Source organism: Hemicordylus capensis, chromosome 2 (genome assembly GCF_027244095.1).
Source record: "Hemicordylus capensis ecotype Gifberg chromosome 2, rHemCap1.1.pri, whole genome shotgun sequence".
In the NCBI taxonomy this organism is placed as follows: domain Eukaryota; kingdom Metazoa; phylum Chordata; class Lepidosauria; order Squamata; family Cordylidae; genus Hemicordylus; species Hemicordylus capensis.
In genome coordinates this window covers 174,414,149-174,833,453 of record NC_069658.1, presented here as the reverse complement: position 1 = coordinate 174,833,453, position 419,305 = coordinate 174,414,149, and the positions used below count along the sequence as shown (strand labels likewise).

Here is a 419,305-nt window from a genome sequence, read left to right as displayed (position 1 = left end):
CGGAGGGGAAAAGCGGCGGGAGGGGTAAGTTCTACCCCCCGCTTAAAGGGAGACCTCTCCTCGGTACCGGTCCGGACTGATGCACATCCCTAATGCTAACCTGTCCAAGTGTCTCACCATTGATTGTTAACTGTGTACTCCACATGCTCATTGCTTTTTAAATAAATATATGAATGTTTTTGCTGACACCAGTGAGGCACTACGTTGGAGTGGTTGTGGGGCTTGCATGCTCTGAGGAAGGTGAGAACTATGCCAGAGGTCCAACCATACTGGACAAGTCTTACCAGAGGAGCCAGACAAAGAGTGCCTCTCCCATCAACAATATGGTGAGACATAACTTTAATAAATCTATACCGGGTCGGTCATTGACCGGGTCAACAAGGACCGCACCAAGTGCTGGAGTCCCTGGACATCTGGTGGCAATTGGGCAACAGGGCTCAGGATCTCCAGTTGAGCAACCAGGGCTGGAGACTGCAAGGTTACTGGAAGAAACGTTGCTTAACTGGGAAAAAAATATGAAAAACGCCAACAAGGAAATAATGATCTGCTACTACAAGTCTAGTCCAACTAGAAGAAGTTCTTTTTTAAAAAATTATTATTATTATTACATTTATATCCCGCTCTTCCTCCAAGGAGCTCAGAGGAGCCCAGGAGCCCAGTACTACCCAGGAGCCCAGTACTACATACTTGAGTTTCACTTTCACAACAACCTTGTGAAGTAGGTTAGGCTGAGAGAGAAGTGACTGGCCCAGAGTCACCCAGCTAGTTTCATGGCTGAATGGGGATTTGAACTCGGGTCTCCCCGGTCCTAGCCAGCACTCTAACCACTACACCACGCTGGCTAAACTAAACTCCTCCATATACGTCTAGCTGCCTGAATTGCCGGTAGTTTACCAGAAGAGTGAATAAATAACAAACCCAATACCTGATCAGATATCGGAGCTAAGTAGTAACTCTCCAGTTGTGCCCATGGGCAAATAATGCTATAGGGAGTGCTACATTGTGCAAATAATGCTATAGTACAAAACAGTCACTAGGCTCCTCTGTCAAAGTAAGGTTTTTAATTCTGTACCACCACCACTCATCTTGTGTCAGCAATTCTCTCCAACAAATGTGGCAAGCCAAGCCTTAATGTATAAGGGGGAAGGGGCAAACAGGAGTGCGCTAGCTAGCAGTGTCCTCTGTGTTGACATGCAAATGAGACATGCTACCCTTGTAGACAAGCACTGTCCACACAGATATGCATGGTACCGTACTTCCTGGCCGGTGCATTCCTGGCCCTCCCTGGAAAAGAAAATGATCATGCCCTCATTCTCAAAATAGTGCTTGAATGGAGGGCCAGAGGGAGAGCAATCCTCTCAGAGGTCCCAGATATACAAAAGTATACATGTTTGTAAATGAAAGTGTTGTTGTTTAAATTTTTTAAACCCCCTTTCCAAAAGGGTCAGGGTGGCTTACATTAAAACAACATCATTAAAATCAATTTACAATTCAAACAAATTATAAAACAGTATAAAACAATAATTAACAATTAAAACATAATAAAAGAACAATTAAATAGCCAGAACAATTTAAAAACAGGTTTTTAAAAGCTGAGAAAGCTTGGTTGAAGAGATGTGTTTTCAGAAGTTTCTTTAAAATTGCCAGAGATGGGGAGGCTCGTATCTTAGTAGGGAGCACATTTCACAATCTTGGGGCAGCAACCGAGAAGGCTCATCTCTGTGTAGCCACCTGTACCACTGTTTTGAGGTCATTGATCTCGAGAAACGGGCACAGCTGGTGTATCAGCCGAAGCCGATAGAAAGCACCCCTGGCCACCGCCTCAACCTGAGAAACCAGGGAGAGGTGTGAATTCAGAAAGTACTCCCAGACTGCAAACCTGTTCCTTTTGGGGAAGTGTGACCCCATCTAAAACAGGTAGATCAAAATCATCTCTTGAGTTCTGACCCCGCACAATAAGTACCTCCGTCTTATCTGGATTCAGCTTCAGTTTATTCTCCCTCATCCAGCCCATTACTGCTTCCAGGCAGGCATTTAGGGAGGATATGCCAGCTCCTGAAGAAGGTGACATGGAGAAGTAGACCTGGGTGTCATCAGCGTACTGGTAACACCCAGCTCCAAATCCCTGATCTCTCCCAGCGGTTTCATGTAGATGTTAAAAAGCATTGGAGAAAGTACGGAGCCCTGAGGGACACCATACATAAGCTCAGATCTTGAAAAGCAACAATCTCCAATTGACACCATCTGAAATCTGTCCGAGAGGTAGAAGCGGAACTACTGTAAAACAGTGCCTCCCACCCCCAACACTCTCAGACATTCCAGAAGGATACTATGGTTGATAGTATTGAAAGCCTCTGAGAGATCCAAAAGGACCAACAGTGTCACACTTCCCCCGTCAATTCCCAATTAGAGATCATCCATCAGGCCGACCAAGGCAGTCTCCACCCCATAGCCCTCCTGAAAACCAGTTTGAAATGGGTCTAGATAATCAGTTTTACAGATTTTAAAATATGTAAAAGTTGGGGAGACTAAACAGCCCAACAAGGACGGAACATACTTGATGACCTCCAGAAGTCACAGAATGTTACAGGGGGCTGGTAGGGAAAAGAAATGAAAAACGGGTGGGATCACAATTTGAGCCCCTAACAGCTTATTGATTGATTAAGTGCCATCAAGTCGATGTCGACTCTTAGCAACCACAAAGATAAGATTCTCTCCAGAATGATCTGTCTTCAACTTGGGCTTTTAGGTCTCTCAGCGGTGCATTTTTTGCTGTCGTAATCGAGTCCATCCACTTTGCCTCTGGTCGTCCTCTTCTACTACTCTTTCCTTCAACTTCCCCCAGCATTATGGGCTTCTCAAGAGAACTGGGTTTTCGCATAATGTGTCCAAGCCTGGTCATTTGTGCCTCGAGTGAAAATTCTGGATTGATTTGTTCCATGATCCATTTGTTTGTTTTCCTGGCTGTCCGTGGTATCCTCAAAATATACTACCCCCTTAAACTACCCTGGATTTTGGTGGCATGGTTTGCTGGCCGGAACCCTGGATAGGAGATGGGGATGCAATATTTTGTTGCAGGTCAGCACCGAGGGGCGTAGGTAAGAGCATATCTTGCCTTTCCCTATCTCTATGGCCGTCATCTGACTAAAGAGGTAGCCTCCTTACCTTGGGTGTATGCGCATAGAAACTCGGAAACGGAAACGAGTTGTTGTCGCTGTTTGTTGACATCACTGACTTGCGCCGCTCCCGCTCCTAACAACAACGGGGTTCCTGGAGTTGGGGGTTCCTTGGTTACCCAGCGGGGATGGGCGACTCGGAGCGCGGCCCGGCCCCAGGCGAGGAGGGTGGTGGGGAGCCCGAGGAAGAAGGGGAGGAGGAGGAAGAGGAGGAGGAGGAGGAAGAAGAGGAGGAGGAAGAGGCGGCGGCTGGAGACGCAGATGCCCAGCCGGCGCCGGGCGGGCGCAAGGCTCGGGGCGGGCGCAAGGCCCGGGGCAGGCCGCGCCTCACGGAGTCCGACCGTACCCGGCGCCGTCTAGAGTCCCGCAAGAAATATGACGCGCGGCGGGTCTACTTAGGCGAGTCCCATGGCCCGTGGGTGGACCTGAGGCAGCGCAGCGGTTGGAGTGACGCTAAACTGGCGGCTTATTTGCTGGAACTGGAGCGGGAGCAGCGGGCCGGGCGCCGCGGGTGAGAACCGGCGGCCGGGGATAAGGAAGAGGACGAGCGGCTTCCTAAAAATGAAGTGCTGTCGTATTAATACTAATATATGTATAGCGTTGTCGACATGTGTGGTGCTTTACACAGTAACAAACAGGAGGACGGGTCACTGTCCGCAGGATCCTATGGCTTCAAATTCTACATGGGAGGCAATGGAGAGGGAAGGATGGTGAAGTTTTGGGGGAGGATTTTAATTTTAATCCCAAACTTCGCTTCAGTAGGGGATGAGGATTAAGGGGTTGTGGAAAAGATTTCATGGAAAAGTTAAGTTTTGTAGAGCAGCTTGTGCAAAGAGATAGAGAGACATTGGTATAATGTGGGTGTTCAAGAATGGAAGGGAGAAAGTGTAGTCACTTGAGGATGTAGGAGATTTGCTTTAGTTTGTGAACCTAACTGGTGGCAGCAGTGGAGACAACAGTCCACGGTGCTAAACAGCTTTCGATCCATAAAACTCAAAAGTACAGAGCCATTTCTCATTTTTAGAGAAAAGTGAGTATTTGCCCATCACAATCTTCTATGAACTTGTGACAGAAGTTAATGGAACTACTCCAAGATGGTCTCTTCTACATGTGTCTGGTTCCACATTTGATTTGCCACTGATCAAGAGTATTAAAGGTCTGCCACAGAACGATCTAATGGATGCAGAGAAGTGTGATTGCTCCTGTTGAACTGGAGGCAAAGGTCATCAACTATTGCCATGCCCAGGTTGATATCGGTCCTTAAAACAAGGTTTTCGTTTGGGTCTAGGGCAGCTGTCCATTCAGTAACATTCCTCAGAAATAGGCAGTTAAAAGCAGATGGATTGTTGGCTGGAATGTCTGCATTGTGAGTGGGGTTTGTTTCCCACTTGCCAGCAAGGGCCAAACATCTTTAGATTGTTTCAGAATTAAACCCAGTAAATCAGTAATCTTAGGTGAGCTACATTAAAACATCAATGTGGATCCTTCTATAGTCACAAAAAAAGTTTTACATTGTCTGGAGAGAAGTGCTTAAAATATACTTAAATATTTGGCATCATATGATTTACCTGCCATTATGCCATAAAATCCCTAAGTCATTTGTTTACATTTAGAAATGTAAGATATAGCTCTAGATGCTTAGCAGAGAGATTCTGGTGTGGTTTTAGATGCTGCAAACTTGTTCAATCAATCTCTTTATTTCGGTCAACGACCAGCATGAAATTAAAACAAATGTAAAAGAGAGGACAATCAAACTTCTGTTGGAAACAATAACACCAGATAAATTTTAAAAAGTCCTCCTGCAAACTTGTTTTGAAAGCAAAATGGTAAGTTGGCTATGAACGTGCTGGCTGGCCTTGGGAGATCATTTCTTGAGTCCCGTTTCCCCTCCCTGTAAACGGAACTCTTAATGGATTGTTGTATCAAATACTTTGTACAGGAAGAGGTTTTTCTTTTTTTATTCCATTGCAAAACAACTTGTTTTGAGCAGACCTTATTTTGGCAAACTTAGAGCATAACATCCACTTCTGAGCATGTGTGTGTCTGCTGTGACAAGCCACAATCTTTTATTGCAGGAAGCCATGGGAGCAAATGCCTTATGAACCACAGCGAAAGAAAAGTAAGTAAATATTTGTATTGGGGTGTCTGGTTTGCTTTGTGATACTGGTTGAATGACTTTTGTGCCGAGAGCAGAAAGGAGCCTCACTGGACCTTTCCTTGGACCCAGTGCTATGTGGAGACCAAGGGTTTCTGGTTGTGAGTGGTCACTGACAGGATTGCAAATCTTGTACCAGTATGTAGAGCATTTGAGATCTTCTACAAGGAAGGGCAGCTTGTTCAGCATCAAAGTAGCACTGTTGGAAACTCATCAGAAGCCAGTCAATTGCAACTGGTTTTTACTTGCAGTTAAGTTGATGATTAAGGTGAACCTACAGTGGTGTAGAGACTAGGACATTAGGAGACTTGCAGAGTAAATCTCATTGAATTCAGTGGACTTACTTCTGAGTAAATGTGTTTAGGATCACACTGTATCATCTTTTCCTTGCTTCTTGTATACATGTCTACTATCCTCATATGTATTGATCATATTTAGCCAACTTCGTAATTTTCACTGCTGGTTAAAGTGTGAAGCAAAAGCAATACAGTACTTCATTTTTATACTTGCAATTCTTCCTGACCATGAGATAGCAAGCTCCTGCCATTTAACTGCCGTTTGATTGATCAGTGGTGTGCATAATTGCTCTAATATAAATCCTCAGTCAATGATGACGTTTTAATTCCAATGTATTTGATGAGTTTTTTCCCAAGGAATTAAATTTTCCTATCCTCATGTCACATTTAGAGTTAAGCGTTCTGATTTTACCATTTGATGTATCTAGAGGTCTCTTCATTACACTTTCATTAATGTATATGTAATTGAACTGACTGGGTTTTTAATGGTCCGTATTACAGCCTTGAATTATACCCTCCCCCCCCTTCTCTCATATACACTCGCACACACCTCTACCTACTTTGGTGGTGTTGGGGTGGTTTTATTATTATTAATTAATTTATTTTAGCCATGTGGCTGTAGGTAGCAGTGGCTTCAGGAGTGGCTACAGTTAAAGTGCTAACATTCTTGCTATTTTAAAAAAATCTTTAGAACATGGCAGGAATCTACGACGTGTAAGGTCATTTCCTGGTGTTTCTAGAGCAGTGTTGACGTTTTTGGAGTCATGGACTGGTACATTCTTTGTGCATAGTTTCCCAGACCAGTAGTTAGTAAAGGGGTCACCCCCTGGGACCCCCCAAAACCAATTTTGATTCAGTGGGGGCCGCTGCTGCTGGGAGCTCTCTGGATCTCATTTCTACGCAGGCAGTCTTCACTTCCGGGATTACATTCATTTCGAGGAAGCAAAATGAACGTAATTCCAGCAGGGAGGGCTGCCTGCCTAGAAATGCACTCTGGAGAATTCCTGGCACCGGCCCCCACCAGCTCAAAATTGTTTTCAGGGGGTTAATTCCTCATGAACAAGCATGGACCAGCACTCAACTCCTCACGGACTGGCACCGGTCCATGGACTGGTGGTTGAGAAACACTGTTCTAGAGGATTTTTTAAAATGATGAGTGGCATGAATTGATTGCTGGGGGAATTATCGGCATACTAAGCACTGCTAAAGTCATCGCTGCCCCCAGACGCCAGCAAAAATGGGTTTTTAAACAACCTCCCCAACATTACATTTGTGCAACGAAAATTCCAGGCCACCAGTCGTAATTAGGTGGAGCCTTCTGTTCTGTGTTTCTCAAATTCATGACCTTTCTCTCTGCCTCCATCTTCCACCCATGTCCCAAGGAAGAAGGCGGAATGTGAACTGCCTGAAGAACACAGTGATCTGGTATGAAGACCACAAGAACCGCTGCCCTTATGAGCCCCACCTCTCGGAGTTGGACCCCACCTTTGGGATGTACACAACAGCTGTATGGCAATGTGAAGCAGGACACCGCTATTTCCAGGACCTGCACTCCCCGCTTAAGCCCCTCAGTGACTCTGAAAATGAGTGTGACAATGGTGAGTGTGGAGGTCTCCTTCTGAGATATTCCCCAGCTTCCCCCACCGCCCACCTTCCCGGAAATCAGTGAAGCAAACTGGGATCTCACTGAAATTGTTCGAACACTAGGTCATGTTTTGAGTCTTGTTTTCCATTGGTGGTTACTGTGTTTCTCACAATGGCTGGAATGGTGAGCAGGTGGAGCACATACCTTGGTATTCCACTGTGGACCCAGCTCCAGATTCAGCATGTCAAAGCAAATGCATCAAAGGAATTGTTTCTTGAGGCACACTCGGTTGAGAACTAGTTCCATGAGGAAGTACACAGATAATGTTCTGGGGTAGGCCTGGGTTTGGAGAGCTCTTGCCTTGAAGGCAAGGGAAGGAGTCTTTTTGCTTGCAAGGCCTTGATGCTTTTTGAAGAATTATCTCTCTGTTTGTGCCAGGTGGCTTGGTGGTGGTAGAGGCTGCATGAGTTTATTTTGTACTGCTTTTGATTTTCTCAGATACCTGAAGTATTACACCACCTGAATCTGGGTCTATCTGGAGCAGGTGCTGTTTGCTTGGACACAACATTGCTTTGAAGCAGATGGCCTATCTCCCAGCAAGATAATGGCCTATCTCCCAGCAAGATAATGGCCTATCTCCCAGCAATCTATTCACACCACTTGTCACCTGAGTATCAGGAGGGCAGCAAGGAGGGTGGACAGAGGCTTAGGTTCTGGTGCCAGTGCTGTCTATGCATGCATGCATTGCCCCAAACTGTCCATGTACCAAAGGAATTAATTTGGATTCGCCCTGAAAATAAGGATTCTGACACTTCTTGTTGTGGAGAGGCACTAAATATTCTGGAGAAATCTGGACAAGCTTGGAATGCTGTGATGCAAGTTTGAAAGTTCTGTGCAGTGAGTGTGTTCTCCCACCTTCACAAACTCCTAAGGTGGCTTTGCATTAGGGTTTGCATCCCAGTGCAGTCGTGAAGCTACTTGACAATCTTAGTCAAATTGCTCTTTATTTCAGTTCTCCATCTGTCAAAGGGGGGAAGTGATTTGTGTCCCATAGGTTGGTTGTGTGAGTAGAAATAATATTTAGGAAGCAAATCTCTTATGTGTATAACAAATGATGAATATGAGGGCACCAAAATTGCCTTGTTGGATTGGACAAAATTCCATCGTCCCAGAATGGTTTTCAGCAGGACTGAGCCATATGTCCTTCAAAAACTCACAAGTACCGGCTGTACTGGTCTTGTTGCTTGTTTCTAGCATCTGGTAATTGGTACATTTCCTAGGTCTACTAATAGCTATACCAGTTGTCTCTATTTTTAAAAGAAAAGGTCATCTCTGTTAGTGAGCATTACATTGTCTTGAACTAACTGCAAGTCAAATTGATTGATTCAGCTTCTTGAATCACGGCACAGTCCTTTTAAAATCAAGGGCTTACCCAGCCCCTTTAATGCAGAGGAGAAGAGGTACATCCCTGGTCTTCCTCTGATTGCCACCAGTGCAGTAATCCTAGTGCTCCCCCCAGCTATACCTGTATGCTGGCAGCACTCTCCCCCAGCAGCTTGTGCGTGATGCCAGCACACACATGGCCTCCACACATGCGTGGCAACCATGTATGTGCTGATGTCGCACAGGGGCAGCTGGGAGATGCCCCGCTGGTGCCCAGGCATAGCTGGGGGAAGTGCCGGGATTACTGCAGTGGTGGTGATTGGAGGAGGTGCAGGGATGAACCTGCTCTCTTCTCCTTTGAAGGGGCTGGGTAAGCCCTCGATTTTAAAGGGATTGTGCCATGATTCGGAAGCTGAACCTCATTTTGGCACATCCCTACTCTCCATCTTGATAACTTTACTTGCCTCTTCTATGCCTGAGGGAAATGGACTACACACAATATTCCAAATGTGTCAGTACTATAGTTTTTATGTAATGACATTGCTTTGCTTGCAGAAAGTGCCTCTTCCTGGTTTCTAGGGATTCCTCTCCAACCCCTGCAGCTATCTTCATCAAATCCTATGCTGTTGCAAGGATCACTTGACTTTTAGGAATGGGTTTTGGGAGAGACTTTAGAGGCTGCAGTGCTGAGGAGGGGATGGAGAAAATGTTTGGCATTGATGCAATAGCACTAGCACAAATCTGGATGCTACCTAATAGGCTTTTTGCTGTGACTGCAAGATACATTTTGGTAGCTTATTGACTAACTCATTTCTAGTGGTACAAAAATCAGGCCATGTGCTACAGCATCCAGAATAGATTATTTCTGTGTATATTCCCTTCAGAACAAAGAGTGGGTTGACAAAGTGCAACTCAAGATGGAACTGACATTAGAGCAACTTCAGCCACTACTGCTTTGAGTGGTAGGGAAAGAGAGCTGGTCTTGTGGTAGCAAGCATGAATTGTCCGCTTTGCTAAGCAGAGTCTGCCCTGGTTTGCATTTGAATGGGAGACATGTGAACACTGTAAGATATTCCCCTTAGTGGATGGGGCTTCTTTGGGAAGATTCCAAGTTCTCTCCCTGGCATCTCCCAAATAGAGCTGAGAGACTCCTGCCTGCAACCTTGGAGAAGCTGCTGCCGGTCTGTGTAGACAATACTGAGCTAGATGACCAATGGTCTGACTTGGTTCCATTTAGTCTGCTTCCTGGTAATATTCTCTCTAGTTTTTTTTCATCTGTATGTGGAATGAGTTTTGTACTGGGTGGCAGCATCAAGGCTGTTTGTGCGCACATGCATTCAGAGTGGGGCCTTCCTGATTCAACCTGACTGGGATTTAAAATTAACTGAGTGGACATAAAAAATGTGTGAACACATGCACGCCTTAGAGGGAACACTGCTTCCTGGTAGGATGGACAGTGGCAGGAGAAAAGAGAGGCAAGCAGATGCACTTGTTATGCTGAAATATTTAGCTTCTTCAGTGTGTAGAATTTCTAAGAGTGCATATATTGGATAGGGCTGTAGCTCAGTGGTACAGCATCTACTTTGCATGCAGAAGGTCCCAGGTTCAATCCCTGGCATCTCCAAGGAGAGCTGAGAGAGAGCCCTGCCTAAAATATTGGAGAGCTGCTGTCAGTCAGTGTAAAGACCACTGAGCTAGATGGACCAATGGTCTGATTTGGTATAAAGCAGCTTCCTATGTTCCTATGAGGATGTCTTTCCAAAGCAAGATGAGTGTGAGGGCAGTTCTAGTTCTCTGGTGCTTTAAGAGCCAGCCAAACAAGTATCTCTGTTGTATACTGCAGAATGCTGCTGGGCAGTGGTCGTGTTGGAGAACAGTAGAGGTCAAATATGCGAGGCTTGTCCTGCCATGGTCCCTGCTAACTTTCTCTTTATTTGTTTTGCCCTAGCAGTTGTGAACGGCACAGGGGCTGGAAGTTCAGGGTCCTCGGATGAGAATTCCGGCTCTGAGTCAGAGGAACAGCCGGAGAGCCGGAAGGCCAAGCCCCAGGCGCAGCAGCCACCAGCAGATGTGGCAGGCGAGAGTGCTAGTGGGCTCATCACTCAGGATGGCATCCACATTCCATTTGAGCACCATATTGAGAACCTGACTGCAGAGCAGGGGACTGGCATGTGCCACAACCCACCCCTCAGTGGCCCAGAGACTATGGAGACTGTGGTGTGTGTGCCAGTGCCTGTGCAGATGAGTTCAGGCCATGGGACTCTGTTTGAGAACGTGACGCAAGAGACACTTGGTGAAGTGGTGGCCAGCTGCCCTGTGCAGGGTGTGATGCAAGGTTCACAGGTGATCATAATTGCTGGGCCCGGCTATGATGCTCTCACAGCTGAGGGGATCCAGCTGAACGTCACCAGTACGGGAGGGGAGGAGCTGCCCTGTGCCATGATTGAGGGTGTGGCAGCTTACGCTCAGGCGGATGCTGAGAATGGACAGCCTGGTAGCATGGAAGACATGGAATACATCGAAACCAAAAAAGGTAGTTTCCACCGCCGACCTGGCTGTCCTCTGGTCAGCATGTTTGTTCTTGCTAAGGTGCCTGGCTGTTGAGCCACTGTGTGAAGTGGCAGCTTCTGCTCTGAGTGAGGGAGGGCAGGGGAGCTCCCAACTGTGCACTGTCAGAACCAAAGGAAATATCCCTCCCAAGCTGTGTGTGCCTTACCTGAATCTGTCTCTTAACAAACCTTTGCTTGCAACCCGGCAGCTGCTGCCTCCTGTAAACTAGCTTTACTGGAGGTAAAACCAGGCTGTTGTGAGGAACTGCAGAGCAGTTTATGACTCTTCTCCCCACATCTTGTAAACAGTGACTTTGCAGTGAAGCCCAAGCAGCAAAGTCCTCCTCCAAAGAGACCAACAATTGCTTGTGGGGCACTATAATGTAGAGGAAGTTGAAAGCTGTGGAATGCTTATGTTACGGGTTTGTGTTAGCATATAATTCCCTAAAACATTATTTTTAAAATAAAATGGCTGTCTGAACTGTATGCTTAGCATACACAAATTAAGATGAAGGTATGTGTCTTGGATGTACATACATCTGTTTTTGATTCATGTATCAAATTGTGCATCAAGGAGATTTTGAAGCATTGGCTTGCTTCTGAAGGGGCAATCTTGAAGCAACTTTGAGAATGTTTTGAAAACATGACTTTTCCCCTGACACTTTTTACGTCATACACGCACACGCATCTGAATTAGTCATTTGTGGCTTAGGAGGAAAAAACGAACCAGCCTTTGTAATGCCTCTGCTTGGTCTCCTGGAGGCCACAAGTGACAAGGTGAGTGGTTGGTTATTTACAAGTTTCTCTTCAGGAATGAAGCTCTTGTAGGAAAAGAAAGGTGAACACTTTTCTTTGGAGTGGCAGCTGCTCCCTTCTGCTTCCAGCTATTTCAACTTACTTCTCTAGCTTATCAAGAGCTATAGTCACAATTCCTGTGAGTTTTAGGCTTCTTTATTTATTTGATAAATGTGTATCCTGTCCTAGAGTGACTCAAAACCCAATAATATCAAAGTAACCTCAAGAAGCATGAAAATAGAGCATGAAAAGAACAGCAGATGAAAACATAGTTAATAAGCAAACTCAGTTATGGTTTAAAAGGTGTTCACGTGGTGTTGATGTGACATGAAGGTTGACTCCAGGTGAACCTCCCTAAGGAGAAAATCTCCTCCATAGACAGGGTACCATAGCCAAGAAGGCTCTCTTCCCAGTTGCTTCTGCCTTACTTCAGAGGGTGGAGGCAATACCCAGAGGAGCCTTGGATGAAGACCCCAGTGCCTGGTCAGCCTCTGTAGGATCTTTCATCCTTCCACCCAACCAGGAGCAACAATTCCTTGCCCTGTAAGGGGTAGGAAGGGAGTGCATTTTCAGAGTGATAGATGAGCTCTTAGATACTCCTCAGCCTATGTATAGATCTCTGGACTTTCCAGGAAGAAGTGTTCAGCATGCAGAATTCCAACTGTGCTTTGTGATTGCTGACAGAAAATGAGCTTTTTGAACTCAAAAAAGAGGAGCCACAGCCCCCTACAGAAATAGAGACACCATGTGACCCAGAGCCAGCCCATGAGAGTGAGGGGCCAGAGCCTGAGCCTGAAGAGGAGACAGATGGCAACAACATGTCGTCCATTATCTACGAGATTCCAAAGGAACCTGAAAAGTAAGTGAAAAGCAGCAGCTGCAGCAGATTGTGTTTGCTTGAGTCACTGCCAGGAGGAGGAACTGGGTGCTGCTCCTGGTCTTTGCTTGCCTGTAGAGAATGCCTGTCTTGCGTCTCATGCATGCCATCATTCCAGCCTTCAGGGATCTTGGTTGGTTGTAGGGTATGTTGTGTTTATGAGAGACAAGAAGCTGGTATCAATTGAAGGAGTTTTACGTCTGGTTTCTTGAAAACTTCTCTGGACCCTCTTCTTTTCAAGCTCATGTTTGTGGCCCTGAAATGGATTTTTGGGAACATGCAAAAGTCACTGCATTTTATGCTAGAGTGACTGCTGGGTGATATTCCTTAATTCTGGGTTTCTAGACTTCTTGGCCCTATATCTATGTGAAGAGCTCCAGGATGCATGGATAGAAATTGTCCCGTTTGGTCTTCTGGGGTGCAGGAGCTAAAGGAGGCCGCCTGAACGGTGCTTGTGGCTTCTCTGCAGACAGCCTTCTGTCTCTTCTCTCTCTTTAGGAGGAGGCGGAGCAAACGAGGTCGTGTGATGGATGCAGATGGCATGTTGGAGATGTTCCACTGTCCCTATGAAGGATGCACCCAGGTCTATGTAGCACTTAGTAGTTTTCAGGTATGGTTCCTCCTTGTTCAAACTTAGCAAATGGTGTCCCAAGTTGGAGAGCTTAGAAAACAGCAGAAATAACAGAACTGCTTCCCTTGTTAGGTGTGCCGATGACTCAGGTGCTTTCTTTTTTAAAAAATTAACTTGTGATGTGCAGGCAGTTGCAAAGATACATTGAAGGTTGTTGCCCTTTTGAGCATCCTCTAAAACTCCCCCTCCCCTCCAAGAAAGCACTTTTTATGGATTGAGCATAGTGTTCTGTGGGGCAGGTGAGTCCTAATAAGGAGAAGACCTGATCTTGTGGTAGCAAGCATTAATTTCTCCCTCTGCTAACCAGGCTCCTCTGTGGCTTGCATCTGAATGGGACACTGTTTGTGAGCACTGTTAAGATATTCCCATTAGGGGATGGGACTGCTTGGGGAAGAGCATCACAGATTCCAAGTTCCCTCCCTGGCATCTCTAAGATAGGGCTGAGAGAGACTCCTGCCTGTAACCTTGGAGAAGCCGCTGCCAGTCTGTGTAGACAATACTGAGCTAGGTAGACCAATGTTCTGACTCATCATAAATCAGCTTCCTATGTTTCCAAGTAACAAAACATTTTCTTGAAGCCCAGCTGCTAGATTGCAAACCACTCAAGGCTCTGAGCAAAAAGAGCTATTTCTACTGAAACCTAATGTGGGTTCATGCCTTTGTTATGGGTTCATTAGACATCAAAGCTTCCCAGTAATGTGTTTACAAGGGGCAACGTTCATTCCATCTCTTGCTGTCCCTAGAATCATGTTAACCTTGTTCATCGGAAAGGAAAGACGAAGGTGTGCCCCCACCCAGGTTGTGGCAAGAAGTTCTACCTGTCCAACCATCTCCGCAGGCACATGATAATTCACTCAGGTTTGTTTCCAGTTCTAATGGTTCTTTTGCCTTGGTACGGAGACAAGATAAGACCTCCTATAGCTTGCCTTAGCTGCCTTGAGTATGTTATAGAAAGAAGGATTATCGTAGAAACAAATACAGTAATTCTGATGGAACTGTTAAACTCGTCCATCAGCATATTTCAGCCTGGGACTGGGAGTAAAGAACTTCACTAACTTCTAGACAGCATGGGATAAGCCAGTGAATCTACTTAATCCGTCACTCTATAAAAAGGTATTCTGAGGATTTTCACTTTTGGCCATTTGGAACCATTTGAATAAAATAAGTCCCCCTGCTAACTTGGCAAAGAGGCACCTTTTAAGGTGGTGATTCTCTTTATTTAGCAGGGGGAGAGTAACTGGCCCTATTCACCCCCAGCACAGTACCTCCAGTGACTGTTGCTGCTGTCTATCTTATGTTTCTTTTAGATTGTGAGCCCTTTGGGGACAGGGATCCATCTTATTTATTATATCTCTGTAAACCACCCTGAGCCATTTTTGGAAGGGCGGTATAGAAATCGAATAAATAAATAATAATAATAAGTAGGTGATACGCATAGATCCTTTAACCAATAATATTGTTTTATATTAATGGTTAAAGGATCTATGTGTGTCTCTGTAGCGATTTAACCCAGCCTTTTTCTTAGAACAAGCTCATGTGAGGGGAAGAAAAATGCTGAATCATCCTCTCTTGCTTTCACCCACAAAGGCTGTTCCTTTTATTTATTTATTTATTTATTTATTTATTTATTTATTTATAAAAAATTTATACTGCCAAAAGACTCAGGGGTGGTTTACATTAAAACAACATCATTAAAATCAATTTACAATTCAAACAGAAATTATAAAATAGCATAAAACAATAATTAACAATTAAAACATCATAAAAGAACAATTAAATAGCCAGAACAATTTTAAAACAAGTTTTAAAAAGCTGAGAAAGCTTGGTTGAAGAGATGTGTTTTCAGAAGTTTCTTAAAAATTGCCAGAGATGGGGAGGCTCGTATCTTAGTAGGGAGCACATTCCACAATCTTGGGGCAGCAACTGAGAAGGCTCATCTCTGTGTAGCCACCAAACGAGCTGGCAGCAACTGGAGACGGACCTCCTCAAGTGACCTCAATGGGCGGTGGGGCTCATAGCGAAGAAGGCACTCTCTTAAATACCCAGGGCCTAAGGAGTTTAGGGCTTTGTAAGTTATAACTAGCACTTTGTATTTTGCCCAGAAACCTATTGGCATCCAGTGTGTAAACTTAAACTGTTCCTTTAGTAACTCAATCACTGCCACCACGCCCACTTTTTAACAGAGTTTAATTCCCCCCCCCCTCCGGTGTGGGTGAAATTTCAGGGAATTCTCCTTCTCTTTACCACTGGAAAAGTACAAAAACTCTTCCACGTGCAGCAAACATGTGGTGAGAAACCTTGGTAGAGTTGCTGAGCAATCAAAATTGAGATATGTTTTGCACCAGATTAAAATCCCTTTTTCTTGAGTTAAAAATCCACTCAGGCAGGTAAAATACAAAGAACAAAAAAGAGAAAAACTTTATTCAAAATACTACAGACTGCTTCCATCTGAGGCTTTCTCAGCTTTTAGTTACAGGTAAAAGAAACATTCAGTAATTGCAAGGATACTTCAAAAAGCACCCCAGTTGCAAGGGACAGGGATATAGGAAGGAACCTTTAAAAGCACCTCTACAGGTTACAGAGCCATTTGCAGCGCCCTGGATGGATAGCTGGGTGCAGGCTTGTGTTTCTTAGTTTGTTATGTTACAGATAAAGCACAGTAAAACAGTTGCAAGGTCATGCAAGGCACACCAGAGCAATATAAGAAGTCTTAATGCAAGCTAACTAACAAACCATTCCCTAGGCTAAAGCTTTCCCCGAAGCCAAAGTCCTGACTTCCTTCCTGAACTCAGCAAATCCATGGTAGAGACTTCAGGCCCCTGCAGTCCTAACTTCCCAAGATTGCAGCCAACTGAGAGCAAAGTTCTCAGTTGGAATCTGAGAACTTCTCTTCCTGCTGCAAGGCCCTCTATGTCCCACCTACTGCGTGCAGAGTGGCTGATCCCCAGAGGTTGCTGCCTGTCTATCAGGACGGAGTACACTTCCAGGTTAACTCTGTAAGGGAAGGAGAGGCTGTTCACTACAGTATCCCACTTATTTATTTATTTTATTTCAATTATACATCTCCCATCCCAGAATGGCTCTGGGCGGTTCACATAAAACATCAAATAAAATCTGTTGAAATATTCCTATAAAACTCATTTTTAAAACCAATTAAAAGCCAGGCTACAAGGATGGGCCTTTAGGGCTCTCTTGAAGGCCTCCAAAGGGTAAGCCTCTTATACTCATAGAAAGCCAGATCCCAGGTTGCCATCAGATGAACTGGTGGCACCCGAAGACAGACTTCTCATGATTATCTTAATGAGCGGTGGGAATCTTGCAGGGAAAGGGGTTCTCTCAGGTAACCCGGGCCTAAACCATTCAGGACTTTAAAGGTGATAACCAGCACTTCTTATTTTGCCTGGAAACATACCGACAGCCAGTGCAACTTGTTTAAGAATGTGCATGGTATGGTCTCTCCAAGTTGCCCCAGAGACCAGTCTGGCTGCTTCTTTTTTAAACTAATTGAAGTTTCCCAACTACATACTAAAGCAGCCCTACGTAGAACACGCTGTAGTAGTCTAGCCTGGAGGTTACCAGGTGATGCCCCACTGTTTTGAGGTCACTGTCTTCAAGGAACGAGCGGAGCTGTAGTATCAACTGAAGCGGGTAAAAAGCACTTTTGGACATAACCTCAGATTGAGACACCAGGGTGAGACTAGGATCCAAGAGCACTCGCAAACTATGTGCCTCTTCTTTCTGGGAGAGTGTAGTGTAGCCCCATCCAGAACAGAAGATTCTATCCCGTGCTCCAGATTACAACCCCCCACAATGAGCACCTCCATCTTGCTTGGATTCAGCTTCAGTTTATCATCTCTCATCCACTTTGAGGTGAAACAAGTTGCTCTGATTCCATTGTTTCTATTAAATGAACAAAAAGGGAGTGTAGAGTACTTTTGTGCATGAAGAGTAGTATAAAATAGCTTCATTGTTTTAAATAAAATGTGTAGTGCATATTCCAGCAAATCTTTGGTCATATTTGCAGCGACCGTGCGAGGAAGACCCTTGTCCCCATAATTCTCGTGCAAGCTTATAGTTGGCGCATGGCTTCATAAAGTGAGACCCAGTGCCTTAGACCTACGCTTGGTTCCTTAGGTTGTATTCAGCCCTGGCAGGTGTCAGTGACTGTGCTAGCTGCTCCAGCCAGTGACTTATGGAAAGGAATGGATCCCCATGCCCCAGCTGTTGTGTTTGAGACAAAGGCTTCTCTCTTAGAATGAGCTGACTTTTGCTCCTCCTTCCTCTTAGGAGTTCGTGAGTTTACCTGTGAGACCTGTGGCAAATCCTTCAAGCGGAAGAACCACCTGGAAGTCCATCGCCGAATGCACACAGGAGAGACGCCTCTCCAGTGAGTGACCTGGAGTGGGGGCATGAATAGAAAAGCATCTGGGCTGAGCCATTCTTGCCTGATCATTAGGGTGAGGTCTTTGGCACCTGCTTGCTGTTGCCTTTCATGTCAGAGATGGGAAGCTTGACAAGATAGATCACAGGGGCTGAGCCTGGCTGGTTCTGATCTCTTGCCCCTGTTCGTTTCACAGACTGCAGAGTTTAAAGCAGGACTGTCAACTCATTAAAAGGTGTGTGGGTTTTTTTTTTTTTAAGTCCTTGCTTTTAAATAACTTTGGATTCTTCAGCTGGCATGTTTTGAGGTATTGAGGAAGACTGGTCTTATAGCATCCGAATTCTGTACATGAGATAGCAATGAACTGGAGAGATAGGGCCTGAAGAGAGAGTAGAGCATAGTAGGATGGAGAATGGGATATTGCAGGATGGGTTGGAGGGGTTTCCATCCCTTAAATGGAGGAGGGCACTGGGTGGGATTTGTTTTGTTTTCTAAAGCAGTAGGAAACTGTGAATGAACTGTTCAGTTATTACAGTATCTTGATGCAGGTAATAGCTTTAATATCTCTTGCTACCTGCGGAGATGTGTGCAGGTTGTTTGCAGCAGTTCCATCAGCACGTCTACAGAAGAAAGCACCAGTTAAAATCTGTAGCCAGATAGTCACTGTGTGTAACCCTGGTTTAAAGCCCAATGTTAAAGCTACGTTGGGGAGGCAGCACAAAGCTGTCCCTGGGAACATTGACATTTCCGCCTGTGATGGAAGCTGCTGGCAAGGCCATTTGGGCAGAATTCCCTCTTCTGGTGCTTTCTGAGCAGAGCATGGCAAGTGACAGACACACATGCTCTCCCTCCACTCAGGGTCCTGTGCTCATGCAGCTGGAAGAGTGGTCAGCAGTAGTGGGTGGGTTGGCTGGGTGGTGGGCTCTCTTCTGCTCCCAAATATGGGAGTGCAGAGGGGTGATGGCTGCTTCCTTCGCAGGTGTGAGATCTGTGGCTATCAGTGCCGGCAGCGGGCCTCTCTCAACTGGCATATGAAGAAGCATACCTCAGAAGTCCAGTACAACTTCACTTGTGAGCACTGTGGCAAGCGCTTTGAAAAGCTGGACAGTGTCAAGTTCCACAAGCTAAAAAGCCACCCAGATCACAAGGCGACTTGATCCTGAGCACGGACTGCTTTATTTATTGCCCCACCAAAGGTCCCAGACCAACTGAGGGCACTTCTTGCACACTCGCCGCTGGAAATGTGGTGTGTTCTTCCCCCAACAGAAGGATGCACCCCTCGTGTCAGTGTAATGGGGGCGAGGGGGGCAGCCTTTTACGAGCCGGTGACAACTGACTTAAAACGTTTTAGTTCTGATGTGCAAGTGTTGGTGTTCTCAGGGATTGGGTGGGGAGGGAGTGTCCCAACTGCATCCAATCGACCCATCCTGTCACTGGAGATGTTTGCTACAGCTGTCCTGTCTCTCTGGTAATCGGGCCTGCACCTATAAGTGAGAAGAATCTTGGCCAGTATGGTGCTCTCTGCCAAGCAGCACCTTTACTTGTCTAAGTACCTGCTGCTCTGTCTGAGGCCAGAGCACAATAGGAGGAGCCACTAGCTTTGGAGAGGCTGCCGCCATGGGAAGTTCTAGGACTGGTTCATATGACCATTTTGTATCTAAAAACCGTCATAATACAAGATTCCCTTTGACTGATCTGCATTTGTTGATCCAGTCTTGCGAAAGGCCATATCTTGCCCCCCCCCCCCCCCCCCCGGCAAAGTTGAACAAAGCGGTGGTGCCATAAATCAGCCAAAGCTCTGGTATTAGGAACTTGCCTCTTCATCTTCGGGGCTGTTCTGTTGGAAGGCAAGCCAGAGTGGGCCTCTGTATGTGTGTATTTGGGTGTCCCAAAGAGTGCAGGCTTGTGGTGGTGGATGTGTTTATGTGCACCAACTCTGCTGGAAGCAAGACCCTTTCTCTGTCCTGGGCCTTTGTACCCACCTACCCTTTCTGGCCTGCCATGTTTGGAAGAGCAGCTACCCTTCTACTTGTCTGGAAAGGCTGCTCTTACTTCAGTAAGCACCCTTTCCTCTGATAGTGGCTTAAAAACTTGCAGTGCCTTTCAGTAGTTGGTAAATGGATATGGAAGGAAGCCCTCTCCTTCCTACGTAAAACATGCTCCTGTGCAGCTGGGAAACTCTGCATCCTGTTTTGCTCTTCCAGTGGCTTCCAAAGTGTATGCCTGCCTACCAAGAGCGCTTTTCACAATAACGTAGATGAGGAATCCCTCTCTATCTCCACCTAAACGCCTGTGTGCTGCAGAGGTTTCCGGGCATGTCCTACAGAGTACAGTTTGTCTAGCTATGCCTCTTGGGCCGCCTCCTTTGTTGCCATGTATGGGCCGAGAGTCCGTCCGGGAATGTGCCCTGCACTCTGCAACTACACTGCAGAAGGCAGCTGGTAGCTGAGAGCAAGCTGACCTCCAAGCAACCTTGCCTGCCGTTGCGGATCTTCTCACTGAACACAGCTCGAAAGCCACAGCTCTCTTCCACTTGTGCTAAGTTCTTTGTTTGCCCACCCCATGAATGGACTATGGCCAAGATCTGTGTGTTCCATGCATGGGCAGGTTTGCCTGGCACAGACCCTTGCATTTGACCTCTGCTTTTTGTTCTTTTTGAAAGCAGGCCTCTAGTGATCAGGGCTAAAGAAGCTTGAGCAGATGTTGTGAGGGCTTAGAAAAGTATAGGAGGGTTCAGAAGGGCTCCGTTGGTCACAGGAAGCTAGAACTACCCTTCTATATTCCCCTTTCTGTTACTACTTCCTGCTTTTGTTTCTGTCTAAACTGCTCCAGTTTCCAAACCTCTTCCTGCCTTCTGTCCCTTTCCATCATTCATTTAAAAAGCACACGCACATGTGTTGTTTTTTTTAAAATACCTTTATCTTGGATGCAGACTGAAGTGCAGATATTATGCTTAATTTGCATGCTTTCATAGTGTTCCAGTTATGTTCCTTGTCTGTGGATAGGAGAAGTTGCTGCTGGCTTCTGAATACTCTTCTTGCACAGTCCTTTTCCTTAGAGTGCTCTAGTTGTTGCTTCTTGCTGTTTCTCTTGTATGCACAGCTGTATCCCTTGCTTTCCTGTACTTAACATGAGTTGGTTGCCTGGGTATTCACAGACTGACTGGTGTTCTCTAGAGTCAGCACCATTATTATCCTGCCCGTGGGCTTCCCGGAGGCATCTGGTGGGTCACTGTGTGAAACAGGATGCTGGACTAGATAGGCCTTGGGCCTGACCCCTGTTCTTATGTACCCTCCCTCTGATAAGTTCCACCATGATAACTGCCCCTTGCCAAATTATGCGCTCCTGTTCTGCTGAATCTAGATTGTGCGTGTCTGTATGCTACACTTAAATTTCTTCCGTCATGGAAATTAAGGCAGCATGCATAGAGTTCCCAGGCGGTCTCCCATTGAAAGAATGATAACTTTCCTGTAGTAGACCATGAGGATAGTAGTAAACCAGTTCCCTCTTGCAATTCAAGTCTATGTCCAGCAGATGGAACCAGAGCAACGTCTACTTGGCTAAGCAAAACTACAGTCCAGGACTCGGGCTGAGGGGGGAAAGCCAGCCACACACCCATTTTGCACAAGGTGGAACACTATTCCTTTCCTACAGGCTTGGCATTTGCTGCTGCTGGCCTAACTCTTCCCCCTTCCACTAAGGAAAATGCCTTTTTCCTGTAGGGGCGACTGAGAGAACACCTACAGGATCTTTGGGGGTATGCTTTTCAAAAACACAAACCACCGGTGAGCCCCCTTATAAAACCCATTCACTCTGCTCTTGCCTCCTGACTCTTAAAGTTAGTTCTATGTGCTAGGGCACTAAATATTTCAGTCCATTCTCTCCCCACGCCCCAGACTTCTTTCTATCCTCTCCCTGAATGATGAAATATTTTAACTCTGGGAAGCCCTGAGCCATTGTGTTAGTTTTTTTCAAGAGATCCTTGGACTGGAAAGCATCTCTGGCTTTAGACCTCACTTACTTAATAGGACAGTGTAAATAGCTTGGGAAGCATCAGTTCTTCAACGTGGCTACCCTTCATAGCCCTCTTTCGTGTTTTCATGTGCTCCTGTCTGAACCAACATAAGTGATCATGGCCTTTCTCCACCTTCCTGAACGATTCTGCCTTCAGCAACAACCCTGACAATCTTCCAAAGAAGAACCCAGAGGAACAGAAGAGCTGGTATGAACAGTACTTTAGATAGCACCTTTCCTAGAGTGTGTCCATTATCCAACATCCATTATCTCTGTAATCTTTACAACAACTCTGTAAGGCAGGCCAGTACTATTACTGCTGTATGAGAGATTGCTCAGCAGTTTCGTATCTAATCTTGCTGTTAGATGCAGTGTGTGTGTGTTCACTAGGCTATGCCAACTTCATCCCATTTTTTCCAGGGTTAAGGGGACAGACAGGGCCTTTCTTCACTAAAGGTTATGTGCAAAGCCTTTTCTCTGCGGGGAGGGAGGCTCATGGTAAGCTTTGCTAAGTAAGCCTGTAAACAATTCTTTCTCCTCTGTCTGGCTTCACGATGCCAGTTGAGAGTCTAACCATTAGGAATTGCTCTCTTATGTGGTGTTATTCCAGTGCTGCTAAGGCCTGCTTTGCGAGCTGAGTTCTTGCTGGTGAGCCGACACGAACTGATATTGACAACCAGCAACTCATTCCCTAATCCTCTCTCTGTGGCGGTACCAAAAGTTAACCAGCTCCATCCTACTCCCTAGTCTAGGCTCCTGTGGAGTATATTCTTGTAGGGAAGGGATTAATAACCCATGTCTTCGCTCTCTACCCCCCTCATTCTTTACATTTGCTTTAAAAGCACCTTGGTGCCTCTCCACTCCCTGCAAATAGTGCTGAATAAATAATTCACTACCCGACAAGGCCACATGAATAATGCAGGCGTAGGGAACTGCTGCTCTCATCACCAAGGGCACCTCAAAAGCTGCTCTCCTTTGGCCGCAACCTGAATTCTCTCCCCCCACCCCCCGTACCCCACCCCCAACCGAGCTGCAGGTGCTTCCTCCTCACCGGTTTGTTACCAGTTATCATTCAGGGGAGTTGCCGCTTTTTGTATGGAAAAGATGAGGTGGTGGCTTTGATTTGTGCTTGAGGAGAGGGCAAGGTCTAATGCTTTCGTGTTACAAAAGCTCTGCTGTGAGGAAGCCGGTGTCTGATGTGAGCAGGCTACATGATACGAATGGCTATCCTGCAGAACAAGTTGAAGAGGGTGTAAATATGCCCCATCTCTAGCAGCTCTGTCCTACAGGTATTGGGTCCATGGCTCAGGGCCTAGACGGTTTCTTCCTGGGTCGTGCTGGCCGTGCCCTTGTGCGGATGAGATACCTTTGGAGTTCTTATGCTCCTCCACTCCCTGTGCTATGTAGCTGCAGAGTGCCCAGACTCCCTTTTGCCAAAGAGAGAAGACACCTCAACTCAGTACTCCCTTGGAACACATCAGCCTACATTCTGTAAAACTGAAGCCCCTGCTGATTAAAGGAAGATTTGAGTTCTCAGTGATGAGCATGAACAGTGTGTGGTTTTTGCATTTGGAAGGACTTAACTGGTATGCTTGTATCCTAGTTAAAGAGCTCTTTAGCAGTCACTTACTCTCCGAAGCTATTAACACCTTGTTAGCAACTCCAGAGCAGTCACTTTCCCTCAGAGATTTTAAATGGAAGGGCTAATAAACAAAGCTTGTCTGTACTGCCATGGCTTCATTCAAAGTATGTTAAAATTAACTGCAGGTATTAGCCAACATGTTTTGTTAACTCACCAGCAGGTGAAGCCAATAGTTTAATGCTGCTTATGGGAACACTGTGGTTAAAGGTGCATTCACCCAGCTTCCAAAGCAAGGTAACAATAATAATTAGGATTTGTGTAGCACTTTTAAGTGTTCAAAACGCTTCACCTGTATCATCTTGTAATCCTTACCTGTCACTAGGTAAGTTACATTATTCCCATATTACAGATGGGGAGCTGAGAGGAACTGGCTTTCCGAAAGCCACCTTGTGAGTTCATGAGAGGTGGCCTTAAACCTCTGGGCTTCCCAACTTGTAGCTCAGTCTGTTAGCTGCTGTGCTACACCAGCTCTTGTGTAGGTGATGGAGCCCTCAGCTGAAGTGCTTGGACCCTTTTTTGGTCTCAGATTGTCCCTAGTAAAACTACCCCAAAGAGGATGAAATCGGATGAGAACGTAAATTTTAGTTTCAAAGAATATGCTCAGTGTATTTTCTGTTTGACATATTATTTCATGCATCTCTATCCCACCCTTTCTCCAAGAAATTCAAGGAGTACATGATTCTCCTCCCCCAACCCTGCTTACTCCTCACAATACCCCTGTGAGGTAGGTTATGCTGAGAGATCACCCAGTGAGCTTCACAGCCTAATGGGGATTTGAACCCAAGTCTTTCTAGTCCTAGTCTAAGCACTGCAGCATGCTTGTGTGATGATCTCACACTGACTCTGTAGATACAACACAAAACCCCTTAACAGGTAACTACCTATCTCATCTTGATAGACTGACCTAAACCAGCCATTTGGGAACTTCCCAATGGACCAGAAGTGATTCTAGGAGTCATAATTTGCAGAGGAATAGTCAAAGAAATGGCAGAGACACTGTTGCCAAGAGCCACTTTCATACACACATCCTTCCCTGTTGAAAGAAGTGATCCCAACCAGTGACCCCGTGCTCCTTCGGCAACATCTGAAAATCCAGAAAAGGGCAATTGAATTTGGGAGATTTCAAGTATTCTCCCCCTCTCCCCCCCACAAACCTACAGGGGTGTGGTGCACCTGATGCTGTTGTAGCTCAGTAGGTATGGAGCTGCTAAAAGTGTAATGAATAAACCAAATGCTATTTCATCTCTCCTATTTGGTCTATGATGAAAGCAAAACCAAGGAGAAGATTTGAATATTTGCCTGAAGGCATATCAAAAACAAAAATGTTAGAGGAGCCACAGAGCATATGATAAGTTTCCCACGTGCATATTTGTGTTGTGCAGAAAAAAGGGTGCCATTACTTTCATTTTGCTGCATGGCAGGGCAGGCCTGTGGTTTGGAAAGTTGCTGAAACTTTTATATCGTCTTCTAGATCCACTCAGCTGCCATTGGCCCACAGTTCAACTTTTTGCTAGGGCAGTTGTAGCAACAACCTAAAAGAGCAGGGCATCTGAGTATGGCATCTGAAAGAATCTCAAGACTATGAGAGCATCCTAGAACTCTGTCTAGGGAAGGAATGCGATAGGGAGAGGAGAGCTATTAGGTCCAAGCAGACTGTGGGCAGAAGTAATGACTAAAGGTTGCATTACCAAGCATAGGCAATGGAAATTGGATGCATGTTTTTAAATGAGATGCATTCTAGAATTATAGTTACGGAATGAAAGTAAAGAAGTTGGCCTTCACGTGTCTCCATGTTTAGGATTTTGGTTCAGAGGACCTGATTTGTAGCTAGACCTGCAGCTCATAAGATGGAGATAAAGAAGAATATGATCGTTTGTATTCCAGTATCTCAGATGAAGCCAACTGCATCAGGAAGGTTTCCCATCCTGAAGAAGGGATCCTGCTTCTGCTTCCCCTCCTGGTTGGAAAGAAAAGAGCTTTGGAGCATGTGCAGAATATCTCTCGCCCTCACCACTGTGTATTAGCTGCATGAGACCAAAAGAGGACAGTACCATCAACCACAGAGAACAAATCAGATTAGCCCAGAAGTGCAATAAAGATACATTTACTGAATACTCTAGCTACCTGCTGCATTTCAAGTATGGCTGCCCATCAGGGAAATCTAAATACTGTTACTGTGGAAATGTGCTTCATTCAGCAAATTGTTAGAGGCAAAGGAAGTGCACCTCTCTAAAACAGTTTCCCCAAGGAAGAGCTGTACAGGCTTGAAGTGCAGTGGATAACTGTGGAGGATTCATTAAGAGCATCTTTACTGGACTCTTGAACAAGCCCCTTCTGCGCTAGGTAAGAGCAAATAGTCCACATGCCTCCATATTTTAGGATTTGGGTGAGAGGACCCAATTTGTTGCTAGCCTTCTTCAACTTCAAATGAATCATGGCTTGCTCGTTAAAGTTTCCTTTGAAAAGATGCAGGGGTAGGTTTTGCTGAGACTCTAGTTCTGACCAGCCACTGTGTTTTAAATTGGCATGTGGCTCAGCTGCTTTGCTTGAGATCTCCAGAGCTCTTTGCAGCACTTTGCTGCATGCATTTCATTTCATAACGGCTTCCAAAATGTACAAGAAGCCCCCGCCCCCCGCCTCCCAGCAAGTCTGCTTTTGATTATGATGTTTCAGGCCCAGTTGGTCTAACCTCACTAAATAGATCCCCGCTGAACGGGGTGGGACTGTAGCTCGGGGGTAGAGCATCTGCGTGGCATGGAGAAGGTCCCAGGTTTAGTTCCTGGCATCTCCTGGGCGTTTTTCACACAGGGCTTTTAGCTTGCATCTCTTCCAGAATGGAGTGTGTGCATTCACATATTGGCCAGATTTAACCTGAAGGCCCTGCGAGCTATCGGGGAGCACTTCACACACGATGCGGGTTTTTCATTGTATGTTAAAGTGTAACCTGACTTATATCCAGGGCAAAAAAACCCACTATTGCGTCAGTTCTGGGGGGCAACTTCGAACTTGCAGTAAACTCTCGGTAAAGCCGGCTGTGTGAAAAATGGCCAGGTAGGGCTGGGAAAGACGCCTATCTGAAACCAATGGTCTGATTCAGTATAAGGCAGTTTCCTATGTCCCAGGCTCTGCTCTGCTTGAATTCCTGTCTTGAGTCTTCTTAGTGGTGGCAGGGGTGGGGCAGGAAATGGGGTCTGGTGATTAGAGGAGGACTGCTTGGACCATTTCTGAGGTCTGTAAGCAGTCTTCCTTGTGACTGTTTGGGGCAGGCTCCCTAGCTTTAAAATCCACTCTCTCTGGAAACCTAGACTGGCAAAGGTGAATCCATCTTTCCTGCTAAGGGAAGGGGATAGCTTTTAATGGCAGTGTTACTGTGAGGGTGGCATGGGTAATATCAGTGCATCTCTTTCTGCTGTGGTTTCTGTCGCAGGCTATTGAAGGAGTGAGTAAGCAAAGGCTGTTGAGTGGGAAATTCTCCTCAGGCATGCAGGGTCGTGGTGTGAAGAGGGTTTGGAGCTCTCCCATTCCAGGATCAACGTGGAACTACTATGCCAAAGCCAGCCTGGACTGAAGGTTCTCCAGGGGTTAATTGCTGGAGTTGGGAGCTGAAGTACAGAAGATGGTGGTATATTGGCCAGATGAGGGGTCGAAGACCAGGATTCTTATATTGACCAATCTAAAAGGCTCCATCAGGCCTCTCAATTGCAAGAGCCAGTGTTGCACATTCCTGTGCCTGAAGAGGCTCTGAGAATAGACAGCCTCACGTAGCCAGTTATTTGTGTGCTGACTGTGAGGCTCTGGGCTTAAGGCCTCGAGTCCCTGACGATCCCGCTCCCTTTTCTGCTCTTACATCAGGGAGAAAGCAAATTGTTCAGGAGAACAACGTGCAGGCAGGTGCTTGTGAAGTGCTGGCCCTGCCTGTCCATTCATAAACTCACTGCACAAATTCTGGCCGGCACTGGGCAAGAAGCTCTCCTCTCCTCTTTGTCTGCTCTCGGGTGGAGATAACTGCATGCTCCCCTCCCCTAGCTGATTTTCCTCCCTTTGGCTAATTAAGATGGATTGGGCCATTAGTGAATACCAGACGCTGCCTCTTCTGGGAGGAAATTGGATCAGAGAATGAGAAAATGGGAGATGATTTCCACCTCCCAGCGGATGTTTCTGTTCCCCACCCACCCCCACTTTCTCCTCTCCAAGTCTCCTGGATGCTTTCAAGAGACTGAGCTGGGAAATGGTTCAGGCCGGAAGGTGGAGGCATCTGCTCCTTTGCCCTGTGGTGACCTCACTGTTCATTCTCCAAAGCCCCTGCTGTACAGAGCTGGCAGTTCAGGCCACAGTGGAGGATCCTGGGGCTCTCTTCCGGGCCTGGCCTGGCTCCTGTCATTCCCTTTGCTGGGTTGCCTGTGGTATCCTGGAGGCTTCATCTGCCTGGAGGCTTCAAAAGGACCACGGATGCACTTGTGGCCACTGCAGTGTCCCTGTGCGGACATGCTAGTCCCACTGCTCTTCTGGATGGTCCACACCTCAGAAGGGAATGAACACAAGCCATGCGGCGCCCGATTGGAAGCATGGGAACCAGAAGGCACCTTTCTTACCGAGGCAGTCTTCTCTTGGTCTGGCACGAAGCTGACGGTGTGGGAAGTTGCCACAGAGATGAACCCTCCGGTGGTGGGGGCTGTGGGAAAGAAGGTGGCTGCCTCCGGTTTGCCCAAAGCCCCATGGGATGGAGAGGCTCCCGCGTTGCTGCTCCCCAGCCCAAAGCCTCTCCCGCTCTGTTAGAAAACATTCCCCTGATTGAATTTACTCCCAGTGCTGCAGGCTGAGAGATTAGAGGCAGTGGGTGGGTGAGTTTGAATAAATCACAATTGTAATTTCCTTTGCAGGGAAGAGCGAGGGGAGAAGGGGAGGGAGGCGACGAGCAAGAGGAGTCGCGCAGCAGCGGACGAATGAAGGGCATTCGATCACCTTCCAGAGCCCGTTTGCCAGCGTTCTGGCTACTGAGGAGCCGGGTGGGCAGGGACGAGGGAGCAGCCGGCTTGGGCTCGGGGGTTGGGGTGGGGAGTGGGCAAGAGATGCATCAGGGTCTCCCTCCCCACCCCCCACCCCTGATCTTCTACCCCTACCCCCGCTCTGGACTCTGATTTGAAGCAGCTGCATGACTGGCCTCTCCGGTGCTTTCTGGGGGAGCCTCTTTTCAGGGATCATGAACCAAGGAGCCTTAAGGCGACAGCTGTTGCGAAGGTTTGCACAGAGGTGTCCCAAGAAGACCACAGCTACCATGCCTGTCCGCCCTTCAGCTGTGGGCAGCCCCTTGTATTTCGTGCCTGACCCTTCCATGCTAGTTGTGCCTCACTGGGCCAGAAGAAGGCCATTCCCCTGACTTGAGAATCCCTGGCGGGTATGGAAGACTGCCTCCACCTGGGGGGATGAGAGAGTTGGAGGGATCCCTTGTAACGTTGGCAGAACATGCAGCTTCTAGGTTGCCCACTGCTGCTTTGCTGGTGCCTGTAAAAATGTTGCTGCCCAAAGCAGCCACATGGGTCTCTTGTGCAGTTGGGCTGACTTTGTTCAGCCCTCCAGGTAGCTCCATATTAAATGGGGATTTGCTTCTCTTCAGTGTCCTCTGTGAGGCCTTTCCCTCTTACCTAATATGAACCCAGGACTTAGTTCTTCACTAAGTGTTAGAAATGAACCTTGGGATGTAATTCTGAAAGGTGAGAGCCTCTGTGCAAATGTAGAGTGCTTTCCCCTTTTCCTCTCCCCCTTCTTATTTGCATTCAGCAAGCAGGGCAGAGCTTCCGTGTCAAAGGGTGCGGTTCTAGCCCCTCAATTTTAGCAGTGTGTGCTGTTGCTGAATCGACAGGTGGGGTGGATAATTCCAGCCTATCAGAGCTGAAGGAGATCAACTCGGCTGGATTGGATGCTTTGCTCAGAGGGTACCAACCCTCCTTGCCCCCCTCTCGCCATGTGCAGACACCCCCAGCAGGTGCACTGGGCACCCTATGGTTAGGGTTGCACAGCTTAGACTGGGGCAGAGGAATGGGGGGGCTGGCAGGAGACTGAGTTAGATGACGTTTTGGTTCCTTCCAGCTCTATAACTTGATTGGCTGGTGCTGAACCCCAAGGCAATCTCTCTCTTTCTCTCTCTCCTTCTCTCTCCCTCCCAGCTGCCCTCTGTCCCATGTATAATTGATACCTGCTGCTCTCTGCTCAGCCTCAATTACCCAGTCATTAGCCACCATCAATAATTCATTAATCTGGACAGCTGCACAGAGCTAGCCCTTGGATGGCTCTTCTGGTCAAGCTCTACTACTGTTGACTTGCCTGAGATCAGAGGTGTCTAAAACATGTTTGTGTCTGTGGTGGAAAGTCCACATGGCACCCCCCCACCCTCCCCTTGCTCATTCAGACATGGGGCACAGTCCACTAGGAACTCCTCTAGTGCAAGTCCCTATGCTGTTCTTGTGCAGCTTCTGTTTATGGTAATAGGGCTTGCCCTGGAGCATTTATCTGGTGGATTATGCCCCTGTATGCCAGACCTGTCTGTCCTCTCCTCTTTTCTGAAGCAACTGCTTCTCTTTGACCTAGAACACTCTGCTTGGAGAAGCTGCCTTTTTCCAAGCGGAGATTTATTTATTTAAAATATGTAGACCCCGCCCCTCCAGTACACTACTGCTCAGGGCAGCTCACAACAATAAAATAGACACAATGTAAAATATATGTAATAAAATTAACCAAAGTAAGTAACATTAAAAGTCAGGCCACAATCAGAATTAAGTTTCAAATTAAAAGTTATTTTAAACGCTAAAAATTGAGTTATACAAACTGAAGAACCTACCAGATATAACCAAAGATGAAGCATTAAAAAGCCTCTTTTAAAAGATGTGTTTTAAATTGTTTGTTTTTTTTAAAAACACCGAGGCATGGCAAAGCTCTTTGGGGAGAGTGTTCCAAAGCTGAGGGGTCACATCCGAAAAGGCCCTGTCTCTAGTCCCCGCCAACCAGCTCTCTGTTAGTGGTGGGGCCATGAGCAGGGCCTGCGATGAGGAGCGTAGGGGCCTGGCAGGTTCATATGGGCGAATGTGGTCCAACAGGTACCCCGGCTCCAAGCCCTGTAGAGCTTTAAAGGTCAAGACCAGCACCTTGAATTTAGCCCGGAAGCGGACTGGTAACGAATCCTGCTGCAGGATGGGTGTGACACTCATGAAGTGACTTGTGCCCACGAGCATCCTTGCAGCAGCATTGTGGACCAGCTGAAGCTTCTGAACCATCTTCAAGGGCAGCCCAGACCCACAGATTACCCAGAGAGTGCATTCTGGGGAGACTGAATGGAGCATGGGGTAGTGTTTTAAAACTACAGCCATTTCAACAGGTGCCAGGTGTGGTTATCCATATGCAGAAGGTGTGTCAGAATTGGTGCAAGTCTGCATCATAGAGTGGGGCAGGACTCCACGTGCCAATGACAGTCCTACAATGTCTCCATCTTCAGTACCTTTTTAATGGAGCACACTCTTGGGAGTTGTAAGGTCACCCCACTACCATCCAGACAGCTGAGTGCTGGCTTGTCGCCTCATAAGAACAGCCCTGCTGGATGTGGCCCATCTAGCCCAGCATCCTGTTTCACCCAGTGGCCCACCAGATGCCGCTGGAAGCCTACAGGCAGGAGTTGAGGGCATGCCCTCCCTCCTGCTGTTACTCCCCTGCAACTGGTACTCAGAGGCATCCTGCCTTTGAGGCTGGAGGTGGCCTATAGCCCTCGTAGCCAGTCTGCCCTTGGGCCATGGCTCTTCACAGCAAAGCCCAGCATCCTGTGTCCTGGGCATAGCTGCATCTATCAATGCCCACGAGCCTTTGGGTGATCTGCTGCAGTTCTACTGTCCCATTAGGCCCCAGATTCTCCTGGGCTTGCTGACTACACAGGAAGTTACATAGGAACATAGGAAGCTGCCATATACTGAGTCAGACCATTGGCCTATCTAGCTCACTATTGCCTTCACAGACTGGCAGTGGCTTCTCCAAGGTTGCAGGCAGGAATCTCTCTCTGCCCTATCTTGGAGAAGCCAGGGAGGGAACTTGAAACCTTCTGCTCTTCCCAGAGCGGCTCCATCCCCTGAGGGGAATACCTTACAGTGCTCACACATCAAGTCTCCCATTCATATGCAGCCAGGGCGGACCCTGCTTAGCTATGGGGACAAGAGAGGGAGTGCCCTTTTCCTAGGTCTAGCCACTTCCGGGCCCCACTTGCAGGGCTGCAGGTGCACCACTGGCAGGTCAGCCCATATTGCAGCCCTCCTGGCTCTTAAAGCCCCTCCCACTTGGGGCTGACCTCCATAAGAGATTGGGTCACCCAAGCCTACTGTGCCCAGGGTTCACAAAGTGGGGCGTTTGGACCGTCATCACTCTTGGCTGCAAGTTAAATGGGGACACTGGCTGAGCTGCCTTCTCTCCCCCCGGGCTACCCAAAGTGTGCTACTTTAAATCTGAGCAAGTTGAAAAACAGCCCTAGCTACCCAGGGCTCTGGCATCAGCTCTGACTGAGAGCACATTGGGGAATCCCAGGCTTCTCCCGTTGCTCCGCACCTTCTATTGCCACCGCATTAGGAGGGTTTATTTATTTTTATTTATTTTTATTTTTTACATTTTATATCCCGCTCTTCCTCCAAGGAGCCCAGAGCGGTGTGTACTACATGCTTAAGTTTCTCCTCACAACAACCCTGTGAAGCAGGTTAGGCTGAGAGAGAAGTGACTGGCCCAGAGTCAACCAGCCAGTATCATGGCTGAACGGGGATTTGAACTCGGATCTCCCCAGTCCTAGTCCAGCACTCTAACCACTACACCACGCTGGCTTAATTGTGAAACAAAAGTGCTTTCAGTCCCTCACACTTCTCCCCTCCCCCAAGTACTTTGTATATATATCTTAAGGTAGGTTCCTGTGCAAAATGAGAACTATTATGCGGAATGAGGTGGTTGACTGAGGATAATGATATTCTGCACTATTCACTTGAGACTCCAAAGGGGATGGTCATATTCTGAATGCTCCTCCCATGAAAAGTCCCCTTCCCTGCCTATAATCAGCTAGTGCCTTAGGGAGAGGGTGACCACCTGCTTATTCTGTGTGATGTGTGGAAGGGTTCTCAGAAGTTATGGGTTCTGCAGGAAAGTTCTGCTTGAAAAGCGCTACCGGAAGCCTTTTGTCAGCATGCAGCACGAAAGGTTGGCCTCGGCTTCCTCTCAGCCCTTGAGTCAAGCTGATGGGCTATAAAGATCCCAATGAAATACACAAGGCTGGCTCCTGGCTCTGCCTTGCGCCCCCCCCCCCCCGCCCTGCTTGAAGTGCCGCTTGCCCATGGGTGGCACACAGACCCGGCTTCCGCCTGACTGATTGCCCTAAGTAGCCGGTGCCCATTCACAGCACAGCTCATGAGCGCCTGTTCAGCACTTGATGGGGTTTTTGTACCAGCCCAAGTGGCTCCTTGAAGTGGAAATGAAGAGCCAGGTGGGAGATGGAATAATGGGCCACACATGGAACGGCAGCTTTTCTTTGCCAAAGGGATTCTCATGAGAAGAGGGAAGACATCTTGGCGGGGTGTGTGTGTGTGTGTGTGTGTGTGTGTGTGTGTGTGTGTGTGTGTGTGTGTGTGTGTGTGTGTTACAGGGAGGAGACTCATCCTAGGGACATTCCCTGTCCATCTTGTGGGGAGTAAGCTCAGCACCAGCATGCAATTACTTGCTCTAAATCGCCAACATGATGCAGAGGGACATGAGCAGCTTGGGAACAGGGGAGGCCAAGAAGCCCCCCTCCAGCTCATTCCGAACAATGTCTTCTCCCCCGGGCACCTTGCTTGCCCCACCCCCACACCAGAAACTCTAGTTTGGGAAATTTCACCCTAAAAAATTAGATACCCTAGTGTGATGATCAAGATCTTTTTGCTGACCAGCTCCGGATCTTCAGTTCTCATGCTCTACAGCTCCACTTCTGATACCCGTCTTACTGAAAAGGCCTTCCCCTGCCATGCTGGCCTACCTTTTTCGCTGCCTTGCCAACATCTTCCAGGTGGGGTGCCTCATCAATGCCTTCAACCGAATATACTGAAAAAGAGCTTCCATTCTGCCTCTTCTCCCAACCCTTTGCTCCACTCCACACTTGTGTATCACTGCTGGGAGATACCCAATTGTGGGAGAATTCCTTTGACATTATGCTGCCTCTTTTAAACAGTCTTTGTGCAAGAGTGAATGGAACATGGGTGGGTGTGGGGAGTGTTTTAAAACTGTAGCCATTTCTTTCTACAGTTGTCAGGGATGGCTGTCCCCAGCAGAAGGTGTGTCAGGATTGGTGCCTGGGGCGGGGGGGCATTGTAGAGTGGGGGCAGGACTCCACATGCCAGTGCCAGTCCAACAATGTCTCTGTCTTCAGTACGTTTTAATGGAGTTGTAAGGTCACCCCACTACCATCCAGACAGCTGGGTGCTGGCTTGTTGCCTTGTGGTCAGCCTGTCCTTGGGCCGCAGCTCTTCACAGCAAAGCACAACATCCTCTGTCCCGGGTATAATTGCATCTAATTGCCTAGCTGCATAGTTGCCCTTACTGTCTTGCACAAAGACGCAAGATTCATTTTGTAATGGACCTGGAAGCTTTGAGCAGAGCAGCTCCCACCATCTCACCTTTTATTTACTTTATACTGTAACCTGCTCCCCACTTTGCTGGGTGGGGAGAGGTTTTAGGGGCAGCAGTATGAGAGATAGTTTCCTTTGGAGGGGAGAGCACTGGAGATGTATGTTGTCTAATATGCACCTTCTTACAAAGCAGACAAGCAGAATCTACTGGAGGCAAAGCTGCTCTATCAAACAAATCCCAGCAAATCCGACAAGAGCTCTTGGGCACACCCACCCACACTTTCAGCTGAATCCAGTTAGAAATGGCCAGGTCTCTCTCTTTCTCTCCTCCTACTACTATGAATATTTATATACTGCTCTTCAACCAAAGTTCTCAAAGCAGTTTACATAGAAAAATAAATAATACATAAATAAGTTGGTCTTCTGTCCCCAAAGGGCTCACAATCTAAAAAGAAACATAAACGTCTCTAACTTTGCTTTTCAGAATGTCAATTTCAATTGCAAGCTAGTGTTTCAGACGCTCTATGCTGAGAACTCATCTCAGACCCCACCCGTGCTGGTGATTTGCCAGCTCCTTTTGAGGACCATCCAAAGTCATTTTTGTTTCCATAGGGGATGTAGTGATTGGTAGCTCATTTACTCCTAACTTGGCCAGTTCATGTATAAGAACAGCCCTGCTGGATCAGGCCCATGGCCCATCTAATCCAGCATGCTGTTTCACATAGTAGCCCACCAGATGCTTCTGGGAAGCCCTTGGGCAAGAACTGTGGGCGTGCCCCCTCTCCTGCTGTTGCTCCTCTGCAACTGGTACTTAGAGGCATCATGCCTCTGAGGCTGGAGGTGGTCTACAACCCTTAGACTAGTATCCATTGATAGACCTGTCCATGGATTTATCTGGTGGCTTTCACCATATATTGTGGCAGATAATTCTATAGGTTAATTATGTGTTGTGTGAAAAAGTATTTCCTTTTGTCAGTCCTAAATTTCTTGGCAATCAGTTTCATGGGATGACTCCTGGTTCTAGTGTTCAGAGAGGGGGAAAACATTTCTCTCTATCAGCTTTCTCCACACCATGCATGATTTTACAAATCTTTTATCATGTTGCCCCTCAGTCATCTTCCCCCCCCCTAAACTAAAAAGCCTTACCTCATAAGGAAGGTGTTCTAGGCCCCTGATCATCTTGGTTGCCCTTTTCTGCACCTGGTCCAGTTCTATAATGTCCTTTATGAGGTATGGTGACCAGAACTGTACACAGCACTGTAGTCCAAATGTGGTCATACCATAGTTTTATATGGTATGGCCACATTTGTATGGTATCGCTTCCCCCAACCAGGTCTCAGTTATACATGCCAGGTCAGTTCCCTCATCCACCATCAAACTGTGGACAATTTTGGTCTAATTCTGAACCGACCTGGCATTGCAGAGGAGCAAGGCCAGACTCTGTGGGTCGTTGGGGCTGCTCCCCGAGGCCTGAGAGTTGACAAAGCAGTTGGAAGTGGAAACAGTTATTAATTACTGATTTCCCTTCCCCTGTAACAGCCAGCTGCTCTGCTAGCACCAGTTCTTCTAGTAGCTGTTGTTGCCTGGAGGCCAGTGCATCATGATGCCCAGGGAAAGATCCCCAAATAGAAACCTGGCCCCAAGACAAGGACTTCCTCGAATCTCTTCTGAGGTAGCAGCTGGGGAATGTTCCTGCAAGTCACCACTTCTGAATCAAGCTGTAATGTTGTTGAACATCGGCATGAAACTTTTGGGAGCGGTTGTCCAGAGAGGTGAGGTGAAATGACAGAAGACACATATGCAGATTACACACCATTTTACTTCTTGTTTTCATCTGATCCAGATCTGGTGATGGCAGTGCTAAACAGGTGTCTCGAGTTGGTAATGTGCTAGATGGGGACTAATCGACTGAAACTCAGTCCGGACAACATAAAGATGCTGTTGGTGGTGCATAGCTCAATGGGACAGGAGTGTGGTATTCAACTTGTTCTCAAGGGGGTTGCATTCCCACTTATGAGTCAAGGTTGAGGCCTGGAAGCACTATTAGGCCTTCTGTTGATTTGGGGCATCCAAGAGGCATCTGTGGCATGAGGCACTTCTCGCCAACTTCACCTCATACATCAGCTTTGCCCCCCCATTGTTACCCCAGTGTTCGGTATTTCACTGCATGTGGGGCTGCCTTTATTCAAAAAGTTCAGGTGTTTCAGAATTATGGTAGCTGCTGGGCTGCTAACCAGGACTCACCACTCTGAAAATATTTAACTGGTGTAAAAAATAAAATAAAAATAAAGACATCTCTGCTGATTTCCAGTCTGTTTCCAGGGCATTTTTCACATAGGGCTTTTAGCTTGCAACTCCTCTGGAATTTAGAGCGTGTGCATTCACATATCAGCAAGATGGATCCCAAAGTCCCACTTCACACGACTTGGATTTGTGGTTTTTTTAAATTGCAGAGCCTGATCTATATCCGGGGTAAAAAAAAATCCATTTTTTGCATTTTTTTTGTGTGTGTGTGGGTGGAGGGGGATTTTGAACTTGCAAAAGCCTGCTGTGAAAAGTGCTCAGGTGCAATTCTAACCACTGTCCCTTCTATCCTAGAAAGCTCTAAATGGCTTCAGACCAGGTAGGGGCTCAACCAGGTGGGAGCAGCCTTGGCTGGGACAAAAAGTGGAGATGAGTCCCTGTCCCCTGACATCTTCAGAGAGGCCCCATGGGGGAGAGCAAAGAGCAAACTATCACCCAGCCAGCAGCCCTCCTCTCTCAGGGGCCCAAAAGATGTTTGTCCCCCACATTACAGTTGCACCTACAGCCCTGAGACCATGCCATCCATGTGCCTTCTCTCATCTGAGGATCCAAGTTCCAAGTCGGGCTGAGAGAGACTCCTGCCTGCAACCTTGGAGAAGCTGCTACCAGTCTGTGTAGACGATACTGAGCTAGATGGACTTATGGTCTGACTCAGTATACGGCAGCTTCCTATGTTCCTATTCTCTCCCTAGAAATATCCATGGCGTCAACTGTGTTGACTTTTAGGCACCAAGTTGAAAGACTTATTTCCCCAGGCTTTTGTTCTCTTTTTTTGCTGCTGTTTATTGTAAATTGGATTTTATATTTTGAGCTTTTATTTTATTGTTGATCTGCTTTGCTGGAAGGCACCTTGAATGCTTTGGAAATGGCAGGCAGCTTGGCAGTAAACACTGGAAGTATGTGCAGCTGTTCCCCAATCTTCAGCCTAGCCGTGCTTCCCCAATGCTTCCATTTCCCTGAGTGGTGAGAATTCCAGGGTGTCACAACAGGCTTTCATTTCCTTTGGGAAGAGGAAGAGCTTGTGGTGCTTCGGCACATTTTTATTTACAGATATAGGAGCAGGGCACTTGGGGAGCAAGAGGGCCCTTCAGGCAGGCAGCAAAGCGGTTGCTCTCCTGCAGCAGAGTCCCTAAGAGAGCAATGATACCCCAAGGAGGCTTCACTTTCAGGCAGTTGGACGCCTCCAGTCCACAGCTCCCATGGAGGAAGCATCAGCTGATCATCCCTGACTATCAGCTCAACACAGGCTGGATACCCAGCTGCAGGAACAATATCAACCCCTTCCACATGATCTATCTTGGATACAGGAGTGCCTTACAGGAGCCCATTCCTGTGGTATTCAGTTGTCCTACTACGAAGACAAAGCAGAAGCCAGGGTGCGGGGGGTGCGTGTGTAGCAAATTTCTCCACTCCCGAAGTGGTTCTTTTTCAGGGACAAGGCAGTAGTTTCTGTGTATATTGTCCATAGCTGGCTTTGATGGAAAATGTCATTTTTTTTTTATTTTCAGCCTGTCACATTGGGAGTTGGTGCTTTTGGGAGTGAACATATTTGGCAGGATTAAACAGAGACCCACCCTTCACCCTTGTTCCCTGGGGGGATGGCAGGGTAGAGTAGCTGGCAGAGAACCCCAGGCACCGAATCGGAGTCGGTGACTATTTTGAGCCTCTGAACACCAGCACTGGAACCGCGGCTGTCAAAAACACTTAGTGACCAGGGCTGGGGTGTCAGGAGGCCATTGTGAGAGCTGGCATCACAACACTGGCATCACAACACAGGGCTTGCAGTGGGGCTGAAGACGCTGCCCTGAATTGCTACCACCCTCTTGTCCAGCTCTGGAACCAGACTGCTTGGACAACTGCAGATGAACAAATGACAGGCGCAGCGCTGCCTTCTTGGCAAAACAGCTGTCCACGTCCCTTCCTCTCCTTTGCTTTTTTTGGGTGCCTTTGCCGGGCTCCGATAGGAGAGACCCCTCGCCTAGCAAGGAGGGGGTACTCCTTGCTTCATGGAAACAGCTTGCCTCTGAACACATGTTAGTTGCAATGCAGTACATGCAGTTGTAGTTTTTAGAGTGATGAAAGGATCCATGTGCCTCTCTTGTGCACTTGAAGGGTGGTCACCATGATGGTGATGTAGATTGTGAGCCCCTTGGCGAGAGGGAAGCAACTTTATTTCTTCTCCTATGTAAACTGCTTGGAGCATGAATAGTCATCGTCGTAAGGAATGTTGGAATGAAATGGAATGAACTGATTCTGTACCACCCGTACCCCCAGGAAACAATGGAATCGTTGGTTCTGTGAAGCTGTTCAGGCCAAGGGTGGACAAGCACTGGGGGTGGGCAGGCAGGCTAAGGGGTGTGTATGAGTTCTTAGGGTGCCCTCCCTTGGGTTGGTAGCTGGGTCAGGATTTTGTGGCGTCCTGTTGTAACTGCTGGAAAAGGAAGGTGATCTATGGGCAGGTCTAGCTGATGTGCTCACTCAGAGCCAGGATCCCAGGGGTCTTGGGTTTTTGTAATTTACTTATCTCTTAGGGCTGTCACTCAGATAAAGATATCTCAGTTGATGCATTGAATGAGTTTTCATCAATTAATACACAGATTAAATCTGCATACACTAGCACATGAACAAAAAGTACTCTTTCTTCATTTTTGGATGATGCTTGTATATGTTGCGGCAGGTGGCATATATTAAGAGAGGCACTGAAATTAAAACAGAAATGATAAAACAGCGTAAAACAACAATCTATAATTTTGGTTTGGTTCACAGAAGCTGAGCTATTTTTATTTTATTTACTTACTTACTTACTTACTTATTCGATTTCTATACCGCCCTTCCAAAAATGGCTCAGGGTGGTTTACACAGAGAAATAACAAATCAATAAGATGGCTCCCTGTCCCCAAAGGGCTCACAATCTAAAAAGAATCATAAGACAGACACCAGCAACAGTCACTGGAGGTACTGGCCAGTTACGCTCCCCTGCTAAATAAAGAGAACCACCACATTAAAAGGTACCTCTTTGCTGTGTTGGCAGGGTTTTGCCCGAATGGTACTGTGGATGCACATTTCATAAATAAATAGATGTACATTTAACTTAGTAAAGGGATTAAGAAAAGGCAAACGAAGAAGAGCAAAGACAGTCATCGCTGTGGTTGACCTCAGAGAAAGGGAGAAAGAGTCAGAAAGATGGTGATGAAGGCAAAGTCAGTCCACCTTAAACAAACTGGAGATCCCAGTTTTTGGTCTGTTTCACAGCCCAAGGTGGTTCTTTTGCTCCTGAAGACCTTGTCCTGAAGGTCACATCCTCTCAGTCTCGGAGATCCTGAAACCTCCGCAGCCGGCCCTGCCCTGCCTCCCTAGTGCACCTGCTGGCTCCCATGCAAACCTGCCCTTGCAGAATCACAAGGCATCGCTGTGCTCCTGGACTGCGTGCCATTGCCTCTCAGTGCATCAGCTCTCTGCCGCCCTCAGTCTGAACAGGATCCTTGGAGAGTGGCCGCTGCCCTTTTTCTTTGTAAGTAATCAGTACAATAATTCTGATCAATCTCATCAGAATAGGAAGACCGAATGCAGCCCATCCAGCCGCAGGCCCACAGCTTGTGTGGACAGAACGCTGTCCAGTACGGACAGATTTTTGGCAAGGGATGCTTTACGTAGACCTCCAGCTGTGCCTTCCTCGGCCCCTTCTTCTCGGCTGCCCCTTACCTGCTCCCCCTCCCTGCAAATCTGCCCAGTTTGTGGCAGCACTGCCTTGCTCCGGCCCCCTCGCAGCAGCCTCTGTCTCGCCCAGCCCTTCCTGGCCATGCTCATCCCTCTGCTCAGCCAGCTCATCTTTGCCAGCAGGAGAATGAGCATGGACAGCTTTGTATGGAAATCAGGCCCCAGTGCTAGTGCCAGACGCTGATGCTGAAGCACAGTCTGCTGACAAAGCTGAAGGAGGACGCTGGGCTTTTTCCACAGGAGGCAGTTCTTGCTGGATTCCCTGTGCAATCAAAAATGGCCCTGGAGGAGGGGCGGCTGCTGCTGCTGCTGCTCCGGATTCAGCTGAGACCAGATGCATGCCAGTGGGGATCTGCAGTCTCCATGCTCTTCAGAATTGCCTTTGCATTCCAGCCCCCACCTGGGCTGGATCATGTCCAGTCTCCATGCCAGATCAGGGGCCCCATTGCCTTGAGTGCTGCACATCACACGTGCGCAGCAGGGATTCTCAAACCTGAGTCCCTAGATGTTGTTGGACTACAACTCCCATCATTCCCAGTCACAGTGACTTTCAGCTGATGGCAGCTGTCATTCAGCAACACCTGGAGGCCCACGTTTGAGAACCCTTGCCCTAGTGAATTCTCCTGGAATAAGCCCCTCTTGAACTCACTTCAGAGGTGAATCAGAGGTTGAACCAAGCTGAAAATCAAGTCCTAGCAAAATCAGGCACACCTGACTCATTTTAATTCTATCCTGGTGACAGCATATGCAATAGCTGGCTTGCTTCTGTTCCTTGTGGTTGACTCCATTCAAGGTTCCATCAAGATATACAATAGCCAGAGAAATGATCCTCAAACAATCCTCAACAGGGCGTGGCTGAGACACCTCGGAGTTTTCTTGTTCATGTCAGCTGTGGCTTTTATCCCAGGATTGTGCAAGTAACCTCACAGCCCATGATGACTATTTCTGCATCGGAGTGCTCCATGAACACAGTCTGCAGACCCCAGAGTCCAATTAGCTAGGATCTGGTCCCACCAGTGAAGAAGGGCACCAGTGGGAAGTGATGGCATCTGGGATACTAGAGATGGTGAAGGAGCCTTTGATTGCTAAATGGATGTAATATTGTTCCTGGAATAGATGAAGGGACAGAGCTGTCAGAGAGATTGGCTCAGGCTCTTCAGTCACTATGACCAATTACTGAACTAAATAATGTCCGCCATATTGCCAAAGGCTTTTTAATCTGCACAACTTGAAATGTCATGTATGCCCTCGCCTGCCAATAATGCCCTTCTGCTGCATATGTAGATGGCCCCCTGATAACTGAGTAACCTTTTAAAAGTGGGGATTCCCTTTATTGAGCAAGGGGAGAGCAACTGGCCCTATCCATCCCCAGCACTGCAATGGCTGTTGCTGGTGTTTATCTTATGTGTCTTTTTTTGAGATTGTGAGCCCTTTGGGTACAGGGAGCCATTCTATCTATCTATCTATCTATCTATCTATCTATCTATCTATCTATCTATCTATCTATCTAAACTGCTTTGGGGAGCTTTTGTTGGAAAGCGGTATATAAATATTCATCGTATCCGTATCCGTTATTCCCTGCACTCAGAAAATGAACAGACACAAATTGGGTATTTCTAAAGGGAACACCTAGAAAGCTGCTGGGAAGGAGTTCTTCTGTCTTCCTGAACATTCTGTCCATGACCTTAAGATCACCATCCTTCAGGACAAGCTGGAGTTCTGCAGTCCAAGATCTGGCTGGTTATTTTAAATCAATATGCGAACCTCTGCAGCTCCCTCCTGGCCATGTGCCCCTCTCAGCTCTGCCCATTCTTTCCCTCCACTTTTCCTCTGAAACTCTCCCCTCCCTGCCTCCTTCTTTGCTGCTCCTAGATTCCTTTTGGCTCTCTTTTGCTTCTCCCTTCCTTTCACCCCGTTCTCTTGTCTGCTGCCCTCTGCAGACTCAGGCTTCTGTCCCCTCCTTCCCGATGACCCTTCTTCCCTTCCTTCCTGGACCAGCCTGCTGCCCTTTCTTTCTCTATCATCTGAGCAGCTCCCCAGGCAAGAAAAACCAGAGATCCCCACAGCCAGCCCCCACCCCATGACATTAGGGCAGCTCAGCCAATCACAGCTGGTGACTTCATCACCATTGCAAATCTTTTCGTGCATTTTAATTTAGATTTGAGGGACCATTGAAACAACAAGCTGCAGAACTGGAATTCATCAGCACAGCCAGCACTGTATTGCCTAGCTTGAATCAAGATTAGGGTAGTTCCCTCAGTACAAGAAGGATCATTGTTCTCTTTTGGATGCTATGGAAATGGTTTAACATTCATGCTTAATGCCCCAGTAGATGAGAATTATGTTTAGACAGGTGGGAACCCATGTTGTGTGTCTGTGTGTGTGTGAGTGTGTGTGTGAGAGAGAGAGAGCAAGAGAGAGAGAGAGAGAGAGAGAGAGAGAGAGTGTGTGTGTGTGTGTGTGAGAGAGAGAGAGAGAGTGTGTGTGTGTGTGAGAGAGAGAGAGAGAGAGAGTGTGTGTGTGTGTGTGAGAGAGAGAGAGAGAGAGAGAGAGTGTGTGTGTGTGTGAGAGAGAGAGTGTGTGTGTGTGTGAGAGAGAGAGAGAGAGTGTGTGTGTGTGAGTGTGTGTGTGTGTGTGTGAGAGAGAGAGAGAGAGAGTGTATGTGTGTTTTGTGTGTGTGTGTGTGTGAGAGAGAGAGAGAGAGAGAGAGAGTGTGTGTGTGTGTGTGTGTGTGTGTGAAAGAGAGAGAGAGAGTGAAAGAGAGAGAGAGAGAGAGAGAACAGTTTTGTATATTTCCCCTTCCCAAACACACACACTAAAACCCTTTCTACACCAGGGCTGCTCAACTTTGGCCCTCCTGCAGATGTTGGCCTACAGTTTCCATAAACCCTGGCTATTGGCTGCTGTGGCCGGGGATTATGGGAGTTGTCGTCCAAAAACAGCTCAGTGGGCCAAAGTTGAGCAGCCTTGCTCTACACCCTCGCATTACACATGGCACTTGCCAGTCATACACAGCACACTGAGATGCTCCCTCATCAGCAAGAGAAGGGAAGTGGCCATAGTTTGCATCCTAAGAAAGCATTTGTTATTCTTTAGGATCTTTAAGGTTTGAGGAAGGGAGCAGGGGGTAGAGAAGCCCTGTCTCTGCACCCCTTAGTTTCCTACTCAGCAATCTTGAGGGCTCAAGGGATGTCAGAGGCTGGAGACTCCATTCATTCATTCATTCATTCATTCATTCATTCATTCATTCGATTGACATCCTCCTCCTATATTAAGGATTTGTAAACTTGGTTTGCAACCCAGCAACATTCCCTGTAACAGGGACTCCCAAATGTTGTTGATAACAACTCCCATAATTCCCAGCCAAAGATGGGAATCTTATTTCCAAGCTGGGGATGATAAGAATTGTAGCCAACAACATCTGGGAGTCCCTGTTACAGGCAACAGAAGTCCCCACATATTGTTGGACTAGAACTCCCATCTTACTCAGCCACAATGATATTCAGCCATTGTGGCTGGAGATGGTGGGAGCTGCAGTCCAAGTCCAACAATAACTGGGGACCCATGGTTGACCATGGAGACCCCCTGTCCTAGTGGAACTCAACAACAGACCATTGCCTTAGGAGTTAATCCAAGTTTTTGTTAGATTTGGCCGGCAAGAGAGAAGAAGCCTCTCAGTTATTTCAGAGCCACAGCTGTGGGTGTGAGATCTGCCTTCACATCATTATGCAAAAGCAGTACTGACTTTTCAGGTTTTCAAATCTTCCCTGTATTGCCTTTCCACAACAATATTTTCCAGAAAACAATATGCATCATTCTTTCCCTGGAACATTCAGCCATGTGTGTAAGCCACCAAGAAAAGTCCAGACATTTGCATTCACACACATCATGTTAGAAGTGAGAATTCTAAAGCATTGCGATTAGCACCGCAGTAATCTCTTCTGGCCACTAGAGGCGTGATGAGACATTACTAGGTCTGTCTCGGTCAGTTAAGAGTCAATGCCCAAGTTCAGCCATAGCATGAAACCGGAGCTGGGTGAACCTGCAGTTTCAGTTTCGAACTGTGAATTGTGCCGCAGATGTTTGTCCAACCTCCAGTTGCAAGAGAGGGGAGCCCCTCCCCGCTGCCTGGCCACTGAGGCTGATTCCAGCAAGCTCCATGGGGAGACTGTGGGCAAAGCAGCGGAGCGGCTGCAACTGGCCATCATTTTGAAGAGGGCATGCCAAGCACATTCGTGCATTTTTGGAGTGCTCCACCCGCCCTCGGCATGGAGAGGGCATTTAACCCTGGCAAAGCAGTCCATGTAGACCCAACCAACATACAGCTCCACTGGCAACTTTCTGCTGGTGGGATGGCCCTCTCATGAGAAGGCCAGTCTACTGGGGAGGGCCATGGGGCTGTGGGGCACTGGTCTACCCTCAGACTGTGTGCTCACAAATTGAGCCAACCCCCTAAGGGGCCCCCTATTCTTTGGGGTCCCCAACTCCCCATGGTAATAGAACAAATACTCTGCAACCTCCCTCCCCATTCCCTGTTAAGCCTTGTGCGCACCCAAAGGAGATTTTGACACTCCATGTGCCATGGGCTGGCCGCATGTGCAGACAGGGGAGACACTGGGATGGACCTCAAAACCCATTCAGAATTCCTGTGTTCGGTCTGGCGTTTATACAAATCTGCCGGCGCAGGGATTGCAGGAAAGGGGAGCCCCGATTTCCAGCAGCCCCAGGACAGCGGGGTTGCCATTTGGGGGCACAGGCAAGGGTGTGCATGTCCATGTGGACAGACAGCCTGGCAGGGGACACAGTTTTTTGGCTACTTGGTGGCAGTCGCTAGGGCTGGGGCAGCACTTGCTGTGGAACCCATCCCCATGGCCTTGCTTCCTCCACAGAGCATCCTGGCTTGAGTAGATATCAAGCCCTGACGGCCTGGCAATCTCACGAGAGTACAGTCCATGGGAGAATGGGGCAACTGGGAGCATACAATGAAAGTAGTACTGAGTAAATACATGCCTATTCCTTACAGACAGTTCCCAGACAGCTCAGTGAGGAGGAGGTGGGCCCCCTTCCCCAACCTTTCTGTAAAAAGAGAAAAAAGAAAAAGAAAAGAACTCGGCTGCTCCAGAATCCCTGACTGGGGCTGCCTTTTGGACCTGACCCCAGGCACACATCCCCACTTGCTAAGTGTTTCCCTCCTGGTGCTGTAATAGGGTGTCCTGCTTAGCTTGCCACCTGGCGTATTTGTGCTTGTGAACAGACAGCACTGTTGCTTCCTTCTCTGGGAGGAAACCACTTAGTCCCCATCCTGTCATCCTGTTCCCTTTCCCTCCTGTTTGCGCAGCGGGGGTGGGGGGAGCAAGGGGCAGAGTGGGAAGAAGAAATGCCCCTCTGTGTCTGTGCCGCTTGAGAGGATGACAAGTCTGCAATGGGACATGGCAGCGTCCTTGTTGCTGGGCAACTTCATAGCTGACAGGAGAGGAGGGGCTGGTCCTCCAAGAAGCAGCCAATGAGAAGCGCTGCTGGCATAGAGCTGCCACATCCCTGGGTGGGTCTATGCCACCGCCTCTATGATTGCAGTTTGAAAATCAGCGTGAAACTGCAGTTATGGCAGCATCCTGAGTCGAACGTAACACTTCTGCAGCCAAACTGGAGGGCTCGGCGGTGAACCTTTGTGCTAAATGAAGGTTCAATTTGGAGGTTCGTGAGGCAATCTGGAGGACATTTTTGCCGCAAAACCACAGTTCAACACGTCTGGAAGTACTGGAGTTCCAACCTCCGCCCTATTTAACTTAGGTTTTGCGTAATGTCTGAACTTGGCCAATTAGAACTGTTCAGTTGTTGTTGAAAGCTAGTGCCTGTTTGGGTATATTGTTCTCTCTCTCTCAGTATGTAATGTTGTAGTTTCTTAATAAATCTTTCTTTGTTTTTTGAACTCAACCTACTGTCTCCAGATAATCTCTTGGGCGAAACTACTTTACCACCAGAGCATACGCTGCTGTGTGAGGATTTTAATGCTTCTCCTCACACCCTTCAACACATCACATCCATGTTAGTCCTGGCTGTGGCCTGTATCTTTGACTGAGGAGGGTGTGGGCTGGCCTTTCCAAGTACCCTCTGTGGCCTTTCCAAAGGCAAACCTGCCATTGCTGTTACAAGTGGATAAAAACCAGGCAGGGAAAGCAAATCCCAATCAGTTCACATCACTGCTGTGTTAGGAGGGGGGAGAAGGGAAACCTGATGCCACTCCTTCTGCCCACCCCTCCAACTTCTTATGCTTCACTGCGAAGTCCTACTTGGAGCGACCCAATCCAGGGTTTGCCTGTCTCCCCACCTCCACAGGAGATGGTCAGCCAGGGGGGATTTCATGGATGAGGAAGCAGCTAATGTAACTCAGCCACTGGGAGCTGGGAATATATCCTTGGCAACTATGGCTTTTGGTGTGACCAGTACATGCTGGGAATCTAGAGATATGCTCAGGGACGTGATCATCTCCCAGAGCATGTGGCTTGAACAGTTTGGAAACAGAATACTGACTGTGGCCTGATCGAACAAGCCCATTTCAATGTTTTAATGGTTTCCCACTCATATTATGGCTATGGGAAATGCAAAACATGTTTTGAATGGCATGTGTGAAAATTCTGTTAGGGAGATCATCAAGTTTTAAACTCGGGGGGCACCTTGAACCCCTTGATGTTGGGGAGCAGAGGCAGAAGCACTCAAGAAGGCAGGCAAGTTTGCAACAGCTCTGAAATGTGGCTTCCCTCCACCCTCCCTGTTAGTGTCTCCATCGTGCTCTGCTCCACTGCAGGCAACGTTCCTTCTTCTTTAACCCTTCTGCTCCCTTCCTTCCCAGCCCTGCCATATGACTCCTTCAGAGATGCACGCCCTCCCCCAAGTCAGTCTCTTGAGGTCAAAGCCAGCACCTGCCTTCCTGGCGTGACCTGGGGCGCAGGCCCAGCCTCCTCATTAGAGAACAAGCATGTTCTTGCCTCCGCTTTGACCAGAGGTTTCCCAAGGGATGAAGGCAGATGAACCCTTGCTGGGTTAATTGCTGGCATATGGTCTCCTCTCTCCAGCATCCTAGTTTCAAGGGATAGAAACAAAGTCAGCATCCCAAGGGCAGAATACAAGAAATAGGGAGTGGGAAGCACATCGGGGAGAGAATATCTTATAGCTGTAATGAGACTCAAGAAGGAAAGGTTTTGGTGGGTTACAGGGTGATTAGAGGTGGGTCCACCACTAAGAGAGAGAAGTAAGAGACGGGTCCTCTGTTCAGATGGACAACCATAAGGCAAATGGATTCATGTAAGTTCAAAGTATACTCGGGCAGTGGTGATGGTGGGGAAATATCCTGACTGTGAATACATTTATGGGGTATGAGCAAGCTGTGACTGTCCAGGGATCTTGGGATTGTGGTAGGAAACACACCGAAAATGTCAACTCCAACCCTGTGCTGCAACAATAAAAGAAAAAGCAAGCTCAGCGTTGGGGAACGATTAGGAGAGGGATACGAATATGAATACGATGAATATTTACATACCACTTCACAACAAACGTTCCCCAAGCAGTTTACTTAGATATAAATAAATAAATAAATAAAATGGCTCCCTGTCCCCAAAGGGCTCACAATCTAAAAAAGAACAATAAGATAGGCAACAGCAACAGCAACCGCAAACATCCCCCTGTCTGGAGGGATGCTATGCTGGGGATGGAGAGGGCCAGTTGCTCTTCCCCTGCTAAATAAAGAGATCCACCACTATAAAAACATGCCTCTTTTCTTCAGTTAGCAGGGACGAAAATAAAACAGCAAATATGTTACAAACCTTCAGTGCAACCACTTTTCGAAGGCTGTGCATAGTTCCATTTGCCTCATCTCAAAAAGGATTTCATAGAGTGGTACTGAAAAGGGCCATTCAAAGGACCAAAGATTTGGAGGCATCTTTCCTGTGAAGAAAGGTTCAAGAATGTGAAGCATTTTAGTTGAGGAGCAAAAGATAAAGGACCGGGGACATAATGGAGATACACAGAAAGGATAAACTGTATGGAAGGAGTAAAGAGAGTGATAATTTTTCTCCCTCTCTCATAATCCTAGCATCTGAGTCAGCACTTGAAACCAACTGGCAGTAGATAAAGGACAAGCAATGGATGCACATCTTCAAACAGCACATAATTCACTTATGGAATTCACAGATGTGGTGATGGCCACTAACTTTGAGGAGTTTTACCAAAGGATTAGTCGTACTTTATCCAATGGTGGCTAAATTCACATCTTGAAACTCCATATTCAGAAGCAGCATACCTTTGACTACCAGATGCCTTGACTACCAGCATACCTCTGACAACCAGGGACAGACAACCGGGGAGCACTGCTACCTTCAGGCTCTGCTTGTGAGCATCCTAGAGGCACCTGGTTGGCCTTTGTTGGAAATAGGATGTTGGACCAGATGGAGCTTTGAACTAATCCAGCAAGGCAGTTTGTTGCCTTGGAGTGGAGGAGGAATATGGGTGGAGGACAAATACTTTAGGAACACAGGGAGCTGCCTTATACTGAGTCAGACCATAGGTCCATTTGTTCAGTATTGTCTTCACAGACTGGCAGCGGCTTCTCCAAGGTTGCAGGCAGGAGTCTCTCTCAACCCTATCTTGGAGATGCCAGGGAGGGGTCTTGGAACCTTCTGCATGCAAAACAGATGCTCTTCTCAGAGTGGCCCCATCCCCTAAGGAGAATATTTTACAGTGCTCACACCTGTAGTCTCCCATTCAAATGCAAACCAGGGTAGAACCTGCTTAGCAAAGGGTGACAATGCATGCTTGCTACCACAAGGCCAACTCTCCTTTTATTTCTCCAACCATAGAAATAAGAGAGGCAATGAATGGTTCTTTTTTGTTTCTCAGTCTGAATTTTTCTTAAGTGAGTGGATTTTTAAAAACCATGTAGTTAATAATCTGAATAGTTAAATGTTTGTTATATTGGAGCTAATTTTATTGTCCAATGCAAAACAACTTAGATCTGTCTCCCAGACTAGGAGGTTAGCCATAACTAGTTCATGTAAATGATCGTAAGTATTCAACCACAGTATTATAGGAGCTGAGTACTAGGAATCTGAATTCTGTTCTAATCTTAGAGAGAGGAGATGTGCCAGTGGCTTATTTTTATTGATCTATTTAGATCAGTTACCTTGCCCTTGTACAAGAAGCCTTCAGAATTAATTACAGCATTTAGAAGAAAAAAACTGAAGGGGACAAAGTAATTTGTTGCAAATAAAACATTTAAAGATCATCAAATACCCAAGTAAACTCCCAGAAGATTAAAATCCAACATTTCCTCAATCAAGAAAGGAACTCCAGATTCCTGAATATATCGATATCTATAGAGGCAGATACAATGAATTTTATTCCCAATACTTGTGTGAAATAATAGACCAAGTAATTACAGCATGAGAAGTTTGGGGGGGTGGGGTCAGGGCTTCAGGGCTTAATACAATTTCACTGTCTGTGTCCTGACAACAAGCATACAAAGAGGCTTAAGAATGCTAGGAGAGCGGAATGTTTATTATTATACACGAGCTGGAGAACCAGATCACAGGAACTGTCTGTGGTGCTGAAATTGGTTCTGACTAAGAAAATTGCGGAGGACCAGCTTCTGGGGTTCTATCCTTGCTTTGAAGAGGGTGGGGAGTAGTTATAGCTGAATGGATTGAGATCCATGACTCCTAGTTTTGCTAATGGGAAAGGAAATATTGAAGGAAGCATTAATTTAATTTAATTTAATTTAATTTAATTTAATTTAACATATCTGTATACCACCCACTACCAAAGTCTCCAGGCGGTTTACAACAATAAAACAAACCAATAAATTTTTAAACAATTAAAACATATACAAAGTTCAAATTAAAACAGCTTCCCATAAAAACTACTAATATAAAAAGGATTAGAAATAGTTTTATTCTCCAGTTGGGAAGATAGCTGAGTCTAATGAATAGAGATTTGGGGATCCTGGGTTCTGTTAATTAACTGTGGGTGGGGGAGTGCCATTTTACAGAAGACAGCCACAAAATGGGAATTATGAATTTGATTCTCAGGTCCAAGAAGGGAGTAATTCTAGAGGAACAGCAGAACAGAGACCCATGGCAAAATAAAGGAGATGTTTCTAATTAGATGGCAAGATGTATGACTCTGGGGATCTGGGATCCTTAGAGTATGTATGGATGCATTTTCATGGGCATATGAAACAGGATAAAGAAATGCCTAGGTCCACCCTCTTTCTTCTTGCTCTGTAAGGTAAAGTGTGCCATCAAGTCGATTTCGACTCCTGGCACCCACAGAGCCCTGTGGGTGTCTTTGGAAGAAAACAGGAGGGGTTGACCATTGCCTTCTCCCACGCGGTATGAGACGATGCCTTTCAGCAGCTTCCTATATCACTGCTGCCCAATACAGGTGTTTCCCATAGTCTGGGAAACTTGTTCTGTACAAATGACAGCCCATACCACACGCCCAGGCAAAGACAATCCAGAAATTCCAAGTATCTTTCCTCTGGGATGAACTTTATGCTCTAAATAGATATCGGAGTCCTGGCATATCCTGCTGAATCCCTGGTCATTTCAGTCAGACATGCCCTATTCCTTCCTCTGTCTGCATCCACAGAATGCATAAACCAGAAACAGAGGCAGACACACTGCCCCTTATCCTGCCACTCCCAGGTCTGAAGTCCGTGGCACACATATCAACTCCGCACATCCATCCATTCACCTCTTTGGACTGGGCAGGCCACCTGCACTTTACAGCTCCTCACAAGTGGAGAAAGGGGGCATGGCAGCACTACCTCTCATGAACCTCCCGATCATATGCCAACCTGTGAGAAATACAGCGCAGGGAAGCTAGGCTCATGCTCCTTTGAGAGGCACTGCCAGATAATGCATTCCAGCAGGGCCCCCATCTGGCAGTTTTGGGACATACCTAAGCCCCCAAACTAAGGATGACTAAGTCCGTTGCTGTCCCTGAGCAGACTCAGGATAGCCAGATCGCTCTTGACTGGCACAAACAGGAGTGCCTGAGGCGGACTTGAAGTCCCTGAGCTCCACTTGATAAATTTCTCCAGATGTTGTGTCCTTGGAATTGCTCAGTCATAATGAAGAGGTCAACTTTAGACCTCTAATAACTTCTACTTGTCTAGGATGAAAGTATGTAAACAATTGCAGCCCAAAGTGTGCCAACATGTTATCAGTCCAATGGTCAGATCAGTTCAGATGTTAAGAGTTTTACAAAAGAAAGAAAGAAAGAAACTCAAAATATCAAGAATGCTAATAGCTATATCAGGATGAACATGAAAAGTAAAATGATTCACGTGAACAAAGAAATATCAGCACAATGAGGAGGTACTCAAATTCAATAACTAGAAATTAGACATACTAATTACTATGCTTTTGTCAGCAGTTAGCAAATAAGAGTTTAAACTTGAAATTAAGTAACAAGAATAATGTGCCTAATTTAAAATAAAATATTAAAACACATTATGTCTTGGTTTGGCCAGAATCAGGGCAGAATAAGGTAGAATTAATTGCCAATTCTGATGAACAGTTGTATTCCCTTGACCATGGAAGTCTACTCATAACAATAAGAGGCTAATTAGCTAGTGTTTTGGCTATCCTTATAGTGGCACAAACCACAGATTAGAGCCAAAGTATATGTTATTTTACACATATAGTTTGAGCTTTCCATGTTTGTTTTTTTAAATGCTTTTAATTCTTTCCCCTGCCATGGTCCTGATCTGGATTGGAGCCCCAACATATTTTATTTAATAAACATATTTTATTATATTTTATTTTCCATGTTGTCAGTGGAAAAGCTCCCATTGACACAAGTGTGTGTGTGAGAGAGATGGGGGCAGGGAATCCAGATTAGGAACCTAGCAAGGGAAAAATCTAAAGCCCCATGCCTGCACACCCTAATCCAGATTGCCTTCTCCCCCACAATCTATTTTCATTTCATTTTTTTAAAAAGCTCAAAAGGCTAAGAGTGTGCATTTAGAATAATGTGTAATTTGGCTCTTCGTATTTTAAAGATTAAATCACTCAACCTGACAAAATAAAATGAGCCCCTGGTGGCACAGTGGTAAAACTGCCGCCCTGTAACCAGAAGGTTACAAGTTCGATCCTGACCAGGGGCTCAAGGTTGACTCAGCCTTCCATCCTTCCGAGGTCGGTAAAATGAGTACCCAGAATGTTGGGGGCAATATGCTAAATCATTGTAAACCGCTTAGAGAGCTTCGGCTATAGAGCGGTATATAAATGTAAGTGCTATTGCTATTGCTATAAACTAAATCCATCTTGGAACCATCTCACAGTTGTGCATGAGATCAAGACTCAAATAGATCTTAGCAAATATACAGATCAGACTACAGGGCAGTAGTTACCCAGAACTGATGGGTTACCTTTCTAATAGATAGGAACAATCACACTAATATTCCAGCCGCCAGGAAACTGGTCAGTTTCATTAACATAAGAGCCAGAACTGGCTCTACCATTCCAAGTTATCTTAGAGTAGCTTGGTGGGAAGCATATTGATACCCATGGCTTTATTTTTGGCTTGTTTACCAACCAGTTCAGCAACTTCATTTTCCTGTACTGGTGGCCAGCATTTAGTATCTTGGATCCTTAATCCAAATAAAACAGGAGCAAGGGTATTATCTTGTGGATTAGAAATTTTATAGAAGTAGTCCTCCTACGCCTGTTCAGTAATTTTTAATGTCTCTCCAGAAGCCCTCAGAAGCTTAATTTTGTAAACTTATGAGATCACCTGGCATTGTGTGTGTATGTGTGTGTGTGTCCTTCCCTATCAACTTCACAATGGCTGGACTAATATGAACCAAATTGGGAACAGTTGTAGGGATACATAGGGACACCTCAACAGTGTAGTCTGTGATTATGTCATCTACCCCAGCTCAAGATGGTGGACGTGTAAACGTTTGAGGCGCAAGAGGCTAACTTGTGAACCGCCTAACCGATCTGAATAAGACGATATAGTAGCAATGATTTGAACCAATTCGATTTGAGCCAAATCTGCTACAGATGCAGGGACACATAGGGATGTCTAAGTGGCATAGTTTGTAATGATGTCATCCACCCCAATTCAAGATGGCAAACATGTAAAAGTTCAAGGCACAAGTGGGCTATCTTGTGAACCGCCTAACCAATTTGAACCAAATTTGCTACAGGTGTTGGGACACATAGGGACAGCTCAAGGGCATAGTTTGTGATGATATCATCAACCCCAGTTCAAGATGGTGGACATTAGAACGTTTAAGGCTGAAGTGGGCTAACTTATGAGGATGGTAATTATCAATTAACATTATAGAGAAAGGAAAGTAGGCAGATTAGTTCTTACCTGAACAACATGTTTTGTATCTTATTAATGCTTTATAATCAGTTTTAGCTTGTTTGAGGGCTAACCTTGTGTAGCAGATTAAGAGCTTTGGTCTCAGAGCAAGTGCACGTGAGGGGAAGAAAAATGCTGAATCATCCCCTCTGCGCTTCCCTAGCAAGGCTTTCCCCTAAACTTTCTTATATATCTGGTAGTTTCAAAAATGGCTGCCGCCACCACCATCCCTCTTTATCTCACAGTTTGACCCTCCCTGGGCTTGGATTGAAAATCCCAAGGAAATTCTCCTTCTTTTGCTATGGGAAAATGACTCAAAAATCCTCCGAATGCAAGAAACTATGCCCTTGAGCTGTCCCTATGTGTCCCAACACCTGTACCCCTATACATGGGGTAGGAACAGAATAAAGGAGGCTGCTGAGTCAGAGAGATAGTTAACATGGAGACTGAAGTGACCAAGGAGCAAACTGGGAATGCTGTCAGAGAGCAGAACAGCCAAACATCAAGATATTATATACAATTTGAAGGGACCTGGGAAGAGGGCACTATTACACACCTACACAGAAATGCCAAGAGGAGTAGAGCTGTCCTGAATGAACTTCAAAGGCTGCAAAGCGGTGGGAAGGATAAAACTGGACCAATTCTGCCACCACCGTCATTAGGATGGGGTCTGTGCAGGGGCGTAGCTAGAGGAGAGGGGGCCCGTGTTCACCCCTCTCCCTGGCAGCCCCTCGGAGTGAAGGAGATAATGAAGAAAATAGGGAGGGAGGGAGCTGGGAGGCCCTCTTTGAACCCATCCACTCAATTATAGCTACACCCCTGGGTCTGTGGGAGAAAGAGAGATCGCTGAAAGAGAGGACAGCTACAGTGGGGCAAATCAGCCTCATCCACACGTTATGCAGTACTTGAGCCGTCTGTCCTCCCTTCCCCTCCCACTCTGCAGCTTCGTAATTGGGGATGGTGGGGGCAGTTGCATCACTCACATGCGATTTAGATTATTTTTAAATTATAGAACATTTCACTTTTACATTTAGAGTGACAAAAGGCAATGAATAAGGAGGTCCCAACAACACAGTTGCATGATTAGGAGGTACAGTCTTTCTTATAATGTCAGAGTATGCATATTAGAGTGTGCAAGTCCATTTCAGGGGTGGAGTAGTGGTGGCTTGAGAGTTAGTCCAGGGAACCCGTCCAACATTCTGAGAGTGGGGCAGGGTATGTGGTCAGCTGTGCTGTGCTCAGCCTTCACCTGCTGATGGCGGCTTCTAAACCTGGGTCCTGAAATTACAGTGTCATCTGAGCTTGCCCAGGGTCAGTGCTGGAGGAGTGGAACTGGATTTCAGGGAGGACAAGGAGCTGGAGCAAGCTACATGGAGGCTCTGATGTGAGGTGTTTTTCCAGTTGTGGGAAAGGAATTTATAGGCACAATGCCTCTGTGGCCACTGGAAGGGAATCCAATGAGGACAGCACTCGCTTTGGGGGAAACGGAAGGTTTGTGCAACTTTATTTCAGCAGTTGTGCAAACATTCTCTTAATGATGTACTCAGTTTACATCTTAAGACTCAGTTTACATCTTAAGACAGACTGATTAATATGACTGCTCAGGATTGTTGTTTGTTTGTAACGTATTCACTGATTTCATTTCCACCCACTTTCCCTCCTAGGAGATCATGGTGGCACAGCACACATAGTTCTTTCTCCATTTTTTCCCCCACAGCAACCCTATGAGGTAGTCTAGAGTGAGATTTAGTGGCTGAATGGGCAAGGATTTAAACCTAAATTTCCCCAGTTCTGCTTTAGTGCTCTGTCCTCTCTGCCACACTGGTGTCTGTGTGCAGCATAAATAATATCTCCATCTTCTGTTTGGATCTTAGCAATTTGTCCAGAGGCACTATTTGTTTAAATCCTTTCAATTAAAAAAACAACAACTTTGTTCGATTCTGCACTATACTTTTACATTCCTTTTAATTATTAACACTAACTGAGGGTGGTAACTGGGGTCTGTTTCTCAATTTTTTCAGTGCAGGCCCACTGGAGAAGTGGATGAGTGCATATGCTTGAAGGACAACAGCGCGCGCACACACCTCATTACAACATTGCTGAAGGTTAAAAGCCTGAATCAGGAGTAACAAATCACCCCCTGTCACATTTGTGAGGGACATCTGGGGCATCATTGTGTAATTTTTGTCTCTAAAAGATCCAATCAGGGTGAATTCCCCATTGAAATTTCTATTGGGAGTCGGAGCCTCTTTGACGAAGTAGGCCCCCTTGTGGAGAAGCTTAGATGTTGATACACTGGAGAGGGTTATATGTAGGGAGTGATTTGGGTAAATGTGCGGGCAGGGAGGACTCCGAGAGAAGGGGAAAATGCAGCGCAAGCATGAGAAGAGTAAATGGGTAGAATGGTGGGAGTCATAGCAAATGAGTAAGTCTGTCCTAGCATACATACGAGCCTCCACATCAGCCACTTGAAGGACCAAGAACAGTTGTTTGCCAAGGGAAGTCATATGACTGTGTTCTCTCAGCCTGAGCAAAAGCAAGTCCCATTCCATGCATGAGCCTACCTACAGGCATGCCACCTTGCTACTTCCCGAAAGGAAAAGCCACCCCATAGAAGAAGCACGTGGTTTCGGGTATGGCAAGTGACTTTGACAGCCAGTTATTTTTGGAAGGCAAACAGAGCAGGTCAGTTACATTTCACATGAGACAGAGATGCCGCAGCATCTGAGTCATCGTGACCAGCTAGAAGAGCAACTGAGCAGCATTACAGGGCCTCTCTGCAGGGAGCTGGATGGCCCAACAGCAGAAGACAATGCATCTGGAAGAACTCAGGCACAGCGTTTGTGGACGGAAAACATGGATTGACCTGGCATTTCTCATTCTCTTCACCTCAAACAAATAGAAGCTGACAGTAAAGATGGAGACTCTTCAGGGCAAGTGATTATCCCAAACAGAACCTAATAGAACCATGATATATAATCACCCCTTTTGGACGCAGGTCTAAAAATATGCTTGGTTTGTGCAATATAAACCAAGCATATAAACCTCCAGGTCTCCGCAACCCTTCTGGTGTAGCTCTAAACCAATCCTAACCTCTGTTCCTCCAACCCCTCCAGGTCTCTGGCCCTGCTTCCAAGTGAGTGGGAACATTTATAATGACTGAGGATTGGTTTCAATGAAGCCAAGACATCGCCCCTACCTCATTTGCACTCAGGAGGTATCGTGCTGTGTCTTGTGGGTATCTGCTCATTTTCAACAGCATCGCCATTTCATTATAAACCAAGCGGAGACCTGAACCAAGGGCCAGAGACCTGGAGGGGTTGGAGGAACAGAGGTTAGGATTGGTCTAGAGCTACACCAGAAGGGTTGCAGGCGGGGGCGAGGAGGTTTCTGTTTAATGGTTCTGATAGATTGCTGTTTAGGGGAGTTGTTTGTCCTGAGGATGAGGGTTAAAGAATTAAATCATCCAAAAAATTTCTCTCTGGGTTGAATATCAGAGAAGAGCTCCCCTGCTGGAAGGAATTATGATCATGGGTGCAGGTTTCGAATCAAAACCAAGCATCTGTCCCTGCAGCCACATTCTGGAAGATGGCTGAGATGTAATCTTCTAGAGAACATAGATTGGAGGGTTCACACACAGGTTCAGCATGTTGAAATAACTGAACATATCAGCTTGTGCTGCCAGGTTAAAACTGGTTGAGCAAGTGAAGCCATCATCTGTGGAGTCAGAGCACTGGACCATCTAGTTCAATGCTGTCTGCTCTGTAGCATCTCTCAGTGGTTCCAGGCAGGAACCTTTTCCAGGTCTGTTAGCCGGAGGAGGGACTGAAGATGAATCTCCTCCTACATGGAAAGGTTGTGCTTGACCGCTGAGCAATGATCCTTCCCAAGCATCAGTTGCAGGGAAGGGGGAGGCAGCTAAGAGGGGGCATTAGAAGAGATGTATAATGCCATGCATAGTGTGGAGAAAGTAGATCAAGAGGAGTTTTACTCATTTTTTCATAATACTAGAATTTAGGGTTACTCAGTGAAATCAACAGCTTGGAACTGACTTATGCCAGAGATTCTTAACCTTGGGTCCCCAGATGTAGCCCAAAGGCCAAAGCGGATGATGGAAGTTACAGTCCAACCACATCTGGGGACCTTAGTTGGAACCCATGACCTATGGAATTTTTTGTCATGGGATAAGGTGATGCTTTAAAAGAGGATTCGACAAACCCACGGTGGAGAGGTCTATCACTGGTCATTACAATCATTACAGTAAGTATGTGGGACTTTCCTGTTTTTGAGGCAGTATACCTCTGAATACCTGTTAGGATACCTGCTCTTCCCATCCCCTGAGGGGATTATCTTGCAGTGCTCACACTTCTAGTCTCCCATTCATCTGCAACCAGGACAGACCCTGCTTAGCTATGGAGACAAGTCATGCTGGCTACCACAAGACCAGCTCTCCTCCTGCCACTAAGGGAGAGCAGTAGGTAGAGGCTGTTGCCTTCATGTGCTGCTTGTGGACTTCCCAGAGGCCTCTGGTTGCCCACTGTGAGAAACTGACTGCCTGATCCAATGGACCCTCCTTGGGCCGATTTCATCTTACTAGAGTGTGTCCGTCAGCCTCAAGCTGGTAAGCAGCCCACGTGAGTAGCTGTGTGGTGGTCTCAAAGGCTACCATGGGGGCTCTGTAAGGGCCCTATCATCATGGCACCACTCCTTGCAGCAGACAAACTGGAGCCATCCTTCCACGTGCATGCTTCTCCACAATCCCGTTCTCTACATCAAAATCATCGCTCGTCCTCATGAGATTGCTCGTCCTTTCATCTCCTTGCTGCCCCCAAGTTGTTCACACTATTACTATAACTGCTAGTTTCCATTCCACCAGCAGCTGCATCTTGGCAACTGCTCTAGCCTTTCCATTCAAAACTGAAAGTGATTTTCCAAGCATCAGCCATGATGCCCTCAGTGGATGGTCCGGAATTGTGCTGACTGTTCTTTCTCATACATTTGCCTGCTGGAGCTTCTCTTTGAACGACCAAGTAGCTGAGATCAAACTCCCTGTTTAATGCATCTCTTCATATGTGAGAGCAAATGCATGAGAAAGGTTGGGTGGGTGCGGTCAGTTTTGGTTCCTTTCATCTGCAGCGCAATCTGTGTGGCTCACAGATCTCCCTGGTGGAATAGGCCGAGCACAGCTATAAATCACCGGACGTGGAAACAAAACCGTTACCTAGTTATGCGTGCGTCTCTCTCTCTCTCTTGCTCTCTCCCCTGGGACTAACTGTAATCTTCTCTTCTCTCTCTCTCACCCTCCATCAGAAATGGCGACGCTGTTGAAAATGAGCAGATGCCCACAAGACACAGCACGATACCTCCTGAGTGCAAATGAGGTAGGGGCGATGTCTTGGCTTCATTGAAACCAATCCTCAGTTATTATAAATGTTCCCACTCACTTGGAAGCAGGGCCAGAGACCTGGAGGGGTTGGAGGAACAGAGGTTAGGATTCAGGGGGTACCAGAAATGGCATCTTTTAAAATAAGTCACATTGATCTTCTTAGTGAGTAGACAACCAGCTGCAGGATGGTGGTAGATCACTTGGAAATCGCTGGATCTTGCAGACAAGAGGGGTTGCCTTTGCTCTGGCTGCTTTCTTTTTGCTCTGCACAGGGGTTAATCTGGTAGGTGGAAGCTGAAAGGGGGTGAGGGTGGGGAGGGAGATCTGTTGATCTCAGGTGAGGAATCATGAGGCTGCAGCGTGGGCTCTGGGGATTGGAGGAAAGGCCCACAGGGAAGCAAGATGGAGAAATAGATGTTGGCTTTTGTTAAATGATGCCAGTGTGTGTTAAATGATGCCAGTCTCTCAACAGACTGTTCCGTGTTGCATGACGAAGTGTAGGAGGAAGAGGGGATGACAGGGGAACACATCTCCAATTAAACTTTCCAGAAGGGGGGGGGAGGAAAGAGAAGAGTTTTCAAAACAAATGGTCTTCAGAGGCCTAACAGGTTGTTACAGGTAGAAAAGGACTCCTGGGTTCTGATCTCAGTATGACAAAATGTGTGTCTGTGAGGGATGTAGGAATGGGAAAAAATAAGTCTTATTTTGGTTCCTTTTTCACTCTGACTGTGAGCAAGGAATGTGATAGGCAGGACTACTTGGAGAGGAAGGGAAATACAGGAAAGCAGAAGCCTGTTTGGAACCCAGGAGGACTTCTCGACTGCATTCCTGAGTCTAGAATGAAGAATTGCCTTGATGGTTATGGGAAGAGGATAAATCCTTTCCATGGATTTAGTGGGCACATACAGGGGAAGAGATAGAGACCTGTGTAAAATCCTTTGTTTTGGTCTACTGCCATAGTCATTAATCCATCCCAGCTTCTTCTTCTTATTGTTATTGTTATTATTAATTCACTTAGGTGAAGATGAACTGGGTGAGGGGCCATGGGGAGCAACCGCAAGGGTCTGTGTGACTTAGCAGTTGCAGAATCCCCGTTCTGCTGAGGAACCACTTGGGTGATCCTTGTTTCTGAGCCTCGGTTCTCCCATCTGTAAAAAGAGAACAATAAATATACATGTTATATGACAAAGTAAACAAAAAATGAGATGAAGACTGCAATATTGTTATTAATCATCATCATCATCATCATCATCATCATCATCATCATCACAACAACACTTAGTATTTATATAATACGTTTTGAGTCTTTAGAGAGTATCACTTGAATTGTCTTACAACAATCCTATATTATCATCCCAGTATTGCAGCTGGGGAATGCACCACTGAGAGACCTTAAAGGCCAAGTTGAAGACAGATCATCCTGGAGAGAATCTATCTATGTGGTCGCTAAGAGTCGATGCCGACTTGACGGCACTTAATCAATCAATCAATTGCAGCTGGGAAGGTTAGGCTGAGAGAGAGTGGCTTGCCCAAGGCCACCTAGCAAGTTCTTGGCAGAGGCAAGATTTAAACCAGCAAAGTCCCGATGCATTGTTCAGTTTCTTGTCCACTATACGACACCTTCAAAATGTTTTGGTTGCTTTTGCTATATCAGTACTAATAGTTGTTGACTGCTAGCCCCTGCTAACTTGGCAAAGAGGCACCTTTTTAATGTGGTGATTCTTTTATTTATCAGGGGGAGAGTAACTGGCCTGATCCACTCCCAGCACAGCATTCCTCCAGTGAAGGTTGTTGGTGTCTACCTTGTGTTTCTTTTTAGATTGTGAGCCCTTTGGGGACAGAGTTCCATCTTATTTATTTGTTATTTCTCTGTGTAAACTGCCCTGAGCCATTTTTGGAAGGGCGGTATAGAAATCGAATGAATGAATGAATGAATGCTAGTGGTACTAAGTTGATAAGATGTAGACACTAGATTAAGGATGTGTGGGGAGTCAAAAGCTCCCCCCACACACCACACACCCCGGCATGAGTCTTGGGAGCAAGCTCTTCCCTTCTGTGGGCAATTTTGACAGTGGAGTAGAAATGGGTCAACATCTACAATCTAGGTTGGGAAGACTGGCAAAAGCATTGGTCACTGTCCAGCTGGAATCATGATTTCTCTCTCAAAACGTACTCTTTGTGGGGGCAAGAAATGGAGGGGTTCCATTTTTTAGTTCCACTAGTCATTTGGGCTGATGACCATGGCAAGCTTGGAGGCCAGCCTTGAGACACATTTAGAGCAGGTAAACTTTGTGGCAAGATATGTCAAGAAGGATGGTCACACTGGAAGGATTTAGTCAAAGAAGATGAGGAAGTACTAGAAGGAAAATTAGCTGAGAACAGTTTGATAGAAATATGTCCATTTAGCTTGTAGAAAAGAAGAGTAAAGATAGTATCTTGTTGACAAAAAGGGTCCCACTGGCAGAAACAAAACAGAATGTTTGTTCATCAGAACCATGGAGTCTGATAGGACTTCACAGCCTTACCGCTTTAGAACAGGGATTCTCAAACTTGGGTCCCCAGATGTTTTGGACTACAACTTCCATCATCCCCAGCCACAAAGGTTATTGTGGTTGGGGATTATAGGAATTACAGTCCAACAATGTCTAGAGGCCCAAGTTTAAGAACTCCTGCTTTAGAAGGAACCACCAAGCTTCACCACCAAAGATATGGAGACTGAACTGTACAAACTTAGTTAAAGTTCTCTGTGTTTGCAAATTCTCTGTGTGCACTGACATCGCACAAAGAAGGGTTGCATAGCGGAAGTGGGACATGACCCACAATTACTCTTCATAAAGAAGCAGATAGGTTATCTGCTGCTGTAGTCAAAACCACTGCCGATACCTGCACTTTGAAAAACAAAACAAACCCTGATTGTCTGAGACAAGATTGAATTGAAACCCAGGCCAATTGGTTTAGACATCATCACTTCACTGTTGGTGCTAATAAGCAATTAAATCTCCAATGGCTGCATTTCTGGTACATCACATTAAACAGCCACAAACAACACACTGGGAAGTAACGCCCCCCCCCCCCCACCACCACACAAGAACCTTGAAACAAATCTACCAACAGAATTTCTGGGGCAGATTTGCTAACAGATTGCCTCCTCTAGTGAAACACTGCAGTACCAAGACCAAATGAAAAAGTAACATGAGGCCCACACTAAGAACTGGGGGCACCAGGAAAAAGCGGGGGCACAGAAGGGGTAAAGTATATTGGGGTATGTGTGCTTTGCCCAATATGTTGTATTTTTAGAAGTAAAAGTATACAGTTCACATCCCCCTTCCTCGCCCCCGAACTGCCTATGACTAAGAAGCATAAGAACAACCCTGCTGGATCAGGCCCAAGGACCATCTAGTCCAGCATCCTGTTTCACACAGTGGCCCACCAGATGCCATTGGAAGCCTACAGGCAGGAGTTGAGAACATGCCCTCTCCCCTGCTGTTACTCCCCTGCAACTGGTACTTAGAGGCATCCTGCCTTCGAGGCTGGAGGTGGCCTTTAGCCCTCCAACTAGTAGCTGATGATAGACCTCTCTTCCATGAAGTTATCCAAACCCCTTTTAAAGCCATCCAGGTTGTTGGCTGTCACCACATCTTGTGGCAGAGATTCCACCAGTGGATTATGCGTTGTGTGAAAAAGTACTTCCGTTTGCTGGTCCTAGATTTCCTGGCAATCAATTTCATGGGATGACCCCTGGTTCTAGTGTTATATGAGAGGGAGAAGAATTTCTCTCTATCCACTTTCTCCTCTCCATGCATGATTTTATAGACCTCTATTATGTCTCCCTGCAGTCGTCATTTTTCTAAACTAAATAGCCCCAGGTGTTGTAGCCTAACCTCATAAGAAAAATGCTCTAGGCCACTGATCATCTTGGTTGCCCTTTTCTGCACTTTTTCCAGTTCTACAAAGTATTTTTTTAGATGTGGTTACCAGAATTGAATGCAGTACTCCAGGTGTGGCCGCACCATAGTTTTGTATATGGGCATTATAATATTAGCAGTTTTATTTTCAATCCCCTTCCTAATGATCCCTAGCATGGAATTGGCCTTTTTCACAGCTGCCGCACATTGAACTGACACTCAATTAGCTGTCCACCATGACCTCAAGATCCCTCTCTTGGTCAGTCACTTGCTCTCTTGCTCAGATCCCATCAACGTATACTTGAAGTTGGTGGGGTTTGGTCCCAATGTGCATCACTTTACACTTGCCAAAATTGAAGCGCATTTGCCATTTTGTTGCTCACTCCCCTAGTTTGGAGAGATCCTTTTGGAGCTCCTCAGGTATCATCTGCAGATTTGGCCACCTTGCCCCTACTTCTAGATCATTTATGAATAAATTAAAAAGCACCGGTCCCAGTACAGATCCCTGGGGGATCCCACTTCTTACTTCCCTCCATTGTGTAAACTTTCCATTTATACCTACCCACTGTTTCCTGTCCTTCAACCAGTTAGCAATCCACATATGTACTTGTCCCCTTATCCCATGACTGCTAGGTTTCCTCAGGAGTCTTTGATGAGGAACTTTGTTGAAAGCTTTTTGGAAGTCCAGGTATACTATGTCAACTGGATCACCTTGATCCACACACTTGTTGACACTCTCAAAGAACTCCAAAAGGTTTGTGAGGCAAGATTTAACTTTGCAGAAGCCATGCTGGTTCTCTCCCAGCAGGGCCTGTTCTTCTCTGTGCTTTACAATTTTGTCCTTGAGGATTCTTTCCATCAATTTGCCTGGAATGGGCATTAAACTAACTGGCCTGTAATTTCCTGGATCACACCTGGATCCCTTTTTAAAAATCATTGTTACATTTGCTACTTTCCAGTCCTCCGGTACAGAGCCTGATTGCAGGGATAAGTTATATATTTTAGCAAGGAGGTCGGCAATTTCACATTTGAGTTCATTGAGGACTCTTGGATGGATGCTATCCGGCCCTGGCTATTTGCTAGTTTTCAGTTTTTCCAGACAGTTTAGATTAGAACATCATCTCTTGTCACTGCTAAAGTCTGTTTCAGGAGAAGGTATATACTCCGTTTCCTCTTCTGTGAAGACAGATGCAAAGAACTCATTTAGCTTCTTTTCAACCTCCATATCCTCCTTAATAATCGCTTTCACTCCCTCATTATCCAAAGGTCCAACCAGTTCCCTGGCAGGTTTCTTGCATCTGATGTATTTAAAGAAGTTTTTGTTATTCCCCTTGATGCTTTTGGCTAAATGTTCCTCAAACTCTCTTTTTGCAACTCTTATTGTCACCTTGCATTTCTTTTGCCAGAGTTTGTATTCCTTTCTGTTCTCTTCATTTGGACAGGCCTTCCAATTTTGGAAGGAAGTCTTCTTCTCTTTTATGGCTTCCTTGACTTTACCTGTTAGCCATGCTGGCATCCTCCTGGACTTAGTGGCACCTTTCCTCAATTTGGGTATACAATCTAACTGGGCTTCTAGTATTGTGTTTTTGAGTAAACTCCATGCATTCTGGAGCGAAGTGACTCTCCTGATTTTCCCTTTCAGCTTTCTTTTCACCATACTCCTCATTTTGGAGAAGTTTCCTCTTCTGAAATTCATAGTGTTTGTGTTAGACTTCTTTGGTGATTCTCTCCCCACATGTATGCTGAATTTGATGGCACTGTGGTCACTGTTCCCTAAAGGGTTGGTGACACTGACATCCCGCACCAGGTCCTGGGTGCCACTCAGTATTAAATCCAAGGTTTCCTTATCTCTGGTTGGTTCCAAGACCAACTGTTCTAGGACACAGTCATTCAATGTATCTAGAAATTTGTCATTACCTGACTGTGGATTTACCCAGTCTATGTGTGGGTAATTGAAGTCACCCATTATTACAGCCCTACCTCTCCTTGAAGCTTCCCTGATTTCCTCCTGCAACTCCCAGTCACTGTCAGCGTTTTGATCCGGAGGGCGATAGCACGTCCCCAGTAGCACATTTCCTTTCAGGCCTTGTATTGTCACCCACAGGGTTTCTGTGGAGGACTCCAGTCCACCTAGGCTTTCTACCTTGTTAGATTCTATCCCTTCTTTAACATATAGTGCTACTCCACCTCCAAGGCACCCCTCCCTGTCCTTTCTATAGAGTTTATATCCAGGGATAACAGTGTCCCACTGGTTCTCACTGTTCCACCACGTTTCTGTTATGCCCACTATATCTATTTCTGTGTTAGCAACCATGCACTCCAGCTCACCCATCTTGGCTCAGAGACTTCTGGCATTGGCTTATAAGCACCTATACACTGAACTTCTTCCATGCTGCTATCTTTCTTTTGACTCTTTGACCAGCTGGCACAGCCATCTGTCTGCTCTTTATGTGGTTCTTCTCTGTCCACTTCTGTTTTATCTGAATCCTCTGCACCCTCACACTTTAAAGCAGGGATGCCAAACTGTGGCCCTCCAGCTGTTTTTGGACTACAACTCCCATAATCTCCAGCCACAATGGCCAATAGCCAGGGATGATGGGAGTTGTAGGCCAACATCTGCAGAAGGGCCACAGTTTGACACCCCTGCTCTAAAGGATGGCATTTGCTGAACCAGACATTGTCCAGCTCCTGTCGGCTATTCCCCAGGTGTCATTTTAAAAGCTGCTCTGCAACCTTTTTGAATTTAAGCTCCAGGAGTCTGGTTCCATGTTCAAGTGCAGCCCCTCCCTTTTGTACAGGCCTTGCTTGCCCCAAAATGTATCCCACTTCCTAACAAATCTAAACCCCTCCTCCTGGCACCAACATCTCATCCATACATTGAAACCCCTCAGCATCGACAGCTGTCTCCTCCCCAGCACTGCCTATCAGGCACACACTGGATGACATCCTGACTAAATTTACTCAAGGAAGTCTCACTGTACCTGTGCAAGGAACAGGTAGCATTTCTGAGAATACTACTTTGGGGGTCCTGAACTTCAAAATGCTAAATCAGCCTAAATTTGGCTTCCAGGACCTCCTGGCTACATTTCCTCACATCGTTGGTGCCAATGTGCACCACGACAGCTGTCTCCTCCCTAGCACTGCCTAACAGCCTATCAGGCACACACTGGATGACATCCTGACTAAATTAACTCAAGGAAGCCCCATTAAAATTAAAAGTTAAAAACTTAAGGTTATATTAAGTTAGACATGCCTATCTTGTCCTTTTAGTTTTAATTTGTTCTAGGAATTTCAGTGGGTACATGAGTACATTTAGTCAGCATGTCAGCCACTGAGAGCAGAAATCCTGCAATCACCAAGATGTTGCAACTCCAAAATGGCAAATCGATGTCAAAGAGAACCCTTGGCTGATCAGGGATCAAAATTTAGCAGGACATTTCTGACTCTTTAGGAAACATTTGTTTGCCTTAAAATTGGAATCAGCTATAGAGGGCAAATACACCCTCAATAGCTCTCATTTCCCCCAGTGAAGTATATTTGAGCTGAACTGGAATGCAGAAGCCAAAGTAAAAGACTAAGAGGGGAGAGGGAGGACAGAGGGGAAACTATTCCAATATCTATCCTGTGCTTCATTTCATTTGAAATGGGGGGTAAAAGCATTTTGTTTAAGGGCAACTTCATATGTTATTTAAAAAAAACTAAATGAGAGCATCAACTTTCAGGTCCCAGATAATTGGCTAATGTAGGTGTGTCACCTTAAGTGGCACAGCGGGAAAATGCTTGACTAACAAACAGAAGGTTGCCGGTTCGACTCCCCACTGATACTATATTGGGCAGCAGTGATATGATATAGGAAGATGCTGAAAGGCATCATCTCATACTGCATGGAAGGAGGCAATGGTAAACCCCTCCTGTATTCTTCCAAAAGAAAACCACAGGGCTCTGTGGGCACCAGGAGTCGAAATCAACTTGATGGTACACTTTACCTTAGGTAAAAACACTTATAGTCTTGTGGTAGCAAGCATGACTTGTCCCCTTAGCTAAGCAGGGTCCACCTGAGATCTTCCCCTCAGGGGATGGAGCCACTCTGGGAAGAGCAGAAGGTTCCAGGTTCCCTCCCTGGCTTCTCCAAGAGAGGGCTGAGAGAGATTCCTGCCTGCAACCTTGGAGAAGCCGCTGCCAGTCTGGGTAGACAATACTGAACTGGATGGACCAATGGTCTGACTCAGTATAAGGCAGCTCCTTATGTTTCTATGTTCCTCCGTTAGCAGGAGTATGTCTTGGCTGATTTGCACCACAGATTCAAATAGGTTTAACAATCATTCCCTTTCCGCAGGGAACCCTGGGAACTGTAGTTCTGTGAATTATTATTATTATTATTATTACATTTTATATTCTGCTCTTCCTCCAAGGAGCCCAGAGCGGTGTACTACATACTTGAGTTTCTCTTTCACAACAACCCTGTGAAATAGGTTGGGCTGAGAGAGAAGTGACTGGCCCAGAGTCACCCAGCTAGTTTCATGGCTGAATGGGGATTTGAACTCGGGTCTCCCCGGTCCTAGTCTAGCACTCTAACCACTACACCACGCTGGCTCTGAGATCTCGCTAAGCATCCTCAGCAAACTACAGTTCTCAGGATTTTTTGAGGGAAGCCACAGGAGAGAGTCAAGATATTTTGTTACCATAGGCAGAGTAGGGCAACAGCATCTCTGTTCAAACTGAGTACACCGCATAACCTCTTGCAGTATTACTGAGGAGTCTGTCTGGGGTGGGCACACAGTGATACATCCAGTGGACTTTTGAACCAAGCACTTTCTAGACTAATCCTGGGAAGCCATGACAATCATACTCACATAAAACCACTAGAAGTGTATAGTATAGATCTATACTATAGGTATACTTCTGTAGAGTACCACTATCACCAGTCGTTTCTCTGCATAACAGGAATCTGTAATACTTGTTCCCAAGGGGGGAAACCCATTATGGGGAGATTTTCTGGGACAAAAAAGTATTTTGCAGTGGTAAATTTAAAAACAGTAATCAGCTAGAAGTACTTTTAACACTGGTTTGTTTCAGCTAGATAAACTCTTAAAACAGAGATGTTTCATTTAAAGCTCTCTCATAGAACTATTGGAGCAACTGATGGTTTCTTCTTAATGGAAGGGATTAAGTTGTTTGCTAGGATGCTGAGGTGCCTGGAGTTTGCTGAGCTAGTAATCAGATAATAGATATATGGTTAACAGGTTTAATAGGATGTGGCAGCAATCCCTTCACGTAAGTACACTGTAGTTACTTGAAAAATGCAGGATTTTGGCAGATGACTGGCCATTGATATGCCATTACATAGCTGAGGTGGGGGCTTCTGCAAAATACAGCAAGCACAAATTAAACTGGAAGGGTGGGTAAACTAGTTCTTCATTTCTTATCCACCTTCAGTGGGTGTGGCCACACAATCACCATCTTGCCTCTGTCCACTGCTCCTGCTTCTGTCAGGAAACTGCCCTTGTATTTGGAGCCACCATCATGTAATGCACTGGTCCAGGAGTGGTTGGCATATGAAAGAACTCCTACTTTCCTCCCCTTGGGCAATCTAGCTCAGGAGTGAACTTACACTTGTGGACTGGCTTTATTTATTTATTTACACATTCATATCCTGATCTTCCTCCAAGGAGCCCAGGAGAGATAAGTGACTGGCTCAAACTTGTGTGGCTGAAAGGGGATTTGAAGTTAGGTCTCCCTGATCTTAATCCAAGGTTCAAACCATTACACCACACTGGCTCTCTCTATCTTTCTGAAAGAGGTTTCCCCCAGTCCCTGCAAAGATTCAGAGTCCTGAATATATGTTAGAAATAAAACAAGAACAATTAATTTAAATTCTTCTGTCCATCTTATTGGCTGCCTAGTAGGGCTGGCCCAAGCCATTTCTCCGACATGCCCGATCTGTACAATCCAAGACATGCACTCCAATATCCCTTGTGGTATTCCAGAAGATGCTGGGATGCAGTTTCTGGGTTGGACACAGCTGTACATGATCTGATAGCGGCCCTTTAGTATATTTGGGAGGGGGGATAGCGAGTGGTGGAGCACTCCAGTATCCTCTAATGCAAATAAGAGGATGCATCTAATGAATCATGTGCAGCAGCTGTGCATGTTTTGTCGGTTGTGCTCCAGCATCCTCTTGGAGAGTGCGAGGATGCTCTCAGAGTGCAATGTGTGGATCACTTGCAGCAGCGTCTGATCCGGTAGTTGTGTTCTTGGACACTGCAAGGAGGTTGCTGGGGTGCATCTCCTGCATCACATGCAGCTGCGCATGATCTGATGATCGTTGTGCTCGCTCATTTTCTTCAGTATAGCAAGGATGCTGCCGGGCTCTCTTCCTCTCTGCATCGATCTCCCTCCTCCCTCTTTCTCTCTCTCTCGTCCCCCAGCCCACCCGCTTCTGGGGCAATATGCGCGCTACATCTCCCCAACACCTGTTCTACGCTTTCCGCTCTATGGCGCCACGCTCACTTTATCTCCTCCTCCCATGGGATGAGGGAGGATGGTGGGTGGTCTGAATGCCCATCGAGTGCCCCTTCTTGTGTGTGTGGGGGTACCATAACTGGGAGAGGGGAGGGTCGTCGCGAGGTAATGGAAAGGAGTAAACGGAGGGGCGCCGTATGCATTCTATTCTGCCCCATAATTACCCCCCTCCGCCTGTCCTTTGTGGGGTGGGGGTTCCACGCGAAGCAGAGAGAGGCGAGGCCACGCGATGGCTTGTAGCCGCCAGCCAATGAGCGGGGGCCTTCTCGGAGGGGGGGGATAAAAGCTGCTGGCCCAGCAGGCGGGGGCCACAGAGGGGCTGCGCGGGCGGCGGAGCGAGCCCAGCTGCGGCGGCCGGAGGGGCCCGCATGGACTAGCGCCTTGCTTGCAGTCAAGACAGGCCCCGAGGGGGGGCCGGAGAGAAGAACGCCCGCCCATCCCCCTATTCCCCTCCCCGCCAAAATCCCCGGGTGTAAATAGTCAAGGGCGTTTAAAGGACCATTGTGTGCTTCTCCGCGAGTCGCTCGCCTCCCGTCCGTCCCTCCTCCGTTTTTTTGCTCCGTTTCTTTTCTTTTTAATTTCTTCTTCCCCTTTTTAAAATCCGCCCCTTTCCTTCCCCCCCTCCCCTTTCTCCGCCGCGTTCTTTTCCTTTTCTATATTCTTCTTTTCCTTACTCCGCTCCGTTTTTCTATTTTTTCCTGTTCCTCCCCTCCCCCAAATTCCGTTTTTAAACCCGGTATTTTCCGTTTTCCTCCATTTCTTTTCCCCCTCCCCCAAGAAGAGAAGCTGTATTTATAGAGAGAGAGGCCCCCCCCCAGCAACAAATTCTTCCGGCTCTCCTCCCTCCCATCCGAACGGCCCCCCCTTTTGTGTGCGCCACCGCAGCTGGGGGGTCCAACTCGCCATCGATCGGGAAGGCAAAGCGACCCCCCCTCCCGGGACCAATCCGTTCCGACCCGCCCCTCCCGGGGAGGAGGAGGAAGAAGAAGAAGAAAAGGGGGAGAAGAAGAAGCCGGATTCTAGAGCCGTCCACGAAGCCGCCGCTGCCCGGCTGGACCCCGGCGCGCCCTAAGCATGGTCACTGTAGGTATTTCGCGCCTCCGTAGCTCCTTTGTATGCTTTGATGGTTGTGGTGGAGGGGGATGCAATGTTAATGGATAAATGCGGGGTGGGGAGATCGTGGATGAATGTTGCAGATCTTCGGAAGCGCCCTCCATCCTGTTCATTTTTGGGATCTGTGGCTTGCGGGGCTAGAAAGAAGGCGAAATCCACGGGGCGAAAGTGAGCAGATCCGCCCTCCTCACGGTGGACTATTGAGGCTATATCGTAAAACGATTCCTCTAATGTCCCGACCCCAAACCACGCAGAGATGAAATACTGGGCGTGGGGAGGGGATGGGGAAAGCGTGTTCGCTTACCCCCCGCCCCCATCTAGATTGTCAGAAGTAGCAGCGCGTTCTCTGTGTGTCGAGGGCCGTGAGCATCTCTTTTATTTTCGTTTCGGAGGTGTGCGTGTGTGTATCTGGAGTATTCTTGCCCACGTAGAATGGGCAGCCTTTCGACTGAAGATGGAATCGACCAGGACACATCCGATCCGAGTATTCGTATTCGCTATGATTATATGGGGCCGAATATGGTGTGTGTGTGTGTGGCGGGGGGAATGGACGTAAAATATCTGTCCGTGCAGCCATCCATCACCGTCGGGGGCGTGCAAGGACGGGAGAGGACATTCTGTGTGCGTCCCCTCATTTTTGAGCCTGGAAAGCCGGAGAGAAATTCGGGGTGTGGGTGTGACCCTGTCCGGCTGTGTGTGCGTCTTTCTGGGGACGGGGAGGAAAGAGCACTGATCGTCCGGGCGTCTCTGTGGTCGGCGTACATATGAAGACCTTGGACCGGCTGCGGATTCTGTAGAGATCCGGTCGCGTTGTGTGTAGAAACGGGAGGAGGGGGCGTCTGGCGTTTTGTGCGCCTCATTCGCGTCGGGGTGTGTCTCGGTTGGAGGAGATCCGCGCGTTGCCCGCGGGCAAGCGTTTGTACTTCGTGCACGTCTGAATGCTGCCACGCAGTGCGCGCCCCCCTCCACGCGCTGCTTTATCTGCGAGGCTCCGAACGGGGAGGGCCGGCCGCCTCTTCCTTGACAAAATGGGAGGAGGCTAAAATAGGGAGGCTGGAAGTGGTCCTGTTCAAGTAGTCCCACTGTCGGGCGCCCATCTCTTCCGGCAAGGAACTGCAAACAGCCCCCGCCATCGGTGCACTGGAGCGGGGATGAGTGTTTAAGAGAGAATCCTTGGGTTGAGATGGAGGGCTACGTACACGTAAGAACCGATCCCGTTGCAATATGTCTTCGCCGAGAACCTGCATTTGTATACTGCTGCTGCTGCTGCTGCTCCCCCCGCTCCCGTATCACAGACGCAAGCGGGGGAGGGCCACGACGCCCTCCTCGGCGCGTTGCATTTTGCTGTGTGCTTGCAAATGCCACCCCTCTGAAAAAGCAGCCTCGACGACTCCCCCTCGCATCCCCCCGCCCCGCGCCTGCCTGCTTCCAGCTAAACGTCCCCAACTCAGCCCCACCCTACCCCTCCGCAAGCTGTAGCGAGTCTGCCGACGGGGGAATTGCAGCTAAACAAAAGGAGCTGGCAGCAGCCTCCTGCCTGCCTTCGGGGAGGGGTCTGAGTGCCTCCCCCGCGCGCATTCGGCTGGCGCTGAGGCTCTTGCTAATGCTGTGCGGGTAGCTGGCAGCAGCAGCAGCAGCAGGAGTGGGGGTGGAAATGTCACTGCGAAAGAAGGGGTGGGGTGAAAGGAGTGTGCGTGTCGTGTCTGAGACGGGGAGAATAGCCGGGCATGCGAGAGTGCGCGCGCGCGCGCGCGCGTGTGTGCATGCGCGCAGCAGAGAGAGCGATGGCAAGAAGATCCATCCAGAGGGTTCTTGTGTAAGGGAGTGTGCAAGAGGGGCGCGTGGCGTGGCTCTTCGAGAGAAGGAGCACACCTGGCGCACAACGTGTGCACCCAGTTGCATGAAGGCCTAATAGGGCTGCGAGGTGGGGAGCGTGTGTGTCTGCCAAAGCTAATCTGGGTTCTTGAAAGGAAAAACAAAAACAAAGACCTCTTCCCAAACTGAAATAGTAGAAAGCCATTTTGACCTTGTAGCGATTGCTCAGTTACATGGCTGCCTTACCGCAATGTGTATCGCACCCTCTAGGAAACGGGGTGGTAGGGAAAGCGGGTGGCGGGGAGGCTTGTGCCGTGATTGTGTGTGTGTATTGCATTGGGCTGTTGATGGTGTGTGTGTGTGTAGGCGCGCTCTCGTGCTGTCTTTCTGCAACAGCGTCATGCCACTATTGGGTACCTAAAGGCAGGGGTGGGGGTGGGTAGAGAGAAAGCCACAGGGTCAGCAATGCAGCAGAAAAAGAGAGAGAGGGAGAGCTGGAGAGGAAGGGAATTGGGTTCTTAAAGTCGCAGTGCAGAAAAGATGGCAGCATAGGGTGTCCCCACTCGCCGGTCCAGAATAAAGGCTTGACTCTTGTACTAGGAGGGCAAATCTGTTGCCAAGGTTGGCAGTGCCATTTTGCAGGAAAGATGAGGAGAGAGCTGGCCTCCTCTGTGAGGGCCAGGGCAGGAAGGGGCGGGGCTTAGCCTGACTTTGTGGAAGGTGGCAATAAAAGATTGAGGAAAGCTCTTCCTCCAGTCTCTGTGCATCTCTCACTGGCAGGACCCGGAGGCACACTACCCTCTCGTCGATTCTGATGACAAGGGGGGGAAGTGAGGCATCAACCGCTTTACTGTGATGACAATTGATACAACACCTTCTGTTGTGGCAATATTGTGCTGTTGCATCTTCCAAAGTGTGGCTCATCAAGCCACAGGCACTAAATTTAAAATGAGCAGCATAGTTGAGCTTCTGGGGTTTGTCCCTCTGATATCTGTCTATTAATAATGTTTGGCCTACAAAACTGTTATCTTCCTCCTGATAAGCATGTGGAGTGGGAGTGAACTCATTGTTCTTTCCATTTTACAGATTGGTGAATTGAGGCTAGCTACTGGTGATCCCATAATGCAGGGATGGCCAACCCGAGGCTCTCCAGCTGTTGGACTACAACTCCTATCATCCCCAGCTGCAGTTTATTGAACTCTGGATCAAGGGCAGCATGCAGTCTATTGCAACAGACAAGCTCCTCTTGTATTCTGTGTTGCTAGCACAGATGTCTTTAGTATGGGGCTTTATATTATTATTATTATTATTATTATTATTATTATTATTATTATTATTACATTTATATCCCGCTCTTCCTCCAAGGAGCCCAGAGCGGTGTACTACATACTTAAGTTTCTCTTTCACAACAACCCTGTGAAGTAGGCTAGGCTGAGAGAAAAGTGACTGGCCCAGGTAGATGTAGAATTTGTTCTGGAGAGGGGATCTTATTCATTGAGCTTGCTAAAGCTGTGAGGCAAAGTAACAACCATAGAAATCTGGAATCCCAAAGTAAAGTGTCTCTGACAGATGCCAACGGACAAATAAGGCTTGTCCTTTAAACTGAAGAGGAGTGTAATGCAACTATTTTTATATACGAGCTATCTCAGGCATCATTTTGTTTGAAGTGCTTTTGTCCCGCACTTCACCTGTGGGTCATCTGATTGGTAAGCACTTGCCCTTGGTGGGTTGTGGCCTGGGTCAGACATTGGCCTGGCTAATTCAGCTTGCCTTCCTCCAGCAATTTGTCATTTCCCATATCCAGCACATTTTCCTTGCAGCCTGGCAGGGGGTTATCAGAAGTGGGTGTTGTGCACGAGTGGACAGCCGGAGGCTCCCCAGGTGAAGAGCCTTAGGTTGGCCACCCCTGATCTAGTGTGCTGGAAGGGTTCCTGAGTAATAAATTCAGACCCTGCCTCCGAATTAATGATATGTGGCAGGAAATTGTGGGTTGTTCCATTGTGGCTGCTAGACAAGGAATGAAGATGGGTGCATTGGTCTGGGAGCCAGGACTCCTGGATTCTGTTCGTTATGCAGAACATGTGATTGATGGGATGCAGTTGTGTATGAGATAGTAACAGGCGCCATGCTTCACCAGTTGGTGTGGCCAAGGTCTGGCTAAATCTCTCCAAACACACTGTTCAGTCTTATTTTAATGCTCAATTTTCTTATTTCTACACCTTCTTAAGACACTGGTTTCAGTCTCTGTATTTTTTCCAGAGTAATCAGGCAAGAAAGACCAGGGGAAAATATTTTTGCAGTGTTACTGAATGACTTTGTTATTAGTAGCCAGCAAAATTCATTTATCCCATCTCTCTTTCATCATGAAACTCAAGACAGCATTCATGAGGTATCCAGGCAAGTGTTGACTAGACTTTAACTTGCTTAGTTTCAGCAAGGTGGCTGCTTTATGTGCTTTCAGACTATGCCCTGTTATGAAAAGATAATCTTGTCAGTTCGACTGTGTGGCTGCACAACTACACAACTGAGAGTCTCTCAAGAATTGTAGTTTTTAATCTTGTTTTAGAAAGAAAACTTACTGATTTGTCTTGGTGGATGATGTATATTAAATTAGTACCACTTGGCTGGCTATTTCAGGAGGTTGGTGTTTCTGTTCTCAGTGTCCCTGCTAGACCATTGTAACATGTTCCCTTATTGATACTCATTCTTTCCCCCATACTATTGATTGAAAAAGATTCTAAAGTAAATATTCGATTCAGTAGAAAGCATGCCAACTGGGAAATTCTTTTTGTCAAAAACAAACACAATATGTATAAATGATGTTTTGTTGAACACAGAATGAAGGTTTCTTTAACACTGAATGTCTGGCACATAATGTTGACAGCTCTGATTATGGGTTAAGGATGCCATAGGGATGGTTGCAGCAAAGAACCAGCCTTACCCCCAAAAGAGAAGTGCTGTGGCATCGTAGCCATTAGCTGGCTTGTTGTGTCCTGAGCTCTGGAAGGCAATAGTCTCTTACTTAATACAATTAAATAATAATTTGATAAAACATCCTGTTGTCTAAGGAAACTTCTTTCAGCAAATCAGTCCCTCAGCTCACAGTGGTCATGCACATTGTTTTTGAGGCTGTTTGTCTCTGTTTGCCTAACAATTTTTGACACTAGTTCACACAAAATGAGCATGTTTTTTAGGAGGACATCCAATCTTGGCCTGAGCCTGCAAGTGATGGGCAAAGTTTTTCCCCTCTTGCCCTTATTATACAGCAGTGCCTGTAGTTTGTCATTCGGGGCAGTTGGACTGCACAAGGAATTCAGGCAGCCAGTTGTGAGGGAAAGCAATATTGTGGGGAGATGGGGAGCCAGCAAAGTAGGATGCTCTGTGAGATGTGCACGCCAAGATTCATTTTAAGATCTGAATGATTATATTGGAGATGTGTCCTTTGTGACATTGTAGTGGATCCTGGGACACACCTCTTCGGTTGCATGTCACAGCCACTCAGACCCGATCTGTTTTTGATATGTTTTGTTTTGGAAAAACTGTAAACTTTGTGGCATTGGATCTCACCAGTTAAAACATTCCTTTGCCTTCTACCACTGTTCTTCCTTGTGAAGGTGCCTTTATACACTAACTGAGCCTCCTCTCAGCCTTTTTGAAAAGCCTTTTATTGGGGCTTTGGTTTTCCAGATCTCAAGCTATTCCCCTAACCCAGCACCTTGAGCTTCTAGGATTGGCAGTATGACAACATGATCATTGATTTTATTTGCCTTGCCACTAATACTTTTGCACACTCTAGGTCAGGGGTGCACCGAACTGTTGTTGGATTACAACTCCCATCATTACTAACTATTGACCACTGTGGCTGGGGATGCTGGGAATTGTAATCCAACCACAGCTGGAGGGCCAAAGTTGTACCATCCTGCACTAGATGATGTTGTGTGTCCTCTCAAAAAAGTCCACACCCAACCAGAGCACAGAGTTCTATCAATGGTCTTGTCACCTTGTGCAGAGAGGGAGTGACCTTGATCTTCCTTTAGGCCTTATTGTGCTTGTCATTGACAGTCTTGTGTAGTGTGTGTGTGTGTGTGTGTGTGTTGCTTTGGGCTGCAGGAGAGGGGGACTCATGAGTACTTCAAAATGTTCAAGTGGCTGTTGCATTCACCTTCCTGTGGTAGCTGGTTCTTCTTCAGTTCTTCATGCTGTCTAATTGTTTATCAGTTGTTCCATGATGAAGTCAGCCTCAGTCCCTCTGAGGTTGTTTCTTTTGGTAGTTACCACCTCCTGACTGAGCTTCCGGTAGTTGTCCGTGTGAGGATTTAGGAGTGTGGCCGTTGCTTGTGCTCGTTGTGAATTCTGATTATTTCTAGAAACAAAATTGGGAGGGAGCCAATGGGCCATGTAATCCCATCTAGGACATGACGACATCTTGCACCTAAAACTACCCCAAGAAACACTCATCCAGCCTTTCCTTGAAAGATTCCAAGAAAGTAGTGTCTACAACTTTCATAGAAATATGGTCATAATTCTACTGACCTACTTTACAGGATTGTTGGAAAGTTAACTGAGATAGGTGTGAAGCATTTGGAACATTCTAAGGTGCCATGTGCACGCTAAATATTAAAGATACCTAGGAACACAGGAAGCTGCCATATACTGAGTCAGACCATTGGTCCATCTAACTCAGTATTGTCTACCCAGACTGGCAGCAGCTTCTCCAAGGTTGTAGGCAGGAATCTCTCTCAGTCTCAGCCCTGTCTTGGAGATGCCAGCGGGGGAACTTGGAACCTTCTGCTCTTCCCAGAGTGGCTCCATCCCCTAAGGGGAATATCTTACAGTGCTCACATGTAGTCTCCCATTCAATGCAACCAGGGCAGACTCTGCTTAGCTAAAGGGACAAGTCATGCTTGCAACCACAAGACCAGCTCTCTTCCTTCCAACAGCTCACTTGTTTCCATTCTGCTCTTAAAGTGAAGTTTCCTTGTTTGTGTTGTATTTGAAGCCTGGTATCTGAGCCCTCCATTTTTATTATTAGTATTACTGTTTATAAGGCACCTAAATCGCTTAGCACTGTACCAAAAACAATATAAGCCTGGCGCGCAGACCTCTGCTGTAAAGGTAAAGATGAAACATTTTGGGGAAGAAACGAAGGTAGAGTAAAAGGGAAGGAGAAGGATCAATCCAGGAAAGCCAGGGGGGCAGGTCAGTCTGGGAAATCTGTTAGAATAAGCCAGGGGAATGATCTTTTTCTCCCTCTATCTCGTACATAATGACTGGCAGCTGTGGGAGTCCAAATGGGGAAGGGCCAGATGGTGTTTGGGCCATGCAAGCTGATGCAAAGGACCTTGCTCACTCCCCAAGCTGTTGAATGGCTCACCACTGATGGGAAATGCATGAACTGTTGTATTCTTGAACTGAAGATAAACATATCATCCATATGATGAAATGGGTCGTAGTCCTTGAAAGCCAATACCACAATAAAGCCATTTGTATTAAAGAACCCACAAGATTCTCACTTAAAAAGATGTCTTTGCAGTGACAAGGGTTGGATACTTGTTTTCTGAGTTAAGATGTGGATTTCTGTGGAGCTGTAAGAGCGTTTATATGGACAGTACTATGTCCTTTTCTTCATTTTATGGCGGGCAGAAACATTGAATGAGATTTGAACCTCAGCTTTCAAGGTTATAGGCATACTACTTTAGTTTTCATCACCACTGCTTGGCCCCTCAATAGCTCTCTCCCCCCAGTAAGAGCGCCCCCCCACGGCCCGACTGAGCACCCCACTGCTGCAATTGCACTGTCCATCTTTGGAGAAATTCTTATCATTTAATTACATCACTCTGGGTGCGGTTGGTACTTCGCTGGCGACATTGGCTAGGGAGCCTGCATTATAGTTTGACAGCAGACTGACAGCCTTTGCCCCCTATGAGTCTTCCCCACTTTAGCCCACTAAATGCACACCCTCCAACAGGGCAAGGCTGCTGGGCCCGTCACGTAGGGAAGCGTCATGGCCTGGCCTCACAGCACCCTGAATGCTCAGTTTCATGCTGTGCATGAAATATTCAGTGCTCGCTGCCATGTTTGCGTGAGAGGGAATTGGCGCACCATTCTCCGCCCCCCTCCCACATGCCTCCTGCCCATACATTATTCATTGCCTTTCATCAGCTATCACCAGAGGGTCCCCTAGCCCTGCCATGGACTGGCAGGAGGGGCTTCCTCCTCCCCATTGCCCTCAACTCTCTCCCGTTTTCCCTCCAAGTGTTTTTATCACTTGACTTCCCTTATGTTTTCCTTGGTAACCATTGTCTGAGGAGAGAACAAATGGCTTCTCTTCAGTCTGGCCAATTTGAGTGGTCAGGGCTCTTAGGCAATATCCTGAGGTGTGAGGAAAGAGAGTTCCCATGCACTTGGGGCCTCCAAGTGCATGGGAACAATGGGTAGATGGGGTTTGGGGGACTGGGAGTCAGGCCTTCCATGTTCTATTTCCAGCTCTAGGAGGAGCGGAAAGAGTGCTGCTGGTTATATAACTGTTGCAAAGCTCCACTGGACAAATCGAAATGACTCAGCAGATTGCCTTCCCTACTCTTAAAGGGAGGTAGCTAGATACCAGTATCTGCTCTGGGTAATCCCAGTAGGCTAGCAGGTGTGTAAGGGATGATGGATACTTGCATGTATGTGTAGCTGTGTCTTTCAGACACTGTGTGTTCCACCTGAATATGAGGTCTGTTTGTTTACTGTTCCATGTACATTCTGTTCATTGAATTTTTAATGCTGTCCTTTCTTCAAGGAGTACAGGGTAGCATACATGGTCTCCACTCCCTTTTAAAAAACTTACAACAGCCCTGGAACCTAGTTAAGCAGAGGGGTAGTGACTGGTCCAAGGTCACCCTGTGAGCTCCATGGCTGAGCAGGGCTTTGAACCCTGGTCTCCCTGTTCTTAAGTCTGGCACTTGTTTTTGATGGATTTGTTGTTTGTTGTGAAGGCTGTTTTGTAGGAAGAAATGGGGGTATCCACCATATCATAGAGCAAAAATCACCAGAGATGCTACACACCCTTGTACTTCTTTCTAGGAGCACGATCTTCATTATTTTTCATGTGGAGGCCACTTTGGCAAAAAACTTTCTGTATGAGAGCCATTTCTCACTGTGCTGACTTCTGCAAGTGCTGCACTTTCCCCAGCATTGGGGGTGGGACCTTTAAGAGAAGCAAAGCCTTGTCAAGCCACACTGCCATCTTAGGTGTGCACAGACTGTTGGGAAATGTAGTCTTCCCAGAACGTCCCCCATAGAACACTTCCCAGTGTTCTATGCACACCTTCCAAGATTGCACTGGGGCTTGAGGGCCTTGTTTCCCTTAAAAGAGGCTCACAAGCACTGGGGAAAGCGATGCCAGGGGAGCTGTGTGAAGAATTTGGCTGAAGCTTTGCACAGGCCCAATAAACAGTTAGTCAAGGAGCCACGCTTAGGGTCAATGGGAGGTGCCACTGGCTTGGGTTTTGCAATGAAGAAAACTGCTCTAAGATCTTATGGATAGTAGTGCCTCAGTACATACCTGCATCTCACACACACTACACTCTGCACCAAGGATTTTCAGTGTTAGGTCCCCAGATGTTACTGGACTTCAACTCCCATAATCCCCAACCAAAGGCCACTGGCATTGGGGATTATGGGAGTTGAAGTCCAATAACATCTGGGGACCCAATGTTGAGAATCCCTGCTCTACACAATGCATGCATGTCTCCAGTTACGATCTTTGTTACTTGCCACAGTTGTTTCATACTGATCCAAGCATGAACAGAATAAATCTCCAACACTAGAATAATTGGTGTAAAGTTTTGAAGCAGGCAGAATGTCCATTTGTGGGCACTGGGGTAGGCCTGAATATGGGTAACCATAAGCAGCTTGTAACATCAGACTCTGAACTTGGCTCACATGAAGTTGAAACTTGTCAAACATGACAGTTTGCATTTTCTGTCACAGAGTGCAGAAAATGCTGCTGTGAATGAGGTGTGTGCGCACACATCTGTCTGACCCACGGTTGTGTCTTTTAAGTTCAGTGAAGTCATTCAGCGAGTATGACAAGGTATATATTAGTGTTGTTATATGCAAGTGCATCTTTTTTTAGATGAGTGGTTTGCAGCACTGGTATTTGTGTGTTTCAGGTGTATGGGCTCTGAACTAGCTATGACTATCCAGGAAAGAGATCTTCGGTTTTTGCCAGGTAACTCACAGAAGTTACAGAAGCAGCAGTTATTTTTTTAAAAAGCAAGTTTGGTGTTCAGAAATACTGGGGAAAGAACTGAACAAGAATGGCAGATATAATACTGGGCTGGACAAATCCCAGACACCAGAGAGCCAGGCCACCTAGGAATCCACAGTGCCCAGACTAGGATATTCAGAGGTGGAGTTCTTTAATAAAATCTTTGTCCCAGGCAGCCCTGTTTGCACCTGGATTCCCCGAGACAGAACACGTGTGTATGGATGAAAACTAGGGCCACCTTTATTAACTATAAACTGGGCATAGCATACATGAACTAGAGTCAGGCAACTCCACTCCCCTAACAGATCAGAACAGCCTCCTAGCGAGGGCCATCCTCCCCTCACGGTTGGGCGAAGCAGCTGGACTTGGCCACCATCTGAACCCTCAGCATAGCCCCACCAAGCAACGCACAGTTTACTGTCATCAAGAAGGTAGCTGCCAGGGTCACCACCCTCCCAAACCCCCAATGCTCTGAGTGGGTGAGCCGAACAGCTCACTAAAACGAGTCAATTCCCTGACACTCCCAGGCCGTAAAACCCTGAGGGGCTGTTCCATGAAACCGCCTATCACCTGAAAGATGCCTGCGGCTGAACACCAATCAAGATCTTAACCTGCAAAGCCTGCACTCACCCGCCAAGGTGACCACATAACCTGTTACCAGACTCCTGCCCCTAAAGGGGGGGGGGCATTCCCTTTGAACAGCCTGGGTAGTGGTTAGAGTGTTGGACCAGGACTGGAGAGACCCGAGTTCAACTCCCCATTCAGCCATGAAACTAGCTGGGTGACTCTGGGCCAGCCACTTCTCTCTCAGCCTAGCCTACTTCACAGGGTTGTTGTGAGGAGAAACTTAAGCATGTAGTACACCACTCTGGGCTCCTTGGAGGAAGAGCGGGATATAAATGTAAACAAACAAACTAACTAACTAACAAACACCATCAGTGAGGAGTAGGCGAAAAAATCTCCATGAAAGGCCAGTCGGGTGAAGACCAAAAATTCTTACTCTGCCCATAAGCGACCAGCTAATCTCTCACTGAACTGGGGTTAGGGTGGGTGGAATCTGCTGACCTTGCCCTGACTGAGGAGCGGGACCTAGCGCACCACATAGTTACAGCGGCAGCATGCTACCCCATTGGCCTGTAGAGCATGTGGCCAATTCCATGGGGATGGCTACATGCTAGCCATGTCCTCCAGGCCTGGATGCAAAAGTTGCTCTGTCCCCAACAGCCATTAGGCCTTGGGCTGGAGCAACCTTCTGCTCTAAGGATGTTGTAAATGGGATAAAGAGAAGAAGCCCATTTGTCTTGCTCTTCCACAATGTCAGTCACTAAATCTGGTAGGTTTGTCAAGTGTCCATTGTCTGGCTCCTCAGTTTTTAGCCTGGCTCCTAGATCCAGAGAAAATTAGTCGAGGCTTGTCCTAATGGAAATACTTGGGAAAGGGACTGAAAATAGAATGGCAGGTACCATAAATCTGTGGCCACCTCGCTGTCTCAAAATTCATGTCCTAGATCTGAAAAAGCACTGAAAAGGCTAACTGAAATCATCAAGGGGTCAGAGCACCTTCCCCAAGATGAAAAGTTAAAGCCTTTGGGGTGTTTGGGCTTAAATGACTAAATGGGAACAAGAGAGGTTTCAAAACTTGTGGAGAGGTGTGGATCTTTTCAAAACTAGCTAGAAAAGCTGTGCCAGATGCCCTTCTCATTCTCAAAGGAAGGTGCCAGGGATGGATTTAAGTGCAGAAGCTGAGAACCCCCGGAGAGAGGTATTCCAGAGGCATCTCTAATCCCAGAGGAACTGGGAGAACATGGTGGTGAGGGAAGGACACTGCATGTGCTCAGACCTTCTCTTCTCTATTTTACTCTTCAGGTTCTTCTAGGAGACCTGTACGTTTTAAACCGTTTAGAAGCTTATAAGCCTTGGCTCCGTGGAAGCTGGCAGCCAAGCTAGGGATTCAGCTGTCACTTTGCTCAAATCCCTGTCCAGCAGCTGAAATTCCAGGCTAGACTGCCTCTTGTTACCAGACTTCACTTTTTCAGAGGAAGGTGATCTGTGGGTTGCTTATCACACCGATTTCAGAGCCACATTCATGTACTCAGGCATGTGCTTTCTAAAATGCGATTGGTAGGTTTCCACAAAGGGTTATAACTGGGAGCAGCCCTTCTGCTCTCAAATCCATGCTTTGGTCTGGAAGAAAATGACAGATGTGTAGCCACTTGTGTTGTGAAGAAAACTCTGGCCAACTCAGCAATCTCTGTGGCCATATTGCTTGACCTCCCTTCCCTGCAAGGAGCACAAAAGAAGCCCTCTGATATTGCTCCTTCCCCAAGTCTTAGTGCTTTGTGTGTGTGGTTAAAAAACAACAACATGTTATGTCTTGCCTTTCCTTCAAAAGGAACTCATTATGGTGATCTCAACCTGGAATGGTGGATTCCTAAACACACAGACTTGAATAATTTGGAAGGGGTCAGAAGATGAAATGTAGCTTCCATGGTCCAGAGTGGGACATGGATTTCCCTGCAAATTTGAGGATCATATTTAGTTCCCGGCACACCTTAAGTGGCGCAGTGGGGAAATGCTTGACTAACAAGCCAGAGGTTGCCATTTCAAATCCTCGCTGGTTTGTTTCCCAGACTATGGGAAACACCTGTATCGGGTAACAGCGATATAGGTAGGTGCTGAAAGGCATCATCTCATACTGTGTGGGAGGAGGCAATGGTAAACCTCTCCTGTATTCCACCAAAGAAAATCACAGGACTCTGTGGGCGCCAGGAGTTGAAATCAACTTGACGGCGCACTTTACCTTTAGTTCCCGACTGCTGCATAAAACCTCCAGGAAGTAACTGGGCATTCTGACACAAGGTGAGGGAGACCCAGTCTGCTTGAGAACCCAAAATATACTGCATTCACATGGTACATTCAGGCCTCCTGAGATCTCATTGTTAATGTAACTACCTAACCAGAGATTGGAGATCTAGGATTTTAGGATTTTGTTAACAGGTCTGCAAAAGGAATGGAATAAATTAAGATGAAGTGTATATGGAGGAGAACAACTCTGTAGTTTTCTTCTCCTTTTGGATCTATTGGGTTAGTACTTGGGCAGAGAAAAGCTGGATTGCCTGTGTGTCATTCTTGTTTTTAGGAATGGTTAGTTGAAGGAGTATTTTGAAAACAATTCTTGTTTTCATTCTGGTAACATCTCCTAGGGGGAGTTCTGTGTTTGTAGCAGGATTGCCAATCAATTGAGGATTTAAAAAAAACTGATTAACAATCTGACTTTTAATTGATGAATAATTTAAATAAATTTGCACATTACAAAATCTCATTAGAATTACCCTTTTGAGAATTGTGGAGCTCAAGTATAGAGCGTATAATTTAACAAAAGCCACCAGTCATTGTTCTAAGAAGTTATCTTTCATATTTTCTTATTCATCAAATTTGGGAGTGTACAAGACCCACACATTAATCCAGTGTGGGATTACATGCCCTGTAAAGATCTCAGTCTAATCCTTACTGGTGGTGTTTTTAATGCTTTAATTTAATGACCCAGGAGAACTCGCTAGTCATTTCCCATGATTGCAAAGGTTTTGTCAGAATAAAGCTTAGAATTAGCTCCGAGACAGACCCATGAGCAGCAGACAGTTTTCTCAAGTGGTAAAAGCCCAATTCTAACTCTGTATGTGTTGTACTTGGATATTAATATAGGTGCCTGTCATCAAGTCTGAAGGATATATGTGTACAAAGTTTAGAGTGTCTCTTTAAAACTCAGAAGTAGCAGCCAGGAAAGGGCTGTCTGTTCACACACCACCCCAACTCAACTTGCATTGCTTCAGAGTACCTCTTAAGTAGCAGCATGCATCCGATTTTGCAAAAAGCAAAACTTGAGATATGCATGTATTGTAGGAACGTAGGAAGCTGCCTTATACAGAGTCAGATCATTGGTACTTCATCTCACTCAGTATACATTGACTGGCAGTAGCTCTCCATGGTTTCAGGCAAGACTCTTTCCCAGCCCAATCAGGAGATGCCAGGGAGTGAACCTCAGGTCTTCTGCATGAAAGGCAGATGTGAACTATGACCCCATCCCCTTTAATATCTGTACCAAAGTGGAAAGTGGGGATCACCTCATTCCCTGTCTGGAATTAGTTTTGCATTTTGTCCAACAAAATGCAACAGATTAATGTACTGAGCCCTAGAAGACCCCAACAAATTCCTTCCTGCTCTAAAATTCTATGTATTTGGGCACTTGAGACTTACAGGAGTGCTTGTATGTCATTCAAACCTAAGGCAGAAGTTAGCTGTAGGGACCACTATGGGAGTGGAAACATTAGGTCTTCTATCTCTATTTTGCACCTCCCCACAAATTATCTTGGAATGCTCTTGTAGTCCACAGATTTGGCCTCCATGGTGAATGATGCCAAAACACTCATTCAAATTGGAATCCTTTTGAATTTGCATTATTTAAATACTTCAGGTAACTTTGCTCACCACAGAGAAATGTATGTAACTTGTAATCTGTTGAGTCAAGTGCATGTTGCAATTCTCTCTTCCACATTTAAGTTTCCAGTAGTGTGCATACTGTACTCCCTGGGTGTTCACATAGACAATAAAATAAAACCTCACACCAAAATAGTGTGAGGGACATAGAAATAGAAGAGCAAAGTATGCTCATGACAAGCAAAGAAACTGCCTTGGCCACTCCTCTATGATCTTCTCATGCAGCAGTCTAGGAATCTGATGAGTTCTCCTTTGGAATCCCATGTTCAAGTTGAGACCCCACAATTCAAGAAGCTTCTTGACGCATTGGAAAGCACGTGGAGCTCGTGTTAAAGGGCTAAAGGCAGCTAAAGGCAGTTTGACGAGTGAAGAAAATTGGTGCCTGAAACTGCAGAAATGGAGTAGAGGGAGGTTGGGGAGAAACTCATGTACAGTTTTTGAATACTTGGGGAAGGGGAAACCAAAATGGACAGCTTTTCTCCAAGGACAGGAGAAAAGAGAGCAGATTAAACTCATAAAAAGTTTATTTAGGTTGGATGTTGGTTAAAACAGTTTCCAAGAGCTATTTGACAGTGGAACAAAACTCTCCAGAGAGGCTGTGGAGTATCTTTAGAAGTTTTAAATATGCTGATGAAGGAGAGACGGGCTTTAGATTTATGGGTTGGAAATTTTTGTTTTGGGAGACCACATTCCAAAGGGCCACCTTTTTGCTCCAAGCAGCAGCATGCTGGGTATATAAGGCAAAGCTCCAGCTTTCATCACCGGCTCCTCTTCCCCTTCATTGAACGTTTAGGGTTATAGATTGTGGTTCTCACCCCACTGCTAACATCAGTGGCATTTCTTTCTGATTTCCCAAGAGTTAGTAGTAGCTCAGAAAGGAGTGGAGAAGATTAGGAATCCTGAGAAAAAAGCAGCATTTCTTGTGGTGTCCATGCTGCAACTTTCAAGCACTCTTCTGCCACTGCTGCTCTGCTTCTGATTGTGTCTCTGAAAGTGTTTCCTCTTTCACTGGAGTCATTAGAATAATATTAATATAGATATATGCAGTAGCCACCTTGAGTGGGTGCAGTGGGGAAGTGCTTGACTAACAAACAGAAGGTTGCCAGTTTGAATCTCTGCTGGTACTATATTGAGCAGCAGTGATATAGGAAGATGCTGAAAGGCATCTTCTCATACTGCGTGGGAGGAGGCAATGGTAAACCCCTCCTGTATTCTACCAAAGACAACCACAGGGCTCTGTGGGCACCAGGAGTCAAAATCCACTTGATGGCACACCTTTAAGATATATACAACATCTACTTTTGGCCTCATGCAGAAGTTGGTATTCAATTTGTTTGTGTGCATTTTTTATTCTACCTTTCTGCAATAGGGTCCCTAAAGTGACTCACAGTACACCAAAAAGAGAGTTTTTGAATGCACGGCAGTTTTATTTTTAAAAAGCCAACCAACAAAGACATCCCTTGTCAAAGCAAGGACTTTGTATGGACAGTTATAATGCAACAAAAAGGAGCAAGAGAGAAACTGTTCTAGCAGGAGGGGAAATTTCTCTGCCAAGGAAACTTTGAGATTCACATGTTTCATACAAACTCTTTCCCATGTGAAAATGAGGTGGTAACATTGCTCCTTGTTGACATCACCCTCTCAAAAAGATGCCTGAGCAGTAGACCTGCTATTCATTGCTTAGATGGAGGTATGGATTACTCTCAAGTAGCAACGATGCAGGGTCAAACTAGTGCCTTGCTATTCTTGACCAATCCAGAGTGACCAAATTGAATGTTACCTTGTCAGTCCGGCAATCAGCCCACCAACCTCCAAGTTCTTGTCTTGTGCTGGAGGCTAGAGCAGGATCAACCCAAGATATCCCACCCACTGAGCACCTGAAATCTCCAAGGTGCAGCTCCAGCTCTCTTGTAATGTCGCAGATGGTGCTGGGGGATACTGTGCTGCTGGAGGAGGGGCTGTGTCTCCATGGTATATTTGGCATTCAAGGTTCAATCTCTGTATCTCCATATAGGGCTGGGAAAGACTCCTATCAGACTTAGGAAAAGCTGCTGCCTGTCCTACACTAGATGGATCAGTGTATCAAAGTAGCTTCATATATACTTCTTCTCAGATAGTGACACTGCACTCACTGCAAGGGGACCTGGATTGTACCATTCAGATTATACACTGGTTTTGGAGAGCTTGTTCTTTTGAGAATACACACACAGACCTTTCAAACAAGTTTCAGAATGGCATACGCCATAAAATCGTAAAGTTAACCATATTAAAACCAGCACAGATTTAATTATAATAATAAATGGCTAATGTCCCCAGCAGTGCTGTGACAGCAGAAGAAGCCAAGTGGGGATGCAAAGAGGTTGGAAACTGTCACACACTCAAGCGGCTTGGTTCAAGCAGGAACTCACCAAGTTGCGCTGGAGCTTCAGTGGGGGTTCCTTGGCTCGGAAGCAGAGGACGTTCTGGGATCTGAGGACCAGAGGGCTAGGTCCTGAGTCACATCAGGTTGCTGGGGAGGCTGTAATGCCACAGAGGGTTAGGCACACACAGGAGATCACAGAGTAGACTGCTTGGAATCAGGCTGGACTTGAGACCGATGCTCAAAAAGAGCTGTGATCTCCAACAGTGCGCTTGCTTCAGGAAACTGATGATAAAGGCTTAGGGAGAAGCACACCCATTCCTGTCTGCTGACAGCAGTTCCGGCCTTACTTCTGAGTAAACGGGTTGGCTGCTTACTCCTCCTCCTTAGTAGCCCCATTGCTTGGCAGGCGCCTGGCAGCAAGGCATGCACTGTTATCTTTGGTCTTTAGTATTTCTCTCAGTTCGTGGCACCTGTCTGACTGGGGACTGGGAGGGGAGCCCACCAAGCTCTAGGAGCTCCTGGTCCATTTTTGGGGTGCCTCAGTTGCAGCTGTCTTCTGTGGCCTGGTGCTGAATGTCTCCTTGGAGCTTGTCAGTGAGGTAAGTGCTGGAGCAGGTTCTGTGGGTTTTGTCATCTCTGAGGCAGAATCTGAGGGAGGTCCCCCCCTCTCCTAATAGGCTTTTTCCTGATAGAGATCATCTGATGTCTCCTGTGTTTGTTCTGGGACAGGGCCTTGACTCTGGTATCCTCCGGGTCAATCCCTGCTGGCGCCTTAAGCTGAGGTTCCTCATCTAAGGAGATTTCTGTGTCATGCAGTTGGAACCCACATGGGTCAGGGCTTGTTCCAGGGCAGGCTCTGATAGAAACTAGCAGTAGGTCTTCCTTCTTCCGCAACCTTTCCTCCCTTCCAAAAGGACTATTCACTTGTAGGAATGTGTCCCTGAGGGCTGTGGGACCCTCAGGGACACATTCCTGCAACTGAGTCATCCTTTTGGAGGGAAGAGAGACCAGTGAAAGTAGCTTCCTGTCTACCAGCACTGGACTGCAGAAGATGTGCTGCTTGTTTTTAGCCTCTTTGCGTCCCTGCAGGGCTTTTCTGTTGTCAGTGCACTATGGGGAATGTCAACTAATAACAATGAAAAAGCAGCAACCTGAAGAGTCAGCAACTAAACAATTTAAGACCTTTTGTGCGGGAGCGGAGGAGGATAGTAGGGAAGGGACCAAACATGCCTCATGGGAGGGCATTCAGAGCCCTGGGGCCATGATAGAGAACGACCTGCTTCTTAGTGGCCAGTCTACTTACCACAAAAGATTATGTCTGTGGCAAGCCCCCATGAGTAGATCTTACATGCTGTGGAGGCTCATATGAGAGGAGGTGTTCATTGAGGTAAACCATTAAGCGCTTTGAAAGTCAAAGCCCACACTTTGAATTGAGCCTGGAAACAAACTGGCAGCTGCTCTGAACAGAAGATATATGAGAATGCCAATCTGAGCCCATCATTAGGTGACTGGCAGATTTTTGCATGAGTTGAAATTTCTAAACGATCTTCAGAGGCTGCCCCCATAACATGATCTAACCGGGCAGGAGCCTGTTCCTCTCTTAAAATTGTCTCTAGTCCACAAAAGTTTATGCTACAATGAACGGGATAGTCTCTAAATTGCCCCAAGGTTTTGTGGTTTTTGCTGCAATGGATGGTCATGGCTACCTGCTGCCTGCCCACTCTCCAAGCTGCTTATTTTGAGGGGTTACATACTGCCTTTCAGTCAAGATAGTATACAACAGATTTGCTAATGAAATGGAAGATAGAAGGCACTCTGGGCCACGGCCACAACTTGGGAATCCAGGAACAGTCCCTTACAGTAGAGCATGACCCTGTCCAGAACAAGTATTTCCCCAGCTAACTGACCTACTGACTCTCACACCCAAATCAACTCTTGTCTTATCTGAACTGAGCTTCATTTTGTTTATCTACATCTAGTCCATCACTGATTGCTTCAGGGACCCAACAGGGATTCAGCGAAAAGGAGAAATCCCTTCAGACTCAGATCCCAGAAGAGATGAATTATTTAACACTGGACATAGTAAATGGTTCTAAATCCCTGGGAACCATTTCTAGGATCCCAAGATATGATTTTGGCAGAGCTGACACCAGGCTGGAAGGCTGGCCTGAGTTAGGGTGGTAGTAATTCCTCTGAATTGAGGTCTAGACTTTTTCTTTGGTGGAGGAGTGATTGGTCTAGCCAGGGGGAAAAATCCATTTACATTTCACAAATGCATATCCAACTTCTCAAGCCAGAGACAATGGAAGGTTGGTAATTAGTTCCATTCTGCATTCAGTCTACCACAGCTGGTCTCTTCCTTTGTCACCTATTGAACTGACTTGAGTAAAGAGAATGTGGTTTTTATGTTGCCCTGAAGCAGATGGGACAAATTTCATTATGAGGCATAAAGACTCACAACATAAACTGCTTCATTTGTGGTGCCCCTAAAATGTTTCCACCTCTAAGCAGTGGCTTGAGTTGCTTGTACCATTGGGTGAGCCCTGGGCAAGGCGTTAAGCCTGACATAGACCTGCCCCCAGTTATTCTATTATTCTGTGTCCTCAAATTCAATTCCTTTAGGATTTGTTGATGGATGTCCTGAATGCGTTTTATGACCTAGCATGTAGATTTTTGTTCCATCAGGACTGTCAGGACGGTAGCTCAGTGAGCAGCTGCAGCTATACCTGATATATGATGGGTTAACAAGGATATTTGGCTCCTCTTAATAATAAGACCTCAATGCTTTGTAACCATTGTTACAATTAAAGTTCAGGTCTGCTCTACAGCAGTGTATCAGATTAAGATGGAGGCTACAAGGGAAAACAGCTGGGAGGCCAGAGGGGGAGCCCTATCCCTTTTGGCGTGATGCTCCTTGATGTGTGAATAACGGTGTGTTTCATTGTTGAGAAAAGACACAATTGTGGACAGGTTGCAAGCAATGCCTATTTGTGCAGTGGCCTTGGGTTTCATAGATAGCTTTGTGTGGAAGGGTCATTTTCATCCTTGCTTAATTTTGTCTCTTCTCCAGTGACTATTTTCCTCCACCTTAGAAATTATGTGACTGCAGTATCCTTCTGCAGCCATTCAGATGGGAAATGATGGGAAGCTGAAGGCCTGATTGTACCTTGAAAGAGATGGTGTGATGTGGAACAGTGCTAGACTTTATGCATATGTTGAGTGCAGTTGCAGCTGAGGTTGTATGGGGTTGAAAGTTGTACATGGATGCACATCTAATGTACAGTGAGCAGTGGTGGATGTCCATGGGCATGTAGCTGATGTTCGGCTGACCCATGAAATAGTGCTGGTACAGAGATGTCCATGTGTTCCAAGGAAGACAGTGTAATAAGGGACCTCTATAAGCCACCTTAGATGAAGGCAAAGAGTTGCCTGTTTTAGGGTAAGTAAAAACTTTGAGAGCAACTCTGTGTCCAGTTCTGGTTGCCACATTTCAACAAAAATAGATAAAGCTGGAAAAGGGGCAACTGGGTAAAGGGAGCACCATCCCTAAGAGGAAAGGCTAAAGGCATTTGGGTGGCTTTTTTATTTAGACAAAGGGGGACATGATAGAGATTTAAAAACCATGCATGATGGTATGAAGAAACTGGATGGGGACTTTTTTGATCCTGTGTTATAACTCTAGGATGCTGGTCCAGATGGCAGGTGGAACCTCTGCTAAGTTCTGATTTCGATTAAAATCAGGATTGGTTGTGATGTCCAAATGGATCAATCTTGGTTTAGTCTAATCTACTTGCCTGAAATAAACTGCAGTCTAAAACCAAGGTTTGAAATGAGTTACAGATTACAGTTTATTTCAAATAAATTGGTTAGAATAAACCAGGATCAGTTGGTTCAGGCATCATGGCCAATCTTGGTTTATTTTAACCTAAATCAGAAGCAGACACTTGCACAATAAAGAGAAGGGGGGACATATGTTTGTGAGGACTGGGGACATCATGCAGAGCCAGGCTTTCACCAAGGTTCTGCATGACATCTGAACCAGCCCCTAAACATTAACTGATGACAGATTCGGACAGACAAAAGAGACAGACAGAGACACAGAAGGCGTAATCAATTTACAGAATTCACTGCCAAGATGTAGTGATGGCTGGAGACTGGCTAAGATGGCTTTCAAAGGAGATTAGACAAACTTGTGGAGAAGCCTATCAGCATTATGATTGACGACTATATAGAATTCCCAGATTCAGAGGCAGTATCTATCTATCTATCTATCTATCTATCTATCTATCTATCTATCTGTCTGTCTGTCTGTCTGTCTGTCTGTCTGTCTGTCTGTCTGTCTGTCTATCTATTTCTCTGAGGCGTACCCGTCTCTAATCCCATGTGTGGCAGCTTTCGAGAGAGTTCGTGAGTGAGCTGCCAGCAAGGGGTGAGGGAAGTGGCGGCGCCAGCAGACAGGTGGATAAGGCAGGAAACAAACTGGCGACAGGGGGCGGTGGTGGCAGGCAGGGGGAGAAAACGGTGGTGGCAGGCAGGCGTGGGAAGAAAACAGAGGTGGTGGGCAGGTAGGGGAGAAAACAGCGGGCAGGGAAAGGCGGCGGCGGGTGAGTGGCCAGGGGAAACCAGAGGCACAGATGCTCTGCGCCCGGCCCAGCTAGTATCTCTTAATATCAGATGCTGATAGGGAGGTTGTCTCCATGCTCTGCTTATGGCCTTCCTAGAGGCATTTGACTGGCCACTCAAGAGACAGGTTGCTGAACTAGAAGAATCCTTGGTCTGATCCCATAGTGCAGAGGTTCTCAATCTCCCCACCCCCCATGTTGAATGAAAACTCCCATCATCCCCAGCCACAATGATGGTGGGATGATGGGAGTTCCCACTGGTGGGAGTTATAGTCCAACAATATCTGCCATAGAGCCTTTTTTCTTAATTTGTCAAGCACTGCTGTCACACAACCACGTTTCCTTGCAGTGAAGCTTGTGTGGGATTCCACATGTAATTTTAGATTGACTGTGCTGTTCATGTTGGCTCTCCAACAGCTTGCTAAATTACCAGATTCGTCATCAGGTTCTACATATTTGTCTTGTGGATTTTGCATTGCCTGGGATGTGGTGGCAGAAGAGCAGTGTGTGTGTGTGTGTGTGTGTGTGTGTGTGTGATATTTTCCTCAAGCTTTTCTCCATAAATACAAGGGTGAGGAATGGAGGATGTTGCTTTTAAAAATAAGGTGAGATTTTTCACATAATCACAAGACTCTGTCCAGTGCTGGAGCTGTTAAGTACGCACACGTTGAACGCTTCCACTTTGAGGCGCATGATAAAAGCATGAGAATGACTTGGCACTGATGGGATTGGTTGGGAGGCAGCGCGACAGGGCTCAGTCAGATGGTGGGGTCCTCTGTGCTAATGTAAGGCCTTTAATTCATCAGCTACAAGACATCCTCTGCATGGGAGCTGTTTAGGTACTGTCCAAGCGCAGGGAGGGGAATGTTATCTAATAGTAAGAGAACATTGGGTTAAAAATCACGTAGCCAGTTGTCCCCATATGCACCATGTGGACTCCTTCTGCTAGCCACTTGATAGCTTAAGCCACAGGCATCAGGGGCTCATAAATCCATTGCTGCTTTCAGTGATCCCTGTGGGGTCACTGTCTACACTTGCAGAAACCACCTCCACCCCACCCCGAGCCTTGGCTGTTTATAGGCCTAGAATTACCACCCTCCACTGCTAGTCTGGTGTCGGAAGCAACATCTTACAGGGCAGAAGAAAAGCAACCTGGCTGGTCTGTCTCTTTCAGCTAATTGAAATCCATTTGTTTGGGATTCTGTGTTCAGGCAGCACTGCATAGAATTGTGAAATACCTATTATGACTGTCTTGCATTGCTTGACCTTTTAGCTTCATTTTGTGTACACACACACACTTTCCCCTACTTTTAAAACTCTTTGTGTGTATTATGTACATAAACATGCTCACGTTTACCCCCACTGCTTCGGTGGCCGCTTTATGTATCTGGCCAAGTGGGCTCTGGCCATGCTACAGGACATAAGTTAGTTTTTAAGGTGCCACCAGCCTCTGCTGCCAACAGGCTAACATGGCTTCCCCTCTGGCAACTGATCTTTGTGGTTTGTCCTAGTCCTGCCTCCGTTGAGGAATTCCTTGGGTGGCTGAATTTGTGATTTTTGGAAGGGCAGGCAGGAGCTTTCTCCATTCTTGCTAAATGGAGACCTGAGATGGAGCAACCGGAAGCACTGACTTGACATCCTGACTCAATTTACTCGAGAAAGTCCCATTGAAATTAAAAGGACAAGTCTGGCATGCCTAATTTGTCCTTTTAATTTCCACTGGACTTCCTTGACTAAATTGAGTCAGGATCTCAGAACCACTGCTGTTAAGGTTGAGGGTCCTTAAAGCCACACCGTTATAATAAAGCATCACAAAATATAATAAAAGAAGATATAAAGCTGTGGTCCATCTCATTTTTTAAAAAAGAGGAAATGATCCTATTTCTCAGCCTAATGGAATTTTAAAAAACAAAACATTTGCAGATTTCTTTAAAATGTCAATGGAAGGGAAATTCCACACTGCAGGTGCAATTACTGAAAATGTTCTCTTTTGAGTGCACATCCATCTTTCTTTAGACAGAGGTGGCACCTGAAGCAGCACCTCTCCATCAGGTCTTATTTATGGGTGTAAGGAGTTATATGGGACAAGGTGTTCTTAAAGATTCTGAAGCCTGAATTTAGTCTGGGAATGAATTGGTCACTAATGCAGTGCACAGATAGGAAGTCTGTGATGTCTGCATCTAGCACCAGGCAAAATGTGCTGCTGCATTCTGGACCACCTGAAATTTCTGGTCTGTTTTGAAGGGCAGCCCGACACAAAGTACATTATGACTGTTAAGCTGCAATCAGGGCTGCTCCTAGGACAGATAGCAGCACCTTAGGCATGGGGTGCTTTCGATGCCTCCCCCTTGGTTTGTTTATCAGTGCTGCCATTCTACAACCCACACCCACCCCCTGTAAACATACAGTCAACAAACAATGAGCCACCAAGCTCAGCTCAGTGATTCCTTTAGCTAGTGCCCTGAGGGAGCGCGCCTGGCTCACATACCAGGGCATACACAACAATGGCCAGATCCTTTGGTTCTAGAAAGCAGTGCTCTTGGTCTGCCAAATGAAGCTGGTGAAAGGTGGTCCTGGCCACAGTAAATGCATGGACATCCAAAGCAACAGCCGTGCTCCCAAGTCGGGAGGAGTCGTTGACTCCTGGTGGGAAGCCAGATTGAACTGGAACTTTACAGTCCGCTTTCTCCAAAAGTGTCTGGTGTTGGGAGTCACAATTAGAGCAGCCACTTTGGCTAGAAAAGTAAATGGGAAGGTCTTTCTGAGAACAAGGGCATCAGTTCATGGTTTGTGTCTTGAGAAAGGCTAACACATTCGCTCATGAATGAGTGTGGATAGACCAGGCCTGCTCAACTTAGGCCCCCCAGCTGTTTTTGAACTACAACTCCCATAATCAAGAGCCACAGTGGCCAATAGCCAGGGATTATGGGAATTGTAGGCCAACATCTGCAGGAGGGCCAAAGTTGTAGCCCTGGTATAGACACTCGGGGCAGTGCACAGGTGATGCTGACAGCAGCCAGGCGATTGCCCTCCATCCAGAAGTCAGCTCTAAGAGAGGAGATGTTCAAAGTCCTTTTCCAGGAAGGAGGAGTCAGTTACGAGGGAGCACAGGGGCTACTTCTGTTCATGTGAACAGAAATTTGTGGGAAATGCAAATATCACTCAACGTCCTCTGGGTCTGTTGGTGCATCCAGGACACATGTTTTCAAATTAACCCAACATTTTCTACAATTTCATTCACATTTTAATTGTCATGTGAAGCCCGGATGTCAGAAACGTGCATGGAAGGAAACCGCAGAGAAGTAATCCTCTGGGAGCAACCCAAGTGCTTCCAATAAGGCAAAGAAGATGCAGAGAGGGTTGTAATCCTTTTGCTGCTTTCTTTCAGGGCTTGACAAATCCCAAGCACCAGGGAACCATGGTGCTTAAAAATTTAACTGTGGCACCTAGACTAGGATATTCATAGGTGGAATTATTTAGGCCACGTTCTCATGGCCATGAGCATGGTTAAAGAGTTAACCACAATTGCCAAGCCCTGCGCAGTCCCCTGAAAACCTGGATTTCCGGGCAATCCCAGTCAAACTGCTGCAGTTAAACAGCATTTAATCGGGATCAATAACCAGTATCTGATCCTGGTTAAATGCTGTTTAACCACAGTGGTTGAACTGAGATTGCCTGGAAATTCCAGGTTCTCCAGAGGAGCATGCAGAGCTCAGTGATTACAGTTAACATTTTAACCCTGTTCCTCATGATATTGAGGGCACAGCCTTAACGATATTAATTTGTCCCAGACAGCCCTGTTTCTGTTCTGTTACTTGTATAGACGATCAAGTTTGTCTGGCTCCTGAAGTTTTGGGCTGGCTCCTAGATTTTCAAAAAAAGTGTCAAGGCTTGATCTAGAGGAGATCATGTATGTGTGCACCTGTGGAGTATAGTGAAATATGTTTCCTTTTGCACAGATAGATCCTTGTGAGAAAATCTGTACATGGAGTAGGGAGAATTCTGACATTATAAACACATGTGTGAAGGATAGTTACACATCGTGCAGGATTAGAAGAGTTCATGATACAGAAGTAGTGCAGCAATGAAAAAAATACAGAAACAGGGAGAATCAGCACTTTGAGCAGGCGTTGATGGGAAGATGCTTGGTAGGGGGAGAGGAAACTAAAAGATTCACACGGGCAGCCCTAACTGGGCTTACACAGCCCTACCAAGGTAGGGCTGCTTGTGTGGAGCATCAAGATCAGTTCCAATCCCGACGCTCTTCACTGGGGTGAAGAGTACCTGGGTACAAAACCCGAGCTTATAGTGATATAGAAGGGCACAAGCGCACCCTTCTAACCCACTCACCAGACGTGTGAACACTTGCGCTGCCTGCATCCCGAGCATGCACAGAGCCAGGAGGGAAGAGCTCCCTGCCGTGGGCAAATCCCCCAATGCACCACACTTCTGGTCCAGTGCATTGTGGGATGCTGGAGGACTTCCTCCTCCGGCTCCCAGCTCTGCCCTGGTGCTGCTCATGTGCCACATGAGCGGCAGAGCTTTGTGGGGAAAGGTGATAGTGTGCAGGGAGGCAAGTAGGAATCTGCCTCCCTTCTAGCCCTCCCCAGTGCAGTTGTGTGAACACAGCCTTTAAATTTGACAGGAGCAGCCATGTTTGTCATTTGTGTATCTGTTGCATTTGTGTATAAAAGGGTGGGGTGGTCACAAGTTTTGCATGTAAAGGTGGGCATCAGTGAATGGAGCTTAGCTCCTGCCGGCCTTGCTCTCTGTGCTTGCATTCTCAAGCACTCTTCTTTGAGTCTAGTTCTGGTTGTCCTCCTGAAGTGAGCTGGGCTAGGAGGAGGAGTGGAGTGTGGGGAGGTAAGGCAGGAAAGGATACTCAGCATCACACAGCTCTCCTCCCCAGAGGCCTTTTCACTGCCATTTTTGAGAATGACAAAATTCTTAGGCGCTGCGCAGGATTGTCTGGGGGAAAGGTAGGTTGAACTCTGCCTTCCTCACTGGCTGTCATGTGAATAGCCCCATAATATATCTTGGTGTGGACATCATCATGGAAACACAGTGCTTTCAGACACACAAGTCCTTCTTGCAGTCACATTTTGTGTGTGTCCAGTGGCAAATTGGGTCTGGGGCCGTCTTCAAGGGACTTTGGGTACTACAGAATAACAGAGGTGAAATCTCAAGAGTTTCTGAAAAGAGGCTGTCATCAAATGATTCAAAATGGTGAATATTTATTGGTTAGTTTCTTAACATGCCTCTTTCAAATGAGATCAGAGTGGGTAAAACAAGGCGCTAATCCCTTCTGCACAAGTCATACTTTAAAAATATACTGCTAATACAAACCCTTGCTTTATCATTAAGCAGTAAGGACCACTTCAGAAATAAATGTAATATCGATATAGGGGGGAAATGCACTGTGTATTGTCAGGAGCCCATGGGCCAGGAAGCAGCAACAAAAACAACATTCTGTTTACTCTTGGAAAACAAATGTATCCCCATATGGGAGATATTTTCTTTGTGTCGAGAAAAAAATAGTGCATGAAGGCCACATGTTTGCTCAGAACCAAGGCGTCAAGGTGTCCAGAATCCTGTACCTGTTTCCCACATGGAAGGAAAACTTCTGGTTTTTTTCTTTTCCCTCCCACATGCTGCCCAGCCTCATGGTGCTCTCCGAATGAATGAGCCAGACCCAAAGGAGCATTTTCAAATGGGGCTTTTATCTCACATCTCTTCCAGAAGGGAGGGTGTGTGTCCATATATCAGCCAGATTTACCCCGAAGTCCCTGCGAGCTATTGGGGAGCACTCCACCCATGATCCAGAGCTCCTGCCCTTCATCCTACAACGTAGCTTGAGTTATGTCCGGGGTAAAAAAAAATCCACTTTTTGCATTGGGTTTTCTGGGGTAAATTCAAACGTGCAGTAAACCCAAGGTAATGCCTGCTGTCCGAAAATGCCCCAGGCCATGCAGCACACCTTCCCTGCCCTCCTCTTGACCTCCAGTTCTTCCTGCTGATTATCTTGCTGCTCTCGCTTTCTCTCTGCAGTTCCCCTTTCGGGAGAGGAGGGAACTGTGTGTGTCATTGTTAGCGTGGGCGTGTCGGATGCATGTAAGAATAGCAGCATTCGGTGGCTGGCGGTCCTCGTGCCTCCTGTCGCCTGGGCACTCAATGCCGCATTGTCCTGAAGGCTTGGCTGGGCAGGCATTGTTTGCATGCCGTGCTTGTCTCCGTGTGGGGAGGGGTGGGGGGATGAAGGTGCTGGTGTATATCAAATCTTTTCTTTATATTCCCCCTTCCTTTTCTGTCTGTCTGTCATACTTATATACTGCCTGATACATACATCTCTAGGCAGTGTACACAACCCATATTGCAATATAAAAATAAAAACCAACCATGAAAACACTTTCACAGAATAAAAGCAATTAGAAACAATTCACAGAGCGAAACAATTAAAATAATTTCACAGGATAAGACCAAACAGCCTGAGAAGAACAGGTGTGTCTTAAGGCTCTTTTTAAAAGCAAGCTTCCTTCCTTCTGCACAGTAAGAGATGCTTTTCGCTCGTATAATTTGGTGCAGTTGTAGGATGAAGGGCAGGAGCTCTGGGCTTTGGAAACGGGGCGTGTGGTTCAGGTGGCAATGCAAGCGGCCCCGGACTTCCAAGCTCTTTCTGCCACCCAGAGCTTTGGGCATCTTGACTCTGCAAGGAAAACGCTGCCTGTGGTGATGCAGGGTTTGTGGTGGCGTTTTGGGCATTGGGGGGGGGGGAGATTTCTGAGTTATTGGTTAGAAGTGGATTTTGTTGTTCTAGGACAATTTGCAAAGATGGGTGAAACTGACAACAGTCTGCAGAGAGCACCGGCGTCAGTTCCCCCAAATCTTGGCGATGATGATGAATGTGATTTCTTTTAGCATGTCTTTCGGTGGCTGAGCAAGTAGGGCACACACTACAGTCACATTTAGCAAGTGGCTGGGTGTATGTCTGTGCATGGCAGGGACAGTGGGAGGAGGAGAAAAGGACGGGAAGCAGTCTGATCCTTGGCACGCCCTGCCAGCCCACATCCCCTTCAGGCTTCTGTGGCTTGACTTAGCAGAGCCCTCTGCGGATGGGGAAGCTGCTCAGCGAGGCTTGCATTTCTAGCAGATGAGGCTGGGTCAGTTTGCAATAGCACAGGTCTTGTCTTGCAGGGCGAGCAGTGAGACATGGGGCGTTTGCATCAATTAGAATAAGTAGCCCCCACTCTGGCGACTTGTGATGCATGCCCTGTGAGAAGGCACATCCCTCCCCCTCCCTTGAAAAGAGGAGCTCATTGGAGTGGAGCAGCTGGGGCCTGCTCTTCCAAGGACATCTTTCCAACAGCCCAGCTCCCATCTGAATGTGGGGGAAAGGTGGCTCTCCAGACTTCATATTCAGCAAAGAAGAAAAATGTCAGGAGCCATCTGTCCTTCTATTCAGATTGCAGCCTAACATGCCTGCAATGCATCAGGCAGTGGTTGCTCTTCTGTTTCTGCAGCTTCAACCTATTTTGATGGCACACCATATAGTAGCTGATCGTGTGTGAGCTAGGAAGTGCTGGGTTCAAACTCTGCTTCAGCTGTAGACTCGCCAAGTAGCCCTAGGCACAGTCTATTCCCAGCCTCCATCTTGATCTGTAAGGTGGGCCTAATACTGACCTACTTTGCAGGGTTGTCATAATTATTACTGAGGTCATTCATATCTATGAAGTGCACTGAACACTGAGGAAAAGCGCAGTACTGTATAAATGTGAATTATCATTATTACCCGCTTGAAACTGTTTGGGCACCTCCCTGTGAGTAAAAACATTTTATTATCTTGAGGCAACCCTTGCAACCAGGGTGGATTTGATTTAAATCACGATTTAAATCACTAGTTAGTAAGACTAGATTTAAAACATGGGGTTGTTTTTGTTTTGTTTTTTTGGGTTTTTTTGCATAAAGACTTATTCTTGCTGGTATAATCTTAATATTTACAACCAGATGAAGTTTTCATGTTTGGTCCTCTCCTAGATAGAAAAATTGCCCAAAATAATATTACAGAAACTTCTGGAAGAGCATGACATTGTGAATGGATTAATGGAATTCATTTACCCCAAAATTTAAACATTGCATATATATAGCCTCATGCTACATAATTAAAAACTAATCCTTATTTCAGGATGAATACCTTTGGACTATAATGTATCTTAAACAGAAAACTATCTTTAGATAGATTTTTCCCCTAAAAAAGATTTTTTGTTAAAAAAAAAATCCGATTTAAATAAAAAAACCTCAATGTTTAATTTTAAAAAAATCATTGATTTTTATCCACCCTGATTGCAATAATCCTGTAAGGAGCATACGTATTATGCCTCTGTCTTAGAGTATTAGCCCTCTGTTTTAGCAGAGGCTGAGGGGGAGTGGCTTGCCTAAAGCAAGAATCGAACTGGGGAAGTCTTGATTTGTAGCTCAAGTCTTTTAGCTACTATGCTCAACCAGCTCTACAGCTTAAGAAGGGTCAGGTGTGGAAGGAAGTTGTGTGGAAGGATAGTTACACATGGATCTGACTGGTTCTGGTGGGAGGGAAAGGATGAGTTTCCCATAATCTCCCTCTCAATTCCCACTACAGAACAAGTTGTTCTCCATCTTTCCCTTCCTGTATAATATGTAGCAAGCTGTGAATCTGAACCGCATAGTTCGGTGGAATTTTAGAAAGAACATGTTCAGTTTCAGAACATCTTGGCATTTCTGCACATATATTGATTCACTGTAGTCTCTCTCCCTGCTCTCCTCCCCATTGCAGAGACTTAGGGCAGGTAGCAGTTGAAACAGGACCAAAACAAAATTGGATCAGCCTCAATATAAGTGAAGATTCTCCAGAATTCTCCTGGGCGTTTTCCAGATTACATGCTGCAAACAGTTTCTCAGTGTGTCTGCTAAGTGTGCTTCCGTATTGCCCATGTTTTGACATCGCGGTTGCTGCACTGTCAACAAGGTGCCGTTCATATTTCCGATGCCTTGTTTCGGGTTTTAATGCTGCACTGTAGTCCTATAACGTATATGGGTTGCAGGAAAATAGCTATATTTTTCCATTGTAGGAGGCTTGCCCCATTGTTGATGTGTTGTGGCATGTTGTGGACAATTCAAATTGCAGTGCAACAATCTGTTGATTTTTACAGCCCCTTTCATGAAATAATTTTTCCGTCTCATTCATGAAATGCATTTAAAAAAAAAAAAATTCCACTTGGGTTCTTGCGCAAAGTTGCGACCTGATTTTCATCTGCATCCGACTTTTTATTTCGATTGCATTTGTTTTTTTAATTTTTCGTCAGACTTATTTTTTGGACACATGTATGTTTTCCCATTTTACCTCATTCGGTAGATCGAGGATCTGTTGCTATGTAAAGACACACACACACACACACACACACACACACACACACACAATTATCATGGAAACTCACTGTTCATGTTTCCCACCCGCGAGAACCAAGTCTTAGGGCATGCCTGCCAATTGTGCGGGAACAGAGAAACATAGGAGGATGGGAAGCGGCCTGATACAGAGTCAGACCATTGGTCCATCAGGCCCTGTCATCACACCCCATCTTGCTTGCGCAAAGCAGAAAAGCTGTCCCCTGCTGGCAATTTTGCGCAAAGGCACCGAGAAATTAAAAAGAGTTCGTCATGTCAGTGGTTCCCCACCCGCTCTGTGATTCCATTGGCCTGAAATGGAGGAGGAGGAAGAGGGGGCAGTGAATGCGATTCTGGTGGGATATTGACACCCCTGCCCGGAAAACCCGCTTTAGTTGTGGGCAATTTGAACGGCCACCATCTGTCATGATGCATTGAAAAACACTGTACTCACGGTTTCAAGACGTTGCACTTTGCAGCACTTTTACCGGCGCAAAGCTCATAAGAGCCAGCATAGCATAGTGGTCAGAGTGTTGGACTAGGACCGGGAAGACCCGAGTTCGAATGTCCATTCAGCCATGAAATTCACTGGGTGACACTGGGCCGGTCATGTATCTCTTGGCCTAGCGTACCTCACAGGGTTGTTGTGAGGATAAAAATAACCATGTACTCAGAGCTCTGCGGAGGAAAAGTTTTTAAATGTTTTTTTTTGTTTTTTTTAATCCAGAAAACGTCCTGGCTCAGTCCTAATGCCTGAAAACCACTTTTGTGCTAGGAAAGACCTCAGACCCTTTCCACACTCCTTTTCCTCTTGCTGGATGCTCAGTGAGGACCCATCCATACCCTAACCTGATTCCATCTCATTCCACCCACTGCTGCTTCTCCATTGTCTAGCTGGTATAGTCTCAGCTTTGTCCCTCCACACATCTGCCCAGCCCATATGGACAGACAAGAGCTTAAAAATGGCTGACCACAAGACGGGACATGAGATCTTGTCAATCCATGCCTGCCACAGGGAATGTCATTCTCTGTGACATTGCAAGGGATCCCAGACGGCACCATTCCGATGGCATGAGGCAGCTGCTTGGGGCGGCCCTGGCAAGTGGTGAGTTGCTTTGGAAGACGCGGCACTGAATCTCCCCCCGTAACCAGGGCTGGACTGGGGGCACTGAGAGGGTGGTGGAATGTATGTGGGGAGGGCGCTGAGTTTTGAGCAGGATGGGTACTTAAGGAGAGGAGAGCTGGTCTTGTGGTAGCAAGCATGACTTGTCCCCATAGCTAAGCAGGGTCTGCCCTGGTTGCATATGAATGGGAGACCTGATGTGTGAGCACTGCAAGATATTCCCCTCAGGGGATGAAGCCGCTCTGGGAAGAGCAAAAGGTTCCAAGTTCCCTCCCTGGCTTCTCCAAGACAGGACTGAGAGAGACTCCTGCCTGCAACCTTGGAGAAGCCGCTGCCAGTCTGTGTGAAGACAATACTAAGCTAGATAGACCAATGGTCTGACTCCGTGTATGGCAGTTTCCTATGTTCTTATGTTCCTATGAGTATTCACTGCTGCTGACAGCGGCAGGGCACAAGGGTGCCCTGCGGATGGGGTGCACCGGGAATATGCCCTGTTGCCCTATGGGCCAGTCCAAGCCTGCCCGTAACTGCCTCTGTCAGAGGACAAGCTTTGCTGGCAGCTAGCAGTAGGGCACAGCTGTCCAGTTTAATCCTGGAAGGGAAGTTTACTAATGGAATGGTTTGGATCTACATCGGATGCTTCCTGATATGCTCCAGTGCTTCTGATCACTGTGATCCACATGACTCTCAGTGCTTGATCTGCAGCCATCTGCATTGCATAGAGTCATCACAGGGCTGAGGACCGAAGGAGGGCTTCCTGTACAATCACAGGAATGATGCGAAGGGGTTTTTCTGGGATAATTGTTCAAAATTGAAAGGCAAAAAATAGCCAATGAGTGTTAGTGCAGATATTCCCAATGGCTGCAATTGGGTAGCAGCCATGAAAATGGTATTCCGTGGTAAAATGTTTGATCCCATTAAGAATGCAGGGGCTGTTCCAGGAAGGGATGAAGGAAGGAGCAATGGCCTATCCATTTTCCGGCATCCTCTCCTACTGCAAGCACAGAATGCTTTCTCCTCCTCCTCCGGTTCCTGGAAATGTCCTAGGCCAGCCTTCAGTCCTAGCAGATCATGGTGGCAGGCACAGGAAGGGGTGCCCCCACCCCAAGCAAAGACTACCTTGGCCTTGTAGGCCTCTGCTCCTAAACTTAGACCAAAGAAACTGACCAGTGGCTCTTCCATCTATCTCCATCAGCTGTTAGAACCTAGTTTTGTTTGAGCAGAATCAAGTGATGACGTTTTTCCTTGATTGTACCCCTTCAAGCCTCAGGTAGGAGTTAGCAGGCTTGAATTTCAAAAGTCCTTACCAGTGAAAAACCAGAAAACCAAGGAGAAGGATTCAGTCTAGCCTTTTCCCTGAAATGCTGTTTTCCCACGTGCAGGAATTCATTTGTGGTGGTGCAATCAAGCATATTGCTTTCCATCTGCAGCCCAAGCAAAGCTTTTCTATTGAGTGATTCTGCTGAATAAGCTGTCTCCTGCCCCATCTCCAACAATGGCCATCACCAGAGACTGCTCACTTCTGGGAAGGAGCAGGAGAGTCATCTGGGCTCATCTGTGACACAGAGTAACATGCACTCCTGCCTGCCACCTCCTTCTGCAGACTAGATAAAAAAGAAGGCCTAGACTTAGGGAGGAGGCTCCATGGGTACAGTCTGGTGCGGCACTCTCTCATGTCTTGGCCTTGACTTGTGGCATTTGCTAAAAAGGTTGGCCACCACTGGCCTAAGGAAACAAAAGCAAGGGGGCCTATACTCTGTCATGATTTCTGAATCAAATTCAGGTGTAGTGCAGGGATGGGCAGATTTGACCCTCCAACTATTTTTGGACTACAACTAGTTTCTTGAGATAAACAACCTCAGAATGGTGGTACATACTGTATGCTGGTAATCTCCAGACGTGACTACTGCAATGCGCTCTATGTGGGGCTGCCTTTGTATGTAGTCCGTAAATTGGAGTTAGTATAGAACAGGGATTCTCAACATTGGGTCTCCAGATGTTATTGGACTTCAACTCCCATAATTCCCAGCCCTAGTGGCCTTTGGTTGGGGATTATGGGAGTTGAAGTCCAATAACATCTTGGGACCTAATGTTGAGAATCCTTGGTATAGAATGCAGCATTCAGGTTGGTATCATCTCAAAGAGACCATATTACTCCTATGTTAAAAGAACTACTCTGGCTACCAATAAGTTTCTGGGCAAAATACAAGGTGCTGCTTATAAAGCCCTAAACAGCTTAGGCCCTGGGTATTTAAGAGAATGGGGCTATTCCCATGATCAGGCGAAATCGGGCTAGGGCCCCCAAACTCCCCAGCCCCTGCTGGCTCTGTCATGGAGTCGGCAGTCATGTGGGTGGCCAATCTGGCCGCCCAGGGCTCCCGCCCTGCTGATCTGCGGGGGCTTAGCCTGCTCTCCCCTTCAAAACCGGCAAAAGATCGTGAGACCTGCCTCAGTGTCTTCTTCACTTTGATCTCACCCATTGAGATTATCTGGAGAGGTTCATCTGCAGTTGCTACCAGCTCATCTGGTGTCTACTCAGGGATAGGCCCTCTCTGTTGTTGCTGCCCCAGTACTCTGGAATGCGCTCCCTGCTGAAATGAGAGCCTCCTGTCCCCATATCTGACAACTTTTTAAAAGTCCCTAAAGACACATTTGTTCACCCAAGCTTTAACTAGACATGTGGCTTTAAATTGTTTTAAGGATTTAATTCCTGTTTTAATTTGTTTTATGTTGCTGTAAGGGATGGAAGTTTGGGGCTGTGCACAAATATAATACATAAATACATAAAATTAAATAGACTCCCAGCATCCTGAGCCACAATTGATTGTGGCTGAGGAAGATGGGAGTTGGGAGTTGGAGTTCAACAACATCTGGAGGGCCGAGTTTGCCCATCCCTACTAGTGGCTTTCATACTGCGCGCAGTGAGCGGCCTGTCTAAGCAACAGGGGTGGTCTCTGCATGGTATGTGAACCATTCAGAATAATAAGACTTCTTCACTCTTGAGGAAACAAGTAGAGAAGTTCAGTTTATTTGGTCAGCTAAGAGAAAATCTGAGATTGAGCAGTTGAAGTCAAGTCGGTGTCGACTCCTGGTGACCACAGAGCCCTGAGGGGTTTAGCATTGCTTTGGTTTGGTTTAGCATTGCATAGCACAGAGACCACAGGAGGGGTTTAGCATTGCTTCCTCCCACACAGTATAGATTATGCCTTTCAGCATCTTCCTATAGCGCTGCTGCCCGATATAGGTGTTTCCCATCGTCTGGGAAACATACCAGCAGAGATTTGAACTGGCAACCTCTGGCTTTTTAGTCAAGCCATTTCCCCGTTGTGCCATTAGGTGGCTTAGCTCCTTCTAACTCTTCCTATAACGCTTCCTAATTTGTTTAGCACGGCAGCTAAATGTATGGTAGTTTGAAAACAAATCTGAGTTTTTCCTTCATAAAGGGGAGTTATATTGTTTAGTTACACATTTCCTTGGAAAAGGCTTTAGGTAGGGGAACTAGAACTCAGTTCAGACCTTAAAGCCATTCTTTCCCATGGCTTGTGCTTATTTCTGTTATGTCCAAAGTGACCATAGCATTGTAACAAAATAGTAGGGCTGTTCACACGATCAAAAACTGGGTAGGACCCTACCCAGTTTCAGGAACTGTATGTGCTCCCGATTTTTGATCTTGTGCGAGCAAACAGCTAGGTAGAAGGAGGGAGTGCTGGTGTGTGTGTGAGGAGCTGGGTGGGGTGGCTTTTCCTCCTATCTTGTTAAAATGCTGGATACACGAGCTGGGTAGCACATCAGCATCCTACCCAGTTCCTCTCATACATGATCACCCCCCACCCCACCTAGTTGTTTGCTCACACACAATCAAAAATCAGGAGTGCGCACAGTTTCCGAAGCTAGGTAGAACACTTGTCCTGCCCAATTTTTGGTTGTGTGTGTGAAGCCCCAGGCTTTGCTTACAAATTAAGATGACTTGGGAGTAAGTAAGACCCATTGAAACCAGTTAGATTTTCTTCTGAAGAAGCATGCTTAGGATCAGGCTGGAAACTGTTGGACAGGCTTGGACTGAATTTTTTCCATGTGCAAATGCACCTTAAGATTTGGAAGGCAGTAGAGAAAAATTGCTACATGGTTATAGACAAGACAGGTAACAGTGTACTGCAGGTGGCCCTCATTATTTGTGAGAGTTCCATCCTGGCCTACAACTGCAGATAACAAAACCATGGCTAAGGAAATCATAAGCCAAAGGGAACTGGGGAGGGGGGCTAGTTTCTGGAGTCCAGGAAAATGACTGAAAAAATCACCAAAAAAACAACCCAGGGTTAAAGCAGAAATAAGGATGGAGCACAACTCAGCTCTCCCACTCTCCAGCTCCTCCAGCAGTGCCCCCCCCAGCTTCTCCCGTAATGCGTAATCATGATGTTTCCTCACTCCACCGTTGAAGTCCAGCACTTAGCAGCACGAGCCCCTCGGCCTGATTGGCTGGGAGGTTGGCCAAAGAGGCAGCACAACATTAAATCCAATCCAAGTAAACATACACAGAGGAGTGCGTGAGAATCAAGGAGTGAACGGAGAATCCATTTCCAATGTATAATTAAAACTGATTTTTGATTTTTAATTTAAATTGAATGTTTAATTGTAATTCAAATAGTTTGAATCTTCTTGTCCTTTTCCCCACAACCCTGGAACTGCCTCTTGAAGGGCGGGGGGAGGGATAAAGCATCTTTTTCAGTGGTTGTCGGGCCACTCACTGTCAGAGGTGGTGAACAGGTTGTGCCTCTACTGCAGAACTATCCCAGTTGACATTTCAGAGTAGGAGGAAAAGCTGGTTAGGACAGTGCTGCCCCACCCAGCTTTCCCTCCTACCTTGATATGTCAACTGGGATAGTTCTGCAGTAGAGGCACAACCTGACAGTGAGTGGTTGGGACAGCTGGGTAGGGCAGCTTTCCCTCCTCCCTTGGTCAAATGCTGGGTGTGACAACACTGTTCTACTCAGCTTTGTCTCCTACCTTGATTCCATACCCCCTTATACCTCATTGTTTGCTCCTACACAACTGAAAATTGGGAGCACACACAGCTCCCAAACCTGGGTAGGACACTTGTCCTACCCAGTATTTGGTTGTGTGAACGACCTCATTAAATACTAAGGTTATTTATATGACTGCTTGGGTGGGGATGGTGAGGGCTGAGGGGATTTCCTCCCCTACAATTCTTGCCGCTCCAGGCACTGCTGCTTGCATGCTCACATGATTGGAAGGACACCCAGCCTCCAGAGATCCCAAAGTGCACTGCACGAGGTGCCTCATGCATTGGAATACCTCCTGGCTATTTAAGAGAATGTCGTCTTCACTATGAGCAGCCTGAAAGGAGCTACTGGGAGCCCGCTTGCCCACATGATAAGGCGGTGAGTGGGAGGCACACACGCATCCCCCTTCCTCACTTTAAGCCCGGGTTTAAAGCCTAGGCTACCCAGCAGAAGAGCACCAGGGTTGGGAGCGATCCCAGCGGTTCTCATGACTAGCCCTACTAGGGCTAGCACTGCCCTATCTGGGACGGCCGAGCGTGAGAACGACCTCACTATTTGTTATTACTGGAGAAAATAAAGAGCTGTTCTCAGAGTGGATACTAAACCTGCTTGTTGCCCCTACTGACCTCCACCATCAAAAATAAACTCTGCTCCTATCTGCAGGTCGAACTTTGCAAGGCCAGCACCAGGACGATTCCAGGGGTCCATAATCAATTGTCTTTGTGGGCTCCCCAAGCCCAGTGGGAGGGCTTACCTGGCTGGTGGGACAGTGGCAGCAGCCTGGAGCACTTCATGGTGGCTGTGCTGGTAGGCGCCATCGTTTTAAACAATGCAACATGCCCATTGGAATGGGTGCATTGCATCTGTTGTTTACAAAGTGTAACTGCTGCAAAGTTCTGCGAGCCTGCCTCTCAGGCATGACCTCACAAGAATTGGGGGAGGGTAGCTGAATGGTGGGGCGGCAGCAGCCCAGAGCACTTTTTGGCAACTGTGTTAATGAGCATCCATCTTTTTAGACAATGATGCCATATGTTAACCCTAACCCTAACAGGCGCATTGCATTGTTTTTGTTTTTTTTTAAAGCAGCTACTGCCCAACATTGCCCAGGTGAGCCCCAACAAGGTGTGTTTTCAGGGGCCCTTCCCCATCTCTGAATGGGCTTCTTTCAGAGGCCCCTCTGTCATCGCAGGGGCCTCTGAAAGAAGTCATTTATACATGGAAAAGGTACCTGAATGGTGGTGTGGTGCTGTAGGGACGGGCAGACACACAGGCCCAGTACTTCCCCCCTCCAGAGTCCCAGCAGTGACGCAAAGCCTTTGGCTTTCTGCATGGAAATCATGTGATGCTCTTGCTATACCAACTGCTTATTATCATTCTTCCTGCCTTAGGAACATAGGGAGCTGCCTTCTGCTGAGTCAGACTCTTGATCCGTCTACACGGACTGGCAGCAGCTCTCCATGGTTTCAGGCAGGAGTATTTCCCAGCCTGACCTGGAGACTATGCCAGGGACTGAACCTGGGACCATCAGCATCAAGTCCTATGGTGGACTAGAGTCAGGGCATCGTAAAATGAATGGCAAGGGATGCCCACTTCCTTCCACAGGTTCCTTCCAGATGGCCATGGAATGCATAGAATTTCCAAACCAATTAGTCCCGTGCTACTTGAGCAAAGAGGCACCTTTTAAAAGTGGCGATTCTCTATATTTAGCAGGGGGAGAGCAACTGGGGAGAGCAGGGGGAGAGCAACTGGCACTATCCATCTCCAGCACAGCAACCCTCCAGTGGCTGTTGCTGGTGTCTATCTTATGCCTCTTTTTTAGATTATGAGCCCTTTAGGGACAGGGAGCCATTCTATCTATCTATCTATCTATCTATCTATCTATCTATCTATCTATCTATATCTCTGTAAACCGCTTTGGGAACTTTTGTTGAAAAGCGGTGTGTAAATATTTGTCGTCATCATCGTTGAATGTCTGTTGACCATTCCGAAATTCCATGCATTCCTGTGACCTTTGGGAAGGAACCCATGCATTTCCTGCCATTCATTCTAGAAGATTCCCATGATCCTTGACTTCTAGTGGCAGCACACACACCCCCTCCCAAATTATTGCATCTAAGCAAGAGGTGCAGCCATTGGGATGGGCGTGGCTATGGGGCATGGCTGTCAGGGTAGGTGGGGCTATGGGGGCTGTCATGAAGCACCTGCACTTCTGAACTTGCGGTGACATCACTGTCCTGAAACAAGATAACAGTGAAACCTGCTCGGCTCAGGAACTCACTGAGGCTATTCCCATGGGCAGCCCAGCCTGGGCTTGAGTGCCCATGTGCACTGCCAGGATTGAGCCCAATCCCTGCGCTGCCTCGGCCCCAAGCCTGAGAATTTACTCCAGGCTTTAACCTGGGCTGAAGGGCGTGAGCACGCCCTTAACCCCTGGCTCAGGGCCGTGTGTGTCTGTGTGGGCTGCAGTCAGCCTATGTAAAGACAGAGTCGGGCAGCAAGATTGCCTGGCAGCGGAAGGATCCCTCAGTGCATCATGCTCCTGGGGTGGGCCATCGAGGGCTGCCAGAGGACTTCCTCCTCCGGCTCCCTGCTCTGCCGCTCACCATGGCACCGAACTGGGGGAGTGGCAGAGCCAAGGGAGCAAAATCACTCGTGTGCAGGGAGGCAGGCAGGAGCTTGTCTACCCAACAACCCTCCACCCTCCCTGCCTGCTTATTTGGCCATGTGTACAACCGTACTCTATTATAGTCTCCTCTGGCATCCCCCATCCATGAATGGGAATGTTCCTTGGAGGCCTCTGCAATGGAAAATCTCAGTTTGCAAATGGGGAAGGTGAGAGCGGGTAGTGATGGAGCAATTTCCTCAGCTGAGAAAGTGGTGCCATGCTGTTGCGGCTGTGTGTTCTGAGCTCTGCAGGTTGGCCATGGGTCTTTTGATGGCCCCAGGTCCCTGTCTGGTGCTGGACTTGGCCAATCCCTGATGCCAAAACGAGACACGTTTTTGTCTTTCTGTTTAAAAACAAAAACAGCAGCTGCAGTACCCCCAATCTGCAATGTAAGAGAAGGGAGAATTAATTCTCCTCCTGGCTATCCTAATGAAAATTGCCCTCCCAAAGCTGCTCTTTGTCCCAGATTGCAGTCAGAAGGGAGGCTCCTTTTCATCAGGACCATGACACGGGGTGGGGGTGGCGGGGAGGGTTAGCCCTCTTCTCCTATGCCATGGTTCTGCAGCAGTTAAAAAAAAAAGCAGAAGGGCAAAGACTTATTTAAAGTCACACTTTCTTTGACCCTGAATAGCCTCATCCTGATGTCAGTTGGTCATTGTAAAATGAATGGAATGCTAAAAACCATCTTTCATATAGAGAACTATATTATTCTGCAGCGCTACCTTCTTGAGAATATCTCTGCTGGATAGAGTAGATATGGGATGGAAAAGACTGTGGAAACTGAAAGTACCAATCAGATTTTTGAGAGATGTCTGTTAGTGGTTTAGAAAGATTTTCTTTCTGTGTTCCAGGGACTCCATAGAAGGTAGCCAGTATTTTGAATGCTGGTGGGTCTTTTTGAGCACCAGTACATGTGGAATTCTATCATTAAATATCTTTTTCTATCTTTTAAAAAATTTGTGCTATTTATTATAACAGTAGTTTTTCTTCCTCTGTTAGATTTGTGGGATCATCCTATAGAAGAGATTGCAGCTGTAGCTCCATTTTCATAGGGTATGGTTAAAAGCCTCCCCCTGCCCCGGGAGCTGTAAGATAGGGAGCAAGTGTGGGTCCCAGTTCCCTATCACAGCTTTTAGCTGCACCTAGGGTGTTTACAGGCCTCATCCCTCTTTTACCAATCGGATTAGGGGTAGCAGCTTAAACTCCCAAGGCATCACCCGGTGAATGGCTGTCATAGCAACCAGGCCTGCTGGCCCCTGGGGCCTGCAACCTAGGACAGATGGCTGTCATGTGGGAAAAGGGGTCCGGGTGGATGGGGGTGGGAAATAAACCCTGGGGGTGTGCATATCTCAATCCTGTTCCCAGCCCCACGCTTTCTCCTGCCGACATATGTTCTTTGGCAAGAGTGGGGAAAGAGGGGGGCAAATCTCATTGTATGACTCTAAAGAGGATGGAAAACGAGGATCATCCCAATTAAGGGTTTAGCAGGGCTAAACTGGGCCAGAGATTGAAACTGATACCACCAGATTAGGTTGTGTGATTCCAGCCAGTGGATAGCTGAGGGGACAATATATTGGCTAGAGGAAGAAAAGGAGATAGCTATTGCAAACTGGAAAACAGTGCCCAGATGGTTCTTGCTATCCTTGCTATCTAACCTGTCTGAAAACTGCAAGAGAAGAAAACTGCAAGAAGTTGTACTGTACACTGTGTGTGTGTGTGTGTGTGTGTATACATACACGCACACAAACACACACACTGTGTGTGTATGTATGTATGTATTGTATGTATGTGTAGTGTATATATTTATTTACTTACTTTAGTTACTTACTTGGGTCCTATCATTCCTTCGAGGGAGCTCCCAATTGTGTTTTAGATTCCCAACATCCCTGGGAGAGGAGATCTGGTCTGGGAGAGGAGAGCTGGTCTTGTGGTAGCAAGCATGACTTGTCCCCTTAGCTAAGCAGGATCTACCCTGGTTGCATATGAATGGAAGACTAGATGTATGAGCACTGTAAGATATTCTCCTTAGGGGATTGAGCTGCTCTGGGAAGAGCAGAAGGTTCCAAGTTCCCTCCCTGGCTTCTCCAAGATAGGGCTGAGAGAGATTCCTGCCTGCAACCCTGGAGAAGCTGCTGCCAGTCTGTGAAGACAATACTGAGCTAGAAGGACCAATGGTCTGACTCAGTATGGCAGCTTCCTCACAGAACTTAATTTCATTTCATTTATATTCCACTGCTCTTCTGTTACGGAACTCAAATAATGACACTGAGAGCTAGTAACTTGCCTCAGATCAGCTGGTGAATTTCATAGCGGGATGGAAATTTGAAGTGGTACTTCTGAAATAGAAATCCTACTCACTGCACGATTGCATTGACTCAGTGCTCAAGATGAAATAAGTGTACATAGTTCTGCAGCTCTATCCAGTGTGCTACAGGTTCCCACTGTCCAGCTAGAGGGTCCAGGTACAAAGGAGGACAGCAGGGTCTAGTACCTTTATTAGCTGTGTAGAAGAGAACATTTGGGCAGTTGTCGTTTTCCTCACACTTGCATTACAGGCTGCCTCTGCTGGAATGCTCTTGCCATTTTCTACACAATTGCTCAAGATACTGGCAAGTCATGCTGTCCTCCTTTTCAACGGGGACTTTTACACACAGCAGGCTTTACCGCAAGTTTCCTGGGAGGCTTTACTGTGAACTCAAAGCTGTCCAAAAACCCAATACAAATAGTCTTTTTTTTTTACCCCTGATATACATCAGGCTACACTCTAACCCGATGTGAAAAACCCCAATTGTGCGCGTGAAGTGCTCCCCAATAGCTTGCAGGGACTTGCAAGTGAAAGGGCTTTAAAAGCCCCATGTGTAAAACTTCCTGGTGACCCTAATTCTAAGAGGGAGGCTATGCTTATTTCCTTAAAACTTCCCTGGGAAGCAAGCTGTCCTGTTGAAGCCACATCCACAGAATATATCTTTGTCCTGAAAGCTCTTAAAATAATGGATACCGTTTTCAAGGCGGAAGGACAAAACTAGCACAGTTACCGTAACAACGTGTATTTCATGAAATACCGATAAGCATTTTTGGCCCTCTATTTGTCAACTCAACATATCCGGTTAAGTCTGGATTTGGGACAAAAAAAGAGTTTTCAGGAGAAATAGTTCTGTCAGCTCCCTCCTTACATCCTACTCTCTCTTGCATTCCAGTGTGCCGTTGTCTGGTTACATAATTAATTAGATTATGCTCCCTTCCTTCCACATACTCCCTCTCTCTGCTGAGAAGCTTTTGACATTCTGTTATGTTTAGCTGGACTTCTGAAGCTTTTGAAATTATGAGGAAAATCAAAGTGGGTGCAGTGAAGAGCAACCGGAACGATGGGGCTTAAGAACAAGTCTTATATAAGGAGATGTGCAACATGATCTTGATTAAGCATATCTATTCAGAAGCAAAGACCATTGAGCTCAATAGGCCTTGCTCTTCAGTTAAGCGTGATTAGAATGGTAGCCTACGAGAGTCCAGAGGGAGAGACAACCACTAGACTCTGGTTTTCTTTTTAAATTTACAGTTACCTAGAATTATAAGTTGAAAAGCGACTTATTTCAAGTGAGATGATGCTTACCCTTTAGAACAGGTGTTGCCCTTCTACAATAACATCCTGACTGCGAGAGCTTCGGGCAACTGGTAGCTCAGTAGTAACAGGGCATCTCACTATTAGAAGGGCCTCCAGTGTGTGGGGTGAGGAGACCTTTCAAGGAACTAGAACTGGAGGAGAAGAATGGTTGTACTGGGAGAATTTGGACAAGATGAACTAATGTTGATTTAACCAGTAGTGTCTAAATAAAGTGCATCTGGGAATCACCATGGCAAGGGTTTGGTATCTCCTGTATGAAATCCAGCTTCCTACATTGCTAATCCCAGAGGCAAAAGAGAAGTAACTGACGGTGGCACTTGGCAGCAGGACATTTGGAATGGTGCTGGCACGCGCCATTGGTCCTCCCTACTACACCTTGCAAAACAGTTGCTGTTTCCCCAGCAGGGAGGTGAAATGTTGGGCAATCTGCACTTGCTGAATTTTTGTTTATCAGGAGGCTTTACAGACAGGGCTTTTAATTCGAATCCCCTCCGGATTGGAGTGTGCCAGTACACATATTAGTTTCATTTACCCCGACATCTCTGTGGGCTATCAGGGACGAGTACACACCCGCCTCTGCTTTCCCCACAATTACTGTTAAGAATTACTGCACATTCTTGCTTGGCCCGAATTATGTCTGAGGTAAAAAAATTATCTATTTGCAGCAGCTCTTTTTTTTGAAAAACGGAGCTTTCTGGTATTCCCCGCAGCTTCTCCCAAGATGTGTGGAGGCGCCATAGTAGTAATTCGGCTTTTTTCAAAACTCAGTGAAGGGGAGTTTGACAGCTGGGCTGGGTATTGTTGGGTCTGCTCTGAGTGATTTGCAATTGCAAACACTGGGGGCGGGGGGGGGCACAGAGCTCAGTTTGGGTGCCAGCTATCATTACTTCCCATCTCCCAAGCACTGAGCAAAACGCCATTTGAATCCAACTGAAAGCCAAGCGAGGGGGCTGGAAAGGGGTGGAAACCACCCCCTCCCTCAGAGGATCCACTGCCACCGCCGCTGGACCACCACAGAGCAAGAGGAGGAGGGGAGATAACATAACAATAAAAGTCTGGGCTGGGAGCGGGGCTGGCTCCTCTTCCATCTCCTCCTCAGTGCACCAGACATGTAGAGCCGGGGAGGGGCAGGGAGCAGCCAAAGCGAATCTCTTAAGTCGCCACCATCTTCACAAACACCTCACACATCCCCCAACCCCGAGAGGGGAGGGAGGAAGGGATTGAGCAGAGAGGAGGGAGGAGAAGGGGGACCCTCCTCAGCTGTGGCTAGGTTCTTCTCTTCCCCCACAGCTGCTGTTGCCACTTCCCTCAGTGTATGCGATCAGGGCTGGGCAGGGAGGGGATTGCTTGGCCATGGGGAGTAGAGGGAGGGAGCCTGCATCTATGCGAGTGTTGCTCTTGCTCCCTCTGTCAAACTAAACACACAAAAAAGGTCTCTGTCTGTGTTTGGTTGGATAAAAACCAACCAACCTGGAGCAAGTGGTGGGAACACGCACGGAAAAAGATCTGCAGGGATTGCAGAGAAGAGCCGAGCCTATGTGAACTCTTCATTTAATTTCCCCGAATTAAACATCTGCAAATCTGCTGCGAAGCAGATTTGCTCTTCAGATACGATATGCATGAAGGCATGTGTGAATAACTTTCAGGAGGCTGTTAAAGGCACAGGTCCTCTGTCAGGAAAAAATAGAAGGAAACTTAGTGATGCCATATGATGTACTCTTGGCATACACATTTGCAAATAAGCAGCTATGTGCAGCATAGCACTCTGCAACCCAAACTCCAGATTCTTTTTGGCTTTTAGAAAGGCTATTTTAATGACACAGGCTGCCCGAGATAATCCAGGCAGCTTCTGTTATCTGGAGTGCCACGAGCCCTCCGCTCTGGCTGTTCCAGCAGAGGGTAGCCCAATAATTCTACTTGGCTTTTTACCAAGGTAGAATGAACTGTGGGTTAGTTCTACCTCGGCAGGTGATTGTTTGGGTGATTGCCACTGGGTAGAAGGCTTCCCTCCACCAGCCCACCACCAGCTTGGGCAGAGAGCCGAGGTGGGGGGAGTGGCCACACTGAGTCCACTGCGCTTCTGATGTGGGGCATTCTGGGATGCAGGAGGACTTCCTCCTCCTGATTCCAGCTTTGTCCTCCACCATGTTGCCGCTTGGGTGGGTGCGCAGCACAGCACAGCAGAGGCCAGTCATCTGCTGGGGAAGACATATGAGCTCTTGCCTTCCCTGCAGCCCTCCTGAGTGGCAGCCAGAGGTCATATGACCTCAGTATCTATGTGATTTCAGGTTGGTGTGTATGTGACTAGGAATGAGATGGAGAAGGAACTTCAGGAGGATCTAGGACTGGGAATCACAATCTGTATGTGAAGTATTACCCACTAGGGGTATGTGAGCCAGCGGAGGTGTGCATACATGGAGGTCATGAAAACGACCTTTGTGTGTACGCAGTTGGCCCGGATTGTCAGTTGGGAGGCCGGAGGGTTAGGGTTAGTGTTAGGGGAGGAGCCCCTGCCACCTCCACTGCCTCTCTGCTGCAGCCTCCTCTAAAGATACGGAGGCCTCTTTCTTTAGCTCCCCCCACCGCTGCACTCGCCGGCCCGCCAGCCAGTTCTTCGAACCGGGGGGGTGGTCCAGTTCAAACTTGGACCAGCAGCCCCCTTTGGGGGTCTGGTTTGGTTCAAATTAGGACCGCCTGAACTGGTCCGGCTTGATGTTGAGCCTGGCTTGAAGTGAGCCGGCTTGCACATCCCTATTACCCACATAAAATGAATGCACATCACAAAATAAAAATGGCATGAAAGTATTTTCTGGCATGGTTCAGTTTATTGAGCATAGACTTGTAAATAGCCACATGTCTGGTATGTGTGGGTAGGAGGGTTAGTACAAGGTTTTTTTGGCTAGTAAAATTTATGGAACTATTTATAAATAATAAATAATAAAGATGATGATGATGATTACATTTTATATCCCACTCTTTCTCCAAGGAGCCCAGAGCGGTGTACTACATACTTAAGTTTCTCCTTACAACAACCCTGTGAAGTAGGCTAGGCTGAGAGAGAAGTGACTGGCCCAGAGTCACCCAGCAAGCGTCATGGCTGAATGGGGATTTGAACTCTGGTCTCCCCAGTCCCAGTCTAGCACTCTAACCATTACACCACACTAGCTCCTGAATCCTAGTAATAAATCCTAGTGTGGGATTTATTACTCCCAAGATTGCAAAAAACCTCAAGTCAGTCAAAAAGTGGAAGACAGAGAGGCCTGGTTCACACAATCATTGGAATCTAGGTTTAATGTGGGTTACTGACATTAGCATGATTGTGTGAACCCATGCCAATGTGTCAGATTCCTCTCAGGCAACCACCTTGGTGTGGGTTCACACAATCCCACTAATGTTGGTAACCGATATTAAATCTATATTTGAACAATTGTGTGAACCAGACCAGAAGGTATGTGGATTATATTATATCCAGAGAAGCATGTTTTCCCAAGGTTCCAAAGAAGCCCCATGGCTGAAATTGGGAATGAGAGATTGGGCCTTAGACACTTCTTAGAATAGGGCCCAAATGCAGAGGTTGCATGGCTTTACTCATGCACTTTAAATTGCATTGTTTCCCCTTTTTCCCAGCAGGACTTTGTGGTGGTCAGATCAGGATCCAGAGATGTGTTTGTTTGGCACCCAGTGCCATAGATCAGGGATTCTCAACCTTGGGTCCTCAGATATTATTGGACTTCAACTCCCATAATCCCCAGCCCCAATGGCTTTTGGTTGGGGATTATGGGAGTTGAAGTCCAAGAACCTGGGGACCCAAGGTTGAGAATCCCTGCCATAGATTATGGAACAGGCAGTGCTATGCTCATTAAGCAGATATATTTGATTTGTATAATATTTGCTGCAGAAATTGTTCTACTCAAGCTAGGTTGGTATTCAGCTGGTTTGTTTGTTTGTTGGATTTATATTCTACCCTTCTACCAAATGTAAGCCTCCAAGGCATCACACAATAAATAGTTAAAACAATCCCATTAAAACAAACAAACAAACAAACACAAGCAGACCCAGCTGCCAATGAACATCGACTGAGTAAAACACTGAAAGTAACAGCAGTGAGATGTGTCCAAAGCCTGAGCAAATATATATGCGTTTTATTGAAGCCGCAGTAATGATAATGTAGGTACATGATGAATAAGTCTAGGGGGAGGTATTCACAGAGAAAGCCTTGTCTGCAGTAGGTACCCACCTCATCTCCAAAGATGGGGGCACTTGGAGCAGGGCCTCAGCTAGTGTTGCTACATGTCCAGGATTGCCTTGGCAGTCTAGGAATCAGAAGTCCTGTCCAGGGAAAGTGTCATCTTGGATACAAAATGTCCAAGAATTTGAGCAGGAAGGTTGCTTTAATGAACTTCACCCGTTTTCCTGGTGCTTCCCTCCAGGCATGGTAGCTGCAACGTGTCAATGTTTGAAGTCTCACATTCTTGCCCTTTCTCTGGCACCAGTGCCTGCCAGCTGCCTAGGTTTTTTATTTCTCTATGGCACAGTAAACCGTTCTGGATCATCTTTAGAGTTAGTGAGCCTAGTCATGGGCCTCTGGGTTTAGCTGTGAAGCGTATGGACAGAGAAGGCTCCCTTCTCCCTAGTGGCATAGTTGGGGTCCCACTTCTCTCAAGAACACTCATTGGTGGATGCAGCACCTGCCTTCTTGTGGGGGCCCCTCGTAGCCAACACAGGAACCATCTCCTGTGTGGAGCAACTGATGAGGTGGCTGTTTGGTGCTACCCCTCAGCATCCTGTATTTTCTCCAGAAGTTGCCAAATATTTGTACAGTATTCAGACCAGTTGCAGAATCTGCCGGTCAGTCTTTAGCTGCAACCTTAAGCATATTTCCTTAAAAATAAGTCCCATTGAAAATCACTGGGGACTTTGCACTCAGAGCTACATTTGGCACTTTATAAGTAATAGTTATATTAATTCCTGAGTAAGTTCAAGTAGGATTGTAGCCTTGGTGCTGGTCTACAACTGCTGGTCCTTTTTTCTTCATTTTGACCCTGTTTCTGTCTGTTGGTTGTCTGGCTGCCAGTCAATTCTGTCTGCTACTCAGTTACTCTTTTTATCGGTATCTTTCAAATCCACCTTTCTGTTAGTCGTGGGGCTACTTCATATTTTGCATATTTAAGTGTACACTTAAGATATATTAAGTGTGACTGAAACAAGCCCATGTTTATAAATGCAATCCCCAAATGAGTGTCTCTGCTGAACGTTTGCCAGGGAGCTTTCATCGACTGCAGCTCCCTGTTGTGGATGCTTGGTGGCAAACTTGTGTGTAATCTGTGCCCTGGTACTGAGCAGTGCCATATTGTTTTCTCTTTCGATAGTGTCTGCTCCGCCAAGTGACTACTGTTTTTGTTTTCCCTCCCTTCTGCTAGAGATGCCTTAAAGGGCTGTTCTGGGTTGAAAACGGGTAGAGAACCTGGATGCTGTGGTGTTTTTGGTTAATCCATTCCTTGATCCAGGCCATCTTTTGAGCGGGGCTTTAGTGATTGCTATTCCACTCTCCTGGAGTAGAAGCAGAGCTAACCAACAGCCGGCAGCAAGAGCAGGGAAGAGCCGTCTGCGCTCTGTACATGATATCGATTTCATTAAACTATTAATATTCCTGATTCCACTCCATGGCCTTGTCTTTGCCGACCACAACTCTTTACCTTGGATTCTACAAATGTTTCTTGGGTTCTTGGTTTTTCTGCTGCATGTGCAGAGTTGCTCATGGCCTAGAAAGGAGTCAGTACATTATCTCTTGTCAGCACATTATCTCTTGCCAACAGAGGTCAGCCGCACATCGGTGGGGAGAGCCACTGCAAACATTGTGACGTGGAGCCATTTTAAAGACAGAATTTAGCAGTGGCAGCTTTTCTATGCCTCGGCTGAAGAAGAAAGGCAGACAATAGGTTCCCCACTCCTCAAAGGAAAAGATGAGACCTGGGCTAGATGAGCCCTGTCTGGAGAAGTCAGTATTTCTGACCAAGAATCTACATGGAGATCCTAAAGATTTACATGGCTCTAATTTAGATATTGACGTCAAAGGAATCTCCACTCATTTACTAAAAGCCGGTTCTCAAGATTATTTTGAATATATTGAGTCAGTCTGACTCAAATGAGTTTTTCAGTGCTGTGATATGTTGGACCTGTCTTGTGAGTGCTTCAGCATATATCAGAATGCTGCTAATAAGGATCGCTGCCTGTACGGCTGGGGAGGGTATGGCGTTGGGGAGGCAGGATCGCACCCGCCTTCCCCACATGACCTCCTTTTCCTCCCAGCTGTGCCCACCACACAATCACCACTGCAGCGAGCCCAAAAGGAGCTGCCAGCAGCCTGGTTGCCCACAGATCTGGATGAGATGTGAGATGTGTGAGGCTCTCCTGCCTCACATTTAGCCTAGGTAAAAAAACCTGGGCTACCTGGCCAAGGAGCATCGGGATCAAGACCAATCCAGGTGGTTCTCACAAGCAGCTGTACTTGGGTAGGGCTGCGCTAGCCAAGGAAGAACTGGTCATGAGAATGACCTCATGATATATCCTGGAAAGCCTTCCCAAGAGTAAGTTGAACCAGGATGTGGTTAAGTCACCACCGGAACACACAGCAAACGATTCACAAGAAAGGCTTATTATTCCAATATACTGAAAAGTCCATCTTGTGTTGACTTCAACATGTTAAAAATAGTTAAGTGAATTGATTCTATGGAGTGTAAGCTGGGAGCCAGGGTGCCTGAGTTTTGTTCCGATCTAATTTTGGGAATTTTGAATCTCAGTCTTCAGTGGCAAATTTAGACCCCACAAACCTTGTAAGTGCTGTTGGAGATATACACACACAATTTGTGAGATATGAGCGGCAAACAGAACTAATGGCAGGCCCTTCAGGGGCAGTGAAGCATTTTTCTTTATGGTATCTACCTCTGGCCTGAGGCTGGAGATAATGACAGAATCAATGGGCTGATCAATACTTTAGCAGGGATTCACTGCTTTGCCACCAGAGCAGCAGCCAACTGGAAAACAGGGGAAACCGATACCTGGCACAGAGGCTTTGTGGCAGTTGGGACAAATGTTCTAGGGAGAAACTAGAGTGTGCCAGTGTCTTCCAATATGGTTTGTCACCCCCAAGATTAGAGGTGAGACCTTTAGAGCCCCAGAGAAGGAAGAAGCATTCTACATATACAGCTTGTGATTTGACCAGTTCTACTGCACTACATACACATAACCTTAGTAACAGACAATTTTGAATCTATCTATCTATCTATCTATCTATCTATCTATCTATCTATCTATCTATCTAATGAGATCATAGAATATGAGAGTTGGATGAGACCTTGGAGGTCTTCTCATCCAACTCCCTTCTCTGACAGATGGGCCTGATTAAGAGCTTCTGTTTGGAAACCAGGGTGGATAAAAATCAATGATTAATTTTTTAAAATTGATTTTAAAAAATTTAAATTGGATTTTTAAAATTTAAATCGGATTTTTAAAATTTAAATCAGATTTTTTAAATAAAATGCTTTTTGAGGGGAAAAACCTATCTAAAGATAGTTTTCTGTTTAAGATAATTATAGTCCAAAGGTTATTCATCATGAAATAAGGATTAGTTTTTAATTATGTAGCATGAGGCTGTATATATGCAATCTTTAAATTTTTTGGTACATGAATTTCATTAATCCATTCACAATGTCATGCTCTTCCAGAGGTTTCTGTAAGATTATTTTGGGCAATTTTTCTATCTAGAAGAGGACCAAAAATGAAACCTTCATCTGTTTGTAAATATTAAGATTATACCAGCAAGAATGAGTCTTTATGTAAAAAAAACCCCATGATTTAAGTCTAGCCTTACTGACTTGTGATTTAAATTGATTTGAATTCAATCAAGTCCACCCTGTTGGAAACCTAGCAAAGAAGAACAGCTCCCACAGTTAGGAATGTCTAGCCTGAATCTGCTTCCTTTTAAATTGAATCCATTTGTTTTAGTCCTATGCAAATGAAATGCAAATGCAAAAAGTATGTAGGTGTTGGTATTATATCACAGTGGGGCAAGATGTCCCCCCTCCCGCCCAGACAATGGTACGTAAGGATGTTCTGAAATGTTCATAAGTCTGTATGAATCAGCATAAACAAATGACCAATGGTTGATTTTTCTCCTTGTCTGTATTGCAAACTTCCATCTAGATGGCTTTTACTTTATCAAGGACAACCCCTTCCCTAGTTTCATAGGTCACTCTGCACATGCTTAAAGACACTCGCTGCCTTATCATTTCACATATTCCAGGACTGAATACACCTTAGAACTGAAGATGGGTTCCAGGAATGCATGTTGGTGCTGCTCTGTGTTCCAAACCCAGCTGGGGTAGTAACTTTAGTATTGTATATAAAGAAGTAGGCATGTGACCGATTTGCACATGGCCCATGTGTTTGTAAATGCAGAAAGGCATTATATATGTGCCACCCTCCTCAGTGCTGGAATTCCCTCCCCCTCGAGATTCCCTCCATCAAGGTAACTTCTAGAAATGGGATAGCAATTTTCTTTGTATAATTCAGGCTTTTGTGAATAATATATTGGATTCTGCCCTGAGCCTTTGGGATAGAATGGGATATAAATGAGCGAGAAACACATGCCGAGTTGTGTTTATTTGTGCCCTTCGTTGAATCTGTTTTGTATGCAGCTCTGTGCGAGGGCCACTTCACATTCGAAGGTTTTTCTCTGACATGGAGACAGTGGCCGAACTTGTCCTTTTAGTTTCACTGGGACTACTTTGAGTAATTTCCCTCCTCATGTCAGCCGTCAAGGTCGTGCTGGTTGTGTGGCGCTCTGGAACCAGTCTCCATCCTGGCTCTCTGCTAATAGCAGGCCTGTCCCCTTCTACCCCACTCCCTAGTCATGTGGCCGCTGGGACTGCCTGCAGTCCAAGCAGCCGCAGAGCTGGGCAGCAGGAGCACCCAGCAGTGGGGAAATCCCCCCCCCAATGCCCTGCACTCTTGGCTTCCTCCTCTGTCTTCTGGCTCTGCTGCTTGCTGCGGTGCCGCTCATGTGGCAGAGGGACAGGGAGCAGCAGGATCGTGTTCAGGGAGGCAGGAAGGAGCCTGCCTCCCCGCTAGCCCTCCCCAGGCCCGGGTAAGTGGGTCGTGTGAACGACATTATCTGTGGAGAAGGGAAAAATAATAATCTGACATGTGGAGTGCAGTGTTCTGGAGGTACACATGAATCGGCAGGTTGATGCTTCTTCTCCATGAGGACTGGTTGGGTCTGGGTTATCAGGGACACTAACCTCACAACCTATTCAAACGTAGCTTCCTTTTCCTCCAAGGCTTCTGTTCGATCATCACACTGGCATGAAGGCTGGGACTCAGCCTGAGCAGAAACCACAAGGGCCAATCCTGAACCCAGTCTGGCCTTTCTCCTGAATGAACCTCTGCTCATTCTCCTCACTCCAAATGCAGGCCTTGCCCTTGCATTCTCTCCCAGCTGTTCATGTGCCCTGGCCTGTTCGTAAGGCAGCAAAAACACTACAGCTGCATCGGGAGCACTTGTAGGTTCTTGGCTCAGTGTTCTAAATGTGAACCAGCAAGATGTCTGGGAAGTAGGGATGTGCGAACCGGTTCGGATCCGAACTGGTTCCAGTTCGGAGGTTCAGATCTGAACCGAACCCCCCTGGTTCGGTTCGAATCCGAACCGAACCAGGGGTGGTTCGTTTTGGACAGGTTTGGACAGGTTTGGATCGGTTCAGACACCTGAAAATTGGTAGGATGGTAGCTGGCACCCAGGGGTACCTGTCACCCAAACCCCAAAAGCAATCGGACACTCGTACGATTTTTTATGAATTTTTGAAAATTATTTTTATTTTTTTCTCATAGGATATAATGGGACTCGAACCAGAACATTATTCCTTATTGTGGAGCACCCATGGGTGCCAACAACCATGCAAACTCTGAAGCAATCAGACACCCCTATGATTTCTTATGAATATTTGAAATATTTTTAATTATTTTTCTCATAGAGTATAATGGGACCCGAACCAGTCCATATCCCCTAGTGTGGAGCACCTAGGGGCACAAAAGCAGGGTGGGTGGTAGACAGACAGGGATGCCTACCACCCAAAAAATCCCAAGGCAATTGGACACTCCTCTGATTATTGGTGAATTGTTAAAGTATTTTTGAATTCCTCATAGAGAATCATTAGGATTGCAGCAAATGTATAGCTTCACGTTGGGAGGAAAGGGGTGTTGTAGAGTGGAGTGTGGTGGGTGGTAGTTCCTAGGGTGGGCAAGGAAGCTATCAGAATTATTTGAAAGGAATTGGGCAAAGGGGTGATTTTTAAGTGATTTTTGAAGTTTACGAGTCTTTAAGGTTTTTCTCCATAAAGAAGCATGGAGGTGTCAGCAAATGTATAGCTTCACGTCGGGGAGAAAAGGGGTGTCGTAGAGTGGAGTGTGGTGGGTGGTAGTTCCTAGGGTGGGCAAGGAAGCTACCTGAATTTTTTCAAAGGATTTGGGCAGAGGGCTGATTTTTGGTTAATTGTTGAAGTTTGCGCGTCTTTAAGGTTTTTCCTCATAATAAGTTATAATGGAGCTTTCAGCAGCCCCATAAGTGCACTTGGGGGGTGCTGGGGTGGTCCAGAGCGAGTGGTGGTGTAGTGCACATAGGGTGCCAACCACCCCCATTTGTTTCTAACCCATGGGGTACAGGGTTCTGTTGTTTATGAGGTATTCTGAGTGTGGATTCTATGATAGCAAATGAGATTTTCAATGAGACACCATGAATCCACTCTAATATGCTATCATAGAATCCACACTCAATACCTCTGTCTACCACCCACCTCGCTTTTGTGCCCCTAGGTGCTCCACAATAGGGGATATGGACTGGTTCGGGTCCCATTTTACTCTATGAGAAAAATAATTAAAAATATTTCAAATATTCATAAGAAATCATAGGGGTGTCTGATTGCTTCAGGGTTTGCATGGTTGTTGGCACCCATGGGTGCTCCACAATAAGGAATAATGGTCTGGTTCGAGTCCCATTATATCCTATGAGAAAAAAATAAAAATGTTGCTCCACAAAAATGGTGCTCCACAATAAGGAATAATGGTCTGGTTCGAGTCCCATTATATCCTATGAGAAAAAAATAAAAATAATTTTCAAAAATTCATAAAAAATCATATGAGTGTCCAATTGCTTTGGGGTTTGGGTGACAGGTACCCCTGGGTGCCAGCTACCATCCTACCAATTTTCAGGTGTCAGAACCGATCCGAACCAGTCCGAACTGGTCCAAACCAGTTCGGATCCAAACCGAACCAGGGGGTGGTTCGGACAAAACCAAAACCGAACCACCCCCTCCTGGTTTGGACCTGGTTCGGATCCGAACCGAACCGGGTGAACCGGTTTTGTGCACATCCCTACTGGGCAGCCAAGGGGCAAGTCCCTCCCCCGTATTCCAGGTTGTGGGTAAAGAGGAGACTAGTATTTCTAGACAGACAGGGACTCTTCTGATCCAGACAAACAGACTTTATGGCCAGCCTAACTCAACTCGACCCAACCCAACTGTCCTAGCTGCAGGGACTCTGGAAGTGGTTTTTAATGGTGGGGGCTCAGGACTGTCACGATGTCTTGCATGATGATGCCTACTTTTCAGGTGCATTTTTACATCTGCTTTTTAATAAAGTTATAATCTATCACATTCAGCATTGTTGAAGTGAGTGGGATGGATGGATGGATGCATGAAATCTAAGAACTAGTAATGAATCAAAGTACAAATTAATCATAAAAAAGAACAGCAATGAAATGCACATAACACTTTACAAAAGATATAAAATGACCTCTCTAATGCACAAAAACTGGATGTTAAAATAAACTTACAAACTTACGGATATGTAAGCAAAGCAAACATTTTAGTGTAAAACCCCATCATCAGTGCTCACCACTGATAACCAGCTGGTTAGGGGAGGAGAGCTGGTAGGGGAGGAGAGCTGGTCTTGTGGTAGCAAGTATGACATGTCCCCTTAGCTAAGCAGGGTTCGCTCTGGTTGCATTTGAATGGGAGACTCTATGTGAGCACTATGAGATATTCCCCTTAGGGGAAGGAGCCACTCTGGGAAGAGCAGAAGGTTCCAAATTCCCTCCCTGGCTTCTCCAAGATAGGGCTGAGAGAGTTCCTGCCTGCAACCTTGGAGAAGCTGCTGCCAGTCTGTGAAGGCAATACTGAACTAGATAGACCAATGGTCTGACTCAGTATATGGCAGCTTCCTAGGTTCCTGTGTTATCACTTCATACCAGCATATGCATACCTGCTGGTAACACTTCAAGTCTTAAATATAGTAGCCGAACCGGAAGTCGGAACAATTGAGAAGGGAGAGATTATTCTAACATCCTGTTTTTGTGCAATAAAGAGGTCATTTTGCAACTTTTGTAAAAACCTTTGTAAAAATTAGTGTTCAATGTGTGCAATACTGCAATACATCCCCCAAAAACATGGAACTTAGATCCAAGTTCCAGACAATGGCTATTGACAAGTTTATTAGTGGCAAAATGGTTAATATTGCAATACAGATGGACTTGGTTATCTGCGGGGGTTCTATTCTCATCTACAACTGTGGATAACAGAACTACAGATAACAAGACCTTGAGGCAAATGGGAATTTAATGTAAACCACCCTGAGCCTTTTGGAAGGGTGGTATAAAAGTTTTAATTATAATAAAAAATAAATAAATGGAGCGGGGGTGGGGGGGGTAGGTACCTGGAGGTGAACAAAAAGGCAAAAAGAGAGCCAGCATGGTGTAGTGGCTAAAGTGCTAGACTAGGACCGGGGAGACCCGAGTTCAAATCCCCATTCAGCCATGAGACTTGCTGGGTGACTCTGGGCCAGTCACTTCTCTCTCAGCCTAACCTACTTACATAGGAAGCTGCCATATACTGAGTCAGACCACAGGTCCATCTCGCTCAGTATTGTCTACACAGACTGGCAGCAGCTTCTCCAAGGTTGCAGGCAGGAATCTCTCTCAGCCCTATCTTGGAGAAGCCAGGGAGGGAACTTGGGAACTTCTGCTCTTCCCAGAGCAGCTCCGTCCCCCAAGGGGAATATATTACAGCGCTCAGACTTCTAGTCTCCCTTTCATATGCAACCAGAGTGGATCCTGCTTAGCTTAAGGGGACAAGTCATGCTTGCTACCACAAGACCACCTCTCTTCTCATACTTCACAGGGTTGTTGTGAGGAGAAGCCTAAGCATGTAGTACATCTCTCTGGGCTCCTTGGAGGAAGAGCGGGATATAAAATGATGATGATGATGATGATGATGATGAAAGGACTCAATGTCTGGATAAAACAAACAAGTCAATAACACCTGTCTGACTGTGTAAACAAGAAATAATAATACATTATTATTTTTAAAGCAGGAAAAGGCAGAAATAAGAGAAACAAAGTGCTGTACCATGCTTCCAAGGTCTCCAGCTGTCCAGCAATGCCCCCAAAGCCCCCAGTTCCACTAGTTTTCCACAAAAAAGAATCAAAGGAATTTTGTTGACAAAATGGTTCAATTCAGCTAAATGGAGATCGTCTCCAGCCCCCCTAGGAACCACAGATAGGCATATTTTTATTATTTTTAAAACTGCATATAACAAGGTCGGGTCTGCATAGCCTGACTTCTGATACGTGAAAGTGCAGGTGCCGGGACCACAGATAACGAGGGCTTATACTGGAAGGCGATGAATGGACCTAAAGTGGATGACTGGGTGCAAGATTTACTTGATCTAGCTTTGCATGAAAAATGAACCTTCACCAAAGATGGTAAATCAGAAAAGTGGTTAAGCCAGTTATTTGGTACAACTTCCTAGAACTATATGTACACTGAGATAACCATAAAGGTAAGGTAAAGTGTGCCGTCAAGTTGGTTTCGACTCCTGGCGCCCACAGAGCCCTGTGGTTGTCTTTGGTAGAATACAGGAGGGCTTTACCATTGCCATCTCCCCCGCACGCGCAGTGCAAGATGATGCCTTTCAGCACCTTCCTATATCACTGCTGCCCAGTATAGTAGCTGCAGGGATTTGAACCCGGCAACCTTCTGCTTGTTAGTCAAGCATTTCCCCACTGCACCACTTAAGGTGATGAGATAACCATACACTTTCTAATCTCCTTATTGCTAATCAACCCAGGCACTCATATATTACATTAATTTCTTCTTATGTTACTCTTTCTTCTTTTTAGCCTACTTTCCAGTAGGCTTATGAGATCACCCCCCATTGTGTGTGTGTGTGTGTGTGTGAGAGAGAATCCGTGTCCCCATCCCCACATCAACTTCGCAATTCCTGGACCAGTATGAACCAAATCGGGCACATTTGTAGGGACACATAGGAACACTCCATGGCATAGTTTGTGATGATACTATCCACCCCGATCCAGGATGGCGAATGCATAAACCTTTGAGGTGCAAGTGGGCTAACTTGTGAACTGCCTGACCTATTGGAATCAAATTTGCTACAGCTGTAGGGACACATAGGGATGCCCTAATGGTGTAGTGTGTGATGATGTCATGCACTCCAATTCAAGATGGCGGCCGTGTGAACAACTGAGGCACTAGCTGGCTAATTTGTGGACTGTCTAACCAATTTAAACCAAATTAGGTACAGTTGCAGTGAGTGACACAAAGGGACACCATGATTCAAGATGGCGCAGGTGGAATTCAACTTTTGAGGCGTAGGTGGAATAACTTGTGAACCAGTTAACCGATTTGAACCAAACTTGCTGCAGCTGTAGGGACACCTCAGTGGCATAGTTTCCAATGATGTCATCTACCTCAATCCAAGATGGCAGATGTGTGAACGTTTGAGGCGCAAGTGGGCTAACTCGTGGAATGTCTAACTGATTTGAACCAAATTTGGTATAGTTGTAGTGAGTGACACACAAGGACACCTCAGTGGTGTAGTTTGTGATGTCATCCACCCTGCTCCAAAATGGTGGATGCGTAAACCTTTGAGGCACAAGTGCACTAATTGGAGGACTGTCCAACCAATTTGAACCAAGTATGGAATAGCTGTAGTGAGTGACACACAGGGACACCTCAGTGGTGCAGTTTGTAATGATGACACCCACCCTGATCCAAGATGGTGGCCACATACACATTTGAGGTGCAAGAGATCTAACTTGTGGACCTCGATTTGCAACAAATTTAGTCCAGATGTAGAGTCAGTGAAAGGAAAGTAGGGTGATTAGTTCTTATTAGAACAACTTGTTCTTTCTGCTTTCCTCTTCTTTCTTTTCCTTCCTTCATTGGATAAATATTGAAGTAGGAGGCAGCATGGTGTAGTGGTTAGAGTGCTGGACTAGGACCGAGGAGACCCGAGTTCAAATCCCCATTCAGCCATGAAACTAGCTGGGTGACTCTGGGCCAGTCACTTCTCTCTCAGCCTAACTTACTTCACAGGGTTGTTGTGAGGAGAAACTCAAGTATGCAGTACACCACTCTGAGCTCCTTGAAGGAAGAGCAGGATATAAAATGTAAAAATAAAATAAAATAAATAAATAAGAGAGTAGGATACAATGATAATAGGAAACTGAATATGTTGTAAATGAGAAAAATGTTCAAGAAACTATTTATTAAAAAGTCAAAGTAAAATTATAGATCACTTAAGAAGTTCATACTTTCATATAGAATGTATGAATTTCAGTTATGAAACATTTTTATGATGAAGTTAAATCACATTATTTGTTTAGAGGATGCAACAAGTAAGGTCTTTTGAAGAAAGCTGGGACTTTTTCATTTATTATTGAGACCATCAGGTTGCATTTTACATACTCTGGGTTTTATTTTTTGATTTGTGTGTGTGTGTGTGTGTGTGTGTGTGTGTGTGTGTGTGTGTGTTTCCCTCCAACCTGCAAGTAGCACACTTTACATTGCACTGTTTGAGGCCGGCAAGTTTAGCAGACAACATATGCACACTTACCTGATTATCTTGGGCGGGGGCCGGGAGCCTCATCTCTCCTGGCCAATATTAGGCAGGGCTCTAGCATCCTCTGTCATCTACTACCAGGGTCCACATTGGAAATGAAGGGGACCAAATTCAAGGGTGGTGGCTGAGTTAGTTTTGCTTCTCATTTTTTCATAACAATAACCCCCTTCCTTCATTCCCTCTTGTTTTCAGCAGATAATCAGCACAATGGAGACCCAAGTGTCCAATGGCCCTACAAGCAACAGTTCCCTCCCCAATGGGCCACTGATCAGTGCCAATGGTGCCACTGATGACTCCAAAACTAACCTCATAGTCAACTACCTTCCCCAGAACATGACGCAGGAGGAATTCAAGAGCCTCTTTGGAAGCATTGGAGAGATTGAGTCCTGCAAGCTGGTCCGAGACAAAATCACAGGTAAGAGGGTGTGTGTGTGTGTGTGTGTGTACCTGTGTGTGCATGTATGTGACTCTCTGATTCAATTCAGACATCAAGCTAACTCAAGAACATCGTGGTCTCTGTCTTCTACACCAATGGGCTATGAGCCTGCGCAGAGACCTCATCGGAACCTAACAAGCGCAATTCTCCTGCTTTGGGCGGGAACCCCTCCCTCAGCCGCTTTATGCGGCTGCTCCACTCCTCATCCTCTCAGTCTTTCTTCATCCGTGCTTCAGTTAACATCGTGGAATCTGCAGCTCAGCAACGAGTAGGATCAAGATCTCCCCTTGTTTTTTCTCCCTGCTTCTTTAGTTTCTTAGTTTTTCTTTCTTTGTTTCTCAACAGCACTGGGTTCTATTCCCGATACTTTCTTGTGCCAAAGCCCAATGGTGGTCAGTGCCCTATACTAGGCCTTAGGGCTCTAAACAAATATTTGGTCTACAAAAGGTTCCGAAGGTTCCAACCATTATGATCATCCTGGAAAAGAACATGTGGATGGTTCCCTGGATTTAAAAGATGCATACTCTCACGTTCCAATACGTCCTCAACATCGACACTTCCTGCAGTTTCAGATCTGGGGTGGGGGTGGGGGTCCCCTATAAATTCAAGGCCTTGCCATTCGGCCTCATGACCGCACCGAGGGTCTTTACAAAATGTCTGGCCCCGGTGGTGGCATTTCTGCAGGAGCAAGGTTTACAGGTGCTGCTGTAACTAGACGATTGGCTCATCTTGGCGAGCACTAGGCATGCGGTCCAGGACGCCCTCGAGATTGTGATAGATATCCTGTAGGAGGTGGGTTTCCAAATAAACTTCAAAAAATCTCAGTTCAAACCCACTCATTGAATTCAGTTCATTGGACTGATATTCGACACGACCTTGGAAAAGGTCTTCCTTCCAATGGGCCACATAGTTACTCTCCAGAGACTGGCGGCAGCTTTCCTAGCCGGTGGCCCACAGACTATGTGCTCCATACAGTGCCTGCTGGGTCACATGGCAGCAAGTACGTACTGCTACCTCAAGCGCATCTTCGAATGCGTGTCATTCAGAGGTGGTTTTTAGATGTGTTCAATCCCCTTCGGGATCCGGGCCATTTAGAACACACGCCCCCTTGATGAGTACGGGCGATGGCTGAATGGTGGATGGCGTTTCAGCACTTATTTATTTATTTATTGTTAAATCTATCTATCTATCTATCTATCTATCTATCTATCTATCTATCTATTGTTAAAGAGCAGCGTGGTGTAGTGGTTACAGTGCTGGACTAGGACCGGGGAGACCCGAGTTCAAATCTCCATTCAGCCATGAGACTTGCTGGGTGACTCTGGGCCAGTCACTTCTCTCTCAGCCTAACCTACTTCACAGGGTTGTTGTGAGGAGAAACTTAAGTATGTAGTACACTGCTCTGGGCTCCTTGGAGAAAGAGTGGGATATAAAATGTAAAATTAAAAAAAAAAAATTATATACCGCCTTTCATTAAAACAATCCCAAGCCAGTTTACAGCAAAATTTAAAAACAAGATTTTTAAAAAGACATAATTAAAATATTAAGCTAAAAATATAAAACAAATCTGATTAAAATTTTTAAAAAGCATGAAAGCAATACAGAGTACAAAGACCAGCAGCAGAGACAATCAAATAAAAGCCTGGGTAAAAAGCCACAATTTCACATGCTTTCTAAAAGCTGTGATGGAGACCGAGGAGCAAATAGCCATTGGGAGAGCATTCCAGGGTCTGGAGGCAGCAACAGAGAAGGCCCTGTCCCACGTGCATGACAACTGAGCCTCATTGTCGGCATCCGGAGCAGAGCCCCCTCAGATGACCTCGTCAAGCGGGCTGCAACCTTTGGGAGCAGGTGGTCCCTCAGGTACCCCGGGCCCAAACCGTTAAGGGCTTTAAAGGTCAAAACCAGCACCTTGAATTGGACCCGGAAACAAACTGGTAGCCAGTGCAGCTCTTTCAAAATGAGTGTGATGTTCTCCCACTGGGCAGCTCCAGATAAAACCCTAGCTGCTGCATTTTGCACTAGCTGCAGTTTCCAGATATTCTTCAAGGGCAGCCCCACGTAGAGCGCATTACAGTAATCCAGCCTTGACGTGACTAAGGTATGGGTAACTGTGGCCAGATCTGCCTTATCGAGAAAGGGACGCAGCTGGTGCACTAGCCAAAGCCGTGCAAAGGCACCCCTGGCCACCGCCTCCACCTGAGCTTCCAAAAGCAGAGCCAGGTCCAGTAATACCCACAAGCTGTGTACACTTGAATGTCAGTACTCCCTTTCAGGCCCCTTAAGCTTGATGTGTGGTCATGACAGACGCATTGGAAATTGGCTGGGGGGCACACCTGGAAGGGCTTCGTCTGAGTGGACAATGGTCCCCCAAAGAGAGGGCTCGACACATCAATTATCTGGAGCTGTTGGCCATTTTCAACGCTCTTAAAGGCTTCCTGCCCCTGACTGGGGGTCATTCAGTGATCATACAAACAGACAGTACAACGGCAAAAGCCTATGCCAATCAACAGGGCGGCACGTCCTCAAGGAGCCTTCTGTTTCTGGCTCTGGACCTGTGGCGTTGGTGCGTGGCACATGCAGTATCACCTCAGGCAATTCATATACAGGGAGCGCTGAATGTCCAAGCAGACACTCTGAGCAGATTGATGGTGGTCTCCCACGAGTGGGCTTTATACCAATGTGTTCTCAGGGACATATTTGTACAATAGGGAGTCCCATCGCTGGACCTTTTTGCTTCCCGGGACAATGTTCAATGTGCCCTCTATTGCTACAGGGGAGGGGAGAGTGAGGGCTCTCTGGGCGATGCCTTCATCCTATCTTGGACGGGCCCTCTACTGTATGTGTTTCCCCCGTTTCCCCTCATTCTGAGGGTGCTGTTCAAACTGAATGTGGATTGGGCCTGGGCAATCCTGATAGTCCCGTGCTGGCCCAGGAGGCCTTGGTTTCTGGTCCTGAGGCGCTTGGCGGTGGATTGGAAACACCTGACTGCCCTGCTGGACCTGCTGTCGCAGGAGAAGGGACGGGTGCTTCATCCAGATGTCCGGTCCCTCTATCTGACAACATGGAAGGTCCTGCCGACTTCCCATTGAGATTTAGGGAAGTTCTGGTTGCTGCCAGAAAGCAGTCCACACGGAAATCCAGTGATCAAATGGACTCGTTTCTGTTCCTTCGTTGTACTGCATAGCTTTGATGCTTTTAATCCATCCGTTCGAGATATATGTAATTATCTGTTGTCTCTTAAGGAATCTGGTTTAAAGCTTTCATCCCTTAAGGTGTATTTGGCTGCCATTGTGGCATGTTCCCCTGCTGACCAGGCTTCATGGTTTAAAGATTCGGTGGTGAAATGTTTTCTGAAAGGTTTGACTCATATGTTCCCAGATGATCCTGTCATGTCACCAACCTGGGACCTGTCGCTGGCCTGCTGTGGCCACCATTTGAGTCCTTGGCTTCAATTGATCCTCGTCTTCTGACCTGGAAGGTCGCCTTTTTGGTGGCTGTGACGTCCTCCAGGAGGGTCAGTGAGTTGAGGGTCCTGAGTGTTGACCAACCGTACCTTCAGTTCCATAAGGACAAGGTCATACTCAGGCCAGATGTCTAGTTCCTGCCTAAAGTGGTGTCCATATTTCACCATTCATCCCCACTCACTTTGCCTGTGTTTTTTCCAAATCCTTCATTGGATGCGGAAAGACGCTTACACTATTTGGACGTTCGAAGGGCGTTATCCTTCTACGTTCAGAGGTCTGCTGACTGGAGGAAATCTCCTTCCTTGTTTGTTCTATATGATGAAGGTCTACAAGTTTCGGCCCAATCCATGTCTAGATGGATTGTTTCCACTATTGAACTTTGTTATCTATTGGCCCATAAGCAGTTGCCTGCTACGGTTAAGGCACACTCTGTTAGGTCCATTGCGGCCTCTGTGGCCTTGGATCGGGCGGTCCCGTTGGACGCTATGTGTCAGGCAGCTACTTGGGCTTTGCCCCATTCATTTATTTGTCATTATACAATTGATACCAGGGCACAGAATGATGCTGTGTTTGGCAGGAGTGTCCTGCAATCCATTTTCATTTGATGTACTTGTTTCTGAAATAAAAATTTCTGGCAGATAATATTTGCTTCTGTTCTTCCCTCCTCCTTGGGTGCTAGCTTGTTATGCGCCCATTTGTGCAGAAGACAGAGACTACGTTGAAGAACAGCAGGTTACTCACCTGTAACTTTGGTTCTTCTAGTGGTCATCTGTCCTTCTACACGCCCTCCTATCCTCACTGAAGCTGGACTCTGTGACTGAGGGGATGAGGAGTGGTGCAGCCGCATATAGCAGCTGGGGGCAGGGTTCCCGCCCAAAGCAGGAGAATTGAGCTTGTTAGGTTCCGACGAGGTCTCTGCGCAGGCACATAGCCCATTGGTGCAGAAGTACAGATGACCACTAGAAGAACCAAAGTTACAGGTGAGTAACCTGTTGTTTGTGCTAGCCAGAATTTAGAATTCCAGCCATGATCCAAGCTTCCAGATATACAGCCTGCATGTACATACATAGCTTGGAGCTGTTTATCTACACTCATTCAGTTTGATAAGGTCATAAGTTCACTCCTATCTCCATGGTTCAGCAGCCTCTCGAAACTGCTGTGGTTTTGTGAGTCCCAATATCATACCAAGCCATATTTAGCACAAACCAGTTTGCAAGCCCACTTCAAACCATGGTTTCTGATTATGGTCTGCTGGCTGATTGCAAACCATGATTTCCCAATTCTGAACTGACAAACTGTGTTAAAGGGAAGCAGACTATGAAGGGATCTAAAATGATCTCACCAAACTGTGCAAATGGGCAACAAAATGGTGAATGAGATTGATTTAGATATGTTTTTTTTAAGCGATGCATATTTGGAGATACAAAAAACCCTAACTTTCTGTATAGTGTCTGAACTGACAGTGACTGATCAGGAATGAGATAATGAAGTTGTGATGAAAAGATCAAATAAATGATAATAACAACTCAGTGTGCCTCAGCCGTAAAACAGAAAAAGGTGCAGAGAATGGCAACCCAAAATATTGGGAGATTGACCCTTCCTACCACAAAAGACTAAAGCGCTTGGGGCTTTTTGGATTAGAAAGAAGATGATTAAGGTATGGTAGTGTTCTGTATAAAAATGCTTCATTGGAGAAAGTGAACACAGAGGAAGAACTCTCTTTCTCTCATAATACTGAGGTCAGAGCTATCCAATGAAACTGATCTGTGTTAGGTTCAGGACAGACAAAAGAAAGTACTTTTTTCACACAGTGCATTATTAATATACTAGGAGTTTTAAGCCCGTTTAAATAACGGGCGCTAGGACCTTTTTTTTTTAAATTTTGTTGTCCTTTATTCCTGGAGATGTTGTTTCCTTCCCGCCTCTCGCCCCCCCCCCCCCGCCCTCCCAGCTTCCCAAAATCTCCTTCCCCGCTCCCCCCCCAATGATTAAGGGCCAAAATGGCCCATGAGAAGGCCACCCCCGCCTATCGCCCACCCAGCTGCCCAAGCCCACCTTACCCGCTCCAGCCCGCGACAGTCGGGCGAAGAAAAAACATAATTCGCACAGAGGAAGTGAGGAGCTCACAAACAGAGCTCCTCTCTGTGCTAATCTGCTGCCCATACTGTTGCAACCATTGCAACAGTATGGGCAGCAGATTAGCACAGAGGGGAGCTCTGTTCGTGAGCTCCTCACTTCCTCTGTGCGAATTATGTTTTTTCTTCGCCCGACTGTCGCGGGCTGCAGCGGGTAAGGTGGGCTTGGGCAGCTGGGTGGGCGATAGGCGGGGGCGGGGGCGGCGGCGGCCTTCTCATGGGCCATTTTGGCCCTTAATCATTGGGGGGGAGCGGGGAAGGAGATTTTGGGAAGCTGGGAGGGCGGGTGAGGGCTTGGGCTCCGTCTCTTTTGGCCGAGGCGGTGGTTTCCCCCGCCGCCGCTTCTCCGGCGCTAGTGAGTGCTCCGGGCCCACCCCCACTCCCTCTTGCCCTCCCCCCTGCCCAGAAGACTTGAGCTCCACCCACCACTCACCCGGCAACTTTATTTAGTGGTCGAAAGTGGGCTGCCTCCATGGCCACGCTGCCGGTCCGAACCGGGCCGCCCCCGCCCCCGCCTCACATTCCCGGCCGGTCTCTCCGGCCGGGCAAGGGCCGCAAAGTGTCCTCATCACTGGGCTTTGGTGGTGCTGCCAGGCCTCGGTGGCGGCTCCGCCGCCACCTCAGCCAGCTTCCCTCACCGCCTCTTCCCCCCGCCCGGCTTCCTCTGGCCCCCCGCGCTGCATCCTCTGGCCGAGACGGCGGCTCCGCCACCGCCTCGGCCAGCTTACCCCGCCGCCTCTTTCCTTGCTTCCCGGCTTCTTCTGGGAGGCCTTTTCTGGCCGCCCAAGATGTCCACTGGGTGCTGGCGGTCGTGCCTCCCTGGCCTGTTCTGGGCATGCGCTCTGCACATGCCCAGAACCGTCAAGGGAGGCATGAACACACGCTTGGTGTCCGTCCACGGACGGACACCAAGCGTTTTATTAGAGAGGATGGAATTTGCTGCCACAAACCAACATGGCAAAGCAGATGACGTGTTTAATGTCTCATCCAGTTAGGTTCTATTAAAAGAGGCCTAGACAGACTCATGGAGGAGGAGTCTCACAATAGCTATTAGTCATAAGGGAGCCTCCTTGCTCAGAGGCAATATTCCACTGAATTTCAGTTGCTGGGGAACATCAACATCTGAGGTTATTTCCTTCAAGACCTCTTTGTGGGCTTCCTGGAGGCATCTTGTTCTCCTCTGTAGGGTGCTGGATTTTGAAATTGATGCATCTTTAGTCTGATCTGGAGGGTCTTCTTATGCTCATAATGCTTATGTTTATGGTAAAGAGAGCTTAGCTATGGTTTGGCGCAAAGTGTCAAACTGAAAATGAGCCCAGACATTGATTCATAAACAGGTTTTCAAAGGACCAGAACTGAACCCAAACCTAAAATTTCTTCGTTGCCTTAAACTTGAACCAAAACCATATTCCTAAATGCAAAAAGTTGTAATGGGTTCAAAATGAGAGATTCAACAATCCGATGCTCAGCTTTCAGTTGTAGGATTCATGTTTAATTTTTCTATTCTTTATTATGGATGTTGTTCATAAACCTGTTTAAAAATACAAAAATAAATAGTTTAAAGATAATAAATGCACTAGATTGAGTTATCACTATCAACAGCCCTAGTCATTACTAGGGCTCTTCTCATGACTCTAAACAGGGCTGGAGGAGCACCCAACCAGGGTAAGTGAGCTGTGTGTACTTCTAATTAGTGTGTTCCAATCAGTGTGTACAACTGTGTGTGCACGCAAAGATCAAGTTAGGAGAAGGGGAGAGTGACTTTGTGGGAGCTGGGAACTTTGTAGGATGGCTTTTTGTCCACCCTTGATAAAACGCTGGGGACAAAATGTGGGTTATCCATGCCCATCCTACCCAGCTCCTGGCTCCCACACAAACACTTTCCTCTCCTCCTACCTTGATCTTTGTGTGTACAGAGCTGCTGACTGAGAGCACGCACAGCTCTCCTATCCTGGCTGGACTCTCACGACCCTGTTTAGGATCGTGAGAATGAGCTTAGTGCATTCATTTCATAGAGTTACAATGCAAGCAAAATGATTTGCATGAGATATTTCTCAACAGCTTAAAACTGGTTCAAACTGGTTCAAGTGTCTGAACCACTTAAAGTTGGTGGCTGTTCCGCCATGTAATACAGGTGGTACAGACCCGCCTGCACTGCTATGTGGCTCTAACACACAGTGCACGTAGCACACAAACTGTGATTGCGCAAGGGTAAGCTGTAGTGCAACAACCCTCTTGTGGACCAGCGTTGCTGTGTGTGTGAGAGCCCCACAGTGACATAGGCAGGTCTGCACTGCACATGTTATGTGCCAGAATATCAGCCACTAACTGGAACTGAAATTTTTGAATGCCTATACCTGCATTGTGGAAGGAGGGACTTGTCTCAGGGTTTGATGCTGCTTTGCATGGCATCTTTCAGGGTTTTCCTTTGATTTGCTGTGAACCACCTTTTCCTTGGAGCTTTCCCAGAGAGCAGGCTTTACCATAGGTTTCCTGACAGGCTTTACTGCGAGTTTGAAGTTGCCCCCAAAAACTGAAGCAAAAAGTGGATTTTTTTTTACCCTGGATATAAATTGGGCTATACTCTAACACACAATGAAAAACTTGGATTGTGTTTGAAGTTCTCCCTGATAACTCACAGGGACTTTGGGATACATTTGGCCAGTATGTGAACGCACACCTCCATTCCAGAGGAGATGCAAACTAAAAGCTGGGTGTGAAAAACTTCCTGGTGAACAAGGCTGGTAGATAACAATAAACCACCAATGAAGTTTAAAATTAGACCTGAATATTGTCTGTTGTAATTCATTCAAATGTGGTGAAGGTCTAATACTTAACAAACAGTAAAGCCACCTCTGAATTCTCAGCATATTTGTGCAGCTAGTAGTTTTCAACAGGGTTGCCAAACTTCCTTGTTTTCATGTGTGACTTTGTAAGTGGTAATCCAATAAGGTCAGTGCCACAGGTTTGGCCCAAGATAATGTGTTTTTTGAAGCAAGGCACAAATTATTATTAATTATTATTATTATTATTATTATTTACACAGACAGACAGGTGTTATTGACTGGTTTGTTTTATCCAGACATCGAATCCTTCCCACGGACCTGGGATGGCTGAATTTTATTATCAAAGTTGTTGATGTTATTATTATAGATATCATCGCATAAAATAGGCTGTTCCCAGTAAAGTTGCTTTTTGTAATTGGCTGATGGTAATTTCTGTGGCCCCTGTGGTGTTGAGGTGCTCTTCAAGGTCTTTTGGAACTGCACCCAGGGCGCCAATTACCACTGGGAATAATTTGGTCTTCTTCTGCCACAGCCTTTCAATTTCAGTTTGTAGATCTTTGTATTTTGTTATTTTTTCTATTTCTCCTCCTCCTCCTTCTTATTATATCATTATTATATTTACTGCCCCTCCAAAAATAGCTAAAATGTCCCCCAAATGGCCCAAAAATGCCATCTTGCCCCGCAAACTTTGAAAGTGGCACAGGAAGTAGGGAGGAAGGAAGATGGCCGGCCGTCTCCTCTCCTCTCCTCATGTTTCTTGCAGACTTTGCAAGGCAAGTGTAGAGAGGTGCTCCTTGTGAAGTTTGCAGGGGCTAGATTGTTCCCAAAGAGCTGCTGTGCTTATCATCTTGCTGGTGCCCCAGTAATCTGCTGCCTGAGGCAACTGCCTCACCTTGCCTCAGGTAAGGGCTGCCCCTGCAGTGCAACATGCAGTTGCTTAAGTATTTGGAAGAGAGGTTTCTTTTTTCACAGATGTTATTGTACAGCCCATTAAATTAAAGGGGCTTCTGTAGCCTTCCTTTACTCCAGTGATCTCATTTTCACAGCAAAGTGAAAAGCAAGAGAGATAGAGAGGCTGTCCACACGTGCAGCCTAGCCCAGTCTGGGTTAGGCTGCATGTGTGAAGCGCCGAGATTGAGCCTGATCTGAGCGCTGCCCCCGCGCCAAGCCCACATTTTTAACCCGGTGTTTAGTGGAGGTTAAGCAAACCTATGGTTCTCTTAACCTTGGCCAGCGATCATCTGGGCGATTGCTGCTCGGTTAAACGGCTTCCCCCGGATAGGGATGTGCATGAGCCGGCTCAGCTGCCGAGGGCAGGGATCAGTTCCTTTAAAACAGAGGAATGCAGGTGTTGACCTGCTTCTCCACCACTTACCTATTCCTCCCAGCACATATGCATACGTATGCTGCGCGCAGGCTGCTGGGAACAAAGAAACAGCTGCGTGCAGTCATTTGCACATCAGCACTGGACCTGGATGAGTGGTGGGGCAGTGGAGGAACAGATAAGCACCCGTGCTCCTCCTTTTTAAAGTAACCGATCTCTTCCCCACCGGACCGGACCGGGTGTGCCTGCCCAAACCAGTTGGGCGCTGCCATCCTGAGGCGCCAAACTGCTTTGGGCACATCCCTATCTCTGGCCTGCCTCAATTTTCGGCCGTGAGCTGCAGGGGGAGGCTCTAAAGAGAGCAGTTGCTGCACTCATAGGGGCACCCTGGGCTGTGGGAATGGGAATGTCCTCCTGCTTCCAGGCTCTTCCATTGCCACACCGCTGCTCGTGTGGACACTTTTTGCATCCATTTGGGGGGGTTAAAGCCTTGCAGTAAACCTGTGGTAAAGCCTGCTGTCTGGAAATGCTCCAGGTCTGAGGAGTTACTAAAAAAATTGTGGGAATTGTTACAAGGGCTACTTGTACTTCCTAGTCTTGGGAATGTCGCCCACCAGCTTCCTATTAGAACAGGAAGGAAGTCTAAGCATATCCAAAGGGTAATAATTACTCTGTTCTTTCACATTAGAGAAGCCCCCTAGACCCTCCAATTCCTCAAGCCTCTCTTAAACTCTTCAAAAGACATTAGTATTGTGCAACCAGAAGCATTTTAAAGCTTAAGGAAAGCATGACATCCTTAGGAAATGTAGGCAAAATAAGAAAGTATTTGAAATTACATAATTTACAACAGAAATACAGACACAGAATGACAGCAAACGTAGCCTGTCAGATGCAGATACCTTCTTGGTTTTTAAAGATATGAAATAGCATGAGGAACTGAATGACAAATTCTAGGCAATTGCTGCCTTTATTTCTCAAGGTTCCTATTGTAAATTGGAGATTTAAGTTCCCAGAATGGGAAGCTGAGAGAGAGAGAGAGAGAGAGAGAGAGAGAGAGAGTGTGTTTCGAGAGTATTTCAGCAACCTCCCCTTCTTCCCGGATAACCCTGTGGGTTATGCAATCTTAAGGGCCATGTGTTTGGAAGGCACAGAGCACTTCCTGGGGAAGGTGAGATTGTTGACCTTTGCCCCCACTGATGAGCCAATAGTGGACTTGAGTGAGCTGAACTTTTCAGAAGCACTAGTGTTTCTCCCATTGCATCGGTGTTTTGTTAGTCAGGATGTTATTCTGCTTATTCTTTTACAGTCTAACAGTTGGCAGTTAGTGCTGCCACTGGAGAAGGAGTTAACATCTTCTTGCATTTTGGGCAGAACTCTAGAGACATGGTCATCACCATATTTGGGACTGAAAACTTTATTTTAGAGAACAGAGTTTATGTTTACAGTGTCATTTTGGTTTTATTTGCCCTCTTTTATTTCCCGAAATTGTTAGGTTTTTTTGAAGATTGTGAACCCCTTGGAGGCAGGATTATTAACATTTAGGAAAAAATCTTTTAACTTACTTTGAGCCCATATGTGGGATGTAAATCAAATAAGTAAATCAACAAACAATCATGATCAGTAAATGAACAACAAAATAGTGGCTGGCATCCTAACGAACAGTGTTCTTGCACAAATGTGCTGTGCTAGCCTGGAGCTTGTGTTCCAAGCTAGGGCAACCATGTTTGTGCTTGCTTAACAAGGTGAGCAACTTGTGGCACACCTCATATGTTTGCAGGCAACTTTTACGCAATAGTGCAAAAGCTCCATTTCAAGGATCCCCCTGACTTTGCGCAGCTGCATGGTCTTCTTGCACTAATGCAGCTTTGCTCAAGAGCACCATTAGCCAGGATATCAGCCAGTAAAAATAAAATGGCAGCATAAAGACACAGAGCCAGTAAAACAAGCATACTAAAAAGGCTGGATGTAGAAGAAGGTTTTCCCCTGAATTCAGAATTGACACCAGTCATATCTCCGTTGGAAGGGCATTTCACAAGCAGGGTGCTACCACAGAAAAAGACCTGTCATGGGTTCTTGCCTGCTGCATCTCTGATGATGTGGGAAACCAGAGCAGGAACTCTGAGGCAAACTTCAGTGCTGAGGCATTTTGATATGGGAGGAGGCAGCACTTGAAGTACTCTGGTCCCAATATATTTAGGGACTAACGGCTTTAAAGGTGATGACCAGCACCTTGAATTGGGGCCAGAAATTGACCAGGAGCCAGTGGAGTTGTTTCAGCAAGGAGGAAATGTGCTCTATATGACTGATTCTAGTAAGTAACAGTGGCTTACACACTGCACTATCAATAGGTACGCCAACATGGTTTCAAGATGGGAGGCAGTGCACCTGCCACCTGCTTACATCAGTAGGTAGCGGAGCAATATGTAAACCAGTGTGCTCACACATTCATCCAGAATGGGTCTTCTCCTTGTCCATTGAACTGCATAAATTAGAATATGGTTGTTCCATGACTGTTCAGGACATAGTGGCTGATATAATGAAGTTGTCCCAGTGAAATTTAAAAGACAGATTAGGCAATGCCTAGCTTGTCCTTTTAACTTCAGAGGAACTACTTTGAGTAATTTTCTTCATCATGTCAGTCTGTAATTTCTATAATTATAGTTAGGATTCTGCCATGTGTAGAAAATTGAGCATCTTCTTGCTGTGATATCATGAGAGTAATAATCACTGGTGTTTCTATTAATAACATTCGCCAAATTTGGAATTCCTTTTATTTATTTTTCCCAGCTGTATGAAATGTCAGATGAAATCTGCATTATTTATAACACAGATGTTTTTATAATCCCCTATAAAAATTTCTAATCCCATGGTTGTCTTTTGCAAGGATAACACTTTGGAAACTGATGCAGTTAACTAGGATGTCTGAACTTAAATGAACAATACAAAGCTCATGGCACTGTTCGTTTGAATTTTGAATAATCAGTGAAAATAATATTTACCACAAAATATGTTCATCATTTTTTTAGGAATTGAAAAGCGCGACACTTCAGCCAGGGTTTGCTGTCATAAATCAGTGATGTTTAAACTTCATTGTATTCAATGCACCCTTATTCTCTGCAGACTACCCGCACACATTCTTACCTTTTTCACACCTGGCTTTTAGTTTGCATCTCCTCCGGAATGGTGGGTATCAGCCAGATTTTCCTCGAAGTTCCTGCAAGTTATTGGGGAGCACTTAACACACAATTTGGGTTTTTCATTGTGCTTTAGAGTGCAGCCCAAATTATATCTGGGGTTAAAAAATCCACTTTTTGTGTCAGTTTTTATGGGCAACTTCAGACTCACAGTCAAGCCTCACAAAAAAACCAAAGTAAAGCCTGCTGTCTTGGAAAGCTCAATGTGGGAGCAGGATACTTGAAAAGCTCCTGAATTAAAACTCCACTGCTGCCTTTGTCTTGTATAGCTGTGATCCAACATAGCTATGTGCAGGCACGGGAGAATTGTGCATACAACCAGGAGTTACTCCCCCCCCCCCAATAAACCCTTAGCAGAACTTCAGGGCCACTGTTCTAGCCTGACTGGAGCTCTGAACAGGAACACTCTTGTTGGGAACCACAGATACACTGCAACATTTTGTTGCAGGTCCATACTAGGTTTTCTTAATTTATAATATGGTCTCGGGGGGCATTTGAAAGTGCACCAGGGACTACTGTTTAAGACATATTGGCTGACACAACATAGTATTGGCTAACAGAACTTCCCAACAACAGGGAAGTGTTTGACGGCCTTCCCTTGCCCAGGAAGTCCTCTGTCCATCTGGAAAAAAAAATGTCGCTGAGGGTTGTGTAGCCCTCAGGGACATTTTGCGTGGCACAGAGGGCTTCCTGGGGAAGGGGAGGGTGTCAAATAATGTCGCTTTCCCACTGCACCAGTGCAGTAAGTTGAGAAGCTCTGTTAGGCTACTCTCTTGCTGCACCAGCACATATTTGTTCTGTATGTCAGCCACTGCTTTATATTGTAAAAGTCCGTATCAGCCACAATGAAATGGGGTTCTCTATGCAACTGAGTAGCTCAGAATTTAGTAGTGATTCTCAACTTCCTGACTGAGTTGGCTCCCCTCAGTCCTTCTCCTCTTCTCACAACTCCTATTTTTGACCAGACATTTTCCTCAGACCAAACCTCTTCTCCTCACAATTCTCAATGCTCTCAATTTTCACCTCAGTCTCCTATGGCTGCTCCCCTGGGGCATTTTTAGACTGCAGGCATTGCCAAGAGGCTTGCGATGCAGGCGTTGTCAAGGCGTTGCAGGCTTGCAATGCAGGCGTTGCAGGCTTGTGATGCGGGTGTTGTCAAGAGGCTGCGAGGCTTTACTGTGAGTTCAAATTTGCCCCCAAAAAACTAATGCAAAAAGTGGATCCCCCCACCACACCCCAGATAGAAATTGGGCTACACAATGAAAAACCTGGGTTGTGTGTGAAGTGCTCCCCAATAGCTCACAGAAATTTTAGAGTAAATCTGGTCGATATGTGAATGCATTTTGGAGGAGAAGCGAACTAAAAGCCGGATGTGAAAAACCTCCTGGAAAGCCAAAAAGTATTCTTCCAGTCCTCTTCTGAGGAGAATGTGGCTCTGTTTGAGGGCGGGGGGTGGGGGGACCACAGCATTGCATTTTATAGTGAATGTATTTTATAATTGTTTTGAGTTTCGTTTTTATCGTCTGTTTAAGGGAATGGCAAATTTCAAATTTTGAGGTAAAATTTATTTTTTGTTGATTTAAGAGACGCATTTACTTTGTCTTTTAGGCACAAAGACCTCACAAAGTTGCTTACAAACTTGACAATGCCATGATAAAACATATCTACAATGTATTATCAGACATTTAAAATAACTCCATAGTGTAGTCATAAAAAGATCAAAGCAACTGCAGCAGATAAAAACGAATGGATGTTAAAAATTGTTAAATTAAAAGCTTCATGGGAAGAAGAGTTTTCACAGTCTTCTTGAACACTGCCAGAGAGGGGGCCTGTTGGATCTCCCTAGGAAGGTAATACGGAGTTGTAGTGCCTCAAGGAAACGGTCCTGTCTGGACGAGAAAGCTGAATTTGTGAGGCTGATCTTAATAGCACCTGGACAGGTTCACAAGAGCATCGTGCTGCTTCAGGTGTTCAGTTTTGGTGTTCAGAACTCAAGCTTTGGATTCTGCAGTCAATTTTTAAACTGTAAATTGTAAAACTCCAACAAATTTCAATTTTAAAAATGGCCTCAGTTATAGTATTGCTTCTCTTTTTGAAATATAATATTTAAAAATGTACATTTTCTTTTGTGCAAGATATTTTCTCCGTCTTTTAAAATTGTTCTCTTGCTTTGGCATCTCCCTCACTGTAATCTCTTTCTCCCCATCCACACCAGGGCAGAGTTTAGGCTATGGCTTTGTCAATTATGTTGACCCCAATGATGCTGACAAAGCAATCAACACACTGAATGGGCTCAAACTACAGACAAAAACAATCAAGGTGAGGAGGGTGGGAATGGATGCTGGTTCAGGCTTTTCGAAGAAAGAGGCTGATTGGAATCAGAAATGGCAGGAACCTTTATTTTTATGTACGATTATGTTTTAGCCCCCGCCCCAAGCCTTCAGGATAGGATAGGATATCAATCTAAATAAATCAGTAATGGATGATAGCAGACTAGAGCCTGTGGAGACATGGCTGGCCCACTAATGAGGCCGCTGGGGGAGGCTGTCTCAGGTACCAGATTGGTTGAAATTACAACTTGTCTGCTGCCACCAGATGCTTCACTGAGCCCACTGCTCCTGCAAACACCATGCATGCACCAGCCCCCATCCCATTTGCTTGCCATACCTTGCCTTTTGAAAAGGCAGAAGGTAGAGAATGGAGTGGCAGAAAGTATCTTTTAATCCCTTCCTGCCACTCCATATTTCACCCTTTGCCTTTCCCAAAGGTGTTATGTAGCAAGAGGCAGGACTGGCAGTAGGAGTTAATGCTCCTGCCACAATCATCACAAAGTAAGGGAAGATGGGGTGGGTGATAGGGAGAAGATGGCAGGTGGGGGAGATAGTCAGGCAGAGCCCTCCACATTCTGCAGGGATGGGAGGCGGTCTGGGGTGATTGAGGGACTCAGCGGAGTGTGGAGGGACTGGATCAGATGGGGTGGGGATATCATCTAAGGGGGTGGACTGGGAGATTGGGTGCTGGTGGGGAGATAGAGGGGAAGAACTAGGAGATCACAGAAATTAGTGCACATCACACTCTGCACATCTGGGGTTTAGGGATGGTGACAGTGGCTCACTATGCTGCCTAATGCACTGGCAGGGCTTGAGCCAGGCCTATATGGAGGTCTCTAAGGGCGGATGCAAGCTCCCCCAAATTGTGGCTGGTCTTTGTAGCCAAGCCAAAGTTTGTAATAGCCAGCATCCTGACCCTCCCCTTCAGCCAATCTTCTGCATGTTTACTCAGAAGTATGTCTGAAGGGGATGTACGAGGATCATCCCAGCAGTTGTGGTGAACTGTGGAAGGCTCAGTGCAACTACAGAGGCAATCTCCCACCCACCTGCTCACCTAGCTTCAAACTTGGCTTGTTTTGGTTGTGGGAGATAGATGCTGAGCGCTGCTGCTGCCCGCCACCAAAATAACTAGCCTTCACTGGTGCAGGTGGAAAAGGTTGGCTCCCATCTTGCTGAAAGCAGCAGCAGCAGCAGCAGCAGCAAAGAGGCTCCAAGCATCACTGTTGCCTGCTACCAAAACAGCCAATTCCAGTCTTCCCCTTCAGACTGATGGGAAAGGCTGGAGCCTCTTTGGGCAGTGGTGGCAAAAGGGCTCCAAGGGCTGCCACTGCTTCTTGTTGCCAAAACAGTCGACTCTGCCCTCCCTTTCCAGCTTCCACAGAGTGGGGATCTTCCCAAATCTGCATTAAGGGACCCTCTCCTTAGCCCCAAGCTTGGGAGGAAGATGAGACCCCTCTCAACACTCATGCAAAGGTCAATGGGATGCTCACCTTGGCAAGGGTGGTGAGCAGAAATGTGGAACCCTGGATGGATGTCTGGAAATCAGGAAAGACAGCGCCCGACCTCGAGGGGCTTATGATCTAAAATTTGCTATCGATCGGGCAACAGAGGGAGGGAGAAAGATGGAGAGGCATATACATAGGAGAAGAATAAGGTGGAAGGACTCCCCTGGAAGGATGTGATTTGTCAAGTGGGAGGCTGATATTGATGTCTCGTCCTGCCCCTTCTTCAGGGCCTTTCTAACTATGCTCTCCACCCAACCAGGTGTCCTACGCCCGGCCTAGTTCAGCCTCCATTCGTGATGCTAACCTCTATGTGAGTGGCCTGCCTAAGACCATGAGCCAGAAAGAGATGGAGCAACTGTTCTCACAGTATGGGCGCATCATCACTTCCCGCATCCTTGTGGATCAGGTCACAGGTAACAACAAGAGTGATTCCTGGAGGCTCTACAGACAGGGCTGTTACCCCGAATCACCTTCAGAAGATAGTATGTGCGTTCACATACCAGCCCAACCTACCTCCAAGACCCTTCAAGATCCTTGGACCCACTCCACACACAAACCGGGCTTGGTCTTGCAAATTCTAGCTTATCTCAGTGTATTTCCAGGTTTTTAAAATGCTGGTTTTAGGCTACTTTTTCTGAAAATGCCGGAGCAAATAGGGAGAGGCACTGATGTAGATTCATCAGCGTGATAAGTGGGATATTCTCTTTAGAAACGCAGATATAGCTCATTAGGAATCTCTCTCTCTCTCTCCCCACCCCCCATTGGCTAGAAGGAAAACACGGAGGCATGCCATGAGAACTTGCATCAAAACAAAACCCGAGAGCAGAGGGGAGGGGCTGCTTCCCTCAAAGTGGCTTCGCTCAACATTTACCCCACAGCATGAAGCCATGTGCAAATAACTCCCTGGCCACTGGTAGAAAAAGAGTGCCAAAAGTACTCAGTCAGGGAAAGACAACTTTTCATTGTGGTTAGAGAGATTTGATGGGCAGATCATTTATCTACCTCACCCACAGTAAAAGTGCAGACGTAAGGAGAGCACTGCTAATTAATATTGTCTGGAGACATGGAGTTAGAGTTCTAAGTATGGGCAGCCCTTGTTATCTGCCAGGGTTCCGTTCCCACCATTTCGGTGTATAATGAAACTGCGGATAATGAGACCTTGAGGCAATGGAGATTGGGCGGTCAGGTTCTTCGGGGTCAGAAAGCAGGGAGGAGGCAGAAAAAAGTGAAATAACACACCTTGCCATCCTTTCCAGGTCTCCAGCTGTATGCTCTGTGTGGAGATGTGCTGGCTGTGTGTACAGCTGTGGGTCCCTACTGATATGCCCTTCCTGTCTCTTAAGTCAGTTCACACAGTGATTTGCTGGATCAGTGTGGTAGGAGCCCCTGTGCCCCCCTTTCCTGGGCTCAGAGTCATGTTGTAAGAATCCTGCTTAGTTAAACCACAGCATCAGGCTGGTCAGTGCAGTCCACAAATGCTGGATTCAGTGGTCCTTTGGCTTGATCCAGCATCTTGCCATATGAGGCAGCCACTCACATCTGGAACTCAAAAGAGTTCACAAAGAAGTGAATTGGGACTTCCTCTGAAGTGTTTATAGCCATAGCATATTCACACTCTCAGCTGGATTGATGATGCTTTTACCAATGTTTAAAAAGCAGGAAATGCTTGAAGACAAGTCTTATTCATTTCACTGGGACTTGGGCAGGAGAGATTCCTGGTAGCTTGAACCCAGAGGATCCTCCCCTACACAGACTATTGGGGAGCAACCATGAATATAACAGTGAGGATGGGATTGCCTGCATTACTGGAGAAAGGAAGGGAAGTGTGGAGGAGAGAACTTTTTCCTCATCCAAAATACGTGGAGGCACAAATAATGTAATTCAACAACATGTCAGTTACTCTGTTTGCATTTGATGTGTAATTGGGATAGCTTCATGGTTACTGTTCCTGAAAGACTTGTGGCTTGCCCTCCCTGCAGAAGTGTGCAGGGTGTTTCTCAGGGTTGTTTCGCTAAGTCTCTGTCTGCCTGAGATCTAGAGCTGCTACCAAATTCCAAGTGAGCCTTGCGTTTACACAGTGTTGGGCTATCCCACCACAATCAAGGTGTTTGCTTGGACTTTTGGTCTACGTGACAGTCACCAGGGAGCTGGACTTGAATCTGGGAAGTTCTACTTTTGCCATGGAATCATCGTCCCAGTTCAGATGCCCCAAACCCAGCTCAACACACCACCATTTGTTGTATCAGGAATGCAAGCCATGAGTTCAAGTGCTCCCTCCTCTCCACCATCCCTTCACCCTTCCCCTTGGACGCCCAGCTTCATAGAAGACTTCCTGGTTTGTTAAACCACAATTTGCTGTGATGTCGGAACTGAGGGATTGCAGTCTGACTGCAATCAAATTTGCAAGCCAGAGTTTGATCCTAGTTTGTAGGAGGTGATCAAATCAGTTTCCTGGTTCAAATATGTGATGTTCTGGCGTGGCCTCATTTGGAATACCCGGGCTCTGCTCTGGAAAATGTGCAGTAATAACAAAAGCATGCCTCAGGCCGTGTGCAGGGTGCCTCTCTCCTATGAAATAGTCACAGCCAACTCACGTTACTGGTTACACTGGGCAGGATTTCAGGTGTGGGTTCCAGGCACCTAATCTTCTTTAAAAAAAAAACTAATTAAGCACTAGTCCATGTGAGTGGTGTGCTGAGCAGGATCAAAACCCTCTTTTGCACAGCATCCCTAGCAAGTCCCTTATGCCTGCCCGCATCGTGCCTTCTGTTCGAAAAACAAAAATAAAGGGAGAGGCAGCCACAAGCTAGGTCTTAGAAATAGCAGTTTACTATATGAAGCTTGCATAATGCATTTCAACCAGTGGTCCTCCTGAGGGCCACTACAACCAAAAGATGCATATTTAAAAAACAGACATTAAAATGTATGCAGTGCTTGAATATCTGCCTTCAGATGGAAGACAGGTGTGCTCTAGCATTACCTCTGCAACTCAGGATATACTCCAGTCAACATCCAGCCAACATCCTTGTATCCACATATGATTCCTCCTCTTCCTCCTCCTCTTTCTCCTGCAGGTGTCTCCAGAGGGGTGGGTTTCATCCGCTTCGATAAGAGGATAGAAGCCGAGGAAGCCATCAAGGGGCTAAATGGGCAGAAACCACTGGGTGCCAGCGAGCCCATCACAGTCAAGTTTGCCAACAATCCCAGCCAGAAGACAGGACAAGCATTGCTCACACACCTGTACCAAACCACAGCCCGGCGATACACAGGACCCTTGCATCACCAAACTCAGCGCTTCAGGTGAGATGCCTTCCCCTCCGTTCTGCTGGAGGACTGAGAGTTCACATCCCTCTCCAAACCCCGTGCCCAGCAGATGTCATTCCCCTGCTTGAGGGAAATGTAAGACTCGTGCCCCGAAGCAGTCATCATTAGCTTGTGTGTGAGGTCTGAGTGTTTAATAGATCCTCTTAGTCGATACACTGGGTGAGGATGTGTTGTGAAACATCCTCATTTCTTTCCAGTGCCCCCATAACAAGATGTTCAGTGGCCATTTGAGAAGAGATTGCTTTTTGCAAAGCTGATGTATTGGGCTTGGGCCTGCCCCTGTTCTAGCCTGTACTCTCTTTTAAGGCATTGTGGGTCAGCTTACCACGGTGGGCTTGGGGGCTCCTTTCTCAGTCCTGGATCACTTCCTGCTCTTGAGCAAGTCCTCCTATTTGGGTCTAGTGGCCACAAAACAAGGAAGACAGAAATGGTACCATCTGTGGACTACAAATGCATTCATCATACTGTGGGGCAAGAGGGATACAGTCTATGAGCATCTATGCTGAATTGGGAAAATTTGCTATGCTGAATTGGGAAAGGTGAGTTCTTTAGAGGAGGCTTCTGGCCTGCCAGGTTATTGCAGAGAACTATCTGCTAGAACCACCACTTAGAGGCAGGGAGAATGCTCACCTTAAAATTACTGCTGCTAAAGGATCAGCAATGATAGGTCAGGCAGTTCTGGCCATAGTCCCAATGTACATGAATTTGTTATGTCTACCTGAAGTTTCTCCTATCAATTTCAGCAGTTGCCCCAGAAGTTGCTATATCTCAGTCATCGGTGAGGAATTATTGTCTATTTAGCTGCAGGCTCCATTTTACTGCTGGATATAGGATTTGGCCAACTTTCAGTCAGGTGTAAAAAGTCATAGGGACATATCCCCAATAAAGCAAGGACAGTTTGTGCTACTTAGCAATTCTGTTGTGTGCCACAGGGAGCAAGGGATGGGGCTACTGAGCGTCCAAATTCTTTTCCTCCGGGACAGGCAGCATCTGGGGCAGGAAGGCTGATCTTGCCTTGTTTTGAGAACTGAGATCTGTGATTCTCACATCAGCTTTCTTTTTCCAAGCTGTAGAATGGGTGTGGAGGGACAGATTCTGAAGGTCACTTGAAGGAGTCAGTGATGCATCTGGATTGGACTAGCCCCCAACCACCAGCCCTTTAACCTGTACACTGAACAGTTTGGATACCCCCGAACCAAACTGGAGACTGTTTAGCCTTCACCCAATTTGCTTTTGATTGTCTGGTTGCACCTGAAATCCAGGTCTGCAGCACATGTTCAGTCCCCAGTATGTTTTCCTCCATGTTTATCATGCATTTTATGTACTAGAGATGCTTCACATGTGGCATTTTCCCCACATGGCTGTATGCAGGTGTAGGGGGGAAATACCCTGAGTACACTGTTGTGTGTGAAGATGGTGTATGTGTCTACTTTCCAGCTGCAATCATGGCTTCCCAATTCACATATGTATAGTAAAGTAGACACCACACTGCTTCCTTCCTATATCCAGGTAGGAAAATCATTATGTGTGAAGCAGCCTTTCACTCTTTTCCAGACGAACATTGATTGTGTGGCACCCATTATGTGGTATAAACTCATCACATATTTATTCAAATCCATAAACCACACTGTCCCCAGGGCTCAACAGTTGTTTACTCACAATCTCTGGAGTAGCTAATAGTCCCATTTTATAGCCAAAGAACTGAGGCTGAGAGATGCTCAGAGTCACCCATTGCTGAGGTGGAGATTAACCTGGGTATCTTGAGTCTGAACCCATCATGTTCTCCACCAACCAGCCCATACTGTCCTGTGCATCTAATGCTAAGGGGCAAAGTTAGAGCACTCACACAGGAAGTGGCTGCAGAAGCGGGTGGTATTCTGCCACAGATTGCCTCCTGTGGAGGAAGGAAATCATGATCTGAGCTACAGAGGTCTGGTGTGGAGAAAGAAAGAAGATGAAAGATAAGGTGGAGCGTTTGCGAGGTTGTGGTAGAAGGCAGTGATGCTGATGATGCTGTGATGCTGATGCTGATCACAATGGATTTGAGCATGGGTTCAGATAGGAAAGATCCTTTGGACTCTAGAAAGTAGCAAAGGATGCCAGGACACCAGAATCATGCCAGGGTTTGTAAGAGGGGTGGGGTGGAGAGCAGCCTTGTGCTTTTGGCATAAAAAGTTTTGGGTGTTGCTAATTTCAGGGAGCAGAGATTATTCTAGCTTGTTTCCCCAGTGGGGCATGAGGGATGGAGCAACCGGAAGCAGAGGGTAGCCAATGCTAGATAGCATGCTATAGCAGCAGAGAGCCAGCTACAGGCTGCTGGTCAGGCTAAGGTACTGCAGTCTTTAGAGACTGTGAGGTCATTCTCACAACCAGCCTTACCCGGGTAGGGCCGTGCTAGCCTGGGTAGGGCTGGCTGTGAGAAGCGCCGAGATTGCTCCCAGTCCCGGTGCTCCTCTGCTGGGTAGCTCAGATTTGAAACCCGGGCTAAAAGTGAGGTAGGAGGATGCGCGCGTGCACTTCCTACCCCCACTGCCCGATCACGAACTGTTGCCAGACATTTGCATCATAGAGGCTGGGGGAAGGAGCGTCCCAGCAGCATCCAGGCTTCCCCGTGCACCACGCTGCTCATGCAATGCATTGTGGGCTGTCCGGAGGCCTGGCTTCCTTCCCCGCCCCCCACCTCCCACTCACCGTGCTGCTCACTGCCATGTTGCTTGTCTGGGCACGCAGGTGGCGGAGTCCAGGGAGCCGCTGATTGTGTGGGAGAAGAAAGCTAGGCTCCTGCCTTCCCCCAGCTCTTCCCATTTTGGTCATGAGAATGACCTCTGTTACTGCGGAACTACTCAGCCTTTGACCTCTAAAAAGCCAACCTGATTCCATTCTCCTTTTGCTTCTGATCTACTGGGTGGAAGAGGTTTGTTGAACTCGTGTTTATTCTTTGGGCTCGCTTGATCACTAAAAAGATCACTGTTATCTTTTTTCCTATTTTGAGCTTTAAAACTCATTTGAGTACAGGAATTTGTTGCCCGTTGGGTCTTGGAGAACACAAGACATTAGGTTTGTTCAAATGACCAGGTAGGAAAAAGCCTACCTGGTAGGAAAAGCCTAAATAGGGAGCTGAGTGTGCTCCAGTGTGCTGATAGTCTGCAACATAAAACCAAGGTCAGAGGAAAGGAAGTGATTGTGTGGGAAGCAGCAGCTGAGTGGGAAAGGTTCATCCCACTCAGCAGTGGTGCCCATCTGCTGATTGAAGCAGGGTGAAAACATGTCCTACCCAGCTGCTGCTTCCCACAAAATGAGGTGGGCACCCTCACATGCAGGAAAAACTGGGCTAATGAAGTCAAGTCTGGTTTTGCCGTGAAAACCACTGGGATCGTGCCTAATCCTGGCAGCGCCTCGGCAGCACATCTGCCTCCAGAGCCACCCTCTGAAATGGGGATAAGAGAGCAAGCATTCCCTTAGCACCATTTTTCTGATCATCTGCCAGCCCTGGCTGCTTGAAGCCAGGGCTGGCAGACTGTGGGCACCCAGCCAGCCTCGGGGAGGGGGGTCCCCATAATGCACTGCGCACTCATGCAGTGCATGATGGGAGTTCTGGGCTGTGGGACAATGTGTCCCGGCACCGCAACCCTCTGAGCTACAGGCAGCAGCCAGCAATCGTCGAGTGGGGGAGATCTACCCACCCAACAAACAGGGAAAGTTCGTCTGTGGGGAGGTAAGCTTTTTCAGGCTTCCTCCTCACTGACCTTATAGCCCTTTCTCACCAATCATGAGAAGGGGCTCAATCGCTTCCTTCTCTCTGACCTTGGTTTTAAGTTGCAGATGATCGGCACACTGCAGCACCCTCAGCTCCCGATTTAGGGTAGGAGGCCTAATCCTGGCCATCTGAACAGGCCTAATGTCTTGTGCTAGACTGTCTTGTGTTGCTGCCCTCTTCTGGCTCCACAGAGAGCCCACACGATGCAGGGCAATACTTGGGAAGAACCAACCTGAGGTAGAGGGTATCCGGTGCTTGATAGAATGGTGTAGCAGCAGAGAACCAGCTACAGGCTGCTGGTCAGGCTAAGGTACTGAAGGACCTGGAAGAGTTCCTGGGGAAAGCAGGCATTTGTCCAACAGAATCCAATGCTCAGATGAGTTCTTATATCCCAAAGCAGGGCAAGGTGGTTTCCACAGCCCTGCCTCCTCTCCAATTGAAGTTGCAAGGAAGTTAAAGGGGTGGTGTTCTGACTTGGAGCTATGCACTGTAGTGCCACTGAAGGGTCTTGAACTGTGACTTTTGCCTTTTTCCATGGAGAGCACATAGCCTTGGCTGTCAGCAGGCTAACTGAGATCTCTAGCATGAAGGTTCTAGGCTGTCATAGGGACCAAGGGACCTCCTGGGCAGCTGATCCTGAATCAAGGGCATCATTCAAGAGGATTGGGTGATGAGTCACAATACCCTACAGATTCTTCCTCAGTACTTCTATAGATGCCTGGTAATTCTTCATTGTGCTCTATTTACCAATGATCTGTGAGAGTTAGGAAATTTCACATGTTCATGCAGGTATAGTATGACCTTTCAGGTAGAGAGTGGCCCAACTATCAAATGCTCTGAATTATTTATGGTCATGGAATTATAAAATGAAGGAATCTGATGGGGCCGGAAGGCCATCTAATCCCTCATGAAAAGGCAGGATAATCCACCCAGCAACCCACCCACACCATATACAATACAGGTCCATCTGCCTCAAGTGTTTAAAAATCCTTCCATAAAAAAGGAACCTTGCTGGCAACTTTGTTGCACTTTTATCGTAGTGGGGTGTTTTTTGGGGGGGTGGGGTGAACCAGGAGTTCTACATTGCTGGAAGGCTTGCATGCATTCACACCCACCAGCAGAAAATGGTGTTTTACCTATTTGGTGTTGCTTGGTATGCCACCTTTCCTTTGGTTTAGTCCCTGTTTGAGAGTAATAGGCAGGATAACATTTGGTTTGGTTCCTTGGAGTAATGTTGGATTGAATGATAGTTTTGCATCCCTTGTGTGTGAACCTCCTTCTCGCACATCTCTGATGGAACCTGCCCACAACATAGAGGCTGTATAGAGGCATGGCATCTGCATGAGTACAACATGCAGTCAGTCACATGACGCACATGGAAAAGTCATACATACCTATGGAACATGCAGACATAGTTTCCCCCCACCCACCCCCCTCCTGGTGTGCACAGTACATTAAGTGTCCCTTTATGATACAGTTACACTATAAGACTTTAAAGCACATTGAACAGTACTTGGGTGTGACAAATTTTGCGTTTCACCCACCACATGCACACAACTGTGCATACTAATCAGCAAAAGTCCAAGCTATTAGAAATGTACCAAAATAAGCTTTGTGCTAAATCTGCCCACCCACCCCCACCGCCAGTTCTACAACTAAATTGTATAAATTGGGCACATTTAACTTCAATTTGCACACTTTACACAATTGCAGAGTTTGGGGATTATTTACAGAATCCTGCCTATTTCTGCAAAAGTCTTCGAAGAGCTGGGATTTGGAGCAAAGCAATTATATATAGATGTTGGATGGTAGAGATAAGGAGCAGGAAGGCCGTAGGAAAGGCACTGAGAACTGTTGCTGTGACTGCTAAGATGTTCCAGCAGCAATATGCAGGTTTTCGGGGTTTTGCCAAAAAGCATGAGGTGCAGAATTTTGCTTTTCGAAATCTGCAGTTCAGATTCTGCGGCAAAATGGTGACCATGCAGACTTTTAGAGGAGGTATATAGAAGCAAAGTCAAGAGAGTTGCTGCAATGAAATCTGGAGTCATTCCTTTGCTCAGTAAAGTAGATAGTGAAAAACAGGGATGGCAAGTTGTACCTGTAAAGATGTTTGCCATGTATTGTTCTGGGTGTTTTTTGTTTGGTTTTTTTTAATCCAACAGGATTAATTACTATCGCAATCATCTTCATTATCATCATCATCGTTTGAATTGCAGCCTCCATCGCCCTTAAGTAATTAATGCCTACCCACTCCCCAGACCACCCCCAGAATGTGAAAAATAGATTTTAAAAATAGGTTATTTTGAAGCTTCTTTCCCATTGCTTAAAAATAAATAAATTCTAAGACATTAAATTCCTCCGGGGCCTCGAAGTGCACTTGCGCACATACAAATGGCCACCTGTGCTTGCCACCTTTAATACATGTGCTGCCTTCCTGCCCCACCAATAACCAAACCAGATGACCTCGCAGGACCCATTTGTTACGAGATCGTCTACTAACAATGGCCTCTCCTCATCTTCCTCTTCCTCCCACAGGCTCGACAATTTGCTAAACATGGCATACGGCGTCAAGAGGTAAATAGCCTTCCAAAGCCTACACTCCTCGCCACTCCCCCTTCTCCCTCCCCACCTTGGCCCACAGCACAAGGCTGGATTTTTTTTTTTAATAAAAAAGGTGACTGTCAACATAGCCCCAGAGGCAAGAGCCCCCCCCCCCCTTTGCCTTGTCAGGACTCTCTTCAGTGTAGCCACACTAGCCCTTTTAGAAAAGAACAACAACAACAGCACAGGGGTCATAATGAGAGATAATGAGAGGCTTGGAGGGAGGAGACTCTCCTAAGGCAGACAACTGTTTTCTTAAACAATTTGAGCTCTTTTGAAAAAATAACAGAGAGTTCTTTATTTTTGGTTGCTTGGTTTAGTATTTCCCCACTCCACCCCCAGTACTAACGTTTTATTTTTAATCACTTTATTTCTATTTCTTACCTCCCTCCCTTACCTGATGAGCATGGGAATTTAAAAGTAAAATTTAAAATGACAGAATCCCTCCATCTTCTGCCCTAGGCCTGTAGAATTTGGATGTGTGTGTGCCTTAGGGACACACTGGAGACCTTCATGCCTTTCTTTTCATTCTGTTTTGGGTTTGGCTTGAGAGAGAAGGGCTTGCTGTTTTGCTCAGATGGCTAGCTGTTCCTTATGATTTTTGGTTTTGTGTTTCTCTTTGTTGTCACTGTGTCGGGTGCTTCTTGGTTTCATTAGATGCGTTGCTTGAACGACAAAAAGCAGACAGTTGCTTTAAAGGTGAATTGGGGAGACAGAAACTCAGTGGAAGAGCTTTTTTCCAAAGCTGTATGGGCAACCCTATAAGAGCCAGAAGGCTGGTGACACTTCTGAGCAATTATTATTCACACATATATCCTTCCTGCTCTGCCTTAGAAAGTTCAGCACAGCCCCTGATGGTTTCCCATCCAGAAACTGATCATGTTCACACTCTCTTAGCTTGACCAATGCTACAGCATTGGGTGCTCCCAGACCAATGTGACTGGGACCCAAATAAAACCTTGTGCTTAATTTTAACCCTGTACTTAAAAGATATACAAAGTTTTTGCTGTGCCAGCATACTTTGGGTGGTCCAGTCTGCCTTGGAGTTTCCTTGCAATGCCTGGCTACCTCTTCTGTTTCATCAAGGAGAAGCAGCCTCTTCTGCAGTACTGCACTAGCTCCCCGAAATATTAGCAGGAGGATCATTATCAGGGCCCTAAGCAGGACCTTGCTTTCCTAAATTCTGCACCAAGTGATATACAGTAACAGCACAATCCTATGCATATTTACTAAGAAATATATCCTAAACTCCACTGAGGCCAACAGGGCTTCCAAGTGAGTGTTCAAAGTGTAGCCTAAATCAAAGGAATCTGAAGGCATCTTCTTTAATTGTATCGTTTATTCGGCTTCAGAGGCTGACTCACACAACCACTCTGCTGTGCCTGGCTTGGGGTGAACATGTCTTCTGGACAGTTCACCATCTCCGTCAGCACAGAGCCCTCCACCCATATTTGGAAAGGTTGGTTGCTACAAGAGTTCAGCTACTAATAGAGTTGCATTCTGGGGCAGGGGCAGAAAATATTCAGCCATACACCAAATGATTTGTGTGACACAGCCCTGAGATTTGGGTTGCGAATGGTAGCAAAGAGTGGGGTGACATCAGACAGGAAGGGAAGGAATTGGAGTGCACGTGGTCACCAGTTGCAGGCCAGGAAACAGTTCCCTTGGGCAGCCGGGAGGGATGCAAGGATGGGACCTTGTGCTAGATCCATTTCCCCACCCCTGTTGCAGGCAACTCTGCCCAGCCTTCACAAGGGCGCTTTCCAAGCTAGACCTTGCAAGGGGGTCAGGACGCATCTCGGAAGTGTGCTTTCACACTTCCTGCATCCTGACACCGCAGTCTGTACGCGGACAGCAGGGTGCCGTTCATATTTCCAGTGCCTTGTTTCGAATTTAATTGCTGCGCAATGGAGCTACGATGTCGTACAGACGGCACGGGAAAGTTGCTGTTTTGTCGGGTTGTTGGTTGCTGCAAGACTGCTCCCCCTGCTGTTTCCATTCCAAATGCAACTTGCCCAAATGGAGGCATTTTGCTGCTAATGAGTGGCTTGTCTGGAAAGCGCCCAGGTTTCTAAGCTTTCAGGCATTTCTACAATGTTCTTTGCCACCATTATTCTTAGCCTTCAGCATATGTCTGTACTGCCCTTCTTCTTCCAAGGATACCAGGGCAGTGTACAAAACAGAAACATTACAATAAAATAATAAGTAAAAACAGAAGGTGGCTACAATAAAAATCATTGCACTTGTAGCTTGATTTAAATATATATATATACGAAAATTAGATGCTCACAATTCCAAATTCTATCTCAGAGTCTCATTTCCATGTTTGCATGATGAACTCATTCATGCATAGGAATGTCACAGCCCTCTTTTATTATGAACCAAGACCGCCCCCCGCCTTTTACTTTTACAGATGAGGATATTTAGGAACAAGAGTTTTGAAGCCCAAGATCTGACAGGAGATCTGTGGCAGGCAGAAAAGGGAAAGGTCCAGCCCAGACAGGAATATATTTGAAGGAAAGTGTGTGTTAACCCGCTTGACCTAGATTTGCTCTGGCAAGCGGGAGAAGTGGCACAGGTATTCATTGGGTTTGATCTAGGCTCCACAGACTACTGCCGACTTCCTGGCATAGGTGTCATCAGGGAACAGCACCCCTCCCTTCTTGCCCTTTAGAGCTGAGATTTGTAGGACTGAACTGCTGGTGCCTGCCTCTCCCTGAGACCTTTCCCTGGGGAGGAGGCAATGCTGTCCCAAACCTGTCCACAATGCAGTGAGCTCATGCTGGTAGAATGCCAGCCTTACACCCAAAGTAGTCCTCTCTCCTTGATCTCCAGGTTCTCTCCCATCACGATCGACAGCATGACCAGCCTGGCGGGAGTCAACCTGACGGGGGCCTCCAGTGCTGGTTGGTGCATCTTTGTATACAACCTCTCCCCAGAGGCAGACGAAAGTGTCCTGTGGCAGCTCTTTGGGCCCTTTGGGGCAGTCACCAACGTCAAAGTGATCCGCGACTTCACCACCAACAAGTGCAAGGGCTTTGGCTTTGTCACCATGACCAACTACGATGAAGCTGCCATGGCCATCGCCAGCCTCAATGGCTACCGACTGGGTGACCGAATCCTCCAGGTTTCCTTCAAGACCAGTAAGCAACACAAGGCATGAGTGAACAAGTGAGCAAGAGATGGGGGAGGGGGGAGCGACAAGTGTGCTGGTAACAGCCCTCTTCCCCAACTCACCACAAGAACGGAAATGCTCATTGACTCAATGTTGCAGAATATCAAACCGCCAGACACCGTGATCTTCTCTGGGGAGCAGGAGGCTCCTCCCCCTCCTTCTCCCCTGTGCCCGACAGCCCAGAGGGGAGCACAGATGCGGCAAAATGTCAGCTACCTTTTGAAAGTCACACCCTGCTCTGGCAACATGCAGGGTAGACGTCCACTCAGAATAGGACACCTCTCTGTTTCTATGCTTGGTGACCCTCCCCATCCCCTTCGAGTTTTCCTAACATCCCTACCCAAGTCAGAGGCTTTTCTCAGTTTTGTCCATACTTCTTTCATCTTATTACTTCTGACCCCTGTATTGCTCCTTTGGTGGGTCAGGTTCCCTAACCCTGGAGGATAAAAGCCACTTTCTATAAGGTGTTATAGAAACCCTCCCTCCATCCTGAAAGAGTCAGAATATTGTGGGTCAATACATCCAATGGAAAAAAAGTTCTGACTTCTATTCTGAGCACTCTAAAGGGAGGAGGTATAACTATCCAGCTCACCACCTTTGTTCTCCTTGGCTGCAAAAAAAAAAAGACAAATGTGGTGGGAAGGGCCTGCTCTCATCTCATCCCTTGGTCTAAAGTGTTAGCAATATTGGTTGTTAATCCCACCATCTTGCCTGGCCCTTAACTGAAATGGTTTAGGATCTGGGAACCCAATCTCAGATGTCCTAAATTAGGGTCTTTCTTGCCTGCTTGCCTGCCTGTCTCCAGAGGAGCCTCATTCCCTGGGAAAAGCAAAGGCCCGTTTTATTCAACTCTGTTTTGTAATTTTGCAAATCAGGTTTGATATGTTACTTACTTCCCTGAATACTTTGGATTCAAATAAAAACACGGGCCATGGATATATCAAGCATGGAGGCCAGGGATTTGGTGCAGAGTCCATAATTCCTAGAGTCAATGGCTTTTAGACAGGCTGCATGGACTAGCTGGGCAAGCTTCCTTTGGATCAGAAAAAAGGATTCGCTCATTGTTTGAGTGTCAGGTAGTGGTACAGTTACACCTTCTGTTCTGCCTCCTCTCCAAAGTCAAGTTTCTTTCTTTCTTTCTTTCTTTCTTTCTTTCTTTCTTTCTTAAGAAATGTTTAGCTGGAGAATTTGCAGGACCAAGCATGGGGCCATTGGAAAGAGAGACAGAGGAGGGAGCTAATCCCAGGGTTGTTTTAGTTGACTTTTTGACAAGTCAAAAAGGTGTTTTTGATGAAAGGGAAGGTGCTAGAGTGGGGATGAGCTGATGAGTGGGGTCTTCCTTTCTCTTTTTTCAATGTTAGATTGAACAAGTAACCGAACAAAGGAGAGAAAAATAGATTTTAAAAGCTGAACTAGGAAACAAAAAACCAACAAAAATTTAAAAAGATTTTAAAAATCTATTTTTATAAAAACGGAAAAGAGACCTTGTTGGGAATTTTTACTGGGATTCTTGAACTTCACACACACACACAATAAAATCAAAGGGAGAAAAAAAAGAAGCCACTAAGTATTACTGCTGTGCACTCATTCATTCCTAGGGGCCTTTCCAGACAATAGTAAAAGCAACCCCGCCCCCTTTTTAATGCATAGGTTTAGCAAGCCCCATCCAGTGCCTGAAGCATGATCTAGATAGCTTGTGTATTGAAGTGGGATGTGGGGTGGGTGTTGGCCTTGCAACAAGGGAAATCACATTGCTGTCACTAGGAGGAGATAGTCATGCTACTGCTTCAGTTTATAGCTGGGAAAGCTCCTCTCCAAAAGCCCAACCTTCCCTTCTTTTCGTCAGTGCCACCCAGGTTTTGAAAAGTGGCCCAGCAGGCCAGGGAGCAAGACTAAGTATGGCGGCTCAGCTGTGGCACAACACTCCCATCAGCCTTGTCACGGAGCATTTGCACAGTTCCACAAGAGCACAGAATTGCATGGGTGTAGCTGCACAGTAGAGGCCCATTGGGAATGCTATGCTCTTGTGCAACTGTTGCGCAAATGCTCTCATACAAGGCTGATGGAGCGTTGCGCAGTAGGAGAGCCATTCTGTTTTGGGTGGGGGAGGGTCACACTGACAGTCATGGTGTGCTCCAGCCCACCGGTGGCGCCACAGGGATGCACACGCCAACTGAAGGCACTTAAAAAAAAATGGAAGTTAAGAAGAAACAGTGTTTACTGGGATAGGTCTTGGGAGCAGGGGAGAGGTGTGGTTTTTCATCAGTGATGTCCCTGGCACTATCTAGTTGGCCTGCTGTGACATATCACCACATGCCACAAGCACTCCAGACAGCAGTGAGCAAGTCCTGGGACAGAGCAGTATCTCCCCAACAGAAGCATTGCAAAAACCACCTTGAGATTGTTTTAATGAAAGGTGGCATAAAAATCTAACAGCAAACAAACAAAACATATAAGCTGGCGTGAGACCACTCAATACGGATTGCAGATAATTTTAACCATGCCAGAAAAAAGTCATTTGCCTGGAAAAGCCCTGAGAGTTGTGCAAGAGTAGGACTTGGTATCTGAGATCCCAAAGATTTTGGATAATTCTGTCCCTATAGGGGCAGGGGAGGAAACAAATTGTTTTCAGATTTTTCTTATTTTTTTCCCTTTTTGGGGTGTGTGTGTGTGTGTATGTGTGTCTTGTACTTGTTTCTTTTGTTGGTGGGGTGGGGGTGGGGCCAGAAGGGCTGTAATCACTTGATTGTAACAATGGATTTTTACACCACTATCCTCCCCCCTCCCCCCACAATTCTCCTGCCAAAAGAACAAAAAGCAAAGAAACTGGAAACTGAGTTTTCAAATTTTGTTTTAGAAGACGTGCTTAATAACTAACATTCGTTTTAGTCTCATCCATTTCCATAGGTTTTTTTTTCTTAAAGAGTTTCTCTCCCTATTTATTTTACTTCCTCTTTCAAAGTTTTAAAACACCATTGAACCGAATTAACATACAGACATCCCACCCCACTGAAGACTGCCTTTGTAGGGGGACGGATTTCCACCAATGGGTTTGCTGCACTAGAAGAGCCTGCTGCTTGGGGAAAGAGACTGGGCCCTTCCACCGCTGAATGCATGCAGAATCCCCTGGGGCAGCCCTTAGGCTGCCCGCCCCCCCCCCCCCGCCCCATGACAGAGCACAGCATCAAGCAGGTTTCTCAGCTGTTGCTGAAGACATGAAATCCAGAGAATCAGCTCAGACATCCCTGTCCAGTTTTGGCTGAACTGAGGACCACCTTCAAGGCTGGTTTGTGTCATATTTCAAAAGATCCTTGAAAGAAAGAAAGAATTCTATCTGCTGAGCAGGAGTGTAGCTTTAATTGAGCGGATGGGTTCAAAGAACCCGGGCCCCCCAGCTCCTGAGGGCCCCCCTCCAGCTCCACCCCTCCCTGTTTTCTTCATTATCTCCCTCACTCCACGAGGCCATTGCAGAGAGGGGCAAACATGGGCCCCCTCTGCCCTAGCTACGCCCCTGCTGCTGAGGAGAGGGTGCAATACAGTGGGCACCTCTTACAGAAAAGTAGGTTTGTGCTCAACATCTCCACTCTGGGAGGCTCCTGTGCAATACATTCAGTTTAGTGCCAATGTGTTAAGTACTGTGGAGGCATTCTATTGCATCCTTGAACCAGAAGGCTTACCAAAAAGGCATGAGTGTCTCCAGAACTTTGCCCGGGGTGGGCGCAAAGGCTTCAATCCAATACCCACTTACCTGGGAGTAAACCCCATTGAACTAAATGGGGCTGACGCAATCTAGACGGGGAACAAATGCTCCCTTCTCCCCCTCCCATCCCACAGATGCCCATGCAAAGAAGCAACCCGAAGTGGCAAGTGGTGCCCGTTTCTCTCTGTTTCAGGGACATCTCTTATTTTATGTTGATGTCCCTAACATTAGGTAACATCACTGTATTATGAGATGTAACTGGATTCATGATGCTCTGTGGTTCCAGGAGCCTAAGCCCCTTATCTTTGCATTTCTGATCTGGCAACCCTAAGGTAGAGCAGAAGGAGCTCAATCTAGAATCTGGAAAGGTCTCGAATCTGAGGCAGGAAAACTAATCTGGCAAAGGTTCTGCAGATTCAGGTTAGGAAATCTGCAAGCAGTCTCCTGGACCTGGCACAAGCTGTAGAAGAGCCCATCAGCTGTAGGCCAGGCTTGAGACACTGTGGGAGTGTCTTGTGTGACACTTTGGAGGAAGGGCATGACAGGGAGGAAAATGCAGTTGCTAAGGAGGCCCCAGTTCCTCAATGACCTGTCCTCCCTTTGCCATTCAGTTTTTCCCACTTGCTCTTTCCAGACCACCTCCATGAAAGTGACCCTATCAGTGCCTCCTTCCAGCACCGAATAAGCAATGTTGGAGGGTGTTCTGGCATTGCCTTCATTTACTTTGACTTTTGGCTCCCTGGAGCAGCCAAGTGTTACCTTCATAATGGCACCAGAGATATCACATGACCATGGGGTGTAAATGTGGGAGCTTGGTGTGATTCTTAATGGCTACCATCTGTACAGGGGGGCAGAATGATGATGCCACCAGGGATGGCTGTGCCATGCTTTCCTTTTCAAGAAGGGGCACCGTTCTCTGCCCCATCGGCTTCCTGCTAGGATCAGCCGCTGGCTGCAGCGGAGACATCGGCAAGGTCCCAAAGTCGATGTCCAGTCTTGGTTTGGGTTTTAGATCTGGCATTTGTCCTTTCTCCAGACAGCTACTGACTCACATGGTTAGATTCATTTCCTTGCTTTCTGGATCCAACTTCACCACATTCACCCAGCTCTGAAGTGGCACTTAACGGCTCTACCATTAAATGCTAGATTTCAAGCATGTTGTGATGTGGCTGATCACCCCAAGGGGAGGACATATCCCTCTGTAAGCAACATTGCACTTTGCCAGAGCTGACTAGAGCAACTGAGGCTATCCTCTGGTCTCCAGCAGGAGCTAGCTGGTGTGTGCAGGACTTGAGAGGAAGGGATCAGATGTCTGCTGCATGCTGTAAAACAGTTGTGAAGCAATCTGATCATAGAACGACCTTGCAATTCCCATGCTTTAAGACTACTCTCAGGGGGCTTCTCTTTTCCTGTTGGCAGCAATAAACCTTCCACTCTTTTTTAGATACACACTCCTGCTTGGGTTCTTGTGCTCTTCTGCAGCCTGAAGCAGCACAAGCCAGTAGTTACAGCATGGGCCAGTGTGATTACCTTTTGCTCATCTTCTAGGAAGGTGGGCTCCTTAGACCTCCTTTCTAGATCCTTGCCAAAGACTTGCTTCTTGTCTGCTGGACATCTAGCTCTCAGCATGACATTCCCACTCTGATTCTAAGCTACTGACGTGTGCCCCATCTCTGTCCTGTGGTAAATGACCACATTGCTGTCAGCCGTGTGTGTGTGTGTGTGTGTGTGTGCACCTGCGCGTGGGGGAGAGATGGAGAAGCCCATTTGAGGGAGAAAATGCAGCTACTAGCTTCCCAAGCAAAGGTTTTGATGCCCACCTGGTGACACAATGGTATGCCCCAGCAGGATGAGTCCTGGTTGCACTGAGTGCAAAGCAACATCCTCAGAACCTTCCTCAGTCAAAGCACATGCATGCTTCCATGGCAAAGCTGGGATCTGCTTGATGCTCAGGGTTGTCTCCAACAGCTATGGGTAGAAGCAGCTGTTCAAGGGCATGCATGCTTTGACATAGCCCAGGGGTGTGTGAGTGTTGGCAGCTTCCTGTCTCAAAAGGAAAGTCTGTATGAAACCAACCAGAGAAGAGGATTCCCCTTCTGGGAACCTTGACCCTCCATCTCTGGCCTTGCTTGACTGTGACCAAGTACAGCAAGCCACAGAGCCTGGCATGAACGTCACCCCAGCTCATGACCCTAGTAGGAGGGTGCCCTAGCATTCTTTGGAATAGTGGTGAGGAGACTCTCGTCTCTGACGATGCTCTTGTCTTCAGAGATGGCTCCCACCTTGCAGGTCCTTGCAAGTCCAAAATAAACCCACCCACCACCATCTTAAACAAAATAGCTCTTCTGTGCTGGAGGCAATGTTGTATTTCATTTAAAGACAAAACACAACCCTTTATGGAGAAGAACTAACTGCTCCAATACCTCCCACCTCTGTTGCATTGGCCCCAGCATAAAGGCTTGGGGAAGGCTCCCCTGACAGTCTTGGACACTCCGTCTGTTCCCAATGACTTGCTATTGCCATTTCCCCATTTGTAACAAAGTTACCAAAATGCCTGAGGAGGTCATCTCTGTTACCATAAGTAGCTTTCCTGTCATGCAGGAAGTGCTCTCCTAGTGCAGGTAGAAGGCAGAGATGAGGCTCTTAGCCGGGGAGGGAGCTCGACCATCAACTTCAGGACACCTCCTGCCTCTCTTTTCCTCCTTGCTTCCCCTCGACAGACCATCCTTCACTCATTACACATGTGCAGGGGAGAGAACTATAGGCCAAAGCTTCCACTTTGGACACTTTCTACCTAACACTGGCCAACTACTTTGTACTTATTTGGTTTTAAAGAAAAGTTCAAAACAGAAAAATCCTGGTGGTGTTTTTAGCCCATCTGGCAGCCATAAATGCCAAATACCTTGGGAGTTTTAGCCATTTCTGCGGACGTTCCACCCACAAATTAAGCCAAAAGAGCCAAGACGGACTTTTAACATGTCAGAATTTCGCTCTGTAGGGCTGCTGCTTTTAAAACTGTATTTATTTAATTTATTTTAGTTTATGGCTGTCTCCCTTCAGAATGGAGCCTTGAAATGGGATATTAATCTGCTTGTAAGGGTTGTACGACACTGACATCCATGTCCACGTTTCTTTCTTACTCCCTCTCCCCACCCTTCCAAGGGAATGAGAAGGGAAGTTTCTCTTAAAAACTAACTTTAAAAGGGGACGCAATTGCTACTGCCTTTCCCAAGGCATCTCTTTGGATCTGTGTTCACAAATCACATCCTGAAAATGCACATCAGCTATTTTCCATTTATTTATTTATTTATTTATTTTGGTTTGCTGAAAACAACAAAGTCATCCTTGGCACTTGAGCAAGGGGCTTTCTTTTCTTTTGCTCTCAAAAGCAAAAATGGAAACAAAATGAACAACATTTAAAAGACGAACTTAATGATAATTAAACATTTTAGCATTAGTTCGAGTTTTAATTGTTTAATGATTTAGAAATTAGTTTAGGATTTCTTGATTTTTTGACAATAAATGTGTTCACTTGTGTTTTGTAAGAGTCTGTGGCAGCTTCTGTTTGCGATAAAATGAGAAAAAGAACAAAAAAACTGGCACCATTAACTCTTGTATCTTTTTGCGAATTTTAGCTTCTTGTAGTTTTAACTTATTGTTAACTTAAATATTTATTACTGCCTTGTAAGAGTACATTTGTGTATATTTATGTTCTCATCAGAGTTGCAAGTTAAAAGGGAAATATTTTTTAATTTGCTGAGGAGTGATTATTCCTAATTTATTTATTAAATAGCAAACAAAATTGAAACAATAATAATAATAATAATAAAAAGCTTAAATGACAGGCTCTCCAACAGGGCAAAATGCACAGGGGTAAATTTTAAAAAAACAACCAACAAATGTGGCATATAGAACAAAATCTTTATAGGCAAGTTTGTTTGTAGGGTTTGATGTTACATCATCTACTTTTGTCTTGTTGGGAAAAATACATTTGAGTCTTCATCCTAATAGAAAGTTAAGGGTTGGGGTGGGGAGGGGAGGGAATCTGTAGTTTGTCAGTTTCTCTATTTATTCTTGTGTTTGGTACCCTCTGCCCTTCACATGCTGCCACTCAGCATCCCTCCCACACGTTAAAAAATTTATTTCAGTGACAATTTGCTTTTCTTATTTTAAATATTTTAAACAAGCACCACAGACAGCTGAAAGTGTCGACTTAAAGGAATATTTTGACCCTCTCTGGTTCTGATTTACTAAGATCCTTAAGCACAGGGGAAGATTTTGCATTTATCACATGAACAGAGTTGGATTCTGACAGTACAATTTCCAATACGACTCTTCCCCCCACCCCCAATTCGGATATTGGAGAGAAAAAAGGCCATTTGCTACTATTTGCAACTGTGTAGGAAGTGACTTTTTAAAATAACAAATGGGAGATGAATGAGTTAACTGCAATTAGGCACAATTATGCAGTAATTAAATTATGCTGGTATGTGAATACTCAGAGTTGACTAATATATTTGAAAATAAATTTTCTGAATTTTAAAGAGGAAGGCAACAATAAAGCCAAAGTCTGTTAATGCAATGATAAATAGACTGAGTGCAAAACCTTGCGCTTAGACACACCTGTTGGCTCTCTCTTTTTAAAGAGCCCTGTGGAAAAGCTTGCATTCTTGACTATCAAAGGCTATTAAAAGGTTAAGTGTGCCATCAAGTCAATTTCGACTCCTGGCGCCCACAGAGTAGCCCAAGTCAAAGAGGTACTATGGGCTACGCTGAATTGTTCTTGATAATTGTACCGTACAGAAAATGTTTATTATGTTAGATAAAGACTTAGGTGATATAGGGGCTAGATAAATACAACAAAAGCCCCCTCAGATGATTTTTTTTAGATTTTTGCCCTGCCTACATGACTTTAGGCCCTCAGAGCAGCTTGCAAAAAAGAAAACAAAACAATAGAGCCAGACTAAACAAAATGCCCATTTAATAATTTTAAAAAGCTGCTTTTAAAAAGTATTTTTTAAAAAGCTACATGGCGTCAGCAAAAAAGGGCAGCAGATTGTTTGAAGAGGCATTCACTGGACAAATGCTTGGTGAAGGACAAATGCTGGGGCCAACCCTCCCCGCCCCCAAGTCCAAACAGTGCTGCACTGTCAAGCTTCCCTGGAAAGGGACTCTCATTATGAAGGTCACATGAAGCCCTCATCCTTGTCCTGCTCTAGAACCGTGTTCCAAGAACATTTATTCACACACAATTTTCTTCTCCATTTTAACATGCTGAAAACAACTATTTGGAAATGCTCATCCTGCTTCAATGGCATTAATGGTTCCATCCAAGCCGTTGAGGAGTCAGAGCGGTCTGGCTCCATCCAAAACATGTTGCCACTTGGTGTGGCTGCCCTACAGTCTAGATATCTTGCAGTGCCTGAGGGTTGTGTGCAGTCTGAGCATTGCCTTCCCACACCCCCTGCAAAAAGACCAGGGGTTCTTTGACATACGTCACATGGCCGTTTCATTGTTCCCTCAGAATGAGGGACAATTGCTCAGGGTTCAGGAGTTGCCAAGGGGCCTGTAGTGGCCGACCAGTGTCTAGGAAGGTGGATTCCCAATACCACCACACTGCAGGCCCACACAGGAGAAAGCAGGCCTGAGGAAAGGCGCCTCAAATGAAGAAAGGCACCTCAGACGACGTACTTCTGGTGACTGGTGAACACCAACATGGTTATCTTGCTCAGAGCCCCCAAAACAGCCTAAAGCTTGGCTCCCTTTGTATAAACTGTGCCACTGAAGTCACTCATGTGTTTAAGGAACCTTTCCAAAGCAGAGCCACTGAGTCGAGCTGCACATTGGAGCACTTTGCTACCGAGGAGCTTGGCCTCCAGGTCCAGCTGTTTGGTCAAGATACCTTGTGGCTGTCTGTTCAGATCCTGCTTGATTTCTAATCCTGCAGCCACACCCTGCATCTGACTCCCTTCCCTGCATCTCAACAAGGGCATTTAGTGGCGAACAAAATTCTCCCTATTGTGATCTGCCAATTCTTAAAACAGGTCACAGCAATCTAGCCTCTTAACTATATTTTTTCAAGTAGCAATAAGTGCCAGTTTGAGTTTACTAAAAAGCGAAGTGGATTGATTAAGGGTTGGATCAGGGGTGGGGAGGGAAAGAGAATTCTACATGCTGATGAAGGCAGACACTAGAGAGCAAGTGAGAGGGACTCATATTCCCTGTTTGCTAGGAAAATTTGCTTCCAGCGATGGACCAGGGTGCAACATTGAATGGAGCAGAGGGTTAAAGAATTGTCTGTCTGTTGTGATGGCGAGAGCCTAATAACCTTTTACATGCCCCCCACCCTCCCCACCAATGTATTTAGTCATGGGGCATGGTGGGGCTCAGGGGAGAAGATGACAGGCCTTGAGTGCCTGGCCTGCAGTGCTCCTTTAAGCTTCACACTTATTTATTGGGTGAGTTTTTAAAAACAATATTAAAGAAAAAAAATCACAAGAGTCAGTTGATGTGGGAAGGGTTTAAAAAAACTGCTGTAAAAAAATAAGAAAAAAAATGACACTTTGCATTTAGTTTAAACTATTTATTACTGGGATTTCAGGCACGGCGGCTGTATGAATCTTTTACATGGAATTGTTTAATTATTTGTACTTTTCATGCCAGAAAATAAAAAGTTCAGAACCTTATGAATGTCTGTCTTGTCATGTGGTAGAGGGTACCAGCAAGGCAGGCCAGCAGAGGAGAGACGTGCACAGACGGACCATGGTTCGGGTTGTGGTCCGAATTTGGACCGGTCCATGGTCCGGCCAATCTGCAGACTGCACATACCCGTGGGACTGCTGCTCCAGGCAGCTTCCTGATGTGGCGGCACTGCTTCCAGCCGCCCATGCACAGCTCCTCACCTGGCCTCTGCACAGAGGTGAGTGAAGGAGCCATGTCGCTGCTGTGCACGGGCTGCTAGGAAGCTGCCTGGAGTGGCAGTCACACTGGAAGGGACCAGCACCTTCACTTTTAAAAGGTGCTGCTCACCGGGCACCGCCTCAAACCGGGGGGACTGGTCCGTGGTTCGGTCACACCAATTCACAGGACCACGGACTGGTCCAAATTCAGACCACGGCCCAAACTGCAGCCCATGCACACCCCTACAGCAGAGCATGAAGCTGTGCTCCATCCACATAGCATCAGCTGGCTCTGTCTATATCCACATTGTAATTCAGCACTCAGATGTGCTCCTGCAAATCTTTCCTTAGTCAACAAGTGCTGGGTTGGATCATTTAATACACATAACTAGGTCAGAAAAATGCTCAGTTGCTTCAGAACTTCAAGGGGGGGTGGGGCAGAGTGCTGAGAAGTGCTTGATTGCATCATGAAGAGCTTCTGACTCTCCCTGTCCCCCACCATCAGATACCTGAAGTACTTGCATGTGTTCAGACACACCCAGACATCATATTTTGATATAATGTGAAATTTCAATTTTCTTGCACAATGAAGCCCTGAAATTTTGTTAACTACAGAATCTCAAATCAGGAGAAAGGATTTCTGGACTGCCCTACCATTGATCTACACCTCTAGGTACTTGAGACATGAATGGAAAGTCTCATGGCTTTTAAAATTGGGACAAAGGTACACATAACAAGACTCGTACACTACTTGAACAGAGAGTTGTTTATTGAGATTATCTGTCTATCAGGAGGGAGTTAATAGTTGGATGCTAAATCTAGTTTCTGGGGTTCCTGTCACACTGCTGTGAGCAAACCAAACACCTGTGCAGACAGAGATGGGCTCATCTCCTAAGAGACTCTCATTGAGTTCTGGGGTTTAAAAGCCAATGGGCTGCTGTACAGATATGCCAGAGCCCAATCCTCACGTTACATACTGGGGGTCACAAGATGGTTAACACTGCCCCCCTCCAGCTTCCTTAAGTGCATGCATTCTTTTACATGAGAAAAGAGCTGGGTAGGGCTGTTGCAGCACATGGCCTGGCCCCCAAGAAACACATTGTGAGCATGGCATCACTCCCAGCACACAGCCATGCACCTCTCATCATCAGGAACATTTTGTTAGCATATTTATGAAATACATCTATAGTGTCTGCTTCTGTGTTAACACTATGGAATCAATTAAATGATGTTCACAGAAAGGTGAAAGCTCGGCATTTCCCAAACTAGGGGGAACGAACAAAAGATCCTAATCTGACGTGCTTCTCTAAGTACAGAAAACATGAAGACGCGCTTGGCTGAGATGCCAGTTGAGACAGTAGACGCTGTCCCATTTAAAGTCTGCTCTCACTAGTGGAAGCCTGTGTCACCTGAAGGTTAGCAGGTAGGGGAGGGAAACAAATTTATGTCCCCACTCCTGGGAAGATAAGGGACAAGGACACAGTCACCCTACCAATAACTCAAACTGGCCAGGCTTTCCCCTCTGCTCAGTTCTCAACCCATTTGACAAGGGGAGACCTGAACCCATACAGTAAACCTATCTCAAGTCACCAGAGGAGCCTTTTGTCAAAGCCGCCAACCCCCCCCACCCCAAAAAAGCAGCAGACGCCTCCTTTTGGGGAAAGGGGCTCAGCTGGAACACAATGGTGGCTGGAAGAGAGGGAGCCTCCCTTTTGTTATGGAAATGGTTGGGCTTTGACAGCCATCAAGGGGAGCAGGTGAAAAGCACCAGCATTGCCCTCCCCCACCCCCATGCCTTTATCAAGAGGACAGAGCTGGGAGGCCCAGTTCCCCAAGGACCAGGCAGGCAGGCAGGCAGGCAGGCAGAGAATCATCCATTGGTTCTAACCCACCCCATCCCCCACTCATGCTCTCCATAGGTTTTTGTCCACAGGGTGGGGAGAGGGGAAAAAAAAGAGATGGCAGCTGATACCAGCCTGTATGAACGAAAGGCAGGCCTGGAACTGGCCATGTGGTGCCACCCCTCTTTTGCAGCACCCCTCCTGTGTCATCCAGTTCTCCCTTCCCCAAGATCACCTTTGATGCCAGACAGACACAGACAAGATCGGAGACATGTTTCTTTATTGGAAGGGAATGTCTTTGGAAGAGTTTGAGAACACCAAAGAGCAGATGAAAAAAAAAAAACAGGTTGTCGCTGGCAGTGCAGGCAGCAAGCTGGGCATCGGGGTTTTTTAAAATGCCAATGGTCTTCTTTCAGCTGCACTAAGCCTCAGGCCGCATGGAAATCTGGCTCAGAGCACAAGGCAGACGGGGAAAGTGCTCAGACAAGGCCTGAGGACAAAGCAGAGGCCTCTCCCCCATGGCTGTCAAGGAACAGCTCCTCCACAAAGAAGTGACAGGAGAGGATGGAGGCAGCCTTCCCTTGGCAAGATAATGACCTGAGCAGCTGTGCAGTTCTGTGTGCTGTACATGATCAGGGAAAGCTGTGCCCAGAAAAAGGGAGAGGAGGGAGGAAGAGGAGGAGGAGGAGGAGGGAGAGAGGCTCAGGTCCCACTACTTGGCAGGAAAAAACCCCAAGTGTTTAAAAACCCCAAAGTCCATTGGGGCAGAGCAGCACAAACAGAGAAAGGATGCTGGGATTCCAAGAGATTCCCTTGGACAAAAAGGTGTGAATTCTGGGTCAGGACAGATCCTCCAATATTCCTTGGAATCAAGGGGATTTAGAACCAGGCCTCACTGGCAGTGGATTTTGTGCACATCTGGAAGAACAAAAGCAGACAAGGCAATTAGACAAGGCACCAAAAAAATAAAAATAAAAAATGCAGGCCTGCTTCAATCTATCCAGAAGCAAGAGGGGGCCCTGAAGGCTGCTGCTTCCCTACTGGCCTAGTCTCCAGCAGCCTCTAATCAGAGGCACACCTTTCCCTGCCTATGACATTTCATCCACCCCTTCCTCACCATGGCTTTCCTTCCCCACTCACTATGGCCTACCGCAGCCCACACAGCCCCACCTTGAGTGTGCAGAGGGTTAGAACTTGCCAACAGAACTCACCTGCCCTCAGAGCTCATCATGATTCAATTCTTTGGGCTCATGGCAGGCTGCTGGGGTGACAAATTCCATCATGTATTCACAGCGGCTGGGCTCGGTCGTGACTGTGACCACCGTTTCCTTGCCACATGAGAGTTTCACCTTAGGAGGAGAGAAATCAGGACAATGACTTTTGGTCTATCCATGCTGGGGTCTGACATCACAGCCCTCAAAAAGGGGGAACTGAGACCAACAGACCACCCCAACTCCCCTCCAGGCTGGCTAATGATCACCTCTGGATCTTGCCCTTCCTCCAAGGAGCTCAGGTTGGGAAGAATGGGACTCTTCCCTTTGGAACCTCGCAACTACCCTTGAGGCAGATAACAACTGGCCAAAGGACACCTCGAGAGCTTCATCTGGCACAAGCATTCGAACCCAAGCCTCCCCATTCTGACCGGAACTCTCTCCACTACACAGTACAAATAGGAATGGAACATAACCACATAATGGAATCAAAAAGTGTCCTGAGGAAACCCAACTCATCACCCAAGTAGGGCACAGCCCTATCATAAAGCAGAGCATCCTATTCCCCATGGGATGGGGAGTATCCCACCTCCTTCCCTGCCTCCAGGGCTCAACTGCTCTTATGGCTGGCAGAAAAGGGATAAAGTTTTCCCTGGGCTGTACCATTTCAGGTTGTAGGTGGTGGCGGCAGCATGTTTGAAACCCATCCCCCACATGGAGAGGGGGGAAAAAGAAGTTATGCTGAACCCACCTCCCCTCGCCATATGCTGATTTTGAGCCCCACAGGCCTTTGTTGGTGGGCAAATGTTCAGGAAACCTTCCATGTAAGCATGCTTAGGATTAAAGCTGTGACTTAAGAGCCCTTTGCTCTTAGCATGTAAACATATCCAGACCAGCAAGGTCTTGGGGCTGCCTCACCCCACCCCCACTTCTAAAAAAGAGCTCATTTCCCCCATACCATTGCTAAAAGGGTGACCATTACCACCCACCACCACCCCCTTTATATTTCATAAGCACATCAGCACAAGTCTCAGCTAGTCCCAGGAGCCATAATAGCCGACTCAAGCAAGTGTGCCAAGCTGAGTCGCCTTCCACCAGGTAAAGGCCAGGCCAGCCACCTGTACGGCAAGTCACTGGCCCTCAGCCAGAACCGCCAGCCCAGCCACAGCTCAAGCTTCTGCAAGAGCCACCCAGCTGGCCTTGGCACTTCCTTCATCAGAAATGCACTTGCTTTGTTGAACTGCAGCTCAGCACCCTGAACTACCTGGAGTGGCCATTTTAATGGCCACGTAAAGGTGGCGTTTTGGTTGCAACATCTGAACCCAGCACTCACTGGACCCAGGTACTGATCAAAAGCCAAAGTGCTTCTCCCAGGCTGCAAGCAATGGGTGTTCAGCAAGCTGCCAAGCAGACGACATGCCACTCTAGTGCTGGGTGCCTTGAAGGGAAGCTGGTCATCACACCAGCCACATCACTCACCGTAGTGGATCGGTTGGGGCCTTGCCAGCAGCCTGTCCCGTGCTCGTATTTCATGACACTGAATTTGTGATCATCTGGGCCGGCCCAGGAGCCCCACGTGCTGGAAAGGAGGCAAGGCACATCAGAGCACCCCAAAGAGCTCCTGCCCAAAGTGCTGGAGCTAGATGGGGCAACAGGAAGCCCCTGCTTTTCTGGGGAGGTGTCCAGACCAGGGCTGGCTCTAGGCGAGGAGACTATCAGGGAGCCACCACCCACAAGCCACCAAGGGAGGCCAAGCTGGCTATTTTCAAGAGCTGAAAGGAGGGGGCTCAGCGTTTAAGAGACACCCCATCTCCAATGTGAACTGCAGTTTCCTGCTCAGTTTCTAGCAGGGAAGATTTTCCTGTCCTAGTTGGTATGAATACCACCCTTTAAAGTTGGTATTTATGAATAGCAGTCTCTAAAAATAAAAAAATAAAATAAAATAAATATGATCTCTTTGATAGTAATAATATTTATTTAATAATATTTAGTGTTTATATAGGGCTTTGGCATGCTCAAAGTACTTTAAATATAGAATCATTGATGTAATCATGACAAGAGTCCAAGTAAGATAGGTTTAGTATTATCATCCCCATATCACAAGTAGTGGCAGATGGGGCTGAAGCTGAGAGTGGTTTGCCTAAGATCACCTGCCGAGTGCACGACAAGATTCAAACCTGGGATTTCCCTGATTCACAGCTCTGCTTCTTAGCCACTGCAGCACTCCACCTCTGTTCAGCTCAGGAGGTAGGTGACCACAAATTGCTAAGAGTGGCATATGGGTACCAAGTGCTTGTTCCTGGAAGTGGACCAGAGTTGCAGAATCTCTTACCCCAGGCTGGTCTCCGAGCCACCATGCTTGGGTTTCTGAGACACTCTGTTAAAAGGACAGAGACGATAAATATATCTGCAGGGAGGAAAGAATAAAAAAGTAATCTATTGTGCATGTGCCAGAATTTGAAGACACCAACTTTAAAAAAATAAATAAAAGCAACAGCATGTTACTGGTCCTCGAAAATGCTGAGAAATTTCAGCAGGAGCAGGCACAAGAGTGGCTGGAAAACGAATGCATGAACCCTTATCACACTAGCCATCAAGCTAAGGGGATCGCCATCCCTGGTAACGTTCTTCTTCCTGCAGCTCACAACTAGTCAAAGGCTTAGTACAGAGTCCTAACGAACAAGTATAAGGCTTGAGAAAATAAGAACTTTTGCCACAACTTGATAAGAGTAGAATTTGGGCTGCATCCCCAAGTTGAAGAAGTCTTGTTAATACTCCCAGGGATGGAGAATAACTTTATGTCTGGGTGCAGGAAGATGGGCGCTTTCTTCATCCTGGGGCCATATCCACTGGTCATATGTTGGTCAGCAGCAGCAAGAAATCAGCTGAACAATGCCCGGGTGTGCACCATATTTCACCTGTGGCCAGCTGGTTGTGTGCTGAAGCCACCATGAGCAGCTTTGACCCTTCCACATGTAACACTCATGGTTTTCCAGGGAACCACCATGAATCTAGCAGCAGCTGGGTGAACCAACTCCAAGTGGCCACAGGAATATGCACCACAAATTAACTAAGAGGTGTGAGAAGGCAAACTCTCAGGGCGGGGGGAAGGGGAGGTGAGGAGACAGACTGTGTCTGTGTGTATAAAATGAGTGCTAAACTCCAGAATGCTTGGATCATTTGAAAAGAAGCCAAACTCACTTCTAAAAATAAACTGCTTCAATTTCATAGACCAAACAGGCCTTTCCCAAAAGCCTAATCCCTGCTTAGAAACAAGATATCTGATTTTCATTCCCCCGCAAATGGAATAAGTATGACCACTTTTCATTAATCTCCCCTTTACTTTTCTTCCATTCAGGCCAGACGTGCTGTGCTGAGTGACATTCATGGCAGGGGGCTTCTGACAGCAGATCATGGCAGCAGGTGAGGGACCCTCCAATACTGTGTTCCTCCTGCCATGAGCTCCCAGCCCAGGAGCCCACATTGGTCTACAAAGTGCATGACTGAGGGCCAAACTAGACGCAACAGCAGCAGATCCACGTGTCAGAACCCAGATCTGCCGTGACCCCAAAGAAAGCAGAGGGTCCAGTTTAAGGAGTAAGAGAGAGGATGACGAGTGAGTAGTGCTGAAGCCTTCCCACTTCTGCTGCTGACTTCCCAAGACTTCCTCTTTCCTCAGCAGGGTTCAGGACATGGCTGAGCAAAAAGTGATGCCTGGGGTCAGAGGACAAGAAATTGAGCCATGGGCCACCAGACACCCGTGTGCCTCATTCGCTCTGGAAGTCCAACTCCCTTATTGTGCCCTGTGTTCCCTCGCCAAGATTTTGGGATTAAAAAAAAAAAAAGACAAAAGAGAGCCTCCTGTAGAATTACAACTGGGGCTTTAAGTGGCTGCACACAATCCCCATTTTAAGGAGATGAAAAAGGAGGCAGTGAAGAGGATTGCCTTGGTCCCAAGCAAGAGTGGGTGGCAGAAGAACTAGCTATAGACCTGCCCCAATGCTATTCTTCCGGCTGGTCTACTTGTGCACACCAGCAAGGAAATCCAAGCAAAATCAGACAGATAGATGTTTGTTTATTGCTTTGCTTAACATAAAGTCACTCCATTGGCGCAGCTTATTCTGAATCCTACTTCATACTTCTTGACTGGGAATGGTATGGTAATGGGGAAGAGGAAGTGACAAGCAGAAGGGTGACCTAAGGAGCTGGATACAGCAAGAGGTCAGGAGGAAAGGTGCAGGCAGGCACAGGGGCCCTGCAGTCTTCTCAAAGTGGTGATTTTCTTTTTCTTTTTTAATTTATACAAAAGTATCAAACCTTAAAAATCTGTGTTCCCATTATTACAAAATCATCTTACACTGTTGGTCAACAGGGGAAATGCAGGCTATCTATCCCAAGGTTCAATTCAGGAGACATCCAAGATGGGTCTGCAAGCAGCTCCTTGATGAGGAGGGCTACACTGGGGGGGGGGCAGAGAGAGGTGACAGATCCCATGGAGTCTACGCCACCTCTCAAAGGCCACATGCAGAGAAGAGCAGGACACCCAAGCCCTGCTTTCTGGCTGCAGTGCAAAGTTCTGCACCACGCCCTCCTCCAGCCAACTGACCTCGAGGCCCCAAAAGGGAGTCTAGCAGGCGATTCGTGCTGGCCTCCTGAAGGGGAGGGGCCCTGTGGCTGAAAAGCAAATCCCATCAAGGCTTATTTTTTCCTTGTCATTTCTGTGGAGTTTCACTTCTTGAAAGACTAAGCCTGATCTGATTTTTAAGGGGCTTGCTTGAACATTTGGGGTTGTGGCTATCAAAGCTCTCCTCCAACCCACCTGACTGAGATCCAGCTTGCTTTTCCTGCAAGACCAAGTTGGGCAGCCCGGCTTGCTCAAGTGTTGGGTTTTTCTCCTACTTCAACACATGAATATTGAAGGAAACAAAAGAGCTGGTGGACAGTTATGCCCCTCGAGCAAAGTCATAGAGCATACTAGGGCTGCCTCCCCAAACTACCATTCTCATGTAGGCCAACTGGCTTACTCTCCACAGCACTCCCAGAAGGAGAAATCAGCTTATACCTGAGAGATTCTGTGCTAGGCCTAGATGAACTCCTAAGCACCTTAAGCACCCTCGCTAGTCCCTCGAAGCTATCCTTCCCATTTACCAACACAACAGCAGGGAGGCATGGGAGCTCCCAGCCATCTAAGTTGTAGGGGAACAGCCTTGACCCAACCCACAATCCAATACGGACACCCACTCAAAAGCAACTACATATATGCATATCAAGGAATCACACCTCCCCCCAGAAGAATGAGCGTAACTTGCTCCAGATCTAATAAGAAAATTAATCTGGAGCAAGCCTTGCTTGCCTGAATCAGAATTTATTCATCCACCCTAGAAGCTGGGCCAAGCATAGCTTCTGTTTTTGAGATTGTGGAATTATTCTTTCATGGGTGCTGGCTGGAGGCAGAAATTGGGAATCTGCTACGTTTGAAGGGGTGCTCTCTTCTTGCCACACCCTCAACCTCTGCCAGATTCTTCCAGTGGGTTTTGCCATGCAATCCAAGTCTACCGTTTCCACCCGATTCATGACCCTCCATCCACAGCCAGGAAGCTGCCAGCAGCCTTTTTCCACCCCCGTTGCCACCAGGTGCAAAGACACTCCCCATCTTCTAGTTCTGCCAGAGATCAAACCAGAAGAGAGTGAGCGCGCCTGATGCCAAAAGTGAGTGGCGGGAAGAGATCCCCAGAGCAAGCAGATAGTTAAGCAAGGGGAGGAGGCACCTACTCATTAGTGGTGAGTTCATAGCACTGGCCGTAGAGATAAGAAAATTCTCCATGTGGTCCAAAATCAAAGGAAATCTCTTTCTCCAGACTCCTGTAAAAGAAGGGAAAACACATTTTCAAAGAAAGAAAGAAAACTGCCCAGAGGACTAACAGCACTTTTACTGAATCAGCCCAATGGGAGGGAGAAACTGCAGGAATGTTGACGGGTTCACTTTATCTTTTTGTAAAGAGGCATGCCTTGCTCAGAAAACACAGGGGACCCAGATGTTTGAGCCTCCTCCTTCATGTGACTGCTTTGTACACTTTCAAAAGCAGAGGGCTTCTGGCTTGGCTGTCTTCATACCACAACAGAACTTTGGTTTCCAACTGTTTAATATATACACATTAGAATATGAAGATGACCAAGGGGAGGAAAGTGCAAGGAGCACGAAAGGAAAACATCCCAACTCCTAGCAGCCTCTTAGAAGCATTTTCCATGGAGGGGTTCACAGCACTGGGTTGAGTGTTAAGGGGTTAACAGGACAACGAGCAGGCTTTGTGAAATATGTGAGTTCTGAAGGCAGGCAGGGGATCTGCTTAACACTGGGAGAGGTGACAGTTGTGCTGGACTTCTCACAAGCTGCTGCATTGTACCCGGATTTAAAGGGGGGGGGGAATCAAGATGAGCTTACACTGAGTCAGGCCAATGGTCTGTCTATCCCAGCACTATCTGCCCCAACTAGCAACAGCTTTTCAGGTTTTACGGCACAGATCCTGTGTTTAGCCACGGAGGAACAGCTCCTCCCCAGCTGCCAGCCCCAGAGAGGAAGGCTGGGTGGGCAGCAGCCTCTTTTCAGACCGCTGGGGGGTGGGTGAAGCACATTAACCTGGCATCAGACCCCCTCCCCTTCTGGCAGGAGGCAGGCCTGGCCAGTGTCAGGGGTCAATGCCTTTTGCCCAAACTCTTTGTTAAGTGGCTGCCTTTATTTCTTGCCCTTATCTGCCGGCAGCCTCAGGGGACCCCACACAGCAGCAAAAGGAACTTGTTGGGGAGAGGCTGTATCCCATGGTTACGGCCCTGTCACCAAGGCTACTCCTAATTACGGATCTCTCTCCCAGCCCACAGAGATGTGAAGCTCTTTGTTTAATCAAGCTTTTGCAGCTACTTGCCCCAGCCACATCAAGATGGCTTTCAGGAAGAAGATACCCTCCTCCTCCTCCTCCTCCGGCAGCATCATGTAACCAACTCTCTATTCTGCATCCTTCCAAAGGGCTCATGTCCCATTCTCTCTCCTCCCTCCACCCCACAAGCATACGGACTATCAGAGGCTGCAGTCTGTTGTGGCAGAGCATACTTATGGATGCACTTGGGTCCTAGCCTCGTTTTGGCCATGAGCTCTCTGGGTAGCCTTATGCCAAGCTTGTTCTCTGCCAGCCACACCTCCCTGGCCTGTGGAAAAGGTACAGCAGCAACCTGGGTCTGTAAGACTGCTGCACGGATGGAAGTGAGCAAACACTGCTAGCCATGCTGAGCCTTTGAGAAAGAGGTGGGCGGTAAGCCTAAGTGTGACAGAGAAGGACTGCAGCACGTTCACCTTCCTTGAGCTTTTCACTACCCAAAGGGGAAAAGCTGCTTTGAAAAACGACACCAGCAAAACAGGTCTCAGCTGCTGCTCCAGACTTCCATTAGCTGCTTACTTAGCATCCTCTCCCCACCCCACCCCCTCCAACTAAAAGCCTTCCTAATGGGCCAAACCAGAGATCTCCCTGGGGTCTGGAGGGCGGGGTGGTGGTTGTGCTGCAACTGCAGCTGAGTTATGGCTGGGTGAGAGGAGCCCCATGTGGAGTCAATCGGGAAGAGGGACTTCAATTATCTTCATGTTTTGCACCTGCTGTTTTGGGTCCAGCTCTCTCAGAGGTGGTAAACCTGCTTCTTGGCCAGGCCATTCCAAACTGCAGATGGGGATGCAGAACGGAAGGCTCCTCCATACAAACAAAAAACAAAAAACCCACCAAAAAAATCCATCCCTACTCACAGAACAGTAGCATGTCAGACTAGCCGACTAGCCTAGCAATTTGCAATAAATAATCTATATGTTTAATTCTCTTAGTTGGCATGCACATCCTCCTGGATTTGGCGGCAGAACTCTCGCGAGAGTTCCTAGCATTGAGCGAGAGTTCGGGGCAAAGGAAAAATGGTGGCCGCCGGCAGGCGGTGGGGCGACCTGGCCTGGCCAGGCCACGCCGTCCCGAGTAAAGAGGGGGAGGCGGCGGCGGCAAAGCCCAGCCTGCCAGCGGGGGATGGGAAGCAGCAGCGGGACGGCCTTTCCGGCTGTCTGAGGTAAGGGGAGGCGGGGGCAAAGCTGAGGTAAGGGGGAGGCGGGGGCAATGGCGGCGAAGCCCGGCCTGCTCGCGGGAGGTGGGAGGCTGCGGCGGAACAGCCGGGACAGCCGTCCCAGGTAAAGGAGAGGCGGCAGCAGTGGCAGCGAAGCCCAGCCTGGCCGCTGGGGGCGGCGTGCCAGGCCAGCAAGACAAGAAAGTGGCGGGGAAGCAGCAGAGAGACTGCAAAGAGGGTGAATGGGAAAGAGAGTGTGCGGAGTGGGGCAGGAGGGGAAGGGGGCAAGAGTGGGGCAGGAGGGAGGAAGGAACAGCCAGCCCCAAATAGTGCACAGATGCTCTGTGTGGGTAGGCTAGTTTATACTTAAAATACTCCAACCATGACACCACCTTTCTAGCCCCTCTGTCTGTACAGACTTCCAGCAAGCCAATGTTCATTGGCAGGGTGGCCATTTGTGTCTTTAAGAGCTCCAGCAGAAACTTTGTCCCAGAGGCACAGAGTGTGTTTGAGATCATGGACCTACCCTACTGGGACAGGATCTCAGGAATTCATTCTTGAGGTCCAACTTCCAGAGCCTATTCCTAGCCCTGGGTCAGACTGGGGTCCTGAAATGGATAGCTCCCTGGCCTGCCATCCTGCCCATGAGTTATTCCTGACAAAGAGAAGTAGCCTGCGCTTTAGCGCTCAAAGGATTCAGTGCCTATGATGCGTGCCTTCTGCAAAAAGCAGCCCCTAAAACTAGTGCACAGGGTGCTGCAGCACCCAAAATAAATTAAATTTGCAAAGGTTTAATTGCACAGTTTATTCTGCTTCTAAAGTGAAGGGACTTTTAAAGAACGTATGTATGACTACAAAGGAGTATGCAACCAAGAACATTTCAAATGAGTTCATGGAAGAGAAGCTCCCAAGGACTTTGGCCAGAAGAAAGGCTATGTAGGGTGAATCCTGTATAATAAAATGCTTAGGTGTAATCCCGTGTCCCTTTGCCCGTGTCTTTCTCGGCCGTTCTGGGCATGCGTGAAGCGCATGCCCAGAACGTCCGAGAAAGATACGGCCGCAGAGACACAGCGGCCATGTTGGAGAGCGGCGGTCGAGGAATGGGCTATGGGGAGGACAGAGGCGGCAGCGGGGGACCGGGAGAGCAGAGGCGGCTATGAGGGGACCGGGAGAGCAGAGGGGGCAGCAGGGGTCCGGTTTCAGGGGAGAAACGGCCACGGGGAGGCAAAGGGAGAAACGGCGGCAGGTCTGGCCCGCCCGCCGAAAAGGACAGAGGCGGCGGCGGTGGGTCGGCAGGCAGCACCCCGGCCGCGGGGAGAGGAGAGGCGGCGGCGGGTCTGGCCCGCCGAAAAAGGAGGCAGAGGAAGAATCCGGGCGGCAGAGAGGTGGGGACACTGAAGTGCAGCTGGAGCCAGGAAAAGAAGGCAGCTGGAACAAAAAAGGAGAGAACGGGGGGGGGGGAGAAGCAGAGAGACAAGGCAGGGAAGCGAAGCGTGCGCTGCGCCTCCTCCTCGGAGCCTGGAGAAAAAGAGTGGGGGGGGGGGAATGGCGGAGCGCCTCCCGCCCAGGACCGCACATCGGCTCTCCTGCGCCACTCACCTCCCTAGAGCCGGTCACGGAGGTGCTGTACACCGTGAGGCTGGCCATGGTGCTGGGTTCGGAGCCGCTCCCTCTCTGCTCTGGCTGTACTGGATGGGAGGAAGGAAGGGAAGGGGAGGGGAGGGGAGGAATCTGCTTCCTTGCCAGCCCCGCCCAGCATGTGAGAAGGGAGGAGGAGAACGTCCGAGAAAGATACGGCCGCAGAGACACAGCGTCCCCCCCCCCCACTAGCATCCCCCCCCCACTAGAGCCCATTATTTAAACGGGCTTAAAAATACTAGTTCATATTATAAGAACATAAGAACAGCTCTGCTGGATCAGGCCCAAGTCCCATCGAGTCCAGCATCCTGTTTTGCACAGTGGCCCACCAGATACCACTGGAAGCCACAGGCAGGAGTTGAGGGTAAGCCCTCTCTCCTGCTGTTACTCTCCTGCAAATGGTACTCAGAGGCATCCTGCCTTTGAGGCTGGAGGTGGCCCATAACCCTCCAACTAGTAGCCATTGATAGACCTCTCCTCCATGAAGTTATCTAAACCCCTCTTAAAGCCATCCAGGTTGTTGGCTGTCACCACATCTTGTGGCAGAGAATTCCACAAGTGGATTATGTGTTGTGTTAAAAAGTACTTCCATTTGTTGGTCCTAGATTTCCCGGCAATCAATTTCATGAGATGACCCCTGGTTCTAGTGTTATGTGAGAGGGAGAAGATTTTCTCTCTATCCACTTTCTCCACACCATGCATGATTTTAGAGACCTCTATCATGTCTCCCTGCAGTCGTCTTTTTTCTAAACTAAACAGCCCCAAGTGTTGCAGCCTTGCCTCATAAGAAAGGTTCTCCAGGCCCCTGATCATCTTGGTTGCCCTCTTCTGCACCTTTTCCAGTTCTACAATGTCCTTTTGATCAATCAATAGTTGAGTTGTGCAATCAATATCATGACTGCACAACTCATTTGCTCAGTTCATCCTTCCTCAGGAGCATGTTAAGTGTTAAAATTTATTTATTTAAGTATGCAGATAGAAATGCTGCTGATCATTTACCCATCCTAAAGGAATCCTAGTTAGGAGCAACAAGGCAGATGGTGCCACCAACAGAGGGAATGGCTTATAGTTTTCTGAACCTAAGAAGTGGCTGCTTGGCATGACCAAGGCCTGTATCACAACAAATCTGTACTTGCTAAACTCACTTGCAAAGGAGCACAGCCATTCCCAGGAGGATGTGGAGCAAGGAAGAAACTGGCATCAGTATGAAGACACCAGTCTCAACACACATGAAAGGAAAGCCACCTGTGAGAGCAATCCACCATGCCTTAACAGTTGTGTGAAGAAGTTCTGAAGGGAGGGCCAAAAATAATCAGCTAGAGGCTGCATCTGGGGCAGTCAGTGTATATAATGGAGTGCTGGCTTCTTCCATTAAGATGGGGCAGAAACCTGCAAAGTATGCTGCCCCCCCCCCGCTCAGCAGGAGCTAAATGAAGTGCCTAGCACCAAGGTCAGCGAAACTAAGCATGCCGAGGTCTCCCATCTGCTCCCTGAATCAGCTCTCCCAGCCTAAGAGCTCAGGAATGGCATGATAATGGCAATAATTATGTATGCAATCAATAGGAGGCAGCTTAAAATATATTTTCAGCTTCTACCCTTCTTCCTCACCCCCTGGGGACTGGACTGTGGTGGTGGTGGGGGGGGCGGGGCGGGGAAGGGAAGACAAAAAGATGTGATTTGCTCCAAACCCCTGGAGCAAACCTGTACTAAATAATCTCATCTTCAGTGAAACATCAGGAACAGCAACATGCCTGACATTTAAGAGAATGTCTTTTTCACTGTGAGACCCATCGCCCTAACCCACCTGGAGAGGTCCATCTGCAGTTGCCACCAGCTCCTCTGGTGGCTACTCAGGGATGGGCCCTCTCTGTTGCCTTGAGGCTTTGGGATGTGCTCCCTGCCGAAATAAGAACCTCCCCATCTCTGACTTTAACACATCTGAAATGCAAGCCTGTCTTCTTGGGATCAATTTCAACTAGTCTCACCTGCTGAGGCAGGAGGGTATGCCTGAGGAGGACTGCCCCCAAACCGAGCACTCCTGGATGAAACAGAGGCTGCTGCTAATGCTTTGGGCAGGGAGCAGGGGCAGAATGCTGGATGGATGGCCTCCAGTCTAACCATTGTTCTTCCCTTGCTAGGGGAAAAAACATGAGCTGTGGATTCCCCCAGGCCCTCTACTTTTCTCTTTGTGAAAGGCTGTTTAGCAAGGGGCCACCCATGAGCCGCAGGCACATTCAAGTCTAGTTGCACCCACAGTTGACAAGCTGAGAAGTGGACCCTGTTGTGCTGGTTAGATTTGTCTGTGACATGAGATAGAGTTGATCAGAGGAGGATGGTGACGTGACAGCGAGATCTCTGGGTGTTCAGTGGAGCTGCTCTCAAGGCAGGGAAGTCCTAGATGTGATAATGGGAAGTTGCTCAGGCTCCCCCGGGCCTTGCCCAAGGGCTCTGGCAGACAGAGGGAGTGGATGTGTATATGTTTTTGCCCTCCAACAGAGACATGTCATCAGGATCTCCCCCCAACTTGTCTCCTGCACTCCCCCCAACTCTGACCCAGGTCCTGCATGCCTGCTGCTTATTCAGGGCCAGCTTCGGGATGTTTTTTACTTCACTCCAAACCCCATCTACATGACAGTGCCATTCAGACTTCTCCAGCCACTCTGCACACTGCCCTCTCAATCAGGAGTCTCAGTGGTTTAATTCAAAATGCACAAGAGCCAACAGAATTCTCCTCAAGCGTAGTTACTCCTCTAATTATCCACAGCTAGCACCACTACTTAGCTCTGATATGCTGTAAGAAACACTCAGGTCAGAGCACTGGGACAAAAAAAAGAGAGGGTGGTTCTGAAGCATGCCTGGACAGAGGGAGTGGGGAAGGGGAAGTGAACAAACGCACAAAAGCCAAGCAAAGGAGCAAGAGGCTCCCTCCTCCCCGAGGAAGCCCACTTCACCCTTGCAGAATTGCATGCAGCTTTCAACTGAAGCCATACCTGATGGACTCCTCCATTTCTTTCAGGGACTTCTCTACCTCTTCAAATTGCTCCCGAGCCTTCTGGGCAGCTACAAGAGACACAGAAAAATAAGGACAGCTGCAAAATGGAATGAAAATGGTGGTTCAGACTAGTTTCTCTGCAGAATTCCTTTCCACTCAGAAGTACCACAAGATTGAGGCCTGGGCAAGTCACCTTCTCACAGTCTCAGTTCCTCAATTAAGAAATGGTAGCAAGCTGGTCTTGTGGTAGCAAGCATGAATTGTCCCCTTTGCTAAGCAGGGTCTGCCCTGATTGCATATGAATGGGAGACCACATGGGAGCACTGTAAAATATTCCCCTTAGGGGATGGAGCATCTGCTTATTTACATGCAGAAGATTCCAAGTTCCCTCCCTGTCACATCCAAGACAGGGCTGAGAGATTCCTGCCTGCAACCTTGGAGAAGCTGCTGCCAGTCTGTGTAGACAATAATGAGCGAGATGGACCTATGGTCTGTCTCAGTATATGGCAGCTGCCTATGCTCCTAACTATAAGCGACCAACTACACAGGGTATGGTGGCAGGGGAGACAACTAAACCTGGAAAGCACTTATAACTATTTGCAAATAGGAACAGTTTGCTCTCTGTCCCCACTACCCCAATACCCCTGTGGTCATATATTTCCATTTCACAGGTGAGGAACAGAAACTGTGAGGAAGTTCTCCAGGCAGGGGACATACCTTCTTCCAGCGATATCTTCCTCTGCCTAGCTATATCGGGAGGTTAGAAATGTTATCCTTGCTATTTAAACCAGCTGATCTCAACACAATTCTGCAAGACGAGCCATAATTCATCCCAGAGAAGGACTAAGGCAGCATGTGGGGCTTGTTCATTTGTTGTGGGCCAACATTTGAACTTGCAACTTTCAAGCTCAGCAGTCCATACCCTGCTCTTCCGTTGCCTTCCCCTTGCTATCTCACTCTCTCTTCCCCTAGCCGGTGCAGACAAGGAGAGCAGGTTGGCTTGTGTCCTGCACAGATGAACCTTTCACATTTCAGAACGGGGAGCAGCTTTGGATGTACAAAAGAGGTGGCAAGAAAGAGCAAGCTGCTTGCATTTCCTTTCCCCATGACTTTGGATCTTGTCCAAAGGAGGAAAACAAACTATGAAGCCTGCTGCTCAGATTTAGTCTATTAATGGCTGTCTAAAAGGTTCAGTTCCTTCTTATTGCAGAAAGAAAGCTAACCACTGGCACATCTCTATACACCTGGGACACAGCAAAAAGAAATGTGGTAGATATGCCTCTGCCCTTGGCAGAGAGGGAGACAAGGCCACAGGGCAGAAGCAGATACTTTATCTTTGCCAGCAGGATAATGAACTTTTAGCAACCTTGCTGCCTAGATCTGCAGATGTCTCATCTCCTTTTGACATTGTGTAGCATTCATGTCCTTTACAGCTATTGAAGAAACCCTATGAGGGAGGGCAGTGCTGTAAATGCCATTATGGAGGCATGAACTTGCCTTCTACCAAGTCATAGGAACATAGGAAGTTGCCATCTACTGAGTCAGAGCATTGGTCCATCTAGCTCAGTATTGTCTACACAGACTGGCAGCGGCTTCTCCAAGGTTGCAGGCAGGAACCTCTCTCAGCCCTATCTTGGAGAAGCCAGAGAGGGAACTTGGAACCTTCTGCTCTTCCCAGAGCGGCTCCATCCCCTGAGGGGAATATCTTACAGTGCTCACACTTCTAGTTTCCCGTTCATATGCAACCAGGGCAGACCCTGCTTAGCTAAGGGGACAAGTCATGCTTGCTACCACAAGACCAGCTCTCCTCTGAGACCAATGGTCTATTTAGTCCAGTGAACAACAGCCCAACACAGATGAGACACAGGATGAGGAGCTATTTCTTAGTGGACCAATGAGTGTTAGTGTCAGAGTCATGTTATGCAAATCCTTATTCAGACAGAATGGAAATAGCACACAAGTTGTTACTAGAGCAAACCGCTGCAATTGTTTTAGGCTGTCTGTTTTTCTGAAATTTAGCAAATAGGCCTTTAAGTCTGAAATGCAAAAATGGGGGGGGGGGAGATCAAGTAACACTTGCACTGTACACAGCTGGCGGGGAAGCTAATCTGCTTTTCTATACCGCAACCCTAGCAAAATAAAAAGTACTAGAGAGCCAAATGAACAAATTTCCACATTCTTGCAAATAATGTGAGAAGCAGGAAATAAGCAGCCCCAGCCCCCATTCTGTTCTACTACTATAATATTTATATACCGCTCATCAACCAGAGTTCTCAGAGTGGTTTACATAGAACAATAAATACCTCAAGAAGATGATCCCCTGTCCCCAAAGGGCTCACAATCTAAAAAGAAACATATGGCAGATACCAGCAACAGCCATTGGAGGGATGCTGTGCTGGGGTTGGATAGGGCCAGTTGCCTCCCCCACACCCACACTAAATATAAGAGAGATGCCTCTTTGCTTAGTTGGCAGGAGGTCACACTAGTCAAAGTACAACCCCAGCCACATTTAAGGACACATCTATCAATGGGGCCCAGGAAAACATTGCAGTATCCATCTACATAAGCATAATTTGCCCATGAGTAAACTGGTTTCCACATACAGATCTCCCTTGCTAGATTGGGATAGGTGGTTTAACTAACAGGGAAATGGATCAGATCAGGAAGAATGGACTTGCTCACACAACAGTTTGGCAATGGAACAAGCTCCTTAGGGAGAGCTATGCAATTCTCTTTTCAATGTAGGCAGAGCAGCCTCAATATAAAATATCTACATTATATGTTGCTTTTGGCAGTGAAGCCTCTACCACTAATTGGCTGAGCTGGTGTGGTGGCACAGAATGTTCAGTTGCCCAGGGAACTAAACAGTTTCTGTAAGGAAAGGGAAAGTTGTCAGTTTGATTGGCCTCCGGACACAGGAAACAAAAGGGACAGGAAGCCCAGAGGAAAGGGGAGTTGAACAAGGTACAGAAAAGGCAATAACAGACTGAGAAAGAGGGAGGGGTAAGAGAAGACTGAGACCTGAGAAAAAGGGATGATGAGGCAGGGAATTGAGGCAAGAAGGGACTAATCAGAGAGGGCTCTGAAGCAAGGGAAGGAGGGACTGTATGTTGTGGGAAAGAGGCACACCAGGGAGGCGGACCAAGAGACAGGGACAAGTAGGCAGTGGTCTGAAAAGCAGCTGCGTGAGGAAGCAACGGGTGATGGGGCACAAAGCTAAAGGAAAAGAGCAGTCAGAGAGAATGTAGCACTAGGGCTGAACAGGAAAGAAGCGTGCAAGGGAAGCTCGAAGAGCTGTGAACGGTGGCCCAGAGAGCCAAGGGAGCAAGGGTTAGCAGGGCGAGACCCCAAGGGTGGAGTTCTACCAACTTGGGCTCTTTTTGTTCAGTGTGATAATGGCAACCCTGAGGACTAAGAGGCAATGGGGAGGCTGAGTTTCACCTTCTGAGCCAATCCTTTGGTTCCAGTTTTCTAGTATGTTTTCTACAGGTTAGATTTGGAATGAGAGGTATTTTTCCAGAGCTGTATTATCAAATACTCTTGTTCCTCCTTTTGCTTCTCTTAACACAGTCTAAGCGCAGAGTCATTAAGTTGGCTTCTCCCCAATAATAAAGTGTACTTCTACCAGAACATTCTGTGGGGTTTGTTTGTTTGTTCTTTTTACAAAAAAACAGAAAAAGGCAGAAAACATAGGAAACTGCCTTATACCAAGTCAGACCATTGTTCCATCTAGCTCAGTATTGTCTACACAGGCTGGCAGCGGCCTCTCCAAAGTTAAAGGCAGGAGTCTCAGCCCTATCTGGAAATGACAGAGGGGGAACCTGGCACCTTCTGCATGCAGGTACTCTTCCCAGAGTGGCCCCACTCCCCAAGGGGAATATCTTACCATGCTCACACATGTAGTCTCTCATTCAGATGCAAACCAGGATGTACCCTGCTTAGCAAAGGGGACAGTTCATGCTTACTACCACAAGACCAGCTCTCCTCAGCAACTCAACACACTTACTTTCCATTGGCTGGACTTCTCTACACATGTTAAGTATCAAGGGATACCTTCCATTGTGCAAATTAGCCTGATCTCTAACAGGAATGCCACCAGCTTTCTGGAACCAGAAACCTATCTTAAGTTCAACTCAGGACTGCCATTTTCTAACCTTTCAATTTTTGGTAAAATATGTTCAGACGGTAATAAATATTACCACAGAGTTTGAAGTTTTAAGTAATTGCTTGGGATAAAAACTGAGCAATAAGAATTCATCACTCTTATAATGTAATTTTGGGATACACTTGCACCATCTACTGGACAAAGGAAGCAGCAGACTAACTAATGTTATGTGGCTGCAAACCAGTGAGCAAGAGGTAGTAAAAAAAACACAACCCACCAAGTTTACACCCTTAAATACAGCCCAAGGGTTTATGACAGATCAAGTATAACAGGATCACTTGAACCCTATACAGACTGGACCATGTGCAGGAAAACCAGAATATTGCTAACTGCTCTCCAACATGCATAATATATTTCACTTAAAACTTCAGGAACCTTGTAAAGTTTGCATACCAGCAGAACAATCATAGGAACACAGGAAGTTGCCTTATATTGAGTCAGACCATAGGTCCATCTAGTTCAGTACTGTCTACACAGACTGGCAACAGCTTCTCCAAGGTTGCAGGCAGGAATCTCTCTCAGCCCTATCTTGGAGAAGCCAGGGAAGGAACTTGGATCCTTCTGCTCTTCCCAGAGCGGCTCCATCTTCCGAGGGGAATCTCTTACAGTGCTCACACATGTGGCCTCCCATTCATACCACCAGAGCGGACCCTGCTCAGTGAAGGGGATGACTTATGCTTGTTCCATAAGACCAGTTCTCTTCCCAAAGGCCTAAGTTAAATGCACTTTTTTGGACCAATGAACTGGCCTACGGGAGAACTTCGGTTTTGTCTTTTAAACTTCCCCCGCCCCCAGAAATAAATCCAGATTCTCAAAGCATCCTAGCACACTTCAGGAACTGTACTCAAATCATAAAAGGAGACTTGCAATTTAAGCAGTTTGTACACCAGTATTCCCCAAGTACAGGCAGTGCCATTTTTATCTTCTTTTCCATGGATCTAAGCCAGAGCAGGGAAGTCCTCCTTCCATACCAGATAACAAGCCTGACCCCCATTAATCATCTTTCTGATGATCAAGCAATTTAAAAGCAAATACCTTTTATTACTGAACAGGTATTAAGAAAGGAAGTATCTGCACTTTGATCTTATGGTTCATAGCGGGGAAAATGTATAAAGTCTCCTGTGACAACGGAGCACAGTTCTGGCTCCTCAATTCCAGCTAGGTTGTTCTACACTGAATTGGCATCATTTATGCAAAATTATTCAGGATGTTTAAGATACAGGGTAGCAGATGGGGCAAGATTATCTCAAAGGCCACTTTCACTATCAAGAAGGACTGCAGTGTGATTCATCTAATCAGTTAATCTACTTAAAAGCCGGATGAGACATGAAAAAGGCACCCTCAATCAGGCAGGTTTTTCTCCCTCAGAGTACAGGTGGCACTTGTCAATAGTGCTCCTGGCAGACCGGTCTTCACGTATCGGCGTCCATATATAGCTGCGCTCCTCCTGCATATACTCATGGCTAGTGAGAGGAGTTTTGAGGATGGAAGAGTGATTTGTTGTGTGATTTCTGTGTTTTTTGCTTAAAAAAAAAAATCCAAGAGCATCTGGCAGCCTTGGGTGTCCTCAGGGAGCCACTAAGAGCCTTTAGGGGCCTTTGCTCTATTACTTTTGGAGCCTTTCCTCAGCCATTCCTGTGCAGCTTCTTGGAAGAGTCTCTTGCAGCACTGTGCAGCCCCGGTAAGATGCTAATTATCACTTTTATCAATTTAATTTTAATTTTCATGAAATTCTATTTTTAATTTAAAATATAAATTTAATTTTAATCTTGGTAATTCTAGTATTGTGCTGTACCATATGACTGTATTTAAATTGCAATTAAAAGTGTAATCATCAACTGAAATATGTTTTACGGACTTACTGTACAATAGTATACCCATTAAAACTGATTTTAAGTATCCATTGAAAACTGTTTCTAATTATCAGTTACTGCACTGTCTAATACTTTATCAATTTTGTGAGGGTTGTCTTGCACAATTACGGTACTGTATATCATTGTACAATTTTTTCCTTCTTCCAGTCAAAATGAGCAAGAGCACAGCAGAGAGTTCTGTTGAGGAGAGTGGGAAAAGGTCTCAGAAAGTGTTAGCAGGTGAAGCTGCTGGACATGTTGGCTTGTGTGAACAGTGCTCTATCTGTAGCACACCATTACGGCATCATTGAGTCCACCGTCCGCTCCATAAAGAAAAGTGAAGCCAGTATCTTTGCGAGTGCGGTGTCTGGCACATCTCAGAGTCTGAAAGCGGTGTTCCATCCACGTGATCCTCACATGGAACAGAAGGGGAAAGCTCTCCGTTTGTAGACAGAGGACCAAGCCCAGAGGAACATGCCACTGAGTGGACCTATTATCTGTGAGAAAGCACTACAGCTCTTCAGGCAGTTTGCGGTAGGAACATCTGAAGGAGCTGAGTGTGGCTTCCAAGTGAGCAACGGCTGGTTTGAAAGATTCAAGCTACAGCCTCCACAACATCAAGCTGGCAGGGGAAGCAGCATCGGCAGACCATGAGGTGGCGCAAAGATTTCCAGCGGAATTCCAGTGGCTGATGAGGGTACAGGCCCGATCAAGTCTTCGATGCTGAGACAGGCCTGTTCTGGAAATAGATGCCATCCCTCTCCATCAGCAAACAAGAAATAACTGCTCCGGGTTTCAAGGCAGCCAAGGACTACCTCACTCTGCTGGTGTGCAGCAATGCTGCAGGGGACTGTGTGGTCAAGCCCATGATCTTGGAGCACAGACCCCTTGTGCCCTGAAAGGGAAGAATAAAAGCTAGCTTCCCATCTTCTAGAGAGCCAACAGGAGAACATGGGTGACAACAGTAGTTTTCTCTGACTGGGTGAGCAACTACTTTCTGAATGAGGTGCAGAGATATCTGGCTTCCAACAACCTAGTCCTCGGAATCCTCCTGGTGCTCAACAATGTTCTTGGACATCCTGATGATGTGTCTTGTGTCTGACTAATTGGCTAAGCGGACCCAGGAACGAGCCCCATCCACATCACTGAGACCCTGCAATTTGCACGCCCGAACCTGGAGATCACCTCCTTGCCACCCAACATCACCTCCTTGATCCAATGGACCAAGATCTGATCGTGACTTTCAAGTCCTACTACACACATTCAATGCACCTTCAGGAGGATGCTGGATCTTATGGAAGCTGATCCTCCTCTGTCAGTCAGCAATTGTTAGAGGAGCTACAGCACTGCAGACTGCATTGAGAACATCATGGCATCCCTTGAAGAGATCAAATCCCAGACATGGAACATAGTCTGGAAGAAGTTGTAGCCTGGAGCAGTCACCTCTTCATCTGCTGCAGCCATGCCTTCAGTAGCTGGCAAAGTGGAGTGGATCACCAACCCTGCTCGCACTGTTGGTGGAGAATGCTTGCGACCACTGCTGCAACACCTGGAGAGTGGCAGTCAGAGAGCTGAGGTTGCCAAGGTACAGTGCTGTGCTCCAACCTTATTTTTGCTGTTTTCCTGTATATTTGGCGACTTTTGGGTCATTTTCTGGAACTCCAGAATCTAACTCCCCAGTTCCCAGAGACTCAAGGTCTCATTATTCATGTTGAGGCTGGAACAGAACCCCCACAAATAATGAGGGTCACCTGTAACTAAGTTTTTAATACAAATACTTTTGAAAGCCCTGTGGGGACAGCTGCCAGCCTACAAGAGGCACTCCTCCTCCGCTCTCATACAGGAAGGAATGCCTCCAAGATGGTGCCTGCTAGGCAATATGCATGCATAACTGAGCCATTTTGGAAGGGTGGTATATAAATCAAATAAATAATAAATAATCTACAAAATGCTTACTCTTCAGGTAAGTTAAAGTGTGCCATCAAGTCGATTTCAACTCCTGGAGTCCACAGAGTCCTATGGTTTTCTTTGGTAGAATACAGGAGGAGTTTACCATTGCCTCCTCCTGTGCAGTGTGAGATGATGCCTTTCTGCATCTTCCTATATCACTGCTGCCCGATATAGTACCAGCGAAGATTCAACCCGGCAACCTTCTGCTTGTTAGTCAAGCATTTCCCTGCTGCGCCACTTAAGGTTAATAGCTCTTCAGAGCTATTGTTTATATATAAATGCATGAATACACATGCGTATACACTTATAGTTAACTGATCAAAATGCGCAGAATAAATCAACTAAGATTTCTGTAACTGGGCATCAGCTTTAAGATCTACTGAACCACAGCTAGACAAATTATATAAACAGAGCTACAAAGGCTTGTGATAAAGGGTAGAAGGAAGGGAAGGGCATGTGCATGCATCGTTGAATTTTCTGGTTCATTTTGAGTTTGGATTCAGCTGCGAATGAAGTGTGTGTGGTTCCACTCAGATAAAAGGTTCAAATAACTGGCTTAATTCTAGTTCATGTGGTTACATTTAAATACTCATGTTACATTGCCAATTTGCTTATATAATGAGGCAATTAATAGCACTGAGATATTTTACCTCAATACAAAACAGAATAGGAAGAAAAGTCTTTAACATGTACAGATAGTTGGAACATAGGAGAGAAACGGGGAAGGAAGAATAATTAAATCCTGGCATTACTTGATGGAAAAACTAAGGATGTATGTTCTCTCTCACACACACAAATATTTGCCCCACATCCACTCATGCTACCAGATTCCCCCTCATCTGCTGGAGAAAAAACCTTCTCCGCCACAGACACTGGAAGCTGCTGCATTCCGCAATGCCTGGGATCCTGCAGGCCTAACTCTGAGAAGGGAAGAAAGAATGTTTGCGCTGATACATTTAAACACATACAATACAGGATTGGGGAAGCACTGTACACTGCACAGAAAATCTTCCATCTTCCCCTTCCTCCACTAAACTGTTTTGTCTATACAGTTGTCTATAGTAGACTGCAGCCTTGAAGCCTCTTTCGTCTCCCTGCTGCATCCCAGCCCAAGAACCTAGAAGCCTGGACGAACCGCAAATATATTAAAAAATTATCCAGTGTGAGCTTTATGAGCTCCTGGTTCATTCTGGTTGAGGCCAGCAATGTACCACTACTTAGCTGAACCCTTACATTGGTGACCAGGTTCAAAGTATGATATGGAACTGAGCAACAACAAAACCAAACATGGTATCAAACTTTTATCTCCACCGCACACAGCAGAACAGAACCCAAACCACTGAAAGCCCTTTGCTGAACTGTTAACTCTTCTGAATGTAGTCAAGACGACTCTACATTTCCAAGTAGCAGAAAGTACTGAAAAACCACAGTATGATAAACCAGTTTTCAGTACCTAAACTGCAGTAAAAAGGAAAACTGGCAAAATAAGAATTAGGTGAATGAGTAATACTTCCATGTGTGTACAAACACTCAAAGTCAGGGCTGTCTCTAGGGGGGCAAGGGGCTGAATCAGCATGTGCAGGGTCTCATGGGACAGTGGTTGTGGGGGTGCACACGTGTGCAACTACAGATGGTTGGGGGAGTAGTCTCCTCCTCCCCAGGGTCGACGTGCCCCAGCTGGTGCCCCACCCACTGTCCCCGTCACCCGCCCAAGCATCCTCCTAGCTACAGCAGGCAGGAGGATGGGTGCTAGGGAGTGTGTGCCTGCTGCCCTCCTCGCCGTTGCCTCTACAGGCACCCTCTTGGCCTGGTACCGAGAGTTCCTTCAAGTCCTGGCCTGGCCTGCATGCCCACTCCAAGCGGCAGCCCAAAGGCCAAGCCTGCTGAAGGTATGCTTTGTTGCTAAAGGAGAAAGCCACCAGCAGAGCCACTCCCTTTAAGCCGCATGAGCCACTTCAAAGAGGCAGCTCTGCCTATCAATTGCCTTTTGCTTTCTGGACATGAGGTGTCCTCGGTCCCAGCAACAGAGAAATGGCGTATCTGCTTCTCAATGCTAATGGAGGTGATCTATTCAGGTGACACATGTTCCCAGAACACAAAGTGCAGACATGCCTAAGACTCCCAAGTTCATTTTGTTACAGCTGTAGAATAGCTTTTTGCTACGTTTGGTACATTTTGATAAGCTCCATGCTATGGTATTGACAGACTCTGCCTGGAAACCAGAAGGGCTTCAGAAAGACTGCACAGCAAGGCTCTGGTCAGTTTGAGCAACTGATCTTTTAAGCCCCCCCCCCAAATTTAGGAGACAGTAACACACACACACACACACACACACACACACACACACACACACACAACATTCCAAGTCTGCAGAAGGTGGCACTGCATGGGCCTAGGGCAAATCCCACAGAAGCAGACTTCACAAGATGCCCAAGCGCATCAGAGCCACTTGAAAGAGGTGGCATCACATTGCTGAAGTGAGATCTCTTTGCTGACATTCTACAGCTCTCAGCTTCCTAGCTCACTTGCTATTGTGAAGAGACATGCGCAACAGCTCTCTGCTAAGAGGGGGGGATTTGGGGAACCACTGAAATTCAGAGGGAAAATGGAAACCGTAGTCATGCTGCAGTCACACAAAGGTGGTTCCGTGACTTTAGTCTGGAGGCTGCTCAGTGGAATGTTTATCCTACTCCCACCCACCCACCCGCACACACACACACAAGTGCTATGTTTAGGTCTCAGGTGATGCCAACAGCTTTTTCACCCTTTCCAAGGAGTTCATTATTAGGAGATGGTGACTCAACTTGTTCCCGCTTCCATCTCTCACTGTGAAGAGCAGAAATGGCTAAGCAACACATGAACTTCAAAACTGTTTTTACCTTGACCCTTAAAAGACTTGAGATGGTAAACAAGAAACCACACAAATATACAAACACAATTTAAAATAGCAATATATTAACAGCATAAACACTACAAATGACAAGATCAGCAGCCAAAAGCCTTGTGAAACAAACAGGTCTTTCGTGCTCTACAGAAGGCCATGGAAGAAGCATGAAGCAAAAGGACCTTGGATATTACAATACTTGGGCTCAGTTTAGACATCACACCAAATCATGGTTAACAACACATAACTATGGTTCGCTGTGATGTCCTAATCGATAGTCATTGTGGTGAGCTAGCATACGACAATCTGAAACCATGATCTGAAGCCATTTGTATCAATTATGGTTTGACGTAATGTCTGAATTTACAGCTATGGTAATTGCTTCCGCTCCAGAAGCCACTGAACCATGGAGGTGGGCATCCCGAATAGACAAAATAAAAGCAGATAAGCAGCTTTGAACCATGTTTAGGTCATGACTTGGCATGGTGTCTGAACTGAACTTTGATTTAAGTACTCCAGAAATGACAAAAAATTGTCAGTTTTACATTGCAGGTGCTTTTTCTAATGGTCTATCAAGTGACAGTAGACATGAGCTCCCAGGCCTCAGAGAGGAATTCACCAACCAATCATAATGCTGCATGCTGAAACAGCCAGCATGAATTTTGCCAAGTTGAGATTGAGTTATTCCATTTTATTGCCTTCCAGCCTGGCCTACCAGGTGCTTGAGTAATACAGTGATAACACACAGAGGGTCAGTTCATATATATACACCAAATCATTGATTGCTGTTTCAAGAACAAGCCTTCTTTTGTGTGGTCACTTACCTCCAGCATGCTTTGATTTAAGTTACTTCCACTTTCACAGAAACCATGATTTGCCACTTACATCTGAACCAGAAAACTAGTTTCTGAGACACCTTACAAACCAGAATCAAACCATGTCTTACAATCCTGGTTTGGAGGGCTTGTGTAAACTGTGTTCTACTTAGGATATAGCAAATGTTGGTTTCCACAAGTTCTACAAGTAATCTAATAAAGCAGAGCACACACAAGTAAAAGGTTTGTGTAACACACACACACCCCTACCCCTCAAAGATTCAACAGTGAATTGAACCATATCACCAAACAAAAAACTCTTGAGGGATTCAATAGATATAACTCACCCTTGGTAGAAGTTTTATATCTCAATATTAGAAGCATATTCAGAGATCTAGCCTATTATATAACCACAATCACAGAGTCAAGATAATGGCCTTCAGTAATTAACTGCGGTGCCTGAAACAACTATATTGAGACTATAGGATGAAGCCTGAAGTTGTATACACCGTTCCAGATTCACATCCAAGAGATGCAAGGGTGCCCTTCGAGGCAGGTAGCATCAGCATTTACAAGAATACAGAAGTGATACCATCGCAGACTAAAAATCTACAAAAGACTCGCAAAACCGAGTGGGTGGGGTTACAGAGAGGAGATAAGGGACTGACCAATACCTTGGACAAATGGGATACTGGGTAATCAGATATAGCAGTAGAGGAGCAGGCCCTAGTCCCTTCTTCCTTATGGTCTGCTACTCTTGTGTTTTGAGCACCAATCCTTCCCTCACAGTACATAAATTACTAATCCAGGAAAAACAAGACAACTCAATGAGATTCATGCAAAGCATGCAAATTAAGTGTACGTAGTCACACTGCTGACAACCTATTAGATCCTAAATTAGACTCCAAAAGGCAGGAAGAGAATGTTAGTTCATAACTCAAGGTGACTTCAGCACATATTGAGCCAGTCACATGACTGCTCCAACTGCTCTCTGTATTACAAATCAGCACCACTGCACACAAGCTACTATAGGGCATGAGCATGCAGACACAACGTATGGAGACATGTGGAAAGGAGCTGCATGACTGCTCAGCTGTGGGTCGACACCATCACGGCAGAGGAGCTGAAGATGGTAACATGAATCAGTCCCTTAAGTACTGCTTCCCAGGCTAACAGCCAAAGAATGCTGATGTGCTCTCCAAGCCCGGAGATCTGTGAACATGTAATGGAAGGACTAAACAAACATCAACTCTGGAACTGCTTCCCACAGCACAGAGCTCCTTCCTTTTGGGCATTTAATCTTATGTTCTCTCTCTCTCTCTCTCTCTCTCTCTCACACACACACACACACACACACACGCCACCACCTCCAATGTTCTTGGCAACAGTATCTCAAATACAGATCAATAAGCAAAGAGTAATAAAGAGAACTGACTGCTATGCAGTCAATCAGGCCAGCTTTACTTCAATGCTTTGCACAGGCCTTGCAAGAAACAACAGAAGTGAGCAGCATGCTCCAGGTGATGCCGACTCTCAGCAGTCAGAGCAGCGTAAGAAACTATGATACCTTGGCCTTGATAAAGACCCATTTGGGTGGAATAGTTCTGCTGTGGGTCACCACACACAATATACACATCTTACACAACCTCCCAGAAGCAGGCTGACCACTTCAAGCAGAGAAGAGGCTCAAGCAGACCCCTAGAGCTTGCCTATTCTTTTTGTTACGATAAAGACATTGGCCACAAGACAGACAGCAGCAGACATTAGTCCAAAACAATACATGTAATAATTATTTTGTTACATGTATGTCTTGCCTTTCTCCCATCCAGGAACAAGGCAATATACATAGGTGTGTGAAGTGTGAGCAGTGTAAGATATTCCCGTCAGGGGATGGGACCACTCTGGGAAGGGCATCTTGGTTCCAAGTTCCCTCCCTGGTAGCATCTCCAAGATAGGGCTGAGAGAGATTCCTGCCTGCAACCTTGGAGAAGCCGCTGCCAGTCTGTGAAGACTATACTGAGCTAGACAATGGTCTGACTCAGTATATGGCAGCTTCCTATGTTCCTAAGCAGGCCCCACAAGCTTGCCACACAGGCATTGCTTCCCAGTCAACCAAGGCCTTTCAACTTTTTCCACATGTGCTGCCCAGAAAGCCAAATCTGCCCAGGATTAAAGTGGCCCTGCAGCAGAGCAGTCACACTGATTTGCCTCCTTTGTCAGTGCGGTGCCCAGGCAGCCCATCCATGACAACTGACTCAAAGCTGCAGAAATAAGTTTGTGCATTGTTTGTTTATTTGATTTCTATACCACGCTTCCAAAAATGGCTCAGTATTTACTCAGTAATGAGTAAAGGCTCATTAGCCTTTATTTTACTCGTATGTGAGGTAGTTTGGGGCACAGCACCCCATTGATCAACTGGGGGAGGGCGAAGTTCAGCCAGGATGGCTCATCGCACAACCAAAAGGATTGTGAGAGTAGCAGCCACATAGCAGTGGGACAGTACTCACCAAATAGTCACCACAGAGAGTGGACAGAAGGCTAGGCTGTGAATGTTCTTTATCCAGCTCTCACTCACAAGCATCATAATGGTTCTCTGACAGGTTGAAACCAGTCTTCCCACCCCAGTGAAGAGAAAAATTTGATGTTGCCTATATTGATCGAACACCCCTCCAGCCTGTGAGCACATCATCATGAATGGCTTCCATGTCCATCTAGAACCTCCTTGGTTAGTTCTTGCTCACCTGTACTGCATTTTCTCTAACCCCTCTCTAGAGGGAGATCAACAACACTACCAAGGGGTAAGCACAGCAGCGAGCAAAATCATCAAGCGTTCACAGGCCTGTGGCTTGGATGAAGTCTCCTGGCCCCCTCAGTGCCATCTTTGTATAGTTAGTCACCTGTAGTAGCCCCGAGTTGCCACTCCTGCAAATGCTTTGGGATTATAGCACTGCATGAATTCAAATCATTGTAAACTGTTATATCTTTAGCCTTCAGCCAAAGCAATTTATAAGTAGAGAGAAAACACGTGCATGAGAGAGAAGATATAACCCATTGCTAAAGAGTCAGATGTAATTAAAGACTTCTTTTCCTGACAAGCACATCTAAGTCACTCTGCAATTCCCAACCGACCCCACAAAAATGCAGCCTAATAATCTTTGCTTTGTTCAGAGCCTACTCAGAGAAAATGAGGACGCCTATTTTCTTACCATCACAAACAGCTCCCCTTTTCAGCCATGTGCTAAGAAGAGCAGCTCATCTCCTCTTAGGGCAAATGGCTTTTGTTTTCTGACTGGAAAGCCCATTCGTCTTGCTTTAAGCTCATAAGCCTCTTTATGACGACATTTACTTGAACAGAAAGTTACTGATGGAGTTCAACTTCTAATGCTAAAAAACCTACTGTGGGGGGAGCCCCAAATTCTCCAATCCCCTTAAAGGTCTTCCACTAGAGAGGCCAGCAACAAAGGAATGAATTCAAGTTACATACCTCTGCAGAGAATTTTGATACCAAAAGGGAAGTCAAAAAGTCTACAGCAGGACAGTTAACACAAACCCAAAATCTAGGGCTGTGTGTAAATGCCACACACCTTAGCAGCACTGGAAGAGGCGGAAATACAGTTGTGGGTGCAAAATCCTAGCTTTAATTTTTAAAAGCAGATTTCTAGCCCTTTTGGCTGTGAAGATATGCCTGAAATTATGCGAGCAATGCCTGCTAAAAACTCAGAATGAGAAAGGCCAAATTAATCAGTTTTTCAGCTGTTCGAGGAAGGATTTCAGTGTCCTTGCTGTTCCAGCAAAATTGGAATAAAACGTTGCAATTGCTCAGTTGGCATAATTTATACAGATTGAAGAGTTCAGTATTTCTTGGTGCAGAATTCTGACTACCTGGGAAGCTTGGAATACACACACAGCTCTGTCCAATATTTAGTTGACCCACAGAGAAATAAATGAAAAAGGAGCATTGGTTACTTACTGTGAAGGCTTCTTCCTGCTGCTGGATATGAAGACATCTTGTGGGTTATACTTCCGCTGCTGTTTCAGAGGCAGGACTATGCAAATTAAATTAGAAAACTTAAATAGACCTGGGAAGGATAATCCCACCGAGTTCTGAACAGCCAAGTTGAGAATATCAACTTAGAGAACAATATTAAGGAACAGCAAATAGAGGGGGAAAGGCAGTCCCCGCAGTAGACCCAGACAATCCAAGCAGGTGGGCAGAGGCAGGTAAGTATTCAGAAGCAGGTAAGTAGCCAATGCTCCATTCCCTGCTACTGAGAGAGAACGACTTGTCGGATATGTCTCCGACATATCTTGTCGGATATGTCTCTGATGAGCCCGGGTGGGAAGTGTCCAGGACTACTGCTGAGGAAGTTCCTGCTATAGCACTTTTCTACCGAATGCGGCTTTGGCAGAGTGTTGAGTGTCCAGCCTGTAAGGTTTTGTAAAGGTAGACGGGGATGACCATGTTGCCACTTTAAATACCTCTGTGAGGGAAGCATTTGTAGAAAAAACTGCCATTGCTGCTGCTGCCCTAGTCAAATGGGCTGAGAGATGCAAGGGTGATGGTAGTTTCAACATGTCGTATGCCAGGGAAATGCTGGCTTTGACCCATTTGACTACAGTAGGTAGACCTTCCGGCCCATGGAAGTAGGGAGATAAGACACGAACAAGGCATCTGAAGCCCAGCACGGCTCAGTACATTGGATGTAGACCCTCAAGCAGCGCTGGACATCTAAGCTTGGGCCATGCCCGCTCTGATGGATGTGAAGGTTTAGGGCAAGATAACATTCTGGGATCTGCGAAATACCGACGGCACCTTAGGATGAATGATGGATCAAGGATCAGTCAGAGTCCAGTGAGATTATGCATAACTGTTTATTTACAGATAGAACCCCAAGTTCTGCCACCCTTCTGGCAGAGGTAACAGCTACTAGGAATGCCAGTTTATAGGATAGAAGGCAGAGTGGGATCGAGCAGATGGGCTCGAATGGGCGGCCTTGTAGCGCCCGGAATGAAGATTCCATATTGGCAATCTGTGTATGGCAGGCAGCGAAAGCAGTATAGCTCCTCTGAGGAAACATTTGAGGTGAGATTGTATGAGTCGTTGCTGAAAGGTGTTAAGAGGCCAAGAGTCCTGAGAGTGCTGCTGATTGTCATTTTAGTGTGTTTGCTTTAGACCCTTGTCCAAATCCTCCTATAAGAAATTAAGGAAGTCCTTGAGGTCACATGTTTCGCTACGTTTGCGGTGTCTAGCGCACCAATGCAAAAAGGTCCACCAGGTAAATTGATATATCCTATTTTTGGCAGCTTCCCTGGAAGCTAATATTGTGTTCAAGACCTTGTCAGAATATCCATGCTATTTCAAGAGGTTCCTTTCAGTTTCCAGTTGGCTAATTTTAACCAGGCCAGATCATGGTGAACTATGGGTCCTTGCTATAGGTAGTCTGTTAAGATCCACAGGAACCACAAGAAGGATCTCTGGAAACTGCTCCCTCACACAGGAAGTGGGCAAAAAACCCTGGAGCTGCAAAAAAGGCCAACCTGTGGGAATCTGAAATGTGCTGTGAGTAGACTGAATACCCGATGGTTGAAGCTCCATTCTGCTGGGTAGATTTCTGTCTATCTGAGCCAATATGCTTTGGTGTTTAGAATTCTGCTCACATGATGTGCCAACAGGGATGCCAGATGCGTTTCTGCCCACTGGAGGAGAAGTGTTGCTTCTTGGTGTAGTAATCTGGTTGCTCCTTAGTGAGCAATATGGGTTTTCACCATGTTGTTGTCTGTATAGACCAAGACATGTTTGCCTCTTAACATGTGTTGAAAGGCCATCAGTGCCAGGCAGATGGCCCTAAGCTCCAACCAACTGATGAAGTGGTCCCTTTCCTGTGAAGACCATTTCCCCTGGGCCGAATGCTGGAGGTAGTGGGTTCCCCATTCTCAGAGGCTGGCATAGGTAGTTATGATGACCCTGGGTGGGTCTAGAAATGGTTTTCCTTGGGAAAGATGGTTCAGAATTGTACACCAATTCAGGGACTGATTAAGACTGAGGGGTACTAAAACTCTCATTTGAGACTTTAATGCTATCTCATTCTGATAAGGGAGTAAGAACCACTGGAGTGGGCACAGGTGGAACCTAGCCCAGTCTACTGCCTCCAGGGTTGTCACCAAACAGGCAAGCTAGAGTTAGAAGTGGTACCCTGTTGCTGAGGGAGAGCAAATGAATTGTGGCCGGGATCTTTTGAACCTGAGGTAAGATTAACCTGTACAGGGAGGTGTCTATTATTATGGCCAGATGATGTAGTCTCAGAGGAAGAAAGTTGGATCTTTGACTAGAAATTGCCCATGGTTTCTAGCCTGTTCCAAAAGAGACATTGGAACTGCTCTGTTGTCCCTGTCCCTGGGTCTGAAGGGGCTCCTGAAGCGACGAAAGGACTAGAAGGGCTGTTTATTCTGCCTATGGAAGTCCCTGTGTGTAGGAAGGGGCTTTTCTCTTATCCTTGGTTTTGATGAGTAGATAATTTAAATGCCTCATTGCCAAACAGCTTGGAACCTATGTAAGGGACAGCCATCAAGTTTGAGGGTGAGGTGGCGTCTACCTGCCAATGTTTCAACCATAGGGTTCACCTGGCAACTACAGAGAAAGTGGTGGACCTGACTGTCCATAATGGTGTCAGCCATGAAGGCCTGGACCTTCTGAGGTGTAATGGGTCCTCTAGTGGGTTTTGAATTAAACCATAGAGGTGAAGCCCTGGAGATGTAGGCCACTGTGGATGAGCAGATAAACTAGGGAAGAGGTTTCACAGGCCCTCCTGAGAGATGCCTTTTTTTCCAGAAGGGTCCCTGAGGGATGTGTCTCCATCTTCCAGGAGTACCACATCCAAAACAAGGGCCACTACAGGACCATCAGTAGGAAGCACTTTGAGGAGCTTAAGGCTTTCATTCGAGAAACTGTAAAACCTATTGGCCACAGTACTAGGATAGCAGACGGTTCTCATTCCTGTTTCACTGAAAAATTCTGGGGAAGGAAAATGCTTTTCCCTGGTCTTATTTTTAGGAAATACAAAGACTTAGGATTGGCTTGGTCCTCTTGCAGTGAGCCCAGTTGGAAGCCCAGGGTGTGAACTGCCTTATTCAGTAGAGGGGCAAAGTCATCTGGGATAATATCCAAGAGGTAGGAAAGGATTCAGTAAGTTGGTCATCTCACCATTCCACTTCCCTGTGGTGGGAGGAGCAATGGCCCTTCCCCCAAATCCTTGATTGTCTACGGAGGCTGGGGAGGCAGGCGACAACAAAGGCCTCGTGATGCTCGGCATGTTGCGTTTTCTCCTTGGTGGAGAAAAACTTATATTCTTTTGACTGCCCCTAGGAACGAAGACATTCCAGATCCGAGGACTGCTCTGCATCCTAGCTGCTGACTCCAGGGAAGGAGGAGGAGCAGGATACAGAGAAGAAAAGAGTGCTTTTTTTTGTAATCAGGAGAAGAGAGAAGAACCGTAGAATAAAAGAAATGCAAAGGAACTAGAAGGAGTAAGTGTAAGAAGAGTAAGCTTTTAGGAGAGAGGAAAACAGGTTGTCTCTGGAGCAGACACAGGGCTACCAGAACTGGGTGGGGTTATTCTTCCCAGCAGTATTTAAGCTTTCTAAGTTACCCTGCATAGTCCTTCCTCTGGAGCAGTAGAAGAAATATGACCCACAAGATTTCCTTTCAGCAGCAGGGAACTACTAATCATAGATAACTTCAGGGAATGTCACCTCTCATCCCTTCAAAACTACTGCACAGGTAGACAGGCATAGAAGAGACACCTTTGTTGCCTCCAATTGACTTTGGCAAAAGCCTGGCAAGCATAACTCTGCTCCCCAAGAGCTTCCCTGCAACAATGTTGACAATTTTGATTTGGAGGCAACTGTAGTGTAATGTACGATATTTCTGTTAATAAAGGAGAATGGCCACTTGTCAACACACCAGAAACTTTAAGCTTTCATTGAGCTTTGCAAGTATAATTAATTTCTGCTGGGGATTTGTTTTTCGTTTTACATGCACAGAAATGGGCAGATGATTACAATATACCCCTTAACTCCAGTTCCAGATCTTCTCAAGTATCCTTGCCCCTGGAGTTTTCTTGCTTGTTGCTTGGCCCCTCCCTGCCTCAAAGTCGGCACTTGGCTTTCCATTGCTCCCAAGGAGCAGAAGAACACACATCAAGGTGGCCTTCAGAAGGAGAGTCTCCAGCGAAGACAAATAGGCCCACCTAGTGGTAAGCCGGGCTCACCACAGTGCATTTTTATAAGAGCTCAGGAACAGTGAACATCATGAAGGGAAGACAGAGCCCTTCTTCCTTGCTCCATGACCTAACCAACCCCCAAATGAAATAACGGATTATCTTAGCAAGGCACTGCAGAGCCAAGACACGACACAGATAGTAGCACTTGCTATCCTGCCCCAAAGCATGAGTGCCCAACATAGAAGTAGCCACTGCGGTGCTGTCCTGTGAAAGGCTTCTGCTTCCTGTAGAAGGGAGACCCAAGGGCTCTCAGCACAGACAGCTCTCAGCAACATGGGAAGGGGCTTCTGTGGGAAACTTCCCCAAACAAGACAAACCCCGTTGACCATGATCAATCCTGACAATGAGCATCTTAACACTAGATATGAGCACCCACAGTGATCTTTCCCCTTTTAAAAAAGTTTGAAATGGACAAGTCCAGGAGTTAATTGGGATAGGAATAGACAGCAATTTCTGTTGACTTGTGAAGGTAGCAAATATAGTCAGGTGAAAGGAGGAGATAAAATTCCAGGTTAGAAGCAACACCTACAGAGCTGCCCAGTCACTTGCCCAGCTCATGGCTCAGAGTGGGACAGAGCTCTTCCATCCGGATACTTACTGATTATGGAGAAAGATGCAAGTGTTTCACAGGCCTACTGGCACATACAATACCAGAGGTCCTGGAGGTTAGCTCCCTGCCTCAGGCAGGATACCCTCAAAAGAGCATCTGTGCCAAACATGTATCAACTGCATGTGCCAACAGTTTTTCACTGGCATTTGTTTCATCACTTTCTCTTGTAACCCTCCAGTGCCTGCTTTGAACCCACTTATCTGAAAACGTTTATTTGTAAACTTGTTTCTTTTCTGGGCAGTTCACTCAAAAGCAGGTGCAAAGACAGACCATGGGAGAAAAACAGGTTGCTCATCTGTAACTTATGATCTTGAAGAGATCCGTCGACATCCATACAGATAGGATTTTGCGCCTGTGCAGGAACCACGTGCTAGCCATGCCGCCACTTGTCGAGGCGTCCAAGCCCCACTCCTATGCCTACAGCATGCTATTTAAATGCAGGCTGGCCGCCATGTTCCTCAGTTCTTGGATGACTGCTGTGAAGAACAATCATCCAGATAAGCAGCGTCAATGGAGAAAAGAGGGCATGCACACAAGTACGCACATAGCAGAGCACTACTGCAGAGGGGTGGTCCAGGAGGGTCTTATGGATGTCGACAGATCTCTTCCAGATCATATGTTACAGGTGAGCAACCTGTTTATCTGGAACGAGATCCATGAGTATGGGTGTTTATAGCAAGTTCTCCCTGGAGGAGGGTGCAGTAGTGATTATTGCAACATCCGTTTCAGAACGCTTCTCCTGAAGCTCGCCTCAGCAGCAGAGTGCATATCTATGGTGTAATGCTTTATAAAGGGCAACTCTGTGGGCCATGTAGCTGCCTTGCAGATGTCCGTGAAAGCAACTCCTGAAACGTGTGCAGCTGATGAAGATCCCTGATGCATCTGTACCTTTCTTATGCCCTTTGGGTTACTGTGTTCAATACTGCTCCTATATAGATGATCATGCGCACTGGCTCCAGGTGGGATTTTTTCCAATTGACTTGGATCCCCAAGTCTTGGAGAAGAGTCAGAACATACTGGATCTGAGAAAGTAACTCTTCTCAGTCCCTGGATGTCAGGAGCCAGTCCACGTATGGGTAAATTGCAACAACTCTTGTCCTTGGATGGGAAATCACTACTGCCATTCATTTGGTAAATACCCTTGGGGCGGTGGAAAGTCTGAAAGGTAAGACATTGTATTGGTATACTTGGTGGCCTACAGTGAAATGTAGGTACTTGCTGTGTTGCTCCCTTATGCTGATATGAAAGTAGGCGTATTTTAAATCCAGCGTTGCAAGCCACTTCTCTTGGTGGAGAAGCGATAAGATCTCCTGCAATGCCATCATACGAAATTCACTGGCATGGACCAGCTTGTTTAAATAGTGCAGGTCCATGATGGGGCGCATGCCCCCATCCCGCTTGGGATCTGAAAGTAATGTGAATAAAACCCCTCACACCTGTGCACCCATAGCACCGGGGTGACTGAACCCTTCTCCAACAGCTCCTTCACCTCTTCCTATAAGGACAGGGATGGCAGAGTGAACCTCATTCCCATAAAGTGAGGGGTCCTTCTGAATTCTATGGCATATCCTGAGGATATGATCTTCAGGACCCAGTGGTCTGATGTTATGTGACGCCATGCAGGGGCATGCCGTGCCAGTTTGATGGATCTTTGTGGAAGCACTGAGATTGAAAGATTACTGGTGGAACTCGCTTGCCAAGATGTTAAAGCCCCTGCAGACGGGATTGGGGAGAAGTCCAGTGTCGGTGGGCGGTCCTGAACCTCAAAGACGCTTCTGTGATTCTTGTTGCTTGTTGGGACTGAGTGGTTTTCGCCTTACTCTGGTAAGGGTGTTTGTGGTAAGGATTGTATTGCTTCTTGTAGTCTCAGCGATCTTGTTGCCTAAAAGGAGGCCTCTGTTCGCCATAATAGGAACGGTATCTAGGAGGGTATGTGGATGTAGATGCAACAGAGGTAAATGTTTTTGCTGTAAACTTTGATTTGTTAAGCTGTTCCATGGTGGCATCAGTTGTCTCACTAAAAAAGCCATTTCCATCAAAGGCTAAACCTTCAATCTTCTCTTTCATGTCGCTTTGAAGGTTTGTAGACCTTAGCCACGCATGTCTTTGTAAAGCAACAGCAGCGGTCAAAGAGCGAGACTCCAACTCTGCAAGATGTTTTGCGATGCTTAACTGCTGGCTGGTTAAGTCAGCCGATTTCTCTAAGGTTCGCTGGCACTTCTCTTTAAATTCCTCAGGGGACAAGGTGTTCAAATCCCCTTGTAGGGATTCCCACAGGCCATGGTTGTACTTGGCCATGGATGTCGAGTAATTCGCCACTTTAATCGATAAGAGAGACATAGGTGGATGGTGGCACATCTACGGGAGGATCCACTAAGCTGTCTGCATCCTCTGGATTGGACTAAAAAAAAATCAGAGGATCCATGGTGTTTCGTAGTAGATCCGGTTGGAGAAGATGGAACACACGTTTGGGTCTCCACAGTAGTCTTTTGAGGGGAATGCAGAGCCCATGTTTGGGTACTTATTGTCCTGAAGAGTGGGGATGAAGTCTGTGTGGCCTGTGACATCGTAGATGGTGGTAAGGTGACTTGGAAGCATAAGAAATAGACTCACTCTGGGTGGTAGTGTTAGTCAAGGTGGTCACCGCCAGGGAAGTAGTAACTGGAGAATATGTTCTTGGTGCAAAAGGCTTCCAGGACTTCGCCATCTGGTAATCATATGGTGCCCCAGGGGAACAGGAATCCATGGCAGTCGCCGAGAGGGCGGCAGTCGAAACAGGAGTATGCGAAAAGCCACAAGCATGCCAGGTAGAAGGACTTTGCAAGTGCTCTGCAGACAAGGTAGTTTGCTAGGGCTGGTGGTAGTGCTGTGCCCAAATAAGCCTCAGTACCTGAAGGAGGAAAACCCTTGAAGGTTGACGTGGAAGAGGTACTCAAAGAGGAATCCAAAATCAAAAGGAGCATGTGTGCGGTGATCAGGTCCAAGCCAGTACTGCCATCCGCATCCTCTCCCTCCTCATCAACATCGAACATCAGCATCAGTAGCTGGCATCATGGCAAAACTTGTTTCGATGCCAATAATACAGGGTTGATGTCGAAGGATCATCTTGTCAAACCTTCGGCGTCAAAGGGGCCAACGAAGAAATTGGTGTCAGAGCCAGAGATAGGGAATGTGCCCTTGATGTCGTTCGCTTCAGCGGTCAGTCGGCATCAAACGGTTCCGTTGGTATCGGTGCGGGAAGTACGACATTGAGAGAAGTCTTCGACCTCAAAGCTGCTGCTGATGGAAAATGCTGTAGCGCAGATGGCGACGGAATACGTTCCCGTGTTAAGTCAATTGTCTTTGACTTCTTCTTTAGGACTTTTGCAGAAGCCTCGGTAGTCCGATGCTTTGATGACGATTTCGAGGCCCCAGCATCAAGACAGATCCCCCACCAAGTGGGTGTTGACTCTGAACGGTCGATGACGTAGGCTTAGGCGCTTTCGACGTCAAAGGAGACGGCAACATCCTAACTTTCTATTGACTCGGCGTCAACGTCCTTCGTTTCTGTTGACTCGTAATCGAGGTTGTCTTTGGTGGTGTCCTCTACGCCAAGGAAGATGGGCATGGTTCTGCTGGTGTTGAAGGGCTCAGGACTTTGTCATAAATGGCGGCATGAAGGCAAAGTGCCTGATTCTTATGAGTCTGTTTAGAAAAGGACAGACAGATCTTGCAAGTGGACACGTTGTGCTCTCACCCAAACAAATGGCACAAATTGTGAAGGTCCTTAGAGGGGAGTTTGACCTTACAGCTCTCGCACCTCTTAAAAGGGATTTTTTTCTCTTCAGCCATTCCACAAATCGAAAAACTTAGTCAGGTCTGTTCCGGGGTCGTTATCCATCAGCCAAAGCCAGTCCAATTTCTCACCAAACATAGTCCGTCAGCAGAAAGTAAAAAAAACTTAATATCCGTCCTTTTAAAAATAAATAAATAGATGACCTCAAGAAAAACAACTCTGAAGAACTATTCCAACGAAAAGCAGCAGACCAAGCTCCAAACACGATGGCAGTCAGAAAAGAACTGAGGAACATGGTGCCCAGCCTGCCTTTAAATAGCACACTGTAAGCGTGGGGGTGGGGCTTGGATGCCTCGACAAGTTGCAGCATTGCTACTGCGTGGTTCCTGCGCAGGCACAGAATCCTATACTTATGGATCTCGACAGATCTTGATCCAGATCTCCAATGTTATTTCTATAGCTCTTGAACACAAAGTGCTCAATCTTATTTGTCATTGTGAAGGAATGTTTTGTACATTATTTTCTTTGTGTTGGTTGTACGAATCTGGTTCTGTAAAGCTCTGCAGGGTTAAAAGCTTCTGATTGACAGCTAGGTAGGAGGCAAAAAGTTGTTTTGCTGCTGGATTTTTGAGGGAATGTACCCAAGTCATCTGGTTGGTTGTCTCCAGGCAGGAACAGAAGGTTCTGTTTGCCTGAGGTGGACATTGCCCTGTTTTATGCATACCTGGGGCGGGCAGGCAAGAAGTGAATAAAAAGGAAGAGTTGGAGAAAATAAAGCAGCAAACTGCTGTGTGAGCTGAGAGGTTGGAAGACTAGCTGAGTACAGACAGGCTGAAGCTGCTTGGGAACTGGCAGTGAGGGAGCTGGGCCTACTGGAACCTGCTAGGTCTTAGAAGGCTAGCAAGCCTATTTGTTCTACAGTTTTAAATTGCACTCTTGCTAAACTGAATTTCTCCTTGTTTGTTCCTTGACTGTTTTTTGCATTTTTGAAGATTATTACAGTAAACTTCTTGTTTTTGTCTGTTTTGTTTCCACCTCATGCCTACTTGCCCTATTGACTTACCACAATACTGAGTCTGGTATTTTTGAGAGAGGAGGTTCAGTGACTGGGAGTGAAACCAGTGGGAAAAGCTAAAAATCCTAGACTGGTGCTTTCGGGTGTTTGGACTGAGGGCCAGCTGAGGCCAAGCCCCTACATTTCACAATTACCTTGCAAGGGAGGCGACTGCGATTTCTATTTTACAGAAGAGCAGCAGAGAGTGACATCAACTTGCCTCCTCAAGAGCAGTTTTGTTTTACTATTTCATCAACTAAAATCAAGAAAAATGGCTACCTCTTTTCTACATACCTTGTGGTAGACCAGCTTTGGTTTACCAAACAGAATCAGGGACTTCCCCTTCTACTTTCTAGGACATATTTTAAAAAAGAACAGCCTACCATCAATTAGAGCTTGTGTAGCTTCATCATAAGGGGGCATCTTCTCCAATTCATCCTCCACTGCCTTGTCATCAGATGACGGCTTGGGTGAGGGGACCTGCCGGGACATCAAGTCACTTTTAATGCCATTGTCGCTTTTCACTCAAAACCCACATTGACGCACACTGAGCAACAAAACAAAACCCCCCAGCATGTTAGATGAAACAACTGAAGATAAGAGATTGATTTATAGATGCCAAGTGAATAAGAGCTTCACATACAAGGGTACTATTACCCTGCGAGGTGGAGTAAGAAAGAAGAGCAGAGCCAGGCGATGGTTAGTACTTAACTCACCACTGATACTAAATACCACAAGTAAATATATTTGGACAGACATGTGGTGCAAATTTTTTTTAATTACTGCTCTTTTCACATGCACCACCACCGGAAATAGGTTTTGAGTGACAATCTTGGGGAGGGGGGGGGACATTTAAAATGTCCCTCAACAGTTTAGCACAGAAGTTGTGCTTTCCCTGTACTGTCCAACAGGAAGCTCCTGCTTCAAGTGTTTTGGAAGAGGGTGAGAATTAAGAATCCTGCATTTATGGAGATATACATATAAAGTGGTATACAAATGTGATAAAAATGGTAAGATCTTCTAAAATCTGAACTTATAAAACCTTTGCAAGATGTTATGCAAGTGAAACAAAGCAATGCATCCTTTATTCTGCCTGCACTTTGTACATGAGAGGGAGCAAGTGTGCAAGATCAAACTTGATTTTTTTCTAGCTTGACTGCTGTGGACTGGGACTTGTGCAACACTGGAGGGCAAGAGGTTTCCAGCATCAAACAGGAATCTGGGCTCAGGGGCTCTCCCAAATCCCATCAAGTTCCTAATATTAAGCAGAAACAGCCTACATTTGCATGTTTTTGCCTAATAGAACCGAGAGACTAGTAACATCTTTTTAGTTGCTGAACCTTTCCTCTTAGGACAGAGTGCACCAGACATGTGTTTGTTGAAATTTCATATTGCACTCTCTTCGAAGGGCTCAGTACATCAAACTGCTATATAGTTGAATGCATAAATCCATGCATATATAAATGAATGCAGAAGGAAGGAGAACATGGGAAAGAATAGTTTTAACTCCAAACTCAAACCCTGCTTCCCCATGAAAGTAATCTGTCTCCTACCGAAGGCTTGAAGGTGTATTATGCAATGGAACGGAATGTTCACGAACTTAGACAGTTAACAGAGAAGCAGGTAGGCAGAGGTAATGGTGGGGGATAGAGGAGGGCTTGAACAAAAAGAGTGGAAAATGTATCCGCTTGAAGAACACTCTCTCAGGTAAGTCACAAGCCCTCATGCTTCTGAGGGTGAAAGGTATATAAAATCCCTATGTTCTCACCAGTGCTGCCCCCGCCCCCCGCAACACCAAAAAACCCAGGAAAAACAGTTACATATTAAGCAAGTCTCAGAGCAGATACTCTTGTCTGTTGCTAACTTTGATTTTTCCCCCCATCATGCTCAGTAACAGGCTCAGGTAAGACTTGCACATCAGGGATGTACTGCAATGTTTTGTTGTGGATCCATTATTGTATTTTCTTGTTGTGCATGATTTTGAGTAATTAACGTTGAGGGATGAACATCCCTGTTTAGTTTCCTTGCAGACTTCTGCAACTCAATATAGTACCTTCACTTCTTCATCATTGCCATCTTCATCTGGTTCTTCCTCCTCCTCCTCTTCTTCATCGTAGTCCTCATCAGGAGGTAGCTGGTCCACAGGGGTATCAGGCTGAGTATCTGGGTCCTCCTCCACTGGGGCCGGTGGTAGTTGTGCATCAGCCAAACTCTGTAGAGAAAAGCCTGCGCTTAGGCAAACCCACGTCCAATTGCTTTACTTGATTAAACTCAGATCTGCTCTTTTGGAACTATGAGAGGCAACGAGTATGAATGCCACGGATGTCAGCTCAAGAACACCTGCATGAGAAGAGGAAGCTGCCTTCTCATAGGATACTTCACAGGCAGCTTCATAATGGGCAGGAAGGGCTCCTCTCCCCAGTAGTACAGTAGGGGATGGCCTAAGATTAACACATGGCAGAAGTTCTCAGGAACCTGCTCTAAGCCCACAGTCCAAGGTAGTTCTGCCAAAAGCATCAGTCTTCATTAGTGCTGCAGCATTAGTCAAAGCAATCCACAAAATTATCAAAGCCCAAACAAACTACTTCTTCCCACCACCTGCCCTTCACCCCATCTTTTGAATCACATATAGCCTTGGGGGTCTGCAATCTCATACCACATGACTGGGAGTAAGCCCCACTGAATTCAATGGATCTGGCTCAATTGGGGGGGAGGATGAGTGGGTAGACTGCCCCCAATTGTTCCCCGCCCCCTGGGCAGGGAAACTCATGCATATAGTAGGCAATGAAAAATACACAATGATATATTAATAATGAACAAAAATGTATTTCTAAATGTACATCAGCGAATCAGTTTGTGTTGATCATGTGGACACAGCATCAGAGTAATTGGGAATTGTGCAATATTGCAATGGATGCATGGCCTCCAGTTTCCAGAGAAAGGAATTTCAAGAATATGGAATAGACAGTGGGAGCCAAGAACATCTTCTAGTACAGAAAGCAGAAACTAAGTTCTTGGTACCAGCCCTATACAAATCATCTCATGAAAGATGTGTCTGACCTTGCCTGTCCGGTCCCTAGCCCTAATCCTTGTAGAGGAAGTGCTGCAAAAATAGCAATGCGAGATTTAATGCTATTCTAGAGCACAACACTCTAGAATAACTTCCCCCACTGCCAATTTAGTCTCTAAGACTATATCAAAAATGGGAGGGAGGAGTAGAAGATAAGATCCTTTAAAGGAAGAAACACTAACTAGCATGAAGATTTTGTACTACTGTCACCCTTTGGGACAGCACCCATTTATAGTGATCCTGTTAGCCCTGCCTACTGTAATCAGCACAATTCTTTTGTGGCTGGCAGATATCAGGCAAACTAGTTTTAGTATATCCAACTCAAAAAGCCTCCTTCTGGAAGCACCCCATATTTACCTTTGGGCTTATGCAACACCCTGATTCTATGGAAGATCGATTCAGTGTGAGAAAAAGAGTGTCCAACAACAATACACTGCATGTTGAAGTGACATCTATCTAAAGCAGTGTTCACTCCTTCAGAAGAGTGGATTCAAAAGGCAAATGTTACAGTTGCCACTATTTATCAAAATAGCCTCTCTTTTCTAGCTCCTGTGCCTGGTAAATAACTGTGCATATTTTGCCTTTTGAAAAACAGGGCTTTCACATGCACACCCACCCACGCCTTGCAGCATCAGTCTTGCCACCCACCCACGCCTTGCAGCATCAGAAAGGGACATGTGTGTGAATGCATCGTTCTAGACTGGAGCATTGGTACTCACCGTGAAGGCTTCTTCTGGCTGCTGTTGTAGAGGACAACTCCCTGGGGTTATCATCCCATGCTTGCTCCAGGGCAGGACGTATGCTAATTAGAAAGCTATAAAAGGAGCCAGATGGTAACCCCACCCAGTTCTTGTAGTCAGCCAAGCTTCAAACGGAAGGAAACTTTAACACACATATGACTAGAAAAGGTAAGCAAACGGTAAACAGGTAATAAAAACAGATAATAAGAACAGGTAAAAAACAGCAGGAAGAAAGAGAACCGCTCCCCCCGCTCAGGAGTCTGGGACCGCATAGGGAGGATCAAGTTGTCCTCTACAACAGCAGCCAGAAGAAGCCTTCACGGTGAGTACCAATGCTCCATTCTCGGCTGCTGTGTGAGGATAACTCCATGGGGACATACCATAGCCAGGTGACCCAGGGTGGGGGTCCCAGGCTACTGAGGGGGAAGGACGTGTTGCAGAACCCTTCTGCCAAAGGCAGCCTGAGCAGAGTGTATTGTGTCCATCTTGTAGTGCCTGGTAAAGGTGGACGGAGACACCAACGTGGCCGCTCTGCAGATCTCCTCCCACAAGGCATTGGTGGAAAACGCTGCCGAAGTGGAGGCCGCTCTGGTTGAATGTGCTGTGACTCACGTAGGTAGGGGCAAGTGCTGGGTCTCAGACGCCAAAGAAATGCAGGCTCTGATCCACCGACCGATGACTGCTGAGGAGACGTTTTGGCCCATGGATGCTGGTAGGAAGGAAACGGATAAGGAGTCCGTCGTCCTGAAGGAGGCGGTTCTTTTAAGGTAGGTCTTCAAGCAGCAGCAAACGTCCAGCTTATGCCACTCCTTTTCCCTGGAGTGGACAGGCTTGGGACAGAAGGAGGGCAGGACCAAGTTTTGAGACCTGTGAAAAATGGACGCCACCTTGGGCAAAACTGAAGGGTCCGGGATCAAAGTCACTGAATCCGCGGAAAATATACAGAAGTTGGGATTGGAGGATAGCGAGGCTAATTCTGAGATCCTCCTGGCCGAGGTGACAGCCACCAGGAAGGCCAACTTCAGGGAAAGGATGCGTAATGAAATGGACTTGATGGGCTCGAATGGAGGCTTGTGGAGGACCCGCAAGACCTTGTGGAGATCCCACGTAGGGAACCTGTGCACTATATGGGGGGGGGATGTCAGCGATGCTCCACGAAGGAAACGCTTTAGGTGGGCGTCAGACAAGAGTGGCTTGCCCTTGAATGGGAGTAGGAGAGGAGCCAAGGCCGCAGCGTGTCACTTGATGGTATTGGCCTTGAGGCCCTTGTCAAGGCCGTCCTGCAAGAATTGCAGCAGTTCTGGTAGGGAACACGCCCTCGGGGCCAGGTGCCTGTTTCTGCACCATTTGAGGAAAACTCTCCAAGTGCACTGGTATATGTGGTGAGTGGAAGAGCACCTGGAGGCCATCAGGGTGTCCAGAAAGCTCTGGGAGTAACTGAAGCCCTTTAGCAGTTCCCGCTCAAGCGCCAGGCAGCAAGCTGGAACCAGGCGGGATCCGGATGAAGTACAGGATCTTGCGAGAGAAGGTCCGCAGAGACTGGAAGCAACACTGGAGGGCTGGTTGCGAGGTTCAGGGTCTCTGGGAACCATGGCCTGCGGGGCCAATGGGGAGCCACTAGAATCACTCTGGCCCTCAGGAGCTGGATGCGCCTGAGGAGTCTGCATAGGAGCGGCACTGGCGTAAAGGCGTAAAGAAGGGTCCTTGGCCAGGGAGCCGTCATGGCGTCTGTCTGTTCCGCCTGTGGACACTAGAACCGACTGAAGAACAGTGGAAGCTGAGCGTTGCTGGGAGTGGCAAACAGGTCCACTTGAGGGGCTCCCAACCTTTTGGACAGGAATTGAAAGGCTCCATGGCTCAGAGCCCACTCGGCTGGGTGAATGTCTTGCCGTCTCAGCCAGTCCGCCTGCACGTTCAGCTCGCCCTTCAGGTGAACCGCTAAGAGGGAGGACAGATGGGACTTGGCCCATTGCAGTAGCAGTACTGCCTCCTGGTGGAGGGAATGAGACCTGGTGCCACCCTGCCGATTGACGTGGGCTTTCGCCGTCACGTTGTCGGTTTGAACCAGAACATCCTTGCCCCTCAACATGGATAGGAAGGCTCGAAGGGCCAAACAAATTGCCCAAAGCTCCATCCAGTTCATGCTGTGGGCCGACTCCTCGGGAGACCACTTGCCCTGAGCCGACTGAGAAAGGCAATGGGCTCCCCATCCCCGAAGGCTGTGGTGATGAGGATCCGAGGGGGTCCAGGAAGGGCTTTCCGGTCTCTAGGTTCCTCTTGCAGAGCCACCACTGGAGTGAAGAGCGAACTTCTGGGGTCAATTGAACCCTCTTGCATGACCTGGAGGTGATGTCCTCCTGGAAGGGGAGAAGGAACCACTGCAGACAACGAAGGTAGAACCTTGCCCAGGGGACAGAGTCGATGGAGACAACCAGGAGACCCAACAACTGAGCCAGATGAAGGATGCGAGGCCTGCTGGTCGTCAGGACCTTCGATGTCATGGCCCAGATCTTGAGTCTGCGTTCCTCTGAAAGAAACAATCAGTCCCTTTGGGTATCCAGAACTACTCCCAGGTGTTGGAGAGTGAAAGAGGGAGATAGATGACTCTTGGTGTGGTTGACCTGGAAACCGTGGGTCGTCAGGGCCTCTAGGGTGACCCGGACATCCCACTCTACGTGTTCTCGTGACAGGACGAGCAAGTCGTCCAAATAGGCAAAAAGGCGGACCTTTTGTAGGCGGATGTAGGCTACTAGAGGAGCCAGCACCTTTGTGAATGCCCTTGGGCCAGGGAGAGGCCGAATGGAAGGGCTCGGTACTGATAATGTGCTCCCCTGTAACAGAATCTGAGGAGATGGCGAGATAGGGGGTGAATGGGGACGTGCAGATAGGCCTCTGTCAGATCCACAGATGCCATAAGATCCCCGCGGTGGAGCAGAGAGTCTCCATTCGGAACCTGTGCTTGTGCACCCACTGGTTTAAGGCCTTTAGATCAAGGACTGCCCTGTAGGTGCCGTCCCGCTTGGGCACGGTGAATAAGATTGAATAAAGCCCTTGACAGTGTTCAGGAGGAGGGACCGGCTCTATAGCTGCAATGGCTAACAGGTGGTCTATGGCCTGCTGGAGGATTCTGTGCCTTGTGGTGGATTGCGATGTTGGGGTGGGTAGAAATCTGTTTGGCGGGAGGCCTGACAATTCTATTGAATATCCCTCTAAGACTGTCTTCAAGACCCATTTGTCTGTGGTGGACGCCTCCCAGGCATGGTAAAAGTGGGAGAGGCGCCCTCTTATCTTTAAAGAGTCATTGTGATTGACGTGGTTTAAATTGCTAGCCCGGCTGGGCTCTCAAATTGGACTTGGCGGGGAAGTTTCCCTTTGGCCAACTGGGGCATCTGAACCTGTTGTCCCACTCACGGGGGCGAAAGGAGGAACGAAAGGAACAATACTGTTGCTGCTGCAGTTGGCCTCTACGAAAGAAGCGGCGCTCGTCCCTCTTAGCTGTGGTAGGAAGGGCCTTCTTTCTATCTTTGGTTTCTATGAGGATGTCCTTAAGGGCCTCATCCCCGAAAAGCTTAGTCGCTGAGAAGGAAACCGCCACCAGGTTGGCCTTTGAGGACGAATCAACCTGCCAGTGGTGGAGCCAAAGGGTTTGCCTAGCAATTACGTTAGTAGCTGTAGCCTGGGCCCCAAAACGTACCGCACCTAGCGTGGTGTCAGCAATGTAGGCTTGTGCCTTCTGCAGCTTTAGCGCAATCTGGCGGGACCTGGCTGGATCTGGGGGAGGGGACTGAAGCAACTCATCAGTCCAGAGCAGCGCTGCCCGGGAAATAATAGAGGCCGCTATGGAAGCTCTAATAGAAAGGGAGGTAAAATCGTTATTTCTCTTTAACTGTACCTCGATCCTCTTTTCAGCAGGATCTTTCAGGACCGACTCTCCATCTTGTGGCAGGACCGCCCCAGAAGTCAGGGTGGCCACATGGGCATCCACCGCAGGGGTTTGAAATTCTGAAGCTCCTGAAGGCACAAATGCATAGTGCTTGTTGGCTAAAGGCGAGACCTTCTTCTGAGCTGCTGGCACTTGCCATTCCTGCTGTAAAACCTCCAAAAAGGTATTTGGCAAGGGGAACAGGAGTTCTGGTGTGGAATATGTAGGTAGTACCAGAGATTCCTTAGAGGGAATCGCCCCAGATTGAAGACCTTCAGTAGTGAGACCCAAAGTGTGCATGGCCTTCAGAAACAATGTGGAGAAGTCATCTGAGGGAAACAGGCGCTTAAAATGGGGCATGGGTTCCCCTGGCCCTGTCTGCCCGTCTGACCACTCCCCTTCTTCCCTAGAATCTTCCCCCAGGTCCACCAAGTCAGGGGCGGCCTCCCCGGCAACTGCAGCCCCAACATGGCCAGGAGGGAAATGGGGTGTGTGTGTGCAGTAATCCGTTCCAAACGGGTAGGGGACTCTGGACTGGAATCCTCTGAGGAATGGATCTGGGGGGTGCAAAGAGTAGAGGATTTAACTCCCCCACGCTCCCCATGCTGGCCCTTTCTCTGCTTCCTGTGGGATCTTTGATGAGGGGAAGAGCTGGACTCAGAGGGAGAGGATGAGGAGGAATGCCTCCTCCGTTTGTGGCTCTTCTTCCCCCCCCTTCTCTGTTGCAGGGCCTGGGATAGCACATTGTTGATCCAGAGCTTCCAGGCCTCTGGCATATCTTCCCCTGGCGCCACAGGGGTGAAGGGGGCGGAGGCAACCTGGTTGCCCGGCAGGGCCTGCCCAACAGGCTCAAGGAGTGGGGGGAGAAGGGGGGGCTATCCCCCGGCAAAGCCTGTCCTGATGCTAAAGGAGGGGGTTGGAGGCGACCCTGAGTTAACCCTGCAACCCCTGGGGACTGCCGCTCTGGCTCACCCTCTGCCGCTTGGGCCGTGGACTCTTCCTCCTCCCCCGATGAGCCGGTGGCCTCCGAGGATCGGACCGCAGCAAAAGCTTCCAGTACCTGGGCCCTCCTGCGCCGCCGCTGGGCCCTTGCCTGGTCTGCGTCGGCCTCGAAGGCCGAGTCAAAATGGCGGCTGTTGCTGTGCGCACCCACACATGCCGCCACGGCATGCTGGTCCTTCGAGGCGCCCGCTCCCGCAGTGGGGAGCGGCGCCATGGATGGCCCTTCACCCGGAGGGGATGCAGTGGTCCTGGGCGCAGCTCAGGCATGCTTGGCGGCGGCCACGCTCACAGTGGAGCGGTCCGCTTTCGCCGTTTGTGCCCTTGCTTTCTCGGTTCTGGGCCTAAGGCCCTGCAAGCAAAGCACTCTGCTCTGCTCCATGGCAGAAGGAGGGAAAGGACAGAGCGAGGCGCGGTAGGAGGGGAGATGCAGGCGAGAGGAGAAGGAAGAGCTCGAAAGCTAAAGAGGTGTTTTTGTTTGTTTTTGAATAAGGTCAGAAGTGAGGCTGAAGAGAAAACCAGGAGTGGAGTAGGAGCAATTGAGAGAGGACTTATCTGAGGCAAGAAGGAAGGAGAACAAGCTGAAGCAAGGCTGAGAGTCCTTTCCTGGAGCTAGCAGGACGAAAAGAACTGGGTGGGGTTACCATCCGGCTCCTTTTTATAGCTTTCTAATTAGCATACGTCCTGCCCTGGAGCGAGCATGGGATGATAACCCCAGGGAGTTGTCCTCACACAGCAGCCGAAAACAGCTATTTCTCTCGCATTGGAGGAACCAAGGATTACAAAAGTATTCTCAAAAACAGACAGGCCACAGTTAATGTGAATATCCATCCCCACCATACATAATGGCTATAATAATGAAGAAGGCAAGTCCAGACACCACTAAAATCTATAACGGCTGCTACTATTTCTTTTGGAGTGGATGTTCTTTCCAGAGTTGCTCAGCAAGCAAGAGCAAGAAAGTAGGACTCTTGTGTTGCTGCCATCAGGGATAGTTTCTATCCTGGAACAGCTCCAAGCTGCCAAACACAAAGAACACAACAGCACAAAACGCCAGGCTAGTCAAGGCCAGATCTACCAAAGTCAGTATCTCCTGACCGTGTTCCATCCCCCACTACAGGGGGGATGGAACAATGACCAAACACCTTGTGAGAGAGACAAGCCGAAGTCACCACCTGCTCCTGCTGCTCCTGATTCAGTTGGACTGTTTTTGGTTTAAAGTGTCAAGTGATTAATAATTCTATGGCAGTTTGTTTCTCTTATGTGCTGCTTTGGAGACTCTAATAAAAAAAAGCAGGATAAAAATCAAATAAATAAAACCACTTGGTTGCATACTGATGCAAAACTAAGCCACTACAGTTTTCCAGATAAATATAAAACCATTCTAGGTGAGAGTCCAAGTTGAACGTTGCAGCCAAAGTCTGCTGATGCAGAAGGAATAGAAACAATTGTTCAGTCAAGTGCCTGAAGAAGGTGGAGAAAGAAGGGAACTATAGGAGAACCTCGATATTTGTGGGGGTTCCATTTTCCACATTCACTATGGATATAGAAACCATGAATAGCAAGTCATTGGGGGTTAGGTTCGCGGAGGCTCGGAAATTGCCCCCAGAAGGCAAAAAAAGGGGTTTTAAAAGGTAAAATAAAGTGCCCTGCCATGCTCTGCGGGCCTCCAGAAATGCCCCCTGAAGCCAAAAATCATCAGGTTTTTTAGCTCCCCCCTCCCCCACAACTCCCCCTCAAGTAAATGAGCCATAAAATGGCTTCTGCACTCAAAATGGTGGCCAGAAATGACCTCCAAGGTCATTTCCGGCCACCCCCTGCCCGTGGACACATGAGTTTAGCCCCCATTTTGCTGGATTTTTATTGCGTATAGAGGTCAGGTGTCCATTACCCAACCGCGGATATGCAAATTCGCAGATGCTGCATCCTCGAATTTTGAGGTTCTCCTGTATGAGCTAGATGATGCATTCACATTCAAAACTGCAACTTCACTCATGTGAGTCACTTACACAGAGTGATTAAGTGATAACGGGTTGCATTACCCTCTGTCAATTCCCTCCAAAGCTAGGTAGGTACACATGTAAAAGAAATGTAATTTCTTCACTTAATGGGAGCCTTTCTCAAAGCCATTCCAGCAAAAACTGCTTGATACCTGGTGCTGGGAGCAGGCACCTGGGAGTCCTTAAAAAAAATAAAAATTAAAGAGCTGCCCTTCAGATGTTGATTCCCACAGAAGGATCGCTTGAGCTACCTGGTGCTGTAGTAGAGGAAAACAGATTGGCACACTGACCTCTGCTTTGTACTTCTCTTTAATTGCCACCCACACTGTGTCCTGGAAACTGGCTGCATCTACCTGCAAGGAGTTGCCCAACAAGGTCTGAAAAAGAAAGACACACTTGTTCACAAGGCTGTTTTCTTGTTCCACATGTGTTTAGAAAAAACATAATCAATTTTAATGTCATATTCTTTTTTGTATACCACCCCAAACTTGTTCTTCAAAATCCTTAATTCCACTGAAATCAGGAGGAAAAGGGGTGTTGTCTCTAAGTAATAAAGGCAAAAACAGCCGTTTCTAAGAATCTTTGAGATCAAACAATACAAACAATAAGACATAGTGCGATCTCCAAGGTGAGAGTGAAAACCTTGGCCCTTACTCCCCAACTGCGAGATCTTGCAAGGAAAGTGATGGATTTACTCTATACATGCACCAAGGCACTATACAATATTACTATTTGACAAGTTCGAAGGCTGAAATCTAGTTTAAATTAGGCACACATCAGTCAAGCAGGCCTCTTCCCTCCCCTTCCACTAAACAACATTTAGTTAGGCTGTTAGGCAATGCTGAGGCGGAGTCAGCTGTTGTGGTGCATGTCGGCACAAACGATGTTGGGAAACATAGTCGGGAGATCCTGGAAGCCAAATTTAAGCTGCTAGGTAGCATACTGAAGTCCAGGACCCCCAGGGTAGTGTTCTCTGTTCCACGCACAGGGCCAGCAAAACAGGTGGAGCTGACGAGTCTCAATGTGTGGATGGGATGGTGGCACTGGGAGGAAGGGTTTAGATTTGTTAGACACTGGGATATATTTTGGGGCAAGCAAAGCCTGTACAAAAGGGACAGGCTCCACTTGAACCAAGAAAGAACCAGACTGTTGGTGTTTAAAATAAAAGAGCAGCTTTTAAAATGATACCAGGGGGATTGCCAACAGGAACTGGGTCCAATCTGGTTTGGCAAGCAAAATCTCCCAAGGTGCAAATTTTTCAAATAAACCAGAAGGGGACCAAGTAGAACCAGAAGTAGAGCAGGTGGAAACACATGACAGCTGGTCAAAAAGGTGATCCCTGGCAAATGATTTTCAGCTGCACGCCTCCTTTGAACATGAAAGATCACAGCTATCAGGGTTCACAGCTGCTTGTGATGAGATGTGTTTTGATATATGTTTAAAGAATGCTTAGTGCTATATGGTTGTTTGGGTTTGGAATGTTATTTGGGCAAGAAGGGGTTAAAACCCACATGAAGAATCCAGTAAAGAAAAGCCCTGCAGCCAAGACTGGGAAATTCCCTAGTGGGGAGAGGGATGGGAGGCAGGGGTGGGGGTGGGAGTTCAAAGTGTTCAGTTAGGAAGTAGTTAGAGTTCAGTTGTTGAAGTAAGCAGTTGGAAATGAAAGTACAGTGTGTAAAAGTGATGTACAGCCTAGTAAAAAGCCCAGGCAGAAAGAACAAAGCATTGTTCTGTATCAGTGTTTCTCAACCACTGGGCTGCGGACTGGTGCCAGTCCACAAGGTGTTGGGTACCAGTCCATGAGGCATCACTAATAAAAGTCACCCCCCAAAAAAACAATTTTGGGCTGGCAGGAGCTCTCCAGAGTTAGTTTCCATGCCTTTGTTGCTGGATAACTTTCATTTCGCTTCCTCAAAATGAACATTATCCAGCAGTGAGGGCTGTCTAGAAATGAGCTCTGGAGAGCAGCCTGACATTGTTTGTTTGTTTGTTGGGGGGGCGGGACGGTCTGGGGTGTGTGACTCCCTTACTAACTGCTGGTCCGGGAAACGGCGCATGAATAATGTCCATTACTCCAAAAACGTTGAGAAACACTGTTCTGTATAATATGTCTAAAGAGGATCAGCTGTGTGAACTGTGAAGAGAAACAGCTTAAAAGCAAATATTCTTATGGAAGTTGTATATACCTGAAGTGTATGAAAAGCTTCTGCAAGTCAAAACAGTCTGGTAATTAAGCAAGTAAATTGCCCAACTTTCTAAACAGAGAACATCAGACAGACAAACTTCTATTTTATTCATCCTTCAAGAATCGGAGTAACTTAGTCAGCACTCTCATGCCTACAACACAGTGTTACCTCTTCCCAAAAAGGGCCTTTTTATGTTAACACAATACTAGCACTAGTTATGTTCCCTGGCAATTGCACATCCTCTAATTCTCAGGGGTTAACAAAAAAAAAATTGTGCCTTTTGGTTTTCATCTGGAAATAAAGGAACGCTGACCAGAATAAAAGCCATAAAATAAGTTCAAATAAGTGCACTGGAGAAACTTCCCTCATGACACTTCGATTCTGCAGAGTCATACAAAAACTTTAAACGGTGGCAGTGAAATAAAGGAATGCTGACAAGAATAAAAATAATAAAATAAAATTCAAATGCGTGCACTGTATAACCCCCCACCCCCATTGACACTGCTATATACCTATCATTCATGAATATATCTGATCTCCCTTTTAAAGCCATCACATCATCTTGAGACACTGAATTCCACAAGTATGCACCATATTAAATAGCACTTTTGTCCACCCTGAATCTACTCCCAATCAGTTTCACTGGGGAAACTCCTATGGACAGAATGCTACAGAACTGGGATGGGAGTTCCTAGCTCAGCAATCTGCTAATTGTTGAGCTATTGAACTGAAAAGACTCCCTAAAGCAGATGCAATGTTAATGCCACCTGGTAGACTCCACAGACAAGGAACGTCACTCTCTAAACAGACCACTTCTGCTCTGCAAATCAAATAAAAATATCCATGTCCTTGTATTAATTTTGTTTATACTGAGGCTTTCTCCTCATGTATGCAAAGAGCTGAGATTCAGAGAAAACAACCCTGCAAGGACAAAGAGATGAGAAAGTGAGAGCCATATGAAGTAGAATGAGGCCTGTTCCAAGTCAAGGTCTCGCCAACTACTGGCTGCCCCACAACTAGAGAACTTCTTCTTTTTCCTGGTAAAGGTAAAGTGTGCCATCAAGTTGATTTCGGCTCCTGGCGCCCACAGAACCCTGTGGTTTTCTTTGGTAGAGTACAAGAGGGATTTACCATTGCCTCCCTCCTGCGCAGTATGAGATAATGTCTTTCAGCATCTTCCTATATCGCTGCTGCCCGATATAGTACCAGCAGTGATTCAGACCGGCAACCTTCTGCTTGTTAGTTTCCCTACTGCACCACTTAAGGCAGACTAACTCAAATCCAAATATTTCAGGAAAGGTTGCAAGAACCCTCTTATGAATATTGGGGTGTTTCTTTTTACACTGCAACCCATCACTAGCCTCATGGATAGAAAGTATGCATGTCCAAATAAAGCTTTTTTGAGCTGGCTAATCGGTCCAACCTCCTGAAGCTGCAAGGCAGCACCTTCTCCATAGTAATTCATCACTTCAATCCCAACTGCAGCATCCCCCAGAGCAAAAATCTGCACAGCAAAAACGTACCGGCTCCTCAAGGAAGACTACCAAATAGCACAACATATGAAAAAGCAACACTTCAAGGAGATCCCTATTCTTTTCCTGGCTCCAGTCATGTTCAAGCACTAACCAAGAAAGAGCTAAGGAGACGGGCAAGGGCAGAAGGTTCCAGAAGAGTGTCTGTTAAACCCATATGAAAAGGCATGCTGAGAAAGGCTGGCAGGCAGGTGTCCTGTCAACTAGGACAGAATGTCCTCAGCAGGACACCAGCTGACATGCCTCATCCCATCCTCACACAAGTGACTCCTACACAAGTTCCAAATTTCAGGAGGTAATAGCAACAGCCTGAAAGTGAGAATATTCTTTAGTTTTATACACAACTTTGCCACTTTCCAGACTTTACGTTTCCTCCAAGTAATAGGTATTATCTTTTCAAACCTGTGAGGGAGAAGGAAAGGACAGCCCCAAAGCACACAAAGTGGTTGAAAAAAAGAGTCATTGTTTGCATCAGGACAGCCTACTTTCACAGTTACAATTTTCTTATACCTGGGCTTCGGTTTCTGATAGAACCCCATCACCATCCACGTCCAGTTCAGTGTGTGCCTGAAGTTCAGCAACAGACACCCTGAAGACACAGGAAGACAGACAAGAAATTAGAAAACTAGCCAAGTCTTCAATATAGCAAATTCCACATAGGAACTGCCACATCACTTGTAAGCATTTGTTTTAAGCAAAAACAAAAAACAAAAACCCCAAGTTTTTAGCCCATAAGAACTTTGGAAGCCTACAAGGCATTTCTTGAAGATGCCTGAAGTACAGGGTCTCTTGTCTCAAGGCAAAACATAGCTCCAGGCGGTGCTTCGTTTCCCTTATGTGCTAGGGCTTGGAAATCATGGACATTATCAGGTGATTACTGCTACCTGAGCCAACACAGCCCTCCTTATGCAGTAGCTCGCCAAAATGGAGGTAAGGCCCAGCAGATGGAGGTGGTGCACTCTCAGCAGTGCAAATGTACAGAGAGGCACCACCCAAGAGCACACACCCCTGACTCAGAATTGCTGCTTAGACTGCGGGGGGGGGGGGCGGCGTTGAAGGCTGCCCTGTTGCCGAAGCCCGGTGTGGAAGGCCTGGATCTGTTCTAGGAGGAGCACTATGACCTAAAACCTTGATCCCTACCACCAAGGAGAAATGAGGGAATGAAAAAAGGGCTGAAAACAGTCTCTTCCCACTGTGCACTCTGGTTTACATGTCAAAGAGGGCGTAGTTTTCTTCTTATCTTTTGACTCTCTGGGGATTTATTTTAAGGCCTCACCCCCAAACAATTTCCCCCCATTGCAGGGTACTGCTGTGAGGCTGCCTCTAGAGTCAACCTGCCAATATTTCAACCATAACTTACAGTGACCTACTACTGAAGCCATTGCTGACCATGATGCAAGGTGAATAGAGTGGAAGCTGAGATAAAGGTCTGCACTTCATAAAATTTTATGAGTGCTTGCCTCATGCGAGTGGTACCAGAGTTTGGTTCTTGTATTAAGCCATCTAGCCAGATGAGGGGTGCCCTGGCTACCATAAAGACAGCTGCAGAAGCTCTCACTGCTAAGGCAGCCAAATCATGAGTGCACCTCACGGCCCCTTCCAGGCGTTTATCAGTGGGAGCTTTTAGGGCGGGTTCCCCATCCCAGGCGAAGACCGATCTCAAATCATCACCACCACCAGAGCATCTGTTGGGGTGGAGGGAAGGATATAATTTGTTAGCTATTGCTGAATTCTTTCTATTGGAAGTGGGAAGTTTTCATTCCACTTTTGATGCCTCCATGAAAAACAACAACTTTGGAATTGGCAAGAGTCACATTATTCGCCCTTGGGTTAGGAAACACCAGTGCACTTTTACTTGGTGGCTGGGATTCCGGAGATGTGGGTGTAACAAGCCCCAAATTATGTAGAGCCATTCATCAGTGGAGCAAAGTCCAAATAGTGGGAAAGTCTATGTGAAGCCTCTGAACCTTCTGGTTCTTGCCCGTCAGACCATTCCCCTTCCTCTCAGTCTGGGTGTTCAGGGCCTGGCACACCAGAGGGTCCCCTGGGCCCTCTGGGGAACCTTCCTTTGTGGGGGGTGGGCTCCTTATCCAAGGGGATAATAGGTCCCAGGGCAGAGGGTTCTGAGGGGTCCTGCTGGTGGGGGGGGGGCGGGTCTCTGGTGCCCTGGGGCTGGGCCTTCACGGGTCATAAGAACAGCCCTGTTGGATCAGGCACAAGGTCCATCTAGTTCAGTACCACTGTTCCACACAGTGGCCCACCAGATGCCTCTGGGGAGCCCACAGGCAAGAGGTATGTGCACGCCCTCTCTCCTGCTGTTGCTCCCCTGCAACTGGTATTGAGAGGCTTCTTGCCTCTGAGGCTGGAGATGGCTCACAGCCACCTGACTAGTAGCCATTGATAGACCTGTCCACCATGAATCTGTCTAAACCCCTTTTAAAGCCATCCAAGCTGGTGACCATCACCACATTCCATGGCAAGGGTCAGGCAAGTCAGGGCCCAAGAGTTCAGAAGAGTGTACACTCTTTTCCCTTTTGCTTAGATCTAGACTTCCCTTTTTTAGATTTCTTAAAATGTGTTTTTGTACTTTTTTTCTGTGCCTGCCTCCGGGAGCTCTGCCCCTAAAAAGAGGATGAAGCGCTTGAGGGAGAAAATGGTCTCCTTCCAGCCCACTTTTTCATTGGTCATAACGTTCAAATGAGTGCACCAGCATATCTACAAATCTGCATATCTACAATAACACCAGATGGTCTGTAGGCATCTGGTTTAAAGTCCACTGAACTGGCGTAGGCTGGGAAGTTTCAGACCCCCTCAGGCTTGCTAGGGCAGGGAGGGAGCAATAGCAGCTGGCAAGGAAGCTGGATCTTTCCCAGCAGCCATGGATTCCACAAGGCTTGGGAGAGCGGGTGGAGGTGGTGGCGCTGCTTCTGTGGCTCAGGCTGCCCCAATGGCAGGGAGTGGAAGTGAGGCGGCTGCCTGGTCCACTCCCCCCAGCACCTTTGCAGACGTTTGCCTGAACTCAAAGCTGGATGGCGGGAGGTTGAGGGTTTGGAGCTCTCTGGGCAGTTGCGGTAATGCAGCCTCCTGCGTGGGTTACCGGCTGCCTGAATGGCCTTTGGAAGGCCTTGCTGGTGCTTTCCCTTCGGGGCCCTAATGTGAACTTTGCATTTAGATTGGTCCATGCAGCGAAGGGAAAGAAAGAAGAAGAGAGTAGGAGCGGGGATGGGAGCAAAACTGAAAGCAGAACTAGAGCTAACCTCTCCACTATTTTTCTTTTGTTTCTTTTTTTAATAAGATAGAGTTTTAGAAGATCTTGAAACAAAGCAGTCAAGAAGAATACATGGGAAAAGGTGAAGAAACAAGGAAGCAATCAGAGAAACTGAGAGAGAACTGCCTGGAGCCAAACGGAGGACTAAAAGAACTGGGTGGGGCTAGGCTCCCCTGGCTCTTAAAGGCTTCAACTTAATTTACATAGTCCTGCCTTCAAGCCACGAGGAAAAGCATAACCCACACTGAGATGGCCTTGGATTGCAGCAGCAAAGAAAGGGCCAGTTACTCTCCCACTACTAAATAAAGAAAGTCATCATGTTAAAACGGTGCCTCTTTAACCAGTTAGCAAGACAAAAACGGGATATGTGGTTAGGTCAGCAACTGTGCTGCTAAATGCATTGACCACAGGTACAAGAAGAGTCAGATCCAGCTACTGAGAAGAAAATCACGTTAGACTTACACTCCATCTGCATTGTCATCCAACTCCTGAAAGGCTTCTCCAGCTTTAGCTTGGTCCCTTTTCGCTCTTTCAGCTGATTTCTGTTCTGTTGCAAAGCAGATACGTTTCCTTTATCAAACACTATAAGCTGACTAGGATCGAAGTCTACTCCTCCTCCACACAGCCATTTTTTATTTCTGTGTAGACACCAAATCCTGCCCCAAGACCTTGCTTCCCAAGCCACAATATTATTATTATTATCTTGTTTACACAGTCAGACAGGTGTTATTGACTGGTTTGTTTTATCCAGACATTGAGTCCTTCCCAAGGACCTAGGATGGCTGAATTTTATTGTCAATGTTGTTGTTGTTATAGATATTGTCGCAGAATATAGGCTGTTCCCAGTAAAGCTGCTTTTTGTAATTGGCTGATGGTGATTTCTGTGACCCGTATTATTATTATTACATTTATATCCCGCTCTTCCTCCAAGGGGCTCAGAGCGGTGTACTACATACTTTGAGTTTCTCTTTCACAACAACCCTGTGAAGTAGGTTAGGCTGAGAGAGAACTGACTGGCCCAGAGTCACCCAGCTAGTTTTCATGGCTCAATGGGGATTTGAACTCGGTTCTCCCCGGTCCTAGTCCAGCACTCTAACCACTACACCACGCTGGTGTGGGATACTTTGAATTAACTATTGGGTGCAGTGTTCTGTATTTTATTTTGTTGGTTTCACCATGTTGTATTTTTAATGTGGTAATGCCCAGAGCATGTCCAAGGGTTGATTCAAGTTATTCCACACCAGATTAGAATCATCCAATAAAAGCTCAGAGACCACAAAGGTAGGGTTCTACAGAAAGCAAAGCAGTCAGGATCAACCCTACAGGAATACAAGCAACAAGTTTCCTGCCACATGTCCATCATGAGGAAAAATTCCTTACTTCAGGAATATTACTCTCTCTTATGTGGGGGCAGAGGGAATAGAAGAAAAGTGAGTCAAGATACATTTCTTTAGCCATGTAATATCCTGGAACAGGGTCAATTCATCTGCAATCATTTTCTCACCCACTCAGGACTTTCAAAATGTGTTGAAGAGCTTCTGTCAGAAGCATCCGCAGATTGTCTGTTATACAATAGTGGAAGCACCTCTAAAAGTTACATAAAATTGCAGGGGAGAAGGGAGACTGTGATACATGATAAATGTCTACAGTGTCCCAACACTGTTACATGTGCACTCCTGCACTAACTACTGCATAAATAACTCTTTCTCTGCCATGAGACAACTCATTGCCCACTGTAGTTCACAATACTGTATCACTTCCTTTGGCCTCATCTCATGGAATTGAAGGTCGTTTGTCAGCAATGCAGAGACCCACCACTGTGCCAAAAATCCCCTCCTCCACCCCCCACCCCCAATATGGCCCAATGCACTCACCCTCCCAGGCATTTTGGTGGATATCCTTGGCTTCCTTTTCAGGCTTCTCAGCAGCTTCCTTCAAGGATCTCAGAGTCTCCACTTGCTCTTCCACAGACTTTTTTCCTTCCTGTAGCTCCTGTAGTTTTCTCTAGTGTAGGGGAAAGGCCAATTCAATAAATTCCATGCTCAGGCACAGTTGTTACCACAAAAGCTAGTCACCTCTTGCATCAGTGCCAGGGCAGCTGTTCCTGTATACTGCGTAGCATGGGACTCCACCCAGACCTTCTGTCATCCAGAATTCGCTAAGCATACAGTCAAGATCCAGTTTCTGGCTTTTGCCTCCTTTTGATGACTTGAAAACAAGCCATAGCCCATTGGGCTTTATCTCCCACCACCTTCAATTCCCAAAGAAAACTAAGCACAGAACACTCACAAGCTGGCATGGATCATCCTTGGCTCATATTTTTTTAAAAACAACAACCCAAAAACTGAACACACTCAAAAACAAAACACCAAGTGAACAGAACCACTCAAAGCTCTATGGTTTGAGACAGGAATGGAGCGGGGGGGGGGATTGTGGGCTATAGATGTGTGAAGTCAAAATAACTGCTTGCTTAGAGACATGGATGTAAATGCCTCTGTGATTACCTAATTGCCTACGAGCCATCTGGCCAGTTCTCCTCAGATTTGTTTATTGCTCTCAAAATGTGTATCAGAAAAGCCAGGGCCAAGCGACATCCTTCACCTGGAATTCACACCCTCCCTTTTTCTTCCGGCTTGCCTCCCTTCTTTGTTCTGATTAATTGCAAAAAGACCACTCTGAAGAGATATACCAGGGGCTTTTTCTCCTCAAGGACAATGTTATTTGTGGCGTGCTTGAGCTAACAGAGGGAAGGCCTCTGTGGGGTGATAGACTTTGATATACAACATAGAAGGGTACAAAACAGGAAAGCGCTGGAAAAGTAGGACACCAGAAAGACAGAACCCCTGAATGAAGCAAGGAGGAAGCTGAGCCTCCTCACTTTGCCAAGCTCTGGTGGGCTCTGGAGGCCCCCCGCCGTTTTTTGGAAGCTGCATACCCCCAAAGCATCAACAGCCCAGTAGTTGCCCTGGTATGATATGTGAAACAGACTGTTTTAATCTATCCTCATTCCAGCATCCTCTTTTTTATATATATTTTCCCCACCCTGACTCTGGGCAGGTGGACTGTGAGCTGGCTAATCATCATCATCATCATCATCTAATTGCTTTGTATTATACACTTTTTTCTGTCTCTTAAATAAATGCATAAAGGAATTTGGTGTGTGTTTCTTGCATTTCTCTCCACAATAGCCAACACAAATATGAACTCAAGCGAGGCTGTGCCAGACTCCTAGTGCTTATGCAGAGCACATGCAGACTGCCCTAGGAGATCTGGAGCACAACAAAGCTAGCAGGGCCCTCCATGGACCCCCTCCTGCCTGGGCAGGTCCTGAAAGTCACTCTGTCTCCACATGAAAGCTTTGTGTACAGAGGTGGTCTTGGGGATCAGCAGTGGGCCCTTCTGAGGACCCTGGCCCTCAGTATCTGCTCCATGAGGCCAATTATTATTTAAAATATTTATAAGGCGCCCCTCCAGTGCACTACCGCTTGGGGCAGCTCACAACAATAAGATAGACACAAGATACAAGTAATAAAAACTAAATTAAACAAAAAAAATTGTCAGATTAGAAACCACAATCAATCACAATCCCAAACATTACCCTGCAGACCAATACAGATAATACTAGGGTGGTTGGAACAATACCCTCAAATACATTCCCCCCCTGTGGAACAGGAAAGAAACCGAAGCACCAAAGCTAGCAATTCGCCACAACTTGCAGGATATTATGTACTGGGGCAGGGGGAGAAAAGTAGGCAAGAAGCAGTAGCTGAAATATTAACAAGAACCAGCAATAAATGAAAAAGTATCCCTGAAAAGTCCACCCTCTGCTTGGAACCCCTTCAATTCAAGTCAAAATGTGTGGGGGCTGGTTAGAGTTCATCAGTGATCAAAAAACACTCTCAAATATCATCTTCTTACTATTTTGCTTGTTTTTGGTATAGATTAAATAGGTCTGCCAACATTGAGGTGCTTTTAGGCGACAATTCCACATCCAAATATGGATTATTTCCCCTGGCCATACAATAGACCATGGCTCCCTGAACAAGTCTAGATGACCTTGCATTTTTTCTTCCAACCCCATATTCAGCCACACGATCAGCTAACGATCCACTTAAATCACATGAGCATTCACCCCACAAAATGGAGACTGTCCCATTAAGAGTCAGCAAGCAAAGAAAGCCCAGTTGTGTGAAGTCATGAGAACTGCAATGTTGGAGGAAGCAGGATCCTTATAGCCATCTATCCCTAGGAACTATGATCACAGAGACAGCAACTACTACTATCTTTTTAGAAGTCTAGCTGCCAGATTAAGCCTCCATAAAAGAGATTACATTATATCAGGGGTTCTCATCTTTGGGTCCTCAGATAATGTGGGACTACAACCCCATCATTCCCAGACACAACGGCCTTCGGCTATTGTGGCTAGGAGCTGAAATCCAACACTATATCCAAGCCAGTGGGTCTTCAGGATTGTCATTGCAGGACAACAACTCACCCTAGAACTCTGGAAAGAAGCAGCTCCTCTAGATATTATAACTTGGACTGAGAACTTTTTAGGCTTGGCAGTCAAAGAGCATATAGCATTTAACAGATGCACAGTAACATGACACAGATACTACATTTCATAGTATTTGTCAGAGTACCTGAGGTTCTTTGAATCACATCTCTATACTTGTGTATTACGTACCTCATCATTGTCCCTTTCCAACCCACTTCTTCCCTCCTCTGATTCATGAACTGAATGAGAGTCTGGCTAAGGGACTGTTTTGTATTGTCATCAAGACAAAACTGTCATATTAAAACTCTCTCACACACAACCAACACACACTCATTAAGACAGGAAAGCAGAGAGCTGCAGGAAAGAAACCTGCCCAGCAAGCTCAGATGCAAGCATACTGAACCCCCAAATCTTGGGACAAGCATATAGAACCCTTAAACCTACTGCAGGAATCCACTTACTGTAGAAATCCCAATTCTCAACCTAATACCTGTTTGAAGAGCCACCATATCTTGGTTTCCCCAGGTGCCTCAAAAGTGCATCTGCAAAAGGTAAACAGCCCAGCTCCAAAATCCTGCTGGCAGTAGACACTGTTTCTCCAACCAGCCCTATCTGCTGCTGCCACCACCGCCACCAGTTGCTTCTCCTACTGGAGGTTAGCTATCATTAAGGCTACTTGATCTTTTGACACTGCATCTCTAAATAGTGACACAGTGCTTCTACCATACCAGTCTCTAAGGTTATTCAGCCATGATGTTTTCCTTCTTCCTGCCCTCCTCCTGCCCTCAATCTTTCCTTACAATATTAATAGCAGAAGACGATCTCTGATGTCTCATCACATGCCCCAAATATTCCAGTTTTTATTCATTCTTCACAGAACTTCTAAATTGGTGACTCTCTACCTAGGATATTTTCAAGATTTTTCTATACACCCATGTTTCAAAAGCCTCACACCTCTTACACATATCTTTGGTGAGTGTCCAGCTTTCCATTCCATAAAGCAAGGTTGGAAGAACATAACACTTAGTCATTCTGATCCTTAAATTCAAATTAAGTCCATGATTATATATATTTTTTTATTTTAGTAAAAGCACCCTTTGCTTGCTCTGTTTATTTTATTTCTTGTGTATTATCCCATTTATTATTTAACCTGCAACCTAAATACTTATATGATGTTACTATATCTTATACATTATTTCCCACTATAATATTTGGCACATCAGGCTGCCCCTTTGTAAAGGCCATGACTTTAGTTTTCTTGGTATTAATGGTCAGACTGCATTGTTGACTTGTTTGTACTACTCTGTTTAACACTGCCTGCTTATCATTCTCATTATCAGATATTAAAACTGTATTGTCGGCCCACCTAAGATTATTTATTCGTTCACCCCCCAACAGCAATTCCTTCCTCTACCTCATATAAAGCTTCATTAAATATTGCTTCAGAATAGATAATAAACAAAAGAGGTGAAATTATGCATCCTTGTCAAACACCCCACTTGATATTTATAAATTCTATAAATTGATCCTCAACTTTAACCACTGCTTTTTGGTCGCAGTAAAGATTGTCAGTTATATCAATGTTCTTGTCATCTAATACAATCCTTTTAAAGATTTCAATTAATTTAATATGCTGTACCCTATCAAAGGCTTTGTTATAATCAAGAAAACACAGAAACACATTTCTATTAACATCTCTGCATTGTTGAATGAAAACTTGGATACCAAAAAATGCCTATCTCGTTCCTAAGTTGTTCCTAAATCCAAACTGATTTTCACTTAAAATCTCACACTTGTGATAAATCCTTGAATGTATTCTCAAAAATATTTTAAGTGTGTGGTTCATGAGATTGATGGTTCTGTATTCATTGCAGGTCTTCACACTGCTTTTCTTTGGAATTGTGACAAACGTAGACTTAACCAATCATCAGGAATAATTCCAGAGTAATAAAGCCAACCTCTTTACCTGTTTTTCTTCCTTTCTTTTACTAGCTTCTTCTATCAGTGTCTTCTTCAGTTCAAAACCCTCTCTAGCCATTTCGGCCTGCTGCTTTAGTGCCTCCCGTTCCTTTCGGCCCATTTCTCTGTATAGGGATAAGGAAAAATAAGAGACAATCAGAGTTGATCTTCGAACCAGAATATCCACCAATGCAAAGGAAGAGCCAAATCTGCTTCAGACACACAGAACATGACAGAACCAAAAGAGAAGTGATAAGCTACAACTCAAACTAAGCCACGCTAATCCTGGGACTAGCTTGTGGACTGTGCACCCAAAGCTGGCTTTCATTTCTCTCATTTTGAATAGCTCCTTGTTTCTAAAGTTGCAGAATGGCATGGAAGAAAAGCAAGAGTCATGGTTAAGACAAAGAGAAAAATTACTGGATGCCAGGAGGATGCTGAAGAAGCCATGTAAGACAACCAAATTCCACCTATGGAGTAACGGCTTGGGCCCAGGGTATCTAAGAGAATGTCTTCTTCATCATGAACCCAGCCGCCAATTAAGATTGGAGAAGGTTCTACTGTATTTATCAATGGCTTGTCTGGTGGTGACTCAGTGGTGAGCCTTCTTGGTAGTTGCCCTGGGGCTGTAAACTGCACTCCCTGTCAAAGTTAGAACTGCACCATCTCTGGTGGCCTTTAGAAGTACAATGAAGACCCACTTGTTCAGTCAGGATTTTAGATGAATGTGTTTTAACCGTATGTTTTAAAGATGGATTAAGGGGGGGGGGGGGTCCGTGGAGGTTCCCTGACCCCCACTGGCCGGTTCTTTGGCCTGTTCAGGCCTGCAGAGCTCGGCGTGATGACCATTTTGGACGTCACCGCACAAACACAAATGGCCTCTGTGAGACCCTGGGTCATGCCAGTCCTCGCAGAGACCATTTACACATGTGTGGGGGTGGCCAAAATGGCCATCACGCCGAGCTCTGCAGAACTGGGTGAAGGGCATGATTACGGAGGCTGGTGGCAGGAGGGGGAACCTCCACAGACCACCCCACCACCTCGGGGAACAATATGGTAAAAAAAAACCTTTTAAAAAAAAACTTTTGGAAAAAATTCATGAACCCCCCCCCCCCCCGGATTGAACCAAACAAACACCACAATTGTAGCCATATAGAAGTTGATGCAAGTCTCTGTAAGACAAAGTGGTAGATTATCAAGACATCTGTCTGTTTAAAAGCCTCATATCAAGATTGCAGCCTTCAAATATGCTTATTTGAAATACTGTATTAAAAAAGTTATACACCACTTTTCAACAAGAAATTCTCAAAGCATTTCCATTGCATTTAAGAAACTTTCTTCTGAGTCAACATGCTCAGGATGCTCAGGTTGACTGTAGATTAGTGGTTATTAAAGTTATGGGAATATGCCTCTATGGCTAAGGTTACTGCTTACTTATGGAATACTTCAGATGAAACATTTATTTCTATTTGGGAGCCTTTCATAATTTACAATTTAGCACAGGGTCAACACCCTCATCCAAGATTTGGTTCTTCTTTCTAGAATAGATGGCTAATTAGTTATTTCTGTGTGGGTTTTTTTTTTTTTTTAAAATACAATTCTTGGCAAGGGTGTGTGTGTGCGTGCGCGCACATGTGTGTGTGTTTGGGAATGTGGGTAACAGAGGGCTGCTGAACCCCCCGACTGATGTATGTAATTATGAGATGACTAAGAAATGTTAACTGTAAAGTTGCTTTTATCTTTCTTCTTTTTCTATGTTTCTTTTCTATTTCTGTTATCTTATTGAAAAAATAATAAAAAGATATTTTTAAAAAACCATGCTCAGGATAACACTGTAAAACTAACTTGCAATTTGTTATGGTAATAACCTACAGTTAAACAATAAAACCATAAACTAGATTTCTTTGCTAAGATTGGGAAGCTGGGACTCTCCCAGGAGTTGTGTAGAACAAGTATGGGAGTTGGTGCCTGTGGCCTTATCTTTACCACTGTGTCCTTCCCAAACTAGCCTAATCGCAATCTACAGCTTCCTACCCTAAACAGAGGAAATGGAGGGTTGTGCCTTACTTGCAGGTGTTTTCACACACAATGCCGCTATTGTATTCATCTGTGGTATCACAGCAGTCTAAAAGGGAGGTAACAAAGAGAACCATTAGCATCTAGCCGCTTCAGTTTGGCCGACCACAGCCAAAAACGTGATTCCTGAAAGTTAGCAAAGCTTACCACAAATGCCATCATTGACGCGGGAGGAGGGAATATATTGTGGACGATAGCCAGCATTGGAACAGTGGAAGCGGCCATTTGGGCATGCAGCAGTCCCTGGACAGACAGATAAGAGAGTTGTAGATAAATGAAACAGATCTATGGGTGGCAGGGAGGGAGAGAAGAGGAGCAGAAGCAACACTAATGTAGAATGAGGCTCCTCTTCCTACTATATGCAGAACCCACCACAGCTAACTAACAGAACCAAATTTATCCCAGCTGCTCATACACCCCATTAATTCCACCCACCCCCAAAATCAAGTAACTGGGGAAAGTTAGAAAGATCAGCAATGTATTTAATGTGCTCACATTGCATAGCTGGTTCCCTTTTGTTTTTGCATGATGGACTGAGCAGGGCAAGATATGGATACAGAGAATGGGTGACTGACCAAGGGATAATGATCAAGAACTAAAGGGAAGGGGGGTCTGGGATCTGTGCCCAACAAAGAAAGTTGACATTAAAAACAAGTTGTTCTAGTAAGAACTAATCAGTCTACTTTCCTTTCACTGTCTCTACAACTGGACTAAATTTGGTGCAAATCGAGGACTACAAGTTAGATCTTTTGCACCTCAAGTGTTCATGCATCCACCATCTTGGATCGGGGTGGATGACATTACAAACTACACCACTGAGGTGTCCCTGTGTGTCACTCACTACAATTGTAGGAAATTTGGTTCAAATCAGTTAGTCAGTCCTCAAGTTAGTGCACTTGCGCTTCAAATGTTCACACATCCATCATCTTGGATCAGGGTAGATGACATCACAAACTACACCACTGGGAACCCCTATGTGTCCATACAGCTGTTGCAAATTTGGTTCAAATCGGTTAGACTGTCCACAAGTTAGTGCACTTGAGCCTCAAAGGTTTACGTGTCCGCCATCCTAAATTGGGATGGATGACATCGTCACAATCTACACCGCTGAGGTGTCCCTATGTGTCCCTACAGCTGTAGCAATTTTGGTTCAAATCAGTTAAGCGATTCACAAGTTAGCCCACTTGCGCCTCAAAAGTTTAAGTGCCCGCCATCTTGGATTGGGGTAGATGACATCATTCCAAACTACGCCACTGAGGTGTCTGTCCCTACAACTGTACCTGATTTGTTTCATATTGGTCCAGGCGTTGCAAAGTTGATAGGGACAGAGACACACACAGAATGCCAGGTGATCTCATAAGCCTACTGGAAAGTAGGCTAAAAATCAATGGAAGTCCCACTGAAGACTTTTGAACCTGTAAAAGAAGCTACCCACATATTCTGCTTTATAGGCCATATTTACACTTTACAGCATGGCCCCAATCATAGTATCAGCAGAACTCCAGGCAGTTTTGGATGACACTGATTATCTAGATCCATTTCAAACTAGCTTTAGAGCAGGCTATGGGGTGGAGACAGCCTTGGTTGGCCTGACAGATGATCTCTTCCAAAGAATGGAGAGAGGGAGTGTGACACTGTTGGTTCTTTTGGACCTTTTTGCAGCTTTCAATACTATTGACCATGGTATCCTTCTGGATTGCTTGAGGGACTTGGGAATAGGTGGCACTGCTCTGCAGTGGTTCCGTCCTATTTCTCCAGTATATTCCAGAGCATGTCGCTCAGAGATAGTTGCTCTCTGAAACAAGAGCTATTATATGGTGTCCCTCAGGGCTCCTTCCTATTTCCGATGCTTTTTAACATTTACATGAAACTGCTGGGTGAGATCATCAGGTGATTTGGAGCAGGGTGTTATCAATATGCTGATGACATCCAAATCTATTTCCCCCATGACATCATCATCAGGAAATGGCATAGCCCCCCTAAATACCTGCCTACATGCAGTAATGGACTGGATGAGGGATAATAAATGGAAGCTGAATCCAAGCAAGATGGAGGTACTCATGGTAAGGGGTCATACTTTGAGGGATGAGATAGATCTTCCTGTTCTGGATGGGGCTGCACTCCCCACAAAGAAAAAAAGATATGTAGCTTGGGAGTGCTTCTGGACTCAGGCCTTACTCTGGTTTCTGGCTTTGGCCACGAGTACTTTATATCAGCTTTGGTTGCTACAACAGCTAAATCTGTTCCTCGAAGATAATGATCTCAGAACTGTGGTGCACTCTCTGGCAACCTCTAGGCTTGACTATTGCATTGCGCTTTACGTGGGGCTGCCTTTGTATGTAGTTCGGAAACTCAGTTGGTTCCAAATGCTGCAGCTAGATTGGTCTCTGGGGTTTCTCGGAGAGACCATATTATGCCTGTTTTAAAGCAACTGCAATAGGTTTCCGGGCAAAATACAAAGTCTTGGTCATTACCTTAAAAGCCTTAAACGGCTTAGGACCAAGTTACCTGGGAAAGCACCTTCTTCTGCATGATTCCCACCGCATATTCAGATCATCAAGAGAGATACATCTCCATATACCGCCAGCTCGGGGTCACTCCGTATACTGGCAGTGACTTGGGAGCAGGCCTTCTCTATAGTCGCTCCTGGGCTGTGGAATGCGCTCCCTATAGACATTTGTGGCTTAACTTCTTTGCCAGCCTCTTAAAAAGCCCTTAAGACACACTTTTTTGGCCAGGCTTTTAAGCAATCTCTGAATGTTTTTAAATTTTTAATTGTTGATAAATGTTTTTAATTGCTGTAATCTTGGAATGTTTAAGAAATTTTAATTGTTGTTTAATAGTTTGTTTTTATTCTGTTTCTATTGTGTTTATTCTTGTGAACCACCTAGAGCAGGCCTGCTCAACTTAGGCCACCCAGATGTTTTTGGACTACACCTCCCATAATCCCTAGCCACAGTAGCCAATAGCCAAGGATTATGGGAGTTGTAGGCCAACATCTGCAGGAGGGCCGAAGTTGAGCAGGCCTGACCTAGAGAGTCAGGCGGTATATACATTAAATCAATAATCATAGTAACAACCACAAACTCATCCCTCTTTCCTAGATATGTGAAGGCCTAGGGAGAAAACCCCTGGAAATATCAAGGTCCCATCCCCCCAACCCGAAAAACACCTGATGTCTTCGCCATCTCTACTCCTCTCTATCACAACTGCAACACACATCTGCACAATTTTAATATACACTCTTCCCTCCATCCTGTTGTGCCCGTTCATGCCATTTACACTCCACAACAGGAAGCTGCCATGTTTTCCATCTGTTATACTGTTTCCTGCCTTGAGACCCAATGACAGGACAGGCTACAAATCCAGACATAAGATGTGACTGATGGTTTCAGGATCTTGCAATAGCAGAAAAATCCCCTTTCGGGATAAAATGCAACCTCCTGTACAAAAAAGTGTCATTTACTCCCAATCCTGTCTTTATAGCCATTTTATTTATCAATGTATACCCAACTGCTTTGGGAACTTTTGTTGAAAAGCGGTATATAAATATTGGTCATATTCATATAGCCCACTCTGTTATATGAATTCTGGACAGGTTGCAGTTAGGTATGCGTTGGACAGACAAGAACCCTTCCACATAGCCTCACAATCTAATTCAAAACAGAATGAAGAGATACCAGAGTTCTAAATATAAGTTATATCATCTATATAAATAATGAGTTAAGACGTACCCTTAGCTAATATCGTGTGTGGCAGTTCTTACGAGAGTGTGCAAGCGAACTGCTAGGAGGGGGAGAGAAAAGCAACAGCTATGGCAGCAAAGATAAGGCTAACAGGCAGGAGGACAGGGAGAGAAAGCAGTGCTCGGGGGGCAGGGGAGAAAGTGGCAAGCGGGTGGGCGGCCAGGGGGGAGAGTAAGTGGTGGCCAGGGGGAGGGTGCCAAGTGCCCAGACAGCCCAGCTGACACTCCAACGAGACTGGCGACCAGGTGGAGGGGTGGGAGGAACTGGCAACTGGGTGGAGGAATGGGTGACTGGGTGATGGCGGGGTGGGGGAGGAGGAATGGTTGATTGGGTGGTGGTCAGGTAGGAGGAACGAGGGCAACTGGCAAGTGGGGAGGAACAGGCGACTAGTGCACTGGTAGGAGGAAATGGCGACCGGAGAGTGGGTGTGGAGGGTGGTAACGGGCAAGCGGGGGAGCCAAAGGGTGAGTGCAGTAGCGCACAGATGCTCTGTGTGGGTTCAGCTAGTTACCTTCTATTAAACCCTTTCACACTCAAATTCTTTACCCCATTTTCCAAAATTACTTTAAGAAATCCATTCCATCTCAACTCTACTCCCCATCTTCAGCGCAGCCTCCCTCTTACCAAGGTTGCAAGCAGTCACAAAACTCAGATCCAAAAACTTACTTCATACATCACCACTGGTAAATCTGATTATCAGCTAGATCAGGTCCTACCTACCATGTAGGTTTTGAAAAGATGCCACTGTCTTGTGGGCACTGGCAGCTTAAGAGCAAGTTGGGGCCTAAGCCCTTCTAAAGAACCACCCAGAGATGTATATATCAGGTGGTATAGAAAAAAAATGTATGTATGTAAAGGAATTCTACTGTATTACTGAGGATCCAGTAAGATTAAGGAGGATGGAGAAATTGGAATGTATTTCTATTGTCCTGTGAAGCAATGGTGTATGCCGGGGCAATGGATAATCTTCTGAAGCACTCTGTTAGCAAACATTTAATTACAGTGAGGGAAATAAGTATTTGATCCCCTGCTGATTTTGTCCGTTTGCCCTCTGACACAGAAATGACCAGGCTATAATTGGAATGGTAGGTTTATTGTAGCTGTGAGAGACAGAACAACAACAAACAAACCCTCAAAAGCCTAGTGCCCAAAAGTCAGCGATAGATTTGCATTGTAGTGAGGGAAATAAGTATTCGATCCCTTCACAAAAGATGTCTTAGTACTTGGTGGCAAAACCCTTGTTGGCAATCACAGAGGTCAGACATTTCTTGTAGTTGGCCACCAGGTTCGCACACAACCCAGGAGGGATGTTGTCCCACTCCTCTTTGCAGATCCTCTCCAAGTCAGAAAGGTTTCGAGGCTGATGTTTGGCAACCCAAACCTTCAGCTCCCTCCACAGATTTTCTATGGGATTAAGGTCTGGAGACTGGCTGGGCCACTCCAGGACCTTCATGTGCTTCTTCTTGAGCCACTCCTTTGTTGCCTTGGCTGTGTGTTTTGGGTCATTGTCATGCTGGAATACCCATCCACGACCCATTCTCAATGTCCTGGCTGAGGGAAGGAGGTGCTCACCCAAGATCTGACGGTACATGGTCCCGTCCATCGTCCCTTCGATGCGGTGAAGGTGTCCTGTCCCCTTAGCAGAAAAACACCCCCAAAGCATAATGTGTCCATCTCCAGGTGTGACGGTGGGGATGGTGTTCTTGGGCTCATAGGCAGCATTCCTCCTCCTCCACACACGGCGAGTTGAATTGATGCCAAAGAGCTCGATTTTGGTCTCATCTGACCACAACACTTTTGCCCAGTTCTCCTCTGGATCATTCAGATGTGCACTGGCAAACTGCAGACAGGCCTGTACATGTGCTGCCTTGAGCAGGGGGACCTTGCGGGCACTGCAAGATTTCAGTCCTTCACGGCATAGTGTGTTACCAATTGTTTTCTTGGTGACTATGGTTCCAGCTGCCCTGAGATCATTGACAAGTTCCCCCCGTGTAGTTCTGGGCTGCTTTGTCACCGTTCTCATGATCATTGCAACTCCACGAGGTGAGATCTTGCATGGAGCCCCAGACCGAGGGAGATTGACAGTTATTTTGTGTTTCTTCCATTTGCAAGTTATCATGCCAACTGTAGTCACCTTCTCACCAAGCTGCTTGGTGATAGTCTTGTAGCCCAGTCCAGCCTTGTGCAGGTCTACAACCTTGTCCCTGACATCCTTCGACAGCTCTTTGGTCTTGGGCATGGTGGTGAGTTTGGAAGCTGAGAGATTGCTTGCTTCTATGGACAGGTGTCTTTTATACAGGTACTGTAACAAGCTGGGATTAGGAGCACTCCCTTACAGAGGGTGTTTCTCATCTCAGCTTGTTACCTGCATATAGTGAAAAGAAACCTGGAAGCCTGAAATCTTGCTGGTTGATAGGGGATCGAATACTTATTTCCCTCACTACAATGCAAATCCATCGCTGACTTTTGGGCACTGGGCTTTTGAGGGTTTGTTTGTTGTTATTATGTCTCTCACAGCTACAATAAACCTACCATTCCAATTATAGCCTGGTCATTTCTGTGTCAGAGGGCAAACGGACAAAATCAGCAGGGGATCAAATACTTATTTCCCTCAGTGTACAGCAGCTACTATAATCAGTAAGATTCACTTGTGGGACAAAGCATGTGTGGCGGGGTGGCCTTTACCTGGTTCATCTGAGCCGTCTTTGCAGTCACAGTAATCATCATTAACTCTATCAAAGGCTATTGTCGCAGAGCCATCCAGACAAGTGAATGGCTTTGATTCATCATAGAAATAATGGTCTGAGGACAAAAAGAGAAACTTGGATTAAAGCTTAAGTGCAAACAGTCAAGTCCAGAAAGCAAATTTAACACACATCTCAGGTGGCAAAACAGTACCCATAATGGTGTGATCTCATGTATGTGGCTTTACACCCTACAAGGTCCAAATATTTAATTTGACGTAAATTAGATAACAAAACAACAAGTACCCCCTTGCCCCATGCTGTCTCTGGTTAGAGCCCTGACTTCATCCATACACATCTATGGTGAGTGGATGAGAGCAGAGAGGGAGCTATAGTTGGGTGGATCATGGAGCATGCCCTGCCTATGGGACTGTCTTGCCCCTTGCCTCCCCTCCCCTCTCTGGAGCACCGAACCAGTTCAAAGTGCCAGCGTGACCATTTGTGTGGCGATGCTGAACAGGGGTGCAAGGAGGAATACTGCAGCCCCACACCCATGCTTTTGGGGAGAATCAAGGCTGGGGGAAAGTACCAGGGCAGAGATGGGCAGGTAGGAGGTATCCTCCCTGCCCCTTAAAGTAAACCCCTCACCCTCCCAGGAGTGCACGAAACCAGTTCTGTGCACATCCCTAAATGTAGTGTGGCAGGGACTCTAAGCAGAATCTGATGCACACATGGAGTTGAAAAGTTTGGGACCTCTGCTATTTGACCTTGAAAGAACTGTGCCCGCGCAGAGCAAAGTGAGAATCAGGAGATGCTTCCAAGGCCATTACAACTCTACAGACTCTTATCAGAAAGGAATGCAATAAGCCACTGGAAACATGCCCGTCCTCTGCAAGAAATAACAACCAGTGTGTGGGATGGGAGGCTGCAAGTCAGGAATCTGGTGCTTTTATTTTTGGAACAGAATCCATATATAACTTTAAAGCAGATATGCATCGTTTCCAGCCTCCACATCGAAAGCAGCAGAAAACGTTGCCTCCTGATGCAGCAATGTGTTGTAGGAGGATTTTAAATCACTTCTAACTTTCTGGGGTTATGGTCTGAGGAAATGGGCCTGCTGACATCAGAAAGAAACATTGGTAGACTTACCATGAAGGGTTCTTTTTCAAGGTATAGGGAGGTCATCCTCAACGTGACGGGTTTATCAGCCTCTGCATGCTCCAAGACAGGACCAATCAGATTTTAGGCAGGCTAGTAGCTAGGTTGGGTAGCTGTCACTCAATCCCCAGTTCTGGGACTGTATAGCATAGTAAAACATAGGAGAGGACTCAACATGAACAGAAACAGAAACAGAAAAACGAGCCAGAACAGTAGCAATAAAGGGACAAGTAAAGTATAACCCTGGGAGTCGACCCATCTCCCTGAAACATGGTCCAAGAGGACTGAAACATAATAACCCCCCATCTGCGGGCAGGCCAGATGACCTCCCTATACCTTGAAAAAGACCCCTTCATGGCAAGTCTACCAATGTTTCTTTTTCCATGGTATAGGGAGGTCATCCTCAACATGACGTACCCAAGCAAAAAAGAATAGGGAGGGAAGCGGATGGTTAAACCACCTGCTATAAAACAGTCCGTCCTACAGCCACTAGAGCTGCATGAAAAGACAGAATCTTATAATGTTCCACAAAAGGCAACACTGAGACCCAAGTGGCCACCTTGCAAATTTCATCTAATGGTACTGAAAAAGCAGCTGAAGTGCTAGCACTCCTAGTGGAATGGGCTGTGATCCCTTGAGGAATAAACAAGTGCAGGGACCTTAGACCCCATGGAAGAAGGCTGGAAAGACACAAACAGAGAATCTTTTCTACAAAAAGGTTTGGTACATTTTATATATATTCTGAGTGCCCTTGACACATCTAGGGTGTGCCAGACCTTCTCCTCTGGATGAGGTGGTTTTGGACAGAACGATGGCAAAACTAATCCCTGGTCCTTATGAAACACTGAATTAATTTTTGGCATCAAAGTTGGACCCAGTTTTAGAACTACAGAGTCCTTTTGCAAGACACACTGTTTCTTGCACACAAACAAAACAACCAGCTTGGACACTCTCATAGCAGATGTAATAGCCACGAGGAAGAGGACGATGAAGGATAACAGCTTCAGCGAAACTGAGCTGAGAGGCTCAAAGGAAGCACTAGTGAGGGCATTTAAGTTTGGCGCTTCAAGGTATTTGGACAGAGACCTATCTTGAAGCCCAACTGGAGGAACCCCAGAACTTCTGAAATGCCCACTGAAGAAAGCTGGATTTGATGTTTTCGCCCCCAGCTACAGAATGCCAACCAGGTGGCTTGGTAAATACGAGAGGCAGAAGACCTCTTCAAGGCAAGAATTGTGTTCTGGACTTGCCGTGAATATCCTCTGTCTGCTAGCAACCTGCGCTCAATCTCCACGCATGTAGCTGTAATCACGCTGGATATGGATGGGACCCTGTGACTAGTGATCCACTCAGAGAGGAAGGTGCCATGGAGGATGGAGAGACAGACAGTCCGAAAACCAAGGAAGGTGTGGCCAGTAAGGTGTCACCTGGGTGATTTCTGACAGAAGCTTCCTGAGAATAGACCTGAGGCTTGTGACAGATGGAAACGTGCAAAGAAGTCCAGGAGGCCATGACAACGTGAAAGCATCTATTTGTTCCACCTGGTAGCACTGGAACCTCGTGAAAAACCTGGGAAGCTGAGTGTTGCTTTGAGATACAAACAGGTCCAATTCGGGAAGACCAATCACCTCCACGATCTGAGCAACGACCTCTGGATTCAAAGACCATTCTGTGGGATCTATCTATTGTGGACTCAGCCAATCTGCCTGCAGATTTGCTGAACTGCTTAAGGTGCTCTGCCAACACTGAACGAAGATGAACTTCCACCCAAGCAAAGATTAGGTTGGTCTCTCTCATAAGGGCCCATGATCTTGTGCCCCTTTGATGGCGGAAACAGGACTTGTCCTTCACATTGTCGGTCCTTATCAGCACATGCTTGCCCAGGAGTAGGTCTTGAAACTGAAGCAAGGCCAGACAAACTGCCTTCAGCTCCAAACAATGGGCTCCTCAGCTGGAGAGCCTTGCGTCGGTGGTGACCACCAACTTGTGTGGATCTTCAAGGGGAAGACCCTCCTCCATTGCTGGAGATAACCACCAGGGGAGAGATTCCTTGACCTTGCGAGAAAGATTTACCCCATCAGGTGTCTCTTTTCCATGATGACCAATTGAAAAGGCAGAATGGTCCATTAAAGTGGTCTGGAGTGCCACCTCGCCCAAGAGGTGCACTCCAAACAAGCAATCATTGACCCCATTAGCTGAGCCAGAGTAATTAGATCTGCCCTACATCTGGACAACAGGGTACAACTGGGGCAGCAATCTTCTGCTGGGATTCCAACGGAAGGGAGGCAGTAGCCGCCTGTGTATCAAATAGTGCACCCAGATGCTGGAGGCACTGTGATGAACATAAATGGCTCTTCAGAAAGTTGATGATGAAGCCATGTTCCTCGAGTATCTGGACTGTCTCCTGCACTTTGATGGAGGCTTGTTGTTGGGAAGATTAAGTGAATCAACAGATTGTCCAGGGTGGGTATGAATGCCCTGGAGACAGACATGGGCAATTACTGCCAACATCAACTTCATAAAAACTTGAGGTGCTGATGAAAACCCGAAGAGCAGAGCCCTGTACTGGTACTGCTGATGGATGTAAGAAAAGCTCAGGAAGTGATGATGTGTAGGTAAGCTTCCGACAGGTCGGAACCTGTTGACACTCTGATGCAATTTAACATTCTCTAGAGGGATGTATTGCACCAATGCCTTAGCCCAAAGAATAGATGCCCTCACAAAAAATAGTTTGTGGCGGCTGCCCTGATGACAGTAGCAGATGCATCATGACGTTTTCTGAGCAGATGGTCTGCTTTCTTGTCCTCTGGTGACCTCCGCTGTTCGTCCCCCTTTTTATTCATCAGTGCTCCTGATACCAGCACTCCCTATAGGTGGTGCCGGTTGACAAAGAAGGGCAGGCACAGGCTGCTGCCCTATAGGTGGAGCTGGCTGGCCAGGGAGTCCAGGCTAGGGATGTACAAATTGATTTGGATACAAATTGATTTGTACCTGAATCTAGCTGATTCGGGTGATTCGGAGACAAAACGAATCACCCCTGTGGTCCATTGGCTAGATTCAGGTACAAATCGAATCGTGGCTGATTCGATTCGAATCGATTCGGGTTTCGGGCCTGTCCTATTAATTAAACCCAGATTCCCAGCTTTCGTTTAAAAAAAATAAAGCTCTAGCCCTTACAGAAGTGGAGTTATGTGTGGTCACTACTTTTCAAGTGTTCAGATTCTTTAGTGTATAACAACTTTCACTCAATGAATCCTTATGAGGATTCATTACAAACCTTCATTTCTTCTATTCATTTTGATTGTCTTTTCAACAGTGCCAACTGTCAACTGCCATGTGCCAGCTACACCCCACTCCCACCAACAAGGCAGTGGGGTACTAAGTTTAAGTTAAGTGCCTAATGAGTAGAGGCTACCACCCAAATTGCAGAGGGATTTGGCAAAGGGCTGGTTTTTGGTGAAATGTTGAATGTTTAGTGTCTTTGGGGCAGATTTGGGGCATAAAGCAAGATCTGGGATGGAAGAGTGGGGTGAGGTGGTAGTGCCTAATGGGTGGAGGCTACCACCCAAATTGCAGAGGGATTGAGCAAATGGCCGATTTTTGGTGAATTGTTTGGTGAAAAGTTTATGCATCGTTAAGGTTTCCCCCCACAAGGTATAATGGAGGTGTATCACTTCACGTCAGAGGGAAAGGGGTGGCCTAGAGTGGTGTGGGGTTGGTGGTAGTGCCCAAGGAAGGCATGGAAGCTACCAGAATTTTTTCAAAGGATTTGGGCAGAGGGCTGATTTTTGGTGATTTGTTGAAGTTTACGCGTCTTTAAGGTTTTTCTCCATAGGGAATCATGTAGGTTTCAGCAGCCCCATAACTGCACTTGGGGGGTGCTGGGGTGGCCCAGAGCGAGTGGTGGTGTAGTGCACATAGGGTTCCAGCCATCCCCATGGGTTTCTAACCCATGGGGTTCAGGGTTCTGTTTTTTCTGAGGTGTAACCCACTCCCACCCGTAAGACAGTGGGGTACTACTCAATTTAAGTTAAGTGCCTAATGGGTAGAGGCTACCACCCAAATTGCAGAGGGGTTGGGCAAATGGCTGATTTTTGATGAATTGTTGAAGTTTACGCGTCTTTAAGGTTTTTCCCCATAAAGTATAATGGATTTTTCAGCAGCCCCATAACTGCACTTGGGGGGTGCTGGGGTGGCCCAGAGCGAGTGGTGGCGTAGTGCACATAGGGTGCCAGCCATCCCCATGGGTTTCTAACCCATGGGGTTCAGGGTTCTGTTGTTTCTGAGGTGTTCCAAGTGTAGATTCTCTGGTAGCAAATGAGATTTTCAATACAAACCATGAATCCACTCTCATTTGCTATCATAGAATCTACACTCAGAACACCTCAGAAACAACAGAACCCTGTACCCCATGGGTTAGCAACCCATGGGAGTGGCTGGCACCCTATGTGCACTACACCACCACTCGCTCTGGGCCACCTCAGCACCCCCCAAGTGCAGTTATGGGGCTGCTGAAACTTCCATTATACTTTATGGGCGGAAACCTTAAAGATGCATAAACTTCAACAATTCATCAAAAATCAGCCCTTTGCCCAACCCCTCTGCAATTTGGGTGGTAGCCTCTACCCATTAGGCACTTAACTTAAATTGAGTAGTACCCCACTGCCTTGCGGGTGGGAGTGGGGTGTAGTTGGCACATGGCAGTTGACAGCTGGCGCTGTTGAAAAGGCAGTCAAAATGAATAGAAGAAATGAAGGTGTGTAATGAATCCTCATAAGGATTCATTGAGTGAAAGTTATTATACACCAAAGAATCCAAATCAAATCGGTTGCGATTCGGATCCAAATCTAATCTGGGGTGATTCGGATCCAAATCTAATCGGGGCTGTTTTGATTCGGATACAAATCGAAACACAGAAAATCCAAATTGTACACCCCTAGTCCAGGCCCAGGAATTACAGGTCCAGGCACCTCAGGAATAATAGGAGCAGGAACACAAACATTTGTGCGTTTAGGAACTCTGGGCCCTTCAGAAGGGGATGGAGAAGAGGAAAGTGTCACCCTACTTTAGCATGACAGCCTCCTCCATTTTGACGATAGTTTTTTCCCTTCCCCCCCATGGAATAGCCCATCTGGTGGGGCTAGAGTCTGGGGATGAGAAAAAAAAAAGATGGCCAGGATGTCTAGGTAGCACGGGGCAAGCAGCTATGACCAAGGTGCAGAGGACCCAGGGGTAGCAGGAATGGCAGGGAAAGAAGAAGGGTCAGGCAAGGCAGGAGGGACTGGGGGGGAAACGAGGGGATCAACAATGGCAAAGCACTGTTTTGCAGTAAACTCTCCCAGCTACTTAGAAGTATCAGTTGGAAACACAGATGGTACTGACAAGGCAGGAACAGTACTCACGTCCCCTATCCCAGGATGGCAGTAGTGACAGTGCTGCAGGCAGTGGTAGAATTAAACCCAGCAGGGGTCTTGCGCTGAAATCAGACCCTGAGGGGAGTCACGCGGTGAAATGGCCCGTCCATGCTCTGCATTTCTGACTGGCGCCATGGCAGGGGCTAGCACGGTAGGGGCTAGCAAGCTAGACCCCTGACGGGCCCCGCTTTTCTGACTGGTGCCAGTTACACTCACGGCAGTGGCTAGCAAGTTAGACCTTGATGGGTATCCGCTCCCAAAACGGAGGCCGAAACACTGCAGATCAAGCCATTTTCAAAATGGCCGTCGGAGCTTCAACAGGAGCTTTTGGAGGGAATCAGGAAGGCTGCTGCTTGCAAACTGCCCGAATTTTCAGCCTCTCGCTGAGCGGAGCCTCACTTCCAGGGCATATAGCCTTCCTTTTCATTTTAGCCCCCTGTGTCTCCTTCAGATGTTTGGTTGTTCTTGCCGCCTTTTCTTTCTTCTTTTTTCGTTGCGTTTTGTTTTTGTGCAGCTTGGCAGAAAAAACAGTGGTATTAATCACGTTTTTAGAAGCCCCAGCCCCTTTGGTCAGTGTGCCAGGTGCGCAATCACGCTGAGGAGAAACCATACAGGGTCTCTTGGGGACTGAGGAGATCACCCTCTTGGGGTCTCTGCCTCTTGATTCTGAAAAAGGTCCCTCAGAAAGGGAACCTAACAGCATATTGCCTAAGTGGGAGGCATGCCTGATTGTGATCAACAGAGCCAATTTCCAAGAAAATAAAAGATTAAAAAAACAAATTTTTACCTCACCAATTAGTAAATTAAAAATCACTTAAGTAAATTCAAATTAGAACAATAAAGGAAAGAACTAGCCTGAAAATAGCAAATAGAACAAGTGCTCAAACCAGGAGCTGTCTAACGGAGCGAGACAGGACTGGAACTGAGGATTGAGCGACAGCTACCTACCCTAGCTACTAGCCTGCCTGAAATTTGATTGGTCCTGTCTCTGAGCATGCAGAGGCTGATAAACCAGTCACACTGAGCAACACCTCCCTATACCATGAAAAAAATTCATGGGGAGCATCCTTGCCCACCTCAGAAGATAAGACAAAGCTAAGCAGTTTATCTGCTAGTAACTTACTGGTTAGGGAGACACCTCGGGGTCGCTTCACCTCCACTGAAGAGGCCAGGCCAGAAAGCAAGTAGAGCACAAGAGGCAGAAGAAGCATGATCCACAAGCAAAAGCAGCTCCTGAGCGAAAGAGAAAACAGAGTTTTGCAGAAACTATAAACACTTCTCATACTAGTGGAAGCCAGTGGAGGGAGTTGCCATAGAATCCCCTAATTTATTTACTGTTAGATTTGTATCCCACCTTTCATTAAAAACAATCCCAAAATGATTCACACACTATATTTTAAAAGGACAAAACAACTGATACAGTACAAATATTAAATGTGAATATTAAAAATAGTACAAATCTATTAAAAAAGTTAACATACACAACACTAAAACACAGCATACAGAAACAGCAGCAGCAAGAGAATAGCACTCATATAAAAGCCTGGGTAAAGCACAATCAAATGTTCTGTTCCTTTCAAGCTTCGAAATGTTAATTTGAACTAAAGGTGTTTTATATTCAAAGCCTTCCTCTATTTTTAAATTACCCCAATTTAAAAAGAAAATACAATTAATCATTTTCATCAGGGCTGGAAAAATCCTAGGATGAGATCCCCTGGGTATCTAAAAACGTGATGCTGGCACATATTTCTTAGTTTTGCACAGGGCTGACATACAAATATTTTGCATTCCAAACTAAGAATAAGAGGTTTGGGGAATATTGTGTGTGTGTGTGTGTGTGTGTGTGTGTGTGTGTGTGTGTGTTTAAGGAACAAGTCATCACCTAAATAAGACTGAATCTTGTGCAGATCAGGGTGAGAGCATCCATTGCAGATGTCATCAGGATGCTGACAAAGAGATCCCTTCCCACAGAGAGGTCTGTTCCAGTCATGACATAGAGGGCTACTTACTATATGGCTCTCCAACATATTATGAGCCTCTCCAACATATTATGAGCCTCAACAGGATGGTGAAGATCCACATAGTAACTTAGTAGATCTATATGTTATGGCTGGAAGAGAGATGGCTCTCAAAAGGAAGGTCCTAGGTGGCATCCCTATAGTAACTATGTGTTCAAGTCCTCAGGGGCTGGGCTTTGCTACACTTTCCATGTCTAGCTGATTGCTGTATCAGAGGCTGGGGAAAGTATATCACCCAGGTTACTGATCTGGTGAGACTTTTGCATTCCGCACATGGCTTATGCAAGCCACCTGTGTAGCACACTTCCACTTTCTGCTTGTGGTACAGTTACAGCCTGGGAGTGAATATGTACATAAACTCATGTGTGGAGGATCCTCTTAATTATAAAGTCAACTCTTCTGCCTCGTCTGGTCTCTTTCAACCTCTGTGATTCAAATCACAAAGCAGAATCCTTTTATTTAATATACAACATCTAGTGTACCTTTCTGTAAAAAATGAATTTAGAATCCTGAAATAAATAGCAAACATTGTGCTTTGCAAATCCAAATTCAATTATTCTGGCCCATTTCAAACTCAAAAGTTCATGAGCCTTAGATTCTAAATTTGTTTCAACCCATCCTGCTAAGTAACCAGAGACAACAGTCCAATCTCTTTGGGCAGGACACTAAGGATAACTACACCTTTCTCTCTGACAACCAGCCCTTGACTTGCAATGTGCAGCACAAAAGTCCCCTCCACTCCAAGCTCTCCATTAATCAAGGAAGGCTTTGGAGAGAGGCAGTGTGAAATTGTAAGGAAGGAAACTGCCATATACCAAGTCAGACCCTTGGTCCATCTAGCTCAGCATTGTCTACACAGACTGGCAGTGGCTTCTCCAGGGTTGCAGACAGGAATCTCTCTCAGCCCTATTTTGGAGAAGACAGGGAGGGAACTTGAAACCTTCTGCTCTTCCCAGAGCGGCTCCATCCCCTGAAGGGGAATATTTTACAGCGCTCACACTTCTAGTCTCCCATTCATATGCAACCAGGGCAGACCCTGCTTAGCTACGGGGACAAGTCATGCTTGCTACCACAAGACCAGCTCTCCTCTCAAGATACCTCGTTATATTTTATATCTTGTGGTAGCAAGCATGACTTGTCCCCATAGGTAAGCAGGGTCTGCCCTGGTTGCATCTGAATGGGAGACTAGAAGTGTGAGCACTGCAAGATATTCCCCTCAGGGGATGGAGCCTCTCTGGGAAGAGCAGAAGGTTTCAAGTTCCCTCCCTGGCTTCTTCAAGATAGGGCTGAGAGAGATTTCTGCCTGCAACCTTGGAGAAGCCGCTGCCAGTCTGTGAAGACAATACTGAGCTAGATAGACCAATGGTCTGACTCAGTATCAATCAATCAATCATGTTTATTTACGGTCATAGACCAAAATTTACATACATAATACACATAATATATACATAATATAATCAGGAACATGGACTCATCCTAATCAGCAGTTTCCCGTTTGCATAATCTGGGTCTGACTCAGTATATGGCAGTTCCCTATGTTCCTAGAAGTTACAGGCATAAGTTCATCTCATTTGTTTGAGAAAAGTAAGAAAAGGCAGAAGTCTCTCACACTGCTTCTTACTTTCTCCAAGTTCTTCAGACTCCAGGACTAATGAGAGAAAAACTGCTTACACACACACACCCCTTTTGTGCATTTTATTATTATTATTATTATTTTACATTTTATATTCCGCTCTTCCTCCAAAGAGCCCAGAGCGGTGTACTACATACTTAAGTTTCTCCTCACAACAACCCTGCGAAGTAGATTAGGCTGAGAAAGAAATGACTGGTCCAGAGTCACCCAGCAAGTACCATGGCTAAATAGGGATTTGAACTCAGGTCTCCCTGGTCCTAGATCAGCACTCTAACCACTATACCACACATGCCAGAGGACTCTGAGCCAGGAGCTTTTCCAGGCTTTACAGTGGGTTTACTGAGAGTTTGGGGCATATCAAATACTCCAAAGCAAAAAGTTGATTTTTTTTTTACACTGGACATAAATTGGGCTAGGCTCCAATATGTAGGGGAAAACTCAAATCGTGTATGCAGTGCCCTCTGATATGTCGCATGGAATATGGGGTAGGTCCGGCCGATATGTGAACACACCCTCCATTCTGGTGGATGATATTACTATTATATTATTATTATTATTATTATTATTATTATTATTATTAATTCAATTTCTATACCACCCTTCCAAAAATGGCAGTTTACACAGAGAAATAATAAATGAATAAGATGGATCCCTGTCCCCAAAGGGCTCACAATCTAAAAGAGACACAAGATAGACACCAGCAACAGTCACTGGAGATACTGTGCTGGGGGTGGATAGGGCCAGTTACTCTCCCCCTGCTAAATAAAGAGAGTCACCACATTAAGTGCCTCTTTGCCAAGTTAGCAGGGGATATGCAAGCTAAAAGCTCAGTCTGGGAATGCTCCAGGTAGTAAGGCAGAAGCAGTACAGGTATTTGCTTTATTTTAGGACTGTGTCTGTTTTTTAAAGGAGGTTTCAATCTGTAGAGCAGAGTTATTATGCTCTTTCTCATATGTTTTCAAACAAATGTATTAACCCAGTATTAATGTCCACTTCTCCCACACAGAAAGCTAGAGCAAATAAAACATCAAGAACATGCTAGAAAAGAGGGTGGCTTAAACTTTAGGATGGTGGAAAAGGCTGGGAATAGACCCTGTAGGAAAAAAGCTTTCCTCTTCATCCGTCCCATTTAACTTCTTCTCTTGGAGACATTTAGACATTTTAAAAGCTTCTAAAACTTCTGGTCAAATGAGCCTGGCAGCATCTGGGCCCAAAGTCTTGCTGCACTTGGAGACTCTTGAGTAGGACAAAACGTTCTTGTGAAACCAAGCAGCAAATAGCTTCCCCAGAAAGTTTATCACACGTAGCTTTTAGTTCGCATCTCCTCCAGAATGGAGGTGTGCATTCACATATCGGCCAAGTTTACCCTGAGGTCCCTGCGTGCTACCGGGGAGCACTTCACACACAATTTGGGCTTTTCATCCCACATTAGATAGCCCGATTTATATCTGGAGTAAAAAGAAATCCATTTTTGCATCATTTTGGGCAACTTCAAACTCGCAGTAAGGCCTCACAGAAAACCTGTGGTAAAGCCTGCTGTCTGGGAGAGCTCCTGGTTAAATTCTGTTCCCTCCGAGATTTTACTCCTTCCCCCTGAGGAAACAGTGGCAGCTGAAGTCTCAAGTCAGCAACCAAATCATGAAAACCTACACACTCAGCTTCCTAGCAGCAGATAAGCATTTATTGCACCGTGTCTGTGTGTGTGTGAGTGCATGCACACGCATGTGTACACACACTATATATAGAGTGATGTAGTTGCCAGTTCAGAAGTGCAGGCAGTCTCCATGACAGCCCCCATGACCATGCCCAACCCAAGAGCCAGAGAAGCTGAGACGTACCGGTGCTCCCTTCCTGCACATCACCCCCCTCCACTAAACCCCTGATTATTGATAAATAATTTTATATTTTTATATATATTAAAATATTGCAACTTTGCTTTATTAAAAACAACACTCAAGGCAGCTTACACAACTTTAAATGTGTCTAAAGTATCAGCTGAACTAGCCTGCGATTCCACCCCTCACCCCACTACCTGGACATAAACTGAAGCCTCCAACCCAACCACAGACAAGCTTAGGATACAGGGGCAGCCACCGTTACCTAGCCAGCCTGCCAGCCAGCCTCCTCTCCCGCCACCGTGACCGAAACCTTCCTTCCTCAGAGGACAGTCTCTTACTACATCACCAGCCAGCCCCCTCCAAAACCAACCCCTTTTCCTTGAGGGCTACAAGCCTCATCCTCCTTACCGGTCACGGAAATCCTCGTGGAAAGAGTGTCCAAGTCCACCGTCGAGAAACCGGAAGGACACGACACAACATCCGCTTAAGAGCACTCGGCGGGAGGAGGGAAGGAAGGAGAAGGTACTTTGTGGAGCCTTCCCCCCCCCCCTTCCCCTCTTCAGAGCGCCATTTTGAGCGTGGCAAGGAGACCTCATCCCTACCACCATGAGAAGGGCGGAAGTACCACCACGTCGGCGTCTCCTGACACCCCCGGCCGCCTTCAACGCGGCGGATGTTTAAAGCCCTTGCTTCTGTTCCCATTAAAATAAAAAATAAACAAGGCTCCCCTCTCTTATGGCCTTAGGCGTGACAACTGCTACGGACAGAGATCAGCTTCAGCCTCAAACCCAGAACGAGAGTTTGACCTTCTTCCCATGATGCGCTCCAAGGCTGGTACTTTCGGCCAATGGACGCTTTGCATCAGAACGGGTTGCCATAGAGACAGATCCAGGCGTAGGGATGCTGCTGCTGCCGAGCGAGTGAAGGCTGCAGGCTGGCAAAGCGGGGCAAAGAGCTTTGGAAGGGGCGGTGGCGAGTGGAGGTGGAGAGGGAGGGAGGGAGGGAGAGAGACAGACAACACCTGCCTGAAGCGCTGGGGGACTCTGGGATAGGTACCAGGCCGCGTGTGTATGAGGAGCCTGTCTTCCCTCCTCCTCCTCCATCCCTGCTGCCCCTGTGCTCCTGAAGGAGGACTGGCCCCCCCTCTCTCCCCACCCGCCAGGGCACCCTAGAAATCCTTCTGCACTCCGCTGCCGCCGCTGGGTCCCCCCTCCACCTCACAACTTCCTATCCCACTGACTCTCCACCTCCTTGTCCCACCCTTCACTGCTGCTGCCATGCCGGCGACACAGCCCCTCCAAGGAATAAAGCCCCCCATCCACGAGCAGATCACTGAGCTGCAGAGCAAGATACAGCTCCTAGGTAAGGGCGAGGAGGTGGGTGTGCGCGCTAACAATATAAGGCTTTGAAGGTTGGATCGCTTGGAAACGGAGGAGGAATCCCGAAATGGATAATTGCCATCAGTAAGGCTGCAATTTTATGTATGCTTCCTCAGATGTAAGCCTCATTGTACTTAGTGAGGCTTCCTGCTTCTGAGTAAGCCTGCATTAGACTGGGCTGGATCGTGTGAATTACCCTGTGGGCTCAAGTGCAACATAGACTAGGTGAAATGCATTAGCTCAAAAATGCATTTTTTTTAATTTGTCTATAACTGCATATCTTATATGTTGACTTGTTTTAGATGTATAGGTCAAGTACAAACTTTGGGGCCGGGTAACAATGTTTTTTACCTCGTTCTCTTTCTTTCTCAAACACATGGAACACCCTATCAGCTCTCTACTACCAAATGGTCTCTACTACCATTTTACAGATGGGGAAGCAGAGAGAGAAAAAGGCCCTTCCTAAAGCCATCCAGGTGACATGGGTGAGCTGGGATCAAAACCATTATTTTTATTATTTAAAATATTTCTATCCCACCCCTCAAGTACACTACTACTCGGGGTAGTTCCCAACATTTTAAAAAACGATACAATGTAAAATAAAAGAGCAATAAAGTTAAACAAGTTAAAAGACCAGGCTAAAACCACATTTTAAAATACATTTTAAACCACATTTTTTTAAAAAAATTTCAAATTAAAAGTTATTAATAAAAAAACTAAGAACTATAAAAACTAAAGAACCTACTAGATATAAGCAGCAGAAAAACATTTTTAAAAACCTCTTTTAAATAATGTGTTTTTAATTGTTTTTTTAAAAACACTGAGGGAGGGAGCATGACTATGCTCTTCGGGGAGGGTGTTCCAAAGCTGAGGGGTCACAACCGATAAGACCCTGTTTCTAGTCCTTGCCAACCAGATCCCTGTTAGTGGTGGGGCTATGAGCAGGACCTGAGATGCTGAGCAGAGGGCCCTGGCAGTTCATATGGGTGAATGCAGTCTGACAGGTACCCCGGCCCCAAACCATGTAGTGCTTTAAAGATTAAGACCAGCGCTCTGAATCTGGCCTGGAAGCAAACTGGCAGCCAGTGAAGCTGCTGCAGGATAGGTGTGACCCTTGAGGAGAGCCCACGAGCATCCTTGCAGCAGCGTTCTGGAACAGCTTAAGCTTCCGAACCATCTTCAACGGCAGCCCAACATAGAGCACATTGCAGTAGTCCAATCTGGATGTTACTAACGAATGAGTGGCTGAGGTTACTTACATCTGATTTTTCCAGGTAGGGTTGCAACTGATGTCCAGCCATGGCTGGTAAAAAGCTCCTCTGCACACTGCCACCACCTGTGCCTCCAAGGTCAGCACTGGGTCCAAAAACAGCCCCGAAAGCTGTGGTCTTTGTCTTTCAGAGGAAGTGTAACCCCATCCAAGACCAGATTTACCTCACTTCTCAGATGATCAGTTTTACCAACCCAGAGAACTTCCCTCTTGTCTGGATTAAGTTTCAGCTTGTTTCCCCCATCTAGTCCAGAACAGCTTCCATACCCCTCTTCAGAGCATCCACTGCCTCCCTGGTATCTGCTGACTTAAAAGATAGGTAGAGCTGGGTGTCATCAGCATACTGATGGCACTGCAGCCCACACCCACGGATGACGTCTCCCAGAGGTTTCATGTTAAACAGCATAGGGGACAGAATAGATCCCTGAGGCACCCCATAGGCCAGAGGCCAAGGGGTGGAGCAGGCATCCCCCAGCACCACCTTCTGAGTACAACCATCCAGGTAGGAGTGGAGCCACTGTATAACCATGCCCCCAAATCCCAACCCAGAGGGGCGACCCAGAAGGATACCATGGTCAGAGGTATCGAAAGCTGCTGAGTGGTCCAGGAGAAGACTTCCACAGACCAAGCATGGTCTGGTCTGAGGCTACAGTCCTACTTGGCAGTAAACCCTGCTGAACTCAGTGGGACTTCTGAGTAAAAATGTGTAGGATTGCACTGTAAATCTCTGATCTTCCTCAAGGGTTTGGAATTATCACTAGTAAGCTATGCTTGAAGGGCAGGTATACCTTCTAGGAACACTTGGAGGAGGTGGGTATCGCAGCTGATGCCCTGCCATAACTGAAATCACTGAAAGACCAGCATTGGTTGTGGAGGCGAAACCATCCTTGCAAATAAGTTATTAGTCCACCTGTTGACCCATATCTATAAGAGTCATGGGGCTGGGGGAGATAATGTTTGTAAAGTGCCGCTGCTTGATCACTTAGATGCACACTTACCACAGGCAAGTGACTGCTTGAAAGTCTCAACTAGAGTTAAGATTTCTCTGCTTAGCCAATAATGAACCACCTGGCTCACTGCACATGGCAAAATCCTGGCATGGCTCTAGCACCACACAAGCATTCTTTCAGCAGAGGGCAGAGAGAATAGAATGCAAGAGCATGCCACAGCTACAGTCATGCCACTGTCACTGCTAGTATCATTAAACCAATTGACTGTGAGCCAATACCAGGATTTCCTGTGGTGCCAAAAGTCCAAATAAAATGGAAAAATCTAGAACATCCACTCTTAGCACACCTTTGCTGGGATCTAGAGTTGGAGAGGGGTTTTTGAAGGGACTTCTACCACAGTAGACATATGACTGCCCTGAAGGAACTATTTATTTATTTATTTTACATTTTATATCCCACTCTTCCTCCAAGGAGCCCAGAACGGTGTACTTAAGTTTCTCCTCACAACAACCCTGTGAAGTAGGTTAGGCTGAGAGAGAAGTGACTGGCCCAGAGTCACCCAGCAAGTCTCATGGCTGAATGGGGAGCTGAACTTGAGTCTCCCCGGTCCTAGTCCAGCACTCTAACCACTACACCACGCTGGCGCTCTTTTCCTCTTTCAAAGGAAGGATCTTTTGAGAAATGTTAAAACCCTCTTATTTTCAAAATGAAAAGATAGATAAAAGGAAATTGATTTCTGATTTCCTTTGTTCTATATGAAAGAGGCTCTGTGTGTAGCCTCTTTTTGTTGAGGTTTATAGTTCTGATTCCAGAGAAATGCAAACTCCAAACTATCTCATGTAGTAGAATATTACTTCAGTTGTCCCATTCACTGCATTATGTAGTTCACAACTGCATACCCTGAGATGAAGGGAAGATAACTCAAAATGACCAAAACCGGACCTTGTGATGATGATCCATGCCCTTGTCACCTCTCTGTTGGACTACTGTAACACACTTTGTATGGGGCTGCTCTTGAAGACCCTCTGGAAATTACAGAAGGTACAGAATGCAGCAGCTGATGCACCAGCTACACTGACTGCATGTTTTTCTGGGCATGATTCAAAATGCTGGTTTTGACTTTTAAAGCCCTTAACTGCTTAGGGCCAAAATATCGGAAGGACCACTTTCTCCCATGTAGTTCTGCCCAGCTAGTGAGATTTCATAGAGAGGCTCTCCTGCACCACATTCTTGACATGATTGACATGATTGTCGGTGACGCATGAATGAGCCTTCTCAGTGCTGGCCCCAGCTCTCTGGAACTCCCTACCTGCTTAGGTCCTATTTAATTTTAAGCAAAAGTTGAAGACTTGTCCTGATTTAATTATTGCCTTTTATCCTGAGTTGCTATTATTTTAGAGGTTATTGTGTTTGGGTTTGTTTGTTTGTTTGTTTGTTTTAATGAATTTTACTGTAAGTAATCAAGAATTCATATATGAAGAATGGTGGCATATAAATTGTTTGATTAAATAAACAAACTGCAAATTCCTGCTCCAGTCTGGCCTTGCTTAGCTTTTTGAATTAGCAATAAATAAATTGTCAGCACAGTGGTTTCATTTGTGCCCATTACAGAAGGTGACCGGAAAGCATTCTATGAGAACTCCCAATGGAACATCAAGAAGAACAGGGAGTCCATTTTGCAGCTGAGAAAGGAGAACAAGAAATTGCACCAGAAGCTAGCAGATGTCCTAGCGGTGAGCCTCCTAGCTATCTTCTGTCCAGGGGAAAATGGATACAGCTAGTGGCAAGTGGAATTAACAAGCAGGACTTGTGAAATCAACTCATGGTAGTACTAATCCCAAATCAAAATCTCTTCCACTCTCAGAGAAGGCTTCTATCTATTACAGTTCTGATTTAGATGTGAGCATTTGTGGCAGGGAAGTTATGAATGCACATGTGGCCTGGATTTGTTAACCAATGTGCAGTTGTCACACAGACCTTTTAGGGGATTCTTCTTGTCGTTAGCTCCATATCTCAACTTGCAGCCCTTACTCAGATTACCATGGCATATCGCCCAGTGCCATTTCTAGGTTTGGGGGAATCCTTGGGCCAGATGCCCTCAGTGGGTTCCTTTCTTCTTCATCCATTGCTGCTGTCTCTGCTTGTTTGCCAGCCAAGTCTCTCATGAGAGAGCAAGCATGCAAGTGAATGGTGGAAGCAGTGAAGAAAAGGAGGAGCTGTTGCCCTCCCTGCCCGAGGCACCACTTGGGGACTGGATGTAAACTCCATCACTGCCCAGAGATGGAGGGTAGATAAGTGAGAAAACAGATGGAAGTGGTTGCTACTCTTGCCTATTGTCACTCATTCAGTTGCCTCTTCTGGGCCAGAGGGAGATTGTAGGCAACCAAGTGGGCAGCAAGCATGAAGAGGAGTAGCAGTGGGAGTGCTGGCCCTTAGTGCTGGCCCTGGTATCTCCTTTATCTACTCTGTGCTAGTTTGTTGTTGCATATGTTATGCCTTGCCACATGTGTTGTTTTATGAAGGCACTGAGGCTCATCCAGATGGCAAGTGCCTGCTGGAAGTGACCCAGGGAAAGCCTGATATATTTCCCCTTTGGGTTGGATTTCCCTACTCATCTTGTCCTTGTCCTGTAATGCAGAGCTCTCTTTCTCACCTTGTACTGAACTTGTTTCACTGGTTAAAAGATACACTTGCCAGTGTCAAGCTGGCAAGTACATTTGCAGATTCCCGGACTTCTTAATTCTGTTAAATACAAAGGACACTTATTTATTTATTTATTTAACGTATTTTTATACCGTCCAAAACTTACGTCTCTGGGCGGTTTACAACAAGTCAAACATTAGTTAAAAACAAAAACAAGAAATTTAAAACACAACAGTTTAAAATTTCTAAAACAATATTTTAAAAACAACATTAAAACAATCAAAACAATATCAGTTAAAAGCCTGGGTGAACAGATGCATCTTTAAAGACTTTTTAAAAGTTGTCAGAAATGGAGAGGCTCTTATTTCACTAGGGAGCACATTCCAAAACCTCGGGGCAGCAGTGGAGAAGGCCCGTCCCTGAGCAGCCGCCAGACGAGCCGGTGGCAAATGCAGACGGACCTCTCTTGGTGATCTCAATGGGCAGTGGGTATATATATTCACTTGGCTGGATATATATCTGAGAGCATTACATGGTCTGCAGCCTCCTGCAGTTAATATATTATATTTATTTCAAGTGTAAAACATTTGTGATTAGGCCATTGTAAGAGATTGTGGTGAAGGAGGAGGAGGGAGATTTGCACTTGTACAGCATTGTTGATGATTGGTCCTCTTTTCAGTCTGTCTGGCAGAGCTGTTTGTTCTCTGAAGTTTTGATGCTTCTACACCAACCTTGATTCAAAAAGGAGTTACCTTAATGCATTTTATATTTTCTGGGCATTTGTTTTGAAAACATTCTCACCGTTTCCTCTGCATTTGTAAAAAGAAAGTGAGAAGAAAAGGCCTTGGCATGAGTCTTATTTCACCCCTGTGTTGTTTGCTGAACATGCCCTTTCCCCCCTCATAAGCAGGATGACTCAAGGTACATGATTGCAGTGCTTGAGACAAGGTGCTAAATGCTGCCTTGCCCCTTGCCTCTAGTGGGGGCAGCCCCCTTGCAGGCTTTGAAAGTGGCATGGAAGTGGGGAGGAGGAAAGGTTGCCAGCAGCCTCCTCTTCTCTTCTCATACGTCTTGCAACTTTTGCAAGGAGTGTGAGCAGAGGCACTCCTTCCAAAGCTTGCAAGGATCACATCAGCCCCAAAAGATGCCCCAGGACTCTGCCACCTAGAGCAACTGCCTCACCATGAAAGAGCCACCCTTGAATGTAGGCTTTGCTTACACCTCATATATTGCATTTAAGTGAAACTTCATATATTGCATTTAAGTGAAACTTCATATATTGCATTTAAGTGAAACTTTCAGTAGCCAAATGTAGTTGTCTGGTTTTGGCAGGGAGAGGAGAAAGTCATCAAGGCTGCATTCCAAGACCATCCAGTTGAGCAAGGATCTGTGAAAAATAAAACCGGGGAGGTAGGTGATCGTCCAGAGATCTTTCTTTGCATAATTGTTTAGGACAAACATTAGGGGTTTCAGGGTTGGGAATGAAGTCAGAAAATTGAAATACAATCCTATATATCTTTACTCAGGAATAAGATCCATTGAGTTCAATATTTAGTTCTTTAACCAAAAGTAGGCATGGGCGCTATAAAGCAAGGAAGCTAATAAGCAGGGTTAGAGTACTATAATGCATTATGTGGAGGGACTTACTTTTGAAGTCTCTCTGCAAACTCCAGATCATTTAGAATCAGAGGCGCTCTTATCCCTGGACTTCGGGGCCAAAGTCCAGGGCCTCCACAGCCCCCGGGGCCCCCCAGATCCTCTTTAGACTGTCCCAGGTGCTGTGGTCGCCTAGCTAAGCATGATGATGCTTAATTTGCAGGGGAGGGGGACATCCAAAGGCCTTTAGGTCCAGGCTCCAAAATTACCTCAGTGCACCTCTGTTCAGAATATGGCAGCCAGGTTATTGTCAGGGGCTCACTGGGTCTGATCTGATCATTTCACAGCAGTTTTAAAAGATCTGCAGTGACTATCAATCTGTTTCCAAACACAATTTAAATGCTAGTGTTACCCATGCCCTGTGCCATTTAAGGCTTTAAAGTTTATTTCAGGGACCACCTTCTTCCATATATAAAGCTGACCTATTGTTAAGATCAGCAAACAGAGACCCTTTCTTGGCTGCCTATGCCAAGATTGGTGGAACATGAATCCCAGAACCTGAGGATGGGTGGAGTGTGTGCCTGCGTGCCACCTTTGATTTTTGATTTTAATACTGGAGGCAGAAGATGAGCATTTTTTCAGAGCTGAAGGTGGTTTGAAAGTGGGGCCACTTCTCATGGTGGGGTATGCTCATTTGACTTGTGCCTTTGGTAAACAGATTTTTCTTTTACATTTTTGCTTTGTATTAGATTTTCCTGCTGTTAGCAGGAACATAAGCAGTAAACTGAGAAATCTAACAGCCTGCAGGGGAAACATTGCCTTTACTGGCAAACAGGGTTTGTAATTTTTCACAAATCTGCAGAATTTGTTGGATCAGAGGCAACAACAGGACAAAACAAGTGTGTGTACGTACAGCCTGGGAAGCAAAGCCTCCTTCAACTGAAACACATTCAACTCTTTTAAAAACTCTTGTCCAAATCACTCTCATTTTGGTGAATGAACTGCCTACGTGACTGTCTGGGCTCCTCTAATCCCTCTCCTCCTTCCTCTGCTCCAAAGGGTGCTATTCAGATCATCAACCACCGGCTATGTGAGAAGATCAATCAGCTAAACAACCTGAAGCATCAAGTGGAGATGCGGAAGCGTAGGCTGGATGAGCTGCAACTTCAGTACAGCAATAAGGAACAAGACATTCATGACATGCAAGAAATGGAAGAAAGGAACATTGAGGCAGCCAAGGTGAGAGAAGCCTGAGTCCCTTGGAAGGCAGAGGTTGACTTCCTCCACCAGAGGCTTCTTCTCACTGCTAGGCCCACCTAGTATCCCAGGCAGGTGGAGTCTTTGTTCTTCCAGGGTTCCATCTTCTAACTTAGCTAAAATCCAAGCAAATCGTTATTCATAAAGCTGGGAAGGATGTTAAGTTTCCCTGTGGCTAGAGTTGTTCTGAAGATTTCTGGGGAGGATATGCCCTGAAAGGAATCACAGCAGAAATCCATGATTAATTGGAATTGTGGAGGAGATGTTTGAATATTTAGGAGTTGTGCTATGTTAATAAATGTATTTTGCTGTAATAATTGCAGGTAGCTGCCGTCCTATTCAGTGCTAGTCCCCACCTCCTACCCCAAAGAATATACTGACACTCCCCGTGCCCCCTGAAGAGTATGTATGTTTAACTAAGACTCCACCCAAATGCTACGGAAGAAGAGGCGGTAGCCTTGTCAGCATTTATTCCCCTCCCACCCATGGGCCTCTCATGAGTTTTCCCATGCTTCCTTGTTACAGAGGAGAAATGCTTGGAACTTTTTTTTTTTTTTAAATTGCAAAATCACTAAAGTTCATAGTGCAGGGCACCCAGCTAGTCAAAATCTGGCTATAGTATAAGTTACCAGAACCTAAGGGGTATACTCATGGGTCAAATGGGCCGTAACCCAAAGTTCGGCTTTTAAAAAGCCAAACCTGCCAACCTGTCCACACAAGCAGCCCTATCTGGCCTTGCACAGCGCAACCTGGGTAGGGCTACTTGTGTGGAATGTTCCCCGTGCTCTTCATCAGAGTAGCCCAGGTTTTTTACCCAGGCTTATAGTGAGGGAGAAGGGTGCAGTGTGCCCTTTCCACCCGACTCCCCAGTCATATGACACTCAGGCTGCCTGCAACCCGAGCATTCATAGAGCCAGGCAACAAGAATGCCCAGCAGCAGAGGCACTACACTCCCCGTATGGTGCACTGTTGTATGCTCTCCCTCACTGCTCCCGGAGCTGTTGTGCATCGATCACAAGGGTGTGCGGCACTGGGAAGCCCAGAAGCAGCGTTGGTTGTGTGGGGAAGGCAGGAAGACTCCTGCTTTCCCCCCAGCCCTCCCCAGGCCAGGTAAGCTTTGGTTGTGTGTACGTCCTTAGTATCTTCTAGGAAGCTGCTCAGCTGTGCACTGGGGAAATGTGATGGCCCCAGAGCAAAAGTGCTTCCAGTCAGGGAAGACGTCTGGACAATTATAGTTATTTATTTATGTTTCAGGTTTTATAAATTCCTTTCCTAAAGGCATAGACAGTTAGCAATTACACTGTACAACTCTTTTTCTTATTTATTTGTTTATTCAACGCCGTTGGTGTATTTGGTGTTTTACAGCATAAGCAATTAAAACACAAAACAACATCTAACTGCAAAATATAACTGCCTAAGCAATAAGTTAGAATCCTAACCACACACTCCAGAGCAGCATGAACCCCTGAAATTATCATTAAGTTTTGCAATTATTGCACAAAGATAATCTTAAAAGACTCTCTCAGGGTCTATCTGGACTGCAATTTATTCCAACATGAACACAAATTGTGATGGTTTGCTTAGGCGTTTATACGATGTTTAAACACATCACAGAATTTCTTACTGCTGTCTGCTGATGTTCCCTTAAAAAAAAATACACCACTTGAATTTTCAGTGCTACTTTTAGTCTGACTTGAAAAGGGCATGGGCCAGGGTTTCTTAACCTTGGGCACCCAGATGTTGTTGGACTACAATTCCCATTATCCTCAGCCACAAAGGCCATGTCTTGGGATGATGGGAGTTGTAGTCCAACAGCATCTGGGGGCCCAAGGTTAAGAAACCCTGGCGTAGGCTTTTCACAGATTGTTAGCAGATGGCCAGCAGATAGCACTCGGAAATTACACTATAGGTGGTTTCACACAACTGCCCCAAAGTCAGTAATCAGGGACCAGCAGGCCTGTTATTTGAAGCCGCTGGCTGCCAGTTCCCATGTCACATTACCAAGATCCTCCTGACTTCTCCCGCCCAACTACAAATGTTGGTTGCAGAAGTCAGGTGGAAGTTAGGAGAATCTCGGTAATATGGCACGGGGACCAGTGGTTGTTGGCTTCACATGATGTGCCCACCAGGTGTGCACACTCTCCCAGATCCTCCAGTTCTCAGCTTGGCAAAGTTTGGGCAGCCATGTGAATGCCGCCAGTGTGTTCAAATGTTGTGTAGGTGCCCTATAAAACCAACCTGTTTGTATTGGAATAAATGGCTGTCTAGATAGATCCTCAGTCTGTGTGGCAGCTATTGCTGACAGGTTATGTGGGCACACCACAGGAGGGAGGCAAACAACCTCTGTGTCACTGTCCTATAATTGCATCCCTATTCTGAGAGCTACTTAGTTTTTCACATGGTTTTCAGGAATTGGGGGTGATATTATGTGTCCTATGCATAGATGAAGACCCTAAGGCAGAGAGAAGGGAAATTAGCTTTGATTGACTGTAAAGCTGAGGACAGAAGCTCAACTTGGCTCCCAAACATTAATTTGTCCAACTGTCCTCCGTGCCTTTCCATTTAGTATATGAATGAAGTAGAGCTGCGCTGCCTTTTTTAGACCTTTCTTTAATGCACCTGAATATACAGGCAAATATATACTGATACTGTACTGTACATGCATTCACAAACCCTTGAACTGAGTGTGTGTATCCCACCACACAATGAATATTCTCAGTACACTTTTGGCCGTGAGTGGACGAGGAGCCGAAGCCATGAAAGGGCCCACGATTCAGTGGGACATCGCATTCTTAGCATGCATATGGTATTAGTTTCAATCCCTAGTAGCATCGCTGCTTAAGAGGTCTTGAATAACAGCTGGGAAGGACCTTTCTCTGCCTGTACATCAGAGGAGACTGTACTGGGTTAGATGAACATATTGTCTGATTTGCTATGATAACTTCATATGTTCATTTGAAGCCTGAAATCAAAACTTAGCAAGTGTTTGTGTGTATGACGTTTTTCTCTTATACAAGAGAACACTGGGTTTTTTTGAAAATGCAGGCAAAAAGCCTACATAAGAGGCTATTAATATGTTTACTAATAATGTTGTCTCCTTATGGAAATGTTACTTAATATGTAATCTGATTGAAATTGTGAGAGTATTGTTTTGTTCCATGATAAAAGCTGAACAAGTCCCATGGGTGGACTGTATAACACGACTATTGATCATTTACCATTGCTGTTAATGTTTTCAGTGTCAGGGTATCTTTTGTATCACAAATACTTTTATTGTTATTCAATATCTTTCTAAGAAATGCTAATTTTTCAATACAGTGTTTCTTAAACTTTCTAAAAGCTAGGTTGAAATAGCATTTTCCGTATCTTATTACACAACTCCTAACACACTGTTACGGCTAAATAAATTGGAAAAACGAGAAATGGCAGCCAGCATACTGCAGGGCAGGCATCCAGCCAAAGGTTTTGGACTTGCTCAAGGTTGCAGTTCCAGCACTTGCAGAACTGACAGAGGAGATCCCTAAACCTGTCTGAGAACAAGCAGGATGTCCATTGTGTTCTGTCTGCTCAAACAGAGAATGTGTTTAGCAGGTGTAGTAGCAACCTTGGGGAGTCAAGGAGTGGGAGGTTGTGTTGAACCAAATTCTTGGACCCACAGTCCACAAGTGCGCTTCTGTTAGTATTCACACACAGACCAATGTCAACAGTTTCAAATGGCCCTTCATCTCCCATGTAGCATCTGCCCTGCCCTGCCCCTGAAATCTTGTGCAGTGTAAATAATTTCTCACTGGGCGATAGCAACATTCCACTGGCAGCATGCCAGGACCATCTTGTCCTTGTCTGTAACGAGAGAGCAACAACCATGTTCTTGCTTCTTAAGGATTCTCCCAGTCCAGAAGGTTGTTAGGGAAATTCCCAGTCAGCTATAGGATGCTTACATTGTACTACTACAATGGATAATTTATATACTGCTTTCGAACAGTTTTCAAAGCAGTTTACACAGAAAAATAAACGATTTCCTGTCCCAAAGGGGCTCACTATCTAAAAAGAAAACAGGGTAGACACCAGCAACAGCCACTGAAAGGATGCTGTGCTGGGGATGGATAGGGTCAGTTGCTCTCCCCCTGCTAAATAAAAGAAGATCACCATTTTAAAAAGTGCCTCTTTACTCAGCAGGGGTTTGTAGTTAGTCTGGTCCTAGGCAATCTAAAGGAAGTGGGATAACCCCACAGCCATATAGCACTTTAGAGCAAGGGCACCTTTGAACTGAATGGGGTTTTGGAGACTCTCCCATCTCTTGCTAGTCAGTTTGCCCCTCTTTCCATCCAGACTCTGCGTACTCTGGAAAACCGCCTGGAAAAGGCCCGGTTCAAGACTGAGGAGGCCCAACGCATTACCAGTATGTACCAGAAGCTGAAAGTGCACATGCAGGTGAGAGAGACACACCCTTAGAGGTGGTTGCTGAGAGAAACTACCCCACCTTAGTCTATACCCAAGGCACATGTTTCAGCACTTGTTGATGCAACTTGTTAATGTTGCCACTCATTTTGCAATAGCCAAGAGTAAGTAAGGTGATTTGTTCTGTGCCTGGCTGGGGTGAAGTGGGGATCTGTCCTAAAAGTCCACTGAGTTAATCTCTGGATCATGTTTAGGGGCTGCTGTGAGAATCATTTGTCCCCCAAGGATTTATGTTGTGCCTCCTGCAATAACAGAGTATGTCCTCTGTTATTGCTCCCCAATTCACTCTGTGAATTGGGGAGCCATAACAGTAAATTGAAAGTAATTGCTCCCCAATTCACTCTGGATCTTTCATCAACTTTCTAGGAGGAGAGCCTGCACTTCCAGAACAAACTGGATGCCCTGGAAGCTGAGATCTTCCGCCTGCGCCATGAGCTCAAGGACCTGGAGAGTGTGAACACTGACGCGCTGCAGGCTCGTGATGCAGCCAGGGTAGGGTTCCAGCACAGTATGAAATGATCTGAAGCACAAGCAGTCCAGCATCACCGCCATACTATAGAAGCAGAATGAGATAGGTCTAGAATGTGTAAGAGTCTACTGGGAAGAGGAGTCCAACATGCAGACAATGTCTAGTAGATACGCAATACTATGTATGGGGTTATGTAGTAAAAAAAGGCATGAGAACTGCCATAGTACAAAGGAAAGTGAGAGAGGGGGTATTCAGACACCCAACAGCTGCTGGAGAGTCCCCGGAGATTCACTGGAATGGCCCACTGGAAGGAGATCCATGTTATAGGCTTGTTGCCAGAGTGCCAGAGGCATACATTTTATGATACAGAAACAAATATCCAGATTCTGTGGCCAGAAAGTACACACTGCATCATAATTAATTTTGAAAATGAAGCTCGTTTGCTTATGGATGCTTTATTTCACATATTCTGATTTCATTATTCAGGCTTTCAAATAACTTGTGATTTGTTCCGGGTACTTTTTTTTTAAAGCAACCATATTTCCTAGAACCCTGCTTAAAAAAACAATAAAAGCTGAGTTGCTCAGTATCCAGAGTGCTGGAGCAGATGACAGAGTTCGATCTCTGGTTACTGACATGTTCCAATATGTTTTCCCCTGCTAACTGGGCAAGGAGGCACCTTTTTAATATGGCGGTTCTCTTTATTTAGCAGGGGGAGAGTAACTGGCCCTATCCATCCCCAGCTCAGTGACTGTTGCTGGTGTCTATCATGTTTCTTTTTAGATTGTGAGCCGTTTGGGGACAGGGATCCATTTTATCTTATCTTATCTTTATCTTTATCTTATCTTATCTTAATTTATTTCTCTATGTAAACCGCTTTGGAACCTTTTGTCGAAAAGCGGTATATAAATATTTTTTGTTGTTGTTTTCCCTAATGGGTCACAGAGCAATTTGGGGGCAGGGGATGATTTCTATCAAGGAAGCAGCATTAACCCCTCCTTTCTAGCGATGTGGTCTCAAAGGATTAGCCTCTCCTTTCCAGTGCTGTGGTCCCAATCTGAATCCCCCCACTCACCGCAGCTGTTCTTTATCCATGTTTAAAAGAACAGGACGTCCAGTCATGAACAGTGTTCCCTGTAACAGGGATTCCCAGATGCTGTTGACTACAACTCCCATAATCCCCAGCCAAAGGTCTTTGAAGCTGGGGATGCTGGGAGTTGTAGTCAACAACAATTGGGAATCCCTGTTACAGGGAACACTGTTTATGACTTTCCACTGTTTTGTTTAGTTAGGCTCAAACAGCACCCAGTGTCTTTGGGCAGAAGGAAATGTTAATTCTTCCAGAGACACTGGCTGACATCCTGACTAAATTACTCAATAATACTACTCAAGTACCTCCAAAGGACTGCTTAATTTCAGTGTGTCTTGTAAATTTAATCAGGATGTCAGCCACTGGGATTGATTTCCTACCACATCCACAGGCCTTTTTGGCTGTCCAAAATGGATCTTTATGTTGCAGAAATGCTCACAGTATTTCCCTGGCTGGAGCTCCGTGGCTGGAGCTGTCAAGGGCAGAGCAGTAAGTCCTTTTCTCTTCTCCCTGCCATGCAGGAGCAGCTCCTGAGCCAAGAAGAGGAAATCTACCGAGAACGGAAACTCCGTGATAAGAAGTTGAAGGACCTGAAGAAGCTGACAGAGGAGAAAAGAGCACAGAATGAGCGTGCAGAAAGGCGGGTAATGGGATGGAGACATCTTCTGCTTTCCATGACGTGAATGGCATTTCACTACCCCATTCTTTGTCTTCAGGCTAGCTATTGGCCAAAAGGATATTTTGCTTGTCAGACCTCCCTAGGGCAGATCCATTGTGCCTTCTCTCTCACTCACTCACTTGTATGTATAGAGGCAGCCAGCAGCCTGCCTGCCTCTATTTCTCCTGATACTGACAGCAAGAATTTAAATGTTAGAAGTTCTTGATTTTGGATTAGCTAAGGAGCTAAAAAGACTGGGCAATCAGCTCATCTACAAGTAGTGCCAAATGTGCTTTAAGAATTCTGTAACTTGAAGAGCTGGATCCCTGCAACCCTTATATTTGCTTTAAAAGCCTAGTCTGCTTCTGATAGCCAGAGGGAAAGGAAAGGAGCCATACAAGGCACAGAAGCCTTGCTCCAACCACTGGGAATCCCGCAAACCCTCACCCTGCTGTGCTTTTGCAGAACATGTGTGGAATTGCTGGATGCATGCAGCCCTGCTACAAGTTGTCAGAGGGATGCTATGACAAAAGGCCCATAGTATCTAACAAGATGTTTTGAGCCTTAACAGTGCAGTAATGAGAGTGATTTGTCTCCGGGGGTTTGGACAGTGCCCATTGCTTTCAAAGGTGTGGAATTTAGAATTCCTGCAGATACAGCTTTCCTCACTCCTGCACTCTGGTTCTTAAGCACTGGTCATCAGATTTGGCAATTGCCTTGACTATGGAAATTTCTAGAGCCATTTGCTTGGCTTATTTTATTTTGGCTATTATTTTATTACCCATCTCAGGGCTCCTCCCTGCTACCACTGAGTGTCTTTGCCAGTTGTCTTGGACGCTAAGTGTCCCGCTAGGAAACTCTCCCATTTCCACCTCTGCAACACTCTTCTTATGAGAAGGCTCAGTGGATGGATTTTTATTCACGCCCTCAGAGTATAGTTAATCTCCACTTGGAAGTTAGAATCCCTCCCCCACCCCTTAGGTTAGTTAGGAACCTTGGGGTTTTTTGCCCTCTCCTGTAATGTGGGGTCATTGTGTTCACTTCCGCTTGTGGCAAGCTTTAGTCAGGATGATCTGATCTGATTAATCTGGGAACGAATGATGTGGGGCTAACGTGAATGTGCGTATATTCATGGAAGATCTTGCCAAGGCAGAGGGCTGGACTAAATGATCTCTTGAGTCCTATGATTTGATCAGCCAGAACCCCTCTCATGTGTTGCATTCAGAGGGGAATCTCAGGCCCTTCTTGATTCTCACCCAGCCATAGAGGCCAACTGCCTGCTGTCAGGATTTCTGGGGTACCTCCAATAACTTGGAGAAAGAGCCACAGAGATTACTTCACATTTCAGTGGCTGGGTAATATTCCCTATGCTCCAGGGAACACTTTCAAGAGCCTTCTGATCTTTACCAGCTGTCCAAGGAAGAATCACAGTTGTAAAGGGGAGTAATTGACAAGACATTAAAAATGAAAATAAGAAAATATCATTCGAGCTCAGCATATAATAAGATCTGGAAGAGGTGGAATTAAAAAAAAAATCTGGTTAGTCCCCAGCCCAATGGGAGCCCATCCCACAAAGTGACAGAGCACAACTGGCTGTTACCCTGAACAAGCACCCTGTTCTCTCTGTTCTAAGTGAATTCTCTTTGTTTCATCCAGCATTCTCGGGACAAGGATCGTATCCCTTTTGGGGCTGAAGACTTACTCAAAGACCCCCAGTTCACTAGAGCAAGCATCCTGAAAACCAGGCAGGCACTGTTCACTGCATCGGAGGCCTTTGACAAGATCCGAATAGCTACTGGTGTTACCAAAGCTGAGGTGAGATTTTGCCTGCTACCTCCCAGACTCCTCCTGTGCTGCCTACTTACCCTAAAGGCCCAGAGAGGACAACATTAGATTACACCATAATCTGCCTTCCCTTTCTGGAGTGAGATACCAAATTCTGATTCCTCATAGGTTTTCTAGATGGTAAATTGCAACAGCTTCATTGCTGATTTCCACTAGAAATGCTGCTGCCTGTACAAACGATGTATGTGCCATGCCATTCCACACTTTTCTACCACAAATAACCCTCAAATCCATGAAAAGGGGAGGGGGAACCACCCCCTTTTTCCTGTGTAGAATGCGTGAGGACTTTTTTTTGGTGTGCATTACATTGTGGCATGTAGACAATGTCAACAGATTTCCAGAGGAAGGATAGGTGGGGCAATTACCTAACCTTCCCTAGGTGGTAACAGGGGAGAGAAAAAGGAGGAGTTATTTCCAGCTCCACGCACACCTTTCCCTCCTCTTTGGTCATTACTCTTCCAGTTCCAGCTCAAGGAACATGTTCCTTGTATTTCTGCCCCCCTCCTTGATTTAGGGAGCGCATCAGTGACCAGTCATGGTCTCACAATCCACAAGAACTTCTTGATCTTTTTCCTTTTGGCGGGGAGGAGCCTAACCACTTCAGCACTTAACCATGCTCCCCCCACCCACTGCCAACAGAGCTGTCCTGTTCTGGTGCAAGAGCTCCTTGCTCTTTTTTTCCTTTTTGGCAGTGTGGGGAGCACTTCAGCACCCAACCATGGTTCCACTGCTAGTGGAGCTCGACTCCTGCACACTTTTATGGCTCCTCCCTAATGGAAGCAAATGGAGGGAAGAGTGATGGCTGTGGTGTTAGCTGAAGTCCCACTGAAATTAAGGAGAGGCACCAACGGGGGGGGGGGGAGCAGGAAAAGGCAATGGGTTTCCCTTTGATATCATGTGAGTACTGAAGGGCATCAGCTCCCAAGGTTTTCATAAAGGGGAATTAGGAAGGGGGAGTGGCTTTCCCTCTGAACGTGTGTGACGTCTTTGAATGTCTGCCAGTCTGTGAAGACAAGACTGAGCTTGATAGACCAATGGTCTGACTCAGTATATGGCAGCTTCCTATGTTTCCTATGGACGTGTGTGAGTGCTTCAGTGCCACAGCTGGGAAGTTTAATTTTAAAAAACAAAACACACGAATGTGATTGACCAGGAGAAAAGCAACTATCAACAGCCATCAACAGATGAAAGGAAGGTGAGAATCAAGCCAGCCTCATGACATAGTTTAAAATAGTTTGGCATGCTCTGTTTGCCCTAGGTGTGCATGCATCCAGGGAATACTGCCTGTGCACAGTAACAATGGGCAGAGAGGAAACTGGGAGTAATGCAGTGATGGGTGGAAGGAAGAGAAGGAGGCACTGTAAAGTGCAGTTTTTTAGTTTTAGTTTAGCAGGTTTTTTAGTGTGGGAGGCTGAAAGTGTAGACAAGAAGACTGCCCAAAAGACAGTGGAAGAAACTGATGCATGTGCACAGCTTGCAGTCACTCTGGATAAAATAAAGTGTGCGAGTCCACCGATACTCCTGCAAAAAAACCTTCTTGTCTAGAAAACCTCTCAGTCTAGGAGGCATTTAGTCAGACTCATCAGCCTTTGTTGTCTTGTGCAGATCAGGACAGATTTAGGGCCCCTGTAATGGTATCTGATTGGCCTTCATTGACAACATGATCTGACACTTTTGGTAAATCCAGTATGACACTAAGGCTGCAGTTCTGTGGATAATTATTTGGGAATAGACTCCATTGAATTCAGAGGGATACTAGACATGCATCGGATCTGGCTTCACAACGTTTTTAGACTGGAAAGGAGCATATTTCCCCACTCAATACTGAATGTAGGGGCAAGTATCCCAGAAGTCCTGCATTAGGATTGTTTCCCCTGTTTGCAGCCCCTCATTCAAAAGGAGAAGTAGGCAGTTGTTGGGATGTGAATGAGTGTCTCTTTTTTAATTACTGCGCAAATGGCATGGTGACCTAAATTCCTTCCTGAGTGGTGTCCAATAAAAAAGAAATGAAGCAAGTGCAGGAGCTACTTAGAATATGTCACTGTGCAATTCTTGCTGAAGATTTTCTTTTTAAATGGTGGGGGAATAAATTCCTTGGGGGAAGATGTGCTTCTTGTTTCCCCAGAACCAACTCAATAGTAACAAAGGGGTGTGTGTGTGTGTGTGAGGGGGGGGCGGGGAGGGGGAGTGAGTTTAGCTGCCCCTTTGAAAGAGGGAAAATGTATCTTCCTGGCTTCTTTCTCTCCTCTTAGTCAGAGAGCCAACTAATAAAACTCAGTATTGATCTGCACCTTTTCATGCCAGTTTTGCATCGGCTGCAGCACATCCCATGACCATTCCCTGCTGACAGGCGCTTGATGCCACAAGTCGATAGTTGCTCAGGGCACCATTCATTCATGTGTGACAGCAAAACCTCCCATGCTCTCTGTGGAGCAGCTGCTGCTAGCCAATCAGGGCTTTGGTAGCCTGTCCTTTTGTTGGCTGTGATCTTATCCTTTTCCAGGCAAACACCATTCATAAACTTTTTCTTTGCCTTGGGAAAAGAGTCGATTTCTCTCATGACCTTGGCCATGCAGCAATTATTTGGAGCCTGGTCCTGCAACAAAATTTGTACTTGCCCTTCCCAAAGATACCCTCCTATTCACTCTGGGAACAGGAGCATTTCTAGGGAAATGGTTTGTCTGATTCCACTGCCCACCAGGGCAGCCATACCATGTCCCCAGTAGCAATGCTGCTGTGCCAGCAGGAGCCTCAGACTTACAGCCAACCAAGCAGTCTCTGTGCAATAACTTGCTTTTTGGCAGGAGCCCATCAGGGCCACTGACTCATTGCAGACACTTGGAAGGGAGCAAGCATGGTGTAGTGGCTAGACTAGGACTGGGGAGACCCGAGTTCAAATCCCCATTCAGCCGTGATACTAGCTGGGTGACTCTGGGCCAGTCACTTCTCTCTCAGCCTAACCTACTTCACAGGGTTGCTGTGAGGAGAAAACTAAGTATGTAGCACACCGCTCTGAGCTCCTTGGAGGAAGAGTGGGATATAAAATGTAAAAAATAATTAATAATAATTATAATAATTATAAAGGCAAAAGGTCAAGGTCAGGAAATTTTGATCTTTTCCAGTAGTCCCGAGTGGGTTGGGGGTGGTATGCTTATGGTGGGCTTGGATTAATTGACCCTATAAAGCCTAGTTGAATGGAGAAAATCATGAATATTGGTAACACCTGTTACCTGTTTCAGAGAAAAATATTTGTTCCATTGCCTGGAGGTTTTACACACAGGGCTTTCCCCCTGAATCCACTCGTGATTGGAGTGTGCCAGTCCACATATTCACTGGATTTAATCCGACCCCGCTCCAGGACCAGGACAGACAGGGCTTTGTTTTTCTCTGAAGGGAGGTTGTGAATTCTGGCTTAGCCCAAGTTATGTCCGGGGTAAAAAAAAATCCTCTATTCTCAGTTGCTGCTATCAAGGCATCTCATTGGGTTATCCTCGTCACATGCTCCTGGGCAGGACTATGCAAATTCTAATAGAAAAAGCCTATAAAGCCTGACGGGGATAACCCCTCCCCAGTTCTTATAGTCCTGCATTGCTCCTGGCAGGTCCTTCCCTTCGTGTAGTAAGAACTTCTCCCTTTCAACCTTTTTCAAATATCTGTGTGTCTTTTTCATAGTTTCCTCTGTGTTCTCCATTGTTGTGTGTAAAAAAAGAAAAAAAAAGAAAAAAGAAAATCCCACTCTTTACTTCGTCTTCCCCTCACTTCTGTCCTCTCCCTCCTTCTCCCCTTCCTGCCCCCCAGTGTATGGAGCAACAGGGGAGGAGAATTATAAATGTGAGGGTGCCGGAGGGACACGCTTCTTCGCGGTTCCCGAGCGCCACAAGGGCTTCCTATTTGCCTCCCACGACTCTGAACCAGAGTCAAGTTTCAGGCTCCCCGATCCTCCCTGCTCCTTTCTTGGCGGCCGTTAGACTGGCCGAGCGGGCAGCGAGAGGGCCACGGTTCATTCCCGCCTGTGAGCGGCGAGAACGTGGCCATTACGGAGGGGGAGCATAGTGCTAGCCGACCGAAGCGCTTTACGCGCAGCTCAGCAGCAGCACTTAACAAAGCACAGCAAAGGTGGCCACGGAACCAAGCCAGAACCCCAAAGGGGACTTAGTGTTTCCCAGGGCGAGGCCGTGTGATATCTTATTGCCTATGCCGGACTGCTTCATTGAAACCATAAAGGCAGAATGGGCGGCACCAGCGGTCAACAAAAAGCCAATGCCCGCTACTACACGCCTCTATTCCTTCCAACAAGAGTCCACAGATTTGTTGAGAACCCCTAGCACCGATGCGCCAATCTTGCAACTGGTCACGGGCTCTTTAATCCCCAGAGACAGAGAGGCCTCACTGAGGGACTTGTCAGAGAAGAAAGCAGAGTTTGCCTTTCGAAGGGTTCATGACAATTCCTCTCTTGCCACATGTGCCTCTGCAGCGGCATCCATGGCGGCCAGAGCCAGTCTTTTATGGCTCAACGACTTGATCGACGAAGTGCCCCCAGAATCCACTCATCTGAGACAGCAGCTATTAAAACTGCAGAGGGCACAAGTGTTTGTGGCGGATACTACCCTGGATTCCATTCGTTTCTCCTCCAGGGCTTCTGCGGCAGCCGTAGTAGGTAGAAGGCATTTGTGGCTGAAGGGATGGCAGGCAAACGTCACTTCAAAAACAAACTTATCTGCAGTCCCATATGATAGTTCAAAACTCTTCGGGGACGCCGCTTTGGAGAAGGTTCTCGTACAGTCAAAGGATAACAGAAAAACGATGCCCACGGCCCCTAAGAAAGTGGACAAGCAGTCGTTTAAAAGACCTTTTCTGCCCTTTTGTGCCTTTCGCTCTTCCTTCAGGGGGCGAGACAGAGACTTCAGAGGCCCAAGAGGTACATGGCAACGTCAACGGCCATGAAATGCAAATAACCATGAAATGCAAATGCTTCACGGCCAGAAATGCAAATAACCGCCAAGGCTTTCTCCAGGGCAAGCAGCAAGGGAAACAACAATACTGACTCAGGGGACCCCGTCCTGGGGGGTTGCCTATCCCTTTTTCACCGCACCTGGGAACAGACTGTGACAGACGCCTGGGTTTTGGAATTAGTAAAAACAGGCTACAGAATAGAGATGGACTCCCTTCCTCGCCCCCAGTTCCTTCCTACACCCCGCTCTCGCTCTTTTACCAAATACGCAGACGTAGCAGCGTCCATTCAGCACCTCCTAGACATTGGTGCGGTGGAAAGGGTGCCGGCGGGTCAAGAGGGGAAGGGAGTTTATTCTATTCTATTCACCATCCCCAAAAAGGACGGGTCGAAAAAGGGCAGTGCTCGACCTCAAACATCTGAACAAGCATGTTAAGTCCAAGAAATTCCGCATGGAATCCCTCAGATCCATCACGGAGTCATTACAAAGAGGAGACCTGCTCTCTTCTATAGACTTAAAAGAGGCGTACCTGCACATACCTATCCATCCAGAGAGCAGGCGTTACCTACGCTTCAAGTATGCAGGAGTCGATCTACAATACAAGGCCCTTCCGTTTGGTCTCTCCTCAGTGCCCAGGGTCTTCACCAAGGTCCTGGCACCACTCATGGCACACCTGAGACTAAGGGGGGTCCACGTTTTTGCGTACTTAGACGATCTGCTCGTAAAATCACGATCCCCAGAGACCGCAACTACTGACCTAGAAGTAACCCTATCCACTCTGGAGCTGCACGGGTTCCTCATAAACAGACAGAAAAGTGTTCTGACTCCCACTCACAGGATCCAGCACCTGGGGGTGGTCATAGATACCCAGCAGGGTCGCTTATATCTGCCAAAGGAGAGGATTCAAGTCCTCAGGGCAGAAGTACATTCGGCCTTACACCTAGAGAGCATACCAGTTCTGTCCCTGGCAAGATTACTGGGACTGATGGTTTCCACGCTGGACTCAGTGCCTTGGGCGAGATTTCACCTCAGGGAGTTGCAGTAGTTTCTTCTGAGCTTCCAACCCTTCATCTCCAGGAAGAAGAGCATAATGGTCCAGATGCCGTCCAGGGTCAAGTTTTCCCTCCAATGGTGGAGTTCCATACAGAACCTATCCAGAGGAAAGAGATTCCTGGAATTTCCAAAAACAATCGTAACTACGGACGCCAGCATCAGAGGTTGGGGAGCTCATTGTCTCCAATGGTCAGTCCAGGGCAAGTGGAACCAAGAAGAGAGAGACCACTCGATAAATTGGCTGGAATTGAGAGCCGTCAGGCTGGCACTACTACACCTTCGCTCCCAGGTCTCAGGCAGGGATGTGCTGATCAAGACGGACAATACAACCGCAAAGGCCCATATCAACAAAAAGGGCGGGATGAGATCCAGTTTCCTGTATCAGGCATCGGTCCTTCTGGTGTGTTGGGCAGAATGTCACCTGAGCTCCATTGCAGCCCATCACGTGAAAGAGAACCTCAACTCTATTGCAGACTGGCTCAGCAGACAGGATCTTCTCCCAGGGGAATGGGCTCTCAACATGCAAGTTTTCAAACAATTGGCACGCAGGTGGGAGACGCCTGTAGTGGACCTGTTTGCCACGCCTCTCAATGCAAAGGTCAACAGATACATCACCAGATTCCACTGCCGGACAGCAGTGGGGATGGATGCCCTGTCCTGCCAGTGGCCAAAAGGTGTTCTTTATGCTTTCCCCCCAATTCCCCTACTGACGCGGATGCTAAGGATAATAAAAGAACAAAGGGCAGAGGTCATTCTGGTGGCACCTTATTGACCAAGAAGACCCTGGTCCACCGAGCTAGTCTTGCTGAGCACGGACAGTCCTTGGCGTCTACCAGTCGAGCCAGATCTACTGTTACAGGGTCCGGTTCTTCACCCAAACCTGGCATGGTTTCAGCTGGCCGCGTGGAGACTGAGCGGCGGATGCTGAACGCCCAGGAACTAACACAAAAGGTGGCCGATACCATTCTGGCGTCTCATCGCCCGTCCACAAACAGGGTATACCAATATACACGGAGGACCTTTCTCCGTTGGTCTTTTCAACAACAGGTGCCAAAGGGCAAGGCATTGCCCTTTTTATTATTATTAATCACCTTCTGCAATTTCTACAAGATGGCCTCGATAAGGGCCTAAGGCCAAATACGCTCAGGCGACAGGCTGCATCTCTGATTCCACTTCTGACGGGAGAGGTGACGAAGATCTCCATATCACATCCCTTACTAAAAAGATTTTTGAGAGGGGCCACGCTGCTCTCGCCTCCAGTGGCGCACCGATTCCCTACCTGGAATCTCAACCTGGTACTGAAGGCTTTGCAACATTCACTGTTTGAGCCAATCAGGTCAATCTCTCTCAGGTTGTTGTCTATGAAGCTGGCCTTCCTAGTGGCAGTGACATCAGCAAGACGGGTTTCCGAACTGAGATCACTGTCTGCTCATAAGTCTTACTGCATAATTACAGAAGATGCTGCTCGCCTGATACCAGATCCATTTAGTCGACCAAAGGTGCTGTCTGATTTCCATACAGCGCAGGATGTATTCCTTCCATCATTCTGTCCACGCCCGACGCACCCGCAAGAAAAGCTGGGGCATAAATCCGACGTACGGCGCTGCCTGAAACATTACCTAGCACGTTCCACTGAGTTTAGGAAGACGGATTCCCTCTTTGTGTCCTATCTCCCAGCATCAATGGGAGAAGCAGTTTCATCCAGGACGATTGCAAGGTGGATCAGGGCCTGCATATCCCTAGCCTATGAGGCTCAAAAGGTGCCTCCTCCTGAACACATATTGGCCCATTCCACGAGATCAATGGCTACCTCAGCGGCCTTTGCGACTAACGCACCAGTTCAAGAAATATGCAAAGCAGCAGTCTGGAAGAACCCTTCCACCTTTATTAAGCACTATAAGCTAGATTTGTATGCATCCACTCAGGCGGCCTTTAGGAGACGGGTCCTTCAGGGAGTCCTTCCCCAGGAGTAGAGCGCAGGGTGGTTCCCTCCCGGTGACGTACTGCTTGGGTATGTCCCAATGAGATGCCTTGATAGCAGCAACCGAGAACAGAGCATTGGTCACTTACCGTGAAGGCTTCTTCTGGTTTCTGCTGTCAAGGCATCTCAGCCCACCCGTTTTTTATAATTTCGCTCTACTCCACGGGAAATCACTAGGACAACTCCTATGAGTTTTTCAGGGTCAGTGTGGGCTTCCTAGTCATGGGGGTGCCTTATGTCCCTGTACTGTGTGTATTTATCGGTTATCTATGGTTATACGTACTTTCTATCTGCCATTATTGTTATTTATGCATGGTTATATGTTCCTTATCTGTTAACTTGTCCTATAAGAACTGGGGAGGGGTTATCCCCGTCAGGCTTTATAGGCTTTTTCTATTAGAATTTGCATAGTCCTGCCCAGGAGCACATGACGAGGATAACCCAATGAGATGCCTTGACAGCAGCAACCAGAAGAAGCCTTCACGGTAAGTGACCAATGCTCCGTTTCCAGCAGCTTTTGAAAAAAACTCCAGGGCTTCTGCTTTCTCCGAAGGTGTTGATGGAGGTGCTGATGGCTATGTGAATGGTCCATCTAATCCCTCAAATTAAAATGCCTCCAATCTGCTGCAAAGCAGATTCGTTCTTCAGATACCCTGAGGCATAGAGCCATGTGTGAAAAACCTCTTGGCATTTCAGCGCTATGTCTCTCCCTATAAGGAGTACACTCAGGAGTGAGGGCCATCTAAAAGCCCCAGGCCCCTTGAAGTGCCTTTTGGACCAATCTTTGATGCATTTGTTGCAGCAAGGAGTACCACAAAGCACCCAACCAGTCAGACACAGGTTCATGTTGGTTCGAGGCCTTTGCAGTCTTCTCTGCACTCCAAGGACTTTAAGAACATCCCATCCAGAGCACTGCAAAGCTACTAAATCAAATTTAGCCCCATTCTGAGATTGCAGTGATTTGATAGTGTGCTGCTGGGGCATCCTCTTATATTTTATGCTGCTTTGCAGTCTCTTGCCTTAGCCCCCTTTTCAAGGCTGTACCATGCCTCCCTGCCCACTCCCTGGTGGTTATTTCCCCTTTGATTCTGCATGCGCTGTGAACATTAGCATGGAAGAGCATGGCTTCTGACTGATGGTTGCAGCAGTCAGGGGTTTTGGCTAGTCATGGTGATTTGCCTGTTGTGTTTCTTTCTGCCATGCATTGTTGGAGAGGAGTCTGAATGACATGTCCAGTAAGAAGTGTAGGCTTGCGTTAGAGCCCTGTGGGATGTGCTAGCCCAGTTCTCCACATCTGCATGCAAGAGTAGGGAGGAGGCAAGCTAATTTGGCTCTAGTTTCTTGTCATTTCCCCAAGGTATAGGGAGGTCATCTTCAATGACAGGTTATCAGCCTCTGCATGCTTATCCGAGACAGGGCAATCAAAAAACAAGAACAGGCTAGTACTAGTAGGCGGCAGCTAGATGGTGCTCAATCCCCAGTTCAGGTCCTGTCTTGCTCAGAGAGACCACGTTGGGATTGTGCTCTTACAGAGCGACTGTATTTCATCCTAGTTTTACGCTGTCTTTTCCCTTTCTTCTTTACCTTTTTGTGTCCTAATTTGGCTCTGGTGTCTTGTCAATCTCTGTGGTCTCTTGGCAGGATGTTGCAGCCTGCTTCCTAGCCCAAGAAGAGACCTTCCAGCACTTGGAAGCCATGAAGAATGAGAATGAGGAGACCCTGGTACGGCTTCAGGAGGAGAAGGATGCAATAGCAGCTGAACTTCAGAAACTCAAGTACTCAGGAGAGGCCCGGCAGGTGGAGTAAGTTATTCCTCACTCTGTTTCCTGGGCAGGAAGCTTTCTGGGGGGTGCGGGAACAGCAATGCACACTCATCATCAGCCATGAAGAAGGGCCCTCCTGAACCACACATTTTGAAGGAGGGCATAGTGGGTGGAGCAGTGAGGGCCAGCCAGGTACAAGGTGGGACTTGTGGGTTCTCTTCTGGGGCTCACCCCACCCTCTCTTCCACCCCAGGGCCCAGAACCTGATGAAGGAGCTGCATGGCCACCTGCAGAAGGAGGAGAAGAGGCGTGACTCAGCCAAGGCAGAGATGGAAAAGGTGTCCAAGGTTCTGCTCAATGCCAAGTCTGGAGTAGAGCATTTGTCCTCCAAATTACAGCATATCAAGCTGGTGAGTGCTCAGCTATGCCTGCCTGACTCTATTGGATCCACCTCCCCCCCGCCCCGCCACACAGCCCGGTGCTCAGACAATATCATAATTAAGAACCTCTGACACAGAGGTGTCCAACACAGAGGTGTTGGGATGCTCCCCTAAGCCACGAATTCAAATCAAAACAGTTTTCAAAGTGGGGCGCTGATTGAAGCCCTCCATAGAGGAGGTGGGGAGGATGAAAACCTGGGTTCTTTTTTTCAGCTCCAGGAAAGTCGCAGAGGCTAGTAGTTTTAGCAGGGACTGTGAGTCAGGACTCCTGGGTCCTGTTCTTGTCACTAGATAGGCTAAAAGCAGGACAACTGAGAAGCAGGACTTTGGTATTCTGCTCATGTTCTCTCTCTTTTTCTCTGTGGCCCCGATCAAATAACTTTCACTGCATCCTCCTAAATATCTTTGCTGTGCTCTAAGGAGCCAGAAGCCAGTCAGGATCTCTTCTTCCCCGTAGGAAAATAGCCGCTTTGCCTCTGTCCACTTGGATGAGAAAGCCAGTGACTATGTGCTTGACCTCCTGGCTCAATCAGAAGAGAAACTGATGTACCTGATGGAGTCCCTTCGAAATCGAGACAAGAAGGAGCTTCTCCAGAGAATTGAAGAAGTGGAGGTAGGTCTATATGAGGATGAAGGGCCCAGACCTACTCAATTTTCTCAGTTTGACTGAGGAGATTGTATTGCTTGATTGGGATTTGATACCAGAATGTACTTCCCATTTTGCAGAATGGTGAGAAGTGGCAGGAGCAACTCTATGGAGTTGAGTTGCCTTTGGGTGAGAGGGCACTGGAGACTTAGTGTCTTTGCAATGTTTCCTTTTATTTACAAATACAGACGTTGCACACTTAGGGAGCAAAAAGACTCTTAAGGAAGGCAGTGGAGCTGCTAATCCTGCATTGGGTCAAGTCCCCAAAGGGAATAACCTGTGCCCTGTCCAAAGCTGCACCCCTGTTTCAACTAACTCCCTGTTTCAACTAACTCTAGAAACTCAGCTCTCAAGTCTGTCCCTGCCCTGCCTATGTTTAAATTGACTTCAAATTCTTTGTCCCCCAACTTCAGTTCTGAGATAAACATATGAATATGATGAATATTTATATACCACTTTTCAACAAAAAATTCCCAAAGTGGTTTACATAGATATTGATTGATTGATTGATTGATTAAAAATGACTCACTGATCCCACAGTCTAAAAAAGAAACAGATAGACACCAGCAACAGCCACTGGAGGTCACATTACCCAAACTTTGATAAGAACTAGTTTCTGAATTGGGGTATAGAATTCTATCAGCTATCAAGAAAGCATCCCAGTCATTACAGTCTTTTATCCAGCCCTTGACCTCATCGGATGATGCCTTGGGCAAAACAGGTGACAGATCAATTCAAAACAATTAAGACAAACAGGGTATTTTAAAACCACAATCTATGAACACTTCTATAGGACTAACCAAAGTAACATAAAATCTTAAGCAAGTTTTCAAGCTCCCCAGAATTCTTCATCAGCTGAGAAAAGCAAAAGAGCTGGGTATGGTATGATAGCCCTAGAAGTTTGCCTTTTGTAACAGTCTTCAAAAAGAGTACAGGAAGAGTTATCATGTCAGTTTAGTCTCACTAAGTGCTAGTAGTAGGACTACAGGGATGAAGAAGAGACAATAGCTCTTGCCTCATATTTAGAAACTTATGGCCAACATTGTGTCTGTTGCATCTGCAAACAATATGGGCCCCTTGAAAACAAAAGAAAAAGAAAAAAAGAAATTGAGAAACATAGTAATCGTTATAGTAATGAAGCTGGAGATTAATTTTAGGTGTTACTCTAGCTAGTCAATAGAAGCCAACATTATGCAGTGGATGGAGAGCAAGTTAAATCCCATCTCCCTCCCATGTGCCCCTCCCACAATCCCATGCGCGCCTCCCACAAGTGAAATCCCATCTTCAGCTTGTAGAAAATAACTTTATGTCATATAGGCTGGTAGTACGAACTCCATCTGGCAAACGGAAGGCTGAGACTAAAAGATAGAGGTTTACAATTATATAACTAGGGTCTTAAGTTTGTGATGTTTCAACTCGCAGCTTGTTCTCTAAGCCACTGTACTGCAGGAGCTCTTTATTACCCATCTCAAGCCTTTGGAATGAGATGGGCTATGCAATTCCATAAATGATTTTCTTTCCCTGTCCTGCCAGTTTGCATAGCTAATTTTGCAGGAAGCTGCCCAGGCCAGAATTGCTGGGCTACCAGCTCTGCTGCCCCAACTTGGGAATGCTCCCCCTCCTCAGCAAGGCCCCAGTCTAAATGCCAGCCTATGTTGTTGCAGTTCCATTCCAAAATCGAGAGGAGATTACCTGCCTACAATACCCGGGTCAAACTGCCCACTGCACAGAAACAAGACATGTATTATGGTAAGTAAGTGACTGAGTCAGGGGGGTGATATCTATGCAGGTCTTCCAGCCTTCCATGGAGAAGGGATTGGACAAAAAATAGTTCAAAAGGTGCCAAGCATGTGCTCTGCCAGTAAGCGATAGCCTTTTCCCAACTAAGGACCCTTCCTGATGTGGATGTGGGATAAAAACCTTGTGCACAGCAAGGAAGTGGGAGGAGGCAGTCTCTTTTGACTCTCCTGCCCACTTTTCTTGCTGTGTGCTGGTGGGCTCTTTTGTGCTGGTGGGCTCACTGTGATGTCTTACTTACAGAAAGAATGCGCAACTGCACATACCTTACATTGCAAAATGCACATGACACTGCACAGTATGTCAGCCATTATCTTCCTATGTCTGTGGACTGTTTGTGATCTAAGTCAGGGCTGTCAGTGCAGAATGTGAGAGTCGGCACAGAAATCAGCTTCTTGACATTTATTTATTTTGTTAATTTCTATGCAGGTTTTTAGCCTTTATGACATGTTCTCACCCTTCCCACTGCTAATAATACCAGAATAAATTATGCAAAAGTGAAGAATAAGGGACTCCAAAGAAGAGAGAAGCATGCAAATGTGCATAATGTATTCAAGGTCCAGCATTCCACTTATTTGGCCCAGGATTTGGGTTACCACAAGCACAGCACTATTTTTTGTTTGCCGAGAATACACACAGCCCTGAACTTAGCCCACTGTGGGCTCTGTGTACTCTGGGAGTCTATAAAAATTGGGTTCTTGGTGCAGTGCAAACTCTTCACTGGTGTGTGGTATCTGCCTTCTCTGTGTACAGCACAGGTGGCCCTGAGTAGGTGGCTCTGATATCTCCACACACACCTTTCTCCTTTTGTAGTATCATTGTTGCAGAGTGTATGCAGGACCATTTGTGGCCTCCTGGCTGTAGGTTCTCTTATGGGTTCTGAAACGAGCCATGTTTCCCCGTGGCTGAGGACTCTGTGTGATGCTAGCCCCACTCATGGTGAGGTGTTTCTCCCTGGGCTTGGGATGAGAACATTTGGGCCACTTCAGATTTTTTTGATCTCTTCACAGATGAGGAGGAGAGCGGGGAAGATGATGCTGATGTGGTGACACGTGCAGCCCTGAAGCGTCAATCCCAGCAAATGATAGAGGCCAGGACCAAACGCCGCACCCGCTACAGGAAGAAGGATGGGAAGTGACTGAGCCCTATGTAGCCCTTCCTTTCCCAGCTCCTGTTTTGCTCCAAGGTCCTTGGCTATTAAACGTGCCTCCTTAGCCACTGGCCTCCTGTGTGAGCCAGTTCCACTCTTCTGTCAAGACTGCAGGCCCCAGGAAAAGAGGAGCGGGACCCCTTGGTAGATCTGTTCCTCACCCCTGTACAGAGCAGGCAAGGACCTACAGTGAGCTCCTGCTGATGCATAGCTCCTGATCCTCTGCATTTCAGCTCCCAGCTGTGAGAGAAGCATCAGTGCTCTGGGGGGGCAGGTAGTCTGGATCTGGTGCTTGTCAAGGAAGATGCATCTAGCCACCTCCATGCTAATTTAGACATTTCCCCAGAATCTGTAAACCTTGAACAGAGAGAACCCCTACTATTCCCTTCTGACGTCTGCCCTTAGTTCCACCCTGCTATCATCACTCTCATGTCCTTTGGACTCCTAGAGGTAGGTAGGTGGAGGGTGGCTCAGAGTCGGTCACACTCTGCATGGAGTGAGGCCACTGAGTGCTGTGTTTGCTGTGTGTGATAGAATAAACCCTGTTGCGGCTGAGCGGCCCCATTGTTTGTGCCTCTGCCAGGGCTGGGTGGGATTGCGTTCAGAACTGGGGCCTGTATTCTGATGGCCAGGGCAGCAGATGGTTGTGAGGCTAAGCTGCATACAGCTTCAGGAGTGGCCCTCCAATGAAGCCTGGTGAGACCTTAGGTGCTGGAGGGGACGAGATAAAGGCACGGCCACCACCTCACTGGCTCTTGTTTTATATAGATGGCTGTGAGGCCAAGTTGAATACAGGTTTGACATATTGATGTAGATCAGTTGGACACAGGACAAACGCTTCCAGTTTTGCTTGGCCCATCCTGGTTGATAGCTACTCACTGAACCAGTCCTTGGGGATCCAACTTACCTGATTCACTCTCGCTGGCCATTTCAGTTCCAGTGTACATGGCTGCTGCTGCAATCAGTCACAGATCCTGGACACTGCCGAACTGAAGGGCCACAGTGGGTCACATACCTCTGACACAGCCGACTGTGCTCATGCTGTGCCCAAAGGAAGTGCACGCAAGACCCAGACAAAGACAGACAGCTTGCACTGGTCCTTCCAATCTCATGCCTGAAACCTGCCACAGTGTAGTCAAGGCTATGATCTTTTCGCCCATTTGTGGGTTCAAGACTGAGGGACAGAATTTGGCATCCCACACTGCCTCTTTTTCTTTATATGCTGGTTTCTAGCATTTATGTCTACAGGTAAGAGTGTTAACATTTAGCCGGAGGAAGAGGTTGGAGATTCAGTGTCCTGCATGACTCCTGGCCCCATCCTGCACGGCTGCTCTTCCTTTGCCTTACTTTCTGTTGCCTAGTTATTCCTAACCTCCCTCTGTTTTCACAGTCCTAAACCTATCTCTTGAAAGTTATCCCCCTCTCCTTCGAACCAGCTGAACCGCTGGGTGTTCGAACCTTTTACAGGCCTCTGAACAGGTTCGAACACCTGGCGGTTCAGCTGGTTCAAAGGTGGGGGCAGGATAACTTTAAGGGTGGGGAAGGGTGCACTCCCCCCCCCTTTGTGTTTCCCCCGTCGGTGCTCTCTGTAAAACCGGTCCAGCGGGGCCGCAGCGTACCTTCCTGCCGCCCTGTCCTCTCCTCGGACCAGAAGTGACTGGAAGTAACCCGCTTGCGTGCACACACGCCGACGCATGAGCATGATGTGCATGCGCCAGACGTGCACATGCGCGCAGGTTACTTCTGGTCACTTCTGATCTGAGGAGAGGATGGGGTGGCAAGGAGGTACACTACCTCCCCGCCAGATCAGTTTTACAGAGAGCTAGCGGGGGAAATGCGGTGGGAAGGAAGGAAGTGCACCCTCCCCGACCCTTAAAGTCCCCCCTTACCTTTGAACCCCTCCGGTTCCATGAACATCCCTAATAATGAGGGGATAGTCTTTATCATGTTCTACATTTGGCAAAATTCTAAGAACAAGCCAACTCAGGAGCCTGTCAGTTTCCTCTGCTACATAGAATAGAATAGGCATAGCCTATTCTGTGGCATCCTTAGTGCAGTGATTAGTCCGGACCTGGAGGATGCCTTAATGTATTCAGCTGGTGGGTTAAGACCCCACAGTGGGTCATGGCCTAATTAAAGACCTGACACATTTGTTCTGGGAAGATCACCTGTATGCCTGCATGCAGAAGGTTCCTAGTTCTCCCTAGCATCTCAGATAGGGCTGAGAGAGACTCCTGCCTGCAACCTTGGAGAAGCTGCTGCCAGTTTTTTCCAAATAAAATTAGAAGGCAGCAGTGAAGGGAGGAGGAGAAAGAGGGAGCTTTGAACTGTCCTCCCTCAAAAAAACATGAGAATTCAGCTACAATACACAGGGTTCCATAGGAAGAAGGAATGACTATGAAATCAGTATGTTTGCAGTGTAAATGCACCCTGTGAAGGACTGAATGAAAAACATAGGAAGCTACCTTATACCAAGTCAGAACATTGGTCCATCTAGCTCAGTACTATCTACACAGACTGGCAGCAGCTTCTCCAAGGTTGCAGGCAGGAGTCTCTCTCAGCCCTATCTGAAATGCTAGGGAGAACTAGGAACCTTCTGCATGCAGGCATACAGGTGATCTTCCCAGAACAGCCCCATCCCCTAAGGGGAATATCTTATAGTGCTCACACATGTAGTCTCCCATTCAAATGCAAACCAGGGCAGACCCTGCTTAGCAAAGGACACAATTCATGCTTGCTACAACACCAGCTCTTGTGTATATAGGACAGATGTCTATGCTAAAAAGTGTAAACTTGTGGGGTTTATGTTGAAGTTAAAGGTGGGTAAAGGTAAAGTGTGCTGTCGGGTCGATGTTGACTCCTGGTGACCACAGAGTCCTGTGGTTTTCTTTGGTAGAATACCGGAGGGGTTTACCATTGCCATCTCCCGTGCAGTATGAGATGATGCCTTTCAGCATCTTCCTATATTGCTGCTGCCCAAAATAGGTGTTCCCCATAGTCTGGGAAACATATCAGCGTACTGGGTGTGAAAATGTTGACAACCACTGTTCTAAGTTATCATTACCACTATCAGAAAAAGACTTTCAACCAGTTTTCTTCTGGAAATATGGACTACACTCTGTGGACTTCTGGCTTCTGAGGCCCTGTCCACATAACTAAAGCATTAAAGCAGGATGGGGGAAAGGTTGAAGTAGTACTCAGGGCCAAGTACTGGGGACAAAAATACTCAGAAGTACTTTTCAAAGGTGTGGGGGGAGACCTTTTTCCTAGGTGAAAATCCTGGGGTAGGAGAAGGCATTTGTTCAATCTCTAATTTTTCCATCAAAAGGAGCACCCCTTCCCTCCACTTTCCCTCCCTGCCAATGGTCACCCAGGGCATTCCCCCCCACCGCCACCCCAGCCCAGCTGCAATTCCAAAAGTGAGCCAGGCTGGAGAGAAAAGAATGTCAAGAGATGGAGGGGAAATGCCACCTTCCTCACCCATGCACCCCCTTTAGAGTAGAAATGTAGACCCCCCCCTCACAATTATACATTAATGGAACAAGCACATGAACCACAAATCTAAGGTACAGGACTGTGTTTTGTGACTGTCGTTTGGTCTTCTAATGTGGAAGGTTTAGTCTGAGGGAAATCTGCATGTCAGTTGTGCATGCCTTTAAAGACCTTCAGCTTATCCTTTTGGATCCTACCCAGCCTGCTTTCTTTTGTCCATATAAATGACCTGGTTCAGACATCACACAAAGTTATGGCTTAATCCTTGCTTAGTGTGACAGTTGGAAGCCTTGGGCTTGATATAGTGGCTATAGCCATGAACAAATATTAAGGTCCCCCAACCCCACTGCCATATATATGAAGGAATCCTAACTCTATGACTGTTTAATTCTAGAAATTAAAATGTGGTTCAGTTGTTCCATGCAGAAGTTTTCAATCTGTGTCCTGGAGAAGTTTTGGTTTCCTTGGAAGCTTACCAGAAGTTTCTCAATGAGAAGATCTGTAATGGCAGACAAGATTCCCTGAAAGACAGTTTGCCTGTCCCATTAGTCTTGCAACACGATGCACAACTACATAGAAGCGTTGGAAGTGCTCTTGGACACATGGAGTGACAGAGAGGTCCAAAAGCCTGGCAAGAGTTACATAGAGAGCATGCCAGAACACTCCCTAGAATTTTCTGCAAAGCACAAGGATTCCTGGTCAGAGAGGTCCTCAAAGCAAAAGGACAGCCATTTTGATGATGCTGATTTATTTTATTTATTTTTTACATTTATATCCCGCTCTTCCTCTGAGGAGCTCAGAGCGGTGTATCACTCTTGGACAATAACAAAAAAGTTTTTCTTCAATGAAAAAAAAGAAATCTCAAACCGGTTTACATAGCAAAAAGTATACGAAGCTGGTTCTCTGTACTGAAAGGATTCATAATCAAAAAAGAAGCACAAGCCACTGGAGGGCTGCAATGCTGGGTAGAATAAGGTCCCGGTAGCCAAACAAAAGGGTTGTGCAGCCCTTGGGGACATATTTCTGGGTGGTAAAGGACTTCCTGGGAAATGGGGAGGCGTCAAAAATTGCCACTTCTCCATTGCACCAGTGCTAGTAGTGGGGAAGTTTGGTTAGGCTGCTCCCTTGCTGCACCAGTGCATCCTAATCTTGAATGTCAGCCAATATTTTTATCAACCTTAGCATGCGCCCCCCCCCATCTGCAACATGGAAGTGATAAGAGTGACCTACTCCCTCCAGTTGTGTACATTTCTTGTGCTGGGTGCTTTGTCAGAGCCAAGAGTGCTCTGGTGCTTATGAACCTCAGAAGTTCCCAACCTCGGGTCCTCAGATGTTGTCTCAGCCACATGGCCAAGGGCAGAGTTTGTCAGTCTTGGATCCCCAGCAGTGTTCCCTCTAACAGGGATTCCCAGATGTTGTTGACTACAGCTCCCATAATCCCCAGCCAAAGGCCACTGCAGCTGGGGATGTTGGGAACTGTAGTGAACAATGTCTGGGAGATGGAGCACAGTTGTTAGAGGGAACACTGGTCCCCAGCTGTTGTTGGCCATGGTGGCTGGGAGATGATGGGCATTGTAGTCCTACAACATCTGGGACCTTGCCTTAGTCATATAAGCTAGATGCTGACAGCCTGCTTTCGTGAATGAGCTCGAGTCTTCCTTGGAGGAGCCCCATTTGCTTCATTGGGGTTCCTTCCGGTTCATTGGGGCTCTGGCCGCAGGCAGGGCCTTGCACATTCAAAGGAAATCTAGGGTAGAGGCAGCTCTGGCTGCCAAGCGCGGCCCTGATGTCTGAATTCCAGGTAGGTAAAGAGCCGTGACATTTCACAACTGCGACCTTCGGAGCGAATGGGTGCCAAGTGGGGAGAGCAAGCGGCAGCCAGCCCGTGGTGTGCCATTCTGGCCTTGCGTTCTGACCTCGCAGGAAACCGCGCGGCTTGCTTCCAGCTCTCCCCCCCACCCGCACTGCACTTGAGGGGCTCGGCTGCTCCTCGTCCATCCGTGATCATCGCCCCGATCCCGAAGTCTGCGGAAGGGAAGAGAAAGGCGGCGGCCCACCAAGGCAACAGCCACCGCCAGCCGTGCGGCATGCCGGCGCTACTGCTGCTGCTCCGCCCGCTGCCTTGACCCTGCTGAGGTCGCCAAGTACGGAGCCGGAGGGCTCGACTCGGGGAAAAGCACCCAGCCGGCAGGGCAGTAGCTCAGCCCCTCCCTCCGACAGGGCAGGGCCAGCCGGCTCGTGTTCCCATTAGCCCCGGTGCAAGGGGCCACGAGGAGGAGAAACGGTCCAAGGCTGCGGGAGAGAAGACCTGAGGATGGGCAAAGCCGAGATTGCAATGGTATCGGAGGGAAGGGCAGGGAGGGGGCTCGGAGTGCGCGGGAAGCAGTGGGGGGAGCAGGTGCAGAAGGGGGCAGCAGCAGGGCGCCTGTATCTTTAAGAGTTGTGCAGTAGATCACTGCACCTCTCCCCACCCCAAACCCCCCACAACAAGCCGTATTCCACGCGACTCGTAAAAATTCCGGCGCTCTTCTTGGAGATTGGCGTCGCTGCCCCGTCTCGATTGCTTGGCAGAGCAGTCGGAGCGGAGGACGCTTTCAGGACGGCCTTTCTGTTCTCTCAATTAAACGAGCTGTCCTCGCAGCGGGGAAATGCTTGACTCATGACAAGCAGAAGGTTGCCGGTTCGAATCCCCGCTGGTACTATGATATCGGGCAGCAGCGATATAGGAAGAGGCTGAAAGGCATCATCTCAGACTGCGCGGGAGGAGAAAATGGTAAACCTCTCCTGTATTCTACCAAAGAAAATCCACAGGGCTCTGTGGGTGCCAGGAGTCGAAACCGACTTGACGGCACACTTTACCTTACCTCGCAAGACTAGGGGGCGGTATTTGTTGCAGAGCCTTTGACTGATCCAGAGCAAAGGACAGGGGCATTCGGAGCTGGATACAGAGGAGAACTTCCAGCGCAAAGGCCAGGGCTGCCTGAAAAGCGGGCGAGTTCCCCAGAGTTAGTTCTGCATTACCCAGTTACCCACCCGAATGCAAATCGTAGAGAAGGATGTGAGCAGAGTATGCCAGTTCTTGTTTGATGAGAAATGGGACTCTGGAAAATAGGAAATAACAGAGTTTAGGGTTAGATTTTTTAAATGTTATTTAAGCCGAAATCCCCGAGACTTCACTCCCTTGCCTTGCTCCGTTTTTCATTTATTGTACTTCCTCCGCACACCCACCTACTCCCGGAGTGCAGTGCAGGGTCACAGTCCTCCTTTCAGCTCAAGATATTCTCTTTATATTGGGGATGGGGCAGGTGCATTGTTTTTTTTTTTTTTTTTTAAACCAAATACAAATAATATCGAGCAGGAAACAGATACAGATGGGGGGGGGACATTATAAAGGCAAGAGAAAATAAGTAACAGAAATTTAATACATTATTTATTTATTTATTTATGTATTGCTGTTAAAGTCCTCAAAGCAGTTTACATAGCAAGACAAATGGGAAAATGGCTCCCTGTCCCTAAAAGGCTCACAGTCTAAAATAATACAATCATTAATAATATAACAAAGAGCACATTAGGTGACTTGACACATATTAGTCAAATTTTTGAGGAAAAGGCTTGGGATTCCCCCTCTGCTCCCCGCAAAATGCCCATAATGTGGCCTTATGGAAATGCCTAAAGCTAACTGAGATTAATATATATTTTGTGCACCAGTCGTTCAAAGCTGGCATAGTCACCAGGCTCCATGTATTTATTCTGCTATGATATGTGTATTTCCAACTAATACCGAGTCATCCGGGTCAACTGTATTTAGAAAACTTAAAAGAACCATGACAGGGGCACACCCCGTTACTTTTGTGCCAGGATTCCATCAACATGCCCTGTCGGGTGAAAGCAGAGATTGGCTTTCTCTCTCTAGACCGGTGCTTGGCACGGGGCAGTGCAGATAGTGGCGATGGTGGTGTTATGTTTACAACCTCTTGCCAGACCGGTCTGGTGGCTCTGCTGCTCAGCAGGAAATGTCAAGGAAGGTCACTGGAGCAAAGCAGGAGCACCTGGACTGGGGTGCAGGGAGGCAGTATGCTGAGCTCCAGTCCCCAGAGTTAGCTTTGGACTCCTTAGTACCAGGAAGGGATTTGGCTTGGGATGGATTTGGTGGGCAAGTGGTGGGCAACTTCTTGATCTCACTCTCTGTCCAGATTTCACTCCAGGTGAGGAAGGAAGCAACGGTCTGGTATTTCCTTCAGCAAAACCCAACAGCTGCCCCATCTACTGATAATGTTCGTAGCATGGTACAGTTGCCTCCTTTTGCCTGTGCCAGCAGCCTGAGATCCCGAAATTGAACAGCTGATTGGTTTCTTTGTGTGGGGCTCTCTTATTTCAGAAGAGAGCGGGTCTTGTGGTAGCAAGCATTACTTGTCCCCTTTGCTAAGCAAGGTCCACTCTGGTTGCATATGAATGGGAGACTACTTGTGAGTACTGTAAGATATTCTCTAGGGGATGGGGCCACTCTGGGAAGAGCATCTGCATGCAGAAGGTACCAAGTTCCCTCCTTGGCATCTCCAAGATAGGGCTGAGAGAGATTCCTGCTTGCAGCCTTGGAGAAGCCGCTGCTAGTCTGTGTAGACAATACTGAGCTAGATGGACCCATGGTCTGACTCAGGAGATGGCAGCTTCCTAGGTTCCTATGTAAGGGCAGGGCAGGGTCAGAAAAAACATGACCGCCTTGTGTGAGAATGGATTCAGGTTGGATTCAGGTCATATCCTAGGGATATGTCCATTGGGCACAACCCAACTGGATGTTCTCCTGTGTGCTAACCATGAAATGAGAGTGACTCAAGAGCCACACCCTGAAGCCTGTTCTGTTAAACAGCTGTAGAACGGTACTGAATTTGGGAAGAGAATGGTCAGAAATTTTCTCCTGTCTCGAAGTTGCTGGCGACCCCTTGGGGCAGTACAAAGTTGTCAGAGGCCCCTTGGGCAAAGCCCTGCACTGGACCTCTGAGAACCTTCTGCCCTCCCAACACATCTTCTGCCCCCCATACCCCCTCCTCCAGTGGCACACTGGTGGCGCAGTGGTAAAACTGCCACCCTGTAACCAGAAGGTTACAAGTTCAATCCTGACCAGGGGCTCAAGGTTGACTCAGCCTTCCATCCTTCCGAGGTCGGTAAAATGAGTACCCAGAATGTTGGGGGCAATACGCTAAATCATTGTAAACCACTTAGCTCCGGCTATAGAGCGGTATATAAATGTAAGTGCTATTGCTATTGCTATAATAATATATCTTTACATCTACCAGGTACTTCATTTTTTTTGCATGTTTTGAGATTGCATTTGGTACCTCCCCTTCCCATTTTCCATACCCTTTTTTAGCCTCCCCACAACTTGGACACCAGCCATGGCAGATACTAATATGTGGTTAATCTCAGTTTTGGGGATGTGGACCACCAGGACATGTTTGTGTCTGTGTGTGCTCTGCAGGATTAGGAGGGGCATCTATTACACTCCCCAAAGCCCCGTGAAGCTTTTCCTTGTTTTGGAGCTGGAAAAATGATCTGTATATCAGTTTTTCTTTTCTGCTTTTATGCAAGTGATATACACCACCTGCACAAAAGGAGGCATGATGAGGAGAAAGCCTCAGCTCCAAGGAAGCCTGGTATCATCCTTGTTTCTTTGCTCATTCTCAGACTGTTAGCTTCCAAACTGCTCTGTGAACAAAGACTTTATACAGCATGTTTAACTCTGAAAGGCCCAATTCTTCCTTCCTAGCTGGGAATAGATCCACAGGCACTTGGATCCCAGAACTTCCCTTTTGCCTAGTTGACTTAGAGATTGCCGTAGTGCCTGATGCAAGTTAGCCACACAAGCCCTGGTCTCACTTCTGCTCTGGCTTCCTCTGTAGACACCTCTCCAGCAGTGGGGTGAAGAGGCAGAAGATGGAGCCATCTACAGCATCACCCTTCAGCGAGTGAGGGCAGAGCCCATGGCCAACAGATCCTGCCACTTGGTATGTGCCCCCTTTAGAGGAGGAAGACGATGTTCCTTCCTCCATGCTAAACAGGGCTGATCAGCACAGCAGAGGGGATGCAGCAGATGGGGCGGGGGGAAGAAGCTGTCTGCCAAGTCATGTTCAGGCCTGCAAAGGGGCTCTCCCTGCTGCTTTCGCCTACAAGACGCCTCAAGCTTTGGGGCAGTGAGCTCTGTTTTTAAAAGAGGAGGGAATATTTAGCAGGGCTGCTCAACTCCGGCCCTCCTGCAGATGCTGGCCTACAATTCCCATAATTCCTGGCTATGGAGGATTATGGGAGTTGTAGTTCAAAAACAGCGGGGGAAGGGGCTACGTTGAGCAGATTTAGAGCCTCCAGAGTGTATTGAAGGCAAGATAAGCCCACGAGAAGAATGTTTTGAATGTAATGAATTTGATTTGTAATATAAGATTTTTAAAACCCACGGAAGGGAAGGGGGTGCACTTACACTTACCGTGTCTCCCTGAAAATAAGACAGTGTCTTATATTAATTTTAGCCCCCAAAAATGCACTAGGGCAATTAGCGGTACATCAGAAATTACTGCTAGGTCTTACTTTCGGGGTAGGTCTTACTTTCGGGGAAACAGGGTAGGTGTCTTACCTCTCTCATAGGTACCAGTGGAGGGTTACTATCTCCTCTACCTCACCTCATTGGTACGATGCCATGCCTGTCTCTCTCCCAACAGGACGATGCCAACCCACCCGAGTGCCCCTTTGTACAGTACCGTACCTGCAAGAGACGTACACTGCGGGCTGCCACACTCCCCAGGCTGGTGAAATGGTTGGTGTCAGCCAGCGCGGAGGGGGACCTTGGCTACGTCCCCAGCTTCCTTGCCACCTACCGGGCCTTCACCACTGCTGAGCAGGTGCTGGAGCTGCTGCTGCCCCTGGGACCAGACAAGTGAGGCACTGGGCAGGGGGTGGGTAGGATGGGCAGTGGGAGGGTGCCAGGGAGGAGGCACACAAGGAAGGTGAGGTTCTTGAAGGGGGGAGGCCTGGCAGGGTGATGGCAGCGTGGGGAGGCAAGTGGAGCCCCTTTTGCTCTTGCTGCCTCAAGGATTCCTTCATGTCGAGGCAATGCGTGCCATCTGGGGCACTTAACCAGCTTCAGTGACTCTCACTCTGAACTGTGAGATCTGCCAGGGGGTAGAGGAAGTGGTTTGCCTCCCTGACCATTGCTATGGGAAGGAAGAGCTGCTGTGCAAAGTCAACGCAATTGCCCAGGACTTGGTCTGTGACTGTGACTGTTTCTGGGTGGGGCACCATAGGAGACCAATCAGATGCTTACGTTTAGGAAAACCTGGTATATACTAAATGAGGCTAGGGGTACATGGGCAACAGGTGGCAGATTCCCGAGCAGAGGTGCTCTTCCCCCTGGACTTCTGGGCAGAGGTCCATGGCCTCCCCACACCCCCTGGGGCCCCCCAAATCCTCTGTCCTGGTTGGTGTGGTCACAGCACCGCACCACTGGCCTGTACTGTGCTGGGTGGCCAAGTGTGACCTCTGCTTTAGATGGAGTGGGGAAAGAAATATGTGGGATGGGAATATGTTACATTGCATGTTGCAGTGTTTCTGCTAATGCATATTTGCCTAAACATACCTGTTTTATAGAGCAAAGTTGCTGTTTGTGCTGTTTGTGCCCTCCATGTGTTAAAAATACTGTGTGTGTCACGATGTGTGTGTGTGTGTGTGTGTGTGTGTGTGTGTAGGGGGGTGATGCTTAACTTGAAGGGGAGCGGGCCGCCAAAGGCCTTTCGGTCCAGGCTCCAAAAAGACCGAGGTGCTCCTCTGATGCTGAGGTGGTAAAATGGACTGTACCAGTTCATATTACAGGTTGAGGATGCCACTTTTGAATGTTGCCCTCACCTAAACAACTTTCTGAAAATAAAAACCTAGCACATCTGGGAGACAGGCTGCAGCTGTTCAGGAGAGCTGGTCTCGTGGTAGCCGGCATGACTTGTCCCCTTAGCTAAGCAGGGTCCGTGCTGGTTGCATATGAATGGGTTAGTTTGTTTGCAGTGAGTCTTTTGGAATGCAGAACAGTTTGTTTCTTTAAAATCCCATTTCTGCAGTCTGCTGCAGTCCATCCTAGCATCTCAGCATTCTACCACCTCATTTTCCTCATGTGTTGAGCTGCCCTGAATGTCTTTGGGAAGGGGCCAAGTACTTGCAGGGGGAGGGGCTCCAGTGGAGGAGGCACCAAGGAAAATTGAGGTGCCAGGGGGTGGGGAGAAGTTTGGTGTGGGAGGAGGAGCAGCATGGACTGCTGGGGTGACTGAAGCATCCCCCCACCCTGGGGATGGAGGAGGGCCAGGAAGTGGCTCATAATTAGAAGCCACCCAAGCCCCATATGGCAGTGGCGCCGAGACAAGGCCAACAAGGGCCTGTGTGTGATTCTAACTGCATTTCCCTTCTGGCTGCAGAGCGGTGCTCCATGTATTGGAGCTCTGGCTTCAGGACCACGCTGAGGATTTCTGGCAGCCTCCTGAGCACCTGCGTCTGCACAGAGCCCTGCGTTTCCTGCACCTGTCTGCTCCTGGTTCCCCAGCGTGTGCTCTGGCAGAGGGCCTGCTGCAAGCCAACCAAGAAAGAAAGGAGGAACGTGGAAAGGAGGAAGACCCAGCCGAAGCAGATGGGGCCTCTGTTTTTAAAAAGCCCATGCACAGTAAGCTTAGCTATAAGACAAAAGCGAGCGAAAATAACCACAGGGCGGGGGGAGGGTTTGCTTAAAGGATTTGTGAAACTTTCACAGAAAGTCACAGGTGCCCAGGCAGTAAAATGAAAGCAGCTGTAAGCCTTAGTTCTTTGCTTGTCCTGTAGTTAGCTTCTTGGCACAGGCCGTGCCACATTGCCTATTGGTACAAGAGTTCTACACCAGGGAGAAAGCTCTGGACACCACATGCCAAACAAGATTGAGGGGAACAAGGCAAGCATAAAGGCAACAGGTTGAAACATCTCTCGTGACTTTACCCCCTATTGCATTTTTGCATAGGTTGCAAGCAGTGTTCCCTCTAAGGCATGCACTTGTGTGTGCACTCACACATTTTTTAAAATGTCTGCTCAGTTAATTAATTTTAGATCCCACTCAGGTTGAATCAGGAAGGCCCCACTCTGAATGCACGTGCACACACACTGCCTTGATGCTGCCACCCAGAATTCATTCTGCACACAGATGAAAAAAATTAGAACACTGCTTGCAAGTTCATTCTGGACAGTTAGATTGTGTATCTCCTAGACAAGGGGAGAATAAAAGTGAAAGATTGCTCCTTCCATCAGGATGTCTGCCCCTCAGATTCTGCAGACTTTGGATCAGAGGGTGGTTGCAGGACCTAGGGTACGAGAGAGCCCGCGTGGTGTAGTGGTTAGAATGCTGGACTAGGACCAGGAAGACCCGAGTTCAAATCCCCATTCAGCCATGAGACTTGCTGGGTGACTCTGGGCCAGTCACTTCTCTCTCAGCCTAACCTACTTCACAGGGTTGTTGTGAGGAGAAACTTAATTATGTAGTACACTGCTCTGGGCTCCTTGGAGGAAGAGCAGGATATTAGGGGGGGAAGTTAAATAAATATATACATACATACATGTAAAAACTGCAAATACTGTCAGGATCATTTGTCTGTACTGGATTAGGCCTCCCCTAGATTTTGTGCAGTCTGTAGACTGGAGGAATAGAAGGTGGGGAGGACTGTGAATAAGCCACATGGGTTTTCATACCGGTTTCAACTTCTGTCGGAGATGCACATCCTGGCACAACACTGATCAGCAAGCCAAGTGAGCACTTGATGCCAGTGTTCCCTCTGAGGTGTGTGCATGTGCGTGTGCTCACAAGTTTTCTGATGTCCTCTCAGTTAATTTTAGATCCCGCTCAGGTTGAATCGAGAAGACTCCACTCTGAATCTGCATGTGTGAACACACTGCCTTGATCCTGCCACCCAGAACAAAACTCATTCTGCGCACAAATGAAAATAAATAGAGGAAACGCTGCTTGGTGCATTGCTCTTTTTTTAGAGGCACCAAGAAAATGACATATGAACTAAGGTGCACCCCAGAATCTCTTGCAGTGCTGGGGCACCATGCTCAGATGGGGTGCAGCTGCATCCTGTGACCTGTGTCCCAGCAGTCTTCCTAATATTTATTTATTTATTGTATTTATTTAATCAATTTTTATGCCGCCCCAAACCAAAGTCTCATATTGCAAGAGATACTGGGTCACAGGTAACCCTTGCACTATTACTGGGGCACAGGTATCCTATGGATCAGGCCAATCATCTGGTATGAGTGAAACATCAACCTGCACACCTCCCTGGAGCAGGTGCCTCCAAGGTACCCAGTGCCTGCACGCACCTCCTCCTAAAAGTTGGGTTTAGCCACTCGGAGTGCTCTCGTCTCCCTGCCATGCAGGAGGATTGTCCCCGGCGTTGGGGTTGCCACAGGCAACTGGAGAGGCAGCTGGGTCAGATGACTGTGAGGAGACCCCAGCCTTGCTGTCCTTCTCCGTGGATGAAGTGGCTGAGCAGCTGACCCTGATGGATGCAGTGAGTACGATACAGAGACACTGGTGGGAGTGAGGGCTGGAAACAGCTTTGGGAGGAATCTTGCCGGATGTTGTTGCTGTGGAGTGGGGTGGGTTCTGGGACTCCTTGGTTCTTAACTGTTTCCAGCTCCAGGAGCTGGAATCTAAGCAATGGGGGCAGCCGTGGCAGAAGCCAGGATTCCCTGTCCTCATTCAGATGCACGCCCTCTGGAACCGGCCAGAAGAAAGAGAAGAGGGACTGTGCCGGCATCGTCCCATGGACAGGGAGTTGTCCTTGGAATCTGGCCTCCACCCCCACTTCTGACCTTGGGCTGGCTCTCTCCCTCTTCCCTCCTCCCATTCTCCCTCCCCAGGAGCTCTTTAGAGTGGTGCAGCCCTTCCACTGCCTGGGCTGTGTGTGGTCCCAGCGAGACAAGAAGGAGAATCAGCACATGGCTCCCAGTGTCCGGGCCACTGTGGCCCAGTTCAATGCCGTCACCAGCTGTGTCATCACATCCGTGCTTGGAGACCTGGCCCTTCGCATTCCCCAGCGGGCACACCTGCTGGATAAATGGATCAGCATTGCTCAGGTGAATGTGGGTGCAGCGGGCAGCTTCCAGGCTCAGGAATGAGCATGCCAGAAAAATGAAGTCAGGGAAGGAGGCATTTGATCTCTTTGGGGGTAGTGAGCCAGAGACCTAGCAGGAGACATTCAGATGTTGAATACTCTCCAGACATTTTTTTGTGCATACAGTTTTTGTGACAAGCTTTTTATATGATCAGTGGTTGCCTAGAGATCATTGATCTGGGTTGGTATAAAAATGCAGTGAATAAAAAAATCTTCTTTCTTACTTCTTCAAGTCTCTTTTCTGGAGAGGAGAGCTGGTCTTGTGGCAGCAAGCATGACTTGTCCCCTTAGCTAAGCAAGGTCTTTCCTGGTTGCATATGAATGGGAGACTAGAAGTGTGAGCACTGTAAGATATTCCCCTCGGGGGATGGAGCTGCTCTGGGAGGAGCAGAAGGTTCCAAGTTCCCGCCCTGGCTTCCCCAAGATAGGGCTGAGAGAGACTCCTGCCTGCAACCTTGGAGAAGCTGCTGCCAGTCTGTGTAGACAATACTGAGCTAGATGGACCTATGGTCTGACCGTCTGACTCAATATATGACAGCTTCCTATGTTCTGTAAAGCCTTTGGCCTAACCCTCTTGTCCCCAAACGAAGTAACTAAGCTTAAGTAAGTGTACATGAAATCATTGCATATTCTTCTCCAATTTATCTCTGCTTCCAGTTCTCTCCCCTTCCTCTGTGCCCTGTTTATAGACTGTGAGTCCTTTGGGATAAGAACCTGACTTCTCACGTATTTATTGGTAAAGTGTATCTATTGGTAATGGTGCTATAAAAGCAAATACACTTGCAAAATCATTAGTCCAGAAAGTGGTATCATGTAGTTCTTCAGTGCAGAGTGAATTCCTTCATAAAGGAAAAGTAGTGTTGTGTGTTGTGTTGTTTTGTCTCAGTGCCCACCCTTTGCAGCTCTCTTCAGAACTATTAGATCTAAACTTCTAGAATTAGAAGCAGAATGGATAACTGTGATGGGTGCATTCCTGGGAGGAGGCGGGAGGGAAGGAGGAGGCTGGGAACATCTTGCTTCCAATGGGAGCAGAAACCTGACAAGATTGGAGTCCTGTTGCCTTTATGAACAATCAATGCATGCCCTTGGTGTAATAAAACAATGTAATTTTCCCCCCACCTGTGTTGATAACATCAAATTATTATAATGTATCAAAAAGTAACCACCACAAATGTTCTTAAAATTAGGGCTGTCAATCAATTTAACTTTTTTTTTTGGTACAGTGCAATTCTATGGGTATGAGTCAGAAGTCAGTCCCACTATGTTCAATGGGGCTCACTTATTCAGATGCATACCCCATGGAATTGATCAGCTGAAAGAAAAGAGGGACGGTGTTGTTCCTTTAAAGCAGGGCTCCACCTGTGGCACTTCCAGATGTGGCTAAATTACAACTCCCATCATATAATAAATTGTGGCTGAGGGTAATGGGAGTTGTAGTTTAGCCACATCTGGAGTGCCACAGGTTGGGGAGCCCTGTCTGCATGGTCCCCTGGACAGAGAGAATTTGAACCCAGCTCTCTAACGCCTTCCCCTGCAGTGGATGCACTGAGTTGAGTAGCTGTGAGCCTTCTGGCTCTCTCCTTCTTCCCTCCCCTCCTTCCTCCCCAGGACCTGTTTAGAGAAGTGTCTTTTTACTGACTGATTGAACTTAAATATATTTGTATATTTCCAAGACATTACTATAAAGAAGCTTTTTTTAGACATTGAAGGAAGTGTAAGTTAACTCATAATTTTAATATTTTTTTTAAAAAACCCAACAATTATTGTCTTTTTAGTGTATATTATGGTAACACACTAGAACTAAAATAGCTTACAACATAAACAAGTGTTCCCTTCAATCTCAGCCCACTAATAAAAATTGATTTAATTGATTAACAGAGTAATCTTGTGCCTCTGTACTTAGAAGCCCCACTGTGTTGTTTCTGCGAAGAAGAGCCAGTCTCAGAAGGATCAATGCATTTATACTTTATTTTACAGCTGCATATAGCAAGACTGTTTGTGTGTCTGCCTGTTGTTTTTACAGTCTGCTGACCCCCCCTTACAGCCTTCTGAGTCTTGCCTCTTGTTCTGCTGCCCTCTGCCTACCAGAATATTTCCCTCCTAAATGTAACACCGTAGCCACCTAATGGCGCAGCGGGGAAATGACTTGACTAGCAAGCCAGAGGTTGCCGGTTTGAATCCCCGCTGGTATGTTTCCAAGACTATGGGAAACACCTGTATCGAGCAGCAGGGATATAGGAAGATGCTGAAAGACATCATCTCATAATGCTGCCTTTAATGCTGAAAGGCGCATCTCATAAATGCGTGGGAGATGGCAGTGGTAAACCCCTCCTGTATTCTACCAAAAGAAAATCACAGGGCTCTGTGGGTGCCAGGAGTTGACACCAACTCGACAGCACACTTTACCTTTACTTTAAATGTAACACTATCTCTAAAACTACCTTCTCCACATACATTTGTAAACCGTCCAGAGACACAAGTTTTGGGCGGTATAGAAATATGTTAAACAAACAAACAAACAAACAAACAAACAGGATTTCAGCCTAATATACCAATTGAACTGATCAGAACTTGCAGCCTTACTTAAAATATGATGTTAGGATGTTGGATAACAGCTATCTTTATATGCAAATGGGATTTGTTCTCCTTCTTATTATTACTATTGTTATTTTATGTATTCTTTTTTATCCGTACTTTTCTGTAAAGTTTTAAATTGTATTGCTGATCTTTGATTGTTGATAGTAATAAACTAAACTAAACTAAGCCTCTTAACAACTTAATCTAGCAGCTTAACCCTCCTTTTGAGAATCTTGCCTCCCCTTACTGAAATGTTTGTTTCTTCCCCTGCAATCCGGAATGGTCCCCCTGACCCTCCAGCGATGTCGGGACTTACGCAACTTCTCCTCTTTGTACGCCATCCTCTCTGCTCTGCAGTCCAACTCCATCTACCGACTCAAGCGCACCTGGGCTGCTGTCAACAGGTGAGCTTTTCTGAAGGAGCATCAGTGGAGAAAGGGATGATGGACTGTGCCATGTATGCTGTGCCATAATCCAGGGGCTGGTATAAATACATACCATCCTCTTCCAGTCTCCCATTCCTTTTGGCCGTGGGATAATGTCAAGTTCGAAGATTTCCCCCAACCAGGGTTGGGAAGAACTTCCATTCCAGACTCTAGAGAGCTGGTTGGAGGTTCCAGGCTGAATGGACCCGTTGGTCGAACTCCATTCACGAAACTCTGCTTACCCGACAGGGATGCCAGAAGCTCCTTCCGAAAGCTCTCTCAGATCTTCTCCGAAGACAACAATCATCTGAATTGCCGGGAAATCCTACTGCAGGTAACCGAACTGTGTCTTTTGTAGGGAAGGGGATAGCAGTGCCACAGGGGTGGGGAGAAGGATTTGCTGTGAAGGGAGACAAGGGCAGAAGGACTTCAGAGATTGTGCTGTGCTGTAAAAAACAAAACAGGAGAGGGTGAGTGTGGGGGGTGACTGAGGCATTCTGTACAGTGACTGGAGAGATGTCTGTGGGAAGAGATGCTAAGCAGTAGAGAGGGAGCAGTGGGAGCAGTTCATGGTGGATCTGAGTAGGCAGGGACAAAAGGGATGTCTCTCTTGGTAGTGTCATGCCCTCAGAGTTGGTTCTTGAAATGGATGTATCTTGGCTGCTCATGAGAGGCAAGCGAATTCTGCTACTGCTTCAAACCCGCCTGTGGAGCCCTCCTGCAAAATGAGGTTAAGAGAGCAAGTGCTCTCTTAAGTTCATTTTTTGGGGTCGTCCACTAGCCCCGGTTGCTTGCGGGTTCCCCGGCTGAAGTCAGAGGAATCCCCACAATGCACAATGCGCTCTTGCATTTTGCATTAGGGGAGTTTTGGGTGGCGGGGTGCTGCTTCCCATCCCCCGACCCTCCACTCTGCTGTCAGCTACGGCAGTCATGTGGGTGGGCAAACCACCCGCCCAGGGATCGTCTGTGGGGAGGTGAGTGCTAGCAGCCTTCCTCCCTGCGTTCCCTCAAGCCCTTTCTCACTGATCATGCTGAAGGGGCTCATTGTATATTTGCTGAATGGAAGTAAGAAGATCGTAAAGATAATGTCTGGAAGACTGAAATGCCCCCTGTTGCTTTCCTTATGTTCCCTTTCTACATGTCCAATTAGTGTCAATTTGTTCTCTGACAGAGGCCCAGTTCTTACTGAGGTGATGCTAGCTTCAATGGGAACTTCAGCTTACCACTTCAGACTGCCTGTGGTGACTGTATAATAGCAGCAGCAGCAGTAGTAGTAACAGTAATTAATTAATTAATTAATTAATGCCTTCCACATTGAAAATGACATCGCACAAAGAGGGGGTTTAGCCTAGCCTTCTCCATGACAAGGAGTCTTGTATAAAGATACTGCAACATGAAATGGTACAGTTCAGGCTCATGTTGACCACCTTAGTGAGAACTAGGCCTCGGAGGGCCAAACTACACATTAGGGAAGATCTATAATTGGCACTGGAGCCATGTTTCCTTGGTCTTAGTCACTGCTGCTGATAGTGGTTGGGTTGTCTGCAAGGAAGGATAGGTCTTCCTTCTGCTTGAAAGAGCTGTGCTTTCCCTAGGATAACTTCAACAAGTTGTTCTAGTAAAAACTAATCTGCCTAACTTCTTTTCACTATTCCTACAACTGGACTAAATTTGGTCCAAATCAGTTAGGCAGTTCACAAGTTAGCCCTCTTGCTCCTCAAACCCTTGCTCTACCATCTTGAATCGGGGTGGATGACATCATCACAAACGATGCTGTTGAGGTGTCCCCATGTGTCCCTACAACTGAACCCGATTTGGCTCATATTAGTCCAGACATTGCGAAGTTGATGGTGGGAACACACACACACGGACACACGCAGAATGCTGGGTGATCTCATAAGCCTACTGGAAAGTAGGCTAATAAACTGTATTAAACTGGGAACTGTAAGCAACCATGAGGGATAATCTATCCTTTCTCCTTCTAGCCTCACATATATGAACACAAGAAGGTACTTTTAGACCAAGTGTTTTAGACCACTTTTGGCGCAGCGGGGAAATGACTTGATTATCAAGCCAGAAGTTGCCCGTTCGAATCCTTGCTGGTATGTTTCCCAGACGATGGGAAACACCTATATCGGGCAGCAGAGATATAGGAAGATGCTGAAAAGCATCATCTCATACTACGCGGGAGGAGGCAATGGTAAACCCCTCCTGTATTCTACCAAAGAAAAATCACAGGGCTCTGTGGTCGCCAGGAGTCATCACCGACTCTACGGCACATTTTACCTTTACCTTACTTTTAGACCATCTGTCTCACCAATGCACACACTGACAGGCAGTGGCTCTGCTGGGTTTCGGGCAGCCCTGCTTGGAGATGCCAGAGATTGAACCTGGGGTAAAACAGGGGTAAATCACTGAGCTACAGCCCCCTGCTGTAGGAAATCATGCCTGAGTTAGGAGGACAATGGAGTACCAGTTTGTCAGCCTGACTTTTCATCTCACTCAGTCGATACTGCAGGTTCAAGAATGCCTGTTGTGGAGCCTGTGGGGGTGGGGGGGGCAGGTGTACCTCTCTCCGAGAGCTTAGAGCAAGGGTGGTTGTATTGCAGTGCTTGACTACTTCTGACTCCAACTTCTGAGTGGTTTTGTGGAAGTCAAAGAAGAGGGAAAATTTGGCAGGTACAGCTTGTCAGGGATGAGAGGAAAGCTATATTTCTGCACACTTATAGAAGGCACATGTCATGAACACTTCCCCCCATTCTGGTGCAAATGATGACACTGTCTCTCTCAAGTGGGGGGCTCCTTACTGAGGAGGTAACCAGGTGACATCCATGAGTACAATCAGCAGGCCATACAATTGACATACTTCAAGCAGGGCAGGCTCCTGTTCCTTCAAGTGTGAGGCACTCTTGTTCTGGGTACAGCTTCTCCCATCTCATTGTTGCAACAGTGGAAAAAAGCTGCACCTGTTGAATGTCTCCCTGCTTCAGGACTCTTAAAAAGGCCTATTCTGGATAGAACATGTCAACCCAAGGAGGTAATGTCTGTGTACCTGGGCAGAGATGGATCTGGCATTAGCTCTGTTTCCCCTCCTACTTGTCTGTGTCTCTTCTGTAGGAAGGAGGTCTCCAGGGCAGCTCTGATGGATGCAGTACCCCTCAAACACCAGCCCGGACATCTCTGAAGCAGAGGCCTCAGCCCAGGCTAGTGGTGAGAATCTTTCCCTGTTGCCTGGTTGCAGCTGATCAGGCTTGTCCATTCAGTCTGAGGAAGGCTTTTATTTTTTTAAAAAAATTGTTTATCCTGTTCTCCTTCCAAGGAACTCGAGGCAGCATTTACCCTCCTCTACCAGTCTTTTATTTATTTATTTTACATTTTATATCCCGCTCTTCCTCCAAGGAGCCCAGAGCGGTGTACTACATGCTTGAGTTTCTCCTCTCAACAACCCTGTGAAGCAGGTTAGGCTGAGAGAGAAGTGACTGGCCCAGAGTCACCCAGCAAGTATCACGGCTGAATGGGGATTTGAACTTGAGTCTCCTTGGTCCTAGTCCAGCACTCTAACCACTACACCATGCTGGCTCTCACAACAACCCTGTAAGGTAGGTTAAGCTGAGAGCAAGTGACTGGTTGCAGGTCACCCAGTGAGTTTCATGGCAGAGGTTTGGACCTGGGACTCTCAGATCCTAATCTGACACTCAAACACTGCACCACACTAGGGTTCCCAACTTGGAGAAGTCTGAGGAAGAAATAATTGCTATAAATAGTTCGAAGTCTGCATGTAATATGTTCTCAGAAATGACTTGGGGGAAGTTGGAGAGAAGAGAGAGAGGGGACCTGAGCTAAGTAGGTACCCCCACCTATCAGATCAGGAACAAAAGACACAGACCACCCCCCCAACTGTGATAGCCACTATATTTCTTGGCCACCCCATGGCAGGTACCTTAGGGTGTCTCTGCACCAGCCATGTGCCAACATTTGCTTTTCTAGTTTACCCTTTCATTCAAGGTCTTGTCCCAGTAGACCTAAAACCACTAACTCCCCAAAGAAATGCCAGTGTTACCCTGGTGTCCTTTAACCTCTAGCAGTGGTCATTTCAGCAAAGGTTTTGTAACTTCTTCCATTCATCTCTCTCCTTCACTCTTATTGCAATTTTGTATTTTTTCATGGGAGGGAGAGCGCCCAGAGCACTGCTGGTGCAAGGTGCAGTAGCCCAGTAGCCCAAGGTACCTTCCCCCTCCTCCCCTGCCCACTGAAGCCCCTTAAGCCCTCTGGGGGGGGCGGTGGCACTGCTTAGGGTCAGGAGACTTTCAGCAGTGATGCAGGAGGTGGGGAGTGCAAAGAGGAGGGAGGACTATCCAGACACTGTGAGCAAAGCCATTCTCCTTGCTGTTGGAGAACTGGAAACAGCGTGCCACTTCTCATGCCATTGCCAAAGGTCCTCTGGTCCTCAGGGATGGCTTTTGCGGGGACTCAGGGAGTTTCAGGAGAAGGTGGGGAAGGGTACCTTGCACTGGCAGATGTTTTGCCCGCACTACTCTGGATGATGCCCACTGAATCTGGTGTTGCCCACACCTGCCAGTCCATCAGCTTTCACCAAGACCTTGTTTCAACTGAGTTTTCTTCCCCCCGCTCAGTGGGTATGCACATGACCATCTATTGTGCAAGTCCTTGCAATGGCCTCACTAGCAAAAAGAAAACAATTGACGTGAAAGCCTCTTCAAAGCATCTTCCTCTTGGGTTTGAGCTTCACTTGTATAGCATGCTAATCGTGCTAATCAAATATCCTTGGAGGTGTGTCGGTTCACACATGGGTGTGTGTGTGTGTGTGCACTGGTCAAAGGGTTAAGTGAATGAATCCAGTTTTGGTTTGTTGCAGGCTCCCACCATCCCATATCTTGGGACATTTTTGACAGATCTGATCATGCTAGACACGGCACTCCCAGACTTTGTGGAGGTAAGCATCTTTGAGAAGAGCCCCTATTCTCCTCCCCAGACTGGCTAAGCATTCTCGGCATAGTGCACATCCTCTCCTGTTGCCTGGATGGGCATTTCAGGTTAATTCCGTCACTGTGCTTCTTCAGGCTTCAGGGACAGGTGATATGCTCCTTAAGCTTCCCTACTTGAATTCCACCTTGGTTCAAGTAGTGGGAGAAGAGGTGAAGGGCTGTGGCACCAGAGGCAGACAATCCATAAGAACATCCAGCCTCAGAGGCTAGATGCCTCTAAATACCAGAGGCAGTGGAGCGACAGCAAGAGAGAGCGCATGTCCTCAGCTCTCATCTGGTGGGCCATTGTGTGAAACAGGATGCCTGATCCAGCAGGACTGTCCTTATGCCCTTATATGAGGCTGCCTTTTTCCAGTTCATGTCATGGCTCCTTCTAGCCTATTACCTCTGGCTTTCCAGGGTCCCAGGTTGGTTGGTTGCCCCCAGCCCTGCTGCTTGAGTTCCCTTTAAATGGAGATGCTAGAACCTTCTGCATGCAAAGCACCTGTCCCCAATAAATAGAATCCCTTCGCTAAGTAACAGTGGATTTCCACTGGATGCAGGAAAATGGCATGGTCCAGTCCTGCTCATAAATCGCCACAGGCTCTACCAGATGGCAATTTATTCCAACTTAAGCTCAACTTCCAATGAGAGATGTAATGACTAATGTAAACCGCCCTGAGCCACTTTGGAAGGGCGCTATATAAATAGAAAGAAAGAAAAAAGAAAGAAAAAAAAGGGGGGGGGAGACGTATCCACAAGGCATTCAAGAACACCACATAAGTTCTTAGCACCATCTGCTGACAATCTGTGAAAATGCGGTGTCTTTTTCAAGTGAGTATAAAAGTGGTATTGAGAAGACATGGCCCTTTTACGAATTGTCAGCAGATGGCGCTAAGAACTTACACAACCTTCTTGAATGTCGTAGGGACGACTTGCTACAACTCCTGTTGGAATTTGTGTTGGTTAGAATAAATCACTGCCTAGAAGAGCCCCAAGAAATTTTGCGCAAGCCTCTGCTCAGTCTGCCTCTTATTGCCTGAGGTAGTTGCCTCATCCTCCCTCATGGCTAGGCTGCCTCTAAGGGCCTGGGTCTCTTTTGGCAGGCATCTTGTCGGTTCTTACAGAACTACAGCTCAATTTGTAGTTCCCTTGTGTTGCTCACAGTCTCTTTTCTCCAATTTCACAGGGTAACCTCATTAATTTTGAGAAGCGGCGGAAGGTAAATCAGAGACAGAAAAGCTGGAGATTGGTGGGTGGCAGGCAGAGTCTCTCGGTTCTGTGCCTGGAAATAGAGGCAGGCCAATGAACGTGGAACCAGACAACAGAATAATGTTCAAAACCCAGGAACTAGAACTCCATTGCCCACTCTGCTGCTCTCTCGTTTCCCCAGGAAGCAGCAATCCTCTCTTGGATCCGTCAGCTGCAGGAATCATGCCGGGGGTACAATTTTTGCCCCAACCCATCCTTCCGCTTTGCCTTCCAATGGCAACAGCAGTTTTCTGAGGAACAGAGGTAAGGAAGGGTGTCTGGTTCTGTACCGGGGAGGGAATGGTTTGTAGGATCTGGTAGGCTGTGTAATGAGTGGGTGGAAGGCACTGGGAGTTGTATCTTTGCACTACTCAGACTGAGCTCCGTTGGAGAGTCTTAGGCCAAGATTCTTCTTTGGGGAGCTCTCAGAGACTGCTTGCTCACAGGCAGGCACCAGGTGCTCACAGGCACCAGCAAGTAAATACTTAATTGTTCAGTGTGCCTAAATGCGCCGCTCACCTACTCCCACATAGAAGCAGCCTCCTCCTTTCATTGGACTTTACACGGGCCAATCAGGAGAGCAGTTCACACGATCAGCATTAAGGGAGGGGAAGCCTCCTACCAGTGTTCCCTCTAACAGGGATTCCCAGATATTGCCTACAACTCCCAGAATCCCCCAGCTGCAATGACTTTTGGGGGGATTTTGGGAGATGTAGGCAACAACATTTGGGAATCCCTGTTAGCGGGAACACTGCCTCCTACCCTAATTCGGGAGCTGGGCACACTCTCGATTTTCGACCGTGTGTTAGATTAAAAACAAGGTCAGAGGTGTAGAATCCAAGGGAAAGAGTTGTGGCATGCAAGGACAAGGCAGAGGAGTGGAATCGGGAATACAGTTTAATGAAATAGATACTCTGCACAGAGAGACAAGTGCAGACTGCTTTTCTGTGCTCTTGCTGCTGGCTGTTCGTTAGCCCCGCCTCTGCTCCATGACCTAAAGCCCCATTCAAAAGCTGGCCTGGATCAAGGAATGGATTAACTAAACACACTATAAGAGGCGGGGAGCTTGATCGTCAGTCAAGCCACAGCTGAGTAGGATGAGCATGCTCTGCCCAGATTCTGTCCCCAGCTTCGGAATGGGGTAGGCAAGAAAATAATCCTACTCATCTGGGACTTGACTGATGGCCAAGCTCCCAGCCTCTTGTGGTGTATTTGGTTAATCCATTCCTTGATCCAGGCCAGCTTTTGAACAGAGCTTTAGGTCATGGAGCAGAGGCGGGGCTTACAAACAGCCAGCAGCAAGCGCACAGAAAAGCAGAAAATCTAACACGCAATCAAAAATTGGGAGTGTGCCCAGCTCCCAAATTAGGAGGCTTCTCCTACCCTAATGTCAGTTGTGTGAACTGCCCTAACCTCTCATCAAGCTCCACTCCTCCAAGTTCATAGCACGGTTGCCCAGGGTGGACTGCATAGCCCGTGGGATAGGAAGGATGTCCTGACCTTCCTGCAGTCCTCCCCTCCCACCGCCGCCCCCGCTTCCATCAGTCCAGCTGTGAAGTTGCATGAGGCAGAGGGCAGGGAAGAACCCTGACGGGCTGATGGGCAGGCAGGTACGCTGGGGAGACTGGGGTTCTCTCCTAAGGGACTGGCATCCTTACACCAAGTGTGCACTTGGCGGACCGAGAGGCTGACGTGGATGTGCAGCCTGCCTCTGCTCTCCCCTGCAGCTACCGGATTTCCCGCGTGATTGAGCCACCGGCTGACTCCTGCCCAAACTCACCAAAGCTGCACCGCAGTCTGACCAAGCGCTTCAGCTCGTAAGTCAGCCTCCTGGAGGCCCCCCCCGCCCCCGCGTTTCCTCTTTGCTCACCACCTGCCAGCTGCTCCTCCCTTGCTGAGTTCTGGACAAGCATCCCATCTGATCAGGGATCTTCTGCCCCCTAGAGGCCCCACGCTGCTACTTAAGGAAGGTGCACCAGAAATGGGCTAACCTGGTCATCACGGTTTCTGTCCGTACCATGCCGGACCTGAGGACTTGTTGCAGCTGCACTGATCTGGCATTCATCTGTTTTTGTAACTACGGAGAATACAATGAATATGACGATTATTTATATACTGCTTTTCAACAAAAGTTCCCCAAGCAGTATACATAGATATAAATTAAATTAAATGTCCCCAAAGGGCTCACAATCTAATACAGAAACATAAGTTTTAAAATCAAATTAATGAATGTAATTGGATTGTAAAGATATTGTAAAAGCCAATAAAATTTTAAAATGCAAAAAAAGAAGAAGAAAGAAACAGAAGATAGACACCACCAGCAGCCGCTGGAGGAATGCTGTACTGGGGATGGATAGGGCCAGTTGCTCTCCCCCTGCTAAATAAAGAAAATCACCTCTTTAAAACGGTCACGGTGCCTCTTGGCTCAGTTAGCAGGGGATGGCTGCTCACAGTTTGCTGATACCCCTCAGTAAACTAGGCCAGCCTTGGGTAAATACAGCCTGATGTCCTCAGCAGGGATTGAATCCCTAGGTCAGAGAGCAAGGTAGGAGTGGAGCATCAAACGTTTGGGGGAATAAACATTTATTTGAGGACAGCAAGATGAAGAGTCTGAATTTACATACTGTATGTATGCATTTATCTCTTACCTTTACACTTACAATTTTCCCACCACAGCTTACAGAGAGAAATATAAGTAAAATATACAATCCTCAATTCATAAAAAGTTTAATTAATGGAAGAAACAGCAGTAATAAAATCAATCATATAATCCCCTACAGCACAGAAAGGTTTTCAGAGCCAGTCTTAAAACTGAGGGGTGAGGGGGTTAAGAAAAGAGGGGTCTTGGTAGATTTCCCTGGGGAAAGAATTCCACAAGAGCAAAAATTGAAGCCTTTGAGTGAAATGACCTCCCTGTTGTGTGTATCTTGGATATGTGCAAGATAAAGATTGTCCCGAGGCTGGGATTGTCCACTTTAGAGCTGGGGAACCAAAGCAGAGAGACAGTGACATGCCCAAGGCCACCCAGTGAATACATGGCAGAGAATGGATTTATACACCGCAGCTGCCTTAAATTCCAAGATCCACATTCTGACCACTGCTCCCACTCGAGCCGTGTTTGCTTGTGTGTGGTGCCATGCTGCCAGGCTGTGAAAAAATGGTTTGTGCTACTGGTGTAGGGCTGGGGCACTTGTGTTGAACCAGGGATTTGGAGCAATGTGGGATTCTAGATGTCCACGTTGTACCTGACTTCCCTTATGGTGGGAGATGGAGGGATACATGAAAATGTTTGTACCGCTTGAGACATATCCCTCCTTGCATCTAAGTCAAGGGTTCCCAGCCTTAGGTCCCCAGATATTATTGGACTACAACTCCCATCATCCTCATGCCCCAGTCATAGTGGCTTTTGTTCATTGTGATTGGAGATTATGGGAGTTGTAATTCAACAGTATCTGGGGATGCAAGTTTTTGGAATCCTTTATCTAAATCACTGCCACCTCCCCACCTTTCTCTGCAGACTTCTCCTGGGCTCGGAAGCCTCTGCCACCACTCCAGGCCCCGACAAGTCTGGAATCTCACCACTGGGCTCTTGCAGCAGCCTTACCTCTGAGGATGACTCCAGTACCCCTTGCTCTCCAACTCAAGGACCTTCCACTTGCAAGGTAATTCCCAAAGGCTGTGCTATCAGGCAGCATCAGTGTGGCTGGCAGATCTTATTTACAGTCAAGAGGTGTGTGGGAAAGGACCGTCTACAGTATAGGGATGTGCAGAACGTTTTGATGTCTACATTTAAATGGGCCATTTTGAGTCTTTCAAGCTCGAAACAAAACACCTTCTAAATAAAGGGCCTGTTTTGAGCTCAGTACAAAACAACTCCATTTTGATCAAAACGATTCACCGTTTTGAGTGCCATTTTAGAGGGTTGGATGTTGTACAAATGAAGTGTTGTCATGGGCAACTGTGTCCCCATTGACTGGGGTGGGGGAGGGATGGGAAACACAGAAGGATTTTCAAAATTTCTGAGTATAATAGGCTGTGCTATTGCTACTATAACTATCTGGTTTTGCTGGCTCAGATTGACAAAGGTAGAACTTGGGTGCCTTCCTTCTTTGAGTTGTGGTTTGTTTTGTTTGTGAGATATTATTGTGGTAAGAAACAGACAGTGGTGAGAGAGAGAGAGAGAGAGAGAGAGAGAGAGAGAGAGAGAGAGAGAGATTTCTTGGTGATTGCTGTGATGAGCTCCATGTCTGGCCTTGAGACTAACATAGAAAGCTACCATATACTGAGTCAGACCATAGGTCCATCTAACGGCTTCTCCAAGGTTGCAGGCAGGAATCTCTCAGCCCTATCTTGGGAATGCTAGGGAGGGAATTTGGAACCTAGATGCTCTTCTCAGAGCGGCCCCATCCCCTAAGGGGAATATGCTCTGGTCTGCTCTGCAGTCTGCATTACAAGGTGTACTCAAGTCAAAATGTGGCTGAAGTTGCTCTAGTTGAGCTTATGGCTAGGCTAAGGAAGCTGCTGTGGCAACTGTTGCAATGCTAGGAAGTAAGGAGTCATAATTGTGTGTGAGAGAGCAACTTTTGCCAATGATGTTACTGCAGTGGCTTCCCTTTTGGCTGGCACCGTGGATTCTGGATCAGTGATTCTTTTCTAGCCATTTTTTGGACTGTGTTTGAAATGTGTGTTGGTGGAGGAACAGATTCCCTTTTACTGTGTGTTTCTGCAGTGTTTTCCAAGGCAGGGTTGCAAAATGCCTTGCAAATTGCAATGCAAACCTTGTGTTTGCATTCTGTGAGGGCAGCTTTTTCTGGCCAAAGGGAACAATGGGGAAACTTGAAACACCCCATTGTTCAACATGAGTAGCCCCTAGGGACACCAAAGTGGGTTGGGTGGTAGGGCATGATGGGTGTTACCTACCACCCAACCCACAAAACCCCCATAAGATCCTAGGGGGGGTTGGGGGAAAGGTTAAAAATTTGTTTAAAATTGCCTACTTGTCCATTTCTTCTGTGGGTCGGGTGGTAGTTAGCACCCATCATAACCTACCACCCAATCCACTTTAGTGTCCCTATGAGCTATCCACGGCAAACAATGGTGTGTTTCAAGTTCCCCCATTGTTCCCAATGGCTGCAACACTCGAAACATTTTGAGTTTGTTCCGTCAAAACAACCGCTGTTTTGACAAAACGTTTCAGCTATTTTGCATTTCAACCTTGAAACGAAACACAAAATCCATTTCGTGCACATCCCCAATACAGTGTGACATCTATTAAAGGCAAGATTATGAGTGGCCTGGTTCAGGCAATCCAGCAAGCCATAGTTGAAGCTAATAAGCAGATCTTCTGCTGGTCAGTGACCTGGATGCTCCTGAGAACCCTATGTACACCGCCTTGAGTTCCATGATGGAAAAAAAGGTGTGATATAAATATAATAAATAAATAAAACAAAATAGCTTGTTGGATCATGAATGAGGTAACAGGTCTGCACATGCGCTCCTCCTTTTCCCGAGAATCCCTGTCACAGAGTTTGCCTCCTCCCCACACCATTGTCTGATTCTATTAAATATCTGTAATGTATTTTAGAATCTATGTTGGATTTTGAATAGCTGGTTCTCTGGGAAAGTTACCAGAGTCTGCTGGGATCCAAAAGGTTTACTGACATTGCCGGCCACACTGCATGTGCGCAGAGGCCTCTTATGCTGTGGGACTCTCAGAACCATGGCCTCCTGTTCATAATCTAGCTCTGAATCTTAAACAACAAAATAAGCATACCAGAATATAAAAATCAGTCTTAAACTATGCAATCACTTTCTGAGGGGACAGCTGGCTTCAGTTTAAGCATTGCTTTGATGGTTGTTCTAACAACACTAGGGCATAAACTACTGAAAGGCAGGTTTTGATGGGTAGAGTGAACCATATCTTACAGACCCCTCTCCTGGCCCCTGTTGATCTTCTTCCCTACCCAGAATCTGCTTGTATCTCCGCTAAGCACCAGGCCTCTTCTCGAGCCACCCCTACACTCTCCCATCTTGAAGCAGAGAGGGACGGAATCGCGCATCATCCGTGTCAGCATGGATAACATGCAAGGCAACCTTTATCGCAGCATTGTGGTGAGTTGACAAGAGGGTCTGGGGTACAGTATATCTGCTGCAGTGAGGACATGACTGGGTGGTACACCACAAGAGTAGCAAAGGGGTGGGAAGAGCAATAAGAACTTGGCAGCAGTGGGGTCATTAATTAGGTGCTGTGGAGAAATGGGAAGATCTGATGGTCACAGAGGGGTCCCAGTTGTTTCTGCAGGTGGATGGTGCTGGAGGCATTGGCGGACGGGGAAGGTAGCACTGTGGGGTGCCGAGAGATACCTTTTAAAGTGATTACCGGTGGTACCTCCAGCACCTGCAAGCTGCTGTGAGCAGTGGCGCCCCACCCAGCATCCTGTGCTGCTGTGGATCCAGCACTCATCTGGCCTCTACGCATGCACGGAGGCTATTTGTGTGGTCAGCAATGCCATGCTGTAACGAATTACAGCCTTTGTCTCAGAGCTAGCTCACGTGAGGGAAAGAAAATTCCAAGTCATCCCTGCTGAGCTGCCTGGGTGGGCTTCTCATAAAACTATTCTGTATTTCCGGTAGATTTAAAATGTTGCTGCCACCGTCACCCCCTTATTGACAGAACCTGAACTCCCCTGAGATTTGGTGCGGAATATCAGAGGGAAAACTCTCTTAATTTTGCTATTGGACAACTACAAAAAAACCTTCCACGTGTATGCCTACACGGGATGAGAAAAACTGATAGCTGCTGAGCGCTTGAGGATGCTTTTGTACCAGAGAAATCCCCTTTTCTGCCCTTCTTTTTCCTGAGTTAAAAACCAACTCTGATAGGCTTGTAGAAAGAAAAGAACAAAAACAGCAATACATTTTTATTCAATTACTACAGACTGCTTCCGTCTGAGGCTTTTAGTTTTAGATACACTCAAAAATACTTAGTGAGTTACAAAAATAGGTTGTCTTTGACTTCAATTTTAGGTTGCTTCTAGGCATGCTCAGATGTTTACAGAGTCTTTTGCAATGCCCTAGGTGGGCTGAGCATAGGCTAGTGTTTCTTATTTTAATTATGTTGCAGGTAAACCATAATAGAACAGTATCAGGGATATACAAAGCACACACATACAAAGAAATATATATATTCCTAATGCCCAGTCTGACTAAACGTACTGTTCCCTGTGCTAGATTCCCTTTTCCTTGAAAACTCCTGATGAGAGATCCAAGCTTCCTGCAGATCTCTCACCCTGAGAGATTCACCTACAGCCTCCAGCCATGAGGCACCTGACCCCATGCTAGTCCGCACTCTCTCCACAGACTTCCTTTCTTGTTTCCAGAATTCCAAGCAACGGCTCTCTAGATCTCACCCCCCTGGTGGACTCATTGGACGATCTCTGGAGGTCATCAGCCTGTTAGTCAAGACAAGGGTTCATTTCCAGTTAACTCTTTAGAGGGAGGGCAAACTGGTCGTGACACATGCTAACCATGCAAATGACCTTGCACATGCGCAGAGGCCAGGTGAAAGGCGGAGCCGCAGAGCCCTGGTGCCACTTCTTCTTTGGAGAGACAGGATGGGGTAACAAAGAGCAAGCTCTCACCCAGCCCATGGGGCCCTCCTCCCTCAGAGGCCCAGGGACCTTTATCCTCCCCTGCACCCGTTCAGTTCAGTTATAGCTATGCCACTGAGTGGAAAGCAAAGGAGCTCCATTCAAAGAATGTTCAGCCTCACTTCTGCTCTGAAGAGCTCAAACCCTCCCATAGGCAGGGCTATAGTGGCAGCAGTCAACAAGATATTTTATTTTTTTTACAGCATCAGTCCTCTTTCCTCAACTCCATCCCAAGCTGAAACAAGGCTAGAAATTCATTTAGATAAAAACTTGGAGCCTCTTGGACAGAGCTTTTATTTTTTTAATTTTTAAATGCTTTCACTTCTACTACTATAAATATTTATAGACCCTTCTTCAATCAACGTTCTCAAAGCGGTTTACATCAAAAAATAAATAATACAGAAATGCTCCCAAAGGCTCAATCTAAAAAGAAACATAAGGTCGGTACCAGCAATAGCCACTGGAGGGATGCTGTGCTGGGGTTGGATAGGGCCAGTTGCTCTCCCCCTGCTAAATATAAGAGGTGTCTCTTTGCTCAGTTAAAAGGTTACCGAGAAGAGAGACACCTTTGAAAGAGTAACCTTTTACTCTTAGACTGAGGGGGAGTGACTGGCCCAAGGTTACCCAGCCAGGCGCATGGCCACCCTTGAGCATGAGGGACGAGCATCCTTTAGCTCCAAACACTTCTAGGGTCTTCCCACTTTCCTCTACACCTTCAGGGGGCTGTCGGAATCACTCGCCCACCCCCACTCTCCCCAAGCTGGGCATGTTGCCCCTTGGCCTGTTGCACCAGGTGCTTTGTTCACGCGCCGTTGGAATTCAATCAGACAAAGAAAGAACACATCCGTCCCAACCCCAACGGTGCATGAACGAAGCGCCATGCGCAGCAGGCATATGGCAGCATGCCCATATTGCCACAGGTGACCATGCCCCCCCTCCGTGTATGATGTCATATGCAGGGGGCGTGGCTGGCATACACTCGAGTGCACACACATCACCACCACAAGGGAAGTGGGCTGCTGGTCAAGCTCATCCCGCAGCCGCCGGTGAGCTCTCTATGCCCCTGCTCCCAGCAAAGTTCATGGCTGAATGGGAATTTGAACCCAGGCCTCCCCAATCTAAGCTCAGCATTGCAACCACTGACACACTGGCTTTCCGCTCGTATACATACACACACGCACACACTTTCCCCCTCCAAGTCAGGGTTTCTTAACCTTGGGCCCCCAGATGTTGTTGGACTACAACTCCCAGAATCCCCAGCCTTAAAGGCCATGTCTGGGGATTCTGGGAGTTGTAGTCCAACAACATCTGGGGGCCCAAGGTTAATAAACCCTGCTCCAAGTGGCAACTAGAAATCAGGATACATGTTCTACTCCTGCCTCTTTCTTGCTCCTTACTAGCAGGACAGTAAAAGGAACACCTTCTTGATTGGGCTGTCATTTGATGTGTTCAGCCTGTGCATAGTTTGATTGTTTTTCAAAGTCACAATTTTACTTTGTCCCACAAAAAGTGTTTTTGTACTCGGCTGCCATATTGCTGGGCCCCACCGGGGTCACCTGCTGTGACTCATAGGGGGTGGATTTCCCCCACAGATAACCAGCCAGGACAAGACCACCGCTGTGCTGCAGCGTGCCTTGCAGAAGCACAACCTGGAAGGGGCATCCCCACACAACTACCGGCTCCTGCAGCTTCTGGGGGATGGCCAAGGTGAGGAAAGGGGGCACTGGCAAGGGGAGGAGTGGAGGCATTGTCAGCATCGCTCACATATATTCATTCTTTCTCTCTCTGTGTCACCTGAAGAGCTGCTGATCCCTGACAGTGCCAACGCTTTCTACGCCATGAACCCTGCTGGCCCTTGTGACTTCCTCCTGCGCCACAAGGAAGGAGCGTCCAGCCCTCCAGCCTTTGGGACTGCACAGCGTGGTAGCAGAGGCACCGTTCAGAGCACCCCCTGGCTCAAGGACCTTGGCACCCCCACAGCTCTCCCTGCCACTTCACGCCCCACACCTTCTTCTTATAGCCCCCCACACTTAGCACCTTCCAGCCCCACTCTGCTTTCCTCACCATCCCCTGCTATGGCTCCACAGCTTAGGCCATCTTTGTCTCTCCCGACACAGCCATGTCCCGCTCCTTCCTCCCGGTTCCTGGGAGTTCAGCAGCCAGCAGACCCCTGTAGCTCTTCTCCTCCCTCCCTGCCGCCGCCGCCTCCTCCTCGTCACCCACTAGCCCTGGAGCCCTTCAGCCCTGCCCTGCCTCACAGTTTTCTCCCTTCTCCTTTGCACAGGCCACAGACTCCTCCTGCTTCTGGGAGCCGGTTGTCCCCTTGCCATTCTTCAGGGGCATTCTTTTGGCCAGAGTCCCCCAACCCCTGAGCTGCCCTTTCCCACTTTGGGCTCCTCCAAGTGGAGAACCTTAGATGGCCCAGGGTCTTGCCCCAAAGCAAGTGGGCCCTCACAGCCAGAGCTAATCTCTCTGACTACAATCACCTTCCGTGCTTACAGCATTGTGGATTTAGACACCACACACACAAACTTGCACTCTGAGTGCCCCATGGGGGGATGACGATGTTTATGGATGGGCCATTTGTGGGATTCCATAGCATTCCACCCATTCTCACCCCGCTAATCACAGAGCTAGAAAGGAAGGTCCCAAAGGCCATCTCGTGCAAAAGACAGCCTATGCAGCCCAGATGCATGCTGGACTAGAAGCAGAGATCGGTAGCACTATTGAAGGCATACATTTCAAGCTAGTAAGCCAAGCCATGTGCTATGTCAAAAGGCTACCTCTGCCACTCATCTCTTGAATACAACAATATGATCAAGGACAGAACAGACCCTCAGTTCTGGATAGGGGGCTTTAAGGGCACTGAACTGGAGGGGTCTTTCCTGAACTCTGAAGAGTGGACTCCCAGTCTCTTAGGCAAGAGGAAGTTTAGGGAGTTAGAAGCATAGCACAGTTTGCAGTGCCCCTTGTGAAATCACCTGTAAACCTCCCAGAAGACAAAGAGGATATGGATTCATCATCCAAAGAATGGGTTCCTTCTAAGGGATCATTTTCCTCTTCTTCAAAAAGAAGTCCTCCTTCCCTGAGACTCTCATTCTCTGTGGCATTGGAGGAGCAGTCAGCTTGGGAGTGGGATGAGTGTATTAGATCCCGGAAGGTCTCATCCACTTCGCTTTCTGACTCTTTCAGCTTTTCCAGGTCAGCTCTCTTTTGCTTCAGGGGAACAAACTTGTTCCCCATGAGCCAGGAGTTCATTGTACTGAGCACATACCCACAACTTCATAGTCATACATGTGACACTCTATGCAATCCACTGACGAGCACCCACTCTGCCTTCATAATTGTAAGGGGTGGCCCAAGATATTGTGGCAACCCCCCGGAGGGGGGGGTCAGCTCCCTTTCAAAGCCAGCCCTTACAAGCTTTGAAAGAGCAGGTGGGGCGGGGTGGGGGGGAGGTTGCCAGCAGCCTCCTCTCCTCTCCTCATGCTTTGTGCAAGCTTTGCAAGAGGTGTCTCCTTACAAAGTTTGCCAGGGTCAGATCTGTCCCAAAGAGCTGTTCAGAGGGACATCTTAGTCCCCTGCTGCCTGAGGTGACTGCCTTATATTGCCCTTGACAACTCTTGCTTGTTTGGAGGTTTTTACTTTACTTGGGAAGCTGAATCTTACAAGTTCCTACTTTAAGAGAGCTGTGGTTGTTAAAGGAGGGAGTTAAGTGCCCTGACCTCTTCCTTGCCCGGCTGCTAAGCTCACCCAGGTGTTTTAACTCACCTGGTTGCATACTATTATCCTTGAAGGTTGGGATGCTTCATCACTGGGATTCCCTCTTGTTCATAGAACTGGCTCCCTCATAAGCCAGCTCTATATACCCCTAGCTAGCGCCCCTCAATTTCCTCTTGTGGCCAATTAGAGTAGGAGGCCCTTGTCTAGAGGAAGAGGATGTGACTCAGCTACTGAGCTGCCACAAACTACAATGAATGCCAAATGAATGGCTGTCCGGACAGTGTCAGCCCCTGGGAATCAAGCTTTTCATGGGGTAGTGGACAATGGGGAAATGCCAGTGAAAATGTCAGTGCGGGGGGGAGGCAGATTCCATGCTACGGATTATGAGGAAAGAGATTGAAAATAAAGCAGCCACTCTCATAAATGGTAGTGCTTTTGTATATCATGTGGTTGCATTGTAATAGGGTGTAGAATTTTCATCACCCCATCTCAAAAAATGGGGTTAACAGATACATTCTATTAAATAATCAAATGGCTGGAGCACCTTTTCTGTGAGGAAAGACTAAAGCATTGGAGATGTTTTAGTTTAGCAAAAATTACTGGGGGTATGATACAAGTTTATAAAATTATGCATGGTGTGGAGAAAGTGGACAGTGGCATCTGTCCACTGCTGGAAAAGTGGACTAGATGGACATGACTAATCCAACAGGGCTCTTCTTTTTAGACTCCTAATACAACAAGCACACTATAGAGCACATTAAGTGTGCTTGTTTTTTTAAGTTAGGGCAAGAATTTTTTTTTTAAAGCCAAATAACAGTCAGATGAAGAGAGAGATCAGATAAGAGACCGTGACTTCAATAAGTTCATGATGTTTTCAAAATGTACAAGTGACTGGAATAAACAACCCCTGAAGCACGTTCCAGGGGCCTTATCATGCCCAGACACTGTCAGTTTGTTTGTGCCTACTTTTCTCCCCCACACCACGCCTCCCAAATCTAGCACTGGCACAGAGGCTGCATGTCCAAGACCGGCCACAGGCTTGCTTTGAAACACACAGTGTCTGTAGGGGGTAAAATTCCTAATGTGTTTGGAAGCGGAGAGAAGCCATGCATTTCAGAAGCCTTATTTTCTGCTCCTTACAAATTATATAGCACATATGTAGAATACATTCACACAAACGGAGGCAGGGAATAATAGTAACTGAGCTTTCCCCCAAATAACACGATAAGCAACCATAGAATTGGAGCAGAAAGCTACCTCCCCATTCATCCTAACAACAAAATATATTGTATTTTTTAAATTACATTTTACTTTGATCAGAAACTACTCAAGGCAGCTTAACAATAGAAAAATTGAAACAGCAGTCATTATAAAGGAATAGAAATACAAAAAATACAACATTAGAACATCAGCAAAACAGGGGTAGCAGTCAAAAATAACCTGTTTTGATCAGCTAAAACAGTGGGTTGTGTGCGTTGCACACCATGGAAGTGATGCCTCTCCCAAATCTCTTTCAGTGCTCTTAAAAACTATTGTCTCTCTCCAGCCTTAGAAGTAAACTTGTTCCCAGCTGCCATTATGTAAAGGCAATGGGATGACTGACTCTCTTTTTAATGTTATGGCAAATCAAATTAAATCAAATCATCTTTATTACCAGCATAAGTACAAAGCATTAAAAGGGTATGAAAGGCACAAAGGTTTGTAAGGTATAAGAGGCATAAGAGGCATTAATAGGCACCCCATGACCTGAGGTTCCAGGAATCCAATGCCTGGAATTCCAGGGTCTTGGTAAGGACTATCAAACTATACAAAACTATGTAGCTGTGGAAGCTAAAAAAACCATAGAAGACTATAAGGCTATAAAAAAATCTATGTGGCTATCTAAAAACTATAAACTATATAGCGCTATAAAAGCAGTAAAAACTGTAAAAGCACTAAAATTTAAAAACTATACACTGTAAGACTGTAAAACTTCCCCTATAGTATGATTTTGGAAGCTATGGTAGGGTGTGGGGAGCACACCATAGCTGGGCTGTGAAGTTGTTTGCTGTGGCCATCCTGTTCAGGACCTGCTGCCTGTCAGGACACGGTGGATTCTACTTGCTGCCAAGCAGAACTTGGCAGATTTATGTGTGATGGTGGGTTCAGCGTCAGAGAGCAACAGAGAGGTGTAGAATTGGGTTGAATGTCCATAGAACTTGAGAAGTAGCAGAAGAATGAGGTTGGTGCAAATGTCTCTATAGTATGGACAGTAGAGGAGGACGTGCACTGTTGTTTCTATCTGCCCAGAGTCACAGGGGCACAGACACTCCGAGGGTGGGGCCTTTCTGTATCTGCCCTCTAGTATGGCTGAGGGGAGGGCGTGGCATTGGACCAGGATAAAGGCCCTCCTGTGATTTGGTACTTCCAGCTGTGCAAGGTATGCAGCAGGGGATGCAGAATATTTAAACCTTTTGTTGGAGTGGAAGTTCGGGGCCATAACCAGTTAATTTTACTGAAATATAATTTTATTCATTTCCCTTATAAAATACTTGCAGTAGCTATAAATACATCTAGGAGCTGCAGTTTCATCATGACCTTGAGCCAAAGTTCATGTTGAACTTTGAGCCATACACCACACAATGTCCAGTTATGAGTCTGCACAAGTATGAACTGAGTATCTTTCTCAGGGCTGGTGTCATGAATGGGTCAAGTCAAGTATTGACCCAAAGACCCACAACCATCTGTGGGATCATGCCTGCCCGTCAGGTTGATGCCTTGGCAGGGGCAGTAGTGGTGTGAGTCAGACAATGGATATGTCCCATCATAGACCGTCATCTGCTAAACAGGAACATCCACCCAAGTCCTTGCTTCCTGGGGCCTGAGAATGATCCCATTGGCCTATTGGAAAGCTGAAAGGAAGAGGAGAGGCCATGTGAGTCTTGACTTGCAGAGCTGTTCCTCCTCACTTTTCAACAAAAAAGTTCTCAAAGCAGTTTACATAGCAGAAGGTATGAGGAGCTAGTTCCCTGTCCCCAAAAGGCTAATAATAATAATAATATAATAATAATAATAATAAATAAAATAATCAACAACAAACAGCATGTGCTGCCTTTGTAAAGAAGCAGATGAAACAGTGGACCACCTAATCAGCTGTAAAAAGATCGCATAGACTGACTACAAACAAAGGCATGACAAGGTAGCAGGGATGATACACTAGAACATCTGCAAAAAATACAAGCTATCTGTAGCCAAAAATTGGTGGGACCATAAAATTGAAAAAGTTGTAGACAGTGAAGATACAAAAATATTATGGGACTTCCGACTACAAACAGACAAACATCTGCCACACAATACACCAGATATAACTGTAGTCGAGAAGAAAGAAAAACAAGTTAAAATAATCGACATAGCAATACCAGGGGATAGCAGAATAGAAGAAAAAGAAATAGAAAAAAATCACAAAATACAAAGATCTACAAATTGAAATTGAAAGGCTGTGGCAGAAGAAGACCAAAATAATCCCAGTGGTAATTGGCACCCTAGGTGCAATTCCCAAAGACCTTGAAGAGCACCTCACCACCACAGGGGCCACAGAAATCACCATCGGCCAATTACAAAAAGCAACTTTACTGGGAACAGCCTATATTCTGCGATGATATCTATAATAACAACAACAACAATATTGATAATAAAATTCTGGCATCCCAGGTCCTTGGGAAGGACTTGATGTCTGGATAAAACAAACCAGTCAATAACACCTGTCTGACTGTGTAAACAAGAAATAATAATAATAATAAATTAATTAATTAATAAAATTAATAATACAAAGGAGATAGCAGCATGCAATAGCCACTGGAGAGAGACTATGGTGGGCTGAAGAGGGACCATTGCTGTCCCTCTGCTAAACATGACAGCCATCACTTTAAAAAAGGTGCTTCTTACCCAGTTAGGGAGTCTTCCAGGCACTGCAATGATTCAATTCAAGGTTCTCTCAGGGAGATGTTTCTGTGTGGGGGGGTGGGGTGGGGTGGGTGGTGGCGAACAGTGCAAAACTGTTGCCCAATTCACATCCCCATTGTCACTGCAAAGGGATCAGCGGAGGGGGAGGCACACATGTTCAGCCTGGCTCACCGACCTGTGATGCTGGTCCTGCATGCAAATCTCCCAAAATCTCTCACAGCAGCTCCTCCTCCCACCCTCCCCACTGGCCAATGGGCTTTCTCCCAAAGCCCATTGCAAGGGTGCTGATGAGAAGGAAAGGAGTAGCTGATGAGAGGCCACCCATTGATGAGAGGTGGCTGATGAGAGGGAAAGGAGTTAAATGTGATTTAACATTTAAAGGCATTTAAAGTGACAACATAACTGTAATCCCTATTACAAGTATAGCCGCCCAATCGGCCAAACTGGTTTGATTGAATGGACCAGCCCAGCCCGTCAGTTCGACCAAACCGGTTTGAAGGAAAATTGTTCAGTTCAAATTCAAACCGAACTGCATTTTTGGATTCGTGCACAAGCCTATGTCTGACCAGGAGAGAGCTCTTGGGGTAGAGGTGGACAGCTCATTGACACAAGTGTTGACACAATGTGTGAAAAAGCTTGAAAAGGGCCAATACCATGCTAGGGATCATTAGGAAGGGGATTCCTGATTGAAATCCCCTTTTTGAAAATAAAACTGCTAATATCATAATGCCCTTATACAAATCTATGGTATGGCCACATTTGGAGTACTGTGTAGCATTCTGGTCACCATAGTTCAAAAAAGACATGAATTGGAGAAGGTGCAGAAGAGGACAACCCAGGTGATCGGGGGCCTAGAGCACCTTCCTTATGAGGTAAAGTTACAACACTTTGGGCTTTTTAGTTTAGAAAAAATATGACTGAAAGGCAACATGATAGATGTCTATAAAATTATGCATGGAATGGAGAGAGAGAGGGGAAAAATATCCCTCTCTCATAACACTAGAACCAGGGGTTATCCCATGAAACTGACTGCCAAGAAATTTAGGACTGAGAAAATTACTATTTCATACAACACAGAATAAACCTATGGAATTCTCTATCACAAGATGAAAGCCACCAGCCTAGATGGCTTTAAAAATGGCTTAGATAAATTCTTGAAGGACAAGTCTATCAATGGCTACTAGTCTGAAGGCTACAGGCCACCTCCAGCCTAAGAGGCCAGATGCCTTTAAGTACCAGTTGCAGGGGAGCAACAGCAGGAGAGGGAGCATGCGCTCAACTCTTGCCTGTGAGCTCCCCCAAGGCATCTGGTGGGCCACTGTGTGAAAAAGGACACTGGACTAGATAGGCCCTGGGCCTGATCCAGCAGGGCTGTTCTTATGCTCTCATTGTGTAATGTTGGAACAATGTGCCTTTACTCCAAAGGGCAAGCAGTGCAGTGTTCCCTCCCCAGGAGAAATCCAAAAAGAGGACTCTAAGGAGGGCTGCTGTGCCTTTCAGGCTCTGCTCCAAACTACTACCACTACCAGGGGGATGCGCAGGGACAGAGCGCTGGTACTTCTCTGGCTGTTGGGGTTGGCATGACCATGGAGGCTGTCATGGAGAGCGCCTGCGCTTCGGAAATGACTACTACTGCTACTATTTATATATTGCTTTTCAACAAAAGTTTCCAAAGTGGTTTACGTAGAAAAATAAGTAAGAAAGATGGGCCCCCTGTCCCCAAAGGGCTCACAGTCTAAAAAGAAGCATAAGGTAGACACCAACAACAGCCATTGGGACTGGAGGCATGCTGTGCTAGGGGGTTGGATAGGGTCAGTTGCTCTCCCTCCGCTAAATAGAAGAGAAGCCCCCTTTTAAAGGAGACCTCTTTGCTCAGTTAGCAGGGGTAGGCGAACTGCCGCCTCTGGCACGCAGGGCCCGCCCCTTATCTGCAGCCTCCAGGCGCGAAGCAAACTCGAGGACCAGCAGCAGCCCGCTCGAGCGCCACGCCAGATGCCGACTCGCAGAGCTACGAGGAAGTCGCCACTGGGAGAGTGTCGCGCCCACATGGAGCAAAGCTGGAGACACACAGCAGCCGCCGCTGCCCTTTTGGCCCTGGTGCTTTGGGCCTCGGGCTGTGGCTCCTCTCCGGAAGAGACAGCGAGGCGCTCTGCCTTCAACAGCAAAGGTACTGCCAGGCAGGGGCAGGGAAGCCGGCGCGCTCTGCCGCTCCTGGGGCACCTGCAGTGCCGCAGTTCCAGGGTCCGTCCTGTAGGTGGCTGGATGTTGAGCCTCTCTGGACTGGAGCAGCAGCCCTTCATGGCGTGTCGTGATGCTCAGGAGCAAAGTAGGACCCTCGCTGGGCGGAACGGGTCCGCTCTATCGGCTAGGCTGCTCTCGTCGCTCAGTCTTATTTTTGTTTTTTGGTCATCTGAGGGGATTATTAGCCGCTGCCTGGAGCGGCTTCTTGTGAGGTCAAGTGGATTCGTGTGCAACTCAAATCCTGCCACTGAAAAAAGGCTGTTGAGAAAGATACCGCAGGCGGCCGTCCTGGGAGGGGAACGGGTTGGGGCGGGAAGATTAGCCGGGTGGCTTTCTGCCAAGGGAAAGAGATGGGCGGTTTGGAACCGCCTAGAGATGGCAAAATATCAGGCGGTATAATAATAATAATATAATAAATAAATTGTCCTTTGTGGCATTGGTGACCTACAAATACAAGTTAATGGGATTTATGTAACACATGAGTTAAGTGTGTTAAATGTTGCGATTCCGGAGCCGGCAGTTCTGTGGCCAGGCTTGGCTTCAGAGCTTTCTTCCAGTCTAGCACCCAACATGCCCACCCCACCCCACCCACCCCCCGTGTTTGCTTTCCTATGGTAGTAGAAGCATTGAACTGAAGATCAGTATCAGGCATTTTGAAGCAGAAACAGCAGTAGCAAAAAAAAAAAAAAAGTGTGTGTGTGTGTGTGTGTGTGTGTGTGTGTGTGTGTGTGTGTGTGTGTGAGGTGATTATCATAGATTATCACAGAGGAGCCTTCCAAGTTCCAGAGAGCCAGGCTGACTGTGGAGACCCCTGTAGTGTGTGTACAATACATCCCAAGGGATGCATTGCACAGGCCCACAAGTCATGGGTGTGCTGAACAATGGAGCAACCAATTTCCAAAGCATGTAATAAGCTGTATACATTTCCCAAGTGCCTAGCCCTCATGAGGCAGGGGGCTGAAAATAAAACTGCTAATAGCATAATGCTCTTATACAAATCTATGGTGTGGCCACATTTGGATTACAGTTCTGGTCACTACTCTTCAAAAAGGACATTACAGTCTGGAAAAAGTGCAGAAGAAGGCAACCAAGATAATCAGGGGGTTAGAGCACCTTGCAAGGCTACAACCTGGGGCTCTTTTGTTTAGAAAAAGGACGAGTGGTGGGTGATATGATTAAAATTATGCATGGTGAGGAGAGAGAGAATTTTTTCTCCCTCTCGCATAACACCAGAACCAGGGGTCATCCCATGAAACTGGTTGCCAAGAAAATTAGGAACGACAAACTAACACATAATTAACCTATGGAATTCTCTGCCACAAGATGTGGTGACAGCTACCAGCCTGGATGGCTTTAAGAAGGGCTTAGATAAATTAAAGGAGAACAGTTCTGTCGGCTTCCCAGAGGCATCTGGTGGGTCACTGTGTGAAAGAGGATGCTGAACTAGATAGGTCCAATCCAGCAGGGATATTCTTATTCTGTGAAACCTATAAACAAACATTGTATTGCTTCCTGATTTACACGTGTTTTATTCTTCACTCATGTATTTGTTGCGGTTGTTTGATAATGCAGTTGTTAAATATGTGGGGATCATAGCACTGGATTGTAAGGCAGAGCAAATGTAAACAAAGCCTGTCCACCCAGCCCCAGTCTGTGTGTATATTAGGCATAACTAGGCCTAGTTATCTCATAGGACTGTGCACAACTATCATGATTGGGATCAACCTGATACTGCTAATGACTGAATTGTGCACTTGGTTCTAGGGGTGAGCTGAACTGCATTGAGCTGATACAATCCAGATGACCCTGGATTGTATTGACTCAATCAGTCCAGGGTGGGGGGCTTACCTTTATTGAAATTCTGACTGAATAAATTGGCTACTTACACACCATGCCCTCCTCCCATCCCCGTAATGCATCAGGGAAAGGATGCACCATCATGTTGTTGCTTCCTTTCTTGGTGCAGTATAGGGCAAGACCAGGGAAGAGAAAGTGGTATTTTGAAACTCATCATTCTCTTTGGAGAAGCCGTAAGACCACACCATCCTCCAATATAATTGATGTAATACCAACGCAGTGCAGTATTGTATTGAATCAATCACAGATATCGGAGGCATTTTTCATTGAAATCGTTCCGTTGAAAATGCTCTAATAGGGCTTCCGCTATTTCTTTCCCCAGCCCAGATTCTATTGGGACTGGTGGGAACACAGGGTATACACTGAGCCGTTATCTCGGGAAACACATGTCAGATGGAGATGGCTGTGGTGTGTGTGTGTGTGTGTGTGTGTGTGTGTGTGTGTGTGTATAACATAAGGAAGAGAAGTGGTTCATAAAAAGCATAGCTGCTAGTCATGTGACTGTGTATAAAAAGCATGACTGTTTACCAGATCATTATCATCATCATCCAGATCAACAATTTGCTTATATTTTGTCTAATCCTGCTTGGTCTCATGCTTTCTCCTGAACACCATATTGGAGCCTTTGGAGAACTGCATCATTTTGGTGGGGAGCAGTTATCTAAGAAGGATAGGTAGGCATAAGATGCGGTGCTGTAGCCAGGGCTACATTTGAACTCCCCACATGCCCAGAGGTTGCTTTGCCACCAAGGTCCACATGAGTTGTCCTCATGTGCTCCAGATCCGGTCCACGTATGATCCTCCATGGCTGCTGCTTGAGAGGGCAAGGGAGCTCTGAGCATGGTGGCCTCATGCCATGCCTCTCTTAACTAAATGTTGCCAGGAAGCCACAGGAGGGAGATTCAGATCAGCCACACATTCTTCATCCTGTGGAATGTGTGCCTGTTGGCTTTCATTTTTAAAAGCAGGCACATTTCTAGAGTCTTTAGGGTTGCAAAGATATGTTTACAAGTGTGTGGACAATGTCTTGTGGTACTTCTGAAGTCAGAGCGAAGTTTAGTAAAAATGGAATGATGCACATTTGCTTCATTTGCACCATTTATTCAGGCTGCAGAATACATCTTTTTAAAGCAGATGTGTTTTATGAAACATGGTAAAACATGGTCTCACTGGGCAGGGAGGAGGTTGGGTGGTTGTGGAGGGAGAGAGGGTCCCCTGTAATCTTTCCATTCCTGCATGTGGCACTAAGCCTGTGGCTTTGTTCTGCCTCTAGTTGACCGTCTACTGGTTGAGGAACCCTTGGACCCCAAATGTTTCACCGAATGGCTGGAAGACCTAGTCTGTTTCTGGGAGACATCAGAACTGCCAAAGGAGGGAGACAACCAGACCACATACATCTTTGGTTACAAGTTTGAGTGAGTATCTTATAAGCTGCACCAGAGCCAGCCAATGAGGACTCAGCCTGACCCTCAAGATGCTTGGTGCTGCTGGCTTGTGCTGATGCTTTGGGATCCCATAAACCTCCAGACCTACTTCTGTCTGCTATTACTCATCTACACTATCTGCTCCGTCTATCTGGATCTTATTAAAATTATTCTTTAATGGCTTTAATGAAAAATAATAAAATCAAACACCACAGGTATTAATTTCACAGCTCCAACATTAACAGATGCTCCAGAGCTTATACTTGCATTAGTATTAATATGCTGACAATCTGTCCTGCTTTCTTCATTTCTAGAATGATTCCAAAACTCAGTTATAAGCTCCAGTTTGTTTTGGACTCTCTTGTGTTGTCTGATGCATAGTAGCTTCCTCCAGAATCTTAACCTTTACATGTGCTTTTGTTCAGTGATGAAACCTCTCTGAATCTGTGCAATTTGACTGTGGAGAACACGCCCCGGAATACCACACGTTACACTTGCATCTTTCCAAGGAAGTATGTTTCAGCCTTCGCTGCCCTTGAGATCAAGATCTTTAATGAGCGCTCCCCCAGCAGCACTCTGTACCTCAGATCTATCTGGGTGAACAAAATAGGTAAGTCCCAAGCATGAGGTTTGTGGTCCTGAAGAATGTCACGTCACGTGGCCCTGTCTTCCCAAACTGTGCTGCTTGATCTCAGTAGAGTAGGAAAAGCCCATGTTCTCTGTCCCATCCCAGGATCCTCTGAGTTAGATGGAACCCCATTTCCTCTTAGGATGGGTTCCGTATCCAAGTATGAGTGCTTGTCTCCTTAAGGTACATGGCAACATTGTCCAAAGGTTTGATCCTAGATTTCTGTGTATTTTAAAGGGACAGATAGCACACAGAAACAGAAACACGCATGCACGCACACGCACACACCCACACGGCACAACATATGTGAAACCCATATATTTACTGTCCTAACTCGCAGTGCTGGTGCCTGGTTGGCCAAATGCCTTTGAAGGTCTCGTTCGTGGCAGTAGAGTGTGCGGGGTGGGGAGGCAACCACATTGGCAGCTGCCATCTTTCCCCCCTATAATGCAGCCCCCAGTCCGCTGACGCTAAATCACTGGACACAATGGAGAGACAGGGCCTTTTCACTGTAGGTAAAGGAATATGGCAGCCACAAGTACAGCTGTAGAAGGGCACTACGAGCTGCTGCCACTAAGGTGAACCTACCCCAGACCCTTTTGGCAGCTTCCCTTAGCAGCAGGGTGGCAGTGGGATGGAGCATTCCCTGGTTGTCACAATGACAGCTGCCTCTTCTCCCCCCCCCACCGCCCCCACTTAATGCAATGCCAGCACCGCATCACTAGACACAATGATGAAGCGGAGTATTTCATTATAGGTAAAAGGTGGCTGCCAGCACAGAGAGCGAACCAACATTGCTTCCACTAAGCTAAGCTCCCCAAAGGGGCCTGGCTTAGCTTAGTGTGGTGGCTATGGCGGGGGCTTGGAGTGTTGATTGTCGACTAGACTGATGGCTGCCATCTTTGCCTATCAGGCCTCAGGGGTTGGCCGTGGGCCCATGATGACCCTGAGGTTTCAGCCAGTGCCCAAGTTGTCCAACCCCCCAATGCCAACCCTGCTGATTATGTCTACCAACTTCCTGGAAATCTAAGAGTCCTTGTCCTAATCCTGTGTGTAATGGCTGATCACTCTCCAACATCTCTTAACCTGTGATTAAATACAAGCCAAGAAAACCAGGAATCCTTTGCTCCTATTAATTTGGGTTCATTTCAAAGGAACTATAAAGGCACCAGTGACCTTGAAGACTGTCCAACTTAGGGACAGAGAGCAAGATACTGGGCTTGACCTTTATAAGTATTGACTTTTATAAGTATTTATAAGCTTGATAAGTATTTTTAAGCTTATAAAGGTCAAGCCCAGTATCTTGCTCTCTGTCCCTAAGTTGGACAGTCTTCAAAGTCACTGGTGCTTTTAAAGGCTTATGAGATCTGTCCATTGGAAGGAGGAAGAGAGCCCCCACCCACTCCCATTAGCACAATTCAAACTGCCAGAGATAGACAATCTGGACTCATGCACTGGATAGTCATGGGCAAGTTCCCAACTTATTTTTTCCTTGCAGAGCACCAGTGCTTTTGAAGGCTTTTAGGTAGAGAATGAGCAGGTGAGGTTACCCCAATCACATTTTCTTCATGCCAGGAAAAGCTGCTCCTGTTGAATTCTGTCTATTCTGCAGTTATGAAAGGCACAAGAGCAATGCAAGGGGTAAAAAGTGGGGGTGTGTGCTATACTGGGGATGCTTGAAGCCCTGTGTTGACCAGCTAGTAAACTGGAAAGTAAACGGACTCACCCCTATGCATGTTTACTCAGAAGTGGCACTTGCTCCCAAGCAAATATGCACAGGTAGGATTGTATTGCTGGGCTGCAGAAGCCCAGTCAGTAAGAGCTGGGTCCTCATGATGATGAATAAATGAATATTTATATATTGCTTTTTAACAAAAGTTCCCAAAGTGGTTTACACAGATATAAATACATATATTTATATTATATTATATTATATTATATTATATTATATTATATTATATTATATTATATATAATATATATATAATAATATAATTATTATAATGTATTATAATAATATATAATAATATAATATTAATTGAATAATAATAACATAATAATATATAATTATATTGTTATATATATTATTATTATATTATTATATTATTATATATAATAATATATATTATATATTATATAATACATATATTTATATTATAGAGGAGCCAGTGTGGTATAGTGGTTAGAGTGCTGGACTAGGACCGGAGGGACCCGAGTTCAAATCCCCATTCAGCCATGAAACTAGCTGGGTGACTCTGGGCCAGTCACTCTCTCTCAGCCTAACCTACTTCACAGGGTTGTTGTTGTGAGGAGAAACCTAAGTATGTAGTACACCGCTCTGAGCTCCTTGGAGGAAGAGCGGGATATAAAATGTAAATAAAATAAATAAATAAATAAATAAATAAAATATAAAATGGCTCCCCGTCCCCAAAGGGCTCACAATCTAAAAAAGAAACATAGGATAGATGCCAGCAAAAGCCACTGGAGGGATGCTGTGCTGGGGATGGATAGGGCCAGTTGCTCTCTCCCTGCTCAATAAAGAGAATCACCACCTTAAAAAGGTGCCTCTTTGCTCATTTAGCAAGAGTATGGAAGCAGGGGTCCTCAGCAACAATAAACACTTATTTGGAGAATGGAAGCGATAGGGTGATGCCTCTCAAGGTAGTGTACTCAGGTGGAGGTTACAAGGCAGGCAACGTTATGTGGGCCTGCCCTAAACACAGGAGACAGGGACAGGAACAGCTGTAGGTGTCCAGCTGGTGGGAGAGCATATGTTGCCCTTAGGTGCAAAAGGGGCACTTTTCTGTCTCAGCTGGACTGCTCTCACCCTGCTCCTCTCTCCCAATTGCTACAGTTTTTTTGGATTCTCCTTCTAACCTGACTGTGCACCTGATGGAGCCTCCGGGACAGCTGAATCTGAGCTGGCACCCCCCTTCCTTTCCACTGATGGAGAAGCAGATCCGCTACGAGGTGATCATTTCCCATGTGGGTTTCAAACCCCAGAAGGTAAGATGCTATTTTGTTGCTACCTGATGGCTCTGGAAATGGCCTGCCTCTCTCCTTCTTACCTATGCTCTTGCTTTCACCTCCAGAGGTATGTTGAAAATGGACAGACATATTTGATCATCAGTGGCCTGAAAAGCCAGGGCTGGTACACATTGAGCGTGCGGGCCAAGCCTGATGGAATCAGCTACGATGGCTACTGGAGTGCACAGTCAAAGGCCGTGACAGTAGAGATGCCCGGTGGTAAGTGCCCTTTAGGCTGGCCACAATAGCAACAGTTTGCATGAATGGATAGCCAGCTGAAAATACAGTCATCCCTTGCCAACTGCGAGAGTTATGTTCCAGCAAAATCCTACAGTTGGCAAATCTGCAGTTGGCGAGGCATTGAAACCAATGGGAAACAGGGCTAGGGGAACCATAGCCATGAAAGCCCCTAAAAATCAAATAAAAAAATGCTCAAAATGCCAAAAGTCACCCAAACTCCCTAAATATCACCAGGGCATTTTCCACATTACACACTGCCACATGCCCCATAAGTGCCCCTCCGTATTGCCAGTGTTTTGACATCTCGTTCGCTGCGCTGTCAGCAGGGTGCCGTCCATATTTCCGAGGCCCTGTTTCAAATTTTAATGATGCGTTATGGCCCTATAACATAGTAATAGTGTGTTGCAGGAAAGTAGCTGTATTTTTCCGTGGTAGGGAGGCTTGCAACGGAGTTTATACGTTGTAGCATGTTGTAGTATGGATAGTTCTTTGCCGCCATCTCCCCCGCCCCTCCTGTGCTTGCTTCCTCTGCCCCCTCGCTGCGGGGAGAGAAACAGGCAGGGAGAAATCTCGGCTTTCCCCTCCTTTCCTCCCCACAGATCCCAAACCCCACACCTGCCTCTCTTTCCACTCACTTCCGATATAACTTGAGCTTGTCAACACAGAAGGGGAGGGAGGAGATCGGAGGGGTTTATTTTATTATTATTATTTTTCTACCAGGGTTCTTTTTTGTGGTTCCCCTTGTGCAGTCTGGCTACTTTGGCCAGAGAGTCATACTAGTGCAGCTGAGCAGATTTCTGAATCCAACCCTTTCTCTTGCACATTTACTGAAGAGGAAGCCCACTGAACTAAATCTGTGCAATCCCACTTGCTTACCACAAGGCACGGGGCAGGGAGAGAGAACAGTCACTTATTTAAAAGGAAGCCCACTGAACTGAATCATGATTAATTTACTTCTGTGTAATCCCACAGCCCTCACTGGAGGAGTGCAGGATTCCCCCCGCATTAAGCAGTTCCCTTGTTTTGTCACGCCAAATAATCTCCTCACGCGCCCCACTCCCCCTCTTAAAAAAAAAAAATTCCCCCTTGTTATTGCTTGAGCAAAACTGGAATGATGCAAGATAAAGTTAGATTTTTGTTTTGGAATGGTGCTTCTCCCTGCTGGCGGATTTGTGCAAGGCAGCCAAGAAGTTACCAAAAAAAAAAAAAAAAAAAAAATTCATGCCCCCCTCCCAAACAACATTGGCCCAAATGAAGCAGGAGGAGGGGCAGATACATGCATTTCAAGGAGAATATGGACAGTCCTGCCTTGAAAACCCATTGCAATGGACAGAAAATATGAATGGCCACCAACCTACAATGAAGCATTGAATAACGCTTTACTCTCGGCTTTAAACCGTTGCACTACTCTGTCACACTTTGCAACGCTTTACCCGTTGCAAATCTCATAGTCCGGAAAACACCCAGGAGTCACCAAGAATCAGCAAGAGTAACCAAGAAGAATGAGTAGATTGGAAAACTTTTGAACCCCTCAAAATCACTCAAATGCACTTTAAATCACCAGGGTGCTTTCCAGATTAGACCCTGCAATGGGGGTCACAACGTATCTCTGAAGTGTGCTTCTGCACTTCCTGTGTTGTGACACTGTAGTCCCTATGCTGACAGCAGGGTGTTCATATTTTCACTGCCTTTTTTCAAATTTAATCACTGCGATATAGTGCTATAACGTCATATATCTGGTGTAAAAAAGTTGCTGTTTTTGCGAGACTGCTCCTCCTGCTGGGTGCTTTGCTATTTATGTTATGAATCCGATTTGCCTGAATGGGAATCATGTTGAGCGGCTAATCTGGAAAGCGCCCAGGAGTCAGCAAGTCACCAAGAGGAAGGAGCAGCACACATTGGAAACACAGCAGTGAGAGCACAGCACCTATTTCAGTCCCCAGCACATACGGGCTCCCCCCAGCAGCACACAGTGGAAACATAGCAGTGAAAGCATCCATTACAGCCCCCAACACACATTCCCCAAGTTCCCCCCGTCAACACATTGTGCACTGTGCAGAATGCACTTCTCTCTCACCTCCGCCTCTCTCTATCTCTCCTTCTTCTGCTCTTCTGCTTTCCTTTCTCTCGTCCATGTCTCTCTCTCTTTCCTCCACTTCTCAACGAGTCTCTCACTCCTCGCACCTTTCCCTCCTCTCCTTCCCGCCTCTCTCGCCCTCAAAAATTGTGCCTCTTGCAAACAAAATCCCACAAGAATCCTGCGTATTCATGTCATTGTTGACAAGACTGGTAGCAATTTCCCAGGGATGACTGTACCCACATTGCTGCCGAGGTTGAACTAAGATAAAAGCCCTGTTGGAGCAGAACAAAAGCCTAACCAATCCAGTCTCCTGTTTTCATAGTGGCTCACCAGATGCCCCAGGGAAGTCCACAAGCAGGGCATGATGGCAATAGCTCTCCCCTGCTTTTGCCCACCCCCACCTCCCAGCAATTGATATTCAGAGGTATAGTGTCTCTAAACATGGAGGGTTCATATAGCTGCTCTCATAACTAGTTGCCAGTAATAGAGCATGAATGTCTGATCCTCCTTTAAAGCCATCTAAGCTAGTGGCCATTTCCACACCCTGCAGCAGTGAATTCCACAAATTAATTATGTACTGTGTGAAGAAGCACCCCCTACTATCTGTTCCAAATGTCCTACCCACCAATTTTAATGGATGGCCCTGAGTTCTGGTATTATGGAAATGGAAGAAATCTCTCTGTCCATGTTTACACATATTTTTATTATGCTCTATCATGTTTTCCTTATTGGGTTTCGTTCTCAACTCAGGAGTTCCAAACACTTTAGCCCTTCCTCGTAGGCAAGGCACTGCAGCCCCCTGATCATTTTAGTTGCCCTTTCTTCACTTTTTTCAGTTCTCCCATGTTTTTTTTTTTAGATGTGGCGACTGGAATTTGACACGGCTCAGCCAGCTGCACACCCTAGAGGGATGCAGACTCACGGGCTCCACAGCAGCAGCACTCACCAGCCTAGGAACGCTCCTAGTGATGGTGGGGGAGCAGGGCTGGATTAAGGGCAACTGATGCCCAAAGCACAGCCCAACAATGGTGCCCCCCCACTCGGCCCCCTCCATTGCTTAACTGACAGGACATTAAGATTCAAGCAAATTATTTACTTGTACCTTAATGTTTATTTACATTTTTAAAAGTTTTCTTCTAGATTTTTAAAGGTAAAACAAAACAGTCCCACTGCCTATAATTTCTTATAAATAGCTGCAACAGAAGGAATGACTGAGAAAAATATTTCATCTTCAAGGTCAGACATCATAACATAGGACCATCTTTTATGAGAAGTTTTATCAATATTTTGTAATGCTCTTTACAGTAATCGTTCGCAAATCAATGACTTTTTACTTCAGATACATAGTTTAGCAGTTTCTCAAAACTTTAGTTGCTCACCGAGCCAAAGAAAACGGTTTTTTTAACAATGCAGAGTAAAGTCGAACATGGCAGATAAAAACAATTATAAAAAATCGACTAAAGTTGAGTGTGGCAGTGAAATGCAAGGTGGCAAAAGAAATGCAAGGTGACAATAAGGGAGGCGAAAAGAGAGTTTGAGGAACATTTAGCTAAAAGTGTCAAGGGGGATAATAAAAACTTCTTTAAATACATCAGAAGCAGGAAACCTGCCAGGGAGGCGGTTGGACCATTAGACAATGAGGGAGTGAAAAGGATTATTAAGGAGGATATGGAGGTTGCAGAGAAGCTCAGTGAGTTCTTTGTGTCCATCTTCACGGCAGAGGATACTGAGCATATACCTGCTCCTGAACCAGACTTTTCAGGGATGGAGGCTAAAGAACTGAATCAGATAGAGTGACAAGAGATGATGTTCTAAACTATCTGGAAAAACAAATTGTCAGGGCATCCATCCAAGAGTCCTTCAAAGAACTTAAATGTGAAATTGCCAACCTCCTTGCTAAAATATATAATTTATCCCTGCAATCAGGCTCTGTACCGGAGGACTGGAAGATAGCTAAAGTAACACTGATTTTCAAAAAGGGATTCGTGGCAATCTGGGAAATGACAGGCCAGTTAGCTTAACCTCTGTTCCAGGCAAATTAATGGAAAGCATCCTCAAGGAAAAAATTGTAAAGCACATAGAAGAACAGGCCCTGCTGGGGGAAGAACAAACATGGCTTCTGCAAAGGTAAATCTTGCCTCACAAACCGTTTGGAGTTCTTTGAGAGTGTCAACAAGTGTGTGGATCAAGGTGATCCAGTTGACATAGTCTACCTGGACTTCCAAAAAGCTTTTGACAAAGTTCTTTATCAAAGTCTCCTGAGGAAACTTAGCGGTCATGGGATAAGGGGACAAGTACATGTGTGGATTGCTAACTGGTTGAAAGACAGGAAACAGAGGGTAAGGATAAATGGAGAGTTTTCACTATGGAGGGAAGAAAGAAGTGTGGTCCCCCAGGGATCTGTACTGGGACCGGTGCTTATTAATTTCTTCATAAATGATCTAGAAGCAGGGGTAAGCAGCGAGGTGGCCAGATTTGCAGATGATACCAAACTCTTCCGGGTAGTGAAATCCAAAACAGATTGTGAGGAGCTCCAAAAGGATCTCTCCAAACTGGGGGAGTGGGCGACAAAATGGCAAATACGTTTCAGTGTTGGTAAGTGTAAAGTAATGCACATTGGGACAAAAAACCCCAGCTTCAACTATACACTGATGGGATCTGAGCTGTCGGTGACTGACCAGGAGAGGGATCTTGGGGTCGTAGTGGACAGCTCATTGAAAGTGTAGACTCAATGTGTGGCAGCTGTGAAAAAGGCCAATTCCATGCTAGGGATCATTAGGAAGGGGACTGAAAATAAAACTGCTAATATTATAATGCCCTTATACAAACGATGGTGCGGCTACACCTGGAGTACTGCGTACAGTTGTGGTCACCACATCTGAAAAAAGGACATTGTGGAACTGGAAAAGGTGCAGAAGAGGGCAACCAAGATGATCAGGGGCCTAGAGCACCTTTCTTATGAGGCAAGGCTACAACACCTGGGGCTATTTAGTTTAGAAAAAAGACGACTGCGGGGAGACATGATAAAGGTCTATAGAATCATGTATGGTGTGGAGAAAGTGGACAGAGAGAAACTCTTCTCCCTCTCCCATAATTACTAGAACCAGGGGTCATCCCATGAAACTGATTGCCAGGAAATCTAGGACCAGCAAACGGAAGTACTTTTTCACAAAACGCATAATCAACTTGTGGAATTCTCTGCCACGAGATGTGGTAACAGCCAACAACCTGGATGGCTTTAAGAGGGGTTTGGATAACTTCATGGAGGAGAGGTCTATTGACGGCTACTAGTCGGAGGGCTCTAGGCCACCTCCAGCCTTGAAGGCAGGAGTACCAGTTGCAGGGGAGTAACAGCAGGAGAGAGGGCATGCCCCTTTCAACTCCTGCCTGTAGGCTTCCAGGAGATCTGGTGGGCCACTGTGTGAAACAGGATGCTGGACTAGATGGGCCTTGGGCCTGATCCAGCAGGGCTGTTCTTATGTTCAGTGAAAGAGTTAAGGGCATGATAGTTAAGGGGGGAACTCTATGGTGCCTCCCTTCCCTTGATGCCCTAAACACGTGCTTATTTTGCCTTATTTTTGCCTCAGTCCAGGGCTGTGGGGGAGGCTCTGTGCATCCTAAGCACTGGGTCAGAACAGCTGCAACTTCCCATTGGGAAGGATGAGAATTGGTCTGATGCAATGCTTAGGATGCACAGCGCCTCCCTCCACCATCATTTGGAGCGTCCCCACTCTGGTGAATGCTGTGGAGCCAGCAAGACCGCGTCCCTCTTGGGTGTGGGACTGGCTGTGCGGGATATAAGCCAGTATGTTTAATTTGTCAATAAGCCCTAGGACTTCATTTCTTATTACCTGACTCAGTTCTTCAGACTGCCTTCCAGAAAAAGCCAGATTAGGCACAGTTTAGATGATTCTGTTCAGCTTCTCTTTCAGGTCCCTGTTCGCCTTTAGCACCTTTCACCCCCTTGCTGTCTCATGGTCCAGCCATTTCTCTAACTAGTTTCCGGCTTCCCATGTATTTAAAGGCATTTTTATTGTTGGTCTTTAAAATTGTTAAATATATGATCCCTAATGGGGTTTTTTGGCTTTGTTCTGTTTTGCTTTGCTTGCCTTAAAAATAACTTAAAATTGTTAAATATATGATCCCTAGTGGGTTTTTTTGGCTTTGTTCTGTTTGGCTTTGCTTGCCTTAAAAATAACTTAAAATTGTTTTGCCAGAGTTTGTGCACCTTTTAGTTTTCTGCTTTGCGCAATTTTTCATTTTCTGAGGGAAGTTCTTTTGCTTTTTATACCTTCCTTGACTCCTGTTGGAGTCGGGGAAGGCCTCCTGCTGGAGTCAAGGAAGGTACCATCGTGTTGGACTTGGTCGTACCTTTCCATCAAGTCCATGGAATTTTCACAGGATGTGCTAATGGTCACCAGCCTGGATGGCTTTAAAAGGGGATTGGACAGATTTATGGAAGACAAATCTCTGACTGGCTACTAGTCCTGATGGCTATGTGTTACATCCAGGTTCAGAGGCAGTACACCTCTGAATACCAGTTTTAGGAAAGGGCAGGAGAAGGGGCATGCTTTCAGCTCTTACTTGTGGACTTCTCAAAGGCATCTGGTGGGCCACTCTGGGGAAACAGGATGCTGGACTAGACAGGCCTTGGGCCAGCAAAGCTCTTCTTACGTTCTTACAGGTTGATATAATGCAAGAATTTGTTTATCTGTTTCCAGATAACAAAGAACAAAGTTTATCTTTCCCCAGGCTGTCTTGATCTTTTTACTTGCTCTGTTTAACAATGATATTTCATTAATATATGCTTTTATTATTAAACATTCTTATCACAAGATGCTATTGTTTTTTCAAAAAAGTTAGTTCTCTAAGCTGGAATGGCATTCTTGCAGTTTATCTTATCTGCCATACAGGGCTGCCCAGAGAATTTATGGGGCCTGTGATGTTGGGGGTCCCTCTAAAAGGACTTGTACATATGTGTAAAGAACTGAGGGGGGCCTTGCATTGTGGGGACCTGGGACATATTTTCGCAGTTGCTGCCACACACACTCACCCCCCTCTTGGGAGCCCTGCTGCTGAATGAATTTTTGGTTTCTCATAATGTTTTTAACATTGTCACAAGCACTTAATAGTTGTTTGTTACACGGCAGATCTATGTATCTACAAAGATTATGTTTCTTCATAGATCAAATTCTCCAAGAACTCCATTAGGAGTACATTAAAGATAATAAATTATTGATGTTGGTGATTTTGCTGGACGCAGCTTGTTTTTATATTTTCCCTATATTCTGTGTTATTTTCCACATTTAAACTTTGCTTTCCAGTTTGTCCATAATAAAGCTTGTAAATTAAATGGACATAAATATTGTTCACTTGTAACGAGCCTTCTTTGGATTCTGTAACTTGAGCCTTCTCCATTCTGATAGCCAATTAATGGCATTTGCAAAGTAATAATGCTTGGCATTTGGAAATGCTAAAGCAACCTTTTTCCTTCATCCTATAATGCAGATCCCCCCCCCCCCATTCCTGGCTGTTAATTATTCCACATAACTTGCATACCTAATTTTTGCCTGATTTTTATTTGGGCCAGACTAGATGTGATGTTAACTGTGACATTGGCCCTTGTATGTTAATTTTTAAAATGGTAAGAAGCAGCCATGCAGCGGGGATCATGGTATGTACAGATGATATTTTAACTCCTTCCCCTCACACCATGGTCCTGATGAAAATGTCCCCCATGGTTGCTATTTACAGTTAAACAATAAGTATGCAAGGGCCAGTGATATAATTAACATCCTGTCCAGTTAGGCCCTTAATCCTATAGCCCATGTTCCTTTTTAAATGGGCATCATGTGTTGCACTTCAATTGGTGCCAGGGTATTGCACTTCACCAATCAGCCAATATGGCACTTCACCCTAATAGCAAAGATTAAGTAGATTAACCCAACACAGCCGTTATTGCACAGTAGTCCATTGGAAAGCATTACACAATAAACACAACAGCAGATACTGACCAGTAAACACATCAATGGATATATTTCATCATTAGCTCAGCAATAGAAATGGCACAATTAATTCAGCAGCAGACCTTGTGCTATGGCTCAGTGGTCTGGCAATTTTGTAAATTCAGTCTTTCTTAGATAGACAAATGTATCTATCAAATTTAATGAGTTAAGTGATTACCTTATTTATGAATTCATTCATTTTTTTTAGTCCAAAAAGACCAAGAGAATGTACATTGCATTGGTTCACAGTTCCACATTAAGTAAGTTCCACATACTTAGTTGAGGAAAGGGTTGAATTGCCTCACTGGAGAAGCTAAACTTCACAGATTTGAAAAGATTAAGCTCATCACCCTACTGGTTTGCTCTTCCATCCATCAATCCCTTTCCATTGTCTGTAAGCAGTCTATTTATACTTCCAGTTATGCTGTCTTTTGATTTGATACTGAAAGGATTAAGTCTTCTCCATCTTTGGTTTAAGGTTCTCTACTAACTACTACTTCTTCAGCCTCTCCTGTATTCTATACGGACGAGCACATAGTTGGTGGCCACACTTGATGGCAATCACCATATTCTTTTAGAGAAGGGCCAGAAGTCTCCCTCCCTCAAGTGCCGAGATCTCTGGCCTCTCAGACCCTTATGGGAGTGACAGCTCATCTAATCCACAGTGGAGGTGGGCGCAAATGATCGAGCCTTTGGCAGATATTGCCGCACTCTCTCACCAGCCTTTTGCCTTCTTATGCTTCATTGTCTGGTCCAGGAAGGAAAAGTGACGGTGGTGTGATGAGAGACTCTTGAAGGTTCATCATGTCAAATCTTGAGCACTTAGCTGACCTGTTCATATCTTGTGCCATCATTATAATTTGACTACCCAAAGGATTTGGGGATTGACTATTCAACAAATCACAATGTTCTGATCTTGTTAGCTCTCCAAAGTATTTAGTGATCATGGTTTACCATTTACTGGAAGACTTTTGAAAAAAGTCAGATGATAAGTCACAGTCTGGACAGATGTTGGGGCACATGCACAACCAACTCACTCAACCAAAGTGAATTTTTAGTTATTTCTCCATGTAGTCATCATGTAACAAAACTGTTGTGTGAATGTGTCTGTTGTTCTTCCATGGAAGGTGAACCAGCTTCTGTGACATGAATCTTGCTGGACTAACTTGTTCTTCTGACTTACAGGTTCAGACCCTCTCATCCTGACACTGTCTATACTTCTGGTGCTGATTGTACTGCTCTTGGCCTTCATTGCCCTGATGTCCAATCGCAGGTATGTCAATTAGCTCTGGGAAATAATTGTTCTTTCTCCTCATTGGCCTCTGCTAGATGTATGTCCTCCTCCCAACACTTCATGGCTTTGGACTGTGGGGATCAGTTCTGGAGATGCGAAAGAGCATTTCCAGCCTAAGCTGGAAATCCTCTAGATGGTCTTAATCTTCTGTCAAATTTCTGAGGTGGTGCTAGGGAGCAGGTTGTCTGTATTTGTGTTTCTTACACACATACATTCTCACTAAATTCTTTTATCTCTTTTTGCTTTCCACTAGATTTTTGAAGAAGAAGATCTGGCCTGCGATTCCCACCCCAGAGCATGAATTCAAGGACCTTTTTACAATCTACAAGGGGAACTTCCAGGTACTGCATTGGCAGCCCCTCCTCATCTGCAGATAGCTCGTCCCCAAGATTCCTTTGTCATCCTGTAGCAGGGTCTGGGGTCATGGTGGTGGGTCTAACTTCCAGTGACCCACCACCACCAATGAGGGGCAACTGAAGGCCAAATATCTTCATATGAGGAATATCTGTAGGGCTTTATAAAGCTAAAAACATACCTTCCAATGTTTCACAAACTAAAATAGGGGTGCTCTTTTGTACATTTAATACTCACTCCCTGATCTTGATGGTAGGCTGTGCACTACACGGCATTGTGATGTTTGTGTGCATGCAATACATCCATATCACAACTCCCATCATCCCCAGCCACAAGGTTGGGGATGATGGGAGTTGTAGTTCAACCACAGCTGGAGAGCCAAGATCGCCTACCCTTGCACTAGAGTATCCATCCCTTGCTCAAACATTGAAACTTTTAGAGCATCCCTTGCTTATATTAACTAAGGATGCTGAAACCTGAACAAGGGCAACTCGTGTGTGTGTGTGTGTGTGTGTGTGTGTGTGTGTGTGTGTGTGTGTGTGTGTACACAAACATAATGGCAGCCCAAACCCTCAGGATGCTTGAGGCAGAGCGCCCAATGCCATCTCCCTTCTTTTGTTGTTGGTGGCAGTGGCAAGAGCTGCCATTGCTGCTTCACTGGGTGGAAGCAACTACACATCACCACCACCACCTCCTCCTCCTCCTCCTGGCTGGTGTTCACCCTCCCTTGCACATCACTGCCAGGCTAGTAATGAAAAGGATAAGGAAGCAGAAGAGGAAATGATGAAAAGGCAGTAGAGGACAGAGACACTCTGTGGAGCAACTCTCGTACTCTAAAGCCCTTAACACAGAATACTGGAGATGCTTTATAGCATCTCCTGCATTCTACTTCTTTCATCATTTCCTTCCTTCTCCTTTGAACCTGGCAGCAGACAGGAAAGAGGTAGGAGGGTGTGTGCTGAGCTAGGAAGAGGTGGAGGCAGCAGAGGGCCATCTTGAAGCAGCTCTTTGTTGAGCTTGGCAAAGAGCCGCTTCCGTGGAGGTGGTGTGTGGCAGGCAGCCAAGGGGACAACAGGGGGCATCTTGCCACCCTTCTGGCACCCCAGAAATCTGCTCTTGTGGAAACCGCTTCACCTCATGAAAGTTAAAGGCCTCTGCCTTTAACAGCATTTCCAAAAGACATGCCCAAAATCTCCCCGAAGGGTAAAGTAAGTATAATGTTGGGACAGCGATTCACCAGAAAATCAGGATTGTGCCTGGAAAATAAGGACCTTTGGGGGTACATTGAAGGGTTTATATGATATGAAACTGAAATGTTCTTTGGTAACTGGTGTGTTTCCTTACTATGATGCATGCCTTAGAATGGTGGCGGGGGGGGCGGGGAGTTGAAAGCACCTGAAACTTTTGGATTGTCAGACAATAGTATCTAGCAGCCAATAGACACAGTTGCAGGCAAACTCAGCTCAGATGAGTCAGAGAACAAGGCTAACGAGCCCTTTCAGATGCACAAGAGAATGGACCCTCATAGTAGTGAGTCCTGGCACATTTACATACTTAGCAGATGTTGAACAAGTGCTCAGAAGGCTGAGCCATGACAAGGAGAAGCACCTCCTGGCATCCAGGAAAGCCACCAGGATATGGCTTGAAGAGGCTCTGCTGCATTTCTAAGGTTTTGTGATTTTTTTTGTACAAGGCCCAGCTGAAGCCCTTTACCTCAGAAGCATTTGGAAACAAATATCCTTACAAGGCAAAGTGAAGAGCCAGCTAGGGAGCAAGCTAAGAGAAGAACCTGCAGTTACTGGCTATGAATTTGGGTTGCAGGCAGGTGGGGCCTAACTATAGGATGGCACTCCAACTCCCCTTCCCTGAAACTGACATGCCTTCTTATTTTGCAGCTCTGGCTGGGGCATCAGAGTGCCTACCTGTGGTGGAGTCAGAACCCGCCCTATCTGGACGAGCAGCCTTTCTTGGTGGAAATACTATCTGAATGTGACAGCCGCAAGGTGGATGGGCCTCCACCTCCTCTTCCTCCCAAGGCCTGGGGCTTGGCGGAGCTCCCCCCTTCCCCAGAATTATCCCAAGATGATTACCTGGTCCTGGATGAGGACTTTGTGCCTTGCAGCCCAGGAGAGATTGCCCCCCTGCTCCTGCTGAACAGTGACAACAGTGAGGGCAAAAACCTGGCCCTTGCTGAAGGAACAGGCACCCCGGAGCCCAGCCAGGCTTCCTCTGGCTTTGAGTACACAGTGTTTGATCCCAGCTCAGAGAGCCTTTCCCCACAGAACCAGCAGACAGAGCTGCCCCAGCTCAAGAGCAGCTATCAGATGACGTCCGATTCTGGGATTTCTGCCGACTACACCCCTGTAGGCTCCAGTGCCTGCCCGACAAGCTTGTACACCAACCTCTGTGAGGGAGGGCTCCAGCCACAGCCCTTCCTGCCCACCTATATTGTGTGCTCATAGCAATGACAAGCAGGCACAGAGCCAATCCTCAGCCTAGAAGAATGGAGGCAGCAAGAGGCTAGCCACAGAACTTGGCTCCCTCTTCTTTCCTGGTTCTAGAAAAACTCCAAAGGAAGCCAGTGGGGGGAGCCAGGTCAAAAGTGGGGCACCACGTCAAAAGCACCAGGTGGCTCCAAGTAGCTCCTGTGGGAGGGAGAAAGGCTGCAAAGTGGATGGCCAGGTGACCATGAATGGAGAAAGAACAGCCAACCCACAAAACAGACTTGGGGGCATGCTTGCGTCCATGACTTCTTTGACTCTCTGGGTAGTACTTTTAGTGTTACAAGTGCTGCAATGTCATTCCCTCATTTCTGCTCACAGGAGGCCCTTCATCTCATTGAGCAGAGCTGAAAGTCGGCCACTGAGCCCAGCTAACCTAGTGAGTGAGTTGATGGCATGGCCCACCCATGCTACTGATAGGCTTGGGGCTTGAGACAGGCTAGAACTCAGGACTTGGGGAAGTCTCTTGAAAGAGAGAGGAATTCAGGGTTCAGAAGAACGTGGTCTTCATCTGTAATGTGGACTTTCCCCATCTGTAAAATGGGGATAAAAACTGCTGACTGTAAAATGCCATGAGGCTATTGCCTCACTTTAGCTGGAATAAGCACATTAACCCTTGAAGAGAGCAGCCCTAGCAATCAGAGGCCTAAATCCCACCAGCTGTCTATTGCCAGGCAAGGGCTGGTGATTCTGTGTAATTTAGAAGATTGTTTACTCAGCGATGACATGTGATATTCACATTGTTCAGGGAAAACTGGTCAAGATCCTGGACTTTCAGTGTGCTCACACTTTCCTTTGAAGGCAGGGATCATCATCATTTCCTTTGAAGGCAGGCATTATTTCAGACCAGAGAAGTTTCTGCACTGGGACTGCAACTCAACTCTCACAGATGTCTGCCTAATGTTCCTTTGTATGTATGTATCAGAATTCAGGTTGGATGTGTACATATACATGTATAAGCCACTTAATGGCGCAGTGGGCAAGTAAGCTGCCTAGAGAGCAGGAGGCTGTTGGTTCCCAGAATATGGGAAACTCCTATATCAGGCAGCAGTGATATAGGAAGGTGCTGAAAGGCATCTCATACTGCCTGGGAGATGGCAGTGGCAAACCCCTCCTGTATTCTACCAAAGAAAAACACAGGGCTCTGTGATTGCCAGGAGTTGACCAACTTGATGGCACAACCTTTCCTTTCCTTTTTATATATACATGTATAGATTTTATATAGATTTTTTTAAAAGACTTTATGTGGTTTTTTAAAAAACAAATAAAAGTGAGACAGCTTTTATTCATTCTCTGGCTCATCCCTGTAGACGCAGGGTCAAGGTTGATCTCCTTCGGTTTGTCATGCTTTGTTTTCACACTGCCCATGTTGCCAATACCCAACTTCTTCCCGTTCCTGTTAAGCTGTGCGTGTATAGGCTAGAATAAAGTCCAGAGCAGCTGTTCCGGCCTTGAAAGTAGGTGACAGGGAGAAGAAATAGATCCCTCAGTGGCTACTTGGAACCCATCAGGCAAAAAGCAATGTGAGAAGCGTGAAGCCTCAGATCTGCCGGGGAGCCAGTTTGAAAGCCCACCCACCACACTTCAGGGGTGCAAGGACTGCCTCTGATTACTTTACTGAGGGAGAGTTGCTTTGCACATGCTCAGCAGTATTGTTCCAAACGCTGAAAAGATGTTCCATACCTAGCTCATGCGCACAGCCAGTATTGGTACAAGGAAAGTGAAGTCTGTAAAACAGGTTTTCAGGTTACCTGTAGGAGAGCTTCTCACAACTGCCCCCTCCTCCCCCATGGGAACAACACATCCCGATTCTCTCACACACACTAAAAAGCAAGCAAGGAGACAAGAGAGAGGAAGCCAGGGCTTGGGCTGCCTTTGCAAGGAAGCCAGCACTCAGAACCATCAGCATAGGAGACCCAGCCTGGGCCTTGCTGCTGTGATAGCGCTTATCAGCGTGACAGCAAGCACCTCTGCAACGGGTATCAGGAACACAGTATGTGGCAAGCAAGGGCCCAGCCAAGCACCCGCTGCTTTTCACTAGATCCAGAGCACAAGCTTCAGGACAGAGCCTTTGGAGGCCCTTGCAGGGAGATGTCTTGTCCGTTTTGCAAAACTTTTTGGGGCCTACCTCATACTGGCTCACTGCTCTTGCTTTTGGCTGCTTCATGCTAGCATGAAAAGGATGTTCAAGCAGGCAGCTTACAGCAGAGATCTAATGATGCTAGAATGTGCGTCAGGCCCTACCTTAAAGTGAAGCCACCAGGGCCACCCCTGTTCTATCAGAACAAATTCTAACTGTAGAAGCAGCATGCCTTTGGTGAAGGCAATGACTTGAATCCAAATGTCTGCTTCAAGAGCAGAGGGCACTTGGGAGTTGTGCACATCGGGTGCTTGTTGATTCCCGCTCCCCCAACAGGTGACATGCCATGCCAGAGGGGGCCCTCACCCTCTGAAGCAGCTTTGAGGGGAGTGGGAGAGGCACTGGGGCTGCAGTCAGCGGGTGGGATCTGCAACAACCCACGCTCACGAGTTGATCCAAGCCAATGTGAGTGTCGTGAGAAACTAAACGGTCTGGGTCATCAGAGTATTCAGTAGAAATTACAGTGCTTTACTAGTTGAGCCACGGACGAGAGTTTCATTATGCTCCATGGATCACTGCTCCACCTTGGTCTATAGATCCAAGACTGCTAAGGTCACTTACAGCTCCAACAGGCAGGGCCCCAAGTTTCCTGGAGCTGCTCAAGCAATCTGGAGCCTTAAATGATAAAGGTCTCAGGAGAGTTACACCTGCTTGTCAAACTACCTGGATTAGCCTGAACCAGCTGCAAAGAAGCCTCAGACTCCTGCTGTTGACAGTTGCAGCCACAGCGGGAGAAATCTTCATTCTTTACTGAGGAATTTATGTGGCGGGTGATCCTGCTGATGGTAGCTCCACTCCAAAAACACACCAAACCCACTGACAATAGGATTGCATCTGTCTTCACTGCAGCCTGGGCAAAGGCCAGTGCAGGACAATGATGGAAGCAAGGTGCAAAATGAAGTCTCTTTGGTTAGCTATCACAGCCCACAGGGGTACATGGCCAAAAGGGATTTCTCAGTGGGCCCATAGCTTCATGGGTAAAGGACATGCTTGGCGTGCCAAAGGGGCAAGATTTAGTTTCCCGTTAGTGCACTTGTGCGGCTCACATGCACTCCAAGGAAGCCTGTGTGGCAGAACTTCCCTGTGGATTGTGCCCGTTTGTGTGTGTGTGTGTGTGTGTGTGTGTGTGCGCGTGTGTGCAGACTTGGCACTTGTACAGCACTTCTTGAGTGTGCACAATACTTCACATATATCGTTTCTTACAACTCCATAGGATAAGTAAGTATTATCTCCCTGTCGCAGCTAGGGAGCTGAGGCTGGCCTAGGATCACCTGGGGAGCAGTGTTCCCTCTAACAGGGAATCCCAGCTGTTGACTACAACTTCCATAATTGGCAAAGTTAGCAAACCCCTGCTAACTTGGCAAAGAGCCTTTTTTGGAGGGGCGGTATAGACATCGAATAAATAAATAGATAGATAGATAGACAGACAGACAGACAGATTCCCAGCCAAAGGCCATTGCAGCTGGGCATGCTGGGAATTGTAGTCAACATCTGGAATTTCCCTGTTAGAGGGAATGCTGCTGGTGAGTTCATGGTAGAGGCAAGATTTGAAGTGGGAACGACCTGCTGTGTAACTAGCACTTCCCCTTGCATTCAGTCGCAGGCCAGAGTTCCCTCTAATTTTTTAAAATCTGTGTGCGGTATGAGTTTTATTCTGGGAGGCAGTGTGTGCACGTGCATTCAGAGTGGGACCTTCCTGCTTTAACTGAGCGGGATCTAAAATTAACTGAATGGATATCAAAAAACATGTGAGCGCACGCACACCTTAGAGGGAACAATGGATGCGGCCATCTGTATTTTTCACTTCAAGGCACCAGCGGCCTTGGGCTAACCCTGTACATAGGAAGCAAAAGAAAACAACCCCAAAATTTGTGAAAAAACAAACCATACCACGGCCCCTTTTTTTGCTGTGAAGAGATCCCCACCCACCCCAGCACTGGCAGTCAAGATAATGGATAAGGCACAACTGGCAATGTCAGGGGGGAGGAGGGGGTAGACTTGCCTCTTTATCCAATGGAGATAAGACAGTGGGAAAGGCCAAAGAGGTTCTTGTGCCACTGACATTCTGCTCTGCCCCCACTGCAAGCTTAGCCCAGCTCGTGTTCCAAAAATCATTCTAGGGCTGCACAACTTCAATCCTCCTGCAAATGTTGACTACAACTCCCATCAGACCTGACTATTGGCCAGTGTGGCTGGGGAACATGGGAGTTGTAGTCCAAAAACTGCTGGAGGGCCAAAGCTGTGCCACCCTGTTCTCATCATGACTAGTTTCTTTTTAAATGAAGTTAAAAAGCTGGCGTGGGATGCATTCTCTTTATGTCCTGCTTCCTGGGCCTTGCGAACATACCCTGAAGCAACGATTCCAGCCCTTTCTCAGCAACCAGCACAGCAAGAAAGGGGTGCTCTACATTTGCAGCTAGAGCTTCAGTGCAAGCAAAATGATTATGAGACTCTTCAGAGATTCTACATTCCAACTCCAGAATCTGCTCCTTCATCAAGGCAAGCAGCTTGTCAGCCCAACCAAAATGAAAACCAACCCAAACTTGCAGGCTGGAGAGGGAAGAAAATTTGAAAAATGCTGTTAATCATTCAGGAAGGGAATGTTTGCTGTAGGTTTTAAAAAAACAACAACCACCCTGTCCAGAGGTACTCAAGAACATGAGCAGAAAAATCATCCAGCCTAAGGCCCACCAGAGGTCTGGGAGTGGGTACCAGGCACCATGGGGTGGTTTCCTGAAGCGATGCCACGATCACTTTCACATTGGCCTGGAAGCAAAGAAGTCCTCATGTCACCTTGTGGATCAAATCTCACCAACCATTCTTGATCCTTAGTCCCTGGCTGGGAGAGATGTGCTCTAACCAGCTTGGGGAAGCCTAGGCTATCTGAGCTACTGCTCTCTCCTGCCTCCGGGTGCAGCCAGCACCGGGCTGGGAAGTAGCGCTCAATTGCCGAGAGTTGCTCAGTTTCCTCCCCAGCTTCCTCAGGGAGCCTCATGGAAACAATGAGCTGGCAGCCTGCAGGTTCAACGCTGGGCTTCTGGCTGAAATGATTGGCAGTGTCCAGCAGCAATGCCACAAGTTGAGCTGCCCTATGGGGACCAGGGCACCTGCCCAAGTATTCCTCCAAACCATCCAGCACTATCAGGGATGGGGTGCCGGACACGTTTTCATGCAACGAGGCCACTAGTTGAAACAGCTCCCGGAAGGACGGTGGGTACAAGAAGTGGATTCTCTAGGGAGGGAAGAGGAAAACAATGAATGATCTAAGCTGGGAGGCACAGAAAATACAAGTACGAGGAATATTTATATACCACGTTTCAACAAAAGTTCCCAAAGTGCTTTACATAGCTATAAGTAAATAAAATTTTATTTATTTATTTATTTTTGCATTTATATACCGCCTTTCGTTAAAAAGATAACCTTTCGTTAAAAAGATAAACCATAAAATGGCTCCCTGTCCCCAAAGAGCTAACAATCTAAAAAAGAAACAGATGATAGACACCAGCAACAGCCACTGGAGGGATGATATGCTGGGGACAGACTGGGCCAGTTGCTCTCCCCCTGATAAATAAAGAGTATCACTGCTTTAAAAAGGTGCCTCATTGCTCAGTGAGCAGGGGCCACACCAGGCATAGGAATGGCCCACTGGATGGCCAAGCCTGCCATACATCGCAGAGAATGCTGAAGGACATTTGTTCCATGTGACAAAATGTGGTAGCTCACATCTTACATTTATAACATTATAAACCTCTCAAAGTTGAGACTTGGCCATCTAGACAAGTGAAATGGTAATCAAGGATAATTCTTGTCACCCAAGAAGAGTTTGCATTTATAAGCTGTTTTTTGCTGGGCAGCTCCAAAGTGGTGTGCATAAGAGACATAGTAAAATATGCAAAACATTTAGAAACAGTGGCTGACAGAGAGGAGAGCTGGTCTTGTGGTAGCAAGCATGACTTGTCCCCTTAGCTAAGCAGGGTCCACCCTGGTTGCATATGAATGGGAGACTAGAAGTGTGAGTACTGCAAGATATTCCCCTCAGGAGATGGAGCCACTCTGGGAAGAGTATCTAGGTTCCAATTCCCGCCCCGGCATCTCCAAGATAGAGAGAGATTCCTGCCTGCAACCTTGGAGAAGTCACTGCCAGTTTGTGAAGACAATACTGAGCTAGATAGACCAATGGTCTGACTCAGTATATGGCAGCTTCCAATGTTCTTATGACATATTGACAAATGAGCCATTTCTGGAAGGGCGGTATAGAAATTGAATTAATAATAATAATAATAATAATAAATAATGTGTGTGCTCTTCAAGCAGCTTGGGGATGCAGTGCAAGCTCCCACGCTGCTGTTGCATCTGAAATCCTGATCAGATTTGCACAAGAACGTAAATATTTCAAAGGGTTCCTCTGCATTCTGGAAACACTCTATAACAGCGGAAACGCCTCTCTTAAGGCCGAGATGGGTTTCTGCTGCTATGGAGCACCTCCAGAGTGTGGGGGAGCCCTTCGAAATATCTGTGCTCTAGTGCTCTTGTGCAGTTCTGCTCGGGATTTCAGATATAGGAGCAGGGTGTGGACTTGCACTGTGTCCCTGCAGCTGCTTGAAGAACACACAGAACACACACTTCGTCAGTATGTCAGTCAATGAAAGCAATAACAAAGTCTGTTGCTGGACAAATGATGGATTAGATAAGAGGGAGTTCTTATGGTTCACTCTCAACTGAACCAGATTTTTCCATCTTACTCAAAGGTGTGTCTGAGGATTGTGCATAGAGAGTGTTCATTTTATCTATGGGTGAATGAAAAGATGTTCAACAAAAACCAGGCAGATCTCCTGAAAATCACCAGTGTTTAGAGGAACTGAAATTACTGGTCCCGACAATCATTTATGGGAACTGAAGTTAACTATTTTGGGGTTCAGAAACCAAAATGTTTAAACCCTTACTGAAACATACACTCAATCATTTTTACCCCCATAATACAAAAATGTGATTGATGTTATGGGGTGGTTTATAAATTATTATTATTTACAAGGAATACTTTAATGTTAATTAAACAATAATTAGTGAAGAATTAAAAGACACTGTCATTTCCGTTACTTTTAGTTATTGCGTTTCATTTAATTGATAAAATTTAAAATATATTTCATTAATGTGTTTTAGAAATATGGTACCGTGAGCAAATCACTTCTCTATTTAAGTGTTATCCAATTGCTTATTTATTGAATATAATGAATATATAATGAATCGATTGAGTCATATACATTTATGTAGCATTAAAACTCTTCTGTTTGGGGGGACGATCTCATTTAGCTAGGTCATTCCTGTTATATACTGGTGTTGATTGTCTAGTTAATATTTATCTATTATATCCATATTTATTATATAGATGGTAGTGGAAATTTTAAGTATGCATGCCTGTAAATTTATATACATGTAACTGATATAGTCACTGTCATGTTAATGCTAATTTTGTCTACAAAGAAACTATAAAAACAAACAAACAAAAAACCCCTGGTAACTCCAGGACTTCATTCATTCAGGGTATGAATAAATTTCACACATATAAATAAATAAATAAATAAATAAGATAAAATTTTTGAGCCGCCCAGAGATGTATGTTTGGGCAGGATATAAATGTAATAAATAAATAAATTAAATTAAAAAATGGATCTCTGTCCCCAAAGGGCTCACAATCTAAAAAGAAACGTAAAATAGACACCAGCAACAGTCACTGGAAGTATTGTGCTGGGGGTGGGTGCTGGGTTTGCTGGGGGACTTACATAAGTTACAGCTGAGCTCTGGATTCCAAATCTGATCTGGGCAACACGTGAGCCAATTATAAAAGAAAGAGTGCCTATGAGCATTTGCACAATACTTTCCCCTAACTACCACAGAATCACTATGCCACAGTAATACAGTGTACTGTAGTTGGGATTCAAGGTCTTTGAAGCAGTCTAAGCAGCTGTCCTACAATGCCTTATAGAAATGAATGCCTGCACAGGTAACCCCACACTCTCGCCAGCCTTTCCCAGTGCAGAATACTTACCTGAGCAGAGGTGCAGCTAGGTAATTTTGGAGCCTAGACCTAAAGGCCTCTGGAGCCCCACCCCCTGAAAATCAAGCATCATCATGCTCCGCCGGGTGCCCGCACAACCCGGGACAGACTAAAGAGGATTGGGGGGGCCCCAGGGACTGTGGAGGCCCTGGACTTTGGCCCTGAAGTCCAGGGGTAAGAGTGCCTCTGCCTGAGAGTAGCCCTATCATTAGATACTGCTAGGGCCAGTCCTGCCACAGAGGCAACCAAAGCAGCCACCCAGGGGGCCAAAACTGCAGGGCCTTCTCAGCTTCACCTGCTGTCCCGGTAGGGTTGCCGGATCCTTTGAAGGCAGAGAACTTGAGATGCCAGGAGTGGAGCCGTGGGGGTGGGGAGAGGCTGGTGACAAGTCCAGGAGCCGGACTTGGTGGCTCAGGACGAAAGCCTAATGGACATTTTATTTTAGCAACACACACACACACACACACACACACACAACACACACACACACACACACACACACACTTTTCCATTTCTCCCCAGAAGGGCCTACAATAGCTAACAATAAGGACAACAAACGAAAAGACACCCCCGCGCATAATATTAGAAAGAGAGAGACAGACAGACAGACAGAAGATCATAAAAACACTTACAAAATTAAACCAAAGCAGCAAGAGATGGGGAGCACCCTATTGTAAAAGCTCTCATCAAGCTAAGCAGAAAAGCTCTCATCAAGCTAGGTCCCTTTCGGTTCTCTGCTCTTCCCCTGGACACACAGAAAACAGTGCTAAAACCCCTTCACCTTTGGTTGAGATACAGGAAGCCTACGCCTGAGGCACAGACCACGTAGGCGAAAGAAAGTGACCGCCCCCACTGCCACAAAAGACAAAAAAAGACACCACAGCAGGGTGACAACTACATGTCCTACTGTTATGCTGCTGCTCGGCATATTTATCACAGAACACAAGCAACATTTTAGCTCCCAAGGAGCAGCAAAAATCAGGGGTGAGTTTGGGGACTCCCATGGCTATGATGACCCCCTCGCTCGCACCTGGATCGCTCCCGTTGCAGTCGCGCCCCCTCCAGGCAGGCGCTCCAGAGGCCGCGGCGCCAGGAACAGCACGCGAGTCGGAGATGCAGCTGCGGCCACCAGAGCCGCGCGGAACAGCAGAGCCGAGCGGCCTGAGCTAGCGGGCCCCAGGAGCAGCAGCGGCCGTGGAGGGATGGCTGTAGGGACTGCGCCCAGTAACGCCTGTTCCAATGCCGCGGCCGACATAGCCCGAATCGGCCCGGCAGCCAGCAAGAAGCCCGCGTCGCCCCGTGACCAATCCGGACCGAGTCGCAATTTGCAGCGGCAAATCGGCAGCCCAGCAGATGGGTATCCCTTCTCAGAACATACGGCAGTAGAAAGGGATGCGTAGGAAAGCCAATCAGGAGCTACAGTCGCCGCCTGTCGGCCAATGGCAACATAGGAAATACTCATATTACAGAATATCCATATACACTGGAGGAAGGCGGAAGCTAGACGCAGGAAATCACAGTTTTGATTTTGAAAAGTGGTCTTGTTTATACTAGTCCTTACCTTGTCTAGCAGGATAAGATAGGATGTTAGTTCCGGGGCAGGAACGACTGAAGCTCTTTCCCTCTCAATGCATAAGGAAGGGACTGTAGAAAACGCTGGTCGTTTACTCCACATCGATTTATGCTGAATGCGATTTTGAGTAAAATGGTGATCTCATTGCTGTACATTCATTTTTTTAATTTAACACATTGTAGGTGGCCTTTTTCAAAGATTTGTTACAATACTGCTACAACACTGCTACGCTTTTACTTGACTGCTCCCCCAAAAGAGCGTTTCGCGTCACTTGGAAGACGCAAGGCTCGAATTTTGGCGAGTAGGAAGAGAATTCCATCCAGAATCGAGGAGGGGCAGGCGGCTGCCGAGGGCGCTCATGGTGCAGCACGTTATTGGCTGGCCTTAGAAGTGTTGGGAAGAAAATGGGACGTAGTGGTATCTCTAGTAGGAGGCTAAACCCAGGCCGGTGGCAGCACCAGAAAAAAAAAAGGGGGGGGGGCACAGAAAGGGGCAAAGAGCACTTCTGGGTGGGCGAACTGTGTCCCACATGTTCGATTTTTGAAACAGAAGTAGTAGTGCATTTCACATTAACACTCCCATCCTGAACATATTTTCATTGAAATAAAGCCTGTTCAATTCTTAAGTGGAGTGGCAAACTGTGTGTGTTGAGTGGGGGGGGGGGGATGTACTTGTCCACTTATGGAAGAAATGACCTTGGACTGAGTTTGGAAGGCAATAGACTAGAGGAACTTGAATTGTTATGCCCACCTCTCTGTTTGGGTGAGTTCCTTCACGATGCTTTCCCACTTAATCCATAATGCATTGAATGTTTATTGGGCCTGTGGCAGGTTTTCCCTTCACTTTGCACTCTCCTGCAAGAACAGATAGATTGCAGTTCCTTGTAAACTAGGAAATTACGTTTCAGTTGGCAAAATAGTAATAAATAGTAATAAAAATGGCCACAGCAACATTTAATCATGATGGATGTCTTCAGTGATCTGTTTGAAAAAGTCAATGGACTGGAAAAGAAATCATATAGCCCTTTGCTTTGGCAAGAAAGGACTTACCTCTTCTGGACTTACATCCATGTTGGTGGTGACCACCTGCAATCTTTTACACTTCCCCCTTGAAACAGCGCAACAACCGTGTATCATTGGACCTTTTATGGGTTTGTTCCTTTCTTAAACTAATTGAAAACAATGCAGTTCAAACAAAGTAATGTGTAATGTAATTTTATTTACAGTCATTGACCAAACAGAGAGTAAAAACCAGTAAACATTAAAATATGTATATACATATATACAGTTTAAGATTGGGGTGATATCCCATTATACCTTTTAAAAGCAATATAACTAAACTTAGCTACAGGAATAGAAATTAAAACATCTTAAACAAAGTAATTTCCTGTTAATAAAGCACATTGTGATGGTGTTGCCTCTCATTCTTTAGGAAAGAAAGCAAATGGCTGCTTTCTTTAGCAATAAAGCACTTATTGGTGATGTTAATATCTGAAGTGTTTTGCTTCCCTTTTTCTAACAGTGCAACAATTATGTTCCTTACCTTGCGTCATGATATTTTGATATGAGTTTATTTTTAAACTTCGTGGAATCTATTTTTTAATTACCCTTTTTTTACCTTTTACCGTTCCCAAAATGAAGTTTGTCTTGTTGTTGTCTTCTTGTTGTCTGTAGTTTCCTGTTCAAGTTGGTCTGGTTCCAGAGTGAAGATTCAGGCAGGGTAGTATCTTTCCCCCTCCTGTCTCTAAATTCAGCCTTGGCAAAGGTTATTTACAGAGCCAAATGAAGAAAGGAAGCTAAATAATTTGGCATTTAGAGATGCTGAAATATTCTCCTCCTCTGCTTGGTTTCAAACTGCCTCCAGCCCTTATAAAGTCCTATTCTAGAACAGAAAGATACTTCTTACCTGGCAGCCTTCCCACTCATTTTTATATTTAAAAGGAGCGCAGCAGCCACTTTACCATGATTATCCCATTAATTCTTGGGATAGGAGGAGGACGACCAGGCTGCCCCTGTGAGATGCTGATGCTCGGTGATGGAGCTTTAGGCATCACCAAGGAGACAATAAGTACATCACAACAGAGAAACCACAGGCGAACAGATAATTGTTACCTACAGAGGTGGGGCAAAGTGACATTTTTCAGCACTTGGGAGGAATGTAACTGGAGGGTGCTTATCTTCATGACAAACATGTACATGTTTTATACCAGTCTTCTCCTGGGAGTTCTAGTTTGGAGAGAGCTGATAATTCTCAGAGTTATTAATCCTTTTGAGTTTCCCATTGATCCCTTTGGAGAAATTATCTGATGAGGCCTGTGTCCCCTCTAACAGGGAATCCCAGATGTTGTTGACTACAATGCCCATAATTCCCAGCCAAAGGCCATTGCAGCTGGACATGCTGGGAGTTGTAGTCAACAACATCTGGAATTTCCTGTTAGAGGGAATGCTGGATGGGGCCCATGTTCAATTGATGTACACAGGCCCTTTCACAGCTTGTTACACCACTGCTGTTGACTTTTTCTCAATGATGGTTGGACATTCTCCTTCCTTTATTTTGCTATCAGTCCTCTTATCCATCCACTCTTTGTAGTTTTCCAGTCCACTCTTTGTGACATCTATCCGTTCAGATCAGCCTCTATCAGCCCACTCTTTGGACCTTTCCAGTTACACGCTCACCTTCTGGTAGCTTCTGCTATCTGCCTTTTTGAGGGTTTTTTGTTTTGTTTGTTTGCCAAAAGTTAAGGAATATTGCAAACAGGGGTGTAGCTATCATTGAGCAGATGGGTTCAAAGCACCCGGGCCCTCTGGCTCCTGAGGGTCCCCCAGCTCCACCTCCCTATTTTCTTCATTCTCTCCCTCACTCCGGGGGGGCCTCCAGGGAGAGGGGAGAACACGGGCCCCTCTCCCCTGGCTACGCCTCTGATAGCAAATACAATGAAACCGCTGTCATTTGTTTATTCAGTAGGTGTATACACCACTTTTTAGGCACAGTGCCTAACAAAGTGGCTAAATAATAAAAATGCTATCAAATTTTAAAGAAGGAAACTACCGGTAGGTTGATTTTGGCATCATTTATTCTGAAGAAATCCATGCTGGCTGCTACTAATCTGCCTGTTTTCTTATAGTTTGGAATATTTTCCTATAGCTAGGTTCCTTTAGATCAGGCCTGCTCAATTCCCCCCCCCCCCCGTTTTTGGACTACAATCCCCAGAATCCCCAGCCATAGTGGACAATAGCCAGGGATTATGGGAGTTGTAGGCCAACATCTACAGGAGTGCCAAAGATGACCAGCCCTGCTTTAGATGCATACTTGGGACTGTAAAACAGTACTCTAGGCTACCTCCCTAGGTTTTGATGTTCTGATCTGGAATTTCTTGGGATTTCTCTGTGTCTCTCTGGGTAAACATCTTGCACTACTATGCAGATACATGGTTCACCTGGCTTCTCTCTGACTTTATGTTTCAAAGGTCGTTTGGAGACATGAGGTGGAGGCACCAAGGGGGTTAATTAAAATATTTAGCAGCTACTAAATGGTGGGGCTTTCAGCAGGCCGGTGCCACCATCTGTCCCTTGCTTGGCAGTGCTGTGGCACAGAGATCTACACAAACCCTTGCCATCTGTTGTGTGCATGAGAGAAGGATATGGGGAATGCAGGGCTGTGAGGAAGGGAGGAATAAGATGAGCTGGAATCTTCTTGGGACATGACTGACAAGCAAATGGGAAAGCATTCAGTCTTCTGGCCTTTGATGACGAGATACTGGCCTGCATCTTAGGAGCAGAGTCTTAATTCCAAACTGTTAGCAACAACAATATTTATATACTGCTTTTCAGTAAAGTTAATTCACAAACCAGTTTACATAGCAAAATATTTGAGAAAATGGTCCCCTGTTCCTGTGTTGTCCCAAAAGGGTTCACACAGACATGCAAGATACTAGCAACAGCTAAAGAGATGTTGTGCTGGGCTGAATTGGGACAGTTATATCCAGTACCTGATTAGATTGGGTTTATTTCTACAGGGGCCCAGAGAAGATCCACTTAGTGTTCTCCTGTAACAACTCCAGGTTTCTTGTTCTGGGCTGAGCTGTAAGTCCTTACCTCAATTAATAACCCTCTCTTTACCCTGCCTGAACTCAGAACTGTCTACCCCTTTTTATTGCTTGTCTTTAGCTGCTCCTACCCTGGGCCTAATGGTGCAGCGGGGGAATGACTTGACGAGCAAGCCAGAGGTTGCCGGTTCGAATCCCCGCTGGTATGTTTCCCAGACTATGGGAAACACCTATATCGGGCAGCAGTGATATAGGAAGGTGCTGAAAGGCATCATCTCACACTGCACAGGAGATGGCAATGGTAACCCCACCCCTACCCCTGTATTCTACCAAAGACAACCATAGGGCTCTGTGGTCGCCAGAAGTCGACACCAACTCAATGGCACACGTTACTTTACCCTGGACTTTGTAAAGTCCTGCTTGTTGTTCCCTGTAAGAATAGCTCTGGGAATGCAGCCCCACGATCTTTGTGGAATCTTGGCCATTCCCCATGCTTACAGCTTTCTCCATTTAAAAAGCTAACCCTTCTGCAGCTGCTGGTTGGCTTTTACCCTTTACTACTTGACAGCCTGTACCTCTCACCCGGTGAATAATCTCTTGATCCTAATTCTGAAAGCACTCCCAGCCCTGCAAATAAGCAGCTAGGGCCAACTTTGCTGTTAATGTTAGGTCTCTTCATACATTGCATTTAACCTAACATATTTAAATTATATACTGTACTACAATGTACACTTAAACATATAAAGTGCCAATGTGACAAACATGTTTGCAAACGTGTTATATAAATGCACACATCAGTGAGTAGTAGCAAGCATTACTTGCCCCCTTTGCTAAGCAGGGTCCACCCTGGCTGCATTTGAATGGGAGACTACATGCAAACACTGTAAGATATTCCCCTTAGGAGATGACTGCACAACTCCCCCCCCAGCTGTTTTTGGACTACAACTCCCATAATTCCCAGCCACAGTGGCCAATAGCCAGAGGTTACGGGAGTTGTAGGTAAACAACTGCAAGAGGGCTGAAGTTGTGCAGCCTTCCCTTAGGCAATGGGGCCACTTTGGGAAAAGCACCTACTTGCCTGCAGAAGGTTCCTAGTTCTCTCCCTGGCATCTCCAGACACGGCTGAGAGAGATTCCTGCCTGTAGTCTTGGAGAAGCCGCTAACAGTCTGTATAGACAATACTGAGCTAGATGGACACTTTGCAAAAATGTTATGCATCTTATGTAATATATACAAAATCAAAGTGTGCTGTTTGGTAGACTTAAGAAATTTAAATGTTTTAATGCCTTAATTTTATTCAATTAACAGCTATACCTAGCATCAGAGATGGAACTACAAAGTACTGCCCCCTAAGCAGCATTCCTTCTAAAAGGAAATTCCAGATGTTGTTGACTACAACTCCCAGCATGCCCAGCTGCAATGGCCTTTGGCTGGGAATTATGGGTGTTGTAGTCAACAACATCTGGGATTCCCTGTTAAGAGGGAACACTGACCTTAAGATAGCAAAATTATATCTTTAGTTTTTGTGATTAGGGAAACTAGGAATAAAATAAAAGTTGGATATAGAATCTATACGCATTGTACTGAGCAAAAGAAAGCTGTGTGTATTTGGTTTGGTTTAAATCTGGCCTCTAGTATCTGGTAGGTTCTTTAGCTTTTTTATAATTTTCAGTTTTAATTTGAACCTAATAATTGTGGTTTTTAATCTGACTTTAAATTTTTTTTAGTTCATTTTACTACTTTTATTGTATCTGTGTCTATCTTATTGTTGTGAGCCACCCCGAGCAGTAGTGCATTGGAGGGGCGGGGTATATTTAAATAAATAAATAATAGTCTGTCTGTCATTATTATTTGGCCTGGATCCAAAGAGCCACATATTTAGTTCTTCATACTTGAGGAGGTTCCACTCCTCAATTTCAATTATTTATTTTCAATTTCAATTTTATTTACAATTTCAAAAGAGGTTTGCCATGAGGCAAGTTTAAAAGCTGTTTGAATGGCAGACACCAACACAGGAGGAAAGTTAGAAACAGAAACATACAAATCCACATTAGGCCTGCTCGAGTTCTTAGGCATACCTATAGTAGCTCTTTGGATCATAGCCAGAATGCAGACCTTTGCATTATCATGCAGAAATGGAAGAAACGCGTTCATGTTTTTAGAAGAAAATAAGCATCCTCCTAATGTGAGTAAGTGAAATCTGGACATTCACTTTAACTTTGTGACAACATTGACCTGTTAAAAACTTTACAATAAGGATGCAAACTTGTGTACATAAATATGGGTTCAAGATGGCTAATTTTGTCAATAGTTTATAGGCAATATATGTTTATAGTCTAAACATATATGTTTAGTCTTAACCTTAAAGTTTTAACCTTTTATATTTAATTGTTTTTATGTCATGTTAACCGCCCAGAGACGAAAGTTTGGGTGGTATATAAGTTAAACAAACAAACAAACAAATAAATGTCAGAAGTCATTTTTTCCCCCAAATTCAATTTTTATTGATTTTAACAATAATATTATTATCATCCATAACAAACAGAATAAATGAAAATGGACTTCCCGCACACCTCTCTTCATGAAAGATTAACTATAAAATTTACCCTTGCTATAATAATAATTCAAAACATAAATTTAAACCCTTACAAACACAGTTAATCTTCCCAACCTGCATTTTTTAATGTCAGAAGTCCTAGTGTGTGGGGCTCATTCCTAGGTGACTAAGCACCACAGAACTTAATAGGATTTGCTTCTGAGTAAACATAGTAAATAACTATAGACAAGATTAGCTACCTCGAACCCTTATTTATTATTGAGGAATACTTCTGTACTGTTTTTCAACAAAATCATTCTCAAAGCACTTTATGCAGCAAAAAGAATAAGAAAATGGTCCCCTGTCCCTAAAGGGCTCACAGCCTAAAAGGAAACACAAGGGAGACACCAGCAACAGCCACAGAGAGGGATGCTATGCTGCAGTGATTAGGAACCATTGTCCTACCCCTGCTAAACAGAAGAGACACACCACTTTGAAGGTGCCTCTTTGCCCAGTTTGCAGGGGCAGTTTACATCTTGCTCCATCCAATATGTCCTTGAAAGTACTAATATGACTCAATTTTATTTCTGCAGTCTAAATCAGTCTCTGAAAGTTCCATAGCTTCTGGTTCTGAACTTTCACTTTGAGCTTCATAGTCTTAAATGAAAGGTTTTCATGAACTGAAACAAACTATCCAACTTGTTCACGTTACCGTTTTCCTTGATTGTGTTATTATTCCATTATTATTGTCCAAAAGTTATTCCATTATTATTGCATGCATGATGCAGAACGTGAAGGAATCCCAAGGCAGGTGAGAAGCAGGAGGAATCAGAGGCTGTGCTGTGCACAATCTCCTTGCCATCAAATTGTAAGAGCAATTTGCTTGGCAGGCTCCGAGATTGGACCAAATACCTGAACATTTATTCTGCGGCTTTTCAAAGGATTTTTCCAACATCAAAAGCAAAACATTGCTTGCTTGCTTGCTTGCTTGCTTGCTTATTTATTTATTTATTTATTTATTTTTAGTAATCCAGACTACTGCAGTAGCAATATTATCATTAGGAGCATTACTACTTCAACGTGCCTTTGGTGCAAAAGATGGTGGATTAGAAATATTTTAATAACAATCGTTTTAAAACACTGCTTTAAAGGTATTCCAATATTCTGAAATAAATATTTCATTAAAAGTGTGGTTCCCCCAATTGTCCAAGAAATTTTCTTAAAAATAAAAAGATATATCCCCCTCCCCCCAGAATTATTCCAGGTTCTCTGCCTCCTTCACCACATCTCTGTCACTCCCTGTGACCACACCACACATCAGCTTGCCAAGACAGACATGTCAGTAACAATAATTGCAATCCTGTCCCTTCACCCATCCGCACAGCAACTGGCCCACCTTCTGCAATCACAGCTGTGAGCAGGAGTGCTTTGCGTCTGCTGCCTCTTCCCTGGATAAGTGAGGGACAGGGCAAGGAAACCGTAGCAGAGAGCTGTGGCTCCTTTGGTGGGGGTGGGGTAGGCTTTAGTGGGGGCTTCCTGGGTCAAGTGCAGTTTTCTAGCTTTGCCTGTCAGATCTGCCAATCACCTTTAGTGCTGCTCAGCAACCATGTTGCCTAGTGACCGCCAATCTGGTTGCCAGGTTACACAGAGATTTCCTTTCAGGGTCCCAACAGGCAGACTTTAATAATTAGGAAACCAGAATTTTCCCCTATCCTCAAACCCCTTCACCCCCAGATTCCTAGCATCAACTTGCTTAGATGGTTATATTGGTCCTTAATTACATATAGCATTCCTTAGCAAATTTGATGCCACTCCTGACAGGCAAATGGGGTAGACTGGTTCTCTTTCCCCCAACATTTCAGTACTACAATATACCTGCTAGGGTTTCTGGGTGTGAAACATCGCTAAATAATTTCATGTTTCTGGAGAGCTTATTTCTTGACCTCCACCATGTCAGCACATAGATGCTCCTAAGGGGTGTGCATGTATATACACAGCTTGTCACATGCACTGATTTCAATTTGTGCAATACTGCCTTGAATACTTTTAAGTAGAAAAATGAGATAAATTTCATGGGTATAATTTCATGGGTGGCCCCATGTCAATTTGCATGTCAGTACACAGCGATCTATTCAAATGCCTCTTCACTCATTTCATCCTCTCTTCACGTATCTCAGAGCCACAAACAGATATAAGAGCCTGTTAGGGTGGCTATCTATTGCATGTTTGTTTTTTAATAGAGTGGGGTCTGCATTTTGCTCTCTGATTTGTACAGCATCCTCTAAAGCAGGGATTCCCAAATGGAGGTGCTTGTATCCAGGACTCTCAGGGAATACGCAAATCCCTTGCCTCCCCATGCTGCAGCTGCATTATTTGTTCCCTGTCTGATGATCCCTGGATTGAAGCCAAAGTGTCCTCAGTGATGTGTCTGCTACAGAAGGGGAGGGAGAAGGACGAAGACCTTCCCTCCTCTGTGTCTGATTGGCTGGCTACATGCTGAAGCTCACCATATCCCTCCCCTCAGTCTGACTGACACGCTTCAGGAAATTAGCACTGATTATGCCTGTTTAAATTTATAGGACAAGTAAACTTGGCCTATTAATTTCAATAAGACTGTTAATGAATAACTTAGCATGGATGTGAGCCAGTGACTTTAGTAGCCTGTCTCCTGAACTGTAATTACTTAGGTTTGTGTTTTTATGTATATACAGTATGTGTATATCCACACACATTTAAATGTTACAGTTTTGAGACAGGCTATTCCAGTCACTGGCTTACATCCAGATTGCTACTCATAGGCAATCTTACTGAAATTAATTGGACAGGTTTACTTGTGCCGTTAATTTCAATGAGAGTACTCATGAGTTACGTAATCTGGATGTAAGCCAGCCAGTGACTAGAATAGGCTGTCTCATAACTGCAGCATTTAAATCTCTCTCTCTCTCTGTGTAATTATTTATACATACATACATACATACATACATACATACATACATACATCAATTGAAGTGTTACAGTTAGGGGAAAATCTCTTTGGGGTCCCTGAACTGAAGTTTGCAACAGAATGGGTATGTGTGTTTTTAAAAATGGCTGGGTACCCCTGTTTTAAAGGATATGTCTCTGCCTGAAAAAGCCCTGAAAGTGAAGACTGTGGTGGGGCAATTTATAGTTAAGCTGTTCAGACAGTGCATATTCTGCCTGGGGTTCTAACCTTTCATGTTGTTATAAACATAGTGGCTGACATCCTGAAGCTGTGATGAAACTAGGGTTATTCTGAGCTCTCCAGAGATCTACTCTCCGTAGAGAGATTGCTCTGACTCCAAAATCTAGGAGCAACACCGCTCCTTCGGGGTAGGCTGCCACCAATTGAAGACTGATCTAAAGCCACTGACCAGGCTTAGACATGGTTTCAACAACCTAGAGCTGTCTGCAAAGGCGTATTTAGCCACGGACCTTGGGGATTTGGTCTGTGGCCTCCTGTCTCTAGGTGGGGGCCTCCAAATGTTCTAGGGGGCTTATCCAGAGCCCTCTGCTGCCCCATGCCCACCCTGCTGCCGCCCCGTGCCTGCCACACCACTGTTCTGCCACACAAGTTACATCTTTTAAAAACAAACTTTTTTTAACCATCATGTGGCAGGGATGGTACCATAGATGGGGGCAGCTGGCAGGGTGTATGGGCACTCGAGGGGAGACCAAGGCGGGAAAGCAGCAGGAGAGGAGCTCCTTCCCTGAGCCCACCTGCCTCCCAAATGACAGACTGGGCCATTTTCGGGCCATTTAGGGGCTCCCTGTGCACACCAATTTAGGAGCTACCCTCAAGTGCCTCTCCCTTGGCTGAGAGAGCATTAATCCCTACAGCTTCTCCCTGACCTCTTCTGGACACAAGCAGCAGCTGGTGACAAGGTGCCTAGTTCCTAGCAATGCAAGACTGTACTGGTGGCAAAAGGGAGGGGTTCTTGTCCCCTATTTCATAGTGAAACAAAAGCGGGGAGGCTTCCCACTCTTCCAGAGATAGACAGCTCTGGGATCCAAGGGAAAGAGTCAGTGAGGCTATACACAGGCATGTGCAAAACCGGGCTAAGGAAGCCCAGCCTGGTTTTGTACGTGTGTGTAAACCCCGGGATCGTGCCTGATCCCAGCAGCACCACGGTGACAAACCTGCCTATAAAGTCTCGCTTTAATACGAGGTTAAGGGAGAGGTCATTTTCCTCATTTTCCAGATCATTGTCAGCCATGGCTGCAAGCATGACTTGTGGGGTGGGATCCTCATAATGCACTGCACAAATTGGAGCTCTAGGGGTGGTGGTGGTGACTCAGGGCAACATGTTCTGGCACCCTGACCCTCAGAGCTGCTAGCAGAAGCCGGTGCTCTTCTGGGCAGGCGATCCTTCTGGAGGTCAGAAGGATCGTCTGCAAGGAGGTAAGCACTTTCAGACTTCCTCCCTGCAAAATGGATAGCCCTTTCAGTGTATCCTGATGTAACTCTGGCCAATCCAGGATAGAGGTTTTCCCTCCAAACTGGAGGTCACTCCTCCTTAAGGCGGCTGAACTGGCATGTCTAAGCTGCATCCCGTTTGAACTGGTTATCTACTGTGAAAAGGGCTTAGGCCTGTAGCTTGATGGCCCTGAATAACCAAAGTAAGAAACTCTTGAGCTAAGATGGGGATCTCTGTTTTGTCACAGAAGCACTTGGGCATCTAGGGGCTGTGTGTGGGTGAGACTCTCTCTGTCCCACACAGTTGCCTGAGAGTCCTTAGACTCCAGATCACTGTGCTACCTGCACTCTAGAAGTGTCCTATAAGAGCAGAAACATATTGCTGACCCTCAGTGATGTGTTTCCGCTCTTGCAGAGCCTTTCTGGAAGGTGGAAAGAGCTCCGGAGTGAACCTAAAGGCTTTTGTACAATTGTGCTCACACAGGAGACCAGGGAGTTGTTTTACTTCTGGAGCCCCTGGAATGCTTTGTTAGAATGTCAAGCAGTACATTTTTAGGCCCTCACTATTTCACAGTAGTAAGCCACAAAAAATGGGCAGCTTTCCTGGTACTCAGTAAGAAGTTCTGCTTTCCTGCCATACGTTTCTATTCTGGTGTGTGCACAAAGCACAACACATGGGTGTATTAGCATTGTGCATGATGATGTGGTTTGCAGACTTTCTCCCATTTTGAAGTTCTTTCTATGGGGAAAATCTGCCAGGTTAGAAGCCATATAATGGCTGCGTTTTATGTTCCCTATTCTGTTGTTGTCGTTTATATCCTGTATACCTGATCCTATGTGTGCAAATGTGTGTGTGTGTGCAAATTGCACACTGTGTATGCATAGGCGTAGGGTCTATTGGGCAAGGGAGAGCAAATGTCCCTGGGCCTGGAGGGTCAGGGGGGCCCAGAAGGGGCCCACAAGCAGAGGCCTCCTGCCTCCTGGGGGGCCTCCCAGTGATCTGGGGGGCTGCCCCACTGCCCAGCCGACATTTCTCACATTAGAGCTGAACAATTAGAGGCTTGAGGAACGCACACATGCATCTGCTCCCTTTCTCTTCGGCAGCAGCAGCAGTGGGAAGGGAGGGAGGGGGGCCACCAGAAACGGGTGTGTATCCCTGTTTGGAGGACACAAAGCAGCGGCTCCACTGGCAACCACACAGGGCTTAGTAAGGGCTGTGTTTCCTTCTTCCCTTCTGAATGGAAGCGCTGTTTTGTAAAGCGCCCTTGGATTTACGGCCTCTGGACATTGCAGAGGAGAGGAGGACGAGGCAAGCAGGACTACGCCCCTGTGTGTATGCAAGCTGATATTGCCCACCATCCTTGCATCTTTGGAAGTTGGTCCCTCACCTTGTAAAGCTCTTCTTGTCCTAATCCTGGTAGGCATCCCAATCAGGACTGGGGTGGGGACACACTCTGGCCTCCTCCTGTGCTTTTTACAACATCTTGATATATAGGATTTGGCAGGTGAAGCTGTTCAGTGCTTGGAAATAAACAGTTTACTGGCTAAATCAAGCTAGGATGCGGGGGTGGGGGTGGGGGAATAGATGACAACTTCATAGTGCCATAGCCCTTTTAATTTTGTTTTCTCGCTCTAACCCAGTGATATCTGATTAGTTGCAAAAAATTCACTAGTTTTTGCAGGTTTGCCCATCTGAGTCGAAGGGTTAAATTGCTCTCTTTGAATGTGAAACAGAGTCAGCTGTGAAACAGAGTTTTCCTGAGTATGTGCAAGGGGTCTTTTCCTATCCACTAAGTAACCATAGCCAAGTTAAGAGGATGTAGTTTCCAGGGAGGTTTGATCCTCTTTATAGAAGTCATTCATGAATCATGGGGAGCCTTGCAAATGGATGCCTGCTGAGTGTGCTGAGGCCAAAGGGCTGAAGTGGCAGGAATAATATCTTTTAATAATATCTTTTTAATGGGATAGCTATTTGTGAAAATTGTTCCAAGCTTCAGAACTAGCAAAAACAAAATGAATTGTCATTTGGAATGTCTTGCATGTCCTCATTAGGCTGTTGATTACCTGGGTCGCGGATGTGGTGAGAAGTGGGGATTCAGTGATAACTCACAGAGGCTGCTGCTCATCCGTGGATGATAAAGCTTTTAAAAGTGGAATGGCAAAACTATACAATACAGTAGCAGTAGAAACAATAATTTCAAAGGGATGGGCTGCCTTAGTTGTGGGGCGGGGGGGAGTGGGCATCACTTTCCCCATCCTGTTGATCACACTGTCTTTCCAGGGCGTATTCTGGCTCAGAATGGTTGCCCTGTCATATCCCGGGAACCACATTGCTGCTCTGTCCCCCCTTATTGGGCCATTGGGTTGTTGTCTCAGAGGCAAATCAGAATGGAAAGCAAGTGCCTGAGCTGTTCACATAAAGCTGCTTTATACCGAGTTGGACCACTGGTCTGTCTAGCTCAGTATTGCCTACCCTGACTGGTAGCAGCAGCGACCCTGGGGCTTCAGGCAGAGGTCTTTCACAACCCTGCTTGGAGATGCCAAGTATTGCACCTCGGACCTTCACATGCAAAGCAGGTGCTCTTTTACCACTGAGCTACGACAGGCCCTCCTCCTAAGTTCAATACTGCTGCGTGGGCACATAAAACAAATCATCTCTCAGCCTAGCAGACATTTGTTTCATCCATGGAGCCTCTTCCCAAATTATTGAGAGGGGCAGATTTGCCTTCTAGTAATGTTAGTAAGGAGGAGATGTGGAGACAGCGCCCTCTAGTTGTATTGGAGCTGGTGTGGAAGTTGCTCCTGGTAGCATGAAAGAATCAGACCAAGTTTGCTTGTATAATCCACCAAGCTAAAGGCAGATCACTGTCTGAAGCCCACAATGTGCAGTGGCCCAATGGAGATTCAGTACAGCTCTTGTCTTTACGGGGAGGGTTCTCAAGCACTTGGCAGGTTGGGCCATAACATGTGGCTGATGGACTACATTTGGCCACAAGTTAGGTCACAAGTTTTGCAGGTGAGATTCAGAGGAAGAATACAACAGGTCTGAAAGATAAAATTGCCAGGGATAGGTTTGATGGAACTGTGCTTAAAAGAGAAAAACAAATAAAGAATGAAACCTGGACAGCAACGGCAAAGAATGCAAATAAATACTGCAAAGAATGTCAGAAAGCAGGCAGAACAAGTGTTACTTTCTGCTATAGTTAAGAGAAGCTGCAGTTGGGTCCAGTATCAAGAAGCTGGATGGCTTTAAGCAGCAGGAGCATCCTTTCCCTCCCCCAGCAGTACATTAAATAGATGGCTGAGGAAGGCTTCAGAATCCGGTACCCTTGGAGGTTTTCATGAAAAGGTTGCAAAGGCATCTGTTGGGAACACTTTTAGAGGCATGATGTCCTGCCTCTGGGCAAGAATTGATAGTTGCCTGGATCCCTTCCAATTGTATGATTCTAACAGTTTGAGAAGGCTCAGCAGCAATATAGTTAGCAAAGAAAGTGGTATTTATTATTTATCATTAAAAAATTTATACCGCCCTTCCAAAAGGTTCAGGGTGGTTTACATACTCAGGGCGGTATATAAGTGGTATAATAATAATAATAATAATAATAATAATAATAATAATAATAATAATAATAATTGCTTGTTTACACAGTCAGACAGGTGTTATTGACTGGTTTGTTTTATTCAGACATCGAGTCCTTCCCAAGGACCTGGGATGGCTGAATTTTATTGTCAATTGTTATAGATATTGTCGCAGAATATAGGCTGTTCCCAGTAAAGCTGCTTTTTGTAATTGGCTGATGGTGATTTCTGTGGCCCCTATGGTGTTGAGGTGCTCTTCAAGGTCTTTTGGGACTGCACCCAGGGCGCCAATGACCACTGGGATCATTTGGGTCATTTTCTGCCACAGCCTTTCAATTTCAATTTGTAAATCTTTGTATTTGGTGATTTTTTCTATTTCTTTTTCTTCTATTCTGCTATCCCCTGGTATTGCTATGTCGATTATTTTAACTTGTTCTTCTTTCTTCTCGACTAGAGTTATATCTGGTGTATTGTGTGGCAGATGTTTGTCTGTTTGTAGTCGGAAGTCCCATAATATTTTTACATCTTCATTTTCTTCAACTTTTTCAATTTTATGGTCCCACCAATGTTTGGCTACAGGTAGCTTGTATTTTTTGCAGATGTTTGCAAATATACGAAAAATGCCAACAAGGAAATAATAATTATCCCCCAGTGAGGCACTACCTTGGCGTGGTTGTGGGGCTTGTGTGCTCTGATGAAGGTGAGAGCTATGCCAGAGGTCCAACCATACTGGACAGGTCTCACCAGAGGAGCCAGACAAAGAGTGCCTCTCCCATCAGCAATATGGTGAGACGTAACTTTAATAAATCTATACCGGATCGGTCGTCACCCGGGTCAACAAGGACTGCGCCAGATGCTATAGTCCCTGGACATCTCGTGGCAAGTGGGCAACAGGACTCAGGTTCTTCAGTTGAGCAACCAGGGCTGGAGACAGCAAAGTTACTGGAAGAAACGTTGCTTAACCGGAAAAAAAAAATACGAAAAATGCCAACAAGGAAATAATAATAATAATAATAATAATAATAATAATAAATGATGACATAAGCAAAAGGGGGTATTGTGTGTGCAAACAAAAAGCAACACACACAAAGAAAGGAAAGTAGTATATAAATTTTAGCAGAAATAGGAGGAGGAGGAGGAGAGCAGCAGCAGTTACTGCTGCTGCTACTTCACTGGTTCTCATTTTATAGTTTACTTTAAAAGACTAGTGGCAAATGGATTTTGATTGCCATAGTGTTTGGGGTAGTCTTTGACATAACACCTTTCATTTTCTTCATAGCTGTCATCAGATAAAGTCATTTAATAGCATGATAACAATGTGGCTTCTGAAAAGTGCTGGATTAGGAAGAGAAAGGAGATAGTTAATAACTACGTTGTTAACAATGCTGCTGGGAGTTGTAATCATACAAACAAGTTGTTCTAGTAAGAACTAATCAGCCTACTTTCCTTTCACTGTCTCTACAACAGGACTAAATCTGGTTCAAATCGAGGTCTTCAAGTTAGATCTCTTGCACCTCAAATGTTCATGCGTCCGCCATCTTGGATTGGGGTGGTTGACATCATTACAAACTACACCACTGAGGTGTCCCTGTGTGTCACTCACTACAACTGTACCTCATTTGGTTCAAATCAGTTAGACAGCCCGCATGTTAGCCCACTTGCACCTCAAACATTCACACGTGCGCCATCTTGGATTGGGGTAGATGACATCATCACAAACGACACCATTGAGGTGTCCCTACAGCTGCAGCACATTTCAAATCAGTTAAATAGTTCACAAGTTAGCCCACTTGTGCCTCAAAAGTTTATGCGCCTGCCATCTTGGACTGGGTGGATATCATCATCACAAACTATGCTGTTGAGGTGTCTCTGTGTGTCCCTACAACTGTACCTGATTTGGTTCATATTGGTCCAGGCGTTGCAAAGTTTATTTTGGGGTGGGAGTCGGGGGGGGGACACACAGACACACAGACACAGACACAGACACAGACACACACACACACAGACACACACAATGCTGGATGATCTCATAAGCCTACTGGAATGTAGGCTGAAAAGTATGAGAAGCAGAAATAGGCTAGTACAGGCTTCCCCAACCTGCTGGGTATGCTGGGAGTTGTAGTTCAGCAACATCTAGAGGGCTGCAGGTTGGGGAAGCCTGGACTAGTATAAGGGTTGTTGATATGCCGGCATTATCGAAATGGGCACAGTGTAGCCACGTAGAGGGAGAAGGGGAGTGGGCTGGTTAGCCAAACATCATGTGTTAGCACACCCTGTGGCTGTATTCCCTGCTCTCCCCACATTCAGCACTTGTTTTGCAGAGGTGAACCCAGAACCCAGGGAGGCTTTCTCTTTTTCTGGAATGCTGAACAGCCAGGGTTCTAGATTATGTGGGAAACACTCCCCAGGTTCAGCAGTTGCCTCTGTGTAGACAAGCACTGAATGCAGGGAGAGCAGGGGGTGTGGCTAACAAACACGTCAGCCTAGAGCAGGGGTAGGCATCCTTGGGTGTCCAGCTGTTGTTGAACGACAGCATCCCCAGCCACAATGTATTGTGGGAGTTTGTTCAACAGCAGCTGGAGAGCCCAGGTTGCCTCTCCTTGTCCTATACCTTGAGGCTGAACAGTGCAGCCCTATTCCCACTCTAGCAGGTACACTGTGCCCAGACTGAGAGCACCTGAATAGAGCTTCTATCCATGGCTTGTACATATATACTACAACATAATAAGGCTAGGGAGGAGAGAACGACTGGAAGCAGGGCTGGAGGGACTTTGTTTGTATTTTCTGTTGGTTTGTTCTCTTGCCCACCGGAACATCAAGAAAGATCTGTTGGTAACACAGACTCTGTTCTGCTGTTTATTGGTGTCTCTTGCCCTGGCCTGTGGCCTCTCCCCTCTCCTGGCTGATTGCAAGACCTTTTTCAGCTGGGTCTGTTGGTTGATGGACTACTGCAGCCATTGTTGCTTTAATTTCCCCATTGTCATGTGCAAACCACCACATGGTTAAGGTTGGACTGACAAACCACAACCCATCTCTGCAGGGGTGAAGGATTCATTAGGATAGACTGACCAAGAAGGTTATTGAATCCATTAGGATTCCAAGAAGCCTTGGAGGGTTTTTCTGCCAGTGATCCTGTCGACACCCTGGTTCAGACTTGGAATAATGAACTAACTAGGGCAGTAGACATGATTGCTCCTGAGCATCCCTCCTGACCCACTTCTAAACTAGCCCCTTGGCATACAGAAGAACTAGTGGGGTTAAGTGGCAAGGCAGGCTCTAGAGTGCAGGTGGAGAAAGATTCAACTCAAATCCAACAGATAACCGCATAAAGCACATATGAAGATCTATGCTCAGGCAATTTCTTACAGCGTGCAGCAAAGCAGTTATTTTCTGTGCACATTGCATCCACAAGCGCACATCCAGCAGAGTTGTCTAGGGTTGTGAGGGGACTAGTGTGTGCCCCTCCTCCCCTGAATCAAAATTTAGAGCCATCGGTGGCTCGCTGTGACAGCTTTATTGAGTTTTTTGCGGATAAAATCTCTCGGATTCGAGCTGAAATGGATTTCACAGTTATTGCAAAGTCTATTTTGGAGGTGTCCAGCAACTCCTCTTGTATGCTTAGGTAAGATCAATTTCAGTTTGTGACTCCTGAGGATGTGGACAAGCTGCTTGGAGAAGTACACATTACCACCTGTTCTCTTGACCCTTGCTCTCCATGGCTTATACAATCTAGCAGGGATATTATTACTGGCTAAAGGCCACGGTTAAAAGCAGGGCTAGGTGGGCGGGAAGCACTGGGCTCCATGCAGGTCCAGGCCCTGCACATGAGCAGCCAGGCCCAGGCTGGGCTGTCCTAGCCTGGGCTGGGCTGCTCATGCCAATGGCCTTATAGTGTGACTAGCCCTTAGACGGATTCTAAAAATGGAGAGATAACACCTGAGCAGAGTTTCTGTGAACATGTGTACAACATATTGAGGCTGTTCTCACATGTACCCTAACCCAGGCTAGGGATGCCCAGCCTGGGTTAGGCAGCACAAGACAACCACAGGGATCGGGCTTGATCCTGGTAGGGCAGTGCCGCCCAGCCCAGCTTTTCAACCCGGTTCTTAGCCAGGGTTAAAGGCTTGAATGAGCTCTTCACCAGGGCTCCGGGATCATGTGATCACTGGGGCTGCGTTCTCCATCTCCTTGGGGAATCCCCACAATGCCGGAGGTGTGTGTGTGTGTCCACCCAGTGCTGGCTCTTACCTGAGGGCAGAGACCACTTGAAAATACCTGAAAATATTTGTCATCCGTTTTACCTCCTCTGCCTTCTGTAGCCATTTTTCAGCCTCACCCTATCTGTGGCTCTTCCCTGCCTGCAGCCTGGGAACACCAATAGGAACACAAAGTTGTTCAGATTTGAATATTAATGAGGCAGGAGGCAATTACACAGCTTGCCTTTATTTTCAGAAGTTGGGTGGAGCTTTAAAGGCATCATCTGATTGACTTCTCAGGCAGCCAATCAGAGTGCTCATTGGGTGAGGAAGTCTTTTTCTTTTAGCTTCTATTCAGTAATCGTTTGCAGTTTGTTTGTTTGGACATTTGTCCAAAGGGGGATCCTAAAGAGAGTGTGGGAGAGGAGTCAAGAGGAAAAGGGAGGGAAGGGGAAAATGGAGTTGTTGCTGAATCAACCTTTAGTTCAATCTACTCAAGATTTCCTTGTGTGTATGAGGGAAGCAGCTACAAAACAGAAGAATCCAATCACCATTTTGGTTAGAGAACAGGCAGGCTAGCCAACTGGTTGGTTGTTGGTAAGTCTGATCTGTTGCTGGCTTCTTTGTGTTTTTTGGAGGAGAGAAATGCAACCTCTGCTTTCTCTCCCTTGCTTTCTGATCTGATCTGTATGCAAAGCATTATGGCCCATTCCCAAAATGGCATGGCTTAAAACATTGGAAGGATCAGCAAACTGCAAGACTGGACTAACTGGATTAGAAACTGGCATAAGAAGCCAGAAATGGTTTTTTAGGGCATATGAATGGATTTCTAAGTCCAAACTGCTTTTCAAATAATTGCAGAAGTGGCTTTCCAGGTGTGTGTGGTGGGTGTAATTGATTCCGTTGGAAGGAAAATAATTTTTAAAAATGCATTTGCTATGCAGAGAGCTAGCCAGGTTTTTCTTTGTATTGTGGCCAGTATCTGTAACATTAATATGTTCACTGGTAGTTATGGTTCATTGGACAAGGATTAAGGAAGATCTCTCTCTCTCTCTCTCTCTCTCTCTCTCTCTTAATGTTGCTTGCTAGGATGGACATCCAGGCTAAGTGGTGGGCACCCAAGGCAGGCAAAGAGTGGTACTGAGCTGTTCAGCAGGTATGGAGTAGAGCAAGCGTGTCCTCATGCATCTTTGTTTCCCATGACGTCCTCTAAGTTACAGGAGATGCATAGCTGCAGCAAGCATAATTGAAAAACCCATGGTTTTTCTATTATTTATGTATGCATTTTTAAACAGGCAGGCAGAGCTGCCCAGAATGCATTTGTTCTCCATTTTTGTAGCTGGTCTCTGCTGTTCCTATGGCTTATATAGATTTATGTACTTTTACATGTATAGCCTGTGCTTCCTCCAAGAAGCCAAGAGTGGTGCACATTTATCCTCCCAACAGCTCTATGAGGAAGCTTATGCTGAGAGATAAGTGATTGTCCCAGAGTCACCCGGTGAATTTCATGGCTGAATGGGGATTTGAACTTGGATTTCCCCCGTCTAGTCTAGCACACTAGCCACTGTACCACTCTGGCTCAGTGTTCTTTCTTGTTGTTGGTTGTGAGTTGTAGCATTCATTTTTGAAATAATCAGGCAGACAGAATTGCCCTGGTGACTCCAAAATGCATTTACTCTCCACAGAAGCAGCCTTTTGTAGCTGGTCTGTGCTTTACTTGTGGCTTGTATAGTTCTTTTCCTGTGTGTGTATGTGTGATCCTGCCATGTTAGAGACAAATCTACCTACTACTGTTAAGCACTATAAAGCAACTGATGTTTTCCATATTTCTCTGTATCTCTGCTGATGAGAGCAATTGAGAGATTTGTGTGTGTGTATTTGTATTTTGAGCCCACTCATTAGCTACAAATCTGCACTTTGCCAGTTATTGCTAAGGCCTGGCTCCACCTTCGCAGTGGCCCACAATTGGCTCCACCTCTCACTACTTGTGGCTCCACCCTTCACCTGTGCTGCCTAGCAGCCCCCAGTCCCAGGAACCACCAGCCGCCACTGATGTACCATGCATTGCATGATGCATTGTGGGATATCCGGAAACCAGAACACGTTGTCCCGGCCTCCAGAGTTCTGCACTGTGATCGCCTGGGAGCACAATCCATGCTCCCAGACTATTCAAGCACTCATCTGGGGGGAAAGTGAGTTGAACCAGGTTGCCCACCGCCTGCCTGTCCCTGCGCCCGCCCAGTCATGTGAATGGCCCCAATGTGTGAATAGCCCTTAGATGGAGTCTAGAGCTGAGAAGTGAAGAGGAAGGTTCTTAGGGAAAGCTGTGGTTAGAACAATGGAGCATTTAGGCTGTGAGGTTGTCATCCATCAAAGTTTGCAAGAAAAGGTGAACAGACATCATTTGGATATATGCAGCCAGATGGCCAGGGTTGGATCTTCCATTTCTACAGGATTCCCTCAGCGATCACTTCTTTGTTGTCAGTTTGTAGTGTAGTTTTATCCATATAGTTAGATCAACTAAGAGGCCAAATTCTGCCCTGGTTACATGATCCTCAACATTCTTTAGCCCTTTCCAATTAAGTGAAGAGATCCAAAGCTTATGTGAACCTAAAGTATGAATGTGGGTTAGGAATACAGCCTATGAGTATTCAAACCCCTGCTTCCAGCAGCTGTAACAGTAGCACTCTGAATGCTAAAGGACAAAACAATTAGTTTGCCTTCCTGTCACTGAAGTTCTCCAGTAAACAACCAAATATGCTTGTTCCTGCCACAGATAGAGGCTGTCCACACAAATGAAAACTGGCTAGGACAACAACAACCCTTATTTGTTAGCCACCCCATAACAAATTGTTATCTGGACAGTTCACAAGAAGTGTCCTACCAGGTTTGGCTGCTGCACACTCCCCATATTTGGTTGTGTGGGAGCAAAGAACTAGGTAGAAGGAGGGAGAAGTGATTGTGTGGGAGACAGGAGTTGGGTAGGACAGTGTCATCCTACCCAGCTTTCATACCCAGCATTTGACTAAGGTAGGAGGAACAGCTACTGAGTTCTCAGTTGTGTGAATCGAAAACCTTTTCAAAAGTTTCATTCTTATTTCTGAATGTACAATAAATAAGTTCCACTTGAAAATATTATATTGTCTGTGCAAAGCAAACCCTCATATCAGAAGTTCTCCATATAAGATGGTCCTTCCTATTCTTTGATTTTGAAATAGTATTCCACGGATCAACTATCTGCTACCTACCTGTCATTCAGTGTTTTACTGCAGGTCTAAACCAAATCACGCACACCAAATTGCTAAAGAATACATTGCATAAGTCACTTGCCTTTCCTTCAGTCTTCAGTTGAAGAGAATGGAGTTCTTTATTTTATTTATTTATTTACTTATTTATATTTTATATTTGTACACTGCCTCAAACTTCCATCTCTAGGCAGTTTATAACAGCATAAAATAAATTAAAACAGACATAAAAGCCTTAAAATGATTTTAAACTAAGTCTAGTTAAAAGCTTGGGTGAAAAATGTGTCTTTTAAAGACTTTTTAAAATTTGTCAGAGAAGGGGAGGAGGCTCTTGTCAGAGATGGAGAGTAAGGAGTGGATTCCAGGGTTTTGGGGCCACAACAGAGAAGGCCTGTCCCCGTGTAGCCAACAGATGAGCTTGCTGCAGATGAACCCCTCCGGATGATTTCAGTGGGCGATGGAGCTCAGGGAAAAGATGTTCTCTTAAATACTCAGGGCCTAAGCGGTTTAGGGCTTTATGTTCAGAGTTGACTGAATAACCCAGATGTGCCTATTGGCATACATTGAGCAAATATCACCTCCAGGTAACCAGGCTTGGAAACTTTACAAAAATTACTTATTTTTCTTTTACATTTCAGATTACTACTACTACTGTTTAGATACCACTTTTCAATGAAAGTTCTCAAAGCTGTTTATGAAGAAGAAGAGGAGGAGGAGCAAGAGGAGGAGTTAGCAGGGGACTAGCATTGATATATTTAATCTGGCAGGTTAGTAAATATTTTTGTGGGCTAATAACTTTTGCAGTATTATTTGCAAGGCCAGGATAACCATAACTGCTCCTATCTCTCACGGTCACGAACACAGATTAGATCACCAAGCCACACATTCACACGCATGGAAAGGTCCTGTTGGTCAATGGTTTATTAATCCAGGGAAATTATAAGCAATCCCTCTTAAGCATCATTCCAAAGCATCCCTTCCGTGACTATTTGCTGATGTCTTCCTTGAGTTTCTTTTTAGGTTATGAGCCACTTTGGGACAGAGAACCATCTTCTCATTCATTTTGCTATGTAAATCACTTTGAGAACTTTTTTGTTGAAAGGCGGTGTATGTGAATATTTTAATTAATGGCTCACATTCTGCACAGAGTAACACAGGCAGTTATGAACCACCTGTGCTGTTTGTGTAAGAGCACTCTTGCAATGATTCTTAAAACTGCACAATCACAGTTGTGCAGCAAAACTTTGATTATTTCAGAACTGCCCACATTGTACTTTGATTATTTCAGAACTGCCCACATTGTTCTGCACAGAATGTGAGATAACAACAACAATAGTAATAATCATAATAGTAATTAATAAATAGTTTAGGCACCAGACAAAGTGCATCCTTCTTGCATGCTTTTAATGGCATTTAATAGCTTCATCTGCTGTTTTTACTTGGCTTGTATTGGCCAGCTCTGCAGTTCTATCTGCTTATCTTACTTTGGCTTGTATGTGTTTTAATTGTATTGTAGTGTTTTATATGTAAGTTGATTTGAGGCCATTTGAGGAAAATGTGGATTCAAATGCTACAACTAACTAGAAAGGTTTGGAAATATACTTGCCATTATACTGATCATTAACCCTTGGATTGTAGTGATTGATGGTAACTGGAAGATGAAGACGCTCTGGTTGTTAGTCCAGCTCCCTTGTCTGACTGGGGGCCCTTAGCTGGGAAAAGGGAGTGCATTCAGAACATTAATTTCCCTGAAAATTGGTGTGATCTTGCTCTGCTGAAGAAACACAGCCAATGAAAGAATAGCTCAGCATCCAACTTCAGAAGCACACCAGGATCACTGCATGGGGTGGTGGTGGTGGTGAAAGACTCAAGATTTACACAATAAATAAATAAATCATAATAAATAATAATAAACAAACTTTATTAGCCACCCCAGAGAACAAATTGTTCTCTGGCAGCTCACAACACAGGATTAAAACACAGTAAAAACACATAGCCCATTAAATCAGAACAGACAAAAAGACAAATACAAAATACAATACAAAGCAGTTTAAAAACTCATTTTAAAATTAGATAAAAATCAAACCTGAAAATCAGAATTTAAAAGGCCAGAGTGAACAAAAAGGTCTTTACCTGACATCTAAAAGAACCAAGTGATGAAGCCAGCCAAACCTCACTGGGGTGGCTATTCCAAAAGTGGGGTGCAATCACCGAAAAGGCCCTCTCCCTAGTAGCCACCTGTCTCCCCTCTTTTGGCAAGGGTCATCACTTTGTTCTTTTAGATGCCAGGTGGAGACCACTCCGGCTTTTTAAAACTGGTTTTTAAAAATGTTTTGTACTGTATTTTGTATTTTCTGTTTTATATTGTAATTTGTTTTGTGTCATGGGATTTAATTGGATGTTTTGATTGTGTTGTTGTGAGCCACCCAGAGAACAAATAAAGTTGTTGTTATTGCACCATCTTTAAAAATAACAAAAAACAACCTGAACAAGGCTATAGAAACTCACAGAAGGCACATTGTGAGTAGCTATAGCCTTGTTCAGATATATATATATTTTTAAAAAGAGGCATGTTGGTTGAGCAAGCAAAGCTAGATATATGTTTTCTATAGCCCTCTGCCAAACCACTGTGATTGGAAGGGAACAGAGCGGTTGATCAAAGTCATTGGCCAGCTTGAGATATAAGTTTCAAGGGACTCTTTCTCTCCCACCTCCCTAGCATTTTCCATGTATGGAGCATCACCTCGTTCCTTCCTTTTTGCCAGTTTCAACAGCTTACATTTTGGCACTGAAAAGCAGCAGGAAATAATGTCTGAATCTCTGAATGAAGACTCTTCTTCAGGGGACTATAACATAAAAAATATATACCAATGAGGATAATGAGAAATAGTTATAAAAGGAATTGTATGAAACTACACACCATTTTAAAAAATAGATAACGCAAGCCATGATTATAACCCTCTAAAAAGGAAATAAGATAAACCTCAAATACAAAGACAAGAGCGGTATTGATAAATAACTTATCGGCAGAGATATATAAACTAAACCAAGGTTATGATAACCTTTTATAAACAAACTAACAAATTCAAGCAAAGGTATTAAAACAAACTAAACCACAGATAACAGTAAATAGCTTCTTACAAACAAAGTGGCAAGTTTAAACAATGTAACAATGGCTGAACATCTCAATGGCTGAATCACCAAATCACACAACCAGTGAGGTCGTGTGCACAACCAATGAGGTCGTGTGCACACCCTAATTGTGAAAGCCACGTACACATCAATAAGAACAACTATTAAAACACACACACACACCATTTAGTGGTCTTCCTCTGTTTTGCTCAAACAACAAAATATTCTTCACTTGTCTGCCAATCACATTCCCACCCACTTCTTCCTACCCCAGCATATTGGTCTTCTTTGCCATCCTTTCTTTCCATCCCTGTCAATTTGGGAATGCTGTTCCCAACCCAATTCCTGGCTAGATGATTTGCAAACCTCCCTTTTTACAACACAGTCCATCTTTGTAATTGTCTGTCATGGGCCAAGGGATATCGGTTCAAATGGCACAGCAAGCCTTTCCTTCTGCATGGAACATTTTTGCCATCATGAACCAAATAAGAGTCAAGCCCTCATACCCACCCCAGAAAAATAACTTCAAGAGTCTTAAAATGAAGGATGTTACAGAATGGTTGTCAGCCCAGCTCTGCCTAGGACAGCTCCCTGCCCACAGCAATGGCTGGCAGCAGATGCTTCTTTCTTAACAGAGCTGCTTACCTTGACAAAGGCCACAGAACCACACAGGAAGCTGCCATATACTGAGTCAGACCCTTGGTCTATCTAGCTCAGTATTGTCTTCACAGACTGGCAGCGGCTTCTCCAAGGTTGCAGGCAGGAATCTCTCTTGGCCCTATCTTGGAGATGCCAGGGAGGGAACTTAGAACCTTAAGCTCTTCCCAGAGCGGCTCCATCCCCTGAGGGGAATCTCTTACAGTGCTCACACTTCTAGTCTCCCATTCGCATGCAACCAGGGTGGGCCCTGCTTAGCTAAGGGGACCTTTCATGCTTGCTACCACAAGACCAGCTCTCCACCTCCATGGAGGCCCATGTGACAGAACTCCTTCCAGCCAAGTTGAGTGGGCCCATTCCAGAAGAAGAGGGATATTTCCCTTCTAGAGGAAAACAATGGGGTCACCTACCCTCCTGGGCATGATTTGTGTCCAAAAAGGCCTAGATGCAGCTTATGTCCACCAACAAGAAAGCTTCTATCCCAATTAGTTCTTAGAATACTGTGAAGCTCTGGACTTCAGCAAACTCTTGTGGCAGTGAGTTCTGAATATTAAATATGTCACTCAGGAATATGGACAAGAAACTACGCTGATGAAATAGCGAGAATTATCCCAGTGTGGGGTATGGATCTCTCTGTGTGTTTCTTCATTCCATTTGTGAGGACTGTGTGTTCTTCTCCTGGTCCTATAGCAGGAAGGAGGGAGGGAGGGAAGGAACAAGGGATCAAAGCCACCTCCCAACACTTGATGAGACGAATCAACTTCCCCTCAACTACGCGTATTCTCAAGCAATAACAACGCCATCCGTATTATATACCCAAGAATACCCGTCATCGAAAGGAGCTAGTCAATAAGGCAGCAGGGTCATCTTCAGCAAATCGACACCACAGGAACTGTTTTGAAGAAGATATCTTGGCCTGTAAAACAGACAGAAGAGAAGGAGGCATCTGACAGAGGCATGCCCTCAGATGATTGTAGTTCTGGTGGCAAAGGACACAGTGCAGGAGTTGTGGCCAACTGGGCATGAATTTCTCATTCTGCTACATATACCAGGGGTTCTCAACCTTGGGTCACCAGCTGTTGTTGGACTATAATTTCCATCACCCCCTGGTTTTCAGCCATTGTGGCAGGGGATGATGGGAACTGTAATCTAACAACATCTGGGGACCTGAGTTTAAGGACTGTTGACCTATACTATCCTAATGCTGTGATCAACAGTATGCAAAATCAAATGTTTGTCTGTCTCTGTTGTCTCCACTGAGCCAAAATCCATTCACACCATCTGAGCATAAGGAAGAAATAAAACTTTTGGAAGTTTCTTGATGTCCCAATGAACCATGACAAAGCAACCAAGGAGCCTCACGAACCTTCACACAATTGACCTTGTAGCCATCCCATTTCCTAAATGGGGCACAAACAGTCTTTACAGAACATGAATGGGACTCCAGAGATCCCACAGTGTGATGACCCCACATGAAACATGGCTGACCTGCATTCAGTGCCTTTGGCCTCCATCCTTTGTGTGGGTATTCTCAAGTAATAATGCCATCTGTACTGACAAGATTGCTGACAAGATGAGGGAGATAAAGTCATATACTGAAACATATAACTTGTTAACAATATACATCCAGCTAGAATGAGAAATAAACCATCCAAACCCTCAGAGCCTATCTATACTACAAACCTATGTCAGTTTTATGACAATTTATGACACTTCCCCCCAAAATTCTGGGAAATGTTGTTTGGTATGATATGGAGAATCTTCTTAAGAGCTTCCCAGTCTCCTCCTCAGAACTACAATTCCAAGCAACTCTTGGGAAGAGGCAATAACTGTTAAATCAATGTAGATATGAGGTATGCATGCATAGATACATCAATGTAGATATGAAATCAGCCCAGAGGGGCCCTTGTTAAGGGCTGACATTTGGTCCCTGAGGCTCCAGGGCCCATATAGGGGGTGCCAGAAGGAGGCAGCAGTCCCAGGAGCCTCACAGCACTGTTGCCTTCTCCTGCCAGCCCCTATCCTCAAATGGGACCATTCCCATCTGTAGGTGGGGAGTAGCTAGGAGAAGACAGTTGTTTCCTTCCAACTACTCTCCTCTCTGCAAAGAGACATCCTCCCACAGTCTCCTTCAATCAAGCAGAAGATTCCGTGAAGAAGAATTCAACAAGGGGGATTCAGTTGAGAGGTTCAGTGGTGGTTTCTCCCCTCTTGCTCCATTAGGGCCAGTCCATGTGTTAGGTGGAGTTAGGTGGTCGCTTAGGGCTCCGAATCTTGGGAAGTCCGGATGCCACCCCCTACTCCCACAGTGAGTAGCCACTGCCGCTCCCAGTGGTGGCTGGTATGGTGGAGGGGTGGTGGTGGTGGTCAGGAAGCCAATGATACCTTTAAAGATTTGTGAAATGTCCCACCGCTGCCACCCCACCCCCACGCCGCTTCATAGGAAGCTACCTTCTACTGAGTCAGACCATTGGACTATCTAGCTCAGGATTGTCTACACAGACTGGCAGTGGGTTCTCCAAGGTTGCAGGCAGGAGCCTCTCTCAGCCCTACCTTGGAGATGCCAGGGAGGGAACTTGGAACCTTCTGCATACAAGCGCTCTTCCCAGAGCAGTCCCATCCCCTAAGGGGAACATCTTACAGTGATCAATACAGGTATGTCCTCCCATTCAAATGCAAACCAGGGTGGACCCTGCTTAGCAAAGGGGACAATTCATGCTTGCTACCACAAGTCCAGCTTCCCCACTCCACATGGAGTCTGCCTCCACCACACACCCCAACCCCGCTGCCCAGCTAGCCCATGCGTGCATGCATGCCAGCCATTGGAGGGGCTAGCCTGGTAAAAAGGCTGGACTGATCCTTCAAATTGCTGCTGTACCTGGGTAGCAGCCAGTTGAACAGCAGGGGCACGGTATGTGGTGAGGACAAATTCTGTGCAAAGGGAGAGGGCAGGAGGGAGCAGCCACTAGCCTGCCTTGCTGCCTGGCCCGCCCGCCACCTCTACCTACCCACACGTTGACACCCATCGGTTGCCACCCTGGCCCCCTCTCTCCCTTTCCTTGCACATAAGCTCATGGGGGGTGGGTACATGAGGAACAGAGCACCATAGAGGCATGGAGGCTGCACTGCAGGATTTCCCCCCGGGGCTCCAGGGCAACCTGGCTGACGCCACCCCTGCATATAGCCCCATTCTATCCATGTTTAATTAGAAGCCAGCCCCATTGTTTTCAGTGAGTCTGACTCCCCAGTAAATAAACAGAGGGCTGTAGCCTCCAGCAGTAAGTACATGTTCAAAGCAAATCCAAAGCTGGAAACCTGGGTTGCCCCAAACAGCTACAAAGAGGTGGGTGAGCAGGAGGTTATTTTTAAGTGGAGAAGTGATAGCAAGAGAGACGTGCATAACGTTTTATAGAGGCTTATGGATCTGCTTGGATTCCAGAAGGCCCTCGGGGAGTTTCCAGTGTCCAGAACTGGTGACCCTGTCGAGGCCCTGGTTGATCTCTGGAGTGGAGAGACGGCCCGGGCTGTTGACACGGTTGCTCCTAAACGCCCTCTCTGGCTTGGTGGAGCTCGATCTGCTCCTTGGTTTTCCTCGGAGCTTAGGGTGATAAAACAACTTGGGTGACAGCTGGAATGACGCTGGAGGAAGAGTCGTCGTGACAAATCTAACCGAACATGGGCTAGAGCCCATTTTAGGGACTACTCCGTGGCGGTGGGGGCAGCGAAGAATTGTTTTTTCTCCACCTCCATTGCATCTGCTCAGTGCAGACCGGCGGAGCTGTTTTGTGTAGCTAAGACATTGCTGCACACATCCCCCCAGATAATGTGGGAAGAACCATCCACAATCCGCTGTGATCAGTTTGTGTGTCACTTTGCGGATAAAGTTGCTCGCATCCGTGCCGATTTGGACTCCAGAGTTTTGGCAGTTCCGGCAGACGTGCCTCTGGTACCATCTGGTCCTATTGTGTTGGATCCTTTTCAGTTGGTGCGGCTTGAGGATGTGGACAAGATCCTGGGCAGTGTGCAGGCGACATCGTGTGCTCTTGACCCTTGTCCTTCATGGCTAATAAAAGCTGCCAGGGAGGGGACAGGTAGATAGTTGGAGGTGATTATTAATGCCTCATTATGGGAGGGCAAGATGCCACCGTGCCTCAAGGAGGCGATGGTAAGACCATTATTTAAAAAGCCCTCCCTTGATTCCTCCAACCCAGACAAATATAGACCAGTCTCTAACCTGCACTTTTTGGGCAAGGTGATAGAGCGTGTGGTGGCATCCCAGCTTCAGAGGGTCTTGGATGACACGGATTATCTGGACCCTTTTCAATCTGGCTTCCACCCTGGATATGGAACTGAGACTGCCTTGGTCGCTCTAGTGAATGACCTATGCCGGGAACTAGACAGGGGGAGTGCATCCCTGTTGGTTCTGCTGGACCTCTCAGCGGCGTTCAATACCATCGACCATGGTATCCTTCTGGGCCGCCTCTCGAGTATGGGAGTCGGAGGTACTGCATTGCAGTGGTTCTGCTCCTTTCTTGCGGGGAGGGTCCAGAAGGTGGTGCTGGGGGACTATTGCTTGGCTCCGTGGCCACCGGCCTGTGGGGTCCCGCAGGGTTCGGTCTTGTCCCCTATGCTGTTTATGCTACATGAAACCGCTGGGAGAGGTTATCCGGGGACTTGGACTGAGTTGTCAGCAATATGCGGATGATACTCAGTTCTATCTCTCCTTGTCACCTGATCCTAGGGAGGTGGTAGATGTCCTGAATCAGAGGCTGGAGGCCATGATGGGTTGGATGTGGGCTAATAAACTAAAATTGAATCCGGACAAGAGGGAGGTACTGTTGGTCAGTAGGAGAGCCAGTCGGGATGAGGTGATTCTACCTGTTCTAGATGGGGTTGCACTTCCCTTGAAGGAGCAAGTACGCAGCTTGGGGGTACTACTGGACCTGGTTCTGCTTTTGGAAGCTCAGGTGGAGGTGGTGGCCAGGGGTACCTTTGCACGGCTTCGGCTAGTGTACCAGCTGTGTCCCTTTCTTGAGAAGGCCGATCTGGCCACAGTTACCCATGCCTTAGTCACGTCACGGCCTGCATTACTGTAATGCGCTCTACGTGGGGCTGCCCTTGAAGAATATCCGGAAACTGCAGCTAGTGAAAAATGCGGAAGCTAAGGTTTTATCTGGAACTGCCTGGTGGGAGCACATCACACCCATTTTGAAAGAGCTACACTGGCTACCAGTTTGTTTCCCGGTCCAATTCAAGGTGCTGGTTTTGACCTTTAAAGCCCTTAACAGTTTGGGCCCGGGATACCTGAGGGACCACTTGCTCCCAAGGGTTACTGCCCGCTTGACGAGGTCATCTGAGGGGGCTCTGCTCTGGGTGCCAACAATGAGGGAGGCTCGGTTGTCGTGCACGTGGGACAGGGCCTTCTCTGTTGCTGCCCCCAGACTCTGGAATGCTCTCCTATTCGCTCCTCGGCCTATTCGCTCCTCGGTCTCCATCACAGCTTTTAGAAAGAGTGTAAAATCTTGGCTTTTTGACCAGGCATTTATTTGATTCTCTGCTGCTGCTCTTTATACTCTGTATTGCTTTTATGCTTTTGTTTTACATTTTTAATCAGATTTGTTCAATATTTTTCACTTAATATTTTAATTGTGTCCTTTTTTTAACCATCTAGTGTTTAAATTTTTGCTGTAAACCACCTTGGGATTGTTTTAATGAAAGATGAATTTAACAATAATAAATAAATAAATAAATAAATAACCCTTCCCCCACCCACTGCCTTCCTTGTCACATGATACAGCAAAGATCTATCCCAACCCAGCTTGAAGCAACGTGGCTGGGGGGACAAGACTGCAGGGGGAAAGCAACAAGTGGGTGGTGGCTTAGGCTCCTCCCTCCTGCCTCCCCACTACAAATGGCCCCTCCCCCTGACACTTGGCATCTGTTTGCAGACCCTCATTCCCAGACCTAGATCTGCCACCAAAAACATCACCCCAGCCTTAGTCTAGCTGTTGAGTGCCGAACAATCTGAGTTTCTTTCTTCTTCCCCAGATATTCCTATGGGCATTGGCGATTTATGTATTTATCTGCTATATTTATACTCCTCTGTTCATTCAAGCATAACAAAGCAGCTTATAAAAAATAATACACATTTCACTTTTGTTATTATTAAAACAATATTACTAACCACATTATTATTTAATAATAATAGGCTAGACTAATGTAATAATAATGCTGTTATTAAAATAATAAAAGCAAGAATAAGATGCACTAACAATTTTAAAAAAACACAATTTCAGAATACATAGCAGCCAGCAAGAAATCAAGTTTGAGCAGAACCAAAAGACTGAGAGCCGAACTAAAAGATAGGTCTTTTGCTTCCACTTGAAGGCAGAAAAGGGACGAGCCAGCCTGCCCTTCCTAGGGACGGCATTCCAGAGCTTTAGTTCCACCACTGAACAAGCCCTGCCCCTGGCAGTTGCCAGCTGCAACTCTGTCAGTGGAAGACTCAAGCAGAGGTTCTCAAGCATGGGTCCCCAGATGATGCTGGACTACAGCCCCCATCATCCAAAGGCCATTGTGGCTGGGGATGATGGGACTTGTAGTCCAACATCACCTGAGGACTCAAGTTTGAGAACCCCTGGACTAGAAAGCAGGGCCTCCATCACCAGTTTTAGAGCCAGGCAGGATTATATAGGACCAGGCAGTCCTTAAGGCAATCAGATCCCAGGCAGTTTAGGGCTTTAAAGGCTAAAGCTGAAACTTTGAATTGGGCTCAGAAATTAGGCCCAAATGTGTGAGAGTATAGGCTGCAAAGAGCATACACCTGCCCAATTCACACATTATGTTCAACACACATACAATCTGTGTACAATGTACGCATGTACAGATCTATATGCAAGTATCTGTATGCAATTCTCATGCTCAGCACACACACACAGTAGTACACTTCCAATTTGCACCCTATATTTAAGGGGGCCTGTACCCTGCTTCATTTTCAAAGTGAACATAGGCACAATTATTCACACAGTACAGGTGTGCAGACATCTGTTTGCATGTACAAGATAATAGGGCAGCTCACATGATGAAGAACAGGGTAGGAGGAACCTCTTACCCCAATCTGGGAGCCATGTGTGCTCCCATTTGCTGATCATCGGTCAGAGAAAACCAAGGTGAGAGATGCCATCCCTGCTTGTGTGCTAAGCAGCAGCTGGATCAGAGGGGTTTTTGTCCTACCTCATTCAGCAGTTGAGTACAGCCACTGGGTTGGAGGGAGCCTTCTGACCCAGCTACAGCTTAGCACATGATCACTGACGGCGCTTCCGGTCTTGTTTTTAACTACACATGGCTCCCAGATATGACACGATGAAGAATAGGGTGGGAGAAGCCTCCTACCCTATTATTCATTGTGTGAACCAGCCTCGTATCTGAATGGGGTTTTAATTCATAGTTAATTGAGAAAAATTAAAGAGATGCTACCCACAAGTAGCAACCTTGGGGTTGATTGACCCCAAATGCACATACTTAGCTGACACTGGGAGGTAAAGCTGTAGTGCCTGGCATTTCTAGTTTCTTGAAGGTTAGGGCAGTTGAAAGTTGGGGACAGAATGTGCGGGCACAGCCCAGACATTCTTACTATTAACATTTTCTTTTTCTTGAACTCTTTTTCCATGTAACCTTCTCAGATACAACAAGAGATGCCGGCTCCTTCCCTTCCCACTCTTCCTTCCTGACTTTCCCGAAAATTATAAAACCAGAATGACTTCAGCACATTTTAATTTGGCATTCTGATGTTCACAGTAGGAATGTGTGGAGTGGATATTAATGGATGCAAAGTATCCATTAATATCATGACACCCAGTGCTGAATGTGGCTCTGTCTACAGAGCTGTGGTGTAAAGTAATTTTCCCCCAAGTACATTCTCAGCTCCCTGGAAATGATAGTGCCAATTTGGCCCATTTCCCCAACCAAGTCCAGGAGGCAGCCTCTCCTCTCCTTTGCACTAATGTGTACCAAAGCAGGGCCTACAACAAAGACTACAGTCCCCATTATGGTACCCACATTGTAGACCTCATCACCAACCACAGAATGTCAAAAGGTGAACTGAGACCTGGGGCTCACAGTTGACATCCCAATCCCTCTGGCAGATAGATTCAGGCACAAGAACTACATGGATGCCAGCACAACTTTACATAACATAAAACAACATAACATAAGGGGGAGGAGAACTGGTCAGGGGGAGAAGAGCTGGTCTCATGGTAGCAAGCATGAAAGGTCCCCTTAGCTAAGCAGGGTCCCGCTGTGGGAAGAGCATCTAGGTTCCAAGTTCCCTCCCTAGCTTCTTCAAGATAGGGCTGAGAGAGATTCCTGCCTGCAACCTTGGAGAAGTTGCTGCCAGTCTGTGAAGGCAATACTGAGCTAGACAGACCAATGGTCTGACTCAGTATATGGTAGCTTCCTATGTTCCTATGTTCCTCATAAGAACAGCCCTGCTGGATCAGGCCCAAGGCCCATCTAGTCCAGCATCCTACTTCACACAGTGGCCCACCAGGTATTTCTGGGAAGATGCAAGAGCTGAGGGTATGCCCTCTCTCTTGCTGTTGCTTCCCTGTGGCTGGTGCTTGAATTTGTCTAAGCCCCTTTTAAAGCCATCCAAGCTAGTGGCCATCAGCACATCCAAGCAAGAAACTAACTTGTGGTAAGAAAACAACTCGGAGTTCTGGGTTGATGCAGCAATGGAAGCTGACACTATTTGATTTGACAACAGTCTCCATGTCCAAATGTGGCTGTATTGCAGCACAGATATGGGCAGAGTGGGAAGTGAATGGGGACAAAATTAGGGTCCCTTCATCCTGAGGGCCTCCACCTGAGCTACTGTTGCAAGTCTCAGTGTTGTGGTTTCAAGTGACAGGTAACAGAGCAAGGCCATATAGCTTTCACTTGTCTCTTACAGAATGCCACTATAGCTGCATACATGCAGCAATTGTAGTGAACCTCCTAAGTCCAGCAAACAACTGCACAAGTCTGCCTGGAGTCAAAGGCAATTCATTTTGCAGTGTTTTCTGGGCTTGGAGACACCAGGCCAAGCCAGAAGAGGGGAAACACACACACAGGAGGTAGCACTACAGTTGTTCCAAAGCACTACCGTTGACAGCCAGCATGGTGCAGTGGGCTAGGACCAGGGAGGAGAGACCGGCTCAAGTCACCACTTAGCCATGAAACTCACTAGGTGACTTGGTCCAGTTACTATCTCTCAGGCTAATCTGTTTCACAGGGTTGCTGTGAGGAGTAGAGAGAACCATAAGCTGCTCTGTGCTCTTTAGAGGAAGGGCAGGGGGAAAACATCATTGGGGGGGGGGAGGGATGAATAATTTTCTTTTTCATTGTCCCAAGTGAGCATGATCCCAATAGTCACATAGCAGTGATCTGAGTGAAGTGACCATGGCTGCATCACCTAGACTGGGGTTTAATCAAGATATTCACTGGTTAGGAATTAATTCACACTCTCCCGGCAACCATCATGCCTCCCTGAGGAAGCCTCCCTGAGCCGTGAAACTTACTGGCCTAACATAGGCAGTCACTAGCCAAATACAAAGGCGTAATTTTCCGAGAAGAATTTTACCACTCACCCATTTCTGACCAGATGCAGATATGCTGTAGAATGTCCCTTCCACTTGGTACAATGTCATAGATGACTTGCTCAAAAGCAAGTTGTTATGCACGCACATGGTAAGCTGCTACTTGGTAAAAGGCCACCTGCATTCATCCACTCTTTTACAGATGGCGAGGCAAAGAAAGTCTTTGGAGCCGAGACCTCCAGAAAATGGCTGTGCTCATCAGCTCACCTCACTTTGCTTAGATGGCCAAGGAAAGAGAACTGGGATGAACAGGAAAGCTGTCTGGAGGTGGTTATGTCTGGGAGGTTATTAGGCCTGGGTTCAGAACTCCTGGGTAGAGAACTCCTGGGTTTTGTAGTTTCTCCAGTAGCAAATAATCTCCTTCTGCTCTTATCTCTCTTCTTTCCCCACTTCAGCCCACCTACTTCCCGAAGCTCTGTTGCCAGGCACTCTTAAAGCAGTATCTTTAAAATATTCTGCTTGATTGAAGCTTTCTTACATTTTTGCAGCAGTAATAAAGACCTGGACTGAGTTTTAGGCCAAGCCGTTTCCTACTTGGCTGCCTGCCTGCCACAGCACTCCATTACTGTTTGATTCCAGCACCAAGGCCAGCTCCCAACTGCCTCCCTTAACTGTAGTCATAATTGCTGAGTGCTTGGTTGAAAAGGCTAGAGGCGTTGGCGATGAATTCCATTGACAGACAACTCCAGATCACACCTCTCAACATCCAGTCTGTTGTGCTGGTATCCAGTATAGAACCCAGAGGAACTGGGGATACTGAAACCATCTGGCAATTGGGTTTGCCCGACCTTAAATCCATACAACCCCGGGCAAAAGGATAAGCTTTAGTTAACTTCACACACAACACCAACACATTCAGAGAGAGTGAGGGAGAGAGAAAGTATTTCCTGATCAGAAGGAAAACAGATTTTGCTCTGGTGATAGGAAATGGAGGGTGAAAGGTTTGGATGGAAGAAACCAGACCAGCTCTTTATAGTCCACATGCATGCCTGCCATAGCTCAGGGCGGCAGATGTTTTCCAGCCTCCTCCTCTCTTTGAGGCTCTGAGGTGGATTTTCCTGGAGTGATTTGGGGTACAACTTTTAATGCAACAATTTCCAAAGTCCTAATGCCTTCCCAAGACAAATCAAACAATTTACAGCAACATCAATTTCAAAGGTATAATAATAATTATTGTTATTATCTATCCATTTTAATGGTTTCAGTTGGGAAAAACTGTATAAATTAGTACAAATTAAGATGTATAAAGCATGCCTATGTTTTCTTTCATTGTTTCAAAAAAGATAATAAACCAATAAAGGCACATGAAGCCAAATCATTTCCCATTAAAACACAATTGCGCTTGTTTATTTTTATGCTTTTATGTCTGTATTCCACCTTTTGGCCCACCAACGGCCCCCAAGGCAGCTTTTTAGGGGAGAGACATTACTCAGATTTTTTAAAAAAACAAAAACATGAACAACAAAACACAACATCAAAGTAGTTGAAATATCGTGTTGTCTGTAATTAATTCTTAATGATGGAAAGAATTATTAGACAGGAGAACAGTTCTGCTTCCTAATCGGAAATACACATGTGATCTTGGGGAGGGGGGAGCAGGTTACAAAAATGACAGTTCAATCATTTCCTTTTTCTCACCCTGTCTAGTAAAGAGTGCCTGTTGGGAAGGCTGGTGGAGGAAATATTATCTAGCCCCCAAGGGGCTAAGAAAGTCAGACGGGGGGAGAATTAATAAAGCAACACTAAAACAACACACACACACACACACACGAAAAGGATTTAGCGATGGGACCAGAGGGGGACATGAAGCTGTGGTGTGCAGGGGGTGGGGGGTGGGGGTGGGATGAGTTAGAGAACCCTGATTTTCCGCGTCCCCCTGCCACGCTGCCACACCTTAGTTAATGCCATCTCCATGGAGAAGCTGAAATAAATCCAGAAACTCGTCCAGTCCCGGACACGCAAGAGCAGCGATTGCAAAAGAAGACAAACCGGGCTTGAATTCTCGAGGCTTCAAGCAGAAATTCCTTTCCGGCAGAAACGGGAGGAGAGAGAGAGAGAGAGAGTCAGTCAGTCCTCGACTCACCCTTATGAGTGTGTGTGTGTGTGTGTGTGTGTGTGTGTTTGCTTCTCAGCTACTGATCATGCTTGCCAGCAGAGTCTCTCAGCCTCTTTCACCAGATTCTGTCCCCTTCTCTCTTCCATGGTCCAGTCCCAGCTGAGGAAAGCCCTGGATTTCTTATGGAATCCCATCCTGATGTGTATGAAGATCACACCCTCCCTCCTCCTCCCCTCCCTCTTCGCCTCTCTTCTCTCCCCTCCCCTTTCCACGATCCCTGTCGATGTTTCCTCTTCCCCACCCACCCTCGGTCCAGAAACCTCCATGTTTCTGGAAGGGTGGAGCGCGGGAGGGGGGAAGCCCTTTCTCCTCCCAGCTCCCAATTCCACCTCGGAGCCCAAAGCGGAGAGGCCGGAGAACACAGCCCCTCTGTGTGTTGATCGACAGAAAGAAAGAGAGACAGGCGCACATGCACAACCCTGCTCTGACCCCCAGAGTTGCCTGAGAGCCCCCTGAACAATTGAGTCGAGGAAACACAATCCACCTTGACAGACAGAGCCAAGGAAAACCCACCCAACGAAAACAGGAAGGCTGTGAAGCAGCCACCACGAAGAAGCTGGGGAGATACCAGGATGGCCTCCCCACACCACTGTCTCCCCCTCAGGGGCCCAAAGGAGAGGCACTTGCCCTAAAATGTCACAGATGTGGCAGGAAGGAAACTTAACTGGGCAGGAGGGTGCCATCTCTGTTTTCTGAATCTGAAAGGCACCTTTTAACGTGGTGATTCTCTTTATTTATCAGGGGGAGAGTAACTGGCCCTATCCTCTCCCAGCACAGTACCTCCAGTGACTGTTGCTGGTGTCTGTCGTATGTTTCTTTTTAGAATGTGAGCCCTTTGGGGACAGGGATCCATCTTATTTGTTTGTTATTTCTCTGTGTAAACTGCCCTGAGCCATTTTTGGAAGGGTGATATAGAAATCGAATGAATGAATGAATGAATGAATGAATGAAGTGGGCACAAGTAGCATTGGCAGCTGCTGACAGAATACAGGGGAACACAAACATTTGAATGCATGGAGAGGGAATGCAATCAATCAATCAATCAATCAATCAATCATCTTTATTATGGTCAAAGACCAGCACAGGATATAATACAGATAAAAAATCATGTGGCAATTACATTAAAATTATTATAGACCAGATTATCTTGAAATAATTACAACTAAATTACTAAAAATTAATATACTGTATTTAGACTATAAAATTATGATTAATAAAATACAGCTCTAAAAATTGTGGGGAGATTAATAAAATAGAGATAAAGCAAGGGTAAATATGTAGGTATTCATAGTTACATACAACTATCTATAAAAGTAAAAGCCTCTAAAAAGAATAAAATATTAAAATATAGTATAAAATAGTACATTTTAGTGAAGTCGCTAAAATGTACAGTAAAACGACTAACTAAAATAGGGCGATCGAGTAAAATACTCTGTAGTTAAAAATCTGCTACACGGGTTATGGGCTGGCAGTCAGGGTTCAGTGGATCTTGCACGCTGCCACACAGAAGGAATGCATGTTCTCTCCATCGTTCCACTTTCTAAAGAAAGAGTCTTCTTTCTTTAGAAACACTCTGCTGTCCCCTGCTAACTGAGCAAAGAGGCACCTTTTTAGTGGTGATTCTCTCTTTTGAGCAGGGGGAGAGCAACTGGCCCTATCCATCCCCAGCACAGCATCCCTCCAGTGGCTGTGTTGCTGGTGCCTATCTTATGTTTCTTTTTTAGATTATGAGCCCTTTAGGGACAGGGAGCCATTTTATTTATTTATATCTATGTAAACCACTTTGGGAACTTTTGTTGAAAAGCGGTATATAAATATTTCTCGTATTCGTATTATTGTTTTTAACTGGAATGCACAGGGGAACAAGGCTCTGGGATGGTGTGACAGATTGCAGAGGGTGATCTGACTGGTGTGGGGCACGACTGAGGGGCCACACTGCTCAGTAAGTCATGGCTCTGTCCTGAGGCAAGGTGAAGCCACTGGGTGCCAGTCTGAGTGGCAGAGCTGGGGACAGATGAATCTGGCCCATTACAAAGCGCAATCCACGGAGGAATTCTCTTGAGCAAGCTTCATTGATATGATACAGACAGAAGTTGCAGTGAATCGGGAGCCATGGCATAGGAATAGGAAAGGGGCCACCCAGGCAAATACACACACACACACACACACACACTGCACATATGTGACCTTTTGAAAATTTTCTGTTTTTACCTTTCCACTTTGAATGCTAAATCTTATCTTGAATTGTTGACCTTTCTGGATTGTTTTCATTTTGTCAGGTAAACAGGAAATCTCATGACATAATGATGATTCTCATTATGACAGTCCTTTTGGAATGTTCAAAGCATATTGCAGTATTTACAACAATCCTGTTAGGTAGGCCAGTATTATCCCCAATTGCAAGTGTATGTGGGGGACATGACGCTAAGAGAGAAAGAGAGAGAGTGACTTGCCAAAGGCCACCTAATGAGTTCATGGCAGAGATAACATCAGGCTCGGACTGCCCACAGGGCAACAGGGCATATTCCAGGTGCGCCCCACCCGCGGGGCGCCCCGAGCCCCGCTACACTCAGCAGCAGTGAATACTCCCACCCTTCAGTACCCATTCTGCTAAAAACCCGGCGCCCTCCCCACATACATTCCACCGCCCTCTCAGTAGCCAGCCCTGGGTAACATTAGAACCAGACACTTACAGGTTCATCATGCAATCTCCACTGAGCTACTGTACACTAACTCTGTTCCCTATAAAGTTTTAGATATATGTATTTATATTTAAATATATTCAAATCATACCACTATTTATTATTATAACATGCCCCTTGGAGCTTATTTTGCAGCCCTACCCAGATTGGATCTGGGTCAATGACTCCTTTGCCGGCTCACCCCATTTATGCTACTGCTTTGCAGAGCTCATGATGGACTTTTGGCAAAGAAAGCACGAGCGGATGCTCCCCATTTTGTCTGCAGATTGCCATGATGATGGAGCTGCCTCAGTCATCAAGAGGAAGAGAACAAATGTGAGAGCAGCAATGAGTAGGGAAGCATCAGCGAAGGAAGCAGAAGAGGGTCCCGGGAGGTAGGGTTTGGCTTTCTAGTTCAGGTTTTACAACCAAAACAAATCTACTAACTGAAATGCTTCTCAGGATTCTCCTCTGGCAATTTTAGTGTCATATATTTGCTGAATATTTGCTACTGAAGTTTGACACCAAATTATATTAGAATTCAATATTTGACTTATTTATTTATTTATTGTTACATTTATATACCGCCTTTCATTAAAAACACTTCCAAGGCAGTCACACACATGATTGTGTGTGGTATATACCAGGGGTTCCCAGCCTTGGGTCCTCAGATTTGGAGGACTACAACTCCCATCATAACCAGCCACATTGGCCAAAGGAAAATGGCCAAAAGCCAGTGACAGTTGACAACTTGTTAAATATCTGTTAGGGGAGTTGTAGTCCAACAGCATCTGGGGACCCAAGGTTGGGAACCCCTTATTTATTTATTTATTTATTTATTTATTTATTACATTTATATCCCATTCTTTCTCCAAGGTGCCCAGTGGTACATGCACATGGTTATTTTTAATCCTCATAACAACCCTGTGAAGGAGGTTAAGCTGAGAGTTAAGTGACTGGCCCGGAGTCACCCAGTGAGTTTTGTGGCTGAATGTGGATTTGAACTCAGGTTTCCCTGGTCCTAGTCCCACATGCTAACCACTATGCTACACTATATAAGATTTGATAGCTTGTGAAAACTGACAGTTGACAATTTACCACCTGTGAAATTTAATACTTGGCACCTCCTCCTCCTACAAATATTTCTATATAACTCTTCAACCAAAAGCAATATAGCAATGGAGTTTGGACTAGACAAGTGTGCTGCATTAATAATGAACAGAGGAAAAATAACAATACCTGTTATCAGATACAATGCAGGAATAATAGACTGGACGCAGGCAGAGCTAGAGATGCTAGATAGTAAGACCAGGAAAATAATAACCATCAATCATGCTCTGTACCCCCACAGTGATGTAGATAGACTATACTTCCCTCGCAGCTCAGGTGGAAGAGGAATGCTACAAGTCCATCAAACAGTAGAGGAGGAGAAAAGAGGCCTTGAAGAATATATCAAGGACAGTGAAGAAGATGCACTTCAAATGGTCAATAATGCGAAACTATTCAACACCAATGAAACAAAGCAGGCCTACAAGAAAGAACAAGTCAAGAACCGAGCAGAAAAATGGAAAAATAAGCCACTGCATGGTCAATATTTGCACAATATAAGTGGAAAATCAGACATCACCAAGACCTGTCAATGGCTTAAGAATGGCAACTTGAAGAAAGAAACTGAGGGTTTAATACTGGCTGCACAAGAACAGGCACTAAGAACAAATGCAATAAGAGCAAAAGTAGAGAAATCCACCACAAACAGCAAGTGCCGCTTTTGTAAAGAAGCAGATGAAACAGTGGATGACCTAATTAGCTGTTGTAAAAAATTGCACAGACTGACTACAAGCAAAGGCATGACAAGGTAGCAGGGATGATACACTGGAACATCTGCAAAAAATACAAGCTACCTGTAGCCAAAAATTGGTGGGACCATAAAATTGAAAAAGTGGTAGAAAATGAAGATGCAAAAATATTATGGGACTTACGACTACAAACAGACAAATATCTGCCACACAATACACCAGATATAACTGTAGTCGAGAAGAAAGAAAAACAAGTGAAAGTAATCAACATAGCAATACCAGGGGATAGCAGAATAGAAGAAAAAGAAATTTTTAAAAAATCACAAAATACAAGGATCTACAAATTGAAATTGAAAGGCTGTGGCAGAAAAAGACCAAATTATTCCCAGTGGTAATTGGCGCCCTGGGTGCAGTTCCAAAAGACCTTGAAGAACACCTCAACATCATAGGCGCCACAGAAATCACCATCAGCCAATTACAAAAAGCAACTTTACTGTGAACAGCCTATATTATGCAACGATATCTATAACAGCAACAGCATTGATAATAAAATTTAGCCATCCCAGGTGTTTGGGAAGGACTCGATGTCTGGATAAAACAAACCAGTAAATAACACCTGTCTGACTGTGTTAATAAATAATAATAATAATAATAATATCATGAAAGACCCAGGAAAAGGTGCAGTTTCAAGTAATTATAGACCGATAACCTGTCTGACAACCATGTTCAAACTATTAACGGGAATAATAGCAGATAAAGTGATGCAACACTTATTAACTAACAAACAGCTTCCAGTTGAACAGAAAGGAAATTGCCCAAACACCAGAGGCACAAAAGACCAGCTGCTGATTGACAAAATGATTTTAGAAAATTGCAAGAGAAGGAAAACCAATCTAAGTGTTGCATGGATTGACAACAAGAAAGCCTTTGATTCATTGTCTCATACATGGATACTAAAATGTTTAGAAACAACTGGTGTCAGCAAAAACATTCAGATATTTATAAAAAAAGCAATTAGCATGTGGAGTACACAGTTAACAATCAATGGCGAGACACTTGGACAGGTTAGCATTAGAAGAGGCATTTTCCAAGGGGACTCACTATCCCCTCTATTGTTTGTAATCGCCATGACCCCACTTTCACAAATACTCAACAAAACAGGCCTCGGATACCAAACATCTAAAACATCAAGTCAAATCAACCATCTGCTGTACATGGACGATCTGAAGTTGTATGGAAAGTCCCAGTCAGAAACTGAATCACTGCTAAGCACTGTCCGTATATTCAGTAGCGATATAGCAATGGAGTTTGGACTAGACAAGTGTGCTGCATTAATAATGAATAGAGGGAAAATAACAAAAACAGAAGGAATAGAACGCCCAAAGGAAGCAAGATCAAGAACCTGGAAGAGAAAGAACATTACAAATAGTTGGGCATTCTCCAGGCTGATAACATCGCACACACTGAAGTTAAAAGAAAAATTGGAAGCGAATACATCAGCAGAGTTAGAAAAATCCTCAAGTCCAAACTCAATGGTGGGAACACCATACAAGCCATAAACACCTGGGCTATACCTGTTATCAGATACACTGCAGGAATAATAGACTGGACCCAGGCAGAGCTAGAGACGCTAGATCGTAAGACCAGGAAAATCATGACCATCAATCATGCTCTGTACCCCCACAGTGATGTAGATAGGCTATACCTCCCTCGCAGCTCAGGTGGAAGAGGAATGCTGCAAGTCCATCAAACAGTAGAGGAGGAGAAAAGAGGCCTTGAAGAATATATCAAGGACAGTGAAGAAGAGGCACTTCAAATGGTCAATAATGCGAAGCTATTCAACACCAATGAAACAAAGCAGGCCTACAGGAAAGAACAAGTCAAGAACCGAGCAGAAAAATGGAAAAATAAGCCACTGCATGGTCAATATTTGCACAATATAAGTGGAAAATCAGACATCACCAAGACCTGGCAATGGCTTAAGAATGGCAACTTGAAGAAAGAAACTGAGGGTTTAATACTGGCTGCACAAGAACAGGCACTAAGAACAAATGCAATAAAAGCAAATGTCGAAAAATCCACCACAAACAGCAAGTGCCGCCTTTGTAAAGAAGCAGATGAAACCGTGGACCACCTAATCAGCTGTTGTAAAAAGATCGCACAGACTGACTACAAAGGCATGACAAAGTAGCAGGGATGATACACTGGAACATCTGCAAAAAATACAAGCTACCTGTAGCCAAAAATTGGTGGGACCATAAAATTGAAAAAGCTGAAGAAAATGAAGATGTAAAAATATTATGGGACTTCCGACTACAAACAGCCAAACATCTGCCACACAATACACCAGATATAACTGTAGTAGAGAAGAAAGAAAAGCAAGTGAAAATAATCGACATAGCAGAATGGGGATAGCAGAATAGAAGAAAAAGAAATAGAAAACATATCAAAATACAAAGATCTACAAATTGAAATTGAAAGGCTGTGGCAGAAAAAGACCCAAATAATCCCAGTGGTAATTGGTGCCCTGGGTGCAGTTCCAAAAGACCTTGAAGAGCACCTCACCACCATAGGGGCCACAGAAATCACCATCAGCCAATTACAAAAAGCAGCTTTACTGGGAACAGCCTATATTCTGCGACGATATCTATAATAATAAAATTCTGCCATCCCAGGTCCTTGGGAAGGACTCGATGTCTGGATAAAACAAACCAGTCAAAAACACCTGTCTGACTGTGTAAACAAGAAATAATAAAAAATACATAAATAAGAAGGTCCCTTGCCCCCAAAGGGCTCACAATCTAAAAGAAACACAAGGCAGATACCAGCAACAGCCACTGGGGGGATGCTGTGCTTAGGCTGGAGAGGACCAGTTGCTCTCCCCCTGCTAAATATAAGACTAAAGAGAATCACCACTTTAAAAAGGTGCCTCTCTGCTCAGTTAAATGCTTCTTTTAAAAAGGTGCCACTTTGCTACCCCAAACAACTGAGAATTGTCACCCTCTAATTTCCTAGTAAACATTCCACATTTTAAAACTTCTCACCTCATTTTAAAGCATCTTAGTGATGGAATTTTAAATTATAGCTCTGAATATTTGCAGTTGCTTCTTTCAGCTCTCATACAGCTTCTGAGCTAGACTGGGCCTGCCCAAGACACAGTAACGGACAGTGTTGTACAGGAAAGAACAATTCCATGTGGTCTCATTTGCTTCAATGGGCCTTTGTGTATTCTGCACCCCCGAAGCAGCTCATACCTGTCTGTCTCCCAGTTGGCCACCCCAAGGTCTCCCATTTCACTCGGCTGTGTGAGAGAGCAGACTCTCTGCTACATTCCCTCAGTGCTCCACCATCTTTGTGCTTGGAGCAGTGGGGACAGCCCTGCCTCAACATGCCTCCCCCTTTGAGCCCCAGCTGCTCCTCACTGGCCAGCCCTGTCTTCCTGTTATATGTAATCCGCTTTGAGAATTTTGTTGAAGAGCGGTATATAAATATTCATAATAGTAGTAGTAGTAGTAGTAGTAGTAGATTTCACCAACTTGGTTGGCAGAAACAGAGTCTCACCACTAATTCCATTGTCTCTGATTCTGAGGGTAAATTATGTCTGCTGAAGCAGAGGACTCTGGACCAAGTTGCTCCCATTGGTTACCCCAAGATCAAAGGCCATGTTTCCCTTGGCTAAGGATGTCCATGGCCAGCCAACGCCCGCTCCTACTCCACAGTACTCTGCAGGCTGGAACTCTCTGTAGTCTCATACGCCTAAAACTTTGGTTAATGATTCTGGAGAGGAGGACACTGTGTGAGGGAGGGAAGCAAGAATGAGGCTCAAGCAGAGGTGCACTGAGTTAATTTTAGAACCGGGGCCTAATTTTTTCTACTGGGGAGCTTTTTCTACTGGAGACACACAGAGGCAGCCCATCGGCTGCATAAGGCCACCTGCATTCCAGGGAAGGCAGTTGAAAACTTTTCTTGTCCACCAGCCACTAGGGCATAGAGGCAAATGTAACAGGGAGGAGATAAAGAAGAGTCAGGGGCGGGGGTTGTTTTAAGGAGAGCTGGTCTTGTGGTAGCAAACATGATTTGTCCCCTTAGCTAAGCAGGGTCCACCCTGGTTGCATTTGAATGGGAGGCTAGAAGTGTGAGCACTGTAAGATATTCCCCTCAGGGGATGGAGCTGCTCTGGGAAGAGCAGAAGCTTCCAAGTTCCCTCCCTGGCTTCTCCAAGATAGGGCTGAGAGAGGTTCCTGCCTGCAACCTTGGAGAAGCCGCTGCCAGTCTGTGAAGACAATACTGAGCTAGATAGACCAATGGTCTGACTCCATATATGGCAGCTTCCTATGTCCCTATGTCCCTAAAGAAAAAGTAGCAGGAAACAGCATCCTGCTCAGTCTTGAACATTTCATGTGTTAGTTATCCTGCTTAGCATACAATAAGACATAAGGGAGGAAGGGAGCAACATTTTCATTCACCCTGGTTCCTGTCACAGGTGCATGCACTGAGACACTGAGATCAGCACATATACATCATCTTTCCACTTGATGCCATAGACAGAGCACGCAGGTATTTTTGGTAGCCTTCTGCACCCACATAGGAACAGTGTCATGTGTGGAGTAGCAGCCCTGATGTTGAAATAAATACGCAGAGAACAACACACTCCTCTCTCTCTCTCTCTCTCTCTCCAGATGTGCATGCACCACAGTCACATGTACAAATGCACTCCCATGCAGCTCACGTGCTCGGGCCCTGGCAACATCCCACACCATTCTGATCTTAAAGGGGCCGTTTTCATAGGTGCCTTTGCTAGGCCTTGCCCATCCCCCACCCTCCGTGGCCTGAGCTGAACAACCCCCCCCCACCAATCCATCTTACCGAGCATTTATGGGCAGCAGCCAGCCCTGCCTGCCTCCACCTTCAACTCCCTAAGATGACGGCAGAGCCTGGCTCATAAAAGGAGCGCCCTTGGGAAGGCAGTGATTGAATCATGGTCTGCCCAGGCGATCTGTCTCACGGACCCGCTCTCAGTTAATGGGAGGCTAATGGGGGAAATGGCTGCCTGGAGGCTGCTCCGAAATATTTATCATTGGATGGCACTGATAAGGTGAAGCAGCTGCTCCCTGTTGGAGGGGTGACAGGGCTGGCTCCTTCATATGGAGCTTAGGGAGAGACAAAGGTCATGCTAGGGGGAGAGAGCTGATGGGAGAAGAACTCGTTCCCAAAGGGAAGCTGAGCTACTGGTCTCCCAAGCGCTAGAGTAAGGGGTGACCAATTTGAGGCTCTCCAGCAGTTCTGTGGGACTACAACTCCCCTTGTCCCTAGCTGCCCCTGTTGCTGGGGATTATGGGAGTTGCAATACAACAACTCAGGTCAGTTGCTCCTGTGCAAGAAAAAACTGAAGGATCATCATGCACTGTATATCACAGTGGAGAAAACACAGAGAAAGATAAGTGAGCTTCCTGCAGAAGATCAGAGAAAGACAAAGGAAGGGAACTCACTCAGAGACCACAGAACTGAGTGTTTCTTCCCAGATGTGGGAAGTGGGAGTCTCCCCCTTGACTGCTACCAAAGCACCATGAATCCCTAGCTAGCTGGTGGCTCAGGTCAGGGATCCATCCAACCTACCACAATGCTCAGCTCGGCTCACAATGCTGCTTGATGGACAACCAGACACTCTTGGAAGGCTTGCAAGCAGGGCATACAGAAGAAAGCTGTCCCTTGCTGAATAGCCCCAAGATCTAGAGTTCAGAGACAGACTGATTCTGAATATGGAGGTTCTATATGTCTCCACGGAGGCTAGTAGCCACTGACAGACAGATCTAACTTCATATAATTTGTTCAAATTTTTTTAAAGCACCATTTTTATTGGGACATGGACTCTGAAAGTCAATTCCTGCCAAACCAAACCCCAATGGTTTTCGCTTTTCAAAACGCAAGGAAAAGAATATGTTTATGCAAGTGCCTATGAAAAATACTTCAAAAGGATATCTCACCACATGGCAAAGGTTTGCTGGAGAAATGATAGCTCACTGTCACAGCTCATAAACAATTCATACTGAATCCCGAAGGCAACATCAGCACAACCCCTGCCATAGGCCTCCAGTCTTCCTCCATATCCATGTCACATCTCAGGGAAAGCAAAAATCTTGTGGGGTGGAGGAGATTCTCAGCAAGATGTAAGACAGATATAGTCAAGATTACATGGAGAGCTGGTCTTGTGGTAGCAAGCATGACTTGTCCCCTTAGCTAAGCAGGGTCCGCCCTGGTTGCATACGAAAGGGAAACTAGAAGTGTGAGCACTGTAAAATATTCCCCTCAGGGGATGGAGCCGCTCTGGGATGAGCAGAAGCTTCCAAGTTCCCTCTCTGGCAGCATCTCCAAGATAGGGCTGAGAGAGACTCCTGCCTGCAACCTTGGAGAAGCCGCTGCCAGTCTGTGAAGACAATACTGAGCTAGATGGACCAATGGTCTGACTCAGTATATGGCAACTTCCTATGTTCCTATGTACATTGTCAACACTGTTTCCATGTCTTCTCATGGCAATAAGCTAGAGCTTGCCACAACAAAAAGCAAGTCTGATCAAATGCCCCTGGCAAAGCAATGGCTGCACAAGTGGAAGCTCCTCATGACAGAGGAACGTGCGTCTCATATCAACTCAGTGAGTTCCAATATTCTGAAGGTTCTGTTCTAATATGGAGGTCTTGGAAGTCATGTGGAAGTATGGTTCAGTTTGCACAGAAACTAAGGCACATGCTACCAAGCTCAGCAAATACTGCCTCTGTATTCCTTTATTAATTATTACTTGTTTACACAGTCAGACAGGTGTTATTGACTGGTTTGTTTTATCCAGATATCGAGTCCTTCCCAAAGACCTGGGATGGCTGAATTTATCATCAATACTGTTGGTTATTATAGATATCGTCACAAAATATAGGCTGTTCCCAGTAAAGCTGCTTTTTGTAATTGGCTGATGGTGATTTCTGTGGCCCCTATGGTGTTGAGGTGCTCTTCAAGGTCTTTTGGGACTGCACCCAGGGCACCAATTACCACTGGGATTATTTGGGTCTTTTTCTGCCACAGCCTTTCAATTTCAATTTGTAGATCTTTGTATTTTGATATGTTTTCTATTTCTTTTTCTTCTATTCTGCTATCCCCATTCTGCTATGTCGATTATTTTCACTTGTTTTTCTTTCTTCTCTACTACAGTTATATCTGGTGTATTGTGTGGCAGATGTTTGTCTGTTTGTAGTCGGAAGTCCCATAATATTTTTACATCTTCATTTTCTTCAAGTTTTTCAATTTTATGGTCCCACCATTTCTTGGCTACAGGTAGCTTGTATTTTTTGCAGATGTTCCAGTGTATCATCCCTGCTACCTTGTCATGCCTTTGTTTGTAGTCAGTCTGTGCGATCTTCTTACAACAGCTGATTAGGTGGTCCACAGTTTCATCTGCTTCTTTACAAAGGCGGCACTTGCTGTTTGTGGTTGATTTTTCTACGTTTGCTCTTATTGCATTTGTTCTTAGTGCCTGTTCTTGTGCAGCCAGTATTAAGCCCTCAGTTTCTTTCTTCAAGTTGCCATTCTTAAGCCATTGCCAGGTCTTGGTGATGTCTGATTTTCCACTTATATTGTGCAAATATTGACCATGCAGGGGCTTATTTTTCCATTTTTCTGCTCGGTTCTTGACTTGTTCTTTCTTGTAGGCCTGCTTTCTTTCATTGGTGTTGAATAGTTTTGCGTTATTGACCATTTTAAGTGCATCTTCTTCACTGTCCTTGATATATTCTTCAGGCTTCTTTTCTCCTCCTCTACTGTTTGATGGACTTGTAGCATTCCTCTTCCACCTGAGCTGCGAGGGAGGTATAGCCTATCTACATCACTGTGGGGGTGCAGAGCATGATTGATGGTCATGATTTTCCTGGTGTTACGATCCAGCGTCTCTAGCTCTGCCTGGGTCCAGTCTATTATTCCTGCAGTGTATCTGATAACAGGTATAGCCCAGGTGTTTATGGCTTGTATGGTGTTCCCGCCATTGAGTTTGGACTTGAGGATTTTTCTAACTCTCCTGATGTATTCACTTCCAATTTTTCTTTTAACTTGAGTGTGTGCGATGTTATCAGCCTGGAGAATACCCAAGTATTTGTAACGTTCTTTCTCTTCCAGGTTCTTGATCTTGCTTCCATTGGGCAGTTCTATTCCTCCTGTTTTTGTTATTTTTCCTCTTTTCATTATTAATGCAGCACACTTGTCTAGTCCAAACTCCATTGCTATATCGCTACTGAATATACGGACAGTGTTTAGCAGTGATTCGATTTCTGACTGGGACTTTCCATACAACTTCAGATCGTCCATGTACAGCAGATGGTTGATTTGACTTGATGTTTTAGATGTTTGGTATCCGAGGCCTGTTTTGTTGAGTATTTGTGAAAGTGGGGTCATGGCGATTACAAACAATAGAGGGGATAGTGAGTCCCCTTGGAAAATGCCTCTTCCAATGCTAACCTGCCCAAGTGCCTCGCCATTGATTGTTAACTGTGTACTCCACATGCTCATTGCTTTTTAAATAAATATCTGAATGTTTTTGCTGACACCAGTTGTTTCTAAACATTTTAGTATCCATGTGTGAGGCAATGAATCAAAGGCTTTCTTGTAGTCAATCCATGCAACACCTAGATTTGTTTTTCTTCTCTTGCAGTTTTCTAAAATCATTTTGTCAATCAGCAGTTGGTCTTTTGTGCCTCTGGTGTTTGGGCAATTTCCTTTCTGTTCAACTGGAAGCTGTTTGTTAGTTAATAAGTGTTGCATCACTTCATCTGCTGTTATTCCAGTTAATAATTTGAACATGGTTGGCAGGCGGGTTATCGGTCTATAATTACTTGGAACTGCACCTTTTGCTGGGTCTTTCATGATGAGATGAGTTTTCCCAGTTGTTAGCCATTGCTCAATATCACCTCTTTGCAAAATGTGATTGAACTGTTTTGATAGTTGTTTATGAAGGCTTGTTAGGTGTTTAAGCCAAAAGCCATGCAGTTCATCGTCTCCTGGAGCAGTCCAATTTTTAATTTTCTTTGCTCTTTCACTTATTAATTCTGGTGTTATTATTAGATCTTGCATTTGTTGGTTACATTCTTTGACCTCTTTCACCCAACCTGCTTTTTTATTATAATCTATTGGATTGTCCCATAATTTCCACCAGAATTGCACTGTTTCTTCTTTATTTGGTGTTTCTACGTTTCTTGCAGTTTCTCCTTCTATGCTTTGGTAGAAATGTCTCTGATTCGACTGGAATTGGAGATTCTGCCTGTGTTGTGTAATTCTGGCTTCATATCTGCTAATCTGCTTTGACACTGCTGTTATTTGCTGCTTTATTATTTCCAGGACTTCTCTAATTTTCCTTGAATCTAGGTGGTATTTTTGGATCAGATACTGTTTGGTGTTTTCATTCTTCAGCTTCTTGTCTTTCATATCTTTCAATTTACTAGCATCTGATCTAAGCGTGGAGATTTTATTTTCTAATCTAATCTTCCATTTAGGTGATGTACTGCTTTCTTTTTTTACAGGTCCACTGATCTTATATCCGAGCTCTTGTGTTGTTATTGTTGCTGCACTGTACATTAGTTGGTTTGTTTCTTGCAAATTATTGGTTGTTGTTTCTGCAAGTGCAGCATTGACATCTTTTAATACCTGAGCAAGTTGTTTTTTGGCAACTGTTTTTAGAGCGGGAAGTCGAACCCTGGTGGTTGTTTGGTTCATGTGCTCAGTTATTTTTTGCTTTAGTTCTTGTTGCTTTTCTGTTAAACGGCATTTGGGTTTTTGAGGTGAAGGCAAAGTGGAGGTTGCCTGCTTTTGATCTTGAAACAGTTCAGCAACAGTGGCATCCTCGATTTCCAACACCTCCTCCACCTGTGCCTGAGCAACTTCTTCAATTGGTGATAATTCTTCTTCCATATCTTGAGCCTGTGTTGCTCTTTGCAGTTCTTCCAGCTCAACTCCTGTGAATACTTTATTTCTTATTATGAATCTTCTCTGGTCTGCTAGCCTTTGTTCTGTTATTTCTGTGTCTGGATGCTTCTCTTTCCAAATTTGGTACATTCTTTTTAAATAACCTCTTCTAGTTGGACTAGACTCATTATTTCCTTGTTGGCATTTTTTGTATTTTTTTTTCCGGTTAAGCGACGTTTCTTCCAGTAGCTTTGCTGTCTCCAGCCCTGGTTGCTCAACTGAAGATCCTGAGTCCTGTTGCCCACTTGCCACCAGATGTCCAGGGACTATAGCACCTGGCGCGGTCCTTGTTGACCCGGGTGATGACCAATCCGGTATAGATTTATTAAAGTTACGTCTCACCATATTGTTGATGGGAGAGGCACTCTTTGTCTGGCTCCTCTGGTGAGACCTGTCCAGTATGGTTGGACCTCTGGCATAGCTCTCACTTTCATCAGAGCACACAAGCCCCACAACCACGCCAAGGTAGTGCCTCACTGGGGGTATTATTAATTATTATTATTAATTATATATATATATATATATATATATATATATATATATATATATATATATAATTGTTTTATTTATAATAATAATAATAATTATTATTATTATTACATTACATTACATTACATTTACTGAGCCCTCGTTTTAAATCTATATATTTTTTTTAAAAACTCGCGTTCAGATTGATCTGGAATTGGTCAAATGGAGATATGCTGCTAGAGACATTCATAGTAACTATATTTCAGAGATAAACTATCAAGCGATTAATGTGATGAATAGCTAGGGTACCAATGAAAGTATGTCATTGCTTCAAACAGTGTGGAATAATCAACATTAAGCTTAATAGAGTCAGAAAAAAAGAGACAAGCGCTTGGCGTGGCTGCTTTGGTACATCACCTAGCAAGGGCAGCCATGCTCTCCAAGCGGGCCAATCTACCCCCATCTCCTTTTGAAGCAAAAGGGATTTGTACAGAGAGCGCACAGGGCCAGTTCTTTGTTCACAACTGTAGTCACCTAATGTGGAAAACCAGAGATAAAGGTCCTCTAGCATAATAACCAAATGCGGGATGTGAAACAGGGGAAAGGTGGCCTTGGACCTGCTTCTACAGCATCCCTGCTTCTCTGGCTTGGACTGGCCCACAGGGCAACAGGGCATATTCCCGGTGCGCCCCACCCAGAGGGTGCCCTTGTGCCCCGCCGCACTTAGCAGCAGTGAATACTCCCACCCCTAAGTACCCCTTCTGCTCAAAACCGGCACCCTCCCACATACATTCCACTGCCCTCTCGCTGCCCCTAGTCTGGCCCTCTTCATATCTGTGAACTTTTGTCTATCCCTACTGTGGAGATAGAGGCTGTGGCTGCCCCTGCCTCATTTGACACTCACGATGTAACGACAAGACAAGAAACCCAGAGTCGGCTTTTAATATTTGCATCCATTCCCAAATCTTGTCAGGCTCCAGGAAGAACCAACTTGTGTTCCGAATCAGGCTGACTTAGAGAGAGAATTAGACAAGCCATCCTGCTTTCAGATCTCTCCAGCAGACAAAGGTGAGGTGGTCGTTCTCCTCTGCCACAGTTATTTGTAAAGATGAAGTGTTCCTTAGTGTGGCTGGTATCAGATGGAGTCCCATAACTAAAATGACAACCCCAGCACAGCATCCCTACAGTGGCTGTCGCTGGTGTTTACCTTACATTTCTTTTTCGATTGTGAGCCCTTTGGGGACAGGGGACCATCTTATATATGTGTTGTTTGTCTTTCTTTGTAAACCGCTTGGAGAATTTTGGTTGGAGAGCAGTATATAAATATCCATAGTAGTAGTAGTAGTAGTAGAAGAAGAAGTAGTAGTAGAAGTAGATGCAAAGGAGGGTCCTGGATACCTTTATTAAGCATACAGAAGAAGTAATTTCAGGAAGTGCAGGTCTCCTGAAGAGAAGTGCAGCAGCTCTCCAGGGAGAGGAGAGCTGGTCTTGTGGTAGCAAGCATGACTTGTCCCCTTAGCTAAGAAGGGTCCACCCTGGTTGCATATGAATGGGAGACTAGAAGTGTGAGCACTGGGAGATATTCCCCTTAGGGGATGGAGCCGCTCTGGGAAGAGAAGAAGGTTTCAAGTTCTTTCCTTGGTTTCTCCAAGATAGGGCTGAGAGGGATGCCTGCCTGCAACATGGAGAAGCTGCTGCCAGTCCGTGTAGACAATACTGAGCTAGATGCACCTATGGTCTGACTCAGTATATGGCAGCTTCCTATGTTCATCCTACATCCTATGGTACAGGAACTTTGTCTCTTCTGCCCCAAAGAGGTAAATCACTCTACCCAAAGAGAATTGTGGGGTCAAGATCAATGCCTGCCAGATCCTTTCTTCAGGGAGAAAAAAAACAAAACAAAATACTAAATAAAAACAAAATAAATGCTAAATTAAATCCACAATTCAATTGTGGAGGAGGGGGATGACCTGGTTTGTATTATGGAGACCAGGGTGGGGGAGCTGGGAGAGATTAGTCTTTCCCAGCTGTGTCCACCTAGGTATCTAGTGCCGCATCCGCAAAGGCTGGAGGGCCAGGGATGGGGGGGAGGGGTTTGCTGTAATTTACAAAAACTTTATTTTCCTCTCTAGGTCCCCTGTCCAAGCGAGTGCCAATTCAGAGTGTTTCTACCTGGGGTTGGGCTCTCGGGACAGAGTGGGGATTCTGTTGGTGTACCGTCCACCCTGCTGCCCAGCTGGCTCTCTGCCTGAGCTCACAGAGGTGGTCTCAGATTTGGTGTTGAGGACTCCCAGAACAATTGTTCTGGGTGACCTCCACGTCCATGCTGAGGCTGCCTTGTCTGGAGTGGCCCAGGACTTCATGGCTTCCATGACAACCATGGGGCTGGCCCAAACATGAATTGGGGGCCACACTCTGGATCTGGGTCCCCCCCCCAACTGGGCAGGAGGCTTTACACACAGGGCTTCTGCCCCGAATCTCCTTCAGAAGAGAGTGTGTGCGTTCACACACCAGCCAAACTCACCTCAAAGTCCCTTTGGGATTTTTGGACCCAGTCCATACACAAACCGGGCTTTGTGATGCGAATGCTAGCTTATCTCAATGTATGCCTGGGTTTTTAAAATGCTAGTTTTAAGCTACTTTTCCTGAAAACGCCAAAGCAAATGGGAGAGGCACTGAAGCACAATCATTAGCATGATAAGAGGCATACTCTCTTCAGAAATGCAGATCTATCTGTGCAGGAGCACTCTCCCCACCCCCCACTGGCTAGAAGGAAAACAAGGAGCATGCCATGTGGACTTGTTTCAAAACAAAACCAAGAGCAGAGGGGAGGGGCTGCTTCCCCCAATGCCGCGAGTGTACTTCGAAGTGGCTTCGCTCAATGTTTGCCCCAAAGCCTGAAGCCAAGTGCAAATAACTCCCAGGAGGATGGTGATTTGAAAGTGTGTGTGTGTGGGGGGGGGGTCATCTGTGTCCTTGCCATGGCCAGATCACGTCCTTCTGAGGACCACTTCCTTCAGCAGCCAGATCACTTTGTGAGGGTGAGGGACCTGTTAAAATGGTCTGATAGACTCCAATGGGTTCCTGAGGGCCCTGGGGGATTTTACAGCTGGTATGGCAGACGCTCCTGTCAAAGCTCTAGTTGCTCTCCGGAATGGAGAGACGACTCGGGCAGTTGACAAGATCCCTCCCAAGTGCCCTCTCGTGCAAAGCAGAGCCCCTGCAGCACCTTGGCATATAACTGAGCTGAGGGCAATGAAGCAAGCTGGGAGACAGCTGGAACGGAAGTGGAGGAAAACTCGGGATGAGTCTGAGCAAACACAAGTTAGAGCTGACTATCGAGCCTATTCTGTGGCAGTGATGGAACAGGAGAAACATTTTTCCCCCCACCCACCATTGCACTCTCTCAGTATCGTCCAGTGAAATCTGCCCCCAGGCAAGGTGTATTAGAACCCTCAGTAGCATGCCGTGATGAATTTGCACAGCACTTTGAGGGTGAAGTCCTTTGCATTCGCCATGTGTGGGACTCTACAGTTGATGCAGGGTCATTGGGAGAGGTGTCCAGGTACCACCTGGTCCAGTTTTGCTGGAAGAGTTGCAATTATTAGTGCCCGAGGATGTGGACAAGGTGTTCAGTCGAGTTTGACCAGCGAGGTGCATATGCTTGACCCTTGCCCTTCATGGCTAATTCAATCTAGTAGGGAGGGGATTCTTCGCTGGGTCCAGCAGGCTCTAAATGCCTCTGAGGGAGAGAGAGAGAGAGAAAGAGAGAGAGGGCGGGGGGAGGGGGGAGAGGTGTCCCAGCTCCGTTGGAAGGAAGCTATTTATTCACCTACTCCTAAAGAAATCCAGTCTGGACCCTGAGGATGTAAACAATCATAGGTCTGTGCCCAATATGCCCTTCCTGGGCAAGGTGCCTGAGTTGTAGTGTCTGACCAGCTCCTGACACCTTTGGAGGAAATGGGTCTAGATCCATTTTAATCAGGCTTCAGGCCTGCTTTGAAACAGAAACTGTTTTGGTCGCCCTGTGCAGAGAAAGAGACAGGGGTGTGCAACTCTGTTAATTACCTCGGTGGCTTTCAATAAAACTGACCGTGGTATGCTATTATTATTTCTTGTTTACACAGTCAGACAGGTGTTATTGCCTGTTGTTGTTGTTGTTTTTATTATTACTATTTACACTTTATATCCCGCTCTTCCTCCAAGGAACCCAGAGTGGTGTACTACATACTTTTCTTCTCACAACAACCCTGTGAAGTAGGTTAGGCTGAGAGAGAAGTGACTGGCCCAGAGTCACCCAGCAAGTATCATGGCTGAATGGGGATTTGAACTCGGGTCTTCCCGATCCTAGTCCAGCACTCTAACCACTACACCACGCTGGCTGGATAGGATTAGATAGGCTGGCCAAGTTGGGTGTGGGAAGCACTGCTTGGCGGTTATTCTGCTCCTACCTCAAGGCTTGTTTTCAAAAGGTGGTGCTGGGGAACTACTGCTCATCCCCTTGGCAGTGTGCTTTGGGGTTCTGCAAGGTCCCATTCTTTCCCCTATGCTGTTTAATATCCACATGAAACCGCTGGGAGAGGTCACCTGGACTTGGCCTGTGGCATTATCAGTATGTGGCTGATACTCAGTTGTATCTCTCTTTTTCATCAGATGCAGGCGAGGCTGTGACTGTCCTGAATGCCTGGATGCAGTAACGGACTGGATGAGGGTGAACAAGTTGAGACTCAGTCCAGACAAGGCACAAGTCCTGTTGGCTGGTGGTTCCTCTGCCCAGGTGAATGATGTTCAGCCTGTTCTAGATGGGGTTGCACTCCCTCTGAAGGACCAGGTTCGCAGACTGGGGATGCTCATCGAGTCAGCATGGTTACTAGAGGCTCAAGTGGCCTCTATGGCTCAGAGCTATAGATTTATATATAAAGGTTTATACACTATAACCTGAGTGCTTTATTCCACATGTCCTGACTCAGACCTTAAGATCTTCTTTGTAGGCCTTGCTCCAAGTGCCCCTGTCAAACGAGCTGAGGCGGGTGGCTGGCTACCAAGGAAAGGGCCTTTTCGGTGGTTGCACCCCATTTATGGAACAGCCTTCCCAGTGAGGTTTGCCTGGCACCATCACTTTGTTCTTTTAGATGCTACCAGGTAAAGACCTTTCTGTTCACTCAGGCCTTTTTAATTTGATTTTTAAATTTGATTTTTAAAATTGACTTTTAAAAACCCCCACAAGTTTTAAAATGGTTTTGTACTGTATTTTGTATTCTTTTTTGGTGTGTTGTGATTTGATGCATTTTATGAGTTTTTATTGGATGTTTTAATGTTGTTTTGTGAGCCGCCCAGAGAACAATTTGTTATGGGGTGGCTAACAAATAAAGTTCATTATTTATTTATTTTTATTAATTTGTTGTTGTTGTTGGCCCCTCTACATTCTGTGCCTGTAACAGCAACTTAACTTGCAGATTACCACGTGACAGTGCTCTGAAGAGCTTCGCTGGCTGGTTCCTGCATCCTCTAGCACAAGAGCAGAGCAGGATGTTTTTTCTGGTTAGTTGGCAACCCTGTCTCCAGCGCAGGTGAGGATGAGAGCCAGTGTGGTGTAGTGGTTAGAGTGCTGGACTAGGACCAGGGATACCCGAGTTCAGATCCCCATTCAGCCATGATACTTGCTGGGTGACTCTGGGCCAGTCATGTCTCTCTCAGCCTAACCTACTTCACAAGGTTGTTGTGAGGAGAGACTTAAGTATGTAGTACACGGCTCTGGGCTCCTTGGGGGAAGAGAGGGATATAAAACGTTTTTGGGGTTTTTTTTAAATGCATGGGCGGAGGACGAGAAGTGCCAGCTTGCTACTGCTCAGACTTGGTCCTGGCATTTTATGCTGAATTAGCATTACTAATGAAAAAAAATGTGAACAGTACCAGTGCACTTCCTCTGGGGGAAACAAGTCCTCCAACCAGTGTTCCCTCTAACAGGGATTCCCAGATGTTGTTGACTACAACTGTTGTTGACTCCAGAATCCCCAACTGCAATGGCTTTTGCTTGGGGATTCTGGGAGTTGTAGTCAACAACATCTGGGAATGCCTGTTAGAGGGAACACTGCCTGCAACCCCATCTTCCTTTGGTCCTTCTGTTCTAAGGGATGCAAACCAACTATATGAGGGTCAAGTACTAGCAGGATTCAAGCTACAGGATGTCAAGGCTGAAAATGGGGTAGCAGATGTGAATACGTTGCCAGCTAGTCATAAAATTGTTCCTGTATGTCCCACACAACCCCAGCCATAAGCCAATAGCAGCACTGGAGGAGTGCAATTTGGATAAAGGGAATTAATTGGAAAGAAAGGATTAACCATCCCTTCTCCAGCACCATTCCCTTGTTCATACATATTAGCATCTCCATGCCTCTGCTTTAATGTAAAACAAACCACCCACAGAAAATCTGATCTCTCTCATGTCATGTCTAGTTGAGTCCTTACGTACATATTAATTCTCATTTGTCACTCTGTTGTCTGGTCACCCAGTTTGGAGAGATTCTCTTGCAGCTCTTTGTAGTCTGCTTTGGTTTTCACCGATGCAAGGTGGTGTCATCCACAAACTTGGTTATTTCAGCAATCAACCCAACTCCAGATCATTTATGATTGTTAAATAATACCAGCCCCCAATCCTTGGGGGGGAATTCACCACTTATTTCCTTCAATTGTGAAATTTGTCCATTTACTCCTACTCTTTGCCTCTTGTTTGTTAATCAGTTTTCCTCTTATCCCATGCCTGTGAAGTTTACTGAGGTGCTTTTGATGAGGCATTTGGCAAAAGCATTTTGAAAGTGTAAGTATATAATATCTTCTATCCCCATTCTTCTTAACACACGCAAAGCATTCTAAAACGTTAGTGAGGCAAAACTCTTGGCAAAAGCCATGCTGATTTTTTCTCTCAGCAGGGCCTGTTCTTCTATTTATTTAACAAGTCTAGCTTTAATCATGTTTCCCACTAATTTACTTGGGACAAAAAATTAGCTAATGTCTGTAATTCCCTAGATCTCTTTGTATAATCTGTGTAAACCGCTCTGAGCCATTTTTGAAAGGGCGGTATAGAAATAGAATGAATGAATGAATGATCATGAGGAGGCTAATAATAGTGGCTCATATACAGCACTGTGAAACATGGTTGGTTCAGCAAAACTTGTGCAGCACAACACAAGCCCTTCCACTGCAGCTTAAAATGGCACAACTGCAGTTGCATGACTTCCACTGGAAATAATTGAGGTAGTGTTTGTGCAATTTTAGCCACAGTGTGCATGGTGTTTTAGACGCACACAGCAGTATAGGTGGCACTATGAACAAAGCCCTAGCAGCTGATGGGCATATGCTGTGAGTCCAGGCAGAGGTGAAAGATGACCTTGATAGTAATTCAGGCTGTGAAGGCCTAAATAACAGACACTGATTTCATCCGCTGGCATGCATGTTGCATGGAAGTCAGTTCTGCAAAGTTCAATGAAGCTGACCTGCCAATCTTTGAAAATCCAAAGGAGGGAGATACAGGCTCCTTCCCTTGAGCCTGGCCTCAACCTCTTATTCCTTCTACCAAAGAGCAAGAAAATTAAGTCAGACCATTTTGTTAATCAGACCACAATCCAAAATTTGGGCTAACATGAACCATGTCTAGCAAGCTCAGCTCCTGCCAAGTATCATAACCATGCCAACACTGTTGTATAGGAAACCTCACTGTGGAAGTAACCTTTTGTACCGTTTCTGGTGAACTAGGACAGAGCAAAATGGGTTCAGTGTGGTGGCTGGAAGTAGATGTGGCCTGAACCAGTAATAAACCTCTTATGGGCCACATCCGCACATAATGCAGCTGAATGGGCCTGCGGTTCTGTGGATGTTATGTCCGAATGTGGGCAACCTGGGTTATGCGCGGTGATGAAACCATGGGTTCAGATTTGGAACTTCAGTCTAAACACTCAGGTTGTTGTGAGTTTCATCACCACAACAACCCAAGGTTCCAGGCAGCCTGCAGTATGTCCAAATTTGGAACCATGGGTTGCTTCCCCTGGAACTGGAGTTGAGGGAAGAAGCTCCTTCTTCAACTCTGGTGTGATTGGTTGTACAGGCTGTCCTTCCATAACAAAGGAAGCCTGCACAGCCAAATCCTCCTCCTCTCTGCAGTCCCAAATGTGGATGGGAGAGTGGGGGAGGGGCTTAGAACTGCGGTTCCGCATTACATGCAAATTATATCATTACATGTGGCCATTATATCAAGAGAGCTGGAGGCTTTGAAGGCACTGATGAAACTTGGGCTGTGGGAGGGGACCATGATTAGGAAGTAAGTAAGTGGTAACTGGCAGGGCTTTTTGTTTAGATGTGTCTCTAGGGCTGAGAGTTGATTACAGCATTTTTGTGTCTCTTTTCTTTGGGAAGATTTGTTTCCATTTTGCACATCAGAGAACTGAGGGCCATGGGGTGGTTTATCGAAGCACCTTC

At 46.4% G+C, this 419,305-nt stretch overlaps 7 protein-coding genes across 24 annotated transcripts; 5 read left to right on the top strand and 2 right to left on the bottom strand.

The window, feature by feature from the left end:
• Positions 1-3,304: 3,304 nt before the first annotated feature.
• ZNF653 (zinc finger protein 653) lies at positions 3,305-23,382 on the top strand. Of its 6 annotated transcripts, none has more exons than XM_053295382.1 (10): positions 3,305-3,687; positions 5,252-5,295; positions 7,010-7,225; positions 10,547-11,128; positions 12,624-12,798; positions 13,315-13,426; positions 14,191-14,305; positions 17,735-17,834; positions 18,025-18,063; positions 18,808-23,382. In XM_053295382.1, exons 1-10 carry the CDS (start codon positions 3,305-3,307, stop codon positions 18,983-18,985), a joined length of 1,944 nt encoding a protein of 647 aa, XP_053151357.1. In that variant the 3' UTR covers positions 18,986-23,382. The 6 variants fall into 6 exon arrangements, with proteins under 6 accessions (XP_053151357.1, XP_053151356.1, XP_053151360.1 ...); XM_053295381.1 differs by having other exon boundaries at positions 10,544-11,128; XM_053295387.1 differs by lacking the exon at positions 3,305-3,687 and adding an exon at positions 3,763-4,206 and having other exon boundaries at positions 10,544-11,128.
• Positions 23,383-69,617: 46,235 nt separating this feature from the next.
• ELAVL3 (ELAV like RNA binding protein 3) lies at positions 69,618-162,953 on the top strand. 9 transcript variants are annotated; one of them, XM_053294664.1, is made up of 7 exons: positions 69,618-70,382; positions 129,968-130,187; positions 145,330-145,433; positions 147,209-147,362; positions 150,024-150,249; positions 156,566-156,604; positions 159,446-162,953. In XM_053294664.1, the coding sequence occupies exons 1-7, from the start codon at positions 70,374-70,376 to the stop codon at positions 159,792-159,794; spliced, it is 1,101 nt and encodes a 366-aa protein (XP_053150639.1). In that variant the 5' UTR covers positions 69,618-70,373; the 3' UTR covers positions 159,795-162,953. The 9 variants fall into 9 exon arrangements, with proteins under 9 accessions (XP_053150639.1, XP_053150638.1, XP_053150637.1 ...); XM_053294663.1 differs by having other exon boundaries at positions 129,965-130,187; XM_053294662.1 differs by lacking the exon at positions 69,618-70,382 and adding an exon at positions 70,743-70,896.
• Positions 162,954-172,509: 9,556 nt separating this feature from the next.
• PRKCSH (protein kinase C substrate 80K-H) lies at positions 172,510-256,909 on the bottom strand. Of its 2 annotated transcripts, none has more exons than XM_053296511.1 (18): positions 256,707-256,909; positions 251,933-252,042; positions 244,239-244,355; positions 237,955-238,050; positions 237,799-237,856; positions 235,739-235,856; positions 231,149-231,278; positions 229,737-229,821; positions 226,517-226,595; positions 222,579-222,665; positions 213,611-213,769; positions 211,941-212,037; positions 186,171-186,240; positions 179,230-179,319; positions 175,790-175,864; positions 174,937-175,036; positions 173,458-173,595; positions 172,510-173,164 (listed from the first exon to the last, which is right to left on the bottom strand). In XM_053296511.1, exons 1-17 carry the CDS (start codon positions 256,904-256,906, stop codon positions 173,464-173,466), a joined length of 1,803 nt encoding a protein of 600 aa, XP_053152486.1. In that variant the 5' UTR covers positions 256,907-256,909; the 3' UTR covers positions 172,510-173,164; positions 173,458-173,463. The 2 variants fall into 2 exon arrangements, with proteins under 2 accessions (XP_053152486.1, XP_053152487.1); XM_053296512.1 differs by lacking the exon at positions 256,707-256,909 and adding an exon at positions 256,561-256,696.
• Positions 256,910-257,290: 381 nt separating this feature from the next.
• On the top strand, positions 257,291-288,250 carry ODAD3 (outer dynein arm docking complex subunit 3). The gene is made up of 13 exons (XM_053296513.1): positions 257,291-257,660; positions 261,509-261,630; positions 263,873-263,950; positions 265,196-265,375; positions 269,723-269,824; positions 270,218-270,343; positions 271,932-272,054; positions 273,725-273,883; positions 283,541-283,701; positions 283,916-284,072; positions 284,560-284,715; positions 286,413-286,497; positions 287,556-288,250. Exons 1-13 carry the CDS (start codon positions 257,576-257,578, stop codon positions 287,681-287,683), a joined length of 1,662 nt encoding a protein of 553 aa, XP_053152488.1. The 5' UTR covers positions 257,291-257,575; the 3' UTR covers positions 287,684-288,250.
• Positions 288,251-293,048: 4,798 nt separating this feature from the next.
• On the top strand, positions 293,049-323,899 carry RGL3 (ral guanine nucleotide dissociation stimulator like 3). 4 transcript variants are annotated; one of them, XM_053303851.1, is made up of 17 exons: positions 293,049-293,525; positions 297,085-297,189; positions 297,895-298,109; positions 299,632-299,873; positions 301,610-301,743; positions 302,096-302,311; positions 305,284-305,330; positions 305,601-305,685; positions 308,469-308,561; positions 310,228-310,305; positions 311,526-311,558; positions 311,730-311,851; positions 313,315-313,404; positions 315,105-315,249; positions 317,555-317,698; positions 320,829-320,943; positions 321,037-323,899. In XM_053303851.1, the coding sequence occupies exons 1-17, from the start codon at positions 293,502-293,504 to the stop codon at positions 321,606-321,608; spliced, it is 2,460 nt and encodes an 819-aa protein (XP_053159826.1). In that variant the 5' UTR covers positions 293,049-293,501; the 3' UTR covers positions 321,609-323,899. The 4 variants fall into 4 exon arrangements, with proteins under 4 accessions (XP_053159826.1, XP_053159824.1, XP_053159828.1 ...); XM_053303849.1 differs by having other exon boundaries at positions 305,227-305,330; XM_053303853.1 differs by having other exon boundaries at positions 305,227-305,330; positions 320,837-320,943; positions 321,037-321,189.
• A 5,009-nt stretch (positions 323,900-328,908) lies between these two features.
• EPOR (erythropoietin receptor) lies at positions 328,909-349,840 on the top strand. Its single transcript, XM_053300146.1, has 8 exons — positions 328,909-329,068; positions 332,273-332,414; positions 332,849-333,033; positions 335,905-336,056; positions 336,143-336,296; positions 345,588-345,675; positions 345,950-346,037; positions 347,946-349,840. The coding sequence occupies exons 1-8, from the start codon at positions 328,948-328,950 to the stop codon at positions 348,510-348,512; spliced, it is 1,497 nt and encodes a 498-aa protein (XP_053156121.1). The 5' UTR covers positions 328,909-328,947; the 3' UTR covers positions 348,513-349,840.
• A 2,616-nt stretch (positions 349,841-352,456) lies between these two features.
• SWSAP1 (SWIM-type zinc finger 7 associated protein 1) lies at positions 352,457-358,139 on the bottom strand. Its single transcript, XM_053300147.1, has 2 exons — positions 357,777-358,139; positions 352,457-353,923 (listed from the first exon to the last, which is right to left on the bottom strand). Exons 1-2 carry the CDS (start codon positions 357,999-358,001, stop codon positions 353,372-353,374), a joined length of 777 nt encoding a protein of 258 aa, XP_053156122.1. The 5' UTR covers positions 358,002-358,139; the 3' UTR covers positions 352,457-353,371.
• Between the last annotated feature and the right edge of the window lie 61,166 nt (positions 358,140-419,305).

Excerpts from the sequence above, each read along its gene's own strand:
- ZNF653 (XM_053295381.1), top strand. The coding sequence starts at position 3,305 with ATGGGCGACTCGGAGCGCGGCCCGGCCCCAGGCGAGGAGGGTGGTGGG. Across the intron at positions 3,688-5,251 it reads CAGCGGGCCGGGCGCCGCGG|GAAGCCATGGGAGCAAATGC; the intron begins GTGAGAACCGGC and ends CTTTTATTGCAG. Across the intron at positions 17,835-18,024 it reads ACAGGAGAGACGCCTCTCCA|ACTGCAGAGTTTAAAGCAGG; the intron begins GTGAGTGACCTG and ends TTCGTTTCACAG.
- ELAVL3 (XM_053294656.1), top strand. The coding sequence starts at position 70,845 with ATGGGCAGCCTTTCGACTGAAGATGGAATCGACCAGGACACATCCGAT. Across the intron at positions 150,250-156,565 it reads CACCAAACTCAGCGCTTCAG|GCTCGACAATTTGCTAAACA; the intron begins GTGAGATGCCTT and ends TTCCTCCCACAG. Across the intron at positions 156,605-159,445 it reads ATGGCATACGGCGTCAAGAG|TCCTCTCTCCTTGATCTCCA; the intron begins GTAAATAGCCTT and ends CACCCAAAGTAG.
- PRKCSH (XM_053296511.1), bottom strand. The coding sequence starts at position 256,906 with ATGGTGGTAGGGATGAGGTCTCCTTGCCACGCTCAAAATGGCGCTCTG. Across the intron at positions 213,770-222,578 it reads AAGAGAAGTACAAAGCAGAG|AGTTTGGCTGATGCACAACT; the intron begins GTCAGTGTGCCA and ends TTTTCTCTACAG. Across the intron at positions 212,038-213,610 it reads GCAATGATGAAGAAGTGAAG|GTCCCCTCACCCAAGCCGTC; the intron begins GTACTATATTGA and ends ATGTCCCGGCAG.
- ODAD3 (XM_053296513.1), top strand. The coding sequence starts at position 257,576 with ATGCCGGCGACACAGCCCCTCCAAGGAATAAAGCCCCCCATCCACGAG. Across the intron at positions 273,884-283,540 it reads CTGGTGTTACCAAAGCTGAG|GATGTTGCAGCCTGCTTCCT; the intron begins GTGAGATTTTGC and ends GTCTCTTGGCAG. Across the intron at positions 283,702-283,915 it reads GGAGAGGCCCGGCAGGTGGA|GGCCCAGAACCTGATGAAGG; the intron begins GTAAGTTATTCC and ends CTTCCACCCCAG.
- RGL3 (XM_053303849.1), top strand. The coding sequence starts at position 293,502 with ATGGGCAAAGCCGAGATTGCAATG. Across the intron at positions 311,852-313,314 it reads CAGTTTTCTGAGGAACAGAG|CTACCGGATTTCCCGCGTGA; the intron begins GTAAGGAAGGGT and ends TCTCCCCTGCAG. Across the intron at positions 317,699-320,828 it reads ACCTTTATCGCAGCATTGTG|ATAACCAGCCAGGACAAGAC; the intron begins GTGAGTTGACAA and ends TTTCCCCCACAG.
- EPOR (XM_053300146.1), top strand. The coding sequence starts at position 328,948 with ATGGAGCAAAGCTGGAGACACACAGCAGCCGCCGCTGCCCTTTTGGCC. Across the intron at positions 332,415-332,848 it reads ATCTTTGGTTACAAGTTTGA|TGATGAAACCTCTCTGAATC; the intron begins GTGAGTATCTTA and ends GCTTTTGTTCAG. Across the intron at positions 336,057-336,142 it reads TGGGTTTCAAACCCCAGAAG|AGGTATGTTGAAAATGGACA; the intron begins GTAAGATGCTAT and ends TTTCACCTCCAG.
- SWSAP1 (XM_053300147.1), bottom strand. The coding sequence starts at position 358,001 with ATGTCGGCCGCGGCATTGGAACAGGCGTTACTGGGCGCAGTCCCTACA. Across the intron at positions 353,924-357,776 it reads CTGCAACGGGAGCGATCCAG|AGAATCCACTTCTTGTACCC; the intron begins GTGCGAGCGAGG and ends TTCCCTCCCTAG.